Raw genomic sequence first — 568,951 nt, 5'->3', positions numbered from 1 at the left:
AGAAGGAAGTAAAACTGATATTGTACGTAGGAAACCCTAAAGACTCCACCAAAAAAAAAAAAAAAAAAACCAAAAAAACAACAACCCTACTAGATCTAATAATTGAATTTGACAAAGTAGCAGGATACATAATTAATATTCAGAAATAGGTTATTTTTATACACCAATAACTCTCAGAAATAGAAACTAAAAACAAAACAAACCCCACTTACCATTGCAACAACAACAAAAAGATACCTAGAAATAAACTTAGCCACGTAGATAAAAGACCTGTACTTGGAAAAATATAGGAAATTGAAAAAATAAATAAAGGAAGATATAAACAAATGGAAGCATATACCGTGTTCATGGATTGGAAAAATTAATACATTAAAATGTCCATACTACCCAAAGCAACCTATAGATTGAATGCAATCTATAATCTAAAATATCATCAGCATACTTCACAGATCTAGACAAATACTCCAAAAATTTATATGATACCAAAAAAGACCCCAAATAGCAACAGCAGCCTTGATAATGAAGAATAAGGTTGGAGGGATCACAATACAGATCTCAAACTCTACTGCAAAGACATTCTAATGAAAACAGCCTGCTACTAGCACAGAACAAAGACCCCAGAAATTGACCCCTGCCACTACGGTCAATATTTGACAAAGGAGGCAAGAGCAAACAATGGAATAAAGATAGTTTCTTCAATATATGGTGTTGGAAAAGTTGGACAGGTGCATGCAAAAAAAAAAATGAAATTAGGCCACCAACTTACACCATACACAAGAATAAATGCAAAATGTATTAAAGACAAATGTAAGTTGCAAAACTATAAAAAAACTAGAAGAAAAAATAGGCAATAAAATCTCAGACATCTCATGTAGCAGAATTTTCACCGATATATCTCCTAAAGCAAGAGAAACAAAGGAAAAAATAAACAAATGGGAATATATCAAAATAAAAAGCCTCTGCACAGCAAAATAAACCATCCTCAAAATGAAAAGGGAACGCACTGTATGGGGGAACATATTTGCCAATGATACATCTAATAAGGGGTTAATTCCCAAAGTAAACAGAACTCATACAACTCAACACCAGGGAGACAATTTAAAAAATGGGTAAAGGGCTTGAATAGATGCTTCTCCGAAGACGACATAGAGATGGCCAATAGACATGAAACAACGCTCAACATCACTAATCATCAGAAAGATACAAATCAAAACCACAATAAGATATCACCTCACACCTGCCAGAATGGCTACAATCAATAAATCAACAACAACAACAAAATGCTGATGAGGATATGGGGAAAAGGGAACCCTAGTACACTGCTGGTAGGAACACAGACTGGTGCAGCCACTATGGAAACAGTATGGAGATTCCTCAAAAAATTAAATATAGAACTGCTGTTTGATCTAGTGATCCCACATCTGGGAATATATCCTAAAAATCCCAAAACACCAATTAGAAAGAATATATGTACCCCTATGTTCCTAGCAGCGTTATTTACAATAGCTAAGATCTGGAAACAGCCCTAGTGCCCATCAGTAGATGAGTGGATAAAAAAACTTGTGTTACATTTACACAATGGAATACTATGTAGCTGTAAAAAGATGGATCTCATCCTTTGAGACAGCATGGAGGGACCTGGAGAGTATTATGCTAAGTGAAATAAGCCAGTCAGAGAAAGGTAAGTGTCATATAATTTCACTCATATGTGGAATATAATAAACAAAATAAAATAGATCCAGAGATATAGAAACATGGACCAGACTGATGAATTTCAGAGGGCAGGTGGATGTGGATGGGTGGATGGGGAGAGATTAACCAAAGAATTTATATGCATAGCCCATGGACACAGACAATAGTGTTATGAAGGCTTGGGGTGGGACAGGAACCAGGTGGAGGAGGGCAAAGGGGAGAAAATAGGGGACATTTGTAATACTCTCTGTTAGGGTCACTGAAGGAGGAACGCATGAGGCCAAAAGGGACAAAGAATTATGAATTTATTAGGTCCTCTGGAAAGCCTGATGGGCTGAGCCCCAAAATGGCCCCAGCACCCAAGGATGGGGACTCAGATTTTAAAGGACTCTAGGCAGGCTTTTTCTGGGTGGAGAATTCTCTGGGCGGGTCCTGAGGGGAAAGATAATGGTCTTAGCAAGTGGAATGTGGTCTTAGCAAGTGCTAAGCAAAAGGGAATGTCAGTTGTGAAGTGATATAAAGGTCAGTTCCCAGGGGAGGGTGTGTCCCTTCAATTATTCGATCAGACCTAACACACTCAACAATAAAAATAAATAAAATATGCTAGAAAAAAACTATAGAGAAATATTTGTGTGTGTGTCTGTGTTCCCATTTATCTACGAGAGGTCCTGGTGTTACTGGAAAGGGAATCTGCTCCTGAATGGGTCTACCTAGGGCCAGCCTGTAGTGTGTGGGTTCTTGACTTGGTGCAGGAAAAATTTCATGAGTCCAGGTGAATTTTAGAGGGCGTTTATTAAAGCTGGTGACAGTGAAACAAGAAAGGGCTGGGGAAATGAGGCTAGACTGATCTGCTTGGCTCTCTGGGAAGTCAGAGAAAAGGGGCCTTGGGGACAGGTTCAGGGGGTTTATCTGGGATGAACTGCTGTTTCCCATTGCTGCCCAGGTTACAAACCTCGTGGGGTCCCTTAGAGTTTAGGAGATGCATACCTGTGGGGGAAGATGGGGTGGGAGGAGGTGTGGGCGTGCTCCTGGAAGGAGAGCACAACTGGGTCCTTTGTCTTGAGGTTTTTATGTCTCTTGCAGGTAGGAATCTTAGGGGAGGCCTTAGGTGAGGGTTTCAGCAGAACATTCATCAGTTTTCTAGGTGTGCTCCTTCAGGGTTGTGGTCTCCACTGATTGGTGGGGTCGTTAGTCATTGCAGCTGGTCTTGGTGTCACCCACCTGGTTTTGCTGCTTTTCTAGGCCTAGCCTGGTTGGTGTTTTTTTTTTAAAACAAATCCAAGCATACTGGAAATTTTATTTCGTGCAGACTTGACACAGCAGATCATTGTGGAGCAGTTAAACAATTCAGTAAATGTTGCTGGGACAGTGTTAGATCTATATGGAAAAAATGAATTAAATCACGATCACACCACATACCCTGGTTGGTTTTAAGTATAGTATGGAATTCAGAAACCAAGACCTGGATGTTCAGTGTGTTTATTATTATTTAGGTATCACTGGTCCCAGCAAGACAGATCGGTTCAGGGCCTGATATCCCTCCATGTTCTAGTTTTGCTTTCTTCTTCTTTGATGATGATGATGTTGATGACTCAGAAGATACTGAACATACTACAAAAGTGGAAAGTGCTTGTTTTTTTGAACAGCTCCTGTTCTCTCAAAAGGCTTGGCTCCATAATGCTGAGCAAGGAGGGCCACCCCCACGCGCCCTCTGCCTCTGCCAGCCACTCACACCGGCGTGGCTGCTGCTCTCAGCTCCTGGTCAGTGCGCCCGCAGGCCCTAACGCTCACCCAGCATTGCCCCGCCAGGCCAGGCCAGGGTCTGTGGACTGGGAGCAAAGGGGGAGGGAACTCAGCCCTGATCCCTCATTCTTTTCCCACTCTCACTATTCTGGTAATTCTGCTTGTAATTGCGTGGAGGACCCCTGCAACATGGACAGCATCTATAATGGTTACAGTCTGCTGCATATTTATTGCCTTGCACTGGAACTCCACCAGGGCTTGTAACATTTGCTGCCTCCATAACCTTTTCTCCCTTCAACAAATCCTCTACATCTTCTACACTGCAATGGTAATTCCTGGGGTCATTCTTCTTTATGGCAGTCTGGTACACAAATACATCTTCCTTGGTGTCATTCCTGTTGATGAAACCACATCTGTTTCTTACATTAAACCATTTTACTGTTCCTCAAAACTTCTTTGTGATGACCCTTTTGTCCCTGTCAACAGGTGTGCTGATGTGAGGTCTCCCAGGCCACCGCTCTCTGTGCTGGTGCCTGTGGTGCTGGGCTGGTGTTGGCAGCACTGAGGGTCGGGGTGGTAAGCAGCTGTTGGATATTGGTCTTGCTGCTCATGGTTGTGGTGATGGTGACTGGGGCCAGCTGCAACAGCTGTGGCTTCTCCAAGGGTGTGATGGTTACTAGGTCAGCAGTGGTGGTGGGGCTGCTCAGGGCCTTAAAGGAAATCTTTTCTAAAGAATTAAAGAAAAGTCTGAGAACAGTGTCACCAAATAGAGAATATCAATAAAGAGAGAAATTATAAAAATAAACCATATAGAAATTCTGGAGTTGTAAAGTACAATAACTGAAATAAAAATTTTACTAGAGTCCAATAGATTTGTTCAGGCGGAAGAAAGAACCAGTAAAATATTTTAATTAATTTATTTTTTTAATCTTTAATTTCTTTATTGGTTAAGGTATTACAAGTGTGTCCTCATCCCCCCCATTAACTCCCAATCTCCCCTCTCCACCCCCCACACTCAATGCTCTCATCCCCCTGTTGTTCATGTCCATTGGTTTGGCTTATATGCACGCATACAAGTCTTTTGGTTGATCTCTTCCCATTACCCCCACCCTCCCCTACTTTCTCTCTGAGGATTGATAGTCTGATCGATGTTTCTCTGTCTTTGGATCTGTCCCTATTCATCAGTCTATGTTGTTCTCTATATTCCACAAATGAGTGAGATCATGTGGTATTTATCTTTCTCTGACTGGCTTATTTCACTTAGCATAATGCTCTCCAGTTCCATCCATGCTGTTGCAAATGGCAAGAGTTCCTTCTTTTTTACTGCAGCATAGTATTCAATTGTGTAGATGTACCATGGTTTTTTAATTCACTCATCTGCTGATGGGCACTTAGGCTGTTTCCAAATCTTAGCTATGGTGAATTGTGCTGCTATGAACATAGGGGTGCATATATCCTTTATGATTGGTGTTTATGGTTTCTTGGGATATATTCCTAGAAGTGGGATCATTGGGTCAAATGGGAGTTCCATTTTTAGTTTTTTGAGGATACTCCATACTGTTCTCCACAGTGGCTGCACCAATCTGCATTCCCACCAGCAGTGTAGAAGGGTTCCTTTTTCTCCACATCCTCTCCAACACTTTTTGTTTGTTGATTTGTTGATGATAGCCATTCTGACAGGTGTGAGATGATACCACATTGTCGTTTTGATTTGCATCTCTCGTATAATTAATGAGTTTGAGCATGTTTTCATATGTCTTTCCACCTTCTGTATGTTCCCTTTTGAAAAGTGTCTATCTAGGTCCGTTGTCCATCTTTTGATTGGATTGTTTATCTTCCTATTGTTAAGTTTGCATAAGTTCCCTGTAAATGTTGGAGATTAAACCCTTATTGGTGATATCATTGGCAAATATGTTCTCCCATGCAGTGGGCCTTCTTGTTGTTTTGTTGATGGTTTCCTTTGCTGTGCAAAAGCTTTTTATTTTGATGTAGTCCCATTTATTTATTTTCTCTTTAGTTTCCATTGCCCTATGTGCAGTATCAGAGAAGAAATTCCTTCAGCATATGTTTGCTATTTCACTGCCTGTGGATTCCTCTAGTATTTTTATGGTTTTCCGTCTTACATTTAAGTCTTTTATCCATTTTGAGTTTATTTTTGTGTATGGTGTGAGTTGGTGGTCTAGTTTCATCTTTTTGCATGTATCTGTCCAATTTTCCCAACACCATTTATTGAAGAGACTGTCTTGTCTCCATTGTATGCTCTTGCCTCCTAGTCGAATATTAATTGGGCAGAGTGGTTTGGATCGATTTCTGGGCTCTCTATTCTGTTCCATTGATCTATATGTCTGTTCTTGTGCCAGTACCAAGCTGTTTTAAGAACAGTGGCTTTGTAATACAACTTGATATCTGGTATTGATCCCACCTACTTTGTTCTTCTTTCTCAGTATGAGGTGTTTGTTTTTTATTCCAGATGAATTTTTGGAACATTCGTTCTAGATCTGTGAAATATGCCATTGGTAATTTGATGGGGGATTGCATTGAATCTATAGATTGCTTTGGATAGTATGGACATTTTGATGATGTTGATTCTACCAATCCATGAGCACGGTATGTTCTTCCATCTGTTTATATCTTCCTCTATCTCTTTTTTCAGTGTCCTGTAGTTTTTCTCATATAAGTCTTTTACCTCCTTAGTTAAGTTTATTCCTAGGTATCTTAATTTTTTTGATGCGATGGTATATGGGATTGCTTTCTTAGTCTCACTTTCTGTAAGTTCACTATTGGTGTAAAGAAATGCCATAGATTTCTTGGTATTAATTTTGTATCCTGCTACACTGCCAAATTCACTTATTAAGTCTAATAATTTTTTTATGGAGTCTTTAGGGTTCTCTATGTACAGTATCATGTCATCTGCAAATAATGACAGTTTTACTTCTTCTTTTCCAGTTTGGATGCCTTTTATTTCTTCTTCTTGTCTGATCGCAATGGCTAGCACTTCCAGTACTATGTTGAACAGGAGTGGTGAGAGGGGGCATCCCTGTCTTGTTCCTGTTCTTAGGGGGAATGGTTTTAGTTTTTGCTCATTGATTATGATGTTGGCTGTGGGTTTGTCATATATGGCTTTTATTATGTTGAGGTATGATCCTTCTATTCCTACCTTGCTGAGAGTTTTTATCAAGAAAGGGTGTTGGGAATAGGGAAACCAAGATGGCGGCATAGTTAACACTGGAGATTGCTGCCTTGCACAACCACTTCAAAAATACAACTAAAAGATGGAACGGACACCACCCAGAACCACAGGAAAGCTGGCTGAGGGGAAATTCTACAACTAGAAGGAAAGATAAAAGCATACTAAGACTCAGAGGAGGCGCGGTGCGGAAGTAAAATACTAAGGTGCGGAGGTGTGTGTGGAGCGGGCTGGCGGCTGAGGGCGCGGTTGTTTGTTTCAATTGGGAGGGAGTCTCAGGCTCTGGGCTCCAGTTCCAGGCGAGTCTCTGGGGACCCAGACTCAAATGGGAGAAGCGGGACTGTCTGGCATCGGTCAGAACTCGAGGGCAGCTTTCTCTCCGAGGTACTTGCAATGGTTGCTGGGACACTGAGAGGCAGAGCCTCTGGGGACGGGACTGAGAGCAGCCATAACTGCTCACTCAGCCTGCTCTGGTGATGCCCTGGGACCCGCCCTGCCCAAGCCCTGCACAGAGGCATTTGCTGGTTAGCCTCAGGCAAAGGCTAGATTAGCACCTCCCTAGAGGACAGAAGTTCTCCCACTGCAGACACAGCTGATTCTCACAGCCAGTTGGCCTGGAGGTCAAATCCCCCCCAGTGTTACTTACAACAATCAAGGCTTAACTACAACAAGACTGCGCACAAAGACCACTAGGGGGTGCACCAAGAAAGCATAAGAAATGCGGAGACAAAGAAACAGGACACAAATGACAGAAATGGAGGAAAGCAAAATGCTGGATATAGAGTTCAAAATCACACTTTTAACGTCTCTCAAGAACTGTCTAGAAGCCACCGATAAATTTAGTAAGGCCCTCGAAAAGACTGGTGAGACCGCCGATAAATATAGTGAGATCCTCAAGAAATCTAATGAGACCCTCAACCAAAATGGCAGCTGTCTAAACTTCTTTGACAGAAAAGATCACTTGTTTATTCTCACACAAGGAGCCAGGTCGCTCTGATGAGGCTGAGCCCTCATTCTGGGGTAATGGGGATGGCAGGGCTCCAGAGTCCTGGGGGAGTCCAGGTCTGGCCTCCAGCCTGCAAGGTGGGAAGAGGGTCTGGTCTCCAGTAGGGCTCAGAGGCCAGAAGGCAGCGGGAAGACATATGTGAAATGCTGAAAGAAAAAAACTGTCAACCAATAATTCCATATCCAGAAAAATGTCATTATTCAGCCATAGAAAGGAATACAGTACTGTGACAACATTGATGAACCTTGAAGACACTATGCTAAATGAAAGAAGCCAGACACAAAGGGTATTGTATGATTCCATTTGTATGAAATATACAAAATAAGTCAATTGATAGAGACAAAACACAGATTAGGTTTTTAGACTCTGGAGGAAGGTGGGAATGTGGAGCAACTGCTTAAATGATATTTGGTTTCCTTTTGGGGTGATGAAAATGTTCTGGAAAGGGCAACAAGAGAAAACCAAGATGGGGGCATAGGTAAACAGCGGAATTTGCTGCCTCGAACAACCATTTCAAAAATACAACTAAAAGACGGAACGGACATCATCCAGAACCACAGGAAGGCTGGCTGAGTGGAAATTTTACTCAGGAAAGAGAAAAGCATACCAAGACTCAGAGGAGGCTCAGTGTGGAAGTAAAATACTAAGGTGCGGAGGTGTGTGCGGAGTGGGCTGGCGGCTGAGGGCGTGGTTGTCGTTTTCAGGCTCTGAACTCCAGTTCTGGGTGAGTCTCTAGGGACCCAGACTCATATGAGAGAAGCGGGACTGTCTGGCATCGGTTGGAACTCAAGAGCAGCTTTCTCTCGGAGGGGCTGGCAGGGATTTCCACCATAACTGCTAGCCCCGCCCTGTTGATCCCATGGGACCGACCCGCCCAAGCCCTGCAGGGAGGCTTTTTCTGGATAGCCTCAGGCAAAGGCTAGATTAGCACCTCCCTAGAGATCCAGGAGCCAGGAAGCCCAGAGGTCAGAGTGGAACCATCCAGTTTGCAGCTCTGTGGAACCATAAAAGACACACTCAGGGGGCAGACTCAGTGAGCACCAAAGCCCCACTGAAGCAAGTCTTGCCCCAGAGGGGTGTCTCCAGGACAGAAGTTCTCCCACTGCAGACACAGCTGATTCTCACAGCCAATTGGCCTGGAGGTCAATTCCTCTCAGTGATCCCTACAACAATCAAGGCTTAACTACAACAAGACTGTGCACAAAGACCAACAAAGGGGTGCACCAAGAGTGTCCGCCTCAGGTAATTGGGGAGGCTGAACCTCTGGGCCCTAGAGGACACTTAGCACAGAAAACCACTTTATCAAAACAGGGAAGCATAAAAAATGCAGAGACAAAGAAAAAGGACACAAATGACAGAAATGGAGGAAAGCAAACTACTGGATATAGAGTTCAAAACCACACTTTTAAGGTTTTTCAAGAACTTTCTAGAAGCTGCCGATAAACTTAATGAGATCTACAAGAAATCTAATGAGACCCTTGAGGTTGTGATAAAGGACCAACTAGAAATTAAGCATACACTGACTGAAATAAAGAATATTATACAGACTCCCAACAGCAGACCAGAGGAGCGCAAGAATCAAGTCAAAGATTCGAAATTCGAAGAAGCAAAAAACACCCAACCAGAAAAGCAAAATGAAAAAAGAATCCGAAAATACGAAGATAGTGTAAGGAGCCTCTGGGACAGCTTCAAGCGTACCAACATCAGAATTATAGGGGTGCCAGAAGATGAGAGAGAGCAAGATACTGAAAACCTATTTGAAGAAATAATGACAGAAAACTTCCCCTACCTGGTGAAAGAAATAGACTTACAGGTCCAGGAAGCGCAGAGAACCCCAAACAAAAGGAATCCAAAGAGGACCACACCAAGACACATCATAATTAAAATGCCAAGAGCAAAAGACAAAGAGAGAATCTTAAAAGCAGCAAGAGAAAGAAAATCAGTTACCTACAAGGGAGTACCCATACGACTGTCAGCTGATTTCTCAACAGAAACTTGGCAGGCCAGAAGGGAGTGGCAAGAAATATTCAAAGTGATGAATGCCAAGAACCTACAACCAAGATTACTTTATCCAGCAAAGCTGTCATTCAGAACTGAAGGTCAGATAAAGAGCTTCACAGATAAGAAAAAGCTAAAGGAGTTCATCACCAGCAAACCAGTCTTATATGAAATGCTGAAAGGTATCCTTTAAGAAGAGGAAGAAGAAGAAGAAGGTAAAGATACAAATTATGAACAACAAATACACATCTATCAACAAGTGAACCTGAAAATCAAGTGAATAATCTGAAGAACAGAATGAACTGGTGATTATAATAGAATCAGGGGCATAGAAAGAGAGTGGACTGGCTATTCTTGGGGGGGAAAAGGGGTGAGGGGGATGCGGGAAGAGACTGGACAAAAATTGTGCACCTATGGATGAGGACAGTGGGTGGGGAGTGAGGGAGGAGGGTGGGGTGGGAACTGGGTGGAGAGAAGTTATGGGGGGGGAAAAGAGGAACAAATGTAATAATCTGAACAATAAAGCTTTAATTAATAATAAAAATAAATAAATAAATAAATAAATAAATAGAAAGAAAGAAAATGTTCTGGAACTAGCTCGAGATGGCTGCACAGCATTTACAACCGTATGAATGTACTAAATGCTATTGAAGTGTATAGTTTAAATGGTAAGTTTTATGTTATGTGTATTTTACCAATAAAAGAAATGAATGGAGTCTTTCAGGATGAAATATGAATCTAGACAATAATGTGAATCTACATGAAGAAATATAAAGTACCAATAAAGGTAACTACACAGGTAAATATAAAACATTTTTGTTTGTTATTCCTTCCTCCCCCATATGATTTAAAAGACAACTGTATAATGCAATAATTAGAAACCAAAGTTGATGAGCACACATGTATAAGGATGTAATTTGTGATAAAAGCAGCATAAAGGGTGGGAGAAATGAAACTATATAGGAGCAAAGTTTTGCATACTATTAAAAGTAAGTTGTTATTAATATTAATATTTAATATTAATATTAAAAGTAATCCCAGGACAAACACTAAGGAAATAATTAAAAATATATAGTAAAACAAATGAGAATTTAAATGACACACTAGAAAATATCTATTTAATACAAAAGAAAATAGTAATGGAGGAACTGAAGAAGAAAAAGATATCTATATACATAAAAGCCTAATATGCAAATTGTCCCCTTGGGAATTTGACCGGGAGACTAGGAGTTCGATCACTCACTATGACTTGCACTGACCACTAGGGAATGGCATAGAAGAAAGGAAGGCCCGGGCCAGCAGCTGGCAGCCAGAAGACCTCAATTGCCTCTGATCGCCGGCCAGGCCTAGGACCCTACCCATGCACGAATTTCATGCACTGGGCCTCTAGTAGGGGATATAAAAGCCAAATAGCAAAATGGCAGATATAAACCTTTCCTTGTCAGTAATTACATTAAATATAAATGGATTAAATTCTCCAACTCAAAGGCAGAGATTGACAGAATGGATAAAAATGACCTAATTATATGCTGTCTATAGAGTACATAGATTTAGATGTGAGCAAAACCAACTCCATCTCTGCATCCAGATTTCATTTCATTTTTAAGTTTTATGCTGTGATCAACTTCACTATCCTTAACAAGCACATCAAAGCCTTCTAGTTGATGATTATATGTGTTCTTTATTTTTTATTTTTAAATATATTTTATTGATTTTTTACAGAGAGGAAGGGAGAGAGATAGAGAGTCAGAAACATCAATGAGAGAGAAACATCGATCAGCCGCCTCCTGCACATCCCCCACTGGGGATGTGCCCGCAACCCAGGTATATGTCCTTGACCGGAATCAAACCTGGGACCTTTCAGTCTGCAGGTTGATGCTCTATCCACTGAGCCAAACTGCTTTCGGCTATATGTGTTCTTTAAAATGTAGCCATAAAATTTTGTTAGTAGTGGCCACAATGTCATGACAACAGATAAATATCAAACTGGTGATAGTACTGATTTAAGAAATCACCTGTCACAAGACCATCAGGAGGTATGGCAATACTGCATTCTTTGTCTCTTTGTCTTGTCAATCATCAGTATCTGAGTTATACTATAAAAAAGTACTGTGACAGGGGTCTGGTAGTAGAGATTAATTTTTTTTAATTAAATCTTTATTGTTCAGATTATTACATTTGTTCCTCTTTTTTCCCCTCATAACTCCCCTCCTCCCAGTTCCCGCCCCACCCTCCACCCTCACTCCCCACCCACTGTCCTTGTCCATAGATGCACGATTTTTGTCCAGTCTCTTCCCGCATCTCCCACACCCCCTTCACCCCCAAGAATAGTCAGTCCAATCCCTTTCTATGTCCCTGATTCTATTATGATCACCAGATTATTTATTCACTTGATTCTTAGATTCACTTGTTGATAGATGCATATTTGTTGTTCATAATTTGTATCTTTACCTTTTTCTTCTTCTTCCTCTTCTTTTTTTTATTTATTTTTTTTAAATTAAATCTTTATTGTTTAGATTATTACATTTGTTCCTCTTTCCCCCCCCCCATAACTCCCCTCCTCCCAGTTCCTGCCCCACCCTCCGCCCTCACTCCCCACCCACTGTCCTCATCCATAAGTGCACGATTTTTGTCCAGTCTCTTCCCGCATCTCCCACACCCCTTCCCCGCCAAGAATAGTCAGTCCATTCCCTTTCTATGTCCCTGATTCTATTATAATCACCAGTTCATTCTGTTCATCAGATTATTTATTCACTTGATTCTTAGATTCACTTGTTGATAGATGCATATTTGTTGTTCATAATTTGTATCTTTACCTTTTTCTTCCTCTTTCTCTTCTTAAAGGATACCTTTCAGCATTTCATATAATCCTGGTTTGGTGGTGATGAACTCCTTTAGCTTTTCCTTATCTGTGAAGCTCTTTATCTGACCTTCAGTTCTGAATGACAGCTTTGCTGGATAAAGTAATCTTGGTTGTAGGTTCTTGGTATTCATCACTTTGAATATTTCTTGCCACTCCCTTCTGGCCTGCAAAGTTTCTGTTGAGAAATCAGCTGACAGTCGTATGGGTATTCCCTTGTAGGTAACTGAGTTTCTTTCTCTTGCTGTTTTTAAGATTCTCTCTTTGTCTTTTGCTCTTGGCATTTTAATTATGATGTGTCTTGGTGTGGTCCTCTTTGGATTCCTTTTGTTTGGGGTTCTCCGCACTTCTTGGACCTGTAAGTCCATTTCTTTCACCAGGTAGGGGAAGTTTTCTGTCATTATTTCTTCAAATAGGTTTTCAATATCTTGCTCTCTCTCATCTTCTGGCACCCCTATAATTCTGATGTTGGTACGCTTGAAGCTGTCCCTGAGGCTCCTTACACTATCCTCGCATTTTTGGATTCTTTTTTCATTTTGCTTTTCCGGTTGGGTGTTTTTTGCTTCCTCGCATTTCAAATCATTGACTTGATTCTTGCGCTCCTCTGGTCTGTTGTTGGGAGTCTGTATAATATTCGTTATTTCAGTCCGTGTATGCTTAATTTCTAGTTGGTTCCCCAATATAACATCGAGGGTCTCATTAGTTTTCTTGTAGATCTCATTAAGTTTATCGGTGGCTTCTAAACAGTTCTTAAGAGACCTTAAAAGTGTGGTTCTGAACTCTATATCTTCCATTGACAATTTTGTCCTGTTTCTTTGTCTCCGCATTTTGTTATGCTTCCTTGGTGCACCTCCTAGTGGTCTTTGTTCGCAGTCTTATAGTTAAACCTTGATTGTTGTAGCTAATACCAGGGAGGGTTTGACCTCCAGGCCAAGTGGCTATGAGAATCAGCTGTGTCAGCAGTGAGAGAACTTCTGTCCTCTAGGGAGGTGCTAATCTAGCCTTTGCCTGAGGCTATCCGGCAAATCCCTGTGTGCAGGGCTTGGGCAGGGCGGGTCACACAGGATCAACAGGGTGGGCCAGAGAGAGCAGTTATGGCGGCTCTCAGTCCTGTCCCCAGGGGCTCTGCCTCTCTGAGTCCCAGCACCTGCTGCAAAGCTGGGAGAGAAAGCTGCACTCGCTCTGACCGAAGCCAGACAGTCCCACTTCTCCCGTTTGAGTCTGGGTCCCTAAAGACTTGCCTGTATCTGGAGCTCAGAGTCTGTGACTCCCTCCCGACTGAAAACGCCAACTGCGCCCTCCGCCACCAGCCGGCTCTGCCCACTCCGCACCTCAGAATTTGACTTCAGCACTGCGCCTCCTCTGAGTGTCCGTATGCGTTTCTCTTTCCTCCTAGTTGTAGGACTTCCACTCAGCCAGCGTTCCTGTGGTTCTGGGTGATGTCCGTTCCGTCTTTTAGTTTCACTTTTGAAGTAGTTGTTCAAAGCAGCAAACTCCGGCGTTAACCTATGCCGCCATCTTGGTTCTTCTCTCCTTCTTCCTCTTCTTAAAGGATACCTTTCAGCATTTCATATAATACTGGTTTGTTGGTGATGAACTCCTTTAGCTTTTCCTTATCTGTGAAGCTCTTTATCTGACCTTCAGTTCTGAATGATAGCTTTGCTGGATAAAGTAATCTTGGTTGTAGGTTCTTGGTATTCATCACTTTGAATATTTCTTTCCATTCCCTTCTGGCCTGCAAAGTTTCTGTTGAGAAATCAGCTGACAGTAGTATGGGTACTCCCTTGAAGGTAACTGAGTTTCTTTCTCTTGCTGTTTTTAAGATTCTCTTTGTCTTTTGCTCTTGGCATTTTAATTATGATGTGTCTTGGTGTGGTCCTCTTTGGATTCCTTTTGTTTGGGGTTCTCTGCGCTTCCTGGACCCGTAAGTCTACTTCTTTCACCAGGTAGGGGAAGTTTTCTGTCATTATTTCTTCAAATAGGTTTTCAATATCTTGCTCTCTCTCATCTTCTGGCACCCCTATAATTCTGATGTTGGTACGCTTGAAGCTGTCCCAGAGGCTCCTTACACTATCTTCGTATTTTCGGATTCTTTTTTCATTTTGCTTTTCTAGTTGGGTGTTTTTTGCTTCTTCGCATTTCGAATCTTTGACTTGATTCTTGCGCTCCTCTGGTCTGCTGTTGGGTGGTTGTATAATATTCTTTATTTCAGTCAGTGTATGCTTAATATCTAGTTGGTTCTTTATCACAACATCGAGGGTCTCATTAGATTTCTTGAGGATCTCATTAAGTTTATCGGCAGTTTCTAGAAACTTATTGAAAGACCTTAAAAGTGTGGTTTTGAGCTCTGCACCCTCCATTTCTGTCATGTTTCTTTTTCTCCGCATTTTTTATGCTTTCTTGGTGCACCCCCTTGTGGTCTTTGTGCGCAGTCTTGGTGTAGTTAAGCCTTGGTTGTTGTAGGTAATACTGGCGGGGATTTGACCTCCAGGCCAACTGGCTATGAGAATCAGCTGTGTCTGCAGTGGGAGAACTTCTGTGCTGGATCTCTAGGGCGGTGCTAATCTAGCCTTTGCCTGAGGCTATCTGGCAATGCCTCTGTGCAGGGCTTGGGCAGGGCGGGTCGCACAGGATCAACAGGGTGGGCGGAGGGAGCCGTTATGGCTGCTCTCAGTTCCGTCCCTAGGTGCTCTGCCTCCCCGAGTCCCAGCAACCGCTGCAAACCTCGGAGAGAAAGCTGCCTTTGAGTTCCGACCGAAGCCAGACAGTCCCGCTTCTCCCATTTGAGTCTGGGTCCCTAGAGACTCACCCGGCTCTGGAGTTCAGAGTCTGAAGCTCCCTCCCGATTGAAAACAACAACCGCACCCTCTGCCGCCAGCCCGCTCCATGCGCACTCCGCACCTGAGTATTTCACTTCAGCACTGTGCCTCCTCTGAGTCTGGGTATGATATTCTCTTTCCTCCTAGTTGTAGAACTTCCACTCAGCCAGCCTTCCTGTGGTTCTGGATGATGTCCGTTCCGTCTTTTAGGTGTAATTTGAATTGGTTGTTCGAGGCAGCAATCTCTGGCATTAACCTATGCCGCCATCTTCGTTTCTCTCCAAGATTAATTTTTTTTTAAAAAAAATATTTTATTGATTTTTTACAGAGAGGACGGGAGAGGGATAGAGAGTTAGAAACATCGATGAGAGAGAAACACCAATCAGCTGCCTCCTGCACACCTCCTACTGGGGATGTGCTCGCAACTAAGGTACATGCCCTTGACCGGAATTGAACCTGGGACCTTTCAGTCCACAGGCCGACGCTCTATCCACTGAGCCAAACCAGTTAGGACGTAAAGAATAATTTGCACAGACTGCTGGGTTGTCTGCTCTGCTCCAGCCTAATCTTCCTGTAAGTAAATAATCCTATAATAAATTGTTATTTCTATGTAGTTGCCTGCTTTGTTCTTTGGTCTGAAGAGAACTTCTCCTTATAGTAGCCATTATACCTTTGCCCCACTATTGGACAAAGAAATTCACTTTAGATTAAAATTAAAGATAGTGCCCAGCTGATGTGACTCAATGGTTGAGCATCAACCTATGAACCTGGAGGTCATGATTTGATTCCTTGTCAAGGCACATGCCCGGATTGTAGGCTCGATCCCCAGTGTGGGGCATGCAGGAGGTAGCCTATCAATGATACTCTCTCATCCTTGATGTTTCTATCTCCCTCTCCGTTCCTCTCTGAAATCAATAATAAAAGTATATTTAAAAAATTAAAGATAGTAACATAAAACTGACTGAATCAGATAGGAAATCAGGAGTTAATACATAAATAAATTCAAAACTTGATACACATAGTTTCAAAGAAACTCTCTACAAGATAGTAATTACAAAATGGAAAGGGTACCTGCTTCATGCAGTGGTTAAGCAGGGACTCAGAGGTCCACCTGCCTGGTTCTAACTCCCAGCCCATCACTTACAGGCTGTGCGACCTCAGGCAGTTTCTGCCCTCTCTATTTCTGTCCTCATCTCTAAAGCAGGACAATAACGACCTTTTTCTGTCAGTGCTCCTCAGCCAAAGACCACCAGGAGCACACCTGTGGTTTCTTATTTGTTGCAGCAAGGTAGAATGCACAGCACAGGGTTCTGGGGTGTGTATGTGCCAAGTGCCATTACTACTGAGTATTTATCATTGAGATAGGAAATTTATAACCATTACTAGTGCACTGTATTAGACTTCACATTAACAGTATGAAGCAGAGTAATTGTCCCATTTTACAGATGAGGAAACTGAGGCTTTGATAAGGTGGGGCCGAAGTTCCCAGGATTAGGTGGGGGTTGGAGCAGTGCCTTTTGACACTAGCATTGACCTCAAGCTTCTGCCCCACCCTAAATGACTTCTCTCATAGCTGTGTCAGGCATTTCATCTCTACCCCCAACTTTTCCAAGAGGAAGTGGTGTCCCCACATAGTTCCTCATTCTTCTTCCTAACTTTGGGAGGAATAGCCCCTGGAGGGGCTGCTGAGGAAATTCATGAGGTTATAAAAACCATAGTCCAGGGAGGAGCTGGACAGAAGAACAGAGGGGAGAAGACGATGGCAGAGATGTGTGTCCCCAAGGAACCAGGTGGCCCTGATGAGGCTGAGCCCCCATTATGGGGTAATGGTGGGGAGGCCAGGGCTCCAGGGTCCTGGGGGAGTCCAGGGCTGGCCTCCAGCCTGCAAGGAGGGAAGAGGGTATGGTCTCCATTAGGGCTTTGAAGCTCAGATGAATACATTCTGTCCTGTTCAGAGGAGAGGGAGATATTTCAAGGCCAGAGATCACCTGAGAAAGACCTTGGGCTGTCGAGGATCTCAAGAAGTTTGCCAGGTACTGGGATGGGTGGTTCAGGAGCAAGCACTTGGGGAAGGGGGCAGCTGGGAGGCCACCTCCAGCATGGGTGGGTTGAGGCAGGTTCTGTCCCTAGCTCCCAGCTCTGCCCATTCTGTCACAGAGTGTCTAACCCGGGCCCCTCTGCTTCTGATACTGCTCCTCATCTCTTTGGGTCTCTTCATGCTCATGCTGATCACCCTGATTCAAGGTGAGTTTGGGGCTAGGGGCTGGGAGTCCTGAGCCTCTTGGGGTTTTCCCTCTGGGTTGGTCTTTTCCCTTTTCCACAGTCCTCAAAACCACCAGGGCTGGGATATTTGGACTCTTTGTCCTCTCCTGTGTGACTGTGGGCTGGTTACTACCTCTCTCTGAGCCCTTTTCCTTATCTGTGAAATGCAGCTCATTTTCCTCCAGGTGGGTTTGTGGGGCGAGGTTTAGGTTCTCAGATCTTGAAACCAAAGGTGTCACAGGATCAGACATACTGTAGGCACTCCATTAAGGGGAATTCTCTGCTCTTTTGTAGTCTCCAGGATCCAACAATCCCTGCCAAGAGAGGTGGATGATCAGGAGAGCCACAGCCCGGGTGAGGGGTTGGAGGCTGGGTTCTGGAATGGGAAGGGCTCTGAGCTGTGTGACCTTGGACGAGCCACCGCTATGAGGTAGAGGGCAGGCAGGAGTGGGGGAGAGATTGGATCCCTGTGTGCGGTCGTGGGGGCCAGGATGTTGGGCAAGTCACTGCCTAAGGCTCACTTTTCTTGTTTGTATAATGGGCTGTTGCGGTTACCATGAGATGCAGAAATCATGGGGCCCTCTCTGCACCAAGCACACAGTAGGTGCTTAATAACTGAAGTCTTCTTCTTTCAGTGGTTGCTTTGCAATCAGACCTGGAGGAGATCCTCCATCAGCTGAGCAAGATGAATGCCACCCTGAGTAAGGTTCAGACATCAAGGTCAGGAGGGAGTTGGGGGGTTATAGGTGGGGCTGAGGCTCACCTCCCGTGGCTGCCATTCCGAAAATGGCAGGGCAGAATGGGATCTTTCTCATGGGTTTCTTGGAGACTGAGCTGATAGCTGGACAAAGGGGCCTGGCCCTGGATTTCCCATATCTGATGCCCGTGTTGGGGGCCTGGGAGCCTAGCAACCTGTCTCCCCAACTGTCCCAACCTCGTCCCTGCTCCCCAGCTGGCCTGTGTCGTCGCTGCCCCTGGAATTGGGACTTCTTCCAGGGAAGCTGTTATATCTTCTCCAAGATTCAGAGCACCTGGGATGCTTCTGTCTCTGCCTGTGAGGACATGAGGGCCCAGCTAGTGGTCATTAACAATGCTGAGGAGCAGGTATGCCAGCAAGGGTCCTGTCTGGGGCTGGGCCAGGTCAACACAAAGCCTTCTGCCACTCTCTTCTGCCCTTTGAGAGATGGAGGTTTGGGGGTGATGCAGTCAGGGAAGGCTTCCTGGAGGAGAAACCATGATGGACTTGGGAAGGTCATGTAAAAGTGCTGTCTATGTATGTAAAGAAAGGAAACTCAGAGTAATTTCTCCCTTGACACATAAGTGAATTGAGACATAAATTAATACATTTCCACACATCCACAGCATTAATGCACATGTGAATGCATACAACTTAAGTAGGGGATAAAGTCTAGGACATAGAAAGACTTCTGTGGGAGGCAGGGGACCATGAGAATGTGGGCAGACATGGGATGGGTGGCCTTCACTAATCTTCCTCCTGATACCCCATCCCTCCCTCACCCCCAGAAATTCCTGAAATCTTGGGATATCAGAAATGATAAAAGCACCTGGATCGGCCTCAGTGACAAACACAGTGAAGGGTCCTGGCAATGGGTGGACAACACCCACTTGCATCTCAGGTGACTTGCCAGCGACAATGGCCTTGGAGTGGGAGGGTAGGGAAGAGACCTGCACCTAAAGCCAGGGTTGCTCAGACTCTGGGGTTGGAAAGTATCACCCAAAAAAGTGGGTTGAGATGCAGAGTCCTGAGTCCACCATGGTGGGGTGGGGGATTTGATTCTCTAAGTCTATGTATGGACCCAGGAATCTGTGTTTTTATTTTGCTAGCACTGATTGAGGGAGGTGGTATTTGAACCCACATTTTGAAAACCCTGTCTCTGAATTCACCATCCTCTCTAGCTGATCCTTAGAAATTTGTTACCAAAGGCCATGGACCAGCTGGTCCAAGGGTGGGTTGGGGAGTTGGCTTTGGGTTGGGGAGGGAACTCATAGCTTTGATGGTGTTTACAGCTTCTGGAAAAAAGGGGAACCTAACAATCAAGGAGAGGAGGACTGTGCGGAACTGTCCGGTGATGGCTGGAATGATAACAAATGTAGTGAAGAACACTTCTGGATCTGCGAGAAGCCCTCAGCTCTGTGCCCAGGCCTCTGAGGGCCATGTCCCCCACTCTCACCCCTGCCCCCTGTTCAATCTCCAGGATCAGGCAATTTGGCCATACCCTTTGCTAGGTCCTCTCTGGTCCCACCCACTTTTGTTTTTATTCCTCCTGAACTGAAATCTTTGAGATCTTGAGATTCTGAGAACCCTTTCTCCCTCCAAAGGCTGTAGACCATCTCTCGTCTATTGATAGTCTTAGTGCCCCCAGTCAGCCCGCACGACATCCTCTTAATAAAGTCACACACTGCATTATGCCTGCATTGAACTTACTTGCCAATGTTTTAGTTACTACAGTTCTATAATATAGTTGATTTACACCACGACATTGTCTTCTCTCAATGTTTCTTCCTACTACTGTGCATTTTATTTCCTAGATACAATTCTGAATCAGTTTGTAATTTTGGTTGGGAATATACATGTGTGTGTATATGTCTGTCTGTCTATTTACTCATTCATTCATGAACCAGTTATTTATTCAGGTACCTTTAAAATATTCTTGAGCAAAATTTTATGATTTTCTTTGTATGCATTTTGAAAAAACATTATTTCAGGTATGTGCATTCGTTTTCAATTGATACTGTACCAAATTGATACTGTACCACAAACTTACTGACATAAGATAATTCAAATTCATTATCTTATAGTTCTGGAAGTCAGACCCAAACGAGTCTCATAATGTTGAAATCAAGGTGTTGACAGGGCTGTGTTTCTTTCTGGAGGTTCTGGGGGACAATGTGTTTTCTTGCTTTTCCCAGCTGCTTGAGGCGGCCTGCACTACTTGGCTGGTGGCCCCTTCCAACACCTTCAAAGTCAACAATGACATGGGTCTTTCTTACTTTGCACTGCTCAAACACTGACCCTTTGCCTCCTCGTCCACATTTAAGGGACCTTTGCTATTACATTGGGGCCACTGGATAATTTCATATGACCTTACTATTTTAAGGTCAGTGGATTAGGAACCCTAATTCTATTGAAGTATAGCCACCTCCACCTTGGGTAAAAATTGCTGTTTAAAATTTTAACCCTGCTACTCTGTAAACATTTGCTTACTTAAATAATAGGTAAAATAAGACTTCTCCCCACTCCAGAGAGGGCATAAAATATGCCCCAGACAGAGTTGTCAGTGCTGGCGCCAGGCCAGGCCCTGAGATATGGTCTCACAGCTCTGTCCCAGCAAACAGGACTTTTTCTCAGAAGGTCCAGAAGTCTCATTCCAAATTTGGAAAACAAAGAGCTGAAAAACATATAAATGGAAAAGACTTCCACTATATTGGGCCCCAGAATTTAGAAGCAAGAGTTCCTCTGGGCCTGCTAAGGCTAGCAAAAATGAATAGGACTCCAAATAAATTTGGCTTATTGATTAAGGCATCTTCTGATTTATAGTATAACACTATCTGCAACCTTCACTCTCATTTCTCCATGTAGCGAACACATCCACAGGTTCTGGGGATTAGGACATGGGCATTTTTAGGGGAACATTATTCTGCTCACCATATTGTGTTATTATTGTTGTGCTGAATGGGATACATCTCAATGACAGATGTGAATTAGGGGACAAGAACCCAACACTCTCTGCACTTGACCTAGAAAACTCCGAGGCATGTTCCACATGATTGCCCCAGATGCCTTTAGCAGTCACCTGCTCAATAATGCCAATTCTTTCTTATGGTGTCCTTCTCTTCCCTGTGTCACTTTCCTACTTCCCTCCTGGTGTTGTCTGAGGATGATACTGCTTGCATTGAAATCCTTGTCTTCAGTATCCAGGGGAACTGAAGTAAATTCAGGTTGTGTTTATGAGTTTATTCTGAATGGTGGGTTAGAACCATGCCTGATGAATGGATGGGCAGAGACTGGATGAACCATGTCATTTCCAGACTGGGATATCTATCTATCTATCTATCTATCTATCTATCTATCTATCTATCTATCTATCATCTATTATCTATCATCTATCACAGTGATGGTGAACCTATGACAAGCGTGTCAGAGGTGACACACGAACTCATTTTTTTGGTTGATTTTTCTTTGTTAAATGGCATTTAAATATATAAAATAAATATCAAAAATATAAATCTTTGTTTTACTATGGTTGAAAATATCAAAAAATTTCTATATGTGACATGGCACCAGAGTTAAGTTAAGGTTTTTCAAAATGCTGACACGACGAGCTCAAAAGGTTCGCCATCACTGATTTATCATCTATCTATTTTTATGGCTCTTTTTAGCTTATTGCATGAAGGAGTTACACTAGTCCAAGTTAAAAGCAGACCCAAAATGGTTACATTATACAAACTGTGAGTTTTTAAACTTCTGACAAGGGACAGAAGGGAAATGCTACTCATTGCAAGGAAACCTTCACTTAAGCTTCAGTGAACCAAAAGCACTTAAAACCCAGGAACCTTCAGCTGGTGTCCTTAGCCAGTCCAATCTCCATGAGGAACTGGCATATGTTCTTACACTGGTCACCCTGTAGCTGAATTACTTCTCCGTATTCTATATGCTCAATTACAGTACCATTGAAGGCAGTTTTCTTCTTAAATGTCTCAACTAGTTTCTTTTGATTGTAATCATCAGTGAGCCCTTGGACAATAGTAAGGGTCTTCTGCGATTTCTCTGTTGAATTCTTGAATGAGTATAATCCTCAGGGCTAGCTGGAAGTTCTGGAACAAAAGCAGTAACTTGGGTGTATCGCCCTACTTGCATCAGCAAAGGGGTTGAAAGAATGGAGGTTCTGGATAGCGGACATATGACATGATTCCTTTTCCTTGGTAGAAACAGCTGGTGGAAGGCTGCAGCAGAGGGTGTGTGTGTGTGTGTGTGTGTGTGTGTGTGTGTGTGTGTGTGTGTGTGTGAAGGAGCAGGCAGAACACAAGGGGGGCGCAGGGGAAGGTTGCGGAGTTCTCAGCAGTGGCTCAGTGACTGGGGCCCAGATTGGGACATTTAAGAGTGACTTATCATTTTCTTGTACTCTCTTCTCCATGACCTCCTCCTGACGTTCTGGAACAACAGCAGTTACTTGGGTGCAAAATAGTGTGGCCACATACTAAACTTGACAAGCTCAAGGGAGGCCTGCATGGCGGCCTTACAAACTCAATGACCTAAAGTAACCAATAGGATGGCTTTGTTACAGGCAGCTCAGAGATCCTAGAAAAGTTGTCACTGGACAGCCGCATGAGTCAGAGAGAGAGGGCTATCCCCTTCCTGTTGTTGTCTTCTTGAATAAATGAATTTAAGTAATAGACTCTGATTGCGCTGTGATAATGCCAACTTATTAAAGCAAGCAATTTACTAAAGAGGGAAGGCAAGTGAATCTATTTCATTTCATCTGGCTTGGAGTGTAGATAGGTATCATTCAGCTAATTTGAGGAGCGAGTTGGGTGGGGGTTCAAGGCGTTATATACCCTCCTGTCTATAGGTATCAAAATTCCCCTGTTGAATATCTTGGTATAGATTAATTCTCAAGTTCCCTTTTTACTTTGTTTTGGCCTTCCCAGAATTAATGAGAAGCACTTTGAGATGGCTGGCTTATTTGTTAAGGGAGTAAAAAATATATCTACACTAATAAAAGAGAAAAATGGTAATTGGCGGACGACGATACCCTTTTCATTGGCTAATCAGGGCTATATGCAAATTAACTGCCAACTATGATTGGCAGTTAACTGCCAACTAAGATTGGCAGTTAACTGCCAAAAAGATGGCGGCTAATTTGCATATGTAGGCACAATGCAGGGAGGTAAAAGGGAAAGCAGGAAGAAGCCCCCTGCCACTGACAGTGATCGGAAACCCAGGGGGGAGCTAAGAGCTGGGGGGCAGGGCAAAGGCGGCCCTGGGGCCGCCTTTGCCCTGCCCCCCAGCCATGATCGGAGAATCAGGCACCTTTTCCGCCCTGGCCAGTGATAGCAGGAAGTAGGGGTGGAGCCAGCGATGGGAGCTGGACACAGTCGAAGCTGGCAGTCCCGGGAGCTAGGGGTCCCTTGCCTGGGCCTAAAGCAGAGCCCACGATCGCGGGGCCGCTGCAGCTGTGGGTCCCCGCTGCCCGGGCCAGACGCCTGCAACCGCGGGGAGCTGGGGGTCCCCTGTCCAGGCCTGACACCTCTGCCGGAGGCCTCAGGCCTGGTCAAGGGGCCAATCCGGTGATTGGTGATCGGAGGGTGATGAGGGTCAACTCCTTTGGCCGAGGCATCAGGCCTGGGCGGGGGGTTGAGCTGGGGATTGGGAGGATATGATGGTCCCCTTGCCCAGGCCTGAAGCCTGGGTCAGAGGCGTCAGGCTTGGGCGGGGGGTGGAGCAAGCGATCAGAGGGAGATGGGGGTCCCCTGCCCAGGCATGATTCCTGGGCCAGAGGCCTCAGGCCTGGGCGGGGGCCAGAGCCAGTGATCGGGGGGAGATGGGGGTCCCCTGTCCAAGCCTGACACCTCTGGCGGAGGTGTCAGGCCTGGGCAAGGGGCCGATCAGGTGATCAGAGGGTGATGGGGGTCTACGCCTCTGGCTGAGGCATCAGGCCTGTGCAAGGGGCAGAGCCAGCAATCGGAGGGGTCTGGGGGTCCCCTGCCCAGGCCTGATGCCTGGGTCAGAGGCATCAGGCCTGGGCTGGGGGCAGAACCAGTGATGCGGGGAAATGAGGGTCCCCTGCCCAGGCCTGACACCTCTGTCAGAGGCGTCAGGCCTGGGCAAGGGGCCGATCCTGCGATTGGAGGGTGATGGGGGTCAACGCCTGAGGGCTCCCAGTACGTGAGAGGGGGCAGGCTGGGCTGAGGGACACTCCCCCCCCCCCCACCCAGTGCACGAATTTCATGCACCGGGCTCCTAGTATATATATAACTGCCTTGCCCCCTTCCCCCCCTTCACCTTCTCCAAAAAATCCAAGAGGAAGGAACACTTCCAAGTTCTTTTAATGAGGCCAGCATGACCCCAATTCCAAAACTAGATAAAGACACTACAAAGAAAGAGAATTACAGGCCAATATCCTGATGAACATAAATGCTAAAATCCTCAACAAAATACTAGCAAATTGAATCCAGAAATATATTAAAAAGATCATACATCATGACCAAGTGGGCTTTATTCTGGGGATGCAAGGCTGGTGCAATATTCATAAACCAAAAAATGTGATACATCACATAAATAAATTGAAAGACAAAAATCACATGATCATATCAATAAACATAGAAAAAGCATTAGACAAAATCCAACACACATTTTTAAAATTTTTGTTTTGTATTTTTCTTTACACATGTCCCCTCCCCCAACCATTGATCCTCTCCATCCTGCCCCACATCCTCCTTCCAAGATTCTGCACTCTGTTTTCATGCTTCCATGTCTCTGGACCCACTCCATTCATCAGTTTATTTTGTTACTTAGATTTCACATATGAGTGTGATCATGTGATACTTGTCTTTCTTCGACTGACCTATTTCACTTATCATGATACTTTCCAGGTCCCTCTATGCTGTCTCAAAGGGCAAGAAAGTCTTCTTTTTTATTGCTGCAAAGTATTCCATGGTATAAATGTACCACAACTTTTTTATCCACTCATCTACTGATGGGCACGTGGGCTGTTTCCAGATCTTAGCCATTGTAAACTGTGCTGCTATGAACATAGGGGTGCACACATTCTTTCTGATTGGTGTTTTGGGTTTCTTATGATGTATTCCTAGAAGTGAGATCACTGTGTCAAATGGCAGTTCCATATTTAATTTTTTGAGGAAACTCCAAAAATTATTTCAACAGTGGCTGCACCAGTCTGCATCCCCACCAGCAGTGTACTAGGGTTCCCTTTTCTCAACATCCTCACCAGCACTTGTCATTTGTTGGTTTGTTGACGGTAGCCATTCTGACTGGTGTGAAGTGATATCTCATTGTAGTTTTAATTTGTGTCTCTCTGATGATCAATGACTTTGAGCATTTTTTCATACATCTCTTGGCCATCTGTATGTCCTCTTTGGAGAAGTGTCTATTTAGGTCCTTTACCCATTTTTTAAATTGGATTGTTCTTCCTTTTGTTAAGTTGTATGAGTTTCTTATATATTTTGGATATTAACCCTTTATCAAATGTATCATTGCCAAATATGTTCTCCCATATAATGGGCTCCCTTTTCTTTTTGTTGATGGCTTTTTTTTTTCTATGCCGAAGCATTTTATTTTGATGTAGTCCATTTGTTTGTTTTCTCCTTAGTTTCCTTTGCCCTAGGACAGTGGTCGGCAAACTGCGGCCCCTTGAGTGTGGCTCTTCCACAAAATACCACGTGCGGGCAAGCACGGACAGTGAGATTGAAACTTTGTGGCCACACTCAAAGGGCCAAAGAGCCGCATGTGGCTCCATATTGGCTTGGGTTGATTTCTGGGGTCTGTTCTGTTCCATTGATCTATATGCCTGTTCTTGTGCCAGTATCAGGCTGTTTTGATTATGGTGGCTTTGTAGTATAACTTGATATCTGGTATTTTGATTTCTCCAACTTTGTTCTTCTTTTTCAAGATTGCTTCAGCTATTCCGGGTCTTTTTTGATTCCATACAGATTTTTGGAGTATTTGTTCTAGCTCTGTGAAATATGCCATTGGTATTTTAATATGGATTGTGTTGGATCTGTAGATTGCCTCGGTAGTATGGACATTTTAATGATGTTAATCCTACCAATCCATTACACTTGGTATATTTTTTTTACCTGTTTATCTCTTCCTCTATTTTTTTAACCTTAAAATTTTTTTTATTGATTTCAGAGAGGAAGGGAGAGGGAGAGAGAGAAACATCAATGATGAGAGATGCCTCCTGCATTCTCCACACTAGAGATTGAGCCCACAACTCGGGCATGTGCCCTGGCTGGGAATTGAATTGTGATCTCCAGGTTCATAGTTTGATGCTCAACCACTGAACCATGCCAGCCTGGCTTAATCACTTTTTTCACTGTCCTGTAGTTTTCTGCGTACAAGTCTTTTACTTCCTTTGTTAAATTTATTCCTAAGTATCTTAATTTTTTGTTGTAATGGTAAATGGGATTGTTTGTTTAGTTTCTCACTGAAAATTTATTATTGGTGTATAAAAAAGTCATAGATTTTGGGTGCTGATTTTGTATCCTGCTACATTGCCAAATTCATTTATTAAATCTAGTAGTTTTTGGTGGAGTCTTTAGGGTTTTCTATGTACAATATCATGACATCTGTGAATAATGAAAGTTTTACTTCCTCCTTTCCAATTTGGATGCCTTTAATTTCTTCTTCTTGTCTGATTGCTGTGGCTAGGACTTTCAGTGCTTTGTTGAATAAGAGTAGTGAAAGCAGACATCTCTGTCTTGTTCCTGTTCTTAGGGGAAATGCTTTTAGATTTTTGTATATTGAGTATGATGTTTGCTGTAGGTGTGTCATATATGGCCTTTATCATGTTAAGATATGCTCCCTCTATTCCCGTTTTGCTGAGAGTTTTTATCAAAAATGAGTATTGGATTTTGTCGAATGCTTTCTCTGCATCTATTGATATGATCATGTGATTTTTGTCTTTCAATTTATTTATGTGATGTATCACGTTTATTGATTTGCAAATATTGTACCAGCCTTGCATTCTGGGAATAAATCCCACTTGATCATGGTGTATGATCTTTTAAATATATTGCTGGATGTGATTTGCTAATATTTTGTTGAGGATTTTTGCATCTATGTTCATCAGGGATATTGGCCTGTAATTCTCTTTCTTTGTAGTGTCTTTATCTGGTTTTGGAATTAGGATCATGCTGGCCTCATAAAAAGAACTTGGAAGTGTTCCTTTTTCTTGGATTTTCTGTAATAGTTTGAGGAGTATAGGTGTTAGTTCTTGTTTGATAAAATTCCCCTGTGAAGCCTTCTGGACCTGGGCTTTTGTTTGGTGGGAGTTTTTTTGCTCACTGCTTCTATTTCATCAGTTGTTATTGGCTTATTCAGGTTTTCTGATTCCTCCTGATACAGTTTTGGGAGATTATATTTTTCTAGGAATTTGTCTATTTCATCCACATTGTCCAGCTTGTTGGCATATAGTTGTTCATAGTATTTTCTTACAATCATTTGTATTTCTGTGGTGTCAGTGGTTACTTCTCCACTTTGTTTCTGATTTTATTTATTTGGGTCCTCTTGAGAAGGCTAACCCCTATTTTGTAAAACTACTGTTTGGAATTCTCTGCTATTCTTTAGATGGCCTCTTATTCTAAAAAATAACTTTGCTTTCTAGCCTGTTATTTAGTCTGCTTGAATGCCGGGAGCCAGTCCATCCTTGCTGCTTGACACAGTCGCTGCAGGGAAGAAACATCTGCACAGCATATGTTTCAAGGGACCTGGCGTATATGGCATACTGTTCTTAATATGTTTGCTCACCTTCTTGGCGCTATGTATTTTAACCAAGGTCACCTCTCCGAGAAAGGTTGTTTCCCCAGGTAGGGATTTTCCCCTGAAGTTAGGGAGGGAATAAAACCCTTTAACTAAGTGCCAGGCGGGTAGTTAATCACTTTAGCTACGAGCAATCACGCTTAAGCTACATAATCTTTACTCCCTGGAATGGAGATAAGAAACGCCCTAACCTTTGGAATAGAGATTGATAGGATTGGAATCAACTGGTATAAATACAGATGTAACAAGACAACAGGACACAGAACGTAGAGACAGAACCTAGCAAGAGAACATGGCAAAAGATCCTGGACAGAACCTGGCTACAGAACTTGGCTGGAGAACCTAGACAGAACCTGGCTACAGAATCTGGCGACCGAACCTGGCTGGAGAAGCTGGAGAGCCTGGCTGGAGAACCTGACTAGAGAACCTGGCGAGGCTGCTGATCAACTGAACGCTGTCTCCGTGTCATTCCTTCTTCGCCGACTCCGTCCACAGCTTTGGGGGTCCCCTGGACCTGCTGGGGTTGGACCCCAGCACTTGAATAATGAAGAAGATAAACTTAGCTGTCTGACCTTGTAGGCCAGAGACTAGATACGCCCAATGCCATGCAAGGTGCATTTTTTAATTGGATAGAACTGTGTAGTTTTCAAGGCCACCAGCGAGATAACCACTAAGTGCACACAGGGCTGGCTCTTTCATAAAAAGGGAAGTTCTGCTTGTAGCTCTGCTTAGAATTTGAATTCATTTTCTCTAAGCCCATCGCGGTGAATAAAGTATAACTCCAAACTCTCTGAGCGTTGCTTGGTTCTTCTCTGGTTTTTCTGTAACACTCTCTCTTTGTTTCTTTAAAAAAAATTATATATATATATATATATATATATATATATATATATATATATATATATATGTTGATTTCAGAGGGGAAGGGAGAGGGAGAGAGATAGAAACATCAATGAAAGAGAATCATTGATTGGCTGTCTCCTGCATGTCCCCTAATGGGGATTGAGCCTACAACCCGGGCATGTGCCTTTGACGAAAATTGAACCTGGGACCCTTCAGTCCACAGGCCAACACTCTATCCACTGAACAAAACCAGCTAGGGCTCTCTTTGTTTCTTGATGAGTCTGGCTGATGGTTTATCGATTTTATTTATACTTTCAAAGAACCAGCTCTTGGTTTCTTTGATTTTTTTGTATACTTTTTAGTCTCTATGTTATTTATTTCTGCTCTAATTTTTATTATTTCCTTCCCTCTACTTATTCTGGGATTTTCTTGTTGTTCTTTTTCTATTTCTTTAAGTTGTAGGGTTAAATAGTATATTGCTGATTGAGGTATTCCTGTAGTGCTATGAACTTTCTTCTCAGGATTGCTTTTGTTGTGTCCCAGGGATTTTTCGTTGTTGTGTGTTCATTTTTGTTTGTTTCTAAGGAAGTTTTTGATTTCTTTCTTGATCTCCTTGGTAACCCATTCAATCCTATTTAATAAAAGCCTAATATGCAAATTGTCCCCTCAGGTGGTCGTTTGATCACTCGCTATGACATGCACTGACCAACAGGGGGTGACGCGGAACATGGTGGGCGTCGGTGATGTGGCACTGGCAGTGGGCAGCAGTGAAAGTGCTGCTGGCTCTGATGGGCCCCAATGACAGTGGGACCACAGAGGATTGGTGGAGCAGGTGAGCGGGCGGCAACAGGCTAAGTTGGATGCAAGCAGGGGCCTGATCACCCCACAGATGGCGACCAGTGGCAGGGGGTGGGGCTGCCTCCGGCTCCCAGGTGCTGAGGGAGCCAGGCAAGGAGCCCGGCCCCGCTTGATTGCCCTACAGACGGGATGGTGGAGCAGGTGAGGGGGTAGCGCCAGGCCATGGTGGGGTGCCAAGCAGGGGTGTGGGGCTGCAAGGCAGGAGGCGCAAGGAGGGGCTGCAAGCCTGGGGTGCACACTGGGGCCCAATCCCTGCAGGTCACCCCAAGGGACTCCACCCATGCATGAATTTGTGCACTGAGCTTCTAGTGTTTAATAGCATGCTATTTATTCTCCATGTGTTTGAATGTTTTGGGTGTTTTTTAAAGTAGTTGATTTCTAATTCACTCCACTGTGATCTGAGAAGATGCTTGATATGATTTCAATCTTCTTGAACTTGTAGAGACTTGTTTTGTGTCCTAACATGTGGTCTATCTTTGTGAATTATCCATGTGCACTTGGGAAGAATATATATTCTGCTGCTTTGGGGTGAAATGGTCTATAAATGTCAATTAAATCCAGCTGATTCAGTGTATCATTTAGAATCTCTGTTTCCTTGTTAAGTTTTTGTCTGGAAGATCTATCCAGTGAAGTCAGAGGAGTGTTCAAGTACCCTACTATGACCGTATTGTTGTCAATCACTTTGTTAAAATCTTCTAGAAGTTTTTTTTTTATATATTTAGGTGCTCCTTTGTTGGAAGCATATATGTTTACCAGGGTTATATCCTCTTGTTGGATCAATCCCTTTAGTATTATGTAGTGATCTTTGTGATGGCCTTTTAAAGTCTATTTTTTTTGGATATGAGTATTGCTACTCCAGCTTTTTTTTCTTTTTCATTTGCATGGGAAATTTTTTTCCATCCCTCCACTCTCATCCACTGTGTGTCTTTTGTTTTGAGGTGGGTCTCTTGTAGACAGAATATAGCTGGGTCATGTTTTTGTATCCATTCAGCTACCCTATGCGTTTTGATTGGAGGATTTAGTAATCAATTTACATTTAGGGTTATTATTGATAGGTACTTACTTATTGCCATTTTAATTCTGTATGCCTAGGTTTCTCTCTCTGTTTCTTCTTCTCACTACAGCAGTCCCTTTAGTATTTCTTGTAATGCTGGCTTAGTGGTGATGAACTCCTTTAGTCTTTTTTTTTTTTTTAACTGGGAAACTCTTTATTTGACAGTCTATTTTGAATGAGAGCCTTGCTGGATATAGTAATCTTGGTGTCAGATCCTTGCTTTCCATTACCTTGAGTACTTCATGCCATTCTCTTCTGGCCCGTAGAAATCAGGTGTCAGCCTTATGGGAGTTCCTTTGTAGGTAACAGTTTTCTTTTCTCTTGCAGCCTTTAAGATTCTCTCTTTGTCTTTAACTTTTGGCATTTTAATTATGATGTGTCTGGGTGTGGGTCTGTTTGGGTTCTTCTTGCTTGGGGTTCTCTGTGCCTCTTGAACTTGTGGGACTATTTCCTTTACCAGATTAAGGAAGTTTTCTGTCACTATTTCTTCAAACACTTTCACTATTCCTTTCTCCCTTTCTGCCTCTTCTGGAACACCTGCTATTCTAATATTGTTATGTTTCACACTGTCCCACAGCTCCCTTAAGCTGTCCTCATGTTTTTTAATTGTTTTTTCTTTTTGGTTTTTGATTGAGTGATATTTTCAACTCTGTCTTCTAATTAATTGATTTGATCCTCAGCTTCCCCTAATCCGCTGTGTATTCCTTTCAATGTGTTCTTTATTAGTGTTATGTCATTCTTTATCTCAGATTATGATTTTTTCATAGTTACTATTATCTTTTTTTTCATGCTGTTGAGCATCTTTACCATCATTACTCTGAACTCTGTTTCAGATAAATTTTTGATCTCTGCTTCATTTATCTCTTCATCAGGATAATTCTAGTTATTGCATTTGGGGGTTATTTGTCTCCTTATTTGGCTGTCTTTTTGAGTTTGTGACTATGTATTAGGTAGATCTGCTATGCCTCTCAATCTCTAGTGCAGGACTGTGTTAAAGGCGGTTTCTGACTATTTAGATCAGGCAAAGACTCAAAGCCTGTAGAGACTGCCTCTGCCTACAGACTGATAGGATTCTGACTTGAATTCCCCCAGGCAGTCATCCTCAGGTGTGGTGAGAGTTTTTTTCAACAGGGTGGGACAGTTGCTTCTGCCTGGAGGCTAATTGTTATTTTTAATTGCTTAAGTGGCCTCAGGGCAAGGCAACATTTGACAAAAACTCTTAGTAAAGTGGGAATAGTGGGATCATAACTCAACATAATAAAAGCTATATATGACAAACCTACAGTTAACATTATACTCAAGGGCAGAAACTAAAGCCATTTCCCTTAGGGACAGGCACAAGACAAGGATGTCTACTTTCAGCATTCTTATTCAAATTGTACTGGAAATCCTAGCCACAGCAAATAATACATGAAGAAAACACAAAATGCATCCAAATTGGCAAGGAGGAGATAAAACTGTCATTATATGCAGATGACATGATATTGTACATAGGAAATCCTAAATATTTTACCAAAAAACTACTATATCTAATAATTGAATTTGGCAAAGTAGTAGGATACAAAATTAATATTCAGAAATAGGTTGTATTTTTATACCTCAATAATGAATTCTCAGAAAGAGAAACTATAAAAAAATTCCACTTACCACTGCAACAAAAAATTTAGATACCTAAGAGACTTTACTAAGGAGGAAAAAATACCTGTACTCAGAAAACTAGAGGACATTGAAAAAAGAGATAAAGGAAGCTAAAAAAAGTTGAAGAATATACCATGTTCATGGATTACTAAAATTAGGATAATTAAAATGTCCATACTACCCAAAGCAATCTATAGATTTGATGCAATCCCTATTAAAATACCAATGGAATATTTCACAGATCTAGAACAAATACTCCAAAAATTTGTATGGAACCAAAAAAGATCCCAAATAGCCACAGCAGTCCTGAGAAAGAAGAACAAAGTTGGAGGGATATCAAGTTATACTGCAAAGCCACTATAACCCAAACAGCCTCATACTAGCATAAGGAAAGGCCTAAATATCAATGGAACAGAACAGAGAACTGAGAAATAGACCCAAGCCATTATGCTCAATTAATATTTTATGAAGGAGGCAAGGGCATTCAATGGAAGAAAGACAGTTTCTTTTTTTTAAATATATTTTATTGATTTTTTTTACAGAGAAGAAGGGAGAGGGATAGAGAGTTAGAAACATCGATGAGAGAGATCGATCAGCTGCCTCCTGCACGCCCCCCACTGGGGATGTGCCCGCAACCAAGGTACATGCCCTTGACCGGAATCGAACCTGGGACCCTTGAGTCTGCAGGCCAACGCTCTATCCACTGAGCCAAACCGGTTCAGTGAAGGACAGTTTCTTTAATAAATGGTATTGGGAGAGAAACCAAGATGGCGGCATAGGTAAACACCGGAGAATGCTGCCTAGCACCACCACTTCAAAAATACAACTAAAAGACGGAACAGACATCACCCAGAACCACAGGAAAGCTGGCTGAGGGGAAATTCTACAACTAGAAGGAAAGAGAAAAGCATACCGAGACTCAGAGGAGGTGCAGTGCAGAAGTAAAATACTAAGGTGTGGAGGTGTGTGCAGAGCGGGCTGGCGGCTGAGGTCGTGGTTGTCGTTTTCAATCGGGAGGGAGTCTCGGGCTCTGGCGAGTCTCTGGAGACCGAGACTCAAACGGGAGAAGCGGGATTGTCTGGCATCTGGGACACTGAGAGGCAGAGCCTCTGGGGACAGGACTGAGAGCAGCCATAACTGCTCGCTTGGCCCGCCCTGTTGATCACCTGGGACCCGCCCTTCCCAAGCCCTACACAGAGGCATTTGCTGGTTAGCCTCAGGTAAAGGCTAGATTAGCACCTCCCTAGAGGACAGAAGTTCTCCCACTGCAGACACAGCTGATTCTCACAGCCAGTTGGCCTGGAGGTCAAATCCCCCCCAGTGTTACCTACAACAATCAAGGCTTAACTACAACAAGACGGCACACAAAGACCACTAGGGGGTGCACCAAGAAAGCATAAGAAATGCAGAGACAAAGAAACAGGACAGAAATGGAGGAAGGCAAAATGCTGGATATAGAGCTCAAAACCACACTTTTAAGGTCTCTCAAGAACTATCTAGAAGCCGCCAATAAATTTAGTAAGGCCCTCAAAAAGATGGTGAGACTGCCGATAAATATAGTGAGATCCTCAAGAAATCTGATGAGACCCTTAATGTGATAAAGGACCAACTAGAAATTAAGCATACACTGACTGAAATAAAGAATATTATACAGACTCCCAACAGCAGACCAGAGGAATGCAAGAATCAAGTCAAAGATTTGAAATGCAAAGAAGCAAAAAACACCCAACCAGAAAAGCAAAATGAAAAAAGAATCCGAAAATACAAAGATAGTGTAAGGAGCCTCTGGGACAGCTTCAAGCGTACCAACATCAGAATTATAGGGGTGCCAGAAGAAGAGAGAGAGCAAGACATTGAAAACCTATTTGAAGAAATAATGACAGAAAACTTTCCATACCTGGTCAAAGAAATAGACTTACAGGTCCAGGAAGCGCAGAGAACCCCAAACAAAAGGAATCCAAAGAGGACCACACCAAGACACATCATAATTAAAATGCCAAGAGCAAAAGACAAAGAGAGAATCTTAAAAGCAGCAAGAGAAAGAAACTCAGTTACCTACAAGGCAATACCCATACGACTGTCAGCTGATTTCTCAACAGAAACTTTGCAGGCCATAAGGGAGTGGCAAGAAATATTCAAAGTGATGAAGACCAAGAACTACAACCAAGATTACTTTATCCAGCAAAGTTATCATTCAGAATTGAAGGTCAGATAAAGAGCTTCACAGATAAGAAAAAGCTAAAGGAGTTCATCACCACCAAACCAGTATTATATGAAATGCTGAAAGGTATCCTTTAAGAAGAGGAAGAAGAAAAAAAGGTAAAGATACAAATTATGAACAACAAATATGCATCTATCAACAAGTGAATCTAAGAATCAAGTGAATAAATAATCTAATGAACAGAATGAACTGGTGATTATAATAGAATCAGGGACATAGAAAGGGATTGGACTGACTATTCTTCGGGGGGGGGGGAAGGGGTGTGGGGGATGCGGGAATAGACTGGACAAAAATCGTGCACCTATGGATGAGGACAGTGGGTGGGGAGTGAGGGCGGAGGGTGGGGTGGGAACTGGGAGGAGGGGAGTTATGGGGGGAAAAAAGAGGAACAAATGTAATAATCTGAACAATATAGATTTAATTAAAAAAAATAAATGGCGTTGGGAAAATTGGACAGGTACATGAAAAAAGAAAAGAAAAAGAAACTAGACCACCAACTTACACTATACAAAAGAATAAACTCAAAATGTATGAAAGACTTAAGTGTAAATCATGAAACCATAAAAATACTAGAAGAAACCATAGGCAGAAAAATATCAGACATTTCAGGTAGCAATATGTTTGCTAATACATCTCCTAGGGCCGCTGTGGTTGGCAAACCACGGCTCGCAAGCCACAGGGGGCCCTTTGGCCTCTTGAGTGTGGCTCTTCCACAAAATACCACGTGAGGGTGCGCACGTACAGTGCAATAGAAACTTCGTGGCCCATTCGCAGAAGTTGGTATTTTGTGGAAAAGCCGGTATTTTGTGGAAGAGCCACACTCAAGAGGCCAAAGAGCCACATGTGGCTCGCAAGCCACGGTTTGCCAAGCCGCAGTTTGCTGACCACTGTTCTAGGGCAAAGGAAACTAAGAAATAAACAAATGGACTACAACAAAATAAAAAACTTTTGCACAGCAAACAAAAACATCTACACTAATAAAAGAGAAACATGTAAATTAACCATCACTCTGCCACTCCTCTACACCCACAAACCATGCCCACCAGCCAATCAGGAGCGAGCATGCAAGTTAACCCAACCAAGATGGTGGTGGCCATGGAGCTGGAGCGAGCAGGAGGCTTAGGTTGCCCCCGGTGATGGAGGAAGCCAAACATCCCGCCTGCCCTGGCTGGCCCTGGGCTCCACTCAAGGCTACAAAGTTTCAATTATAGAAGATAAATAAATCCCAGATACCTGCTTCCCTCCACTCAAGGAGGTGCTGAAAAAAAAAAGAAAAAAAGGAGGGCCTGGAGCTTGGGTCGCCGGGGGCCGTGGCCAGCCTGCAAACAGCCATATGCCCCTCACCCAGGGTGGCCAGGCACCCCAGCGGGGACCCCCACCCTGAAGGGGGTGTGGCCAGCTTGAAAATAGCCCTCAGCCACTCACCCAGGCTGGTCACACCCCCCCCGAGTGGGAACCCTCACACCATGGGGGCATAGCTGGCCTGAAAACCACCATAGGCCTCTTGCCCAGGCTGCCCCATGCCCCAAGAGAATCCCCACCCAGATCCGGGACACCCTTCAGGGCAAACCAGCCGGCCTCTACCCATGCACCAAGCCTCTATCTATACTAATAAAAGGGTAATATGCTAATTAGACTGGGAAACCTTCCAGGAGACCTTCCAGATGTTCTTCTGGACAAAGCCATGCTGGCTGGGCTGAGGTAGAGGCCAAAAGGGGAGGGAAGTTGTGGGTGATTAGGCTGGTGGGGGGCGGGGCCGTTGGGGGTAAGCAAACCAGCAGGTTGGCCAGTTGGGGGCAAGCAGGCTGTCAGTAGGGGTCAGTTGGAGGTGATCAGGACAGTGGGGGGCGGCAGTTTGGAGTGAGCAGGCCAGCAGGGGGTCAGTTGGGGGAGAGCAGAGTAGTGGGGAGGGATGGTGGGGGTGAGCTGACCAACAGGGGAGGCAGTTGGGGTGAGCAGGCTTGCAGGGGAGGCAGTTGGGGGCAAGCACAATGGCACAGGGGCAGTTGGGGGTGATCAGGCTGGTGGGGGCGGGCATTTGGGGCAAGCAGGCCAGTGGTGGGGGGCAGTTGGGGGTGAGCAGGCTGGCAGCAGAGTGGTTAGGGGCAATCAGGCAGGCAGGCAGGCAGGCAGATGAGCAGTTAGGAGCCAGCAGTCCCGGATTGAGAGAGGGATGTCCAACTGCCGGTTTAGGTCCGATCCCTGTAAACTGGCAGTAGGACATCCTTTGAGGGGTCCCAGATTGGAGAGGGTGCAGGCCGGGCTGAGGAACACCCCCTCCCCCATGCATGAATTTCATGCACCGGACCACTAGTTCTATATAATAAAAGCCTAATATGCAAATTGTTTGACAGGGAGTTTGATAGCTTGCTATGATGTGTGCTGACCACCAGGGGGCGGTGCGGAACATGGCGGGCGTTAGAGATGCAGCACTGGCAGTGGGTGGCAGTGGAGGCGCTGCGAGCCCTGATGGGCCTCGAGGAGAGCAGGACCATGGCAGGATGGTGAGCGGGTAGTGCCAGGCCAAGGCAGGTGCGAGTGGGGGGCCGATCGTCCTGCAGACGATGACCAGTAGGGGGCAAGGCCACCACCCAGCTCCCAGGCACTGAGGGAGCTGGGTGGTGGTTGGGGGGTTCTGGCTCCGATCAATTGTCCCACAGGCAGGATGGTGAGGGGGCCACACCAGGCCACAGCGGGGTGCCAGGCAGGGCTGTGGGGCTGCAGGGATGGGGGCGCAAGCTAGGGCCCAATCCCTGCTGGCCACCCCGAGGGACTCTACCTGTGCACGAATTCGTACACCTGGCCTCTAGTCAATAAAATAAAAAGGGAACCCATTGTATGGGAGAACATATCATATTTGCCAGTGATATCTGATAAGGTGTTAATATCCAAAATATATAAGGAACTCATACAACTTAATGAAAGGAAGACAAACAATCCAATTAAAAAGTGGGCAAAGGAACTAAATAGATCTCCAAAGTGGACATACAGATGGCCAAGAGACATATGAAAAAATGCTCAAAGTCACTAATCATCAGAAAGATGCTAATTAAAATGACAATGAGACCTCACACCCACCAGAATAGTTACCATTAACAAATCGACAAATGACAAGTGATGGTGAGGATGTAGACAAAAGGGATCCCAAGTACACTACTGGTAGAACGCAGAATGGTGCAGCCATGGTGGAAAACAGTATGAAGTTTCCTCAAAAAATTAAAAATGGAACTCCCATTTGACCCAGTAATCCCACTTCTAGGAATATATTCCAAGAAATCAGAAACACCAATCAGAAAGGATATATGCACCCCTATGTTCATAGCAGCACAATTTACAATAGCTAAGATTTGGAAACAGCCTATATACCCATCAGCAGGTGAGTGGATTAAAAAACTGTGGTATGCCCTCACCGGTTTGGCTCAGTGGATAGAGCATCAGCCTGCGGACTGAAGGGTCCTAGGTTCGATTCTGGTCAAGGGCATGTACCTTGGTTGTGGGCACATCCCCAGTAGGGGTGTGCAGGAGACAGCTGATAGATTTTTCTCTCTCATCGATGTTTCTAACTCTCTATCCCTCTCCCTTCTTCTCTGTAAAAAGTCAATAAAATATATTTAAAAAATAAAAGATTGCATACCAACTGTACTTAAATAAAAATAAATTTTAAAAAAAGTGGTACATCTACACAATGGAATACTACACTGCTATGAAAAAGCATGGATGGATCTGGAGAGCATTATGCTAAGCGAAATAAGCCAGTTGGAGAAAGATAAATATCACATGATCTCACTCATTTGTGGAATTGTCAGGGCCAGCCTGACAGGTTGAGCCAGGCTGAGGTCAGGAGGTGGGAATTGAGAAAAGAAAGAAAGACAGGAAAGCGGGCTCGGGAGGACTCCAGCTCTCTCGATGAACTGAAGTAACTTTATTAGCCACACAATCCTATTTATACATAACACACTGAATAAGGAGGTCTGTCAAGAGGACTGTATTCTTTGTTCCTCTTAATCTCTAAGGGAGAAACACAGCAGAAGGACAAGTTCTCAGTACAGCAAATCTCAGTAAATAGTTACAGACTTTTTGGTAAGCTATGAAAGGCTGTTCTCATTCTACAAATGTTGCTCTCATTCTACTGATAATCACCATCCAAACAAGTCTGGGAAAACTGTGTGGGTAAGGGTTCCAGCCTTGCTAGCCCCTTCAGGTGCAAGGACCTTGCCAGCTTACATCTGGCCCCCAACATGGAATATAATGAACAACATAAACTGATGAACAAAAATAGATCCAGAGACATAGAAGAATTGAACAGACCATCCAACCTCAGAGGGAAGGCAGGGAAGGGGGTGGGGTGGGTAAGAGATCAACCAAAGGACTTGTATGCATGCATATAGACATAACCCATGGACACAGACAGTAGAGGGTTGAGAGCATGTGCTGGGGCGTGGGAACATCTGGGGAGAGGTTCATGGGGGAAAAAGAAGACATATGTAATACTTTAAACAATAAAGAATTAAAAAAAAACCCTGAGGTACATATACACAATGGAATACTATGCAGCAATAAAAAAAGAATCTCTTAACCCCAAACAAAAGGAATCCAAAGAGGACCACACCAAGACACATCATAATTAAAATGCCAAGAGCAAAAGACAAAGAGAGAATCTTAAGAGCAGCAAGAGAAAGAAACTCAGTTACCTTCAAGGGAGTACCCATACGACTGTCAGCTGATTTCTCAACAGAAACTTTGTAGGCCAGAAGGGAGTGGCAAGAAATATTCAAAGTGATGAATACCAAGAACCTACAACCAAGATTACTTTATCCAGCAAAGTTATCATTCAGAATTGAGGGTCAGATAAAGAGCTTCACAGATAAGGAAAAGCTAAAGGAGTTCATCACCACCAAACCAGTATTATATGAAATGCTGAAAGGTATCCTTTAAGAAGAGGAAGAAGAAAAAGGTAAAGATACAAATTATGAACAATAAATATGCATCTATCAACAAGTGAATCTAAGAATCAAGTGAATAAATAATCTGATGAACAGAATGAACTGTTGATTATAATAGAATCAGGGACATAGAAAGGGAATGGACTGACTATTCTCGGGGGGGAAAGGGGTGAGGGGGACGCAGGAAGAGACTGGACGAAAATGGTGCACCTATGGATGAGGACAGTGGGTGGGGAGTGAGGGCGGAGGGTGGGGTGGGAACTGGAAGGAGGGTAGTTATGGGGGGGGGAAAAAAAGGAACAAATGTAATAATCTGAACAATAAAGATTTAATTAAAAAAAAAAGAATCTCTTGCCTTTGAGACAGCATGGAGGGACCTGGAGGGTATTATGCTAAGTGACATAAGCCAGTCAGAGAAAGATAAGTGTCACATGATCTCACTCGTATGTGGAATTTAATTAACAAAATAAACTGATGAACAAAATAGATCCAAAGACATGGAAGCATGGAACAGACTGATGAATCTCAGAGGGAAGGAGGGGATGAGTGGGTGGGTAGAGATTAACCAAAGACCTTATATGCATAACCCATGGACACAGATAAAAGTCTTGTGAAGGCCTGGTGGGGGGACAGGTGTGGGGTGGGGGATCAATGTGGGGATAAAGGGAACATTTGCAATACTCTCAACAATAAAGGTAAATTTAAAAAAATTTTTATTGTTGGTACTGTTACATGCACATCCCTTTTTTCACCTGACCATAAAATTTGGAAATTATTCCAAATGAATATTTATAGATCTGCCTCATTCTACTCTAGCACATGGTTATTACACAGTCTAATTCACTGCTATTCCCTTAATGGACACCTGAGTTATCTTGGATCCTTTGTTATCATTGGTGATGGTAAAATATATTCTAGATAATGTACTGTACATACCCTGTATACAGATATAAAAGTGTTTGTAGGAGAAATTCCTAGATATGGGCATTAATAGATTAACTGAAATATGCATTTTCAATCTTGACACATATTTTGCCTAAAAGTCCCTAAAGACAATGTATGTGAATGGTCATTTCTCTATACCATCACAGAAAGGAAATCACCAAACTCTGATATTTGCTAGTCTGACAGGTGTTTTGTTATTTTATTATTATTACTGGGGCCCAGTGCATGAATTCATGCACCTTGAAGGGACCTGTGGGCCGTGAGGCTGCAGTGGGCACAGGGCAGGTCTCAGCCCATCCTCTGCGCCCCTGCCTGGCCCCTCCCACTGCAGCTCCCAGTACTGTCTGCTGCTGCCCTCCCACATGCTGATGGCACAGGCCCCTGCTCGCACTGCTGACAGTGTGGAGAGACTGGGGTTGGCGCTAGCAGCAGGTGTGAACGGGCCGGTGCCATCAGGGGGTGTGAGCAGCAGCTGCTGTCGCGATCACCTCTCAGGAGCAGGGGGAGGTGGAGAAGCCCTCAGGGGCGATTGGGGCCAGCAGCCGCTGCTCACATCCACTGATGGCGCCTGTGATTGGAGCCAGTGCCAGGCGCTGGCAGTGGGTACAAGCAGTGGCTCTGGCGCTGGCTGTGGGTGTGAGTGGGGCTGGCACCAGCAGTGGGTAAGATGGTGGCTCTGGTGCCAGCAATGGGTGCGAGTGGAGCCGTCGAGGGCAGGGGGTGCAAGAGGCGGCTGCCACCCCGATCACCCCTCAGGAGCAGGGGAAGGTGGAGAAGCCCTGAGGAGCGATCGGGGCTGGCAGCCACTGCTCACACCCACTGACAGCGCCAAAAGATTGGGCCTGGCACTGGGCACCAACAGCGGGTGCGAGCAGTGGCTCCAGTGCTGGCAGTAGGTGTGAGGCCTGGCGGGACCTCAGTATGCGGGAGCAAAGAATTTTCAGTAACCACCAGAGGCTCGCCCTGATGACAGCAACCGGTGCCCCGCCTTGGTCTGGCATCCCTGCTCACCTGCTCCCCTATCCTGCTGTGGCCAACGCCCGCCATGTTCTGCACACGCCCCCTGGCGGTCAGCATATGTCATAGCGACCAGTTGTTTGGCTGTTCTGCTGTTTGGTCTATTTGCATATTAGGGTTTTATATATATAGATTTTCATTGTTTAATCAAATAATTTTAAGTTAACAGTAAGCAGTAAAAGTACAATTACATGAAAAGCCTCATATTTTACATGTTTAAATTGTTTATTGTCTTTACTTGTAAGGTGTTGAAGGTGGAACCCACTACTGAATCTCCTTTCTAGTGGTAGAATAAGGTACATATTGCTTTGGAGTGTTGAATTTATGGTTGGTCCAAATCAATTTACAAGCAGTAGGTGGTTTTGTTGTTGGAGGATCGTCAGTCATATAGTGAAGTCAACGGTGCTTTAAATTTTTTGCAAAATTTTCTAAACTAGAAAGGATCTCCCCAATTTATTGTATACCAAACAAATGGTATTATTTCAGCAACCATTCATGCTTCCATCCACATCCCAGTATGTCTTTTTGTCATTCATTTCAGTAGTATATATAACCCATCGGTGACGGCCAAAAACCTGCTGTTGTCTTCATAGCATTTGTTCCCATATTTGTCTTCCCCCACTAATGTACCAACCCTCATGTCATTTGCCCTGAAGAGCATTCATAGACAGATAGCCTCAGAGGCCGTGGTGGCCGCTGACCTGCTGCAGTCCTTGCCTCAAGACCTGCAGCAACTCCATCTTGCCCCACAGGCCCCTGTTATTTTATTATTTTGTAACTTTATTTTTATTGTTGACACTATGACAGATGTCCCCATACCCCCCTTTGACCACCTCATCCAGTCCCCACTCCCCTCCTCTCTGACAGCTGTCAGTCTGTTCCATGCATGCATGCTTCTGTGATCTGTGTCTATGGCTTATGCATATACATGTTCTTTGGCTAATTCCTTCCCTCCTTTCATCCAGCCCCTCCTCCCCTCTCCCCTCTATCAGCTGTGAGTCTGTTCCATGTATCCATGTTTCTGGTTCTATTTTTGTTCTTTGGTTTATTTTGTTCATTAGATTCCATATATAAGTGAAATCATATGGTATTTGTGTTTCTCCAACTGGCATATTTTACTTAGCGTAATAATCTCCAGGTTCATCCATGCTGTGGCACAAGGTAAGAGTTCCTTCTTTTTTATGGCAGGGTAGTATTTCATTTTGTAAAAGTAACACAGCTTTTTTATCCACTCATTTACTGATGGGCATTTGGGCTGTTTCCAGATTTGGATATTGTAAATAACATAGGGGTACATATGGATACATATATGCTTTCTGATTAGTGTTTTGGGATTCTTAGGATATATTCCCAGAAGTGCGATTGCTGGGTCAAAAGGCAGTTCCATTTTTAATTTTTTTGTGGAAACTCCATACTGCTTTCCACAGGCTGCACCAGTCTTCATTCCTATCAACACTGCACTAGGGTTCTCTTTTCTCCATATCCTTGCTAGCACTTGTTGTTTCTTGATTTATTGATGGTAGCCATTCTGGAAAGTGTGAGGTGCTATCTCATTGTGGTTTTGATTTGCATCTCTCTGATGATTAGTGATGTTGAACATTTTTTCATAGGTCCTATTGTCCATCTGTATGTCCTCTTTGGAGAAGTTTCTGTTGAGGTCTTTTGCCCATTTAAAAAAAACAAATTTTTATTGATTTCAGAGAGGAAGGGAGAGGGAGAGATAGAAACATCAATGATGAGAGAGAATCACTGATCGGCTGCCTCCTGCACACCCCACACTGGGGATCGAGCCCACAACCCAGGCATGTGCCCTGACCAGGAACTGAACCATGAACTCCTGGTTCATAGGTTGATGCTTAACCACTGAGCCACACTGGCCAGGTCCTTTGCCATTTTTTAAATTGGGTTGTTTGTCTTCCTGGAGAGTTGTATAAGTTTATATGTTTGGGAAATTAACCCCTTATCAGATGTATCATTGGCAAATATTTTCTCCCACATATTTTCATTTTGAGGATGGTTTCTTTTGCTCTGCAGAAGCTTTTTATTTTGTTGTGGTCCCACTTGTTTATTTTTTCCTTTTTTCTCTTGCCCTAGGAGATATGTCAGCAAGACTATTGATACATGAGAGGTCAGAGATTTTGCTGCCTATGGTTTCTTCTAGGATTTTTATGGTTTGGGGACTTACATTTAAGTCTTTTTTTTCATTTTGAGTTTATTACAAATTAATAATGTAAATATTTACTGAAAAGGAGAGAACAGCATGACAGGGAAAGAGGTTCTTTTTTCCTCACCTGAAACCCAACCTCTGTTGATATTTTCTCTGTCACACTCAGGAATTCAATAAAAGAAAAGTGTTGGTATATTTTAGTTTTAAGAGCTCAAAGAAAGACAACATTAAGGACACTTCGAAGACATTAATAAAGTGTCAAACTCCATTTCATCTGAACTATCTTCTCTTCGTTTTCACAGTATGTTTTAGGATGTCTTTTCTGATCCCTCACTTTCTCTTCTTCACCACAAGTCTTAGATCAATGCTATCACCAATCTCTCTCTTGCCATTTTCCTTTCCTTTCTTGATTCCTGATATCGTTCTCAGTCACCAGCAATTGCAGATGAGTTGTGGGATACCCAGATCATCTTCTGGAATCATCTCTGCCCATTCTAAAGACTGGGCAAGAGTGGGGATGGGGCTTCAGTGAGGACCATCAACCTAAATGGTCATTCATATGCAAAGATTAATTCAGAAAACATTTACTCACCACAAATTCCTGATTTCCAGTTCTCACTCAAACACTCATAAAATAGATACTGGCTCTTCAGTATCAGAAGTGATGCCAGATCACCCTACCCTTGAAAGGACAGGGCAGGACTGATAGCTGTGTCCTTAACCCCTCTTCCAAGAAAAAGCCGCAGAATGTATCAGTTACTCAGCCTGCCCTTATCTCGGCCAATGGGAAAGTGGGGGAAACTAGCCCAAGGCCAAGAGTATGCTAGCCACCCCCCTGTCTTTGTGTAACAAGACCCTCAGCCTGCCCTTGCGTCACTAGCCCCCCCAGCCCTCACTCAACCAACCGGAATCGGCCAAATCAGTGGTCAGAGTGTGCCCCTACCCACCCCCCCCCAAGCCCTATAAATTCTTTGTTCTCTTGGGACTCGGGGCTCTCTCTTGCATCCAGTAATGGAGGCGGGGGGCAGGGAGTGGGGGGGGAACACCAAGTCCCGGGCTTGAATAAAAGACTCTACCCTTTTGCATAGGACTCAGCTCCCTAGTGGTCTGTCTTGGGGGATTTCGAAATCTGGGCATAGCACCCTAACCTTAATCCTCTCCTCTATTCCTATTAATCCAGGAGTTACATCTAATTACAAAAAGGATGGGAGGGTCTCAGCTGCAAGTGAATTCAGGATATCATGGTGTTTCAACTTGGGTGCTAATTTTCTGGCTGTGGGTCTGGGGCTGGCACTGCAGTACAGGGAGAGAGAAAAAACAGACCCAGGAAAGAGAAGGAATAGGGAATCCCTTCACAGTGGACTTGTGGTGAGAAAAATTCAGCCTGGAAGACTGCACCAGACCAAGTAGACAGCCCATTCTCATGGACTCACTTTGTCTAAATAGGACCCCAAGAAGCAGGAAATAATTTCATGCTCGTCCACAGCTGAGATCCTTGAGGGTAGAGACTCTGAAAGGCCACACTGAGGTGACATTTACTGTCACCAGAATGGCAAGTGTAAGTCACTGTGCCTGTGTCCAGAACAGTGTCAGAAAGAAGGTGCCACTGGTGCAGACTCACGAGGAAATGCGATTAGAAAGGCTTTCAGTGTGGCTGGGAGGAGCCTGGGAAGGGAGGGCAGGGTAGAGGGGAGGCTGGGAGGGCCAGATCCTGGGGTCTGGTAACTGTGATACTTTGTTTCTTTCTGGCAACATTGCTCTAAACCAGCCGTGGGCAAACTATGGCCCGCGGGCCAGATCCGGCCCGTTTGAAATGAATAAAACTAAAAAAAAAAAAAAAGACGGTACCCTTTTATGTAATGATGTTTACTTTGAATTTATATTAGTTCACACAAACACTCCATCCATGCTTTTGTTCCGGCCCTCCGGTCCAGTTTAAGAACCCATGTGGCCCTCGAGTCAAAAAGTTTGCCCACCCCTGCTCTAAACTCTTGCACCTAGAGAGTAAAAATATTTAACGTCTCTCAGTTTCATTGAGCCAGGAATCCAGGCAGATTTAGTTGAGTACTTCTGTCTCAACATCGTGTCTCACAGGCTGGGGCTGAGGTCTCAACTGAGGCTTGATTGGAGGCAGGCTCACTCCCACTCACTCACATGGGTATTGTCAGGACTCAGGTGAGACTGAGAGACAGAGTTTCATTCTGTCTTTTAGACTGGGCACTCCCTGGGTTCTCTCCTGTGGGGCCTCTACATGGAGCTCAAAACAATGGTGCTTATTCTCTCACTAGAGGCCCAGTGCATGAAATTCGTGCACTGGGGGTGGGGGTGGGGGTCCCTCAGGCTGGCTTGTGTCCTCTTACAGTCTGGGACCCCTCGCTCCTTACTGCCCGCCTGCTTGCTGCTCCCTACCTCTCAGCTTGCTGCTCCTTAGTGCTGCCGCAGAGGCTCCTGCCACCACCGCTGCACTTGCCAGCTGTGAGCCCAACTCCTGGCTGAGCAGCGCTCCCCCTGTATTTTTTTTTTTTTTGTAAAATATATTTTACTGAGTTTTTACAGAGAGGAAGGGAGAGGGATAGAGAGTTAGAAACATTGATGAGGGAGAAATATCGATCAGCTGCCTCCTACACACCTTCTACTGGGGATGTGCCCACAACCAAGGTACATGCCCTTGACCGGAATCGAACCTGGGACCTTTCAGTCCGCAGGCGGATGCTCCATCCACTGAGCCAAACCAGTTAGGGCAGCACTCCCCCTGTTGGAGCACATGAACCACCAGGGGGCAGCTCCTACGTTGAGCATCTGCCCCCTGGTGGTCAGTTCATAGCGACCAGTCATTCCACCGTTTGGTCAATTTGCATATTAGGGTTTTATTATATAGGATTTCCAGATAAATAAGAGGAGCGAGATGGAGAGATAGAGATAGATGAGAGTAAGGGAGAGAGAGAGAGAGAGAGAGAGAGAGAGAGAGAGAGAGATTAGAACACAGAGACAGAGAAAGAGAGGACTCAAGAAAGTAGGAGGAAAGTGACAGACTTTTTGTAAATAAAACTTGAACATGACATCCCATCACTTTGACTTTATTGTGTGGTCAGACATGAGTTACTAACCACTTAGTGGTGACATTAGGGTGTGCATAGCAGGAGGCAGGGCCCTGGAAGTCACTGTGGAGGCTGCACACCAGGGAGGCAACAGGAGGCACAGGGTCTGATTCCAAGTCTAATGGGAGACCATGGAAGGTTTTATGGCAGTAAACTAGTGGCCCATTGCAATAGGCCTAGATTCGCGCAATAGGCCTTTCTTCCCCTGGCCACCGGCACCGGTTTTCCTCCGGGACCCAGGAGCCAGGCCTTTGGTCTGGCCACAGCAGCGAGGCTTGGCTTTTCTGCTCCAGCTTCTCCCAGCCCCTCCTTTTTTTTTTTCAGCTCCTCGAGTGGAGCCCAGGCCCCCAGCCACTCCTTGAGTGGAGTACAGGGGCCGGCAGGAAGCTTGGCTTCCTCTGTCACCAGGAGCAACCCAAGCCTCCTGCTCGCTCCAGCTCCGTGGCTGCCACCATCTTCAGTCGTCTTCAGTCTTCGCTCTGTGCTTGCATATGCAAATTAACCGCCATCTTTGTTGGGTTAATTTGCATAGTCACTCTGATTGGCTAGTGGCTGTAGAGGAGTGGCAGAATGACAGAGTGATGGTTAATTTGCATGTTTCTCTTTTATTAGTGTAGATGACAACATCTAAACTTCCTTCATTTCAACCTCTTACCAAATGTGCAGACATTAAAACGTGTCTCAGAGAGGTCTGACATTCCCAAGCTCACATGGTGAAACCCAGGCCTGTTTTAAGTAGTGTCCCATGCTCCATCCCACCCTGTCTTGAAATTCTTCCATCTTTGAGCTTTTGCATCAGACACATGTGACACCATCCCACAGGTGTAGGTTTTATGTCATATGCACCTGATAATGTCACTATGAAGTAGTTTCTAGCATGATCCCCATTGCATCTTGGGAGACTGAAAAGGCCCACAGAGACACGATGGCTTTTCCAGGACACAAAACTGGTCAGAAGAAAGCAGGTCTGAATTCAGCTCTGTCTCTGCCAAGTTGGGCCCCTGGTTCCATTCCCAGGGAGCTGTGGGGAGGGCTGTGTTTGACATCTGTGTACAGTTATGGAGGTGACATGGGTGAGGAGGTGAGCAGTGACCTGCTCAGGGGGGCTTTGGGGTGGGTGATTAAGGAAGGGGCCGAGGTCATGGGACCCTGATGAAGTGACCTCACTTCCTCTGTGACAACACAACAGAAGTTGCTCTGGTCACCAGGTCCCTTGACAGCTCACACGACTTGAGACAGCTGTGAGAGGAGGATGTTTTCTAGTTGTCTTGCGAGTCTGAGAGTGCTGCTGCTGGAAAGCCAACAATGAAAGCATTTTCACATGCTGGAGACAGTGACTCCAGCTTCACCTTCCATACTGCAGGCCATTCAGCAAGGTGTTCCCTCAGATAACTCAGGACAGATCAGGGCAGGCTAGTCCAGGTCAGGCCACAACTGGGATCCAATGGGGGCAGTCCCCCTGCCCCTTCTCATGCGTGTGGTGAGGTGGGAGAAAGGTAGGGAGTGGGGGGCCTTCCTGGGTGGAGCAGGTTGTTAGGTGTTGGAAGCCTGGGGAGTCTGTGAAGTGTACACCCCAGGTCATGGCTAGCAGGATAAGGTGAGTGCTGGGGACCAAGCTCATTGACCCATTTGTTTATCCTAGGCCTTCCAGGTGTCATTTTGTTCCCTCTCTGTCTGGATCAGATGCCCCTCTGTTTCTGATCAGGGGAGCAGAATTTATGGTGGGTTCCCCCGTGGTGGTGCCCAGGCAGGTCCCTGATGTTTTCTAGCCTGGAGACCAGACACTCTCTTTGCAGAGCTCTACCCAGGAGACCAGAGAGGAGCTGGTGGATGGGGTCAACTTCTCTGTCTCCCTGAACAGGGGCAGGTGCACCAGGCCAGCAACAGCCAGAGGCAGTATGAGGCAAGAGTGGGTGCCGACCCTGAGATGACCTGGGCAGCCCAGAACCCAGTTGCAAATCTGGGGGCTCCTCCAGGCCTTCCCAGGGCTTTCCCACTAGAGTGTAACCTTGTCCCAGTTTAAAGGAATCTGGACCTCCCCTCCCACCAACACTAGCTTCATGGGAGGGGAGAAAGTAAGTCCTCACATATTTGTAGGAATATTAGAGAAAACTGTATGTTGTTTTACTTTACACTGGGCCATAGCATCTTTTCATTTTGCTATTTTTTTTAAATTCATATTTTATTTAGGTTGATATAAACTATACAAAATTGATTTTCGTCACCAAAAATAACAGCAATATTTTCTGTATTATTCCTGGGTAAACCACAAAACACACTTTTGTAGGTTTTCCAGGTTTTGCTTATAAATCAAGATGAGGTAGTAGGTATAGTCATGGACAAAGACAGACAGACTAGAACAGATAAATCAATTGTTAGTATTCATGGCCTCTGATCCATGACACTTAAAAGTGTTCAACACATACCTGCTAAGAAGCATATGAAGATAGAGGCTCAATAAAGGAATGTGAACAGCAACAACCAGATGTGGAAAAATGGCAGGCTCTTCTACTCAAGTTGTAACTTGTTTCTTTAAGATCGTTGAATACAGACAAAATTTACACTGACATTCTTGTTTGGCAAGCTCACATGTTTATTTCACTATCTGGTAATTCCTTGAACTGTCCATTACAGATATTTAACAACATACTTAAAACTCCTGCTACATTGTAATATTTTATAAAATGTATTCCTTCCTCCCAAACCTTCTCAAAATTTATTTCTTCCAAGAACTAACTTAATACTAGATCCACAGTGATAATAGGTGTCATGTAAAAAAATGACTTAACTAGCCTGGCTGGTGTGGCTCAGTGGATTGAGCGTTGACCCATGCACCAAGAGGCTACCTGCTGATTCCCGGTCAGGGCACATGCCCTGGCTGCAGACTTGATCCCCAGTAGGGGACTTGCAGGAAGCAGCCGATGGGTGTTCCTCTCACATTGATGTTTCTCTCTCTCTTTCGCTCCCCCTTTATGTCTCTCTAAAGTCAATAAAAACATATTAAAAAATGACTTAACTAAAACAATTACAAAGCGCCATCATCAGAGACCATGCAGAAGGGTAACAGCACTTTCAGTGCTATCTTCTGAAAGAACAGTCAGGTCTCCCAAGCATGCGAGTCAGACAAGGGCCAATTAAACAGATTATCAGTGGCTAATGTACTCAAAGGGAGGCCTATAGGTCAGTGATAACATGGCCTGTATACATCTTACAGCTTTTCTAGATGTTTTCAAATTTCTTAGATAATTTTCAAATATCTATCCTATCTAATAAAAGACAAAAGGGTAATTAACCGTACCTCTGCTACACTTCCCATTGGCTAATCAGTGAGATATGCAAATTAACTGCCAACAAAGATGGCGGCCAGCAGCCTCGCTGCTGAAGCGAGCAGGAGGCTTGCTTGCTCTCTCCAGTGATGGAGGCAAGGTTCCCCTCCTGCTGTGACCTGCTCTAAGCTCTGAAAGCAACAGCTCCAAAAGCAACAAAGTTTCAATTATAGAAGCCAAACAAACCCCAATTACCTGCTTTCAGCCAGCTGCAGCCTCAGAGCTGGGAGCGCCAGTGACGGCAACAAAGTTTCAATTATAGAAGGTAAATAAATCCCAGAATAAAAAAAAAGAAAAAAAGGAGAGGCTGGGAGCTTCCGTTGCCGGCCAGCCTGAAAACAGCCCTCAGCCCCTCACCCAGACTGGCCAGGCACCCCAGTGGGGACCCTCACCCTGAGGGGGTGTGACCAGCTGCAAATGGCCATCAGCCCCTCACCCAGGCTGGCCAGGCACCCAAGCGGGACCCACACCCTAATCTGGGACACCCTTCAGGGCAAACCACCTGGCCCCCACCCATGCACCATGCCTCTATCCTATATAGTAAAAGGGTAATATGCAAACTGACCCTAAAAGCAGAAAGACTGGGAATGACTGGTCACTATGACACACACTGACCACCAGGGGGCAGACGCTCAATGCAGGAGCTGCCCTCTGGTGGTCAGTGCGCGCCCACATGGGGGAGCTCTGCTCAGCCACAAGCCAGGCTGATGGCTGCCAGTACAGCGGTGGTGGTGGGAGCCTCTCCTGCCTCCTCAGCAGCGCTAATGATGTCCGACTGCAGCTTAGGTCTGCTCCCCGCTGGCAAGTGCACATCCCCAAGGGCTGCCAGGCTGCCAGAGGGATGTCTGATTGCCAGCTTAGGCCCAATCCCCCGGGGAGCAGGCCTAAGCCAGCAGATGGTCATCCCCCGAGGGGTCCCAGACTGTGAGAGGGCACAGGCCGGGCTGAGGGACACCCCCCCCCCACCCGAGTGCACAAATTTTTGTGCACCGGGCCTCTAGTATATATATAAAGTGTCCCTCCAACTGACCAGTCGCTATGACATGCACTGACCACCAGGGGGCAGACATTCAACACAGGAGCAGCCGTGACATGCACTGGCCATTTACAAAGAAACGGCACCATGGACCTGGTGCTGACAAAGCAACACTTGGTTTCCCCCAAGTGGGACACAAGCCCCCACCACTGTCCTGGAGCAACACCTCACCAAATCGCAGCAAATGCTGCCAAGACCCCATGGCACAAAATGCAGCCCACAGTCCAGCCCAGCCCAGCCTGGAAACGGTCACTGTGTGTGCCGGGTAATGATGTCACATAGCAATGCCCGGCTTCCACTCCTTAGCGACTAGCCTCCTTGAAGTTTCTTCAGCCCAGGAACACCACTTGCTTTATAGCCAGGTGCAAACATTTTACAATTTAACCAAATGTTTTTGAAGTGTTTTCACGTGCCTTACCTCATTTGATCCTTACAGAAATCCTGGAGTAGGTAGATAGGAGACTCAGTGGAATCCTATTTTCTTTTCATTAGCAAGATGCAAATAGTGATATTAAAATATTTCTTCTAATTAATTTCCTTTCAATGTGCATGAATCCGTGCACCGCGACACTAGTCAAATATAAAAGGAAGCCCATTTTAAAAGTCTCTTAGGTATTTTTCATGGTTTTTTAATTATTTGTAGGAAGCTCTGACTTAATTGTATAGAGTTAGATATATGTGTCTACCATTAAATCAAAATCATGTTGTTAGATAAGACATTTGAACAATGTTTTACTATTTTCATACTTTCAAAATCATGTTTTTAATCAAAATTTATGTTAAACAAAGCTAAGCTACTTGACCTTGACCTTTGGTGTTCCATTCCTCAGGTGTGCTTTGAGATACTTTCACTATTTTCATAGAGCTTATTCCTACCTTCATCACAGGAGGAACACATAGGACCTTCATCAATGCATCAACATTAGGACAAAACTTGATGTCTGGCAGGTGGAGTGCTTCATAAATGTTGGGTGGAAGCTCTGTATCTTCCCCTCTGTGTTTCCACTTGATTCTCCAACAATGCAGCTGAGCTGAGAGTGTGTCAGGACTGGGTATGTCGCCTCTGTGCACATCAGCATGGTGATCATCCAGTGTACTGAATTTGAGCTGTCCCATGACAGAGGGTACCAGAGATCAGCATTGAAGAGCTCTGAGGTGCTGTTCTGGGAATATATTTTTCAGTTCCTGAATAATGTGTTCCGCTGTTGGAACACTTAGAGCTTCTTAGCAGGAACTCTCAGAGGTTAGCTGAGATCCCAGGTTACCTTGCTGTGCTCTGCGAAATTTCCCAGGGAGCTCCATCTGAATATCAAGTTTGGTTGCCAAATTGGTGGTTTCTTGAAATCAAAATTCATGACAAACTTCAATATTTTCCATCATTTTCACTCAGCGAATGCAGCACTGCAATCAAGCTACTGGCTGCAAAGAAGACATAAGAGGTTTGCCACTGGAGATTTTCCCAAAAGCTCTTGTAAAAGGTAGAGCATATTTAAGAACAATAGCAACAGTGAAATCAAACTCGGTTACTGCACTACAGAGTACAAATGGTCCTCCTGCTATACAGTTATTCCATCCCATAGTTGTGTCACTATTTATACCATCAAAACATAAGACCAATGCTTGTAGGTTACTAAAATTTTAGAAAACATCATGCCTGCCTGTCCACCGAGAATAGCAATTTTCCATTCCCTCCCTCCCTCCCTCCCTAGGAAGGGAGAGGGAGAGACAGATGGAAACATCAATGATGAGAATCATCAATTGGCTGCCTCCTGCACGCCCCCTACTGGGGATCCAGCCTGAAACATGAAACCTGGGCATGTGCCCTGACCAGGAATCAAACTGTGATCTCCCAGTTCATAGATTGACGCTCAACCACTGTGCCACACTGGCCGGGCTCCTTTAGTTCTTTAACCCTTGTTTATTGTTCTGAAAAAGGACAGAGGTTACTCTGTCAAACTCTAAAGGCTGTTGTGGTGATCGATGGACAAAAGAACCAACTTCCTCAATTGTTCCTAATGCAACAGATACTCCCATACAGGCACGGATTTTGCCAACCATGTGTTTAAGGCACGTGTGCAGATAGCTTGGGGATATTTCTCTAAAAGTCTAAATTACCAACCTGTATTTTGGAAGAAAATCCACGGGACACAGTGTGAGCCTGGCCATGACAGTACTCCGTGTTTAATCCACACTTCTCACTTGTCATAGTGTGAAATTCTGTATCAGCATCAGCCCCGAAGGCAGGAAGCCTACAAATTCCTCTCCCAGGTGGTGAGCTTCACCAACAACCCTCACCAACAAAGCAGGAGCCCTTCCTCTGCTCTGTCCACTGTCTCCTCAGTGATAATGAAAAATAACTGAGAGTCTCACTTCCCTGAGGGTTTCTTCCCCGGTGCAGCTCCCCGTCGGTTTCTGCTGTTTTCTGAAGGCAACAATGCTGTTTCCAATTGCTTTCGCAAAACTTCTTCAGCAGAACTTAAAGGGCACTCAAGCAATGCTTGACAGTTATCAGGAGTAAAGAGACCTCTGGCATTTGATCAGCTTCCTGTCCATCCACTTACACGCTGGAGTCCAACGGTTTGTTTTCCTATAATAATCAAAATTTCAAATGAAGATTTAAATATTCTTTGCTTTCTTTCCTGTCAAAGGTTAAAGGTAAAATGTCTCCATTCTATCCTCCAACCCAGCGGTTCTCAACCTGTGGGTCGCGCCCCCTTTGGCAGGGGTCGCCTAAGACCATCCTGCATATCAGATATTTACATTACAATTCATAACAGTAGCAACATTACAGTTATGAAGTAGCAACGAAAATAATTTTATGGTTGGGTCACATCATGAGGAACTGTATTTAAAGGGCCAGAAGGTTGAGAACCACTGCTCCAACCCCTCCTTCTGCATTGCAATGGGTTCTGAGCATTGCTGTTGTTGATTTTTTTTATGTTATTATTCCTTTTCAGAAATTTTTTTCTGTTTAGTGTCCTGATTTCATCTTCACTCAGTTCTTTTATTTTCTGTGTCACTATGTGGATTGTTCAAATGACTGGTAAGACCAAGTATTGTTGGTATTGTCTTATGTGGACTCTCCTTATGAAGTCACAAGTATCTGCTTCAATTAATTTTGAGAAATAAAGTAATTCAATTATTCTTTAGTTTTCTTTCTTTCTTTTGTTTTTGTTAACCCTCACCTGAGGATATTTTTCCCCATTGATTTTAGAGAGAGTGGAAGGGAAGGAGAAGGGGGGGGGGAGAGAGAGAAACATTGATGTGAGAGAGAAACATTGGTTGTCTCCCACAAGTGCCCCACCTGGTGGGGCCCAGGATTGAACCTGCAACTCAGATACATGCCCTTGACTGGTAATTGAACCTGAGACCCTTAGGCCCACAGGCAGACGCTCTAAACACTGAGCAAACGTCCAGGACTATTTAATTTTCTGATGCCTCTGCAAAATGTATAGTTCTACAGATCATAGAGGTCTCAAAGTGTTTGGCACACGATCAATAATGTTTAGTTAATCAGGTGTTTTATCTTCTAGGTCTGCTCTCCTACAATGCCCCCTGCCCATTCCCCCTTTCTGGCAGATGGCCAGATCCCACGGGACTCTGAAAAAGGCTAAATGCAATAGTGTGGGGATGGGGACTAGTGATGGGCCAAGGGAGCTGGTTTTTTAAAAAATATTTTTCTTTTATTGATTTCAGAGAGGAAGAGAGAGGGAGAGAAAGAAAGAAACATCAAGGATGAGGGAGAATCATTGATTGGTTTCCTTCTGCATGCCCCACACTGGGGACTGAGCCCGCAACCCAGGCATGTGCCCTGACCCGGAATCAAACAGTGACCTCCTGGTTTCTAGGGCAAGGGAGCTGTTTTGTTTTGTTTTTTTCTTCCTTCCTTCCTTCCTTCCTTCCTTCCTTCCTTCCTTCCTTCCTTCCTTCCTTCTTTCTTTCATTCATAATTCTTTATTATTGAAAGTAATAGAGGCCTGGTGCATGAAATTTGTGCATGGAGGTGGGGGGCTGGGGGCATTTCCTCAGCCCGGCTTGTGTCCTCACACAGTCCGGGACCCCTCGCTCCTTACCACCTGCCTGCTCGCTGCTCCTTACCGCTCGGCTCGCTGCTCCTTAGCACTGCTGCAGAGGCAGGAGAGGCTTCCACCACCACTGCTGCACTCACCAGCCATGAGCCCGGCTCCTGGCTGAGCGGCACTCCCCCAGTGGGAGCGCACTGACCACCAGGAGGCAGCACCAGCTTTGATTGTCTGCCCCCAGTGGTCAGTGCGCATCATAGGGACAGGTTGTTCTGGTAGTTCTGCCATAATGGTCGCTTAGGCTTTTATTATATAGCCTAGAGGCCCAGTGCACAAAAATTTGTGCACTGGCGGGGGGGGGGGGAGGGTGTCCCTCAGCCCCACTTGTGCCCTCTCACAGTGTCCCTCAGCCCCACTTGTGCCCTCTCACAGTCTGGGACCCCTCGGGAGATAATGACCTGCTGGCTTAGGCCCACTCCTGTGTGGCAGAGGGCAGGCCCAATCCCTAGGTGCCTGCCCTGCAGCTCCTGGTTGGGCTCAGAGCAGGGCCGATTGGGGAGTTGGGGCGCCGCCCCCTGTCATGCACAGAGCAGGGCGGATCAAGAGGTTGCGATGCCACCCTCAGTCATGCTCAGGGTAGGGCTGATTGGGGGGTTGGGGCGCCGCCCCCTGTCACACTCAAGGCAGGGTCGATGGGGAGGTTGTGGTGCCACCCCTGTCACATACAGAGCCGGCCGATCAGAGGGTTGGGGCGCTGCCCCCTGTCACGCACAGAGCAGGGCCCATCAGGCGGGTTGGGGCTCCTTACCCTGTCACACACAGAGCAGGGCCAATCAGGGGGTTGGGGAGCTCCCCCTGTCACGCACAGAGCAGAGATGATCAGGGGGTTGCTGATTTTTCTTTTTTTTTTTAAAATATTGATTTTTTACAGAGGAGAAGGGAGAGGGATAGAGAGTTAGAAACATCGATGAGAAAGAAACATCGATCAGCTGCTTCCTGCACACCCCACACTGGGAATGTGCCCGCAACCAAAGTACATGCCCTTGACCGGAATCGAACCTGAGACCCTTCAGTTCGAAGGCCGACGCTCTATCCACTGATTCAAACCAGTCAGGGCTTTTTCTTGTTTGTGTTTTTTTTTTAATTTTTTTTATTAAATCTTTATTGTTCAGATTATTACATTTGTTCCTCTACCCCCCGCCCCAATAACTCCCCTCCTCCCAGTTCCCACCCCACCCTCCTCCCTCACTCCCCCCCGACTATCCTCATCCATAGGTGCACGATTTTTGTTCAGTCTCTTCCCACATCTCCCACACCCCTTTCCCCCCCAAGAATAGTCAGTCCATTCCCTTCCTATGTCCCTGATTCTATTATAATCACCAGTTCATTCTGTTCATCAGATTATTTATTCACTTGATTCTTAGATTCACTTGTTGATAGATACATATTTGTTGTTCATAATTTGTATCTTTACCTTTTTCTTCTTCTTCCTCTTCTTAAAGGATACCTTTCAGCATTTCATATAATATTGGTTTGGTGGTGATGAACTCCTTTAGCTTTTCCTTATCTGTGAAGCTCTTTATCTGACCTTCAATTCTGAATGATAGCTTTGCTGGATAAAGTAATCTTGGTTGTAGGTTCTTGGTATTCATCACTTTGAATATTTCTTGCCACTCCCTTCTGGCCTGCAAAGTTTCTGTTGAGAAATCAGCTGACAGTCGTATGGGTATTCCCTTGTAGGTAACTGAGTTTCTTTCTCTTGCTGCTTTTAAGATTCTCTCTTTGTCTTTTGCTCTTGGCATTTTAATTATGATGTGTCTTGGTGTGGTCCTCTTTGGATTCCTTTTGTTTGGGGTTCTCTGCGCTTCCTGGAGTTGTAAGTCTATTTCTTTCACCAGATAGGGGAAGTTTTCTGTCATTATTTCTTCAAATAGGTTTTCAATGTCTTGCTCTCTCTCATCTTCTGGCTGCCCTATAATTCTGATGTTGGTACGCTTGAAGCTGTCCCAGAGGCTCCTTACACTATCTTCGTATTTTCGGATTCTTTTTTCATTTTGCTTTTCTGGTTGGGTGTTTTTTGCTTCTTTGCATTTCAAATCTTTGACTTGATTCTTGCACTCCTCTGGTCTGCTGTTGGGAGTCTGTATAATATTCTTTATTTCAGTCAGTGTATGCTTAATTTCTTTATCACAACATCGAGGGTCTCATTAGATTTCTTGTAGATCTCATTAAGTTTATCGGCGGCTTCTAGACACTTCTTGAGAGACCTTAAAAGTGTGGTTCTGAACTCTATATCTTCCATTGACAATTTTGTCCTGTTTCTTTGTCTCTGCATTTTTTATGCTTTCTTGGTGCACCCCCTAGTGGTCTTTGTGCGCAGTCTTGTTGTAGTTAAGCCTTGATTGTTGTAGTTAATACTGGGGGGATTTGACCTCCAGGCCAACTGGCTGTGAAAGTCAGTTGTGTCTGCAGTGGGAAAACTTCTGTCCTCTGGGGAGGTGCTAATCTAGCCTTTGCCTGAGGCTATCCAGTAAATGGCTCTGTGCAGGGTTTGGGTGGGGCGGGTCGCACAGGATCAACAGGGCGGGCAGAGGGAGCAGTTATGGCTGCTCTCACTCCCGTCCCCAGAGGCTCTGCCTCTCAGAGTCCCAGCAACCGCTGCAAACCTCGGAGAGAAAGCTGCCCTCACGTTCTGACCGATGCCAGACAGTCCCGCTTCTCCCGTTTGAGTCTGGGTCCCTAGAGACTCACCCAGAACTGGAGATCAGGGCCTAAGCCTCCCTCCCGATTGAAACCGACAACCGCGCCCTCAGCCACCAGCCCGCTCCGCGAGCACCTCCGCACCTTTGTATTTTCCGCACTGTGCCTCCTCTGAGTTGTGGTATGCTGTTCTCTTTCCTTCTAGTTGAAGAATTTCCCCTCAGCCAGCTTTCCTGTGGTTCTGGGTGATGTCCGTCTTTTAGTTGTATTTTTGAAGTGGTTGTGCGAGGCAGCATTCTCCGGTGTTTACCTATGCCGCCACCTTGGTTCTCCTCTTTTCTTGTTTTTTGAGGTATGCCTGTAGTGCTATGAACTTTCTTCTCAGGATTGCTTTTGTTGTGTCCCAGAGATTTTAGGTTGCTGTGTGTTCATTTTCATTTGTTTTCAGGAAGTTTTTGATTTCTTTCTTGATCTCCTTGGTAACCCATTCAATGTTCAATAACATGCTATTTATTCTTTATGTTTAAATGTTTTGGGGTGAGTTTTTTTTTTTTACTGTAGTTGATTTCTAATTTCACTCCACTGTGATCTGAGAAGATGCTTGATATGATTTCAATCTTCTTGAGCTGGTAGAGACTTGTTTTGTGTCCTAACATGTGGTCTATCTTTGTGAATGATCCATGTGCACTTGGAAAGAATATATATTTTGCTGCTTTGGGGTGAAATGATCTATAAATGTCAATTAAATCCAGCTGATCCAGTGTATCATTTAGAATCTCTGTTTCCTTGTTAAGTTTTTGTCTGGAAGATCTATCCAGTGAAGTCAGAGGAATGTTCAAGTCCCCTACTATGACTGTATTGTTGTCGATCTCTCTGTTAAAATCTTCTAGAAGTTTTTTAAAAAATATATATTTAGGTGTTCTTATGTTGCATGTATATATGTTTACCATGGTTATATTCTCTTGTTGGATTGATCCCTTTAGTATTATGTAGTGATCTTTGTGATGGCCTTCATTTTAAAGTCTATTTTGTTGGATATGAGTATTGCTTCTCCAGTTTTGTTTTTCTTTTTCTTTTCCATTTGCATGTTTTCCATTTGCAAATTTTTTTTCCATCCCTTTACTCTCATTCTGTGCAAGTCTTTTGTTTTGAGGTGGGTCTCTTATAGACAGAATATAGCTGGGTCATGTTTTTGTACACATTCAGCTACCCTATACCTTTTGATTGGAGCATTTAATCCATTTACATTTAGGGTTATTATTGATAGGTACATATTTATTGCCATTTTAATTCTGTATGCCTAGGTTTCTCTCTATGTTTCTTCTTTTCATTACAGCAGTCCTTTTAGCATTTCTTGTAATGCTGGCTTAGTGGTGATGTACTCCTTTAGCCTTTTTTATTTTTTTGTGTGGAAAGCTCTTTATTTGACAGTCTATTTTGAATGAGAGCCTTGCTGGATATAGTAATCTTGGTGTCATATCCTTGCTTTCCATTACCTTAAGTACTTCATGCCATTCCCTTCTGGCCTGTAGAGTTTCTGATGAGAAATCAGGTGTCAGCCTTATGGCAGTTTTTTTGTAGGAACAATTTGCTTTTCTCTTGCTTTCTTTAAGATTCTCTCTTTGTCTTTAATTTTTGGCATTTTAATTATGATGTGTCTAGGCATGGGCCTTTTTAGGTTCTTCTTGCTTAGTGTCCTTGTACCTCCTGAACTTGTATGACTTTTTCCTTTACCAGATTAGAGAAATTTTCTTCCGTTATTTCTTTAAACATATTCTTTATCCCTGTCTCCCTTTCTGCCTCTTCTGGCACACCAGATATTCACATGTTGTTATGTTTCACAGCTCCCTTAAGCTGTCTTCTTGTTTTTTAATTGTTTTTCTTTTGGGTTTTCTAATTGAGTGAGTTTTTTCAACCCACTCTTCCAATTCACTGATTCGATCCTCTGCTTCCCCTTACCTGCTGTGTATTCCTTCCAATGTTTTCTTTATTTGTGCTATGTCATTCTTTATTTCTGTTTTTATAGTTTCTATATCTTTTCTCATGCTGTTGAACATCTTTACCTTTATTACTCTGAGCTCTGTTTCAGATATATTTCTTATGTTTACTTCATTTATCTCTCCTTATGGAGAATTCTCTTGTACTTTCATTTGGGCGTTGTTTCTTTGTCTTCTCATTTTGGGTGCCTATTTGGGTTTGTGTCTCTGTATTAGGTTGATCTTCTATAGAGTAGGTCCTCAGGTTATGTTGGAGGTCTGTTCCTATGGCGTGATGTAACGCCATTTTTGCTGTAAGTCAGAACCCACCTACGTCACTCATGTGGAGCACATACACAGCAGTAATGAAACAGTAAAAACAATTTTTTTTTAAAGAAAGATAACAATTCCTGACCTTTACTTGTGGTAAATAGATAATAAAAAAATAAAGCACATATGTACATACGTTGAAATGACGAACTTTTTTTTTTAAATAAATAAATTGGAGATGGTGGCGTAACTATGAAACAACATACGTCCAATCCGACGTAACCCGAGGACTGTCTGTACCTCTCAATGTCTAGTGGAGGACAGTGTCAAATGCTGTTTTTGACTACTTAGATTAGGCAAAGACTCAAAGCCTCTGTAGACCACCTCTGCTTACAGACTGATAAGATTCCAACTTGAATTGCCCTCAGGCAATCATCCTCAGGTGTACTGAGAGTGTTTTTCAACAGGGTGGGACAGTTGCTTCTGCCTGGAAGCTAATTGTTATTTTTAGTCTTTTAAGTGGCCTCAGGGCAAGGTGTTTTCCAATAGGTTGGGTCTACTCTCCTTCCACAGGCAAGATCGCCTGTAGAGCAAATGACTGTGTGGGAAAGAGGTCCTCTGCTGCATGAGGGAATGACTCAGCACAGGAAACCAGGGGTGTCTGCCTTCTGAGCTCTAACCCCTGAGTCCCTGGTCCTGGCTTCTGCTTGCACAGCTCCAGTTCAGGTGGCTCCACAGGGAATTTTGTGTGTTAGCCCTTTAAGAGGGTGCCTGAATGTCTAGCCATGTCTCCCTGACAGATAGCAACTCTGCTGCTTTTCACAGCCAGATGTTATGTGGGCACCCTTCTCAGTTCTGGTGCTCTCTGCTGGGAGACCCAGCTGAGGATTATATCCCAAGGTTCTCATTGGCAACCCCACAGCTGAGATATCTCTCCAGAACTTCAGTTGCTGTTTGTGGGTTCCCGGCCAGCCCTTTCCCACCTCTGTTTGTCCTACCAGTTTATGAGGTCTCCACCTTCAGTCCTTGGTTATCAGGGTTCTCTCCAGTGAGTCTTCTGCTGATTATTCAGGAAGCTTTTCTGTATTTTAATTGTAATTCCAGTTTGTTCCTGGGAGCATGTCCGTGCAGCATCCACTTACTCTACTGCCATTTTAAATCTGCAGTTGTATAATTTTTAATTGCATCAGTAGAAAACATGCCAAGCATATGAGACTATTAGTTGTAGTCCTGATTTCCTTCAGTCTCATTCATCTTACCCTTTCTTAGAGTAGCCAAATCTTGATAGAATTTCGAGAATGGATAGAATTTCGAGATTAATATAAAAACAACTGCTTTATTGGGGCTGTGGCACAGTTCAGTTAAATATAATGATGGATAATATAGCCAGAACAGATAACAGAATTGCAATTTCAGCTGCTAGAGTTATTTGAGCTCAACAAATGTGTTTAGATTCTCTAGCTTGAGTAGTCCTCAGCAAGAGGATTGCTTGATTATTTGCTTGCAGCTGAGAATTCTTGCTGAAGTAAAGCCAGGGTGATCACCTGGGGAATGGAGGATATGTGATTCTGGCTAAAATGACTTAGCAGGATTCTTGTTAAAATTGGATAATGTCGTAATGAATCCAGGAATCCAAAAGTCAAGGCCTAGTTGAAAAATGGTTCAGAGGCTTCCACAGTATGACCAGTCTCTATTTCCAACAGACTCATGTTCAATTTTCACTTACACACACACACACACACACACACACACACAAGCCAGGAAAATTTTATTAATTTTTTATTAAAAAAAGTGAATGTAAAATAATACTAACCCCTCCCCAACCTCCCCCAAAAGGAGGGAACCTGAAACAGCTGGAAAAATCTGCAACAGTGTCAGGAAAAGAGATTTAATTTAGTTGACTTTCTGTGATTATTGGCTGTTTGCTAGTCTCACAGTGATGGAGGTTGTACATTTTTTTGAAGGGACCGAAAAGTTACTAGAGGTTTGGTTCTACAAGCAGCAACCCAGTGCAAATCTCACCATCTCAAGATCCAATTGGGACATACTTTTGAAGGATGTGCAATGTTCAACCATAAGTATAATAAAAATTACAAGCAGGAAGCTTATGTACTCAGTGAGACTAGCAAGTTTGTCTCTAGGAGAGGTTTCATGTGGCACCACCCTCTTGGTGAAAGCACTGGTTCCCCTGCTGAAACTTGCTGGGGTTACAGTGGGTTTGACTGAATTCAAAGCTTCTTTTATTCTTGTAAGAATGTCATAAAGCCTTCTCACCAAGGGTACCCACATCGAAATTTCCAGGAAGAAATAGAGTTTCTTAATGCAGTTGCAGCATGTTGTATGAAATGTATGAATTCTGACTGTTGGTACTTGTATACGTTGGATTTCCCAGAGAGTAATCAGTCAGCCAGATCAAACCCTGGAAATTCTGATGAGTGAGTTTGACTCAGCAGTTATGGACCAGTTCTACATGAAAGATGGTGTTACTGCAAAGAATGTCACTCGTGAGAGTGGAATTCATGACCTGATACCAGGTCCTGTCATTGGCGCCACAGTGTTCAATCCTTACGGGTATTCAACGAATGGCATGGAACCAGATGGAACTTATTGGACCATCACATCACTGCAGAACCAGAATTTTCTTACGTTATTTGTAACAAACTTAAATCAGACCTCCTACGATGATGATCAGGAAAGTTGTGGAAGTTTTCCAGCCAGGAAAATGTGTGACCACCTTGTTTGTAAACCAGGGTTCTAAATGTCATACAGTGCTTTCTTTGCTCCAGAAGATTGAAGGTTTTAAACTCTTTTAAAAATATATATATTTTATTGATTTTTTTACAGAGAGGAAGGGAGAGGGATAGAGAGAGTCAGAAACATTGATGAGAGAGAAACATCGATCAGCTGCCTTCTACATACTCCCCACTGGGTATGTGCCCACAACCGAGGTACATGCCCTTGACTGGAATCAAACCTGGGACCCTTGAGTCCGCAGGCCGACACTCTATCTACTGAGCCAAACTGATTAGGGCAGGTTTAAACTCTTGATAGCCAGACTGTGTCAATGTTCAATGATTACAACTTTGTTTTTACCAGTTTTCCCAAGAAGCAGCAACTACAGCAGAATTAAGAAAAAATGCAAAAAGGAAACACGTAAAAGAAGGTGGTGGCTCCTTTTTAGATATCGATACCAGGGGCCATGCTTACCATAACCACCACCTTGTAGCTGCAGAAAGCCCCAGGTGTAATGATAGTGTAATCATTTTGAATTGCATGCATTATTATATGAAGGAGTTAGATATCTTGCTCTCTTCTGTGTTTAGGTGTCCTGTGCCACTCTTGCTGTGAAATTGAAGTGGATATAGAAAAAAAAACAACATTTACTATATGAAACTTTACACTAGTGACAACAATTCAATTTGGTTATGCACAGTGTAGTATTTCTCCAAAGTTCCTCACAGAAAAAGCTTTCGTTCTCATTAGGAGTTGGCTTTAGCCTAACCACCTGGGACTGTTCTATTAAATTGCTGCCAGGATGTTACAATTTCTAGAATGTATTCTCTACTAATGTTACTGAAACCAATTTCTACTTCCTACAGGTGTATTTTGCAATGACAATTAAAATTTTTCTTCCATGAGTTGAGTCCTCTTAAGAAAGTGATTGCAATTAACCATTTTGTGTACAACTATTTTAACATTATTACTTCCTGAGTGTGTATTCCTTTCATTGATTTTGCTCCTCACCATTGTGTCTCCCCTCCCAACCTCACCCCAGTAAAGCAGCACTGTTACACTGTGGGTTTATGCCAATCCTGTCAGGGCAAATGCCTGGGTTGGGTTGTGGGCTGGACCCCCAGTAGGGGGTGTGCAGGAGGCAACTGAACAATGATTCTCATCGTTGATGTTTCTATTCTCCCTCCCTCTCCCTTCCTCTCTGAAATCAATTATATATATAATTGGAACTGGAGAGCATTATGCTAAGTGAAATAAGCCAGTCAATGAAGGAAAAATACCATATATATATATATATATATATATATATATATATATATATATATTTATTTATTTAAAAGTTACAGAGGTAGAAGTGAGCCAGCTGGGTTGCATGGGCTTAGGAAACAAGTTACAGAGGCCAAAGAAAAAGAAAAAGTTTAGGAGAAAGAAAGCTTTTAGGGAAGAAAGGGGGAGGAAAGGCACAAACATGCTGGAGAGAGAGTGCCCCATGAGGTCATTTTTAAATTACCTTCTCTACATCGAACAATATTTTTTGTCTTAACTTTTTAAAATCTAAATATCACTATAATAAATTTTCTGTGGTTAATATCAGAAATATATCCAACTTTCTAATTTCAAGATTTGTATATCCTTATGTTTTAGCATATAGCCAGATTTTTAAGAAATCTAGTTGGGCAGTATTTTTCTTTTATTTGGAAAGTTCAGTCCATGTGTATATGTAGTGATTACTGATAGACTTTGATTTATTTTTTTTATTTTTATTTTTATTTATTTATTTTATTTTATTTTTTTTATTGCTTAAAGTATTACAAAGGGTATTACATATGTATCCATTTTATCCCCCCGCCCTAGACAGTCCCCTAGCCTCCCCTATCCCCCGGTGTCTTATGTCCATTGGTTATGCTTATATGCATGCATACAAGTCCTTTAGTTGATCTCTTACCCCCCTACCTCCTGCCCCCCAACCCTCCCCGGCCTTCCCGCTGCAGTTTGACAATCTGTTTGAGGCAGCTCTGCCTCTGTATCTATTATTGTTCAAAAGTTTATAATGGTCTCTATTGTCCATGAATGAGTGAGATCATGTGGTATTTTTCCTTCATTGACTGGCTTATTTCACTTAGCATAATGCTCTCCAGTTCCATCCATGCCGTTGCAAATGGTAAGAGTTCCTTCCTTTTTAGAGCAGCATAGTATTCCATCGTGTAGATGTACCACAGTTTTCTAATCCATTCATCTACTGATGGGCACTTAGGCTGTTTCCAGATCTTAGCTATGGTGAATTGTGCTGCTATGAACATAGGGGTGCATATATCCTTTCTGATTGGTGTTTCTGGTTTCTTGGGATATATTCCTAGAAGTGGCATCACAGGGTCAAATGGGAGTTCCATTTTCAGTTTTTTAAGGAAACTCCATACTGTCTTCCATAGTGGCTGCACCAGTCTGCATTCCCACCAGCAGTGCACAAGTGTTCCTTTTTCTCCACATCCTCTCCAGCACTTGTCGTTTGTTGATTTGTTGATGATAGCCAGTCTGACAGGTGTGAGATGGTACCTCATTGCTGTTTTGATTTGCATCTCTCGGATGATTAGTGACTTTGAGCATGTTTTCATATGTCTCTTGGCTTTCTGGATGTCCTCTTTTGAAAGGTGTCTATTTAGGTCCTTTGCCCATTTTTTGATTGGATTGTTTATCTTTCTTTTGTTAAGTTGTATGAGTTCCCTATAAATTTTGGAGATTAGGCCCTTATCAGATATGTCATTGGCAAATATGTTTTCCCACACAGTGGGTTTTCTCGTTGTTTTGTTGATGGTTTCTTTTGCTGTGCAGAAGCTTTTTATTTTGATGTAGTCCCATTTGTTCATTTTTTCTTTAGTTTCAAGTGCCCTAGGAGCTGTATCAGTGAAGAAATTGCTTCGGCATATGTCTGAGATTTTCTTGCCTTTGGATTCTTCTAGAATTTTTATGGTTTCCTGTCGTACATTTAAGTCCTTTATCCATTTTGAGTTTATTTTTGTGTATGGTGTAAGTTGGTGGTCTAGTTTCATTTTCTTGCATATATCTGTCCAATTTTCCCAGCACCATTTATTGAAGAGACTATCTTGGCTCCATTGTATGTTCTTGCCTCCTTTGTCAAATATTAATTGAGCATATTGGTTCGGGCCGATTTCTGGGCTCTCTATTCTATTCCATTGATCTATATGCCTATTCTTGTGCCAGTACCAGGCAGTTTTGAGAACAGTGGCTTTGTAATACAACTTGATATCTGGAGACTTTGATTTATTGCTAACATTTTATTATGTACTTTTTATTTGTCTGAATTGTTGTTTCTGGGTTGTTGGGTTTTTTATTTGTTTGTTAATTTGTTTCCTTCTTCCCTTTCCCTACTTTCTGCCTACTTGTTGTGAGTGTTATCAAGGACCATTTCTTTACCAAACAACTCATTATAGTTATTATATAACTAGAGGCCCGGTGCACAAAAATTTGTGCACTCGGGGGGGAGGGGGGTCCCTCAGCCCGGCCTGTGCCCTCTCGCAGTCTGGGACCCCTCGGGAGATAACGACCTGCTGGCTTAGGCCTGCTCCCGGGTGGCAGAGGGCAGGCCCAATCCCTAGGTGCAGCCCCTGGTCAGGCTCAGAGCAGGGCTGATTGGGGAGTTGGGACGCCGCCCCGTCATGCACAGAGCAGGGCAGATTGGGAGGTTGTGATGCCACCCTCAGTCACGCTCAGGGTAGGGCCAATTGGGGGATTGGGGCACCGTCCCCTGTCACACTCAAGGCAGGGTCGATGGGGAGGTTGCGGCGCCACCCCCTGTCACGCACAGAGCAGGGCCCATCAGGGGGTTGGGGCACCGCCATCTATCACCCACAGAGCAGGGCCGATCAGGGGGTTGGGGCGCCGCCACTCTCACACTCAGGGCAGGGCTGATGGGGAGGTTATGGCTCTACCCCATCACACACAGAGCAAGGCCCGTGGGGGGGGGAGGCGGGGTTGGGGAGCTCCCCCCTATCAGGCACAGAGCAGGGCTGCTCTGGGGGTTGGGGCCCCGCCCCCTGTCACACACAGAGCCGCAGGGCGATCAGGGGGTTTGGGCGCTGCCCCCTGTCACACTGATCCCGGTGCCGGGAGGCATATTACCCTTTTACTATATAGGGTAGAGGCCTGGTGCATGGGTGGGGCCGGCTGGTTTGCCCTGAAGGGTGTCCTGGATCAGGGTGGGGGTCCCCACTGGGATGCCTGGCCATCCTGGGTGAGGCGCTGAGGGCTGTTTTCAGGCTGGGAGTGACTGAAGTTCCCAACCGCTCCTTTTTTTCTTTCTTTTTTTTTTTAATTCTGGGCCAGCTTTACCTTGAAGCTTGGCTCCAGCTCTTAGGTGTCCGCTCGGCTGAAAGTAGGTTTCTGGCCTTTGCTTACAATGTTGCAAATCTGCTGGCTGACATCCTACGGTATTTGTTACAATGTTTCTTAAACTGCCTGCTCAGAGGCCTGCAGCCCCAGGCGGGGAACTTGGTTTCCTCCGTCACTGAGGCAACCAAGCCTCATGTTAGTTTCAAGCTGCCTGGCTGCCGGAGGCCATCTTGGCTGACAGTTAATTTGCATATATCACTGATTAGCCAATGAAAAGGGTAGCGGTCGTACGCCAATTACCATGTTTCTCTTTTATTAGTGTAGATTATATAGATACTAGTGGCCCAGTGCATGAAATTCGTGCATGGGGGAGGGTGTGTTCCTTAGCCTGGCCTGCACCCTCTCCAATTTGGGACCCCTCGAAAAATGTCCTGCCAGTTTACAGGGATCGGGCCTAAACCAGCAGTCAGACATCCCTCTTGTAATTTGGGACTGCTGGCTCCTAACCACTCACCTGCCTGCCTGCCTGCCTGATTGCCTCTAACCACTCTGCCTGCCGGCCTGCTAGCCCCCAACTGCCCCCCACCCCCGCTGCTGGCTTGCTTGCCCCCAAACTGTCCCCCTGCTGGCCTGCTCACTCCAAACTCCCCCCCCCCACTGTCCTGATCACCTCCAACTGACCCCCACTGATGGCCTGCTTGCCCCCAACTGGCCCCCCTGCTGGTCTTCTTACCCCCAACAGCCCCATCCCCCACCAGCCTGATCACCCACAACTGCCCTCCCCTCTTGGCCTCTAACCATCTCTACCTTGGCCCCGCCACCATGGCTTTGTCCAGAAGAACATCTGGAATGTCTCCCAGTCTAATTAGCATATTACTCTTTTATTAGTATAGATATATTTGTCTGTAAATATGATTATGATTGCAGATATGAGTAGGACCAGGTAAAATGTTATAGAATGGGCCTTTTATTACAGATGGTTTGCCATGTATGCATTTTTTCTAAAGAAGTAAAAATTACTTTAAAAAATGTTTCAGGAAGACTTTGAGAAATTTATAGTATCTGCTTTTTCCAAGAAAGTTGTCACTTTTATGCCAGAGTGAGAATTATTTGTATGCTTTGTATGTCAGCACTGGGCCACTGTGACTGGGGGGCACTTAGCTTGACTTGAGGGTAATTATCTTGCTCACTGGCTGGGAGGGAGGGTGTGTGGCAGAGGAGATAAATACTCAGTTCTGGATTATTCATAGATTGCTGACTTTCTGGATTGATTGTGCAAGCCCCTCCTTTTATTGATGCCCACCTTCTGTTGACAGACATCTACCCTGAGAGAGAAATGAGATGAAACTCTCTTTCTTTTCATTGTAAAAAGCATTTGAATTCCTAAGGTGTGATAAGGCCACCCAGCCATCCACAGTCAAGGTACACATTTTCATGGAGGATGTTCCCACTTTTGAATAAATTAAAACAATTTTTTTCTTTTAATTTAAACTTTCTTCTATAACTGTTTTCTTATTACTTAAAAGCTAGTTTTTTTTTTTTTTGAAACTGCTTCCAAAGCTTTTCAAGCTGTATATGTCCTTGGAATGAATTTATAAATAAGAATTGAGCCTGGTGGGTGTGACTCAGTGGTTTAACATTGACCTATGAACCAGGAAGTCACAGTTTGATTCCAGGTCAGGCCACATGCCCAGGTTGTGGGCTTTATCCCCAGTACGGGGCGTGTAGGAGGCAGCCGATCAATGATTCTCTCTCATCATTGATGTTTCTATCTCTCTCCCTCTCCCTTCCTCTCTGAATCAGTAAGAATATATTTTAAAGGGGGAGAGAGAGAGAGGAGTATATATGTTTGTAAATAAGAAAACATGTATTTGATGCTCTTAGAAAGTCTTGTTTTCTTTCATTAAAACTTGTGCAGTATAGGGAACTCCATAGATTCTCTTAATTTGAAGAAAGTTAGAGGGAAAGGTACTAATTCAGAATTCCTTGGGAAAATGTGTCACTTATATATTTTTTTATGTTTATTTATTTTTTAAATCAAAAACTGAAATATTTTCTATCCAGAAAATATATTTGGCTCTAAATATCTTCTATAATTTTAACCCTAAAATATCAATTTAAATATTTTAAAAATGGTTTGGATGTTTGTTTTTAAATAAGTTAGGTTACTGGAGTTCTACATGTTACTGGATCACCTGGGTAATTTTCTGATTGGAAAATTAAGAATTATAGTCAGAGGGGAGGACATGAGAATTTTTAAAGAACATATTCAATTTACTTTAGAAGCCGAACCTCTCTTATCATGTGACTTGTTTTGTATGTTTGTTGAACTATATTATCACATAAGCATTGCTGCTATTGGGACAAACAGTGACAGTTGATTCGGGTCATTTGAATGTCCACTGTCTGTTTTAATTTGTATGTTCGTTTTGACTCTGTCATATGCTCAATCTTCAGTGGAAGTCATGAGAACCTATTATTTTTGCCTGCTCCCTCCTTTACATTGGAAATATTCTTTTTTACCCAGAGGGACCTTAACTTTGATGTAAGGGATTGTTTCCGTTGCCAACTTTTTTCTTCCTTGCCAAATAAGAGAGTTGTGAACTCTTCAGTGATGCCTTTCCCAAGATATTTGCAGATGTGGTTGGGAAAAGTCATTTCATCCCTGACCTTTGCATGTCAGCAGGCCGGCAGGCAGAGTGGTTAGAGGCAATCAGGCAGGCAGGCAGGCAGGTGAGCGGTTGGGAGCCAGCAGTCCCAAATTACAAGAGGGATGTCTGACTGCTGGTTTAGGCCCGATTCCTGTAAACTGGCAGGACATTTTTCGAGGGGTCCCAAATTGGAGAGGGTGCAGGCCAGGCTGAGGAACACACCCTCCCCCATGCACGAATTTCATGCACCAGGCCACTAGTATCTATATAATTATATAATAACTATAATGAGTTGTTTTGGTAGAGAAATGGTCCTCGAGCTCTTGCCTGCTGCCTGGGTTTCTGATCACCGTTCTTCCGTCCTTCCCCTTTCGCCTCCCATCATTGCACATATGCAAATTAACCACCATCTTTGTTGGCAGTTAATTTGCATATCACCCTGATTAGCCAATGGGAAGCGTAGCGGAGGTAAGGTTAATCACCGTTTTTGTCTTTTATTAGATAGGATATAACTTCTATTGTAAGAATGCCCTTGTAATTCTGGAAAAATTGTTTGGTTCAAGGTATTTGCTGTAGTGCAGTGATATATATTTTTTTATATAGTTTATTTGGTATCTGGGTTACCTAAACTTTTAAATGAATTGTGAAGAGTTTCATATTTTTCAATATTTTTAAATAGTTCAGACAGTTTTCAAAGAGAAATAGAGATGAGAAAGCATATTTTATTCAGTACTATTGCCAACAGAGGAGAGAAGCTTCAGTAAAATCAAACTCAACTCCCAAAACAACAAAGATAGATGGGGATTTATTGCAAACGAACAAATTAAGAGGGTCAGTGGATGGAAACTACCAAAAGTATCAAGTTTGGGGGGATTTTTGCTAAATAAAGGGAGGCTAAGGACTTAGACATCAAGAGTAGGGGAATGGGAATTGGATTAGATATTAAGAATGGGGATTCTACCGAGGCTCATTTAGCAGGATTCTTGCTAAAACTGAGCTCCACAGGCCAAGGACAGGGCCCAAGAGCCAGGGCCAGTAGAAAGGAGGGCTCAGAGGAACCTGCCTAAAGTTTGGTCAAGGGCAGCGTCTTCGTCACAGCAACAGAAACAGGCAGAGGTTATTTTTAGAAAACCACGTATTACACTCTATCATACCGATCTGCCCCCAAAGTCATGTACTTCTCCAAGTTCCAGCAGCAGAATGAGCTGAAACGAACTCTGGCCACATATTTAATGGAAGATTTTGTCTGCATTGTGCACAGTGACAATTTTGAAGCCCTTAGAGCAGGCTGGGGCAGGGGGCACAGTAACCACCATTCATGGAGTGCCCACTGTTACTCCAGACGTTACTACCTCTTCTCATTCTTCTGACAACTGCAAGAGACCCTTCTGGGCTCCCCTTACTGCAGAGGACGAAAGCGAGGCTTAGCCCACGGGCCTCCGTGCCTCCATCGGCTGGAGCCGCCCCTTCCCTTCCGCCCCACCCTCGGCCTGCGCTTGGCGCACTCCGATGCCGTCCACGGCCCAGCTGCCTTGTGGGAAATGTAGTTCGGCGTCCCGGGGAGGCGGCGGGCGGGACGGCGTTCGGCAGAGGCAGCTCCCGCTCAAGCTGGGTGAGGGTGAGGGTGAGTGCGGGGCAGCGGCTGCACGCGCCGAGTCTGGCCGGGTGGCGGGCGCTGGGCGGAGGCCCGGATAGGACGAGCCCTGGACGTCGCGCCAAGTGAGGTCGGGGCGGATGGGCTGGGGCCGCTTCTTGCGGGTCTTTGCGCAGCGCCGGGCCGCTGGTTCCAGGTGCGCCCCATCTCGCCCCGGGAGCCGAGCCGGGCTGGGAGTGGGGGGCACCCAGCCGAGGGTCACCGGACGCGGCCCTTCCCCACCTGTCTCAGGAGCGGCGAGTGCGGGCGTGGCGCGGCGGCCACGGTCCGAGGGCCAGTCCGGGTCCCTGCCTGCGTTCCTCCCGCCTCGGCTCTCCCCGGGACCCGCTCGGCAGTTGGGGGGATGCTGCCCTCTTGCGGGGGCTCCAGGCTCCAGCATCGGCCCTTTGTGTAAACCGCACCTCAGTGCGCGCCCACTGATTTCCGATCGAGGAGCGCGGCGGGGTCTCTCTTGGACCCGTTTCTTCTAAGAACCGGCGGCCAACCCTGTGCAGGTTCTTTACCTCAGAGAATCCTTTTCTCTTTCATTTTTATTTAAGCATTTTTTTAAAAAAAAAATCTTACAAAGAAAAACAAATATTCACAACCAGAAAACTCAGAGGAGCAAAAGGGAAACATTATTTGCAAACTGTCATAATTTGCATGTCGACGTATATATGTGTTTGAACATAGAAACTCTGTTCTTAAAGCTATGGCTATTAATATCCTTTTCTCCATGAGTCGTGAAATACATTTGGTGTGGGATTTAAAATGTACAAATCTTAAGCTCCATGGCTTTTATATTTTGTTCATGTAAGTGCCACTCAGTCAACATGGAGAATAGATTTTAAAAGAAGTGAATACTGAAAACATTACTTACACCAATTTTTAAAAACAGCTAAGCTGTCATTTTAATGAGTGTGAGGAAAAGTATGTCTGTGCCATACTTAATCCTTCCTTTAGGCCTTTCTGTTATTAGGTTTTGTTTTGTTTCAGTATTATAAACAACACGGGCCACCTGGCTACATATTTGCATTCTTGTCTCATTCTATAAATCGCTTAAAGTGAAGTTTCTGGGCCTTTATAATATATATGTATTTATATATATTTTAATTGATTTTAGAGAGGAAGGGAGAAGAGAGAGAGATGGAAACATCAGTGATGAGAGAGAATCATTGATCAGCTGCCTCCTGCATGCCCCCTACTGGGGATGGAGCCCGCAGTCCAGTCATGTGCCCTGACTGGGAATTGAACTGTGACCCCTCCTGGTTCATGGGTCTACGTTCCACCACTGAGGCATGCTGCCTAGCGTTTTTGTTACCTCCTGTCTTATTTTCTCCAGAAAAGTAGCAGTTTAAAAAATTTGCAATGTAATTGAGCCAGAATGATCCACCCCAAACCTGGGTATTACTTAACTATTCTCTAACTTTTGGAGAGGTGCAAATGATAGGGTTGTTTAAATTTGCATTTTGAATATTAATGATTATTTTATGCAATTTGCTTTTTGTCTTAAAATTTTCTATCTGATGCACAAGTGTTTCCTTACTATGCACAAATGTCATATTTTCATATGGTCAGACAAGAAGACCTTTCCTTCATATTTGGGCCTTTGGCATCCTTAGGCCTCCTAGTCCTTTATCATCACAAAAATGCTCACCTGCATTGTCTTCTAGTTCTTTAGTTGCATTTTATGTGCACATTTTTATTCTTTTCCAAATGTTAAGCCCTTATTCCAAGTTATTGAATAATCCATCCTTTCTTCACTGACCTGAATTTCACTTTTTTCTTATCCTGAATTCTTATATGTAATTTTTTTTCTGAATTATTTATGTTGGCAGGATTTCTATTTGTTCCATTTACTCTTTTCCTCTATCTACACTAATAAAAGAGAAAGATGCAAATTGACCATACCTTCACAATGCCCAACAGCCCATCAGGAGTGAGTATGCAAATTAACCCAACAAAGATGGCGGGTTAATTTGCATAGCAGGCCCTGAGCAGCTGGGGGCAGGGCAGGATGCCAGCATTCTGCACTGCCCCAGCCGCTCCGGGCCTCTGGGCAACGTGGGAAGGCAGAAAGGTGGCTCCGGCTCCGGGCAAAGGTGGAAAGGCAGCTCTGGCCGGAGCGAAGGCGGTGCTGGCAGCCAGGGGAAGGAAGAACCATTGTTGCATGAATCTTCGTGCATCAGGCTACTAGTTAAATTATAACATCCAGGAGAGCAGAGAGATTTCTATTTTGTTTGCAACTGTATTCTCCTCTCTCCCCCTCCACACATATATACATAGACAGAGGAATGGTGCCTGGTCAACAATATATTTAGTGAATGAGTAATTCTGACATTCAGTAACATATTCTACTAGGGGCCCAGTGCACGAATTTGTGGACCTTGAAAGGAACTGTGGGCAGTGAGGCTGTGGTGGGCACAGAGGCAGGTCTCGGCCCATCCTCTGCGCTCCCACCTGGCCCACGCTGTGCCCCTAGTCCCCTGTCTGCTGGGAGCCCTGCCCCTGCCCCTGCTGCTCCCATGTGCTGATGGCGCCAGCCCTGCTCGCACCTGCTGATGGCACGGAGCGATTGGGGCCAGCGCCTGCAGTGGGTGCAAGCGGTGGCTACTGGCCCAATCGCCCCTCAGATGCAGGGGAAGATGGAGAAGCCCTCACGGGCGATCGGGGCTGGCAGCCCCCACTTGCACCCACTGACAGTACTGAGTGATCGGGGCTGGCACTGGACTCCGGCTGTGGCACCGACAGCGGTGCAAGCGGGGCCAGCGCCGGCAGCAGGTGCGAGTGCCCAGTGGGATCGTGGCATGTGGGAGCAAAGAATTTTTGGTAACCACCAGAGGCTCGCCTCGATGACAGCGACCGGTGCCCTGCCTTGGTCTGGTGCCCCCGCTCACCTGCTCCACCATACTGCCGCGACCCATGCCCGCCATGTTCCATGCACTGCTTCCTGCTGCCAATACCTGCCATGTTCCGTGTGTGCCCCCCGGTGGTTAGTGCACGTCATAGCAACTGGTTGTTCGGTTGTTCCGCTGTTCGGTCTATTTGCATATTAGGGTTTTATATATATAGATTATCATAGCTTCATAGTATCTGGTGGGCAAGTTTTTGCTCATTACCATTCTCTTTCAGAAATTTCCTGGCTGTTGCTATACCAGTACAACATAGTTAACTTTTGAAAAAATAATCTTTTTCATAATTAACTTTAAAATATTATTAATTTGGTATAATTTGATTTGGAATGTGTTAACTTTATAAATTAACTTAAAAGAAGTGACAAATTATTGTGACATCCTATCCAGGAATACGGTATACGGTATGTCTCTCACTGTTCATCTTTCTTCATATATAAGTCAAATAAGCTTAGTAAAATAAACAATAAAAATCATAGTTTTATGTAAATTGTGCGAACACGTTGTATTTGCTTTATTTATAGGTATTTTATTTTTTGTTGTTGTGGAAGTCTCCTTTCTCATGGCTTCTTTTCCTCCTATCAGCTCTGCCTCCTCTCCCCACCCATCTCCTAGGAAGGACCCCACAGGAAGGAAGGAGAAGGCAGTGGATGCTGGGCCTCTACCATTGGGAACTCAGGTGAGGTTTTTCAATTTCAAACCTCTCCTTTACCCCTTATTCCTATACTGTATATGGGTTTCACTGCAGAGGACAAGGCTATTGAGATCTCTGAATGTTGGATATTTTTCACAAAGCTACCTTCAGTTTCCCTCAGCTCTGTTCTCAGCTGTCACTTCCTCATTCAGCTGGCCTATTGAGCTCTTGGTGCTGTTCAAGGGTCAGAAAAGGAACAAACATTATATGAGAGAAGGTCCTGGTGCTTACAGGGCTATGGACTCTCAGGGCACATAAAAAGTTACATCTCTACAAGATACAGTCACGATGATTGTACATGAATCTGATAATAAGAATGAGTATGGTTAGGTACCCAGATTGTCGGTGTTCTAAGACCTGGAGAAGGAGAAGATCAGTGTGGCAGCCAGGAGAAGTAGGGTTTGATAGGGATAATGGGAGAGGATTTGCTGTAATGGAGTCAGAATGTCCCAAGTTTACCACTAAATCCTAACTTGACCATTTAATATCTGTGTTGTCTTGGGTAGGTGACTTGAGTTCCCTGAAGCATTAGTTCCTCATGGTCATGATAGAAGTAACAGCATTAACCAAGTGTTTGCCACATACTCGACTTTGGTAACAATTTCACATGGCTTATTCCATTTAATAATACCTATTTCATAGGTTTGTTGAAAGTTCAAATGAAGTAATGTAAAAAAAAAAGTGCCCAACATTGTTCCTGAGATGTTAAAGGCACTAGGTAAGTGTAGGCACCCTCTGCACCATTCCGGCCAAGCGCTTGGTATTTTCTAGTAGAGTTTAGAGGTAGAGCAGAATGTAGCATTGACTGGTCGTGAGGAGTTAGTTACAAAGTTTGGGGTCAAGTGCCAGGAACAAGGAGTTTGTGTGTTGGTGAGGTGGTAGGCATGGGGGTGGAGGAGGAGTCACAGAAGTTTTGATAAAGGAGTTGGCATAAGAATTTTTCTAGAAAGAAGCAGTGTCTGTCAGCTAGAGGAAATCATGGGACAAAAACAGTGAATGAGGAGCCTTGGTTTTTTTTGCACTGATTACTTTAAAATGGAAGCTGCGCCCTGGCCAGCATGCTCAGTGGTTACAGCATTGGCCTGCTCACTGGGAGGTCATGGGTTCAATTCCCAGTCAAGAGCATGTACCCGGGTTGTTGTTTTGATCCCTGTCCCTAGTTGGAGAGCATGTGGAAGGCAACCAATCAATGTGTCTCTCGCACATCAGTGTTTCTCTCTCCCTTCTCCCCCCTGCCTTCTACTCTCTGAAAAAAATCAATGGAAAAAATATCCTCACTTCTCTAGTGAGGCTTAAAAATAAAATAAAATAAAATGGAAGCTGCTAGTTTTTACTAGAACCTGGAGTTATTGCTTCTCTGGAAAAGGATATAAGACATCAGGCAGACTTGGCTCAGGAAGCACTAAGTTTTGTTTTATATTTTTCTTTTTTAAGGTTAGGCTTACGTAACTTTATAGTCCTGAAGGACTTGTGGTGTTTTCCTCATTCATTAGATCATGCGTTAGGCTTCTCTTAAATGTGTCACTTGTTTATTTAGCAAAGGCGCTAGTTTTTTTAAAATTGATTTTCGAGAGAGGTAGGGAAGGAGAAACATCCATTGGTTGCCTGGAGCCCACCACCTTCTGGTGTACGGGATGATGCTCCAATCAACTGAGCCACACCCGCCAGCACCCAAAGGAACCAGTTTTAAGAAGACTTCATGAAGACAAGTATAACTGTTATGATTTCTGTTTGTACTACTTCCTCACCTTGATATTATCAAGCTTAGTTCTGAAAGTCAGCATAACTCATAGTTATTATAGAAAGGGAGTTTCTAGAAGAGGGGAAGGTTTGAAGAGGGAGCATTCAGAAGATTTTGGTTGATGTAGGTTGTGGTTTGGTTGTCACTAGCCTTGATTGGTTTTATTTAAAATAGTGTTAATTAAGTTTTTAAGTCAGCATTCTTTTCAGGTATAATTTACAAAAAAAACCTATTTTGAGCTTATAATTAATTGAGTTTTGCCAAATATATGCACCACTTCAGTGAAGTTGTAGAACATTTTCATCACTCCAGGTGTTCTTACCTCCTTCTAGTCCACATTCCCCATTGCAGGCATCCACTGGTTTTACATACCAAAATACAAAGATCAGAAGGATGAAACTTACAATGATATAGTACTGTTACCTGATCTACAAATCTTACTCATATTTTGCACAGGTGTCCTTTATCTGGTCAGATCTAATCCAGATCACAACTGAAACTTAGCTGTCCTATCTCCTTAGTCTCCCTTGATCTAGAACAGTTCCTCAAGTCTTTGTTTTTGGTGACTTTGATACTTTTGAAGAATACAGTGACTGATTTGGGATGCATTGGTGCAGCATTAGAGCTATTTTCCTTTCTTCATCTTTCCTCCTATTTATCAGCCAGTGACGTGACTCTGAGTTGCCAAGTATGACTTACATTTGCCTATAAATTATATCTTTTTTTTCTGAATATAAATATTGGGCATATAACTGTAAAAAAATCTCTGAAGAAAAAAAAATTCTGAAGCTATAATGTACACTCCCAAGTTTCAAACCCTCAAAAATAACTATGGATATAAATTTTTTAAATATCTCTCACATCTTTTTCCAATTTTAATATTGGGTTGTTTATATGTAAAAAAAGCCTTTCCTGTAATGTGAATATTTAATGTGAAATTTAAAAGAATATTCTTTTAAATTTGTTTATAACATCTTTTGTTACAAATAAGTTTTGAAGTTTTATTCAGTTAACTTTCCTTTTTCTTTGTTTGGCTTTGGAATCATGCTGTGAAAAACTTTCTGTACCCTAAGATTACATATAAATATATTTCTATGTTTTCTATTTGTTTTATCATTTTAATTTTAAATCCTAGCTATCTGGAATTTACTTACTGTACATTATATGAGTTTGCAAGCTAACTTCATTTAACATGGTGAGGTGAGGCAGGTATAATTTATATAAAACTAGAGGCCCGGTGCATGAGTTTGTGCACGGGTGGGGTCCCTTGGCCTGGTTGGCGATTGGGGCCATCGGGGTCATCAGGGCCCTCTCATTCAGTCCAGGGGTAGGGACTGCGGGAGGTTGGCTGGCTGGGGGTAGGGACTGCAGGAGGTTAGCTGTGGGAGTGCACTGACAACCAGGGGGCAGCTCCTGTGTTGAGTGTCTGCCCCCTGGTGGTCAGTGCATGTCATAGTGATGGGTCAACTGGTTGGTTGGTTGACCGGTTGTAACAGTCACTTACGCATATATATATATATATATATATATATATATATATATATATATATAGATGGATAGATAGATAACTTATTCAGGTATAATTTCATTATCATCCATCCATTCATTAAACAGATAGTTAGCACCTGCCTATCATATGCTAAGCTGTGTTTCGAATGCTGGGAAGATAACAGTGAATGAGCCAGGCAAAGTCCTTCTCTTCTAGATCTTATCTTCTGAAAAGGGGAGGCAGCAATGGATAAGAGACATTACTGAAGACATTGCTAAGGTGTGCTGGCCACACAGCAGGTTGGTATGGTCAACTTTGACGTGGGAAGGATGGAGACTGGTTAGACAGCCGGAGCGGCGCCACAGTTTCTGCTGTAGTACCACAGACATTCTATTTATTTAGAATTTATTATTTCACAAAGCAAATCCCCCTAATTTTTCTTTTCAAAGTTTTGATTACTGTATTGTTCTTATACATTTATCCTTATAATTGAATTTTAATAACTATCCAGTTTTATTAACTTTATCAAGTTCTAAAGGTAATAGTTAAAAAGAAAAATATGCAATTTTGATTTGCATTTCATTAAATCTATATTAATTTGAGGAAGACTACCATATTTACAATGTTTATTTTTCCTATTGAGTAAAAAAATTACCCTTCATGTTATTCAGATCTTTCATTATGGCTTCTGTTAACTTTGATCATGAGGATCTTGCATATTTCTATTAAGTGTATTTTGCCATGTTTCATTTTTTTGTTGCTATTGTGATTGTGATTTAACCATGATTGGGATTTTGTAGAAAGAAAAAAGATTGCTAAGAATTCTATCTGAAGACATTTTGCTGTTGTGGTGCCTCAACTTCATCATGATCGTATCTTCTCTATAAATCACACTTCCATCATTTAATGTATCCCTATTTATTTCACTTGCACTCCACCTTTTCAAAGAATAACAATATCAAAAGGCCAGTGTTTTTAGGTTACATGAATGACGTAAGTCTATGAAGCTACTTTTTTCCAACACTGTGAGTCATCCGGTGCTTCATGTAGTGCTGAGAGAAAAGGACCCAGACTAAGTGGAAAAGGAGAGAAAGGAAACAAAAACACGTCTTCATGGGTTAACAAGGAATACATTTTATGAACAATAAAGGATTAACAATATATATGTTTTGTGAATGATACTGTTGTACTTTAACCTTTTAAAATGCCTTTCTGTGCTTAACTAAATCAGTGTTTCCTGAGCCCATGGTCAGCACAGGAATCCACACAACATTTCATGATGAAGATAAGCTTTGGGGCACGCTGAGGTCTATGCAATAAGGGGATGAGAGACTAGGGAAGTGGGGAAGACCATATAGTTCATTTGAGTCTGAATTTGGGTTTTTCAGCTAACAAGTCAATTTATTGAAAAAAGTGGATTAATTTTTGGAAAGAGAATGCCACATCTTTTCTCACAAACTAGGAGTTTCTATTTTGTTTCCACATATATTCTACCTTAGATGATATTTCTGTGTTCCCCCTGCTTACTTTTTATTTGCAATTGCCTGCTAGCTCTTGTCTCCCTGCCTCCATGTCCTTTTATTTTAACGTTTTGTTTGTGTTTTAGATCTCTCTCTTATATGTGCCATATAATTGGATTTTCAACCAATTTTAGAGTTTTTGACTTTTAATAGAGAAAGTCAACCCATTTATGTATCAGGTTTTTTTCTGGTTATTTAATGTTTATGGTTATTATGCTTTCTTGTTTCCTTTTGTTAACGATAGGTTTAGGCTATAATAAAGAATACAGTGTTTATGGGAGCAAAGGAGGGATTGCAATCCATGGCACTGATTCAGGTACCAACATAAACTGTGCTTCAAAGGGAACAAGGGAAGGCAGGGTTTGTAAAGGGCAGAACCAGCAGAGTTGCTCTCATTAAAGCCTTTGAGTAGATGAAGAGTGTTGGCGAGGTCAGTGGCATTGTCAGGCCGATCATATCAATGGCTGGGTTCCTTTCAAGGTGAAGCATGCATCCAGGATGTTTGTTGTTCGCCCTTCATCTGAGTGCAGCAACAGGTCAGCAATTTAACAGTAGTTCCAAGATTTATCCATGAGCTGTGTATAGGCCTCCAAAACCGTTTTAAGTGACAATCTTAGCAATGCTAATTTCATTTTATTTTCTTTACATCACCTTCTCCTTTCTTTACATTTGTTGAACTGATGACTTTTCTTGGCTCCTTCTTACCTTCCATAAAGTGGAAATATAATCCTATACTAATAAAAGACAAACAAACTGACTGTACTTTTGCTACACCTTAAGCCATGCCCACCAGCCAGTCAGAGCGACTATATGCAAATTAACCCAACCAAGATGGTGGCTGGCAGCCATGGAGCTAGAGCGAGCAGGAGGCTTGCTTGCTCCAGTGATGGAGGAAGCCAAGGTTCCCCGCCTGCCGTGGCCCGGCTCTGAGCTCCACTGAAAGCAACAAAGTTTCAATATAGAAGGTAAATAAACCCCAGATACCTGCTTTCAGCCAGCTGTCGCCACGGATCTGGAGCGAGCAGGAGTGGGTTGCCCCTGGCGATGGAGGAAGCCAAGCTTTCCGCAGGCCTCTGCTAAAGGCAACAAAGTTTCAATTATAGAAGGTAAATAAATCCCAGAATAAAAAAGAAAAAAAAGGAGAGGCTGGGAGCTTACGTCACCAGGGTGCTTGGCCAGCCTGAAAAGGGCCCTCAGCCCCGCACCCAGACTGGCCAGGCACCCCAGTGGGGACCCCCCCACCCTAAAGGGGGTGTGGCCAGCCTGAAAACAGCCATCAGCCCCTCACGCAGGCTGGCCAAACATCCATGGGGTTAGGGTTCCCACTGGGGTGGACATCCTCCGAGGGGTCCCACACTGCAAGAGGGCATAGGCTGGGCTGAGGGACCCCCCGAGTACACAAATTTTTGTGCACCGGGCCTCTAGTGTATTTATATCCTAGTAGCTACCTTTGCCTGATAATATTTGTGAGTGATTTTTAACAATTTTTTTGTTATTTTGATATATTGTTTAAATAAATATTAGGAGAAAATAATGAGATAGGAAGAAAGATAATGAACTTTGTGCCTCAGTGCTGACACTTTTTCTGGATGAATTTTTGGAGAGTTCGTTCTAGATCTGTGAAGTATGCCGTTGGTATTTTAATGGGAAGTGCGTTGAATTTATAGATTGCTTTGGGTAGTATGGACATTTTAATGATGTTGATTCTACCAATCCATGAACACGGTATGTTCTTCCATCTGTTTATGTCTTCCTCTATCTCTTTTTTCAAAGTCCTGTAGTTTTCTGAGTAGAGGTCTTTTACCTCTTTAGTCAAGTTTGTGACACTTTTTCTGGAGTTCATAGCAAGTAGAATGGCAAATACAGAAATTTCTTGGAATTGGTTTCATCCTATCTCTGGTCTCTTTAGTCTTTTCTCCTCTCTAAATTTATCCCTTTTGTCTATTTACATAGTACATTCTCTGTCCTTAAATGAAAACCTTTTCTATTTCTTTATTTACATTACCTATTCCTTACTTTCTATATAGTCCTATTACTCTTCTTTTCCACAAAAAGTTTAAAGTAACTTCACCTGGTTGCTTCTGATTTCTTATCTTCCATTTATTCTTTTGTCTACTGCAAGGTGACTCCTGCCTTCACCATTCTGCTGGAATTACCTAATTTTCAAATCAGCAGCTCCCCTTTCAATCATCATTCTGTTTACCCACTCCAGCTTCTGAGAGTGTTGACTACTCCCTTCTTCTTAAAACTCTCTTTCCCCAACTGTCAATCCTGAATCTCCATCCATCTTCCTTTCTGTCTTGCTCTCTCTTGTCTCCTAGAGTTGCTAGTGTTCTTTTCTTGGCTTTCTTCTCATCTCACAACACTGGGAGTTGGGTAGCCTTGGTTTTAAGTCCCAGCTATGTGATCTTGGAGAGGTTATTTAACCTTTTGATCAGATTGCTCATCTATAAAATGATGATTCAGTTAGTGTTTCCTCCTTGTATTAGTCAAGATTCTCCAGAGAAACAGAACCAAAAAGATATATGTGAATATGTAGAAAGAGATATGGGGAGTTGGCTCATGCAGTGGTGGTAGCTGAGCTGTCATCTTCAGGTTCAGGAAAGCCAGTACTATAGTTCCACTCCAAACCTGGAGGCCGGAGGCCTGGGGACCAATGGTAAGTCCTGGTCCGAGCCTGAAGTTTCACAAATTAGGAACACTGATGTCTGAGGCAGGAGAAGATAGCTCTCTCCACTCAAGCAAAGAGCACATTCACCCTTCCCTGCCTTTTTGTTCTATTCCAGCTCTCGGCAGACTGGATGATGCCCACCCTCATTGTGAGGGCTGATCTTTACTCAGTCTACCCTTCAAATTCGAGCTCCCTCATAGAAACACTACAGATACTACTTTACCAGCTATCTGGGCGTGCCTTAGCCTCATCAAGTTGACATAAAATTAACCACCACACTTAGTAAACAGATACTGAATGCTTACAGTACTTTATTTCCTAGTCTTAAGGGCTACAGAAAAGGCAGAAATAGACTTTCACATCTGAAATGCCAATCAGGTCAAGCTGGATGTTTTATTGGTTCTCACTCACAGTTTAGATTTGTCCCGTTTATACTTGCTTTTCTCCCAGTAATGGATTTCCATCTGTATTGTAAGGCCTGTAATTCCATGTGCTGCCTTAGCAACTTTGAGCCTCACAGAGCTGCACAGACCTACCATGAGTTCTCCTTGCCCAATATGCCCCATCCAGCTGGAAAGACTCCCTACTCAGCTAATTCCCTTGTTAGCCCCATCAGTTACACCCTTCCCAGGTCTCAATCTAATGGGTTTCACCTCCTTACCAATCCACGGAATTGTTCAAATAAACAAAAGATCACCTCACCAGCTTGTCATTGCACAGTCTGCCTCCCACAGCTCCTGTTGGTTCGCAGTTCCTGAGAGCAACTGCATGGCTTGTGTGTCCTCCTCCCCCAGGTCGTGAGGAGTCTCCTCTGCCCAGAGCCAGGTATGGTGTGTTGGGTCATCTTGTGCTATTTGAGGTGGGAATCCCTCCTTCACCAGTGGTGTGGATAGGAGGTGATCAGAACAGTGATAATCCAGAGTAGACTTCATTACTGTCCCCATTGCTCCCTTGTGCCTCTGCTCCTTGTCCTTATATGCCAGAGCACTTTGTTTTATGTTTATTTCTGATTATCTATATACTAGAGGCCACTCGGGGGGGAAGGGGGGGTCCCTCAACCTGGCCTGTGCCCTCTCGCAGTCTGGGACCCCTCGGGAGATAACGACCTGCTGGCTTAGGCCTGCTCTCGGGTGGCAGAGGGCAGGCCCAATCCCTGGGTGCAGCCCCTGGTCGGGCTCAGAGCAGGGCCGATTGGGGAGTTGGGGCGCTGTCCCCTGTCATGCACAGAGCAGGACGGATTGGGAGGTTGCGATGCCACCCTCAGTCATGCTCAGGGTAGGGCCGATTGGGGGGTTGGGGCACCGCCCCCTGTCACACTCAAGGCAGGGTTGATGGGGAGGTTGTGGCGCCACCCCCTGTCACACACAGAGCAGGGCCGATCAGGGGGTTGGGGCGCTGCCCCCTGTCACGCACAGAGCAGGGCCCATCAGGGGGGTTGGGGCTCCTTACCCTGTCACGCACAGAGCAGGGTTGATCAGGGGGTTGGGGAGCTCCCCCCTGTCACGCACAGAGCAGGATTGATCAGGGGGTTGGGGAGCTCCCCCCGTCATGCACAGAGCAGGGCCCATCAGGGGGTTGAGGAGCTCCCCCCTGTCACTCACAGAGTAGGGCCGATAGGGTAGTTGGGGCACCGCCCCCTGTCACACACACAGCAGGGCGGATCAGGGGGTTGGGGCACCGCCCTTTATCACCCACAGAGCAGGGCCAATCAGGGGGTTGGGGCGCTGCCACTGTCACACTCAGGGCAGGGCCGATGGGGAGGTTATGGCTCTACCCCATCACACACAGAGCAGGGCCCGTGGGGGGTGGGGGGGGTTGGGGCGCCCTCTATCACCCACAGAGCAGGGCCGATCAGGGGGTTGGGGGCGCCGCCACTCTCACACTCAGGGCAGGGCTGATGGGGAGGTTATGGCTCTACCCCATCACACACAGAGCAGGGCCCGTGCCGGGGGGGGGGGGGGGGAAGGTTGAGGCGCAGCACCCTGTCACACACACAGCCGCAGGGCGATCAGGGGGTTCGGGAGCTCCCCCCGTCACGCACAGAGCAGGGCTGATCAGAAGGTTGGGGCGCCTTCCCCTGTCATGAACAGAGCAGGGCGGATAGGGAGGTTGTGGCCCCGCCCCCTGTCACACACAGAGCCGCAGAGCAATCAGGGGGTTTGGGCGCTGCCCCCTGTCACGCTGATCCCAGTGCTGGGAGGCCTCGCGGCTCCGCTGATCCCGGTTCTGGGAGGCATATTACCCTTTTACTATATAGGATAGAGGCCTGGTGCATGGGTGGGGCTGGCTGGTTTGCCCTGAAGGGTGTCCTGGACCAGGGTGGGGGTCCCCACTGGGGTGCCTGGCCAGCCTGGATGAGGGGATGATGGCTGTTTGCAGCTGGTCACACATCCTTCAGGGTGGGGGTCCCCACTGGGGTGCCTGACCAGTCTGGGTGAGGGGCTGAGGGCTGTTTTCAGGCTCGAGGGTGACTGAAGCTCCCAACTGCTCCTTTTTTTTTTATTCTGGGCCAGCTTTAGCTCTGGCTCCAGCTCAGAGGCCTCTGCTGGGTTCCATAATCGAGACACTGTATCAACTCCAGCTCTGAGATCTGGGCTCACTGAAAGCTGGTTTCTGGGGTTTTGTTTATCTTCTATATTTGTTACAATGTTTCAGACTGCAGGCTCAGAGGCCGGCAAGGCAGGCGGGGAACGTTGGAGTCCTCTGTCACTGAAGCAAGCAAGCCTCATGTTAGTTTCAAGCTGCCTGGCTGCCGGCCACCATCTTGGCTGGCAGTTAATTTGCATATCTCGCTGATTAGCCAATGGGAAGGGTAGCGGTCGTACACCAATTACCATGTTTCTCTTTTATTAGATAGGATATAAAAGCCAAGCAACCAGAACTCCTGAACGATCGGAATGACCAGAACAACTGGTCGCTATGATGTGCACTGTGGCCGGCTAACCAGCCCAATTGGGGGGGAGGGGGGCAGCCCCTCCCTCCAGCTGCCCCCCGGCCGGATCAGGGGCGGGGCTGGCCAGCCAACCTCCTGTGTCCCCTCACCCCCGCCGGCCTGGCCCGATTGGCCCCCATTGGGGTGGGCTGTCCGGACCCCACTTGTGCATGATTTCGTACACCGGGCCTCTAGTGTCATAATAATGTTGTAGATGCTTACTTTCTTTTGGGAATGACACATTTTTTCTCACAGAGGTCTCTTTATCCTGTCCCTTCTAAGGCTCCTTGTTTTACCACTTCTCTCAGAGGGTTTTATTGGCGTAATCTTTGTTGAGCAGGAATTTATAGTTTCAGGAATCAGTGACACTCTAGGATGTGTCTGGATTTCATGTGGGAAGAATGGATTCATCTAGATTCTACTCCAAGGAAGTTGTGTGGGAACATGATGCTAGAGAACTACAGGAACTTGGTCTCACTGGGTAAGGACTTCCCCTTGTAACTCACCTTTCCTCACATCTTGTACAACCTCTGGAATTCATGAATTTGGACATGAAATCCTGGATATTTTATGGCATTGTTTTAGGGTAATTGCTTGGTGTCCTTTCTTTCCACGTGAAAGGTCTCTTCTGTAGAGAATTGGAAAATGGGAAACTAAAGAAGCCCTGTGTCCCTTTAAGAAGCCCTGAAGGGGAAGGGAAAAGACTTGTGCTGGAAGTAGCTTTTATACTGAGTATAGCACACAAGTTTAATGTCTTTCCTCTGAGCAGGGAATCAGCTTTCCGAACCAAATGTGACTTCTTAGCTGAAACGAGAAGGACTGAGCTTGATGCCAAAAGAACTTCCAGGGTATATCTCTGCAGGTAAAGTGTCAGGACTTATTAAATGAGTGTGCCACCTGGGCAAGAAGTCACTTCAGAAATCGCTGGGTCTCTTGGGTACATCTGCACATTTGATACATGTCCTCTCAGATGTCTCCTGTGATCAATGCCTCTCCTTCTCTCCAGTGTCACATGTCCTCGCCTTGGTGACACACTGTGTAAACGGGTTACTGGGTTGTCTGGGATGCACAGAAAATGCAGTAAAGTTAGTGATTGTTTCCTCTTTGTCTATACTTTGAACCCATGCTTTTCTCTCTCCTTATTCTCTTTATTCCCTGTCATTGGCCTTTCTTTTTAGCCATAACCTATATCTACAGTTTCCTTTCCTTTATTCCCTTAAACATTTGTCAGCTTTTAAAAAGGTAACCTTTCTCTTCGCTGCGTCGTTTTATAGTCTTCATTTAAAAATAAATGGAAATGATTTCAGCTGTGTTACTAGTAACCTTACATTTTCTATAGTTCCTTTCTCATTTCTAAGTTTGTAATTTGCATTGACTGCCTATTCAGTCCCATTCTCCTGTGAAAACAATGCTTTTTAATCTTTATTACTTGGTTTCTAATCCACATCACAATTGAAATTTCTTTTTTAGACATTATTAGCAACTTTTCTCCGAAAAAATGTGTTTTATACCTTTACTAGAGGCCCGGTGCACGAAATTCGTGCATGGGTGCAGTCCCTAGGCCTGACCGGCGATGGAAGCGCGAGTGTCTGGCATGGAAGGGCAGGTCCTAGCTTACCAGTGGGCCCTGGGAAACACCTGGGCCCCCACTCGCACCCTCCTTGGCCTGGCACCTCCCACTCACCTGCTCCACCATCCCACTGCGGTCCCGCTCTCGTCGGGGCCTATTGGGGCCAGCAGCATTCCACAATGCCTGCCATGTTCCACGCCGCCCCCTGGTGGTCAGCTCATGTCAGAACGAGCGGTTGAACTCCCGGTCTCCTGGTTGAACAACTGCCCGAGGGGACAATTTTCATATTAGGCTTTTATTATATAGGCTATTTCTCTGCTCAGTGTGAAAGTGTTGTTCATACACTTCTTTTCATACTTTTTAACACTAGAAAGACTGAAATTTAGTATATACCTACCTATATTGCCCAAAAGCAGTCAAAATGACTGCATTGTGAAAGAATAACTAATGTGTAAAGAAATTTGTTTAAAATTAATTTTTAATATTTTGTATAGTATTTACAGTTATATAACAAGGTATTAGTAAATATTAACAAAAAAAATGTACCTCACTTGGAAAAAAAATAATTTATGCATTATTATTTGTACATTTCATGCAAATGAAAGTGGAAATCTTTTTATGTGTACATCTTCCACAAACATACTTTTGACATTTTTCACATATATTATTTGTTTTGTTGTTGTGGCAAAGTCGTACTTGACAAATTTTGTGTTTCTTAGAATGGGTTGCATTTGATGATGTTGCAGTTGATCTTTGTGGGTCTTCATGTTCTGATGAATTTTTCTGTCTTGCAGCTCTGTATTCGGTGGAACGCTGTTCTGCTAATTGAAACAAGAACTCTTTTCATTGTATTTGTATTCCTGTCGTTTCTTTGTAAAGGATCCAAGCATTTATAGCAGCCAAATCTAAAATATTGAAAAATATTTGGAGGGGCCACCTACGAGAACTAGCTTTTACTGTGTATTTTCTGGCCATTTGATCCGCCATATCAACTCCAAATTTTGTGCTGTTATAAAATTGAATAGATTCCGGTAACATTTTTTTATTACTCTTATCAATTTTCACAAATTTATGCCTAGAACCTAGAACAGCTACTCTTTTATTTGGTTTGCTTTTATATATTGTAAGAACACAATTCTCTGATTTATATAGCAGAGTGGAAAAACGAGGCATGTTATCCTTCGTTTGTTTGGCTGCTTTGGGTAGTTCTCTTTTGTTTCCTCTAATAATTCCAACTAGAGTTGTTTGTTTGGCCAATAATTTTGTTGCGAGTGACATGCTAGTGAAAAAGTTATCGGTCGTGACATTTCTTCCACAGCCTGTATATGGCTCGACAAGTTTCAGAACAACGTGTTCATTGAGAAGCATTGATGATGGTTGGGCGATGGTTGCTGTTCATCTTTCCTCAAATAAAGAAAACCATTCAAAACATATTTGCTACTAACATCTGATGCAAGCCAGAATTTGATGCCAAATTTGTTGGGTTTATTAGGCATATACTGTGTAAACCTGCACCTGGCTTTTGATGGAAATAATTGCTCATCAACTGTTATATTTTGCCCTGGTTGATAGCAAGCTTGACTCTTTTCAATGAACTTGTCCCATATTTCCGAAACCAAGGCAAACTTATTTGTTTGTAGGTGCCTACTTCTTTCGGTTCTTCTGTCAAAAGGAATAAATCGTAGGATTTGCTTGAACTTTTCTCTGGCCATAGTTTTCCTGAAGAATTCGGGACCCCACTTTGCTGACCATAAATAACTGTGTTTTAAATTTTTTGCCTCGTAGGCTCCACGAGCATATGAAATCCCAGTACATGCACGTATTCCCGGTAATGTTGTTGTCCAAGCGTTCCTCAGAATTCGGCGGCCTTCTTCTTCTGTGCACTTCTTTATGTTTGATAATATAGTTATCTATTATCAGCAAGAACGCACTGATAAGATTGTCTGCCATAATGTTCCTTTTTGCGTAGCCTGTTGGCCTTTTCACACCCTTGAAAATACAAGTACATGGTAACCTTCCAGGAATACCACCTTTGTCAAATTTTGACCACACAGTACCATCGGCAGCTGTTTCGGTCCCCTGAACGGTGTGTTCAGTTTCTTCATCAGAGTCTGAACTACTTAGCACCCTACACCTCTTCCTGGGCATATTGATGGCACTTTCCTTTTCATCATTGGTGATCCACTCTTTTTTTTTTTTTTAATATATTTTATTGATTTTTTACAGAGAGAAAGGGAGAGGGATAGAGAGTTAGAAACATCAATGAGAGAGAAACATCGATCAGCTGCCTCCTGCACACTCCCCACTGGGTATGTGCCGGCAACGAAGGCACACTCCCCTGGCCAGAATCGAACCCAGGACCCTTGAGTCCACAGGCCGACGCTCTATCCACTGAGCCAAACTGGTTAGGGCGGTGATCGACTCTTCATCGCTATCTTCAGTGTCAGATGTTTCACTTTGAATATAATCTGCTTCATTTTCAGATGATACTTCAGAATTTGCTGCATCTGATTCTATATCGGAGCACTCTTCACTTATGTTCGTTAGCTTTTCCAGTAACTCCCTTCTCTTCGACATTTCTTTCATGAATTTTGGGAGCAAAAGAAATACAATAAACAACCTATTAGAACAAGTATCACTGCATAAAGATTCGAATACCAAGTACTAGTTTACCTTATTGAGCAACTGCAACTTATCAAGTATCGACAATTTATCATGTACTTGTATGTTATCATGTGATGGTAATCGAAAAAAAATGAAAACTGTTATTTCAATACAGAGCCGAACTGTTATTACTCAATTCAATAATAAGAGTCATTTGATTATTTAAAATTTCCCAAGCAGTCAAAATGACTGCTTTTGGGCAATATAGGTATAACACACACATATATATATACCGGAAATGAAGGAGGGGGAGGTAACTACAATTATTAATAAACGCATATATGTTGTACAAAAAGTCACAAAATTCTAAGACATTGTGTCCTTATATACATAATTGTTTTTCTAATTGAAATTAAAAAGCAGTCAAAATGACTTCCTTGGGCAATCTAGTGTTAAAAATTGTGTGAAATAGGCAAGTAATTTTTGATCTCTAGTTTAAACCTATTTATATATATAATATCCTAAGTGACCATTACAGCTATGAGGCGCACTGACCACCAGGGGGCAGACGCTCAATGCAGGAGCTGCCCCCTGGTGGTCAGTGCGCTCTGACAGCGGGAGCACTGCTCAGCCAGAAGCTGGGCTCACGGCTGGTGAGCACAGCGGTGGTGGCAGGAGCCTCTCCCACCTCCAAGGCAGCTCTAAGGAGCAGCAAGCTGAGCAGTAAGGAGCCTGCCGCTAAGGAGCAGTGAGCTGAGCAGTAAGGAGCAAGCAGGAGGGTGGTAAGGAGCGAGGGGTCCCGGACTGCGAGGACTGCAAGGAGAAAAAAAATTAATACCTGGGTGCATTAGAGGGAAACTACAAAAAAACCCCAAAACAAAGAAAGGCAGAGAACATCTTTTTTTTTTTTTTTTGCAAAAGCAAAGAGTCCTTTTAATGCAAGCTGGTTTGCGCTCCCCGTTCACCAGATCCACCGACACAACAGAAAGTCCAGTGGCCGAGAGGGCAGAGAACATCTTAAAAGTAGTCAGAAGAAAACCAGCAGGCAACATCCCCCGAGGAGTCCCGGACTGAGAGAGGGATGTCCGACTGACGGCTTAGGTGGACATCCCCTGAGGGGTCCTGGACTGCAAGAGGGCACAGGTTGGGCTGAGGGATCCCCTCCCCCCTAGTGCACGATTTTCGTGTACCAGGCCTGTAGTGGATATATAACGCAATAAAATAAATGAGGGAAAGAACATTTTGATATGAAAGAATGATTTGATGAACATCGTTGCTGATTTTCATAAGCTTTTTAAAGTATGGGATTCTAGAAGAATCACTGGGTCAAAGGATACAAACATTTTTATGGCTCTTGATACATACTGCACAAACTTGGATATTATTTTATGTTTTTAATACTAACTTATTAGGTATAAAATGATCCCTTAATGGCTTTAATTGCAAATTTGTGTGGATTTGATCACGCTTGCTATTTGTATTAGTATTTATTTTTACGTAAATAACCTCTCTGTTCAACAGATGGTTTGGAAGCACTAGGCTCTGTTCCTAGCACTGCAGATACAGCAATAACCTAAATAAGCCGTTTCCCCATGGAGCTTATAGTCTAGTGAAAGGGACAATAAATTACTAAAGAAAGGAGACAGGGAGGGAGAAGGGACAGAAGAGGAAGGAAGGAGGGAGGGAATGAGTATCACAATGTCGTAGTGCTGTGTGGAGAAATAGTGGCATCGGGAACTAGAAGAGTTAACCGCGGACTTTTACAGGGGCAGTCAGGGAGGGCCTTTCCTCTGAGGTGACTGTTGAGTAGCTACTAACCGTGATGGGCTGCACGGGGGACACTCTGGGCACAGGGGACAGGAGGTGCTGGCATGTTTGAAGGGAAGATTGCAAGGAGATGTGAAGATTTTCTTAAACTTTATCCTTAGTTCTTTGAAAAAATTTGTTTCTACTATCATTTTTGTTTTTAAAATTTCTGTGAGCCTTCTCATTCTCTGCATGTTCCTTCCTTTTTAATTGCTATTTTAATGCATGCCTTAACTTCTCTTGTCTGTATGAGGATATTTAAATTATTATTATTATTTTTTTGTATGCATGTGTAGCATTCCCCCCCTGTTCCCTAGATTATTCCAATGGGTTTATATAGGTCTTTGTCATTACCCCACTGTCATTCTGGTGGGCTTTCTGGAGGCAGCAGAAGCAAACACATGTATTCTTGATACTTTGTTGTCTTCTCTAATTTCTTTATCTATCTTCAGACTTCTCCACCGGACTGGATCCTAAAAATTCCTCACTTGTTACCGGGTGTTGTAGGTTTGAAAAAAAAAGATTCTTCACTTGTTTATGACTGCATTTCACACTGTTTTCGTCTCTTTGAACGTCTGTCTAGCCACTAGTATGTAGGTTCACTGAATTGTCATGATTGAGCTTAGTTTTCTTTATATTCTTTGCCTAGCACAATGCCTGCCAGAGAGGTATTTAATATATGTTTGTTGAGTTGAATATTGAATGACATCAAGTAGAATTTTTAGAAATCAGACTAAAGACAGATTTGGAGAGTTATATGTGTGACATTCATATCAATTTGTCTTATTAGGAAGAATGAACGATAAAGGTAAAGCAGCAAGGATGAAACCCTAAAGCAGCAGTTCTCAATCTGTGGGTCGCGACCCCTTCGGGGGTCGAACGACCCTTTCACAGGGGTTGCCTAACACCATCGGAAAACACATATATAATTACATATTGTTTTTGTGATTAATCACTATGCTTTAATTATGTTCAATTTGTAACAATCAAAATACATCCTGCATACCAGATATTTACATTACGATTCATAACAGTAGCAAAATTACAGTTATGAATTAGCAACAAAAATAATTTTATGGTTGGGGGTCACCACAACATGAGGAACTGTATTAAAGGGTCGCAGCATTAGGAAGGTTGAGAACCACTACCCTAAAGAACAATAATATTTGCTGAACCGGTTTGGCTCAGTGGATAGAGCGTCGGCCTGCAGACTGAAGGGTTCCTCCAGGTTCTATTCCGGTCAAGGGCATGTACCTTGGTTGTGAGCACATCCCCAGTGGGGGGCGTGCAGGAGGCAGCTGACGGATCTCTCTCATCAATGTTTCTGGTTCTCTGTCCCTCTCCCTTCTTCTCTGTAAAAATCAATAAAATATTTAAAAAAACAAAACAAAAAACAATAATGTTTGACTGGGAGCCAAAGATACTCTAGCAAAGGGGACAAAGAGTGGTCAAAGGAGGAGGAGAGAATTTAGGGAGAGCTAAAGGAAGAGAGAAAAGTAGAGGGTGAGTGCAATAGTGCCAAGAAGGTAAAAGTGGTCTGTGATCCAGCGGAGAGTGTTTCTGGTGTGAGGGAAACGCATTGTGGTTTGGAATGTAAACAATTAAAGACTTAAGTATAGACTGTCATTTCAATAAGGTTAACTTTGAGGAAAAAGAAGAAAGGGCAAGAACTGAAAGAATTCAGAGGTAAAGTGCCTCCGATTTGGTTTTTACCAAGGAAGAGACTTGAATGAATTTACAAGAGCAGAGATATCTGTTAGAAAGGAGAAATTAAAAGTGGAGGGAGAGCATGGAGCCTAGGAAACATGATGATGTGAAAACTCCAGGTCTTTGCAGGTTTTCTTCAGTGTTGATGCCAAATTAAACTACCATTTAGTCTTATTGTCCTGACCAAAATCAAGACAAGAAAGCATTGCTTGAGTGCTGTGCTTGGCTCTTCCCTGGCTATCATCTGATGTGCTCATCATAACAATCCCATGGGGTAGATATCATTAGCCCCTTTCATAGTGGAAGAATAAACTCAGAGAGGTGAAATGACATGCCAGAATTTAAACACAGGTTTTTTGTTTTGTTTGTTTTTGTCTTAGAGTTTAATGCTAATTCTAAAAAAAAAAAAAAAAAAAAAAAAAAAGAAAAAATCATTATTTTCTTGCCTTGCCTTGCTGTGACTTTTTGTTTCCTAGTATATTTAGTGAAAATAGAACTTCTATATCCTGGCCTAATATTCTTTTTAAAAATATATATTTTTATTTATTTTAGAGAAAGGAAGGGTAAGGGAGAGAGAGTAGGAACATCAATGATGAGAGTTAATAATTGATTGGCTGCCTTCTGCATGACCCCACTGGTGCATTATCAGGGCTGGGGAGGGACCCTGGGAAGGCTTCAGGGCGTGTCTGGCCCATCTTTCCCAGTCCCTTTTGGCCGGACCCCAGCAGCAAGCTAACCTACCAGTCAGAGTGTCTGTTCCCTGGTGGTCAGTGTGCGTCATAGCGACTGGTCAACCAACAAATGGTTGAACCAATTGTTGGACACTTAGCATATTAGGCTTTTATTATATAGGACTAGAAGCTCAGTGTACGAAATTTGTGCACTGGTAGGGTCCCTGGTGGCTGCTGGCTGCCAACTGGGTACTCCCTCACTTCCCCTGGCAGCTTGCTGCCGCTGGCTGGGGCCTCCCTCCCTTCCCCCAGCTGGCTCTGCCCCTGCCCCCTGGTCAAACTTCCGGAAGAACTCTGATTGAGGGGACAATTTGCATACTATGCTTTTATTATATAGCATTTCCATTTTATGGCTTTTATTTTATCCATAAGGCATACCACTTAAATACTAAGTATTATACTTGTTTATTATGTTGACTGCCCTTCCTCTCACTAAAATATAAGTTCCCTAAGGGCAGAAATGTATTTTATTCATTGCTATAGCCTTAGCACTTGGAACAGTGCCTGGCTCAATGTACATTTATTGAATGAATGATTGGTCATATTCAGAAGAGCAGTTTGGTTGCTGCATGGAGACTGCATTATAGGGTAGCAAGAGTATAAGCCAGAAGTTCAGTCATGTGAGTATTGAAATTGTCTGGTTGTGTGGAAGGAGTAGCTGAAATATTACACAGGGGATGGAAAAAATATAAAAAGGGGAAATAAACTTGTCCTAGGAAGAGTGGGCAATACTGCCCAAGCCCCATACCCACTCCACTACTTTGCAGGCTCTCAGCCTCTACTATGGCCGTCCCAGCCATAAATACGGAAAGACCTATGCTTTCCCAGACCCCAACAGTCCTGAGGACTCCTGTTCATGACCTGACGAGTACCAAAAGAATATAAAAATCCTATTCTTTAACTAGGCATTTTTAATACAAGAAGGGAGTATGGGCCACTTGAAAGTCCTGTTTAGGAAAAAGGAAAGGAAGAAAGGTATCTATTGTGTAACATAAAATAATGGTAATATTAATTGTTAACAATCATTAAACCTTATCATGGCCAAGCATAGTGCTATGTGCAAAACAGAGTTTTTATTTAATAAAATAGCAAAATAGCAAGAAATGCTTCCCAGTCTTGGAAGAGTTAGTTTTTTTACCCTTAGTACTCAAGTTTCAAGCCCACAATATTTCACTGATTCTTTGTAAAGCCACCCTAACAGTTTTGTTTTCCAGATAGTCATGTAATCAGAAAAATAAAGTTTCCTCCCTTCTCAGTTGTCTAATTTTATTGGTCATACTTTTGCAACAATATTAAATAGCAGTAATAATAAACACCCTTTTCTTGATTCTGTTATTAATGTGAATTTTTACAGTGTTTTATTTTTATGCTTGACAGTGCTAAGATTTTTGGTGTTGAATCAGGATTGGATGTTGGATATTATCAAATACTTTTTTGAAGCATCTATCTGTTGATCATGTGTCCTTTTTCTATGACCTAGTATGATATTAATAGATTCCTAGGAGTGAACCTTCTGGAATTCCTTGATAAATCCTTTGTGTAAATTGCATATTTCATGTAATATTTCAGGAATGCTTTAGAAGTGCTGTAATTACTGAGCCTGTCATATTTAAGAATGTGTTTTTTCTTTTTTTTAAAATATATTTTATTGATATTTTACAGAGAGGAAGGGAGAGAGATAGAGAGTTAGAAACATCGATGAGAGAGAAACATCGACCAGCTGCCTCCTGCACACTCCCCACTGGGGATGTGCCCGCAACCCAGGTACATGCCCTTGACCGGAATCGAACCTGGGACCTTTCAGTCCGCAGGCCGACGCTCTATCCACTGAGCCAAACCGGTTTCAGCCGTGTTTTGTTTTTCTTTAATAGAGTACTGGCCAAGTTGAATTCTTGAGTCACATCAGCCAGTATTTTAAAAATTTGTAGGTAATCAATTTTTTTTTTAGGGAGCAAGTGTTCAGAATAAATAAATAAATAAATAATAAATAAATAAATATAAGTACTTATTTATTTAATTGGTTTTTAGAGAGAGAAACATTGATGGGAGAGAGACTGCTTCCCGCAACCTGGGCATGTACCCTGACCAGGAATCGAACTGGCAACTCTTTGGTCAAGGGACAACGCCCAACCAACTGAGCTCCAATGGCCAGGGCCAGGAAAACTTTTAAATGAAGTATCTAAATTCCATAGAGATAAAATGAATCTTACTGTTAAGTTTTCTGCGATACATAATGATTTTTAAACTTTCATTAGTATTTTCTAAAATAGTATTTTGTTCTGATTTTTTGAAATTTATATATACAGAAGAATGTGTAAAATATATACTATTTAACAAAACTGACATACTCATCTAATATAAATACTATAACTATTAACTAACGTTCTTACACCAACACTGTGAGATAGGGACCATTTAACAGGTGAGAAAAAGAATATAGACATGTTAAGTAACCTGCTCAAGGTCACACAGCTAACTGTAGTGGAACTCAAATTTGATCCAGGTAGTATGGCTCCAGAGTTGTTGTCTTAGCCATTATGCCATGCTGCATCTTTTTATAGTTAATAATGGTAAAGATTAATGAATAATAAAGCAAACACCTAGGCGCCAGAACCTAGAGTAAGAAACAGAAAATTACTGGTATCCTTGCCATGATTTGTGTGCTCCTCATTCACACACTCTTAACCTCTCTCTGGGACATAATGACTATTCTCACTTTTGTGATAATTCTCTTCCCTTTTCTTTAAGTATTGCCATCCATAAATGAACCTATAAACAGCATATTTAGTTTTAATCTGTTTTTAAACTTTAAGTGGACTCTTGCTATATATATTTTTCTGTGACTTTAAATCATTCATCCATATTGATATGTATAGCTATAGTTTATTAATTTTAACTAGTCTTAATTCAGGCTGCTATAACAGGGTACAGTATACAGGTAGCTTAAAAGTCAAATAACTATTTCTCACTGTTCCAGAGGCTGTAAGTCTGAGATTAGAATGCCAGTGTGGTTGGGTTGTTGGTAAGGGCCCTCATCCTGGTTTAGAGACAACTCCTTCCTGCTAGAGAGTGGAGAGACAGGAAACAAGCTCTTTCATCTCTCCTTATAAGGGCACTACTCCAATCACCCCTCTGCCCTCATGACCTTTGACCTCCCCCAAATCCCACCTAATATAATACCATTGGGAATTTAGCTTCAACATAGGAATTTTGGGGAGACACAAACATTCACTGTTGTCAATTATTCCATTGTATATATATTTGATAATTTAGTTATTTTTCCTATTATTGATACTTGTGTTGCTTCCATTTTGTTTTTTGCTGTTGTGCACTGCTACTTTTAAAATTATGAATGGTATACCTTTGTAAATTAGATTTACCTAGGTGTGTGTGCCTGATAGTAGACTTGCTAAACCATTCATTCAGATTTCCACTTATGTGCCTGTTCAAGTCTTGCTGGTTTTTCTAGTGGGTTTAGTGTTCCATAGGTATTGTTTTCCAAGTCTAGGTTCTAGTTCTTTGTGGGTTATTGTTATAGATATCTTTCCCCAGTATGCAACTTTAAAAAAAAACTTTATGATGTCTTTGGATGGCTGGAAGCATGTAATTATTCTTCCAATATTTGTTTTCCCTTTTGATTTTTATGCTTTTATCTTCTCATTGTTTACATTATTTTAAAACTTTATTTCTTAATGCTCTATGTAGTTTCCAAACTTGGTATTTTCTGTGTATCATTTATCTTTGAATGGAGGTAGTTCTATCTGGACTTTGTCTAACAGGATGAAACCCCCTTTTTCTCTTTATGTTTGCCTGGGTGGCACTTTAAATGTTCTCAAAGAATTTTAGTTGGATAGCTGGATATGATAGTGAGGTGGGACAAGTGGCCATCTCTAATTCATGTGTTGCCTGTTATTTTCACACTTGATTGGATAGGTCCTTTCTGTGGTTACTTGGTGGTGTGTTTTGGAGGTGGATTCCACTAGGATGTCCACTTTTTATCTTTTATGTAAGCAGGTCAGGTTGTAAGGAGGAGGTCCAGTTAATGCATAACCTGCCGGGGTCCAACCCCAGCGGGTCCAGGGGTCCCCAAAGGTGTGGACGGAGTCCGCGAAGAAGGAATGTCACAGAGGCAGCGTTCAGTTGATCATCATAGCCGGGTTCGCTTGTCAGGGTCTCCAGCCAGGTTCTGTAGCCAGGATCTCCAGCCAAGTTCTGTTCAGGATCTCCAGAGAGGTTCTGCCTAGGATCTCCAGTCTTGTATAAAACGTTCTGTGTAGGTTCTGTGCCTAGGCTCTGTCTCTCTTGGTCCTGTCTTCCAAGCCCTGTGTTCTCAGTTCTGTGTTCTGAGTTCTGTCTCATGAGTTCTGTGTTCTGAGTTCTGAGTCTTTCTGTCTTGTTACAACTGTATTTATACCAGTTGATTTAATCCTATCAATCTCTATTACAAAGGTTAGGGCGTTTCTTATCTCCATTCCAGGGAGAAAAGATTATGTAGTTTAAGCATGATTGTTCATAGTTAAAGGGATTAATTACCCGCCTGGCACTTAGTTGAGGGGTTTTATTCCCTCCCTAACTTCAGGGGAAAATCCCTACCTGGGGATTCAACCTTTCTCGGAGAGGTGACCTTGGTTAAAACACAGCGCCAAGAAGGTGAGCAAACATATTAAGAACAGTATGCCATATATGCCAGGTCCCTTGAAACAGCAAGGATGGACCGGCTCCCGGCAATAACCCTTGCTTCACAGTAAAGCCTCCTGCTCACATGCCAAACTTTGTTGCTTCAGTGTTTAGCTCTGCTCTGTTGACTCTGATCAAGCTAACAGATTCGCAGATTATAGTTTCCTGTCCTCTGCCTCTCATTGCCACTAGGCCATTTTGTCTGGAATAAGAAATGGGATCAGAAAATAGAGCCTGAGTGGTCCTTCTTTCAGCTCCTTCTGAAGCAGTTCAACAGATTCTTCCTTGTCTTCCCCCACCACTAGTTCTCATCTTTAAGGAATGGGTATTTAGGAAAGTGTAGGGCCCTTTAGGACTCTCTTAACCTTTGTGAGAAAACTACAGCCTGCTTGAAATTTGTGTGTGGGGAGGGGAAGCTTTTAGATTGTGTTATCCTCCCTTAAGAGTTTGAATTTCAAATATGTTCCAGACAAATATGTTCCCAAAGCGTAGGTTATATACATTATCCTTATCAGATTATTTTTTCCTCATTTTATAACTGTGAAAACTTAGACCTAGAGAAACAAGTAGCTAGTTAAGATGGTAAGTGTTGAACCAGTTGTCTGATTCAGGGTTGACAGTCTTCATTGTGTCACTCTGTGATCTTTTTGAAGATTTAGTATTAGAAGTATAGGTAGGAAGAAATGGCTGGTAAGAACAGTTGGTACAACATGGCAGGGCTTTCTGATCTTCCTCTTGCAGTCCCCGGTCTTCTGTATATTTTTCTTTAGTTCCATCTTCATTATTTAGCCTTGTCTAGTGGTCAGTGACTTCAATGTCTATTCCTTCTGCATAGGCTCACTCTTTTCTCTGCTTACCCTGTTTCTAGTTCTCTTATTTGTGGACTAGTTCTCTGTTTTTTTCTTTCTTTTCAATTCTCTTCCTAATTGTAGGGACATCTTTAAAAGCTCTCCAAATGTGCCATGTATTCTCAATTTTATTCTCATTCCCACTTTATACAGTTTTCAGTCTCCCAACATAGAAACCAATGTGCATTTGAATTTTTTATTTTTTACAGACTGGGAGGCAAGACTTGAATCCAAAGAGTCAACTCCAGAGTCCATCATTACTGAAGATTTATCCTATTGGGTAATAATGGAAAAGGAAGGTCTCTGGCATTCTTCTTTAAGGGAAACCTGGGAACCTGATAATTGATTAGAGGGCCAACAGAAAAACCAGGATAGACATCTGGGTCAAGTGGCAGTTACCCATAAGGGAAATCTCACGGAGAGGAGGGTATGTAGAGGTAATGAATTTGAAAGATGTTCCAATCAGGGTTCAATCATTGATATACAACAAAGTACTCCTATGGGGAAAAGGCCCTGTTATCAGAATTCACATGGAAAAGATAAACAAAATTCTGAATTAATTAAGATTCAAAGAATGTTTGTAGGGAAGAAAATGTATGAATGTAATGAATGCAGGAAAGCCTTCAGCCAGAGCTCATCCCTTCTTAAGCACCAGAGGATTCATACTGGGGAGAAGCCCTATAAGTGCAATGTATGTGGGAAGCACTTCACTGAACGTTCCTCTCTTACTGTACATCAAAGAATTCATACTGGAGAGAAACCCTACAAATGTAATGAATGTGGCAAAACCTTCAGTCAAAGCATGAACCTTACTGTTCATCAAAGAACTCATACTGGAGAAAAACCCTATCAGTGTAAAGAGTGTGGAAAAGCTTTCCGAAAGAATTCATCCCTTATTCAACATGAAAGGATTCATACTGGTGAGAAACCCTACAAATGTAATGAATGTGGGAAAGCTTTTACCCAAAGTATGAATCTCACAGTGCATCAAAGAACTCATACAGGAGAAAAACCCTATGAATGTAATGAATGTGGGAAGTCTTTCAGTCAAAGTATGCACCTTATTGTACATCAGAGAAGTCATACAGGAGAGAAACCCTATGAGTGTAGTGAATGTGGAAAAGCCTTCAGTAAGAGCTCAACTCTTACACTGCATCAACGAAATCACACTGGAGAAAAACCCTACAAATGTAACAAATGTGGGAAATCCTTTAGCCAAAGTACATACCTTATAGAACATCAGAGACTTCATTCTGGAGTAAAACCGTTTGAATGTAATCAGTGTGGAAAAGCTTTCAGTAAGAATTCATCTCTTACTCAGCATCGGAGGATTCATACTGGGGAGAAGCCTTATGAGTGTATCATTTGTGGAAAGCATTTTACTGGACGATCATCGCTTACTGTACATCGGGTTATTCACACTGGAGAGAAACCTTATGAATGCAATGAATGTGGAAAGGCCTTCAGCCAGAGTGCATACCTTATTGAGCATCAAAGAATTCATACTGGTGAGAAACCCTATGAATGTGATCAGTGTGGTAAAGCCTTCATTAAGAATTCATCCCTTGTAGTGCATCAGAGAACTCATACAGGAGAGAAACCCTATCGGTGTAGTGAATGTGGGAAAGCCTTTAGTCGGAGTACAAACCTTACACGACATCAGAGAACTCATACATGAGGAAAGTTTTCACTGGGCTCGTTATGATGAACTCTTCAGTGATAATTAGATATATCATGTCATGTAGAAACCAATAAATGTAATGATTTTAGGAATCTTTTAGTTGAAGTATATTATACCATATCCGATGATACAGACCACTGGAGAGGAACCATATAAAAGTGGAAAATCTTGATTGAATTAGAAAGTAAAACTTTGCATCTGAAGGCTTAAGTAGCTATTTTAAACAATGAGGATTCATGCTGAAGATAAGTTCTGTCATGTCATACTGCAGATTCTCCTTTGGATGTCAGAGATTTCACATCGGAGAGAATATGTGAGAGTGCTTAACTGGACAGCCCAAAGACCTGGTATGTACTCTGATCTGTCACTAACTTGGACAAGTCACCAACTTTCACCAGGTCACAGTACCCTTATTTAATAAATGAGGGATTTTGGATTTAGAAGATCTCCAGGATCCCTTTTAGCTCTATAAAGCAACAAACCTGTAAACATAATGAATGTTGGGGCATCCTTAATCTTTTACCACGTTATATATGTTATTATATGCTACTATTTTGCAGTCTGGTTTCCCTGGATGTTGTGAGTTAAAATTCTCTATCTCTACCAAATCCTATTATTCTCCCATGCCTATCCCCTTCTCCTTGCATTATTTTCTCCTCTAAACATAGGCTGGTTGCAAACAGGTGATGGAATAATTGTACAAATCTTAATGCAATGGTATGCTGTTTTGAGTCCTCAATTAACAGTCATTAAATTGTTGTTAAATAAGCTAATTACTTAGAAAATAATATAACTTACAGTCTTTTCCTAGGACTCAAATACATATCTTTGTATCATACTGACAATCGAGTGAAAAGGAAGCTAGGCTGAACACTAATAGAAATAAAAATCTCACATTAACAAAATCTTTGTAATTAAACATATGCAAAACAATCATGGAGATTTTATAGACCTATAGTAAAGAATTTTATTTCACACACATTTAATACGTGCTATAAACATGTGTTAGGCATGATTAGAAAATCAAAATAAATATGATACATTCTTGTTTTCCAAGGTTTAAACTGAGAAAGTGACAGTGAGATGGGAGAGGAAGAATTCAGGCAAAAATGAGACAATCTAGATCAGTGGTTCTCAATCTTGGCTGCACATTAGAATCACCTGGGAATCTTTTTAAAATCTTGATTTCTGGGCCTCATCCTCCAGAAATTCTGTTTCTTTGTTATGGGGTGGGGCCACAACATTAGCAACAAAGAAACAGAATTTCCGAGGGTGAGGCCCAGAAATCAGGGTTTTAAAAAGATTCCCAGGTGATTCTAATGTGCAGCCAAGGTTGAGAACCACTGATCTAGATACTGTGGTAACTGATTCAATGTGAGTGCTTGAATTTATTTGGATGTATAGGGATGCCATAACTAAAAATAGAAAGTTGACCAATTTGTGGGGCAGTGATGAGTTCAGTCTGGGGCATTTTGATGAGTATGTGGATATCCAAGTGAAGATTCATAATAGACTATACACTAAGTAGTAGGGCATTGATTAGAGGGTTCTCTGGGAATATAATAGTTCCCCAAGCCCCAATTCATGGTTTTGCTTTTCACAGTTTGTTACCCACAGTCAACCTTGGATCCAAAAATATTAAATGGAAAATTCCAAAAGAACCCCCACAATTCATGTTTTAAATTGCGCACCATTCTGAGTAGCATGCTGAATTCCCATGCTACCTCACTTCTTTGTGATCTCATCACATAGCCACTGTATCATGTCATGTCATCACAAGAAGGGTGAGTACAGTACAATGAGATATTTTGAGAGACCACGTTCATGTAACTTATTACAGTATCTTGTTAAAATTGTTCTCAATAGTTACTGTTAATCTTTTACTGTACCTAATTCGTAAATTAAACTTTATCTTAAGTATGTATTTATGGGAAAAAACATAGCGTGTGTGTGTGTGTGTATCCACTGGAGGTCTTGGAACATACCTTGGAAACAACAGTTAAGAGAAACACAAAAAACAGAAAAATCAGGAGAACATTTTAGAACAGAAGTAAAAGGAGAACTTTAAGGGATAGAAATCCTATCTAATAAAGAGGGAATATGCTAATTTACCCTCATGCCATTGCAAAGATGGTGGCGCCCACAGCGAATAAGAAGGGAATATGCTAATTGACTGCCTTGCCCTCAAAGATGACATTGCTCACAGCCAATAAGGAGGGAATATGCTAATTGACTGCTCTGCCCTCAAAGATGGTGGCACCCACAGCCAATAAGGAGGGCATATGCTAATTGCCACACCCTCAAAGATGGCGATATCCACAGCCAATAATGAGAGAATATGCTAATTGAATGTCACACCCTCAAAGATGGTGGCACTCACAGCCACAAAATGGAGGCACCCAGTCCCCATAGCCCCACTGGGGTGCCTGCCTCCAGAGTCCCCCAGTCCCCTCAGTCCCCAAGGGCAGCCTGAGGTGCAGGCAAGCCTCGGATGGCGACTGCCCAGCCACCCAGGACTGGCCTGAGGCACAGGCAAGCCTTGGATGGTGGCTGCCCAGCCGCCCAGGGCCACCCGAGGCTCAGGTAACCAGGGCCAGCTGAGGCTTGTGCTGCTGGCAGTGGCAGCAGCAGAGGTGTGATGGGGGTGTCGCCTTCCCCTGATCTCCGGGTCACCTCCCACCCCTGAGGGCTCCTGGACTGTGAGAAGGAGCAGGCCAGGCTGAGGGACTCCCCCTCCAGTGCATGAGTTTTCATGCACTGGGCCTCTAGTAGTTAATATTTTCAAATGCTACAGAGGGTTAAAGTAAGATAAAAATATAAATATTGCCCTTAGTTTGGTTGATAATCTATGTAAATTTTAGTAGGTTAAAGAGTGAGTCAAAGGTTGAAAAGGACTTAGTAGCTTGACTAGAAAAGGAGTTTAGAAAGATAACTAGAGGGAGATTGGGGTTGAAAGAACCTCTATCAGAAGAGCTTTTGGCTACATCAATAGAAAGCCCAGTTAACAATGGCTTACGAGCAAGTAAGGATTTATTTTCTCATATAATAAATCTGGAGGTGGGTGGGATTGTTCAGAGAAAAAATAATTCAATGCCTTGAGTTTCATGGCTTTTCCATCATGGGCACATGGCTGCCACAGCTTCAGGTAAAATATCTGCATTCAATGCAAGAAGAAATGGAGTGTGTAGCACTAGCAACGTCATTACCTTTTATCAGAAAAGGTTTTCCCAGACATCCTTCAGCAGACTACTGCTTACATCTCCTTGAGCGCAGCTGTGTTACATGGAGACTAGTAGCAAAGGAGACTGAGAAAATAATCATTTGCTCTTGGAGCCTCTATAGTAGGTAGACAAAGAAAAGGTGGTTTGATAAAGGTGTTGACTTAGCCCACAATCTGCTGAAAATGTGTTTGCATGACTTAAGGTAGAAGAATTGAGCATGTTTATCTCCTAAAAGAGGTGTGGAGTCCAGCCGGTGTGGCTCAGTGGTTGAGCATCGACCTATGAACTAGAAGGTCAGGGTTTAATTCCCAATCATGGCACATGCCTGAGTTGCAGGCTCAATCCCCAGTAGGGGGTGTGCAGGAGGCAGCTGATCAATGATTCTCTGTCATCATTGATGTCTTTATCTTTCTCTTCCTCTCCCTTCTCTGAAATCAATTTCATATTTTTTTTATTGCTTAAAGTATTACAAAGGGTATTACATATGTGTCCTTTTTTTAATTTCATATTTTTAAAAATAATAAAAGAGGTGTGGAGACTGTAAAGGTGCATAAAGGAGGGGGTGTGCATCTCAAAGTGGGAAAATAAGATTTGGAGCACAGGTAAAGGATGCAGGAATCTTTTTCACTGGGAAGAAGGACACTTTCCACTGGAAGAGGTAATCAGTGATGGGTGCAGATGTTTGTGGGTGACAATGGAAGAGGTTCCCTGTGGATTCTCAGTGTTTGGACTTTGGGCAGTTTTAATTCATGGAGTTAGAACATCAAAGACAAAGGAGGAATGGAACACTAAACTGTATCTTCAGAAACAGATTTTAAATTTTTCTCCATTTCACCCAGTTTCCTCCTTTCCCTTCACCTATTTTTCTTATACCTCATTCCATCTCAAGAATACAAGTAGATGGGAGGAAAGGCAGTGAAGAAATGGGTAGAAAATAGAAGAAAGTGATTAAGACAGCAGCACATTAAAGGCTCAAAAGGAAGGCACAGGATAAGGGGAAGAAGAAGAATGAAGTTATTGAAGCCTAAGATGGATGCAGTAACTCAAAATCAATAAAATATTAACCCATGGATGGAGCACCAGGATACATGACCCAAATAAATGGAGGTTTCACTACTTTTTCAGGAGTTTTGGAAGTCTAAGACCCTGTATGTCAGTTCTCAGCCATCTTGGGCAACAAGTAATGAGGACTTTGTACCTTTCCTCTATCAACAGGTGCAGGACTCCTGGTTCCATGCATTAGACATGACACCTTGGGCAAGGCACTTAACCTTGGTGCCTCCCTTTTCTCATTTGTTAATAGTGCAAACCTCACAGCTTTACTAGTAGGTTGCATTAGGTAACTAACGTAAAGTGCTTGTAAAAATGTCCAGCGTGTAGTTAGTACCCAACAAATGTTATCACCCTCATGTACCTGAAAACAATATCCAAACTCCATAGCATGGCGTCCAGAAACCTTAATTATCTTAGAATGACTATGCTCTCAAAACATACCTTGTAAAAGGTTTATAAAACTGGGAGTCAGTTCCGCCTCAGCGGGCTGTAATAGCTTACTAACTGGTTTCCCTGTATTCCTTCTAGCCCCACCATAGCGTGTTCTCCACACAACTGACCAGTGATTCTGTCCAAGTATGCTCAGCCATGTCACTATTTTGCTCAAACACCTGTAATGGTTTCCCATCACAAACAGATTAAGTCCTGCAATGGTCTTCAAGGGTTCTAGTTACCCTTTGAACTCATCTCCCCCTCTCCCTTGTTCACCAGGCTCTCTCCAGTCATACTGGACTTGTAAGCCTCAAACTCACCAGATACTCTTCTGTGGACAGCATGCCAGTTCCCTCCGACATAGAAGGTTTCCCCCCAGAGAGTCACATGATTTCCTCCCCCACTGTATTCCAGTGTCTGCTCAATATTTTCTGAGAACTTCCTAAAACGCTACTTAAAATAATCCCGAACCTCTGTCACACTCTGAAATTTAACCCAGCTTTACTGTCATCAGTATCTGATATTTTGTTTATTGACTTCCTCCCCGAATAGAATTACAACTGAATAAGTGCAGGGTTTTCAGCCCCTAGAACAGCCGTGGGCAAACTACGGCCCGTTTGAAATGAATAAAACTAAAACTAAAACTAAAAAAAAAAAAAAAAAAAAGACCGTACCCTTTTATGTAATGATGTTTACTTTGAATTTATATTAGTTCACACAAACACTCCATCCATGCTTTTGTTCCGGCCCTCCGGTCCAGTTTAAGAACCCATTGTGGCCCTTGAGTCAAAAAGTTTGCCCACCCCTGGTCTAGAACAACGCCTCACACATAAGTGCTCCAAGTAGGTATCAATAGAAACCTTCAATAAAACCCCAAACAATGCTGTAGTGTCACATGAAAGTAACTGATACTGCTCCCTAAGAGGTAGCCAACGGGTTAGTTCCCTGACAAACCTCAGGTCACATACTTGAATTTTTCACCACCTACAAAATTGAAACCAACCCTCTCATCTTCCTGAAATTCCTGATAAATGGCCAAGAGCCAACTCTTCCACCTGCTCTATGCTTCCCAGGCACCATGCCCGCCGCCCCCGCCCAGGTCCCGAGCCTCCGCGGCCGCCTCCTCACTCATCTGCCTCCTTCCGCCCTCGTCCTCCTGCCTCCGCATCCCATTTCTCGCTTAACCACTCCAGGCCCGACAGCCGGCCACACTGTCAGTGTCGGTTGCGTCCCGGCCGCTGCACAGTCTCGGTCTTTGGTCTGGCGCGCGCCTTTCGGCTACTCCGTCCTCCGGGCCGCTCCTGAGCCGCACTCCTCAGCGGACCTGGCGCCGCTCCACCGGACTGACCTGCCTTATCCCCACTTCTCGCTGGTCTCTAGCTTGGGCGTGTTTCAAGGCAGAGACCGAGTCCCAATCTGATCAGAGCGGAATCAAAGCCGCAACTCCCAGTGAGCACGCCGGGAGTTATCTGCAAGCTGGACCGCGACGCCCCGCCGAAGCCTCTGGGAAATGTAGTTTCAGTGTAGAAAGCCTCGGGACCTGGCACAGGGGAGACGCGGAGCGGGCGGAGGGGAGGTAGGAAGTAGGGGGCTGTCTGCTTGGGAACGCAATATTTTCTTCCGCGCGCCGCGGTGGATTTGCCAGATGGGAAGTGGCCTGGGGAGCAGAACGGCTCAGCCTTCGAATTTGGGGAGATTCGTCCTTGCGGTTCCCAGGGCAATGCGCAAGCGCAGTTCAGACCCAGGCTGCAGACTCCAACTCTTTGTTCTGCGGCGAAGTGTCGATGGAGATCTCTCACTGCTGGCAGAGTCTCCTCGGCAACCCAGGGTAACCTGCCTCCTCGGGCGAGCTGGAGTGGCCGGGCGTGGTTGCGCCCGGGGAGAAGAACGGAGATGAAAGCCCAGTAGGTCTGGGTCATGCTCCGTTCTGGAGGACGCCGATGTGATGCCGCAAACTTCCCGGGATGTATGGCTAAGGTTTGATTCCAAAGAGAAAAGGGACGACCAGGTATGGGTTCTTGGATTTCGGGCTCGAATCTGCGAGTGCCCTCAGGAGGACGCGGGCAGGGCTTCTGGCGTGCATCTTAGAGCCGACCCCGGGAAGCCCGATTACGCCCAGCGGGGTAGATGGTGCTCCCGATGGGGTTGTGACACTCTATGTGGAGCCCTCCGAGACGGCAGCAGAGCAGAGGGCGAAGGGTTGTGTGAAGATTCCTAACCCTCTCCCACTTGCTGCCTCCCCCATTTTACCCAAATACCTGCTTATCTACCTTTCACGCCAGGTGACCCAAACTGGGCCCCGGAAGAGGACAGGCCTGAGGTCAGGGAAGTGCTTGGCTTGAGAGCCTCGACAATGAAGGGGGTGGGGGGGGGGGAGGAGATCTACCCTTCTTTGCTTCCTTTTGAAGGAGAAAGAAGTCGACTCTCCTGCACTTCCTCACTCCACTCCCAGAAGTAGGCAGCGTTCCAGCGAGGAAAGGCTTCTTTAGAGAGACCTCTCGGAGTGACTTAAGGGCAAAGGCCTGGGAGCGGGTAGAAAGCGTGAGCGCTGGGGCTGGAGAGTGCTTTCTGCAAAGAGAAGTCAATGCATTTATGATATGGAAGGGGGATGCTAGGGGAAATGTGTGTGCGGGGGTAGCAGAATGGTGAGTGATTCCTTTTACTGTGGGGACCAGCAGAAATGCCCTCAGGGAGGGAGAATTGGGAGCAAATAGGGACTAAGAATTGGAGGGCTCCCAGGATGTAAACGTTCACAGCCTCACCTGGACCGCTGTGTGCTTGCTTCTGATGCAATCCTCTCCTCATAACAGGTGTGCAGAAGTTTCTGCCTGAGGAGTCCTACTCTGCTTGCTCCTAAACAGCTCATTAGAGAAGAAATGTCTTTCAGGCACCTGCCAAACATGGTCCAGGTGAGTGGGGGTTGTTGTGGAGCACTCTTCCACACACTGAATTGCCTTAGATTTGAATATAGAGGTTTGGAGAGTGTGGGCATGTTTCTTTTCCCTGACCAGAGGTTTTTCTCCCAGTCCAGTCTCTATTCAGAGGACTGATGCAGTCACTACATTCTCCCTCCCCCACCATGTCAGGCTCATCCTAGTGGGTGTCATCCAAGCTAAAGGACTTGTTAAAGGTCACAAAAGTGACAACTGGAACTGGAATCCAGGTTGGTCCAAAATAGAAACCTGCACTCTTTCTACGAGCAAGTAAGATAAGGGATCTAAAGTGATAAAAGCAGTGCCTAAGGCAGGAGTTGAGAGGAGAGATGGGAACACTTTCTTGAGGAGGCGGGGGTGATCGGGTCGTCAGGGGAGGGCAGTTGGGGGCGATCGGGATGGCAGGGGAGCAGTTAGGCATAGATCAGGCTGGCAGGTGAGTGGTTAGGAGGTGATCAGGCTGGCAGGGGAGTGGTTAAGGGGTGATCAGGCAGGCAGGCAGAGTGGTTAAGGGCAATCAGGCTGGCAGGCAGGCGAGCGGTTGGGAGCCAGCAGTCCCAGATGGTGAGAGGGATGTCCGACTGCCGGGATCCCAGAAGGGTCCCAGATTGGAGAGCGTGCAGGCTGGGCTGAGGCCCCCCCCCCCCCCCCCGCCCCCCCCCTCGTGTACAAATTTCATCAGGCCTCTAGGATTGTGATAACTATGTATGGTGCCAGGTAAGTACTAAATTTACGGGGGAATCACTTCATAAGTTACATAAATATCTAATTATTATGTAATATTGTATGGCAACTATAATCATAAAAATTTTAAAAAAGATTATGCTTTCAATTTTAATAATTTACTAAAAGGCTTTGAGCAAAGCCAACCTCTAGAGAATACGGATATGGACTACACTATGAAGGAGATAGCATTCATTTGAGTGTATAAATTCCAATGAGTTTGGTAAAATTGTTCTAACTCCTTCACATTTAAGCCTGTCTAGGGTAGGAATCTGTGGTAGAAATCATTGAAAGGGATGAGCAGCTCCTAGTTTCTGAGTTGTCCTTTAGGACCCATCTGATGCACCACTTTTTCTGTGCAACTGGTCTCCATGGTGCCAGTGCACTGTGGTCCTTCTCTTCCATGACCATTTTCTCAAATTCATTGTTGGTGTTATGCAATTATCTTGTGTTTACACCCTGCCTTAATTGGTTTGCCATGTGAAGGGGTAGCTGCCAGTCAACAGGGATGGGCTTGCTGTTACAGGAATCAGTGACCTTCAAGGATGTGGCCGTGCTCTTCACCCAGGATGAGTGGGCACAGCTGAGTCCTCCTCAGAGGGCCTTGTACAGGGATGTGATGCTGGAGAACTACAGCCACCTGGTCTCACTGGGTAAGTGGGGAGCCTCTCAAGACTTACCTTAACACGTGGACATCTCTTGGGTTCTTAAACCGGTAGCAGAGAGCTGGCATGGGCTGATTAAAGATGTTATTTTTAAGTCTATGACATGCCTACCTTGGTGTTCCAGACACAGGACTCTTTTGGAGCATAGAGTGAGTGGGGGTTGAATCCTCCCTCCCTTTGGCAGAGAGAAGGGCATGGGCATGGGCAAAAAGACCTGAGCCATCTTTTTGTTCTCTGGGAACTCATCTCTATCTTGGACCTTCCCATCAATCGCCTTTTCCAGGAAGTTCTGAGGACCAGATCTCTTCCTTGCAATGATTTTTTCTATAGCATGAACAGATGTGGTCCATTTTTTCCCCCTTAAAAACAGGGCTCTTAGGACCCAAACCAGATCTGTTTGCCCAGCTTGGAAAAGGGGAAGAATGGACACCAGAAGACGCCTCCCAAGGCTTCTGTCTGGGTAAGACCCTGTGTGTGGGAGGCATGGAGAGAAACTCAGCAAATGCGACAGGCTTGTGGACCTAGAAATGAGCATCTTCTCCCTTTTGTTCACCTCAATACTTCATTGTCACCTTTGCCCCTGCATGCATATGTCACTCCTTTCTTTTGGCCATTTGTGCTTCCCTAAATCCTCCTCTCTGGGATTTTTCTTCTCTCCCTATCTGGTATAGATTAATCATCTCTGGTTTGGAAAACACCTCACATGTAATCTGGGCAGCTCCCCCACCAGGTTCCATCGTCCCATTCAACACTTGACTGTTCCTACTTCTCCAGTGAGGAGGAGCCACGCTGGGTCACACACAGTAGGGTGGCTTCTTCATAGTTATGGGCCAGTAACCATGCTCATCCTGAGGCTACTCTTCTAACTAAACATTGCACATTTCTTCAACTGCTTTCCTGTTTGTCCAGATACATGTACATGTATTCAGCCAGCATTCAGTTACTTTCCACCTTCTGCAGTAGCGCACTTATTAAATTACACTTTGCTGTATCACTCACATCCAGCATCCAAATGCGTGGCATCTGGGTGGGTGGCATAGACTTGTTGCTTAGGGATACAGAGAACATGATAGTTTAGTGGTTGTTACTTGTCTTGAGGAGCCCATTGGATCTGGTAGCTTAAGAGCAGGAACAGGGGTGCCTCTCCTACCCCTGAATGTGCTAAAGCAGTGGGACACCTTTGGAGCAGCAGTCGCCAACCAGTGGTCCATGGACTACTAGTGGTCTGTGAGGTCTGAAGGTTGGTGAATGCTGTTCTAGAGAGCTTATTGCCTTATCCAGTACTACATTACAACATTTCACTTTTACTATCACACTTGCAGGCTATAAAATACACATACACACACACACTAGTGGCCCGGTGCATGAAAATTCGTGTACTGGGGGGGTGTTCCCTCAGCCCACCCTGCCCCCTCTTACAGTCCGGGAGCCCTTTCCTCTTTTGGCCTGGGATCGGCCTGGGAGGCTGCGGGCGGGCCGCCCTGTCCTCCCTTGGCCTGCATTGGCAGCGAGGCTGTGGGCTGGCCGCCCTTTCCTCTCAGTGCCTGCAATGAGCCAGGGAGGCTGCGGGCGGCCCACCCTTTCCTCTCTGGGCCTGCGATTGGCCAAGGAAGCTGCGGGCAGGCTCGCCCTCTCCTCTCCCAGCCTGCGCTCGGCCGCAGCGGCTCAGGCTGGCCCCCATGTCCCTGTCCGTGTCTGCTTCGACCCCCCTATCTCTGTCTCCGCTCAGGGCCTCACCTGGGCACGCAACCTCCTCCTGTCTGGTTGTGACCCATTAGGGCGGGTGTCCCAGCCTAATTTGCATATTGCAAAGTTCAACTTCTGGTCATGGTGGATGACTGGTCACACAAAATGCAAAGGGCAGGCATTTTAGATGGAAAGGCCTCACCAAACACTCAACCAAAGGCTCATGGATGCCCAGAGGATAAAAACAGAACCACACCAGGGTATATCACTTGGAAACGTCAGAACACTGGTGTAAAGCAGGAACACACACAGACACACACACACACACACACACACACACACACACACACACACACATATATATATTTGAAAACCTTACTGATGTTTCACAGTAGTCCAGTGAAGTAGGCAGGAATTTATATCTTACGTTAAAAAACTATATACCTGTGATGTCTAGGACACAATCTGTTATGGAATTTAAATGTATGAACTCCAAAACAGTTATCAAAAACATTTTTTACCTCAATACCATTCTGAATTTGTATGTTTTATTACAAACAAACTAAGGCATCTTAATATTTCATTCTGTATTAAACAAGCAGTGTTATTACAGACAAGGGGGGGATTATACAAATTCATTCACTGTCCTTCCACTCCAGTATCATGAATGCATTCTTCCATTTACTCGTCACTAACACTAGCTCTTTATTGCACTGGTGTGCGGGGAACATGAACATGAAGAAGGACTTTGATGCCGATAAGGGACTCATAGCAGGGGTCCTCAAACTGCGGCCCGCGGGCCACATGCAAATACAAATGTTGTATTTGTTCCCGTTTTGTTTTTTTACTTCAAAATAAGATATGTGCAGTGTGCATAGGAATTTATTCATAGTTATTTTTTAAACTATAGTCCGGCCCTCCAACGGTCTGAGGGACAGTGAACTGACCCCCTGTTTAAAAAGTTTGAGGACCCCTGCTCTATAGTCAGGTGTGGGAATGACTTGAAAAACCTGGTGGTTGTGATTCATTTCTTCCCAGATGCCTTTCACAGCCCTCAGATCCAGCACTTCTTATTTGTGCATTGCCTGGACACCCTAAACTTTGAGCCTACTCATGTTTATGTTGTTCATTATATTCCACAAATGAGTGCGATCATGTGATATTTATCTTTCTCTGACTGGCTTATTTCGCTTAGCATGATGCTCTCCGGAACTTTCAGACTTTTAAAAAATTCTCCAAGTTCCATTCTTGAGAAATGGTATTTCATTGTGGTAATAAATTACATTTCCTTGTTTGTTGGTGAAGTTGAATATCTTTTTATATGTTGATTATTTGTTTCCTATAACTTACATATTTATGTTCTTTGCCCAATTTTCTATTATTTTTTCTTACTAATTTCTGGGAGTTTGTTTATATTCAGGAATCTAATACTTTATTAGTTAATATGTATTTCAGTCTATAACTTATCTTTTCTCTTTATTAACAGAAATTCTTAATTAATGAACTAGAATAGATCAGTCTTTATCTTTATGATCTATTTCTTTTTGTGTGTCCTGTTTAAATAATCCTTTCTGCACCCGGATCCATGAGGGAAGGATTTGGTCTTGTTTGATCTTGTGTTCCCAGGACACCAGGTCCCAGTATGTAGTTGTTGAGTGAAAGCATAAATTTCTAATATTTACTTTGTCTTTTTTCTGTATAAGTCTTATCTGAGGTTTGTTTTTACAGTAGACTTTTTAATGAATAAATGTTTGACTTAGCTAATCCTTTCCATTTTATATTGATCTAGTTCATTAATATTTGTTTTTTTAATTTAAATCTTTATTGTAGAAAGCATTACAGATGTCCCCTTCCTCCCCCTCCAATACCCCCTTCACTTGGTTCCAGCACCGCCCCAGGCCTTCACCACCCTATTGTCTGTGTCCATAGGTAATACATATATGCATATGAGATCTTTGGTTAATCTCTTCCTGCTCCTTCCAGCCACCTTTCCTCTGAGATTCATCAGTCTGTTCCATGTTTCTATGCCTCTGATTCTATTTTTTAGATCAGCCCTTCTCCAGTTGTCTGAATCTTGTCTCAAGACTTTCAGATTCATCAGACAATGTGACAGCTTCATTTTCCTGGAAAAGCCTTTTCTGGAACGTGTGACCTGCTGCATTCTAGAGTGGCTGGTGCCTAGCTCTTGTCTTCCTGTGCAGCCCCTCCTGGCTGCATGTCTCCTGCCATCTTCCTGCTTAGTTTGCTCCCTTCTTTGGTGGCATACATCTTTCAATAGCTTCCTAAGAAAGAGTTTATTTTTTTTATAGCCTATCATGTCTGTAAATGTCTATTTTCTGCCCTGACACTTTCTGGGTAGTTTGACTACATAGAATTCAGCACTGGAAATCTTTTCCTTCAGAATTTTGAAGACATTGCTCCATTGTTTCCGGATTACAGTCTGCTCTTGTGAAATACAAAATCATTCTAAATCTTCATCAGTTGTGACTTTTCTTCTTCTTCAAAGCCTTGCAGGAGTTCCTGCTTTACACCAGTGTTCTGACGTTTCCAAGTGATATACCCTGGTGTGGTTCTGTTCTTATCCTCTGGGCATCCATGAGCCTTTGGTTGAGTGTTTGGTGAGGCCTTTCCATCTAAAATGCCTGCCCTTTGCATTTTGTGTGACCAGTCATCCACCATGACCAGAAGTTGAACTTACTTACCCCTACTGGTTTTAACAGTACATTTTTAAAAATGCCTCTAAACATTCAATAAAATTTAAGTGAACTTTTTCGATATTATCTTATACCTTAATTCTTCCAGATTCATGTTGACAGTTTATACTTTTTAAAAAAAGAACAGCACATTTATATTTTAGCTGATGGGTTTTTCTGTAGTGTGTGTGTGTGTGTGTGTGTGTGTGTGTGTGTGTGTGTGTGTGTGTAATGGTATGGGTAAAGTCTCTATTCATTCTTTACCACTGTCAGATTTCTAGGTATTTGGTTAGAAATAGTTTGGCATTAGATTTGATGTTATTGGAGAACTTAGAATTCAAAGACAGTGCAAATATTTTTATTCTCAAAGGAATGTTTTAATTCACACTCTGTTGTTGGACACTATTCTTTTGTTGAGCTAATCCATTTTTATGGACTTTTATTAGCATTGTACCTAATATGCACTCAGAATTTATTGAATTGTTCTCAGTTTAAATCAATAAACAATATGTTACTGTCCCTTGAAAAAACAAAATGCCTACCTTTTGGTTCTTTAATTATAGTAGGAGACATTTTCTTCTATTATTGTTTTTTCTTATCTTCATGGAATGCCCAATACCTCCTGGACTGGTCTTCTAATTTTATTTTTATTAAAATTTTCATCTTTATGCTTTTTTGTTCTACTTTTTGACAGAATTTTTAATTTTATCCTCCAGTTCTTCTATTGAAGTTTTAAAAATATTTGTAATCAGCTTCATTAAAGTATAATACACATGCAATAAAATTAACCAGTTTAAAGTGTAGTATTTGATCAGACAATCATACAGTTGTGTAACCATCACAAATCAAAAAAAATAACATTCCAGTCACCCCTAAAAATTCCTTTACCTCTTTGCAGTTACTCTCCTGGCTGCCACTGATCTGTTTCCATGACAAATTTATGTTTCCAGGATCTCCTGCAAATCGAATTACATGGCATGTGCTCTTTTGCGTCTGACTTCTTTTACTTAATATAATATCTTTGAGACTTATCCTTACGGTTTTACATGTCATAGTCCAGGGGTGGGCAAACTTTTTGACTCGAGGGCCACAATGGGTTCTTAAACTGGACCAGAGGGCCGGAACAAAAGCATGGATGGAGTGTTTGTTTGAACTAATATAAATTCAAAGTAAACATCATTCATTACATAAAAGGGTACGGTCTTTTTCTTTTTTATTTCAATAGTTTTATTCATTTCAAACATTTTAACAAGAAGAATGTAAACACTAATTATTATAATTTGAAACTTCAAAAAATGGAGGAATCATAGCACAATAACATACCTTATATTGAAGATGGCAAAGCGATTTTGTAATAAAATCTTTAGTTCATCACATTTCTATACAATATTTTTGTTCAACCCACTGAATTAGGGTTCGTTCACACTAGCCGTGCTGCCGTTGCAGTGTGGTGCAGTACTGCAATGCAGCACAGCTAGGGTTAATGCAGGGTACACAGGTTTCCATCATGTTTGCGTTGATGCTAATGTGCAGTGGTGCATGTTAACACAAATGCCCTGTAGCATGCATTTTTACAACTGAAAGTCTTTGTTGTTTTTTTTTTTTTAAACTATTTTTTTTTTATTGCTTACAGTATCACAAAGGGTATTACATATGTGTCCCTTTTTTCCCCCCGCCCTTGACAATCCCCTGGCCTCCCCTACCCCCCAGTGTCTTATGTCCATTGGTTGTGCTTATATGCATGCATACAAGTCCTTTGGTGGACCTCCTACCCCCCTCCCTCCTGCCCCCCAACCCTCCCCGGCCTTCCCGCTGCAGTTTGACAATCTCTTTGAGGCTGCTCTGCCTCTGTATCTATTATTGTTCAAAAGTTTATAATGGTCTCTATTATCCATGAATGAGTGAGATCATGTGGTATTTTTCCTTCATTGACTGGCTTATTTCACTTAGCATAATGCTCTCCAGTTCCATCCATGCCGTTGCAAATGGTAAGAGTTCCTTCTTTTTTTACAGCAGCATAGTATTCCATCGTGTAGATGTACCACAGTTTTCTAATCCATTCATCTACTGATGGGCACTTAGGCTGTTTCCAGATCCTAGCTATGGTGAATTGTGCTGCTATGAACATATGGGTGCATATATCCTTTCTGATTGGTGTTTCTGGTTTCTTGGGATATATTCCTAGAAGTGGGATCATGGGGTCAAATGGGAGTTCCATTTTCAGTTTTTTGAGGAAACTCCATACTGTCTTCCATAGTGGCTGCACCAGTCTGCATTCCCACCAGTAGTGCACGAGTGTTCCTTTTTCTCCACATCCTCTCCAGCACTTGTCGTTTGTTGATTTGTTGATGATAGCCAGTCTGACAGGTGTGAGATGGTACCTCATTGTTGTTTTAATTTGCATCTCTCGGATGATTAGTGACTTTGAGCATGTTTTCATATGTCTCTTGGCTTTCTGAATGTCCTCTTTTGAAAGGTGTCTATTTAGATCCTTTGCCCATTTTTTGATTGGATTGTATGAGTTCCCTATAAATTTTGGAGATTAGGCCCTTATCAGATATGACATTGGCAAATATGTTTTCCCACACAGTGGGTTTTCTCGTTGTTTTGTTGATGGTTTCTTTTGCTGTGCAGAAGCTTTTTATTTTGATGTAGTCCCATTTGTTCATTTTCTCTTTAGTTTCAAGTGCCCTAGGAGCTGTATCAGTGAAGAAATTGCTTCGGCATATGTCTGAGATTTTGTGGCCTTTGGATTCTTCTAGAATTTTTATGGTTTCCTGTCGTACATTTAAGTCCTTTATCCATTTTGAGTTTATTTTTGTGTATGGTGTAAGTTGGTGGTCTAGTTTCATTTTCTTGCATATATCTGTCCAATTTTCCCAACACCATTTATTGAAGAGACTATCTTGGTTCCATTGTATGTTCTTGCCTCCTTTGTCAAATATTAATTGAGCATATTGGTTCGGGCCGATTTCTGGGCTCTCTATTCTATTCCATTGATCTATATGCCTGTTCTTGTGCCAGTACCAGGCAGTTTTGAGAACAGTGGCTTTGTAATACATCTTGATATCTGGTATTGAGATCCCACCTACTTTGTTCTTTCTCAGGATCGCTGCAGCTATTTGGAGTCTTTTTTTATTCCAGATGAATTTTTGGAGAGTTCGTTCTAGATCTGTGAAGTATGCCGTTGGTATTTTAATGGGAAGTGCGTTGAATTTATAGATTGCTTTGGGTAGTATGGACATTTTAATGATATTGATTCTACCAATCCATGAACACGGTATGTTCTTTCTTCTGTTTAGGTCTTCCTCTATCTCTTTTTTCAACGTCCTGTAGTTTTCTGAGTAGAGGTCTTTTACCTCTTTAGTTAAATTTATTCCTAGGTAGCTTAATTTTTTTGGTGCGAAGGTGAATGGGATTGTTTTTATAATCTCTCTTTCTGAAAGTTCACTATTGGTATATAGAAGTGCCTCAGATTTCTTGGGGTTAATTTTGTATCCTGCTACATTGCCAAATTCATGTATTAAGTCTAGTAGCTTTTGGATGGAGTCTCTAGGGTTTTGTATGTATAATATCATGTCGTCTGCAAATAAGGACAGTTTTACTTCCTCTTTTTCAATTTGGATGCTTTTTATTTCTTCTTCTTGCCTAATTGTGATGGCTAATATTGCCAGTACTATGTTGAACAGGAGTGGTGAGAGTGGGCATCCCTGTCTTGTTCCTGTTCTTAGGGGAAATGGTGTTAATTTTTGTCCATTGAGTATGATGTTGGCTGTGGGCCTGTCATATATGGCTTTTATTATGTTGAGGTATGATCCTTCTACTCCTGCCTTGCTGAGAGTTTTTATCAAAAATGGGTGTTGGGCCGAAACCGGTTTGGCTCAGTGGATAGAGCGTCGGCCTGCGGACTGAAAGGTCCCAGGTTCGATTCCGGTCAAGGGCATGTACCTGGGTTGTGGGCATATCCCCAGTAGGAGATGTGCAGGAGGCAGCTGACGGATGTTTCTCTCTCATCGATGTTTCTAACTCTCTATCTCTCTCCCTTCCTCTCTGTAAAAAATCAATAAAATATATTTAAAAAAAATGGGTGTTGGATTTTGTCAAATGCTTTTTCTGCAACAACTGATATGACCATGTGGTTTTTTTCTTTCAATTTGTTTATGTGATGTATCACGTTTATTGATTTGCGGATATTGTACCATCCTTGCATCCCTGGGATAAATCCAACTTGGTCATGGTGTATGATCTTTCTGATGTACTGCTGGATCCGATTTGCTAAGATTTTGTTGAGGATTTTGGCATCTATGTTCATGAGGGATATTGGCCTGTAATTCTCTTTCATTGTGTTGTCTTTACCTGGTTTTGGTATTAGGGTGATGCTGGCTTCATAGAATGAGCTTGGAAGTGTTCCTTCCTCTTGAATTTTTTGTAGTAGTCTGAGGACGATAGGTTTTAGTTCTTCCTTGAATGTTTGGTAAAACTCCCCTGTGAAGCCGTCTGGTCCTGGACTTTCGTTTGATGGAAGCTTTTTGATGACTGCTTCAATTTCTTCCATAGTTATTGGCCTATTGAGATTTTTAGATTCTTCCTGATTGAGTTTTGGAATGTTGTATTTTTCTAGGAATTTGTCCATTTCCTCCAGGTTGTCTAGTTTGTTGGAGTAGAGCTGTCCATAGTATTTTTTAACAATCATTTTCTTTTCTGTGGGGTCTGTTGTTATTTCGCCTCTATCGTTTCTTATTTTGTTTATTTGGGTCCTCTCTCTTTGCTTCTTGGTGAGTCTGGCTAGAGGTTTGTCAATTTTGTTTATCCTTTCAAAGAACCAGCTCTTGGTTTCATTGATTTTCTGTATTGTTTTTTTGGTCTCTATGTCATTTATTTCTGCTCTAATCTTTATTATCTCCTTCCTTCTGCTCACTCTGGGGTTTTCTTGTTGCTGTCTTTCTAATTCTTTGAGTTGTAGAGTTAGATGATATACTACCATTTTTTCTTGTTTTTTGAGATAGGCTTGTAGAGCTATAAACTTCCCTCTCAGGACTGCTTCCATTGTGTCCCATAGGTTTTGGATTGTTGTGTTTTCATTGTCATTAGTTTCCAGGATATTTTTGATTTCTTCTTGGATCTCATTGTTAACCCAATCAATATTTAATGACATGCTATTCACCTTCCAAGTGTTTGAGTATTTTGGGTTGTTTTTATTGTAGTTTATTTCTAATATTATGCCATCGTGGTCTGAGAAGATGCTTTTTATGATTTCAATCTTCTTGAATTTGGGGAGACTTTGCTTGTGACCCAATATGTGGTCTATTTTTGAATATGTCCCATGAGCATCAGAGTGGAATGTATATTCCGTGGCATTGGGGTGAAGTGTTCTGAACATGTCTATTAAGTCCATCTGATCTAGTGAGTCATTTAGGATTGCTGTTTCTTTGCTGATTGTTTGTCTAGAGGACTTATCCAGTGATGTCAGTGATGTATTAAAGTCCCCTATTATGATTGTATTGTTGTCGATCTCTCCTTTGATATCTTCCAGGAGTTTTTTTATGAATTTGGGTGCTCCTGCATTGGGTGCATATATGTTTACCAGAGTTATATCATCTTGTTGTATTGATCCCTTTAGTATTATGAAGTGGCCTTCCTTATCTCTTGTTATGGCCTTCACTTTGAGGTCTATTTTGTCTGATATAAGTATTGCTACCCCAGCTTTCTTTTCCTTTCCATTTGCCTGAAAGATATTTTTCCATCCCTTCACTTTCAGTCTGTGTGAGTCCCTTCTAATGAGGTGGGTCTCTTGTAGACAGCAGATGTATGGGTCATGTTTTTTTATCCATTCAGCCACTCGATGTCTTTTGGTTGGAGCATTTAGTCCGTTTACATTTAAAGTTATTATTGAAAGGTACTTGTTTGTAGCCATTTCTTTTTTTTGTGTGGCTTTTTTCTTTCTGAGCTTTTTATTTGTTATTTTTACACCAGTCCCTTTAGCATTTCTTGCATTGCTGGCTTGGTGGTGATAAACTCCGTTAGCCTTTTTTTGTCTGTGAAGCTTCTTATTTCCCCTTGCTGTATAGAGTATTCTTGGATTCAGTCCTTTGCTTTGCATCACTTTGTAAATTTCCGTCCATTCTTTTCTGGCCTGATGTGTTTCTGTTGAGAAATCATTTGATAATCTAATGGGAGATCCCTTGTATGTAACTTTCCATCTCTCTCTTGCAGCCTGTAAGATTCTCTCTTGGTCCTGAACATTTGCCATGGTAATTATGATGTGTCTTGGTGTGGGTCTTTTCGGGTTCATCTTGTTTGGGACTCTCTGGGCTTGTGTGACTTTTTTCTTCCCCACCTCAGGGAAGTTTTCTGATATTATTTCTTCGAGTAGGCTTTCTAATCCTTGTTCATCCTTCTGTTGTTCTGGCACCCCTATTATTCATATGTTGTTTCATTTCATGTTGTCCCAAAGCTCCCTTAGGCTCTCCTCCTGTCTTTTAATTTTTTTCTCCAATTGCAGTACAGTTTGGGTGTGTTTTGCTTCCTTGTCTTCTAATTCACTAATTCGGTCCTCCGCTTCTCCTAGTCTACTGTTGATACTTTCAATGGTGTTTTTTACTGCAGCTATATCACTCTTCATTTCTTCTTGGGTCTTACTTAAGTTGTTGATTTTTTCATCTGTTTCTTCTAGCTTCTTGCATATGTTATTGATTTTTTCCTCCGTCTGGTTTATGCACTCTAGGACCCTTATTCTGAATTCTTTTTCTGTCATGTTGCATGCCTCTGTATTACTTAGCTGCTTTTCTGGCGAGTCCTCTTTTTCTTTCCTTTGGTGGTTTCTTTGTCTACCCATGTTTGATCTCACTGATATATCTAGACGTTGAGTCGTTCAGTGGCTGCTCCCTGGGTGGCAGTGACTCCTTGGGCTGTGGTTACTCTTCGGGCAGTTGTGGTAGCAGCTGCTCCTCTGTTGGCAGCAGCTCTTCTGGTGGGTGCTGTTCACAGCTGTGGTGGCTCTTCTGGCTGGTGGGGGGAGGTTTCACGTACAGCTGCTGTTCCTCAGACAGAGGGTGTGGTGCTCAGGAGGCTGCTGTTGCTTGGATCTGCTGCGTTGATTTAAAGGCACAAAATACAACACAACAAGGCACCACGTACCAGGCACTAAACACAAATATATTCACAATATTAATAACCCCAAATAAAGGTGACCACCCGAATTAAGAGAATTAGGGGATAAGGAAGAAAAAGGAGAAAAAGATAAAAGAGAAAAAAGAAAAGAAAAGTAGGGACCAAAAAAAGGATTGCAAAAATGAAATTGGGAAAAAGGAGGGGGGAAAATAAAAGAGAGAATAGAGAGAATGAAATGGAAGATGGGAAGAGACTATTTATATGAGAAGAAAACTCCTATAGAACCGCCACTAATCCCAACAAATTCCAGCAACAGCTCCCTGGAGATGAATGCAAACTAGAAACAACCAATAATATCCAGAGAGCCAAGGGAAAACAGAAGCAGAAAAATAACCGGGGGGCGGGGGGGGCGTGAGGATGGGTGTAGGGAGGGGAAAAAGTAGCAGAAAAAAATAAAAATAAAAAGCAAAACAGCCTCACAACCAGTCCTAAAACACACACACACACACACACACACACACACACACACACACACACAAAACAAGCAAGAACAACAAAAAAACAATATACTCAACAATCAAGCAAACAGCAACAAAACAATAGAAAGATAAAAGAAGAAAAACAAAATTTGGATAGTGAAGAAAGATAAGGGGTATGTGTATAAAGATTTAGAGCAGTGGATTGGAAATAGGATAGATAAGTAGTTTGAAATTTTGACAGGAGGTAAACAGAAGGAATAGGGAGAATCTAAAGCAGGAATAGGGTAAGAGAAACAGGACAACAAAAGGGGAAAAGTGAGGGAGAGGGTTTTAGCATAGAGGTAAAATTGAGGTAGGGAAAATTGATGCTAAAGGAACGAAAATAGAATGGAGAACACTAATCCCAAAATAAAATAAAGAGAAAATAAAATGGCACTTTAAAAAAATGGTAAAATGGTAGCTGTAATAATACTGGTTAAAAATAAAAATGTAGTAATTTAAAGGGTAAAATCAGGTGATGGAAAAAGAAGAAAAAAAATGGTTTCTTAGTTAAAAGGTGAAAAAAGAAAAAAGAAAAAAGAAGAAAAAAAAATTGCAGTAGTGAAGGTCCTTCGGTTCTTCTACTCGTCAGTCTGGCTCGCCTTAGTCCTGTCAGGTATTCAGGAGAGTGTTGAATTTCCCTGCGATACACTGTTCCTCCGTGTTGTAAACTGTAGTCCTGATTTTAAAGCAGGCCGTATTTGTTTCCCAGACTGCCTTAATTTGTATTTAGCTAAGAGTCAGTTGGTGGCTCAGCCTCTGGGTGGCAGTGTTCTGGGGTTGGCCTCTGAGGCTATACGGCTTCTCTATCGCCGTATAAAACTGGTTTGGGGCAAGTCTTTGTTGTTTTATTAACAAGTCATTGTGATGTACAGAATGTGGGAACAGGAAAAAATTGTGTTTGAGTAGAGCTCTTAATCTTACCTCAGAAAGGCTCTGATACTGTGCTCTCCAGGGGCGTGTCTCCCTACATCACCACGATAACGTGTCTACACATTCCCAGGGTGATGTCGGGAGACGCGTCCGCGGGTATTACAAGGATCCTCTGGAAGATTGAGAGGTTGTTCCTTCTACTGAATGGGCGGATATAAATCCGCCCACTCAGAAGATGGAGCTGCGGCCGTGTTTCCCGATGTTGCCATGTTAACACTGCTGCTGGTGAAGGAGTGGAGGGGAGAGCAAGGGAACCCTCCGCTCTTTCAGCTCCGCCGGCCGGATAGAACAGCCGAATGGGCCGGATCTGGCCCGTGGGCCGTAGTTTGCCCACGGCTGTCATAGTCCCTTGCTTTGCTGAGTAGCATCCTGTGGTGTGTGGCTGGACAACTAATTTTTCTGTCGTCCATTCATTAACGAACATTTGGGTTGTTTTCAGTATTTGCCTAAAGTTTCTCTGAACATTCTGATACGAGTTTTTGGGTGGGCATATTTTTAGTTCCTATGCTTTTTCTTGCCATATGTTGTAATTGAGATAAATGTCTAGAAGTAGGGTTGCTGGGTTTTATACTAAATGTGTATGTAGCTTTATAATAAACTAGAGGCCCGGTGCACAAAAATTTGTGCACTAGGGGGAGGGGGAGGGGGGGGTCCCTCAGCCCGGCCTGTGCCCTCTCCCAGTCTGGGACCCCTCGGGAGATAACAACCTGCTGGCTTAGGCCTGCTCCAGGGTGGCAGAGGGCAGGCCCAATCCCTAGGTGCAGCCCCTGGTCGGGCTCAGAGCAGGGCGGATTGGGAGGTTGCGATGCCACCCTGTCACACTCAAGGCAGGATCGATGGGGAGGTTGCGGCACCACCCCCTGTCATGCACAGAACAGGGCCAATTAGGGGGTTGGGGCGCTGCCCCCTGTCACTCACAGAGCAGGGCCCATCAGGGGGGTTGGGGCTCCGTACCCTGTAACGCACAGAGCAGGGTCGATCAGGGGGTTGGGGAGCTCCCCCCTGTCATGCACAGAGTAGGGCCCATCAGGGGGTTGGGGTGCCTTCCCCTGTCATGAACAGAGCAGGACAGATAGGGAGGTTGTGGCCCCGCCCCCTGCCACACACAGAGCCGCAGAGCGATCAGAGGGTTTGGGCGCTGCCCCCTGTCACACTGATGCCAGTGCCGGGAGGCCTCGTGGCTCTGCTGATCCTGGTGCTGGGAGGCATATTACCCTTTTACTATATAGGATAGAGGCCTGGTGCATGGGTGGGGGCCAGCTGGTTTGCCCTGAAGGGTGTCCTGTATCAGGGTGGGGATCCCCACTGGGGTGCCTGGCCAGCCTGGATGAGGGGATGATGGCTGTTTGCAGCTGGTCACATACCCTTCAGGGTGGGGGACCCCACTGGGTTGCCTGGCCAGTCTGGGTGAGGGGCTGAGGGCTGTTTTCAGACTGGCGGGTGACTGAAGCTCCCAATCGCTCCTTTTTTCCTTTTTTTAAATTTTTATTCTGGGCCAGCTTTAGCTTTGAGGCTTGGCCCCAGCTCTTAGGCCTCTGCTGCTGAAAGCAGGTATCTTGTTTGTTTGGGTTCTATAATCGAAACACTGTTTCAACTCCAGCTCTGAGATCCCGGCTGACTGAAAGCAGGTTTCTGGGGTTTTGTTTAGCTTCTATATTTGTTACAATGTTTCAGACTGCAAGCTCAGAGGCCAGCAGCAGCAGGCGGGGAACGTTGGAGTCCTCCGTCACTGAAGCAAGCAAGCCTCATGTTCGCTTCAAGCTGCCTGGCTGCCGGCCGCCATCTTGGCTGGCAGTTAATTTGCATATTGCCCTGATTAGCCAATGGGAAGGGTAGCAGAGGTATGGCTAATTACCATGTTTCTCTTTTATTAGATAGGATTGTGGAACTGTTATCAAAGTGACAGGTCCATTTTGCATTCCCATAGCAATGTATGCAAGGTCCTGGAGTTTCTGGACCTGCTACTCCAGTGCAGTGCCAAGCAGCAGCTATGAGAGCAGCTTGTTCCCTGTTTCAGGTGGAAAATTTCAGTCTTTCACTCCTGAGGTTTCAATAGGTGCTCTTTATCAGGTTAAGGGAGTTTATAACTATTTCTGGTTTAATGGGAGTTTTACTATAAACAGATACTGAATTTTTAAAAGTCCAATCCTTTTCTGAATCCTTAAGATGATGTTGTGATTGATATAGTGAATTACATTGATTGGTTTTAAAATGTCAAATCAAATTTGGCATTCCTGGAATAAATCCAAGTTAGTCTTGATATATTATCCTTTTTAGATAGTGCTAGATTTAATGTGCTAACATTTTAAGAATTTTTGCATCAAGATTCATGAGTAATATTAGTTTGTAATTTTCTTTCCTCTGCTATCAGAGTAATGTTAGCATTATAAAATGAATTTTGAATTTTCCCCATTTCTTCTATTTTCTGTGAAAATGTGTCATTTCTTTATTAAATGTTTGGTAGAACTAGCAAAGTCTTCTGGTCATGTTTTCTTATCCATTCAGCTACCCTGTGTCTTTTGATTGGAGCATTTAATCCATTTACATTTAATATTATTATTGAAAAGTACTTGTTTGTGGTCATTTATATTCTTCATGTTTGTGTTTCTCCTTGTCTTTCTGTTTCTTCTTTTTACAGCAGTCCCTTTAGCATTTCTTGCATTGCTGGTTTGGTGGTAATAAACTCTCTTAGCCCTTTTTTATCTGTGAAGCTCCTGATTCCACCTTCAATTTTGAATGATAGCCTTGCTGGCTATAGTATTCTTGGGCTCATTCCCTTGCTTTGCATCACTTTGTATATTTCATTCCATTCCCTTCTTGCCTGGTGTGTTTCTGTTGAGAAGTCAGCTGATATTCTAATAGGAGATCCCTTGTATGTAACTTTCTGTCTCTCTCTGGCAGCCTTTAAGATTCTTACTTTGTCGTTGGTGTTTGCCAATTTAATTATGATGTGTCTTGGTGTTGGTCTTTTGGGGTTCATCTTGTTTGGCACTCTATGTGCTTCTTGGACTTGTGTAGTTTTTTTCTTGCCAGTATCAGGGAAGTTTTCTGTCATTAATTTCTTCAAACCGGTTTTCTATGCCTTGCTTCTCCTTCTCTCCTTCTGGTACCCCTATTAAGCGAATGTTGTTTCGTTTTGCATTGTCCCAAAGATCTCTTAGGCTCTCCTCTTGCTTTTTAAGTTTTTTTTTGTTTTTTTTTTCCAGTTTGCTCCTGTGTTTGTGTGTTTTTTCCTACCTTGTCTTCTAATTCGCTCATGCAGTCCTCAGCCTCTTCTAGTCTGCTGTTTAAGCCTTCCATTGTGTTCTTTATTGCAGCTATGTCGTTCTTCATTTCCTCTTGGTTCCTTTTCATGTTGGTGACATTCTCATTCAGCTCTTTATAATTTTCATCGAGTTGTGTGTATTGGTCATCCAGCCGTTTGAGCATCCTTATAACCATTACTCTGAATTCTTTCTCTGATAAGTTAGTAGCCTCAATTTCATTTAACTCCCTTTCTGGTGATTCCTCTTTTTCTTTCCTTTGTGGGTTGCTTTTTTGTCTTCCCATGTTTTGCTGTAATGTTTTAATTGTAGCTCCAAGTGCTTTGCTACCCAGTTTCTTTAGGGTATGGTGCTACTGGTGTGACCTCTCAGGTCTCCTGGGTTTGGTAGTCTAGTGTAGCTCCCTACTTGGGCTATTTGGGTTCTCTTGATGTAGGCCTGTGAGCTGGAAAGGTGCAACTGAGGTGTCTAGAAGTCAGCAGCTGTGGAGGGGGTGTTCCAGTTTTTGCTGTCTTATGCCCTTGGTTGAAATCACGTGTTCCCTGCAGGGACTCACAGTGGCACCCAGGAACCGTCTATTGGGGTGGTGGGGCTCAGGAAGCCTGCATTCTGGCAAAGCATGACTGTGGTGTGCAGAGTTCTGTAGTTGTGGGGTGGGTAGACTCAGCTTTTGTTGCCTCCATGGTTGGATACACGCGATTCCAGCAGCAGTTCACAGAGGCACCTGTGGTGTGTTTGCCAGCAGGGTGTACTGACACACTCTGAAGGGCCCTGGCACTGTAGTCACTGGATTGCAGTGTCTGTGGGCAGGTATCCCAGAAGAGGGAATTCAGCGTTTCTACAGCCCAGCAGTGCACCCTTGTTTGTTTAAGTGCACGACCAGCAGGGCTTGCAGCGGGGCCCCGGGGCTGCCTGTGGAGCGGTGGTCTTGGGAGACCTGTACGCTGGAAAAGCATGCAACTGTAGTGTCCAGAGTTCTGCAACTGTGGGGTGGGGAAACTCAGATTTTGCTGATACACCTATGGTGGATAGGCTTGTGTTCCCTGTGGCGGCACACAGGAGCACCCGCAGTGAATTTGCTAGCGCAGGTGCACTGAAGCACTCTGAAGGGCCCTGGCACACTTTGGGCAGGTATCCAGGGTGGGTGAATTGAGAATTTCTACTGCCCAGGGGAGTGCGTCCCTATTAGTCCAAGATTGGACCCAGCAGAGGCTCACCTCGGCTTCCCCAAAGTGCCCTGTGGATAGATGGGCTCAGGGGGAGTGAGCAACTGTGGCAGGGCAGCTCACCAGCGCTGAGCTCTGATGCACTCTGAGCGGCCCTGGCACTGAGGGGCCCTGGCGCTTAAGTTGCGCAGCTGGGTGTGTGGGGGCAGTTATTCAGGCAGAGAGAATTCAGAATTTCTACTGGATGGCAGTGCGCCTGTGTCTGTATAAAATCACACCCAGCTGAGGCTCCCAGTGACTCTTAAGAGAAGTCTATGGAGTGGTGTGCCTCAGAGGTCTGCCGCTGGGGACGGGGAGGCTGCACTTACTGCTGCGGCAGTGCTGTGCTCCTTTGGCGGTGGAAGTCCCAGGGTCCACGAGTCTGCCGGTGTGGCTGCAGGATTTTGGCTGGAGTGGCTGCCGGGTCTCGGGCAGTGTCCAAGGCCTGTCTGGGTGGTGGTGCTGCTGAGTTCCTGGAAGAGGCCGCTTTCCCCTTTAAGATGGTGTGGGTTCTGTGCCCGAGTCCCGCAGTCTGGGGAGTGCTGCAGCGGTGGTTGTCTTTTTGTTTTGTTGATGGTTTCTTTTGCTGTGCAAAACCTTTTCAGTTTGATGTAGTCCCATTTATTTATTTTTCCTTTTGTTGCCCTTGCCCAAGGAAGCATAGTAAAAAAGACATTGCTAAGATATGTCAAAGAGTTTACTGCTGTGTTTTCTTCAAGGATTTTTATGGTTTCAGGTTTTACATGTAAGTCTTTAATCTATTTTGAGTTTATTTTTTTGTATATGGTATAAGAAAATTATCCAATTTTTTTCTATATCTGTTCAGTTTTCCCAATGCCACTTATTGAAGAGACTGTCTTTAGCCCACTGTATATTCTTGACTCCTTTGTTATAGATTTAGACCATACAAGAGAGGATCTATTTCTGGGCTTTCTATTCCATTGAACTATGTACTATTTGTTTTTATGCCAATATTATACTGTTTTGATTATTGTAGCCTTGTAATGTAGTTTGATATCAGGTAGTGTGATACCTCCCACTTTGTTCTTCTTCAGGATTTCTTGCACTAGTCAGTGTTTATTGTGGTTCCATATAGGTTTTAGAATTAGTTGTACTAATTGCAAGAATGCCATTGGTATTTTAACAGAGATTGCATTGAATCTATATGTTGCTTTAGGTAATAAGGATATTTTAACAATATTAATCTTTCCAATTTATGAGCAAGGTATATCCTTCCATTTATTTGTAACCTCTTCAATTTCTTATTGTTTTCAGAGTATAGGTCTTTTAAAGGGTGTCCCAAAATTCACGCAAGAAGTAATTTTGATAGAAAACACAGGTTTATAATTGTAAATTCTTTATTGATTCTTAAAGTATACAGTATAGGGTTATGTAAGGAATAGCATATCAGGTAAATGGCCTCCACGGCTTTGCTGGCACAGACGCACTCTTTTGTTATTGCCTGAGCAGCCGCATTTTCGAAGAAGAATGGTCCAATGATGCCTCCAGCCCCAAATCCGCACCAAACAGTGACACGTTGTGGACGCATTTGTTTCTCAACAATCACTCGTGGATTTTCTGAACCCCAAATGTGACAATTCTGTCAATTAACCAAGCCATCAAGATGAAAATGAGCCTTATCGAAATTCAGCCACATTTATGCAAAACGGTCATGGAAAATGTCAACAAAAGAGTGCGTATGTGCCAGCAAAGCTGTGGAGGCCATTTACCCGATATGCTATTCCATACATAACCCTATACTGTATACTTTATGAATCAATAAAAAATTTACAATTTTTAATTATAAACCTGTGTTTTCTATCAAAATTACTTCGTGCGTGAATTTTGGGACACTCTTTACTTTCTTGGTTAAATTTATTCCTAGGTATTTTATACATTTTGATGCAATTATAAATGGGATTGTTTTCTTAAGTTCCCCTTCTGATAATTTGTTGTTGATATATAGAAATGCAAAAACCCCTGCAACTTTACTGAATTCATTTATTAGTTCTAATAGTCTTTTTTAAAAAAATATATCTTATTGATTTTTTTTACAGAGAGGAAGGGAGAGAGATAGAGAGTTAGAAACATCGATGGGAGAGAAACACTGATGGGAGAGAAACATCGATCAGCCGCCTCCTGCACATCTCCTAGTGGGGATGTGCCCGCAACCAAGGTACATGCCCTTGACCGGAATCGAACCTGGGACCCTTCAGTCTGCAGGCTGACGCTCTATCCACTGAGCCAAACCGGTTTCGGCGGTTCTAATAGTCTTTTGACAGATTCATTAGGGTTTTCATGTATCATGTCATCTGCAAATAAATGACAGTTTTACTTCTTGTTTTCCAATTTGGATGCTTTTATTTCTTTTTCTCATCTTATTGCTGTGGGTAGGAGTTCCATTACTATCTAATCTAATAAAAGAGAAACATGCAAATTGACTGTACCTTCACTATGCCCCAAGCCACGCCCACCAGCCAGTCAGAGCGACTATATGCAAATTAACCCAACCAAGATGGCTGCTGGCAGCCATGGTGCTGGAGCAAGCAGGAGGCTTGGTTGCCCCAGCAATGGAGGAAGCCAAGCTCCCTGCCTGCCCTGGCCGGCTGTGGCCTTCGCTAAAGGCAACAAAGTTTCAATTATAGAAGATAAATGAATCCCAGATACCTGCTTCGAGCCAGCCTCCACTGGGAGCTTGGGTGGCTGGGGGCTGTGGCCAGCCTGCAAACAGCCATCAGCCCCTCACCCAGGCTGGCCAGGCACCCCAGCAGGAAGCCCCCCACCCTGAAGGTGGTGTGGCCAGCCTGAAGACAACCATCAGTGCCTCACCCAGGCTGGCCAGGCACCCCAGGGGAACCCCATCCTGAAGCGGTTGTGGCCAGCCTGCAAACAGACATCAGCCCCTCACCCAGGCTGGCCAGGCACCCCAGCGGGGACCCCCACCCTGAAGGGGCTGTGGCCAGCCTGAAGACAGCCATCAGTGCCTCACCCAGGCTGGCCAGGCACCCCAGGGGAACCCCATCCTGAAGGGGCTGTGGCCAGCCTGCAAACAGACATCAGCCCCTCACCCAGGCTGGCCACGCCCTCATGGGGTGAGGGACCCCGCTGGGGGGCTTGGCAGCATGCAAACAGCCATCAGCCCCTCACCCAGACTGGCCAGGTGCCCCAGCAGGACACGCCCACCCTGAAAGGGGTGTGGCCAGCCTGAAAACCTCCCTCAGCCTCTCACCCAGGCTGGCCAGGCACCCCAGTGGAGACCCCCACCCTGAAGAGGTTGTGGCCAGCCTGCAAACAGCCATCAGCCCCTCCCCCAGGATGGCCACACCCTCGTGGGGTGAGGGTCCTCACTGGGGGATTTGGCAGCTTGCAAACAGCCATCAGCCCCTCACCCAGACTGGCCAGGCGCCCCAGCAGGACATGCCCACCCTGAAAGGGGTGTGGCCAGTCTGAAAACGGCCCTCAGCCTCTCACGCAGGCTGGCCAGGCACCCCAGCGGACCCCCACCCTGATCTGGGACACCCTTCAGGGCACACCAGCCAGCCCCCACCCTTGCACCAGGCATATAATAAATGGGTAATATGCAAATTGACCCTAACAGCAGAATGACTGGGAATGACTGGTCACTATGACACACACTGACCACCAGGGGCAGATGCTCAATGCAGGAGCTGCCCCCTGGTGGTTAGTGCACTCCCACAGGGGGAGCTCTGCTCAGCCACAAGCCAGGCTGCCAGTTGCCAGCACAGCGGTGGTGGTTGGAGTCTCTCCTGCCTCCTCAGTAATGCTAAGGATGTCCGACTGCAGCTTAGGCCTGCTCCCCGCTGGCAAGTGGACATCCCCCCAGGGCTACTGGGCTGCCAGAGGGATGTCTGACTGCCAGCTTAGGCCCGTTCTCCCAGGGAGCGGGCCTAAGCCAGCAGGTGGACATCCCCCAAGGGGTCCCAGACTGCGAGAGGGCACAGGCTGTGCTGAGGGACCCCCTTGAGTGCACAAATTTTTGTGCACCGGGCCTCTAGTACTGAATAATAATGGTGAAAGTGGGGATCCTTGTCTTGTTCCTCATCTTAGAGGAAAAAGTTTTGGCTTTTCACAGTTGAATGTGATGTTAACTTTGCGTTTGTCATATGTAGCCTTTATCATTTTGGTTTAAGTTCCTTTTATATCCACTTTTTAAAGCGTTTTTAATCATAAATGGATGTTGAATTTTGTTAAATGCTTTTCTTCATCTAGTCAGATGTTCATATGGTTTTTATCCTTTATTTTGTTAATGTGATGTATCACATTGATTGATTTATGGATGTTGAACCATTCTTGAATCTCTGGGATGAAACCCATTTGGTTATGGTACATAATCCTTTTAATATATTGTTGAATCCAGTTTGCTAATATTCTGTTGAGAATTTTTGCATCTATGTTCCTTAAGAATATTGGCTTTTAATTTCCTATTTTTTGTAATGTCATTGTTTGATTTTGGTATCTTAGAAATGCTGAATTCAGAGAATGAGCTTAGAAGCATTTCTTCCTATTTAATTTTTTGAAATAATTTAAGAAGAGTAGGTATTATTTCTTCTTTGAATGTTGCATAGAATTCACCTGTGAAGCTGACTGGCTCTGGATTTTTATTTGTTGGGAACTTTTTGATTACCACTTCAGTTGCATTGCTAGTAATAAGTCTGTTTAGATATGTATTTCTGTCTGGCTCAGTCTTGGAAGGTTAGATACTTATAGAAATTTACCATAACATTTCTTCTAGGTTGCTGAATTTATTGACATGTAATTGCTTTGAATATTTCAGTACTCCTATGTTGGGTGCATAGATACTTACGATTGTTATATCCTCTTCTTAGGTTGATCCCTTCATAATATTCTTTAATAATTCCTTATATTTCTGTGCTGTCAGTTGTAACTTCTTTTTCATTTATGATTTACTTATTTGGGATCTTTTTTGGTCCATGATGAGTTTGGCTAAAGATTTTTCTAATTTATCTTTTTAAAGAACCAGTTCTTAGTTTTATTGACCTTTTCTATTCTTTTATTTCTATTTTTATTTCCATTCTGATATTAACTACTTCCTTCCTTTTGTTTTCTTTGGGTTTTGTTTGTTCTTTCTTTTGTCCCTTTAGGTCAGCGGTTCTCAACCTGTGGGTCGCGACCCCTTTGGCGGTTGAACGACCCTTTCACAGGGGTCGCCTAAGACCATCCTGCAGATCAGATATTTACATTACGATTCATAACAGTAGAAACATTACAGTTATGAAGTAGCAACGAAAATAATTCTATGGTTGGGTCACAACATGAGGAACTGTATTTAAAGGGCCAGAAGGTTGAGAACCACTGCTTTAGGTGTACAGGTAGATTGTTTACTTGGGATTTTTCCTGTTTCTTAAGGTAGGCCTGTATAGCTATGAACTTCCCTCTTTAAAGTGCTTTTGCTGCCTCCCATATACTTCAAATAGTCGTATTTTCATTTGTTTCAAGATAGGTTTTGATTTACTGTTTGATTTCTTTTTTGATCCATTGGTTGTTGAGTGGCATATTGTTTAATCTCCACATACTTGTATTTTTTTCCTGTTTTTTTTTCTTTTTTTTTTTCCCCTCCCTGTAGTTGATTTCTAGTTTTCATGCTACTGTGGTCAGAAAAGATGCTTGATATGATTTCAATCTTCTTGAATTTATTGAAGCTTGTTTTGTGATACGTGATCTGTTCTGGAGAATGTTATATGTGTACTTAAAAACAATATGTATTTTGTAGTTTTTGGATGAAATACTCTGGAATATACTATGTCAGGTGAATCTGATCTAACATGTCATTTAAGACTATTATTTCCTTATTAATTTTCTGTCTAGATAATTGATCTATCCATTGATGTGAGTAGCATGTTAAAATCCCCTACTTTTGCCCTAGTCAATTTGACTCAGTAGATAGAGCGTCTGTGGACTGAGGGTCCTGGGTTCGATTCCAGTCAAGGGCATGTACCTCGGTTGCAGGCTCGATCCCTGACCCTGCTTGGGGTGTGGGCGGGAGGCAACCAACTGATGTGTCTCTCACATCGATGTTTCTCTCTCTCTGTCTATCCCTCTCTCTTCCACTCTCTCTAAAAAATGAATGGAAAAATATCCTTGGGTGAGGATTAACCAAAATAAATAAATAAATAAAAAATAAGTAGTGCTGGAGAGGATGGGGAGAAAAAGGAACTCTCGTGCACTGCTGGTGGGAATGCAGACTAGTGCAGCCATTTTGGAAAACAGTATGGCGTTTTCTCAAAAAATTAAAAATGGAACTCTCATTTGACCAAGTAATCCCACTTCTAGGACTATATCCCAAGAAAACAGAAACACCAATCAGAAAGGATATATGCACCGCTAGGTTCATAGCAGCACAATTTACCATAGCTAAGATTTGGAAATAGCCTAAATGCCCATCAACAGATGAGTGGATTAAAAAACTGTGGTACATCTACACAATGGAATACTACGCTGCTGTAAAAAAGAAGGAATTCTTACCATTTGCAACAGCATGGATGGAACTGGAGAGCATTATGCTAAGCAAAATAAGCCAGTCAGAGAAAGATAAATATCACATGATCTCACTCATTTGTGGAATATAATGAACAATATAAACTGATGAACAAAAACAGAACCAGAGTCATAGAAAGATCGAACAGACTGTCCAACCTGTGAGGGAAGGCAGGGGTCAGTGAGGGGGTAAGAGATCAACCAAAGGACTTGTATGCATGCATATGAGCCCCTAACCAATGGCCACAGACTGGGGGAGGGGTGGGTGAGGGCATGTGTTGGGGGTTGGGGGTTGCTGGGAAGCTGGGAAGAGGTTAATAGGGGGGAAAAGGAGATTTATGTAATACTTAAAACAATTTAAATTTTTTAAAAAATATTACTTGTTAAATATTTTTTAAAAAGAAAATAAATCTCCTATTTTTATTATATTACTGTGGTTTTCTCCTTTTATATTAATTAATAATTGCTTTTTATACTTCAGTGCTCCTATGTTAGGTACATAGGTACTTATGATTGTTATAGCCTCTTCTTGGACTTACCCCTTTATAATTATCTCATATCCTTCTTTGTCTGTTTTAAAAATTTGTGTTTTAAAGTCTATTTTGTTTGATATGAGTCTTGCTGAACCAGCTTTTATTTTATTTCTATTTTCATGGAATGTCTTTTTCCATCCTTTCACTTTCATTCTGTGTGTGTCTTTTGATTTTTTAAAAAAATATTTTTATTGATTTCAGAGAGGAAGGGAGAGGGGAAGAGAGATGAGATATCAATGATGAGAGAGAATCATCGATTGGCTGCTTCCTGCATGTCCTCCACTGGGGATTGAGCCCACAACCTGGGCATGTGCCCTGAATAGGAAGCAAATGGTGACTTCCTGGTTCACAAGTCGATGCCCAACCACTGAGCAATATTGGCTGGGTGTCTTTCGATCTTAAGTGAATATCTTGTATACAACATATAGATGAGTTTGTTGTGTTTTTTTTTTTTTTAATTTTTTTTATTTTTTTATTTTTTTTTATTGCTTAAAGTATTACAAAGGGTATTACATATGTATCCATTTTATCCCCCCGCCCTAGACAGTCCCCTAGCCTCCCCTATCACCCAGTGTCTTATGTCCATTGGTTATGCTTATATGCATGCATACAAGTCCTTTAGTTGATCTCTTACCCCACTACCTCCTGCCCCCCAACCCTCCCCGGCCTTCCCGCTGCAGTTTGACAATCTGTTTGAGGCAGCTCTGCCTCTGTATCTATTATTGTTCAAAAGTTTATAATGGTCTCTATTGTCCATGAATGAGTGAGATCATGTGGTATTTTTCCTTTATTGACTGGCTTATTTCACTTAGCATAGTGCTCTCCAGTTCCATCCATGACGTTGCAAATGGTAAGAGTTCCTTCCTTTTTACAGCAGCATAGTATTCCATCGTGTAGATGTACCACAGTTTTCTAATCCATTCATCTACTGATGGGCACTTAGGCTGTTTCCAGATCTTAGCTATGGTGAATTATGCTGCTATGAACATAGGGGTGCATATATCCTTTCTGATTGGTGTTTCTGGTTTCTTGGGATATATTCCTAGAAGTGGGATCACAGGGTCAAATGGGAGTTCCATTTTCAGTTTTTTAAGGAAACTCCATACTGTCTTCCATAGTGGCTGCACCAGTCTGCATTCCCACCAGCAGTGCACAAGTGTTCCTTTTTCTCCACAACCTCTCCAGCACTTGTCGTTTGTTGATTTGTTGATGATAGCCAGTCTGACAGGTGTGAGATGGTACCTCATTGCTGTTTTGATTTGCATCTCTCGGATGATTAGTGACTTTGAGCATGTTTTCATATGTCTCTTGGCTTTCTGAATGTCCTCTTTTGAAAGGTGTCTATTTAGGTCCTTTGCCCATTTTTTGATTGGATTGTTTATCTTCCTTTTGTTAAGTTGTATGAGTTCCCTATAAATTTTGGAGATTAGGCCCTTATCAGATATGTCATTGGCAAATATGTTTTCCCACACAGTGGGTTTTCTCGTTGTTTTGTTGATGGTTTCTTTTGCTGTGCAGAAGCTTTTTATTTTGATGTAGTCCCATTTGTTCATTTTTTCTTTAGTTTCAAGTGCCCTAGGAGCTGTATCAGTGAAGAAATTGCTTCGGCATATGTCTGAAATTTTCTTGCCTTTGGATTCTTCTAGAATTTTTATGGTATCCTGTCGTACATTTAAGTCCTTTATCCATTTTGAGTTTATTTTTGTATATGGTGTAAGTTGGTGGTCTAGTTTCATTTTCTTGCATATATCTGTCCAATTTTCCCAACACCATTTATTGAAGAGACTATCTTGGCTCCATTGTATGTTCTTGCCTCCTTTGTCAAATATTAATTGAGCATATTGGTTCGGGCCGATTTCTGGGCTCTCTATTCTATTCCATTGATCTATATGCCTATTCTTGTGCCAGTACCAGGCAGTTTTGAGAACAGTGGCTTTGTAATACAACTTGATATCTGGTATTGAGATCCCACCTACTTTGTTCTTTTTCAGTATTGCTGCAGCTATTCGGGGTCTTCTTTTATTCCAGATGAATTTTTGGAAAGTTCGTTCTAGATCTCTGAAGTATGCTGTTGGTATTTTAATGGGAAGTGCGTTGAATTTATAGATTGCTTTGGGTAGTATGGACATTTTAATGATGTTGATTCTACCAATCCATGAACACGGTATGTTCTTCCATCTGTTTATGTCTTCCTCTATGTCTTTTTTCAACGTCCTGTAGTTTTCTGAGTAGAGGTCTTTTACCTCTTTAGTTAAGTTTATTCCTAGGTAGCTTAATTTTTTTGGTGCAATGGTAAACGGGATTGTTTTTATAATCTCTCTTTCTGAAAGTTCACTATTGGTGTATAGAAATGCCTCAGATTTCTTGGGGTTAATTTTGTATCCTGCTACATTGCCAAATTCATGTATTAAGTCTAGTAGCTTTTTGATGGAATCTCTAGGGTTTTGTATGTATAATATCATGTCGTCTGCAAATAAGGACAGTTTTACTTCCTCTTTTCCAATTTGGATGCCTTTTATTTCTTCTTCTTGCCGAATTGCAATGGCTAACACTTCCAGTACTATGTTGAACAGGAGTGGTGAGAGGGGGCATCCCTCTCTTGTTCCTGTTCTTAGGGGAAATGGTGTTAGTTTTTGTCCGTTGAGTATGATGTTGGCTGTGGGCCTGTCATATATGGCTTTTATTATGTTGAGGTATGATCCTTCTACTCCCACCTTGCTGAGAGTTTTTATCAAAAATGGGTGTTGAATTTTGTCAAATGCTTTTTCTGCATCAATTGATATGACCATGTGGTTTTTTTCTTTCAATTTGTTTATGTGATGTATCACGTTTATTGATTTGCGGATATTGTACCATCCTTGCATCCCTGGGATAAATCCTACTTGGTCATGGTGTATGATCTTTCTGATGTACTGCTGGATCCGATTTGCTAAGATTTTGTTGAGGATTTTGGCATCTATGTTCATGAGGGATATTGGCCTGTAATTCTCTTTCATTGTGTTGTCTTTACCTGGTTTTGGTATTAGGGTGATGCTGGCTTCATAGAATGAGCTTGGAAGTGTTCCTTCCTCTTGAATTTTTTGTAGTAGTCTGAGGACGATAGGTTTTAGTTCTTCCTTGAATGTTTGGTAAAACTCCCCTGTGAAGCCGTCTGGTCCTGGGCTTTTGTTTGATGGAAGCTTTTTGATGACTGCTTCAATTTCTTCCATAGTTATTGGCCTGTTGAGGTTTTTAGATTCTTCCTGATTGAGTTTTGGAATGCTGTATTTTTCTAGGAATTTGTCCATTTCCTCCAGGTTGTCTAGTTTGTTGGAGTAGAGCTGTCCATAGTATTTTTTAACAATCATTTGTATTTCTGTGGGGTCTGTTGTTATTTCGCCTCTATCGTTTCTTATTTTATTTATTTGGGTCCTCTCTCTCTGCTTCTTGGTGAGTCTGGCTAGAGGTTTATCAATCTTGTTTATCCTTTCAAAGAACCAGCTCTTGGTTTCATTGATTTTCTGTATTGTTTTTTTGAGTTGTGTTTTTTTTTTTTTTTTTTAAATGCCTCTCTTTGTCTTTTTAAAAAATCCTTACCCAAGGATATTTTTTCCATTGGTATTTTTACTTTTATTTTTTTTAAATTTAATTTTATTGTTTAAAGTATTACAAATAATAGTACATATGTCTCCTTTTTTCCCCATTGACCTTCCCCTGGCCTCCCCTACCCCCCGGCACATGCCCTCAACCCGTCTCCCCCCCCTGACCCCGCCCCCCCAGTGTCTTGCGTCCCTTGGTTATGCTTATATGCATGCATACAAGTCCTTCGGTTGATCTCTTACCTCCCTGCCCAACCCTCCCCAGCCTTCCCACTGTAATTTGACAGTCTGTTCAATGCTTTACTGCCTCTGTATCTATCTTTTTGTTCAACAGGTTATAATGTTCTTTATTATCCATAAATGAGTGAGATCATATGGTATTTTTCTTTACCTGACTGGCTTATTTCACTTAGCATAATGCTCTCCAGTTCCATCCATGCTGCTGCAAATGGTAAGAATTCCTTCTTTTTTATATCAGTGTAGTATTCCATTGTGTAGATATCCCATAGTTTTCTATTCCACTCATCTGCTGATGGGCATTTAGGCTGTTTCCAAATCTTAGCTATTGTAAATTGTGCTGCTATGAACATAGGGGTGCATATATCCTTTCTGATTGGTGTTTGTTTTCTTGGGATATATTCCTAGAAGTGGGATTACTAGGTCAAATGGGAGTTCCATTTTTAGTTTTTTTGAGGAAACTCCATACTGTTTTCCACAATGGCTGCACCAGTCTGCATTCCCATCAGCAGTGCACGAGAGTTCCTTTTTCTCCGCATCCTCTCCAGCACTTGTCATTTGTTGATTTGTTGATGATAGCCATTCTGACAGGTGTGAGGTGGTACCTCATTGTTGTTTTGATTTGCATCTCTCGGATGATTAGTGACTTTGAGCATGTTTTCATATGTCTCTTGGCTTTCTGAATGTCCTCTTTCGAAAAGTGTCTATTTAGGTCCTTTGCCCATGTTTTGATTGGATTATCTTCCTTTTGTTAAGTTGTATGAGTTCCCTGTAAATGTTGGAGAATAAACCCTTATCAGAGATATCATTGGCAAATATGTTCTCCCATGCAGTGGGATTCCTTGTTCTTTTGTTGGTTTCTTTTGCTGTGCATAAGCTTTTTATTTTGATACTAGAGGCCCGGTGCACAAAAATTTGTGCACTCAGGGGCATCCCTCAGCCAGGCCCGTGCCCTCTCGCAGTCTGGGACCCCTCGGGGGATGCCCACCTGCTGGCTTAGGCCTGCTCCCTGGGGGATTGGGCCTAAGCTGGCAGTCAGACATCCCTCTGGCAGACCGGCAGCCCTCGGGGGATGTCCACTTGCCAGCGGGGAGCAGGCCTAAGCTGCAGTCGGACATCCTTAGCACTGCTGAGGAGGTGGGAGGGGCTCCCGCCACCACCGCTGTGCTGGCAGCCATCAGCCTGGCTTGTGGCTGAGCAGAGCTCCCCCCGTGGGAGCGCACTGACCACCAGAGGGCAGCTCCTGCATTGAGCATCGGCCCCCTGGTGTTCAGTGTGTGTCATAGTGACCAGTCATTCCCAGTCATTCTGCTGTTAGGGTCAATTTTCATATTACCATTTTATTATATAGGATAGTCCCATTTATGTATTTTCTTCTTAGTCTCTCTTGCCCTAGGATCTGTGTCTATAAAGATATTGCTATGACATATGTCTGCAATTTTGCTGCCTTGGAGTCTTCTAGGATTTTTATGGTTTCCCATCTTACATTCAAGTCCTTAAGCAATTTTGAGTTTGTTTTTGTGTATGGTGTAAGATGGTGATCTAGTTTCATTTTTTTTGCATGTATCTGACCAAAGTTCCCAGCACCATTTATTAAAGAGACTGTTTTGACTCCATTGTATGTTCTTGCCTCCTTTGTCAAATATTAATTGAGTATAATAGCTTGGGTCAATTTCTGCGTTGTCTATTCTGTTCCATTGGTTTATATGTCTGTTCTTGTGCCAGTACCAGGCAGTTTTGAGAACCATGGCTTGGTAATATAGCTTGATATCTGGTATTGTGATCCCTCCAACTTTGGTCTTCTTTCACAGGACAGCTGTGGCTCTTCAGGGTCTTTTTTTATTCCAGATGAAATTTTGGAGAGTTTGTGCTAGATCTTTGAAATGTGCCATTGGCATTTTAATAGGTATTGCATTGAATCTATAGATTGCTTTAAGTAGAATGGACATTTTAATGATGTTGATTCTACAAATCCACGAACATGATATGTTCTCCCATTTGTTTATGTCTTTCTATATCTCTTTTTTCAATATCCTGTATTTTTCCGAGTACAGATCTTTTACGTCCTTAGTTAACTTTATTCCTAGGTATCTTAATTTTTTTTGGTGCTATGGTAAATGGGATTGTTTTTTTTTCATTTCTCTTTCTGTGAGTTAATTAATGGTGTACAAAAAGGCCATTGATTTCTGGGTGTTAATTTTGTATCCTGCTACATTGCCAAATTCATTTATTATGTCTAATAGTTTTTTGATGGATTCTTTGGGGTTTTCTATGTATAGTATCATGTCATCTATGAATAAGGACAGTTTTACTTCGTCTTTTCCAATTTGGATGCCTTTTATTTCTTCTTGTCTGGTCACTATGGCTAGTACTTCTAGAACTATGTCGAACAGTAGTGGTGAAAATTGGCATCCTTGTCTTGTTCCTGTTCTTAGGGGAAATGAGTTTAGTTTTGCCCATTGAGTATGATGTTGGCTGTAGATTTGTCATACAGGGCTTTTATTATGTTGAGGTATGGTCCCTCTATTCCCACTTTGTTGAGAGTTTTTATCAAGAAAGGGTGTTGGATTTTGTCAAATACTTTTTCTGCATCAATTGATATGATGTGGTTATGTGATTTTTGTTTATGTGATGTATCACATTTATTGAATTGAGGAAATTGTACCATCCTTGTATCCCCGGAATAAATCCCACTTGGTCATGGTTTATGATCTTTCTAATGTATTGCTGAATCCGATTTGCTAGAATTTAGTTGAATATTTTAGCAACTATGTTCATCAAGGACATTGGCCTGTAGTTCTCTTTTTTTGTGGTGTCTTTATCTGGTTTTGGGATTAAGGTAATGGTGGCTTCATAGAAAGAGGCGGAAGTGTGCCTTTCTCTTGAATTTTTTGGAAAAGTCTGAGGAGGATAGGTTTTCGTTTTTCTTTGAATGCTTGGTAGAATTCCCCTGTAAAACTGTCTGGACCAAGGCTTTTGTTTGCTGGAAAATTTTTGATCGCTGTTTCAATTTCTTCAGTAGTTATTGGCCTATTCAGGTTTTTTGATTCTTCTTGGTTGAGTTTTTGGAGCTTGTATTTTCTAAGAATATGTTCATTTCATCTACGTTGTCCATTTTGTTGGAATAGAGTTGTTCATAGTATTTTTTCATAATCGTATTTCTGTGGGATTGGTTGTTACTTCACCTCTTTCATTTCTGATTTTGTTTATTTGGGTCCTCTCTCTTTCCTTCTTGGTGAGCCTGGCTAGAGGTTCATCAATCTTATTTATCCTTTCAAAGAACCAGCTCTTGGTTTTGTTGATCTTTTGTAGTGTTTTGTTTTGTTTTTTGGCTCTAGGTTTTTTATCTCCTCTCTGATCTTTATTATTTCATTCCTTCTGCTTAGGCTGTACTTTTCTTGTTGCTCTCTTTCTAACTCTTTGAGCTGTAGGTTTAGATAATTCATTACCATTGTTTCTTGTTTTTTTTTTTTAAAAAATAAATCTTTAGTATTCATATTATTACAGTTGTTCCTCTTTTTCCCCCCACACCGTTCCCACCCCACCCCATGCTCTTATGCCCCCTCACCGTCCTCATCCATAGGTGTACGATTTTTGTCCAATCTCTTCCCTCACTCCCCACACCCCATTACCCCGAGAATTGTCATTCCACTCCCTTTCTATGCCCCTTATTCTATTATATTCACCAGTTTATTCTGTTCATCAGATTTTTTTATTCACTTGATTTTTAGATTCACTTGTTTGATAGGTATGTATTTGTTGTCTTTGTTCATAATTTTTATCTTTACCTTTCTCTTCTTCCTCTTCTCAAAGAATACTGTTCAGCATCTTATCTAATAAAAGAGAAACATGGAAATTGACCATACTTCCACTACACCCACAAGCCACGCCCACAAGCCAATCAGGAGCATGTATGCAAATAAACCCAACCAAGATGGTGGCGGCCATGAAGCTGGAGCAAACAGGAGGCGATGGAGGAAGCCAAGCTTCCCGCCTGCCCTGGCCGGCAGTTGGCTCCATTCAAGGCTACAAAGTTTCAATAATAGAAGATAAATAAATCCCAGTTTCAGCTTCTAGCCTCTGTGGTCTCCGCTCAAGGAGGGACTGGGAGCCTGGGTTGCCCGGGGCTGTGGCCAGCCTGCAAACAACCATCAGCCCCTCACCCAGACTGGCCAGGCACCCCAGCAGGACCCCTCCACCATGAAGGGGATGTCGCCAGCCTGAAAACAGCCCTCAGCCCCTCACCCAGGCTGGCCACACCCCCATGGGGTGAGGGTCCCACTGGGGAGTTTGGCCAGCTTGCAAGCAGCCACCAACCCATCGCCTAGGCTGGCCAGTCACCCCAGTGGGTACTCCCACCCTGAAAAAGATATGGCCAGCATGCAAACAGCCATCAGCCCCTCACCCAGGTTGGCCAGGCACCCCAGTGGGGACCCCCACCCTGAAGGGGGTGTGGCCAGCCTGCAAATAGCCATCAGCCACTCACCCAGGCTGGGCAGGCACCCCAGTCAGGACCCTCTCCTGAAGGGGGTGTGGCCAGCCTGAAAACAGCCCTCAGCCCCTCACCCAGGGTGGCCACATCCTCATGGGGTGAGGGTCCCCGCTTGGGGGCCTCGCCAGCCTGCAAACAGCCATCAGCCCCTCACCAAGCCTGGCCAGCCACCCCAGCAGGACCCCCCCATCCTGAAGCGGGTGTGGCCAGCATGTAAACAGCCATCAGCCCCTCACCCAGCCTGGTCAGGCACCCCAGTGAGGACCCCCACCCTGAAGGGGGTGTGGCCATCTTGAAAACAGCCCTGAGCCCCTCATCCAGGCTGGCCTGGCATGCCAGCGGGGACCCTCACCCCATGAGGGCGTGGCCGGCCTGAAAACCACCACAGGTCCCTCACCTCAGTTGCCCCACACCACAAGGGAACCCCCACCCTGATCCTGGACACCCTTCAGGGCAAACCATCTGGCCTCCACCCGTGCACCATGCCTCTATCTATACTAATAAAAGGGTAATATGCTAATTATACTGGGATACCTTCCAGGAGACCTTCCAGACATTCTTCTGGACAAAGCCATGGTGGCAGGGCCAAAGTAGAGGTGGTTAGAGGCCAAGAGGGGAGGGCAATTGTGGGTGATCAGGCTGGTAGGGCTGAGGCCGTAGGGGGTAAAAAGAACAGGGGGCCCAGTTGGGGGCAAGCAGGCCATCAATGGGGGTCAGTTGGAGGTGATCAGGACAGCGGGGTGCAGCCGTTTGGAGTGAGCAGGCCAGCAGGGGGCAGTTGGGGGTGAGCAGAGTAGTGGGGAGGGAAGGTGGGGGCGAGCAGGCCAACAAGGGGGCAGTTGGAGGTGATCAGGCTGGTGAAAGAGGTATTTGGTGGCAAGCAGGCCAGTGGTGGGGGGCAGTTAGAGGTGAGCTGGCCGGCAGGCAGAGTGGTTAGGAGCAATCAGGCAGGCAGGCAGGCAGGTGAGTGGTTAGGAGCCAGTAGTCCCGGATTGTGAGAGGGATGTCTGACTGCCGGTTTAGGCCCAATCCCTGTAAACTGGCAGTAGGACATCCTTCGAGGGGTCCCAGATTGGAGCAGGTGCAGGCCGGGCTGAGGAACATCCCCTCCCCTGTGCACGAATTTCATGCACTGGGCCACTAGTTTCATATAATACTGGTTTGGTGGTGATGAACTCCTTTAGCTTTTTCTTATCTGTGAAGCTCTTTATCTTACCTTCAATTCTAAATGAAAACTTTGCTGGGTAGAGTAATCTTGGTTGTAAGTTTTTGCTATTCATCACTTTGAATATCTCTTGCCACTGCCTTCTGGCCTGCAAAGTTTCTGTTGAGAAATCAGCTGACAGTCGTATGGGTACTCCCTTGTAGGTAACTAACTGTTTTTCTCTTGCTGCTTTTAAGATTCTCTCTTTGTATTTTGCCCTTGGCATTTTAATTATGATGTGTCTTGGTGTGGTCCTCTTTGGCTTCCTCTTGTTTGGGGTTCTCTGTGCTTCCTGGACTTGTAAGTCTATATCTTTCATTAGGTAGGGGAAGTTTTCTGTCATTATTTCTTCAAATAGGTTTTCAATGTCTTGCTTTCTCTCTTCTTCTGGCACCTCCATAATTCGGATGTTGGTATGGTTGAAGTTGTCCCAGAGGCTCCTTACTCTATCTTCATATTTTTGGATTCTTTTTAATTTTTGCTTTTCGGGTTGGGTGTTTTTTTGCTTCTTCGTATTTCAAATCTTTGACTTGATTCTTGGGATCCTCTCATCTGCTGTTGGATCTCTGTACATTATTCTTTATTTCAGTCAGTGTATGCTTAATTTCTAATTGGTCCTTTTTCATATCCTGGAGGGTCTCTGTCGAGTAAGACTCCCTCCACGTTCTGCGGAGTAGGGTTTGGTATCTGAAAGAGGAGCCGCACAACAAATGAGAGAAAAAGACACGAGATAATTTTGCAATATTGGGGGACCAGGCGGGCAAGTCCCGAAGGACTTCCACCGATGCTCAGGCTGCTCCAATCTTTTATTGATCTGGAGTAGCCCCTAGGGTAAGGAAGTTTCAATGACACACAGATCAGCAGACAATTTCCAGGAATAGACTAAGTATCTGATTAGCTCATCAATAGATTTCCAGGAATAGGCAGAGTATCTGATTAACAATAATCCACAAGGATCTACATAAGTATCTAAGGAATTAAGTGAACTAAGGTGGGGATGCTTCAACTATTATTACCTAAATTAACTGGGTGTTTCCTGGATTAACTGGGTGGTGCACAGTTCTGACCTTTGCTAGGACTTCAAAGATTACTGGCTTTTGGGGGTCTCTGTCTAAACTCAGCTAGTGAAGACAATGAATGGACTCCGGAAGGTCTCACTAAATTTCTTGGAGTTTTCTAGAAAATTCTTGAGTAACTTTATAACCATGGTTTTGAACTCTATATCCAGTAGTTTACTTTCCTCCATTTCTTTCATTTGTGACCTGTTTCTTTGTCTCTGCATTTTCGCTGCTTTCCTGTGTTAATAGAGTGGCCATTTGTGCTATATGGACCAGTGGCTCAGCCTCCCCAATTACCTGAGGTGGATAGTCTTGGTGCACCCTTTTGTGGGCTGTGTGCACAGTCTTGTTATAGTTAAGCCTTGATTGCAGTTGGTATCACTGGGAGGAATTGGCCTTCAGGCCAATTGGCTGTGAAGACCAGCTGTGTTTACAATGGAAGAACTGCTGTGCTAGAGACACCCTTATGTGGCAGGACTTGCTTCAGTGGGGCTTTGGTGCTCATTGAGTGTCGCTTATGGATGTGAAGAGTTGTAATCTGGTGTGGTCTCACACTGATCACTGGGTACACTGGCTCTTGGATCTCCAAGGAGGTACAAAGTCAGCCACTGCCTGAGGCCACCCAGCAGGAGCTACAGCAAGATCTGCAGATTCCTCGTCTTTGTGTGGGGTTTGGAAGTGCCCAGATGAGGCCCAGCTGTGAAGCAAGGCAGGCTGCTACTGCCGAACCTTGGGCCTTCTTTTGGAAGCTTTAGAGCTCTCTGACCTAGCTGCAGTTTGTTAGGTTAGGCTGCAAAAGGACAGACCATTTATAAGCAAAAGCTGCTGCGCACAGCTTGGGTGGGGTTGTAAATTGGGTGGGGCAGGGAGCTCAGGGAATCACCAGGGCGGAGCAAACAGCAATGGCTGCCAGTCAGCCCTGCACTGGGGAGGTTCCTGTGTCTCCATGTCTCCATGTCCCACGCCCCCATGCAGGAACAATGATCGCTGTGAGCACCTCTGAGAGAAAGCTGCCCTCGTGTTCCTGTCCTGATGCCAGACAATCCAGTTTCTCCCTGTATGAGTCTGGTTCCCCAGAGTCTCATCCGGAACTGGAGTTCAGAGCAATCTGGAGCTTGTATCTCCCTCCCGATTCAAATAAAAACAATAGCGCACCGACTTGTAAGCCTGTTTCATGCACACCTCTGTACCTCTGCACTTCTGCACCTCCCACCAGTCTCAATGCGCTTTTTTCTTTCCTTCTAGTTGCAGAACGTCCACTTAGCCAGCCCTCTCGTGGTTCTGGATGATATGTGTTCTGTCTTTTTGTTGCAGTTTTGATGTGGTTGTGAGAGGCAGCAAGTACTGGTGTTCACCTATGCCACCATCTTGGTTCTTCTGTTTCTTGTTTTTTGAGGTAGGCCTGTAGAGCTATGAACTTCCCTCTCAAGACTGCTTTCACTGTGTCCCATAGATTTTGTATTATTGTGTTTTCATTGTCGTTTGTTGCCATGATGCTTTTTAGTTCTACTTTGATTTCTTTGGTAACCCAGTCATTGTTTAATAGCATGCTTTTAGGCTATAGGTGTTTGATTTTTTAAAATTGTTTTTATTATAGTTGATTTCTAGTTTTATGCCATTGTGATCTGAGATGATGCTTGATATGATTTCTATCTTCTTGAATTTGAATAGACTTTGCCTGTGTCCTAATATATGGTCTATCTTTGAAAATGTCCCTTGTGCACTTGAGAAGAATGTATATTCTGTGGCTTTGGGGTGAAATGTTCTGAAGATGTCAATTACATCTGATCTAGTAAGTCATTTAGGATTGATGTTTCTTTGCTGATTTCTTGTTTAGAGGATTTGTCCAATGGTATTAGTGGGGTATTAAAGCCCCCTACTATGATTGTATTGCTGTCAATCTCTCATTTGATATCCTCCAGAAGTTTTTTATGTATTTGGGTGCTCCTGTATTGGGTGCATATATGTTTACCAGAGTTATATCTTCTTGTTGAATTGCTCCGTTTAGTATTAGGAAGTGGCCTTTCTTATCTCTTGTTATGGCCTTCACTTTGAGGTCTAATTTGTCAGATATGAGTATTGCTACCCCAGCCATTTTTTTCATTTCCATTTGCCTGAAAAACCTTTTCCATCCCTTCACCATCAGTCTGTGTGAGTCCTTTGCTCTGAGGTGGGTTTCCTGTAGACAGCAGATATATGGGTCGTATTTTCTTATCCACTCAGCTCAGTCTTTTGATTGGGGAATTTAATCCACCTACATTTAAAGTTATTGATAGGTACTTGCTTGACACCATTTTTATTCTTTACCCCTGTGTTTCTTCTTCACTTCCTATTTCTTCTTTTTACAGCTGACCTTTAGCATTTCTTGCGTTGTTGATTTGGTGGTAATAAACTACCTTAGTCCTTTTTTGTTTGTCTGTGAAGCTCCTGATTTCACCCTCAATTTTGATTGATAGCCTTGCTGGGTACAGTATTCTTGGACTCAGACCCTTGCTTTGCATGACTTTGTACATTTCATTCCATTCCCTTCTGGCCTGATGTGTTTCTGTTGAGAAATCAGTCACTAGTCTGATGGGGAATACTTTGTAGGTAACTTTCTGTCTCTCTTTGGCCGCTTTTAAGATTCTTACTTTGTCGTTGGTGTTTACCAATTTAATTATAATGTACCTTGGCATCTGTCTTTTTGGGTTCATTTTGTTTGGGACTCCTTGAGTTTCTTGGAGTTGTGTGAGTTTTTACTTACCTATATCAGGGAAGTTTTCTGTCATTAGTTCTTCAAACAGGCTTTCTACTCCTTGCTCAGTTTCCTCTCCTTCTTTCACCCCTACTATGCGGATGTTGTTTTGTTTTGTGTTGTCCCAAAGTTCCCTTAGACTCTCCTCCTGTTTTTTAAGTTTTTTTTCTAGATGCTGCTCTGCTTGTGTATTTTTTCCTACCTTGTCTTCTAGCTTACTGATATGATCCTCTGCTTCTTCTGGTCTACTGTTGATGCTTTCTATTGAATTCTTTATTGCAGCAATGTCATTTTTCATTTCTTTTTGGTTCTTCTTCATTTCCTCTTCTTTCTTACACATATTGTTTGAATTTGTCTTCCAACCTTTTCAGCGACCTTATGACCATTTTTCTGAATTATTTCTCTAACCTATTGCTTGCCTCCATTTCATTTACTTCCTTTTCTGGTGATGCCTCCTTTTCCTTCACATGTGGGCTGTTTCTTTGTCTCCCCATGATCTCTTCTCTGGGTGTCTGGTTACGTAGCTCTCTCTCTCTCCTGTGTTGACTTTCTCTAGGCAATATTTGACCTTCTGTGAGAAGGTGCAGGGCTCGCCTGCATCCATGTATTCACACTGCTTGAGACCTGGTGTTTGTGGGCTCGCAGCTGGTCCCTGGGTGTTGTGGTTGTAGGGTTGTGGGAGGTATCCTAGTTCTTCAGAAGGTAAGGCTAGGCTTCTGATCCTCCATTGGTATTTTTAGAGAGAGTGGAGGGGAGTTTGGAGGGAGAACGATAAAGAGAGAAACATTGACATGAGAGAGACACATCAATTGGTTGCCTCCCACAGGTGCCCCACCAGGACTGGGGATCAAGCCTGAAACTGAGATATGCACCCGTGACTGGGAATTGAACATGTGACCCTTCAGTTCATAGGCTGAAGCTCTACCCACTGAGCCAGACAGACCAGGGCTCACCCTATGTCTTTTTATTGGAGCAGTTAATTCACTTACATTTAAAGAAATTATTGATAAGTATATACTTCCTGTCATTTTGTTAATTGTTTTTATTATTTTCTTTTTCCTTTCCTTTCCTCTTGATCTCTTCCTTTGTGGTTTGCTGGTTTTGTTTAGTGGGGTTTTTCCTCCTTATTCTTTGTATATCTTCTGTAGTTTTTTGGTTTGTGGCTACCATGAGGTTTATGTATATCATTGTATATCTATAGCAGTCTGTTCTAAACTGATAGGCATTTAAGTTCAAATATATTCTATGAGAATTATAGTTTAACTGCCTTCTCCTTTATGTTATTGATGCCATGTATTAATTTTTTTTGGTATGGTATATCTCCTAACTACTTATTGTCATTTCAGTTGAGTTTGATACTTTTATCTTTTGACCATCATAGTAGCTTTTGAAATATCTGACTCACAGCTAAGGCTCTGTAGGTCAGGAGTTAGAACAGTGGTCTCATAAATACCTGATTCACTGTATTTATTAAATACTAGAGGCCTGGTGCACAAAATTCATGCCAGGGGGGGTCCCCTCAGCCCAACCTGCACCCTCTTCAATCCGGGACCCCTCAGGGGATGTCGGGGTTTGGGCCTAAACCAGCAATCGGACATCCCTCTCACAATCCGGGACTGCTGGCACCTAACTGCTCACCTGCCTGCCTGCCTGATCATCATCCCTAACTGTCCCCCGCCCCCCCCCCCCCCCCCGCCAGCCTGATCACCTTTAATCACCTCTGCCTGCCGGCTTGATCGCCCCTAACTATGCCCCTGCCAGCCTGGTCACCCCTAACTGCTCCCCTGATGGCCTGGTCGCCCCCAGCTGCCCCCCTCTTCCAGCCTAGTCGCCTCTAACTGCCCCCCCTGCCGACTTTGTTGTCCCATGCAGCCTGCTGTTCAGTCATTTTGTCTTCCCTCACTAACCCCCCCCTGCTGGCCTGGTTACCCCATGCAGCCTGCTGTTCGGTCATTACTGTTATTCTTACAGTATCCTAGACAATTTGCATATTCCTCTATTATTAGTATAGATTTGGTTTTACTGTGAGATTTTTCCCCTTTCTCTTGTTTTCTTATTTCTGGTTATGGCCTTTCCTTTTCTGCTTAAAGAAATGCCTTTAACATTTCCTGTAAAGCTAGTTTTATGGTGATGAACTTCTTTAGTTTTTGCTTGTCTGGGAAACTCTTTAACTGTTCATCAATTCTGAATGATAAGCTTGCCAGATATAGTATTCTAGGTTGTAGGTCCCTTTCTTTCAGCACTTTAAAGATGGCCTGCCACTTCTTCTGGCCTGTAAAGTTGCTGCTGATAAATCAGCTGGCAGCCTTATGATATGTCCTTTGTGTGTAACTTGATGCTTTCCTTTTGCTTCCTTTAAGATTGTCTCTTTATTTTTAACTTTTGCAGTTGTAATTATAGTATGCCTTGGTGTGGATCATTTTGGGTTCATCTTGTTTGGAACTTTGTGCTTCCTGGATATACGTTTCCTTTCCCAGTTTGGGAAAGTCTTCAACTATTGTTTTTTTAAATAAATTTTCAATTCCTTTTTTTCTCCTTCTGGTATCCCTATAATGCAAATGTTTGAGTCCCAAATGAGAGCCTCACATGTTAACTATGCCTTTCCTCCCTTCCTTTAAAGTTCCTGAACTCCAATTTTTGGCTTCACAGTACTATAATACTATAGGAAATTCTTTTTTTTTAAAAAAATTAAATCTTTATTGTTCAGATTATTACAGTTGTTCCTCTTTTTTCCCCCCATAGCTCCCCGTTACCCGGTTCCCCTCCCACCCTCACCCCCCCCCCACTGTCCTCATTCATAGGTGCACGATTTTTGTCCAGTCTCTTCCCACATCCCCCACACCGCTCCCCCTCCCCCCCCAGAAATAGTCAGTCCACTCCATTTTCAACGGGAGGGAGTCTCAAGCTCTGAGCTCCAGTTCCGGGCGAGTCTCCGGACTCATACGGGAGTAACAGGACTGTCTGGCATCAGTTGGAGCTCGAGGACAGCTTTCTCTCAGAGGTGCTCGCAGCATTGCCTGGACACTGAAAAGCGGGGCCTCTGAGGGCAGGACTGAGAGCAGCCATAACTGCTCGCTCCGCCCTGTTGATCCCCTGGGACCCCGCTCCGCCCAAGCCGTGCAGAGAGACTTTTGCATGTGAAAGGCCCAGCCCTTTGCAATCTGAAAGTTACTTAACAAACTGCAGCTGGCCCAAGGCCCCAAGGCAACTTGCATTCCTTCACAGCTGGCTTCTGCTGGGTAGCCTCAGGCAGAGGCTAGATTAGCACCTCCTGAGAGATCCATTCTCCTACTGCAGAAACAGCTGATTCTCAGAGCCAATTGGCCTGGAGGTCAATCGTAATGTAAATATCTGATATGCAGGATGGCCTTAGGCCACCTCTGTGAAAGGTCGTTTGACCACCAAAGGGGTCATGACCCACAGGTTGAGAACCACTGCACTAAGTTTTGGGATCACATCTCTGTATTTCCCTTCTCTCCACAAAATTAGACTATCAAGTTGGCCTCAAGTGACATATTATGCCTTTAGACATAAGTTTTTATTTTCATTTCAGATTTTCCAGTAGTTTTCTAAGGAATATTGGTCTGCCCCAGGTTACTCTATCAGATCCTGAGGTGCAAGTCAGTCCTTAAGATTTTGAAATTTGGCAATGTTGGTGTTTAACTTTGACCATTCTTTGTTTTGAACAAGGATACATTATTCTGAGCTCACCCGGATATTTAGTCGTAAAGTGCATCTATTTAACTTTCTTTTTCAGATAAGTTTCAAAGAATTTTATTTATTTATTTATTTATTTATTTATTTATTTATTTATTTATATTATAGCTCTTTGTAGATTTTCTGGATTAAGTAGGGGGAAAAAAGTAATGAGGGAGGCTTGTTCTTAATAGTACTTCCCAATAATCTGCATCATGTGTGTTTAGTAGCTAGTCCTTATTATTGCATATCTTAGCACAGAGTTTTAAATAAACTTAACATGAAAGACAGATATTCACCAAAACATATGCAAAACTAATATTCCATTCAGAACTCTATAAATACCAAGGAACCCATGAATGAAAGCAAGTGAGACAGTATAATTAGGAAGTTTGTATTTGGAGAGAGGAATTACTTTGTCAGATAATTATTCATGGGACCATGGCTCCTATCCCAGTAGCAGATTTTCATTCTAGTGACTAGTATTCCCCCTTCCCTGGATTCAGGGCCTTGCCGTTAGAGATTTAGTGGGTATATTCTGGAAGATTTGCAGGTTTGTTCCTGGTTTTCATATAGATGTTACATTGTTCGTATAAGTTTGAAGACATTGCTTCCTCACCAGAAGTAGGAGGTCCTTCACACAGCCTTAATCATAGCCTTTTTATTTTCCATCTGAATGCTAAAATGAGTGTATAAAACAGTAAAATATTGATTTTAGTAGTTACTCTGGAGTTGAATTTTTTCTGTTTAGTTTCAATGGTTTCTTAAGTTTACATCTGTATTAATTAAAGACCATATCACTAAAATAAACAAGGTACATTTATTCTTTTCTGTTGGCATAGTTTGGTCTGTACAGGTTTTTCTGTGGCTCAGAAAGTCTGGTAAATTCTCTGTAATCACAAATAAAATAACTTATACTCAAGGTCCCCACCCAGGCCTGTGACTTCTGAAGTCTAGCTCCCAAGGTCTCCTGCTCAATGCATTATACATTAGATCAACCCCTTTCTGCTTTGTCCTCTGTTCACCTCTCCTCCTCTTTCCTTTCTTCTGGAAATCTTCAAAACTGAAACCTTTTTATTAGCATTATAAACAGGCTCATCATCTTATCCCAACTAGATGTTTCACTAGGATAAAACAGACATTTTTATTTTTGATGTCTTTCAGACTGGATGACTCTCCCTGTGAATAAGAAATCTACTCTCAAGGCAGATATTCCTGAAGAAGAATTGGATCAGTGGATGATAAAGGAAAGATTCACTAGCAATATTCACTGGAAATATGATAGCCTATTGGAATGGCAGCATGGAGCCCAGGAGATAAAGTTGCAGAAAATGGTACTCACTCACCAGAAAATCTCATCTGTGGGTAGTGACCAGGAATGTGAGAGATCTGGGAATCGCTGCATCATGAGCTCATCTTTTGTTCAAAGTCAGGTATTTCAATCTAGCAAAAAAGCCTTTGAATGTAGTGAGTGTGGAAAAGTTTTCACTAAGAGTTCAACTCTTAATAAACATCAAAAAATTCATACTGAAAAACTTAATTCAAATCCAAAAACTCTTATTAAAGAGAAACGGTACAAATGTAGAGAATGTGGGAAAGCCTTTCACCAGAGTACACACCTTATCCATCACCAAAGAATTCACACTGGTGAGAAACCATATGAATGTAAGGAATGTGGCAAGGCCTTCTCAGTGAGCTCCTCACTTACTTATCATCAGAAAATTCACACTGGAGAGAAACCTTTTGAATGCAACTTATGTGGAAAAGCTTTTATCCGAAATATACACCTAGCCCACCATCATAGAATACATACAGGAGAGAAACCTTTTAAATGTAATATATGTGACAAAGCCTTTGTGTGCAGGGCACATCTTACCAAACATCAGAATATTCATAGTGGAGAGAAACCCTATAAATGTAATGAATGTGGGAAAGCCTTCAACCAGAGTACAAGTTTTCTTCAGCATCAGAGAATTCACACTGGAGAGAAGCCCTTTGAATGTAATGAATGTGGAAAGGCCTTCAGGGTGAACTCTTCCCTTACTGAACATCAGAGAATTCATACTGGAGAGAAACCTTATAAGTGTAATGAATGTGGGAAAGCTTTCAGAGATAATTCATCCTTTGCTCGACATCGGAAAATTCATACTGGAGAAAAACCTTACAGATGTGGATTGTGTGAGAAAGCCTTTAGGGACCAATCAGCCCTAGCTCAACATCAGAGAATTCATACTGGGGAAAAACCATATACATGTAATATATGTGAGAAAGCCTTCAGTGACCATTCAGCCCTTACTCAACATAAGAGAATTCATACTAGGGAAAAACCTTACAAATGTAAAATCTGTGGGAAAGCCTTTATCCGAAGCACACACCTTACTCAACATCAGAGGATTCACACAGGAGAGAAACCCTACAAATGTAATAAATGTGGGAAAGCCTTCAACCAGACTGCAAATCTCATTCAGCATCAGAAACATCATTTTGGAGAAAAGTGATATGATTGCAGTTTATGAGGAAGGGCTTTGAGACTGAGTATATGAATAATTGAATTTAAGAGAATCCATTCTAGAAAATAATCATTAAAGCTTATATTAAGATAGTCATTTTATTTACTGAGAGTCAAGCTTTACAGCAGCAGTTCTCAACCTGTGGGCCACGACCCCTTTGGCCATCGAACGACCCTTTCACAGGGGTCGTCTAAGACCATCCTGCATATCAGATATTTACATTACAATTCATAACAGTAGCAACACTACAGTTATGAAGTAGCAACAAAAATAATTTTATAGTTGGGTCACAACACGAAGAACTGTATTTAAAGGGCCAGAAGGTTGAGAACCACTGCTTTACGGTATTGTGGGTTTTGATAGTTTTAGGATGTCAAATACTCCTCATGGTTCAAGAACTGCCTCAGCGGAATAGCAGTACTGTGTAATTAGTCTGAATTACCAAGTATCAGAAGCAAAATGGAGCTTCATTAACAACAGAAATTTGTTAATCAAATTTACATTTTCATTATTAAAAGAAATTATAAAATTGTAAAAGTTAAGTTTAAAAAGCAAAGGAACAAAAAGGTAAGAAAATGGTCTGCTAGCATTTCCCTCTATTTGATTCTCTTATATAAGAGACACCTAGAGTAAAGAAAGTGTATTTACTACTACTCATGCATCAGCCCAGGACTTACTTAAACTGTGCTCCCCACCTCTTGCTTCAAACCATCTTTTGTCTGATCTCCCTGGTCTGTGTGTCCACTAACTGTCTATCTGTCTTTTCTTTGCTGGACAGTTCATTTGAAGGGTGTGTCCCTCTTTTGATTTAGCAACCCCTAACTGGTAACATCATGCCACTTATTACCAGCCCCATTTGTTCTTGGGGTGTATAGTGATCTAACCTCACACACAGTCCATGATTCTGGATATTGCACCCAAATTCAGCTTTCAGAACTTAGAACTTAGAAGTTATGCCTGGGGTTTCAGAGATTAATAAAGATTCTTGTGTTACCCAGTTCCTCTGGGCCTCAGTTTGACTCTGACCCTGGGGTGATACCTAAAGTATGGGCTTAGTCTTTGTAAACATTCTCCAATTGTTTGTACTGCAGTTACTCTACACACAGCAGGCAGGGCATGCTTAACCTCAGGTGTGACAAATACCAACCACCTGGTGGTATTTTAGTTTACCTCCACTTCTGTGACTTGTCATTTCCTGATGTGCAACCTACATGAGAAGTTGGAGCCCCACAGCCAATTCTCAAAATGCTCTGACCCACTCTCTTTCCTTCAGCTGAACAGTGCTCAGTGGCCCTTGCATTAGAGTTTGTTACAACTAGAATATTGAACTGCTCTTCTGTACTTTTTGAATCCTAAAGTAGTATGGCTCTGCCTGGGCAGTCAGACCTACCCAAGCATCACTTTTTGGCTCATCCCTAGAAATGCATTTTCAAGAACTTTGAGGTAGAGTTACTCAGTTTCCTTCTCTACCAACTGATTTGCAAAGTGTTAGACAAGATTTCAGCAATTATTGAGAGGGACTTTACCCTACCCCCAGCCAGGTTACTCCCTACACATTAGAGATTCCTAAGGACAGTTCATTCTGTACCTCCCTTTTCTAGCCTTGCTGACTGGCCACATAGACTCTGATGGACAAAGGTGGGGACCACTGGGACCCACCCTTCAGGGTTACTGAGTCTGGGCTGGTGGTGTGCAGTTCTCAGTACATCCAGCCTATCCCCCACTACTCCCGGCCCCACATAGTTCAGAAGACTTCCCAGCACACCTGCGACTATGCCATTTCCAGATGATGAATATGTGCATGTGGCAGAAGAAGTGCTGGACTTATATGTGAGCCAATCTCCACACCCCATCACATAGACTGTAGCTAAGCTATGAGCCAGAGAAATGGACCTTGGTCCACCTTTTACAGTACTCTCCTCATGTACTTTGGAGTTGCCAAGTGGGCAAACCCATTGGAAGTGCAAATTGCATTCGGCCTAGGGAACCATTTGAGTAGAGAAATAGCATCTAGACTTTATTACATTCTTCAGTGACTATGGACTCCCATGAACAGTCACTGAAATTGCCTGCTCTCAAGGAGAAAAAAAAATTACTCCAAGTTTCCCCTTTTAAATTCCTTTAATCCTTCTCTCTTGTTAGGTCTTAACTCATCTCCAGCTGACTGATTTGGCACCTAGGTTCTCCCTGTCCACTTGAGTTTGCCTAAATTTGACAGTGGGATCTCTCTAAGATGTTACCTTCCTTCATATTCAGCAACTGCTTTTAAAATAGCACCCTGACCTTGCATCAGGCTTGGTTTCACAGGTTACTGTGCTTGAGCCCCAGAGTCTTGAAATAAAATAGCCCCAAACTGCATGCATGCCTTAAGTTAAGAAGACAATTTCCTTAAACATGAATTTAAGAATAGGTAGCCTCTAGCTGCCTAATTCTCCTTTCCTCTTTTCCTTTGCACTTGGTGCTTCCCTCCCTTAAAGCACTGGATTAGCCAGCAGGACAGTATGGAAACAAAATTCTCTCACCTGCAGTGGGAGGGTTCCCAGTTTCTTGGCTGATCTCAACTCCTGCTAAATATATTTGCAGTAATATTTTTACTTTTAATATTTTTATACCAGTTTGTGAAGGGAAAAGAAATATAAAGCTTGATTTTCCCCATCACTCAATAACTTCTCAGTTGTGCAAATGGCCATTCTCTGCAAGTTCCAGGATTTGGTCATGCACACATATCCTCCCTGTTTTATGTGTTACCCTGTACACCACATATCACTATTCTTAAAAATTGTTGCCATAAAAAGTATTTTTCAGTGTGTCTTTCTGAAAATAATGAGAAAAGTACACAGTGTTCTAAGATGTACAAGTTGCATTTGTGCTGCCTGCTTACCTAATCAGATCTAACTAAAACATGCCAGATTTGTGCTTCCAAGTGTTTTTATATTGTTATGACCAATCTGTACCTAGGTCCACACATGGCCATCCAAACCTACCTGACCCCAGAAAGCATAGTGTTCCAGCTACATTGCTGGGGAGAACAGTTAACATTTAAGGGCATACCTTGTGCCAGGTACTGTTGTAAGCACCCTGTGTATGAGGAGGAAACTGGTCTTGCAAGGCGTGTCAGGCCATAAAAACTGTGAACAATGCATTGCCCAGCGGCAGGCTGGGGGGTGTGTGTCATTATCACTGGCTTCAGGACAGATCATCGACACCTGGGGGCCTTCCTGTAAGCCACGAAAGGGGGCAGAACCACATCTGCAAGACAATGACCCCAGAAGGTTATAAAAAGCGAAGCCTCTGCGTGTTACTTCACTCTAATTTGGAAATTATTCCCGGAGTCCACTAGTGTTAATAAATGGGTTCCTCCCTTTCTCCAGGAAGTGTGCTTGGTATTTCTTAGCTCTTCTGTAACATGTATAGTGAGTCACTTAATCCTCACAATTTATATGAGGCTGTTTCTACCATCCCCTCTTGAAGGCTTAAGGAAGGTTTTGTTGACCTGGAAAAGAAATGTACCTGTTGAAAAGGGCTCCTAATGGCTAACTGGGCTCAAATTTATAAACAGACTGGCAGCTGTTGCTAAAAGGGGCCTTTCATGCAAGCCACACTTAAGGGAGAAGCCTGCACTACACTACTTGCCTCTGGCACTAAGCTAATGATCTGCATTGTGTTCCTGTGAGGTGAGCCAACTCTTATAAAGGAGTTACTGGAACCCTATTTCAACCAATAGGATTGAGACTTTACCTATCCAGTTGGAGCTGTGCAGCTATATCCTCATTAGCATCTTCACCAACCAATTAGAGCAACTCTGTGTATGTTCCCCCACATCCTGCGTGGTTCAGGGTTCAGGATCTGGAAGAGGGGCTGCACACAAATGAAAGAGACGAGATAATTTGGAAATTGGGGGGCCAGGCAAGAGCCCATCCCAAGAGGATGGACTCTGCTTGTGCTCAGGCTTTGCCATCATTTTATTGAGTTTGGGATACACCCAAAGCCCTTAGGCAGGCAAGTTCCAGTAACAGACAGACTATCTTATCAATAAGGATTTACATGACTATCTGGCGGGGAAGTTGCTTCAGCTATCATTGTCTAGACTAAACAGTGGGTGCATAGCCCTGACCTTTGCCAGGGCTTCAAGGGTCACCAGCATTCCAGGCTCCTTTGTCCACCCTTTCTGCTAGAGAAGACAATAGGCAGCTTCCCATATAATGGACTAGGGGAGGGGACTTCTCCCTATATGTCAGCTCCCCTTTGGTTTGTGTATGCACTTTCCCTTTTCACAGAAAATGAAGACTGCATTTCCCTTTGCTGAAGACTAACCAGACTGGAGCAGAAGTGACAATAAGAATAGTAATTGATCAAATCAATCACACGTGCTCTTTCAAGTCTGCTTTGCTGGGATTTTTCACAAGGAATCTTTAGATTGACCTTTAATCAGTTCCTCAGGACAAAGAAGCCATGCTACAGTTACCATCAGGTTTTGTCTGTGATACCTGTAGGTCTGTGTAAATTCCTCAAGTCCTTGAGGTTCCAAAAATGTCTTGAGGTTCCTTTCTTGCCATCTTTCAGGGAAGCAACCTTTGTTTCTTACCTGGAAATCACGTGACCAAGGAAGGTAATGGACCATTTCTGCTGTGGGGGCTTTGGAAGTCAATCTCAAGCCCTTAAACTTTCTGCTGACATCCAGAGTCCATGCATGTCTATCTCAGACATAGCATTTTAGTTAAAGTCTTAATTAATATACCACAAGTGAAGACTGTTCTTATTGAATTTATGCAAAGAAACATATTGCCAGGATTTACTCATTAAGAACTGCCAAATTCTGGAGTGATAAGGTAGGGAGAAAAACTAAAAGTAAGCAATTAGCATTTCCTAGATTGGCAAACACATTCCTTAACTTCTAGAAACATATCATGTAACAAAACTCACTGGTGTAGCAAGTCACAGGTGAACTAAGTTAAATTGATTGGCTTAGATAGCTCCTTCCAGAAATCTGCATTCCAAGAGATGGCTCAGATGAGGGTTCTTGGGGAGCAGGTATTAGCACTTTAAAGGCAGACAGCCCTTTTATTGAAAAAAAAAAAAAATCTAGAGTAAGCTTTTTGCCAGTTGAGTATTCACCCAAAGGAGTTTCTTTTGAGGTGCAGTGAATGAGGATTGTATTACCTATTATCTTCAGGGAGAAAAACCTAAAGACCTTTTATCCTTTTAATCAGAGGGAGATGAGGGAGAATGAGCATCCCTAATGTTCCCTAGCTCTATCACAGAGTATAATTTGGGATTGCCTATGACCCCTTAGCCCCCGAGACATCCTATGGCAATCTTGCCTAAGCTGGCTGTGGAATTTGTCCACAGCTCAAAGTCTCTTCCCACGACGGGTCTTCCCTAACTGGAAGTGGTGACACAATTAATTATCCAGGTAGTGTTATTGACCCTGCTAGTTGGGTTCACAAAACTTTATGTGAGAGATTTTGATGGCCTCTGACCTTACTGGAGGTTCCCACCCTCCACTGTCAGGTAGAAGAACTCTGGCCTCCAGTAGCTGGGCTAGTAACCTGTTTCTTTCCTCTTGTATTTCATGCAGGCTCAGACTCTCAAGGGGCCTAACAAAGTGAGAAGAAGAGAGAGCATTTCCTGTTAACTTGGCAAAACAGATTTAACACCTGGGCCCTGTGGTTAAATTGTTAGTCTTTTTGTAGGGATAGTAATAAATATTTAGTCAGTCTCCAAGATTAGTCACCAAAAACTTTTCATTTTTCTGAGCACCTGTACATTTGAAGCTTTTCTGTATTACTTATACCTGTGGAAGCATTAACAGGCCGTGGCCGAGTCTGCATGAGTCAAAATCACAGCAGCAGCTGTGAGCATCAGATGGGGCTTTGGCTGTGGTTTCTGTGGCTCCGCCCTCTAGCAATGAGGTTACGGGGAGTGGCAGTTGTGGTTCCCACCCCTTAGCAACATGAGTGGTTGCCAAGAGAATTATCACTGGGAGCTGGCAGCTAACTGGTGCCCGTCCCCCTCCCCAGCACACAACCAGAAGGTCCCAGCCTCATGCCCTAAACCCACAGGGCTGGGGCGCCCCACGCAGGAATGCCCGAAGGGGGCAAATTTCCAAGCCTTCTGAGTGAAGTCTTAGTCACAGGAAGGTGAAGAGCAGGGACAGGCACTGCAGTAAAATCCAAGCAGCACTGAGGGTGCGCCTGCTCTCCGCTGGTGCTCTGCCGGTCTCAGGCTGCAGAGGCAGGAGTACCGCCAGGGTAGAGGCAGAGGGAAGTGAGAGTCTGGGGACCCTTGGTGCTGGGCTCGAACCATGCCCTAAGTAGTCCCCCACCCCTCTCCCCGCTGGGCTTTAGCAGTGTGTGTCTGTGGCCCGCTGCACCCGGGAAGCTGTGAAAAAGCTGGCAGGATGGAGGTGAGGAGTTGCAGAAGGGAAGCGGCTGGGCTCCGCAGCTGAAATAGGTTTCTGCTTCTGAGTGCAGTCGCTGTGAAGAGAGAAAGGAGTCCGAGGAGCGCCCCCCCCCCCCCCCCCCAGCCAATGTCTTTCGCACCAGATAAAGGACCCACGAAATGAGTACGGGGAGCACGTACACTTCCCTCCCGCCCAGCGGGAAACCACAGCCTCCTCTGCCCAGGCAGTGGCACCGAGGGAGCACCGGCTCTGACTCCACGGCTTGCCAGGCCGCAGGCATTTGCAGCCGCAGCCCTGGCCTGGGGCACAGCTGGACACCGTACACCCACGACGTTAGTCCTGGGCCCGAGTCTGAAGGGGCAGTGATTGAGGTGACGGAGGGCAGAAAAAAGGAAGTGAAAAGCCCACACAGGAACCAGGAATGGAGAGAGAGACAGAAACGAATTATAAAACTCCCAGCATAGGACGGTAAGGTTCCATTTCTCACCATAATCCAGGCCAGGATTTCCTTCTGCTGTTTCTCCGGCTGAGTGCTGCAGCTTCAGAGATTATGAGAAGGGATGCTTTCCAGCTTTCTAGAGCCATTTCTTCTATTGAATTCCCAGCTGAGTTGCAATCCGTTATTGGTGCGGTGTCCTCTATGTCCCCCACTGTTACTGGTGGAAGTGGGCTTCTTGGGGTGCCGCTGGAACAATAATTTCCTGAGGCCCACATCAGAGATCAGTTATCATTGAAAGCTTTATGGATGAGGTAACATTAAGAGACTTCCCTTCCAAAATACCATCTCCCTCCATCCCGCCATGAAAAAATCCAATGTTTTCTTCAGCAGAGGTAGGATTAAAGCTACTGCCAGAGTTGCCACTCCTCACAAAAGCACAGTCTGAGAGACCAGTCGGGAGCTGAAAACCAGGATTACAGGCTTTATTAGGGGAAAGAGACCTGCCAGGCTGTGGGAGAACAGCAACCGGTGCAGAGGTGAGCACGTCTTTTGAGGGGAAGAATGGGAAGGTATGGGGGCTTAGTGTACTCCGCTCCCGCTGATTGCTGGCTTAATGTGTGGTCCCTATGGGAACAAGGGCTTAGGGTATTTGGCAGGTGTTGATTGGTGGCTCAGTGTATAGTCCATAGAAGGTACATGGTTAGTCACTCAGGTATTTCCGGGCTGCAGGTTATGTCACACTTGGCCCACCAGTTGGGGGAAGGGAGGATCTATCACAGTCCAGTCCAGCTAGCTTAGCATGTGTTCCCAGCTGGAGTCCATTGTGTGTGGGGTCTGCACGACCATGGGCCATGCGGCTCTTTAAAATCATATGGCAGGCTAGCACAGGGGTCACAGAGCAAGCGAGAAACAGGAGCAAAAGAGCCAAGAGGAACCAGAGAGAGAGAATTTAATGGGGATTTTAATTAGGAGCTTATCCAATGAATCCTTCAGCGTTTTGAGAACTTGCAATAGCACCCCCCCCCCTCTAGCCAATTATCTTTTTCCCAGGTTCAACTGACCAGCAAGCACCTTCCTTCCATCATCCCAACTTCCTGGCATGGGCATCCATCTCCCTCTTCGTTGGACCCCTTACCCCAGAGATTTGCAGGGACTGGACCAGTGGTCCCCTGGGGAGTGTAAAGTTGCAGCTTCCTGGTGAAGCTGCCTAGATGAACATGCTTATAATGTCTGGCCTTCCCTTTGCTTCCTACCTGTTAATTAACCGTAATAACTAGCTAGTTTTGATGGTAACAATTATTCCTTGGGAAGTCATGGTAATCATCAACTTTTCTTACTCTTTTTAGTGGTTTTTATTCCAATCATCATAGCATACTAGATATGTTCACATCATAGGTAATATCATGAGCACTCACTATCAGCCAGGCACTGTGCACTTTACCTATTTTATGCCTTGAAATTTAGACAAAAACCCCAGGTTTGTAGGGGTGGATGATTACCTAACAGCTAGATGTACTCACTTTATAGATGATGTATCTGTGACTTGGAGTAAAAAAAGGAATTTCTGTTTCTAGAAACCAAGTCCTTAAGTACTGAGCCATCTGCCTTGGGTCTTAGAGAACTGGTCACCCTGGATGCCAGAGTTTTCACTCGCCTCTTCTCTCTCTCTTTTTTCTCTTCCCAAAACATGAGGCAGCATCAAAAGGTGTTTCTGAGAATGCTGGCACACCTATGATTAAGAGCAATATTATTTCAATGAATGAATGTGTTCATCACACTATCCTGCATGTAAAACACTGAAAACAAACACACGCACAAAAGATATTTCTAAGATATTGTTGACTGTAATAAATAAAAGAACTATTTATTTTACCCACAATATGCATTTATTCAGGAAAAGCAGAGGAATTGCAATTTGGAACAAGCAAATTATGATGGGCCATAGGCAAGTCTGAAGAACAGAAGAGAGGCAAGGAGGAACCTGGGAAGGATCATTTTGAAGAGTTCAGTGTGGTAATGGCCTCTTATTGGCTGGGCTGTTGCTGGGCAAAGGGAAGTTCTTTCTTCTTCTTGAGTATGTAAAGTCAACATCCTCCTGTTTGGTGTCTGAGTGATAGTGTGTGCGTTCCCTCCTTCATTTTCTTTTTTTAAAAAAATAAATTTTTATTGATTTCAGAGAGGAAGGGAGAGGGAGAGATATAAACATCAATGGTGAGAAAGAATCATTGATTGGCTGCCTCCTGCACAACCCTCCACTCTCCCACTGGAGATCAAGCCCACAACCTGGGCATGTGTCCTGACTGGGAATTGAACCATGACCTCCTGGTTCATAGGTTGCACTCAACCACTGAATAATACCAGCCAGCCCCCTTCTTCATTTTAAATGAGGTTTCCTTTATTTATTTTCACAATATTCTCAATACAGTTACCAGAGTGGTCTTTTTAAACTTGTCAGACTATCTCACTGTTCTCTTAAAATCCTCCAGTGTAACCCTCCAATGTCTCCTTATCTCACCTAGAATAATGGTCTGTGGGGCTCCATATGATATACCCCTGTTATTTCATGTCATAGTTTCTTGTATTTTCTTAGCCAAACCGTAGTCCCTAGTGATTCAATCAACCACTAACCAATGTGTTGCTGTAAAGGTATTTTTTAGATATGGTTAGCAGTACAATCCGTTGACTTCAAGTAAAGAGAAGTAATTATCCTCAATAATGTGGGTGGGCCTCATCCAAGACCTCAGGAGCAAAAATCCAGGTGTCCCAAAAGAGAAGTAATTCTGCCTCTGACTATAGCATCAACTCTTACCTGAGCTTCCAGACTGCCACCTGACTTACAGATTCTAGACTTGCTGGCTCACACTATCATGGGAGCCAATTTCTTAAAATATATCCCTTAAATATATCTATATCTTTATCATATCTACATATATCTCTATCTCTATCTCTATCTATCTATATCTATATCTATATCTATATCTATATCTATATCTATCTATATCTATATCATCTATCTATCATCTTTCCTGTTGGGTATAGGACAGGTGGATATTATATAGATTATCTATCATTTTCTGTCTGCCTTTGTTTAATATATTATATACAAGACATCCCAAAAATGTATCATAGTTTGAATAATTATTAATTCCAATGGGTTAAATCAGAAAAGAAAGAAACATTAGTTGAGCTATCAGCTGTAAAGTGTGTATACATTTTTTTGGGACACCCTGTATATATAGTATATATGTACTAGAGGCCCGGCGCATGAATTCATGCATGGGTACAGTCTCCAGGCCTGGCCTGTGATCAGGGCCATCTTCCCCAGCTGCCGGCAGCTGCCCCCCCCCCCCCCCCGCCACCCACCCCCGTTCTTCATTCACCATCGGGCAATTGGAGCCTGCCGGCCGGCCGGGGGGAGGGACTGAGAGGTTGGCCATTCCTGCCCGCTTGGTGGCCCCACCCCCACCATGGGTTGCTCTCAGTGTGTGGGGTGACCGGCAGGGTGGGGGCCTTAGCCTAGTGCCGTCCACGTTCCCCACCATCCACCCCTGGTTCCTCATTCTTCACTGGGCGATGGGAGCCTGCCAGCTGGGGGAAGAGACTGAGAGGTGGTCAGTGCGCCTCATAGTGACTGGTCCAGTGGTCATTCTGGTTGTTCCACCATTAGGGTCAATTTTCATATTACCCTTTTATTATATAGGACTAGAGGCCTGGTGCACGACATTTGTGCAGGGGGGAAGGTTCCCTCAGCCCAGCCTATACTCTCTTCAACTGGGGACCCCTTGGGGGATGTCCGACTGCCAGGCCTAAACCGGCAGTAGGACATCCCTCTTGCAATCTGGGACCACTGGCTCCTAACCGCTCACCTGCCTGCCTGCCTGATTGCCCCTAACCTCTCTTCCTATCTGCTGGATCGCCCTTAACTGCCTCTGCCTGCCTGCCTGATTGCCCCTAACCACCTCTGCCTGCCAGCCTGATCACTCCTAACTGCTCCCCTGCCAGCCATATTGCTCCCAACTGCTTTCCCCTGCTGAACTGATTGCCCCTAACTGCTCTCCCCTGCCAACATGATCACCCCTAACTGCCCCCCACCCCCGCTGGCCTGGTCGCCCCCAACTCCTCCCACCCCCCACCAGCCTGGTCTCCCCTAACTGCTCTCCCCTGCCAGCCTGGTCACCCCCAACTGCCTTCCCCTGCTGATCTGGTTGCCCCCAGTGGCGCTCCCTTGCCTGCCTGGTTGCTCCCAAAGGCCCTCCCTTGTCTGCCTGATCTTGCCCCCAACTCCCCTCCCCTGCTGGCCTGGTTGCCCCCAACTGCCCTCCCTTGCTGGCCTAGTCACCCCCAACTTCCCTCCCCTGCTGGCCTGATTGCCCTTAATCCCCTGCTGGCCTGATCTCGCCCCCAACTGCCCTCCCCCGCCAGACTGATCACCCCTGACTGCCTCTGCCTCAGCTCCCACCACCATGGCTTTGTTTGGAAGGAAGTCGGACATCCGGAAGATGGCTGGTTCCCCTTTTATTAGTATAGATAGATTGTATGGAATAGGATTGCTTAAATTGGGGTGCGGGGGGCCTTTTTCAGCAGGAGGAGATGCTCTTTGCAGACAAAAATACATAATCTCTATATCTGGACTGATAGCCAGCTACATGCCCTATACTGCCAAACCAGTTATTAAAAAATTGAACCGCTTTCTTACACCTTACACCAAATAGCTGTTGCCCTTAAAACCCCTCCTCAGCCCCCACCTTAGGTTCTGCCTTTGCAGTTCACCAGATTTGGTTCTGATTGGTCGGTTTCTATGCCTGTCAGCCTCAAAAGCTCTGCCTCCTAGGCAACCATTGGCTTTTCTGGGAAATCCAGAATGGCCCCACTGACAGCTGTCTCTCTCTCTCTGGGCCTATCTCCAGGCCTTATCTGCAGCTTCCACGGCAGCTGGTGATCAGGACCTGCCTCTCTCTCTGGGCCTCTCTCTGGGTCTGATCCGCAGCAGCCACGGCAATAGCAAGGTCGTTAGGCCTCCGGCCAGGCCCCAGGCCGGAGGTTAATGACCTCACTGTGCCCATCTCACCCCCTGCACCTGCTGCCCTGCCCACCCACCTGCCACCAGCCTTGCTGTGATAGGAACCTGTGGGCCGCGGGGGAGGGACCGAGAGGTGCTCCATGCAGTTCCTGGTGACCGGTCGTCCATCTAGTCATTTAGGTCGTGACGGCCCTAGGCTATTATTAGTATAGATAATATCTGATAGAATATCTATCTATCTATCTATCTATCTATCTATCTATCTATCTATCTATCATCTATCTATCTATCATCTATCTATGATTGGGAGTTTCCAGAGAAACCAATATGTCCTGTTGATGCTGTTTCTGCAGAGAACCTTGACTGATACACCTTGTCTCCCTTTCTCATGTGGTTTCTTTCCCTCACCCTGCTCCAACCACACAAACCTCATTAGTGGGTCTTCAAATATACCAGGAATGCCCCTGTTCTAGGGCCTCTGCACTGGCTGCTCTATCTGCTGGGCCCTCTATCCTCAGAGAACCCCATGGCTCACTCCCAATCTCCTTCAAATGCCACCTTGTCAGTCATACACCTACACTGAACCCCTCTATTTAAAATTGCAGCCCATATCCTCTGACCTTCCCCTTTTTTCTTTATTCAACTCTAATATTTTCTTTTTCCACAGTACTTGTCCTCTTCTAACATACTAAGTAATGTATTTTTGTGTTATATATTATTTCTTGCTTGTATCCACCACTAGAATGTAAGTCCCGTGAAGGAAACAATTCTTGTCTGTTGTGTAGACTGATGTATCCCAGGTACTCAGCACAGAGAAAACTTCCAATGATACTTGTTGGATCAAGAGTGAATGAGGAGTCCATGGGGGAGGAGAGTCAGTAAATAGGGAGCCCATGGGTCTGAGATGGTGTCTTGGGATTGATCAGCTGAGAGTTTAGCTGAATGAATGGGGTCTGCGTGGCAGTGATTGGTAGGACTGGGAGGATCAGTTGTAGGTAAATGGCATCAACGCTTTAGGCATCTCTGTGGGGATCATTAAGGAGACTCTGGCTGTCATTAACTGTAAGAGAGGCTAATTATCTTGCCCAAGGTCACCCATATAGCAAGTGGCAGAGCTGGAATTGATCTTAAGAAGTCTTAATTTCAACATTGTACAATTTCATAATGTGAAAACTGAATGACAAAAGTATACAGTGTCAGGGGCAAGACAAAGTCTCTGGATCCTGGAAAATTTCCCTGTCTGCAAATCAGAATGGGAAAAAGAATTCAGAAGTTGATACTGTGAGTCAGTTCAATATTCAATAGCTCTGGTAAAATAACCTAATGATACTTAATTTGCCAGATTATACCAGGGAACAGCATGTGGGGCCATAATACTCTAGACTGATGTACCCTTCCTGCTATTTGTTTCTGAGTTTGCAGGTAAATCTGAGAGTAAATCACAGCCAGATGCAGGTGCTGGGACAGGGCATGGCCCATAGCAATGTTCCTTTAAATGTGGGGAACTGGTGCCCTGCAATGATGATTTTGATATTGGTGTGTAGGATGAAAGGGGAAATATATAGGAAACAGTATAACCAGTTAGTATTCTGCCATGGTGATCCATAAATGAAGCAATGAAGCTTAAAATGTCCAAATCCAGTCTCTTGACAAATCTCTCTACACCCGTGTCTTCCTTTTGCATCCAGTCATCCCACTCACTCACTTCCCTTTCAGAGCTTCATCCCATTTTGGTTCCTTCCCTTTATGCCACAGGTTGAAAGATCATCTCTGAAACACCCAATCTATTTGTCATCGCGGTCAGTACTCTGCTCTGTCTGTTTATACTGAAGCAGAGTTTCCCTCTCAAAGCCCAAGAGATGGGAAATATTTACACTTGGAAAATTTTCATATTTGGAAACAAAGGTGTCACTATAACAGAATATTCCTGATGAGGTTTCATTCTATAAAATGATGGTGGAAAGATTTGCTTAGAATTGTGCATTTATTCCATTTTCGGAGTCTTGCAAATTGAAAACTATATTTTGAAAAACAACAGAAATCCCAAGTCTAACTTTTGGGGAAATTTACAGCTTATTTAATAAAAGAGAAACATGCAAATCAACTGTACCTCCATGACACCCACAAACCATGCCCACAAGCCAATCAGGAGCAAGTATGCAAATAAACCCAACCAAGATGGTGGTGGCCACAGAGCTGGAGTGAACAGAAGGCTTGGGTTGCCCCTGATGATGGAGGAAGCCAAGCTTCCCACCTGCCCTGGCTGGCCATGGGCTCTGCTCAAGGTTACAAAGTTTCAATTATAGAAGATAAATAAATCCCAAATACTTGCTTCCAGCTGCCATGGCCTCTGCTCAAAAAGGGGTTGGGGAGCCTGAGTTGCCTGGGGCCGTGGCCAGCCTGCAAACAGCCATCAGCCCCTCACCCAGGCTGGCCACACCCTCATGGGGTGAGGGTCCCCATTGGGGGGCTTGGCCAGCCTACAAACAGCCCGCAGCCCCTCACCAAGCCTGGCCAGGCACCCTAGTGGGGACCCCCACCCTGAAAGGGGTGAGGCCAGCATGCAAACAGCCATCAGCCCCTCACCCAGGCTGGCCATGCCCCCCCCCCCAGTGGGGACCCTCACCCCATGGGGGCGTGGCTGGTCTGCAAACTACCACAGGCCCCTCGCCCAAGCTACCCCATGCCCCAAGGGAACCCCTACCCTGATCTGGGATACCCTTCAGGGAAAAACCAGGCAGCCCCCACCCACGCACCAGGCCTCTATCTATATTAATAAAAGGGTAATATGCTAATTAGACTGGGAGACCTTCTAGGAGACCTTCTGGACATTCTTCTGGACAAAGTCATGGTGGTGGGGCCAAGATAGAGGCGGTTAGAGGCCAAGAGGGGAGGGCAGTTGTGGGTGATCAGGTTGTTGCAGGGCAGGGCTGTTGTGGGTAAGCAGACCAGCAGGGGGGGCAGTTGGGGGCAAGCAGGCCATTAATGGGGGTCAGTTGAAGGTTATCAGGACAGTGGGGGGGGCAGTTTCGAGTGAGCAGGCCAGCAGGGGGGCAGTTGGGGGCGAGCAGAGTAGTGGGGATGGAAGGTGGGGGCAAGGAGGCTGGCAACGGGAGGCAGTTGGGGGAGAGCAGGCCAGCAGGCAGAGTGGTTAGGGGCAATCAGGCAGGCAGGCAGGCAGGTGAGCAGTTAGGAGCCAGCAGTCCCAGATTGCGAGAGGGATGTCTGACTGCCGGTTTAGGCCCGATCCCTGTAAACTGGCAGTAGGACATCCTTCGAGGGGTCTCAGATTGGAGAGGGTGCAGGCCGGGCTGAGGATCACCCCCCCTCCCCTGTGCATGAATTTTGTGCACTGGGCCATTAGTTTATTTAATAAGAATCATTGAATAAAGTGAGAGGCAACGAGTGTAACAAATTTGGGGGAAATTTCTAAAGAACACAGAATGTAATAAATCTGATAAATGTGTCAAAGATTCACACTAATGAAAAGGCATAAGAATATAATTAGTATTAAAATGTGCCCCCTATAGAAGTCACAAAAACATTGCCTTACAAATGGGTGAGTAAAAGCTGATGTCAAAATGGAATCTTATCCTCAAAGAACTCATATTGGAGAGAAATACTGTGATTATAGTGTAGAAAAGTCTTCAATCCAGAACCTATTTCCACTGGAACATATAATTCATACTGGGGAGAAATCATTAGAAGCCAATGAATGTGAGAGGGCCTACAAGTATAGCTTAGCTTTTATTCAACATAAAAGAAACTATGCAGGTAGAATACTTATAAATTCTAAAAATTTGAAAAATCTTTATTTAGGAGTTCAAATTGATAGATGGACACCATACACTGTACATAGGGGAAAACCTTCAGGGAATTGTGAATTCCACTGAGCATCAAAGAAATGATCAAAGGGAGAGAACTTATGTAGACATGGAATGTGGGAAAGCCCTCTTCCAGAAGTCAAACCTTTGAATACATTGGAGAATTCAGAAAGGGACCACATAAGTGTACTAAATATGATAATGCCTTTAGGAATAGAGGATGTCCACTGCACACAGAATGGCTCATGCTGTTGAATCATGGACAGTGGATTAATGTGAGAAGGTTGCATAGAAGAAGACAGAACTCACTGTGCATCAGGGAATTTATGTCAGAGACAGGTAGTAATGAATGTGGGGAGTGTGGAAGTTTTTAGCAGGAAGCCAGGACTCTACTTCACATCATAGATTATATAGGGAGAATTCCTTCAAATGTGGTAAAGCTTTTACTAAGAAATCATCTGAACTCTTGAGTCATAGAGTTCAGAATGGGGAAAACCATTCTCTGATACAAAAAATGTAACGAATGTGGAAAAATTTTCAACTAGAAATCAAGATTTATAGCACACTAGAGAATTCAGATTGGGAGAAACACCAAGAAAATAGTACATTGCAGGAAGACCTTCATTTGGAGATCAGAACTCATTGACTCTCTACAAGGTCATATAGGAGAAAAAAAAAACTATAAAAGCACTACTATGGAAAAACCTTCAGCAAGAAAACACAATTCATTATACAAAAGAAAACCCACACAGGGAAGTAGCCCTATGAAATAATAAATTTGGGAAATCATTCAGTAATATATAAAACTTCATAATTAACAATGCAGAGAAACAAACCCTGGGAATGCAACATGTGTGAGAAAGGAGAATCTGTATGCTTTGTATGTTACTCTGAGGCGACACCCTATTAATTTAAAGAATGCAGAAACACCTAGTCAAAACTTATATGCACCAGAGAGTATGTATAGGAAATAGTCTCTGTGTCATATGAAGTGTGGTTGATCTTCAAATCATTTCCAGACATTAGATACTAGAGAATTCACACTAACAAAAAGAGTCAATTTTAAATTTAAATTCTACCCCAAGGAAATAAAATTAAATCACTTAAACCACCCTTTTCCTAAGAAAAAATTACTGAGAAATAAACACCCATGCATCTGTAGTGCAAGCATCTTCCTCCCCATGCCTATGCTTGCCTTTCAAAGGGGACTTCCCAGTGAGTGTTGGAAAAGAAGCATTTTATATTCATTCTACATTATCCACTTGGAATTAATCTTCACTATGTACACAACTCTTTTTGTCACTAGTCCCACCCTGGAACTCCTGAAAACAATCCCTCAGGCATCAGAGGAGGGCAAATGCCATTCTTGTTAGTTTATTCTCACACCACTCACACCACATAAGTGCATCTATTAGAGGTCATTTAAGGGAGTACAGATGGGAAAGGAAAAAAACTGTACTCTGAGTGTGACACCCCTCAGATCGCAGGGGACAAGATTCCAAGGAAAATGCCCTCACACAAGTAACTTCATGGGGGGCACCTGGTACCTCTGCTCACCTCCCTGTCTCTGCAGGCCCATCCTCTCTCACAGGGATCTCACCCAAGGCTCCATCTGCCTGTGCCAAGCCCAGGTTGCTCAGTCTAGTGTACAGATCCACAGATCTGGTTTTGTGGAAACTGTTCCTCCCCAACTCCAGCCCAGTATTTCACTCTGGGGCCTGCACATTCTCACACAGGGCCCAGTCCCTATGTTCTAGTGGTTGAAGAAGGAGTGGAAATATCACTCACACTGGCCAAGCCCAGGAAGTCATTGTGATCTCTCAACTTCAAACCAGAGAGTGTAAGTTGAGTCTCTCTCTAGAAATAGAAGCCTTGCCATGGCTATTTCCCACCATGGGTAGAAAGTCTAGTCTGCAGTGAGGAAATATGCCAACATGCACAGAAAAAAAGGGATAACATTGGAATGTGGGCAGGTCTTTCTGGAGGCCAGCCTCAAGATAGGTCCTGCTGGGCATAGCCTCCGTGGACCCCTTCTCTGATTCACTGCATGCCTGGACTCCTCACAGTTCCCACTGGGAAGGAAGGGAAAGAAAAGAAGGCTTCTCACTACTTGGGGGCCTCTGTGTCCTCACCCTTGGGTGGGGATGCTACTGTGGAGGTTGCTTTGAGACTCCGCTTCCGCTTCTGTACGTTCTGCTCCGGGTGGAACAAGATGACATAGGTTTTGGGTGCATAGAGCATGCCGAGGGACACCGATGCGCTCAGGCTCAGGGACACAGTCAGTGTGGTGGTTTGAATGTATATCTGAGACATGGAAAAAGGGACCAGGTGGGACTCAGCCCTGTTTTCTCTTACCCCCACCTCCACATAGCCGTGGAATGAGCACTTAGAAAAGGACAACTGCATAAGAAAAGGCCCTGTGGCATGAAGAAGGGATAGTCACAGTGTGGCTCCAGTGTAGGCAGGATGGAGGGTGAGTGACATGGCACTGAGTGGACCAGCGTCTGAGGGAAGACAGTTTTATTCACAGAAAGTGACACCTGGGGAAATGGTCCATATGGCTAAAAAAGTCTAGAAGATATTAATGAATGAATGGACATGGTTTCAAATGTACAACTGAATGAACAAACTGAGATTGAATAAAGGTAAAAGTGAGCAAACATATAGATGGATAAACAAATGTTCTATACAAATGAATAGATGAGTGAATAATGATCAAACAAATAGATCAATGGATCAGTAGATAGAAAGTATATGAAGTAATAATTAAATGAAAGATTAATCAATGGTTAGAAGTATGGATGAATGAATGGCTGAATGAACAAGCAGAGGGCAACTGAACATGTATTTAAGTACAGGAATAAATCAACCAATGAAGCTGGGTTCATATGTGTAACCCAGCTCTTGGGACAATTGAGCCCTTCCTTCTGTGGCAGAAGGTAGGAAACAAATGAGGTAGTGAAACCAAGAAAAGACCCCAAATTACCTTTTCAGCTGACTGCGCAGTGCCAAAGAAGATAGGCACAAAAGCCAGCCAGATGATGCAGGTGGTGTACATGGTGAAGCCAATGGGCTTGGCCTCATTGAAGGTCTCAGGCACACCACGGGCCTTGATGGCATACACTGTGCATGTGACCATGAGTAGGAGGCTGTAACCCAGGCAGCCGATGAGAGATAGATCTGACATGTCGCACTTGAGCACCCCTCTGGCTTGCTCTGGGTCCACCGTCCGCTGCTCCTCATAGTCGATCACGCTGTGTGGGGGCTGGGCCCCTAGCCATGCCATCACTCCCACCACCTACAGGAGACAACATCATATCAGGGACACACTAAGACTGGCCACCTACTGAGGACTCTGGCAGGTTAGGGTCCCCTGGAGGCTCCTGACCTACTGGGAGGGGATGCTTGGGTCTGAGAGAACCACTATGGAGAGAAGAGGGCCTTCCAGGAGGGGAATACTCAGGCCTGTGACATGGTCCAGCAGAGAGAAGGGGCTGCAGTGGAGGTATGTGCTAACAATGTCAGGGCTGGTTGGGTAAGGGGCCCCTGGACATCCTCTTCCTATATTCCAGCCATTACCAATGTCATTTACTGATCCCTGAAAGATGCAGTAACTGCAGACAAAATGTGTGGAATTTTGATCCTGAATGTCTTCTCTATCTATAGAATGGGAATCATCATAATCTGTTTTAAGAAAACGATGCCAGCTTGGAGGGGGAATGGTGTATGTACCACTGGTTAAGGGCTAGGCCCAAGAGAGATGTTCTCTCCTCACAACCATCCAGTAGGCAGTATCACCTTCAGTCTGTAAATGTGAAACACTAGCTTGTTTCTATATAGCAGCATGGCAAACCTATTTCCTGAGGACCCCCTTTCTTCTCCAGATCCAGAGAACTGTTGAACAGGATGTAATGAAATAATGTGTGAATGCACAATGCAGCCTAAATTGAAGAGGCCCTTAATGGAGAATTGTAAGGATGTTAGGAGTTGATGCTGGGCAGCTGGGAGGTTATCAGAGTAAGACATTGGTCCTAACAATGAGGAAATGGAGCTTCAATTTCCTCAATGACAGGAGATATAACTTTGAGCTAAGGGCAGCTGGGGAGCAGGAAATAAAACACCTGCATAAAGTCAGGACCCTGAAAGAGCTGCCCATACGTTCATTCCCTGCACAAGTGTGTCTGATTCAGGGGGAGGGTATAGGGAGGTGAGGTAGGTCTGTGCACCTGGAGCAGGTCTGTGTGATCCTGGAGGAGGGGATGCTTTATAATAATTTGTACAACCAGAAGGAACATCTTTTTTGTGATTCTCCCAAAGGCGGCAGCTTCATGAACAAGAGACTAATAAAATGCCATCCACTGTTCAAAAGGCAGCATGGAGACTTTTCTTAGAGCAAGACTCCAGGTGGGGGACAAATGTTTCCCATGAGTAACTGACACTCAAGGCCTGTGATACGCAGGAGTAGCAAGCAAAATGTAGCTCACTGATTTTGCATCCCCGTAATTGATAAAGAATTAGGATCCAACACATGTAACTAACTCCTACAAAATTACAGAAAATGATCAAAGCATCGGACTAGGCATGCCACAGAAGAGAACACTGCAAAGGCCATTGTACTAGCAACGAAGTGAGGCAAATTGAAACAACAGTGAGATACCATTGGACATCCATCATTTTGGTATATAACCTAGTAAAACTGAAAGTATGCCTCTTTGAAAGGGTCCAGGGTTTCTGGAAATGATGGCATAATGTGGGGAGCCCCTGGGTGAGCTGGAGGCACTGATGTATTCTAAGCATCTTTGTCTTGTGTCATGGGGTTTTCAGGCAGAGAGGCAGTGAGATGCCTTTTCAGGATGAGCTGGGCACTGAGATTTTGGCCCTCCCTGGTAGAGGAGGCTCAAGCCCTGCACGTGCGGGAAGTGTCTTCCAGCTGTGAACTGCATGGACCGAGGCCTGTGGGTAGGAATGAACATGATACATGCATGGCTGGGTAGGGAGAAGGGCTCACTTGGGATGGAGAGCATGCTGTCCACCTGGCCCTGAGAACTGGGTTAGCTCTACAGTGTCACACAATGTCATACACACCTTTCTCTTAGTACCTTTTCTCTTAGTACCCTTTGCACAGAAAACATCCAGGGCTTTCCCAGCCACAGAATCATTTTCAAAGCTGTGGAAAGACCCAAAGGAACTCTGCTTTTGCTGCCCATACATCATGAAATTTGGCCATTTATGGAACAAGACGCTCCACTCCACAGTTAGGTACATTACTGGGGCCCTGAGCCTGTCACCAGGGACTGGGCAGCAGTAACTCCCTTTATGGAAACAGATTCTTTGCTTGTGGAAAATGTATCAGATATTTCTTTGCTTTATTTTTTATACGGGATCCCATTTTCCTTCCAGGATGAAGTGGAGGAATGGCTGCTCTTCACTGAGTTCTCCTCATAGGAGAAGGGCAGGGCCCTCTCTCCCAAGGCTGTATGTTTTTCCAAAACAGAAGAGTGACTCTCTGAGTAGAGGTCAGCGCCTCCCCATCTGGAGTCTGGGGACCAACCTGCACGGAGGTGAGGCCGAAGGTGATGACCAGCTGCGAGGTGGGGCTGATGAAGGGCGGGGGCGTGACAGAGCGCTTCCCCTGTTCGAAGATACGGTAGATGCGGTTGGTCTTGGTGAACAGGGCAGAGTAGCTGAGGGTGGTGCCCAGGCCGAGGAAGAGCCTCCGAGCAGCGCAGACGGCCGCCCCAGGCTCGGCCACCATGAGGAAGGTGATGGCATAGATGAGGAAGATGCCGGTGAGCAGCACGTAGCTGAGCTCGCGGCCTGAGGCGCGGACGATGGGTGTGTTGTTGTGCCTTAAGAAGGTGGCCACCACTGTGGTGGTGGCCGTGATGCCCAGCACCGCCAGGAGGAGCGGCGGGGCGGCCCAGGGAGAGGCCCAGGTGAGGCGCACCACCGGTGTGGGGCGGCAGCCGGTGTGGTTGCGCAGGGGCCGCATGTCCCCTGGGCAGACCTCGCAGGTGAACTCATCCACCTGGAAATGGTACCCGTCGCAGGCCTCGCAGTGCCAACAGCAGGGCACGCCCTTCACCATCTTCTTCCGCTCCCCAGGCCTACAGGGGAGGCTGCACTGAGATGCCGGCACTTCCCATGGGTCTCCTGACCACTGCAGGGCGTCCATCTGCAACATGGGACACAGGGCCTTTGCCCTCCGCTGCCAGGACTGGCGGGCCCGCCTCCCACACCCCGAGGTCGCATGTCACTCACGTCCAGCCTGAGCGTCTCCGCCCACTGGCCCACGCTCTGGTATCCGCCACTGCCCGCACTGCCGTTGGACGCCTGGTACTGGAAGATGTCATATCTCCCGGGTGCATCTCCGTTCTCATTGAACATCACTGGGGTTCCTGCACTGCCTGGAGGGAGAGCCTGGCATCCTCAGTGGTTCTCCAGACCATCCCAGCCAGCCTCCTGGAGAGGCCAAAGGCCCCGCCAGGATAAAGGAAGAGCTCAACACGCACACGCAAAGATGCTCAACATCAGGGAAATGCCAAGCAAAACTACAGTGAGATACCACCTCCTGCCCAAACATTAGAAAATACCAAGGATCAGCCAGGACACAGAGAAACTGGAACCTTATGCGTTGCTGGTAGGAACCTTGTGCATTCAGGTGGAAAACAGTTTGGTGGATCTCAAACAGTATGGTGGAATTACCACATGACCCGGCAATTCCACTTCTAGGTATAAACACAAAGGAGCTAAACACAGGAACTCAAAGAGATACTTGAACACTCATGTTCATAGCAGCATTATTCACAACAGCCCAAAGGTGGAAGCGACCATGTGTCACTGGGGGTTGAATGGATAAACAAAAAGTGTTTATCCATACAATGGAATATTAGTCAGCCTTAAAAAAGGAAATTCAGACACACGTACAACATGAATGAACCTTGAGGACATTGTGCTAAGTGAAATAAGCCAGTCACAAAAAGACAAATCCTATGATTCCACCCATATGAGGTATCCAAAACAGTCAAATTAATAGAGACAGAAAGTAGAATGGTGGTTGCCATGGAAGGGGGGACTGGAACGTTGTTTAACAGGATAACAGTTTCAGTTTTGCAAAATGAAAAGAGTTTTGGAGATTGGTTGCATAACAATGTACATGACTACACTGTACACTTAAAAGTAGTTAAGATGGTAAATATACTATATTAAGCTATAGTAATGTTACCACAATTATAAAAGAAAATAGAAATCTTAACTGTTCAGGTGAAAGGATGAGTTCAGACTTGAATAAAGGTCTGAGTGTTGACATAAAATTTGTACTAATTTGGTCAGCTTTAATTCTTTTAGAGGCTTGTTCTGTTAGCTTGTAAAGTTGGCCTGGAGTGAAATTCAGCTGTGCTGTTTAGCAGAGAGCTTGGCAAAGAGAAGGTGCTCAATATTTGGTGGACGAATAGTTTTAATTTTCTAAAGGACAGTTATTGTACAAGAATTGTATCTCTCCCCACAAACCACAAGCACAGCCATGTCCATTGCGCCTTTTCAGAGCCTTGACCATGTGCCAGGCCCTCTGCTGGTACAAGGGGAAACATCAGACTGGTGCCCAGTGCTCAGGCAGTGCAGGAGCTAATTGGGGCAGCATTTGGAAGCTCGAGACTCACAGTGAGCAGCATGTCCGTGTCATAGGCAGTGCCTCTTCACTGTATGCACTGTGCCCTGAGAGACCAGATGCCTTCAAGCTCTGTGCAGTGAAGGGGACAGTTGTGTGTGACCTGCTGAGGGTTTCAGGCAGAAGGAGTCACAGAGAAATTCACCAACACCAACATTTTTCAAGTTGGGAAAGAGGGTGCTGAAGCCTGAGAAAGGAGGAGTGTTAAAAAGTGGTCCTCATAACTTGGCTCAAGTCCCCAGCTCAAAGGTGCAGGTGCTCCCTATACCATGCTGCCTCTCCCATCCCTTTGCTCCCCACTCATCCAGGTCCCACAGAGAAATCCATCTTAGGGGACTTCCCCTCTCTCACATAGGAGTTCTGGCATCCACTCACCATTGAAGCGGACTGCCCGAATATACTGCAACAGTGTCCGCCCATCGGTGGGCTCCATTGCTGGGCACAGGCCTGTATGCCCAGGACAGAGCGCCTGGTGCATGCTGTGTAGGGCATGGGCAATGGCGTACACTGCGTCGATCACAAACTGCACCTTCCCCTCCTGTTCGTAGGTAGAGTCCCGGCCGATGCGTTCCTCACCTGTCCTAGGGATGCCCAGAGGAAATGCGCCTGGCCCCCAGATACCGAAACTGGCCTCCCACCTTTTCCATCACCTTCCTTGCCACACTCTCACCTGTGCATTTGCGGGTGGATTTGTCTGACTGGGTACCTGAGCTGGTCAGTTTGCAGTTAAAATTCTCTTCCCAGAACTCTGCAAACCAGATGTTCCGGCGGTTGTTCTCCAGGGAGCGTGTCATGAAGTACTGGTCAAATCCTGAGAAGGAGGGGGAGAAGGGTGGTAACCATAGCCAGCACAGTCACCCTGTGTCCCTTCACCAATTGCTCATTTTGCAGCTAGGAATCGCCATTGAACCAACTTCTGGCCTGTGAGTTCAAAGACATCTGGGGACTCCAGGATAAAATTTGCATCCTGATGTAAACCTGAGCCTCACTACATGAAATACTTTTATGCTGCACATTCTTTCCTGGTTAGGATGCTGCTGTGAACATGTAGTGGGTGGAGCTTCAGCAGCCACTTTGTAAATATGATGCCACAAGCGTGAAGACTCAGCAGCCACAGAGGGTGGTGAAACAGAAGGGAGGACAGAGCTTAGGGCTTTGAGAACATCATTGACTCACTGCCCCAAACCTGAAGTCTTGTGATGAAATGCTTTCATTGCTGAGACTCTTCTCAGTCTAGTTTGCCACTTGTAACTGAATGCATTCTAAAAAAAAGCCTGCGGAAAGGATGTGAGGGTGGATGTATACCCCAAGAGGTATTAGTGTGGGAGGCAGGGCTCAGTGTTATGAGGGTCCACACTTTACATATAGCCCTGAAGTCTCTCATCAAGTTATCTGCAGTTCATTCAGCCTTTGGGAAAATGAGCAATGCTGTTGTAAAGTGGACATCCCTGCTAGATTCTTCCAGATATTCACAGATGGGATAGTGGGAAGGAAAAAGGGAGCGGCGGCCTCATTACTTTGAGCAACAGGACAGTAAGTCCCATCTCCTTGGTTTCTCTCCCACCCTCACCCTAAAATCATAATGCCTTCGACAGAATGAGGAATACAGGTGTTGAATTAAAAAATAAAACAAAACAAAAAACACAAACTAAAAAACAATTTTTTTACCCTGTATGGTGGCTGTGCTTTTCCTTATTTGCCAACTCATTCAAACACTACTTGGAGGGATGTATTCACAGAATCTCAGAATCATAGGACTTGGGAATCTTAGAAGGGACCTGGATCACAGTGTAATTTTACCAATGGGGTAAATGAGTGCCTCAAGAGGGATGGTGGAAAAGGGTGGGGTGGGGGTAGGGGACAAAGTGGAGGAGGTCATCCCTACACTCACCATCAATGGAAGCTCTTTTGGGCAGGATAGTGATAGCCCCCACTGCCACGTCCTCCAGGTTCAGGATGGGTGAGATCTTGGCTCCCCAGCTGTCTGAGCCAACCCACAGGAAATGGCCAGTCAGGTTGGCCTGGCGTGCAGCCTCGAGGACCCTCCTGGTATAAACACGGCTGAGGGTGAATCAAGTCCTGAGATCTTCCTTCAACTTACCTCTAGTCAGTTCTCATTCTTCTCTCTCCATCTGTCTCATTCCACATCACTCATCAGATCCTCAATGATCAGGAAAATGGAGTACAGAGTGTTTAGAACACTTGCCCTGGGCTTCTGAGGTGGTCAGGGGTCCAACCAGGCCCTGGTCTGGGCTTGCCCTCTTGCTCCATGCACTATGATGCACTTCACACTGCCTGGAAGTAGGGCCACCTTTCTCTTACAGAGCCTCCTGCTGGCCCTACCCCAGGGCTCCTTCCCTTTTGCTCATTTTCTGCACTTCTGCCCACAGGTTTCCCCACTATGAATTATAAAAACAGGCATGTATTCTTGTGTGTTTTCCTGGCTAGACTTAGAGCATCTCCACTTAGAGCAGACCAGGCAGAGATTGCAGCAGGAAAAGTGTGTGTGTGTGTGTGTGGGGGGGGGGGGGCGGTGGGAGGTGGGAAGAGGGGCACAAGAAAGAAGGAAAGGGAGGAAGAGAGGATGTGCATGTGGGGATGAGTGAGAAGACGAGGCAGGGCCTTCAAGGAGAGTATCCAAAGAATAGTGACTGAGGTTGCATCCATCCCACCTGATGTCGTCCTCGTTGGCAAAGATGATGATGCCCCGAGCGTTGGGAGTCTCCATGAGTCGTCTGATAACCTTGTTGAATTCTCCTGGCTTTGGTTCTCTAGGAATCTTGATGGACTGGGCAATACAGACTCCCCCTGAGTGTCCAGGATGTCAAAGTCAGCTTTCATCCATCCCACCACTCACTGGGGCTGCCAGAGTACATGACTCTGTAGTGTGATCACTCAGGAGTCTGGGCCAGGGTTCTTCAGGGGTAAAGCCTAGCCTGTGCCCCACCTACCAGGCCATGAGGCAGGACTGAGTCTTCCAAAGGAAAGGGGCGCTGATAGAAGACACATCCAGGCTCCCCACCATGGCCCCAGTGCCCCTATTTCACAGCCCCTGGTTCTCCCCTCTGTAGGTTCCTTGGTGCCTCTGACTCTCCTGTCCCAACTCACCTGCCTCTCGGGAGATCTGCACAAAAGCCTCAACCCCGCTCTCTCCATAGTTGCCCTCAGAGGCCAGTGTGGATACATAGTTCCATCCCAATGCCCGCACGATGTCCACCATGGCCTGGGCCTGGTAGGAATCAGGAGGCACCACACGGGAGAAGAAGTCGTAGCGTGTGGAGTCGCTGAGCTCAGGGGCTGTGGAGGCATAGCTGATCTGGGGAATCTGGAGGGGGAAAGAACACCTAGGCTGTGGAGAGAGGTTCAGTGACCGCAGGAAGGGAGGGCAATGGGGACTCAGGATGCAGGTGGGGGCACAGAAGGTTTGGGGTAGGGAGCTGAGAACCACTGGGAGCGGCAGAAGGTGTGGGGAAAGACCTGCATCTTGTGAATAGGTCAGATGAAATAGGGGAGGTATGAGGGTCTAGGGGAGTGGGCAGGGCCACCACATCCAGTTGTGCAGGGTGTGTCTGGGCAAAGGAGTGGTGGGTGCTCAAGCCCAGCCTGCAGCCAATCTTGCCTCTAGGCACAGGCTGTGTCTGCCCTGGAGAAGGACATCCTTATCAGTCCCAGAGGAGACAAGTTTTCCTACTTCACACTAAGGGGTGGTCTGTGTGGGTGGGGGCAGCCCCAGGAGGGGTCAGAACAGACAAGAGAGCTGGTGAGGGACACTTGATTCAGGGCTAGTGTCTAAAATCTGTGGTTTCAGCACCACCTCAGTTCTGGGCTGAGCTGGCAGCATTGGGCACTGGGCTCACAGGGTCCTGCTCATTCAGCTACAGTTCTCACTCGGACCCTGAAGGCCCTTGAGTTTGAGATGCTGCACCCGACCTAGAAGGAGAGACAGAAACCAGAGCTGCAGGCAGGGAAGGAGACAGAGCTTGCCCACAAATGTGAACATACATGAACTGGTGAGACAAAGACACCCCCCCCACACATACACAACTCTCTCTCTCTCTCTCTCTCTCTCTCTCTCGGCAGCCACACAACCTCTCTTGGTGCCATGTAGAAGGTGCATCTGTATGCTCTGCACCAACATTGCCATCCAGCAGAAACTGAGGTATGAGGGATTAAGTGGGTGCAGACCATGGAAGGGTCCCTGAGAAAACCACCTAGTGCCATGGAGACTCAGAGAAACTCAAGAAACAGAGGGCCCCTGCCTAGCCAGATGGAAGCAAAGCCTTCCTCTTCTCAGAAAGATAAAAGGTCAGAGATAACTCCCCTCATGGAACCCCAGTAAAACTGTCCCAGAAGCCCTACCCCCAAGTGAATGTACAGAAAAGCACCAACTCTACTGTAAAGGCCCCCTAATCCCTGATTCCTATGGCTCCCCAAGCCACTGACCCTCAGATTGCAAGGAAGGTGCTGCCTCCCACAGAAGACGGTTAGCAAGAGATGAGGGCAGGGCAGGGCCTGCCCAAGCTTCTCCTACAGGACAGGGCACTGCAGGCGAAAGGAGAGTCCTCTGTGGCCTCTTTCAGAGGCCCCTTAAGAGACCTTTAGAGACAGCCATTTTGAAATTGAATTTAAATGATGATCAGAGTAGAGGATCCAAGTACAGGTCCTTACAGACCTACCCACCCCCAGAGCAGCCAGGAACTTGTGCGGCTTGCCCCACTGTTAGGAGGGCCCTAATTCCGGGAAAAACTTGCTCCTTGTCACCCAGAGCTCTCCACCAGGGTCCAGGGTCAGGACCTCCATGTACGGTTGTGCAGCGTATGCCCCAAACTAGGACACCAGCGGTGAAGTGGGGTCTAAAGTCCAGGGCGCCCTGCTGCCAGCTAGGGGGGTTGGTTTCCTTATTCACACAGCGGCAGCCGCTGGAGGGCGCCAGAGCAGACAAGGGAGGTTGAAGTGGTGGGGACCTGGCTCAGGCTGTGTCTGGCTGGACCCATAGGCTTCTTTTGAAGCAGTTGTTTGTCTTTGTGAATTGGAGTGACTTCTGCAACGAGACTACACCTCCGCCACCCCAAGGGAAAGGATTGGACGGAGGGGCTGGATACCGAACGCGGCCAGCGGCCCTCACCGCAAACAGACGCAGCACGTTGGCGACCATGATGGAGACTGAGCTGGCCGAAGCTCCCACAACAGCCACCACGCGCTCGGGGGGCGCGGCGCGCAGCGGGGGGACGCCGCCAGGGCAGCGCACGGCTGCCTCCCCGCCGTCGCTGCGGCCACGGATCAGCGCCTGCAGGAAGCTCAGTGCCTGCTCCAGCGCGTACGTGTCCCGGGAGCAAGTGTCGAGCAGCCGCGCCCCCAGACGCACGCCTGGCAGCAGCTCCGGGTCTGCGTTGATGCGGTCCAGCGCGTACAGCATGGCCTCCAGCCGATGAACGCCCTGCTCCTTCTTGAGCGGCCCACACGCCCTGCCCGCCGCACCCCGCGCGTGCACCGGGAACAGGCCGCCCAGCGTGAGGCCGCCCGCCAGGCGCACCGAGCCCGCCGCCGCAGCCGAGCCCGCCTGCGCCAGCATCAGCACCAGGATCGGTGGCAGCAGCGCCTGCAGCGGCGGTTCCAGGATGCTCCGGGGCCCGGCCATTGGCTCCCCGGCTGCGGGAGGAGACCGGATGGACGGGGAGAACACGGAATCGAAGAATGCTCCGAGTGCCTGCCTGGCCGGGGAGAACTGGGGAGCCCCGGGAGCTAGGGAGAGGGAGGCGGCAATAAATCTTGGCCGAGCCTATCAGAGAAGAGGTGGGATATCAATTCGGCACTGTCCCAGCCCCGCCCCCGCTGCTCTCAACACCAGTGAGTCTGAACCTTATCACAGGGGCCCCTGCCCGACCATTATCTCCAGCGCGCAAACCCTTCCCCTTCCCGATAGTCCTGGGCCACTCTTCCTGGGGCCCATCCCCAGCGCACCCCCAGGCCCGCCTCTGTAGCCACACTCACCTGTGCCAGCCTCTGCCGGGTCAGAACGCAGCTGTGACAGATGTGGGGGGGGGGGGGGGGAGAGAGAGAGAGAGAGAGAGAGAGAGAGAGAGAGAGAGAGAGAGAGAGAGAGAGAATTTAAGGATTGTGGGGAAGGGATGAGAGGCTGTTCTGAGGGCAGAGACCCGTCCTGAGCAGGGATGTGTGAAGACCTGGATCTCTCCACATCTTTCCCTCCCTCTCCTATTCCCTGGGTCTGTTTCTTTCCTGTCTTTGGATGTGTGTTGTCTACCTGACTCTCGGACTGTCTTTCTCTCCGGCTGTCTCTGACACACACACACTCTGTCCTCTGTCTCTGGTCTCCTTGCTTCTCTATTTCGGTCTCTACTTTTCTGTCTCTCCCATTCTCTTTTCCCTTTCCTTCTCTCTGCCAATTTTTCTGTATCTTTCTTTGTCTCTCTCTGTCTCTTATCCTTTTTCTATCTCTTTCTCCCTTTCTTTCCTGACCACCAGTCTTTTGACTCCAGCTGCCTAAGGTACTCCCCAACTTTCTCCTTGCAAAACCCTGCAGTAAACCCAGGAGTAGAAGAAAGGAGCACAGTGAGCTGAGTGGACCTGCACAGAAAGAGGGACAATAGAGCTGGGCAGGAAGAAGCCATGAGCAAGCCAACCTTTAATATTTTTAAATTATGTTTTTATTGATTTCACAGAGAGGAAGGGAGAGGGAGAGAGAGATATGGAAACATCAGTGATGAGAAAGAATCATTGAGTGGCTGCTACCTGCACACCCCCTACCAGGGATGGAGCCCACAACCCAGACATGTGCCCTGACCTGGAATCTGGTTCATGGGTTGACACTCAACCACTGAGCCACACCAGCTGGGTACATGCCAATCTTTAATATTAGCAGGGACTCTGCTTAACATACCCTCAACAACCTTGCAAAGAAGAGACTTTTACCATCAGCCCCATTTTGCAGATGAGAAAATAGAGACCTGAAAAAATTAAGTGACCTGCGCAAGGTCACACGGTTGGGGTGTGTCAGCAGCAGGATTTGCACCCAGCTTAGTGTGAAACCACCAGCCTGCAAGCCTCTGATGGAAGAAGGGGACAGGCCAGCTTGTCCTGCAGCTCACACTCCACCTTTTGCAGCTGATAAGGGAGCCCTAAGGAGTTGTTCTGTCATTTATAAAGCCTTCCTGTCTCTGGGAGCAGTGACTCACACCATGTGAACTTGAGTTTCCCCATCTCATCTTTGAGGGCCAAAGGTGAGACGGCTTGGCCAAAAGATACTTGTACCATCATCCCTGTCTGAGGTCCCATATTTGGCTCTCTGAGGCCAAGAGGGCAAAGCATCCTGGAGACAGGTGGTGAGCTCTCAGCCCCAGAGATTAGCGGGCTCATCCTGCAGGGCCTGAGCTGGCTCGGGTTCCATTAGACAGTGTGGATTAGGGCGGCCACAGGGATTTGGTCAAAGCTGGCAGTGGGAGCAAGCAAAAGCCATGTCACCCTTCTCTCTTCCCCCAACACATATAGTATCTGTTTCCAGAGCTGTCCTGGCACCTCTCCCTGGAGGCCCAGATCAAGTGTGGCTTTACATATTTTAAAAGTTGGGAAGGATGGGGCATTTACTGTACAAATCTGGTGTTTGAGGTGTATGGGTTGGCAGCTGGGCTCGCACAGTCCTTTATAGCTTTCCCGGCTCAGGACTTTTCAGACAGGGCCACAGCTGACATCACAGAGCACGTTCCCAACTCACAGGGTCAGAACATCCCTGTGGCTCCTGAGTGAAGATGGGGCAAGCAGGGGCAGAATCCTTCACATGAGCAAGCAGGGGCAGAATCCTTCACAACAGTGCAAGAAGAGGTTGAGAGGATCTGACCAGTATGCTGGAGGTAAAAGAAAGAGAAGTAAGTGGGTTCCTGGCATGGAAGAACTAGCTATGAGGCGAGGGAGAAGAAGGCACCATAGTTCAGCACCTGGGAGAAGGGGCAGCATCTCTGAGAATGTGGGGACCAGGACCTGGACAGGGCAGAACCATGAAGAGCAGAAACCAAGAGTTTTATTTTGGACACAGGAAAGCCTAGAATCTTATTTGAGATTTGAAGGGATATGTTAAGCCTATGGTTGGAGTTATGAGTCTGGAACCGAAGGAAGAGGCCAGGGTGGGAGATAAAGCTGAAGTAGCAACAGTGAGTGTGTGGGATTTAAAGTGTTGGGATGAATAAGCTCACCTGTACAGAGGGTGTGGACAGAGGGTGAGGATGGAGCTCCAGGCATCCCAAAGTCTCAACCAGGAGTTTGAACAAAGAGTGGCTACTGGAAGGGGTGGCCAAGGAGGTAGAGGGAGGATGGAGAGTGAGCGGCACAGTGGCCAAAAAACAGGATTGAGGAAGGGAGGAAATTTATCACAACTAATTCAGCCCCATGCAGTACCAAATGATCATTGTTCACCTCACACAGATGAGACAATTCAGGCAAAGAGGTGTGGCCACTCCCCCAAGGCCACACAGCACAAGGGGCATGGGACTGCTCAGACAACCTGAGGTTAAAAAAAACCAAAACCCTCAATAACCTTCACTGCTGAGTCTATGATTTCGGCTCTAGCTATTTCAATGGCCAAGATTCAATTAAATTAAAAGCCCAGGGCTGCTGCCTGCTGTATGCTTTCCACATTTCTAATCCCAGAGCTGGATGTTAAATATATATTTTTAGACTAGCGTCCAATTTAACAGCCACATGATTTTTATTACACAATTTGTTGGGGAGCACAAAAGACTTGGTTGGAAAGTTGTAAGGAGGACATTCTGAGAAAAGGGAAGTGTGTGGAAGGCCGCCTGCCCTGTTTATCAGAATTCTGACTTAGGGGAGATTTAGGGGAGTGTTGAAAGCGGCGCCCCTAATTATTCCTTGACCTTTCCAAACAAGCCTGTGCATAGGCAGACCCCGGGTGTTACTGGAATCCTTATGCTTAACCCCTGGATGCCCTTGCCTAGAGGACAATGTAAACACATGTGTCCTCCCAAGATTACTCACCTACTGATTGTATCTAAAGATAAAAATTCCAATAAAAGGCTAAGGAGGCAGGCAATCAGGCCATCCCTAAGCCTTCTCTTTCACAGTGAAACTATGTCCGAGTAATCTGTTCATCCATTATCCAGGGGCTGCTGGTCTGCCCCCGCAACAATTAACTGAAAACCACATCTTCTTGCGTTTATTTAATGCTGAGTTTCCAAACTCCTGGGCCCTGGGTTGGATTGTTATATACATTCCACCTACTCTTGTTTAGAGTCTGGGACAGTTTTGTGAGAGAAATGGTGCACGTGGCATGGTTTCTGGCACAATGATGTTCAAAAGCATGGTATCAGTACCTGAGAATGTCTCTCTCACCCCTCCCTGAATGTCCTGCCTATTGGACAAACGCAAGGCATGTGTGACTTAAGAAGCCTGCCACCCTCTTGCTGCCCTGCCACACCTGGTTCTCACTGGCGCCTTCACCTAACCACCCCCTACACCAGCCGTGGGCAAACTACGGCCCGCGGGCCGGATCCGGCCCTTTTGAAATGAATAAAACTAAAAAAAAAAAAAAGACCGTACCATTTTATGTAATGATGTTTACTTTGAATTTATATTAGTTCACACAAACACTCCATCCATACTTTTGTTCCGACCCTCCGGTCCAGTTTAAGAACCCATTGTGGCCCTCGAGTCAAAAAGTTTGCCCACCCCTGCACACACACACACACACACACACACACACACATACACACACACACACACTCCAGGAACACACCAACACACCCTCTGCTGATCCCGAGGTCTCCACAGCAACAGGATGCACCAGAGGGTGCAGACTGTCCCCAAGCCCCAACATCACCTCCCTCCATGCTTCCTGTTTGTCTCTGACCCCAAGGGATAGCTTCTCTCCTCCATGGGCCAGTGTGTCTCACCAAGCAGTCACTAGAAACCTGCAACTTGCTTATTTTGAACTTGTAGTTTTTTGAGCTCCTAAGGATACCAACTCTGAATTCCTTTGGAAGCAAGTGTCTTTCAGCACGTATATGAGTCAGCTCCACTGCCATAATCAAGTGCCATAGACTGGGAAGCTTAAACACAGACATTTATTGTTTCACAGTTCTGGAGCCTAGAAGATGGGAATCAGCATGCTGGCAGAGTTAGAGCTCCTGTGAAAAAAGAATTTAGTCCGATACAGAAGTCCCAGAGACATATGAAAACATACTCAAAGTCACAAATCATCCGAAAGATGCAAATGAAAACAACAATGAGATACCATCTCACACCTGTCAGAATGGCTACTATCAATAAATCAACAAACAAATGCTGGTGAGGATGTGGAGAAAAAGGAACCCTCCTGCACTGCTGGTGGGAATGCAGACTGGTGCAGCCACTATGGAAAAACAGTATGGAGTTTCCTCAAAAACTAAAAATGGAACTCCCATTTGACCCAGTAATCCCACTTCTAGGACTATATCCCAAGAAACCAGAATACCGCTATGTTGATAGCAGCACAATTTACAATAGCTAAGATTTGGAAACAGCCTAAGTGCCCATCAGCAGAAGAGTGGATTAGAAAACTGTGGTACATCTACTCAATGGAATACTATGCCACTATAAAAAAGAAGGAACTTTTACCATTTGTGACATCATGGAGAGCATTATGCTAAGTGAAATAAGCTGGAGAAAGATAAAAATCACATGATCTCACTCATATGTGGGATACAATGATCAACATAATTTGATGAACAAGAATAGACACAGAGACAAATGGTAGGAGGGGGGGGGTTAGAGAGCAACCAAAGGACTTGTATGCATGCATATTAGCATATCCAGTGGACACAGGCACTGGGGCAGTGGGGGCTTGCCTGGGGTGGGAATGGCTGGTGGGGATGGCAGTCAATTGGGGAAAAAGAAGACATATGTAAAACTTTAGACAATAATAATAAAAAAAGAATTTAGTCCAGGTCTCTCTCCTTAACTTGTAGATGACTGTTTCTCCCTGTGTCTCCATATGGTTTCCCTCTCTGTACATGTCTGTGTCCAAGTCTCCTTATATGGACACTAGTCATATTGGATTCAGGTCCACCCTAATGATGTAATCTTACCCTGATTATCATGGTACAGTTTTGCCTATTTGTGACATTATGTAAGTGGAGAGGGAGTATTTTCAAAAGGAAAAACTTAAATTTGATTACATCTCCAATCTGGTGAGGATTTTTAAAAAAAGGCTTTTGGGATCGATAAATGACCCTGAGTGTCTTGGTGGGCCCATGGAATCATAGGGTCCTTATAAGAGAGAAGGTGATGTGAATATGCTAAATTCTGGTTTTGAAGATGCAGAAAGGAGCCACAAGTCAAGGAATACCACTCTAAAACTGGAAGAGACAGGGAAATGGCTTCTAGAGTCTTCTAGAGTCTCCTAAGGGGGCACTGTCCCCAGTGAAACTGATTTCAGAACTTTGTAAGAGAATAAATGTGTGTTGTTCTAAACTAAGTTGGTGGCAATTTGCTATACCAGTAGTAAAAAACGAATACAGGCCAGGCAGTAATATATTAGGCTTTGCAGACCTTATAGTGTCAGTTGTAACTGTTTAACACAGCTGCTGCTGTGATATGAAAACGTTCACAGACAACCTCCAGAGCCAGACTCAGGGTCGTAGAGGAATTGAAACAAGCCACAGGTGGGTTGTGTGAGTGGGATTTCCATTCTTAGTATTAACTTAGGTCAGGAACCCCAACTACTACACCTAAATTGGGGTCTGGAGGGCATGCTGAAACCTCTGCAAAACTGAGGGGGTAGGGCAGAGAAAACTGGCATGGCAGGGCTGTGGGTAAAAGACAATTTTTTCAATAAATGATGTGGGAAAATTAGTTGTCCATACAAAAATGAATGGAACCTGAACTCTACTGAATCCATATGCCAAAACCAATTCTAGATGCATTATTGGCCTAAATGGGAAATTCAGACCAATAAAACGGGTAAAAGATTATAAATGAGAATATTTCATCACCTTGGGGAAAGATGTGTTAAGATGATGCCCAGCCAGCAGGGCTCAGTGGTTGGGCATCCACCTATGAACCAGGAGGTCACAGTTCATTCTGGTTGGGGCACATGCCCGGGGAGGGAGAGGTTTGCGAGGTCAATCCTTAGTAGGGGACATGCAGAAGGCAGTTTTATCTTTCTCTCCCTTCCTCTCTGAAATCAATAAAAAATTTGAAAAGATGGCCCTAATCGGTTTTGCTCAGTGGATAGAGCATCAGCCTGTGGATTCAAGGTTCGATTCCAGTCAAGGGCATGTACCTTGGTTGCGGGCACATACCCAGTAGGAGATGTGCAGGAGGCAGCTGATCGATGTTTCTCTCTCATTAATGTTTCTAACTCTCTACCCCTCTCCCTTCCTCTCTGTAAAAAAACCAATAAAATATATTTTAAAAAATTTGAAAAGATGAACACAAAAACACTAACAATAAAAGAAAGAACTATAATTTGACAACTTTAAAATTAAGAGCTTTATCACAAGATAAGAGGGTGGGAGAAGCAGGTCAGGCAGCCCAGGTTCACGAAGGCTGTTGGTGCCCCATGGCCTGCAGGCACTGGATGCCCAAGGAGGTCAGCTTGTGCAAGGGGGTCGTAAAAGAGGAGCCCAAGAGGAGACTGTCAGCTAAACCTGTTCCTGCAAAAGTGGGAATGAAGACAAAAGAAGGTGCAAGAAAAGGATAAATCTGCAGACAAAGAGGTGCAAACAGAAGGGAAAAGGGGAACAAAGGACGAACAGGCCAAAGTGGCCAACCAGGAACCTAAAGAAGATCTACCTGCGGAAAATGGAGAAATTAAAAATGAGGAGAGTCCAGCTTCAGATGAAGCAGGAGAAAGAGAATCCAAGTCTGATTAATGTCATATGCCATGTCTTATCAGTGGTCCTTGTCTCCCTTTTTGTACAAGCCAGAGGAATATTTTTATCAACTATTTTGTACATGCTAAAATTTTAGTAGCTCTAGAAACATTTTTAAGAATTAGGAAATTCCACCTCATCCCATTTTTTTTTTTAAAGGGTAAATTCTTTTTCTAAAGAGCTGAAATCATTTGCTGGTTGTTTATTTTTTGGTACAACCAGAAAATAGTGGGATATTGAATATGGGAAGTGTTGATTGTCCTGGGTATCAGCTTGATATTCATTCCACAGATGTGGGTAGTTTTTATATCCTATAATACAAAGCATACTAAATGGCAATTTGGAGTCAGTCATGTATTTAACATGTCTTAAACATTTTAAATTACTTCTATTCCCATGTTATTGGTAGAAGTGTTTCCTAAAGAAAACCACTCCTTGACCTTGGCTTTCCCTGTCAGAATTTTTTGCATCTGTGACATCTTTGGTGTGGTAGACCAGTTTTTCTAGTAACTTTACGTGCAGGGAAAGACTGAAAATTTGATTATGTAGCATATATGACATTAAATTGTGAATTAGTGGGACTGATATAACAGCATATCAACATTTGAAGTACTTACTACTCTATGAAGGAAAATTAGTCTCCAAATTTTAAGCTGGAGAGTCACTGGAATAACGGTTTAGAAAAGAATCACAACTACATGACTATATTTTTGATATGTATGTTAGGAATTGAAATCTCTGTGTACTTATCCTCAAAACAAACAATAAATCTCAATTATGAAAGGAAAAAAGATAATGGAATAAAGTATTGATGATTATTGAAGCAAGATGATAGTTTTTACATTATTTTCTCCAGAAAATAAAACAAGAGGAGATAATAACAAAAAGAGAGTGAAAAGGCAAGCCACAGAGTGGGAGAAGATATGTATAACTCATATAAACAACAAAGAACTAGTTCCTAGAAGGTAGACAGTACCTCTATGAATCAATAATAAAAAGACAAATTACACATTAGAGAAATGGGCAAAAATATTTGATAATCATTTCATAAAACAAGATATCAAAATATTAATTATCATATGAAAATATAGTCAATCTCATTAAAAATTAAGGAAATTTAAATTAAAATCATAATGAGCAGTGAAGTTTCACTGGTATCCAAAGATTCCATATGTTAAAGCAGTTGGGGAATAATAGGAATTCCACATGACTAGTAGAAGGGATAAATTGGTATAATCCTCACAGTGGTTCTCAACCTTCCTAATGCCGCAACCCTTTAATACAGTTCCTCATGTTGTGGTGACCCCCAACCATAAAATTATTTTTGTTGCTACTTCATACTGTAATTTTGCTACTGTTATGACTTGTAATGTAAATATCTGATATGCAGGATGTATTTTCATTGTTCGTGACCCACAGGTTGAGAACCGCTGCTCAAGAACATAGTTTTGCATTAGAACTGAAACTTGCATTATATATAATATTGAAGATATACACACAGTATTTCTCAATAAATATATTCCATGGAGAAGTAAATGCATAGATGTATGCACAAGAATATTTAAAGTTCCATTATTCATTAGAGAGAGAAAATTAAAACAAATCAAAAGTGCATTAACAGTAGAATGAGTAAATAACTTTTGGTATACTTGTATATTTATGCATTGGAATGGAATATTATACGAAAAAGTGAGTGAACCAAAAACATACATAATGACACAGAGTAATCGTACATATTGTTGACACTGTGATTTCATTTTATACAGTACCCATAAACAGGCAAAGTAAATCTTAGTGTGTATACATACATACTTCAGTGGTAAAACAACAAAGAAATGCAAGAAAAAATTGTCTTAGGGAAGTGGTTTGTTAGGATGCTTATATACCAGTGTTTGATTTATACTAATGCATTAAACTTCATATTTATGATCTTGCATTTAAAAAATGTATGTGTTATGCCCTAACTTGTGTTGCTTAATGGTTGGAGCTTTGGCTCATGCACCGAAGGGTCTCAAGTTCAATTCCTAGTCAAGGGTACACACCTGGGTTGCAGGTTCAGTCCCTGGCCCTGGTTGGGGTATGTGTGAGAGGCAACCAATTAATGTGTCTCTCTCACATCAATGTTTCTCTCTTACTCCCTCCCACCCTTCCACTCTCTCTGGAAATCAAGGGAAAAAATATCCTTAGGTGAGGATTAACAACTACAAAAATGTATGTGCTATTTTTCACAATTAAAATATTTTAAAACATGAAAAAGGTAGAACAATTAGCAAAAGTAAGACATGAAATCTAAATTGGAATATGTTAGTAATTAAAATAAATGTAATTGGACTAAATGCTTCAGTTAAAAGACAAATTTTTCAGTTTGGGTAAAACAAAGTCCAGTTTTAAGTTGCTTATAAGAGACACATAAATATAAGGGTATAAAGCTGTCATTATTTGACCTATCTTGTGGTTTCTTGGAAGACCCCACTTGAAAGAATTTCCTTTATTTTACCTGATTTAGTGCTTAACTAGTGCTAAAAGTCCCTCCCCGGAGGGCATTTGTAAAAAAATCTGTAAGCTCACTAAGGGGATGGATAACAGTTGGGAGAAAAAAATAGACAACTGCAAAAACTTGAAAGAAAAAGCTGACAAATGAGATAGCCACTGAAGTTTTGAAAGGCTTTGACAAACTCCGTGGACTCTAGAAGGCTACACACATGCATAGCTTGTACTTATACTCAGAAAAGATACAAGAAAGCCCTCTCTTACTCTGGCTGACCTTTAGGCTCTATAGAAGTAGGAAGTAAAGGGTAAGGCACAGTTGTCAACTGCCTAACTGAGTGTTGAAGTCATGCCCCTTGGCAAGGACTGGAAGATTTATCAGTTCAAAGCCTCTAAATATCCAATCATTATCAGCTGACCACTATGCTGGCCAACACACAACAAAGAATAAAGACTGCATAGAATTAGTAAAAAATAGTTACTAAATAAACAAACACAAACAAAAAACATTTAGGAAGGAGAAAAATCTAATTCCAAATTATAATATGTTAAATATCAAATTTTTAACAAAAAATCATGAGGCATGCAAAGAAAAAAGAAATGGCCCAGTTACAAGAGAAAAATAAAAGCAATTTACTGAATCTGTTTCTGAGAAGCACAGATACTGAAATTTCTAGACAAAAACTTTGTCAGTTATTTCAAATATGTTAAAAGAACTAAAATAAACCATATATAAAAACTAAAGGCAAACATGACAATGACTGTCTCATTAAACAAAGAATGCCAATAGAGAGATCAAAATTATAAAAAAGGAAATAAATACAAAATCTGGAGCTGGAATGTACAATAATGAAAAGAAAAAATTCACTAGAGGGACTCAAGAGCAGATTTAAAGAAGTAGAAAAAAGAATCAATAAACTTTCAGATAGGACCATTGAGATTACCCAATATGAAGAAAAAGAGAAAAATGAATAGAGCTCCAGAGATTTGTGTATCATGAAGTAGACCAACATGTAAGATAAATGAAAATACCACATACCAAACTTATGAGATGCAGAAAAAGTAGTGCTTAGGGTAAAACTTATTGTTATAAATAACAATTTAAAAAGAAGACAAGACTTCTGATCAAAATGGCAAAGTAGGTATATTCTGTGCTTGGTTCCTCCCATGATCATGTCAAAATAACAACTAAATTATAGAACAACCACCCTTGAAGACTAGGTGATCAGAATTCCTATAACTAATATATGAAGAAGAAGCCATGTTGAGACTGGTAAGAGGATGGAGACACAAAACAAACTGGTCCTATATCCACACATATAGCTCAGTTGGTTAGAGCATCATCTCAATATGCTAAGGTTGTAGTTCGATCCTCAAACTGGCACATACAAGAATCAACCAATGAATGCACGAATAAGTGGAACAACAGATCTCTCTCTCTCTCTCTCTTTCTCTCTCTCTCTCTCTCTCTCTCTCTCTCTCTCTCTCTCTCTCTCACCAATAAAAAATTTGGGAGGAATATCTCAGTTGCAGAGATCTTTTTTTGAGGAGTCCCAGCCCCACATGAGGCTCCCCAACCTGGACCACCAGTGCTGAGAAGAGCAGTCCCCCAAACATCTGGCTGTAAAAATCAGTGAAGTTTCCATCCGGTGAGACAAAAGACTACTGGAGTCTCGGGAATTCTTTTTAAAGGGCCTGTGCATGGACTTACTTACTGATGAACTTACTGACTCTGAGCTCCAGCACTAGGGTGGCAGCTTGAAAAGAGGAGAACATAAGGGGAGGAAATAAATTGTCTGGCTTTAGGGGAAGGGCTGGAGGGGCCACTCTGGCCAAGACAGAAGTGCTGCCTGGCACTATTGTTCCTTTGTTGACCTCCTCCCCCATCCAGCCTGCAGGCACAGGCAGGAGCCAAATTAGTGTCTCCATCAAACCTGCCCTACCCTGATGATTCCCTAAGAACCCACTTCACCAAACTTCTGCACAGGCTCTTTCAGCAGCTATTACACATAAGCAACCAGCCTCAGCTCACACTGTGGACCTCCCTAAAATGTCTAAAAGAAAATTACAAACCCCAGGGAGGCAGTGGATGGCTTCAACATGCCCTGTACTCTTGCTAGTGGCCCCAGCCTGGCACTAATGGCAACTAGGCTCATTTCATAGTATGGCCTCTCCCAGGTACCTCCACGATCAGCACAGGCAGCTACCAAGTACAGATCACTTTGTGACTTCTACCAGATATCCCAGGGCTGAGCACAGGCAGCAGCTAACCTGGGCCTGCACTAGAGCCCCTAGCAAGAGACCCAATACCAACCACATAAGGGTAGACTCAGCAAGCACTAGAGCTCCACTAAGGTGAATCCCATTTTGTGGGGTCAGTTCCCAAACAGCAGCTAGTCTGCTATAGTCATGGCCAGTCTTCACAGCCAGTCAGCTTGAGGATCAATCTCAGCCACTGTTGTGCCAATGGCAATTCAGTAGTGCTTACATGAGGGATACCCCTGGAGTATGCATCTCAGGGAGACTAAGCCACTGGGCCCCACAGAAAATCTACTATATAAGGCCACCCTGCCAAGACTGGGAGACATAGGAGATCTACCTAAAATGTAGAAGCAAACACAGGGAGGCAGCTAAAAAGAAGGGATAAAGACACATGTCCCAAATGAAAGAACAGGATAAAGCTCCAAAAAAGGAGAACTAAAAAAAGAAAAAGAAAAAGGATGCAATAAATCTATCAAATGCAGAGTTAAAAACACTGGTCATAAGGGTGCTCAATGAACTTAAAGGAAGAATAGATGAACTTAGTGAGAACTTACACAAAGAAATAAAAACCATAAAAAAGAACCAGTGAGAAATTAAGAATACAATATTGCAATGATCGATAACTATGGAAGAAATTGAAGCAGTCATCAAAAAGCTTCCAGCAAATAAAAGCCCGGGCCATATGGCTTCACAGGGGAGTTTTACCAAACATTCAAGGAAGAACTAAAACCTATCCTCCTCAGACTATTCCAACAAATTCAAGAGGAAGGAACACTTCCAAGCACATTCTATGAAGCCAGCATCACCCTAATACCAAAACCAGGTAAAGACAACACAATGAAAGAGATTTATAGGCCAATATCCCTCATGAACATAGATGCCAAAATCCTCAACAAAATCTTAGCAAATCGGATCCAGCAGTACATCAGAAAGATCATACACCATGACCAAGTAGGATATCCCAGGGATGCAAGGATGGTACAATATCTGCAAATCAATAAACGTGATACATCACATAAACAAATTGAAAGAAAAAAAACCACATGGTCATATCAATTGATGCAGAAAAAGCATTTGACAAAATCCAACACCCATTTTTGATAAAAACTCTCAGCAAGGTGGGAATAGAAGGATCATACCTCAACATAATAAAAGCCATATATGACAGGCCCACAGCCAACATCATACTCAATGGACAAAAACTAACACCATTTCCCCTAAGAACAGGAACAAGACAGGGATGCCCACTCTCATCACTCCTGTTCAACATAGTCCTGGAAGCATTAGCCATTGCAATTAGACAAGAAGAAGAAATAAAAGGCATCCAAATTGGAAAAGAGGAAGTAAAACTGTCCTTATTTGCAGACGGCATGATATTATACATACAAAACCCTAGAGACTCCATCAAAAAACTACTAGACTTAATACATGAATTTGGCAATGTAGCAGGATATAAAATTAACCCCAAGAAATCTGAGGCATTTCTATACACCAATAGTGAATTTTCAGAAAGAGAGATTATAAAAACAATCCCATTTACCATCGCACCAAAAAAATTAAGCTACCTAGGAATAAACTTAACTAAAGAGGTAAAAGACCTCTATTCAGAAAACTACAGAACGTTGAAAAAAGAGATAGAGGAAGACATAAACAGATGGAAGAACATACCGTGTTCATGGATTGGTAGAATCAACATCATTAAAATGTCCATACTACCCAAAGCAATCTATAAATTCAACACACTTCCCATTAAAATACCGATGGCATACTTCACAGGTCTAGAACGAACTCTCCAAAAATTCATCTGGAATAAAAAAAGACCCCGAATAGCTGCAGCAATCCTGAGAAAGAACAAAGTAGGTGGGATCTCAATACCAGATATCAAGCTGTATTACAAAGGCACTGTTGTCAAAACGGCCTGGTACTGGCACAAGAACAGACATATAGATGAATGGAATAGAATAGAGAGCCCAAAAATCGGCCCGAACCAATATGCTCAATTAATATTTGACAAAGGAGTCAAGAACATACAATGGAGCCAAGACAGTCTCTTCAATAAATGGTGCTGGGAAAATTGGACTTTGAATATTTCTTGCCACTACCTTCTGTCTTGCATAGTTTCTATTGAAAAATCTGCTGAAAATCTTATGGGTACTCCCTTGTAGGTAACTAACTGTTTTTCTCTTGCTGCTTTTAAGATTCTCTCTTTGTCTTTTGCTCTTGGCATTTTAATTATGATGTGGTTTGGTGTGGTCTTCTTTGGATTCCTTTTGTTTGGGGTTCTCTGGACTTGTAAGTCTATTTTTTTCACCAGGTAGGGGAAGTTTTCTGTCATTATTTCTTCAAATAGGTTTTCAATATCTTGCTCTCTCTCTTCTTCTGGCACCCCCATAATTCAGATGTTGGTGCGCTTGAAGTTGTCCCAGAGGCTCCTTACCCTATCCTCATATTTTTGGATTCTTTTTTCTTTTTGCTTTTCCGGTTGGGTGTTTTTTTGCTTCTTCGTATTTCAAATCTTTGACTTGATTCTTGGGATCCTCTAGTCTGCTGTTGGATCTCTGTATAATATTCTTTATTTCAGTCAGTGTATTCTTAATTTCTAGTTGGTCCTTTTTCATATCCTCGAGGGTCTCACTAAATTTATCGGCGGTTTCTAGAAAATTCTTGAAAAACCTTATAACCATGGTTTTGAACTCCATATCCAGTAGTTTGCTTTCCTCCATTTCTGTAATTTGTGACCTGTTTCTTTGTCTCTGCATTTTGATTTCCCTGTGTTGATAGAGTGGCTTTCTGTGCTAGGTGTCCTATAGGGCCCAGTGGCTCAGCCTCTCCAATTACCTGAGGTAGACACTCTTGGTGAATCCCTGTGGGCTTTATACACAGTCTTGTTGTAGTTAAAGATTGATTGTTGTAGGTATCACTGGGAGGAATTGACCTCCAGGCCAATTGGCTGTGAGAATCAGCTGTGTCTACGGTGAGAGAACCTCTGTGCTGGAAGCACCTTTATGGGGCAAGACTTGCTTCAGTGGGGCTTTGGTGCTCACTGAGTCTGCCCCCTGAGTGTGTCCCTTATGGATCTGAGGAGTTGTAATCTGGATGGTCCCACTCTGACCACTGGGTACACTGGCACTTGGATCTCTAAGGAGGTGCTAATTTAGCCTCTGCCTTAGGCTACCCAGCAGGAGCTACAGAGAGATCTGCAGATTCCTCTTCTTTGTTTGGGGTTTGGAGGTGCCCAGATGAGGCCCAGCTGTGAAGCAATGCAAGCTGCTGTGGGGCCTTGGGCCTTCCTTTGGATGTTCTGTGTCTCTCTGAGCCAGCTGCAGTTTGTTAGGTAATTTTAGATTGCAAAGAGCCAGGTCATTCATATGCAAAAGCCTCTGTGCACAGCTTGGGTGGGGCGGGTTCTCAGGGAATCAACAGGGTGGAGCAAACAGCTATGGCTGATCCTCAGTCCTGCCCTAAGAGGCCCCGGGTGTCAGTGTCCTGCGGTAATCGCTGCCAGCACCTTGAGAGAAAGCCACCCTTGAGTTCCGCCAGATGCCAGACAGTCCAGTTTCTCCCCGTATTAGTCTGGGTCCCCAGAGACTCACCTGGAACTGGAGTTTAGAGCAGGAGCTTGTGTCTCCCTCCCGATTGAAAAAGATAACTGAGTCCTCAGTTGCCAGCCCTTTCCGCATGCGCCTGTGTACCTCTGCACTTTACTTCCATACATCCTCTGGTCTCAGTGTGCTTTTCTCTTTCCTTCTAGTTGTAGAATTTCCACTCAGCCAGCCTTCCTGTGGTTGTGGATGGTGTTCGTTTTGTCTTTTAGTTGTATTTTTGAAGTGGTTGTGCAAGGCAGCAATGTCATGTGTTTACCTATGCTGCCATCTTGGTTTCTCCTAGACTATTTTCTTACACTGTACACATGAATAAACACAAAATGGATTAAATTTGTACATTCTTTAAGATTTATTATAAAGGATCATGTCTTCTATGAATAGAGATAGTTTTACTTTTTTCTTTCCAATTTGCATGTCTAGTTCAATATCTGCAAATCAATTAATGTGATACATTATGTTTTACAATCCAGCTTTATATAAAACCTGAAACCATAAAGCTCTGGGGAAAAACATAGATAGTAAACAAAAAATAAACAAATGGGACTACATCAAACTAACAAGGTTTTGTATAGTAAAGAAAACTATCGCCAAAACCGGTTTGGCTCAGTGGATAGAGCGTCAGCCTGTGGACTGAAAGGTCCCAGGTTCGATTCCGGTCAAGGGCATGTACCTGGGTTGCGGGCACATCCCCAGTAGGAGATGTGCAGGAGGCAGCTGATCGATGTTTCTCTCTCATCGATGTTTCTAACTCTCTATCTCTCTCCCTTCCTCTCTGTAAAAAATCAATAAAATGTATTAAAAAAAACATTAAAAAAAAAAGAAAACTATCAACAAAATGAAAAGACAACCTATTCAATGGGAGAAGATATTCATCAATGATACATCAGATAAGGGATCAGTATTCAAAATATATAAGAAAATCTTACAACTTCACACCAAAAAATAAACAATCTAATTAAAATGGGCAGAGGACTTGACTAGATGTTTCTCTAAAGAGGACATGCAAGTGGCCAATCCTATATAATAAAGAGGTAATATGCAAATTAACCCTCATGCCCTCACAAGATGGCTGCCTACAACCAGGCCGACAGCCGGGGTTAGTGAGGGATGACCAAACGACCGAACAGCAGGCTGTGTGGGGTAACAGTCCAGCGGGGGTGGGGGTGGGGGGAAATTTGGGGGCGACCAGGATAGCAGGGGGCAGTTGGGGGTGACCAGGCTGGTGGGGGGGCAGTTAGGGTAACCAAGCTGGTGGCAGGGGGTGCAGTTGGGGGTGATTGGGCTGGCAGGGGGGGCAGTGAGGGGCAACTAGGCTAGCGGGGGGGGGCAGTTGGGGATGACCAGACCAGCAGTTAGGGGTGACCAGGCCAGCAGGAGGGGCAGTTGGGGGCAACCAGGCTGGCAGGGGGACAGTTGGGGGCAATTAGGCTGGCAGGGGGGGCAGTGAGGGGTGACTAGGCTGGTGGGGGAAGTTGGGGGTGACCAGGCCGGTGAGGGGGGGCAGTTAGGAATGACCAGGCTGGCAGGGAGGGGACAGTTGGGGGAGACCTGGCTGGCAGTGGGGGGCAGTTAGGGGTGATCAGGCCAGCGGGGGGGAGGGGAAGTTAGGGGTGACCAGACAGGCAGGCAGGTGAGCGATTAGGAGCGAGTGGTCTAAGATTGTGAGAGGGATGTCTGACTGCTGGTTTAGGCCTGATCCCTGGGATTGGACCTAAACCAGCAGTTGGACATCCCCCAAGGTGTCCCAGATTGGAGAGGGTGCAGGCTGGGCTGAGGGGACCCCTCCTTCCCCCACCCCCGTGCACAAATTTCATGCACTGGGCCTCTAGTAGATATATGAAAAGATGCTCAATATTACTAATCATCAGAAAAATGCAAATTAAAACCACCATGAAATATCACCTCACACCTGTCAGAACGGCTATCAATAAATCAACAAACAATGCTGATGAGGATGTGGAGAAAGGGAAAGCCTTGTGTACCGTTGGTGGGACTGCAGACTGGTGCAGCCACTATGGAAAACAGTATGGAGGTTCTTCAAAAAATTATAAATAGAACTACTTTATGACCCAGCAATCCCACTTCTGGGTATTTACTCAAAGAAACTAAAATATTCACCTGACATTATACTCAATAGTGAAAAATGAAATTTTTTCCAATAAAATCAAAAGTAATATATGTATGCCTGCTTTAACCACTGCTATTGGAAATTGTACTGGAAGTTCTAGCCAGAGCAATTAGGTAACAAAAAGAACTAGACTTGCAAATTGGTAAGAGAAAAGTAAAATCATCTCTATTCACAGAAGACATGACCCAATCTAATAAATCTTAAAGAATGTACAAAAAAACATAGTAGAGCTAACAGGTGAATTTATCAAATATTCAAGATAAAAATCAATACACACAAAAAACCAGTTGTGTTTCTATACATTAACAATGAATAATCTAACAAAAAGAATTAAAAAATAATTCTGAGTAGACCTGGCCAGGTAGCTCAATTGGTAGAGCATTATCTAGATATGCCAAGGCTGTGGGTTCAATCCCTGGCCAGGGCACATACAAGAATCAACCAATGAATGCATAAATAAGTGGAACAACAACTCTCTTTCTTCCTCTCTCTTCCTCTCTCTCTAAAAATCAATCAATAATTAGAAAAACAACCTTTTAAATGGTATCCAAAAGAATAAAATACCCAGAAATAAATTTAGCCAAGGAGGTTAGAGTCTTGTACACTGAAAACTATAATAAATATAGAATTATCATATGATCCAACACTTCCACTTGCAGATATATACCCAAGAATATAGAAAACAGGCACTCAAACAAAATACTTATACACAAATGTTCACAGCAGCACTATTCACAATAGACAAAAGTTAGAAAAAACATATGTCCATTAATGAATAACTGAATTAAAAATTTTGGTATATACATGCAGTGGAATATTATTTAGTTGTAAAAAGGATGAAATACTAACACATGTCACAATGTGGATAAACTTCAAAAACATTCTGAATAAAAAACTAGACATAAAAATTGACATATGTATAATTCTATTTATATGAAATTTCTAAAACAGGTAAAACCATTGAGACAGACAACAGATTTGTAGTTACTGAGGGCTGGGAAGAAATGGAATGGGAAATAACTGCTTAATGGGTAAAGTGTTTCCTTTTGGGATGAATAAAATATTTTGGAACTATACAGACGTGGTGGTTCCCAACACTATGAATGCCTTATCACTAAGTTCAAAGAAAAACTGCATCAACATAACCCAGAAAGAACTACTCATAACCCAGACCCTTTAAGAATGAAGGTTTGGGTCCCACCACCAGGTTAAGAACCATGATCAGGTGAGGTGCTTGCTGAAGACAGAGGGAATACAGAATGGGTGGTGGGAGGAGGTGTTGATACTAAAACTAGAGGCCCGATGCATGAAATTCGTGCACTGGGGGGGTGGGGTTCCCTCAGCCCAGCCTGCCCCTCTCACAGTCCGGGAGCCCTCAGTGGATGTCCTACTGATGGCCACAGTCTGGCAGCAGAGGCTCAGAGCAGGCATCCCGTGTGTGTGTGTGTGTGTGTGTGTGTGTGTGTCCCCACTGGGGGTCTGCCCCCAGCCACATTGGAGGCTCAGAGCAGGCACTGTGTGTGTGTGTGTGTGTGTGTGTGTGTCCCCACTGGGGGTCTGCCCCCAGCCACATTGGAGGCTCAGAGCAGGCACTGTGTGTGTGTGTGTGTGTGTGTGTGTCCCCACTGGGGGTCTGCCCCCAGCCACATTGGAGGCTCAGAGCAGGCACTGTGTGTGTGTGTGTGTGTGTGTGTGTGTGTGTATGTCTGCTGGGGGCCTGCCTCCAGCCACACCATGGAGGCTTGGAGCAGGAGCCCCTCTGTGTTGATCTCTCAGGCTCCTGGCCTCCACTGCATGTTGTACTCTCCCTTGAGCTATGGCCAGGATGGGGGTGCTGCTTGCAAGCCGGGCTTTCCTGCTCCCGGATCTCCGTGGCGACTGGGGAGCAGGCTCAGCTTGGAGCTGCCCGCAGGCTGGGCTTGCTCTCCTGCTCCCGGATCCCCATGGCAACCGGGGAGCAGGCTCAGCTGGGGACTGCCCGCAGGCCAGGCTTTCCTGCTCCCGTTTCAGGCCCAGCTTGGGGCTGCCCACAGTCCAGGCTTGCTTTCCTGCTCCCGGATCAGGCCCAGCTGGTGGCTGCCCTCAGGCTGCACTTTTCTACTTACCGATGGCCGGATCACCACAGCGACCCAGGGCCCAGCGGCACTTTCCTGCCCTCCAACAGTCATAGGGTCCCGGCTGGGGGCGGGGCTTAGCAGTGCCAGGCTTAGGCGGCATGGGTGTCCTGGCTGGGGGCTCAGATGGCACACAGGGGTCCCGACTGGGGGTGGGCCTTATGCCCCGCTGCCCAGGGCTGCACATGGGGCCTGGATGGCAGCTCGTGCTGTCCTGCCCTTCCTGTAGTATAGGATAGAGGCCTGATGCACGGGTGGGGACTGGCTGGTTTTCCCTGAAGGGTGTCCTGGATCAGGGTGGGGGTCCCGCTTGGGTGCCTGGCCAGCCTGGATGACGGGATGATGGCTGTTTGCAGCTGGTCACACCCCCTTCAGGGTGGGGGTCCCCACTGGGGTGCCTGGCCAGCCTGGGTGAGGGCCTGAGAGCTGTTTTCAGTCTGGAGGGCAACTTAAGCTCCCAGCATCTCCTTTTTTTCTTTTTTTTAATTCTGGGATTTATTTACCTTCTATGGCTGTCACTGGAGCTGAGAACTGGCTCCAGCTCTGAGGGCTGAAAGCAGGTTCTGGGTCTGTTTGGCTTCTATAATGAAACTCTGTTGCCATCACAGCAGCTCTAAGCTCTGAGGCCGAAGCTGGCTGAAAGCAGGTTTCTAGGTTTGTTTGGCTTCTGTAATTGAAACTCTGTTGCCATCACTGCAGCTCTAAGCTCTGAGGCCCAGCTGGCTGAAAGCAGGTCTCTGGAGCTTGTTTAGGTTCTATAATTGCAACATAGTTGCTTAGAGTGCAGCTCAGAGCCCAGGCCGGGAATGTTGGCTTCCTCCGTCACTGGAGCAAGCAAGCCTCCTGTTCGCTTCAGCTGCGTGGCTGCCAGCCGCCATCTTGGTTGGCAGTTAATTTGCATATCCTGCTGATTAGCCAATGGGAAGGGTGTCGGGGTTATGGTCAATTTGCATGTTTCTCTTTTATTAGATAGGATATCAGCTATGCTATGCCCATGTGATCAGTTACAGCAATGAGGACTGAAATGATCATGATTTTATTTCTTTGTTATGAACATGTTTGTTTATATTGTTATTTTCTTTTATCTTTTATACCCTTATCATGCAATATAAGATGTACTGACTTTAGAGTACTTAAGTTTTTTTTACTTTACATCATTGTATTTAAATTGAAATCAAAGAGAAGGGTAAACATCACATAAGGACTTTACCTCTTCTGGCGAAGAGATTAACACATTTTAAATTGTATGCAGGATAGTTGTATCATGTTAGGTGAAGTATGACCTTGTTATTGTCTTTACTTGGAGATTAAATATGATTTAAGAAGATACATATGGATAAGGTCAACTTGTCTATACCATGATGCCAGATATTTGTTCAACATTATTCTGGATGTTACTGTGAAGATGTTTTTGAATAAGATTAATATTCAAATTGAATGAAACAAATTGTCCTCCATAATGTGGGTGAGCTTTATTCACTCAACTGAATAGAACAAAAGACTGACCTTATCTGAGAAAGAGAGAATTCTGCCAGCAAACCACCTTCACACTTAAACTGCAACATTTACTCTCCCTGGATATCCAGCCTGCTGGCCCACCTTGCAGATTTTGGACTTGCCAGTCTCCATAATTGTATGAGCAAATTCATTAAAATCTCTCTCTGTTTCTTCTCTCTCTCTCTCTCTCTCTCTCTCTCTCTCTCTCTCTCTCTCTTCTGTTTCTCGGAGAACCCTGACTAATACAATATGTTTTCCATTTTCTTGGGTATATACCTAGGAGTAGATTTGTTAGAGCACATGATAATTCTATACTTAACTTTTTAAGGAACTGTAAAACTTTTCTACAGTGTTTGAATCATTTCACACTCCAGCAGTGCACAAGGGTTCCAATTTCTCCACATCCTCACCAACACTTATTTCCCATTTTTAAAAATTATCTCCTTCCTATTGTGTGTATATTAGTGTGGTTTTCATTTGAATTTTCCTAATAACTAGTGATGTGTTGAGCATTTTTTTTCATGTGCTTTTTCCCATTTGCATATCTTCTTTAAAGAAATGACTATTCAAGTACTTTGAAACTTTGTAAATTGGGCTTTTGCCTATGGTTGAATTGTAAGAGCTCTTTACATCTTCTGGATACTATGTTCTCATCTATACTAATAAAAGGGTAGTATACTAATTAGATTGGGAGACCTTCTGGGACACCTTCTGGACATCCTTCCAGACAAAGGCATGGTAGCAGGGCTGAGGCAAAGGCAGTTAGGAGCGATCAGGCCAGGAAGGGAGGGCAGTTGGGAGTGATCAGGCTGGTGTGTGTGTGTGTGTGTGGGGGCAATTGGGGTTGAGCATGTCGACAGGGGGGCCAGTTGAGGGCAAGCAGGCTGTCGGGGGGGGCAGTTGGGAGTGAGAAGGCAGGTGGCGGGGGGAAGTTGGGGGCAAGCAGGCTGGCATGCAGAGTGGTGAGGGATGATCAGGCTGCAGGCAGGTGAGCAGTTAGGAGCCAGTGGTCCCAGATTGTGAGGGGGTTTAGGCCCGATTCCTGTGGCCTAAAGCAGCAGTCAGACATCCCCCGAGGGGTCCCAGATTGGAGAGGGTGCAGGCTGGGCTGAGGGACACCCCCTCCCCAGTGCATGAATTTCATGCACTGGGCCACTAGTCTATATTATAAAAGGCCTGTGGCCCTAACGTCGTAACAACCAAAGACCGGTGCAGGTGGGCGGTGCTGTGCTATTTCACGTGCTGGGCTTTTAGTTATATATATAAAATTTGCAAATATTTTGTCCCATTTAGTAAGTTTTCTTTCACTCTTTTGAAAATGTCCTTTGGTGCACAAAGGTTTTTCAATTTTGATAAAATCAAAATTATATATTTCCTGATATTTCTTGTGTTTTTGGTATCATTTCTAAGAATCTATTGCCAAATCTGAGATCATGAACCTTTATATCTAGGTTTTATTGTCAAATTCTAATAGTTTTAGATTTCACATTTAGGCTTTTGATACGTGTTGTTAATTTTTGTATAAATGTGTGGTGGGGGTCCATATTCATACCTTTGCACATGGATACCACTTGGATATATAGAAAACCTATATGGTAGGTAATATTTGGACAGAGACCTGACCAAAAAGTGTGATAAAGTAATGTTGATATTTACCAGGCAGAGGGGTCAGCAATTGAAGACTTTATGTACAGAGAAGTGGCACAAATTAATCAATGAATGAATACAAGTGTTTCTGCTGGACTACTGTATATTTATCCCTGAAAATTTTTGTGTTGAGTAAAAACACCAACAAAAATTACCAGATGTAGCCCTAGTTGGTTTTTCTCAGTGGCTAGAGCATCACTGGAAGATTGGAAGGATCCCAGGTTCAATTCCGGTCAAGGACACAAACCTTGGTTGCATGCTTGATCCCCAGCCCTGGTCGGGGCATGTGCAGGAAGCAACCAATTGATGTGTCTCTCTAACATTAATGTTTCTCTCTCTGTGTCTCTCCCCCTCCTTTTACTCTTTCTAATAATCAATGGAAACTATCCTTGGGTGAGGATTAACAATAACAACAAAATAACTGGTATTATGGGAAGAATAGTATTTGAATAGACCACTTAAATCATAGCATGTTTGGTACCAGAAAACTAATAAAAACCACTTTCTATTAAAAATAATGGCATAATTAAAAAGATGTGGCAAATCATTAGACACATAAATACAAACCCAAGAGAAAGAAAGAGATAGAGATAACATCACCTATTAATAAAGGTGAAAGTACCTTGGAAAAAGAGACAGTGATGAAGGATTGATGCCACTGAGTTATGAAGACCACACAGAAGTGTCCTGTACAAAGCAGGTGGCCACGCTAAGTTAAGAGAGAGATTGTGAGAGTTGAAGGGGTGCCAGCAACAGTCCTATTTTCGCCAGTTGTACTGCTCTCAGCTGTGTGGGTTCATCTGCTTTAAGACCCTTTTATTTGGAATGTAAAATTTAAGGTGGTGGGGAAAATCTTATAAAAACCATGAAATCTCCCACATAAGATGGAATTAATCCACAATACAGAAGTATGTGTTGTAGCAGAACATATTTTTTCACAAAAAACTTCAGAATAGAAAAAAGAATACTTTTAGCAATGCATTTTATGAGGCTAAATACATACCTAGAACAAGAAACAAAATTTTAGCCAAACTAAGAAGCATAGATCCAAAAAGTATAGTAAAACATTTGCAAAATGAATTACATAAAAACATTATGATCAAGCCTGGTTTGTCCCAGAAATGCACTTTAGCAGATGAATGACATAGAAGATTTATGAATGTAATTTAATTCACCGCATTAACAGATTAAAGGAAGACATGATTATCTAAATGGATGCAGAAAAACATTTGATGACATTGAATGTCCATTCAACCTAGGGATCTTCTTTAATCTGATAAAGTCATCTACTAAAGCCTACAAAAATATTATATTCACTGATGACTCATTTCAAGTATTTATTTCCTTTAAAATCAGCATCTCTATCTGCAACTGGCACTTCAAGCACTCTTGGATCTACTCTACTGGCCCAGGCAGTGGAACAGCCTTCTCTTGTTCTGGGCTTCACTCAAAGCCAGCAACTTTTCTGGTCACTTGGTAAATGGTCACTATACATTGTACATCTTTTTTTTTTGGTTGAAGGAAAGGCCAGATGCAACAAGTTATTCTCAACATAGAAGGGATATATACAGGGTGTCCCCCCCCAAAATGTATACATACTTTAACAGCTGATAGCTCAATTTTGAAAAGGAAATGTAGTTTAACAAACACTGCCTTTATAACTATTCAAAGTGGGTGTATATATTTTTTAGGAATATATATTTATATCTCCCATATCACTGAACTTCTAGAAAGTAGAAGGTCCTTGAACTTTTGTCAGATTTATTTGCCATTCATGACACACAAATATCTCACCAATACTCCTTGCTCCCTAATAGCATAATGTCATCAATTTAAAGGAGCAGTGTGATATCTTGTGGAAGGAAAAAGTAATCAAGGTCCTTTCAAAGTAAATGATGATATAGGGCTTTAAGCCAGAGCTACAACAGTGAAGGTGTACTCTGGGCTTGCCAGCTGAAAGCAAACTGCTTCTGGTGGGTCTTATTGACAGGGATGGAGTAAATGGCATTTGCCATATCAGTAGCTGCATATGAGGTACCAGGGGATGGGTTAGTTTGCTCAGGCAATGAAACCAAACCTGGTATAGAGGCTGCAGTTAGAGCCACCACCTGAATAAGCCCACAATAATCCACTGTTATTCTTCAAGGCCCAACTGACTTCTTCACAGGCCACATAGGGGTTAAATAGGGATGTGGTGGGAATCATCACCCCTCCAACTCTTCATGTTCCATTTTTCTTTTTTATTAGATTTATTGGGGTGACATTGGTTAATAAGATTATATAGATTTCAATGTACATTTCTGTGATATATGATCTTCATATTGTATTGTGTGCCCACCAACAAAGTCAAATCATTTTATGTCACCATATATTTGACCCCCTTTAGTCTTGAGCTTTCATATTCTTGATGTTGGCACTTACCTCTGCAATGCCTTCAGGAATGTGGTATATCTTTTCCTCCAAAATAATTACAATAACTTTAATCAACATTAGTTATTGGTACAAGTTCTTCTAAAGCAGCGGTTCTCAACCTGTGGGTCACGAACAATGAAAATACATCCTGCATATCAGATATTTACATTACGATTCATAACAGTAGCAAAATTACAGTTATGAAGTAGCAACGAAAATAATTTTATGGTTGGGGGTCACCACAACATGAGGAACTGTATTAAAGGGTCATGGCATTAGGAAGGTTGAGAACCACTGTAGGGGAGATCTTACTGACTTTAGCTTTGACAATTCCCATTACTCTTTGCAAAAGAATACTTTCCTCCAAAATAAAACATATGGAAGCTATTAAAAACACTCAAAAACACTCTGAGACAATACTCAATAATTAATTTCAAATACTAAAAACAGATATCACACATTTTAAAACAATTATGCTAATAAGAAAACATAATGTGTCTTAACAGCTCCATTTTGGTTTTGAGATTAAGATTCAATTCAGTCATATTTATTTACTTGAAAATAACTGTATTATTTGAAAATAACATTTTAGTAATTATTCAGTTACTACAATCATCCAGACTCACTACTTAGTATAGAATAATAAATTAAACAGATGCTATCTTTATGTAACTTCCAGTCCAATGATGGGACAGAAGTGAAAAACAAATTAAATTACAATTTGTGATATGAGCTAGGTGAAGAGAATACAATTAATACATTAAATAATAGAAAGTATGTAGGGGAGTTCCTGGCCTTTAGAAAATGTTCAGTAAAAGTTATCTATATCCTCAAGTGCACATGGAATAGTCTCAAAGATAGACCACATGTTAGGGCACAAAACAAGTTTATACAAAATCAAGAAGATTGATATAAAAACAAGCATCTTCTCAGATTACAATGGCATGAAGTTAGAATTCAAGTACAATAAAAAAACTCAAAAACACTCAAATACATGGAGGCTAGATGGCATGTTATTAAACAATGAATGGGTTACCAATGGATCAAGGAAGAAATAAAAAAACTTCCTAGAAATAAATGAAAATGAACACACAACCACCCAAAACCTATAGGACACAGTGAAAGCAGTCCTGAGAGGGAAGTTCATAGTGCTACAGGCCTAAATCAAGAAACAAGAAAAAGGACTACTAAACTATCTAACCCTATAACTAAATGAATTAAAGAGAAAGCAGTAAGAAAAGCCCAGAGAAAGTAGAAGGAAGGAAATAATAAAGATCAAAGTGGAAATAAATGACATAGAGACTAAAAAAACCCCACACAGTACAAAAGATCAATAATTCCAAGAGCTGTTCTTTGAAAAGATAAACAAGACTGGTGAACCCCTAGCCAAATTCATCAAGAAACAAAGAGAAAGGAACAAAGTAAATAAAATTAGAAATGAAAGAAGTGATATAATAATGGACACCACAAAAATACAAAGGAAATGCCATAGATTTTAAGCAAATACTATGAACAAACTGGACAACCTGGGTGAAATAGACAAATTCCTAGAAATATACAATCTTCCAGAACTCAATCAGGAAGAATCAGAAAACCTGAGTAGGCCAATAACAACGCATAATGTTGAAGCATAATTTAAAAACTTCCAGCAAACAACAGGTGTATTTTTTTATTATTGTTTAAAGTATTACAAATAGTAGTACATATATCTCCCTTTTTTTCCCATTGACCTTCACCCAAACTCCCCTACCCCCTGTCGCATGCCCTCATCCCACCCCTGCAGTGTCCTGTGTCCATTGGTTGTGCTTATATGCATGCTGACAAATCCTTCGGTTGATCTCTTTCCCCCCCTCCCCAACACTTCACAGCCTTTCCGCTGTAATTTGACAGTCTGTTCAATGCTTTACTGCCTCTGTATCTATCTTTATTTTCATCAAGTTATAATGTTCTTTATTTTCCAAAAATGAGTGAGATCATGTGGTATTTTTCTTTCATTGCCTGGCTTATTTCACTTAGCATAATGCTCTCTAGTTCCATTCATGCTGTTGCAAATGGCAAGAATTCCTTCTTTTTTACCTCAGCGTAGTATTCCATTGTGTAGATGTACCACAGTTTTTCAATCCACTCATCTGCTGATGGGCACTTAGGCTGTTTTCAAATCTTAGCTATGGTGAATTGTGCTGCTATGAACATAGGGGTGCATATATCTTTTCTGATTGGTGTTTCTAGCTTCTTGGGATATATTCCTAGAAGTGAGATCACTTGGGTCAAATGGGAGTTCCATTTTTAGTTTTTTGAGGAAACTCCAAACTGTTCTCCACAGTGCCTGCACCATTTTGGATTCCCACCAGCAGTGCACGAGGGTTCCTTTTACTCTGCATCCTCACCAGCACTTGTCATTTGTTGATTTGTTGATGATAGCCATTCTGGCAGGTGTGAGATGATACCGCATTGTCATTTTGATTTGCATCTCTCATATAATTAGTGACTTTGAGCATATTTTCATGTCTTTTGGCCTTCTGTATGTCCTCTTTTGAAAAGTGTCTATTTAGGTCCTTTGCCCATTTTTTGATTGGATTGTTTATCTTCCTTTTGTTAAGTTGTATGAGTTCCCTGTAAATGTTGGAGATTAAACCCTTATTGGTGATAACATTGGCAAATATGTTCTCCCATGCAGTGGGCTTTCTTGTTGTTTTGTTGATGGTTTCTTTTGCTATGCAAAAGCTTTTTATTTTGATGTAGTCCCATTTGTTTATTTTCTCTTTAGTTTCCATTGCCCTAGGAGCAGTATCAGTGAAGAAATTTCTTCTGCATATGTTTGCTATTTTGCTGCCTGTGGATTCCTCTAGTATTTTTATGGTTTCCCATCTTATGTTTAAGTCCTTTATCCATTTTGAGTTTATTTTTGTGTATGGTGTGAATTGGTGTCTAGTTTCATCTTTTTGCATGTATCTGTCCAATTTTCCCAACACCATTTATTGAGGAGACTGTCTTGACTCCATTGTGTGCTCTTGCATCCTTTGTTGAATATTAATTGGGCATAGTGGTTTGGGTCAATTTCTGGGGTCTCTATTCTATTCCATTGATCTATATGTCTGTTCTTATGCCAGTACCAGGCAGTTTTGAGAACAGTGGCTTTGTAATACAGCTTGATATCTACTATTGAGATCTCTTCTACTTTATTCTTCTTTCTCAGGATTGCTGCAGCTATTCGAGGTCTTTTTTATTCCAGATGAATTTTTGGAATGTTCATTCTAGATCTGTGAAATATGCCGTTAGTATTTTAATGGGGATTGCATTGAATCGATAGATTGCTTTGGGTAGTATGGATGTTTTGATGATGTTGATTCTACCACTCCATGAACACGGTATGTTCTTCCATCTGTTTATGACTTCTTCTATCTCCTTTTTCAGTTTCCTATAGTTTTCCGCATATAGGTCTTTTACCTCCTTAGTTAAGTTTATTCCTAGGTATCTTAATTTTTTTGGTGTGATGGTAGATGGGATTGCTTTTTTAGTTTCTCTTTCTGTAAGTTCACTGTTGGTGTAAAGAAATGCCATAGATTTTTTGGTATTAATTTTGTATCCTGCTACATTGCCAAATTCATTTATTATGTCTAATAATTTTTTGATGGAGTCTTTAGGGTTTTCTATGTACAGTATCATGTCATCTGCAAATAAGGACAGTTTTACTTCTCCTTTTCCAATTTGGATGCCTTTTATTTCTTCTTCTTGTCTTATTGCAATGGCTAGTACTTCCAGTACTATGTCGAACAGGAGTGGTGAGAGTGGGTAACCCTGTCTTGTTTCTGTTCTTAGGGGAAATGGTTTTAGTTTTTGACTGTTGAGTATGATGTTGGCTGTGGGTTTCTCATATATGGCCTTTATTATGTTGAGGTATGATCCTTCTATTCCTTCTTGCTGAGAGTTTTTTTTTTTTATTTTATCAAGAAAGGGTGTTGAATTTTGTCAAATGTTTTTTTCTGCATCAATTGATATGACTATGTGATTTTTTATCTCCCAATTTGTTTATGTGATGTATCACGTTTATTGATTTGCGGATATTGTACCATCCTTGCATCCCTGGGATAATGGTGTATGATCTTTCTGATGTATTGCTGGATCCAATTTGCTAGAATTTGGTTGAGTATTTTGGCATCTATGTTCATGAGGGATATTGGCCTGTAACTCTCTTTCATTGTGTTGTCTTTACCTGGTTTTGGTATTAGGGTGATGCTGGCTTCATAGAATGTGCTTGGAAGTGTTCCTTCCTCTTGAATTTGTTGGAATAGTCTGAGGAGGATAGGTTTTAGTTCTTCCTTGAATGTTTGGTAAAACTCCCCTGTGAAGCCGTCTGGTCCTGGGCTTTTGTTTGCTGGAAGCTTTTTGATGACTGCTTCAATTTCTTCCATAGTTATTGGCCTATTGAGATTTTTAGATTCTTCCTGATTGAGTTTTGGAATGTTGTATTTTTCTAGGAATATGTCCATTTCCTCCATGTTGTCTAGTTTGTTGGAATAGAGCTGTCCATAGTATTTTTTAACAATCCTTTGTATTTCTGTGGGGTCTGTTGTTATTTCGCCTCTATCGTTTCTGATTTTGTTCATTTGGGTCCTCTCTCTTTGCTTCTTGGTGAGCCTGGCTAGAGGTTTGTCAATCTTGTTTTTTTTTTTTTTTTTTAATTAAATCTTTATTGTTCAGATTATTACATTTGTTCCTCTTTTTTTTCCCCCCATAAGTCCCCTCCTCCCAGTTCCCGCCCCACCCTCCGCCCTCACTCCCCACCCACTGTCCTCATCCATAGGTGCACGATTTTTGTCCAGTCTCTTCCCACATCTCCCACACCCCTTTCCCCCCCAAGAATAGTCAGTCCATTCCCTTTCTATGTCCCTGATTCTATTATAATCAACAGTTCATTCTGTTCATCAGATTATTAATTCACTTGATTCTTAGATTCACTTGTTGATAGATGCATATTTGTTGTTCATAATGTGTATCTTTACCTTTTTCTTCCTCTTCCTCTTCTTAAAGGATACCTTTCAGCATTTCATATAATCCTGGTTTGGTGGTGATGAACTCCTTTAGCTTTTCCTTATCTGTGAAGCTCTTTATCTGACCTTCAATTCTGAATGATAGCTTTGCTGGATAAAGTAATCTTGGTTGTAGGTTCTTGGTATTCATCACTTTGAATATTTCTTGCCACTCCCTTCTGGCCTGCAAAGTTTCTGTTGAGAAATCAGCTGACAGTCGTATGGGTATTCCCTTGTAGGTAACTGAGTTTCTTTCTCTTGCTGTTTTTAAGATTCTCTCTTTATCTTTTGCTCTTGGCATTTTAATTATGATGTGTCTTGGTGTGGTCCTCTTTGGATTCCTTTTGTTTGGGGTTCTCCGCGCTTCTTGGACCTGTAAGTCCATTTCTTTCACCAGGTGGGGGAAGTTTTCTGTCATTATTTCTTCAAATAGGTTTTCAATATCTTGCTCTCTCTCAACTTCTGGCACCCCTATAATTCTGATGTTGGTACGCTTGAAGCTGTCCCAGAGGCTCCTTACACTATCCTCGCATTTTTGGATTCTTTTTTCATTTTGCTTTTCCGGTTGGATGTTTTTTGCTTCCTCGCATTTCAAATCATTGACTTGATTCTTGCGCTCCTCTGGTCTGCTGTCGGGCGTCTGTATAATATTCGTTATTTCAGTCCGTGTATGCTTAATTTCTCGTTGGTTCCCCAATATAAGATCGAGGGTCTTATTAGTTTTCGTGTAGATCTCATTAAGTTTATCGACAGCTTCTAAACAGTTCTTGAGAGACCTTAAAAGTGTGGTTCTGAACTCTATATCTTCCATTGACAATTTTGTCCTGTTTCTTTGTCTCCGCATTTTGTTATGCTTCCTTGGTGTACCCCCTAGTGGTCTTTGTTCGAAGTCTTATAGTTAAATCTTGATTGTTGTAGCTAATTCCAGGGAGGGTTTGACCTCCAGGCCAAGTGGCTATGAGAATCAGCTGTGTCAGCAGTGAGAGAACTTCTGTCCTCTAGGGAGGTGCTAATCTAGCCTTTGCCTGAGGCTATCCTGCAAATGCCTCTGTGCAGGGCTTGGGCGGGGCGGGTCGCACAGGATCAACAGGGTGGGCCGGAGAGAACAGTTATGGCGGCTCTCAGTCCTGTCCCAAGGGGCTCTGCCTCTCTGAGTCCCAGCACCCGCTGCAAAGCTCGGAGAGAAAGCTGCACTCGCTCTGACCGAAGCCAGACAGTCCCGCTTCTCCAGTTTGAGTCTGGGTCCCTAAAGACTCGCCTGTATCTGGAGCTCAGAGTCTGCGACTCCCTCCCGATTGAAAACAACAACCGCGCCCTCCGCCGCCAGCCCGCTCCGCGCACTCCGCACCTCAGAATTTGACTTCACCACTGCGCCTCCTCTGAGTGTCCGTGTGCGTTTCTCTTTCCTCTTAGTTGTAGGACTTCCACTCAGCCAGCGTTCCTGTGGTTCTGGGTGATGTCCGTTCCGTGTTTTAGTTTCACTTTTGAAGTAGTTGTTCAAAGCAGCAAACTCCGGCGTTAACCTATGCCACCATCTTGGTTCTCTCTCTGTCAATCTTGTTTATCCTTTCAAAGAACCAGCTCTTGGTTTCATTGATCTTTTGTATTGTTTTTTGGTCTCTATGTCATTTATTTCTGCTCTGATCTTTATTATCTCCTTCCTTCTGCTCACTCTGGGGTTTTCTTGTTGCTCTCTTCCTAATTCTTTGAGTTGTAAAGTTAGATGATTTACTACCATTTTTTCTTGTTTTTTGAGATAGGCCTATAGCGCTATAAACTTCCCTCTCAGGACTGCTTTCATTGCGTCCCAAAGGTTTTGGATTGTTTTGTTTTCATTGTCATTAGTATTTATTTATTAAATATTTTTATTGATTTCAGAGAGGAAGGGAGAGGGAGAGAGAGAGAGAAACATCAATGATGAGAGAGAATCACTGATTGGCTGCCTCCTGCATGCCCCCTACTGGGGATTGAGCCCGTAACCCATGCATATGCCCTTGACCGGAATCAAACCAGAATCTGCAGTTCAAAGGCTGATGCTCTATCCACTGAGCCAAGCCGGCTAGGGCTAACAATACCATTTATAATAAATACAAAAATATATAGAATAACTAGAAATTATCTAACCAAAGCCAAACAAAACCTTTAGTGAGACTATTATGACACTTCATTTATAAAACAACAATCATAAAGAACTAAATAAATTGGGTGATAGAAAATGTTTATGGATAGGAAGACTCAATAATGTAAAGATCCCAGTATTCCTCAAATCGATGTAGAGATTCAATGTAATCTCAAACAATATCACAAAAGGATTTATATTGACTTCAACAAATGGATTCTAAAATTTATGTAGTAAGTCAAAGGGCTAAGAATAATCAAGTGCCTTTTTGGGGGATAAAACAAGGTGACCTATCAAAATATCACAAAGCTATAATAATTAAGGAACGATAATGGTACAACTATAGATTAATAGGTGAGCTACATGGAATAAAGAGTCCTTAAAATGTTATATATATGTGGAAAATTCACATAAGGAAATCCACATATATTTCCATACTCGAGGTGCGGGTGGATGATGATTTGACTCTGGGTCCTGTGGCGCGCCACAGACTCTGACAGGAGAGAGATTTTCATATACATTTTACTAATTTTCTTTCATCTCTGACACTTCTATTATAGAGAAAGGGCAAATAGCAATATTAAAATATTTCCTCTAATTAATTCCCTTTTAAATTGCACAAATTTCATTCACTGGGCCACTAGTATTAAAATAAAACTTTAAAAATGTTTGAATGTAATCTATGAAAACAGGTTCTTGCTCTAAGTATAGTGAAGGATTTGTTAAATATGATTAAAACCCTAATGATTCTTATTCCATTTCCAGTATGTGAGTTCTTTCCCCACACCTAGTAATTCTCTGACACCAGCTGGATGTCCTACAATTCAAGTCAATTCTGATGCTACCTACCTGGAGATAGGATCAGACCCCATAGTTAGTTAAGCACTCACTCTTACAAGACTCCTCCACCTTCACTCAAATACCAATTATAAGTACAGGTTGTTACCTGTGCTTTTGACCAACTACAGATTTCAATTGTTAGTATAGGTAGCTAGATATTTTTTAAAAAATATATTTTATTGATTTTTTTACAGAGAGGAAGGGAGAGGGATAGAGAGTTAGAAACATCAATGAGAGAGAAACATCGATCAGCTGCCTCCTGCATGCCCCGTACCAAGGTACATGCCCTTGACTAGAATCGAACCTGGGACCCTTGAGTCCACAGGCTGACGCTCTATCCACTGAGCCAAACCAGTCAGGGCAAGGTAGGTAGCTAGATATTAACAAAGAACGAGAGCAAAGGGAATCACACATTATTAAGCATAATAAACTAAGAATCATAAGCCTGCTTGCTTTGCTAGGAAGTCACAACTTACTCAGTCCCTAGGGAACCACTGGCCCCTTTCCCACAAATCACTGGGAGAAGGGATATTTTTTTTTTGTAGAGCTTTCCCACCCCCAGTTATTATGCTCAACACTTTGTATTCTATTTAATCTGAAGACCCAGATATTCTTCAGCTTGAATATGTTTTCTGCTGTATCTCTATCCAGATCTCAATATAATCCATTTGTAATTCTTTTCTCCTCTTCATCTTCTCTTTTCTTCTTCAGAATCTTTATATTAGATGGATTTGGATATTAGGGCACAATGCTGCATGCCTTCCGGTATTTTTTCTCAATTTCTGGTGTTTTGATTATTTTTTTATAGGCATTTTCAATTTACTTCTTAGAAAACTATATATGTATTTGTTATTGTTATTTTAAGGAATATTAAGAGAAAAAGGGAGGTGATCATGTATTTAGTCTGCTACCTCATTTTTACTTCCTAAATCTCAACGCTATGTTTTTTTGTCAATAATGGTTTGTAATTTTTTATATCTTTATTTTGTTTTGTTATTTTATTGTGATAAAATGCATGTGACATAGAATTTACCATTTTAACCATTTTAAGTGTACAGTTCAGTTGCATTAAGTACATGCACATTGTGCAACCACCATCCATCTCCAGAACTTTTTCATTATTTCTTTTTTTAAAAAAAATATATTTTTATTTATTTTAGAGAGGAAGGGAGAGGGAGAGAGAGAGAAACATCAATGGTGAGAGAGAATCATTGATTAGCTGCCTCCTGCATGCCCCCCACTGGGGATGCAGCCCACAACTTGGGCATGTGCCCTTGACTGGAATCAAACCCAGGACCCTTCAGTTTGTAGGTTGATGCTCTATCCACTGGGCCAAACCGGTTTGGGCCTTTTTCATTATTTCAAACTGCAACTTTGTACCCATTAAACAAAAAATCATCACTTCCCTCTTCCTTGAGTTCCTGGTAACCATTAATCTATTTTTTGTCTATAAATCTGACTATTTTAGATACCTCAAATAAGTGGAATTATATAATATTTGTCTTTTTTGAGTCTGCTTTTTTTACTTACCATGTCTTCAAGATTCATCCATATTTGTAGCATGTTTCAAAACTTCCTTCTTTATATGGCTAAATAATAGTACAGACCATATTTTGTTTATCCATTCATCTCTTCATTGACACTTGGGTTATTTCCACCTTTGGGCTATTGTGAATAATGCCACTATGTTTAAGTACCTGCATTCAATTCTTCTGGGAATATACCCATAAGTGGAATTGCTGAGTCACATAGTAATTCTATTTTTAATTTTTTGAGAAGCCACCATACTATTTTCCACAGTGGCTGCATCATTTTACACTAGATTTTAGCCAAAAGGCCGAGAAGTGATTGGTTGCATCATTTTATATTCCCACCAGCAAGGCCCAAGGATTTCAATTTCTTCAGGTCTTCACCAACACTTGTTTTCTGTATTGCATTGATTTGTTTTCACAGCAACCACACTAATAGGTGTGAACTGATATCCCATTGTGATTTTGATTTGCATTTCTCTAATGGTTAGTAATGTGTAGCTTTTATCAATACAAAACACCTCGTGTCCAATTTAATTATTTTTACTCTGAAATGATGTCTTACTGCAACACTGTGATCCCAGATTTCTTTTTCATATTATTTTTCTGACCTATTTAGTTAATCTCTTTATTTTCTACCTTCAAGTGCCCTTTATTCAACAGTATTGAGGACATATTATTCAGTACGTACGGTGCCAGTCACAGCAGATATAGTTTGAAGAAGGGAACTATAATTAATGATGGAAGACAAGGTTTATGATTACAATGAACCATTTTAAAAGAATGAGTGTCATGAAAAGCAATTACTGGGTTTTTGTTTTTACCTAAACATGTGAATGTCAGATATAATATATCTTTAATAGGTTACAAAACTTGGACATAATTTAGACAAAAATTTGTAACAGATTGTAACACTTCACTTACCAACCAAGAATAAGCCATCAGGGAGCACCTAATTTTCCACACTTTAAAATACATTATCGCTTTTCCCTCTTATTATCATTGCCATTATAATTACGAATAAAAAGGGTGCACGAGAGGAGGATAAGTGATTAGAGCTGATGCTGAAAGGAGGTTCACCCTTCTTTGGCTCCTAGCAAGGAGCGTTCTCAGCCTCTCGCTACTGGCCCTTCTCGGCCACTGGAGCGGTACCTGCCCCGACGTCTGGGAGGCAGAGTTCCCGAGGAAAAGCACTGCGCGCGGGGGAGAGGAGAGGAGAGGAGAGGAGAGGAGAGGAGAGGGCGGCCCGCGGCTCTCCAGCCCGGGGCGCAGGCACGATTACGCCCGGCGGCCTGGCGGCTGTTGATGTTGCTACACTGGGTGTTCCGCTTGCCTGCGGTGAGGTCCGCTGCTTCGCGGGTCCTTCGCGGTGGGCCGGGTACGGACTGCCCGTGAGACAGGCCCCGGGTGCGCCTCCTGCGGCGGCCGGACCGCGAGTGCCCGCTGCCCGGAGCGGTCCCCCGCGGAGGCCGGAAGTCGGAGCTGCAGCCGCGGGACGCGGGCCCTCGGCCTGAGCCGGGCTCTGGGAGAAATGGCCTCAGTGGAGGGATTGCAGAAAGCTGTCTTGTTTCAGGGTTCGTGAACCCTGTGGTGGTTTTCCGCTTGGAGCCTTTGTTGGTTCTGCCACTCCCCCAGAGTTATCAACCTTGGCATCGTTTTTTTTCTAGACTAGAGTGATTTAACTACATTATTATTTTTTTTGTTTAAAGTAATTTTGTCCCCTTGTTAAATTACTTCCTTTGTTTCTATTTTTAGACGTTTATTCATAGGCAGTGACGCTATTCCTTCTGTCTTGTATTTTTCGGGGTGGGGAAGGGACGGTGGATAAGCAGTGGTTCCTTTTACATTTAAGGAGCTATGATAACCCTTCTTCATAAAGGAAGCACAGCTTCCCAAAGGGAGTGGAAAGAGGAATTTGTGCTTAGCTAGCTCTTCAATTGACATTTGAAGAGTTAATCGAAAGAAACTTCAAAGCCTTAAGAATTTATTTGAGCCAAGATTTTGAGCACAAGCCTGGAAGCAAGATCTCAGTGGATTGGGGAAAATGCCTTGGAGAATGGCAGTCTTAGGGCTCTTTTTATATATTTAGAATCAAAGGAGAACATGTAAGGAAGGTACTAGATTAAGGAGGTGGGAGAAAGCAAAGTGGGGAAATCTCGAGGAAGGATTGGGTAAAAAGTGAAATGGAGAGATGCATCCTGCTAGTGTGCTCAGTGGTTGAGCATTGATTGACCCATGCACCAAGAGGTCACTGGTTCTATTCCCCATCCCGGCACATGCCCGGGTTTCCTGCTGGATCCCCAGGAGGAGGCATGCAGGAGGCAGCCTAAGGACGTTTCTCTCTGATCCATATTTCTCTCTATCCCTCTCCTCTCTCAAATCAATAAAAACATTTAAAAAAACAATAAAAGGAAATGGAGTGATACATACTGCTTTTACTATAGTGGGTACAAGATAGTTAACATTTAACAGTTACAGGGAAGAGAGATGTTATGTGGGCAACAGGGAGTTTCAGTGTTGTACTCTGCTGCTAGTGGGTCCTTTTGAAGAGTCTGGAAGCAAAAATCACTGACATGCCAAACACAGGTTCTGCTAGATATGCAAGAACAATAGACAGGGCTCCCTTAATATGAGATTAACCTTTTATGAAGGAAGCCATAGTTCTGGGACATGACTACTCACCATGATCTGCCCAGTTAGGAGTTAATATTCAGACTATCCTCTTTGGTTACTTTTGGTCACTGGACTTGTCAGGCCTATGTAGCCCTCTTTTTATTTTCATAATTATTATAGATCAAAATATCAAAGTGCAGATATGTGGAATATTTATCATTTTTCATTAATTGTGAGCTCAGTGTGACTGCCCTTTACTCTGTTAATGCACTTCAGATGGTTCTAATCCCTTAATTTGAGTCATCTTTATTCATAAAGCACTGGCTGAACAGTAGCAGGCCCAGTGACTGGAAGTATGCTTGCTGCCCACTCCTGGTTTGGTGACCAAGCTGAGGGGCCTTCTAATTTGAGTTTGCCTGGGCTATGCCAGGTTCCCTCTGCAGGGTGCTCAGTGTGGAGTTTGTAACCTGGTCTGGCCTAATGAGGGTGGGAGTGCTGACAGGATGGAGAGATGTCACAGCTTTTATTTTATTTTATTTCAGGTGCCTTCTCCAAGAGGGGCAGCAGGTAAGGAGAAATGGCCACGGTGTTGTTATCAGCTCAGGATCAGGTAAGGAAGGTTCTTGAACACTTTTTGGGTTCAGAGGTTCAAGAACCTGCTTCATTCATTGTTGAGCTTACCTAGGTAGTAAGCCCACAGAGGGATCAGAGGGCCTGGCAGGTGAGGAATTCTGGAAGGCAGGTGTTTTCCTTGTCGCAGGGCCAGTCGCATTGTGAATTCTGCACTTAACAGTTACTTGTTGACTAGGAATTGAATGGGCCCTCAGTCCCATGCCACTGTCACACCCAGAGTTTTGTGAGGGACCCAGGGTGTTTTGCTCTATGAAGGGAGAAGACATGGAAGAGTCAAATAATTCCTTCACAACACCAGGGATTCACAGAGAAAAGGCATGGCATTTGCCTTTCCAGTCAACTCTAGCAGTATATAGTAAGGGTCCAGGTGATTTTCTAGGAAGATCTGGGAAAGAAGACCTCTGAGTCAGCAGATATGGTCAGGGATATTCCTTAGTATTGGGCGATTTTGGACTGACAAGCATACTGGGCTCATTTAGATGGTGAAAGGAAAAGAGGTCATAACTGTTAACGTAAAAACATTTAAACCTGTAAAGAATTTTTGTGAGTTTATTTGAACCAAACCTGTAAAGAATTTTTGTGAGTTTGAGTAGACAATTGCTGGGAAGCAGTATCTCAACAGGTTGGGATAATGCTCCAGAGAATGGCGGTTTCTTCATTTGTTTTTATACATTGCAATCAATGTATAAAGGAGGGGACCTAGGTGGGTTACGTGAAATCCATTGCTGATAGATTAGAGAAGTGGGAGAAAGCAAAGTGGGGAAACCTCTGATTGGATAAAAAGTAAAATGATAGATACATACTTAGGTGGGTGCAGGATAGCCAACAGTCAACAATTAACATGCTAACAGTGAAGGAATTTGTGGTATCTGTCCTGGTGCCCAGGCACATTAGGTTGTGCCCGAAGGGGTCTGGAAAAAGGAAAGTTACAAGTTACCCAGACATTTCAAGGATATATTATCATAGATGCAAAAAAACAATAGGCTCAGTCAAGGTAAAAATTGACCTCGTCAGGGAAAATATCGGCCTAGGACAGTGGTCGGCAAACCGCGGCTCGCGAGCCACATGCGGCTCTTTGGCCCCTTGAGTGTGGCTCTTCCACAAAATACCACGTGTGGGCGCGCACATACAGTGCAAAGTTGACTTAAAACTTTAAGTTTATTAAGTTAATTTTAGGGAACGTTGTGGAGTGAAAGAAGATGTAGTGTCGAGGATTGAGAAAGGTATGTTGAGATGGTGTGGACATATAGAGATGAACAAAGGAGATAGATGAAACAAGTATACAAGATGAGTGTGGATGGGAGAGTTGGAAGGGGTCGACCTCAGCGAACGTACCTCAATCAGATTGAGGACGTTTTTAGCAAAGGCCACCGTAGGAGTACCCTAATTAAGTTAATAACAACATACCTACCTATATAGTTTAAGTTTAAAAAATTTGGCTCTCAAAAGAAATTTCAATCGTTGTACTGTTAATATTTGGCTTTGTTGACTAAAGAGTTTGCCAACCACTGGCCTAGGACATGACTACCCACCATAACTGCTTTTAGTTAAAGTTTTAATTTCAGACCATCCTTTGTGGTTACTTTAGGTCTTCAAGTTTGCAAGACTGCCATGCAGGCCTTCCCTGAGCTTGTCAGGTTAGCTTGTGGCTTTTTTTTTTTCTCATCCACACTTGTCCCTTCTGGTCATAAATTAACTTAAATGATGCATTGATGACCAACCTTTTGGTTTATAATGGAGTCCGGAGTCCCACGGTGCTAGGAAGGCTTATTCCTAGGATGACTCAATGTCAGCATTTGTTTTGCTGAATAGAGTGGACCACTGGGAATGGGGTAAGACCATAACCTTAGATGGCATTCAAAGTCAAATTGTTATTCAAATAAGAGGCAGGTAAATGGGAGGCAGTCAGGTCTACATGGTCCTTGTTAAAAAGTATTCTGGATCATTTCTAATTTTTGAGCCACCAAAAGATCCGAGTCTTTTTTTTTTCTTTTCTCTCTCTTTGAAATTTCTCTTTATTTTTATTTATTTATTTATTTTAAATTTTTTTTTTTATTGCTTAAAGTATTACAAAGAGTATTACATATGTCTCCCTTTTTTTTCCCCCCTTGACCTTCCCCCGGCCTCCACTACCCCCCAGTGTCTTGTGTCCATTGGTTATATTTATATGAATGCATACAAGTCCTTCGGTTGATCTCTTTTTTTTTTTTCCCTTTCTTATATTTATTTTCTTCAAAATAACTTTGTAGTAAATTCTTTTTTTTTCATTTTTTTATTGCTTAAAATATTACTGTTATGCCCAGATTTCAAGATCCCCAATAGACCAACAGGGAGCCAGCTGAGTCCAATGCAAAAGCAGAGAGTCTTTATTATTTTAAACCCGGGTCTGGCTCCCCTACCCTCCTTACTGACACAGCAGCAAGTGGCAGAGAGAGAGCTAGCCTGGTGGGAAGAGGAGTTTTATAGGGGGGTGGAGTAAGGGGAGAAGAGGTGACTGTGGGCCCTGCCGATTGGCCAGGTGCAAGTCCAGATGCAAGTCGGGTCTTGTTACACAGGATGTGGTCATATCTATGGTGCGTACCTCTCTTGATTGTCATTGGTTAGTTTAAAGAAGTCCTGGGTGTGGCTAGCAGAGGCTTGGGCTTCTGGGAAGAAGCCTTGCCAAGCACATGGCCAAGGTAAGATGGAGGGCGTAGCCCTTACCCTGGGGCGAGATGGAGGGCGTAGCCCTCGCCCTTTCAATTACAAAGAGTAGTACATTTGTCTCCTTTTTTTTTCCCCCTTGACCTTCCCCCAGCCTCCCCTACCCCCCAGTGTGCATACATGCATACAAGTCCTTTGGTTGATCTCTTATCCCCTCCTTCCCCAACCCTCCTCAACCTTCCTGCTATAGTTTGACAGTCTGGTTAATGCTGCTCTGCCTCTGTATCTATTTTTGTTCATCAGTTTATAATGGTCTCTATTATCCATGAATGAGTGAGATCATGTGGTATTTTTCTTTCACTGATTGGCTTATTTCACTTAGCATAATGCTCTCTAGTTCCATGCATGCTGTTGCAAATGGTAAAAATTCCTTCTTTTTACAGCAGCATAGTATTCCATTGTGTATATGTACCACAGTTTTCTAATCCATTCATCTGTTGATGGACTGGATGTTTCCAAATCTTAGAATCTTAGGTTGTTTCCAAATCTTAGCTATGGTAAATTGTGCTGCTATGAACATAGGGATGCATATATCCTTTCTGATTGGTGTTTTCTGGTTTCTTGGGATATGTTCCTAGAAGTGGCATCACTGGGTCAAATGGGAGTTCCATTTTTAACTTTTTGAGGAAACTCCATACTGTCTTTCATAGTGGCTGCACCAGTCTGCATTCCCACCAGCAGTGCACGAGTGTTCCTTTTTCTCCGCATCCTCTCCAGCACTTGTTGTTTGTTGATTTGTTGATGATAGCTATTCTGACAGGTGTGAGATGGTACCTCATTGTTGTTTTGATTTGCATCTCTCGGATGATTAGTGACTTTGAGCATGTTTTCATATGTCTCTTGGCTTTCTGAATGTCCTCTTTTGAAAGGTGTCTATTTAGGTCCTTTGCCCATTTTTTGATTGGATTGTTTATCTTCCTTTTGTTAAGTTGTATGAGTTCCCTATAAATGTTGGAGATTAAACCTTTATCGGTGATAACATTGGCAAATCTGTTCTCCCATGCAGTGGGCTTTCTTGTTGTTTTGTTGATGATTTCTTTTGCTGTGCAGAAGCTTTTTATTTTGATGTAGTCCCATTTGTTCATTTTCTCTTTAGTTTCCAATGCCCTAGGAGATGTATCAGTGAAGAAATTGCTTCGGCATATGAATGAGATTTTGTTGCCTTTGGATTCCCCTAGTATTTTTATGGTTTCCTGTCTTACCTTTAAGTCCTTTATCCATTCTGAGTTTATTTTTGTATATGGTGTAAGTGGGTGGTCTAGTTTCATTTTTTTGCATGTATCTGTCCAATTTTCCCAGCACCATTTATTGAAGAGACTGTCTTGACTCCATTGTATGTTCTTGCCTCCTTTGTCAAATATTAATTGAGCATATTGGTTTGGGCCGATTTCTGGGCTCTCTATTCTATTCCATTGATCTATATGTCTGTTCTTGTGCCAGTACCAGGCCGTTTTGACAACAGTGCCTTTGTAATACAGCTTGATATCTGGTATTGAGATCCCACCTACTTTGTTCCTCTTTCTCAGGATTGCTGCAGCTATTTGGGGTCTTTTTTTTATTCCAGGTGAATTTTTGGAGAGTTCGTTCTAGGTCTGTGAAATATATCGTTGGTATTTTAATGGGGAGTGTGTTGAATTTATAGATTTCTTTGGGTAGTATGGACATTTTAATGATGTTGATTCTACCAATCCATGAACATAGTATGTTCTTCCATCTGTTTATGTGTTCCTCTGTCTCTTTTTTCAACATCCTGTAGTTTTCTGAGTAGAGGTCTTTTACCTCTTTAGTTAAGTTTATTCCTAGGTATCTTACTTTTTTTGGTGTGATGGTAAATGGGATTGCTTTTTTAGTCTCTCTTTATGTAAGCACATTATTGGTGTATAGAAATGCCATAGATTCCTTGGCATTAATTTTGTATCCTGCTCCATTGCAAATTCATTTATTAAGTATAATAGTTTTTTGATGGAGTCTTTAGAGTTTTTTATGTACAATATCATGCCATCTGTGAATAAGGACAGTTTTACTTCTTCATTTCCAATTTGGATGCCTTTTATTTCTTCTTCTTGTCTAATCACAATGGCTAATACTTCCAGTACTATGTCGAACAGAAGTGGTGAGAATGGGCATCCTTGTCTTGTTCCTGTTTTTAGGGGAAATGGTTTTAGATTTTGCCCATTGAGTATGATGTTGGCTGTGGGGTTGTCATATGTGGCTTTTATTATGTTGAGCTATGATCCTTCTATTCCCACTTTGCTTAGAGTTTTTATGAAACATGGGTGTTGGATTTTGTCAAATGTTTTTTCTGCATCAATTGATATGACTATGTGGTTTTTATCTCTCAATTTGTTTATGTGATGTATTACATTTATTGATTTGCGGATATTGTACCATCCTTGCATCCCTGGGATAAATCCTACTTGGTCATGGTGTGCAATCTTTCTGATGTACTGCTGGCTCCGATTTGCTAGGATTTTGTTGAGGATTTTGGCATCTGTGTTCATGAGGGATATTGGCCTATAATTCTCTTTCATTGTGTTGTCTTTACCTGGTTTTGGTATTAGGGTGGTGCTGGCTTCATAGAATGAGCTGGGAAGTGTTCTTCCTCTTGAATTTTTTGGAATAGTCTGAGGAAGATAGGTTTTAGTTCTTCCTTGAATGTTTGGTAAAACTCCCCTGTGAAGCCGTTTTGCCCCGGGCTTTTGTTTGCTGGGAGCTTTTGGATGACTGCTTCAATTTCTTCCATAGTTATTGGCCTATTGAGATTTTTAGAATCTTCGGGATTGAGTTTTGGAAGGTTGTATTTTTCTAGGAATATGTCCATTTCCTCCAGGTTGTCTAGTTTGTTAGAGTAGAGTTGTTCATAGTATTTTTTTAACAATTCTTTGAATTTTTGTGGAGTCTGTTGTTATTTCGCACCTTTCATTTCTGATTTTGTTTATTTGAGTCCTCTCTCTTTGCTTCTTGGTGAGCCTGGCTAGAGGTTCATCAATCTTGTTTATCCTTTCAAAGAACCAGCTCTTGGTTTCATTGATCTTTTGTATTGTTTTTTTGGTCTCTATGTCATTTATTTCTGCTCTAATCTTTATTATCCCCTCCCTTCTGCTCACTCTGGGCTTTTTTTGTTGCTCTCTTTCTAATTCTTTGAGTTGTAGAGTTAGATGATTTACTATCATTTTTTCTTGTTTTTTGAGGTAGGCCTGTAGTGCTATAAACTTCCCTCTCAGGACTGCTTTCATTGTGTCCCATAGATTTTGGATTATTGTGTTTCCATTGTCATTAGTTTCCAGGGTGTTTTTTTTTTTTAAATATATTTCATTGGTTTTCCACAGAGGGGAAGGGAGAGAGACAGAGAGTTAGAAACATCGATGAGAGAGAAGCATCGATCAGCCGCCTCCAGCACATCTCCCACTGGGGATATGCCCGCAACCCAGGTACATGCCCTTGACCGGAATCGAACCTGGGACCCTTCAGTCCGCAGGCCGACGCTCTATCCACTGAGCCAAACCGCTTTTGGCTCCAGGGTGTTTTTAATTTTCTTCTTTTATCTCATTGGTAACCCAATCATTATTTAGTAGCATGCTATTCAGCTTCCAAGCATTTGAGTTTTTTGGATTGTTTTTATCGTAGTTTATTTCTAATATTATGCCATGTGGTCTGAGAAGATGCTTGATATGATTTCAATATTCTTGAATTTGGGGATACTTTGCTTGTGACCCAATATGTGGTCTATTTTTGAAAATGTCCCATGTGCACTTGAGAAGAACGTATATTCCATGGCTTTGGGGTGAAATGTTCTGAGGATGTCAATTAAGTCCATCTTATCTAGTGAGTCATTTAGGCTTGCTGTTTCTTTGCTGATTTTTTTTTTTTCTAGAGAATTTATCCAGTGTTGTCAGTGGTGTGTTTAAGTCCCCTACTATGATTTTGTTGTTGTTGATCTTTCCCTTGTTATTTTCCAGGATGTTTTTTTATATATTTGAGTGCTCCTGCATTGGGTGCATACATGTTTATCAGGGTTATATCCTCTTGTTGTATCGATCCCTTTAGTATTATGAAGTGGCCTTCCTTATCTCTTGTCACGCCTTCACTTTGAGGTCTATCTTGTTGGATATAAGTATTGCTACCCCAGCTTTTTTTCATTTCCATTTGCCTGAAAGAGATTTTTCCATCCCATCACTTTCAGTCTGTGTGAGTCCCTTGTTCTGAAGTGGGTCTCTTGTAGACAGAATATATATGGGTCATGTCTATTTATCCACTCAGCCACTCGATGTCTTTTGATTGGAGCATTTAGTCTGTTTACATTTGAAGTTATTATTGAAAGGTACTTATCTGTATTCATTTCTATTTTTTGTGCCTGTGTTCTTTCTTACCTTTTTATTTCTTCTTTTTACAGCATTCCCTTTAGCATTTCTTGCATTTCCCGCTTGGTAGTGATAAACTCCCTTAGCCTTTTTTTGTCTACAAAGCTCCTGATTTCCCCTTCAATTTTGATTGATTGTCTTGCTGGATAGAGTATTCTTGGATTCAGTCCTTTGCTTTGCCACACTTTGTATATCTCCTTCCATTCCCTTCTAGCTTGATGTGTTTCTGTTGAGAAATCATTTGATAATCTGATGGGGGATCCTTTGTAGGTAACTCTCTGTCTCTCTCTTGCAGCCTTTAAGATTTGTTATGTACTCTCTTTGTCATGTACATTTGCCATAGTTATTATGACGTGTCTTGGTGTGGGTCTTTTGGGGTTCATCTTGCTTGGGACTCTCTGTACTTGTGTAACTTTTTTCTTCCCCATATTTGGGAAGTTTTCTGTCATTATTTCTTCAAATAGATTTTCTAATCTTTGCTGCTCTTCTTGTCCTTTTGGCAGTCCTATTATGCGTATGTTACTTTGTTTCATGTTGTCCCAACGCTCCTTAGGCTCTCCTCCTGCTTTTTAATTTTTTTCTCCAGTTGTTGTTCAGATTGAGCTTGTTTCTCTACCTTATTTTCTAACTCACTAATCCAGTCCTCTGCTTCTTCTAGTCTACTGTTGAAACCTTCCATGGTGGTTTTGATTGTAGCTGTATCACTTTTCAGTTCTTCCTGATTCTTGCATAGGTTGTTGATTTTCTCATCCATCCGGTGAATGAATTGTACAACCATTTCTCTGAATTTTTTTTCTGTCATGTTGCATGCTTCAATTTCATTAATTTCCTTTCTTGGCGACTCCTTATTTTCTTTCCTCTGGGGGTTGTGTTGTCTCCCCATTCTGTCTACCTCCAGATGGTTCAAACGTCGAGATGCATGGGCCTGGACTGTGTGCAGTGGGAGCCTCGCACCACCCTAGTGTCACTGGAGAGTTCTGACCCTAAGATGTGTGGTTGTCGTGGGTTGGTGGGAACCAGGCTCGCTCAGAGTCAGAGTTACCAGCGCTCAATGTGGCCTCATGTGTGCACTTAGAATCAGGGACCCTGCCTACACTGTGCTGGAACAGAGACCCCCCTGGAGTGTGTTGAATATCAGAGCACCCTAGCGTGCACCAGGAGTCAGAGTTCCCCAAAAATCCAGTATAAGAGTCTCTGTTGCTTCGTGTGGCCTCGCATTGAGAAGTAGAGTCCCTGTGTGCACATGCACCAAGAATTGGAGTCACTGGCTCTTAGTGTGAATGCACAGGGAATCAGGGATCCCAGGCGCAGGTGATAAGAAACACAGTCAAGTCACTGGTGCTTGGTGCTGCCTCCTGCCCTCATAATCAGGGTCCCGGGGTCTGTGCTGCGCGGGACAAGTTCCCGGTGTTCATGCGTTAGCTCCCAGGCCAAGGCTCCTGCAGCCCCTGCTGTGCAGGACAAGTTCCCTGTGTTCACGCGCGCGTAAGCTCCCAGGCCAAGGCTCCTGTAGCAGCACTGAGGCCCAGGCAAGGGGTGGGTCTATCAGTTACTATAGAGCTGCCCCCCCCCCCCAGCCTGCGGGGAGGGGGATGGGCTCTGTTACTCACAGAGATCTGCCGCGGGTATGTCTGGATTCTTGGTGTCCCTAGGTCTGTAGCTATGGTTGCAGGTCTCTGTCCCCAGTGGCTGCAGGGTCCTGGTTTGCGTCTGAGACCAGACTGGGTGGTGCTGAGGCCAGGATCCTAGTCTCAAGCAGCCCTGTTTCTCAAGAAGGCGTGGTTTCTGTGCCCGCGCTGGTCCCCCAGGATTGTCCATGTTAGAAGCGGGGTTCTGCTGTCTAAGACTGCCCGGTTTAGCAGCCCCTTAGAAGACCTGCAGAATCTAGCTGTCCCTAGCTCATACACACACACACCACACACATCCACACACTCCTCTATCACTCCCTCGTGCTCTTACACTCTCTCCCTCCCTACCTTCCTGCTGGTCACCATCTTCCTCTCTCCAACTACTGCTTTTGCAAGTTAATTTACAACTCTTGCCTCCCCCCACCTCCCCCAGGCTGTGCCTGTTTCCTGAACTCTCTGATCACCAGCCACTGGGACTAGACTTATCCCCCCTGAAGTTAAAGTGAACAAAGTTACTGTTACCCCATCACATGGTACTCACTCCGTATGCTCTGCAGGCCACTTGAAAAAATCAGGCTCTAAGGTCAGATGCTTCTTTCTACAAAAATGGACTATTATATCCTTCAATGAGTTAGTATACTTAAGCATTTCTGAAATGTAAGTAATTTGAGCAGTTATGTCCCAACAGACTAGAATTATTGAACTTGACGGAGGCCAACATTATCTAGTTTTTTCCAGTTTATCAGTAATAGGAAGCACTCAAGGACTGAAATGTCCATTTGTTTAAAAAACACACACAGGAAAGCTATTGGGGGTAGAGTCTAAGCAAAGCAAAAATCATTGAATTCACTCTTTGCCTCCTGGGAAAATTGAATATCATTGTTTTAGACTTGTGAGGAACAAACTTTTCTGAGTCATTTAATACCTTTTCCCACAACCATTCATTTAAATTCTCTAATTCTTGAGAAAATTTCTAGGAAAATATAACTTCCCTGTCTTAGTCTGTTTGAATTTCTGTAATGAAATATCACAGACTGGGTGGCTTATAAACAAATTTATTCTCACTGTTGAAGGCTGCCAAGTCCAAGATCAAGGCAGTAGCATGGTTGTGTTCTGATGGAGACCCTCTACCAGCTTTAAAGCTAGTGCCTTGTGTTAACACATGATGGAAGGGATAATGGGGGACCTCTTAAAGGGACACTAATCACATTCATGAGGCTCCACCCTCATGATAATCACCTCCCAAAGGTTCCATTTTCTAATGCCATTGCCTGGATTGCCCCTAATTGCTTCTGCCTGCCAGCCTGATCATCCCTAACTGATCCCCTGCTGGCTTGATTGCCCCTAACCATCTCTGCCTCAGCCCAGCACCCGGGACCCAGGATTCCCTCCTCCAGCTGACTATAGGCACCTGGAATCTGGGCTTCCCTCCCTCTGGTCAGCCATAGGCACACGGGACCCTGGCCGGCTTTGCCCAGGCTGGTTGCAGGCGCAGGGGATGGTGGGCTGGTGGCTTCGCCCGGGCTGCAGCTGCAGGTGCTGGCACCTGGGACCACAGGGTGGGCGGCTTCTCTGTCTCCCAGGCCGCAGCCATCCACAGGCACTGGTGCCCGGGACTGCTGGCAGGCAGCTTCGCCTGGGCCCGGCTTTGTCAGGAAGGATGTGTGGATGGTCGTCCAGAAGACGTGCGGTCTAATTAGCATATTACCCTTTTATTAGAATAGATTATGATGTGTTTTTTCTTGCCATCATTAACCATAGTAACTGTTGCTTATGTATTAAAGTTCTATTCCTGCTAAGTCTAGAATCAGCCTCAGAATCCTTCTCACCATTCATCTTATGTCTGATGCTTAGTTGATCAGAATTAATACCTGAGGTGAAGCCTCTTACTGCAAATGTATCCCAGAATATATGGCATCCTCTCTGCTTTATGATCCAGCTAAGAATACATTGCCTCAATCATGTTGATTGAGGTCATTTTTCCCCTTGCAGTTTCTAGTAGTAGATTACCATCTACTGCCTAGGAAGTAAAATTGACTGTATCCATGTAGATCACATAATAAGGCATTTTTCCCATCAATAAAATTTCATTCTTTCAGCATGAGTAATTTTGTCAACAACGTTTTGAGGCAGTAACAGTTTATAACAAATTGAGTGAATTATTGTTTCAGGTACTGTGCTGTGTCATACACAGATTTCATTTTATCTTTGCAACAACTCCATACAGAAGTTTCTATAATGACACAGATGAGAACACTGAGGTATAGAGAGATCAGGTAACTTGACCAGTAAAACCTGAAAGTGGCTGAGTCTCATTTCAAATCCATGAGCCATGCCATTTGACCATTACACTCCACTCAGTATTGTGCTAGAGAGCCTGCTCTTACTGGCTCACAAATTTTCAGGAATGTTGCAAACTGGTTGTTAAACATGGTCATTATTAAAAATTAAATTATGTAATCTTAAAAGTGAATAAATTACATTAAAACCAAAGGTAATACATACTCTAAATTCATCACGCCTTAATTATTTACTATACTTTACTGTTCTGACTCTTGACATTATTTATATATTTTGGGTCTTTCTGGTGGAATATAATAATGTATTACTGCATGTTTCTCCTCAGCTCTGCATTTAGTGGCATCATATTTGCAGCTGAAATCAGCCATGGAAGGAGAATTTATGCCACAGAAATTGGCCGATACTATAAATCAGGCTTTTGTTTTCTTTGATTGAGAGCCAGTTGTTAAACATTTATCGGCACAACACTGACCACATTGGGGGCAGTGGTCTTGTCAGAATGTGTAATATTATGCAGATGAAAATCTATTTAAACAGACTTGATGTAGATATTTTCAAAGATGGAAGAATTGTCAACTATTTTAGTTGATTCATATCTTCACTAATTGTCATCATTGCAAAGTTTTCAGTCCCCATATGGATTGCTGGCTATAATATGTCATGCCCTGTCCCTGTCCCCTCCCTTTGTAGCCCTTGTTACCTTAAGGACTGTAGTTTTCTATTTATATGTTTAAGTACCAACCTTACTGGCATAAAAATGTAAGCTTTTAAGACTGCTCTCTCTGTTCTGTATCCTTCTCTGTTCTGTGGAGTTGGGTTGTGGCACAGGAGAGAAAATCAGAAGGGGAGTATTGAAGTAATGACTGCAGTAGGAGAAGAGGGAACCTATTTCTTGGGCCACAGGCGCTGGCGCCCAGGACCACAGGGCTGGCAGCTCCTCCAGGTGGCTGCAGCCTGGGACCTGGGGGGCAGGTGGCTTGTCTGTCTCCTGGGCCGCAGCCAACCACAGGCGCTGGCACCTGGACCCCAAGTGGGCGGCTTCTCTGTGTCCCCTGTGATGCAGTGTGGGCAGCTTCTCCAGCTGGCTGGGGCCTGAGATCACGGGCAGCTTCTCCGGCTGGCTGCAGCCTGGGCTTACGGGGCAGGCAGCTTCTTTGTCTCCTAGGCTGCAGTCAGCCTCAGATGCTGGGGCCCAGTTTCTCAGTCTTCCAGAGGACATGGGGTGGGCGGATGTGGGGCAGGCAGCTTCTCCAGCTTGCTGTGGTCTGAGATCCTGGGGCAGGCGGCTTCTTCGTCTCCCAGGCCACAGCCAGTCTCAGGCACTGGGCCCAGGTTCTCTGTCTCCCCTGGGATGCAGTGTGGATGGCTTTGGCTGGCCGCGGCCTGGGATCATGGGGTAGGCAGCTTCTTCATCTCCCAGGCCAAAGCTAGCCTCAGGCGCTAGAGCCGGACTTCTCTGTCTCCCCTGACTTTTGTGTCTCCAACAGGCCTGGAGGGGCCAGAGCCAGGATGTTTGCATGGTAGTTGTGGCTGCAAGCAAGTATCCCGGCTCTGCCCTTTGCCATCTTTGTTGGGTTAATGTGCATATCACTCTGGATTGGCTGGTGGGTGTGGCTGGTGGGCATGGCTTAGCATAGCAGAGGGATGGCTAATTTGCATGTTTATTATTATATAGGATATCCTTAAAAATGTGAAGGTATTACTGATCTAAGAAATGTTAAGTATTTAACTTGCCACCTAAAATCTAAGGCTTCTAAAAGTTAAAACTTCAATTTAAATTGGGAAAGATTATATAGTTACAATAATAAAATGCATAAAGTTTAGAAATTCATTTTCAAGAAAAACAATTCTTGTGTTTTCTCTGGAGAAATTAATAGTTCAAAATATATTGTAGTACTTATGTGTACTATGTGTGGTAAAATTTCAACCTAGAATATAATATTTTATATGGCCTGATTAAAAAAGAGGATTAATTCTATAGTCTAAACCAAATTTTTAATATAAAAAGCAGTTTAAATTTAATATCTTTTAGAATAATTATAAAAAGTGTATAATATAATTTTTGGGTTATATATGTTTGATAGTCTTTCCAAGTTAAATTTCAAGACTTTAACCAAAAAATAGCTTTGGGACTTTTCAAGGGCCCTGAAATGATTCAAGGATTTACTCTCTTCTTAAAAGAAATATCTTTGAACTAAATTAGGCCAATCTAATATACTTGAAATCACGTGGGAAGCTTTATCAAATAAAAATTAATAACTGTGTTCTGTTTATATACATACTAGAGGCCCGGGGCATGAAATTCCCTCAGCCCAGCCTGCACCCTCTCCAATCTGGGACCCCTCAGGGGATCGGGCCTAAACCCGCAGTCAGACATCCCTCTCACAATCTGGGACCGCTGGCTCCTAACCACTCACCTGCGGGCCTGCCTGATTGCCCTTAACCGCTTCTGCCACTCACCTGCCTGCCAGCCTGATCGCCCCCGAACCACTCCCCTGCCAGCCTGATTGATGCCTAACTGCTCCCCTGCTGGCCTGATCACCCACAACTGCCCTCCCCTGCCGGCCTGATCACCCACAACTGCTCTCCCCTGCTAGCCTGATCACCCACAACTGCCCTCCCCTGCCGGCCTGATCGCCCACAACTGCCCTCCCCTGCCGGCCTGATCACCCACAACTGCTCTCCCCTGCTGGCCTGATCGCACACAACTGCCCTCCCTTGCCGGCCTGATCACCCACAACTGCCCTCCCTTGCCGGCCTGATTGCATACAACTGCCCTCCCTTGCCTGCCTGATCACCCACAACTGCCCTCCCTTGCCGGCCTGATCACCCACAACTGCCCTCCCCTGCTGGCCTGAACACCCACAACTTCCCTCCCCTGCCGGCCTGATCACCCACAACTGCTCTCCCCTGCCGGCCTGATCACCCACAACTGCCCTCCCCTGCCGGCCTGATCACCCACAACTGCCCTCCCCTGCTGGCCTGTTCACCCACAACTGCCCTCCCCTGCTGGCCTGAACACCCACAACTTCCCTCCCCTGCCGGCCTGATCACCCACAACTGCTCTCCCCTGCCGGCCTGATCACCCACAACTGCCCTCCCCTGCCGGCCTGATCACCCACAACTGCCCTCCCCTGCTGGCCTGATCACCCACAACTACCCTCCCCTGCTGGCCTGATTGCACACAATTGCCCTCCCCTGCTGTGACCCACCGCCTACGCTGGAACGTGCCTCCTCTGCTCAAGGTGGCGGAGACGCCAGGACTGGCCTTCTCCGCGCAGTAAGGAGCCATGGGACCCCCAGGCCTCACTGCGTGGAGCGGCTGTTGGGCCCCGCCTCGGCTGTGCGCGTGGCCTTCTTGTGGTGGCCATCTTATGATGATGTTGCGCATGAGGGCCACCTAGGCTTTTATTAGTGTAGATATTTAAAATGTTATAAAAGTCTCAACCTCTAAGGGGAGGCAGGACAAAGTTGCTGAATACCTCTTAACCCAAACCAGATTATTTGGCAACAGAATTTTAAAATAAGAAGCCTCAGACAGCCTGCTCTTCAAATAGGCTAGGGCAGCTGTGGGCAAACTACGGCCCGTGGGCCGGATTTAGCCCGTTTGAAATGAATAAAACTAAAAGAAAAAAAGACCGTACCCTTTTATGTAATGATGTTTACTTTGAATTTATATTAGTTCACACAAACACTCCATCCATGCTTTTGTTCTGGCCCTCCAGTCCAGTTTAAGAGCCCATTGTGGCCCTCGAGTCAAAAAGTTTGCCCACCCCTGGGCTAGGGGGATGGGGCAGCATCTGTACTTCATAGGTCAAATGTATAAGTTTGCTTACTTTGCTTTTTCAATAAAGATGCCTACTTTAGTTACTTAAATTAGCTTTTTACAATATAATCAATGTCTCATATAAACTCAGTTATATGAGAAGCCAATATTTTATAAGCATTTGATTCTACCAAAGTCCAAAGTAAAAATTTGCATACATATGCAAATGAGCACTAGCCAAAAATAATGCTGTTTAAAAGTAAATTTTAAGCTTAATGAAAAGGAGAAATTTTAAAATCTTTTCCACTAATGTTTACAAAGCAAACTAAAAGTTATTATTCAAGCATTAAATCTCACCAAAATAAGACACCATAAGTAAAAGAGAGTTACTTTCACTTGATATGTATGCATACCTCTCTCCTATTGGTATTTCTGAAAAGCAACCAAGTTTATTGGTCTGTATAAAAGAAAGAAAAGGTTTTTAAAAGAAACTCCCTAAGTGTGGCCTAGAAGTTACTCTGGGAGAAAAAACAGGAGATTCCCTTTAAATATCTAGAAAACTGTAATTAAAAATCAATGTATTAGGCCTCAAAGAAAAATAAATAATTTACATTTTGCTTCTTTAAACAAAGCTTATGTCAATATACTCAAGGACTGATAGCAGGAATCCAATTTGTGTCATTAACTGTCCACACCCAAGGACAAATGAAGTTAGAAAATAAGCCTTATTTTAGACTGATTTAAATTGGCCAATTGAAATAAGTGAATATTCAGGGGAACATAGTTGTACTAGGCAGGAACCTATTCCTGGAGCATTAGCTATTTTTTACTGATGGCTTCTCTAATGGCAAAGCTGCTTATCATATAATGGATTCACACCAAGTCATCCATACTAGTCACACTTTTATTCAAAAAATTGAATTAGAAGCTATCAGGCTGCGCTGCACGATTTATGCTGCTGGCCTGGTAAACAGAATTACAATTACTCAATTAAAATGGCTCAGTGAACAAAGTCTATTTATACTATTTAAACAAGTCCTGGTCCTTTAACAAAAGGAAATGACTTTATTAAAACAGGCCACAGAATCGCATCAGCTTTTACATCAGCCTACCAAAATATTGTACAGCAGGCAAAACAAATTATCAAAAAAAAAAAAATGTCCCCCTTGCATGTTACATCTGCCTCAAGGGCCTGTAAAATCCCAACTTGAAAAACAAAAAAGGGGGAATAGTGGAGAAATCTCCTGTAAGTAAACTACATCAAGCTTTAATTACTTTAAAATTTGTCATTTGTAATGCTGATGGCAAGACACCAATGGAATCACACTGGTGTCAGAATAAGCCAAAGGAAAATGGTCTGGTTAAATGGAAAGATCCTGAGTCTGGGTTATGGAAGGGACCCTTTATTAAGCTTTGATTGAGGATATGCTTGTGTATTTCCAGAAAACTCCAAGCCCATGTGAAAACTTCAACAATGGATCCGAGAGAGGAACTGACCAGACTACTCCAACCACAGAGAGCAGTAGCCCCAAGCAACACACTGATGAGACAGAGGAGAAACAGTCCAGAGATGGGGGATGGTAAAGACTCCTTGCCATGTTAGCAGTCATCAGCTGTGCGTTGATGCAGGTTGCCCTGGACAAAGCCAAAGAAAGTCAGACCTGCATGCTATTGCCCACCGTTTGTCCATCATCCAGAACTCAAATATCATTGCTGTCATGTCACAGGGGACAGTGATTGGGAAGGGGACTCAAAGAACTGATGGCCCAGAAAGGAGCCTACTACAGACTAATTCCCTAAATGCCTGGCAGCAATTTAAAAGGACATGAGAGAACTCAATCCTTTTCATTGAATATTTCTAGTCCGCAGATATGGAATGAAAAGTCTTAAAAGGACTCAAGCCCTGTAAATGGCATACACCTTTCTAAATTTATTAAGAAAACAAAAAGGGGGAAATGCCGGAGGCAAAGAAGAACAGTAGTTAACATATAAATGGAGAAGTCCCCTGGAAGGCTAATGGACTTTGATATTCAACTGAAAAATCAGCATTATATTACCCTGTTGGCTGAATGGCTGAAGGCAATCCCCTAACCCAGTGCTTGGCGAACTGTGGCTCAGCAAACCGCAGCTCTCGAGCCAAATGCAGTTCTTTGGCCCCTTGAGTGTGGCTCTTCCACAAAATACCGACTTCTGTGCATGGGTCATGAAGTTTTAATTGCACTGTATGTGCGCACCCCCATGTGGTATTTTGTGGAAGAGCCACACTTAACGGGCCAAGAGCCGTATGTGGCTTGTGAGCCGTGGTTTGCCGACCATGGCCCTAATCTGATAATCCTTTTACTGTTTACCAAACTTTACCTTTGATATGCCTTTTTGCATTCCTAAAGGGCAAATGTGTATTCAAGTAAATGAAAGATGATGGGTCTGGGGTTTCAGCAAGCTTCTCTGCTAGAGGGAAGTTATCTGCCTGGCTCCCCATGCCTTCTAAATTTATATTTCTTGTCTAGTGTATCCATTTGTGCATCAGCCCTTTCTCCAGACCTTGAACCTTAGCCATGCTGGTTGCAGCTTTAAGCACTTCTCTCTTCTGTCTACACTTGCTCTTCCCATTCATCTCTCTAGATCACCAGAGGAAGAGGCTTTTGGCTCCCATCACAAGTAAGGAAACAGGAAACCAAAATATGTGTATCATAAGAGAAAGTAGACAAAGTAGACAAAGATGTAACAATCATTAAGTTGTTAACAGATTTTCTTTGTCTAATTTCTCTTTTTTTCAAAGAGACTTGTTCAGAATCTAGGCAAAAGAGAAGATGTACATTTTCATAGTTTCTTAATAGTCCATTTTCAAAGCAACATGAAAAAAAATATAATTTAACTTATAATACTAGTGGCCCGGTGCACGAAATTTGTGCGGGGGGGGGGGGGGTCCCCTCAGTCCAGCCTGCACCCTCTCCAGTTGGGGACATCCCTCTCGCAATCTGGGACCATTGGCTCCTAACTGCTCACCTGCCTGCCTGCCTGATCACCCCTAACTGCCTCTGCCTGATTGCCCCAACCCCTCTGCCTTCCTGCCTAATTGCCCCTAACTGCCGGGGTCCAACCCCAGCAGGTCCAGGGGTTCCCAAAGGTGTAGACGGAGTCAGCGAAGAAGGAAGGACACGGAGACAGCATTCAGTTGATCAGCAGCCTAGCCAGGATCTCTAGCCAGGATCTCCAGCCAAGTTCTGGTTAGGATCTCCAGCCAGGTTCTGCAGGTTCTCCAGCCAGGTCCAGTCACCAGGTTCTAGTCAGGTTCTCTTGCCATGTTCTATAGTCAGGTTCAGTCCAGGATCTTTTGCCATGTTCTCTCCAGTGAAGTTCTTCTGTCTCCAGCCTCCGTGTAGGTTCTGTCTTCTGAATTCTCTTCTAAGCTCTGTCTCTTTCTGTCTTGTTACATCTGTATTTATACCAGTTGATTCAATCCCATCAATCTCTATTCCAAAGGTTAGGGCGTTTCTTATCTCCATTCCAGGGAGTAAAGATTATGTAGCTTAAGCATGATTGTTCGTAGTTAAAGTGATTAATTACCCGCCTGGCACTTAGTTAAGGGGTTTTATTCCCTCCCTAACTTCAGGGGAAAATCCTTACCTGGGGAAGCAACCTTTCTCGGAGAGGTGACCTTGGTTAAAACACAGCGCCAAGAAGGTGAGCAAACATATTAAGAACCGTATGCTATATATGCCAGGTCCCTTGAAACAGCAAGGATGGACCGGCTCCCGGCACCTAACCTCTCTGCCTGCCTGCCTGATCTCCTCTAACTGCCTCTGCCTGATTGCCCCTAACCTCTCTGCCTGCCTCCCTGATCTCCCCTAACTGCCTCTGCCTGCCTGCCTGCCTGATGGCCCCCAAGTGCTCTCCCCTGCTAGCCTGATCTCGCTCCCAACTGCCTCTGCCTGTCTGATCACCCTTAACTGCCCTCCCCTGCCAGCCTGATCTCACCCCCAACTGCCTCTGCCTGTCTGATCACCCTTAACTGCCCTCCCCTGCCAGCCTGATCTCACCCCCAACTGCCTCTGCCTGTCTGATCACCCTTAACTGCCCTCCCCTGCCGGCCTGATCTCACCCAGTCTCTGTCTCTCTTTGTTTTTCTCAGCAGTCCTCCAGGCCTCCTTGCCTCCCTGTCTCCCTCTTCCTCTTTCCTGGCTGGGAGGGGGTGGGGCCAGTGGGGGCCACTCCACCCTCTGCTTGCCCTCCCTTCCATCCAGGCCTCTTCAGGCCCAGTCTGTTTTGTTTTCATCTCTCCATCCCAGTCTCTGTCTCTCTTTGTTTTTCTCAGCAGTCCTCCAGGCCTCCCTTCCTCCCTGCCTCCCTTTTCCTCTTTCCCGGCTGGGATGGGGCAGGGCCAGTGGTCGCTAGGCAGGTGCTAAGTCTGTTGGTGGGGTCTTCCCAGGCCCTCAGCACACAGGGAGCTGGTCTGCCTGCCTTGAAGCCCGTGGTGCCGCCTGCTTCCTCCAGAGCCAGGCGCGCTCGGAGGGTGGGATCTTCACAGAGGCCTCGCCAGAAACAGGTCAGGGAGGGTGCCTCAGGGCCGGTGGGACTGAGGGAAGTGTGGCGAGCTGGCAAGCAAGCCCCACAGAGAGCAAACAGCAGGGCCTGCTTGCAGGTCGCTGCGGTAACCAGGCGAGCAGGCAAATGGGCCCTACTGTCTGGCCGCTGACAGGACCGCTGACAGGCGGGGTTGACAGGACCAGGGACTCCAGCGGGGCTGAGGGGACTGGGTGCCGCCATCTTGTGGCTTTGGGGGCTACCATAGCCCCTCCTTTTTCCCCCCCAGCTCCTGGAGCGGAGACCAGGGCAGGCTTCCAGTCACTCCTTGAACAGAGTCCAGGGCCGGTGGGAAGCTTGGCTTCCTCTGTGGCAGGGAGCAACCCAAGCCTCCTGCTCACTCCAGTTCCATGGCCACCACCATCTTCAGTCATCTTCAGTCTTCGCTCGGTGCCTGTGTATGCAAATTAACCGTCATCTTTGTTGGGTTAATTTGTATAGTCGCTTTGATTGGCTGGTGTGTGTAATGGAGTGGCGGAGTGACAGAGTGACGGAGTGATGGTTAATTTGCAGATTTCTCTTTTATTAGTGTAGACTAGAGGCTCGATTCAGGAATTCGTGCATGGATGGAGTCCCTTGGCCTACCTGGCAATCAGGGCCTATTGGGGCCAATCAGGCCTGCTGGCCAGGGAGAGGAACCATGAGAGGTTGGCTAGCCATGGGAGGTTGGCTGTGGGAATGCACTGACCACCAGGGGGCAGCTCCTGCATTGACTGTCTGCCCCGTGGTGGTCAGTGTGTCATAGCTACCGGCAAGTTGTCCAGTCATAAAGGTCATTTAGGCTTTTATGTGTATAGAAGGCTTTTATCTATAAAGATATAGATGGGCTATGTGTCTGATATATTTACAGTATTTCAAAGTCATTAAGTTATTTGAAATGTATATTTATCTCTTCAGGTGATTTGGGCTGTTATCTCATTGGTTATCCTATATAATAAAGAGGGAATATGCAAATTGCCCATCACTCCGCCACAAAGATGGTGGCGCATACAACGGAGGCAGGGGGTTTACATAACACAAGATGGCTGCACCCATAGTAGAGGCCGAGTTCCTGTAACGGGCCTTAACAAGCAATCAGCAGGGACCTGAGGCTGCGCCCCCCCCCCCCCCATGGGGCTTGACAGGGGACCTCAGGCCGCACCACCTGCATTGGCACCAGGCTAGGGGACCTCAGGCTGTGCCTCCCACCCGGTGGGGCTTGACGGGGGACCTCAGGCCGTGCCCCCTGCCCCAGCACCCGGCCAGGGAACCTGAGGCCGGACCCCCTGCCCTGGCGCTGGGCCGGGGGACCTAAGGCCGTGCTCCCCACCTGGTGGGGTTTGACAGGGGACCTCAGGCCACACCCCCCACCCAGTGGGGCTTGACAGGGGACCTGAGGCTGTGCTCCCCACCCAGCAGGGCTTGACAGGGCATCTCAGGCTGCGTCCCCCACCCGGTAGGGCTTGATGGGGGACCTCAAGTTGTGCCATCCGCCCCCGCCTGAGAAAATCAAATTAAATTTCATGTGCATGGAAATCCACATACATGAGAAAGTCAGAGGCGCTGCAAACATGAGAGATTCAGAGACAGACAGGGAAAATGAGGTACATATGGCATTCTGAGCTAAGGATGAGGCTTGAGGGCTTTAGAGGGAGAAAGGTTATTTCAGGACAATAAGAAGAGCAGATGTTCAGTAATTAGTAATTTGCCTGCCATATAGATAGGTAAGAAAAGGTTAGATCTGATTTCTTTTTATTATGGGCAAAAACCCTAATTTAAATTTTTCTACATAGTTAAAGGGGAGGAGGCAAATGTTTCTCTTGAGCCCACAGGGTCTCTATTGTTTTTAGCCTCAAAATAACCCACATATGGCAGAGACACTTTTATTTATTTATTTATTTATTTATTTATTTATTTATTTATTTATACTTTATTGTTAAAAGTATGACATATGTTCCCCTTTATTCCCCATTGACCTCTTGTAGCCTGCCCACTACTCCAGGCTTTCACCACCCTATTCTCTTTGTACATGAGTTATGCACATATGCATACAAGTTCTTTGATTGATTGTTTCTCACCCACCCACCCTCCCCGCCTTCCCTCTGAAATTCGATAGTCTGTTCCATGCTTTTATGCCTTTGTATCTATTTTGTTCATCAGTTTATTTTGTTCATTAGATTCCACTTATGAGTGAGATCATGTGATACTTACCTGTCTCTGACTGACTTATTTTGCTTAGCATAATATTCTCCAGGCCCATTAATGCTGTTGCAGATAGTAAGAATTTTTTTTTTTCACAGCACATAGTATTCCATTATGTAAATATAACACAGCTTTTTAATCTGTTCATCTGCTGATGGACATTTGGTCTGTTTCCAAATCTTAGCTATTACAAATTGTGCTACTGTGAACATAGGGGTGCATGTATTCTTTCGGATTGGTGTTTCAGGATTCTTAGGATATATTCCCAGGAATAGGATTACTGGGTCAAATAGGAATTCCATTTTTAATTTTTTGAGAAAACTCCATACTGTTTTCCACAGGCTGCACCAGTCTGCATTCCCACAAGCAGTGTACTAGGATTCCCTTTTCTCTTCATCTTCACCAACACTTGTCATTTGTTGATGATAGCCATTCCAACAAGTTTAGGATGATACCTCATTGTAGTTTTAATTTGCATGTCTCAGACATGACTGAACACTTTTTTATATGTCTCTCTTTAGCATGTCCACTTTGGAGAGTGTCTATTTAGGTCCTTTGCCCATATTTTAATTGGATTTTTTCTCTCCCTTTTGTTAAGTTGCATGAGTTCCCTATATACTAGTATTTAGGAAATTAACCCCTTATCGGATGAGTAATTGGCAAATATGTTCTCCCATGCTGCCTTTTCATTTTGTTGATGGTTTCTTTTGCTATGCAGATGCTTTTGATTTTTGTGTAGTCTCATTTGTTTACTTTTCTCCATAGTTTCCTTTGCTCTAGGAGATGTATTGGTAAACATATTGCTATGAGAGATGTGTGAGATTTTGCTGCCTATAGTTTCTTCTAAGATTTTTATGGTTTCTCGGCTTACATTTAAGTCTTTTATCCACTTTGAGTTTATTTTGTGTATGGTGTAAGTTGGTGATCTAGGTTCATTTTTTTGCATGTTCCTGCCCAATTTTCCTAACACCATTTATTGAAGAGATTGTCTTTACTCCATTGTATGCTCTTGCCTCCTTTGTCAGATACTAATTGAGCATAATGGCTCCTTGTCTATTTCTGGGGTTTCTCTTCTGTCCCATGATATATATGCCTGTTCTTGTGCCAGTACCAGGTTGTTCTGAATACGGTGGCTTTGTAGTATAACTTGATAGATTGTAATCTGATTCCTCCAACTTTGTTCTTCTCTCTCAAGATTGCTGCAACTATTCATTTTGTTGTTGTTGTTTGTTTGTTTTTGGTTCCCTAGAAATTTTTGAGTGTTTGTTTTAGATCTGTGGAATATGCCATTCGTATTTTAATAGGGATTGCGTTGAATCTATAGATTGCTTTGGGTAGTATGGACATTTTAATGATGTTAAATCTACTAATCCATGAACATGGTATATTCTTCCAATTGTTTATATCTTCCTCTATCTCTTTTTTCAAAGTCCTGTAGTTTTCGGAATGTGGGTCTTTTACCTCCTTGGATAAGTTTATTTCTAAGTATGTTAATTTTTTTGTTGGAATGGTAAATAGAATTTTTAAAGAAAATTTCTCTTTCTGAGAGTTCATTATTGGTATATAAAAATGCCATAGATTTCTGGGTGTTAATTGTGTATCCTGCTACGTTTCCAAATTCATTTATTAAATCTAGTGGTTTTTTGATGGAGTCTTATGGGTTTCAATGTACAATATCATGTCATCTGCAAATAATGACAATTTTACTTCCTTATTTCCAATTTGTATGTCTTTTATTTTTTTTTCTTATCTGATTACTATGGCTAGAAATTTCAATACTATGTTGAACAAGAGTGGTGCAAGTGGTGTCTGTCTTGTTGCTGGTCTTAGGGGAAATGGTTTTAGTACACTCCCATTGAGTATGATGTTGGCTGTAGGTTTGTCATATAAGGCTATTATTATGTTGAGGTATAATCCCTCTATTCCCACTTTGCTGAGAGTTTTTATAAAAAAAATGGGTGTTGGATTTTTGTCAAATTATTTTTCTGCGTCTATTGATATGATCATGTGATTTTTGTCTTGCAATCTACTTATATAATGTATCACATTTATTGATTTGAAAATATTGTACCAGCCTTGCATCCCTGGAATGAATCCTACTTGGTCATAGTGTATGATCTTTTTAATATATTGCTGGATCTGAGTTGCTAATATTTTGTTGAGGATTTTAGCATCTTTGTTCATCAGGGATATTGGCCTTTAATTCTCTCTTTTTTTTGTAGCATCTTTATCTGGTTTTGGAATTAGGGTAATCCTAAGAATGAGCTTGGAAGGGTCCCTTCCTCTTGGATTTTTTGGAATAGTTTGAGGAGGATAGTTGTTAGTTCTTCTTTGAATCTTTCATAAAACTCCCCTGTCAAGTTGTCCAAACCAAGGCTTTTGTTTACTGGAAGTTTTATTATTATTATTATTATTACTGGTTCAATTTCTTCAGTAGTTATCTGCCTATTCAGGTTTTCTGATTCTTCCTAATTGGTTTGCAAGATTGTATTTTTCTAGGAACATGTCCATTTCATCCAGGTTGTCCAGTTTGTTGGAATATAGTTGTTCAGAGTACTTTTTAATGATACTTCATATTTCTGTGGGGTCATTTATTCACCTCTTTTGTTTCTGATTTTGTTTATTTGGGTCCTCTCTTCTTTGTTTCTTGATGAGTCTGGCTAGATGTTCATCAATCTTGTTTATCCTTTCAAAGAACTAGCTCTTGGTTTTATTGATTTATTTTGTCTCTATGTCATTTATTTCCACTCTGATCTTTATTATTTCCTTCATTCTCCTTGCTCTGGATTTTTCTTCTTCTCTTTCTAATTCGTTAAATTGTAGGGTAAGACAACTTATGAAAAGTTTTTCTTGGTTTTTGAGGTAGGCCTATAGTGCTATGAACTTCCTTCTTAGGACTGCTTTCACTGAGCAGTGTCCCATAATTTTGGGTTGTTGCATGTTCATTTTCACCTGTTTTCAGGATGATTTTTTAATTTCTTCTTTTATCTCTTTGGTAACCCATTCATTGTTTAATAGCATGCTATTTAGCCTCCATGTGTTTGAATATTTTTGAGTGTTTTTATTGTAATTGTTTTCTAATTTCATTTAATTGTGATCTGAGAAGATGCTTGGTATGATTTCAATCTTCTTGAACTTTTAGAATTTGTTTTGTGTCCTAACATGTAATCTACCTTTGAAAATGTTTCTTGTGCACTTGAGAAGAATATATAATCTGTAGCTTTGGGGTGAAATATTCTGAAAATGTCAATTCCATCTGATCTAGGTGTTGTTTAGGATTTCTGTTTCTTTGGTGATTTTTTTTTTGTCTAGATGGTTTATCCAGTGATGTCAGTAGGGTGTTAAAATTCCCTACTATGATTGTATTGCTGTTGATCTTTCCCTTAAAATCCTCTAGAAGTTTTTTTTTACATATACTTAGATGCTCCTGTATTGAGTACATATAGGTTTACCAGAGTTATATCCTCTTGTATCCATCCCTATAGTATTGAGAAGTGGCCCTCCTTATTCTTGTTATGACCTTCACTTTGAGTACTATTTTGTTAGATATAAGTATTGCTACCCAAGCTTTTTTTTTCATTCCCATTTTCCTGGAAATTTTTTTCTATCCCTTTACTTTCATTCTGTGTGAATCCTTTTTTCTGAGGTGGGTCTGTAGACAGCATATATGTGGGTCATGTTTTCTTATCCATTCAGCTACCCTATGTCTTTTGATTGGTGCATTTAATCTGTTTATGTTTAGGGTTATTATTAATAGGTGCTTATTTATTGCCATTCTTATTCTTTATGCCTGTGTTCTTCTCTTTCTATTTATTCTTCTTACATCAGTCCCTTTAGCATTTCTTGCAGCGCTAGTTTTGTGGTAATAAACTCTTTTAGACTTTTTTTTTTGTCTGCAAAGCTCTTTATTTCACCTTTAATTTTGAATGATAGCCTTACTGGATAGAGTAGTCTGGGTTCAGTCCCTTGGTTTTCATTTCCTTGCATACTTCATACCATTCCCTTCTGGCCTGAAGTGTTTTTATTGTGAAGTCAGCTGACAGGCTAATGGAAGCTCCCTTGTATGTAACTTCTATCTCTGTCTTGCAGCCTTTAAGATTCTTTCTTTGTCTTTAATGTTTGCCATTTAATTAATATGTGCCTAGGTGTGGGTCTTTTGGGGTTCATTTTAATTGGGACTTTCTGTATTTCCTGAATTTGAGTGACTTTTCCTTCATCAGGTTTGGAAAATTTTCTGCTATTATTTCTTTAAACTGGTTTTCTATTTCTTTCTCAGATTCTGCTCCTTCTGGTACACCTATAATGTGAATGTTGTTATGTTTCATGTTGTCTGAAAGCTCCCTTAAACTCACCCCCTGGTTTAAAATTTTTTTCCATATGTTGCTCTGATTGGGTGTTTTTTCTACCTTGTCTTCAAATTCACTGATTTTTTCCTCAGCTTCTTCTAGTCTACTGTTGAATCCTTCCAGGGTGTTCTTTACTTCAGCTATGCCATTCCTCATTTCCAATTGATTCTTGTTTTTTGTTTCAAGATCTCTTTTCATGTTGGTGTAGCTCTCATTGAGACTCTTATAATTCTCATTAGGTTGCTTGTAGTTCTCAATGAATTTTTTGAGCACCCTTATTACCATTGCTCTGTATTCTTTATCTGACAAATTGTTTACCTCCATTTCATTTGGTTCATTTTCTGGTGGTTCCTTCTTTTCTTTCATTTGGGGGTTGTTTCTTTGTCTCCCCCTTTTTGCTGTCCCTTTGTTTTTTTGTCTCTCTGTATTAGATCAAACTGCCATGCCTCCCAGATTTTTTGGGGGGTGGTATTATATAGTAGGTGTTTTGTGGGACCCAGTGGTGCAGTCTCATAGATCTCCTGAGCTGGGTGCTCTAGCAGAGTCCCTTACTTGAGTTATTTGTGTTCTATTGCTATAGTTCGGTCTTGAATGTTATTGTTCTATTTTGGGTGGAATCTCCTCTCAGGACGACTATATGGCTCACCTCTGACTACGTCATGTGAGCTGTTGTGGAGAGCTGACCGAATAGAACAAAATATAACAAAACAAAACACTAAACAGAAGAAACAAAACCAAAATGTACACAAGATCATACAGCACCAACAAAAAGGAACCACAAGAGGAGAAAGAATAAGGAAAGAAAAAAGAGAGCAAGAATGATAGAAAAAAAAGAAAGAAAAAATATGAGGAGAAAACAAAAAAAACAAACAAAAAAACACAAAAGACAACAAGAAAGGGAGGGAAGCATATGTAGATACAGAGCTGAATTAAAGAAAATAAGAATAAAGAATTAGAAGAATATGGGAAGGAAAATGGTTTAAAATAAAGGAGGGAGAAAATAATTGAAAAGATAAGAAACAAATTGAAAAGGAAAATAGAGGAGAAAGCAGATAGACTTAAAATAAGGAAAATAAAAAATATGAGAAATCAGGATTAAAAGAAAAGAGAAAAAACTGGGTAGTGTAAAAAAGAAAAAAAATGAGTAGGAAAATGAAAGAGGAAAATTAGTTATATAAATGAAACAACAGAGATCATAATAATAATCTATACTAATAAAAGAGAAACATGGTAATTGGCATATGACTGCTACCCTTTTCATTGGCTAATCAGCGAGATATGCAAATTAACTGTCAGCCAAGATGGCGGCCAGCAGCCAGGCAGCTTGAAACTAACATGAGGCTTGCTTGCCTCAGTGACGGAGGAAACCAACGTTCCTTGTTTGCGGCTGCAGGCCTCTGAGCCTGCAGTTTAAGAAACATTGTAACGAATACCACCGGACTTCAACCAGCAGATTTGCAACATTGTAAGCAAACGCCAGAAACCTACTTTCAGCAGTGGAGGCCTAAGAGCTGGAGCCAAGCCTCAAGCTAAAGCTGGCCCAGAATATAAAAAAAAAAAAAAAAAAAAAAAAAAGGAAAAAAGGAGCAGTTGGGAGCTTCAGTCACCCCCAACCTGAAAACAGCCCTCAGCCCCTCACCCAGACTGGCCAGGCACCCCAGTGGGGGCCCCCACCCTGATCCGGGACACCCTTCAGGGCAAACCAGCCGGCCCCCACCCGTGCACTAGGCCTCTATGCTATATAGTAAAAGGGTAATATGCCTCCCAGCACTGGGGTCAGCGGAGCCGCGAGGCCTCCCGGCAATGGGATCAGCCTGACAGGGGGCAACACCCAAACCCCCTGATCGGCCCTACTCTGTGTGACAGGATGCGGTACCCCAATCCCCCCCCCCACCACCCCGCCACGGGCCCTGCTCTGTGTGTGACAGGGTAGAGCCATAACCTCCCCATCGGCCCTGCCCTGAGTGTGAGAGTGGTGGCGCCCCAACCCCCTGATCAGCCCTGCTCTGTGGGTGATAGAGGGCGGTGCCCCAACACCCCCCCCGCCCCCCACGGGCCCTGCTCTCTGTGTGACGGGGTAGAGCCATAACATCCCCATTGGCCCTGCCCTCAGTGTGACAGTGGTGGCGCCCAAACCCCCTGATTGGCCCTGCTCTGTGGGTGATAGAGGGTGGCGCCCCAACCCGCTGATCTGCCCTGCTCTGTGTGTGACAGGGGGGAGCTCCTCAACCCCCTGATGGGCCCTGCTCTGTGCATGACAGCGGGGAGCTCCCTAACCCTCTGATGGGCCCTGCTCTGTGCATGACAGGGGGTGGTGCCGCATCCTCCCCTTCGACCCTGCCTTGAGTGTGACAGGGGGCGGTGCCCCAACCCCCCAATCAGCCCTACCCTGAGCGTGAATGAGGGTGGCATCGCAACCTCCTGATCTGCCCTGCTCTGTGCATTACAGGCGGCGGCGCCCCAACTCCCCAATCGACCCTGCTCTGAGCCGGACCAGGGGCTGCACCTAGGGATTGGGCCTGCCCTCTTCCACCTGGGATCAGGCCTAAGCCAGCAGGGCGTTATCTCCCGAGAGGTCCCAGACTGCGAGAGGGCACAGGCCGGGCTGAGGGACCCCCCCCCCCCCGAGTGCACAAATTTTTGTGCACCGGGCCTCTAGTAATTTAATAAAGCAGATGAAGATAAATTTAAAAAGGTAAGAAAAAGAAAAGAGAAAAAAGAGAAGAAAAATGGAGAAAAGGGAGAAACCAAGATGGCAGCATAGGTAAACACCTGAAATTGCTGCCTCGCACAACCACTTAAAAAATACAACTAAAAGACAAAATGGACATCATCCAGAACTACAGGAAGGCTAGCTGAGTAGAAATTCTACAACTAGAAGAAAAGAGAAAAGCACACTGAGACTCAGAGGAGGTGCAGAAGTAAAGTACAGAGGTACGAAGGCACTCGCGAAAAGGGCTGACAACTGAGGACTTGCTTGTCTTTCTCAATTGGGAGGGAGACACAAGTTCCCGACGCCCTGTCTCCAGTTCCGGGCAAGTCTCTGGGGACCCAGACTCATACGGGGAGAAACTGGACTGTCTGGCAGTGGGTGGAACTCGAGGGTGGCTTTCTCTCAGAGGTGCTGGCAGCGATTACCGTGGGAAACTGAGACACAGGACCTCTTAGGGCAGGACTGAGGATCAGCCATAGCTGTTTGCTCCACCCTGTTGATTCCCTTAGAACCTGCCCCACCCAAGCTGTGCACAGAGGCTTTTGCATATGAATGACCTGGCCCTTGGCAATCTGAAATTACATAACAAACTGCAGCTGGGACAGAGAGACCCAGAACATCCAAAAGAAAGCCCAAGGCCCCACAGCAGCTTGCAGTGCTTCACAGCTGGGCCTCATCTGGGCACCTCCAAACCCCAAACAAAGAAGAGGAATCTTCAGATCTCTCCATAGCTCCTGCTGGGTAGCCTCAGGAAGAGGCTAAATTAGCACCTCCTTAGAGATCCAAGTGCCAGTGTACCCAGTGGTCAGAGTGGAACCATCCAGATTACCACTCCTCAGACCCATAAGGGACACACTCAGGGGGCAGACTCAGTGAGCACCAAAGCCCCACTGAAGCAAGTCTTGCCCCATAAGGGTGTCTCCAGCACAGAAGTTCTCCCACTGTAGACACAGCTGATTCACACAGCCAATTGTCCTGGAGGTCAATTCCTCTCAGTGACACCAACAACAATCAAGGCTTAACTATAACAACACTGTGAACACAATCCACAAAGGGGTGCACCAAGAGTGTCCACCTCAGCCAAACCAGTTTGGCTCAGTGGATAGAGCGTCGGCCTGCGGACTGAAGGGTCCCGGGTTCGATTCCAGTCAAGGACATGTACCTTGGTTGCTGGCACATCCCCAGTAGGAGGTGTGCAGGAGGCAGCTGGTCAGTGTTTCTCTCTCATCGATGTTTCTGACTCTCTATCCCTCTCCATTCCTCTCTGTAAAAAATCAATAAAATATATTTAAAAAAAATTAAAAAAGAGTGTCAACCTCAGGTAATTGGGGAGGCTGAGCCACTGTGCCCTTTAGGACACCTAGCATAGAAAGCCACTCTATCAACACAGGGAAGCATAAAAAAATGTGGAGACAAAGAAACAGGTCACAAATGACAGAAATAGAGGAAAGCAAACTACTGGATATAGAGTTCAAAACCACGGTTATAAGGTTTTTCAAGAATTTTCTAGAAACCGCCGATAAATTTAGTAAGACCCTCAATAAGTCTAGTGAGACCCTCAAGGATATGAAAAAGGACAAACTAGAAATTAAGCATACACTGACTGAAATAAAGAATATTATACAGAGATCCAACATCAGACTAGAGGATCGAAGAATCAAGTCAAAGATTTGAAGTACAAAGAAGGAAAAAACACCCAACCGGAAAAGCAAAAAGAAAAAAGCATCCAAAAATATGAGGATAGTGTAAGGAGCCTCTGGGACAACTTCAAGCGTACCAACATCTGAATTATGGGGGTGCCAGAAGAAGAGAGAGAGCAAGATACTGAAAACCTAGTTGAAGAAATAATGACAGAAAACTTCCCCTACCCGGTGAAAGGAAAAACTTAACAAGTCCTGGAAGCGCAGAGAACCCCAAACAAAAGGAATCCAAAGAGGACCACACCAAGACACATCATAATTAAAATGCCAAGAGCAAAAGACAAAGAGAGAATTTTAAAAGCAGCAAGAGAAAAACAGTTACCTACAAGGGAGTACCCATATGATTGTCAGCTGATTTCTCAACAGAAACTATGCAAGCCAGTAGGGAGTGGCAAGAAATATTCAAAGTGATGAATAGCAAGAACCTACAACCAAGATTACTTTACCCAGCAAAGCTATCATTCAGAATTGAAGGTCAGATAAAGAGCTTCACAGATAAGAAAAAGCTAAAGGAGTTCATCACCACCAAACCAGTATTATATGAAATGCTGAAAGGTATCCTTTAAGAAGAGGAAGAGGAAGAAAAAGGTAAAGATAAAAATTATGAGCAACAAATACATATCTATGAACAAGTGAATCTAAAAATCAAGTGAATAAAAAATCTGATGAACAGAATAAACTGGTGAATATAATAGAATCAGGGGTATAGAAAGGGAGTGGACTGACAATTCTCGGGGGGAAAGGGGTGTGGGGGTGCGGGAAGATACTTGACAAAAATGGTACACCTATGGATGAAGACAGTGAAGGGGGGGGGGTAAGGGCAGAAGGTGGAGTTGGAACTGGGTTGAGGGGAGCTATGGGGGATAAAAGAGGAACAACTGTAATAATCTGAACAATAAAGATTAAAAAAATAAGAAATAAAAAAATGGAGAAAAAGAAAAGAAAAGAAAAGAAAAGTAAAAACAAAAGTGAAGTGGTGTTTGTTTCAGCTGAGTTTAGTATCCCAGGGGAGCTTGCTTTGGCTCCCACTCTTCTGTCTGTCAATTCTGGGCTCCCTATTAAGTATTTAGATGCTAACCACTGTTAGGCACTATCTTTTGGCTTTCAGCAACCTGCTTGAAGCTCCAAGCAATGCACCAACTCCACCATATATGTTTTTCTCTATAGTCCTTGGTTGAAAGCAGGAAGGGCAAATCTGCCCTTAGAGTAGGTTTGTTAGCAGCAAGGAGCCCAGGGCTGTGTCAGCACACTTCCCTTGGTTCTCCAGGCTCTGCCTCTTTCCACCTTTGCCTGCTAGCCAGCTATCAATCGTACTCAATAGTCTGTTTCTGAAAGTGCTTTAGAGGGGGAGGTGTTTTTTAGCTTTCAGGAAATATGGTGGGTGTGTTTCCATGTCCCAGAGCTATTCCTCTGCAAGTGGCCCAAAATGTTACTCTGCCTTTGGCTGGACAGAGACCAAGCAGATCGGCTGGAAACCTGAAGTTTTTCAGTACTCCTGAGTGGAAAACATCAGTCTGGTTCCCAGGATATTGGGACAGTTGGCCCCTCCCCCAATCCAGTCACTGAGGGCTCCTTGAGACTGTTCAAACCCATAAGCTTGGCCTCTGCTTTCGTTTCTTCAGAAAAGCTCAAAATGCAGGGTGTGGCATTCAGGGCACCTGTGGGTAGGGTAGGCTGTATCACCTATGGCAGTTTTTTTTTCTTTTACCTGCCCTCTGGCTGCTGGGAGAGGCTAGTTCCTCTCAAGAAAAATGGCTATTTTGGTTTGGGGCCTATGACCTAACTTGAGGCCTGATGCATGAAATCATGCACAGGTGGGGTCCCTCAGCCTGGCTGGCAGTTGGGACTGATCGGGAGGGCTGGCTGGCCAGGTGGAGGGACTGCTGGAGGTTGGCTGGCCATGGGCGGTTGGCTGTTGGAGCATACTGACCACCAGGGAGTAGCTCCTGCATTGAACGTCTGCCCTCTGGTGGTCAGTGCACGTCATAGCAACTGATCAACTGGTCATTCGGTCGCTTAGGCTTTTATATACATAGATGTTCCTGGCTGATGTTCCACTGAGTCTCCCATGATGCTTCCCAGGCCTTTTGAGTCCACTTCTTCCTCCCTGCATCATAGCTTCAGGTGAGTAGTTGCAAATGAAAGCTCCTGGTCTCTGGGTTTAGACGTGGAAAAAAGAAAAAGAAAAAACACACACATAAAAACCCAAAACTGCCACTTTCTCTCCAACTGGCTCCAGTCTGTAGGCTCCAGGCTCTGCTGCAGCCAGCAGCCCTGCTGCCTTTCATGGCTAGATGATATGGGTGCTGCGAGTCTTGGCTTTGGTGCTTTGGGCTGTGGAGCCCAGCCTGGGTTCCTGGCCTCTATCTTCTGAGGAAACAGACTCTCCTGTAGTGAGGAGCTCCCTCCTCCCTCTCATCTCACTGGCCTGCCGCCCCTGGTTGCTGGGTCAGCTCCTCTCATGACCTCACCCTTCTTTGTGGTCTCCAAGTGTTTTCTGTCCTTCCTTGATATAATTCTCCCCCTCAGCTTGACCTCAGTTGGTAATTCCAGGTGAATGTTTTCCAATTTAGTTGTATTTCCAGTGTGGCTCCGGGACAAGGTGAACGACAGGTCTGCCTATTCCGCCGCCATGTTTTGGTCTCTATAGTATTTTCTTAGAATCTTTTGCAAATATATGGTGTCAGTTGTCACTTTTCCACTTTCATTTCTGATTTTATTTACTTGGGTCTTCTCTATTTTTTTCTTGATAAATCTGGTTAAAATTTTATCAATTTTGTTTATCTTTCCAAAGTCCCAGGTCTTGCTTTCATTGATCTTTGGTAATTTTTTTTAATTAATTAATTTATTTTTTTAATTTTAATTTCCAAGGTACTTTATTGTTAAAACAGGTCACAACACTAAGCCTCGGGCTGGTTCTGCCAACACACAAGCTACAAATGCTTGCTTGGCAGCTGAGGGGCGCTCTGCGGTAGCATGTTTGAGAATTGAATAAAAATCCATATAAAATAAATATTCAAATAGTTTCCATAGGAACACGTAAGTGTAACCCCATCGCCTAGGCCTTCCACCTTGTTCCATCTGTGCCACCCCCACTTACAAAGACATTCCAAACTAGCAATCATTAAGTTAAGTGGTCCCCCCAAATCCCTTAAGTCAAGCTACACTCCCGTAACAGCTTCAGGAATGGCATCTTTCACGCGGGCTGACGCGCAGGCTGCTGGGAGGAGCTCCATCCTGCTCTCCCAGGTACAGGACACAGGCAGGGCGCCAGCGTCCGCCTCCACCTGGGGTGGGAAGTTGCGGTTCTGGATTTGCTGCATCAGTTGCCATGTCGGCCCTGACATCACATAGTAGATCGTTGGCCTCTGGAACCCACTGAAAGTTGAAGCAGCAGCCACGGTGTAAGCACCCATGTTTTCAAAGAGCATCCAATCCCCCACGTGCATCTCGGGCAAGCCGCAGCGCTCCACGATGCGATCGAGGCCGTCACAGGTCGGTCCCAGATGCTGGATGAGTAGTACTTCTCATCGGGTTTGGGCCTCTTCTGCAGCAGGGGCTTCACGTGCGCATGATCGTAGAGGATGCAGTTAAATGACCCGCACACTCCGTCGTTCAGAGCCCGTTTGTCCCTTCAAGACCAGCTTTTTGGCAATGATATTAACCGCAAGCGTGAAAGCTGATGCAACATAGTATCTGCCCGGCTCAGCTATGACTGTCACTCCCGAGTCTGATAGAAAATACTTGTTCAGGGCCGGGTTGATTACACTGGTGATCTCCTCAAATTTAAGCTTTGCATCCTCAGATCCAGGAAAGCCACCACCAATGTCCAGCAGGTACATGTTGAAACCAGCCTCAGCCCCCATGTCTAAGACACAGCGGGCATCAGAGATGGCCTGCACAAAGGTCTCAGGGTCAGTACAGCCACGGCCCACGTGAAAGCTGACACCGATGACATCGATGTGGAGCTCCCTGGCCCGCTCCAAAAGCAGCCTGCTGGTCTTGAGTGTGGCACCAAATTTAACACTGAGACGACAGGCTGCTTTGGAGTCATCGGTGGCCATGCGCAACACCAGCTTTGCCTTTGGATGTGCCCTGGCAACTTTCATCAGCTCGACTTCGCTATCGAAAGTCATCATCTGGACCCCGTTATTGGCAGCGTATTTAATCTGAGACACTTGTTTACAAGGGTTTGCATAGATGATCCTCTCTGGAGGCACCCCAAGACTGCACCAACTGTATTTCAGTCCTGCTGGCGCAGTCAAACCCCGTCCCGATGGCAGCCAGGGTCCTCACTATGGTCCTGCTGTCGTTGCATTTGACTGCATAAAAGGGGGTGACCCGAGGAAGAGCTTTTAGCCACTGCAGATGTTTCTTTAGAATGTCTCCCAGGTCCGCAACATAGAGGCATCCTTGTCGTCTGAAGAAGAGACTTCATTAATTTTCTGGTCCAGGATGTCCTTGGCAGTAAAGCCCTCATCGAGGAAATGGCAGTCAAACGCTTCATCACTAACGTTGTTCAAGTTCATGGTTTCTGGATGTTCCGAAACGCAACACAAAGGAAAATGAGGAGACGGGACTTAGGAAGTTATCGCCAGCTGTTCAGAGGCGGCTCTCCAGGAACTCCCAGTCCACGGGACACGGGTCCTCTCTGCGCAGCAGCGGGAATGCCTCGGAGCGCCGGACGCCTCACGCCCACCCCATGGAGACGCCACCGCCGAGCGCACAGGACCGCCGGCCGCCCCCGTCAGCCGCCCGGCCGCCCGCCCGGCCGCCCGCCGCCTCGCTCCCTCCCGCGGAGACCGCCCGCTCGAGTGGCGCTGGAGCACTGGCAGAGGGGCGGCGGCGGAGGCTGAGGGGACTGACCGGTATTTTTTTTTTAAAGACTATTTTATTTCTTCTCTGATCTTTATCATTACCTTCTTTCTACTCACTTTGGACTTTGTTTGTGCTTCTTTTTCTACTTCAGATGTAAAGGTAGATTGAGAATTTTCTTATTTCTTGAGGTACGCCTTATGTTGCTATGAATTTCCCTCTTAGACCTATCTTTGCTGCATCCTATAAATTTGGAGTCATTGTGTTTTCATTATCATTTGTCTCAAGGTATTGTTTGATTTTTTCCCCCTTGATCTCATTGTTAACCCATTAAGGGTTTAGTAGCCTCTGTGGTTATTTAGCCTCCAGGTTTTGTGTGTTTCAGTTTTATTCCTGCAGTTGATTTCTAGTTTTTACCATTGGGATCAGAGAAGATGCTTGATGTGATTTCAGTCTTCTTAAACTGATTGAGACTTGTTTTGTGGCCTAACATGTGATCTATCCTGGCAAATGATCCATGTGCACTTGAAAAGAATGTATATTCTGCTACCTTGGATGAAAGATTCTAAAAATATCAATTAAATCCATTTGATCTAATGTATCATTTAAGGCCACTGTTTCCTTGTTGAATTTATGTCTGGGTATGCTGTCTTTTGTGGTCAATGGGTTGTTAAAATCCCCTACTATGATGGTATTATTGTCAATCACTCCCTTAATGTTCATCAGTATTTGCTTTATATATTTAGGTGCTCCTACGTTGGGTGTGTAAATGTTTACAAGGGTTACATACCCTGTTGAGTTGATCATTATAACATGTACGGTGTATATACATATACAATCAACACTAATAAAAGAGAAAAATGGTAATTGGCATACGAGCTACCCTTTTCATTGGCTAATCAGGGCTATATGCAAATTAACTGCCAACTAAGATTGGCAGTTAACTGCCAACAAGATGGCGGTTAATTTGCATATGTAGGCACAATGCAGGGAGGTGAAAGGGAAAGCAGGAAGAAGCCCCCTGCCACTGACAGTGATCAGAAACCCAGGGGGGAGCTGCTAAGCCATGATCGGAGAATCAGGCGCCTTTGACGCCCTGGCCAGTGATAGCAGGAAGTAGGGGTGGAGCCAGCGATGGGAGCTGGGCACGGTCGAAGCTGGCAGTCCCAGGAGCTAGGGGTCCCTTGCCTGGGCCTAAAGCGAAGCCCACGATCGCGGGGCCGCTGCAGCTGCGGGTCCCCGCTGCCCGGGCCGGACATCTAGGTCAGAGGCTTCCTGCAGGGGCAGGGGTGGAGCCCACCGATCGCGGCACCCCCCGCTGCCACTGCAGGTCCCCGCTGCCCGGGCCGGACGCCTAGGCCAGAGGCGTCAGGCCTGGGCAAGGGGATGATCCTGCGATTGGAGGGTGATGGGGGTCAACGCCTGAGGGCTCCCAGTATGTGAGAGGGGGCAGGCTGGGCTGAGGGACACTCCCCCCTGCCACCCAGTGCACGAATTTCGTGCACCGGGCCCCTAGTCTATATATAAAAGCCTAAGCAACCAGCTGACTGGTGGACTGGCCAGTAGCTATGACATGCACTGACCACCAGGGGGCAGACGCTCAACGTAGGAGCTGCTGAGCTGTGGTCACTTGGCATCGGCAGTTCTCGGGTGACACTCTCAGAACCAGAGAGAAGGGAGCCTGATTCCAGGGTTCATCACCCGAGAACTGCCCTCTCGCAACCCGGGACCCCTCAGGGGATATTGGAGAGCTGGTTTCAGCCCGATCCCCACAGGCCAGGCCGAGGGAGCACACGGATTCGTGCATGGGGCCTCTAGTGTGTATATAAATATATACATATTTCAAACATGCCAAATTTTACACTTACATATGTGCAGTTTATTGTATGTCAGTTAGTTATACCTTAAAACTATTTTTAAAATTGAGTGTGTATTTTGTATCTTTGCTTTTTGATTTAATTTTCTATTAATTCCTTTATATTTTATTAGTCCACAGTGAAATAAAAACATTAAAATTTTATCTTGTTATCTTGTGTGAGCACTGTTCTAAGGATTTGCATTGGTGAAAAGATGGAGTCATAATATAGGGTGTCCCCCCAAAATATATACATACTTAACAGCTGATATCTCACTTAATTTTGAAAATGAACTATATGTTAATAAATACTGACTTTATAATCATTTAAAGTATATATACATTTTTTGGGGGGACGCCCTGTAGATTTGATAAGTTAAAAATGCATGTAGTGAAAAAATAATAATAAATGCATGTTGCCCAGCTGGAGTGGCTCAATTGGTTGAGCATTGTCCTGTACACTAAAGGGTGGCTGATTTGATTCCTGGTCAGGGCACATGCCTGGGTTGTGGGTTTGATCCCCTGTTGGGGCACATAGGGAAGGCAACTGATCAGTGTTTCTCTTTCACATGGATGACTCTCTCTCTCTCTCTCTCTCTCTCTCTCTCTCTCTCTCTTAGCATGTCCTCAGGTGAGAATTAAAAAAAAAAAAAGCATGTTGAAATTTCTTGAATAATCATTAAAAAAAGAAAAAGCAGTATATATCTTGAAAACTAACTAAGGGCTAAAATGGAACAGTGAAAAAACACTCAATCCAAAAAAAGGCAAGGAAAAAACACACAAACTAGTCAAGACAAATAGCACACAAGAACACTGGTGTCAGTGATGGCAGTAAATGTAAAGGACTAAATAGTCTAATCAAAATTTTATACATGTTAGGCCATATTAAAATATGTTTACAAAGTAAAAATAGAGCACATAGGATATAGAAAATTTTGAAAGTAAAAGAATAGAATTATATTATGCAGCTACTAAACAAAAGGAAGCTGATATAGCTATATTAATGGGGGAGATGTTTCAAGACTGACATTATTTATGGAAATAACATTGATCAATTAATTTAGATAAAGAGATAATGTTACCAAGAACGAAATAATTAGAAATTTGTGTATTCCCATTAATGTGGCCTCAAAATAGTAAAACGATAGGCAAAATATGATAAAACTGCAAGGAGAAATAGAAACATATACAATCGGTGCGAGGTATTAAAACTACTTTCTACCATCCTGGTTGATTTGGCTCAGTGGTTATAGTGTCAGCCCATGGACTGAAGGGTTGTGTGTTTGATTTCTGGTCAAGGGCACATTCCTTGGTTGCAGGTTCCCAGTCCCGGTAGGGGTGTGTGTGGGAGGCAACTAATTGATGTGTTTCTCTCACGATGATGTTTCTCTCTCTTTCTCTCTCTTTCTCCTCCTCTTCCCTCCCTTCTACTCTCTCTAGAAATCAATGGGAAAAAATATCCTTAGGTGAGGATTTAAAAAAACACAAAACTACTTTCTATCAAATTCGTAGACCAAGAAGACAACAAAATCAAGATATAAAAGATATGAATAAAAATATAACAAATTTGACATAATGGACATATGTAAGATACTATATACAACAATTGTCAATTACATATTCTTTTTGAACAAAGTACAATAGTTACAACAATTGACCATATCCTGGGACATAAAGCCAGCTTCAACAAATTTCAAAGGGTAGAAACCTTTCAGAAAATGTTTTCTGACCACAAGAAAATAAGCTAGAAATTTGTAATATTCCATAACTAGACAATTTCCCAATGTTTGGAAAGTAAGCAACATGCTTTAAAATAACACTAGGCCTAAAAGGAAGTCACAACAAAAGCAATAAAATATTTGGAATGGAATGGTAATAAATGTATGAAATATAAAAATTTTAGGGGTACAGCTTAAGCAGTGCTTACAGGGAAATTTATAGCTATAAATGCATAGAATTAAAAAGAAAGGTTGAAAATCAGTGATCTAAGTGTTCATTTAGAGATACTAGAAGAATGTTAGTTGAACTAAAGCATTGGTAACTTTCATGCACTGTGGGGCAGTCACACCCTGTCTTGGTATATTTTTATGTGTACTTGAGGTTGGACTGTCTTGGGGCAGCCTCCACATGGCACAGTGTGGAAGTCTCACTCTGACAGGCCCTGGACCCTGCCTGTATAGTCTCCACTTGGTCATGAATGGATGTGAAAGCTTATACATAGGAGAGCTGAGGAGGTAAGCAAAGACCTCCTAGGACAGTGGTTCTCAACCTTCCTAATGCCGCGACCCTTTAATACAATTCCTCATGTTGTGGTGACCCCCAATTTCATTGTTACAAATTGAACATAATTAAAGCATAGTGATTAATCACAAAAACAATATGTAATTATATATATGTGTGTTTTCCTATGGTCTTAGGCGACCCCTGTGAAAGGGTTGTTTGACCCCCAGAGGGGTCGCGACCCACAGGTTGAGAACCGCTGGTCTAGGACATGTATAATTTGGGGTGTGCATACAAATATTTGGATATAAAATCATGGGAGTATGGATTATGAGTAATATCACAAGACTGAAGAAACAGCTCTGTGGAACCATGAGGTATAGAGGGTAAGTTACTGGCCACGTGGCCTCTAAGGCAGGGTATCACCATGGCTTAGCTGCTCTGTGCCTGTGAGTCAGGGACTTACACAGTGCACAGAGGAAGGGGTGGTGGCCAGAACCTCTGCAATCAAATAATTTAGCTCCTCTTAACCATCTGTCCACATCTTCAGAAAGCACAGATTGGGTTTTCCTTACCACTTCCTATGTAACCCAGACCTGTTTTCTTAAAGAACTTCTCTGAGCTATCTGGTTATGAATAACCTTTGTAAACATTTCATCTCAGTCACTTCTGCTTACTCAACTGACCTTCCTCCCCTACTCCGAATACACACACACACACACACACACACACACACACACACACACACTTCCTGTTCCCTGGTGTAAAGGACAACTGTACTATGAAAACAGAGTCCAAACAAATTACAATGAACAAGATGAGAAATCTTGTGCATCCCAAAGCCACCTGCAGCCCCTGACCAAACTAGTATGATTTCTTGGTACATGTCGTTGGCCTCCTCCTTGGCTGGGGAATTTGGCACCCTTCAGTCTTCCTTCTCCCCAGCACCTGTATCAAAGAGGGCCAGAGCGAATGGACTTGTCTTTTATAGGTAGGGTTACCAAATTACAATACAGGATTCTCAGTTAAATTTGAATTTCAGAGAAACAACAAAAAATTTCTAGTATAAAAATGGAACATATACTAAACATTATTTGTTATTCTCTGAAATTCAAGTTTAACACCACATCTAGTATTTTTCCAGGAAGCCCTAACTATAGCAGAGAAGGCGATATAATTGGGGAGGAGGAAGTGTCTGGAGAGTCTTCATCTCCTCTCTGAACTAAAGGATTCCTTGGGAGCTGTGGGCTTACTCAAGTCACCTGGAGAGCTGACTCCATGCACAGCTGGGAGAGGGATGGGTCCCTCTGGCTGCCTCTCACCCTTCACTGGTCCCCTCCTCACCTCTTGGCTTTTTGAGGGCAGCACATCCTTCCATCTGCTCAAGTCCAAGCTGGGAATGGGGACTGGTGTCATCGAGGTAAGAAACAACACAAGCACGATGTGCAAAAACACAGACGTTTTGACTTTAATAAGTTATAAAATCAAAGAACCAAATTTTACTATACAGAAAACAGATGTATTGTTTGCTGTGATCAGTAAGATAAAATGTGATTGGAGTTCAGCACCGTGATGGTTTTTTTGTGCTGGCTGCCTGTCACACAGGAGTACACAGTCACCTGATAGACTTTACTATTGAGCACCATTTATACACTCCAAACAAAGAAACAAGCAAAAAAACAAAAACAAAAAACAAAACTTAAAATACAAATGAAATGCTTATATGTGAAATTCCATGGGTTTTCCAAAAGCAATATATCAGAGAGCCAGGTACCAAAATGCTAGCACAAGTCTCCCTGTGAACATAAAGTGATCCTTGAGTCCCTCAGCTGGTTTTTTAGAATTGTGGACAGAGAATATCTGAATCACACATGGTGTTATGAAACTCAGCTAGAATAGCTGTGTGGCCTTCCCCATGAGGCAGGAGCTTTGAACACAGGGCTGGCCGGCCGGCCGGCCGGACACTGGCTCTGGAAGCTCAGCACTGTTGCTAAGCCTGCTCTCCAACTGTCCCAAGCTCAGTGATTTTCAGTTTTTCAGAGCTGCATGGACTGCATTCCTTGGGGAGAGACCTCTGAGGACTGCTTACTTCTGGAGAACTCTGGATATATGGTCCAAGGCACTGAGTATGGCATGTTAGGACATGGCCTTGCTGGCATACAGCTTCCAGAGCACATCTCTCTCCCGCTAGCCAAAGATAGGTACCCATGGCAATGTCCCAGCTAGGGGCTCTCCAAAGACTTCCAGCCCCAAGATATGTAGTCCCACTTTGCCAGGATCTGGGAGTAGACCGTTCTGATTCTGAGGCCCCAGGCTGGGTAAACTGAGTAATACTCTCTGGACAGGGTTAATCACCCCAAACTTTCTTTACATCATTCCAAGACAGACCCAAGCAAAAACTGCCCAGTCTTTCAGGCCGTGACTAATACCAGCTGCCATGAGAGAAAGCAGAGGGACCCATTTCCTAATTATAATGACAGGATTGTGAAAGTACTGTATACCACACCTTACTAAAGAAGAAGTGATACTATGAGAGATGTTCAAAACGTTTTCTCCAGTTTAGTTCTTAGGAGTCAGCAAACTCCTTTAGACATTGCACAGTGTCTGAGCATGTGTGGGGCATGGTGGCAGAAAGAGAGGGCAGCTATGCCAGGGGACGAAAAGGCTGGTCATCACTCAGTTGGACAATTAAGTATCATCCCAGATACGGTTCTCACCATGTCCTACACCCTTTCTTTGTCCTTTAGGCTACCCACACAGACACACTCACACACATGCACAGATTCACACACACAGACTGAGCACCTCAAAACTCAATATAAAGTTGCTGTCATGGTGCTTTCTTGAGCCTCAGTATTTTTGTCCATATAATGGGGACTTAAACAAAAAAGAGTTCTCTAAGATCTGACTGGCAGGAATAAAAAGGCTCTAGAACTCTTGTGGGTATGAAAAGCCTAAGAATTATGTGTTAAGGGAGGCTCAGCTAAGGAGCTAATGTGCCCCCAGGTCTTATAATTTTGGGAAATTTAAGCTGCATGTTAATATCTATGCAGGGAGAGGTAAAAATTAGCCATTGTTGTCCCACCCATCCCCACCCACTCCCTTCTTATTTCTCACTCATTCACATCTTGCTCACAAAGCACCATTCTGCCGAAATAGAAACTTACTGTTTGGAAAGAGCAAAAGATACATTGGGCTCTCCCCACCTCCCACCCAATGCCTCCCATCAGAGGACAGATCTGGCAGTTCCTTATTGAAACTTCTAAGGGATGAAAGTGGGGGCAGGGCTGGGGGGCTGGAAGGCTCCAATAGGGCAGGCTTATCCCCCACAAACAAGACTGGTGTTCAGAAGCATACCCAAGACTAAAAAGTCCATCGTAGGTCCCTCAGGCACTCCCACCCCTTTGGGAGAGAGACAGCCTTGACCACTCACTGGACTTCCCAGCACAGTGCATGCCTATCAGCCTTCCCAACTCTCGTGGAAGGGGAGAGCCCCTCTGGGGAGCTGCAGGGCCGAGGCCAGGATGGCCAGATGGGATAAGCAAGGCCAGGGTTCATGGAGAGGAGAGAGACCTGGGAGTGCACCTCACTGGCTTATCTCGCAGAAAACGTGACCCCCTTTTTAGATCAATCCTCAAGCCAGAGTTAAAGGATTCCTGGGACTTTCCCAGGAAGAAATGGGCAGTGTCACAGCTCAGACATAGCTGAGATAGCACAGCTGGTGAGCACCAAGTGGGTCAGATGGCTTCCCCTAAGTCCTTAATTGGCCAGGCTATGTCAGGCCATGCCTGAGACCAGAGGCTGCAGCCTGGCGGCCCTACACCCTGACAGACTCCTAGCCTCCTCAGAGTATTTTGAGCTGATCTTTAAAGACAGAATTTTCACATGAAATCTAGACTTCTAGTGAAAAAGCATGCTATCTGGCAGCAGCCTAGTTCTCACAGAAGCAGTAATGCTAGACACTCAGCAGCTCTCAGGTTGGTCCTGGTCCCCAGCTGCCACCACACTCATCCTTACCACCTGCCTGGCATTGAAGGCACTGGAGTCCACAGCCTCAACCTCAATGTGCTCATCTTAGTAACTGGGAAGTTAGTGAATAAATCATTGTTTCCTAAGAGTCCCCATGGGGCTCGTGTCTAGGCCTGGGGATTAGAAGGACATGTCCTGTGTTTCTAGAAGGGTTGTCACTACTGATTACTGCTCAGAAACTTGAGGCAAATGTCTTCTTTCTCCAAGTTATCCTCCCTCACTGACAAAGGCTGTAGGCTCCACATTCCTCTCTACCCCAGTCCCACAGTTCAGGATTTGGAACATTCTGGGGCTGGGAAACCCATGTGCTCTCCTTGTTGCCACATGTTCACAACCATATATATAATACACACATATCTATTTTTATGTGATTCTCCCTCTGTTACCTCAAAACTTTTAGGACTCAGGAATTGTGACTTAATCACCATGACACAGGATTTGCCATCCCATGGAATATCTCTATAAGCAAGAAAAAAATGCTATTGATGCTACCTTTCCATTTTATTAGAACTATCCGAGGATCTCTTTCTTCCTCATCTCATCAATGAGCTCTTGGATCCTTTGGTTTCTGGTCTTCTCATATGGGCTTGGCCGTCGAGGGATTAGATTGGGTGGCTGGACTTCATTGTTCAGACCATTGATTTTGTAGGGCACGTCAACAGCATTGGTTTCTGGGTGATCCTTAGTGGCATTGGTGCTGGAGGCATTGAGAGGCACCTCCAAGGGCGTGCCTGGCGCAGGCTGCACCTCCATGACTAGAGTGGGGACTGGGAGGGTGGGCATGAGCTCCTCAATGTCATTATGCTTCCCAGGCGGTGGCCTTGCCCTGTCATCCACATCAGTGAGGTTGTCATGCAGGTTACAGGACTTGCAGCACAGCTTGTTGTAGCCTGGGATGGAGCAATAACGAGACAGAACTTCCATCCTACAGAACATTGACTTGTCGCCTTGGCAGCGGCCCTCTGAAAGAGAAAAGTGGGACAAATAACCGAAGGACAAGATAAGGGAAATGTGTTCCTATAGGGAGCAGCTTGCTGCAGGAGACATTTGAAAGAGCCCAGAGACAGTGCACAGGCAAGAGAGCTCACAAGGAAGGTCTATGTGGTTTCCATGTCAGAGGAGTGCCTGCCCTGCCGTGGAGTGCAGCCACACATGCTGTGAGCAATGGTCCCCTCCTCCAAGCAGGCCCCAGCTGAGTCTAGATTTTTCACTATCCCTTAGAGTTTGAGACAAAAATGAGACCTGTCTGTTCTTGCGGGGGGGCGGGTGGAGTGATTCCAACTCATTTTAAAGAGTGGGACTTCACCAGATCTTGGAAGGCAGCTATGTTAACCACTATACCACCAATGCCCCTACACCAGATCTTTACATGTGACATCCCTGTGGTAATGGTTGACTCTACAATAATCTATATTCAGTAACTATAACAAAATTAAACCCAAAAGAACCAACTCCTAAAACCTGATAGAGCAAACCCAGAGCCTTGGCTGTGGCCTCACCACACTCCTCACATTTGTTCCAATCCTCACCAAACTCCCCAGATGATCATTGTTTCTGGAAAGTGCCTAAAGGGAAATTTAAAATGTGGGTTTTCTTCCATTTGCTTTAACTTACCTGAGAGCTTCGTGTCCTGCTCCATCCACCCCATTGCCCTGCTGCACTGCATTTCTAGCCATTTCTTAAGCAAACGGCTCCATAACTTGATGCCTCCACATATGCAAATCCTTCTGCCCAGTACATCCTTCCCTGTCCTTCCTGCCAGGACACTGGTCATCCATAGTCCAGCTTGCATGGGGAGCCTGACTCTTTCCTTGGAGGCCACATTGTCTCTCTTTCCCCATGTGGCTGCCTTTTCCCTAGCCTAGCTCCAACTCTGTCTGCACCTAGATTGAGTCAACCCATCTAACTCCTCTTGTTTTCATGCCCCCCTCACTCTCTGTGTTCTTTCTAAATTCCCATTTCTCTTCCTTTCCCCCTACCACTGCATTTCACATACAACACAAATATTGAGATGATTTACAAAAATTCATTCAATATGAAGGAATGAGTAATATCACAGGGGACATTTGATCTTATAAATTCTTGATTACTAACTTCAATGGGCCCCACTCTGCCTACTTGTTTCTCTGCTCAGACACTCTATTTTCCACAGTGAGGCCCCCAACCTTTCCCATACAAACCTCTGCTGTGACCTCTCTTCCCTCACTCTCCTTAGTTGACCTCATCTCCTACTGAGAGGGAGGAAGGAGGCCAGGAAGGGCAGCCATGGGATGGGAACCACATCTACAGATTCACTCTGTGCACCAATATACAGATTATCTACACCTATATCTGCAGCTATGCCAGCCCATCCAAACTTTCTGCCATAGCAGACAGGCAGGCCCCTCCATTCAGGACTCCTGGTTCTGACATTCACCTGCTGTGTGGCCACTGCTCAAGCCTGTAATTTTCCCTATAGGTGGTGACCACTTAGTTGGACACTAACCCCAAACTCCCCAAGGTTTAGATTCATGGATACAACTTCCTACTAGACATCCCCTAACCCCAACAGTCCCTAAGCTGCCTGAGAATTCACACATGCAGCCCAAACCCACAGCCTTTGCTGGTGCCATCTGTCTCAGAGAATGTCTTTCAGGCACACACCCCATCCAGCCATTTCCAAGTCCATCAGCATTTCCTCCTACACCCTCTCGGATATGTGCATGCTCTCTCCCCTCTCACCTCCACACACTGTGGCCACACTGTGGTTAGAGCCACCTTTCTGCCTGCTTATCTACAATCAGAATGTTTTTCAACTGCAAATGTGACAATGCCATTGTTCTGAGTGAAGCCCCTGCTTTGCCCCTTGTTTTCTGAGTGAAGAGCTGTCCCCATCACCTCTCTGGTTTCCCTCAGGCCTTGGACCTCCGTCTCTGTTTGGGGCTCCTTCTGGCCACAAAGCCTTTGCACATACTGAGCCTCTCGCCTCCAGCTGCCCTCTTCTCTTCTAGTCTCGGATGAAACACATCTTCCTCAGACAAGTATCGCCTACCTCCCTTAGGAGGTTAAATCCCACTTGTGTGTGGTCTCCTGGTGCCACAAGTCTCCCCTTCCCAGCACTTCATCCCAGTTGGTAAGCTCACATTTAATTGTCAGGTAAAGTGACTAATATGTGACTTGTTCATTATCCTGTAAGCACCAAATGGCAGAGGCCCAAGCTATAGTTGAATGCCCCCTTTATCCCAGAGCCTAGAAGAGTGAATGAAAGAAGGAGTAAAGGTACAAATGTAAGCAATACAAATGTGAATAACGGAGGAAGTCCAGAACAGGAAATTTATGCATTTTATAATAGCAACTTTACAGGCAAGAACACATAGAGGCACCTACTAACCAGAGGTGGAACCAGTTTGGGTCCTGAGCATCTAAGTGGCCAAACTAGGGAGGAAGCATGACTGGCTTCAGGACCCACAGTGTGAAGAGATAAACACAGATCGGCTGGTCAAGAACAGCCCTGGTCTTCCTAACCTTGAGATTGAGCAACAGGCTCACAACGTGGAGGGAGAAAGACGGACAGGTGGTTGAGGGCTGAGGATTGATTCCAGAAATCAAGTTAGAAGATCCAGAGATGTTGCTTTCAGGTTTTAAAATTGATAGATGAAATCGTACACAGATGTCCAAAATATGAGACAGATGACATCAGAATAGTCTTGTTTGAAACCCACTGGATGGGAGGGGCTCAGAGTCCCTCTCCCTTCCTTCCCCCTCCCTGGCCACTGCCCCTTTTTGGCAGGTGAACTGTGTGAAAAACACTGGTCACAGGCCTCAGGGAGACCCAGTGATCAGCTGGGGACTGGGGAGGGGCAGAGGCACTGATGAGGAGGGAGCCTGGCCTGGCAGCACTGCTGGGAGTGGGGCCACTCCTGCCACACAGCATGCCCTCTCCTGTCACTAGAGCCTTTTTTTTCACTCCTAGCAAGGTTGGTATTAAGCATCTTCCCTCACTTGTCTCCCACTAGGCTGGAATCCTAAGAAGCAGACATCACATCAGTCTAAGCCAGGGGTTGGCTAACTACATCCTTGGGCCAAGTCGGTCCCTCCAATTGGTTTGGTAAATAAGGTTTTACTGGAATAGGCATGCCATTCACTTATTATCTACAGCTGCTTTCTCACTTCAAAGGCAGAGTTGAGTAGTTGTGGGGGATACCACATGTCCCCCAATGTTATCTGGCCATTTGGAGTAAAAGTTTGCTGACTTCTGGTCAAGTGCTTGGCAGTGTCCTTAGTGCCTGGGTCAGAGCTTGACACAGAAAGCACTTGGCAACTGTTGCTGAGTGAATGGACACATTGGGATGAGCCGTCCATTTCCCTGACATAAATAGGCTGATGATAGCAGGGGCCAGGCTCCCCCCAGGGTGCCTCCCTTCTATCGGCTTACATATTGGACTTCTGGGTCTGATTTCCTTTGAATACTTGGCTGCATTGCTTTAAGTTTTTAAAAATTAAAATAAGTCAATGAATGTATAAATAATTGAGAAAGCTACTGGCCAAGAGCTTGGCTATGCTAATATCAGCCTAGATTATTTTCAAAAGAATCATTACCCATCACCCTTAAAAGGATATGAATGGTTGTGGATTTTTAAGTAGCATCTCTGAGCACTGAGACGAAGAAGAGGAAATTATACCACCGAAGGCTGAGCGACATGTACTGAGGCACTGACTGGCCCAGGATTATAACTTCAGTTTCCCAACACTCCATCCTCAGCCATTTCCAGCAGCAGCAATGCACGGCAAGACCTACTGCCTTCCAATGAACAAACTGGTGAGAATAAACCCATTGTCACAAGTTGAAGTCTGTGTGCCATTCCCACAGTCTTGGCTGTATCTGAATTAATAACCTGTGTGATTATTTGCTTAGTAGTTTTCTCCTTTAAATTACCTCATTTTTCAACTTAAATTTTATTTTAGAAGAAAATTTTACACTACTATTCATGTCAAACTATTGTGGTAAATAAGGTACAAAGAGAAGTTTTAGGTCTTCTTAAGTCAATTTATAAGTCTAATTTTTAATTCTTCAAATTCCAGGGAGAGACTGACCAACCCTGTTATAAGTGAAGGCAAAGGCTCAGGTGACAGGAGAGGGCATTGCTGTGTGGCCTGAGTTGGAAAGAAATGAGCAAGCGTGAGAGATGTCTCCGAGGTGGTCATGGAGGACAATGAGGATGAGGATCCGCTGCTGCGTGTACTCAGGCCACATTTACAGGCAACCCGAATCACCTTTGTCCCCCACACTTGGGAAAAGCCTGGGGTGGAGAAAGCTTTGTTTTCTTTTCTCTGCACCATTTCACCTTTCAAAAGATTGTGTGACAAATTAAAGAAGTGGCAGGCATCCCTCGTCTGCCCACACCTCCATCACCTTGGCTGTCCCCAAGCATACAGCACTCTGGGGGTTTCTCCCGATTTGTCCGGAAAGCAGACCGAGTGAACGCAGTTCTGTTAGACAGAGTTGCCTTGATCTCCTTGTCTCTCTTGAGCTGGAATTCCTTTCCATGGCCAGAGTACTGGGCAGGCAGGACTCAAGCCACAACTACCATGACCCCCACCCTGCAAATTGACACCTGGGGCTTGGCACTGTGCCCTGAAAGCCCATATCCATGACTTACGGTAACCCCACGTCAAACTTTCTCATTGTTTTCCTCCTCCCTGCCTGGGACCCTTCATAGGAAAGGGAGAAGAGAGATACCTACCCACAGGCAGGGCACCACTCAGGCCCCAGATGCGAGGTCCCTGTGAGACCCTACCCTTCTGTCTGGTCCTTGTTAGCAAGCTGAATAAATGCACAGGCCCTGTGGCTTCTAAGGGCAGGCGTGGCTGAGCACACACAATCATGACTATTATAGGCCAGATGTCCAGAGCCACCACTGCCTTGCCCTTCTCCTCACTCAGACTCTCCTGGGCCCGATGGGCACCTCTCCTTTCCTGAACAGAGAGCTGAGAGATGAAAGCTGCCCCGGGGGCCAGAGTGGTGGCCTGATGGTGGACCAGCACTGTCTTGTATCCTGACCTCACATTTTCACTGCATGGCTCAGATCCCCTCCAAGTGAGGACTGTAAGAGTGCCAACCAGGAGGAGAACACAGGTGTTACTGGAGGTGCTTGTTTAGCACGAATGACTCAGAACTCAGTCACAGTGGTGTATCTTCACAGGGGAGGGGCGTGTCTCCACAGTAGAGGAACCTGAAACACCTCATTTGGCAAAGGAAAGGTCAGTAAAGTCCATTGAATCAGAAACCAAGGAACTAATGGGACAGAAGGGCACTCACAGCTCGATGTGCCGTCAGCCATGGAGAGGACGAGAAGGAGCCAGCCAGCAGTGTGCCGAACCCAAGCACCCAGTTTCACTGAAATTTTTATTGAGTTTATTTGTGGGCTGCATGACAGGAAGTCCTTCCAGCGTTAGTAAGAATAAAAGGTCATTTTCACAGTCACTTTGGCACACACTCACATGGTCTCATTAAAGAAAAAAAAACACTGGAAAGCAACGACAATGGAACCTATATAATATGCCATAAATACATACAAAACACTAGTAAAATATCCCTGATAAACCAAAGTGCATGTAGACAGAGAGAACAATGCCCAGGAGTGTACGGCACCTTCCCAGAGTCACTCGTGTCACTCGCATGGCCTAGTCAAAGTTGGAAGTTAACAGTCGTGAGAATTAGTACACACCGAGTATTTACATAACAGTAATCAGTGCCAGGAGGCTGGTGTTGGTGGGGATGCTATTATATTCACAGGTGGACAGCGCTGGGTGTGCAGTGGGCGTGATGGCGGGAATGCTACACGGGTGACTTGAAGGGCCAAGAATGTTGCCCTCTGGAGTAAGGCAGAGCTGTGGGAGTGCCCACAAGGGCTCCAGCAACAGTCGGCGCCACTGGCCAGTGGGTGTCCTTCCTATACAGGTGGCCTGAGAGTGCGTGGGTCCCTGCACAGGCCAAGGGGCACAGAGAGCCAGGCCACCTGATTAAGAAACCTTATTCTTGGCCAAAGATGGATAACTTAGACCACCTCCCGCTGGACCTGCCTCCTACCTGGATCATGTCCCCCTCTGAAGCTGGAGTTAGCAGCCAATTCTGTTACCTTTCAACTTTAAGGCATTTTCTACATAGTTTGTCTAAGCAAAAAAGCAATAAAAATTGAGGTAATTCTGTAGTTGTTCACACTGGCAGGTGGCCGCATCCGCATCAGTCTCTCACTCTCTCATGCTCTCACCCCTGATGGGGCCATGTGCGCATGATAAGGAAAGGCCATTGGAGCTAATGGACCAAGAATGGGAGTGGCAGTGTGTCCCTATGTCCCACTGGAGGGACACATACCAGGCCTCCTCCGTTTGACCTGAACCTGCCTGAGGAGACGGCATGGGGGCAAGGGCTGTGTGAGTTGGACACAAAGGCCACAGGAAACAGGCCACAGTCACATGAGTCAGGAGGACACACTCAGCACAGGGTCAGCAGCAGCAGCAGCAGCAGCAACAGCAGCAGCAGAAGAGGCAGCCGGGAAGCCCCCAATATAACGCTGGACCCTTAGGGCCGGGCTACCCAGCATGGCAGCACAAACTGCAGACCTCGAGAGCCCCAGGCTCTGGGTGGTGGGTGCATTTGAAAGGGGATGGGCAGGCTTCCCCTTGACTTCCCACCTACAGCTCCAGCTTGGAGGGATGTGGCCCCACGACGTGGTCACTTAGTGGTCACATTCTCACTTTGGCTGCTGGCCCCACCAGCACCACGACAGATCTTTGACCCTTTACAAGCCATCACCAACCAGGTCCCGGACTCCCCCACAAGAGGCCAGTGCCAGGGCCTTGCCTCTGTAAGGCTGGCCCTCCCGGCCAGGTGGCCAGCAGCTCTGAAGGAGATGGTCGAGCACAGAGGCCCAGGAGAAAACAGAGTCAACCGAGCGCACTCAGCAAGAGTCAGGGGAGTTTTCCATAGAAAGAGAGGAGGGGAGCCCACGGCAAGCTCCACAAGGCGCAGGGCATGCACTGGAGGGCAGAGGCAGAGTTATAAACGGGCCGGTTACTTGACGAAGACTTCTGGACCTGCGAGTCGGGGTCCGGTCGGGACAGCCACTGAACCACATAGCTCTTCTTAGAAGGGTCAGAGATGTTTCCTAGAGGGAAGAGAAAGGGACTGCGGCTGCTGGGGCACCAGCCAGGGCTTCCCAGCCCCCTGCTCCATAGACCCTGGCATCCTTGGGAAGGGCAATGAGGGCATTCAAGGCATCCCCTTATAACAGATGGGACCGTGTCTCTCTCCCCAACGCCCTTGCATCCTGGTCTCAGCTATGGAGTAGCTATAGCACACAGGCGCTGCTGGCCTCCTGACCTGTGTACTGCTCCTCCACACCCAGTCCTGCTCCCCAGCTGAGCACAAATTGCCTGCTCCAGGAATGCAGGGACCCAGTGAATCGGGATCTACCACCTCTGCCCCCAGCTAGGGTGGGCACACCTGACCCCCCTGAGCTCCCTTCTCTGTAGACAGAACTTGTATGAGGTCTACATCTTGAGCTGTTTCAGGGACCAAAAGAGGTCACATGTCGAGCATTTGCCAATGTGTCTGTAAGTAGCCGATATTCTGGTTGTTGTCTGTGCAAGGTACAGGGCATTTGTCTTGTTGAGCCCTGCTGTGTAGTCACTGTGAGTCTGGTTCTATTTCCCAGACCAACAGGGAGTGTCAGGAAGGCAGGGATGGGCTGAGTCTGTTCCATCCTTCATCAGGGCCTGGCCTGGCCTGAAGATGAGCTGTTCCTTATATAGCCCACTATGGAAAGGGCCCAGCCCTAGCCTGGGAGGCCTCAACTTCTATTTTAAGGTCAGGGACGCTGAGTACAGGCCACTTGTGGGAAGAGCATTTGCCTGAACCAACCCCCTGGCCTTGGGGCTTGCACACTGGGGCCCAGGGAACAGAGCAACAGAGGGCTTACTTGGGCAGGGACCCAGCCTGCAGGTCCTTGCTGTCTCAGGTCGCTCCTCCCGGCAGATCCCAAAGCTGTCATCCGCTGTCCGGCAGAGTACCGGCCGCTCCTGGGTGCCATTGCCACAGGTCACAGAGCACTGTAGGTGGAGAGTCACCAGTCAAGGGCCACCTCCCATGCTGCGGTCTGGAAGAGCCCCTCACGCATGTGACCCCATAACTCGTTTGAGGTGGTGAGGGGCAGCGGGAGAGTGTGGACTAGAGACTGGCCCGGTCTCACCCCAGCCTCGGGTGGCTGCCTCAGTCTTATGTCTCAAGTTATTATGAGTTAAAGAGAGCGACTATGCAGGGCCTGGCATTTCTGAAGGCTCTGGCTATGGGATACCCAAGACCCAGAAAAACCTGCTATGCACTGGGGACCACTGGGAAAGCTCTGAGTCCCGGAGGTTTTGGCAGAGGACCATCCCCCTGACCTTTCTCCCCCCAGGCTCCCCCAGGCTCTATACTACCAGCACTCTCAATGGCCCCTCCAGCCCCTGTCCCCTTCTGCCTTTTCCATGGGAGGGGCTAGCAGGAGCAGGCACATCCAGCCTCCTGGCTCGGCTCACAGCTGGCCCAGCCGTGAGCAAGGATAATTCTCAAGTCCTTGCCCTGTGTGTGAGAAAGGGTTGACTCAGCAGACATGGTGGCTTAAACCCTACACAGTCCTAAGAAAGGCCATTTGCAGGACTGGCCCAGGGGCAGCTCCAGGGAACCAAGTCCATGGAATGCTCTGTCTGATGAGTGTTTTTCATGCCTGAGGCCTTGAGTTGCACTGCACCAACAATGTGATTTCTGCTGAGCACCCACTTTCCTGCTGGGGTCTAGAGCTTCGGTAACTGATATCATCACACACACAGGCACCGTTTGCCTATGTGACTACTCCCTAGTGAAAACCCTGGGCACCCAGGCTTGGGTGGGTTGCCTGATTGGCAGTACTTTGTGTGTGTTGCTGCATGTCACTGCTAGGAGAATTAGGTGCATCCGTGGTGAATCCACTGGAAGGAACACCTAGAGTCATGTGCTGGTTGCCTCTGGCTTTGGCCATCCCTTCTTCCCTTCCCGAATTGTGCTCTGAGCATTCCTTGTAATAACCCATAACCATGAGTGCACCAACCTCTGAGTCCTGTGATCCTCCTTGTGAATTATGGACCTTGAGGCTGATCTTGGCTGAGAGCTGGAGGTCAGTGCTTACATCAGCTCTGCCCTCAGAACTGCTCCTCAGTCCCCAAGACCATCCGTATTACTCTTTGCAGCCCAAGTCTAAGCCCTCCTTGGTTTGTGTGCCCTCCTGCCAGCTTAGCTGACCTTCTAGACCACACATCCACCTTCAGAGATAAGAACCTGGAGCCCAGGCTGCCCTAAGCCTCCTGGGAGCCCAGGCTGCCCTGAAGACACACATTCCACTGGGTTTCTGAACGGAGCACTGATTACATGGCACCACTGGTATCCTGAGACCTATGAGATGTGGCCCAGGGCATGAACTGAGTCCAGACAGAGGTGGGATGCCCCAGCCACCTCAGTCCTGCCCAAGCTTGGTTTGGGAATTGAGAACCCAGGACAGGGCCAGGAGACCTACTTACCTGGGACCAGGGTCCGGCCCGCCACTGTCCAGGACAGAGCTCACGATTGCAGGCCCGGCGGCCCTCGGGCCGTGCATCATTGCAGTGCTTGGTGTGCACGGTGCGAGTGGTGTTGTTGTGCAGTGGCTGAATGCAGCGCACGGAGCGGACCTGCATGCCTGTCCGCCCACAGCTCTGACTGCACGGCTCCCATTCGCCCATGACCCATCTGCGAGGGCAGAGTGGCACATGGTCAGTCCCCTGTGGCCATGGTGGATAGAGGGAAGGCCTCCTGCTCTCTGAGACATGGCCTTCCTTAGTCCCACAAAGGTGCCCCATAAGTTTGCTGCACCCTTGCCCGAGTTCTCGCAAATAATGAGCCCTACACATGTCCGGTGATGGGAGCCCTGGTGTGGGTGGCCATGGACAGCCCAGGCCTGAAGGGCCCTGTCAGTCTTTGTCCCTTCTGTGGCTCTGGCTCTGCCCTTTGACTTCAGCTTCTGCTGACATCATTGACCCTTCTGGAAGCAGCATCAAGGCCCTTAGCACCCAACCCCACATGCCCTCACCTAGTACCAATGTCTTCCCTGCTCAGGACCCAGATATGAAGCCCTGCCAGACCCTGGGCCTGGAGGTCAAGGTTGCAACCACTGCTATGGGCTGTCTTGGAAACATCTCCCTGAGCCTGTTTCCCCCACCTGAGCATTACCACTTGCCATCTCTAAGACGCACAGTCGTGTTTTAGCTTTGCAAGTCTGAAGCAGGTGCAGCCTCTTAGACTCCACAAAACATGGTGAGTGACAATGAACCCATACACACCTCAGGAAATATGAAGTCCAGACCACCCCCCATTCCCCCCTGCATCCCCTCCCGTGGACACAGATCCCATACCTCCCTCCACTGCAGCCCCGGGGCCGGGGGTGGGGGAGGGAGTTGGGGGGGATCTGTCCTCTACTCCCTCTAGTGGGACCCAGAGACTGCAGCCAGGGAGTTGGGCAACCCCAGGCACTCACACGGGCTGGGAGCACTCCTGTGGGTTGCAAGCCCGGCGGATGGCTTTGGGCTTCGGGAGGGCGTCACAGAAACTGCGGTGCACCATCTTGAGGTCCAGCCTCCGGCGGCAGCCATACTTGGTGAACTGGGACCCTGAAGATGAGAGCTCGAGGAGGCTCAATGGGGCAGTGTGGCCCCTCTATGGGGTGCAAAGGGGCAGATTCACCTGCAGCTTCAGCTGTTCTTCCCAACTTTCTGACGGGGTGGGGTAGTGTGCCTGAGCCAGGCCTTGGAGATGTCTAGCCTGGTGTCCTCCCAGCACCCTAGCCGTGGTCGGCAAATGGAGGCTCGCGAGCCACATGCGGCTTTTTGGCCCCTTGAGTGTGGCTCTTCCTAAGCCTTAGGAGGACTCTAATTAAGTTAATAACAATGTACCTACCTATATAGTTTAAGTTTAAAAATTTGGCTCTCAAAAGAAATGTCAATCGTTGTACTGTTGATATTTGGCTCTGTTGACTAATGAGCTTGCCGACCACTGCCCTTGGGCAAGTGAGGGTGAGAGGCCTGGGAGAGCGACCACCTTCTCCCTGGCCCCTTGATAGCCAAGACAAGGGGGAAGGATTCATTTCCTCTCCCGTTGCTTAGCCATTTGCTCCACGTTAAGTTCATATGCACCGAGGACCTGGCATGACCCAGGAGTTGGCTAAACATGGGAACATGTCCTACGAGTCTCCTCCCACCACAGTCTAGTGCAGCAGTTCTCAAATGGGGCTGATTTTGCACATGAGAACATCTGGAAATGTCTGGAATACTTAGTTGTTACAACTGGGCGAGTGTTGCTCAACATCCTACAATAAAGAATTATAGAGACAGGTATCAGCAGTGCCACGGTCACAGAACTCCAGCTTAGTGGGCAAGACATGAGGGAATATGGTGGGGAAGCCTGATCCAGTCTGGGCATCTGAATATATCACAGGAAGTAGAGGAGGAAGGAAGGGGAGGGGCTCCCAGGGGAGGAGACAGCCTGTGCAAAGGGCCTGAGGCAGGAGTATGACATGTCCAGGAGAAGCATCTAAAGCCAGGGTGAGCAGTGGAGAGGTTTGCCTGGACCTCAGGAGCCATGAGGAGAATTGTTTTTTATCCTCAGAGCAGAGGGAGCTGCTGAAGGCTATGACACCAGGAGGGACATGGTCTGATCTACCTCTTTAATAGGTTACTCTGGGGGCAAGTGAACACACAGGGCAGGGAGGGAGCGAGGGGGTGCCAGGGCTTGGAAGATGGGAATAGCAGATGGGTCTGAGAGATATGTAGAAGCAAGAATCAACAGGACACGCAGAGGAAATCCACAGGGGTTGGGGAGGCTGGGGACACCATTACCCAGGTGGAAGCACTGGGAAGAGAAACCTCTTATCTGTCAGTGACAGGGAGTGGGTGACGAGCCCCTCAGCAAACACCCTTTTGGCATCTGAGGGCAATCTGTCCTGGCCCTGCTTCTGCAGGCTGAGCTGTCATCTCCTGCTTCTGATCTTGTTCACCCCCCAGAAACATTGACCACTCTGGGCAAATCAGAACTTCCTGTATGCTTGCATGTCCTACCCAACTGTGGGCTCCTTGAGGTATGGGGCAGGAGGGACCCCTCTGTACCCAGCACTGCTGGGGAAGGTCTGGGAGGCTTTTCTGAATGAACACAGGGAGAGACCCCTGCAGAGGGGCCTTCCTACCTATCTCCAGCACAGCCTACATCTTCCCTGTGCCCTGCCTCGTGATGCCATAATAGCCCATCCAACCCACTCTCACAACAACTTCCGCCAGGCCAGCTTCTGCCTCCCGCACTGATTTAGGTTCATGTTGGCATCGACCAGACCCCACACATGCCCTCTGGCTGCTTTAGGCCTGCTGCCCTGAACACCTCCCTCCTGCTCACCCTCTGCTCCCTCCCAGGCAGGGCTAGGCCCTTGTCACCCAGACACAGATCACTGCCTCAACCTCGTTGGGACCCGTCTTCTCATGCCTGGCACATGCCTCTGGCCAGGCAGTCAGCAGGGCACTGGGGGATCCAGAAGCCCCTCCCCTAGAAGACCCTTCTTATTCAGGCCCCGGCTTTCTCGGGGCCCCACCCTGAGAAGCCTCTCACCTCCACCGCAGGGCTTGGAGCATAGGGACCACTTCTTCAAGGCCCACTCGTAGCCCACCGAGTCCTCTTCCAGGACCTGGTTGTCATCCACATTGAGCGAGTCCTCATGGATCATGTACTTGTACGTCAGCGAGATCCGGGTGTCTCCCTGCGGGATGACCTGTGCCCCCACACGGCCATGAATGTGTCTGCCCAGCTCTCCACCTCCTCGAAACCAGTTTAGAAATGTCAGTCGAGGTAACTTATAGCCCAGTCTTGGTATTCGCTGTAGGTCATTATAGTCTATAAAGTCCCCAACACTGAACCACTGCTCGCAGGGAGTTAGGGTCCTGTGAGATTCTGGCCATGGCATTCTCATCTACTGTCAACATGTAACCTTATATTTTACGCGTTTTCTATTTAAGGACCCATACTTAATATATGTTGCTAATTCCCTGCTGTCTGACTCCGGGCCAGCGCCCTGTAATGCAGGCCTGCAAGAAGCTCCCCGATGCTGCATGGGCTCCATGGGGCACGCCACAGCTGCTCATCTTGGGGAACTGCACAGAGCCCTTCAGCACTATGCCTGGGGGCCATTTTAAACAGTGAAATCATCCCATTAAAGCACAAAAATGTGAAAAATGTGGCACTAAATACACTGTGATAAGGACACTGGTTTATAGTAGGAGCTAAAACAAGAAGCAGGGGGTCACCTGGCTCCCCCTCAGCTGGAACATGCATGTCATTGCTCTGCATTTGTCTGTAAATGTCTGTGGAAATCACGCTGAGTTTTTATTTGGGGATTACAGATACATTTTAGCAAGTAGATGAATTTATCAACGCAGAAACTGCAGGTCCCGAGGCCTGCCTGCACCTGCACTGGCAGGCGGGTCCCCAACAGCATCTGGGGGTGAAAGTCCCTGTAGGGGAAGCAATCAGAGGGCATGCCCAGGGATGAGGTGCTGGGGTCTGGGTACCTACCCCCCACCACAGTGAACTCACCTTAGCTTTATCTGTAGTGGTTTGATTGTTTTTACAGATAAAATATAATACATAATTAAAATTGATTTTAAAAAAGTGATTAGAAAATCAAGCCCCTCCTCTGTACTCCCATAACCAGGAGCAGTCCACGCTCATGAACTCAGGAGACCTGGGGTCCAGTAATGCTCAGGGACAAAGGCCAGTGGTCTGGTGGTGTAACATCCTGAGCCCTGTCCGGTACTCCCAGGTGTGGTACAACTGGGATTCGATGGCAGGCATGAAGGAGCATGACTGAAGGTGGCTATAGATGTCATTCAGCAGGGAAACCAAAACCCTTATAAGGGAGAGTGCCTGAGGTCACTGGGTGCGATGTAGGGCCCAGAGCCCCACCTGGCAGCTCCATGCTTGTCCCCCACTCTGACACAAGGATGGACTGGCCAGAGAGGCCATTCCAAGCATGGCCTGAAGGATGCAGGAGGCTCCATCCCTTACCCAGTGGCCACTTGCCCCCTTGGCCTGGCGACTTACCAGCACAGCGATGGCACCATGAAGGGGGCCCATGGTCTGCAGCGTCTCACGGCCATCTTCATCCCGGTACTCCCACTCCACACCCATGGCGATGAACGATTTGGAATTGGGATCTATGTCGTTCTCTTCATTTAAAATGAACTTGCCTGTCTCTAAGTTCTTGACGGCTGAAAACAGCAAAAGGGAGCCCCCACCAAGATTACCAGGGGCAAGATCCAGGCACGCTGAAGGGAGGCCGAGGTGGGGGTGGGGTGGTGTGGGGCACATAGTTTGGGCAGGTGCAGGGAGTGTCCTTGCCAGACAGCTCAATCACCTGAGAGCCTGGCTCCTCCTTTGCCTCTTGGCCAGAACTGATGCCTTTCTGCCAGGCCCAGGGTCTTTTCTCGGACCTGCCCCCACAGACCCTGGGTGAGCAGGGGCTCTGCCCAGAAGTGGAAAGGCTCCCTCCCTACAGTCAGCAGGCACTCAGAGCCCCCGCCTGCCGCCTCAACCCCCAGGGTGCAGGGTATCTGCTGGACACTAGGGCACAATGGTGGGGCTTCCTGCCATGGGGTGAGCATATGTCCAGCTGAAAATCAGGGTCTCCCCACCCCATTTGTAATAGTGGCCCTGCCTGGGGTCCCACCAGTTCCCCATACCTCCTGAAGAGGCTTGCCCTGACTAGGGGACCACTCAAGCCATTGCAAAAATGTCTAGCAGCTGAGGACTCAGCTGGCCAGGAAGCCTCACTTCCCATAGTGTGGAAGGAGCACTGGGGAGCTGCTGGGTAACTTTAGGGAGCCCAGACAGAGCACAGAGTGAGGAAATAACTCTGTACACAAGTCTCTTATAACTCTCTGTCTACATCACAAAGTGAACCTCAGTAGTTGTTATGGGTCCTCAACTTGTCACTAACTCTCTCTTCTCTCCTGCAGAGACAGAGGACCTGGGACCTGGAGTCTTTAGCAGTCTCTTTTGGGGGGGGGGGGCACTGACTTTTATATCTGCCTTCTGTTTCAGGCAAGTGGTACTAGTTTTGCATTTTGGGTAACAATATAAATTTTCTTCTTAAAGTAACAACAGAAAAAAAAATGACTATTAAAAGAAAATGGACTCTGTCATGTCTTAGCAGGGATGCTGGATGGTGAGGTCCTGAACCAATCTGATCCCTGCGGGACACGGAAGAAGGTGGGCCCCAAATTGGGGGAACTTGTCCAGGATCTCCCAGCGGCCCCCTGCATCACTTTTGGGCCTCATGACTACCCAGGAGGTTGGGCACAGATGCCTTTTTGGGGAGTGGGTGAGGATGGGTGGAGCCCCAGCAAAGAGTCCCAGGAAGCTTCAGTGAGCAGAGTCCCTCCCGCAAGGGTTGCCACGTGGGAAGGGGCATCCAGAGTTGTTGGAACATCTGACATTTCAAGAGTGGCCAGAGATCTCTACTCTAGATAGAATCTCAGGAATTTAAAAGTACACTAATGGAAAAATATGCAAATACACTGTGGGAGGCCATCCTCCAGCTCAGGCGCTCTGGGTAGTGTGTGTGGGGAGGCTACTCAGGACTCTCCTGCTTGGAGACCTGCCTGCCTTCCAGTGGGTGGGGGGAAGCTCCCGTTAGCCTTGAGATGGGGAGTCATTATTGTGGGCTGGGGGTGTGTGACACATATCCCTCCACAGCTGCCAGGAGCCCTCTGATCCAAACACACGGTTTCTCTACCAAAAGGTGAATCCAGAAAAGGTCCACGACATGGCTGAGCCAGGGACAGGGAGTCTCTCCAATCGAGCTTCCCACCCCCGGGGCTCTGCCCATACCCGGTAAAGCCAGCTGTAGATCTGCTGCCTTCCTGGGCTGTGGGACTCACCCAGGTGATGGCTGGTAATGTATGCCTCCTGGATGAGCAGGTGCCTGGCTCCTGTGGGGATCTCAAACATCTTAATGTAACCTTTGTTGGGATGTGGGGAGACAAAGACAAATGAAAGGAGAGGAATCACTGGGGTGCAGACAAGGCACGGAGGGCCTTGCCCTCAAAGATAGCTGCAGAGGCCCCAGTGTTTTGACTGTCCACCCAGAAAGGCAGCTAAGGGACAGGGAGCAAGGGACCCACAGCTGCCTCACAGCCCTAAAAGGCAGGAGAAGGGTGGCCTCAACAAGCCCCTGCCCTCAAATAGACATCTGAGACCCACCGTATGTACCTATACTTTGGCATCTTCTTCCCTGAACCCTCACCTGGGCCCCCACCCACCCTGGAACTTGGCTCAAGCTGTCCTGATTTAGGTTCTCCCACCACCTCACCCTTCCAGAAGAGTCATGAACCCAGACAGAGCCCCAAGGACAAGCATCCCATGTCCACTGAGCAGGTGCTGTAGACATTCAGGCCCCAGGGCCAGAGGGAGGGGCTCACTCACCCAGCTTCTTAGGTGAGCGTGTGAACATGCCTTTGACCACTTTGCAATGGCTGTTGTCCCCTCCACACACACCGCACTTGTCTTCTTGCTTGTTGGAGCCGATCACTCCATCACAACCCACCTTCTGTGAGGGGGAAGGGGAGTTGCAGTGTACACCAAGGCCCTCCCCACTTGGGCTCTGGCTTGACTGTGCCCCCTGGGCATTAACACCTGTTCCCTGGGTATCCTCTTTTTAGCAGTTCCCAATGCAGAGGAAGGAGACAGGGCTTTGCAGAAAGACAGACCCCATATGCCCACATGAGGAACAGTCCCTTCCTCTCACTCATTCACTCATCTAGACAGTATGACTTCAGAGGGCTTGGCACAGCCTAAACAAGGCCACATCCTGAGACTGTCCTGATTGGCAAGCTGGCCTCAAAATAAACATTCCTGCCCTGAGGGCTGTAACTCAGACCTGGTCTCTGTCCCTTGCCCAGGGCCACACAGCAAGGCCCTCCAGCAGCCACTCCAGGGCACCCAACCACAGCTTAGGCCTGGATGCCCCAGCCTTCACATTGCCCACAGGAACACAATGCACTCTTTAGTCTATCTTCAGGTGTCTACACAGGAGGTGACAAAAGTTGGTAAGAAAACTTTTGCCTTCATTCTCTTGTGGCAGGAGAGTAAGAAGCTAGGGAAATTCCTTGGCAAGTGGAATAAGGGAAATTGAGACAAAATAATTAAATAAGGCCAAATGATTTGAGCAATTTATAGCCAGCTAATGAATCACATGTTTTATCTTCCCTAATCAAAGACACTTAAGAACAATGGTTTACACATTCTAGACTATCCTGGGACAGAACAGCCTTAGTCCTGGTTCCTCTTCAATGATGTTCTTTAAAACTAACTAGATAACCCTGACCCCTCTATACACACACATTGTGATGAATCAACACATTGAAGGACACATCTGAAAAGCTAATGAATATTCTGTTAAGACCCTCCCCTAGGGTTACAGCCAACTAAAGGAAGATAAGACGTTTCAAGACAAAGGAATCAGAGTCACCCACACCTTGTACCTCTGTTCCTTTTCTCCTAAACTCTAAGGCAGTGGTTCTCAACCTTCTTAATGCTGCGACCCTTTAATATAGTTCCTCATGTTGTGGTGACGCCCAATTTCATTGTTAAAAATTGTACATAATTAAAGCATAGTGATTAATCACAAAAACAATATGTAATTACATATGTGTTTTCGGATGGTCTTAGGTGACCCCTGTGAAAGGGTCGTTTGACCCCAAAGGGGTCGCGACCCACAGGTTGAGAACCACTGCTCTAAGGGACCTCGTGAAACTTGCAACCAGGGTAGTTGTGGGCAGCAGCAGCTCATCCCAGACTTACTCCCTGAATCTGTCTCCAAGGCCCCCTTTTTCTCTGACTTTCTCCTGTTGCTTCTCCGACCTTAAGCCTTTGTTTCATTGTCCCCAGTTTTAATAAACATACTTTTGAAAACACCTGGACTCATGTTCTGAAATCTTTCCCATAGAAGGTCAAGAACCCATACACTACCAGCAGGCCTGAGGCAGACCTGCTCCAGGTCCAGACCTCATGTGGTAACTCAACAAATACTCTCAACACTGCTCACTCCAGTGGCAAAAATTATTTCACACTGAGTGGGGACCTTCCTTTTCTCAGGGTCACCTGGTAGAAGCAGTAATAAATTCAGGTTCTTTTACTCTCTAAAGCCCTGGCAGCACACCATTCTACAGAAGCTAGAAAAGGAGCAGCCCTTGCATGTTCATGGCTTGACACCATTTTTATACCAATATCCACATCCACAGCTTTTCTAGCTTAGCAGGGACAATGACCTAGAGTGTGCCATAGCATTGCATGTTTTCCCTGGTTGCCAGGAAGCTCGGAGCCAATTCTCCTCTACCACCACCTCTGAAGAGACCCTCTTCCTCCAGCTTTGGTCTTCCATTTCTGACTTTTATCTCACAAGGACCTTTGAGGACAGGGACCCTAACCCATAAAGGGGCTACAGAGCAGCGGTTCATGCATCTGAATAGAATTTAACAAGTTTTGGTTTTATTGATTTGTATGATCATAAGCCTTTTGAATTAATTTTGGAAGTGAGCAAGGTGAAAACAAATAAATAAAATGAACATGCTTATTTTTATTTTAATGATTTATGAGGGGAAAAAATTAACAAAGGAAGGGAACAGGATAAATTGGGGGGGGGGAAATTGATCTTTTAAGGCAGGGGTTCTCAACCTGTGGGTCGCGACCCCTTTGAGGGTCGAACGACCCTTTCACAGGGGTCACCTAAGACCATTGGAAAACACATATGTAATTAAATATTGTTTTTGTGATTAATCACTATGCTTTAATTATGTACAATTTGTAACAATGAAATTGGGGGTCACCACAATATGAGGAACTGTATTAAAGTGTTGCGGCATTAGGAAGGTTGAGAACCACTGTTTTAAGGCATAGAAGTCTGAGCTGAAACCATTAGATCTGTCACTTCCTGGCCATGCAGTCTTAGAGGAACTCTGAGTTGGTTTTCACATCTGTAGCATGGAGTCAGAGCAGCCCACCCTGTCAGGGATATTGTCAGGGTGAGAGGAGATAATCCTTGTAAACAGTCATGTGCTGCCTGGCTCAGAGTATGACCTCAGTAAGGGATGGAGGTGATGCTGAGGGGGACAATGGAGAGGAAGAGGATGGGAGAAAACCCCTGTTCAGGCTAGGGCTGTTGTGACATTCTGATCTATACTAATAAAAGAGTAGTATGCTAATTAGACCGGACGTCTTCTGGACGACCATCCAGATGTCCTTCCTGACAAAGCCGGCCAGGCGAAGCCGCCCTCCAGCGGTCCTGGGTGCCAGCGCCTGCGGCTGGCTGTGGCCAGGGAGATGGAGAAGCCACCTGCCCCGAGGTCCCAGGCCGCAGCCAGCTGGAGAAGCCACCAGCCCTGTGGTCTAGGGCGCCAGCGCCTGCGGCTGGCTGTGGCCAGGGAGATGGAGAAGCCGCCTGCCCCAAGGGCCCAGGCCGCAGCCAGCTGGAGAAGCCACCAGCCCTGTGGTCCTGGGCGCCAGCACCTGCGCCCAGGAGATAGGTTCCCTCTTCTCCCACTGCAGTCATTACTCCAATATTCCCCTTTGAATTTCTCTCTGCTGCCCCGACCCAACTCCACTTTTCATCTGAAGGATAAGGAACAGAGAGAGCAGTGTTAAAAGCTTACATTTTTAAGCAGGTAAGGTTGGTACTTAAACATATAAATGGAAAACCAGAGTCCTTAAGGTAACAAAGGCTAGAAAGGGAGGGGACAGGGACAGGGCATGACATATTATATCCAGCAATCCATGTGGGGACTGAAAACTTTGCAATGATGACAATCAGTGAAGATATGAATCAACTAAAATAGTTGACAGGGACAATTCTTCCATCTTTGAAAATATCTACATCAAGTCTGTTTAAATAGAATTTCATCTGCATCATATAACACATTCTGACAAGACCACTGCCACCAATGTGGTCAGTGTTGTGCTGGTAAATGTTTAACAACTGGCTCTCAATCAAAGAAAACAAAAGCCTGATTTATAGTATCTGCCAATTTCTGTGGCATAAATTCTCTATCCATGGCTGATTTTGGCTGCTAATGTGATGCCACTAAATGCAGAGCTGAGGAGAAACATGCAGTAATACATTATTATATTCCACCAGAAAGACCCAAAATATATAAATAATGTCAAGAGTCAGAACAGTAAAGTATAGTAAATAATTAAGGCGTGATGAATTTAGAGTATGTATTACCTTTGGTTTTAATGTAATTTATTCATTTTTAAGATTATATAATTTATTTTTTAATAATGACCATGTTTAACAACCAGCTTGCAACATTTCTGAAAATTTGTGAGCCAGTAAGAGCAGGCTCTCTAGCACAATACTGAGTGGAGTGTAATAGTTAAAGAGCATGGCTCATGGATTTGAAATGAGACTCAGCCACTTTCAGGTTTTACTGGTCAAGTTACCTGATCTCTCTATACCTCAGTGTTCTCATCTGTGTCATTATAGTACCTACTGTACGGAGTTGTTGCAAAGATAAAATGAAATCTGTGTATGACACAGCACAGTACCTGAAATAATAATTCACTCAATTTGTTATAAACTTACTACCTCAATACATTGACAAAATTACTCTACTCATGCTGAAAGAATGAAATTTTATTGATGAGAAAAATATATTATTTTGTGATCTACATGGAGACAGTCAATTTTGCTTCCTAGACAATAGATGGTAATCTACTACTAGAAACTGCAAGGGGAAAAATGACCTCAATCAACATGATTGAGGCAATGTATTATTAGCTGGATCATAGAGCAGAGAGGATGCCATACATTCTGGGATACATTTGCAGTAAGAGGCTTCACCTCAGGTATTAATTCCTTTTTTTTTTTTTTTTTTTTTTTTTAAGAGACCGGGTCTCGCATTGTTGTCCAGGCTGGAGTGCAGTGGCTATTCACAGGCGCGATCACACTACTGATCAGCACGGGGGCTTTGACCTGCTCCTTCTCCGACCTGGGCCGGTTCACCCCTCCTTAGGCAACCTGGTGGCCCCCCCCCCCCCCCCCCCCCCCCGCTCCCGGGAGGTCACCATATTGATGCCGAACTTAGTGCGGACACCCGATCGGCATAGTGCACTACAGCCCAGAACTCCTGGGCTCAAGCGATCCTCCAGCCTCAGCCTCCCGAGGAGTAGCTGGGACTACAGGCGCGCGCAACCGCGCCCGGCTCAGGTATTAATTCTGATCAACTAAGCATCAGACTTAAGATGAATGGTGAGAAGGATTCTGAGACTGCTTCTAGACTTAGCAGGAATAGAACTTTAATACATAAGCAACAGTTACTATGGTTAATGATGGCAAGAAAAAACACACCATGATACTAATAAAAGGGTAATATGCTAATTAGACCTGCCATCTTCCGGAGAACACCTGCACATCCTTCCTGACAAAGCCAGGCCCAGGCGAAGCCGCCTGCCGGTGGTCCCGGGCACCAGTGCCTGCTCTGGCTGTGGCCTGGGAGATGGAGAAGCTGCTCACCCCACAGTCTCAGGTGCCAGCACCTGCAGCTGGTTGCGCCTGAGAGACAGAGAAGCTGTCTGCCCCACGGTCCTAGGCCACAGCCAGCCGGAGAAGCTGCCCGCCCCATGGTCCCAGCACCAGCACCTGCAGCCTGAGCAAAACCACCGGCCCACCATCCCCTTGGCTGCAGCCAGCCCGGGAGAAGCCGGCCTGGGTCCCAGTGCCTATGGCTGGCCAGAGGGAGGGAAGCCCAGGTCCCAGGTGACTGCGGCCGGCTGGAGGAGAAAATCCTGGGTCCTGGGTTTGAGGCCAAGGCAGAGGTAGTTAGGGGCAGACAAGCCAGCAGGGGAGCGGTTAGGGGCGATCAGGCTGGTAGGCAGAAGTGGTTAGGGGCAATCAGGCAGGCAGGCAGGCAAGCAGTTAGGAGCCAGCAGTCCCGGATTGTGAGAGAGATTGGGCTTAAACCAGCAGTTGGACATCCCCAGAGGGGTCCCAGATTGGAGAGGTTGCAGGCCAGGCTGAGGGACACCCGCCCCCCCCCCCCCAAATTTTGTGCACCAGGCCACTAGTTTATAATAAATACATATTTGATCTTTAGCCATTTCTGGCACAGAGCTAAACTGCTAGGAATTCCCTGTGCTGAGATCTCCAAAGGTGCAGTTTGTTATGTTAATGAGGTGGCTTTTGGCCCATTAGAGGATGGGGAGCCAGCTACTCAGAGAACCAATCATGTGATGGGGGATGTAAGTTTCATTCCCACTCCTGACCTGCAGGGAGGAGCTGGAGATTGAACCAATCACCAATGGCCAATGATATAATCAACCATATTTTAAAAATATAATAAATGGAGCTATTTTAAAATGGAGCTACAGCTGCCACTCCATGGATACTGTCTTGTAGGTCTTCTTCCTCAAATTTCTGGAATGTTAACATAGGGCAGAATAACTGTGTCCCAGAGAACTGCTCACAAAGCTAACAAGAAAGCAGTTATTATGACTACCAGACTGATGACTATTAGACTGAAAATTAAAAGCACTGTTTAGAATTAACATCACTATTATGTTATCTGTATTAATATAAATGTCTTCCTTCTATTGGTGCAATTGTTCCCCCTCCTTATCTCATAAATACCCTTTGCCTTTGTCTTCTAATTGAAACACTATTGGGTTTCTGCTTGAATCAGTGATTCCAGAATAGCTATTTCTTGATGCTTATTGCCTCTTACATTGAAAGACTTTTTATTTTCAGGTTAGCATATCTGGAATCACAAACAGGATTAAAATAGGTCTCACCTGCGTGATCCAGCATCCCTAGAACCAAGTACGATACCAACAAAGTCTCTTTTGGGCTCACTGCTTCCTTGGACTGTGAAGCCTTCTTAGGTTCAGACCGCCCTTGTTTTTTGGTTGAGGTCAAATGTCTTTCTCTGAGACAAGGTTTTTCCTTCAAGGGTGGAGGTGATAGCCCCAGGTACTGGCATGTGGTGTGATACCTCAGGAGTAAAGGGATGCTGTTTCCCTCAATACATTGGCATCATTTAATTGTGCTCCCCTGTTTCCTTTTCTTGTCTCTGTTTGTTATGTTGTTTGTCATAAGAACAATCCTATATAATAAAAGGCTAATATGCAAATTGCCCCCTTGACCGGGAGTTTGACTAGGAGTTCAACCAGGAGTTTGACCAGGGGCCAGGGCCAGCTGGCCAACTGCCTGTGGCGCCTCCCCCCGGCCAGCCTAGCCAGATCAGCCCAGATTGTGGTGGGCAGGCTGGACCTAACCTGTGCACAAATTCGTGCACTGGGCCTCTAGTCTATATAATAAAAGCCTAAGTAACCATTAGGGCAGAATGACCAGTATGACCGGTCATTATGATGCACACTGACCACCAGGGGGCAGATGCTCAATGCAGGAGCTGCCCCTTGGTGGTCAGTGCGCTCCCACAGGGGAAGCACCACTCAGTCAGAAGACGGTTCATGGCTGGTGAGCACAGCGGCGTGGCGGGAGCCTCTCCCACCTCCATGGCAGCACTAAGCAGCAGCGAGCCGAGTGGTAAGGAGCAGTGAGCAGGCAGGTGGTAAGGAGCGAGTGGTCCTGGACATCCCTTGAGGGGTCCTGGATTTCGAGAATGTGCAGGTCAGGCTGAGGGATCCCTCCCCTCCAGTGCACGAATTTCATGCACCGGGCCTCCAGAATTTCCTAAAAGAAGAGGAATACTAACCACTCTGGGACAGTGAAATACATTTAGTTAATTAATAAGTGAAATACATTTAGTTAATTAATAAGTAAAACTGTCTAAATAACTTCTAAGTGAATCATAAAAGAAACTTTCGCCATCTGAGCAGATACTATAAATTTTCTTATTGTTTGTCTTGCCTAAAACCTGAAAAGATAGTTCAAAGAATCTAATAACTTTATGATCAGAAATTTGGCAAAATTAGAGCCTAATAGAATTTTTTTGAAGTCTTCTCAGTAACTTCCAAAGTCTTCCTGCAGATATCAGAAACGTAAACATAGCCTATAACTGCCTGAAACTAAACAAACCAAAGGGGGGAAAATGGGAAAGAGAGCTTTTAAAAACACAAGAAGCTAGGTTTTCAAGATGGTGGTGTAGTAGGTGAATCTTTCTTAAAATTCCTCCGAGGGCCAAACTGGAAATAAAACTAAATTGGGGAACATTCACCTGGAATTACCAACTATGGACTAGCTGAAGAGGAGACTTTAATAAGGAAGGGCAAAAACCACCTGGACTAGCAGGAAGGGGAGGGTTGCGAGAAGGGCTGGCCCAGCTTCCATGGCAATGGATCAAGGGTGAGGAGGGATCTCTCGGCTGCGGAGATATCCCTGGGGTCCAGGCCCAGATCCCAGGCAGGCTTGCCAGTCCAGAACACCAGAGCCGAGAACAGCAGCCCACGTAACATCCAGCCGTAAAAGGCAGCAGGGCTTCTGGTCACCAGGGAGACCAGAGCAGGTGGGAGATAAAGCCTCATTTTTTTTTTCTTCCTTAAAAAAATTAAATAAAAATCCCAGAACACGGGATTTTCATTTAAGGCTTTGCTGGAGGGAGGGCAGTGAGGGTTAGAGTTGCGTGAGGAGAGGCTGGGATGGGAAGCATTGTGGGGAGATGTGAAAAAGCAGCAGCCCGGAGACCTGCAATTGGTTGTCCCCCACCCTATACCACAGCAGCCATTTTTCTGAGAGGAGCAGGCTCCTCCCAGCCAGCAACATCTTGGGAAAAGGCAGATACCCTACCCTTGGGATGCCGCTCACCCCACCCTCAGGACTCCCACTTGCCCCACCTTGCATCTTGACCCTGTGGAGGAGACAGCAGCAACAGCCAAGCCTATGGGTTTGAAAAGACGCAGGGGGCATCAGTGACTGGTTTTGGGGTGGGGCCATTTCCCCCACTATCACTGGAGAGCTAATAGAAATTCCTGGCTTCCAGCAGGCCCACTGGACTGCATATGAGGGGCTCCACCCTGCCAAGGTCAGAGAACTATTCTGGAACAGTCTCAGATGAGTGACTATGAGAAATGTGAATGGCACCTCCCCCTCATGAGAGAACCAGAGGTCTCATACTCTAGATTCCACCAAAAGCCTTTCAGAAACAGCCTTTACAGTGACTGGAAGCAGAGGTGGGTGGAGGCAGAGCCTAAGGAGCCTTGGGATGTTTGCTGACCCATCCCTGGACCCCATACTGCTAATCCAGCCCTAGAATGCAGCTTGGCCCCATGTTCAGCTAAGCCCTGTGGGGACTTCCATGAACTGTGGATCACTTGAAGCTTTGAACAGGTTGCTGAGAGCCTGGGCAGCTTCTGATAGTGGCTAGCACCAAAGTACCACCTGGGAGGCACAGAAACATCAGACAAAAACAGCCTCAGTCAGCATAAGAGCAGGCTCCAAAGGGAGCTACCAGGAGGCACTAAACTCTTCTGAGACAAACTCCACTTTCTCTTTTTTTGCATTTATTTTTTTATTGCTTTGTTATTATTTTTATTTCTCCCTTTTCTTTCATATCTCTTATTTTTCTCTTTCTCTTTCTTACTCTTTTTTCTTCTTTCTCCTTTTTGCTCTTTATTCCTTTCATTATTTTTGTCTTTCTTCTTTCTCTTCTTTTTTCCTTTTCATTCACAATTTTTCCATCCTCTTTCCTTTCATACTATTTTCCTATTCTTCATTCTTATTTTTTCTCTCCATTCTTTCCTTTCATATTTCTTTTTCTTCTACTCTTTTTTCTTCTCATATTTTAAATTTTCTTTTCTTTATTATTCTTGTTCTCTTTTCTTTTGTGGTTGTTTTATTTGTTGTAGGGGTCTTTTTGTATGTTTCTGTTTTGTTGTGTTTTATTTTGTTTTGTTCTGTCAGCACTTGTATAACAGGTCACACAATGTGGTTAGGGTTGAGCCTTACAGTCAGCCAGCCTGAGGGGAGATCCCACTCATGAATGGGACAACAGCAATCAAGACCCAGTTACAGCCGAAACCGGTTTGGCTCAGTGGATAGAGCGTCGGCTTGCGGACTGAAAGGTCCCAGGTTCGATTCCGGTTAAGGGCATGTACCTGGGTTGCCGGCACATCCCCAGTGGGGGATGTGCAGGAGGCAGCTGATCGATGTCTCTCTCATCGATGTTTCTAGCTCTCTATCTCTCTCCCTTCCTCTCTGTAAAAAATCAATAAAATATATTTAAAAAAAAAAAAAAAAGAAAAAGACCCAGTTACAACAGGAAAGCCCAAATAACCCACACAAGGGACATTCCTAGAGCATCCAGTTCAAGAGATCAAAGAGACTTCACCACTGGGTCCCACAGGACACTTACTGCATAAGGCCACCCATGAAGGCTGGGAGGCATAGCAGATCTAGCTAATACATAGAAACAAATACAAAAGGGTAGCAAAAATATTGAGACAAAGAAACATACCCCAAATGAAAGAAAAGGAAAAAACTCCAGAAAAAGAGCTAACTGAAATGGAGGCAAGCAATTGACCAGATATAGAGTTCAAAATAATGGTTATAAGGATGCTCAAAGAACTTAGTGAGAATTATAGGGAACAAAGTAGGAACCACAACAGCATAAAAAATAGAAACCATAAATAAGAACCAGTCAGAAATGAAGACTATCATACCTGAAATTAAGTATACACTGGAAGAAGCTTTGGCTGGTGTTGATCAGTGGTTAGAACATCAGCACAAACACCAAAAGATTGCAGGTTCAATTCCTAAACAAGGGCACATACCTGGGTTGCAGGTTCAACTCCCTGCCCTAGGTGAGGTGAGTTCAGGAAGCAACCGGTTGCTGTGTCTCTCTCACAACTCCTCCCTCCCTCCCTCCCTCCCTCCCTCCCTCCATCCCACCCTCCATCTCTTTCTCTATCTCCTTCCCTCCCTCCCTCCATCCCACCCTCACTCCCTTTCTCTCTCTCCTTCCCTCTATTCCACTCTTTCTCAAAATCAATGGAAAAAATATCCTCTGGTGAAGATGAACAACAACAAAAAAGAATACATTGGAAGGAATTAAAAGTAGATTCACTGAAGCACAGGATCATATCAGTGAGTTGGAAGACAAGGAAGAACCCTCCCCTCCCCCCCAATTAGAGAAGCAAAAAGAAAATTAAAAAGCAGAAGGATAGTTTAAGGGAACTTTGGGATGACATCTGCATCATAGGGGTGCCAGAAGGAGAAGAAAATAGTCACACACACGTTCAGGAAGCACAGAAGAGTCCCAATAAAGATGAACTGAAAGAGAACCACTCTAAGACATCATAATTATACTGGCAAAGGTTAAGGACAAGAAAGGATCTTAAAGGTAGCAAGAGAGAGACATAAAGTTACCTACAAGGGAGATCCCATTAATCTGTCAGCTAGTTTCTCAACAGAAACACTTAAGGCCAGAGAGACTGGCATAAAGTACTCAAAAGCAAGGACCTGAATAAAAGACTACTCATTTATAATTGAAGGTGAAATAAAGAGCTCCCCAGACAAAAAAGGCTAAAAGACTACATTACCACCAAACAAACATTGCAAGAAATGTTAAAGGGACTGCTTTAAGAAGAAAGAGAATTAGAGAGAGGAACATAGGTATAAAGAAAAATATGGCAATAAATAAACACCTATCAATAACAACATTAAATGTAAATGGACTAAGTGCTCCATCCTAAAGACATAGAGTAGCTGAATGGATAAGAAAACATGACACATATATATAGTGTTTGCAAGGGACCTACCTCAGAACAAAAGACTCACACAGACTGAAAGTGAAGGGATGGAAAAAATATTACATGCAAATGGAAATTTTAAAAAAGCTGGGGTAGCTCTAACCAGTTTGGCTCAGTGGATAGAGCGTCGTCCTGCGGACTGAAGGGTCCCAGGTTTGATTCCAGTCAAGGGCATGTACCTTGGTTGTGGGCACATCTCCAGTAGGGAGTGTGCAGGAGGCAGCTGATAGATATTTCTCACTCATTGATGTTTCTAACTCTCTATTCCTCTCCCTTCCTCTCTGTAAAAAAAAAATCAATAAAATATATATTTAAAAAAAAGCTGGGGTAGTAATAGTCATATCTGACAAAATAGACTTCAAACCAATTGCCAAAACAAGAGACAAAGAAGGTCACTATATAATACTAAAGGGATCCATACAACAAGAAATGTAACCTTTGTAAACATATATGCACCAACATTGAAATACCAAAATATATAAAAAAACTCAAGCAAGACTTTAAGGGAGAGATCAATAGCAATGCAGTCATAGTAGGGGAGTTCAAAACCCCACTCATAGCCCTAACCGGTTTGGTTCAGTGGATAGAGCATTGGCCTGCGGACTGAAAGGTTCCAGGTTCGATTCTGGTCAGGGGCGTGTACCTTGGTTGTGGGCACATCCCCAGTGGGAGGTGTGCAGGAGGCAGCTGATCAATGCCTCTCTCCCTCTCATCGATGTTTCTAACTCTCTGCCCCTCTCCCTTCCTCTCTGTAAAAAATCAATAAAATATATATTTAGAAAAGAAAGAAACAAACAAAAAACCCCACTCATAGCACTGGAAAGAGCCTCCTGACAAAAAATCAACAAGGAAACAGTGATCTTAAATGACACACTAGGATCAGATTATTTTAATTGATATTAATGAACATTTTATTCCAAAGCGGCAGAATGTACATTCTTCTCAAGTGCACATGGAGCATTCTCAAAGACAGACTACATGTTAGGACACAAGTAAGTCTTAAAAAATTCAAGAAGATTGAAATCATATCAAGCATCTTCTCAAATCACAATTGCTTGACACTAGAAATCAAATATATTAAAAAATACAAAAATATTCAAACACATGGAATACAACTAGCATGTTATTAAATAAGCAATGAATGGGTTACCAATGAGATCAAGGAAGCAATCAAACACTATCTGGAAATAAATGAAAATGAACACACAACAACTCCAAATCTATGGGATACAGCAAAAGCAGTCTTGAGAGGGAAGTTCATAGCATTACAGGCCTACATCAAGAAATAAAAAAAAAATCTCAAATAAACAATCTAACCCTACAACTAAAAGAATTAGCAATAGAGGAGCAAGAAGATCCCAGAGTAAATAGAAGGAAATAAATAATAAAGATCAGAGAAAAAAAATAAATGAAATAGCGACAAAAAACAAAAGAAAACACCAAAACCACAAAAAAATACAAAAGATCAAAGAAACCAAGATCTGTCCTTTGAGAAGCTAAACAAGATTAATGAGCCTTTTCCCAGATTTATCAAGAAACAAAGATAAAAAAAATAAATAAAATCTGAAATGAAAGAGGCAAAGTAACAACTGAATTACAGAAATACAAAGGATTGTAAGCAAATACTATGAACAACGATATGCTAACAAACTGGACAATCTGGGTGAAATGGAAAAATTCCTGGAAACATACAATTTTCCAAAAGTCAATCAGGAAGAATCAGAAAACCTGAAAAGACTGATAAAAGCTAATGAAATAGAAGCAGTAAAAAAAACAAACCTACCAACAAATAAAAGACCTGGACCAATTGACTTCACGGATGAGTTTTACCAAACATTCAAAGAATAACTAACCTAACCTCCTCAAACTATTAGAAAAAATTCAAGTGGAAGGAAGTCTTTCAAGCTCTTTTTACAAAGCTAGCATTATCCTCATTCCAAAACCAGATAAAGACACTACAAAGAAAGAAAATTACAGGCAAATATCCCTGATGAATATAGATGCTAAAATCCTCAACAAAATATTGCAAATTGGATCCAACAATACATTAAAAAGATCATACATCATGACCAAGCCAGATTTATACCAGGGATCAAAGGTTGGTTCAATATGCACAAATCAATAAATGTGATACTTCACATAAACAAAATAAAGGATAAAATTACATGATCATTAACAATAGATGCAAAAAAAGCATTTGACAAAATCCAGTACCCTTTTATGATAAAAACTTTCAGCAAGGTGGGAATAGAGGGATCATAATTCAACATAATAAAGGCCATATATGAAAAAACCTATAGCCACATCATACTAAATGGGCAAAAACTAAAAGTGTTTCCTTTAAGACATGTATGTCTGCTTTCACCACTCTTACTCAACATAGTACTGGAAGTCCTAGCCACAGTGATCAGAAAAGAAAAAAAAAAGGCATCCAAATTAAGAAGGAGGAAGTAAAACTGTCGTAGATCACATGATACTGTACACAGATAATCCTAAAGACTTTACCAAAAACTGCTATGTTTAATAAGTTAATTTGCCTAAGTAGCAGAAGACAAAATCAACATCTAAAAATTAATGGCATTTTTATATACCAATAATGAACTCTCAGAAAGAAAAACTAAAAAACCCCACACAATCCATTTACCATTGCAACAAAAAGTAATTAGATAGCCGAGAATAAACTTAACCAAGGAGGAAAAAGACCTGTACTGGAAAACTGTAGGACATTGAAAAAGGAAATAGAGGAAGATACCAACAAGTGAAGCATATACTGTGTTCATGGACTGGAAGAATTAACATCCTTAAACTGTCCTCACTACCCAAAGCAATCTATAGATTCAATGCAATTCCTATCAACCAAAGGACTTGTATGCATGCATATGAGCATAACCAATAGACACAAGACACTGAGGGGTAGGGAAGGCTGGGGGAAGGAGACAAATGTACTACTCTTTGTAATATTTTAAGCAATAAAATAAATAAATAAATATCAACAGCATATTTCACAGATCTAGAACAAATATTCCAAAAATTTATATGGAACCAAAAAGACCCCAAATAGCTTCAGCAATCTTAAGAAAGAAGAACAAGTTTGGAAGGATCACAATACCAGATATCAAAATATATTATAAAGCCATTATAATCAAAACAGCCTGGTACTGGCACCAGAACAGTCATATAGATTAATAGGATAGAACAGAGAGCCCAGGAATGAACACACACCCTTATGGCCAATTAATATTTGATAAAGGAGGCAAGAATATACAATGGAGTAAAGACAGTCTCTTCAATAGATTGTGTTGGGATAATTGGGAAGGTACATGCAAAAAAAAATGAAACTAGACAACCAACTTACAACATACACAAGAATAAACTTAAAATAGATAAAAGACTTAAATGTAAATCACAAAACAATAAAAATCACCGAAGAAAATAGGCAGTAAAATCTTAGACATCTCACAGCAGTATTTTCGCAGATACACCTCCTAAGGCAAGGGAAGCAAAGGAAAAATTAAACAAATGGGACTACATCAAACTAAAAAGTTTCTGCACAGCAAAATAAACCATCAACAAAATAAAAGGGGTTCCACTGAATGGGAGAACATATTTGCCAATGCTACATGTGATAATTGGTTAATTTTCAAAATATATGAAGCACTCATACAATTCAACAGCAGGAAGACAAACAATCCAATTAAAAAATGGGCAAAGGACCTGAACAGATATTTCTACAAAGAGGACATACAGATGGCCAATAGACATATGAAAAAAATGCTCACTATCACTAGAGATACAAATTAAAACTACAATGAAGTATCACCTAACAGGTGCCAGAATGGCTACCTTCAATAAATTAATAAATAGCAAGTGCTGGTGAGGTTAATGGAGAAAAGGGAACTCTAGTGCAATGCTGGTGGGAATGTAGACTGGTACAGCCACTGTGGAAAACAGAATAGATTTTCCTCAAAAAATGAAAAATGAAACTGGCATTTGACCCAGCAATCCCACTTCTTGGAATACATCCTAAGGGTCCTTAAACACCAATCAGAAAGAATATATGCAGCCCTATGTTTGTTGCAGCATTATCTACATACTAGCGGCCAGGTGCACAAAATTCATGCATGGGTAGGGTCCCTAGGCCTGGCTGGCAATCAGGACCAATCTGTGGGATCACTGGTGGGGTGATCAGGGCCCGTGAGAGGCGGGGGTTGGGGCGCCGCACCCTGTCACACAGAGCAAGGCCGATCAGGGGGTTGGGGCGCTGCACCCTGTCACATACAGAGCCGCAGGGCGATCAGGGGGTTGGGGAGCTCCCCCCTATCAGGCACAGAGCAGGGCTGATCAGGGGGTTGGGGCGCCTTCCCCTGTCAGGAACAGAGCAGGGCCGATAGGGGGGTTGTGGCCCCGCCCCGTGTCACACACAGGGCCGGAGGGCGATCAGAGGGTTTGGACGCTGGCCCCTGTCACACTGATCCCGGTGCCGGGAGGCCTCGCGGCTTTGCTGATCCCGTTGCTGGGAGGCATATTACCCTTTTACTATATAGGATAGAGGCCTGGTGCATGGGTGGGGCTGGCTGGTTTGCCCTGAAGGGTGTCCTGGATCTGGGTAGGGGTCCCCACTGGGGTGCCAGGCCAGCGTGGGTGAGGGGATGAGGGCTGTTTTCAGGCCGACTGAAGCTCCCAACTGCTCCTTTTTTTCTTTTTTTTTTTTATTCTGGGCCAGCTGTAGCTCTGGCTCCAGCTCTGAGGCCTCTGGTTTGTTTCGGTCCTATAATCGAAACAATGTATAACTCCAGCTCTGAGATCCCAGGCTCGCTGAAAACAGGTTTCTGAGGTTTTGTTTAGCTTCTATATTTGTCACAATGTTTCTTAAACTGCAAGCTCAGAGGCCGGCAAGGCAGGCAGGGAACGTTGGAGTCCTCCATCACTGAAGCAAGCAATCCTCATGTTAGTTTCAAGCTGCCTGCTGCCGGCCGCCATCTTGGCTGGCAGTTAATTTGCATATCTTGCTGATTAGCCAATGGGAAGGGTAGCGGTTGTACGCCAATTACCATGTTTCTCTTTTATTAGATAGGATATATATATATATATATATATATATATATATATATATATATATATATATATATATATATTAACCCTTTGTGTCCAATTTTATTTTTGGAATTCAAACAGTCTGGTCCAAATTAATTGACGGGATTGAATGTTGAACCTGTTTGCGGTGTCGACCTCAGCCTCGACATTGGACCTGCTCCTAGCACCTGGTCTGCTGAGTCAGCCTCAACGTTGGACCTGCTCCTAGCACCTGGTCTGTTGAGTCAGCCTTGATGTTGGATCTTCTACTAGTGCCTGGTCTGTTGATTCAGCCTCGACATTGGACCGAAAAGGGTTAATACATAATCCATGGACACAGACAATAGTATGGGGAAGGCCTGGGTTGGGGCAGGGGCTGGGTGGAGGGTGGTAAAAGGTAGGAAAATGGTGACATCTGTAATACAAGAAAATCTGTCAACAATAAAAACCCCCCACAAGTAGCTATATGGTCTCCTTTGCTAAGCAGCCCCATTCTTTAAAAACTGTTAATCAAATCTTAAAGCTTTAGCCATTTGAATGAACAAACAACTTATTACAACTATCATAAATTAACTAGAGGCCCAGTGCATGAATTCTAGGTCTGGCCAGCAATCAGGGCCAATTGGGGCCAGGCCAATCAGGGCCAGACTGATTGGGGCCTGCCGGCCTGGGGGAGAGCAGTAGGGAGGGACTGCAGGAGGTTGGCTGTCAGCCCCGAGGAGGGAGCTGGCCCCCTGGCCCCCCTGGGAAAGGGGCTGCATCCACTGCCACTCACCCTTGGGGCCCGAAGGCCCCAGTGGGGTTGGGAGAGGAGGTGACAGTTGCTGGGGTTGGCACGGAAGGGACAGATGCTGGATGCTGATCCGCTGTTGTTGTCCTGCCACCACATGGTTCCCTGCCTCCCCCCTCCTCCTTCCCTCACCACAGCACCATCACGTCAGCGGGTGGGCAGCCCCTGGGGAAGGGAGAGGATGGGAGTGAGACAAACCCTTGTGTCAAGGGCTGACTTTCAATAGATTGCAGCGAGGGAGCTGCTCTGCTATGTACAAAACTCTGACCCAGAAGCAGGTCATCTATGAATGGTTTAGCACCAGGGGCCAATGGGGGCTGGCTGGCCAGGGGGAGGGACTGTGGGCGGTTGGCTGGCCGCAGGAAGTTGGCTGCGGGAGTGCACTGACCACCAGGGGGCAGCTCCGGCGTTAAGCATCTTCCCCCTGGTGGTCAGTGCACGTCATATCGACTGGTTGACTGGTTGACCTGTTGTTCCAGTCATTTGGGTCATTTGTCATAATGGTCGCTTAGGTTTTTATATATGTAGATGGTATTTACTATACGTGTCTCATGGTTAAAAACTTTTTTTAAATGAAGTGATCAGATCTCTGATTATTGCCGGGAGCCGGTCCATCCTTGCTGTTTCAAGGGACCTGGCATATATGGCATACTGTTCTTAAAATGTTTGCTCACCTTCTTGGCACTATGTGTTTTAACCAAGGTCTCCTCTCTGAGAAAGGTTGTTTCCCCAGGTAGGGATTTTCCCCTGAAGTTAGGGAGGGAATAAAACCCCTCAACTAAGTGCCAGGCGGGTAATTAATCACTTTAACTACGAACAATCATGCTTAAGCTACATAATCTTTACTCCCTGGAATGGAGATAAGAAATGCCCTAACCTTTGTAATAGAGATTGATAGGATTGAATGAACTGGTATAAATACAGATGTAACAAGACAGCAAGTCACAGGGCTTGGAAGACAGGACCAAGAGAGACAGAGCCTAGGCACAGAACCTACACAGAACGTTCCCTAGATACAGAAGAACTTCGCTGGAGAGAGCATGCCAGAGGATCCTGGACAGGGACTGGCCTCGGAGCCTGGAGGCGGAGCCTGGAGGCGGAGCCTGGCGAGAGAGCATGGCAGGGGATCTTGGACTGAACCTGACTGCGGAGATTGGCAGGAGAGCCTGACTAGAACCTGGTGACTGAACCTGACTGGAGAACCTGGACAGAACCTCTCTGGAGATCCTAAGCAGAACCTCTCTGGAGATCCAGACCAGAACTTGGCTGGAGATCCTGGCTGGAGATCCTGGCTAGGTTGCTGATCAACTGAACGCTGTCTCCGTGTCATTCCTTCTTTGCCGACTCCGTCCACACCTTTGGGGACCCCTGGACCTGCTGGGGTTGGACCCCGGCAGATTATGTCTATGTATATATGTGTATGTAGAGGAAATTAATAAAAATTGGTTTATATAAAAAGCTTTGTTTAATTGGCTTAAAGAGCTTAACCACTTATATAAATTAAATATAACAGAAACTAACACAAAGCTTTTCAGGATCACATGATTTGGGAAAAGATTTAATATCAAAATAGATTTAAGTTTGTTGGTTTAATTAAAACAGCAATGTTATTAAAGTTAGCAATGTTTAATATTAAATTATATTTTATCTGGGTTTACTAAAAAATAAGTTCACGCTATCTGTTATAGGGTTAGTCAACAGGAAAATAGTTTGGGATAATAATTAAGTGTATCTAATGTCTCATAAAATGTTTGACTAATCTAAATATAATTATTTAAACTTAGTAAATTAAATAGATGTAAATAAAAGTTTTTTTGGTGAAACTTTTCAATAATTGCTTTATGGTATATGTACTTAAAAATTGTTACCCAAAATCTTTTGGTAACTTGAAACTTTACATTTCTATTAAGTTAAATTAAAAGATACAAATAATTGGCCCTGGCCAGTATCATTCAGTGGTTAGAGCATCCTCCCATGCACTGAAGAATTTCAGATTTTATTCTGAGTCAGAGCACATACCTGGGTTGTGGGTTTGATCCCTGGTCAGAGTGTGTGCATAAGGCAACCGATCAATGTTTCTCTCTCACATCAATGTTTCTCTCTCTCCATCTCCTCTCCTCTATTCCTCTCTAAAATCAATGAAAAACATTTCCTCGAATAAGGATTAAAAAAAAGAAAAAAGGCGAAATTGAGACAGAATGTGAGAAGTTAGGAAAATCCCTGGGCAAGTAGAATGGGGAAACTGAGACAAGGAAATTAAACAAGGCCAAACAATTTGAACTGTTTTACAGCCAGCTGGTGAATCCCAAGACTTTATCGCCCATAAACCAAGGACACTCAAGAGAGAGTGTTTTATACTTCTCCTCCCTAACCAGAGAATGCATAGCTTGAATCACCTTGGCCTGGGAAAATAGAGAACAAAGACCCAACTAATGTCATTTGTGCCTGCTAAACCCAAGGACAGATGAAGTCAGGAAACAATAGCAAAACCTCATTAAAAGCTAGACAGACCTTAGATAAAAGTAAAACAGTAAAGCAGATCAAATATTAAAGCACATCAGCATATTAAAAATTGCATCTGGAAAGCTGATGAATATTTTGCTGAAACTCTCCCCTAAGATTTTCACCTGCAGAAGAGAGATAACCCCCCCAAACTAAGGATATTAGCGTGGGTTCACTCTAGAGTACACCCATGCTCCTTCCCAAACATGATTTTTTCTTCTTCTTTCTAAACTCTAAGGGTCCCCACGAGACTTGCAGCTGGGGGAGCGGTGGGCAGGGCAGCTTGACCTGGGCTCACCCCCTGATCCTGTCTCCAAGGTCCCCTTTTTCTCTGACCTCCCAGTGAGCTAACAGCAGCCCCGCCTTGGCTGCCTGCTTTCCTATAACGTTCCTACGGAGCCAAAGCAGAGCCCCGCCTAGGCTCCCCCTGCTGCTGCTCCCACCCTAAGTGCTTCCTTTGTTTCCCTTCCCCAGCTTCGCTAAACACACTCTCAAACCTTCTGGACCCCTCTTGTGAAATCCTTCCAACACGAAGTCAAGGCGCCACACACTACAGGCCGGCCCAAGGCAGACCCGCTCTGGGCCTGTCCCTGTCTGATAACAAAGTGATTGAATATCTAGATCATTTCCAAATTAAGTAAAACACTGAAACATTAATTGCTAAATGAATTTAAATTTATGTACTTTTGTCTTCCTAATACAGAAAAACTAAAGATATTTGGGTCATTTAATAAAATTATTTTTGCTAGGTTAAGGAAACATGTTTCTAAAAATTATAAAATATATTTACTAGTGAAAGAATCTGTATTTCTAGAGATTTAAAAAGTATTCATAAATTTGCTAATCTAATGAATAATAATTGCTTATTAGTTGTCACTAAAATTAAGATTTCTAAGGGGTAAAGATTCTAAATAATGTGGAAGAAATTAATGTGTTTTCAATAAAAGGTGGTATAAGGTATGGTGATATGTTTTCATTAAGGAAAAGGAAAGTAATTTTGTCCTGTTTATTTCAGAATGGAAAAAGAAAGATTTTTAACTCTTATAATTAAACTGGCTAATGTTAAGTTGTTATTATAAAGGTTTTTAAAAGATTAACTAAGCTTTAATATCATTGGTATGCTTATGTAAAGCTAAAATTTAATGTTATTTCTCTACTAAAAGAACAAAATTTTCCTATATTATTGGTATGCTGTTAGTAAGAAATTATAAAGGAAAACAAAGATTTTCTATTTTATTTAGATGGTTTCCTGGACTCTGTATCATCAGGTCTTTAATTGCTTAAGTAAATTGCGACTTCTTAATATTAAAAGAGCTAAATTTGCTTATAACTATTTAACCTTCTGTATTTGCCTGCAAAGCTTTTGTTGCCATGATTAGATTAGTAACTTAAGTATTGTTCTACAATAGCCTATGATCCTATTTCACCAAATGTTTTTAAATTGTTGATATGTTTGACAAACTTTCCAAGATCAGATTCTAAATTAAATCTTATTGACCTGGGAATACTATTCCAGAGGGCCCCTGAGCACCTCAGGGATTTGTTCTCTCTCTTTATAAAAGAAAATGTTAAATTAATTAGGCTTATTTGATATGTCAAATTATATGGGAAGCATTGTGAAATAGATAATGCTAAACATTTCATTATATTTACTTAGATATATTAGTAATAAGTTATAAAAATTATGTAAAATTCTTAAAATGCTAACATATCCTGGTAAAGTTATGTCTCTTATCATGTCTTTAAAATGTAAACATTCATGCCTGGCCAGTGTGGCTTAGTGGTTGAGCATTGACCTATGAACCAGGAGGTCATGGCTCGATTCCTGGTGAGGGCACATGCCTGGGTTTCAGGCTCAATCCCCAATAGGGGGTGTGCAGGAAGCAGTCAATCAATGATTCTCTCTCATCATTGATGTTTCTATCTCTCCCTCTCCTTTCCTTTCTGAAATCAACAAAAAAAATATATTTAAAATGTAAACATTCAGGAGCTAACCCAGAAATTGCCTATAGACACTGAAGAGAAAAGAAATGGCCCTTTAAAAGCACAAACCACTGTGTAAATTACCATGCCAAAATTAATTTATAAAAGAGCTGTGGCTATTTATTTTACAAAACTACTAAAAAAGAATAAGGATGAAACAAAATGACTGTATATAGTAAACAAGACATGTTTTCAGTAGAAGGTATAAAGCATGCAGATGCACTTTTGTTGATGAAAAGGAGAATAAAATGTGTTTTTTGGATAAGGAAGAATATAAAGAACATGGGTTGTTTTTTTTTTATGGCAAAGAAAGAAAAAGAAAAGAGAAACTTTGTCCTAAAATAAAATGACTGTCTAAAGAAAAGGGTGGAATGTAAACTGGGATGTTGCAGAAGGTGTGGAAGAGGGATCTTGAGAGAAGTTTATATATAGTCAATCTAACTAAGATTAGAATATATAACTAGTCAATTACATTCTTTACATGTATGTATGTGAACTAACCAGATCTTTAACCCAGACCCTTTTTAAGCCTTTTGCCATTTGCATACAATTACTGTTTTACTCTGATGTTTTGGCAAAAAAATATTCCTACCAATGTGTTTCATCTTCAAAGAGATTATAACTGAAAATGTAACACTGAACTGGAAGGAGATTTACAGAACTCTAAGGAAAAACTGGATTCCTAAAACTGCTCACAGGAGGATCAAGATCAGTAAGGGTTGATTAATAACATGGGAATGAGTGAATTGGTAAGGATGATTATAATTTTTATGACTTTTGATATGAGATACTCATTTTTTTATCCTTATTCTTCAGATATAAGAATTTTCTCCCCTGCCACACATGACCTATAGCAATTTGGTAAGTTTTACCTTTATAAGAAAAATTAAAACATCATTTATCTTTTCCTTCCCACAAATCCCTTCAAAATTTCAAGGCTTCTTTTTTTGGTGTTGTTCCACTTGTTTTTTAGTTCCTTCAAATCTCACAAATAATATGCAAGACCAAACACTCACTATAATAATTTTTGTTTTCTTTTCCCCCCTTAATATCTATCTGGGAAGATAACTCAACATTGGACATCATCACCCTCCCCACCCCCCCCGCCCCACAGTCTGTGCAACTTTTATTTCAATCAGAAGTAATCAAATCTATGTCCAGTCTAAAAATAGTAAAAAGATGAGTAAAAAGGCCCTGTAGTCCTTCAGGAAGGGGGATGGAAGATGGGCTGGGCAAGCATTATACCTGGAGTGTAGAGAGAGGGTCTGGGCACAATCCTGGCAGCAATGATGACAGAACCAGACAGAGAGAGACCTGTTGGGTGCAGGATCAGGAGGGCATGCCTGGCCTGGTGAGCCTGCCCACCTATCCCCAAAAGGGCAGGCAAAGACCCTGAGACCAACCTGGCTTGGATAGGCCTAGGGTGGGCCCAGAAGAAGCCAAGACCTGGCCTGGATTCTGTCAACAAGTCCAAACCTTCACAGTGCTGTCCACAGGCCCTGAGAAGAGCCGGCCCCGGGGCACAGCCAATGCAGTTATACCGCTCTGGTGACACACCAGGATCTGTGTGCAGATCATGTTGTCCATACTCCAGACCTTGGGAGACTGATCATAGGACACGCTGAAGACTGGTCTGGTCTGGTGTTGTGATGACCGCTAGGGCATACTCAGTGCCAACATGGCCTGTCAGGGTCTGTACCTGCTCCTTGGACTCGATGTCTCACACATGTATGAGGTTCTCATAGGTGCCACAGACAATGTGGTGATTTGTCATGGCAATAGAGTATGCACTGCCACCAGATGTCTATAGGACATGGATGCAGTCGAGGGTCTGGATATCCTAGATCTTGATTATTTGGTAGGAACCACTGTACAAGTAGCTCTGGGCAGCCACCAAGGCCTGCACCCAGTGGTTTAGGCCTGTTAGCTTCTTCTTCAGCTTCAGCTCAGTGCCCAAGGTCCCAGACCTTGATGGCTTTCAGGGAGCCACTGAAGAGCATGTTGTGCAAGGAGACCAGTGTGCACATGGTTGTCATGGGCCCGGATTGTGTTGACCTTATGCAGGTACTGGATATCTCACACAATGATGGTGCAGTCGCTGAGCTGCTGTAGAGCTTGCACCCCTGGATGCAGACTGCCAGCACAATGCCATCATGGCCCTCCAGTGTCTTCTGGCACTTGTATGTAGTACATGTGTCCCATACCTTGATGTTCTTGTCAGAGGAGCCACTGGAGTAGACACAGAGACATCAGATGGGGCCCTGGTGGCCCCAAAGTTTCCTTTGTACTTGAAGATCTGCTGTGGGTCATAGGATCCTAGGATGCCCATGTTCAGCCATGCATTGATGTGGGATAAATCATTGTTCAACATGGATGTGTCCCTCTGGAACTCCATGAGGTCCTTGCTCAATTTGCTCTGGTTTTCATCCAGGACATTGAACTTGAACTCTAGGCTCTTCTCCAGCTGGTCAATCTTCTCTGAGAGCTTGCCCAGCATGGAGCACAGGAAGGTGATCTCCTGGTCCTTCTGGGCCCACACCACGTGCATCTCATGGAAGCAGTCATCCATCTCCTGGAGGAACTCCTTCAGGCCCTCACAGTGGCAGGTCTCAAGATGGGTCTCATACATGTTGTGGTTCCCAATGAACGTGCATGTGTACTTGGAGTGGGGACACTTGATGTGCTCACACTCCTTGAGGTGGCTCTCCAGATTCATCTTGAGAAGGAGCGGGCAGTTGGGGTTGTTGGGACACCGCACAGGCCTGTAGTCACAGCTGTTCTCATGGTCCTTCCAGGCACTGAGCTTAATAATGAAGGGGCACCCTTGGGGGTCCACCTCAAAGATGATGGGCTTCCCGATCCCTGCTGCCTGACAGCATGCTTGCAGTGGATGGAGAGCTCCCCAGGGTTGCTTGGCCATGGCAATGTTGTTCACCACCACTGCAGCTTGGCATTGTTCACAGGACACTTCTCTGACTTCAAGGCACATCTTCGACAGAATGTATGCCCACACATGGTGATCACAGAGTCCTTAAACACACTGTAGCAGAGCTGGCAGCACAGCTTCACTGAGAGCTGCTCGGCAAAGACCAGTGGCTCCAGCTCCTCATTACCCTCAGGCAGCGAGAACATGGAGCATAGTAGTGAATGGAGTGCAGGGAGCGAATGGATATGGCCAAGCCAGAGTGGTGTGGGGTGCTCATGGGGGGCATGCTGTCCTCCTCATCCTGAGGGGAGTAGGCAAGGGTGCTGGAGGAGGAGGTGTCCTGCGGTGCTGTTTGTATGTGCTGGTCCCATCCGCTTTGGTGATAGTGGTGACAGCTGAAAAGGCAGGCCCAAAGGTCGTTTCCATTCTGGTCCTGGTGATGATGTCTGGGGTGGGAAGATTGGTAGGTCTCCCAGAGAAGTGGTTTTACCAGGCGCTTTTGCCCAAGCTCATGATCTAGAGAAGCATCTAGGGTCCTCCGGTAGCATTCCCCCACCCGCCGCCACCCAGGAGTGGCAACACCCTCCCCCTTCATTGTGCCCCCATGGCTGCCAGCCTGAAAAAAGATGGGCATCATCTTTAAACCTATTTTTCAGGTCAAAACATGCAACTAGTCACACACATAGTCAAGGATATTCATACCTGTGATGTCAACCTTAGGGAAGTTACCAGATTTGGAAAACCCCTTTTTCCTTGGGCAACTATTGCAATAACCACCATGGCAATAGCCAATCAGACAAATCTTTAAATTCCTTTGCATGAGTTATATTAGAAAATAAAATTCCCTTTGATCATATCCTAGTTAAGCAAGGTGGTTTGCTCTGTTGTAATACCTCTTATACTTTGATAAGACACCTGAGGTAAAATAGAGACAAAACTAGATAGAATCAGGGCATAAACCAAATGATTCAATATAGTGTCCACTGACAGCTCATGGTTCTTGAATATCTTGGTTCTTTAATACCTGACTACTCACAGCTTTATTGAGGGTATAAATCCTGGTTCAGATTTATTCTTCAAATTGGACTTGGCATTTTGTTTGTTATTATAGGAAATTTTGCTGTTATAAAACTTTGTTTTGCATAGCTCAGTGTTAAAATGATACCACCCCAACAATGGTTGCTCAACATTTTTGAGATGAAGTCTTAGATGAGAAACCTCCAGATGTTGCCTTTAGAGAAACATCATGGTACAGCCTTCCCCTGTTCCAGTGCTCTTGCTGCTCAAATGTGGCCCAGTGTTCCTTTAGGAAAAAGAAACCACTTTCCCTTCTACGCAGGACATGACATACTGGGAATGAGCTTTCCTGGTGACAAGGGACTGGCAATGGCATGATATACTGATAATGAACCTTCCTGACAATGGAGGACCATTGCTTTTAATAACTTATCAGTGCTGCTTTCTGGTAATTGATCAGTGATGTTCTCAAGGAATAATATTCATCAAAATGGGAAAAATGTAACAAAAATAAGGAGCCACTTTAAAATGCAGCTGGAGCTGCTACCCCACAGGAACTGCCTTGCACATCTTATGCCTCAAATCTTGGAATGCTAGAACAGGGCAGAATCACCTTGGGACCGGGCCTAAAGCAACACTGTGCCCCGAGAACTGTTTGCAAAGATAATAAGAAAGCGGTTATTATGACCACTGGACTGAAAATTAAAAAGTTGTTTAGAATTAACATCATTATGTTATGTTACTGGCATCAAAGAAATGCCTTCCGTATATGGATGTAATTTTTCCCTTTCCCCTTCTCATAAATACCCGTTGCCTTTGTCAGAACACTATTTGGGTTTCTGTCTGAATCAGTTATTCCCGAATAGTTATGCTTTGATCTCAAATAAATGCTTGTTGCCTCTCACTTTGGAAGGTATTTTATCTTTAGGTTAACAATACCTATGTAAATGCAACCTCTACAACAACCCCAAAGGGTGAGGCTTGGAGAGTTTCTGGGTTAGTGAACAGGTGAAGTTTTGGAGAGTGGTGCACCTGGAGAGGGCATGGAAGCTCCTTGCCTCTTCCCCATTCCTGGTCCTATGTTTCTCTTCCATTTGGCTGTTCCTGAGTTATATCCTTTTATCATAAACTAGTGATCAAGTAAGTGAAATAATTCTATGAGTTCTGTGAGGCACTTTACCAAATTAATCAAACCCAAAGAAGGGGTTGTGGGAATCTCCAATCTATAGCCAGTTGGTCAGAAGCACAGGTGACAACTGAACTTTTGATGGCAGTCTGAAGGGGTGGGGGTGGTATTGTAAGACTGAGCCCTTAACCTGTGGGATCTGACATTATCTTCAGGTAGATAGTGTCAGAACTAAGTTGAATTGTAGGACACCCAGCTGTTGTCAGAGAATTGCTTGCTGGTATAGGGAAAAGCCCCCACACTGGAATTGGGTGCAGAAAGTTAGCAGTGTATTCCCTGGAAGGGTTGGTCCAGTCTCTCATTTGAGGGGGATCAATGCTTAGGTTTCCTACAGAATAACTAGAAGTGAAAAGACTCAGAGCTGTAGAGGCAGGTGGATGCCAACGCAGATGTGCACAGAGACCAGTGAAGGACATGGCATCAGGAGGGCACCGTCTCAGACTCTGAAGCCTGACTGACAGGAGCCACCAACAGAGGTTGCATGCTTTCGGTGAGAGCAGCTCTTAGGAGTTCTCCATGGACTCCTGTGTTCCCTCTAAAAAGGCTTGCAGCCCATGTACAAAGACCGTATGTGGAAGTCCCACCTGGTTGGATGGAAGAAGGGTATCTGGACAAGAGAAAATAAGCAGCATGATGTTTGAGAACAGTTGCTCTGAGCTTTTGTTCTGTGACTCACAGATGATTAACAAAAAAACCCCCAGAGTGAATGAAGGACTTGATCTGTCAAACTTTGAGAGATATTAAAATATCCTGTCATAATTTCTCCTCCGTTCTAAGACACATTTCATTTCACCTTTTATTGTTTCTGAAATCAGGATGTCTAATAATCACAATCAAAAGGACCCTCCCTGCTACCTAGAAGAGTGACTCAGCAGATTCTTGCCTGGGCAGCTGCTGGCCAGCTCATCTCAGGTGGTGTGACCATCCAGGTGCAGGCAAGCACCTGGCTCAGGGAACACCTATTTGTCTTTGGTAAGTGTCTACAGACCTTCAGGAGACATAGTGGTCTGAACTGAACTAGGTGGAAATGACTTTAACCAAGTACAAGAGGCCAGTGAAGCACCGGGTCCTTCTACTGGCCTGAAATCTCACTTTAGATTCTAAAGGGTTAATGGGGCCAATGATAGCTCAGGTTGGGGATGGCCATGTGTCCCTGATTTGCTCTGCATGGCTGCTGTGACCAGGGGAGGCTCACAGCTTGATTCCATTTCAGTTCCAGTCAAGGGGGGAGTGGCTGGTAGTGATAGTGGGTGTCTGTCACATGGCAAGGGGCACAGAGCTAAAAGGAGCTGCTTTCCTCCCTTCCCATCTGTTAGGAAATCCTATCAGTGAGCTATCATATCAGATATATGCAAGCTTATTTCAGTTTCTCCTTTTTCATAGCAGTTTTTAAGTGATATATTTGATAGCATGTTATTACTTTATCAAGGTAGTGGATGGTGCCCTTTATCAAAACAAAATGCCCCTATGAGATTCATTTTATTCATTCTCTTTTGATTCCTTGCAGTGTATGTATGCTACAGGTGCACATATCTTTCATTCTCTGGAACCCTCTTTTAATGTCATTTCACTTTTAACCTTCCCAAGTCATTGTGTTTGATATTCTCTAATTGACAACATCCATTGGATAATATTTTTTGACCTAGAATTAGATTCTTTTAAAATAAGAATCTCACATTCACCTGTAGTGTTAGGAGTTATATAGTTCATCATACTACTACCCCATGTCTTTTGTGTTTTCAATCTTTCCTTTTTACCTCCTCTGTTTTCTAAATTTTGCAATATGAGCTTATATAAATGTAAGTATATGCTTGTTCTAATTATGTAAAAATTATCAGCTTGCTGTTACCATTTAAAACCACCATTAATTAATGAAATACTTAACCTCTTCTTAAATTGTCAATGTCAGGAGTGAAGCTGGCTACTCCCACTAAGATGGTAAGTTAATGCTCTGACTTCTCTGTTATTTTTGCAAGCATTAAGAAGCTGCCATTCACAGCTTCTTCTACTAAATCTTTCCCATGCTTATTGCCTGTATCAGTCACGTATATGTATTTTTAATTTTATGTGTCTTATGATGTCCTAGGACTAGCCATTCTTAGAGATGGTAAGGGCTGGGGAGCACACCTTTAAGATGCAAATCTGCCTTATCTGTCACAAATCAGAACAATATTTTCCCTACCCCAAATTGTCCCAGGGCTAGGCAGCAGGCAAATAGAGACCAGCCCTAGAGCTGAAGCCTGCTAGAGTTCCTCAGACTGGCCAGTTCTAACCTGCTTCCCCTGTCCTGCTCCCCTTTCTACCAGGAACCCCAATGAAAGCTCTGGCCTAGTCTTCTGTCCCTTTCTGCCCCCCCCAAACACCTGGTGCTTCCCCATGTGGCCCTGCAAAGCATGGCACGCCCTTCTCTTGGAAAATGTAAGTAATAAATTCTTCTTTCAATGGCATTGGCCTCTCTGTGTCCTCACTGTCACCTCCGTAAATCAAAGCCCTGTGGGTACAGAGGAGACACTGCTGCCTTCATCGCTGAGGATTTGGTTCCACTGTCTGAGCAGACCGTGTGGCCTGGCCTCCCTGCAAGGTTCACTCAGCCAGCCTCCTCCTATCCTAGAGGACGCAGCTCCCCTGTGTCCTAGAGGAGCCTCCTTCACCTCAGGCCATGGTCCTACCTGAGTGGAGGGGCTGACCAACATCCCCACCTTGTGCTTCCAGCCTCATCCCCTCCGCTAGGGGTGACAGCATTCTGGCAGTTTTTTGAGAGACTCCTTAGGAGAGTCAGTCTGCATGGCACATACACTCAGTCCTGTCTACACAAACTACAGAGTCTTCCAGTTGTTTCAGGGAGTCTGGCAGGAGGCAAGTCTGAGTTCAGTTATTACGGTATGCTGAGGTTACCCCGCAGTGGTTTCCGGTGTCAGCCCATGATTGAAGCCAAAGACATAATAATGACAACAGAAAACACAGCAGCATTTCCACAAAGAACCAAACAATGAGAACCCTGGTGGGCCACCCTGGTCAAGAGAAAGCTGTCCAGTGCCCATCAGAGTGCCAGGATGTGGCAGGGTCACTAAGGACTGTGTGTGTTGAAATCACTTGGAGGCTCATAAAAATGGTGCTTTTGGGTCCCAGCCTCAACCTAGGAATGAGAATCTCTCAGGAGGAGCCTCAAGTTCCCCATGTTGCTCTGAGGCATACTAAACGCTGAGAGCCTCCAGCACAGAGGAGGGGCAGGCCAACACTTGCTGGGGGTCTGCCCTGCTCCAAGTGCTGTGTCTAACACTCTGCACGAGTCCTCTCAAAACTCCCTGAAGCAGAGATCCTGAGCTCCACGCGGGCACCGGGCACTCACCCTGCAGTCCCCTCGCACGCAGAGGCTGAAGGCATCCTTGTAGGAGCATCGCGTCCCATCATGCACCATGCGCTTCATGGACACTACCTCCCCGGTTTCCTTGGACTCACAGTAGAGGTGGCACCTCTCTTTGGCTGAAAGGGAAGAGGGGTGTTAGGGAAAAGTGTGGGCTGCTCTGTTCACCTTCTTTCCCAAGTCCACTCATGAGAAATTCCCATGAGGGTCTTCTTAAGACTTACTCCCCTCCCGCTCCCTCCTCCTTCCCTCCTCCCCCTGCCCCCCCCCCCCCCCCATGCACCTGCCCTGGGGCAGGAAAAGGAAAGGGGCCAGGAGACTGCAACCCCCTTTGAGTTTCTGTCTCAGCGACTTGGGAAGAGCTTTTCCCAGATGAACCAGGATGTTGTTGGAGCAGCCCAGGCCTCAGGCCCCTAAGGCCCTGACACCCAGGGGAAGGCAAATGGCTATTTGCCAGCTTTTCAACTGAAGACCCTCTTCAATGAACCTTCTCTAAAACCCCAAATAAGGCTAGACACCACTTGATTCAGTCTTGGGTCCCTGGCATCTTCCCTTCTCAGTATTTCTCTCAGAAGTCACTAAAAAGCTGGGTCGTTATTTGATGGCTATCCACCCTGCCTGCCAGGCTGCAGCCCGCCTCCAGGGGGCCTGTGTCTGTGCTGGCTCCCCTGCCTCCAGGGCACTCTGCTGGTATATCACAGGCAGGATGATGGAGATGGGCCCATGCTGGGAGCCTGCCCCTGCCCAATGCCTGGAAGGAACAAAAACTGCATGTTTAAAATTCCACCATGAGGGAGGGGAACCAAACAGAATACAAACAGGATCATGCCTGAAGCTGGCAGGCATTTTAGTTCCTAGGAGCCAATAAATACCTTTGAGCACATAAAGTAGTTCATGTTACCTTTTCTGACACTTGACTGAGTTCTGAATGTCATCTGAAATATGAGAAGGCTAGAGGTAGCCTGGCTCCTTGGCAAGGTCCACTCAGCTCCTTCTCCACCTCCATCCCTGGGTGGGTTTAATAGCACACCTACAGCCTCCTCCAACGGATGGAGGCAGCAGAGCCTGGCACTTGCTGAGCCTCCTGGTCTCTCCCGTGCATCCTGGGCCAGGCCCAGTGTTCTGGCTCCTCTGGGACTGTAGTCCTGCCTCCAGCCCAGCCTCAGTTGTGGAATGGGCCCCAGTAGCCCCTGGCTGACGGCCTAGCTCACACAGACTCACAGGAAGTGCGATCCCCAGTCTACCCACCCTGACCTGTCCTGAGCCTCACTCTGCCCTCCACTCAGAGCCTCACCATCCCGGTGCTCATGGGGTAGCCAGTGGTGCTGGGCATCACCATGCTCGAAGTACAGGTCCCACTGCCGGCACTGTTCCTCACGGAAGTCGGCCAGCGTGTCAGGACAATCCTGGGAGTTGCAGAGCTGAAAGTCGTAGCCAAGACCTGAACAGGTGCGGCCCCCGTTGGCTGGGCTGGAAGAGAAAGCAAAGGACTTGCAGCTCGGTGCCACCAGGAAGATGCCAGCACTCAGCGCTCCACTTGTAGAATTTGGGGGATCCTTGAGTCTCAGGTGTAGGGTTAGCTCTGCTGACTGACGGGACCCAGGCCTGCCCTGTCCTGTCCTGGATACAACACCCAGGCAGAACCGCAGCCTCCCAGGCCCCAGAGCATCAGGTATAGAGGGCTGGTAATCCTCCCTTGGGGCCCTGTGGTGTCTCCTCTACATTGAGGCCTGTGCCTGTGCCTGACCCAGGGTGGGCACCCAAAGAGCGGTTCTGAAATAGCAGAATCCCACTGCACAGGTTCTTCCCAAGTGTGGGGCACACAGTGGACCCCCACCCACCTCCCTCCACCTCAGCGAATTTGGGCTGTTTCTGTAATTCCCTCACTTCACTGAGAACAATTCACAGCAAACTAGCCCCACAGAAAAGGCACTGGCTCTGGTTGGCAGGTGCATCTGTAAGGTGAAGCATGGACTGTGGCAGGCCAGAAACTGGGAGGAACTGGGGGGCAATAGTGCTGCCATATGCCAATTATGGTAGAGCCAGACAGAACCCAAGGCCTCACCTGAGACTTGAGCAAGTCATGCTCTGCGTGCAACAAGAAGGGTGAATGCCATGCAGCACAGTAAACTGGACAAGAAAGAGCTGCCTCTGTGAGGCCCCTCCCATGGCACTGTGTTCTCCAGGGGGTCAGTGGGAATAAGATCAGAAAAACTTGTGGACGAACCAAGAGGCCTCAGTGTTCGATAGGAGATTGAAAGAAAGGATAACTCTGAGATTGATGCCAGAGTCACTGATAACATCATAGACCAATGACAATACCAACAAGGTTGTCACCAGGAGAAGGGGGTACAGGCCTGGTTGCAGGCGTGGGAAGCCAGGGCAGCAGCAGCAACCGTGGAGGAAGCAGGAAGGGTCTGCTGTTGCTGGAGTCCCCGGCCAGCCCAGGCAGGAGGCATAGTGATTGGAACTGAAATCCATATTGACTCTAAAACAGAGTGAGCTAGAGAATTTGGGGAGGGGAAAAGCAAGTGAAATACTAGAGACTGGATTGTTTGCAGTTTTATAATCACAAGGGTATGAGCAGCGAAAACAGTGGGAACTCAATCCTGCAAGCAGGGTCTAGCAGAGCTGCATGGGAGTCTTCACACTAGTCCCAGTGTCACAGGAAGAACTGGGGACTAGCACAGGGAGTATAATAACTAAACTGGGCAGCATGAAGTCCAGCAGTTGTCCCTTGGACAATGAATGAAAGGGTGGCACGTTTTACATTTGTGACAAAGAGGCTGTGTGGAGCCCTTGAGCTCAGAAATGCTCTGGGCTGCAGCTGTGCGTGTCTCCCACAGATGTGCGTGAGGCCCGCGTAAATAAACAGTCGCCATAGCTGCATGCTGTCTGACAGGGAATGCAGGCATTGGGCAGGGCTTGGCTATTCTCTGGGACTGATGGCTTTCAGGAACAGATGGGCTCACAGGCTGTCCTGACAGCTTTGCTCCCATCACTTGCCCTTGTCCCCTGCTGCCATCAAGGAGTCTGGGCAAGCCCGAGGGGTAAATTCCTAGAGTGTGCGAGTGAAAAAGGTCAGAATGTGTACCTCTTCTCCACTGAACCAGGCCAGAGGGTGAGTCTGCTGGAGCCCGAGAACCCAGCATCAGGCAGGAGGAATCAGGGCCTGGATGCCCATGGACAGTGGGGAAGTCAGGCCGAACCTGCTCTCTCAACTGCACCCTGGGCCCAAGTTACTCCATCAGCATGTGAAGGGGGCAGCTGAGACATTTATTGAGTGCTTGCTGCATGCCAGGCATGCACCACAAGCCGGGAACCCCACAGCCCTTACCCAGAATCCCATGGCCTCTGCAGTTCTAACTTCCTGTCTGGTCAATCTCATCCTGAGGCAAGCATCCCAGGGCTGCATGAGGGGAGTCAGGGGCAGGGCACTTTGGGCCCCTTCCTGCCTCTGCTCCTAGTCAGGATGGAAGCCTAGAGCCCCGGGCAGGAGGTACTCAGAAATTGGAGGCGAAGGCCCCAGCAGGAGCTGGGGTGGCCAGCCCGAGGCACAAGTAACCTTGAGGGACAGGCTCTCCCACTGCTGCAGCCCAGGACACCAGTCCCTTCTTGGCCAACATGGACTTGATCCCTCTACCCAGAGCTATTACTGCTGAGCCCCTTTGGTTCCCTGGTGGCTAATTCAGGGCATGGCCAGAGAAAATGCAGCAGCCTGGCCGAGCAGAACAGGGAAGCTGCTGCAAAGGCAGAGCCTAGCAGTCTAGATGGGCACCAGAGACCTGGGTGGGCTTAAATTTTGGGGCACAGATTCCTCTGAGAAGTTGATGTGAAGCTAGAGACCTGCTCCCCCAGAAAAATGTTCATGCACAGAAAGTCATAATACAATCTTGGATGAGGCCATAGCAGGGTCCAAAGAAGGGTGATGAGGCTTAGGCACCCCAACTCAAATATCTAGGGGTTCAGGTGGGCAGAGGAGGTGAGTGAAGATGGCTGTGGGGAGGCGGGGGGCAGCCTGAGTTGCCCATTAACCTGTATTGCTATGGTGCCCAATTTGGAAGCTAGAAATCTGTTTTCTTTATGTGAAATTCCAGATTTTTAACATTTTCATGTAAATTAAAATCTTTAAAACTCTGGCCAAAGAGAGAAAGACAAAAGCCACATGTCTCCCAGGAGCTGAGGGCTGCTAATGGGCAGGTGGAAGACCAGTGAGTTGACATCTGTGGGGAGTTTTCTTGCACCCAGGTCCTGTTCACATTACTGTATGTGCACTCACAATCACTCCATGAGCAGGCTGCCTGAGGCCCAGGGGGCGGGGCCTAAGTGACCCACCCTGACTTACATGGGGCTGCAGGGGCCCGGGACCCAGGCATTCTGGCTCCACATGGCTCTCTCCATGGGCACTGCCCTGGTGGAGGCCCAGGCTAAGGGTTCAGACAGGAAGAGTGGCCTGGGCATGAATAAGTAAGTAGCTATGGGCCAAGGAGGGGGCATGCACCAGAAAGCCTTTTATAAGGTGGAGTGGGGGGGGGGATGAGAGGGACGGGAGGGGCTAGGGAGGACAGCACAGCACGCCCCAAACCTGGGAAGCAGGAAGGGGAGCATGGTTGGCAATAGGAGTCCAGTGGGCATGGGGGCAGCCTCTCCAGGTTATCTCTTTCCTGGGTAGCTGGGTTCAGGCAGCATGTTGCTGGCCCTGCCCCTTGCCTGACTACAAACAGTTGCTCCCCCTGCTCAGGTTCCTAGCATCCTGGGGACCAAGAGAGCCCTCCTCCTTCTTATTCTTAATTCCTGTTCTCTGCCCCACCTTATGTCCTTGATACACTTGACCAAGAAGGACAGAGCAAGCCAGTGTCTGGAGGAGGGTCAAAGCCTGTGGGGGGATGGATAGCAGGCCAGGAGACCAGGTTTTCAGGGCTCCAGGGCTGGCTCTGCTCCCAGCAGGCTGCGCAACCAGGGCCATGAGGCTTCCCTCTCTGAGTCTCACCTTCCTCCCAGCGAACAGGATGCCAGCCCTTGCACCCTCTCCAGAACTGGCATGCAGCAATAGGGACCGTGCAGGATAGGAAGGGGCCTCAGGAACCACAGCTGCCACCCAGGAGAGCTGGGAAACATCAGGGTCAACTTACTGTGGGTTGTCGCACTGGCGGGTCCTGAACTTAACACCTGTACCACAGGTCCGCGAGCAGGAGCCAAATGGACTCCAGGTGCCCCAGTTGCCATCTCGCTTGAGGATGTCAGGCGTCAGCCAGATGCAGTGTCCTTTAAAGCAGTGCTGAAAGACAGGTCATTCCCTTGACCCAGGGCCTCCTGCCCTCCCTTCAACTTGCTGTGTCCGTGAGGACTGCCTCGCCCTGGAGGCAAATGGGGAGGCAGACCTACTCACTCATAGAAGGTCGAAGCCCCTCAGGAGACCTAGCGAGATGCTGGCCCACCCAGCTTCCCCCACTATTGCCCTGCCCGCCTACCATCCTCAGCACCTTGTCTAGTCAGAGCCTGCCCTACACCATGTCCCTAGGGTGAAGCCACTGGCATGCCCACACAGGGAACACTAAAAAAATGCAAGTAGCTCATCAAGCCTGGGACTCCAGAGACATATAAGATCTACTGTTTAAATTTTTAAAAAGCCAATTTAAAGAAAATATGGAAGCAGGTCAGGTGGTATGCTGATGTGATAAAAATTTATGAATATAGTCAGGATACACTGGCAAGCAGGGAACACAGTTCCATAACTTGAATCTGATCACACTATCCCACCTCCTCCCATGGGAGGAAGCTTACACAATCTAGGGGCCCATTTTAAGGAGAAAATTTTAAAGTTAAAAATACTAAATTAGGTATAAAATGAAATATTAAATTAGAATAAGAAAATACATCACAAAAAATTAAAAATTGAAAAACTGACTAATATCACAACCAAAAGTAAGTAGAAAGAAGGAAATAATAAAGATCAGAGCAGAAGTAAATGAGATACAATCTAAGAACAATACAAAAGATCAAAGAAACCAAGCACTCTTTGAAAAGACTAACAAGATTGACAAACTGTTAACCAGACTCATCAAGAAAAAAACAGAGAGGACCCAAATAAAGAAAATCAGAAACGAAAGAGGAGAAGTGATAACTGACACCACAGAAATACAAAGGATTATAAGAAAACATATAAACAATTATACTCCAGCAAATTGGACAAGCTGGAAGAAATGGATAAATTCCTAGAAACAATCTTTTAAGACCAAATCAAGAAGAAACAGAAAATTGGTTCAGACCAATTACTGCCAATGAAATCGAATCAGTAAGTGGCCTGGACCGGATAGCTTCACAGGTAAATTTAAGTATTATAAAAAGAAATAATACCTCTCCTCAAATTATTCCAAAAAATTCAAGAGGAGAGAAGACTCGCAAGTTCATTTTATGAGACCAGCATAATGCTGATTCCAAAACCAGACAAATATATTATGAAAAAGAAAATTATAGGCGAATATCCATGATTACATAGATGCAACTATCCTCAACAAAATATTAGCAAACCAAATTCAGCCATACATGAAAAAGGTCACACACCATGATCAAGTGGGGTTTATTCCTGGGATGCAAGGTTAGCTCAATATCTGCAAATCAATTGACGTGTCACACCACATAAACAAAATGAAGGATAAAACACATGTGGTAATATTAATAGATACAGAAGAAGCATGTGACAAAATCCAGCATAATGATTACAACTCTCAACAAAGTGAGAATAGAGGGTATATACCTCAACATAATAAAAAGACATATATATATATGACAAACCCATAGCAATGTCATAATCAATGGAAAACAGCTAAAAGCATTTTCTTAAAATCAGGAATAAGAGAAGGTTGTTTACTTTCACTGAAGTCCTACTCACAACAATCAGACAGGAAAAGGAAATTAAAGTCATCCTGATTAGAAAGGAAGAAATAAAACTGTCATTACTTGCAGATGATGTAATTTTATATAGAGAGAACCCTAAAGAATTCACCAAACAACTATTAGAAATGATAAATGAGTTCAGTAAACTAGCAGGATACAAAATTAATATTCAGAAATCGATTGCAGCCCTGGCCGGTGTGGCTCAGTTGGTTGGATGTTGACCCATGCACCAAAAGATTGCCAGTTTGATTCCAGGTCAGAGCACATGCCCAGGTTGTGGGCTTGATCCCTGGTAGGGGGCTTGCAGGGGGAAGCCGGTCAATGTTTGACTCTTACATTGATGTTTTTCTTTTCTTTCTTTCTTTCTTTTTTTTGAACTACTGTGCTCTTTTATTCCAACTTCCTTTCCCAATCATATGCATTAATACTATATTTCTTAAGAGTATCTGAGAAAATTGGCAATCTAGAAAGAAACTCTTCATATATAATTCTTGGTGTATTTAAATACAAAACAGGAAGCTTATGTAAATTTTCTAAGTAGATTCCTTTTTCCTTTCTCATAACCTCAGTAATTTCTGGCTTCTTTTTGAAATCTAGACAAGCTCCTATAATATATATATAGAGAGAGAACCAGTAGGTCATTGTTATCTTATTGCCATTGAATTATTATTATTATTATTGTTATTTTGGCTGGCTGTGTCACAGGTTGCATAATGTAATTTCCAAATAATCTTTTATTTCTCTGAATAAACAAGAGTCTCTATAGTGCTGGTATCTGTGGATGGGTGGTAAGACTTTTTACACAACTTCTCAAGCCAAACTACTGGAAATCTTAGTTCCTTCCTTGCATTTTTTTCTCAGTTTTTTAAAAATTAAATCTTTGTTGTTCAGATTATTACAGTTGTTCCTCTTTTTCCCCCCTAGCTCCCCTCCACCCGGTTCCCACCCCACCCTCTGCCCTTACTGCCCCCCGCCACTGTCCTCACCCATAGGTGTATGATTTTTTTCCAGTCTCTTCCCACACCCCCACACCGCTTCCCCCCGAGAACTGTCAGTCCACTCCCTTTCTATGTCCCTGATTCTATTATATTCACCAGTTTATTCTGTTCATCAGATTTTTTATTCACTTGATTTTTAGATTCACTTGTTGATGGATGTGTATGTGTTGTTCATAATTTGTATCTTTACCCTTTTCTTCTTCTTCCTCTTCTTAAAGAACACCTTTCAGCCTTTCATATAATACTGGTTTGGTGGTGATGAACTCCTTAAGCTTTTTCTTATCTGTGAAGCTCTTTATCTGATCTTCAATTCTGAATGATAGCTTTGCTGGGTAAAGTAATTTTGGTTGTAGGTTCTTGGTATTCATCACTTGGAATATTTCTGGCCACTCCCTTCTGGCCTGCATAGCTTCTGTCGAGAAATCAGATGACAACCTTATGGGTACTCCCTTGTAGGTAACTGACTGTTTTTCTCTTGCTGCCTTTAAGATTCTCTCTTTGCCTTCTGCTCTTGGAATTTTAATTATGATGTGTCTTGGTGTGGTCCTCTTTGGATTCCTCTTGTTTGGGATTCTCTGTGCTTCTTGGACTTGTAAGTCTATTTCTTTCACCAGGTAGGGGAAGTTTTCTGTCATTATTTCTTCAAATAGGTTTTCAATATCTTGCTCTCTCTCTCTTCTTCTGGCACCCCTATAATTTGGATGTTGGTACGCTTGAAGTTGTCCCAGAGGCTCCTTATACTATCTTCATATTTTTAGATTCTTTTTTTTTTTTTTTTTGCTTTTCTGGTTGGGTGTTTTTTACTTCTTCATATTTCAAATCTTTGACTTGATTCTTGCAATCCTCTAGTCTGCTGTTGGATCTCTGTATAATATTCTTTATTTCAGTCAGTGTATGCTTAATTTCGAGTTGGTCCTTTTTCATAACCTCGAGGGTCTCACTAGATTTATTGGGGGTCTCACTAAATTTATTGATGGTTACTAGAAAATTCTTGAAAAACCTTATAACCACGGTTTTGAACTCTATATCCAGTAGTTTGCTTTCCTCCATTTCTGTCATTTGTGACCTGTTTCGTTGTCTCCGCATTTTGGCTGCTTCCCTGTATTGATAGAGTGGCTTTCTGTGCTAGGTGTCCTAAAGGGCCCAGTGGCTCAGCTTCCCCAATTACCTGAGGTGGACACTCTTGGCGCACTCCTTTGTGGGATGTGTGCACAGTCTTGTTGTAGTTAAGCCTTGATTGTAGTTGGTATCACTGAGAGGAATTGACCTCCACGCCAATTGGCTGTGTGAATCAGCTGTGTCTATGGTAGAAGAACTTCTGTGCTGGAGACACCTTTATGGGGCAAGACTTGCTTCAGTGGGGCTTTGGTGCTCACTGAGTCTGCCCCCTGAGTGTGTCCCTTATGGGTCTGAGGAGTGGTAATCTGGATGGTCCCACTCTGACCACTGGGTACACTGGCACTTGGATCTCTAAGGAGGTGCTAATTTAGCCTCTGCGGAGGCTACCCAGCGGGAGCTATGGAGAGATCTTCAGATCCCTCTTCTTTGTTTGGGGTTTGGAGGTGCCCAGATGAGGCCCAGCTGTGAAGCACTGCAAGCTGCTGTGGGGCCTTGGGCTTTGTTTTGGATGTTCCGGGTCTCTCTGACCCAGCTGCAGTTTGTTAGGTAATTTTAGATTGCAAAGGGCCAGGCCATTCATATGCAAAAGCCTCTGCGCACAGCTTGGGTGGGGCATGGTCTCAGGGAATCAACACGGTGAGCAAACAACTATGGCTGATCCTTAGTCCTGCCCTAAGAGTCCCCAGGTGTCAGTGTCCTGTGGTAATCGCTGCAAGCACCTCTGAGAGAAAGCTGCCCTCGAGTTCTGCCCGCTGCCAGACAGTCCAGTTTCTCCCCGTATGAGTCTGGGTCCCCAGAGACTTGCCCAGAGTTGGAGTTCAGAGTGGGAGCTTGTGTCTCCCTCCCGATTGAAAAAGATAACCACGCCCTCTGTTGCCAGCCCTTTCTGCGTGCGCCTCCATACCTCTGCACTTTACTTCTGCACCTCTTCTGAGTCTCAGTGTGCTTTTTCTTTTCTTCTAGTTGTAGAATTTCCACTCAGCCAGCCTTCCTGTGGTTGTGGATGATGTCCGTTTTGTCTTTTAGTTGTATTTTTGAAGTGGTTGTGCAAAGCAGCAATTTCAGGTTTCTCCTTTTCTCTGTTTTCTAAATTTTATTTCAAGAGAAACGATTTTAAATATGATAATGTTACATGCAATAAACAGCAATTATTCAAGAAAAATGACCTTACATATAATAATATTACATGCAATAAAAATTAATATTTCAAGAATAAAAGGATTTTAAGTATAATAATATTACCAAAACTGTACTAACATAGTTGTAGGAAATATTAAAAATCTGCAAATAACAGGATTACTTCTATTATATTCTAGAATATTTATTTTCCTCTGGCTTATTTTTGTTCATCAGTTTATGTTGTTCATTATATTCCACAAAAGAGTGAGATCATATGATATTTATCTTTCTCTGACTTGCTTATTTCACTTAGCACGATACTTTTAAAGTCTATTTTGTTGGATATGCATATTGCCACTTCAGTTTTTTTTTCTTTTCCATTTGTATGGAAATTTTTTTTCCATCCCTTCACTTTCATCCTGTGTGTGTCTTTTGTTTTGAGGTGGGTCTCTTGTAGACAACATATAGTTGGGTTGTGTTTTTGTATCCATTCAGCTACTGTACACCCTTTGATTGAAGCATTTAATCCATTACCTTTAGGGTTATTATTGAGAGGTACTAATTTATAGCCATTTTAATTCTGTATGGCTAGGTTTCTCTCTCTGTTTCTTCTTCTCAGCAATCCCTTTAGCATTTCTTGTAATGCTGGTATGGTGGTGATAAACTCCTTTTTTTGGTCTGGGAAGTTCTTTATTTGACCATCTATTTTGAATGATAGCCTTGCTGGATATAGTAATCTTGATCTCAGATCCTTGCTTTCAATGACCTTGAGTACTTCATGCCATTCCCTTCTGGCCTGTAGAGTTTCTGATGAGAAATCAGGTGTCAGCCTTATGGAAACTCCTTTGTAGGTAACAGTTTTCTTTTCTCTTGCTGCCTTTAAGATTCTCTCTTTATCTTCAATTTTTTCGCATTTTAATTATGATGTATCTGGGCAAGGGTCTGTTTGGGTTCTTCTTGTTTGGGGTTCTCTGTGCCTCCTAAACTTGTGTGACTTTTTCATTTACCAGGTTAAGGAAGTTTTCTACCATTATTTCTTCAAACACCTTCCCTATTCCTTTCTCCCTTTCTGCCTCTTCTGGCACACCTACTATTCTAATACTAGAGGCTCGGTGCATGAAATTCTGTGTGGGTATGGTCCCTAGGTGTGGCCTGTGATCAGGACCATCTTCCCCGGCTGCCCGCAGCTGGCCCTGTATCCCGCCACCATGCACCCCTGGTTTCTTGTTCACCATCTGTGGGTGCCTGGCCAGCCCTTTCATGCCTCTGCTCCTCCTACCAGTCTCTATGCAGTCTCCACCTTCGGTCCTCCTTGGGTATCAGGATTCTCTCCTGTGAGGTTTCCATTGATTATTCAGGAAGCTTTTCCATATTTCAGTTGTAATTCCAGCTTGTTCCTGGGAGCATGCCCATGCAGTATCCTCCTACTCTCACATTGATGTTTTTCTCTCTCTCCCTCTCCCTTCCTTTCTCTCTAAGTAAAATCAATAAAAAGATTTTAAAAAAGAAATAAATAGCATTTTTATACACCAATAGGAAACTATCCGAAAGAAAAATTTTAAAAAATCCCAATTACAATTGCATAAAGAATATCTAGGAATAAATTTAACAAAGGAGGTGGAAGACCCATACTAGAAAAATTAAGACACTGAAGAAATTGAAGATATAAAAAATGGAAGCACATTCCATGCTCATGTATAGGAAGAATGAACATGATTAAAATGTCTATATTACCCAAAGCAATCTATAGATTCAATGCAACCCCTCTCAAAACTGGAGTGACAAAAATGTTCTAAAATTTGATGGCTGTGATGGTAATACAATATCAGATGTATCATTAGCTAATATGTTCTCCCATACAGTGGATTTCCTTTTCATTATAATGGTAGTTTCTTTTGCTGGGCAGAAGTTTTTTATATTGATGTAGTCCCATTTGTTTATTTTCTTCTTAGTTTCCTTTGTCCAAGGAGATGTATCCATACACATATTGCTACGTGAGATGCCTGAGATTTTACTACCTATGTTTTCCTCTAAGATTTTTATAGTTTTATGACTTTCATTTAAGTCTTTTATCCACCTTGAGTTTATTCTTGTGTAAGGTATAAGTTGGTAGTCTAGTTTCATCTTTTTGCTTGTGTCTGTCCAGTTTTCCCAGCATCTTTTGTTGAAGAGATTGTCTTTACTCCATTGTATGTTCTTGCCTCCTTTGTCAGATATTAATTGACTATAATGGTGTGGTTCAATTTCTGGGATCTCTGTTCTGATTCACTGGTCTATATGCTTGTTTTTGTGCCAGTACCAGGCTGTTTTGGTTATAATGGGTTTGTAGTATAGTTTGATATCCAGTATTGTGATTCCCTCCTACTTTGTTCTCTCTCAAGATTGCTGCAGCTATTCAGGGTCTTTTATGGTTCTATATACAGTTTTGGAGTATTTGTTCTAGCTCTGTGAAGTATGCTATTGGTATTTTAATAGGGATTGCCTTGGATCTGTAGATTGCTTTGGGTAGTATAGACATTTTAATGATGTTCCTTCTTCCAATCCATGTACATGATATACACTTCCATTTGTTTGTATCTTTCTCTATTTCTTTTTTCAATGTCCTATAGTTTTCCAAGTACAGGTCTTTTACCTCCTTGGTTAAATTTATTCCTAGTTATCCTATTTTTGTTGTTGTTGTAACAACAAAACAAATGCTAAATGAGATTTTTTTTTAGTTTCTGTTTCTGAAAGTTCATTATTGGTGTATAAAAATGCCATTGATTTTGGATGTGGATACTGCTACCTTGCTGAATTCACTTAAGTCTAGTAGTTTCCTGGTGGTTTTTATGTACAAAATCATGTCATCTGTGATTGACAGTTTTACTTCCTCCTTTCCTATTTAGATGCCTTTTTTTTTTTAGGGCATTACCTGTAAAAAAAAATTATGTTTATTTTGGCAAATAGTACAGAAAGACATCCCAAGAAGATATATTCTTAGTGTGAGGTTTAAAAACTGAGGTTGGATAAAGAAGAGAGAGTAACATTGTTAGGAAGTCTTTAATCAGTAAAATATCCTTTAAGTAGATGAAAAAACATCTATATTGTACATTGGCCAAAAAGTTTCCACTGATTACAAACATATTCCCATTAATAAAAGTGTATGTGTGTGTACATTTTTCTATTTTTATTGTTTAAAGTATTACAAATAGTAGTACATATGTCTCCTTTTTTCCCCAATTAACCTTCCCCCAGCCTCCCCTACCCCCTGGAACATGCCTTCACCCCCCTCCCAGTGTCTTGTGTCCATTGGTTATGCTTATATACATGCATATAAGTCCTTTGGTTGATCTCTTACCTCTCCCTGCCCCCCAACCCTCCCCCGCCTTCCTGCTGTCGTTTGTCAGTCTGTTCGATGCTTCTCTGCCTCTGTATCTATTTTTGTTCATCCGTTTATAATGTTCTTTATTATCCATAAATAAGTGAGATCATGTGGTGTTTTTCTTTCTTGACTGGCTTAGTACACTTAGCATAATGCTCTCCACTCTTCTTGTCTGATTGCTGTGCCCATTGCTTTTGCCCATTTAGTATTATGTTGACTGTAGGTTTGTCATATGTGGCCTTTATTGTGTTGAAGTATGATCCCTCTTTTCTGCTTTATTGAGAGGTTTTTATCAAAAAAGGGTTATGGATTTTGTCAAATACTTTTTCTGCATCAATTGATATGATCATGTGGTTTTTATCTTTCAATTTGTTTATGTGATGCATCACATTTATTGATTTGCAAATATTGTACCAGCCTTGCATCTCTGGTTTTTAAAGCCTGTAGTTATGGGGATTTCTTTTCCCAGCTCTGGAACCCTGGGCTGGGTGTCTGATGTGGGGGTGGGACCCCTTTTTTCAAATGGGCAGCCTCTGCAGGGACGATCTCCCTCCTGATTAAAAAGGCAGTACATGTGGGTGCTAGCCCAGCCCATTCTGCACCTCTGCCCCTTCTACCAGTCTCAATGTGCTTTCTTCTTTACTTCTATAATTTTGAACTTCCATTAAGTCAGCTTTAAGGTGGTTCTGAATGATGGTTTTTCTGTATTTTAGCTGTAATTTTGATATGGTTATGAGAGACAGTGAGTACAGGTGTTTACCTACACCACCATCTTGGTTCCTCCTCTCCTTTTCTTCTTCTTAAAGTAGTCTCTTTAACATTTCTTGCATTTCTGGTTTGGTGGTAATGAACTCCTTTAACCTTATTTTTTTTAATTTTTTTTTTTGGTTTGGAAAGCTTTTTATTTCACCTTCAATTTTAAATGATAGCCTTGCTGGATATGGTAGTCTTGGATTTAGGCCCTAGCTTTTCACTACTTCGAGTACTTCATGCCACACCCTTCTGGCCTGAAGTATTTTTATTGAAAAGTCAACTGACATTCTAATGGGAATTCCTTTGTAGGTAATTTTCTATTTCTCTCTTGCTGCCTTTAAGATTCTTTCTTAGTCTTTAGTATTTGCCATTTTAATTATGATGTATCTAGGTGTGGGTCTCTTTGTGGTCCTCTTGATTGAGACCTTCTGTGCCTCCTGAACTTGTGTGACATTTTCCTTAACCAGGATGGGGGAGTTTTCTGTCACTATTTCTTTAAACAGGTTCTCTGTTCCTTGCTCACCCTCTTCTCCTTCTCGTATTCCCGTAATGCAGATGTTGTTATGTTTCATGTTGTTCCAGAGTTCCTTTAAGCTATCTTTCTGATTTTTATTGGCTGCTTTAATTGGTTATTTATTTTTACCTTGTCTTACAAATCACTGATTCGATCCTCTGTTGCATTCAATCTATTTTTAATATCTTCCAATGTGTTCTTGAGACCCAAACTGCTGTTTCTGACTAATTAGAGCAGGCAAATACTCAAAGCCTCCAGAGACCCACTTCTGCCTGAAGACTGATTGGATTCAGTCTGGAATAGCCTCAAGCAATCATCCAGAGGTGGAGTGAGAGGTTTTCTAACAGGGTGGGGCAATTGCTTCTGCCTGGAGGCTGTTATTCTCAATCTCTTAATGGGCCTTAGAAACTCCACAGGGTGGGTTAAGGGCTTTTCCAATATGGTGGGTCAACTATCTTCCCTCCAGGCAAAAACTGCCTGGATAGCAAAGATTTGCCTGAGTAAGACGACCTCTGCAATTCGAGGGAATGACTCAGCACAGGAAACAGGGGTGTCTTCCTTCTGAGCTCTAACCCCAGATCCCCCCAACCCTTGCTTATGCTTCTACAGCTCCAGTCAACTCTGCCATCCCTTTGCCAGAGCCCAAGGTGAGTGGCTGCACTTGAAATTTTATGTATTGGCCCTTGAGGAGGGTGCCTGCATTTCCAGCCATCTCTCCCTGGCAGACAGCAAACCTGTTACTTTTCACAGCCAAATGTTATGTGGGCACCTTTCTCAGTTGTCATACTCTTTGCTGGGGCCCAGCTTGGAGACTAGATACCAGAGTTCTCAATGGCCCTCCATACCCCCTGAAGAGCTGAGATATCCCTCTAGAACTTAAGCTGCTATATGTGGGAACCTAGCCAGCCCTTTTGTGCCTCCGCCCTTCCTACCAGTCTCTATGCAGTCTCCACTTTCTGTCACTGGTTATCAGGGTTCTCTCTAGCTAGTCTGTACTTGATTATTCAGGGTGGTTGTTTTGTACCTTAGTTGTAATTCCAGTTTGGTCCTGGGAGCACATCTGTGAGCCTCCACTTATTCTGCTGCTTTTTTAAATCTTCCGATGTCAACATTTCAGTTAAAATGTTTAAATGCTTTTCCAGAATCCCAGCAACAACACAGAGTGGTGCCTGGTACGCGGTGCCTTGTTGTGTTGTATTTTGTGCCTTTAAATCAATGCAGCAGATCCAAACAACAGTAGCCTTCTGAGCACCACACCCTCTGTCTGAGGAACAGCAGCTGTACGTGAAACCTCCCCCTACCAGCCAGAAGAGCTACCACAGCTGTGGACAGCACTCACCAGAGGAGCTGCTGCCAACTGAGAAGCAGCTGCTACCGCAACCGCCTGAAGAGCAACCACAGCCCAAGGAGTCACTGCCACCAAGGGAGCAGCCACTGAACGACTAGATATGTCAGTGAGATCAAACATGGTTAGACAAAGAAACACCCAAAGGAAAGAAAAAGAGGACTCGCCAGAAAAGCAGCTAAGTGATACAGAGGCATGCAACATGACAGAAAAAGAATTCAGAATAAGGGTCCTAGAGTTCATAAACTGGACGGAGGAAAAAATCAATAACATATGCAAGAAGCTAGAAGAAACAGATGAAAAAATCAACAACTTAAGTAAGACCCAAGAAGAAATGAAGAGTGATATAGCTGCAGTAAAAAACACCATTGAAAGTATCAACAGTAGACTAGGAGAAGCGGAGGACCGAATTAGTGAATTAGAAGACAAGGAAGCAAAACACACCCAAACTGTACTGCAATTGGAGAAAAAAATTAAAAGACAGGAGGAGAGCCTAAGGGAGCTTTGGGACAACATGAAATGAAACAACATATGAATAATAGGGGTGCCAGAACAACAGAAAGATAAACAAGGATTAGAAAACCTACTCGAAGAAATAATATCAGAAAACTTCCCTGAGGTGGGGAAGAAAAAAGTCACACAAGCCCAGAGAGTCCCAAACAAGGTGAACCCGAAAAGACCCACACCAAGACACATCATAATTACCATGGCAAATGTTCAGGACAAAGAGAGAATCTTACAGGCTGCAAGAGAGAGATGGAAAGTTACATACAAGGGATCTCCCATTAGATTATCAAATGATTTCTCAACAGAAACACATCAGGCCAGAAAAGAATGGACGGAAATTTACAAAGTGATGCAAAGCAAAGGACTGAATCCAAGAATACTCTATCCAGCAAGGCTATCATTCAAACTTGAAGGGGAAATAAGAAGCTTCACAGACAAAAAAAGACTAAGGGAGTTTATCACCACCAAGCCAGCAATGTAAGAAATTCTAAAGGAACTGGTGTAAAAAGAAGAAACAAAAAGCTCAGAAAGAAAACAGCCACACAAAAAAAGAAATGGCTACAAACAAGTACCTTTCAATAATAACTTTAAACGTAAACAGACTAAATGCTCCAACCAAAAGACATCAAGTGGCTGAATGGATAAAAAAACATGACCCATACATCTGCTGTCTACAAGAGACCCACCTCATTAGAAGGGACTCACACAGACTGAAAGTGAAGGGATGGAAAAATATTTTTCAGGCAAATGGAAAGGAAAAGAAAGCTGGGGTAGCAATACTTATATTGGACAAAATAGACCTCAAAGTGAAGGCCATAACAAGAGATAAGGAAGGCCACTTCATAATACTAAATGGATCAATACAACAAGAAGATATAACTCTGGTAAACATATATGCACCCAATGTAGGAGCACCCAAATTCATAAAAAAACTCCTGGAAGGTATCAAAGGAGAGATCGACAACAATACAATCATAGTAGGGGACTTAAATACACCACTGACATCACTGGATAAGTCCGCTAGACAAACAATCAGCAAAGATACAGCAATCCTAAATGACTCACTAGATCAGATGGACTTAATAGACATCTTCAGAACACTTCACCCCAAAGCCAGGGAATATACATTCTACTCAAATGCTCATAAGACATATTCAAAAATAGACCATATATTGGTACACAAGCAAAGTATCCCCAAATTCAAAAAGATTGAAATCATAAAAAGCATCTTCGCAGACCACGATGGCATTATATTAGAAATAAACTACAATAAAAACAACCCAAAATACTCAAACACCTGGAAGCTGAATAGCATGCTATTAAATATTGATTGGGTTACCAATGAGATCAAAGAAGAAATTAAAAACATCCTGGAAATTAATGACAATGAAAACACAACAATCCAAAACCTATGGGACACAATGAAAGCAGTCCTGAGAGGGAAGTTTATAGCTCTATAGGCTTATATCAAAAAACAATGGTAGTAAATCATCTAACTCTACAACTCAAAGAATTAGAAAGAGAGCAACAAGAAAACCCCAGAGTGAGCAGAAGGAAGGAGATAATAAAGATTAGAGCAGAAATAAATGACATAGAGACCAAAAAACCAATACAGAAAATCAATGAAACCAAGAGCTGGTTCTTTGAAAGGATAAACAAGATTGACAAACCTCTAGCCAGACTCACCAAGAAGCAAAGAGAGAGGACACAAATAAACAAAATCTGAAACGATAGAGGCAAAATAACAACAGACCCCACAGAAATACAAAGGATTGTTAAAAAATACTATGGACAGCTCTACTCCAACAAACTAGACAACCTGGAGGAAATGGACAAATTCCTAGAAAAATACAACATTCCAAAACTCAATCAGGAAGAATCTAAAAATCTCAACAGGCCAATAACTATGGAAGAAATTGAAGCAGTCATCAAAAAGCTTCCATCAAACAAAAGCCCAGGACCAGACGGCTTCACAGGGGAGTTTTACCAAACATTCAAGGAAGAACTAAAACCTATCCTCCTCAGACTACTACAAAAAATTCAAGAGGAAGGAACACTTCCAAGATCATTCTATGAAGCCAGCATCACCCTAATACCAAAACCAGGTAAAGACAACACAATGAAAGAGATTTACAGGCCAATATTCCTCATGAACATAGATGCCAAAATCCTCAACAAAATCTTAGCAAATCGGATCCAGCAGTACATCAGAAAGATCATACACCATGACCAAGTAGGATTTATCCCAGGGATGCAAGGATGGTACAATATCCGCAAATCAATAAACGTGATACATCACATAAACAAATTGAAAGAAAAAAACCACATGGTCATATCAATTGATGCAGAAAAAGCATTTGACAAAATTCAACACCCATTTTTGATAAAAACTCTCAGTAAGGTGGGAGTTGAAGGATCATACCTCAACATAATAAAAGCCATATATGACAGGCCCACAGCCAGCATCATACTCAATGGACAAAAACTAACACCATTTCCCCTAAGAACAGGAACAAGACAGGGATGCCCCCTCTCACCACTCCTGTTCAACATAGTACTGGAAGTGTTAGCCATTGCAATTAGGCAAGAAGAAGAAATAAAAGGCATCCAAATTGGAAAAGAGGAAGTAAAACTGTCCTTATTTGCAGACGACATGATTTTATACATACAAAACCCTAGAGATTCCATCAAAATCTACTAGACTTAATACATGAATTTGGCAATGTAGCAGGATACAAAATTAACCCCAAGAAATCTGAGGCATTTCTATACACCAATAGTGAACTTTCAGAAAGAGAGATTATAAAAACAACCCCGTTTACCATCGCACCAAAAAAATTAAGCTACCTAGGAATAAACTTAACTAAAGAGGTAAAAGACCTCTACTCAGAAAACTACAGGACGTTGAAAAAAGAGATAGAGGAAGACATAAACAGATGGAAGAACATACCGTGTTCATGGATTGGTAGAATCAACATCCTCAAAATGTCCATACTACCCAAAGCAATCTATAAATTCAATGCACTTCCCATTAAAATACCAACGGCATACTTCAGAGATCTAGAACGAACTCTCCAAAAATTCATCTGGAATAAAAAAAGACCCCGAATAGCTGCAGCAATCCTGAAAAAGAACAAAGTAGGTGGGATCTCAATACCAGATATCAAGTTGTATTACAAAGCCACTGTTCTCAAAACTGCCTGGTACTGGCACAAGAATAGGCATATAGATCAATGGAATAGAATAGAGAGCCCAGAAATCGGCCCGAACCAATATGCTCAATTAATATTTGACAAAGGAGGCAAGAACATACAATGGAGCCAAGATAGTCTCTTCAATAAATGGTGTTGGGAAAATTGGACGGATATATGCAAGAAAATGAAACTAGACCACCAACTTACACCATACACAAAAATAAACTCAAAATGGATAAAGGACTTAAATGTACGACAGGAAACCATAAAAATTCTAGAAGAATCCAAAGGCCACAAAATCTCAGACATATTCCGAAGCAATTTCTTCACTGATACAGCTCCTAGGGCACTTGAAACTAAAGAGAAAATGAACAAATGGGACTACATCAAAATAAAAAGCTTCTGCACAGCAAAAGAAACCATCAACAAAACAACGAGAAAACCCACTGTGTGGGAAAACATATTTGCCAATGTCATATCTGTTAAGGGCCTAATCTCCAAAATTTATAGGGAACTCATATAACTTAACAAAAGGAAGATAAACAATCCAATCAAAAAATGGGCAAAGGACCAAAATAGACACCTTTCAAAAGAGGACATTCAGAAAGCCAAGAGACATATGAAAACATGCTCAAAGTCACTAATCATCCGAGAGATGCAAATCAAAACAACAATGAGGTACCATCTTACACCTGTCAGACTGGCTATCATCAACAAATCAACAAACGACAAGTGCTGGAGAGGATGTGGAGAAAAAGGAACACTTGTGCACTGCTGGTGGGAATGCAGACTGGTGCAGCCACTATGGAAGACATTCTGCAGCAGGGGATCCCACAGAAGGGTTGAGGAGAACAGAGCTGGATTTATGGTGAATCTTGTGATAAGCTTTGCGGCACCTCAGTTGCCTGGGCCCCTTTCAAGGTCCTGGGAGGAGCCTCACAATATGTTCACATGGTTGTATATTTTCATAAATTCGAAGGTAAGATATTTTAAAGATAATCAATTTAGATCACTTCTATTTTCACTTTACCTTCCCCTCTGAAACACTTCTATGCGGCCTGGCATAACAGTAGCTATGGGTGCCTTGTGGGTTTGGCTCAGGATAAATTAGATTGGGATGTATTTATTGGTTTATTTACATGGTCCTCAGTATCTCTCAAGTGTCATTAAATTACTGTATTAGTCCAGATGTAAGAATAACTTCCAGAAAAACTATGGCCACTATGCCAACTCATCCATGGCTATTGCAGGATACATGCTGTGTGCAGCCCATTCTCCTGAACTCAATGGAGAAAAGCTGCCTCAACTGTACCTGAGGTCGTGACTGCTTCTATATTTGCAACAGTTTTTGTTTACTTTGGGCGTTTGTCTTGTAGATGGGACATTTTAAACACAGACCCAACTTGGATATTTCTTTAGAAAGGTGTAACAAGATGCTGCACCTGTCTCAAAGCTGTCAAGCATTCATACCTGTTACAAAAAAATAAGGGAAACCTGAATGCATGTGAACTGCCATTTCTTTTCTCCCTCCCTCTGAGGGCCTTTCCTCAGGAGACATCCTGAGCTCCACTTCCTTCCCCCACCCAGTCCCATAGTTCAATGGACCAGCTCCCTGTAGACCTGGGTCCAAATGACCAGAGGCAATGCAGGTGCATCAAGCAGAAAATGACAACTCAGCAAAAGTTGAGAAAGAAAGGAAAACACCATGACTACACCACACAGAACCTGCTCCTCTACACTTTTGGTTTATTTCCTTCTGGACGACTATGAGTACTAAACAGAGGGAAGTTACCCTGAATGAACATGCTTCTACTTTGATACCTCAGTGCTATTATGGGAGAAACAGTTTAATGTTATTAAAAGGCTATATAACATGTTTAAATGCTTACAAATATTTCATCCAGTAGAGATAGTTAAATATTTAAAAGCACAATTTCACATGTCCTGAGTGAATTTGGAGCTTATCACAGAACCCCGGGACAACCTGACTGGGCTGTGTCATGGGCTAGGTCAGTGGTCAGCAAACTGTGGCTCGGCAAACTGCGGCTCGCGAGCCACAGGCAGCTCTTTGACCCCTTCAGTACAGCTCTTCCACAAAATACCGACTTCTGTGCATGGGTCATGAAGTTTCAATCGCACTGTACGTGCGCGCCCGCACGTGGTATTTTGTGGAAGAGCCACACTGAAGGGGCCAAAGAGCCGCATGTGGCTCGTGAGCTGTGGTTTGCCGACCACGGTTCTAGGTACTCCGGACAGCGCTGACATACCTAGCAGGCCAGGAACACTGCCTGGTGGGTCTGGAAGCCTGAATGGCAGGCTTTCTGTTTCAGGAAGGGAATATTTAGTTAGCATTTCTGAACTGTTGAGGCCCTGGGTCTCCATTCTCCATCCATCAGCATGTCCCCAGTGGATACCATGTGCCAGGAGCTTGGGATGTGAGGATAAGCAAGTTGGGCACTTAGCTGACTCGCCCTAGGAAAGAATGGCACCAGGTCACACGGCGAGGAAGGAGGGACCCAGGGCTTGAACTCTGGGTATCCCTGTCACTATGCCTGTCTGCCCATTCTCAGCTATACAGGAAACATAAGCACAACACAGGAGCATCATGAGGCCTTTGCATCCGGCATGTATCTCTGAAACAGTCCTCAGAAGTTCGTGAAAATTAGGGTGGCTGATGCTTCCCCAGGGTGCTTCATGTGGACACAAGAGCACATGGAGGAAGGACCCTTTCCTGCCGAGACACACTGAGGCAGAAGCACCTGGCTGGGCCTGTCTTCCTCCTGTTGCCTTGACCCTGGCTCTGGCAGGGAGGGCAAGGTGAAGCCACCAGCCTGGCCTGCGGGGCATATCCACCTGGGAGGACCCTTTGTTCTTTGGCCTGGCCTTGCCTCCCCAGTACATGCATATAGGCTTCATGGCTGAAAGCCAAGCCCATCAGAGAGCAGATCTGAGCCAGGTCTCCAGTACACTGGACAGGGCAGCACACCAAGCAGGCACAGGAAACACTTAGGTCAGTTAGTCTTTCCCTCTCTCCCACAATCACCCAACCTTCCTGGGAGCCACATGTGTTAACCATGCCTTTTATTTTCTGGACTAGAAGCCCATTGCAGGAGGATTCCTACAATAATAGGGCTTCCGCGGGCCGATCGCACCGCCAAGCCCCGCTGCCCAGGGCTGCTCACGGGGGTCCCACAAACTTAGGCGGCTCGCTGCACACGGGGGTCCCAGCTGGCGGTGGGGCTTAGGTGGCACACAGGGGCCCGGATGGCAGCTCGCACTGGCCCACCCTGCCTGCAGTATGCAAATTAGCTGCCATCTTTATTGGCAGTTAATTTGCATATTGTGCAAAGGTACGGTCAATTACCATGTTTGTCTATTATTAGATAGGATTCTGATACTGTGACATCTGGGGCCTTGCTGATTCTGGAGCGGCTGCCCCTCCTGGGGTTGGCTAGTTCCTAGAGATAGTGAACTACTAACCTGAGAACATGCCTTCATATGCAAACCACCTAATCCAGAGCTCCCACCCCAACCACCTCCTCTGCAGGCTCTCACACTCTGGACCACTTGTCCTTATCACCCAGAGACAAGTGCCAGAGGGCTACGGGCAGCTACTATGCCCCAGTGCCCATTGACATGTTCACACTAGCCAATCCTAAGCCTGCTTACCCGGCTTCAGTGTCCACTGTTTCTTCCTGTGGAAACCACAGTTCCCACGTCCCTCTGCTTCCTGACCCACCCTGCTGCTTTCTGGTGTCTTCCCCCTCTTCCCTGTGTGGCACGCTAGGGGATGGGGGTTGGACACTCCTTTTGAGATCTGTGAGGAAAAACTCCCTTTTCAATAACAATCATCTCCTGCTGGCTTTCCTCTACCTGAGTTTTCAATTAATATACTAACTTTCAAATACCATGCTCCTCTTATCTGCCATGCTCTCCTCAGCACAGTCCACTAAACACACGCTCTCTGCCTGGAGTGCTGCTCCCACTTCTCTACACCCTTGGGCTTCAGCGGGGGTCACTGACTGAGTGTCTCTCTGAGCTCCCTGACAGGCCACTCCTCATCCCTGTCTTCACTATCATGTCACCACTGCTTCTTCACATTCATGGCCGATGCCCACAGACAACAGGTACCATGGAGGTGGAGCAGGCCTGATACATGGAATGAATGAGCGAATGAATTAATAAATGGATGGGTGTATATGGAGTTGAGGAACGTTTGGATTCTTCAGCCTAATCCTCAGGTGCATTGTCCACTTCCTTGTCTAAGGGCAACATGTTCATATCTCCCTTCTATCCACACCTGCCCACCCATGAGAAAGCTGCACACCCACTGGCCCTGGTTCCTAAGCACCTGACCCTTTCAGCCTTACCCTGCCTAAGCACATGGTCCTGAACCACCACAGTGTGCAACCCAGGGCAAACAATGAGTGGACCATGAAACTAAAGGCTTATCTGCTGCTTCTCTACAGATCAAATCTATGTAGAGAACAGAGAGTGTTCTGTTTCTTAGTAATGGTGAACACACAGAACTGTGTGAGCAGGGGTATAATGTGACAGTGAAGGTTGAGAGGGGAGAATGTGCTTGGGATGGTCCACTGGGGAATGTGGACAATGAGGATCCCATCCCAGGCAGTGACCAGAGCCTGAATGCTGGGTGACCCTTGCTGAGGAGCTTGAGGGAAGGGTGGAACAAAGAGGGACAGGATGGACAGCCCATAATGATCTGCTATTTCTCCATCCTGGCCAGACTTCACCCCTGCTTCCTCCCCACTCCCTTTCTTCTTGCCCTGGTGGCTTTTCTTGAAGGTAAGAAGTGACTAACTTCTAAATATAAAATTACATTGCAATAACAATTAAAGTATTGAACTTATAAATGCACACAGGTGGAAGTTTCTGATAGGCCCCAGGAGGTGCCCACCCCCCTCCTCTCTCCCTTTGCCCCTCCAGCCTCACCCCACACAACAAGAATCCCTGGTTTAGGTCAGATTTCAAACTGTGCTCTTGTGAACCATGCAGGCTGAGTTGAGCCCCAACTCTGGCCCTTCAATCAGCATAGCTCTGTTTTTGTTTTTTTTCCTAATACAAAATGACAATTTTATTTACTGGGCTGAATTAACAAAGGGTCCTACCACCAAAATGAGTGAAGGGCCATGGCTGGATCAGTCGTTTCTGTGAGGATGGGGCTTTTTGGCTACATCTGCCCATCTTCCTCACCATACTCCACCATCCCACAGGAGAAGGGAGCCAATCAGTTGGGGGTGTAAGCATCCTTTGACCCACATTCTCCCAGTGGCCAGGTGACTGTGGGTGAAGACCAGCCACACACTCCAGGTGAGCACACCTGGGCAGGGCTTGCCTCCTGCTCTATCCACCGTCTCTCTGCCCACTGTGGATTGGGAAGGGTGGCTGGGGGAGGAAGCCATGCTGAGGTAGTCTCATCCTCCAGCTCAGAGTGTACTGAGGCCCTCACTGGGGTAATGGCAAATGCTTCAGGGCCCTGTTCCCTTTGTCAAGCTCCTGTGGGGTTAGAGGGCTATGTGGTTAGTACTGATATCATTAGGTTTCTGGCATTTATTACCAACTAGAGGCCCAGTGCATGAATTCGTGCACCAGTGGGGTCCCTTGGCCTGGCCTTTGGGATTGGGCTGAAACCAGCTCTTCGGCATCCCCTGAGGGGTCCCAGACTTTGAGAGGGTGCAGGCCAGGCCGAGGGACCCCACTGGTGCATGATCGGGTCCGGAGAGGGACACGGGAAGTTGGCCAGCCAGGGAGGGGACCATAGGAGGGCTCCAGGGCATGTCCAGCCTGTATTGCTCAGTGTCAATTGGCTGGATCCCAGCAGCAAGGTAATCTACCGTTCAGAGTGTCTGCCCCCTGGTGGTCAGTACACATCATAGCGAGCGGTTGAGCGGCCTTAGAATATCATTAGCATATTATGCTTTGATTGGTTGAACGGCCAACTGGCCTACTGGACACTTAGCATATTAGGCTTTTATTATATAGGATATCCCACCTCCAACTTCTAAGAATTCATTAAGTCTGGAGGCACAGCCAAATCACCTGGGCATCTCTTAAAAATACCAAGTCCTATGTCAGTGATGGCGAACCTTTTGAGCTCGGCGTGTCAGCATTTTGAAAAACCCTAACTTAACTCTGGTGCTGTGTCACATATGGAAATTTTTTGATATTTGCAACCATAGTAAAACAAAGATTTATATTTTTGATATTTATTTTATATATTTAAATGCCATTTAACAAAGAAAAATCAACCAAAAAAATGAGTTCGCGTGTCACCTCTGACACACGTGTCACAGGTTCGCCCTCACTGTCCTAGGTCTTCAAACAAAATATGCTCGTGAATGTCCACAGCAGCACAGTCACAGATGCCAGAAGATGGAGTCAACTCAAATGCTCACTGATGGACAAACATCCACATAATGTGGTCCATTTAGACAGTGGGACATTACACAGCCACAACAAGTTATGAAGCACTGACACAGGCCACAACATGGAACCTTGGAGACATTATGCTGAGTGAGAGACGATGGATATACGAGTAAAAGGCCACATAATATATGATTCCAGTTATAGGAAATTCCAGAATAGGCAAATACACAGAGACTGAGAGTGTATCAGTGGTTGCCAGGGGCTGGAGAGAGGAAGGAAATGGAGACTCAATGCTTAATGGGGTCTTCTTTTGGGGTGGTGAAAAAGTTCTGGAACTATAAAGTAGTGATGTAACTAAACATCTCTGAATTGAATACTTTAAAGTGGTTAAAATAGCACGTTTTATGTTACTTAAATTTCACCATAATTTAAAAAATAGCAAAAACAATTCCCGATCCTTATTGCAAACCAAAACCTGCAGAGGGGTGCGCCTGAGAATCTGTAGATTTAAGAAGCTCCACCACAAACAAAATAAAATTAATCAGAATTTAAGACCCACCTGGAAGAACCTCAGGCCCAGCCTATCTGGGGACTTTTCAGGCCTGGGTTGGGGGAACCTGCATTGGCGTCCACGACCTTCCCCCACAGAGTAGGTATACACAGCTTCAGTGGGTTGAGCCCTGGGGGGCTGTGACCCAGCTTTAGGCACATCTGCAAAAGCCAGCCCCGTTGCAAGTGACTGGCTGAGAGGTAGGTATGAGACTTCATCGGAGCCGATGAGAATTAGGCTGTGAGTTAGGAGAAAAGTACTGGGAGAGAAAAGCTTGTTTTTCTGGCAATTTGCTGGAGGTGAGAAGTGGGCCTGGGACAGCCGTGGGCAAACTACGGCCCACGGGCTGGTTGAAATGAATAAAACTAAAAAAAAAAAAAAAAAAAGACGGTACCCTTTTATGTAATGATGTTTACTTTGAATTTATATTAGTTCACACAAACACTCCATCCATGCTTTTGTTCCGGCCCTCCGGTCCAGTTTAAGAACCCATTGTGGCCCTGGAGTCAAAAAGTTTGCCCAACCCTGGCCTGGGAGGATGGCAGGTGATGGTGGGTGACTACTGAGCAACCTCAAGGGACAAGTTGGCCCTCTAAGGGGCAAACACCAAATTCTAGAGTCTAAGCCTGAAGCTAGGCTTGGGGACCCAGCAGCCACTTGACTCCAATGTTGGCCTCAAGGTGAAGTGACCCAGTCACGCACAGTGTGCAGGGGGGACTGAGTCTGCTGGAATCCCCCAGCTGCTCCTCAGAGGAGGGAGTTCTCTAGGCAGAGGGTTGAAGCACAGACAGGTGCTCTGAGACATCAGGTTTGCTCTGAAAATAAAAAACAGTGTGTGGGAAGCACAAGGGCAGAAGCTTGGAGAGTGGGGATTATTAGAAAGGAGGCAGGGAAAGCCCCCAGATCCACCCCAAGGGCTCTGAAGGGACTGTCCCTGGATATCTGAGAGTGTCATGGGGCCTGCCGTCTGCCCTGACTCACCTTGCCAGGCGCACACATGGTCCCATCCAGTGGGGGGCCCTTCTTGGTCTTGCAAAAGTAGGGATTGTCAGGGTGGCTGCACCACAGCTGCTTGCAGGGATCGAAGGTCCGGAACTGGAAGAGAACACCAGCCACTGGTCAGGGTGCTTCCCACTGTGGGGACCCTATTGCCCAGAGACCTCTTGGACAGCTGTGCAACTGGCACAGCTTGACTGCCTGTGATAGGCTTGTGTGGCCAGCGGGTGCCCTGAATTCCATGTGATTCTGAGGCCATGATAATCTCAAGAGTACAGCCGCCAATTCAAGTCTCTGTGGGATACTGTCCTCCCCGGCCTTCAACCCTTGTTGGCTGCAGCCCCCATGGGGCCTGGACAGACTGTGGAGCCAGTGAGCCTGGCATGAGGGCTGGGTGGGCATCTCTCTGGCCCAGGAGCTATCACTACAGGGCCCTAAGGGCACCCCCTGTTCCCCTGCTACGAACACTCCACCTCTTGAATTTCTCCTGAAGCCCTCTCCTCTGTTCCTGTCTTTGCTCCAGCCTTGTCCTCTGGATCTCTTTCCTGACCTTCCTGCTTCCTATCCTGAGAGCCCTTCCTCCAGGACATCCCTGAGGGATACAGCTGACACTCAGACCTAGGCATGCTCTCCCTCTTCAAGCTTTTACAGAGCTCCCCACTGCCCACCACCTTCCTTAGGCCAACATGCAAAGGTTAGACAGCCTCATCAGTACCCAGATCCACCAGCTGCTCACTGTGTGGCCTTAGGCGGTTTACCTGACCCCTCCGGGCCTCAATGTCCTCATCTGTAAAGTGGAATACTTTGCTTACTTCCTACGTGGAGGTGGGATGAGCATTGAGTCAGACACTAATTCTCAGTTGTGTATAATGAGAATATACACCACTGCTCTTGCCATACTGTCTCAAACCTGGTGGGCCTCAATCAGCAGATACACTCAATTTTGATGACTTGTGTTGATGCTAATGGCTTTGTCTTGGCATTCAACCCTGGGGAACAATTGGTTGCCCCTCAGCATGCTATGTTCCTGCACCTTTAGGCCTTTGCACATGTGATTTCTGCCTTCTGGAATGCCCTGTCCTCCCATTCAACCTTTACATCTTGCTTCTTCCTAGGGAAGCCCTCTTGAATTCTGCAGACCACTCAGGGGCCACACCATGCCCTCACCATCCCTTGATGCTCCCCAGGTTACAGCCCTTGTCAGCTGTGTGCTCCCTGCCCAGGACCAAGTCTAGGTGGGCAGGGTGGGCACTGTGTGACTGGGTGCAGAGGGGGATGCTGCCCCAGGTGCCGGCTCCGACACTCACCGCGGTGCACATCATGTAGCCCAGGCCGAAGTCGAAGCGGCACTGCTCGTTCATGGAGTAGTGCAGCCCAGGAAGCTGGGGCAGCGCCGGCCAGTCGTGGGCGAAGGGGTCATCCCGCAGGCAGTCATAGGAGCTGTGAGGGGACACGTGGGCACTGCAAGCTGCCTTCAGCCGGACTGGCCATCCAGTCTGTGGGGCTGCTGAGGCCCCTTCTGGAGCTGTGATGATGGGCCTGTCTGCACACCCCAGCTCTCAGCTGGGCTGCCTCAGTTTCCCTGCTGCATCTCTGTTTCTTTGTGTGAACTACCCAGGACCTGATTTGCCCAGATCCCAAGTGTCCTTTAAAAGTGCTCCCCAACAGTGGGATCCCCCACACTGACCTGCACTGCTCTTTCCCTCTCACCTCCCCTGTACCTCAAATTGGAGGACCCAAGGTCTAGGGATTTGCATTGGGCCCAGGAACACTGGGACACGCACCCCAGGGTTTCAGGTTGTCCTTGGGGGACATGGGTGGTACTCACTGCAGGTAGCGGCTCAGCTCTTGCTGGCTGCAGCGGGACCAGTGGAAGCGGTGGAAGGCTGCCTGCACCAGGGGTGCCATGATGCTGCCCAGCCGTACCTCGTCGCCACAGCGGTTGCCCTGCCCATCGTGTTCCATGCCTAGCCTGTTCAAGGAGCCAAGGCAGCCTCACTGGACCCTCACCTGGCTGCACTAACCGGTCAGCTCTACCCCACCCAAATGCTGGGAGGGCCCCCCAACCTCCCTCCACTGGGCCCTCCTGGACCTTTGCTGTTTTGGTCTGCCTTAAGCCAGGTGATACCAAGTTTCCATTGGTAGAATCTGAAAGGCAGGGGCACACTGGGGAGCTGGCATCCAGCAGCATGCCTCTCAGTGTCCTGTCCCCAAGGCAGGGGCTGTGACATGAGATTGCAGTGGAGCCCAGCTCTCCGGGTATCTTCTTGGCACACTCCCCACACAGGCCCAGTGGCCCTGTGGTGCTTCCCATCAGTATCTGTCCAGCCTGGAGATTTAGGTGGTACCTGGGGCATGTTCCAGGGCCAGCGTCCCTCAAAGCCTCAGTTATTCATCTGTAAAGTGGGGTAATCCAGGGAAGATCCCCAGCATCCACTCAGCTCTTTCTTTGTTATGTTTCCTCAATAGAAAGTGAACCTTGGGTCTGCCCTATGCAGTGCTGGGAGGACAGGCCATCATATCTTTTTCATATGGGTCTGTGCCTCTCAGGGTTCAGAGAAGTGGGGTCCCTCAAACCCCAACCTTCAGGCCACTTACACGTGGCCGGTCTCGTGGGCTACCACAAACGCCGAGGAGAAGCCGTCCTCATGGTTCAGGGTGCAACTGCGAACGGGGTGGCACATCCCGGTGACAGGAGCATAGCCTGGGAGGAGACAAAGGGTGGCTCCAGCTCCCAGTGATCTCACCATCCCCAAATGTGCAGAGGTGACTGCTCCAGGCTAGCACAGCTCAGAAGACGCTCACCCCAGGCAGCAGGCCTCAGTTCTGCCCCTGTTTCCCAAGCCCAGATCTCACCTGGGAGAACTATCTGCCACCTGGGCACCCTCCCACTTGCCATTCTCTTGCACACACCCTCCCACCTTCCAACTTTGCTGGGTGACCTGTAAGACCCCAGCTAGACCTACTTTCATAAGACCCAGAGGGCTGCGGCGAGGGTGGTCCTCAAAGCTGCTCAGAGGCAGAGCCAGGCAATGAATACTAATGTGCCACCCTGCCCTGCTGGCCACAGAGGGATGAGCCAAGTAGTCTGAGGGCACACAGCTATACCTCAGCTAACTCTGAGCTTTGGCTGAGAAGATTCTGAGCCACATTCCTACCAAAGGGTCCCCTCCATCAGGAGTTTAAGGGAAAGGTGCACCCAGAGATGGAAGGCAGAGAGTAGGAGGGTGGTGGTAGCAGGGCACATCCCCCCTGACATTGATGCACAGTGACCCTCCAGCCACCCCACCCAGTCAAACGGCTTTGAAAGACACTGAATTCACAGAAAACAGGGAGGAGATGCAGTGCATTTTGCCAGTCCATTGACACTGTGTGGCCCTGTGGAGACCCACAGAAAGCAAGGCAGGGCTGAGGAACAAGGAGGGTGGGAAAGCCTGCGGAGGAGGACTGAGCCCTGCTGGGCTGAGCCTAGTCACTGGGTTTCTTCAGAAGTCCCAGGGAAGCCTCCAGAACCAACTGCACAACCACTGACAGGAAGGGAGTGGGTGGGACGCCCTACCCCATCTAAAACAGCAAAACCAGAAAATGGGACCTGCCATTTGGCCCTGGGCAAGACAAAGAAGTGCATGCAGAGCTGCCTGTGCCAAGTGGGGCCTCTGCTATGATACCTGGGTGGCGGGGGGGTTTGAGAGGCCCACAAAGCCAGGGGCCCCAGCTCTAGGAGCCCTGATCTAGTCTCACTCCCCTAAACTCCCATGGGGAGATATCAGGACAATTTGTCCAAAGAGAAAAGTTGAGAAGAAGGGAAAAACCTGTGATTTTAAACTTGTCTGTACAAGCACAGAAATCTTTTTCACTTGGAATAAACAAGAAAATCTGTATCTTCAAGTATTTTTTGCTCTGTGGATTTTGAGATGACTGTTCTTGAATCAGGGTGCCAGAGCAAAACTTGGGAGATCCTCCCTCTGTCCTTTGTATACAAACCTTGCCTATGAATGTGCCTTGTGCAAGTATTTCTCACTCACCCTGCTTAGCATTATGTGAGCCTTTATGATCTGGAGATTTGAAAAAGTATCTTTATCTTTATATTCTTCCCTTTTATTTTATTTAGCTGCTGTTCTCTCTTTCTGGAAACCTTAGATACATATTGGACGTCCTGAATTGTCTACATCTCCTAACTTTTCTCTCATATTTTAATATTTTTGGATGCTCTTGACTTTTTACTTCAGCTTTTGAATTTTCTATTTTACCCATCACATCTTTAATTTCATAAAAACTCTTCTTCATTTTCGAATTCTTCTTAGCAACCTGTTCTGGGTTTATGGGCATATTTTTCTAAACATTCTTGGAATATTACTTTTTAAAAAGTTCTTTTTCATTTTCTAAATTGTCTGTTTCCTCTGGAGTCAGTTTTCTGATTTTGTTTTTCAATGTGGTCCATTTTTTTTAATGTCTAATAATCCTTAGCTGTCCTTTCACATTATTTATTTATTTATTTATTTATTTATGTATGTATGTATGTATGTATGTATGTATGTATGTATTTATTTGGGGGACTAATTTTATTGTATGATAATTATTAAAACAAATGAAAATAAAAACACATACAGGGTTCTGGCTACAGATGTTTATGGCTTCCCATAGAGGGTGAAGGGAAGAGAAGGAAAAGGTTTGCTTTGTAAAGACCAGCCTGCTTATAAGTCCTTCATGTGCTTCTCAGATGTCATTCAGACAAACTGACCCTTCACTTCCTTTAGTCACTCCAAACTGTTGATCCTTTCACATATTTATTTTATTTTTAAAATATATTTTTATTGATTTCAGAAAGAAAGGGAGAAGGAGATCAAGCCCTCAGGAATCTAACTGTGACCTCCTGGTTCATAGGTTGATGCTCAACCACTGAGCAACACCAGCTGGGCTCCTTTCACTTTTTTTTAATCCTCATCCATTCTATTGATTTTTAGAAAGAGTGGAAGAGAAAGGGAGAGACAGAGAGAAACATTGATGTGAGAGAGAGACACCAATTGGTTGCCTCCTGCCTGCCCCCTACCAGGGCCAGGATACTGCAACTGAGGTATGTGCCCTTGACTGGAATCGAACCGAGGACCCTTCAGTCCGCAGGCCAACACTCTATCCACTGAACCAAACCAGCTAGGGCTTCTTTCATATTTTTAAATGAAGGATGAGGTCACTTAATATAAAAGCTTCCTCTCCTATGGGACAGTTTCCTCCCCTGTGGAACAGCTCTGCTTCCCATTAGCGCTCTTGCCTGGACAACAAGACTGACAGAGTGCTCTATTAGTCAGCTGTAGACCTTGAAGGGGTGACAGCAACCCCTTGATCTGTGCTGAATGGGCTGGAGTCACATTCCCTGTTCCCACCTGCGTCCCATTGTGGTGCTGAAAGGGAGCCACTCTAGTGTCAGAGATAGTTTATTAACAGAAATGAATCTTAGCTTGACCAGCATCACTGGAGAAGTCTCCCTAGTAATGCAAATATGGGCAAGTGGTCAGCACAGAGAGTGGAATGAGAAGCAGAGAAGTGCATGTAATAATTCAGGGAAGAAAGTGGTGAGAGGAATAAGTATAAATATGCTTGTGTTTATAAGAAGGATTACTGGAATGATCAACCAGAAACTAATAAAAATGACTATCCATAGAGGATGAGGTGGGTGAAATGAGTCCACTCCTCTGAATAATTATCCTATATAATAAAAGCCTAATATGCTAAGTGTCTGGTCGACTGGTCGGTCATTCAACCAATCAAAGCATAATATGCTAGCGATATGCTAAGGCCGCTCAACCACTTGCTATGATGTGCACTGACCACCAGGGAGCAAACTCTCTGACCGGTAGGTTAGGTTGCTGGTGGGGCCTGGACACGCCCTGGAGGCCTCCTGCAGTCCCTCGCTGGATGGCTAACCTCCTGCTTCCCTCCCTGGCCCCAACCATGCTCCAGTGAGGTCCCTTGACCTGGCCTGTGCCCTCTTGTAATCCGGGACCCCTTGGGGATGTTGGAGAGCCAGTTTTGGCCTGATCCTGCAGGCCAGCACAAGGGACCCCACTGGTGCACAAATTTATGCACTGGGCCTCTAGTTTCTATATAGATTGCTCAAGTTCTTTCTTTTGAAGTGCAACAAATGTCCATAAAAATGCACAAGTAATAAGGATACAACTAGAGAATTAACACAAAGTGATCACACCCACATGGGCACCTACCTGGTCATGAAATAAAACTGTACTCACACTGCAGAAGCCCCTTCTTGGGACTCCCCTCCTTCCCTAACTTTTAACAACATAGATCAGTTTTGCCCACTTACAAAGCCGAAGTAAATGGAGTCCTAAGTATATATTCTTCTCTGTCAAGCTTTTCACTCAGCATTCCATGTGTGAGATTCATCTCCAGTGTGGTGTGTACCTGTAGTTCTGATTACTGTGTTAATATATCTTCATCTGCTCCCTGTTGATGGATTTAAGTAACTCTGTGTTTAAGAGTTATTGTAAGTAATGCTGCCCTAAATGTTCCTGCATCATCTTTCGGTGCACATGTGTGTGCACTTCTGGTGGGAGCATATCTGGGAGTGTCACTGCAGGGTGGGTTTTTGTTCAGCTTTAAATAATACTGCTGAACAGTTTTCCAAAGTAGCTGTACCAATTTATATTCCTACCAGAGGAGTATGAAAATGCATATCCCCATCCTCAGCAAGATGAGGGGTTTTCAGTCTTTTTTATTTTAGCCATTCTATTAGGCGTGTTCTGGATTTTGATTGTGGTTTTGATTGAATTTCCCTAATGTCAACTGAGGCTGAGCATCTTTTCATATATTTATGAATCATTCATGTTCTGTTAAGAGCCTGAGAAAGTCTCTTGCCAATGTTCCACTAGGTTGTTTGATTATTATTATCATTGACATTATCTTATTGATTTGTCAGAGTTCATATATTTCAGATATAAGTTCTTTATTAGATACAGGATATGTATTATGAATATTTTCCCTCAATAGATTAATGATGTCATTTTTTTAGTGTAGAGATTCATTTGTATTTTATTTATTTATTTATTACTTTTATTTATATATTTAATTTTTATTCTTGAGCGCACACATGGACTGGAATTCGTACATTCCATTCATAACTTTCTTGCCAGCAGGAGAAGAGAGGACAAAGCCAGAGAGTTAGTGACTAAACGCGAAGAAGAAAGAGAGTCTGCTTGTAGCTGTGACTTCCAATGGCCAGATGCATGAGCACATGAGCAATTCACCCAGCAGCCTGGTGGCTGTCTGCATAGGACTGGGGTGATGCCAGAGCCTTGAGGTTGCTCCCTCTCACAGGAGACCTTTATGGTTGTGTGTGGCTGGAAAAGGTGCCATGGAGCAGTGAGAGTCAGAGACAGCCAGGGTATCTTTGGGCAACAGAAGCACCCCATAGGTTGCTTGTGTAGTAGGTTTTTAATTTTTTTAAAAATTTTATTTATTATTATTTTTTTATTGTTTAAAGTATTACATATAGTATTACATATGTCTCTTTTTCCCCCCATTGACTTCCCCCCGGTCACCTCCACCCCCCAGCACATGCCCTCACCCCCTTAGTGTCTGTGTCCATTGGTTATGCTTATGTGCATGCATACAAGTCCTTTGGTTGATCTCTAAATCCCCGCCCCCACCTTCCCACTGAAGTTTGAAAGTCTGTTCAATGCTTCTCTGTCTCTGTATCTATTTTTGTTCATCAGTTTATGATGTTCATTATATTCTGCAAGTGAATGAGATCATGTGATATTTATCTTTCTCTGACTGGCTTATTTTGCTTAGCATAATGCTCTCCAGGTCCATCCATGCTGTTGGGAATGGTAAAAGTTCTTTCTTTTTGACAGCAGCATAGTATTCCATTGTGTAGATGTACCACAGTTTTTTTTTTAATACAAAGGTGCAATTTTATTTTGCCAAACTAACACATATCAATAAATACTTGGTTTTTTATTTCATTATATATTTATTTTTATGTTTTTATTTTTTTAATTAAATCTTTATTGTTCAGATTATTACAGTTGTCCCTCTTCCCCCCCCACCATAGCTCCCCTCCACCTGGTTCCCACCCCACCCTCTGCCCTTACCCCCTCTCCACTGTCCTCATCCATAGGTGTACGATTTTTGTCAAGTCTCTTCCCGCACCCCCACACCCCTTTCCCCCTGAGAATTGTCAGTCCACTCCCTTCTATACCCTTGATTCTATTATATTCACCAGTTTATTCTGTTCATCAGATTTTTTATTCACTTGATTTTTAGATTCACTGGTTCATAGATATGTATTTGTTGTTCATAGTTTTTATCTTTACCGTTTTCTTCTTCCTCTTCTTAAAGAACACCTTTCAGCATTTCATATAATACTGGTTTGGTGGTGATGAACTCCTTTAGCTTTTTCTTATCTGTGAAGCTCTTTATCTGACCTTCAATTCTGAATGATAGCTTTGCTGGGTAAAGTAATCTTGGTTGTAGGTCCTTGGTATTCATCACTTGGAATATTTCTGGCCACTCCCTTCTGGCCTGCATAGTTTCTGTCGAGAAATCAGCTGACAATCTTATGGGTACTCCCTTATAGGTAACTGACTGTTTTTCTCTTGCTGCTTTTAAGATTCTCTTTGTCTTTTGCTCTTGGCATTTTAATTATGATGTGTCTTGGTGTGGTCCTCTTTGGATTCCTTTTGTTTGAGGCTCTCTGCACTTCCTGGACTTGTAAGTCTATTTCTTTCACCAGGTAGGGGAAGTTTTCTGTCATTATTTCTTAGCCCCATAATTCAGATGTTGATACGCTTGAAGTTGTTCCAGAGGATCCTTACACTATCTTCATATTCTTGGATTTTTTTTTCTTTTTGCTTTTCTAGTTGGGTGTTTTTTGCTTCTTCGTATTTCAAATCTTTGACTTGATTCTTGCGATCCTCTAGTCTGCTGTTGGATCTCTGTATAATATTCTTTATTTCAGTCAGTGTATGCCTAATTTCTAGTTGGTCCTTGTTCATATCCTCGAGGGTCTCACTAGATTTATCGAGGGTCTCACTAGATTTATCGGCGGTTTCTAGAAAATTCTTGAAAAACCTTATAACCGTGGTTTTGAACTCTATATCCAGTAGTTTGCTTTCCTCCATTTCTGTCATTTGTGACCTGTTTCTTTGTCTCTGCATTTTGGCTGCTTCTCTGTGTTGATAGAGTGGCTTTCTGTGCTAGGTGTCCTATAGGGCCCAGTGGCTCAGCCTCTCCAATTACCTGAGGTGGACACTCTTGGTGCACCCCTTTGTGGGCTTTGTGCACAGTCTTGTTGTAATTAAGCCTTGATTGTTGTAGGTATCACCAGGCCAATTGGCTGTGTGAATCAGCTGTGTCTATGGTAGAAGAACTTCTGTGCTGGAGACACCCTTATGGGGCAAGACTTGCTTCAGTGGGGCTTTGGTGCTCACTGAGTCTGCCCCCTGAGTGTGTCCCTTATGAGTCTCAGGAACTGTAATCTGGATGGTCCCACTCTGACCATTGGGTACACTGGCACTTGGATCTCTAAGGAGGTGCTAATTTAGCCTCTGCCTGAGGCTACCCAGCAAGAGTTATGGAGAGATCTGCAGATTCCTCTTCTTTGTTTGGGTTTGGAGGTGCCCAGATGAGGCTCAACTGTGAAGCAATACAAGCCGCTGTGGGGCCCTGAGCCTTCTTTTGGATGTTCTGGGTGTCTCTGACCCAGCTGCAGTTTGTTAGGTAATTTTAGATTGCAAAGGGCCAGGCCATTCATATGCAAAAGACTCTGCACACAGGTTGGGTGGGGTGTGGTCTCAGGGAATCAATAGGGCAGAGCAAACAGCTATGGTTGATCTTCAGTCCTGCCCTAAGAGGTCCTGGGTCTCAGTGTCCTGTGGTAATCGCTGCAAGCACCTCTGAGAGAAAGCCGCCGTCGAGTTCCCCTGGATGCCAGACAGTCCAGTTTCTCCCCGTATGAGTCTGTGTCCCCAGAGACGCACCCAGAACTGGAGTTCAGAAAAAGACAACCACGTCCCCAGTTGACAGCCCTTTCTGCATGCACCTCCGTACCTCTGCACTTTACTTCTGCACCTCCTCTGAGTCTCAGTGTGCTTTTTTCTTTCCTTCTAGTTGTAGAATTTCCACTCAGCCAGCCTTCCTGTGGTTGTGGATGATGTCCATTTTGTCTTTTAGTTGTATTTTTGAAGTGGTTGTGCGAGGCAGCAATTTCAGGTGTTTACCTATGCCGCCATCTTGGTTTCTCTCGTACCACAGTTTTTTAATCCACTCATCTACTGATGGGCACTTAGGTTGTTTCCAAATCTTAGCTATTGTAAATTGTGCTGCTATGAACATAGGGGTGCATATGTCCTTTCTGATTGGTGTTTCTGATCTCTTGGGATATATTCCTAGAAGTAGGATTACTGGGTCAAGTGGAAGTTCCATTTTTAGTTTTTTTTTGAGGAACCTCCATACTGTTTTCCACCATGGCTGCACCATTCTGAATTCCCACCAGCAGTGCAAGAGGGTTCCTTTTTCTCTGCATCCTCACCAGCACTTGCCATTTATTGATTTGTTGCTGACAGCCATTCTGACAGGTGTGAGATGGTATCTCATTGTTGTTTTGATTTGCATCTCTTGGATGATTAGTGACTTAGAGCATGTTTTCATATGTCTCTTGCCCTTCTGTATGTAAACTTTTGCAAGGTGTCTATTTACATCCTTTGCCCATTTTTTGATTGGATTTTTTATCTTCGTTTCGGTAAGATGTATGAGTTACCTATGAATTTTGGAGATTATAACATTGGCAAATGTGTTTTTCCATGCAGTGGGCTTTCTTGTTCTTTTGTTGGTTGTTTCTTTTGCTGTGCAGAAGCTTTCTATTTTGATGTAGTCCCATTTGTTTATTTTCTCCTTAGTTTCCATTATCATAGGAGCTGTATCGGTAAACTATCGCTGTGACATATGTCTGATATTTTGCTGCCTATGGATGCTCCTAAGATTTTATGGTTTCCCATCTTACATTTAAGTCCTTTATCCATTTTGAATTTATTTTTGTGTATGGTGTAAGTTGGTGGTCTAGTTTCATTTTTTTTTGCATGTATGTGTCCAATTTTCCCAACACCATTTATTGAAGAGTCTGTCTTGACTGCATTGTATGCTCTTGCCTCCTTTGTCAAATATTAATTGAGCATAATGGCTTGGATCAATTTCTGGGATCTCTGTTCTGTTCTATTGGTCTATATGCCTGTTCTTATGCCAGTACAAGGCAGTTTTGAGAACAGTGGTTTTGTAATATAGCTTAATATCTGGTATTGTGATCCCTCCAACTTTGTTCTTCTTTCTCAAGATTGCTGTGACTATTTGGGGTCTTCTTAAAAAAAATTCCATGTGAATTTTTGGAGAGTTCATTCTAGGTCTGTGAAATATTCCATTGGCATCTTAATGGGTATTGCACTGAATCTATAGATTGCTTTGGGTAGTATGGACATTTTAATGATGTTGATTCTATCAATCCATGAACACGGTATATTCTTCCATTTGTCTATATCTTCCTCTATCTCTTTTTTCAATGTCCTGTAGTTTTCTGAGTACAGGTCTTTTACTTCCTTAGTTAAGTTTATTCCTAGGTATCTTTAATGATATCTTTAATGAACTAAAGTTTTTAATGTTAATGTGGTACTATTTATATATTCCATTGTGTTTAGTGCTTTTTATCTCTTTTTAAAGAAATCTGCTCTTACTCCAAAAATATGGAAATATTCTATATTATTTTCTATAAGTATTATTATTTCACCTTTCATATGTAGATCTAAAATCCACTAAGATCTAGAATATCCACAAATATGATGTTTGTATACAAAGAAGGTGTGTAAGCTTAATCTTTCCTCCAATTTGGATACTCAATTGACCTAATACCATTTGTTAAAAGACCATCATTCTCATCTACCTTGCAGTGCCACCTTTGCAATAAAGCAAGTGTTTGTGCTTAAGTTCAACTCTCCACTCTGTTCTGTTCTAATGACATATTTGTCAATCCTTGCATCAAACTTACAGTCTTTAACTAATTTATTCTTATAAGTATTGAGTACTTTGATCATCTTCTTCAATTGTTCTTGACCCACTGCATTTCTGTATGAACACAAGTATCAACTTTTCAATACCCTCAAAATATCCTGCTGGAACTGAGCACAGCAGCATCAACCTATAGAGCAATTTGGAGAAATTCATATCTGTACAATAGTGAGTCTCCCCATCCATAAGCACGGTATACCCCTTTATTGATTTAATCTTTTATAATATCTGTCAACATGTCTTTCAGTTTTCTGGTCGAGGTCTTGGACATATTTTCTTAAGACATAATCCTAGGTATTTGCTGCTTTTTATTCTATTGTAAGTGGTACTAACTTTTAATTTGTTGTTAGAATACAGACATTCAATTGATTTTTATATAGTGACACTAGAGGCCCGGTGCACAAAATTTGTGCACGGGTGTGTGTCACTCAGCCCAGCCTGCACCCTCTCCAATCTGGGACCCCTCTGGGATCGGGCCTAAATGGGCAGTCGGACATCCCTCTCACAATCCAGGACTGCTGGCTCCCAACTGCTCACCTGCCTGCCTGATTGCCCCTAACTGCTTCTGCCTGCCAGCCTGATCACCCCCTAACCACTCCCCTGCCGGCCTGATAGATGCCTACCTGCTCCCCTTCCAGCCCAATTGCCGCTAACTGCCCTCCCCTGCTGGACTGGTCGCCCCCAACTGTCCTCCCTTGCCAGCCTGGTCAGCCTTAACTTCCCTCCCTTGCTGGCCCAATTGCCCCTAACTGGCCTCCCCTGCAGGCCTGATTGCCTCTAACTGGCCTCCTCTGCTGGCCTGGTCACCCCCAACTGCTTTCACCTGCTGGCCATCTTGTGATGACCATCTTGTGTCCATATGGGGGCAGCCATCTTTGACCACATGGGGCGGCCATCTTGTGTGTTGGAGTGGTGGTCAATTTGCATATTACTCTTTTATTAGATAGGATGTTATAAAAATTAGTTAATAATTTTAATAATTTATTTGTATATTCTTTTGGAATTTCTATGCACACAAGTATATCATTTTCAAATAAGAGTCTGTGATTTTTTTCCTTTCTGACACTGATATTTTTATTTTTTTCATTGTCTTATTTCAGTGCTTTGGACCTCCACTACAACATTGAAGAAAAGTGATAGCAGGCATTCTTAACCTTTCTCAATCTAGGAAAAATGTTTTCAACATGTCACCATTATATATGATGCTTATTATAATTTTTTTTTGAGGGGGGAATATCCATTTCCACATTAAGAAAGTTCTTCTAGTCCTAATTCAACAGGACATTTGATCATAAATGGATCTTTATTTTTGTCAAATACTTTTTCTGGATCAATTGAGATTATCCTATAAATTTTTCTCCTTTATTCTGTTAATGTGATAAATTACAATGATTGATTTTCAAATGTTAAACCAACATTACATTTCTAGAATACATTGAAATTTGTGACATACAACTTTCTTAAAATATAGCACCAAATTTGTTTTGCTAATATTTTGTTTGAGATTTTGTATCTATATTCATGAGAGAGACTGACCTATACTTTTGTTCTTATAATGTCCTTAGATTTTGGTTTCAATGTTAGCAGGCCTCCTAGAAGTTGGAACAATGTACCTTCTTTTTTCATTGTGTGGGAGTTTGTATATGATTGGTATGATTCTTCATTAGAACTTATAAAGAATTCTTGGGTCAAGCTATCAAATCCAGGAGTTAACATCTTTAATTGACACGAATATTCATATTTTCTATTTTTTTCTCAGATTTTGTTTTGTCAAGTAATTTGTACCATTTATCTAAATTGACAAATTTATTGGTACAAAGCTGTTCAAAATACCTTCTCATTATCTTTTTAAAGTAAAATTTATAATGCTGTCCTTTTACATTTGTGATTTTAGTAAATTTTAATTTTGTTCTTTTTAAAAATTAGTATTGATAAAGGCTCTTCTGTTTTTTTTTAAATAAAATTTTTTTCCCTTTATTGAATAAGATATTACAAATGTGTCCTTATCCCCCCAATGTCCCCTCATCCCCCCAATCCTGCCCTCACCCTCACCCCCTGTTGTCCACATCCATCACTTATGCTTATATGCATGCATACAAGTCCTTTGGTTGATCTCTCCCCCTCACCCCCACCCTCCCCTGCTTTCCCTCCAAGTTTTGAGCATCTGATCAATGCTTCTCTTTCTCTACATCTGTTTTGGTTCATTGGTTTACGTTGTTCATTATAATCCACAAATGAGTGAGAGCATGTGATATTTATCTTTCTCTGACTGACTTATTTCACTTAGCATAATGCTCTCCAGCTCCATCCATGCTGTTGCAAATGGTAGGAGTTCCTTCCTTTTTACAGCAGCATAGTAATTCCATTGTGTAGATGTGCCAAAGTTTTTTAATCCATTCATCTGCTGATGGGCACGTAGGCTGATTCCAAATCTTAGCTATTGTAAATTGTGCTGCTATGAACATAGGGGTGCATATATCCTTTCTGATTGGTGTTTCTGGTTTCTTGGGATGTATTCCTAGAAGTGGGATCACTGGGTCAAATGGAAGTCCCATTTTTAGTTTTTTGAGGATACTCCATACTGTTCTCCACAGTGGCTGCAAGGGCTCATCTGTTTTAATCCATGTTTTTCAAAGAAGAAAATTTTGGTTTTATTTATTCTCTCTACTGCACTATTGTTTTTAATTTTAACTCTTTATAATTTGTGGAGTTTAGCTTGATGTTCTTTTTCAAATTTCTTGATATAAATATTTCTATGATTAATTTTTCAGCCTTTTTCTTCTAATAAACTCCTTAAGGCTACAAACATCAATCTAATAATTGTGTTAGTTACATCCACAAGTTTTCATGTCAGATTGTAATTACCATTCAGTTTAAAAATATATTCTAATTTCTACCATTACTTCTTTGAACTATGAATTATTTATGAGTATGTTATTTAATTTCCAGGCATGCATAAGTTTTCAAGTTATCTTTCTTTTCCAGTCTCATCAGGGAACATATTCTGTGTGATTTTGATCTTTTGCATTTTGTTGAGACTGTCCTATGACCCAGCATAGCCTGTTTGGATCTGTTATCATGTGTGTTCATACAGATTGGGTATTCTCAAGTAGTTTGGTGCAGTTTTCTATATATATCAACTAGGTCCACTTTTTTTTTTAATTCAAATTTCTGTATCCTTAGTAATTTTCTTATCTGTTGTTTTTTCTATTACTAAGTAAAATACATTAAAATCTTTGACTATGATGGTAGACTTGTCAATTTCTTCTTTTAGATTTGTCAGTTTTACATAGTTTGAATTTTAAAGTAAAATCTGTAAAATTGCAATGGTTGAAATCTTATTCAAAAAAATTTTTTTTAAATGGGGGCAACCAACAACTCTGAAACTCAGTCTCAGATCCTATCTGATGTCTCAGGTGCCAGCCCTAGACTCTGCCCACTTCACCACCTCTGATCTCCAATGTTTCCCCTGGGCATGAGGTTTCCTGGGGGAAATGGCAGAGGCCCTGGTGGTTTTGAGAGCCAGGGCTCATCAGCCCTGACATGCTCTTCCAGGGAAGCAGTGGCCACAGCCCCCGCCCTGACACCCTTTCCTGGCCTGGGCCAAGGCTTCCAGGACCCCTTAGGGCCAGTGGCTCACACTCAGCTCCTTCCTTTCTGAACCATTGTACGAGAAACCTCACCTTGCATGCCTGAAGGCCCAAAGTCTTGCCGTGTGAGGAAGATGGCGTGATCATGGTATTCATCGTGGTCTGTGTCCGGCTTCTGCTGGAGGTAAGCCCACCGGCAGACATTCTCCAGGCTTTGAGAAGGGTTTCCAATCTCAATAAGGCTCATGGACTGTAGGGAAGAAGAGATGGAAGAGGGGTTAGTGTTTTGTGGACTAACTGGGGGGCTGGGCAGGCCATAGTGTTGACAGACCCCTTCCATTGGGGGCCTGGTCCAGGTGGCACAGTGGCCCCTGCCCAGTCCTCTCAGGACTTGCTTTCCACTTGATTCCATTCTTGGCTTCCCAGTGAGTTTCCACACAAAGTCACTGTGCAGTTTTCAGGTGAGATGTGTTTTCAGGGCCTCAAATAGGTCCATTCAGCCCACCCCATTTACAGAGCTCCCTGCATACTATCAGGCACGAACTGTGTGCAGGCCTTGGACAGGAGGTAAATGCCATGTGGACTGCACCCTGAAGAACTCACAACTTGGGAAGGGTTCAGGGTAGGGGGGAAAGGAATTCCAATGTGGTGTGCCAGCCCATAGAAGGGGAGAGAACCCTATGTTTGAAGACATTTACAGAAAATGACACAATAGAGGGAGAAAGCTACAGCAGATTACAGCAAAGGAGCCCCATAAAGAACAGGGACACAGAGCCGATTCCCTTAGGAGCCACAGAGAAGAGCAGTCACATGCCGTTTATGTGGTGCCCATGGCTAGCCACACTCTGCACGGTGGCATTGCCATTCAGGCTTCACAGTCAGCCTGAGAAGAGGAAACTGCGGCTGGGAGAAGTCAAGTAACTTCCTCAGGTCACACAGCTAGAAAGCAGAGTTGAGATCCCAACCCAGGAAGCCTAAAACCAAAGTCTGTGTTCAATCCCCTGGCCTAGACTGCTTCCCTAAGAAAAATGCACAGCCTCTCAGAAGGGAGGCTACTACAGGCAGCATGCTGCCCTTGCTCTCTCAGTCCTCACGGCATTTCCGTTTCTGCTTTCACCACACACTCCCATCACCACAGTGCTTTCCGCCAAGATAAGAGTCCTGGGCATGTTCTTTTCCTCTTCTTTTTAAAAAAGATTTGTTTCATCAACTAATAGAATTCACCACATTAACAGAAAAACATCATACACAGTTTGTATTACTAGATAAACTAGTGACTGATCTATATTAATGTTCATTGGTGATAACAACTTAACCCACCAGAACTAGAAGGGAACACGTTTTACTGGGGGGAAAAATCCACAAATACCTCCAGTAAACACCCCACTTAAGGGCAGAATAATGCCCTCTGGGGTCAGAAACAACGAAAGGCTACAAATTCCATGCTCTTTTACATTGAACCGGAGGGAGGTCTGGCACCACAATAAAGTAAAGAAATACAAGGTGCACGGGTTGCGGGGGGGAGGCTGAAACTGACAGCTGATCACACTGTGTGTGAAATTCAAAAAATCTACAGATGATTGGGATGTGTAGCGGCATTCGGCGCGGAGGTTCTGGGTATTTAACCCTCAGTTCTCCGCGATGCGCCTGAACCGCTGCGCTGGCTCTGGGGCACCTGGGTCACGTGTGACGGCGCCCGCGGGCGGGTCAGGTTAAGGGCAGCTGATTGATGTTTCTCTCACCAATGTGTCTAGCTCTCTATCCCTCTCCCTTCCTCTCTGTAAAAAAATCAATAAAATATATCTTCTAAAAAATAAAAATAAAAAATAAAAAAGATTTGTTGATTGATTTTAGAGAGGGGGGGGGAAGAGGGAGAGAGAAATGTTGGTTTGTTGTTCCACTTATTTATGCATTCATTGGTTGCTTCTTATATGTGCGCTGGCCATGTATCAAACCCACAACCTTGGCGTCCTGGGACAAAGCTCTAACCAAGTGAGCTATTTGGCCCGGGCTGCTTCATCTCTCTTTAAATACATCTGTCTCTAAAGTAGAGTGAAATGCACTCCTTGGTGGACATGTGCTGGCATTCTGTTTCTTTTCTCCCATAAATATGTCCATCAAGCATAGCCACACATCTCTCCTTGTGTGGATGAGGTCTAGGGTATTGCTGATAAGTCAGGATGTTTCACAGAAGAGAGAACAATCCAGGGCCAGGGAGGGGCTGGTCATTGCCAGGAGTCTCATGTGTCATCTAAGTCAGTGACTTACAAGATGGCAGAACAGTTCCCAGGTCCCATGCACAGAGCCAAATGTGCCTGGGAGATGAAACTGTTATAAAAAGCTATATTGGATCCTAGTGAAGTAAGTCACCGACCGGAGTAGTGCAAGAACAAGAAGGAAGTTTTCTGGCAATGGGGCCTTTGCGGGAGGCATGGGGGGAGGACCGAAAACTAGCAGGGTAGGTATGGGGTCTGCAGTGCCGAGGGACACAGTAATGGGATGGTCTTTTTGGGCCCAGCTTGCTCGCTCAGGAGGAGCTTTATTTTGTGGAGCTCTCCCACTTCTCGGGAGGCAGCTTATGGGTGATCAGTCCAGGTGCTCTTCCACTCCTTCTCCGAGCTGGCCTGAGACTCAAGTTAGGTCAGTGGAGCAGAGGTTCAAAAGGCTCAAGTAGCTTTGCCTAGCCTGGTGGCAGTCCCCGAACAAAAACCCATGAGATCCTGCCTCCTGTAGCCCAGGCCCTACTTTTCTTTGACCTACATGTCCCACTTCCTGAACACCACTCCCTGATCTTCTCACATGCTTCAAAGGCTCCTCACAGAGGTGTCCAGAGACAGGGGGCAGCCGGGCAGGCCTGGGGCCCAGGAGGGAGGTCTAAACTACGTGGGTCACTTGGGCTATAGTGCCCCGACCCAACCTTCTTCTATTCTTTTGCGACCTGCTTGCGCCCACACAGCCCTCAGATGGGCCACCCTCTCTGGGGTACCTCAGGTCCTGCCATTCCGTGCCCTTGCCAGGTATCACAGCATATGAGCAGTGGCTCTCCTCTGAGCCAGGATAGGAGACTCATCTATTTCTCCTTCAGAAATGACAGAGAGGCTGAGGGATCTGCTTGTGGCAGCTGCATTTATCCCTGCCCAATGGCCTCTGTCTTCTGGCTGCTTGCTCCTCTTTACTCTACATGGGCTCTAAGAAAGCTTCTCTGAGAGACTGAGCCTATTCCCACTTGTGCTGGGCTGGGGACCATGTGTGAGCTCAGCAAGGGGATGGCCACGGAATCATCATGGAACTCATAGACCACCAGCCCTCCCCAGAGGGAGCCAAGGCACAGCTGTCCAGTGGATGGGATATGTCTGCATCCTGGGCTGGGGGCGGCTGTGGGGTCCTGTACCAGGGTCACTATGAGCTGATTACAGGGTTCCAAGTTTACATGCATCCTCTAATTTCAACCATAAAACTGTCCTAATATATAGGTGCTGTCATTTTCCTGTTTTCAGGATGAGGAGCCATGTCTCAGACAATTGAACTAACTGCCCAGCCCAACCACTAGAAAGGGGTAGATAGTGGGTCACAGGAGAGGCAGGGCAGCCCTGAGGCAGTCACAAGGTGGCGCTGCTGCCTAAGTCTGCAAGGCCAGGCTGGGCTGGCAGTGGAGTCCCAGGCTGGGCTGCAGCTCTGAGCCTAGTTGGCACCCAGCAGCGGGAACTTCAGAAGCTGGAGACAGCCTCTGGGGTCCCACACTGGAAAAGCCAATGAAAACCTGCCCTAAATGCCCTGTTGCAATCACTGCACTCTGACATTTCCATTGTTTGCTCCAGACTGAGCTGAGTTATTTAAGCTCTTCCCTCCTTCAGTCCAGGAGATGGAGACAAACCTGCAGTCTCCGCCCCCACCTGCTCCGGGCCAGGGACAGCTCTGCCTGAGTCCCTAAGCCCTTTCAGCAGTTCACCAGGGCACCCGCAGGTGACAGGTGGGGGCTCATCTGGGTAGCATGAGAGCACTGGGATGTGAGACTTGCTCATCCTTTATCTGCTTCATGTTCTTAGACAAGTTACCTCACTGTCCCGAGCTTACCATCTGAAAAATGGGTACAACCCAGTGCAGAGGCAGGAGTATAGTGGCTTCTGACCATAACCATCAATGCCTACAAATATTCCTTGTCCTGTCACTGTCATGACAAAATGATGATAAAGATGGAGGTAGGATTCCAGTCCCTGGAGGAGCCAGTGTACCCAAAGGGGCCGCCTGAAGCTCTGGAGGCTCATGCCCTAGGCCGTGGTTCTCACCCTTCTGGCCCTTTAAACACAGCTCCTCATGTTGTGACCCAGCCATAACATTATTGTCGTTGCTACTTCATATCTGTAATGTTATTACTGTTATGAATTGTAATGTAAATATCTGATCTGCAGGATGGTCTTAGGAGACCCCTGTGAAAGGGTCGTTCGACTGCCAAAGAGGTCGTGACCCACAGGTTGAGAACCGCTGCCCTAGAGGGTTGGCTTCAGTCTGCCAAAGCCTTTCAACTGCCCTGACCCTACCCCCTAAAACACACAGGAAATGAGACAGCTTGCACAGAGCCCAGGCCTGGTAAGAGGTAGGGCTCACTGAGTTCAGGAAAGCAGAGGCTACCCCACCTCTGCTCTGCTGACAGCTGGGCCAGGACTTCTCTGTTGGGGGGATGATCCTGTGCACTCTAGGGTGTCTCTACCTATCAGATGCCATTAGCATCCCCTTTGGGGGATAGCAAAACTGCCCTCCGTGGGGACCACCAGCATGCAGGAACTCTTAAGGGGAACAAGGCACAAGCAGCCTGGAGCTCACTCTCCCCAGCCTTTGGAGTAACCGTGTCTGGCCCCTCCTTCCCAGAGCAAAGTGGCTTGCTAATGGTGACTCTGGCAGGTCACTCTGCCTCTTGGTGCCAGAGTCCTCACTGTCAGGTGGGCCTGACGGTGTGACTATCCCATAGAGCTGATCTTTTGGGAAATGAAGTCACCTAAGGGGTGACAGACAGGGCCTTCCCCCAAGGGGACACTGCAGACAGCAACTCACATGAACCTCCTCCTTGCTGCTATAGTTGCTAGTATGTGCTCATCTTACTGGGGACACTAACGCTCAGTGGTGGTACATAACTTGCTGAAGGATCAACATGAGCAGAATTCATACTGCAACCCTGCCGGGGCAGCGTGGGCTCCCCTGAGGCTGGGGATCTTCTCCCTGCAGCTCCAGCTTCTGGGAGCTCAGATATCAAGTGACACCAGAAGGTGAGCTCCTCATTTCTCTGCTGGGACTCCATGTCATTAGGGCATGTTTTAGAAATCCTTCTTCCCCAAGGCTGGGAGCCTACTGCCAGAGACAGCCAAGCACAGGGGTCTCAGCAAGACCCTTCCCAGGCTTAGCCACAGCTGGCCTCCCAGAGTAGGGTCCAATGCAATATGCCCTCATCCCTCTCTGAACCCTGGCAGGTCCAGCTCACCAGGGAGCTGGCATGACTAGGGGCTGGCCACCAGCAGGTTGGGGGTTGGGCCCAGACTCTGGGGAGAGCAGGGGGCTACCCCGGGGTTGCTCTGAAATCCTACACTGCCCCTTGCACAGGTAAAGAAGTGGAGGTCCAGAGCAGGCGGGGGGTGGTCAGCACACACAGTACGAGGACAGTGGCACTGAGCCCTTGGACACTGTGGCTCTGGGCATGCCGAGTCCTCACCCCCAAACTCTGTTCTCTTGCCTTCCACCAAGAGACTCAGAAAGAATTTATTCGACCTTTCCTCTCCAATGCTGAACATTTCCTACGAGTGTTCGTCTTGACCTGGTGTTTCTTGGCAGGAAACCTGTTGTTCTCTGATTGTCCCCAAGTCTCTAGTTCCCATTTGCTTTGATTTTCATCATCCTAGGAAATATTTAAAGTGAGAACAGTTCAGTACTTTGGTGACTTCTCAAAAAATCAATCTAAAAGCAGTTGCTATGCAACCCTCAAGTGTGGATGTTCTGCTCCCTGGCTGCTGGCATATTGTATAAAATAAGCTTATGTTTTTCTTCTGCTTTTTTTTTTTTTTTTTTTAAGAAATGAAGAAAAACGTTGTTTTAGGAAAAACTTGAGATAACTCACGAGCTTCTCATAAGCTGGAAGACAAACATGTCTTAGACAAAAGTGCTACCAATTTTATCTCCACTGGAACCGGTGGGTGGGGTGAGTGGGGACTGGCCTGGGGATAGGCATGGGGGAGATGGTCTGTTTCTGTTACGAATTGGAATGAATAATGGGATGGTCTGAACACCTGGGTCACTTTCTGCTCCAAGTCTGGGTCTCAGCCTCACAGCAACCCATAGTCCCCATGGACCTTGGGAGGATGCAGTGCAGGCACCTCTCCTCATCGGGGGCCTGGCTGCAGTCTCCTTGGCTTTCCCAAGTTTAAACCCTTCCAGGATGGAGGCATCTGCTCTGAACAGAAAACATTTTCACAGACCTCCATTGTTGTGCCTCTAGCCCAGGGGTCCTCAAACTTTTTAAACAGGGGGCCAGTTCACTGTCCCTCAGACCACTGGAGGGCCAGACTATAGTTTTAAAAAAAAACTATGAACAAATTCCTATGCACACTGCACATATCTTATTTTGAGTTCGCAGGCTGACGCTCTATCCACTGAGCCAAACTGGTTAGGGCCATATCTTATTTTGAAGTAAAAAAACAAAACGGGAACAAATACAATATTTGTATTTGCATGTGGCCCACGGGCCGTAGTTTGAGGACCCCTGCCTAGCCCCTCAGAGCCCGGCTGGGCTGCACCTGCCTGGGTGACCCACTCCATCCAGGTCACCCTCACCAGCTCTGTTTCCTTCCTGGTGCCTACTCTGAAATGTTGTTTACTCGTGACTTCACAGGGCCTTGTGCTCCACTCCTGGGGAGCAGGTAGGTCCCAGGATCAGTCTGGATGGGCCTGGAGCAGGTGCTTGGGACACATCTCCTGCTTCCCAGGACATAGGTCCCTCAGAGACCTGCACACAGGGCCTTGCCTGGGTGCTGTGCAAAGTGGAGTCTGTGGCCGGTGGACAAAAACTGTTACAGCCCACAACAATACAAACAGACAATAAGAAACGTTTCTAGCAATTTGATGGAGAGGCTTTATGGAATTTAATAATAAAAAGTCAAGGCTGGGTTTTTTGCAGACCTCCTAACTCTAATATCCTCTGTTCACACTTCTGCAGCCTGTCTTACTTAAGGAAACTGACTCACACCCAGGATTTCACCTCTCCTTCACAATTCAGTGACTCTGCAAAGGAGAACAGAGCATCAGTCTGGCCCTGTAACATTCTAGAATCTCCTGGGACAAAGAGGCCTGATGGGTGTCAGACTTCCCCAGGGACCTACCACGGCCTCATGCCATGGGGTTCCAGGAGAAGGTGGGCAGAGCAGGGAATGAACTTTGCTACAAGAGATCAGTCAGCCGGCTGTATCCCCAGGGCTGGCAGAGGGGCCAGCAGCATGATGTCCCTTCTGGCCAGGTTGAGGAGACCAGGGATGACATGGGGCCGGCATACCCACAGTCTGGTACATCTTCTATTCTGATTCCTCCGAGGCCATCAGCAGAGGTCTGCCTGGGGTGCAGTGGGCACTGTCTGGATTTAGCTCTGGAAGCATTCATCTAGCCCGTTTTCCCTTTCAGTCTCCTCGCCATCATAGATTTCCAAATCTCTCCCAGTGGGAAGACAGAGAGGTGAGGAGGATGTTGGTCCCTTTCTGCCCACTCATTTCTCACTGTACGGGTCCTGCTCTCACTGAAGCTATACCACAGCCCAATTGCCCTTGGCCACCTCCTTGCTGGCTATGGGCTCCACGCAGCCCCATGGTCATGCAGGTCCCCATACTGTCTCCAACTCCAGGGGAGTAGGCTGTACCCTGACAAAATGGTCCATGCTCACTCCCCTCTTCCCCACTCTCTATAGGTAACTTGGGGTAGGGTACAAATGTGGCCCATAGAAAGCACAACCCTTCCCCAAGAAGAGCACATAGGGACAGTACCATGGCCATGGCTGTGAGGGATGTACCTGCACACCTGGATGATGCGGCCTCACTTTGATCAAATGTTCCCCATGCATGCAGGTGCCAGAGTCTCCAGGCTGGGACACAGGAAAGGTAAGACGGTGCCTGCAGGGCAGAAGAACCCCTCCCTATCCATTCCCAAACTTCCACAGAGATGAGGTGCCAGGAGAAAGCATGAAGTCCCTTCTGTGTCCTCCTTCAAGTGAGAAATAAGATGTTGGTCATGACAGAGCCGGGTGGCCTGCCACTGGAGACCCCCTTTAGGTGCTGTCATTCAGTTAAACAGCATTACTTGAACTCCACCACTTTTAAAAGTTTTTTTTAAAATTTAAACTATTCTTCATAATTAAAAATACACTGTTTCGTTATAAAGAAACATGCTTATCATGATAAATTAAGGAAAGTCAATAAAGAATAAATAAATTAAAAATCAATGACCTACTTCCTACTGTTTTATTTTATCCCAGTCCCTCAATAAATATATTTGTATGTAAAATTAAGATCACACTGTAATTTGTATCCTTTTTAAAAAAACAACAATAACCATGAACAAACTCACTTGCCATATGTTTAATCCTTTCCCAGTGCCCTTCAACATACTTTGAAATGGGTCCTGCTGGTCACCTAGTCTCCCACAGATGCACTGTACTGACCTAACTAGACTCCACCATGGGCCAATCTGGATCATTTCCAATTGCTTATACTTTATTTTTATTTTTTAAAAACATATATTTATTAATTTCAGAGAGTTAGGGAGAGGGTGAGAGATAGAAACATCAATGATGAGAGAGAATCATTGATCGGCTGCCTCCTGCACGCCCCCCACTGGGGGATCAAGCCCGTCACCTGAGCATGTTCCCTTGACTGGAATGGAACCTGGGACCCTTCAGTCCGCAGGCCGATGCTCTCTATCTACTGAACCAAACCAGCTAGGGCCCAGTTGTTTATACTTTAGCATCAATCAATGTGACCACTGATTTGATGCTAAAACTTCATCCACAGCTCTGATAACTGCTTTGGGATAGAGGCGGAGAAATGAATGAAATCATGAAGGACCTTGGAGGACAGTGACAAATACTGTCACAGTTCCTTCTAGAAATGTGTCCACATTTATCCTCAGGCCAAAGAGCATACTGTCTTATTCACCCAAACAGCAGTAAATCCCGCTTCTTAATCTTAATACAGTTAACACTTTTCAATGGTCAATTGTCTTATTTCCTTGATTAATAGTGAAGTTAAGTATTTTTCCCTTTTTAGGCCACTTGTATTTTTTCTTCTGCTACCTGTTTATTTCCATTGCCAATTATGTTTTCCTATAATTTAGAAGAGCTCTTCATATATTAAGATATTTTCACCATATTGCAAATATTTTTCCTGCTTAGGTTTGTCTTTCCATTGTGTTTTTTGACAGAAGTTGTATATTTTAAGTACTTAAATATAGCTATTTCCTCTTTAAAATTCCCTTCTACTGTATTTATGCTTAAGAAGCCCTTGATAACCAATACTTCTTTCTTGGTTTGTATGGTTTAAATAGTTGTTGTTTTTTTCTTAGTCTATATTTATATGACATATTTAATTCACTATATGTGAAATTTATATTGATGATATATTTATTTATAAGCCTTAACTATACTATTTATATTTATCACATGTTAAGTTATTTATATGAAGGGTGTTTTGAGAGCTATATATTTTATTCAATTGATCTGTTAATACTTATCCAAATACAGTATGCTTTAATTTTATTTATTTATTTATTTATTTATTTATTTATTTATTTTTATTGTCTAAAGTTTTACATATGTTTCCTTTTTCCCCAATTGACCCCCCTCTCCCCCCAGCCATTCCCACCCCGGGCAAGCCCTCACAGTATGCTTTTAAATATTTTCACTTTACAAAGCTTTTGAAGCAAATCCCTTTTTATTTGATTGGCTTTCAAGGCTTTCTCAGCCATTCTTGACTGTTTCTAGGTGAACCTTAGAGTTATTTCATCAAATTTCCAATTATTAATCTGGAAAAAATCCACATCTCTACTATGTTGCCAGTCTTCCTGGAAGGAACAGCAGATGTCTCTTCCTTTTACTTTTATTTTTTCCCTATCAACAATGTGAAATTTTCATCCCATGGGCCCTGTGTCTATCTTATTAGGTCAATTCTAGGTATTTTATATTTTGGTTACTATGGTAAAGGGAACTTTACTTTCCCTATTACCCCTACTACCAGGGCATTGTGGGCTTAGACAGAAATTACTAATTTTTGTATAACTGTCTTATATTTGGCCATGCCACAAAAATCCTTTATTAACTCTAAAAACTTTACAATGGATTCCTTTGGGTTTTCCAGGCACATAATTATCAGCAAATAATTGTAATTTTATCTGCTCTTTTCCAACATTGGTTTCATGTCATTTGACATTGTCTAGAATTTCCAGAACATCAGTAACAAAGTTATGTGTCTCTTTATTGCTGCCAATTTTACTGTGACTGCCTCAAGGGCAGCATTTCCCAAAGCAAGTTATGTAGAAAGCTGATTATATGAGAAAAAGGGTTCTGTTGAGAAATAGGTTTGAGAAACTGTGTGCTGATCCAGTTCTTGGAGCTTCACCTTGCACATTTCCACAGTGAAGTCTCTGAGAAATTTTGCTGACAGGAATACCTGTTTTACTTTGTTTTGCAAACATTTTTCAGACGTGAGCAATTGATCATGGAACCCCCTCTATTTCCTGTGTTAATATCTATGAACATCTAAGAATGAGCTATGCAGAAAATTTTTAGAGACATTTGATTCTTTGTCTACCTTTAAACATCTTGGTTGTCATGTTACCATCTGTGCACAAAGTCCCCAACTAGTCCCTAATGGGCCTCATAGCGACTAGTTTTCAGATTTTTAAAAAATCAAGAGATACCTTCTTAGCTCCTATTGAGCATTCAGGCCCCTTGCTCTGCCTGTGCCTTCTGTGCCCAGGGCTATCTCAGACTCCCCCAACTTGGCATGCCTCCCTTACAGTACTCCAATGTCTTCGAAAACAGCGCTCACCTCTGACACAGGGCTGCAGACCCCTATGTCAGCCTCTCCTAGCCATCCCCCCTGGGATGGACCCAACTATTTCCAGCTGAACTCGCCTTCTTCCCCACACCCTGTTTCTCATGGTCTGCATCACCATCTACTTGGTGGCCTAAGGCAGAGACTCAGTGCCTCTCCACTTTCATCCACTTACCACCCACACTTTTCTGATTTTGCCCCCGAAGTTCTCTTTTGTCTGCCCTCCTTTCTCCATCCCTGTGGCCATGGTCCCAGCACAGGCCACCATAGTCCTCCTTTCAATGGTGCCCATACTCTCCTAAGCCACAGCCCCCCACCTACCAGTTCTGAACACAGGAGAAATGCAAATCAGGGTGCATATGTTTTTACAAATTAGTGGTTTTTGTCTTCCCCGCTCCCAGATAAATACGCAGAAGTGGGATTGCTGGGTCATATGGTAATTTTATTTTTAGTTTTTTGAGGAATTTCCCTTCTGTTTTCCACAGTGGCTGCACCAGTCTGCAGTCCCACAACAGTGCACAGGGACTCCCTTTTCTCCACATCCTCTCCATATTATACTGAGATAAGTCAGACAGAGAAAGACACTGTATGGTTTCATTTATATGGAATATAAAAAACAACAAAAAACCAAACCAAACAAAAAGAGACTCATACAGAGACCAAAGGGATGGCTACCAGAAGGGAGATGTTAAAATAGCGAGGCTTTGTTCAGCTGAGTGACCAATACTGTGAAGGACTCAGACACTTTCAAGCCGAGTAAGAGCCAACACAATGCCAGTACGGTAAGCAAGGAGCCTGTGCAATTCCCAGGTTCTCTCTGACATCAATATGGGAGCAACCTGGGAAACATCATCTGTCACCAATGCCCACACCAATGAATGCTTCTTCTCCCCTTTCTACTCCCAGGACCCCAAGTTTCCCATTTTTTGTCTCCAGCGGTAGAAAGAGATAGGGAGGGGATAGAACTATGCCGATCCCTCATTCTAAAAGCCTGAGAATTCCTCAGACACAGGAGGGTTGTGGGGAGGGGCCCCAGGCTGGAAGGGATGGAAGGACCAGACCTGGGGAGAGGAAGGAATCAGGGGAAGAGGGAACATGTTGATGGCTACTCCACAAGGGATAAGGGAAAGTCCAGGAGGACATTCCAAAGACCCCTGCCTGTGAATAGAGGCTGGACTGGATTGCCAGGCATGGGCCTCCCCAGGCTTCCCTTCCTTGAATCTGTGTGTCTAGAGTACACAGCCACCGGCCTTAATACCAGGCTGAGTACCTGTAGCAGCTCTCCTGGCCAGTCAACTGGTGAAGGAAGGTGTGCACAACATCCCCAACTAGTCCCTAATGGGCTTCATAGTGACCAGGTGGGAGAAGAGCCAGGTGGAGCTCTCTCAGAGCTGCCCGTGCCCATAGCTCCTGTGCTTCCTCTTCTGCCCACAAAAGCACCCAGGTGCAGGTTACATGATAACACACCCACTTAGCTTGGCTTCCTCTCTTTTGTTTCTAGATTAAATATGCTAGAGGTTTGTTTTTCACAAGGCTCTCTATTTTTTTTTTCAGTAACATACAAACCTCACAGCCTACTAACTGGGTATTATTATTATTATTGCATTTTCTTTTATTTTTTTTTAAATTTCTTTATTGATTAAGGTATTCCAAATGTGTCCTTATCCTCCCATTGCCCCTCCCCCCCCCCATCCCACACTCATGCCCTCACTCCCCTGTTGTCTCTGCCCATTGGTTAGGCTTATATGCATGCATATAAGTCCTTTGGTTGATCTCTCCCCTATACCCCCACCCTTTCATACCTTCCCTCTGAGGTTTGATGGTGTGATCATTGCTTCTCTGACTCTGGATCTGTTTATGTTCATCAGTTTATGTTGTTCATTATATTCTATAAATGAGATCATGTGATATTTATCTTTCTCTGACTGGCTTATTTCACTTAGTATAATGCTCTCCAGTTCCATCCAGGCTGTTGCAAATGGTAAGAATTCCTCCTTTTTTATCGCAGTGTAGTATTTCATTGTGTAGATGTACCACAGTTTTTTAATCCATTCATCTGCTGATGGGCACTTAGGCTATTTCCAAATCTTAGCTATGGTGAATTGTGCTACTATGAACATAGGGGTGCATATATCCTTTCTGATTGGTGTTTCTGATTTCTTGGGATATATTCCTAGAAGTGGGATCACTGGGTCAAATGGGAGTTCCATTTTTAGTTTTTTGAGGAAACTCCATACTGTTCTCCACAGTGCCATTCTGGATGTCCACCAGCAGTGCATGAGAGGGTTCACTTTTCTCTGCATCCTCACCAGCACTTGTCGTTTGTTGATTTGTTGATGATAGCTATTCTGACAGGTGTGAGATGGTACCACATTGTCGTTTTGATTTGCATCTCTCAGATAGTGACTTTCAGCATGTTTTCATATGTCTCTTGGCCTTCCTTCTGTCTTCTTTTGAAAAGTATCTATTTAGGTCTGTTGCCCATTTTTTTATTGGGTTGTTTATGTTCCTTTTGTTAAGTTGTATGAGTTCCCTGTAAATGTTGGAGAGTAAACCCTTATTGGTGATAACATTGGCAAATATGTTCTCCCTTGCAGTGGGCTTTCTTGTTGTTTTGTTGATAGTTTCCTTTGTTGTGCAAAAGCTTTTTGTTTTGATCTAGTCCCATTTGTTTATTTTCTCTTTAGTTTCCATTGCCCTAGGAGCAGTATAGGTGAAGAAATTGCTTTGGCATATGTCTGAGATTTTGCTGCGTGTGGATTCCTCTAGTATTTTTATGATTTCCTGTCTTATGTTTAAATCTTTTATCCATTTTGAGTTTATTTTTGTGTATGGTGTAAGTGGGTGGTCTAGTTTCATTTTTTTTTGCATGTATCTGTCCAGTTTTTCCAATACTATTTATTGAAGAGACTGTCTTGACTCCATTGTATGCTCTTGCCTCCTTTGTCAAATATTAATTGAGCATAGTGGTTTGGGTCGATTTCTGGATTCTCTATTCTATTCCATTGATTGATATGTCTCTTCTTGTGCCAGTACCAGGCTGTTTTTAGAACAGTGGCTTTGTAATACAGCTTGATATCTGGTATTGAGATCCCACCTACTTTGTTCTTCTTTCTCAGGATTGCTGCAGCTATTTGGGGTCTTTTTTTTTTTATTCCAGATGAATTTTTGGAAAGTTCATTCTAGGTCTGTGTAATATGCCATTGTATTTTAATGGGGAGTGCATTGAATCTGTAGATTGCTTTGGGTAGTATGTACATTTTATTTATTTATTTATTTATTTTACTTTTTAAAAATATCTTGTATTGATTTTTTTTTACAGAGAAGAAGGGAGAGTAATAGAGAGAAATATCGATGAGAGAGAAATATTGATCAGCTGCCTCCTGCACACCCCTCATTGGGAACGTGCCCGCAACCAAAGTACCTTCCCCTGGCCGGAATCTGAGCCAAACCGGTTAGGGCTAGTATGGACATTTTAATGATGTTGATTCTACCAATCCATGAACACGGTATGTTCTTCCATCTGTTTATGTCTTCCTCTATCTCTTTTTTCAGTGTCCTGTAGTTTTCGTGTATAGGTCTTTTATCTCCTTAGTTAAGTTTATTCCTAGGTATCTTAATATTTTTTGGTGCAATGGTAAATGGGATTGCTTTTTAGTCTCTCTTTCTGTAAGTTTACTATTGGTGTATAGAAACGACATAGATTTCTTGGTGTTAATTTTGGTTCCTGCTACATTGCCGAATTCATTTATTAGTCTAATAGTTTTTTGGTGGAGTCTTTAGGGTTTTCTATGTACAGTATCATGTCATCTATGAATAAGGACAGTTTTTTATATTTTATTGATTTTTTTACAGAGAGGACGGGACAGGGATTGTTAGAAACATCGATGAGAGAGAAACATCGATCAGCTGCCTCCTGCACACACCCTACTGGGGATGTGCCTGCAACCAAGGTACATGCCCTTGACTGGAATCGAACCCGGGACCTTTCAGTCTGTAGGCCGACGCTCTATCCACTGAGCCAAATCGGTTAGGGTGAATAAGGACAGTTTTACTTCTTTTCCAATTTCGATGCCTTTTATTTCGTCTTCTTGTCTAATCGCAATGGCTAGTATTTCCAGGACTATATCGAACAGGAGAGGTGAGAGTGGGCATCCTTGTCTTGTTCCCGTTCTTAGGGGAAATGGTTTTAGTTTTTTCCCATTGAGTATGATGTTGGCTGTGGGTTTGTTATATTTGGCTTTCATTCCCACTTTGCTGAGAGTTTTTATCAAGAAAGGGTGTTGGATTTTGTCAAATGTTTTTTATGCATCAGTTGATATGACACTAATTTTTATCTCTCAATTTGTTTATGTGATGTGGATATTGTACCATCCTTGCATCTCCGGGATAAATCCTACTTGGTCATGGTGTATGATCTTTCTGATGTACTGCTGGATCCAATTTGCTAAGATTTTGTTGAGGATTTTGGCATCTGTGTTCATGAGGGATATTGGCCTGTAATTCTCTTTCTTTGTGTTGTCTTTATCTGGTTTTGGTATTAGGGTGATGCTGGCTTTATAGAATGAGCTTGGGAGTGTTCCTTCCTCTTGAATTTTTTGGAATAGTCTGAGGAGGATAGGTTTTAGTTCTTCCTTGAATGTTTGGTAAAACTCCCCCATGAAGCCATCTGGCCCCGGGCTTTTGTTTGCTGGAAGCTTTTTGATGACTGATTCAATTTCTTCTATAGTTATTGGCCTATTGAGATTTTTAGATTCTTCCTGATTGAGATTTGGAAAGTTGTATTTTTCTAGGAATATGTCCATTTCCTCCAGATTGTCTAGTTTGTTGGAATAGAGTTGTTCACAGTATTTTTTAACAATCCTTTGTATTTCTGTGGGGGTCTGATGTTATTTCACCTCTATAATTTCTGATTTTGTTTATTTGAGTCCTCTCTCTTTGCTTCTTGGTGAGCCTGGCTAGAGGTTCATCAATCTTGTTTATCCTTTCAAAGAACCAGCTCTTGGTTTCATTGATCTTTTGTGTTATTTCATTTTTGTCTCTATGTCATTCATTTCTGTTCTGATCTTTATCATCTCTTTCCTTCTGCTCACTCTGGGATTTTCTTGTTGCTCTCTTTCTAATTCTTTAAGTTGTAGAGTTAGATGATTTACTACCATTTTTTCTTGTTTTTTTGAGGTAGGCCTGTAGAGCTATAAACTTCCCTCTCAGGACTGCTTTCATTGTGTCCCATAGATTTTGGATTGTTGTGTTTTTATTGTAATTATTTTTCAGGATGTTTTTAATTTCTTCTTTGATCTCTTTGGTAACCCAATCATTGTTTAATAGCATGCTATTCTGCTTCCAAGTGTTTGAATTTTTTGGATTGTTTTTATTATAGTTTATTTCTAATATTATGCCATTGTGGTCTGAGAAGATGCTTGATATGATTTCAATCTTCTTGGATTTGGGGAGACTTTGCTTGTGACCCAATATGTGGTCTATTTTTGAAAATGTCCCATGTGCGCTTGAGAAGAACGTATATTCCATGGCTTTGGGGTGAAATGTTCTGAAGATGTCAATTAAGTCCATCTGATCTAGTGAGACATTTAGGATTGTTGTTTCTTTCCTGATTTTTTTTTTTTTGTCTATAGGATTTATCCAGTGATGCCAGTGGTGTATTAAAGTCCCCATACTATGATTGTATTGTTGTCAATCTCTCCCTTGATATCTTCCAGGAGTGTTTTTTTTTTTTTTATGTGTTTGGGTGCTCCAGCATTGGGTGCATATATGTTTATCAGTGTTATATCCTCTTGTTGTATCGATCCCTTTAGTATTATGAAGTGGCTTTCTTTATCTCTTGCTATGGCCTTCACTTTGAGGTCTATTTTGTCAGGTTTAAGTATTGCTACTCCAGCCTTTTTTCATTTCCATTTGTCTGAAAGATATTTTTCCATCCCTTCACTTTCAGTCTGTGTGAATCCCTTGTTCTGAGGTGGGTCTCTTATAGACAGCATATATATGGGTCATGTTTTTTCATCCATTCAGCCACTTGATATCTTTTGATTGGAGCATTTAGTCTGTTTATGTTTAAAGTTATTTACTAGAGTCCCGGTTCACAAAATTTGTGCACGGGGGTGGGGCGGTACCCTTAGCTCATCCTGCATCCTATTCAATCTGGGACCCCTTGGGGGATGTCTGACTACTGTTTTAGGCCCCATCTCCAGGACCACTCACAATTCTGGACTGCTGCCTCCTAATCGCTTACCTGCCTGCCTGCCTGGTTGTCTCTCACTGTCTCTGCATGCCTGCCTGAATGCCCCTAACTGCCACCCTGCTGCCAGCCAATTTGCCCCCAACTGCCCCATCCCTGCCAGCCTGGTCGCCTCCAACTCCCTGCCCCCCGCCACTGGCCTGGTCACTCCCAACTGCCTCCCCGCCTGGCCTAGTCTCCCCTCATGCTCCCCCCACCGGCCTGGTTGCCCCATGCAGCCTGCTTGTTCAGTCATTTGGTTGTCTCTCACTAATCACCCTGTTGGTCTGGTCATAGGCACCCATCTTGTGAGGGTGTGAGGGTTAATTTGCATATCACCTCTTTATTATATAGGATAGGTACTTGTTTGTAGCCATTTTCATTTTTTGTGCCTTTGTTCCTTCTTACCTTTTCATTTCTTCTTTTTACACCAGTCTCTTAGCATTTCTTGCATTGCTGGCTTGGTAGTGATAAACTCCCTTAGCCTTTTTTTTTTTTGTCTGTGAAGCTCCTTATTTCCTCTTTAATTTTGAATGATAGCCTTGCTAGACAGAGTATTATTGGATGCAGTTCCTTGCTTTGCATCACTTTGTAAATTTCCTCCCATTCTTTTCTGGCCTGATGTGTTTCTGTTGAGAAATCACTTGCTAATCTAATGGAAGATCCCTTGTACATAACTTTCTGTCTCTCTCTTGTAGACTTTAAGATTCTCTTTTTGTCCTGAATATTTGCCAATGTAATTATGATGTGTCTTGGTGTGGGTCTTTTCGGGTTCATCTTATTTGGGACTCTCTGTACTTGTGTGACTTTTTTCTTCCCCACATCAGGAAAGTTTTCTGACATTATTTTTTCAAATAGGTTTTCTAACCCTTGCTCCTCTTCCTGTTGTTCTGGCACCCCTATTATTTGTATGTTCCTTTGTTTCATGTTGTCCCATAGCTCCCTTAAGCTCTCCTGTCTTTTAATTTTTTCTCCAATTGCAGCTCAGTTTGGGTGTGTTTTGCTTCCCTGTCTTCTAATTCGCTAATTCAGTCCTCCACTTCTTCTAGTATACTGTTGAAACTTTCCATGGTGTTTTTTTTTTATTGCAGCTATATCATTCTTTATTTTCTTCTTGATTCTTACATAAGTTGTTGATTTTTTCATCCATCTGGTTTATGAACTGTATGACCCTTATCTGAATTGTTTTTCTGACATATTGCATGCCCCTGTTTCACTTAGCTGCTTTTCTGGCAATTCCTCCTTTTATTTTCTTTGGGGGTTTTGTTGTCTACCCATTTTTTATCTCACTGAGGAATCTAGATGTTGAGTCATGCAGGGGATGCTCCTTGGGTGGCAGTGGCTCCTCGGGTGCGGTTGCTACTCGGGAGGTCACGGCAGCAGCTGCTCCTCATTTGGCAGTGGATCCTCTGTTGGGTGCTGTTCGCAGCAGTGGTGGCTCCTCTGGCTGTGGGGGGAGGCTGCTAGCACAGCTGCTGCTCCTCGGATTGAGGTGCACTGATCACGAGGCTTCTGCTCCTCGGATGGGATTGGGCTGTGTGCAGGTGCTGCTTCTTGGACAGGGGTGGGCTGCTCACGTGGCTGCTGCTCCTCAGATGGGGTTGGACTGCTCACGTGGCTGCTGCTCCTTGGATGGGGGCTGCCTGCATGTGGCTGCTGCTCCTCAGACGGGGCGGGCTGCTCGCGGGGCTGCTGCTCCTTGGACAGGAGTGGGCTGTTCACGTGGTCACAGTGCCCTGGGCTTTCTCCAGGGGTCCTCTGCCCTTCCTGGTTGCAAATTGTCTCACCAGCTGAGTCTCCTTCACCAATTCAGGGTGGATGTTACTCGTTTCAGCTGCTCATTCTATCTGTTCTGGGATAAGGCTCGGGAGACATCTGTCTATTCCGCCGCCATTTTCTCCATAGTTTCGTTGGGTCAGGAGTTCAGGAGAAGCTCAACTGATTCTTGTTCAATTTCATGAGATTGCAGTCCAGATATCAGCTCAGGCTTTAGTCATCTGAAGGCCTGATTGGGGCTAGAATATCCACCTCCAAGATTGCTTCCTTACCTAGCTACTGGAAGGAGGCTGTGGTTCCTTGATTATGGACCTCCCCATAGAGCTGCTTAATGGTCCTCACAGCATGGCAGCTGGCTTCTCCCAGATCGAGTGATCCACAAGGCTCTCTTCTTGATTGATTCTATAATTTCTTTCTATTTTCTAATTTATTGATACCTGCTTTTTCTGAATGATGTCTTTGGTTTTGCTTTCTTTAGGTTGTGGTTTGGGTTGTTCACATGTGTTCAAACTTACCTTACATTCCTTCTCTCCTGTTCATCTTGGAAAGCACCTATGCAGGTGCCTGTGATCTGTAGTGCATGGTTCTTCTTTCTCCAAAATCTCTCATTCTTCTTCCTAAGAGCTGTTTTGATTTTCAAAGGAGTTGAATCTTCCATTTATGCACCATTCTTCTTCCTCATTTTGGGGCATTGAGTCAGATTCTAGAGGCAGGCAGTTTTTTGCTATATAAAAGTTGCCAAAATTTTCTTTATGACCTAAAGTACTTTTGTAATTTTAAAGTGTCCTATGATCCCTCAAAAAAACAGCACAGCTTCTTTCTGTAGGGCAAAGGAAAATTATATAACTACTAATTTAACTTTATTCATTCTGTCACTTGAAACTTTTATGCTTATTAAAATGTAACGTGTTAAAGGTCTTGATAAGGCATGAAAGAAGACTGCAGGTAGGTTTTCACCAATCTCCTTGTTTTGATGGATGCTCTGGCAGAGTCTATGCTCTCTGTGGGTCTGTGGCTGGTGTCCTTACAGTGTCTACTTCCCTCACTTTAGAGAAACATGCTTCCCAGGGTAAGGAGGGTGGGTTCAAGTGCCCTATTTCTGGAATTCACTGCACCAAATGAGCCCTTCATTGTCATTTTGATACTGATCACCTTGTAAGTTGTGTGCAGTGGAATTTTATTTTTTGAGGCAGAGACTTTCTGTCTTCAAGTGGAGGAGTTAACAACCCTTCACCTAATGACTACACCTGAGGAGCTTGATCTTATTACAATTTTATTTTCAACACACTGAGTAAGGTTGACCAGGGACTCCAGAATTCAGTTGCCAGAATCGGAAGTCCAACTTCCCAGGAGTCAAATGCCTTTGGCCACTCACCTGGCACGTCACTGTACTGCATTAAGCCTCAGTGTGCTTCTCTGTGAAATGGGGATCATCATAGCTCCCGCTCCCATCTGTCTTGGTGTTGAGTTAACGTGTATAAAGTGCTTCTGAGATGCCTGGTGTAGGCTCATGCTCAGTCCCAGCTGGCAGGCACTACAGGCACTTTCTTTCCTCACATCTCTCCTTATCTTCCATCTCAGCTATCTGCAGTGGGGCTTTCTCTTCCAATGCACAACACATGCATAGACCCATGCACATTGCTGGGAAAAGTAGATCCAAGTTTTACAGTGAGAGGAGGTAGAGAGGGCAGGACAGCCCAATTTGGGCATAGGGTGTGCAGTATGAGAAGAGGAGGGCACATGTTGAAGATATGGATAGGCATCAAAATGAGTTATGTGTTAACTGTGTTTCTGATGCTCTGATATCAGGGCCTTGCTGACCCTGGTGGAACTGCCCTCCTAGGGTGAGCCATGTCCTAGAGATAATCAAGGACTCACTATGGAGTGTGCTTCTCAAATGCAAACCAAGCAAGCAATCCAGGGTCCAGCCCAAGCACCTCCTCCTCAGGGTTTCACATTCTGGGCCACTATCCCCGGCCCTGATCAACCCAGGGTGAGGAACCACACAACTAGAAACAGCCCTATACTGCACAGCTTGATGAAATTATTCAAACCAGTCAATCCTGTACCTGACTCGCCCATTCCTTCCTACAGAAACCAGTGAAGGCTCTCATCCATGTTTTTCCCTCCCTCCATCTACCTCCTGACTGACCCAGGTGCTTCCCTGTGTGACCCTGCATGGCGGGGTCTGTGGGTAATAAACCATCTTTTCCATGGCAGTCACCACACTAGAATAATAACAAAACCTACATTTGAAAATGAGGGGTGAGGGTGAAAGGGGAGCAGGACAATGGGATGGCTCACAAGCTCCTTGTTTCGTACAGAAAGTACAGGGCAGCCAAGAGAGGCAGACTTGTTGGGCAGACATATACACTTTTAAAGAAGCCCGTGTCTCACTGGGGAGCCCACCATCCCCCAGCACATGGGGCTCTGGCCTAGGTGCTCACTTACCTTCCCATAGCTGAGCAGGATTATCCGCACCAGAACCACATTGATGTGGGCCCCCAAGGACTCGTCATGGTAGATTTCATTGACCTGAAAGACAACCAGGGAGATGTCATCAGCAGGAATCTCAGGCCCAAGGACAAGCCCTGGCTTTGCAAATGACAACACCAGCCCCTAGGCCAGAACATGTGTAACCCCCCCACTCCTTTCTCTTTCCCACAGTTTATACCCCAGCATTACCTCAACTCTGAATCCAGCCCTTCCTTCTGTGCCACCTGCCTTGCAGCCACTGTCCCTACCTGGATTGTGGCCACCCTTTCCTCAGTGCTTCCTCCTGCCAGCACGGGCATTCTCCTCCTGGAGCCTGAACTTGGGCACTGACCCCTCAATTCGCACTAGCCTCTAACTGCATGTGGCCTTTCCTTCAAGGGTGACCATAGGCTACAAACTCCAGAGGCATGGACAGTGCCAGGGCTGTCACCAGTAGAAATCACTCTACAGTTGCTGCTGCTGGTTATGAAGAGTCCTCTGTGTTCATCACTATTTGGAAGGGGGTCAGTGTAGACCCACCACCTGGTCTTATTTAATGTGTTGATAAAGAACAGATACTACTCTGTTACAAAGGTGCTTTATTGCCATAATTAGCTAAATAGTAATAAGAAGGAAGAGAGCAAGGGAAGTCAGACATTGTTAAGAACAGTCAGCAGGGGACACTGAGCCTGTCTGCTTCACCAGGAAGCTACAGCCTCACACACACTGCAGGGGATCCTAGCATTGCTCCCCAAGGATTAACACCCCCCTTTCCCTCTTCTGGTATTAGTGCTGGATTGTCTGGGAAGCAAAAGGAGATAAGGATATTCACAATAGAAGTCAAAAGGTGCGGGGGGAGGAACTTGACCAAGAGGACTGTCAGTCTAATCTCGGAAAGGGGTAGACCCATCAGATGTCTGTGAAAGCTTGGGAAGTTGATTGGTTATTTTGACAAAGCTCCTGGTTCTGTGAATACATAATCTCAGGTGAAGAATCTCCTTCCCTCCCTCCCTTTCTCTCACTCTTTACAACTCACACTCCCCCCTTTCATTCATTCTCTCCCTCCAGAAACATGCAACCATGCAGATCTAGTGGTCACTTGGGACCCATAGAAGACTGCACAGACTCCAGAGGAATATGAAGCAGAAACTCTGGACACTGGCCTTTGTCTTGCTGAAGACAAAATTGGACTTTTCCATGGCGGAGTGGAGGAGAATGGGATATTGAATATCCAGTGGATGGGGCCACATGCTAACTTGATTAGCTCAGGGAAGGCCTGCATGGCAGCCTTGCAAACTCAGACCACAAAGGATGGTCTGAAATTAAAACTTTAACTAAAAACAGTTTATGGTGAGTAGTCATGTATTAGGCTGGTATCTTCCCTGACAAAGGTCAATCTTTACCTTAACCGAGCTTGCCTATTGACTTTTGCATCTATGATAACATATCCTTGGAATATCAAAGTAATTTTCCTTTTGCCAGACCCTTTCACAGGTACCACGCTGCAAAGATCACAAATTCCCTCATTGTCACGGAGTTAACTGTTGACTGTTAACTACCCTGCACCCACCTAAGTGAAAAAGTATGTGTCTATAATTTTACTTTTTATCCAATTCCAGAGGTTTTCCCACTTTGTTTTCTCCCACCTCCCTAATCTATCACCAATGAATTTCATTTAACCCACTTATGTCTCCTCTTTTGATTGTACCGTATAAACCAAGGTGCAAAACTGCCATTCTCCGGAGCATTATCTCAATCCATCAAGATTCTGTTTCCCAGCTATTGTCAACAGTATGGCTCAAATAAACTCACAAAAATTCTTCACAGGTTTGAATGTTTCTTACATTAACACCTGGAGGGGCACTCCTTTGATTTGCATCACGAATAAACCCAGCCACACCGCAATCACCTGTGCATGGATCCTTGCAATGCTTTTCTTGTGATCTGGGGAAGAGCCTGATTCCCACCACTACCACCACTTTTTGTGCTCTGTTTTGATACCAGTGGCTCATATCATTGGCTTCCTTTCTATTTTATCACTGGTTTACTCACATTTTGTTTTTTTGCATTTAAAAACATTATTCCAAACAGGTGCCCATGGGCTTCACCAGATGGCACAAGAAGGTGAGGGGATCCCACTCCCCACAGCACAGCGAGTATGACCTTCTAGAAATGCTAGTCAGGTTATCCCAGGTTCAGAGCTGACAGAGCCTTCCTTCCCCACACACTCTCAATATTATGCCTGAAATGGCTCCTCACTGCCACCTCTTTTGCTAGCTGAGCAAACCCTCTCCTCCTGGCAGCCCAACCCCTGGTCACTTTCTCTCAGAAGGGCCTCCCCGGGTCTGATCTGCTTCTCAGCAAGTACCCATGTGTGGCAAGCCAGCACAGCCATGGCATACTCAGCCCCAGGGCACCTTATGTGCCATGCCAGCTCAGCCTCATTTAGTGACCCTGAGAGGGGGCGGTGAAGGACTTAGAAATGACAGACAAGAGAATGAAAGCTGGGTCTCGATAGGACACTGCTCCTGGATGGAGAGACAGCGCCAACACCCACAAGTCGTGTCTTTTTTTTTTTTTTTTTTTACAGCAGATGCCATGAAGCAACATAAGGGTGTGATCAAGATGTTTACAACATTCTCATGGGTTTCAATCCTACTCAACTACATGCACCTGAACTGTATCACTCAGGCACGTGGGGCCATGTGTTCAGTTCAGACCATAGGTTCAAGCTTACAACTATAGCTGTTGGCTATAATTGTGCTGTGAGGGAGGGCTCTGCCCTCCAAGCTGGGACTTGCACGTGGCCACGAGAGGACTGTGCCTTCTCATCAGTCCAAGGCCTGAACCTGTCCAAAACACTGTGGCCACGCCCCACACCCATGTCCATTACTTCTTGAGCTCTGTGTCCCCCACAGCTGTGAGCTGCACAGGAACCTTTATTTTCCCTGCATGTCCCCAGCAGCACACAGCAGGTGCTCAGAACTGTGAAGGAGTCAATCCATTCAGGCCGTCACTCAGTGGAAGGGCATGACCTGGCGGTATACCCCTCTCTGGGTGCACTACAAGCCCAGGGGCTGCTGATGGCCCTCTGTGAGGGCAGATCTACTCCACCGTCTCAGGCCAGCACTATACTGGCTCTGAACCCCAACTTTTACAGTCTCTATCTGAGCAATGATAATTGCTACCTATGAGTAGAAAAAGCCTTTGAGAAATCTGAGAGTTAACAAGGAAAATCAAATACTAATGGATCAAATACTTTCCTTCAGGGAAAGGGCAACTGATAGACCTGCAGGAGAATATATGTCACCAGAACACGAGTCTGGAGAGGGTGGCTTGGTAGGTGGAGCCCTGTAGGCTCTGCCAACTCATCCACACTTTGCCATCACCTCTGTAAAACAAGGGTAAGAGTCCCTACCTCACAGAGCTTCTGAGGGCTGCATTTCCACACATGAGAGAAGAAATGATTGTGAAAATGGAAAACTGCTGTTTTGTCACTGCCGGTAGCTCATATTGCCCTGCAGGATCCCCGAGGTTCAGGGGCAGTGTACACAGCCCTAAAATACAGATATCCTTGCCCAGCATAGAGGGTCAAACTAGATATTTCAGTCCATAGAAAGACAATAGCCCTAAAAGCCAAGTTTTTCTTAAGAGAGAAAATGTTTTTTGTGTTTTTTTTTCAAAGCAGTTGCTTTATCCATTACCAGCAAAACTGGCCAATTTGGCTCCTAGAGTTAGACTGAGAGGCGTGGTGTAAAAATATAGAAGGCCGTGATACAGGGAGGTCCCTCTGCAGCTGGAGGGACAGAAAGAGTGGGGGGTAGGGAGAGGTCAGGATGGTATAAAAACAGCCTTGATAGTTGAGGAAATGATAGGAGGAAGAGCTTGAACCTCCGTCCCTGCCTGCTGGCTGGAATCTGGAGGACAGGTTCAAATTTTGGGGTGGCTTCAGAGAGCAGAAATGGAGTCATGAGCAACTTCAGCAGCAAGAAGCCTGCAAGGGCAGCCAAGCTCCCAGATATGTGCAGGGGATCCAGGGACAGTGAGCAGAATACCTGGGGGACACAGCTAGGCCTCAAAGAGAGCCCAGGGTGCTGGATTGTAGGAGGGGAGGATAGACCTCCTTGCAGAGAGAGAATAAACTCTGAGGTGTGAAGCCTGGAGGGCCACTGCCCAGAGCAGAGCATGCTGGGACAGATGTGTGCAGATGCAGGGCAGCCGTGCCATGTACACACACCTTCCCAGAGGGAGGAGAGACAAGTGATGAACTCATAGTTGAAACCCAACCCCAATGTAATGGTGTGAGGAAATGGGGCCTTTCGGAGGTGATTAGGATTAAATGAGGTCATGAGGGGGAGGACTCCTATGATGGGACTTTGGCAGTGAAAATGGGGCTCTTTCAAGGGTTTGCAAGGAAAGCACTCCGGGAAACCCACATCTAGGAGGTTGAGGCTTCATGGTGAGACTTATTGTAGAAGCAAAATCAAAGGACTGCCCCTGAGTTCCCTGTCTGCCCCACCAGGGAAAAAGTCCAATCTTGTCTTCGTCAGCCCCAGAAATAGGGCCAATGCCCAGAGATTTTTGTGCCATTTGTTCAGTCCATGTCTGTCCCCATTTGGCTAGCATAGTCTGCTTTCAGTTGTGAGCCACCTGATGGGGCCACAGGCCTCAGGTGGCTGCTAGGGCCACATGGCTGCTTTGCAGAAAGAACATGCTAATGAATGGGGCACACATGTAGTAGAGAGAGAGAGAGAGAGAGAGAGAGAGAGAGAGAGAGAGAGAGAGAGAATATTCGTTAGGCTGATTATCTCAGACCTGGGAAGGACCACTTTTTAAAAATAACCAATCAACTTTCCAAGCTTTTGCAGGCTTGCACTGGGCCTTCCCTCTAACAAATCCATTTCCTAGCTCTTCCAAGGTTTCGTGTCCCTTATCCAATTTGATCCCTTTCCCAGGCTAGACTAATAGGCCTTTATGGTCAACATCTTGGGTTCTACCACACATGCCTCGTAGTAGAAACATCTCCCCCTGCGCCATTTTGACTTCTCCTGCTGTTTTTCATTCCTCCCTGGGTAATCTGGGACGTAGAGGTCCCCTGAGAAGTCTGTGAAGCTGTAGCTTCCTGGTGGAGCAAGCAGGCTCCATGTCCCATTTAGCTCCCCAGTTTATTAGGCTTAACAATGTTGGATTCCCTTTGCTTCCTTCCTTTATTAATATTTAATTACCTCCACTAACAGGATTAGTGTCATTATAAGAAGAGATGCTAGAAAGCTGTCTCTCTTCCTTTTTCTCTCTCTTTCTGCAATGTCTGCAAGCCAGGATGAGCGCTCTCACCAGGAACTGAATTAGTTGGCTTTCAGACTCCAAACTGTATGATGTAATTGGGTGTTGGTTAAGCCACTCAGTCTATGGTATTTTGTTACAGTGGTCAGAGCTGACTATGACAAGCACAGAGTCGAAGCTTAATTTCTGATCTGAGTCATACCCCTAACAGCTTTTAAATAGGAAAAGCCTAAGCCATCTCTCACGGGCTAGGTTACACTTTTCTTTCTATCCTATGATGAGGGCAGCATCAGTCATAAGAACTAAAGAAAGTTGCATTTTTCCACATGTTTGAGCTTTGGTGTGTAAATGTCCATCCCACCATACACATAACCCCTCAGCCCAATGACAGGCCTGTCATAGGTTCTTAGTGGAAGTCTCAAACTTAAGTACACGTGGCGTCTCTCTCAGAGCTCATCCACCGGGGTCCAGAATTGCATGGCCTGGCCTCCCCTTCTCCACAGTCCTTGGCAAGCAGAGAGCTGTTGGCCCTGCTGCAGGCCTGGCACAGTGTTACCACTGAGGATTCAGCAGTGAATCAGCACGGCCCTCTGTCAGTAGGTGGAAAGGAAAACTTGAAAGTAACAAAAACAGCTCCATGAGCATGATGACATTGAGGGCTACAAGGAAAAGGTGGAGAACTAGAAGGCATATTAATGGGGACTCTGCCCTGTGGGTGAGATTTTTGGGCCTCCTAGGGACATGGCATTTCATTTCAGAGCTGAGAAATAAAAACGAGTAAGCTCAGCAAAGCAGGGATGGTGCTCCTGACAGAGGGAACAGTATGTGCAAATGTCCTGGGTCAGAAGCAGTGAAGGTGTTGCTAGCAGAGGGGACTAGTAGGGGAAGAGACCCAGGAGAGAAGGTGGGAGAAGGCTCCTAGGCCATTCAGGAGGTTTCCAACTCTACTCAAGGAGCAATGGACAATACCGGGGCCGACACTGCATTTTACAAAGGTTACTCTGGCTCCTTTATGGAAAGTAGATTGAAGTGTCCAGTGCCACAGTTGAGATGTAGGAGTGTAGGGTTGGATTTGGGATTAGTGGAGAGAAGGGACAGGCATGAGGAGTAACTTGGATTGGAATGGGGGAGGCACCTCCCCCACAGCCCTGTGATACTCAGGGTGCACTCAGCCCTGTCACCTCACTGAAAAAGCGAGGCAGTTCACCTTTGTTTTGCATGGAGCGGGGGAGGGAGAAAGGTCCTGGTGTTATCGCTCAGAGCCTCCCCAGAAAATGAGGGGCTTGGGGCTCCCTCAACACCCTGACAGCACTCTGAAGCCCATGGTCTGACTATACGTATCAGAGCTAGTCTGGGGTGAACCTTGAGGGCTCCTGCGCCTGGTATGCACGATGAGGCTCTGAGCCCATGTTCACAATCCCTCTGGAAGACAGAAAGCCCGCTTTGTTATCTGGAAGGAATCCAGGGTTGAGTGTCTGGAATTATCTCATTTTATGCTCTCAACAGCCCTTCGAGGCCAGGAGTAGAGGTGGTCAGCCCACCTGAGTGATGGAGAAGCTGAGGCTGGTCCCCACAGGGAGGGAGGAGATGTAGGGCTGGCCCTTCTAGTTCTTGGTCCAGACAGACCCTGCCCATCAGGGCCTAGGATCCTCCTATTCTCCTGGCCCTGCCACTGAGCCTTAGGGTGGCCACTCTCATCTCACGTCCTTCTTGGACACTGGGCAGGTCTGACCCTGATTCCTGACTCAGAGCAGGAGGTAACCAGAACCCTAGGAACCCCCTGTTCAGTTTAAAGCTCCTGAGGGCAGAGACCCACCTCCAGCTGGAGGTGGGGCAAGGTCACCAGAGCCCAAGGAGTCAGGCTGCTGAGTGAGGGTCCAGCCTGGGAGGCTCTGTCTTTAGGGCTGCCCATCAGTTGCCAGTTCCCATCAGCTGAGCTGGGTGCCCTGACTCTGACCTTGGAGATGAACTGGGCCTCCCTGGGCTGCCGAGGAGCTAGATAGGGCACATTCAGAGTGTCCAGCAGAAAACCAGGGAGGCCAGGCCTAGGTCAGGTTGGCAGCCAAGCCTGCTCTCAAGACCCCCTCAGCCCTGCCCATCCAGGGAGGACTGCATTGTGGGGCTCCTTTCATTGATTTCTGCCATAGGAAGCCTCTGTCTCTTCCACATGGGGACACAGCCAGCTATGCCTTGGCCTCACTCTGTGACATTCCCAGTGGCTGCTGGGCCTTTGGGGTGGCCCCCAACCTGATATCCATGTGGCCCCTGAGGTCAGGCCCCAGCAGCCCCCTCCCAGAGGGTGGGACCCCCATAGTGACCACTGGCCTGGGCAGAGTTCTTGCTCATTGGTGTGGTGTGACAGAGGCCCCAAACTGGCAAAGAGGTTCCCTTTTGGTGCTGACTCCCGGTCCCCACACTGTGCTAAGTAGAGGGCCCACCACCCTTGTCCTCCACTGGCCTGAGGCATGGCTCTGCCCTGACCACCAGAGCCATGCCAACTTTCTAGGGGGCTGTGAAATTGCCAGCCAACTCCCTCCCAACACAGGATGCTGCTGAGATGCTGTTGTGAAGCAGGAAGTCTGTGGTGTACCACTGGGAATAATGTGTAAAATCCTCAGTAAAACACTCACATCCTTAATAGGGACACAGCTACAACATTTCTGCTGAGCAAAGAGCTGATAGATATGGCAAAAGGAGAAACCGAAGACAGGGGTTGGTCTCCAAACAGCTCTTTCACATCTTTCCTCCTCCCTGTACCTCCACCTAATCTCCAAGATAGGCATGCAGGTGGCAGGGCTCCGGAGTGCCTTCCAACCTCCTGTCTTGCTCACATCGCCCACACACCATTCTTCACCACTCAGTCACCACTTAGAGCAGATTTGACCTCCTTCCTCTGCCTGAAACCCTCAAGGGCTCCCCAGTGCCTCCCGGAACAGGCTCTTGAGGGCCCCTGCTAGGCTGGCCTGGCTGGCTTCTCTGTGATCCACTTCAGCTACATTATTCCATCAACTCTCAGTCCCAATAGCTCTGCCTTCTTGAAGCCTGGCTGCTTCTCCTGCTGCTTGTGCAAAGGCTCAGGCCTGGAATTCCTTCCCCTCTCCTCCAGCCCCTGAATTCTTGAAATATTTGAAGAGCATTTAAAGAAACAAAGTCAAAGTAATAAATGCATTTCAAAGGAGCGGGGCAGTTACTCCCCTGTTTAACCTCATACCCCAACCCCAAGGCCCTCCCATTGCAACTGGAATGAAGTCAAACCCTGATGCCTCTTCTCAGATTGGCCCGGTCTGGCCTAGGTTTCTTGCACAGGAAGCTCAACCCCACCTCAGAGCTGTGGCACTTGCTGTGCCCTCTGGCTTTTCATGTTCTTTCCCCAGCACTAACTGTCTCCTGCTCAAAGCAAGCCCCTAAAACACCCGCTAAAGTAGTTGCTCTCCTGTATTATTTGATACAGGAGACACCTTTCTTCCTTGTTCACTGCTCTGTCCCCAGTAGTATCAAGCACATAGTGAGTGGGCAGTAAAGAGTGTTAAATAAATGAATGAGCAGATAACTTTAGAGAATGCAGACTAATAGGAGATGGGTAAAATGTGTGACAGCAATGAGCCCATGATGCCCTGTAGTGACAGGCCTCAAGTAAGTGCCCAAATGCCAACCCCCACCCTGCCTTCCTTGAGGCCCCTGTGCTAGGTTCTCCTCAGCCCAGAGCGCAGGGGGCAGGGAGGCTGGAACATGTCCTTGAGTCCTGTCTGAGAAATTGATCCAGGAATCTTTAAACATTGGGGGAAAATGTTCAAAGCGGCAGCCTTTCTCTGCATGGAGAGAGGCCAAAGACTCTCTTGTTGGGGAAAATACATTGTAATGCACCTTTTGCTTATTGAAAGACACAGCCCAGTTTCTGTTCTGGAATAAGCAATAAGGCAGGACTGGCTCTGCATGACAATGTGAAAGTTTGCCTTCTTTGTGGAAGAGTTCTACCCTGGGCAGCTGCCAGCCCTGGCTCCCTGACCAGAGCTCCGGACCCAGCGTGGAGGGAGGCCCCTCCCAGGGAGACCACAGGCATTCTCCTCTCCCCCACTAGTCTCAGAGCCTGTGGGCACGATCTCCACCCCTGAGAGATGATCTGTCACCTGTGTCCAACAGGACACAACGATGTCATTGAAAACAGTGATTTTTCATTCCTCTTGTAATTCTTATTTTTCTTCTGTCCTACTACCATTTCCACCCAAGGAAAGAGACACAGGCAATGACATCATGATGGCGGGAACCATGGCTCATGAGAAGTCCCCAGGGACAGGAGTAGGGTAGAGAAAACATCCTGGTTGACCAAGGAGGTCTGAGGAGGTGGCAGAGCAGAGGCAGGAAGTTAGACCCAGAGTTATGGCCCCCACCCCTGCTGTTGCTCCCCACACACCTTTAAGGTCAAACAGACCCCGAGGGCTATGGGCCCTGCTTCCCACTTGGACCCTAAGATGAGACTACACATCAAGAGCAGAGTCCACTCCCTATGTAGCACTATGTGGAGGTGAGAAAGGGATGGGCTCCTGTCAGTGAACAGACCCAGTAGCAGCCTGGCTCCCAGGCCCAGAGGGGTTGGGTGGGGTGGGGTCCAGAAGCTACCAGCTGTGCTGGTTGGGGGTGGAGGTAACTGGCCTGGGACAGGGTGAGGCTGTGGACAGATAGCCATGGCACTAGACCTGAACTTGGACCAGCCAGCGCACCTGAGCAGCCCAGGTAAAGAGCTGAAGCTAGACCTGCTTACCTCCACCCCTTGCAAAAATGGTGAGGATTCAGGCCAGCCATCCCACTTGCCACCAGGGCCCCAGGGGTCCCCAAATGATGAGGATACCCTGCCCAGAAGGTGTATGCCCTGAAAAGAATGAGGAAACCATGACAGATTGTTACCTGTGACCTCGCACAGGCAGGAGGCTCAATTCGGGGCTCCCAGCAAAATTCAGAAGCCTCTGTGCAGCCCTACTTGCAGCTCACTACCCGGACTCTGCTGTGAGCATATCCCTTCCGGAGTGAAAGCATGTAGTGGACACAGTAGAAAATGGGTTAGTCCTTCCATACCAGCCATGTGACCAGCTCAGAACAGGCATCTGAAGTGTGGAGCAAGGGGACAAATGCAGAGGAGAAGATGGGCGAGTGTACTGCTGCAAAGGGAGCCCAGACCAAAGGGAGAGGGGCTGAGCTCATGGAGGCACAAGACTCCTGCAGATCATTTCTGGGTATGAAAGTCCACAGGGAGCCCATAGGCTCTCGTCAGAACCAGGCTGCTGTGTTCTGAGTATGGGGACATTCTCGGGGACTCACTATGCTAACACAGATGCTGCTCCCTCCAGGCCATCCCTCTGCCATGCCAGCCAGTCTCAAGTCTTTTCATTTGTTAGACTGTTACCTGCCCCTCCTTCCACCACACCTGTGCTCCTGTGAACTGGGGCCTTTCTGCATCCTCAGTGCCGAGACTCTGGCTGGCCCCCAAAGCACCCCACCCACTCACCCCGTCTGGTCAGCCTGGTCCCTCAGAGGTCTCCCTGTCCCAAATCCCTGAGCCTGCCACACTCCAGGCCTCCCACTCCAGGGACCCGCTGAGGGTGTGACAGCTCTGCATGGAATGGCACCAAGTCTGCTGTCAAAACCAGCTTGGGCCAAAACCGGTTTGGCTCAGTGGACAGAGCGTCGGCCTGCGGACTGAAGGGTCCCAGGTTCGATTCTGGTCAAGGGCATGTACCTTGTTTGCTGGCACATCCCCAGTAGTGGGTGTGCAGGAAGCAGCTGATTGATGTTTCTCTCTCATCGATGTTTCTAACTCTCTGTCCCTCTCCCTTCCTCTCTGTAAAAAAATCAATAAAATATATTAAAAAAAAAAAAAACAGCTTGGGCTCGCCTCTGCTGTCACCTGCTCCCCGCCCAGGATAGGCACTGGCCACGGGGCTACTACAGCTCTTATCCTTGCTGCCCTAAGGCAGGCAAATGTGTCCTCATGAGAGCCATGCTTCTCGGTCCAAGAGCTGGCTGACTGGGCAAATGTCACAGACACAAGGAATGACTGTAGCACATCACTAGTCAATCCGACCTTGCCAGACCTGTGCCAGGCATCTCCCCATGTCTTTAACTGTCACCTCCTACATCCTGCCAGGGAGCATTATGACACCTGTTTCACCAGTGAGGAAATCTGACTCAGTAGAATTGAGAAGCTTGCTCATATGAGCATGAGTGGAAATCGGGACAAAGGCTTTGGAAGGCAATTTGGGAAACCAGCTGAGATTACAGTCATTTGCCCTGTGACTCAGCTTTTCAAACGTCTAGCATCTGTGATGCAGAAAAGCCTTGGATATAAGAAAGAAAGGAAAAGGACACTCAGTCTTCTGGGACTTCTTTTCCATGGGCAGGTGGAGTCTATTTTTTTCATGGCAGTCTCTGGGGCCATAATCACTTTATGGGAATTAATTTACTCACTTATTCATTCAAAAGATGTTTAATCAACACCTACTATGTGCTGGGCCTTTGGCCAGGTAGTAAACATGCATATCAGCTAAGTGGACTCCTAGAACCTCACATTGAACTTGGGGTTCCTTGTGTGAATCCCTAACCCTTCCAAGACACACTGGCAAGCCCCTCCAGCAGGGGAGCAGGACCCCAGGTTGCTGGATTGCACCTGAGCACTGGGTGCAGGAGGAGTGACAGCCCACACCAGCCCAGACTACAGCCCCGGGCTGTGACACACTCTCTGCTTTCTGGATCAGCTGTCACTGCCTTGCTGGAGTCTGCATGAGACAAGCTCTGCAGCTGCCTCAAGCTGTCACTGAGGAGTGTGGACACCTCGCCCTCCTGGTCCAAATACTTTGTAACAAATACTTTGACAGCCAACAGATCCCCCAGGGAAGCCAAGGACAGGCTGCTCTGAGGCTTCCTTATCAGGAGGCCTCCCCCAGGGGGCAGGGAGGTGGGGGGAATGGAGGGAGGTAGAGGCAGAGACAAGCACAGCCCTGGTACCCACCTCAGGACCTTCTCCATCTTCGTTGTCATCAGTGGTGGGTTATGGTTGACGCTATCATTATTGGAATGGGCTCAATGCAGGCACGACCCTAGGCTCGCTCACCACCACATTTCTAGCACCTATATACTGTCTAGCACGTAGTAAGTGCTCTATAGACATATGCTGAATGAACAAGGGACAGAGTGGGTGAGTAAACCTTAGAGTGGGAAGACAGCATGGGTGGATAAGCCAAGGAGAAAACCAGAAGAGTCACAGAACCAGGTAGAAAGGAAACTGGGATGTGGGCCAGTGTCATCAAATGCTGTTGGGAAGGTCAGAGAGGTTAAGGTGAGAACACACTTTCGAGCAGGCTTCCGCAGGGATTCAGGGGTGCTTGTTCTTCAGGCTGGACCAGTGGGGAGAGGATGTCACCTGGGCCAGGTCCCTGAGGAGGATCTGCCTTTCCACCGGGACAGAAATTCCAACTACCATGCCCGAGTCATGCCATCACCCTCTCTGAGCCTCGATGATCTTGTGCAGGAAAGGGACTCTCGTGGGGCTACTGGGACAACATAGATACATCACACAAATGCCTCCTTGCACAGAGCCAGCATGTGTGAACTCAGGCCCCTCAGGCCCTGGGCAGAGGCATTTCTGATAATAGAAGGCATAAACCCCAAACTCCTAAAGACAGATGTTTCTCTTCTGAGATGCAAAACCAACCTTATCACTCCCTTGTAATATTGCAGTGGATCCTAGGCCCCTTAGTCTGGCACAGAAGGCTTTGTCAATCTCATGTCCTGCCTTTCCTCTAGCACCCTACACTCCAGCGGGGGTCAAGCATGCCCAGTGATGTAGTGATGCCACTGGGCCTTTGCACGTGCCGTTCTTCCACCTGCAGCAGCACCAACACACTCCAAGCTCTTCCCCAGGCTAGCCCCTGCCTCTATGTTAGGGGCACTCTTCCCTGTCACCCCGTAGTGCCCTATATTTATTGTGATTAGTATGATTAGTATGCGTGTTAACCAGGGTGTAATTACTCATTCCTTGCCCTGCTCCCCAATCCTCCCATGCTCCAAGCTCTCTGAGCACAGAGACACGACTGTTCAGTTCTATACCCAGAGTCCCGAATGGGGCCAATTTAGACCAGGTATTCAGAGTGCGCTCATGAACTGATATGTGAGCAGGGATGGCCCACATTTGTGGGACACTCCACATGTGCCCAGGATTCTGGTTAGCATTTTTTCTGGTGTTTAACTTGAGTCATGCTCACAACAGCCCTGGGGGGTACATAATTGCCCCATCACAGGACACAGCTAGGCATGCAATTGCCTCCTTTCTTCCAAGCCACTCACTGACTGGCCAGACTTGCCTACAGTTATGTTCTGATTCACTTGTATAGTGTGAGGTCTTAATTTCAATTACCTGACATTAACAAATAATTAGATTTCCTATAAAAGTTGGATTTCCAGCCTCCCATGGGAAAAAGAGCTGACAACATGGGGCCTGCTTATCCTATATAATAAAAGCCTAATATGCTAAGTGTCTGGTCATCCAGTCATCCATTCAACCAATCAAATCGTAATATGCTAATGATATGCTAAGGCCACTCAACCACTCGCTATGACGTGTACTCAGCACCAAGGGGCAGACACTCAATGCAGGAGCTGCCCCCTGGTGGTCAGTGTGCTCCCACAGGGGGAGCACCACTCAGCCAGAAGCCGGGCTCATGGCTGGTGAGCACAGCAGTGGTGGCGTGAGCCTGTCCTACCTCTGCAGCAGCGCTAAGGATGTCCGACTGATGGCTTAGGCCTGCTCCCGGCTATCAGTTGGACATCCTGCGAGGGCTCCCAGACTGCGAGAGGGCATAGGCAGGGTTGAGGGACCCCTTCAAGTGCACAAATTTTGTGCACTGGGGCTCTAGTTCCTACGTAAGTGAGTGGGACACAGGAAGGGATCTCCAGACATAGTGTCTCCAGTCACCCCAATCCCCATCACTCTGTATTGCCCACAGCCACCCTGGCCCCTGACTGTGCCTCCTGCCTGATTCCCACCAAGATCTGAGAGTGCTCCCCTTTTATAAGCAGTGTAGCAATCTCACACTCTGGCCCTGCCAGCCCTATCTCCTGGTGGCACACAGGGACAGGCACAAGGAGCAGGGACAGTGCTGGCACACCTTGTTGGGGACCATGGTACCAGCAGACCCTGGGACCTGGGGCACTGTGTGTGGCAATGGAAGTTCTGCTCCCTGTCCTCTCCTCCTGTGCCATGGCCAGGCCCAAACTCAAGTATGTCCCCTTGTCCAGGAGCTTTGTCTGATTCCCTTCAACTTAAGGGAACCAAGGGTTAGTGTCCAGATTCAGAGATGTTTTCTCTTTACCAAGATCCAGAGACAGAGACACGTGAATAGGACTTGGGATTGTGCCTCCCTCTGGCTTGTTTGGAGCTCTGTGGCCATTTCCGAGATATGCCCCTCCCCAGGACCAGCAGAAAACATTCCTGCTCCCCACCCCCACCCTGGCTGCTCTCCACCATCACCACATGGCCCCACCATTCCTGGAAGCTGGCGAGAAATGGAGCCCATATGCCTCTGATTGTTTGCAAACTCTGGCAAAGCTTTGGTAAACCCAGGCCAACTGCTGGATTAAATTGGAAAAGAAAAGAGGAAAAAAATCTGAATACTGGCACAGAGAAAAGCCATTCATTCAACAAACACTGTTTAAGAACATACTGTACAGAGGACTGTTTCCATGCTCAGAGGAGTCTGAGGGTATAGCCTCGGTTCCGAAAACTCAGGCTCTTGGGATCCCATGTTTTTCATGGGCCTAAGGAGCATCTACCCTCAGCAGGAGAAATGTCTTGGGGGCTTGGGGGTTAACACAGCTGGGAGAGAGCTCTCCTACCCAGAAATCTGCTTCTCCTGTTCCATTGTTTAAAAATGGATATTAAGATCAGTTCATTCAATTGCTTTGAAAAGAATCCTCAAAGTGACCTCACATGTGCACTAAGTTGGTAAGGCTGAGGTGGAGGTGGGTTGGGCTGGGATCTGAGCAGGGAGAGGGTGAAGCTTGGCTCAAGTGCAAGGTCCCTGAAATGGCCTGAGGAAGGGCTGCTCCAGCTGCAGGGGCTGGGAATAGCTGAAGAGGGCAAAAGGAAGCTTGTTTCCTGGGACCACTTCTTGTCAGGGACTATGCCAGCCTTTATGGACCCTCAGAATGTTTGGGAGGTTTAAAATTGAGGAAGCCAAGTTCAGAGCAAGGCAGGAACTTTGCCAGGTGGATAAAAGCCAAGATTAGCTGCTTCTGACTTTAAAGCTGGTCCTCAAGCTATGCCCAGTGCTCTCTTAACATGGATACCCAAGGGCACTGATGAAATGGGATGAAATGCAATTCAAGGAGGACACTAAGCAAGTAGATATCTTCAGAGCCTGATAGCAAATATTTCTTTAACATCAGGTAGTGACTACTTTTAGCTTTATTTGCCACATTGTTCCTGTCCCAGCCATTCCATTCCACCCCACATGAATGAGCTAAGACATGAATGAGTGGGCGTGGCTGCATGCCAATAAAAGTTTATTTATGCAAACGGGTGGTGGGCCAGATTTGGCCCTTGGGGTGTAGTTTTGGCAACCCTGTTTTCGAATATCCAGTGTATCTGGAAAAATACATGTGGATAGTGACATGTCCAAGTTTACTTTAATATAACATTGATGTTTTAAAATGCTTGCTGTCTAAAAGGAGTGGCACTTTGAGGAAGACACCTCATCTCTGTTCTTTGACCTCAGTGGCCTCTAGCACGCCTCCTGAGAGTATGAGATCCAAGGAGCAAAGGACAATCACAGGCCACCTTCAAGGGTGGGCTTCCGTCTACAAGCACCAACATATATAAGAAGCAAGAGGAAATTAAGAATGATATAGCTACAATAAAAAACACAATGGAATGTTTCAACAGTAGACTAGAAGAAGCAAAGGACCGAATCAGCGAGTTAGAAGACAGGGTAGAAAAACACACCTAATCTGAACAGCAATTGAGAAAAAAAATGAGAAAGCAGGAAGAGAGCTCAAGGGAGCTTTGGGACAACATGAAACGAAGCAATATCTGTATAATAGGGGTTCCAGAAGGACAAGAAGAGGAGCAAGGATTAGAAAACCTATATAAGGAATAATGACAGAAAATTTCCCTGCCTTGGGGAAGAAAAAAGTCACACAAGCAGGGAGTCCCAAACAAGATGAACCAAAAGATGCACAACAAGACATGTCATAATAACAATGGCAAACGTTAACGACAAAGAGAGAATCTTAAAGGCTGCAAGAGAGAGACAGAGAGTTACTTACAAAGGCTCTACCATTAGATTATCAAATGATTTCTCAACAGAAACAAATCAGGCCAGAAGAGAATGGAATGAAATATACAAAGTGATGCAAAGCAAGGGACTGAATCCAAGAATACTCTGTCTAGAAGGCTATTATTCAAAATTGAAGGGGAAATAAGGAGCTTCACAGACAAAAAGAGGCTAAGGGGGTTTATTGCTACCAAGCCAGTAATACAAGAAATGCTAAAGCAGTGGCTCTTAATCTTCTGGCCCTTTAAATACAGTTCCTCATGTTGTGATTCAACCATAAAATTATTTTCGTTGCTACTTCATAACTGTAATGTTGCTACTGTTATGAATCGTAATGTACATATCTGATATGCAGGATGGTCTTAGGCGACCCCTGTGAAAGGGTTGTTTGACCACCAAAGGGGTCGTGACCTACAGGTTGAGAACCACTGTGCTAAAGGGACTGTAATAAAAAGAAGAAATAGAAAGGGAAGAAGGAATACAGGCATAAAGAGTAAAAATGGCTACAAATGGGTACTTATCAATAATAACCTTAATCATAAATGGACTAAATGCTCCAATCAAAAGACATCAGGTGGCTGAATAGATAAGAAAACATGACCCATATATATGCTGTCTACAAGAGACCCACCTCAGAACAAGGGACTCACACAGATGAAAGTGAAGGGATTAAAAAAAATGTTTTTTCAGGCAAAAGGAAATGAAAAAAAAGCTGGGGTGGCAATATTTATATCTGACAAAATAGACCTCAAAGTGAAGGCCATAACAAGAGATAATGAAGGCCACTTCATAATACTAAAGTGATCAATACAACAAGAGGATATAACTCTGGTAAACGTATATGCACCAAATGTAGGAGCACCCAAATACATAAAAAACTGCTGGAAGATATCAAGGGAGAGATTAACAGCAATAAAATCATAGTAGGAGACTTTATTACCCCATTGATATCACTGGATAAATCCTCTACACAAAAAATCAAAGAAACAGCAATCTTAAATGACTCACTAGATCAGATGGAATTAATTGACATCTTCAGAACATTTCACCCCAAAGCTACAGAATGTACATTCTTCTGAGGTGCACAGGGGACATTTTCAAAGTTAGACCACATATTAGGACACAGGCTAAGTCAATAAATTCAAGATTAAAAGACTACCAAGCATCTTCTCAGATCACAATGGCATAGAATTAGAAATCAACTGCAATAAAAACAATAAAAAAATCAAACACTTGGAGGCTAAATAGCATGCTATTAAACAATGACTGGGTTACCAAAGAGATCAAAGAAGAAATAAAAAACATCCTGGAAACGAATGACAATAAAAACACAACAATCCCAGATCAATGGGACACAGTGAAAGCAGTCCTAGAGGGAAGTTTACAGGCCTACTTAGAAAAACACCAAGAAAAATTGGTAATAAATTATTTAACCCTGCAACTTAAAAATTAGAAAGAGAGCAACAAAAAAAGCCCAGAGAGAGCAGAAGGAAGGAAAAATAAAGATCCGAGCAGAAAATAAAATGACATAGAAACCAAAAAAAGAAAACAGTAAAAAAGATAAAAAAATCAAGAGCTGGTACTTTGAAAAGTTAAACAAGATTGATGAACCTCTAGCCAGGCTCACCAAGAATCAGAGAGGACCCAAATAAACAAAATCAGAAATGAAAAAGGTGAAGTAACAACCACTATAAGCTTATTTGTAAAAAAATACTATGAACAATCCTATTCCAACAAACTGAACAACCTAGATGAAATGGACATATTCCTAGAAAAATACAATCTTCCAAAACTCAAACAGGAAGAATAAAAAAATCTGAATAGGTCGATAATTATAGAGGAAATTGATGCAGTAATAAAAAATACTTCTACTCAACAAAAGTCCTGCACTGGATGGCTTCACAGGGGAGTTTTACCAAACATTCAAAGAAGAATTAAAACCTATCCTCCTCAGAATATTCCAAAAAATTCAAGAGGAAGGAACACTTCAAAGCTCTTTCTATGAAGCCAGCATTACCCTAATCTCCAAACCAGATAAAGGCACTACAAAGAAAGAGAATTACAGACAAATATCCCTGATGAACATAGACGCTAAAATCTTCAACAAAATATTAGCAAATAGGATCCAGCATTACATTAGAAAGATCATACATCATGACCAAGTGGAATTTATTCTGGGGATGCAAGGCTGATATGATATCTGCAAATTAATAAACGTGATACATCACATAAACAAATTGAGACAAAAATCACATAATCATATCAATTGAAAAAGCATTTGACAAAATCCAACACCCTTTCCTGATAAAAACTCTCATCAAAGTGGGAACAGAGGGTTTATACCTCAACACGATAAAGGCCATATATGACATGCCTACAGCCAACATCATACTCAATGGGCAAAAACTAAAACAATTTCCCCTAAGAACAGGAACAAGATAAGAATGCCCACTTTCACCACTCCTGTTTGACATAGTACTGGAAGAGCTAGCCATAGTTATCAGTCAAGAAAAAGAAGTAAAAGGCATCCAAATTGGAAAAGAAGAAGTAAAACCATTGTTATTTGCAGATGACATGATATTGCACATAGAAAACCCTAAAGACTCCATCAAAAAACTACTAACCTTAATAAATGAATTTGGCAATGTAGCAGGATAGAAAATTAACACTCAGAAATCTATGGCTTTTTTCCTACATCAATAATAAACTCACAGAAAAAGAAACTAAAATAACAATCCCATTTATCATTGCAACAAAAATTAAGATACCTAGGAATAAACTTAACTGAGGAGGCAAACAACCTGTACTTGGAAAACTACAGGACGTTGGAAAAAAGAGATAGAGGAAGACATAAACAAATGGAAGAATATACTGTGCTCATGGATTGATAGAATCAACATCATTAAAATGTCTATACTCCCCAAAGCAATCTATAGATTCAATGCAAGCCCTTTTAAAATACCAATGGCATATTTCATAGACCTAGAACAAACTCTCTAAAAATTCATCCTATATAATAAAAGGCTAATATGCAAATAGAACAAATGGCGGAACAACCGAACAACCGAACAACTGGCCACTATGATGTGTGCTAAAAACCAGGGGACGTGCACGGAACATGGTGGCATCGGCAGCAGGCGGCAGAGGGCAAAACATGGCAGGTATCAGCTGCAGCAGAATGGTGGAGCAGGTGAGCCGGGACGCCAGATGAAGGCAGGGAGCCAGTCGCTGTCATTGGGGCAAGCTTCTTGTGGTTACTGAAAATTCTTTGCTCCCGCGCACTGCAGTCCTGCCCGGCGCTTGCATCTGCTGCTGGCACCAGAGCTGTAGCTCACACCTGCAGCCACCACTGAGCGCCAGCAGCCCTGCTCCCACCCACTGCTGGCACCAGGCCCAATTGCTCCGTGCCATCAGTGGATGCGAGCGGGGCCAGCACTGTCAGTGCATGGGAGCAGCAGTGGTGGGAGCGGGGCTACTAGCAGACAGGGGTCCAGGGGCGGTGGTGGGAGTGGCCAGGCAAGGGTGCGGAGGATGGACCGAGACCCGTCTATGTGCTCATTGCAGCCTTGTGGCCCAGAGTTCCTTTCAAGGTGCATGAATTCGTACACTGGGCCCCTAGTAAGGAATAAAAAAAGACCCTGAATAGCTGCAGCAATCCTGAGAAAGAAGAACAAAATTGCAGGGAACCACAATACCTGATATCAAGCTATATTACAAAGCCACTTTTCTCAAAACTGCCTGGTACTGGCACAAGGACAGACATATAGATCAATGGAACAGAACAGAGATCCCAGAAATCGACCCAAGCCATTATGCTCAATTAATATTTGACAACAGAGGCAAGAGCATACAATGCAGTCAAGACAGTCTCTTCAATAAATGGTGTTGGGAAAATTGGAGAGATAAATGCAAAAAAGAAAAAAAGAAAAGAAACTAGACCACCCACTTACACCATATACAAAAATAAACTCAAAATGGATAAAGGACTTAAATGTAAGACGGAAAACATAAAAATCTTAAAAGAATTCATAGGCAGCAAAATATCAGACATATGTCATATCAATATCTTTACCAATACAGCTCCTAGGACAATGGAAACTAAGGAGAAAATAAACAAATGGGACTACATCAAAATAAAAAGCTTCTGCACAGCAAAAGAAACCATCAACAGAACAACAAGAAAGCCCACTGCATGGGAGAACATATTTGCCAATGTTATCACCGATAAGGCTTTAATCTCCAACGTTTAAAAGGAACTCATACAACTTAACAAAAGGAAGATAAACAATCCAATCAAAAAATGGGCAAAGGACCTAAATAGACACCTTTCAAAACAGGACATTCAGAAAGCCAAGAGAAATGAAAACATGCTCAAAGTCACTAATCATCCGAGAGATGCAAATCAAAACAACAATGAGGTACCATCTCACACCTGTCAGAATGGCTATCATCAACAAATCAACAAATGACAAGTGCTGGAGAGGATGTGGAGAAAAAGGAACACTCGTGCACTGCTGGTGGGAATGCAGAATGGTGCAGCCACTATGGAAGACAGTATGGAGTTTCCTCAAAAAACTAAAAATGGAACTCCCATTTGACCCCATGATCCCACTTCTAGGAATATATCCCAAGAAACCAGAAACACCAATCAGAAAGGATATATGCACCCCTATGTTCATGGCAGCACAATTCACCATAGCTAAGATCTGGAAACAGCCTCAGTGCCCATCAGTAGATGAATGAATTAGAAAACTGGTACATCTACACGATGGAATACTATGCTGCTGTAAAAAAGAAGGAATTCTTACCATTTGCAACAGCATGGATGGAGCTGGAGAGCATTATGCTAAGTGAAATGAGCCAGTCAGTGAAGGAAAAATACCATATGATCTCACTCATTTATGGATAATAAAGACCATTATCCTATCTAATAAAAGAGAAACATGGTAATTGGCGTACGACCACTACCTTTCCCATTGGCTAATCAGCGAGATATGCAAATTAACTGCCAGCCAAGATGGCGGTGGGCAGCCAGGCAGCTTGAAACTAACATGAGGCTTGCTTGCTTCAGTGACAGAGGACTCCAACGTTCCCCGCCTGCCTTGCTGGCCTCTGAGCCTGCAGTTTAAGAAACATTGTAACAAATATAGAAGCTAAACAAAACCCCAGAAACCAGCTTTCAGCGAGCTGGGATCTCAAAGCTGGAGTTATACATTGTTTCGATTATAGAACCTAAACAAACCAGATACCTTCTTTCAGCAGCAGAGGCCTCAGAGCTGGAGCCAGAGCTAAAGCTGGCCCAGAATAAAAAAGAAAAAAGAAAAAAAGGAGCAGTTGGGAGCTTCAGTCCCAGCCTGAAAACAGCCCTCAGCCCCTCACCCAGACTGGCCAGGCACCCCAGTGGGGACCCCCACCCTGAAGGGTGTGTGACCAGCTGCAAACAGCCATCATCCCCTCATCCAGGCTGGCCAGGCACCCCAGTGTGGACCCCCACCCTGATCCAGGACACCCTTTAGGGCAAACCAGCCAGCCCCACCCATGCACCAGGCCTCTATTCTATATAGTAAAAGGTAATATGCCTCCCAGCACCGGGATCAGCAGAGCCGCGAGGCCTCCAGGCACCGGGATCAGCATGACAGGGGGCAGTGCCCAAACCCCCTGATCGCTCTGCGGCTCTGTGTGTGGCAGGGGGCAGGGCCACAACCTCCCTATCCGCCCTGCTCTGTTCGTGACAGGGGAAGGCACCCCAACCCCCTGATTGGCCCTGCTCTGTACCTGATAGAGGGGAGCTCCCCAACCCCCTGATTGCCCTGCGGCTCTGTGTGTGACAGGGTGTGGCGCCCCAACACCCCCCGCCCCCACGGGCCCTGCTCTGTGTGTGACAGGGTAGAGCCATAACCTCCCCATCGGCCCTGCCCTGAGTGTGAGAGTGGCGGCACCCCAACCCCCTGATTGACCCTGCTCTGTGGGTGATAGAGGGCAGTGCCTCAACCCCCCCCTCCCCCACCATGGGCCCTGCTCTGTGTGTGATGGGGTAGAGCCATAACCTCCCCATCGGCCCTGCCCTGAGTGTGACAGTGGCGGCGCCCCAAACCCCTGATCGGCCCTGCTCTGTGTGTGATGGGGGCGGTGCCCCAACTCCCCTATCGGCCCTACTCTGTGAGTGACAGGGTGGAGCTCCTCAACCCCCTGATGGGCCCTGCGCTGTGAGTGATGGGGGAAGCTCCCCAACCCCCTGATGGGCCCTTCTCTGTGCGTGACAGGGGGGAGCTCCCCAACCCCCTGATGGGCCCTGCTCTCTGCGTGATATGGGGGAGTTCCCCAACCCCCTGATCGACCCTGCTCTGTGCGTGACAGGGGGGAGCTCCCCAACCCTTTGATTGGCCCTGCTCTGTGTGTGACAGGGGGTGGCGCCGCAACCTCAACATCAACCCTGCCTTGAGTGTGACAGGGGGCGGTGCCCCAACCCCCCAATCGGCCCTACCCTGAGCATGACTGAGGGTGGCATCGCAACCTCCCAATCCGCCCTGCTCTGTGCATGACAGGGGGCGGCGCCCCAACTCCCCAATCGGCCCTGCTCTGAGCCCGACCAGGGGCTGCCCCTAGGGATTAGGCCTGCCCTCTGCCACCCGGGAGCAAACCTAAGCCAGCAGGTCGTTATCTCCCGAGGGGTCCCAGACTTCCAGAGGGCACAGGCCGGGCTGAGGGACCACCCCCGTACCCCCCGAGTGCACAAATTTTTGTGCACCGGGCCTCTAGTAAACTTATAAACAAAAATAGATACAGAGGCAGAGAAGCCTCGAACGGACTGTCAAACTACAGCGGGAAGGCTGGGGAGGGTTGGGGGGCAGGAGGGGAGGGTAAGAGATCAATCGAAGGACTTGTATGCATGCATATAAGCATAACCAATGGACATAGACACGGGGGTTTGGGGAGGCCAGGGGATTGTCAAGGGTGGGAAAAAAAGGAGACATATGAAATACTCTTTGTAATACTTTAAGCAATAAAACAATTAAAAAAAATAAAGTCACTAATCATCTGAGAGATGCAAATCAAAACGACAATTGGTACCATCTCACACATGTCCGAATGGCTATCATCAACAAATCAACAATCGACAAGTGCTGGCGAGGATGTGGAGAAAAAGGAACCCTTGTGCATTGCTGGTGGGAATGCAGACTGGTGCATGGAACTCCCAAGTGACCCAGTAATCCCACTTCTAGGTATATATCCCAAGAAATCAGAAACGCCAATCAGAAAGGATATATGCACCCCTATGGTCATAGCTACACAATTTACAATAGCTAAGATTTGGAAACAGCCTAAGTATCCATCAGCAGATGAATGAATTAAAAACCTGTGGTTCATCTACACAATGGAATACTACGCTGCTGTAAAAAAGAAGGAACTCTTAACAGCATAGATGGATCTGGAGAGTATTATGCTAAGCGAAATAAGCCAGTTGAAGAAAGATAAATATCACATGACCTCACTTATTTGTGCAATATAATGAACAAGATAAACTTCTGAATAAAAATAGATCCAGAGACAGAGAAGCATCAAAAAGACCATCCAACCTCAGAGGGAAGGCATGAGAGGGTAGGAGGGGTGGTAAGAGATCAACCAAAGGACTTGTATGCATGCACATAAGCATAACCAATGGACACAGTCAGTAGGGGTGGGTAAGGGCATGTAGTGAAGGGTTGGAGTCTGGGTAGAGGTCAATGGGGGAAACAGGAGGCATACGTAATACTTTTAAGAATAAAGAATTTAAAAATAATTGCTCCGGTTTCCCCTAGAACAGCGGTTCTCAACCTGTGGGTCGTGACCCCTTTGGGAGTCGAACAACTTTCACAGGGGTCGCCTAAGACCATCAGAAAACACATATATAATTACATATTGTTTTTGTGATTAATCACTATGCTTTAATTATGTTCAATTTGTAACAATGAAATTGGGGGTCACCACAACATGAGGAACTGTATTAAGGGGTCGCGGCCTTAGGAAGGTTGAGAACCACTGTCCTAGAGCATTTATCCATACCTGGCTTCACAGGCACCTGAGCTGGGGGAGCAGAGCCACCATCCATGCCTGATCCTCCAAGGTAACCAGAGATGCCACGAGCACAGGGGCTGCATCTCAGCCAACCTTCTTGGGAGCTGCCACAGCAGAGAGCTCGTGAGCAGACGGCAGCTCAGGTGCTGGCACAGAAAGTCTGAAAAATGGTAATTCCCTAAGCATAGGTCAGCAGCAGGTGTGTTCAGGAGTGTTGGCTGCATCCCATCCTAGGAAGACCATACACAGCGGTGAGCATTTTTCCAGGGAGGAACAGTGAAACAGGACAGTGGCTCCCAGCACACAGAGGAGCCAGGCAGAGGTGAGCTCCTGGTCCTTAGGGCTAGGCCTGATGGAGGCCGGAAGAGACTGTGGAAGGTTGGGAGGAGCAGGCGCAGGGTGACAGCAGAAGGAAGCCAGCTATGCAGAGCCATGTGGGAGCAGGGAGTCCAAGAGAAGCCCAGCACAAGTGTGGGGGCCAGGCCTGGAGATCCAGCAGGGCTGGATGGATTACACATCAAACAGGTGGCTGAGGCTATCTGGCAGCCTTTCCCTGGAGTCCTAGCCTCTTTGAGCAGGTTAAGGGCCCCTGGGCCAAGGGGACCAAGCTCAGAGTGGGGGCAGCTTTGAGAGGAGTCTCTGGATGGGCAAGGATGGGAAAGAGCCCTGGAGAATGGGCCTTAGGCAGGTAGTGCAGGGAATGTGGTGCTGGAGTTGATGGCAGGGTCCAGTGCAGGACTGATGGTCCTGGGTTTATGGGAAATCAGCCAGCCTGTGCTCAGAAGGACCCTACTTTTAGGACTTAATACTGGGCACTTGCCAGTCTTGAAATTCTTCATTTTACACTTTGAAGTAAGTCAAGTTGGATGGGACAGGAAAGCCTTGGCTCATATGCCTAGGACAGGTTCTTGGCTACCTGCTCTCTACCCTGTAACCACTGCTGACCTCTGCCCCTGGCAGGGGCCTGGATGCAGTTGCCCAAAGGGTCAAGGTGGGTGCATGTGCCACATAGCATTTCAATCGGGGGCATGGCTGTGGCCATCTCACCCTAGGCAGCAACCCCACACAAGTCTCAGAGGAAGTGAGATCCAGGTGCTGAGGTGTGAAGAGCCTTGGCCATCTGCCCTGGATTGAAGCACTGGGCCCATGGGAAGAGGAGCTGGCAGGCTCACTGTCCCCAGACCCTCTGGGAAGGGCCCAGAGCCATGGGTTCCTCCAGTGGTGCCTGTCAACCCAGACAGGGCAGCTGTCAGGTCCCAGGAGTCCCGAAACTGCCCAAGGCCCATGTGGAAATCTGTGCCCAGGGGAGCACTCCCTCTGTGGGCTCTGTCCCTGGGGCTCCCATCTTCTTCCTTCCACTTCCTGAGTCTGGCTTGTGCTTTGCCTGAAGTTCTGGCCACCTTGAGGCACCCTCTGCCATTAACCACAAAATACTTTGATGATTCTCCATACAAGTTAAATACTCTAATATGTGCATTTAAAACAGACTTTGTATAAAGATAAATGGTAAAATTCATGCTAATAATTTAACATTCTAATTGTTCTTTACTTACAGTCAATAAAGAGAAAACTTTAAAATCTTGACAAGTTGAGAGAGAGACTACAGGAGAAAGAAAAAGGATTTAATATGTACATTTTATGGTACTCTTTCCTGCTTTTTGAATAAGAGAGTCACATTTTCATTTTGGCCCTGAAGTTTTGTGCCAGGAGACCTTCTGTGTGTGGGTCTGCTGGGGCTGGCCAGTGTGACAAGAATGGCCAGGTAGTCTGTGAGGGCTGAGGTTTGTTTGGGGAATGATGCTGCTGACAATAGGCCGGGGGGGGGGGGGGGAGGGGAGGAGGGAGGTGAAGGGAGGTCACTGCTGGGGCGACCAGAGTAAAATCCCAGAAGACTGAGTTCCAGGGAGGCATGGAGTGCCGAACATAGCACCCAAAGTAAAACTGGGGAGCCCAAGGCCTCAGAACATGAATACACACAAATATGCGAGCCATCAAAAAACAATCCCACACAAAACAAAACAATGGCAAACCACAAAACTGGGAAGACTATTTCCCACCCAGGCAACAGCCAAAAAGTTAAGCTATCTATACTAATAAAAGGGTAATATGCTAATTAGACCAGATTGACTGGATGTCTTCTGGACGTCCGACTTCCTCCCTCACAAAGCCACAGTGGTAGGGGGTGAGGCAGAGGCAGTTAGGCATGGTGGCAGGGGCCAAGGCAGAGGCGGTTAGGAGCAATCAGGCCAGCAGGGGAGCAAGCAGTTAGGGGCGTGATTAGGCCGGCACAGGGAAGCAAGCAGTTAGGGTTGAGATCAGGAGAGACCAGGCTGGAAGGGGACCAGTTAGGGTGCAATCAGGCAGGCAGGTAGAGTGGTTAGGGGTGATCAGGCAGGCAGGCAGGTGAGTGGTTAGGAGCCAGCGGTCCTGGATTGTGAGAGGGATGTCCGACTGCGGGTTTAGACCCGACCCCTGTGGGATCAGGCCTAAACTGGCAGTCGGACATCCCCTGAGGGGTCCCAAATTGGAGAGGGTGCAGGCCAGGCTGAGGGACCACCCCCCCATGGACGAATTTTGTGCACTGGGCCTCTAGTCCAATATAATAAAAGCCTAACATGATACGTGTCTGACTGTTCGACCATTCGACCAGTCGCTATGATGTGCACTGACCACCAGGGGGTAGTGTAGCTTGCTTCTGGGGTCCAGCCGATTGGGACTGGGTGAGATGTGCCGGATACGCCCTGGAGCCCTCCTGCAGTCCCTTTCTGGCCCTGATTATGCACCGGTGGGGTCCCTTAGCCTGCCTGCGCCCTCTTGCAATCCGGGAAACCTCGGGGCATGTTGGAGAGCCGGTTTTGGCCCAGTCCCCGCAGGCCAGGCCCCGGGACCCCACTGGTGCACGAATCCATGCACTGGGCCTCTAGTTTAAATATAAAACTTCTTCAAAGTAACAAGAAAGAAATTCAAATCCCAGTAAAATAGAGGACATAAGTTAGCCAATCATAAAACTATAAGATAATCACTGTTTTGAAATATACATATTTTTTAAGTGCAACCTCATTACTATCAAATAAATATAACTTACAACAAAAAGCCTATCCTGGTTGTGGCTCTAAATGTACCACAGCTACGAAGGACTTGGTGCTATGAGCCGGTAGGAGTTAGGCAATGGATCCAAGGAGCATGAATAGGCAAAATAACAGAGAACATTCTAGCATTGAGAGCTTTAAAATGCACATATTGTTAACCAGGGATTGAACTTTTGAAATTCAACTTAAGGAAAAAGTAAAGGAAGAGGAGGAGAGGATATGCCGGTTCTTAACTGCCTCGGCCAGAAGGTGACACATGTCAATTCCTGGCACACAGCCCCAAATTAAGTGCACAGGAGGCTGGGAAACAGAAGGGAAAAGGGGAGCACATGGATATTTGATGAACCTAAAATGTCTATGTCACACGAAGACACACATTGCAGCCTGGGCTCTGCCACAGAGAGATTCCAATGGGAGCCTTATAGGAAGGAGCATCTTGAGCGACAGAAGAAACCAAAGGAACTGAGAGCTGCCAAGGTCCAGCCACACCTGTGTCCAGCTCACCTGGGCCTTTCCTCCTCTTTGCACCATCCATTCCTAGAGCCCTTACCCTAGGGGCCCCTACCATAGGGATCCATACTACGGCATCCTACTCCCAAGGTGGGCCTCCATGGCCTTTCTCAGGGGACAAACTGGGTCCACCCAGGCCTGGTCCCACAGTCTTGACGCTGGGAGCACTTTGCCCTGGCCTTGGCTGTCCTCACAGCTGACCAAATGCCTCACTTGGAATGCAGTATGGGCTGGCTGCTACCACATCTGCCCCCCATGTCATTGACTTTGGATCCAACACAGCCCAATAACCAGCTCACTTATAAGAAGAGGGAGATGTGCCCTGGCCAGGCCTCCTCAAGTTACTCAGGACTCTGGTTGCAGCCTCAGGTGAGCCAGCACCTTCATGGGTCCAGGCCCCACACTGAGGCTTCCCACACTGCTGTTTAGCACCATAGGCCTGGTCAAGTTCAGAGGAAGGGGACAGCAGGCAGTCCCCTTGTGCACAACTCTTTTGGGATTGCATTAAATCACCAGTCTGCATATGGAAGCCTCTAGCCACATGGGTGATTTAAATGCTAATTCAAATTAATTACAAATATTAACTTACCCATTAGGATGGCTGTTATCACAGATAACAAGTGTTGGTGGGAATGTGGAGACGTGGGAACACTTGGGCCCTATTGGTAGGAATGTAAAATGATGCAGGTACTGTGGAAAAAAGTATAGAGGGTCCTCAAAAAATTAAAAACAGAATTGCTTTATGTTCCAGCAATTCCACTTTTGGATATAGACACAAAAGAACTAAAAGCAGGAACAAGAACAGACAGACACTGTATACCCAGGTGCACAGCAGCATATTCACAACAGCCAGAAGGTGGAAGCAATCCAAGTGTCCATCAATAGATAAATGGGTACACAGAATGTGGTCTGTCTAAACAATGGAATCTTATTCAGCCTTTAAGAAAACAGAAATCCTGACACCTACTACAATACGCATGAACCTCGAAGACACGTGCTAAGTGAAAGAAGCCAGTCACAAAAGGACATATACTGTATGATATGTTCCACTTATATGGGGTCCCTAGAGCAGTAAAATTCATGGAGACAGGCAGCAGCGTGGTGTTTCCTAGGGACTTGGGGAAGAAGAGAATGGGGACAGAATTTCAGTTTTGCAAGATGAAAAGAGTCCTGGGGATGGATGGTGGTGATGGTTGCATAACAATATAAATGTACTAAACACCACTAAACTGTGTATACTTAAAAATGGTGAAGATAGTAAGTTTTATGTTACATGTATTTTACCAGAATTTTAAAAAACTTTAAATTAAAAAAAATTCTATTGAAAAAAATTTAATATTTCAGTTCTGCCATCACACCAACCACATTTCAAGTGCTCAAGGGTGGGGGTTGCTGGTGGCTGTTGAATGGATGGCAGAATTAGAGCATCTCCTGGACTGCAGAAAGCTCTATTAGACAGTCTTGCTCTGGAAGGTCCTTTCGTACATATTCACTTTTCCTCTATCCCCTCCTCCCCAAGAGGACTCTGTGTCTTAGATCAACCCACAGGACTCTCTCCTGGGTGTGCAGCCCTAAATGAGGATACAGAGCCCAGAGGGTATTAATTGTCAGGGTAACACATGCCTCAAGAACCCATCTCATCTCCTTCCACCATACTACACTCAAGGTGGGAGGCGGAGCTCAGATCCCTCCATTGCCCTGTGCCTTGGACAAGCATGTGTCCAATGAACACTTGAAACAGGGAAAAAGACACAGCCCAACTACTCTTTCTTATAGCTCCTTGAATTATCTCCTAAAATCCTTTTTTGTTATGATAAAATTTGTTTCAATTTAAGAATTTTTACATTTCTTATGCTTTTCAAGAAATGAACCCAACCATCCCATTATTTAAAATTGAGGTACAGTTGGATCATGAGGTACAGTTGGATCAGTAAATAAATAAACTGAAGTTAACTGGCAAAACCAAGAGAAAGTTCTAGACTTCCTCCTACAGGCTTATGCCGCAGCAGGTGTATGTGACAGAGGGACCCACCACACCAAGGCGAATTCGTTCCACCAGCCTCAGGAAGATTTCATCTGGGATACTCCCAACTTCCAAGTCCTTGGCATACTTCTCAAGGATAATTCCAGATGTGCTGCTGATGAATTAAGTACTATTACCATCATGATAGCAAAACCACATTTTATTTAGTAGCTGAACTGTTCACCTCCCATTTAATCTTCACTCTGAAATGGAAATTATCAATCCATTTTTTAAAATATATATTTTATTGATTTTTTACAGAGAGGAAGAGAGAGGGGTAGAGAGTTAGAAACATCGATGAGAGAGAAACATTGATCAGCTGCCTCTTGCACACCTCCTACTGGGGATGTGCCCGCAACCAAGGTACATGCCTTTGGCCGGAATTGAACCTGGGAACCTTCAGTCCACAGGCCGATGCCTATCCACTGAGCCAAACCAGCTAGGGCTATCAATCCATTTTAAAGATGAGAAAACCAAGGCTCATAAGACTGGGGTACACAGCCCCACTGCTTTCCAATTCCCCAGCTTTGGGCTTCCCTGCCCACCTCCCCCCTGCAAAGGCCTACTCCTTTCACAAATCTGTAATTCCCACCAAGGTCCTACACACAGGATGAACCCTGCTCCTCCCTCCCACCCTAACTCTCAGGGCTGGGCTCAGCTGAGCTTAACGCTGCCCCTAGTGCTTGCACTTTGGATACTGGTAGCCTCACATCCTCAAGGTGACCCTGACCAAGCATCAAGCAATGAGGGGGAAGGCTCTCCATACCAGACAGGGAAGAGGTAGGACTGCGCCCTCTGCTGGCCAATTAGGCAGCATCCCCATGCCTCCTGGGGTGGGGTGTGGGGACTGTAATGTGGGGACAACTCCTTAATCTCTCCTGTTGGGTAAACAAGGGGGTGACACCTTAATCTCTCCGCATTGGGTAGACAAGGGGCAAGTGCCTCATCATGCCCCAGAAGGCACGTGTGGCACACAAATACCCCATTACATAGCACAGCTTCGCAGGGAGAAATGGATCCCCTCTTCAAGCTTCCATTCCTCTGCCTACTCCAGGAGAAGCCTGGATGGGTGTTAGTCTGTCTGTCCCCTTGGGGGACACACACCAATATCTCTTTTTTATTGCGTTACGTTTTACTTTTAGGTTACCTTTATGTAAAGTGAGGTTTCCTTTGTAAATACTTTTAAGTTTTAAAAAGTCAGTTCATTTATAGGAAAATACACAGTCCAGGCACAGTACAGTATGGCAAAAACTGAGACAAATGACTGGAGTTTGGGGAAATGGCCTCAGTGTGCAAACAACCTTGCCAAGTCAGAATATGCCCCATTTACAGATGAGAAAACTCAGGTTCAGTTTGGCTGATGGGAAGTTTACATTTTCTCACCTGTGGACCCAGAGAGCTTCCCTGTAGCCACATAACCCATCCCTAGATCCACTAGGAAACCACAGCAAGCACAGGTGCCCACCTGCACGTCCTTCACCCCGCCCCACTTACAATGTTCATGAGTGTGAGCAGGTACTTCTGCACGTGTTCCTTCCCGTGGAACTGGACCACAGAATCATCCACACCCAGCAGGACCTCAATGTTGTAGTCGTCATCGGCAGCATGTCTGCGTGCCCTGCGCCTTGAACTGTTGATCCGTTCCTCCAGGATGCCCAGGGTATGGCTGAGGCTGTCCAGGCTGCCAAGGGAGGCCCCTGAAAAACAGAGGGCATAGTGTGCAGCTGCAGCCGGGCTCACCAGGGACACAGCAGCAGCAGGACAAACTCGGCACCGGCCCGGCACCAGCTTGGCCATCACCTTGTTGCAAACTTACATTCTTGTCCCATTTTACAAAATCACAAACTGTATTTCAGAGATAGCAGTATGTGTGCCAAGTCAGCTCAAACCCAGCAGTGTACAAATCTACTCCTTGGCCATTGCATAGCCCTGGTCTGGCACCCAGTGACAAACAGAGGCCAGGAAGCTGGGCTGTCCAGCCAGGAGTAGGTTCAGGGTGGCAGAGCCAGATTCTTTTACCCATTCACACACTCAAAACTTAAGAAGGGTTGCCCAGGTGCCAAAGGACTGGTCTCCCAAGTGAGGAGAGAGCTAGAAACATCAATGATGAGAGAGAGTCATTGGTGAGCTGTCTCCTGCACACCCCCTACTAGGGATTAAGCCCTAACCCGGGCATGTGCCCAACCTAGAATCGAACTAGTGACCTCTTGGTTCATGGGCTAACCCTCAACCATTGAGCCACACTGGCTGGGCAAGGCCCCCCTGGAGAAACTGAGGCCCAGTCCAGGTGGTGTATGCTCACAGTATCTTCTCAGGAAGCTCCCTTTCAGAACTGCCTGCTCAGTCCTCCACTGAAGCAAGGCCCCTCACTCTGGGCCAGGTCTAGCCATCCCACTCCATGGTCAAGACCTCCCAAAAGCACCCTTCCCCAGGTGAACAGTCTATGGCTGGTCCCAAGCCAAGTAGAGGGGTGGTTGCCTAAATGAACTGTGCAGGGACCAGGACAAGACCTCATGACAGCTCCCTCAAGTCTTCTGGGCCAAGGTCTCGCCTCCAGCCCCCACAGGTTTGACACCTGGCCTGGGTTGGGGGAGTAGGGCCTAAGGGGCCTCAGCTGAGAGGTCCAGGGCCCCAGGATGTTATTTCAGCATCTGAACAGCTGTAGCTGCCACCTCAGTTCCTATGTTGGTGCTCTTGTCCCATCATCAAGAAGGGTTCAGGAATCTGGAGAAGGCTGTGCGTAGATGTTAAGTAAGAGTCCGGAGACGAGATATAATTTTGAAAGGCATTTGGGGGTCAGAAGAGCTTAGCTAAAGGAGCTAAGTTCTAAGGTCTTATGTCTAAGGTCTTAGGTTCTCAGGTCTTAGGTTCTCCTTTGCCCCAGGACCTCATGCTTTTTATTAACACAACTTGTCCTGAGGCGAGGCAGAGATATACACTTCAAAGGGTATACAGAAACATTGTTAGAATGGGGGAATTAGCCTCTGGCTGTTCAAGTGTTTGGACAGTAGGAGGCAATAACATGTAGATTAAGATGCCTTTCAGCTGTCTGGCAGCCAAGAAATCAATTTAATGTATCCTATTCAGCTTTGGGGAAATGCCTTTAGCCATTTCCAGATGCAGTCCTGCTGTCATGCTGGAATTGGTCTCCGGCAAGTTCCCTTCGCCTTTCCAACTGGGCTCGGATCCGCCCTGGACTGTTCCCTGACCCCAGGGTCCTGCTTCTTGGCATTCCCTGAGTGTGAGGGAAGGGTTTTCAGAGACTCCTGCCTTTGGGAGGACCTTGGACCTCAGGTCATCGTGACGTCAACAACCAAGGGGGTGGTGTCCAGGCCCTGTGGCCCATGAAGGTAAAGGTGGTGCTGAGAACCCAGATCAGCTTTCAGTGCCCCTGAATAGCACCCCTCTTAAGAGTCTTCCAGCTGAATGGGCGAGGACTACGCCCTCCACCTTGCCCCAGGGTAAGGGCTATGCCCTCCATCTTACCTTGGCCATGTGCTCAGCAAGGCTTCTTCCCCAAAGCCAAGCCACTGCTGGCCACACCCAGGATTTCTCTGGACTGGCCAATGATAGTTAAGGGAAGTGCACGCCATCACTATGACCACATCCTGTGTAATGAGACACCGACTTGCTGGAAACCATTCATTGTCTTCACTAGCTGAGTTTAGACAGAGACCCTCCAAAAGCTAGTAACCTTTGAAGTTCTAGCAAAGGTCAGAACTGTGCACCACCCAGTTAATCTAGATAATGATAGCTGAAGCAACCTCCCTACCTTTAATCACGTAAATTGCCTAAGGGTGATGTTATGACCTAATCTGTGTGTCATTGAAACCTCCTTAACCTAGGGCTACCCCAAACAAACCACCTTACCTTCGGGCTACCCCAGACAGACCTCCTTACCCTAAGGCTACCCCGACCTCAATAAAAGATCGGAGCGGCCTGAGCTTAGGTGGAAGTCCTTCCGGACTTGCCCGTCTGGTCCCCCAATATTGCAAAATTATCTCGTGTCTCTTTCATTTGTTGTGCGGCTCCTCTTTCAGATACCGAACCCTACTCCACGCAGAACGTGGAGGGAGTCATACTCGACACCGACTGGCGCCTGGCCAATCGGCAGGGCCCACAGTCCTTTCTCCTCCCCTTGCCCCAGCCCCCTATAAAGCCTCTCTCCACACAGAGTTCTCTCTCTCGGCCACTGGAGCTTACCGTTGCTTCAGTGAGTGTGGCAGGGGAGCCAAACCTAGGTTTGAAATGAATGACTCTTTGCTTTTGCATCGGACTCGCTGGCTCCCTGTGGGTTCTTGGGAATCATGAAATCTGGACACAACACCAGCAAAGTCTTCTCACTTCGTCACAAAGCCTTTTGTCTGCTGCCTCCTCCATGCGGGGACAGGACTCCCCGCATGTCACAGTGCTGCATGACAGGGCTTCTGAAAGCAGTATGGCCACTCATGGACAGGTTGGGCAGCCTGCCACTGGGTGGGTCCTGCTCCACCACTCAGCCCTGCACAGATGTCACTCACACAGTACAGGCAACAGGCATTTTTGGTGTGCATAACTGTCCCCATTTTATAGACAGGAGGACTGCTGGAACCCCCAGCATGGCTGACTCGTAGCCAGGAGCTTTCTCCTTTACACCTGCTGTCTGTTGGCTTTGAGGTGCAAATCTGCAACTAGGTCACAGCACAGAGACCAAGCAGAGAAAGTAGACTCCATGGTGCTCTAAGAAAAAGTGGGATGTGGGAGTTACAGGAGAAGCAGAGTGTGGAGAAACAGAGAAGAGGAGTCAGTTGGGTCAGGACTGAGTAGCATCTTGCATTCCTGTATGTCCTGGGGTTCTTGTGTTCCCCCTCCCCGCCCTGCAGTCCCCTGCGCACTGAGTATGTGTGCACACCGTGCATGCAGCCAGGGCAGCTCTGGGAGGCAGGTGTGCAGCATCCCCTGAAGAGCCAGTGCCCTGCTGGGCTTTCTTGGAGATTCAGGGACATCCTTGTTGCTCCCAGAGGACAGATCGGTGACTTAAATCTGATGGGGGTTTGAGGAATTGCTATTCTATTTTTACACATTTATTTCTTTGCATTTCTAACAAGCAGGGACAGCTCACCTTCAGAACCACCTTGGTAAGCACAAAAATAGTAATAATCCATGAAACTCTTCCCTGGGGAAGAGGCTAGATGTCTTCTGCCCCTGAGGAGCCAGGGGTCACTGATGGGTGGTCCTTGGGCAAAACCAGGCCAGAAAGGCACTTGTTAGGGCCACGCAGTATTTTAAAAATACCTTACTTTGTTGACAGTATTTAAAAATTGGGAAATATATTGTTAAACAAAATATAGCCAGTTTCTCTGGGGAATTAGAAGATGGGATCATGGGATATGTGGGTGGTTATCATGTCAACACTAGGCTGTGGAGTGATGATCACACCTGGAGACAGGACACACAGGACCATGTCTCCAGGCCACCTGGCTTGATGCCCTCCTGGTCCCCTAACCCAAAGAGTCACATACAGGTCAGTGACCGCTGGGGGTGGGGGGCAAGGGGGTGGGCAATGGGGCTGCCATTGGGGCAGAGCTGTCTGGGCCAGACCTTATAGCTGCTTTTGCCAAGCAAGTATGGTTTTTAATTATGTTACAGTTCAATAAAAAACAATGCTTTCTAAATATTCATTAGATGTTAAATTATTATTTTAGTAATGATTATTTTGGGGGTAAATTGAACCTAATGTTCTAGAACACTCCAATCCCCAAAGGCCCAGCCCCTGTAGAGATGCCCCAAAGTGGAGGTCAAGGTACAGACCAGGAAAGGAAGACAGGGTCCCTCAGGCCTCCTGACAAGTGATAACCCCGTCCTGCCACCCAGCCCCTGGAAGCCACAGTGGTATGCAGACCTGGAAGGGTATAGGGAGTAGTCCCAATGTGATTAATGTCTGCCAAGCGAACAGCCACGTGAGCACTGATGGAACCCATCAGCTGTCAATCTTGGATGCCTCTTTAGTTTCCCTATCATGGGATTGATCCTGAAGCCTAAGCCATGCAGAGATCCCAACCACACCCTGATCCTAGGAGGCCTGTCCCTCAAGCTGAGTCCTACTGCAAGGAACTTAAACCAGGGGCAGGCTCCTGCCCAGCCCTGGGTGGGAGACCATGGGATTCCCTGACACCAACTCCGTCCTTTGAGGCCACCTACCTGTACTGATAGCCTACCTGGTCTAAAGGCCTCTGCTCCTCCTGGTCCCTGGGGGCCCGGGGAGGGCTCTCATCCACTCTTCCCTCCTCCCTGGAGCTCCTGTAGCTCATAGGCAGCCTGCTAAGCAGGTGGCATGCGCTCACCCAGCCCTTTGACTCCAGTCCTCATTACTGGCCCAGGCTCAGATAATGAGCTGTCAGTATTGCCCATCTCTTGTTGTCCCTGTGCATAGCCTCCCCCTGCCATGAGGAGAAGTCACTAGTCCTTCCAGCCGTTCGAGGCAGATGGAGAAGACTTGGCCCCTGAGCAGAGGCTCCCCTACCTTTCCAGTGGGTAACCATGGGATTTAATTTCCTGGCATTCCCTGTTTTGAGTGACCCTCCTGATAGGCAGCTGAAACTATTTTTCCTCATGTCTCAGGAGGCAGTCCCTGTTTTTTTTTTTTTTTTTTTTTTTAATATATATTTTTAAAAATTGATTTCAGAGAGGAAGGGAGAGGGAGAGAGATATAGAAACATCAATGATGAGAGATTATCATTAATTGTCTGCTTCCTGCACGCCCCCCACACTGGGGATTGAGCCTGAAACTCAGGCATGAGCCCTTGACCGGAATTGAACCCGAGACCCTTCAGTCCCAGGCCGATGCTCTATCCACTGAGCCAAACCCCACTGAGCCAAACTGGCTAGGGCTGTCCCCGGTTGTACTCTCTAGAAATCGAACAGCGTCCTCAAAGAGTCGATTGACATGGGAGAGAGAATGGGATGAGGGAGTAGAACTGTGTTAAGGGAAGCTACAGCGGGTCCGCAGTGGTCGGCAAACTGCGGCTTGGCAAACTGCGGCTTGGCAAACTGCGGCTCGTGAGCCACATGCGGCTCTTTGGCCCCTTGAGTGTGGCTCTTCCACAAAATACTGGCTCTTCCACAAAATACCGACTTCTGCACATGGGCCACAAAGTTTCAATTGCAGTTTATGTGCGCGCCTGCACGTGGTATTTTGTGGAAGAGCCACACTGAAGGGGCCAAAGAGCCGCATGTGGCTCGAGAGCCACGGTTTGCCTACCACGGCTCTAGGGGAATGAGCAGGTCACAGTGGACAAGTTCATCCACAGCCCCTGGAGCAGAGCGCTCTGCTTGCCCTGTTCCCCTGCATCTGGGGTTGGTAGGGCATGTGCATAGCCCTTCACAATAACAAAGCTCTGTCACCCCCAGTAGCCATCTGACCCCATTTTAGCATCAGGGAACCCCAGCAGCAGGAAGGTTAAGTGACTGGGACAAGTCACATGGCAGAGGAGAAGCAGGGACCCAGGCTGGGTCCTGAGATCCAAAAGTGTTAACATGGCCAAGCGGGTCCTGTACACCAGCACCGAGATAGAGTTTGAAAAACCTAAACTGGTAGAAACAGCATGTTTAGCCTGAAGAAGAGAAACCCTGGTGTTCTGAGTCTGCAGGGTTCAGGCCACCAGGTGTTTGCTAACCCCATGCAAACTGTATGCCCAGGCCTTTACTGGGCTGGCCTCTTCACCTACGGTGCCCTTTCTGCTGCTGTTCCTGCCCAGATTTAACACCCCTACCAGGCCCGGCAGGAGCCTCCCAAAAGGCCCAGAAGGAAGGGGCCCCACAATCCTTGGTGTGCCCCTGCCTCCTGCACTGAATTTAGAGGCAACTCTGGTCCTTGTTTGTCTCCCCCATAGAGTCAGCTGCACACCTGGGGGAAAGGGTACATATAGCCTTGAGAAGCCACTGTGCAGTCACAGGGGGAGACTGCTGTCCCTGGTCCAAGGAACTACTTCCCTCTCATCCTTCAGGTGTCAGCTGAAAAGTCATCTCCTCAGGAAACTTGCCTATTTCACCCTAAATTAAAACAGGCTCTCCCTCTCCCAGTGTCTCCCTGACAGCACCCCATTTTCTTCCTTCATGGAATATACCACCATCTTAAGTTCTAGACTCACCTCTGAAAGTGTTTCAGTATTAACTATCTTTCCCTCTTTGTTTTTTTAAAATATATTTTTAAAATATATTTTTATTGATTTTAGAGAGGAAGAGGGAGAGAGAGATAGAAACATCAATGATGAGAGAGAATCATTGATCGACTGCCTCCTGCACACACCCCACAACAAGAGATGGGCAACACTGACAGCTCATTATCTGGTTGCATATGCAACCCAGGCCCTGACCGGGGATCGAACCATGACCTCCTGGTTCATAGGTTGATGCTCAACCAGTGAGCCACACCAGCCGGGCTGTCTTTCCCACTTTGGATAGGGTCTTGCATACCTCAGTTTCCTCAGTGCCTCACAGATAATTAACTGCAGGGCTATGAGGAGCCAGGTAAAGAGGCAATAAGAGAAAACACAGGACCCAGCAAGGAGAGTCAGGTTGTCCCCTTGGGAGCTGAGAGCTGGGCTGGAAGGAGAGGTAGGTGAGCAGGGCCACTGGGTGGGAGAGCAGAAGCTAACCTGAGGTAACTGGAAGAAGAGCAGAAGCCAGCGCCAAAGCCAGCTGTAAGTCACTCACAGACATAACTAAAGCCCTGTCTGGTTTGGCTCAGAGGATAGAGCATTGGCCTGTGGACTGAAGAGTCTTGGGTTCGATTCCAGTCAGGGGCATATTTCTGTGTTGTGGGCTCGATCCCCAGTGGGGAGTGTGTAGGAGGCAGCCGATCCATGATGTTCTCTCATCATTGATGTTTCTATCTCTCTCTCCCTCTCCCTTCCTCTCTGAAATCAATAAATATATATATTTAAAAAAGGTCACTCACAGACATAACTAAAAGAAAATGATGCAGGAGGAGTTAACACAAATGGTGTGATGAGAGGTACCATTAACTGCCAATAAAAAGAAAACCAGGTGTAACAACATTTATAAGATAAAATATAATCCAAGGTATTAAAGGGACCAACTGATAAATAATTCATTGAGAAGATGTAAAAATTAAAAAACAATGCACCTGGTGGAGCGTCAATCTGATACAAGGAGAAATAGACATGCCAGAGTTCTATGTGCATTTTAATACATCTATTCCAGAAAACAACAGATCAATTAGATGAAAGATGAGGTGGGGCTGGAGAGGATATGAATTACTAAAATGAATTAATGTTTAAGCCCAACAATCAGAAAACATGCCCTTTTCAAGTACACACAGAAAAAAGCCCCAAGTTCTTCTACACATTAGGACAAAAAGAAAACTTAAGAATTGTGTCTTCAGTCACTACCAGGACAAAATCAGAGAAAAGAAGGAAAGCCCTCAAACCCTAAACAACATAAATTAAAAACAGACTTCTAACAAGCCTAGACCAAGTAAATAGAAAATATAAATTCTAATCATTGGCTCAAGTACAAAACCTGAATAAACCTCAGAAGAAATTCCAAAAGTAGTAAAAAAAAAAAAAAAAGCCCAGGTTTTATGGGAGAGTTTTTCTAAAGCCACAAGGAATCGACATTTCTCATCATACACACATTTCCTTGTATATATTTTCATGTATATAGCAATAACCATCTAGGAAACAAAATGGAAAAAAGGGCTTATCAATTATAGCAACAAAGCCCACAAAATATCTAGAAGAAACAAAATGAATGAAAGTACAAAGACCACACAAAGAGTAACATAGCACAGGCTAAAACTCTCCAAAAAACACACATGGAGACACACACACTCTGCTGGATCACAAGCTGATTCTCCTCCAAATTAATCTATACATTTAACACAATCTTCATCAAAGAACTGTTGAAACCTAAAAAAGTAATTCCAAAATTCAACAGGAGGACGACATATAATACAATAGCCAGAGATATACTGAAAAAGGACAGAGATGAGGGGGTACTTACCTTGCAAACACAACATATTACAAAATAACATTAATTAGAAACTAGTGGCACTGTGCCATGGAAGACAGGGCAATGGAACTGAATGCAAAGTCCAAAAACAAAGTTTAAGTATAAGAGAAGCTTCTGAGTACAAATGATTAGATTGAACACAGACATCCAATTCCGCTCCCTCTTGGCACCCTATGACACCTTTAGTAAAGGGATTTAAAAAAAAAATCACAAGCCTACAAGGACATAGAAATCAAGAGAAGAAAATGACAGTTAGAGGTTGGACAGCACATGACCATGTGGTCATAGACTTCATATATCTGAGAAAGTTGGACCCCAACCTGGCCATGAACAGAGCCAGGACTTTACACAGTAGAATCCTCAAGAAAGCACCAAATTCTGCCAAACTGGTTTGGCTCAGTGGATAGAGCATAGGCCTGCGGACTCAGGGGTCCCAGGTTCGATTCCGGTCAGGGGCATGTTCCTTGGTTGCGGGCACATCCCCACTGGAGGGTGTGCAGGAGGCAGCTGATCGATCTCTCTCATCGATGTTTCTGGCTCTCTATCCCTCTCCCTTCTTCTCTGTAAAAAATCAATAAAATATATATATTTTTAAAAAAAGCACCAAGTTCTGCAAGTGGGAGTGAAGGGCAGATTGGCATAAGTAAGACTAGTTGATAGCTATCCCCCCACCACACATATCCTGTGCCCCAGTGACAGCCGCAATAATAACACTGCATTGTTCTGGAAGCTCATTCTCTCTTGAAAATGTGGGAGAGGGGAGTCTCTGGGCTGCTTAGAGACCTGTACGAGCATGCCCGTACAGGGGAGTCTCTCAGGCACCAGTTGTAGTTGAGAGCATAGGTACAATGCTACAAACAGGAGGACTGAAAGAAGGCTGAGACACTAGTCTGCTTCCACCATTCAACCCCCACAATGCTGGTCCTCAGGCCTTTACCCCTCAGACAGGAGGTTGGGAAGGGTCTTGTCTAGTGAATCTGACTAACCAAAGACCAAAAGGCAGAATCAGCGTCCATGGTTCCCCAGCCTACAAGAGGCACCTTTTCTGCTGCCCAACATTACGCATGAGCAGCCCATCAAGCATCACCAACTTTCAGGGGGAGCCCCAGGCTTGGCATATGGAGAACAAGTTAAAGCAAAATAGCTAAAAAGAGGAAAATGGAAGAAATCAAGTGCACAGGAAGGTGGCAGAAACCTGTCATTAGTAAGCTCTGAAAGTATTACATCCATTAAACAAGAGCAGAATGAGGACAACGAAAAGGCTGCTTGGAAACTAGAAGAGCTTCAGTAGAAATGGTAAACTCAGTGGAAGGACTGGGATGATAAAGCTGAAAAAAAAACCCAGAAAGTAAAAAGTAAGACAAAGACCTGAACAATCAGGAAAGAAGATAAGAAAATTAAACAGCAAGAGAAAGAAACTCAGTTACCTACAAGGGAATACCCATACGACTGTCAGCTGATTTCTCAACAGAAACTTTGCAGGCCAGAAGGGAGTGGCAAGAAATATTCAAAGTGATGAATACCAAGAACCTACAACCAAGATTACTTTATCCAGCAAAGCTATCATTCAGAATTGAAGGTCAGATAAAGAGCTTCACAGATAAGGAAAAGCTAAAGGAGTTCATCACCACCAAACCAGGATTATATGAAATACTGAAAGGTATCCTTTAAGAAGAGGAAGAGGAAGAAAAAGGTAAAGATACAAATTATGAACAACAAATATGCATCTATCAACAAGTGAATCTAAGAATCAAGTGAATAAATAATCTGATGAACAGAATGAACTGGTGATTATAATAGAATCAGGGACATAGAAAGGGAATGGACTGACTATTCTTGGGGGGGAAAGGGGTGTGGGAGATGTGGGAAGAGACTGGACAAAAATCGTGCACCTATGGATGAGGACAGTGGGTGGGGAGTGAGGGCGGAGGGTGGGGCGGGAACTGGAAGGAGGGGAGTTATGGGGGGGAAAAAAGAGGAACAAATGTAATAATCTGAACAATAAAGATTTAATTAAAAAAAAAAGAAAATTAGAAGATCAGATCCGAGGTGTATCATTCATTTAATAGAAGCTCCATAAAGACAGGAAGAAAAAAACAGAAAGGAATTAATAAAATAATTCCGAAAAGTTTCACACAACTGGAAAGTGTTCCTAGACTAAAGGGCCCAGCTAGTACCCTATATAGTAGATAAAAACAGACCCACACCATGGCACATCATCATGAAATTTCAAAACACAGAGAAGATTCTATAGACTTTCACAGAGAATAAGATGGGGCTGAGGGAGGCAGTTACTGAAAAGGTCACAAAGGATTAGCAGTGAATCTCTACCTTCTGGCCCTTTAAATACAGTTCCTCATGTTGTGACCCAACCATAAAATTATTTTCGTTGCTACTTCATAACTGTAATGTTGCTACTGTTATGAATCGTAATGTAAATATCTGATATGCAGGATGGTCTTAGGCGACCACTGTTAAAGGGTTGTTTGACTGCCAAAGGGGTCGCGACCCACAGGTTGAGAACCGCTGGATTAGAGTCAGCATGCTTCAGACTTCCCCAAAAAAGACCTCAAAATTCTAAAGGAAAACTTTCTCAATTGGAAAGCTATATCCCAACAAAGTCTCAGTCAAGTATGAAAGTGGAATAAAGACATTGCCAGACATATAAGTTCTCAAAAGTTTTACCTGTCTAGCACTGTTTCTGAAGAAGCTACTGAAGGATGTACACCTCCAAAACAAAAGAGGCAACCAAGAAAGTAGAAGAACAGAGAGACAGGAAGCAGGAGACCAACATGAGTGGAGGAGGACCCCTTGGTGGAGGGTGAAAGGTGAACCCAGGATTTCAGCCCTGCACCAGATTGGAGGGCAACTGACCACACTGCAGCAGTGTTGCCTCAGAGATAGACCATCACCACCACAACCCCCACTTCCATTGGGTCAGCTTCTCAACCTGAGGACAGATGCCCAGGAGAACCTGGCCCTGATTCTCAGCAATACTTGGTTTGTGATCACGTGCTGACAAGAGTCTCTCACCTTGTGCTGTGCTGAGGACACACGTCACTCACAGAAGTTCTCAATTCTCCCTGGGAGCTGGGCCAGTGTAGGTGCAGGAGCAGGGAGTACAGAGAAGCCCACTCCCTCTGACCACCCTCCTGCTGCATGTCAAGTGCCTGGTCCACATGGCTATGTGCCCGATGATGGAGAAACGTGTTCCCCAAGACTCACTCATGACCTTGCTCACGACTTCCCCAGATGTGGCTTGTCACTTCCCAGAGAAGTGGAAGCGGACTACAACTCCGCTCACCTCCTCCTGTAGCTTCTGTCCAGTGGGGACAGTGCTGCCCTCTCCTTGCACTGCTGGTGTGTGCCTGCCCTCTGTTTTAATATTAATGTCCTTTGATATTAATTTATATGTAAACTAGAGGGTCGGTGCACTAAAATTTGTGCACTGGGGGGGGGGGTCCCTGAGCCGGGCCTGTGCCCTCTCGCAGTCTGGGACCCCTCAGGGGATGACCACCTGCTGGCTTAGGCCCGCTTCCCAGGGGATTGGGCCTAAGCTGGCAATCAGACATCCCTCTGGCAGCCCTTGGGGGATGTCCACTTGCCAGCGGGGAGCAGACCTAAGTTGCAGTCGGACATCCTTAGCGCTGCTGAGGAGGCGGGAGAGGCTCCCACCACCACCACCGCTGTACTGGCAGCTGTCAGCCTGGCTTATGGCTGAGCAGAGCTCCCCCTGTGGGAGCGCACTGACCACCAGGGGGCAGCTCCTGCATTGAGCGTCTGGCCCCTGGTGGTCAGTGTGTGTCATAGTGACCAGTCATTCCCAGTCTTTGCATATTAACCTTTTATTATATAGGATTTTAAATAGCTGATCAAATAATAAAAATAGTAAATACAGTTGGTAAATGATAAGGTAGCAATTCAAAATCGGGCGATTTGGCAAATAGTAGAAGTGGAGCAGGTATGGACATTGGGGTGAACTGACAGTACTTAATTATGTGCAAGAGCACATGATAGCCCAGCATTTCCACTTTTGGATCTAGGTCCTAAAGACATAGGATGCTTATAAGCTCTCCTAGTCTCCTCCTCAAACCGACCTTGCTTTGTGAGCCATTTCTGCTCCTCTGGATGCGGTGTGCAGATGGGTATGCACACCCCATACCAGGTCTCAAAGCAGCTGCTGCTTATGGCAGCATGGCTTGGATAGGTTGAGGGAGCTGGAGGTAACCTGGGTGTCATTAGTAGGGGAGCGGAGAGGCTAAATTCGGTGGGTGCATGCCACACAATGTTAGGAAGAGGTTAAAAGGGTGACACGCACATAGATGAGTGGATCTTAAAAACAGAGTGCTGAGTACAAAAAGTAAGAAACATCATGAGATATAAAATGCAGCACAGGTTATGTCAATTAAAAACACACACTCAAGAAGCAATGCTGGTTTTGCAAAAATATACACTGATAAAAGGATACACCTCAAAATGGTTATTCACTGCAGGAGAAAGGGGAGGAGAGAAAGTGGGTGGTAGAGATTAAGTGGTTTCTTCTTCTTTTTGGTAATACTCACCCAAGGATATGTTTTAATTGATTTTAGAGAGAGGAAGGGAGAGGGAGAGAGAAAAAAACATCTATGTTAGAGAGAAACATCAATCAGTTTCCTTCCATAGATGCCCCGACTGGGGATCTCCCGGGGATGGAACCCCCAACCTGGGTATGTGCCCTGACTGGGAATCGAACTCATGACTCTTTGATGTACAGGATGATGATCCAACCAACCGAGCCACCCTGGCCATGGCAAGTGGTTTCTTCTTTTAATGGTGTTGGTCAACTGCTTAGATGAAGAAGGCAATGATCAAATCCTGTCTCACATCTTAAGCAAAAAGAAATTCTAGGTACATTGGGGGCCTGGGATGATGAAAATGAAATCATATAAGTGCTTTTTTATGATTGTAGTGTTGGGCAGGCTTTGGACTTCAAGGCCAGTGTACCTTCTGCTCTCCCTCGCCCCCACAAGCCCCCATAACTACTCCCTGCCAGTGTTTCATTCTGCAAGAGCTATGATCTGCTGCCCCCCTGCCATCAAGCATGTGGATGACCACACATCGTCCCCTCTCTCCCCCATGCTCAGACCCAAAAGCTTAAATCCCTATAACCACTCTGTGCAGAAGGGAGCGTGAGGCTTAGGGAACTAGACTGAGGCCATGAGGAAAGAGCACCAGTCAAGCTCTCCTACAACCTCTGCAGGCCCTTGCAAAGTAGCAGGCCAGACCTCAGGTGTATTATCCATTCAACAGAAGCTCCAGGGAGACCTATGTCCTAGGCGCCAGAAGCCTTGAGGAGCATGCTGCACCCCCAGCCTGGGGAGGTAATCTGGAGGAAAGCCATCCCTCCATTTGTTAACGACCAGGAGACAATCCCTCTGTGACTGCAAATTCCCCTAAAGATGATCATTAAGATAAAATACGTTTATGTAAAAGCATAATCAGGACATGGCAGAAGCCCTTTTTGGAGGCAGGCAGGCTCTTAGGCTCTGGGAAACAGAAAGCAGACTCAGCCCCGTGGGGGCCATCACCACAGGCCCCTTTGGTGAGCTTTATTAAAAGAAGCTCATTAGGTTTATTTCATTTAGCCCTTTATAACTTTATTATAGAATTGGAATTACTTTTTGCAGTGCAGACAGACATAGCTCATCCAGTGTGGGAGTGGAGTGAGGGAACTGGGAGAGGGCTCTTTGGGCCACATATGTAACAGTTGTACTGAATCTCAGACAAGAGCTAGGGCGGCCATATTACCTTGATTCCCAAGCCTGCTTATTATTCCAGCACTTCAGGCTCTGATGTTCTCACAACCCAGACACATCCCTGGGAAGTACGGGGAGCTATGTGATGCCACTGTGGCCCAGCGGGTGCTGAGGCCACTGACATTGGGCCCGAGGCAGCTGGGCCGTGCTGAATAGCCAGGGTTCTCATGGTCCCTCCTGGGCTCCATGCCTCAGGGTTTGGAACCGGTAGTCCGCAGCCCTTACACAGCATCCCAACACCCTACCCTGCTGCCCTGCCCTCCGACAGCAGCCAAATGGCCTAGAATCCTCCCCACCTTTCCACTCTCCCCAACTCCTTATACCCCCCTCTGCTGGCTTCTGAAGACCACCTTCCCCCCAGGAAGAGCTCTTTCAGCAACCAGGTCTCTTGGGGTTTGGACAGGGATAGACACAAAGAATAGTAGGCAATGGGGCATCTGTCCTGTCAGAGCTCTCTTCCCCTCAGAACTTTGGGATCTTCCTATCCTCCTGCAAGGTCCACAGCACAGTTTGAGGTGGAAGGGCCCATGCATGTGTACCCCCAGAGCATGCATGTACTTGCAGAGACCATGTGAAGGTCACCCCATCCCTGGAGCTATGCAGGGCACCATAGTGCAGAGTGCCTCTCGGGTGGGCGGGAGATATCTGGAGGGGCAGGCACCATAGATGAGCCCAGAGAACAGCTCCACATGCTTGTCCCTTCTCAGGTCCTCTTACCTGAGTCCTGCTGGCCCAGGAACCTACCCCAAGAGGTGAGTCTGGCCCAGGCAAACTCCTAGTCAATGCAGGGCAGGTGACTGAGGCCAGGCAGCCTGCAAGGCACCTCTGTGGCCATCAGCAGGAAAGATGTGCTGGTCCCCAGTTACCTCCTCACTGCTGCTCCCCAGCACGCAGCAGCCAGATGGCTGGATACAATGTGAGACTGGCAGATTGTTTAATGCAAATATTTACTGTGAACTTCAGAACAAAACATAGACACCTAATGGTCCCAACAGAAGGTAGGATTCCCTAGGATTTCATTTTGGAGGTGGGAGAAGTGGGAAGCTGCCACTGGGTAATGACAGCTAACGTCCATGCACAGGTGGTACCTGCATGCCAGGCCAGGATTCCCATCACCAACCCTGAACACACACTGGAGCCCTAGATTTGGACATCCAGCAGCCTCCTTAGCATTGATACCCACTGAGTTGATGTGGAAAGCCCTCAGGCACCCCACAGTCAGAATTAAGGACTGAATGTCTCCTCTGCCCAAGCCTAAACCTACAACTATACCATCCATCTTGGGGCCTGGCATCTGTGTCCACCCCAGGAGCAGGGCCTGCTTCTCCCCCAACCACAATGTCGGCATGCCCCTCACCATTAGGGTCTCTGAACCTGTCCCCCATCCTCTCTGCCTTTGCCCTAGATCAGTGATGGCGAACCTATGACACGTGTGTCAGAGGTGACACGCGAACTCATATTTTTGGTTGATTTTTCTTTGTTAAATGGCATTTAAATATATAAAATAAATATCAAAAATATAATAAATATAAGTCTTTGTTTTACTATGGTTGCAAATATCAAAAAATTTCTGTATGTGACATGGCACCAAAGTTAAGTTAGGGTTTTTCAAAATGCTGACACGCCGAGCTCAAAAGGTTCACCATCACTGCCCTAGATCAAGCTCCACCAGACACCAGATCCTATGAATCCACATTCCAAGGTATTTCTCTCCAGTTTCCAGCCTCAGTTTCACCTATTGGCCCTTCATGTTCTCAGATGGTGAGCAGTGCAGCATACCAGGTGGGCAAGAGCACTGCAGGGTATGGGTCCTGTGCTTTGGGCTAATGCTAATAAATGCAGGAGGTAGGGGATGCTTCTCAGCCCTGCACGAGGCCTTCCCTTGCCAGGCCATAACGAGACGTACAGATGCTCAGCAGCCTGCCTGCGCTCCCAACCCTAGCCTAGAGCTGGACTGTACCCAGTTTCCCCCAAACTTCCTGCATCCTTTCCGACGCCACCCAGAGCCTGGACACACAGAGGTGCTGGAGCCAGGACACATGTCTCCTCTGGGCTGATGCTGGGACTCAGAGTGGCACTGTAGCATAGGCAACACTGTCCCACCAAGCCGCTTTCCCTGAAGGGAGAATTCTAGACCTCCTCATTACCAGCAAGACAGGAAAAAGCACCCTCTGTTGACAATAAAGATGACCTTGGCAACATGGGGTGTGGGGCTTTACAGATTTCCCAGGGAACAGGAATGGACTTCCCCTTATGCAGATGGAGAGATGAGCCCCAGAAGGTCCCTCTCTGCCCAGGTCTTTCCAGCAGCCAGGCAGTAAGGTGTCTGCCTCTGGAACCCAGCTGTGCCTAATGCACCTGAGCCCCTGAGTCTCCAACAAGCTAGGGCCGTGGTTGGCAAACTGTGGCTCTTTGGCCCCTTGAGTGTGGCTCTTCCTAAGCCTTAGGAGTACCCTAATTAAGTTAATAATAATGCACCTGCCTAAATAGTTTAATTTTAAAAAATTTGGCTCTCAAAATAAATTTCAATCATACTATTGATATTTGGCTCTGTTGACTAATGAGTTTGCCGACCACTGAGCTAGGGCAAGGACAGAGAGGAGAAGCAGGAAGAGTTTGTGGCAGCATTAAGAAGCCTGAGCTTCTTGGCACCCTGAAGGGCCTCTTGACTTGTATTGTTGGTGGTTTGCTATGAACTGGACTTTTCAGATGCTCTAAATGGCATGTGTGCTGCACTATAGGAGGGGGACTCCAGGGGTCCATTTTCAGGGCCACTGTGCACCACGTTGCCCTGCATAGCTCCAGGGATGGGGTGACCTTCACATGGCCTCTGCAAGTACATGCATGCACTGGGGGTACACATGCATGGGCCCTTCCACCTCAAACCGTGCTGTGGACCTTGCAGGGGATAGGAATATCCCAAAGTTCTGAGGGGAAGAGAGCTCTGTCAGGACAGATGGCCCATTGCCTACTGTTCTTTGTGTCTATCCCTGTCCAAAGCCAGACCAAGGAGAAGAAGGGACCAGGACTGCCCCTATCCCCCATGCCTGGGATCAGAAGGGCAGAGGGGTGACCCTGGGGCACTGTAGTCTTTTGACTGACAGTTGGGGACACCCATGGGACTCTCCTATGCCCCACTGCCTCTGGGGTGGGTGGGAGACATCTGGAGGGGAAGGCACCTTAGATGAGCCCAGAGAACAGCTCCACATGCTTGTCTCTTCCCCGGTCCTCTTACCTGAGTCCTGCCGGCCCAGGAACCTGACAAGTGTCAGAAATACGCTGACCCTCCCAGGTCCTTCCTGTTGGGCACAGGAGTGTGTGCTGAGCTTCTCCTCTCAGACCCACCTCTCCTAGGGTTAAAGCCCACAGTGCAGATGGGGCAGTGCTGGGAGGCCATGGCCATAGCATCCAGTCCTGAAGGCATGGCTTATCTTCTGGTGTGAGCTCAGTGGCTTCAGAAGCTGGGGGGAAAGGGAGGAGGGAGGGTGGGGAGCACTGATTAGCCCTGATGGACCTCACAATCCCTCTCCATGATGTTTCCTGCCTTAGAAAGACCACACCTGCAGTCACTGAAGAGGAAGTGAGGGGACCTCCTGCTCTCGAGAGACTGGAGCAGCCAGGCTTCCACAGCGGTCACCGAGGCAGACATGCTGTGCTCCCCACACAGCATCCAGCCTCCTGTCAGACCACGGTGCTGATGGGGTTTAATTGGGTCAGCTCCATTTTGAGAAGGGAGGAAATGAAAAATCAGAGCAAATGCTGAATTCTTATAAATTTAATCCAAGAGGCCACATCACACGGGCTTTTCCTATCAGGATGGGGTGGTTGTGGGGAGAGAAATGCACTCCACACTTGGATCTCTTGGCCACCAAGGGCAGTCCTTGCAGAAAGGATGGTGCAGGGCCAGGTCCCCAGGCCCCTGGCTGCCCTGGACACTGCAAGGGCTCCAGGGGACAGGACGGGTAGCTGATTGGGCAGATACTATAAGCTTCATATCATACTCTCCTTTAAAGGCCTGGGTTTCATTCCTGGTTAGAAGTAGATGCACCCTAGTCAGGTAGGTCTCTGCTCATCAGCTCCTGGACTACAGTGCTCCTGCCTTGGCCCTGCAAGGGTGCCAGGCCACCAGCACAATGAGTGTTGTGGATCATACAGCAGGACTCACTCAGAGGCACCTCAAGGACTTTGGGGACTGCTGCGCCCAGCTCCCGCAGTGCCAAATGGGGTGGGAAGGCCCTGCATGCCCCAGCCTTGCTCACTGCCCACCTTGCCTGCTGACTTGTCCCACCCCTGAAGCTCACACAGGCAGCTCCTCGAGGTAGGAACACACTACTCAGGGTGCCCGACCTGGCTACTGCTGTCTGCCTGGCCACCTGCCTCCCCAAGACCTTCACCAGGCCAAGTTTGTGACTCCTTCCTGGGCTCCCAAAACCTTCACTTCATTTGTTCTTCCATTAGTCAAGTTTTCCAGTACATACTCTCTTCCAAACCCCATACAACACAATCTCCATTATAGCACCGTCACACATTTGCTGATTTTCTCTAATTTGTACCCCCCACCACACACACTCCCACGTGCATGCACAAAAACACTCACACACATACATGTACAAGCACATACATGCTTACACACTCACATATACACAAGTTCCCCCACTCACACATATGCTCATATACATGCACACATGCTTATTCACACACACACTCAGCAGTGAATTCATGAAAGATGGAGGTCCCTTTTAAGCCTCTCCAGGTGTCCAAGACACCTGTGAGGGCCTTGGCAAAAATAAATCAGTAAACTGGGGCCAAAACTGCCTCCGGGATGTATGGACACCACTGTTACCCTCATGGTACTGATGAGCAAACCGAGGTTGGGAGGGCAGGGAGCGGCTGCCGGTGTGGAAGCAGCCACAGTGAACACTTGCTGGGCATAAACAGTCCTGAGCAGCATGTGAAGGTGCATGTGCTTCTTTCTAGGCTGTTGTCTAGAGGGTGGAGGATGGGGCAGCCAAGCCCAGGTGGCTGTGAGGGTGGGGCAGGTGGGTATTGCACATTCGTGCCAGCCTGGCGTGTGGTGGGTGCTTCTTTCTGCTACTGACCTTCTCCCTCCTCCTGGAAGAGCCGTTGCCATGGCTCCCAGCACATCCTGGCAATCTGCAGATACCGCCTGACAACATGCTGCTGGCCCAAGCCACAGGCTATATACATCATCATGCTAAAGTGACCCTCATGAGGGTATCCCTGATCCTTGGGTTCCCTGCTATGCCAGCCACAGGATTCAGTGCCTGCAGGGCTGGTGTGTGGTTGACAGGATATGTTTCACCATGACCCCTTTTCTTTCTTTGACCCAAACACACCTTGTTTACTATCGAACACAGAAAAATGGTATTTTCAAAAAGAAATATGCTCTCTCATTTTTCCTTGAAACATGGGCTACTCTTGTCTTATCTTTTATTTTTTACTCTTAACTGAGAAATAGTTTTCTCCCATAAGAAAAGTCACATGGAAGTGGGTTGGGGGGCCAGGGGTCACCAGGGAGAGCTGGAGCCTAAGGTGGGCAGCAGTGACGTGGAGGGTGGACAGGCCCATGTGGCGGGGCCTTGTCTTTGTAAAGAAGTCTGAAATCTGGATTGCATGTGAGGTCTCTGATCTTTAGATATCAGAAAGCAATTTTTAAATAATGTAAACACAGTGCTTCCTGAGGGAACGAGCCAAAGGTGAGCTCCTGGGTCAGTCTGCCTCAGTGCCATACCGCTCTGCTCATTGTCCTGACGCCCTCTTCCGACCCGTGGGGGGGGGCCTGTGGAATGGCAGGTTCTCAGGAACAAGGGAGAGCTGCCTCATAGCCTGCAGCCCCACAATGGCTGAACCTTTCCTGACTGAAGCTCATGCCCACTGTTTACTGACTCCCTTTCTTCTGAAGCTAGCATACATGAGACCCCAGTGAATGCCTGCTGGTTATCCACACCACCACACTCAGTGTGCTCCAGGCTTCTTCTCTCTTAGGAGTCTCTACTTAGCCACACATGCTGCCAAGGGGCTCACCCAACATCTGTGCAGTTATACACAGATGGTTGTTCTGTCAATATGCAAAGCCTCCTTCAAATCAATAAGATACAACCCAGCAATCAGAAAAAAAAGTAGGGCAACTGGTATAATGGACAGTTTTCAGAAAAGAAAAATCAAACAACTAATATATGAAAAGATGCTCGATTTCCCCCTTAATAAAAGAAATACCTGTATTAGATTATAAACATGAAAATGTACTGGTCAGGGCACGTGTGGGTAGAAGTCTATCAGGGTGTGGTGAGTAATGTAAGCAGGGTGTGATGCAGAGTGCTGAGGAGGGCAGAGGGGAAGAGCTGTTAGACACCTGACTGTGTGAAGGGGCCAGGTCTCAGCCTGAGGACATGGCAACAGCCTGGCCAAGTATGTTCTCAAGCAGCCCCAGTTTCTTTGAGGAGGTGGGATGGGGTGGCAGGTGGGCCCAATGCAGCAAGTGACAATCACACAGAGGGCTGAAGAGCAGCATCATAGTTGTGATGTGATGCAGGGAGTGGAAGCTGAGCTGGGCCACCCTCTACCCAGGAAGCCCCTTGCTATAGGGGGACCTTGGTTGTGATCCCCTGGAGGAGGGGAGCCCAGTGGCGCATGTTGAGGCAAGTTGGCCCTAAGCCTCCTGTAGGGACTCCAAAGATAGATGTCCACTACCCTCTCTCCTCTAGCCAATCAGCCCCTCCCTCACCAAACACAAGTCTTGAGCCAGGCAGTCAGGAGAGGGAAAGGCTGTGGGTCATCAATACATTCACAGTTGTCTAGCCCTTCCTGCTGCCAGAACCCCTAGAGACCTGGCTTCCAGGTCCTTCCCCAGACCGGCCTCTGCCTTCCCTGAAGCTCTGTGGATGTCTACTCTTCTCCCAGTGACTTTGCCCTGGTTTAGGGCAGCCAGACTCCACTCATGCTATCTACTAGCAGAGGCCCTCTCTGACACAGGGCAACCCCCACAGGCACCCAGGGACATCACCATCCCAGGCCCAGGCACTACAGGGCTTGATCCTTATTCTGCAGAAATTCTGGCTGCCCTGAGTCACATCGTTAGGTGTGACTTTCATAGCACCCTGCACCTTCTTCTGTTAAAATACATTTTATAGAATTGTAAATACACAAGTTTCCAAAGGATGTTTTGGATTCATCTCTAAGCCAACAGTCCTGGCAGAGAGGAGGATCTCAGTGAAGGCTTATGATGATGGGATCCAGGGATACCACAAAATGCTCAGATAACATCTTTTGCATCTATGGAACCAAGTGCACAATTATCTATGTAAGTCTGAGTTCTGCCAACTTCAACTGGCCAGATGAAGCAGAAGTCAGGTGGACCCCAAAGAGAGTAAGCTGGGGAGGCTTAAAGACACACACTTGCCTGGCCGGTATGGCTCAGTTGGTTGAAGCATCATTCTATGCATGGATAGGTTACTGGTTCCATTCCGTCAGGGCACATACCTAGGTTGTGGGTTCTATCCCCAGTGGGGGCATGTAAGGGAGGCAACCGATCAATTTTTCTCATACATCGCTGTTTCTCTCTCCTTCTCCCTCCCTCTTTCTCTAAAACCAGTAATATTTTAGGCACAGATAAAAAAACAACAACACTCACATGACCCCTTTGTCTCAGGTTTTAGGAGTCGGTGCTACAGAAAAGTTCTAGATAATGGGGAGAGGGCCTTGTTCCCATTCTGGCCCCAGGCATCGGACGGGGCCAGAGAAAAGGTTCATGGGAGAGGAAAGGGAGAGAGGTGGCAGGTGGGAAGGAGAAAGCCTCTTCCCAGACCAAAGATAGTATCCTATACAGACACCCACCAATTTGGTCCTCTCTGCTGGGAGGCCTCCACATGAGCCCAACACATAACTCTTAGTGGGTCTCGGGGGCAACCTTTGACTAGGGTTGCTCCAACAGCCCTCCCCTAACTCCAGGGCATAGGTTGCCCCCTTATCTGGCTTAGACATCTTTTAGTTCCACCCTGCCTTCTGTCACCCCTGTGTTCACTGGGCTTAGTCTTGGTCCCAGATGCCCTCCTGTTTCAGCTGTCCTGGCCCTGAAACAGGGCTCAGCTGCACAGTCCCCTGCCACATCCCTGCTTGCTGAAAGATGTTGACCTGTCAGGTGACTGTATCCTGCCCAGCCCTCTGCCCACTGTTGTGGAGCCCCTAGTAGGGTAGGGGCTGCCCCAGGGTAGAAGACAGGAATCTACTCTCTGCGTGGGTTTGGAGCCTCTGACACTCATCAGTCATCACACCCAAGAACCACAAACGCTGCCCCTCTTTGAGCACAGGAAGAGAAAACATTATCTCATTGGACTCAGGGAAGAGGGACATCATGCCTGATGGATCCAGCTGGCCCCCAGGGACAAAAACAGGGTCTAACCAAAACCAACCTCTAGGCCCTGTGACCCCAACAAGAAATACAGAGACAAAGTGTGAGGTGTCAGTGGAAACAATAGAAGGGCCTTCAAAGACCTCTGACATAAGGCTTTGCAAAAAAGGCTTTCCCTTTTTGAGATCCGTCAGTTACCTTGAAGAAAGTCTTCCTACATCGGTACCCAGTTATGTCAGTGAAGTGTTGCCTCACAAGAGTAGGGCAATGTGGGTGCTGCTGGTGATGCCCAGCGCTGGGCGATCATAAGCCACCCCATTAGAACATCTGAGTTGCATGCATATCCTGCTAATGGACTTGAAGAAGATGGAACGTGATAAGGGGCTTCTGGGCCCCTCCCTCTATCCTGTGGGTCTGATTTGATTTGCAAAATGTTAAGGAAAGGAGGCATCTCAGAGCAGGGGTGTCCCCTGGTTTTGCCTCATACCTGAATGCACCAGGACACAAGAGCCCAGTGCATCTCATCCTGCAAGGTGTTGACAAAGGTGGCTGCTGTCATGAGAGTGTCGATGATAAAAGATGGTTACCTAATCAAAACTTGGAGCTGCTTCCCAATGAAAGCCTTGAACATCCTACAACAGACAGTCCTTGGTGAAGCTGTCGGTTCTGGAAACAACCAAGCTGCTCATTGGCTCGGAAGACACAAGAAGTTTCATCATCTCTGGGGCAGGGCGGCGCCTCCTGAAGCAGAGGGGGAGCTGCGGCTGTTCTCTAAACAGCAGGTGAACAGCTGGCACTTCTTTCTGGAGCCGAGTCCTGGCTTTTACCTGCTACTGTGCACCCCCAGCTACTGAAGATCTTGCTGAAAGGAAACATATGAGCAAAGACTTGAATGAGATGGTGGAGGGGGGTCCTGGAGAGATCAGGTGAGGAGAGAGCATCAGGCAGCAGAAAGGGCCCATGCAGAACCAGGAGGTCAGAGTGATTAGGCAGAAACAACAAGCAGCAGGTAAAGGGCCAGGGAGGGTCTCTAGACTGTAGGGATGCTGCCTCTTAGGCTGAGTGCAGTGGTGTCCACTGTGGAGTTCTGAGCAGAGGATAGACATGATTTCACTGAAGACATTAAAGAATCATGAATGAGGACCACACAGTGTCAGATTCCATTTACACAAAATGCTCAGAATGGGCAAACACACAGACAGATGGGAGAAGGAGAAATGAGGTTGACACTTAAGGAGTGTGGGGTCTTCTGGATATGATGGAGTATTCTAAATTGATGGTGCTCATAGTTGCAACTCTCTGGATATTTCAAAGCCACTTGAATATTCCAAAAGCCACTGAATCATACACTTAAAGGGTGAATTGTATGATGTGTGAATTCAATCTCAATTAAGCTGTCCCTGCTGCTGCACTGAGGCTAGATTGGTATGCAGGGAGATCCTGAAGAGGCTACTGCAGCCATCCAAGCAGAGGAGGGGTCTTGGCCCAAGTTAGGGCCATTGGAAGTAGTGAAAGTTAGTCAGGTTCTGGTGAATTTTGAAAGTGAAACCTGCAGATATTCTGACAGTCTGCATGCAGTCTGAGAGAAAGAGAGGAGACAGTGGTAACTCAAGCCCTTGGCTATGCACATGGAGGAACCTGAGCCACTGCCACCTGGCTAAACCACTACAGTGAGGCTTATTTCCCCAGCAGTATGAAGCCTCTGATACTCATCTTCAGAGGGCACAGCCTTGGGCATATGCACAGACACTCTGATCTTTAAGCTATCTGCTTCTTTGGTATCACACCCAGCTGTTAAGCTCTATTAATTCATGGCTGATTGATCTTTAATTTTAACAATGCCATGGAGCACAAATTGCTACATAGTCTGATCCAACTGAATTTCTGCAAAGATAATTTTTGAGGCCAGCCTGAGATTTGTTCTACCCAGAGGAGGAGACTTCATAACTGTCTATTTTCCTGGCTCTGACTAGTAAATTAGCTGGCCTAGCTCTAGCTTGTTGCTCTCAGAGAGCCACCAGCCTCTTGGTAAATGCTTACCATCGAAACCTTTATTGGTTTTGAGAGCATGCTCAGGCTTGAACTTGTCCACATCCTGACTCAAAAAAATCAATCTTTTGGGAAGTGTTTCATCATTCTCTGTTCTTAGGGATTGCTTCTCTCCATAGGAAAAATCTCTGAGCCACTGCTGTAAGTCCTGGGCAGGGAAGGGACCCTCTGATCTTTTTGGCTTGCCTTTCCTAGCCTGGAACCCTTTTTCTGTAAATAGGCTGGAGTGAGTGTGATTGTCTCACCCCAGTAGTCTCACCTTGCTGCACCTGGGGTAGAGCCTCTGCCCTATGCATGGGGGCTGGGTGGAGGAAGGGGCCACTGACTTGTCAGCCATCAGGAGTTTCCCTTCTGCAACTTGGAGTTGGAGAGGATAAGTGCTGACAGTAAGCCTATCCCAGAGAGATCCTGTGTCCCTTGATTGGAGAGGGAGCCCTCATTTTCTTGGCCACACCCACCCCTCTTTGAACTGGTAGGAATGGGGTGGGGACGGGGAAGCAAGTTATGGTTTAAGTGCCTCAGACTCTCGTTGATCTTACTTTTTTTTAAATCAAGATTTAGTAGATTTGCCAAAACCGGTTTAGCTCGGTGGATAGAGCGTCGGCCTGCGGACTGAGGGGTCCCAGGTTCGATTCCGGTCAAGGGCATATACCTTGGTTGCGGGCACATCCCCAGTGGGAGGTGTGCAGGAGGCAGCTGGTCGATGTTTCTCTCTCATCGATGTTTCTAACTCTCTATCTCTCTCCCTTCCTCTCTGTAAAAAAATCAATAAAAATATATTTAAAAAAAAAAGATTTAGTAGATTTTATTTTTGAATAAATTATGCTTCTTCATTTGCTGTATGCCCTTAGGACAATTTCCACAGACTGAATTATTGTTGTTGGTTTTCTCTTAATTACTTTCACTAGTTATGGTTGTTTTGCTGGAGAATGGGCCCATGGGGTTCCTCATGCCACCATTCCAGAAGTGAATCTCTTGGGACAGGTCATTTTATTTATTTTTTATTTTTTAATCCTCACCTGAGGACATGCTGAGAGAGAGAGAGAGAGAGAGAGAGAGAGAGAGAGAGAGAGAGATATGAAAGAAACAGCAATCAGTTGTCTTATATATGCTTCCTGACTGGGGATGGAACCCACAACCCATGCCATGTGCCCTTGATCCAGAATCAAACTGGCAACCTTTCAGTACATTAAGATGACGCTTAAATAACCGAGCCACTCTGGCCAGGCAGGGGCAGGCCATTTTAAAACTTACTGTAGGGCCATAGCAGTGACAAAGGTAGAGGACCCTGTATCTGTCAGGGTACTTCAAATTATAAGAGATGGAGACACAAACCTAATTAAGCCCCCCAAAAAATGTTTTGGTACAGATGTAGCTGCCCAGGCTCTATCTCTCCATCCCTATCCAACTTGGCTGCACCTGGGCTAGAGCCTCTGCCCTATGCATAGGGGCTGCACAGACATCCCTGTCTACCCCGGATCAGGGTCACATAGAAAGGCTGCCTGAGTCAGGGGAGTGTCCACCTGTCCTGCGGGGTTTCAAGGTGTTTGCACACTGTCTTGGCTGACATAGAGACGTGACTTCATTGCTCAGCCCCGCCTACAGGGGCCTGGCCCCGGCTCTGGAAAGTTCACCCCTCTCTTCTCACACTGCAGTTTTTTCTCAGCCAAAGGACACCACTGTTCTCCACCAGCTTCCACAAGGGGCCTGGGTTTACCTCATCCATGAGGCTAAACCCATCAGTGAAATCAAAACTCAAGCTAAAGCCTTCCATCAAATTTTCCCGAGAGTTGGGTTCCCTCCTCTCTTACCAACCCCAAGATCCTCTCCTGACCGGCTGAGCTCATCAAGGTTGTCCTCCGGGAGGTTCATTCAGCTCTGCCAGGAGAGTCCAACTCCTAGTTCTATGCCCCTTTCTTGACAAGACCACCAGAAGAGGTAAGACTTAAGGACTTAAAATATACAGATAAAGAGATAAGAAAATAATCAAAACAATACATTAGAAAAAAAACCCAAACACAAAAGAAGGCAGTATTGGAGGAATTGAGTAAAAAATATATGACATAGAAAATAAATAGCAAGTGGCAGAAGTAAGTTCTTTCTTATCAATAATTACTTTAAGTGTAAATGGATTAAATTGAAAAGCAGAGATTGGCAGGATGGATTTTTCAAAAACACATGATCCAACTCTATACTGTCTATAAGAGACCCAATTAGATCCCCAAACACAACTGGGTTGAAAGTAAAAGGATGTAAAAAGAAATTCTGTGCAAAGAGTAAGCAAAAGAGATCTCTAATAGTCATACTAATATCAGACAAAAGAGTTTAACTAAAAAAATTATAACAGAGAAACATTATACATTGAAGAGTCATTAAGAAGATATAACAATTATAAACATATATATGGACCTATTAGAGAGTCCCAAAATAAATAAAGCAAAAACACAATTGAAGGGAGAAATAGAGTTCTAAAATAATAGTGGGAAACTTCAATACTCCACTTCAATAATAGATAGACCAACCAGCCAAGAAATCAATAAGGAAGCAGAGAACTTGAATACCATCTAAAGTAACTAGATTTAACAGACATATATAGGACACCCCACCCCAAAACAACAGAATGTACATTTTTCTCATGTACAATGAAACATTCTCTAAGGTAGACCATATATTAGGCTAGAAACGAGTCTCAATAAAGTCTGAAAGACTGAAATTAAAAGAAATTTCTTCTCTAATCACAATAGACTAAAACTAGAATCAATATCAGAAAAAAACTGGAATATTTACAAATATGTGGAAACTAAATGACCGTCTTAAAAATTTTTTTCAATTACAGTTTACATTCAATATTATTTTTTTTTATCAGTTTCAGGTGTACAGCATAGTGGTTAGACAATCACATGCTTTACAAAGTGCTCAACACTCCCCCCCCAATATTTCCTATACCCACCTGGAACCATACATAGTTATTACAATATTTATTGACTACATTTCCAGTGCTGTACTTTTACATCACCATGGCAATTTTGTAACTACCAGTCTGTACTTCTTAATACCTTTTTCACTCCATCCACCAACCCCCCTCTCCTATGGCAACCACCAGTCTGCTGTCTATGAATTTGTTTCTGTTTCCTTTGTTCATTTATATTGTTCTTTAGATTCGACAAGTAAGTGAAATCATATGGTAGTTGTCTTTTTCTGATGGACTTCTTTCACTTAGCATAATACCCTCTAGGTCAGTGATGGCGAACCTTTGACACGCATGTCAGAGGTGACACGCGAACTCATTTTTTTGGTTGATTTTTCTTTGTTAAATGGCATTTAAATATATAAAATAAATATCAAAAAAATTTATATATATATATATATATTTTTTTTTAAAATATATTTTATTGATTTTTTACAGAGAGGAAGGGAGAGAGATAGAGAGCCAGAAACATCAATGAGAGAGACATCGATCAGCTGCCTCCTGCACATCTCCTACTTGGGATGTGCCCGAAACCCAGGTACATGCCCTTGACCGGAATCGAACCTGGGACCTTTCAGTCTGCAAGCGGACGCTCTATCCACTGAGCCAAACCGGTTTCGGCAAATATAAAATTTAAGTCTTTGTTTTACTATGGTTGCAAATATCAAAAAATTTCTATATGTGACACGGCACCAGAGTTAAATTAGGGTTTTTCAAAATGCTGACACGCCGAGCTCAAAAGGTTTGCCATCACTGCTCTAGGTCCATCAACCCTGTCACAAATGGTAAGATTACATTCGTCTTTATGACCAAGTAATATTCCATTGTATATGTGTATCACAGCTTTACCCATTCTCCTGTTTATGGGTACTTGTATTGCTTCCATATCTTGGCTATTGTAAATAATGCTGTGATGAATATATTCTTTTGAATTAGTGTTCTGAGTTCCTTCAGATATATATTCTGAAGTGAAATCACTGGGTCATAAGGCAGTTACATTTTTAGCTTGTTTTGTTTGTTAATCCTCACTGAAGGATTTTTTTTTCATTAAATATTTTTTTTAGAGGGAGTGGAGGGAGAGAGGAGGGGAAGAGAAAGAGAGAAACATTGATGTGAGACAGACACATCAATTGGTTGCCTCCTGCATGAACCCCATCTGGGGCCTGGGATTGAACCTGCAACCTAGGTACGTGCCCTTGACCAGGAATTGAACCTGAGACCCTTCAGTTTGCTGGATGATGCACTTAGCAACTCCAACCAAGGCCATTTTTTAATTTTTTGAGGTAACTCATACTGTTTTCCACAGTGGCTGCACCAATATGCATTCATACCAAGAGTACATGATGGTTCCCTTTTCTCTACATCCTCACCAACACTGGTGGTTTGTTGATTTATTGATGATAGCCATTCTGATGGGTATGAGTTGATATCTCACTGTGGTTTACTTTGCATTTCTCTGGTATTCAGTGATGTTGAGCAACTTCTCACATATCTATTGGCCATCTGTATGTCTTCTTTGAAGAAGTGTCTATTCAGGTCCTTTGACCATTTTAAAATTGGACTGTTGTGTTTTTTGGTGTTGAGTTTTATGAGTTCTTTATAAATTTTGGATATTAACCCCTTATCAGATACATCATTAGTGAATATGTTCTCCCATTTAGTAGATTATCTTCTCATTTTGTTGATGATTTCCTTTGCTGTGCAAAAACTCTTTTAGTTTGATGTGGTCTCATTTGTTTATTTTTCCTTTGTTTCCCTTGCCCAAGAAGATAAACCAGAAAAATATATTACTAAGATAAATGTCTGAGATTTTCTTGCCTATTATTTCTTCTATAATTTTTATGGTTTCGAGTCTTACATTTAAGTTTTTAAACCATTTTGAGTTTATTCTTGTATATGGTGTAAAAACGTGGTCTAGCTTTATTTTATTGCAGGTATCTGTCCAATTATCCCAACACCATTTATAGACTGTCTTTACCCCATCATATATTTTTGCTTCCTTTGTCAAATATTAATGACTATCCTGTGGATTTATTCTGGGCGTTCTATTCTGTTCCACTGACCTATATGTCCACTTTCATGCCAGTACTATGCATTTTTTTTTATTGCTATAGCCTTGTAGTATAGTTTGATATTAGGTGGTGTGATATTTCCAACTTTGTTATTCTTTCTCAAGATTGCTGTGGCTATTTGGGGTCTTTTGCGGTTCCATATAAATTTTTGGATTATTTGTTCTAGTTCTGTGAAGTATGCCATTGCTATTTTGATAAAAATTGCATTGAATAGCTATAGATTGCTTTGGGTAGTATGGACATTTTAGCAATGTTAATTCTTCGTATCCATGAGCACGGTATATAATTTCATTTATTGTATCTTCTTTCATTTCTTTCTTCAATATCCTATCATTTTCTAAGTACAGGTTGTTTATCCCCTTGGTTAAATTTATTCCTAGGTATATACATACATAAATAAATAAATAAATAATTTTTTTTTGTTGTTAATCTTGACCTGAGAATATTTTTTCCCAATGATTTTTAGAGGTAGTGGGAGACAGGGCAGGGGATTGGGGGTGGGGGGAGAAAAAGAGAGAGAGAGAGAGAAAGAAAGAGAGAGAGAGGAGAGAGAGAGAGAGAGAGAGAGAGAGAGAGAGAGAGAGAGAGAGAGACATTGATGTGAGAGAGACACATCAACTGGTTGACTTCAGCTTGCACTCTGACTGAGGCCTGGGATCAAACCTGCAACCCAGGTAGGTGCCCTTGACCAGGAATTGAACCTGTGATCTTTTGGTGCATTGGCCAACACTCTAGCCACTGAGCAACACCAGCTGGATTAGTATTTTATTTTTGATGCAATTGTAAATTAGATTATTGTCTTATACTTTCTGGTGGTTCATTATTGGTGTATATAAATGCAACTGATTTCTTGACATTTATTTGGTATCCTGCTACTTTTATCAGTTCTAGTAGTTTTTAGGAAATTCATAAATATGTGAATACTAAACAACATAGCCTTAAATAATCAACAGGTCAAAGAAGAAATTAAAAGAAAAATTAGAAAATTTCTTGAAAGAAATGAAAGCTAAAACACAGCATACCCAAAGCTATGGGATGTAGCAAAAGCAGGGCTCAAAGAAAAATTTATAGCTGTTAACCCCTACATTAAAAAAGAAGAAAGCTCTCAAATCAATAATCCAACTTACATCTTTGGAATCTAGAAGAAGAGAAACAATACCCAAAGCTAGCAGAAGAAAGGATATAATAGAGATTAGCGCAGATAAACAAAACAGAGAAAAGAAAATAGGGAAAGTCAACAAAACCAAAAGTTGGTTCTTTATAAGATCAAGAAAATGGACAAACACTTAGCTAGACTGACCAAGATAAAAAGAAAGAAGGTTCAAATTACTAAAATCAGAAACAAAAGTGGGAAATTAGGATTGAGTTTACAGAAATAAAAAAGACGATAATACTATGAACAATTATATGCTAACAAATTAGATCATCTAGATGAAAAGAAAAAAAAAATCCCGGAAACAGACAAAATCTTGGAAACAGACAAACTTCCAAAATTTAGTCAAGGATTAATAGAACATTTGAACAGACCTATAATAAGTAAAGAGATTAAATCAGTAATCAAAATCTCCAAGTAAAGAAAAACCAAGGACCAGATGCCTTTACTAGTAAATTCTACCAAACATCTATTCTCAAACTCTTCCAAAAATGTAAAGAGGAGAGGACACTTCTTAGCTCATTCTATGAGGCTCACATTACCCTGATACCAAAGCTAGACAAAGGCACATTAAGAAAACTATAGATCAATACTGCTTATAAATGTAGACACAAAAATTCTCAACAATATACTAGCAAACCAAACTCAGCAGCAGATTAAGAGCCTGTACACAATGACCAAGGAAGATGTATTCCAGATGGTCCAACCTTTGAAAATCAATCAATATAATACAACACATTAACAGAATGAAGGAAAATAAACCACATGATCATCTCAACTGATACAGAAAAAGCATTTGGCAAAATCCAACACCCTTCTTGATAAAAGCACTCAATAGACTAGGAATAGAAGGGAACTTCCTCAACATGATAAAAGGTTTTTCTGAAAAACCCACCGTAATGTCATACTCCATGTGAATGACAGAAATCTTTTCCTCCAAGATCATGAACAAGACAAGGAAGCCTGCTTTTGCCAGTGCTGTTCAACATGATACTGGAATTTCTAGCCAGAGCAATTAGGCAAGAAAAGGAAATAAAAGGCAGCAAACTGGAAGGGAAACAGTAAATCTCTTTAGGGGAATGAGGAATGAGCGCTCATGAGCATGAGGTTTCTCTTTGGGCTGATGAAAATGTTCAGAGTTGATTATGATGATGGTTGCCCAACTCTGTGACTGTATTATAAAACTAGAACTGTATACTTAGAATGGGTAAGTTGGAGCATATGAATGATATCTCAATCAATCTATTATAAAGAAAAAAAAAAGAATGATCTGACCTTGACTTCAAACTTCTCAGAGCCATTCCCAGTCAGGCCAGTTCCCAGGTGACACTTGGTGGTAACCCACATGAATGTCACACTTTAAGCACCAGTTAACAGGGCCTCTTGGTCCTGCTTTGTGGCTGCCAGTGTTGCAGAGTGCAAGGCCCTGCGAGGCCACTGGGTTAGTGGTGTTCTCATAAAGAAGGGGAGTGAGTCCCCTGGTGAGAGACAAGTACACTCATCCTTGCCCCACTAACTCTATTGTGGCCAATAGCCACAAAAATCAGCCCCGGAGTGCCTTCCACTCTGCCCTCTGAGGTAGCCTCTGCCAGCCGGGTCCTGGCTGACTGTTCCGCCAGGGGCAGGAGCAAAGGCTTCCATCAGCTTGTCCTCTTGTTCATTCCATGGGGGCTTAGGAAGCACCTGAAGCTCAAGTAGCAGGAAGAGCCCACATCCTGCATCAGACAGGCCAGAGTTTGAGTCTCAGCTCCTTCACTTTCTAATTTTGCCATCTTTGGGCTTTCCACTTTTGATCCGTCAATGGGGCTCTTTCCACCCCTCTAGGCCCTTGTGAGAATATCTGTATGTGAGAATGACATCCACATGACACTGAACGTAAGTAAATCTGTGAAAAGGCTCAGTGGCCAGAGGGGGTTTGAGCTTGCTACCCCAGAAAAGCCACAGGGATTGTATTTCTGTCAAGGAGGGATGCACTCCAGCAAAGACCTAATGTGGAGATCATTCTCTAGTCAAAAGAAGCAGAGCTCAACTCCCCTTCCACTACCTCTTCACTTTCTGGATAAAACCAAAAGCAGGGGCCTAAGAACATGGAGTCCTCAGTTGAGAGACAGAAACCAGCAGGACTCTCCCCCACCCCGCTACACACACAGCAAGAGGCCAGTTCTTGCTCATGACGACAAGCAGCAGGCCTTCTTCGGTGTTGCACTGGAGCCTGAGGATGGAGTGTGAGAACTCACAGAGAGCTGCACACAAGACGTTCACAGAGCTGGGACTGTTCTGTGATGGTAACCATCCAGGGGTAGTGGACACCATGCTCAGGACAGTGTGGTATTTCTTCAAAAGGTTAAACATAGAGTTACCATGTGACCCAGCAATTCTTCTAGTTGCATACTTAATGAAACCACATGTCCATACAAAAACACATATGCGGATGCTCATGGAGAAGTCACATCCCAGAAGCAGCATTGGGAGCAAAGCAGCCATTCTCCTCCTGTCACCCCAGCTACATTGGGAGGTGAGCACTGTGTCAGCTGTTAAGAGAAGGCATACCTCCATAAAGACAAGCACAGGCCAAATTCAGCCAACACACATTTTGTTTCCCACATCGCATTTTTTTCATGCAAAAATTCTTTGTGGAATTACAAATTTCTGACTTCGCTTGAAAATCTTAAGAGCAACAGTGATCAGAACTGAGAGGTTTGCAGTTTCATTGATTTCAGATCTTATTTTTATTATCTTTTTCTTTTCTTTTACATCCTTAGGGGAATTTTGCTTTTTCTGACCTCTAGAAATTTATTTACTACACAGTCTTTTTCTTTTCTAATGTAAATTTCCACCCAAGTTTTGGTATTTAGTGATTTTATTATCATTCACTTTTAAGTATTTTTAAAGTTTCATTTTATAAATTACTTAAAAGTTTTTTTTAAATTTTCAAATAATGGGGATATTTATTTTGGGTATTATTAATTTCTAACTTAAAGGCATGATGGTGCAGGAATAGGATCTGCATCATAACTATTCTTTTAATTTTTGTGAAACTTGCACTAAATTGATACATTTTTTCCATGAGCATCACATACATGCTTGAGAAGAATGAGGGACCTCTAACTGTCAAAACAAAATTTATCTACATCTATTACATGAAGCCCATTATTTATGTTATTCTGAACTTCCCTTTCTTGCTGATTTCTTCATCTACTTAATCCAACACTAACTGAAAAAGAATAGCTGAAATCTTCCCAAAATGATGATAGATTTGTCAGTTTCTCTATTTCTAACAAAGTTTACGTCAAATACATTGCGGCTGCTTTATTGAGTAAATGGAACTTTTTGGAACTGCTCTGTCATCTGGGAAAATGACGTGCTCTCATTAGATGGTGATCCATCTTTCCCTGGCAAGACCTGGAGTCTATTGGATTTGAGATTGATACAAACAGCAGCTGCCTTTGGCTGCCTGGTATTTCTGTTTCCATACTTTTCCTTTCAACCTTCTCTTATCTTTACACTTTGGTTGTATATCTGGAAATAGCACATAGCTGGATTTTGGATTTGGGTTTGATTTGGTTAATCGACTATGACAACAACTGTCTACTGGTGAGTTTTTCCTCTCCCATCTTACTCTATTATTTCAATTTTGGTTTCACTGTTCTCTTTCTAACTTTTCTTATAACACATCTTCTCATGGCTCTGCTGGCCAACCTGGCCCCAGCTGCTGCCCATGGACATGTGCACACATGTGTTCACACAGACACGCACAGTCACACCAGTTCCAGATCTGCACATAAGCACTCGGTCAGTTTCTGCAGGTGGTTCTCATGGTTTTGCTTTTTCCTTTTGGAGTGGCGGTAAGGTGGAGGTATGTGTTACTTCTCATATTCCACATTTTAATTTTAGAGCTCCTCCAGAGTTGGTCAACACCCAGGATAGCATGCCACCTTGGGGAAACTTGAAGTGCCATCTCAGTCAACACTGAGCTCATTTCAGGAGTGAAGAGTACCCCTTTGGTGGGAGAATGTGCTAGATGTTTTGTACCACAGTCCCCACTGCTCCCTATTGTATTATGCCCCCGGGCTTCACAAAAGCAAGTTGCTGCCTATTTTAAGCATGTAAAATGAAAAGATGAATAAAAGCTTCTTCATCCCTGTTTCTGGAGGGGACCTAAAGCTAGTAGAGAAGTGGCCATGGTCACAGACAAGTCAGAAGAGGAGGCCAGGAGGCCAGGAGACCAGGCCATGGCCCCTGCCAGGAGTCTGAAGAATGGTCAGTGGCACAGGCATGCACAACAAGGCCAGAGCTCCACAGAGTGAGAGCACAGGAGAGAGTCTCAGAGGACAAGATGGGGCTGGCATGGGCATGGGGGAACTGTATGAGGAACCATGAGCCTGCACACCAGCAAGAAAGATTACCTTAAAAGATCAGGGGTAAAGCCAGATCCAGAAGACCACATAGTGTAAGATCCCATTTCTAATAAATATCCAGAACAGGCAGAACCATGGAGATAGGAAGTAGATTACTAGCTGCCAGGGGCTGGGGAGGGAGAATGGGAGTGACTGCTAAAGCTACAGTTTCTGTTTGAGAGGATTAAGTGTTCCAGGACAAAACTGTACTGATGGTTGCAACAGCATTGTGAATACTATTCTAGAACCACTGGATTATACATTTTTAAATGGTTAAAATGGCAAATCTTATGTTAAATGAACTATATGTAAAAAAAAAAAAATGGGCCAAGGGTAGCACCTCAAATGCTTATAGGAGCCATGGGGAGACAAATGAGTGATGCCAGTGAGGGGTTTCAAATTAAATGCTAAGAATACTCTATGCCACCAGGTCACACATATTCTCCCTCTCAAAGGCCCTCTTGCCTGGCTGTCCTGTATCAGCTGGTGATAGTGTCAAGAACACAGAGAAATATATTTTGGCTAAAAGAAAGACAACAGAGCACAACAATGAAGGATCTCAGGCTGGGGGGGTCAGTGGAGATGGTGGGACTGGGAAGGAATGCATGTACCCTACTCAGGGCCCCTTGGAATCCACCCAAGGAGGCCCTACAGGTCTCAGAGCTACCAGAGGTTCTGATTTCTCACAGAGCTATAAATCCTCTTAAGTATTAGCTCAATTTGTTCTGCAATAGTGTGTGGAAAAGCAACATATCACAGTGTCTGACAAAGCCTCTGTCTGGTAGTTCTGATCTTCCACTTAGCTTATGCAAGTCCCAGATACACGGTAGCCTCTGTGAGGTGGCTCTGTACCCCTGTCTCTCAGGACCACCCAGTACCACTCTTTCCAGGATGCCTGTCTTGGTTCACCAGGCTGAGTTGATGACCCCCAGGGTTCCTGCAGGTCCTTATGGCCCCGCTACCTCAGGCCCTATCACCCATGCTGTACTCGCTTCCCATGCTGGACCTGGCAAGGCAGGAGGGCACACTGGTCTGGTCCACAACGGCCCCATCCTGAGACCATCTGAGATGAGCACCAACAGTAGCCCAACAAACATCTGCTGAAGAAGAGTGATGTGGGCAGCAACCTGTGGGAAGGAGCCTGACTAGTAGCGGTAGCTGAAGGTGGGCTTTCCACACTTGTGCTCAGGACACCACTGTGTTACTTAGCACACACCAGGCCCACAGTGGGCTCTTCATAAGTCTGATGAGGCCCAATCCTCCCCACAACCCTACCAGGTGGAAATTCCTTATCTCCATTTTTCTGATGAGGAAACAGAGGCACAAAGAGTGAGGGAGAAGCCAAGACCTCAGAATGTGTGCTTGGAGCCAGTACACTCTGGCCTTGTCCCTGGAGTTCCCCCACAGCCACTCAGCCTTGGGACCTGGCAGTGCCATTGTGATGAGCCTCCTGGAGTTCATCTTGACCAGGGCAATGTCAGCTGCCTCAGTCCTTTCTAGGGTGTTAGCAGCATGTGTTACTGTCCGTCCCCTTATCTGTATCTCCCCCCAACCAGGATTCCTCAGTGGCAGAGACCACAATGTGCATGCTCAACACCCAGAACAAGTCTTGCAAACACTTGTTGGATGGATGGATGCATGAATGAATGAATGAAATAATGAATGAGTTAATGAATGGACCCTGACACTGGACAGTGAATCCATCATGTACATGGCAACTGAGCCAGGCAAAAAAGTTAGGGACAAGAATGGTGGCAATGACTTCTCTAGTTAATTTAGGGGTAGAATTGGTCAGACTTGTCCACAGATGAGCTTGAGAGAGTGAAGGAGAGCTGAACGTAACAGCCCAGATTTCTGTGCCATACACTTCAAGGATTTTAAAACTAAGGCCAGTCACTAAAGCAGGACATAAGCTCACCTATAAGGGAGGGGATTAAAATTTGAATTAAGCTGGCTGGTATCCACTCTATACCAGCCCTGAAGACCCCTATCTCCCTGAATTTGAATCCACAGCAACTCAGAGCAGCAAGGCAGGCCACCACCACAGCCTGAGGAGGGAGCAGGGGACTACTCAATGGCTCAGAATCAGGGTTTGGATTGAGATGGGATGTCTGACCCAAGGTTAGAGTACTCCTGACACCTGTGAAATCCTCCAGGAGGGTGTCAGGGAGTGGGACTGAAGCTGAGGGGAGGGGACAGGGCAGGACAATGGACTGGATTTACAGCCCCCATCTTCCCTCTGTCCCTTCACCAGTGAGTTCAGACACTTCCCACCATTCAGCCTCTGGGTCTGTTTCATCTCCTGAGAGCCAGTTAGTGCCTGGCTTAAAGATGCATCAGCAAGGCTGGAGGAAAGGCCAACTCCCAAGACTTTGGCACTGGAGTTTACCCCACCTCCTTTTGAGGGGCAGCAGGTAGGAAAACCACCATGTTCCCCCAGGATTGGTCCTCAGCCACTGTTGGAGACACACTTGATACAAACGCTCCATCGGTCCTGTTATCAGCATCTGTAGGGTTCTATAGGAGTGGATGTGGGGACAGGCTGCCAGGGCCTGGGTGCAGAATGCAGCCGTGGAATGAATGAGCACACTCATTTTCGACCTGCCAGGTAACTGCCCCACTGAGCCCCTTTGCACAGATGAGGCAGGTCTGGGAACTGGCTCCTATTCCATCAGTCAATCTGGGTTCTGGGTGCTGCCTCTACCCTGCACCTGGGCTTTGGCAAGTTGTCCACCAGCTTTTTATCCACTGTCCCCCAGTCTCCCCCACAACTTGGCCTGTACCCATCATGGTGAGTGCTCTCTGAAGCTGTCTTCTTCCCCAGAGCACTGTGGCCCTGAGACCCCTGCAGGTGGGAGAACAAGTGCCTCTCGCCCAGGTCCCAGGTGTCTGGTCTTGTGACTCCTCACTTGGACAACAGGTTCCCAAAGGGGAAGGGTCCTGGGACCTACTGATAAAGACCACAGTGTCAGAGGGTCTATGAACCAAGGCCCAGAGGCAGGACTATCAAAAGCCTGTTCAGAGCTTTGCTCAGCTAGGGGAAATGCCTCAGGATCCCACAGCTCATTCCAAGAAGGTGTAAATATGCCTGCTCTGTAACACATATGCATGTGTACACGTGTGTGCACGTGTGAGAGAGACAGAAACAGAGGCAGAGAACATTAGTAACTATCTCCGGAGGTAATCTTTGGCCCAGAGACTCCCTCCATGGCCAAGCGGGGCCAGCAGGAACAGAGTGAGTGGGTGACCAGATGAGAAACAGTGAGGACAGGGCCTGTGGATGCCCATCTAGAAGAGGCGTGGTACCTCCCACTAAATTTTGCTTGCAGGAACAGGCCCTTCTGATATTTCTGAGAAACTGAAAATTGAAATTTTAATGTGAAACCTTGTGATTCTTAATTGTAAATTCACAGTTTTGGAAGACATGGTGCAAGTCAAATAAAACATGTGTGGGGTGGTTGTGGGGACACAGCCTGGGAATCACTGGGTAAGGCCTGGCTTTAGTCCAACACCCTCACTTTTACAAATGGGGAAACTGAGGCCAGAGCAGGGGCCAGCAAGCCAGGGTCATGCAAAGACCCCAGCTCCCTTGCCCTTTCCTGGGCCACCTAGTCCTTAGGGAGCACCCACACTTTCCAGGCACCAAGGACACCAAGAGAGAGAGATGTGAGCCCTGGAGTCTCCATCACTAAGTGCCCAAACTGAGTTTTCAGAAGTGGCCCAAGATGGTCCTGCAGGGCTGGCCTCTTCTCGGCATGTGAAGACCCTGTGCCCCTCCCAACCCATGTCTCAGAACAATACGTGCCCCATTTTGTCCTACTGATGATGAAGGCCAAGAATGTAAGTAGCTCCTGAGGCATCACTTAGATAAAGGAGCTCAGCTATCTGACCAGTTCCTCTTGTACCTACATTTGATCATTTGCTCCCTAAGCTGCAGGGACTCTGAAAATGGCAGAGTATGCCAGGGAAGCAGAGCCTCAAGGCCCTGGCACCTGGTGCCAGACACAACAGCTACAGGTTCTGCACAACTCAGCCTGTCTGGCCTGGACAATGAAGTGGGACCATCCCAGTGGTTTGTGGGAAGGGGGCCATTTCCAGGGGTCTGGGGGCTAATCCCACCCAAACAGCCACCCCACCCAGGTTATGTCTGGAGGCCTGGGAAGAGCCTCCCCCCACCCTGTCCTGCTAATGCTCTACAGATGCGCTTCCCCACTGGCTTCCAAGAAAAACATGATGACCACAGATCTCTCCTCACACAAACGAAGCTGCTGGGAAGCTCTCTGCGATATTCCCGAAATGAAAATAAAAGTTCCTCTGAAGTACATTTCCACTCCAGGCAGTGCTGGCCACATCCAGAGGCCTGTCTGGCCATTGTGTTCTCCTGGGCAGTGGAGCCACCTATGACCCTCTCACTCTCACTGCCACCCAGGGTCTGCTTGGCCCATATGTGGTTTTTGAAAAAATTGAATTAGCTACCAACATTTGAAAATGAAGAGGTTTTACTTAAAATAACAATTTCCAGCTTCTCTTGAAAAATCAGAAGTCTTCCTGTCACTGACCCCACGTTGGCCTGCATCCCACAGATGTTGGCATCAGACACCTTGCAGAGATGTGCCCCTCACTGCCCTCCATGGACACCTGACCATCAGGCTCTAGGCAAGGTTACACAGATACAAGCTCCCATCCTTTGGGGCTCTAACCCATCAGGGGTCTCTCCTGAGCCTGGGCACTGGGCACAGGCCTGCTTATGCACACCCTCCAGCCTGTGGCCACCGACAACTGTGGATCTGGGTTGGGTGGGCAAGGTCAATCAGGCCATCATTGCCTTTGTCCTCAGTCTGAGACCCCTGGAACCCTCAAATCAAACTACCTGTACTGAACTTTGGTCACTCAGCCCCCTGAGTCCCACTCCCTACAGCCCACTGTGTGCTCGAGCCTGTGGTCTTGGGATCTTGGGTGGCTAAGGTAACTCAATCACCTGCTTAGCTTACTTGTCCCCACAAGTTTGGCCATCCCAGCCCAACCCTGGCTCATTAACTGTCAAAGCACTGAGAATAAAGAGGATGATACCAGCCCCTGTGACACACCCCAGAGTCCCTGAAGTTGTTCAAAGAAAGGCTCCAAGCCCCAGGCAGCATTTTTCTCTACTAAGAATCTGCAGATGGCCACCTGATCTTGGACATGCCAGCGCCCTCATCCTGTATCCCTGCCTCTGACCCTCTTTACCCCCTCCACGAAAACCAGGCCACATTGCTGCTTCTCCACTTACAGCAGGGTGCTGGCCCAGTCCTAAGACTGAGCCCACCGTACCCACTTTGATCTGCCCCTTGGGCCCCTCTTGCTGGACCCCCAAACAGACCAAGTCTATTCCCCTCAGGATTCTCCTTCCTGTTGCTCCCAGCTCGTCCTCTCTCCAAATGAACTGCAATCCATAGTTCAGATCTCCACTTCGACCTCCAGTTACTGTGCTTACTTAGTAGCATTTTCCACAATTCTAACTGCAGGTACTTGTGGGCCTACAGTTACCATGAGCTATACAAGGTTGGGGTGTTGTCTGTCTTGTTTCCGGCGTTGCAAAGCTTGGCCCCATGCAGGGACCTCTGTAGGCAATAGGTGAACATCTGGTGAAGGATTTGATAAAACAAGAACTGAGTGAACAAAGGGTATGGTTTTCAAGGGCACTTTATATTCAAAGATAATGCTCAGTGACCAGCAGTGAGAGGGCATTGGGAGCAGTTAGGCTGGTCTTCCTAGTTTCCGGTGACTGCTGCCTAGACTGTCCCCCCACTTCAGCTATAAAGGCCCCAGGGGGCCATGGACCCAGCAACGTCCCATGTCCCATTTGCATGAAACCCAAGAATTGCAGCCAGCAGTATAGGAGCTATTGCAACAGTAAAAGTGGGCTTCGGTGGTAAGCCCTCCAACACCTACCAAAAACAACTGCTTCTCCAGGAAGGAGGTCCATCTGGCTAGGCTTCCTGGGTAAGCAGCATTCATTCTTTATTTTCATGGATATTTACTAGTAAGTACCAACTGTGGCCAGGCACTGTACCCAATGCTGGCAATTCCATAGCAAAAGATTTTCTCTACAGCTGGTGTGCTGAGTGACTTGAGACTCTTCCTCACACCCTTGCTGGGCCTCAGTTTCTGAATCTAGTAAGCAGAACCTCGATGCTTAGGAGGTCCCCTTTGCTCTAGGGACCGGCAGCCTATAGGAGGGTCCACGACTGCTAGCCTCATCAGCCCAGGCTGTGGGCATGGAAAGTCGGCTCTGCACAGGAGGCTGTTCACCCTGTGTTCTAGCTTGCTCCTTCCTGCCTCAATAGGGGTTGATGGCTTCAGTTGTGGCTCTACAACTTACAGGCTGTGCGCCCATCTGCACCTCAGTTTCCTCATCTATAAAGTGGGCACAATGGTAGCACCAACCATGTCCATGGGGTTCCTACAAGAACTCAAGGGTGGTGTGCCTGCCATGCTCTGGGGAGTGCCTGTGGGGTGAGCTCTCCTCCAGTGCTGCTCTCTCTTCCATGCACTCTCAGGACTGCCTGGGCAGCAGTGCTCTGAGACCAAGATTTTCTGCAGGCTGATTAAAGGACACACGGAGGCAGATAGCGTCCTTGTGTAGACCCTCACTAAACGTGCTGTCCCTGAGCAGCTCCAGGGGCAGGAGAAGAATCATCCACAGACTGGGCTACAGAAAGGCTGGCTTTTATGAAACAAAAATGAACAAAACTGAAAAGGAAAGGGGAACTATAGCCCGGGGAAAGGTTGGTATGAAACGTGACAGAAAGTCAATATCTAAAACAGATAAAGGGCTTATCTCAATATATGAGACACCAGGAGATGAATGGGCAAAGGACTTAAATGGGGAGAGGAGATATACAAAGTAATCAAATGCTGGCAGATCATTTATTCTCTTCAGCAATCAAAGAAGCACAAATTAAAGCAAAAAGTAGCAATGCTCCACTGCAGGAACAGCTAAATATCAGCTGGCAAACCCCCTTGCTGGTGAGGATTTGAAGACTCTGGGAGCTCCAGTGCAAGCTGGTCTGGCTCTGGCCCAGAGATGTTTGTCCTGCACTGGGATCCCACCATTCTCCTATTCTCTCAGGAAGTGCTCCCTTGCAGCTGCTCAGACATGAGGCTCCAGGGCTGGCTCAGGCCAAGGCCTGCAAGGTCAACACCAGAAGAAGAACCCAAGGTCTCCTGCCAGGAGATCCCCAAGCCCAAATTCCAAGAGAGGCTGCACTAGAGGTGGACAGCCCACACCCTGCATGCTATCACAAGTTTCCATCCACTCTACCAGGTTTGGGCCCCTCCCCAAAGTGACTGGGGAAGGAGGACCTGGCCTGTCAGAGAGGCATGGACATATCCATGTCTGCAGGAACCCTGGATGTCACACTGCATGTCATACTGTCCCCGGAAACTCTGACTCACAGAGCAGGGCCTCTGTCTCTCAGGGCGAGAGGAACTGCAGTGCACCCCAGAGCCTGTTCACCTGGGAGGCCATATCTGAAGTCTGTGCCCTCCATCCCAAGAGTCTGGAAGCCAATGGGCTTGCTGTGGCCAACACAATCTCTCCTGGGAAATCCTGTCCTCTGAGCCAGGGCAGCAAGGAACAGGGGAAGGGCTGAGCTCTGAAGCCAGAAGAAAGACCCCAATTCTGGCTTTGGTACTTGGTCAGGCTACCTGGCCTCCACCAGCATCCTTCCCTCAGTCTTCGTCGCAGCCATCCACCATCTTCCCAGGTGCTCAGGCCTTTCAAAAGCCAGGAGCCATCCTTGATTCCTTTCCTCACACCCATGTCCTGGGAGCTCCACCTCCAAATACATATGAACTCATCTACTAAGACCACTAGGGTCCTTCATGGCCTCCCTGCTTCTACTCCTTCCACTGAGAGTCCTCCCACTGCTGGAAGAACAACAGCCTGCCTCACACAAGAACTCCATGTGAACTAGGTTTTCCCACCTCTCTGGCCCAGCGGCCGTCCCCTCGATCTGGAGCACATTTCCCAGGTCTGGGCCTTCCCACAAGCTAGATTCATATCATTTCCAACCTGAAGCAGCTCCTCCTTTACTTGATTTCTCATTCCACTCTTTTCCCAGACTTTGCTTTGTTCATGTATTTACCCCTCTCTGCAGCATCTGTTCATGTGTCTCCCCCAGTTGCCAGTGAGCTCTGAAAGATTCCATCTGGCTCATTCCCTGTTGTATCCCCAACCCAATCCAGCCCAAGGCAAAGGTGGACACATAGCAAGAATGTGTTGAATAAATGAATGACGGAACGAATGAATGAGAGAAGAAAGGTGCTCACTCTGAGCCTGTGTCCCATCTCAGCATACAATGGTTATTTGTATTACTCCCCCATTATTGGGGAGCATCACCAGGCACCTGGTCCCTTCCAGCCCAGATCAGCACCATCCCCCACCCTACACAGGACAGCTCCCAGGCCACCTCCTCTGCCAGGTCCCAACTCCAGACTCCTCAGATCCCTGCTGTCCTGCAAGTTCTCCCCTGAGCCCTGATCTGGTCTCAAGTGCACCATCTCCCTGCCTGGACATCTCTTGAGAGGCACTCCAGCTGGACCCCAATGCCAGGTTCTCTCATCAAATGCAGACATATTCCCTGAGGCTTTGCCTAGGGCCAACCCACAGCCCAGGCCAATGTGGACACGTCCAGAGCTCTGAGAGAGACACACCAACTCAGAATGTGCACATGCTCGTGTGTGTGTGTGTGTGTGTGTGTGTGTGTGTGTGTGTGTGTGTGTGAAAGAGAGAGAGAGAGAGAGAGAGAGAGAGAGAGAGAGAGAGAGAGAGAGAGAGAAATGGAGGGAGATAAAAAGCCTGAGAGCCAGAGAAAGAGTGAGCAGACACTAACATTTCCACTTAATGTGGCACCTTTACCCAGCTGAGCATTCCTGTAGGGCCAAGTGCACAGCGCTGCTTGGTATTAATTTCAAAGAAAAATGGGTCAAGGAAAATTGGAAATTTTCATAGAAAACGCTCCAGGCTTGGATCTAGCTGAAGTGTTTGCTGACCTGCAGAACATTCTGAGAGGAGATGGGGCCTCTACCTAGTACAAATTGGCAGAGTCTGAACCTCAGGCCTAAATCCAGTTTCTGCTTCTGAAGAAGAGCCTTTTGTCTCCTTCAGACGTCCTTGGAGCTTTCTCTGCAGCTCCATTCCTCTGAGGCTGGGACCCTGCACTTCTCACCTGCCATCAGGACCCTCTGCATCCTCAGGAGGCCTCTGTGTGGGGACCGGCTGTGGGACATCTGTCCTTCTGATCCATCATGTAGACACAGCATTCAGAGGATGCCTGGGTTGTGGAGGCAGGGTTCATGGAGTCCCCATGGATATGCAGGCCAGCTGCTCCTGCCCTGACAGGCCAGCTGACACATGTGAAGCACAAATGCCACAAATGTGTTAAGCAGCCCCTGTTTGCTGCATATCTCTCCCAGAAACATCCCAGTCTGTTGTGCTGGGGACCCCCAAAGAGCAGTACTTGGAGCCCATGGCCAACAAGGCAACCAGGCACACTGCTCTTGCTAATTAAACACCAGAAGCACCAAAGTACCACATGTTACCTGAAGACATGTGTGGGTACTGCATGCCAACAGAAAGCTCTTTGGGGTACATTCACAGCACAAGTCCAAGGGAAGGAAAGACAGAGCATTAGGTTAACTGTCTGTAGAAGAGAGAGCCACGCCAAGTCTGACCTGATAACTCTGGGACTCAGAGAATGGGCAGGGGACCCTCCCAAATGAGCCCACGTCACCACACTGGCATCTCCAACCACTGTCTAGGTGGCCAGCCAAAGAGTGGTGGAGCACTGAGGCCCCTGCCAAGGGTGCACACAGTTTGAAACAGGCCTCCAGAGCCAGCCAGCAGCCTCAGGTTTCACAAATGCTTCTCCATGGGATTCCTCTGGTCCCAAGCTGCAGGCACCAGGCAAAATGAGGAGGAGGAGCTGAGAGCGCCCAGGGAATCAAACTCTGAGGCACCCAGGCCTTTAGCTGAAACTCAGTGAGGTGGCAGCTGCCAGCTGTGCTGGGCTGGGCAGGACACTGGCCAAATCTGGTGCAAGAGCCCCAGTCACCACCCGGGTGGGCCAGGCCAGGCCCCAGAGGCTCAGAAATGCCTGGACTAAGGACACAGAGAGAGGTCCCTGCTCTGAGACACTGGCCAGGCCTGGGGCTCTGTGTGCAAAGGCAGCCAAGCGCTTCTCTCTCCCCGACTCCAGGTCCTCAGGCTTCAACCATTAGATAACGGGCAGGCTGAATCATGGCCCCGGAACGTCCATGGCCTCATCCCCAGGACCTGTGTTATCTTACAAGGCAAAAGCAACTTTGCAGCTGTAAGTTAAGAATGCTGAGATGGAAAATTATGCTGATTATTCCAGAAAGGAAAATGTAATCATAAGGATCCTTGTAAGAAGGGGCCAGAAGGAGACTTGACTGGGGAGGAAAGTGAGTCATGTGAACACAAAGCAGAGGTCAGAGTGACATGGCCATGAGCCAAGGGACTCCGGTAGCCACCAGAAGCTGAGAGAGGTGAGGAAGGGATTCTTCCCTTGAGCCTCCAGGGGAAACCAGCTCTACTGATACCTTAAATTTAGCCTCTTAAGATCCATTTTGGATTTCCAACCTCCAGAACTCTAAAAGAACAAACCTGAGTTATTTAAAGCCACTAAGTTTGTGGCAACTTGTTACAGGGGCCAACAAACTGACATCAACTGCTTCAGGGCCAAGAGCTTCCCTGACCTGGCCTACTCCCCACCTACTCCATGATTGCCCCCTCACCCCTACCAGGCCTTGGCAGGGCCCCTCTGTCACCCATTACATCACTGCATCTCTGAAGCCTGATGATCTGTCTGTCCTTACAGGGCTCCATTTTCTCCCACCCACTGCTCTGGCCTCCCTGCCTCCAGCCCGGACCAGAGCAGTTGGCTATAATGCAGCCCTAGCTGCCAGGCCCCTTTCTCTTGGAGGCTGCTCACTGCCTGCAGGAAGCCATCCTGTCTCGGCTCTAACATTCCAGGAGGTAGCCCCTGGGAGCCACCAGCATTATTAGCTCCAGTCATCTGGTTCCTGGCCTTGCTCACCTACCACAAGCTTCACTCCCAAGGCAGCACCTCAGAAACCTGGAAAACCTGCAGCAGGTGAGCAGGGGAGGAAGAACTGGGGGCTGCTGGGTGAAGACTCCAGTGCTAACGCTGTTCTCTCTCTCTCTCTCTCTCTCTCTCAGGCTTTCCTTGGCAGTGGCAGGGAAAGCACTCCTCAGGGCAGGTGACATTCCAACTCTGCCCACCAGGGAGGACGCCACAGCCCGATGGCAGTGGGCAGAGGCTTGGCACTGGATGCTTCCAGGAGGAGTCAGCCAAGGTCAAGGGCACTGAGCTGTCTGACTGCTCTTCCTTCAGCCAGAGCTCAGGGTAAGGTGGAGTGGGAGGGTACAGTGGCCCAGAGTCAGTTCTAGGGACCCATAGTCACCTGCCTAGAAGGAGCTGACAGCCCCTCCTCTGTTCCAAGGCTCAGAAGAGCAACCCCAGAGGGTTCAGAGGACACTTTGCTGCAGTATCTCACAAGCACAGGTGTCCAATGGGGGGGCTGTGTTTTATTGGGCCCATATGATGCTTTTCATAAATTTGAAGCAACATTTGAAAATCTGGAGAGTTCACATAAAATTTTAATGTCTAGATTCTCTTGGCAGTAAGAGGATCACTGCCCCAAGCCCACACTCCCACCAGGTCACCATCAGAAGCCAAGTAAGGGTCTCTGCTCTGCCCTGCACCCTCAGTGAGGCCGGGCAGAGGCCATGTGCTGCTGCATTCCCATTTCTGTTCCTCTTTTAGCAGAGACATATTCTGTGTCCACATCTATGTCAAAAGCAGGGAAACAAAATCCAGGCCAAGGGTGGTGTAATTATTTTTTTGGCCCCTGGGGCCATCCTCATTGGCACTGCCTGCTGGGCCCTGCAGGCTTCTGAACTTGCAGCCCTTGTCTTGGGATGGCAAGACTTTCCGGCAAGTCACTGTGTGCCTGACAGAGAGACCACGTGCCCAGCACAGAACCCAGGGATCTTTCCCTCCCCGAGTTCAAAACCCCTCCCACTTAACAGCCAGGCATTTGGAGGAACAGTCTACTCTGTGCACATGGCCTTGAGATCGGCCTAACCACAGCACAACCCAGTCACAGCACAGCCCAGCCTCTCAGGGCCCCACAGCCTGGATGAGGGTCCAGCAGAGTCAGAAGGTTAAGGGGCTTGCCTGGGCTATGCCTGAACATTATCCTGAGAAGTGAGCGAGGCCTCAAGCATCACTCCTGACAGATGTGCACCCCTTCACTGCATAGCCACCCTAGGGGAGTACTGATTCACTCCCTGTATAAGCTGAATGGTGGCCCTCCAAGATACAAGGTCCTAAGTCTTGGGACCTATGAATGTTACCATATATGACAAAAAGGACTTTGAAGATATAATTAGAGTATGGATCTTGTGATGGGGGATATCGCCATGTATGATCTGGGTGGATGCAATCACATGCATTCTGACAGCAGGGAGACTCACACACACAGAAAAGAGGAGGAGGCAATGTGGCCACAGAGACAGAGATCAGAGTGATGTGGCCACAAGCCAAGGGATGCCAGCAGCCACCAGGAGCTGGGAATGGTGAGGAATGGATTCCTCCACAGGGCCTCTGGAAGGAGCGTGGCCCTGCCAACACCTTGATTTCAGCCCAGTAATATTCATTTCAAACTTCTGCCCTTCAGAACTGTAAGAGAATAAACTGATGTTGTTTGGAACCACCCGGTTGGTGGTGGTATGTTGAAGTAGCCTGAGACTAGGAGGGGAGTGATATGCCAGGATCAATAGTCTAGGGTTTCTCTTCCCACCTACCAGCCCATGGCTTCCCTTCAAAAACCTCAGACAATGGGTTGACAGATGGCAACTGGGGCAGGGCTCAGGCAGGAGCGCAGAACATGGAGTGGGGCCCTGTGCAAGTATGTGGGCAGGTGCAAACACATACACACACACACACACACACACACACACACACACACACACACACACACCAGAGATGCCAATATTACGCAGTACCCGTATCCCCAACATACTGCCCTGGGGGCACAGGGCTGGTTCTAGGGGAGACAGAGAATGGGACTTTCGGTGCCTGAGAGAGGCCTCTCCCCTAAAGGCCACCCTAGCTCCCTAGCCTCCGAGTTCTGCCCTCCTACCCTGGCTAGGCTCCTGGACTCAGCAGAGTATAGCAGAGCAGCTTTTGCCACACCTGCAAGGCCAGTGAGGAGGGAGGAGTCCTTTCCCTTTCCCTGTTCACCCTATACCCTCCCTTTCAGGCCCCCAAAATGACACTGGTGGCACTAGCTGCTAAGTGCACACTCGGTGTTGCCCGAGTCCTTGAAGACATGTTAAAACCTTCATTTTCCACCTGTTTCTGTGGGCAATCCGAAACCCTGCAACTAACCTCAGGTGATGGAGACTATTAGTAAGGCCTTGAGACACTCCAGGAAGCCTGCTGGCTGCTCAGGGCAAACAGGGCAATGTATCTCAGCATGCTGGAGTAGCCATGGGAAACATACCCACCCCACCCCACCTCCAGCCAGACCAGCAGGGCAAGGGACCCATCACACTCACTGCCCATAAATAAATGGCTGAGGGCAGCGTTCAAATGTGCTTCCAGGAGTAGGTAAGGGGAATGGGGACGGGGGCGGTTGGAAGCTTCCTGCCTGCTTTAGCCAGAGCTACATTGATGTCAGGGTCCCCATCAGAATTCACCAGGAAAAAGGATCCCCTACCGTGCACGTACACAGAGGTCCTGGGCTCCATATTCTCTTGCAGGAAAGGGCAAGGAGCAAATGTACCCAGCCAAAGACACTACTTTCCCATTTGTCCCAGCTGTACTGTGGGCCCTAACTGGGCCCAGGCTGATGGTGAGTGGGTCCAAACCATCTGATGTCACCTTGGGCCCTTAGCCTAGCCCAATATAAAGTGCATCTGAACTCCTCCAGCCAGTGAATAGGCCTCAGCTCTAGGCCAAGTGTGAACAATTAAGCACATTCAGGGAGAAATATGCTTTCTGTGAGTGAAGTCACCCACACAGGGTCATGCTGACACTGGGCAGGCACATAAAGGAAAGGGGACTTGGCCCTAGACCTGTGGCCTAGAACCTACACACTCACAGCCCAGGGCTGAGGCCCAGAGCTCAGCCTGGGACAGGCTCCCCTTCCCCTCTTCCAGCATAGCCTCAGCCCCCAAATGGTGTAATTGGCCTTTCCCAGGATCTTCGAAGCCAATGGTTTCTGGGTTTAGTCTGAGTTTGAAATTTCTTAAGTTCTGAATTCCAAGCTCTCACCAAAGTAGGTGGATAAGGGAGAGGGAAAGGGGAAGATTTAACAGAAGATGCCCAAAGAACAACAGAAGCACAGCTAATAATGCAAGGCCAGCCAGGCCATGGTGGAGGGCTGTCATGTTTAGGACAAGCACCACATGGAATGTGGGATTGGAAACTCACCTAAGGTACCTGGCAGCCCCTCACCCAGCATAAGCCAGACTCCAGGCACCACCAGTAGAGGCTAGCCCAGAAGCCCCAGGTCCAAAGCACAAAGTTCCAGGCCCTCAGTTCTTTGAGATACAGGCTTTTCTAGCCCCACTGCACAGATGAGAGGACAGAGGCCCAAACTTGCCCCAGAGCAACAGGCCATCAAGGAACAAGGCCAGGGTCTTGGTGGTCCCTGGTCTGAGGTACTTCCCCTGCCCCATTATCACTCACAGCCACACCCTATGGAGTTACTCTTCATTCCCCCCCCCTCCCCCGCAGAGAAGCTCAAGGGTGGGAAAGAGGCAGGAGGGGCTGAGGCTGGGGGAAGTGGGGCAGCGAGGCACTGCTGTTCACAGCCCAGGCAGACAGCAATTTATCACCTGGACCAAGGGACCACCAGAGTATTGATCAGCTCCAGACATGCTAGGCTTCCAGAGGGAGCAATTTCTTTGTAAAGATATGTGACACCGCTGCTTGAAATTAGAATGGTGCCCTGCCAGGCTGCACCCAATTTATCTGTCAAGCTGGGATGTCACAGATCTAAGATAAATGAGCCAGGACTGCTCAGGGTGAGGAGAGAGTCTCTGCAAATCACAGCCCAGGTGGGCTACCCAGTGGGGCCTCTGGGGCTCACTTAAACATGCAGATGTGCCCGACCCAAGGCCCAGGCCTCTGTGCCTGCTGCCACCTGCCACTAGCCAGGGATCTAGGACCTCAGGCTGAGGCCTGGCCTCACTGTAATCCACGACCTGAGATCATGAAAATGCTGGAGAGGTTTGGGATGGTCAGTGAGTCTGGCCTCCTGGAAGGCTCTGAGGGGCTGTCATCAAGCCGCCTCACAGTTCCTTCCACGCTCCTGGGCCCAGAAGGCACTTTGGTTCTAAGTTGAAAAGGACAAAACGATGTAAATCTGCACAGGCTGCTGAGGCCGCTGGGGGAAGCCCCGGGCCTTCGAGGTGTACTTCCTTCTCTCAGAGCACTCAGGGGCTTTCTCTGAAACCAGCCAAGAGGAGCAGCCCCCCTGGCAGGGAACGTGGGCAGCAAACAGCTGGGGGACAGGCTGTTTGGGGGCAGCAGGCATCTTCAGAGGCACAGGGTCACAGACAGGGGTTCAGGGCTTGGGCCTCCCTTGCTTCCCGACACATGCAGCCCTTGGGCAGAGAAAGGAGGCCTCTGAGGCAGCGTTCACTGTCCTCTATGGAGGCCCCAGACTTGCAGGTTGTGGCCCACATACACCCAGAGCAGCGGCCCCTTCCCCTGTACCGACACTGTGCTATGTCGTCCACAAGGGCAGGGCTCAGCCTCAGCCTAGGACCAGGCCTGCAGAAGGGGTGCCTTGGGTCCCACAGAGTGGACATCCAGGGCTTACCACACAGCCTGCCCACCTGCAGCAGCCTTACCTGTGTCCAGGGCCTGTGGCACCCTGAGAGAAGGGAGCCTGGAGTTAGATGGCCGGCGATACACCACATGCACACGACCCTGCTCAGCTTCCTTCGCTGCCAGCCCCTTCTCCAGGGGCTCGATAAAGAACTCCTCCTCCTCCATACGAATCAGGCCAGCCTGCAGGGCAAAGATGAGATGGTTCAGATTCCCAGAGCACAACAGACAAGGTGAGGGAGCAGCGAGGAGGGTCCCAGAGGGCAGAATCTCCCACTTGGCAGAGCGAGGTGCTGGGCTGAAAGGTCATGGACGGGCCTTCGGGGCACCATCTGCCCAGAGTCTTCAATTCTAGTCACTAAGGCCAGAGCTGCTAGACTATGCTGAGGCCTGGCTGGGGAAGGGACTCTGCCTATGTCATTCCCACCCCCATCTTCCAACCCGGGCTTGTGAGGCCAAACTGTCGAAAATGGCCTGAAGGAACTGAAGTATTCAGGAACTGAAGTACACTGAGGGTCGGTGTGGCCCCCAGGGGGACACCAAGATACACCAAATATGGACCAAGGCCACCCCACCCTCAGGAGCCCTAAGTCCAAGGCGAAGATAAAAACTGTCATCCAGGGCTGAATCTGCCCACAGAAATGCTCAGTTTACCCCAAACAGTGTTTTCAAGTTGTGAACCCAATACTCAAAATGATCAGATTTCATGTTTCAAAATTGGAATTTCAGCTTTCCTTGGAAAATGCATGCTCAAACCACAGTGGGCTTCACATTGCCTGGCAGGGGGTACCATAGATGGAACCTGTTCCCCTGCATCCTTTATCCACATTGGTCACCAGCCCAGACTTTACAGCAACTGAACTGCTGCCTCTTTATAGGATCACCCCGGTGCTTCTTTCTGGACCCGTCTCCATCAGAATTCAAGCTGCACTGCACTCCGACATCCAAGGCTCTCTGCCTGCCTTCCCTGGCCCCAGCTCACACATGTTACACCAGACTCTGGGACAGCCTGGCCTTCCTACATGGGGTGCACAGCCAGGCCTCCCTGCCCCTGAATTGACCTAACCCTCAGCTTGGCTATCAGGTAAACTCTGATTCTCCCCTCAATAACTGGCTCAGGACCCCCCAACTACCACCTCAATATGGCCCTTCCCTTCCCTTGACCATGCGTGGTCACAGCCCCATCGTCCAGCTCCCACAATTTGGTTTTTTGCTCCAGTATCTATAAACCAGTGGTTTCACACTGGGGACCCCACAGTGTCAACCTGCAGCTATATTTCCTTTAGATCACATACTTAAGACTCATTCAGGGATGTATTTCGCTGTTTAAAAACTACTTTATTGAGGTATTATCAACATGTGAAAAGCTGCACATGTTTAATGTATGTAATTCCATGAATCTGGGAATCAGTATACACTTGTGAAACCATCACCACAATCAAAAGCATGTCTATTACATCTCAAAGTTTCCTCCCATCCCCTTTATTATTACCATTAAAAAAAATCTTCACCCAGGGATATTTTTTCCATTGCTTTTTAGAGAGTGGAAGGAAGGCAGGGAGGGAGGCAGAGAGAGAGAGATTGGTTGCCTCCTGCACACACCCCAACCAGGATTGGGGGGGAGGGCAGTTGGGGGTGACCAGGCCTACAGGGGAGGGCAGTTAGGGGCGACCAGGCCGGCAGGGGAGGGTAATTAGGGGTAACCAGGCCAGCAGGAGACGACAGTTGGGGGGGACCCAGCCTGAAGGGGAGGGCAGTTAGGGGCAACCAGGCTGGCAGGGGAGTGAAGTTGGGGTGATTGGGCTGACAGGAGAGGGCAATTGGGGTGATCGGGCCGGCAGGGGAGCAGTTAGGCATCAATCAGGCTGGCAGGAGAGTGGTTTGGGGGTGATCAGGCTGGCAGGCAGAAGCGGTTAGGGGCAATCAGGCAGGCAGGCAGGCGAGTGGTTGGGAGCCAGCAGTCCCAGATTGTGAGAGGGATGTCTGACTGCCAATTTAGGCCTGATCCCACAGGGATCCTAAACCGGCAGTCAGACATCCCCTGAGGGGTTCCAGATTGGAGAGGGTGCAGGCTGGGCTGAGGGACACCCTCCCCCCATCCCAGTGCACGAATTTTGTGCACTCTAGTATCCTATCTAATAAAAGAGAAACATGATAATTAGCCATACCTCCACTACCCTTCCCATTGGCTAATCAGGGCGATGTGCAAATTAACTGCCAGCCAAGATGGTGGCCGGCAGCCAGGCAGCTTGAAGCGTACATGAGGCTTGCTTGCTTCAGTGATAGAGGACTCCAACGTTCCCGCCTACTGCTGCCGGCCTCTGAGCTTGCAGTTTGAAACATTGTTACAAATATAGAAGCTAAACAAACCCCCAGAAACCTGCTTTCAGCCAGCCCAGGATCTCAGAGCTGGAGTTGAAACAGTGTTTCGATTATAGAACCGAAACAAACCAGATACCTGCTTTCAGCAGCGGAAGCCTCAGAGCTGGAGCCAGATCAGAGGGGAGGCTGTGGCCAGAACTGAGGGACCATAGACAGGGTTGTCTCTGAGCACCATAGAGCCCCCATGAGTTCACCTCGCAGGCCCTGCCCCTACTTGGGCCTGGTTTCAGGCCCTCCAGGTCCTTTGCTTCAAAAAATCCCCTTTTTGCCCTAAGCTGTCCAGAGTCAATTTCTGAGGCTTGAGACCATGATGCCCCAATGGACATGTGCCCCCAGTGCTGAGCCCCATGCCCAGCCATGTGCTAAAGAAAGCTGGACCCCACTTTGATGAGCAGGTGGATAAAGAGACCTCAGAGGGAACAAGCTTGGATGCAGAGCCAAAAGGCCTGGTTTCAAGTTCTGGTCTTGGGCCAGTCCTGTTCCCTTTACAGCCCCGTTCCCTCACCTGAGAAGTGAGGAGTTAGGCAGGTAACCTATGAATTAGGTACCAGTTATCCTTCTGTAATTCCAATAGGATCAATCCTGGAAGTTTTACAGGGAGGGGCCTGAGAGCAAACTACAAGCAAGAAATCTGCTCCTCTCCTAGACCATCGTCTCTGCCTGCAAATTAAAGGCCAAGGTCTCCTTGGGGCCACAGCATCCCACTGTCTGCATCCAGCTCCCTTTGCACATCATCCCATAGCATCTGGACTTCATTCCTAAGAGACCTGTGGCACCTGAAGAAGCCCCAGGTTTGAGTCCCCATTTTTAGCTAGGTGTGATGTATGGGTCTTCAAATTCAAATTCCCTCAAAATTCTACATGGCAGAATTCTCCATCTCCAGACTTTAAGGCACAAAGAAGTTAAGCTAATAGCTCAAATTTTTCAGCAGACAGTAGAAGGCTTAGGAATATAGCCCTTCCCAACCCCTATAACCCTGACACCGGCCCCCAGGAGATCCAGCATGGGGTAACCAACTCCAGCACTTCTTCACCACCATCACAATTTTGCCTTATGTAGTTTTGGTAAATTCTAGTTGGATACTCCTGTCTGCTAAGTGCTGCACCTGATTCCTAACCTCTCTGTTATAAAAAATTATACAGGTATTAAAGATCTATTAGCATCAAATTGAGACTCCTTGACTCAGTCAGAAAGTTTAAAATAGGATCAAAAGGAAAATAGTTTTCTCACTATGAGATTCATGTTTTTTTTTTTTAATGGCTAATAGCTTATCTGAGCTATAATTCACATATCATACAATTCACCCACTCACAGTGTCACAGTGTACAGTTCACTCATTACCAAAATCAACCTTAAAACATCATCACCCCAAAATGAAACCCATAGATATTAGCAGTCCTCCCCATTTCCTCCCAACAGCCTACATACATACCAGCCCTTGGAAACCACCAATCATCTTTCTGTTTCCATGGATTTGCTTATTCTGGACATTTCATAGATAGAATCATACAGTATGTAATCTTTTATGAATGATTTCATTAACCTAGTAAAGTGTTTTCAAGATGCTTATGTTGTAGAATATGTCAGTACCCAAATTCCTTTTTTGTTGTCAAATAATATTTCATTGAACAGATATACCACTTTTTATTTATCCATTCACTGCTTAATAGACATTTATGAATAATATCTTATGAATAATGCTGCTTTGAAGATTCATGCACAATTATTTTTGTGTGAACATATATGTCTTCATTTCTATTGGTTACCTCCCTAGGAGTAAAATTGCTGGTTCCTAAGTTAACTCAATGCCAGACTTTCCCAGAGCAGCTGCATCATTTTATGTTCCCGCCAATATTGTGTGTGAGAGTTGCAATTTCTGTGTGGAAAGTTTCTCTACATCCTCACCAATGCTTATCTTTTTTCTTCTAGCCATCTTCATGTATGTTGAGTGGTATTGCATTGTGGTTTTGTTTTAATTTCTCTGATGACTAAGGATGTTGAGCATCTTTTCACATGCTCATTTATCATTTCTCTTCTTTGGAAAATGACTATTCAAACTCGTTGCTCACTTTTAATTACATTATTTTCATTTTTACTGAGTTGTAAGAGTTCTTTATGTATTCTAGATATAAGTCATATTAGATATTTGAATTGCAAACAATTTCTCTCATTCTGTAGGCTGCCTTTTCATTTTCTTGATGGTGTTCTTTGATGTTATAAAAAACTTCCTATTTTTGTTTTTGCCATTTGTACTTTTGGTGTCATATCTAAGGCTTTGCCTAACCCAAAGTAACCCCTATATTTTTAAATAGTGTTACAGTTTTAGTACTTATATTCAGATATATTATCCACATTGAGTTAATATTTTATCTGGTGTGAGGAAAGGGTCCAACATCATTATTTTACATGTGGATATCCAGTTGTCCAGCACCATTTGTTGAAAAGACTGTTCTTTCCTCTATTGAATTGTCTTAGCATTCTTGTAAAAAATCAGTGTAAGGACTTATTTCTTGATCCTGAGTTCTGTTTCGTTGATCTATCTGTCTGTCCTTCTGTCAGTACACACAATACGATTTCTGTACCTTTGGATTAAGCCTTGAAATCAGAAGGTGTGAGTTCTCTAATTTGGTTCTTCTTTTTTCAATATTGCTTTGTCTATTATGGGTCTCTTGTATTTCCATATAAATTTTAAAATCAGCTTGTCGGTTTTTGCCAATAAGCCAGCTGGGATTTTTTTAGGATCCAATGTTTTTAATGCAATGTTTGGTGCCATACTAAGTTACCTTTTATGCCAACCCTCAGGGAACAAGAGATTATTAGAATGAGAGCCCAGACTGCATAACCAGGTGTGTGACCTTGAGCAAGTCAGAGCCTTGAAGAGTGGAGAAGCAGAGAGGCACGGTATCCAGCTCTGCTGCTAAAGGGAATCCTTTCAACAGCACCTGCCTCAGTTCTGCTTCATGTCTCTCTCCATCATTCCTCACCTGCCATTTATGTAGCCCAGATCTGATTTCAAAACCAAATCCCCACAAGTGGGGAAATCAAAAATTGAAAGTACCAGAATTGACCTCTGTATCCATTCCATTGTGATCATTATAATTACTTACAAAGCCATTTGCTATATATTCTAGAAAGGAAAGCTATGCAATGTAAAAATAATTCATAACTCAATTCTAATAAATTGGGGCAAAATTGTTAATAAAAATTAAAGAGAGGATAAAGGAAGAACAAAATAAGTAGTTTAATTGTATTCATTTCTTAATCTTCCATAGAAGGACAGCAGTTTTTGATAAGCTGCTAAAGTTGATAGATATAAGTTTAAGAATACTATTTGAATTTATAAAAGCCAGAACTAATAAAAGTAATATATACTTTCCAAATAACTGAAGGTGGATAGACCATATAGTAAATATGGAAGACTAGAAAAACAGCAAAAAAGGATAAAAACAAACATAAATAAGATGACAGAAGTAACAACAAATAAATATAACAAAAACAAATGGTTGGATTGTTTTCAAATATTTCTATGACTTGGAAACAAATGTTGAAATTTTTGCAAGGCCAGAAGAATTTTATAGACAAGACTTTCCATTATTTAAGGAAAAAACATGTCCACAACATTACTGACTAAGGAAGGTAGGCCCAGCCCCAGTATGATGCCCTGATGTAAAGTGATGTATGTCTCTGTGCCAAAAGTCAACAGAGCCTAGCCATTAATGGCATGGCCCCCAGGTTACTCTGCTTCTGTTGTCACCCTGAGCACCGGCTGTGTGGACTCTCTGTTCCTGTGTTAAATGAGGATGAGAACAGCATGTGCATAGTTATTGTGAGGTTTAAACATTTTTAAGCACCTGGAATCATGTCTAATAAACTAGGTCGTTATTATCAGTATCATTATTAGTAACATGAAATGCGGCTTATCTAGAAACATCTGTAATAAACAGTTAACAGAAGGTTTCAAGATGGAGGCAGAGTAGGAGAAAGCTACCCTCACTTGGAATTACAACGAAATTAAAGAATAATCATCCTGAATAAACAACTGAAGACTAGTTGAAGAGGAGTCTTATAACCAAGGATTTACAGAAGAAGCCACATCAAGATTGAAAAAAGAGAGGGGATGCAAAGGGCTGGCTCTGCTCCCACAAGTGGCGGCTGAGGTTCTGGACAGATATCTCAGCTGTGGGAGTTTCCCCTGAGAAGTGTGGTGCCCAAACCCCAAGCCAGGCTCCCCAGCCCAGAGCACCAGAGCCAGGAAGGGGTGCCCATACAAAATCCGGTTGTGAAAAGCAGTAGGATTTGTGTCCACCATGGAGAGATGGAGTCCACTGGGGACAAAGGCACCCTCTTAAAGGGCCAACACACAAAATTTCATTCACAATCACTCATCCTGGACTCTGGTGAAAGGAAGATGGAGTGAACTAGGATTGCGTGAGAAGGGACAGGGGTTTGTGGATCTGGGGAGGAAGATAGTGGGACAGCCACCAGGATGCCTGTGCTGAGTCATTCTCTGATATTGCAGTTACCATCTTTATCGGGTGGAACACTCCCCTCCTTTTGGCATCTGTATGAGGGAAAGCAATTGCCCCACATTCTTGCATCACCTTGGGGAGCTTATGCCATGCTGAGGAGTCAGCTGCCTTGGCCAGGGCATAGTTATAGGAAAACTCAGGAGGTGTCAGTGACTAAGATTTTTGGCTTTGGGGCAGGGACCATTTACCCCATTTTCTAGTGAATCTGACTGGCACTTCCCCCTCTCAGAAGATCTGATAGGACAATTGCCCCGAGCTGCCAAACAGGGGCAAAACCATGACAGTCTGAGTTGTGTGGCTCTGTGGCAGGGACACACCCAGCCTAAACATCACCTCTCCCTCACAGAAGATCCACTAGCCCCATCATCCCAATTTTTTTAGAGGCTCTTTCAGTGACTGAGCCTCACAGGGAGCTTGCAGGCAAAGGCAGATTTCAAGGTGCCTTGGACTTTTGCTGACCTGTACCCAGCCCCAGGGCTAATTAAAGCTGGCCTTTGTGTGTAGCTTGGTTCTGCCCAGGTGCACCCAAGCACAGCAGAGGCAGCCACAGATTGTTGATTCCTTGTAGCTCCAAACAGGTTGCCGAGGGCCAGGCACAGAGAGTATCTGACATTGCGCTGCACTAGAGTCCCTCCCAAGAGACTGAGAACCAATGCACCCAGTGGCCAGGTTCAGACAACATCAGAGCAGGATCCAATAAGTTTCACAAACAGCATACACAAAGGGAACTCTCAGCAGGCACTAAAGCCTGCTGAAGGGAATTCTGCTTCGTGTGTCAGCATCTGCATAGTAGCTAGCACTCCGTGGTCAGAGTTGAGCCTCACAGTCAGCCTGAAGGTTGATCCCATGCATGAATAGGCCAATAGTAATCAAGACTCACAACAGGAGGGCCCACATAACCCACACAAAGGACATTCCCAGAGCACTCAGCTCAGGGGATCAAGGAGACTGTGCCACTGGGTACCACAGGACGCCTACTGCATAAGGCCACCTCACAAAGACTGGGAGTCAGAGCCAATCTATTTAATACATAGAAACAAAAACAAAGAAGCAGCCAATATGAGGAGACAAAGAAACAGGCCTCAAATGAAAGACAGGAGAAATTTCCAGAAAATAGCTAAAGAAAATGAAGATAATCAATTTATCAGATATAGAATTAAAAGTAATGGTTATAATGATGCTCAAGGAACTTAGTGAAACAAAATGAAAAAGGAGATTAAAAAACACATAAAAAAGAACCAGACATAAATAAAGAATACCATATTAGACATCAAGAATACACTGGAAGGGAGAACATATTCGCCAATGATACATCTAATATCTAAAATGTATAAGTAACTTATAAAACTCAATATCAAAAGACAAACAATCCAATTAAGGAATGGATAAAGGACCTGAATTGACACTTCTCCAAAGAGGACATACAGATGGCCAATAGACATATGAAGAGATACTCATCATCACTAATTATCAGAGCAATGCAAGTTAAAATCACAATGAGATACTACCTCACACCTGTCAGAGTGGCTACCACCAATAAATCAACAAACAATAAGTGCTGACAAGGATGTGGAAAAAAGGGAACCCTAGTACACTGCTGGTGGGAATGCAGACTGGTGCAGCCACTGTGGAAAGCAGTATGGAGTTACCTCAAAAAATTACAAATGGAACTGCCATTTGACCCAGAAAACCCACTTTTGGGAATATATCCAAAGAAACCCGAAACACTAATTCTAAAGAATATATGCACCCCTATGTTCATTGCAGTGTTATTTATAATAGGCAAGATCTGGAAGCAACCCAAGTGCCCATCAGTAGATGAGTAGATAAAAAAGTGGTGGTACATTTACACGATGGAATACTATATGGTTTTAAAAAAGAAGGAAATCTTACCTTTTGTGACAGCATGGCTATCCACCTGGAGAGTATTATGTTAAATGAACCAGTCAGAGAAAGACAAAGACCATATGATTTCACTCATATGTAGAATGTAATGAACAAAATAAACTAATAAACAAAGTGGAGCCAGACTCATAAATATAGAGAATAGACTGATAGCTGTCGGGGGTGGGGGTTGGGAGCTGGGTGAGAAGGGTGTAGGGATTAAGCAAATAAAAAAAAAGAAAGACTCATGGACACAGACAACAGTATGGTGATTGCCAGAGGAAGGGTGCATGGAAGGAGGTAGAAGATGGTAAAGGGGGGATACATAGTGATGGGAGGAGACTTGACTTGGGGTGGTAAACACATAATACAACATACAGATAATGTATTGTAGAATTGTATACCTGAAACCTGTATAATTTTATTAAACTATGCCACCACAATAAATTCAATAGAAAGAGTTAATAGAGGTAAAGTTTGGGTGAGTTGCTTTATTAGTGTTTTCAGTATTTTTGAGATTTTTGCAAAGGGCAATATATCAAAACAGACAATTTGGAAAAAAGACTAGTAGACCAGGGAAGGGGTTAGGGGAAGAAAGAGAAGAATAAAGAGAGGAAAATGAAATAAACCAGGTTCCCACAAGAGTGCCTTGGGGGTTATGTAGGGGCTGGGCTGACAGTCCTCCCACTAAGTCCGGCAGCACCAGGGTGGCCCTTGCAGGAGTTAGCCTCTTCAGCCTGTCCTATGCTCAGCCCCTGAGCACCCCAGCACTGGGAAGTCCTCCAGGAAATACAGCTAGCCTCTCAGCCAGGACAGAGGGGTCAGCAGGTCAGGCCCAGACCCTGAGGCCATGATGAGCCTGCTCATCTGTCACAAAAACTGACACTCACTCCTATCACATGTGCCTGCTGACATTTTCCAGGGCTTGCTCCGCACAAAGACTGCGTTGGTGAATGTCCCCAGTCACAAATTAACATTCACATAAATAACAGGGCGCTCTCCACTAAAGAAGAAAAATGGCTCTTATTGCAGGAACACTTGCCAAAATAGCAAAAAATGGAATTTTTGTTTCTGAGCTCCTAAATCTCACTAGCTGGGTGCCAGCACACTGTGGCCTTGAGATGTGAGGTAGAGGAGAAATCAGAGAATAAAGTCCAAGTTCCTCATTCAAGGTCCTACTGACAGCCCCTTCCCTGGGCTGGCACTCAGCCCTGGGGCAGCCCAGCCTGCAGAGCACACACGCCAGCTGGAACCCAAAACCTTTGTGCTCTATTCCCAGCAGGCCACCCTGCCTGCCAGAGGCCATGCACACCCCGCCCTTCCTCCCATCGTCTGATGTGGCTAGGCCAGCGTGCCTGAGCTACACCACATTAGCCTGTCCAGACAGAACATGTATAATTTGGTCAGGGGGCTGGTGTGGCAGGGGCACTAATCTAGGAGTGCCGTGTATGCTTTTCCCCTTGATGTGTGTTATTTGAGTTGCTGAGGACAATTATGAAGGGGATAATACCCCCATAACCAATGTAATTTGTATCAGGGTCCTTGGGTCAAGGTGTCACCAGTCACCTGCACCCGCAAAGCCCCAGGTCTCATAGACATTGCCACTTAGCCACCCCAGAGCCCCAGGAGACTCACACTAGTGACAAAGTCCCCAGTGTCCTGCTGCGAGGCCCACAGGCCTGGAGACTCCATGCCTTCCCTCAGCATTCACACAGCTTTACCCCACTTCTGCTGGCTTTGATGCTTCGAGAGGAAGCTGCCAAAACATCTACCCACACGAGGCTGGGCCAGTGCCTTCTCCAGGCCTGTCCTAGTCCACTGAGTCATCACAACAAAGTTCCACAGACTGGGGGCTTCACCAATACACAATTATTTCCTTGCAGTCCTGGAGACCGGAAGTTCTAGATCAAGGCATCAACAAAGTTGGTTCCTTCTGAGGCCTCTCTTCTCAGCTTGGGGAGGCCACATTCTGTGTCCTCACATGGTCCACCCCTCTTACATGTCTAAGTTTTAATCTCTTATAAGGGCATCAGTCACAGTGGATTAGTGTCTTACTCTTATGACCTCATTTTAAGCTAACCTCTGGAAAGACCCACCTCCAAATACAGTCTCATTTGGAGGTACTAAGAGACAGGATTTGGACATATACATGGAGAAGGCATAATTTAGGCCAGAACAGCCACTGTGCTTCTACATCACCTGGATTTGGAGCTGCCTACAGCAGAGTGCCAGATGGTCCTTGGGCCCAGAATGATAGAACTGGGTGAGGCTGCTGTGGAGAGAGCATCTCTGGACTATAGGAAGGAGGGGAACTTAGCAGGCTAGAATTAGGCAGGAGAAAGGTTGGGACTCCAATAATGGAGCAAACCCAGGCTGGCATGTGGGACTCTCCATGCTCCCTGATTCTACAGTGGGCATTCCCACTCTTAGGACAGCAATGAGTGCAGGAGATAAAAATGCTGCACAGCAGCCAATGAGGAGCAGGCATGAGGACCTGCCTTCCAACTGAAACCCCTGTCTGGGGACCAATGGGAGCCCCGCTCCAGAGCCTCACCGGTGGCTGCTCCAGGCTTATGTCATTCCTCCACTCCCCAGACTGGATATACAATTGAGATCAGCTAGGGCTCCTGCCAAGGGCTCCCCACATGCCCACAACATCTTAGAATTTTCTGGGGATCCTAAGGCTGAGCCTCTATTGCTGCTGGAAAACAGGAGTTGCAATTCTACAACCGCCCTATCCAGAAACAAAGCCTGGTCTGGATGCCCAGGACGCCATGTCCTGCTCCCCACACGGGATGTTCCTCCAGGACAGCACAGAAGGCCAGAGGGGAGACACCAGCTCAACCAGGGCAGGTGGGCAGGATTGCTATCCAGAGAGCTGAGGAGCAACTTGACCTGGAACACCCTTAACCAAGGCCTGTTCAATATAGGGACAGGGCAAGGACAATCAAAGGCCACAGCAGAAAGTGACATTGGAACCCTGGTGAGAAACGTGACATCAGAGCCCTGGCCGGTTTGGCTCAGTAGATAGAGCATTGGTCTGTGAACTGAAGGGTCCCCGATTTGATTTCAGTCAAGAGCACATGCCTGGGTTGCAGGCCTGATCCCCAGTAGTGGGCGTGCAGGAGGCAGTCAATGGATGTTCTCTCTCATCATTGATGTTTCTATCCCTTTCTTCCTCTCCCTTCTTCTCTGAAATCAATAAAAATATATTTTTAAAAAATGGGGATGCCAGGCCATGCTGACAGCTGTGAAGGGAAGGTGTGCTGCCCAAGTGGATGTGTCCTTCAGAGGCATGGCAGAAACAAAGATCCTGATGGGGTAAGTGCAGGACACCACGCAGACCATGCCAGTGCAAGTTCTGTGATTCCCTGTGCAACACTGGCTCAGCCTTCCTCTCCCTAAGCCTTAGTTTCACCAAAGGCAGAATGATGTATTAGGAGGTTAAGACTTGGGGGAGTATGGGTGGGCGTGGGGGAAGGGGAGGGTGTTCCATGTCTGCATGTGCTGGGCTCAGGTCTGGAAATTTCAAGGCAAATGAGCCTGGCTTTCACCTCTAACCATGGGCCTCACTGCCCTGGGTCCCTGGGCCACCACCCCACTCTCAGCAGCTCAGGCTAAGCTGCCCTGCCTTACTTGGTTTTCTTTCAAATCTGGCTTCTTTTTCTGCTCCTATCTCTGGGGCCCTCTGTAGTATCCGGGGCAGGCTGTCCGCCGATTGTCCTCTGCCCAGCAGGCAGCCATGCCAGGGCCCAAGGCCCTCTGCTGCCCCTTCTTATCCAGATTTCCTAAACAAAAATCAGGCCACACCATCTGACAAAGAATCTCGTCTAGTTTATTTTTGGGAAGAGAGAGCATTAAGGGCCAGGTTCTCTGGGCCTTGGCCAGGCTGCTCCACAGGCCTTCAGACACTGTCCCTGCTGTGTCCTCACTTGTCGAGCATTGATCCAGGGTGAGGGGCTGGGCCCCAGTGCCAATGACCTTGGAATGGTTATTAATTCCAGAAATGGGATGGCAGTCCACATAGCCCTGGGCCCTTGTATGAGCCATCAGAGCCCAGACAGGGAGCCCGAGAAGCAAGGCCAGCAATAACTAAAAGCACAGAATAAATGTAGGCTCAGTGGGTCCATAGTCACCAGACACTGCAGGGAATTCTGGTGCTCCCCTCCCCCTCGGGATCCTTCAAACCTGGCTTCCTACAAGAGACTGGGTCACCAGGCATCACACTGGGAGACAGTGCCAGAGTCTCAGGGTGAGGAAAGTGACATCAGGCAGATGTCCAGCATGCTTCCATACTCCAAATGCCCCCACAGACATCCAAGGCACAGCATGGCATCCATGCATGGCAACACAGTGCACTCACTAACAGTGCCGAGACTGGAAGCCAGGCAACTACCAACCCCATGCACGTAGGCTATCCCTGAGAGAGGCTACTTCTATGTTGGCTCTCACCACCATGGACTGCCTCTCTCCTTTAGAACTCCCTTGCAAGCAATGCACCCTCCTCCGAGGCAGCTTACCTTACCACACCATGTGAAATGGAGCTGCCATTCTGGAAAACAGTGTGGAGGTTTCTCAAAAATTAAAACCAGAATTCCCATATGACCCAGCAATTCCATTTTTGGGTATATACCCCAAAGAACTGAAAGCAGGGTCTCAAAGAGATATTTATACACTCATGTTCACAGTAGAATTATTCACAATAGCATGGAAGTAACCCAAGTGTCTATCAGCGAATAAATGGATGAGCAAAATGTGGTATCTACACTAATAAAAGAGAAAAATGGTAATTGGCGTACGACGATACCCTTTTCATTGGCTAACCAACAAGATGGCGGTTAATTTGCATATGTAGGCACAATGCAGGGAGGCGAAAGGGAAAGCAGGAAGAAGCCCCCTGCCACTGACAGTGATCGGAAACCCGGGGGGAGCTAAGAGCTGGGGGGCAGGGCAAAGGCGGCCCTGGGGCCGCCTTTGCCCTGCCCCCCAGCCATGATCAGAGAATCAGGCGCCTTTGCCGCCCTGGCCAGTGATAGCAGGAAGTAGGGGTGGAGCCAGCGATGGGAACTGGGCACAGTCGAAGCTGGCAGTCCCGGGAGCTAGGGGTCCCTTGCCTGGGCCTAAAGTGGAGCCCACAATCACGGGGCCACTGCAGCTGCAGGTCCCCGCTGCCCGAGCCGGACGCCTCAGCCAGAGGCCTTAGGCCTGGGCAGGGGCAGAGTCTGCAACCGTGGGGAGCTGGGGGTCCCCTGCCCAGGCCTGACACCTCTGCCAGAGGCCTCAGGCCTGGTCAAGGGGCCGATCCGGTGATTGGTGATCGGAGGGTGATGAGGGTCAACTCCTCTGGCCGAGGCATCAGGCCTGGGCAGGGGTGGAGCCTGCAACCGCGGGGAGCTGGGGGTCCCCTGCCCAGGCCTGACACCTCTGCCGGAGCCTCAGGCCTGGTCAAGGGGCTGATCCGGTGATTGGTGATCGGAGGGTGATGAAGGTCAACTCCTCTGGCTGAGGCATCAGGCCTGGGCGGGGGCCAGAGCCAGTGATCGGGGGGAGATGGGGGTCCCCTGTCCAAGCCTGATACCTCTGGCGGAGGTGTCAGGCCTGGGCAAGGGGCCGATCAGGTCATCAGAGGGTGATGGGGGTCTACGCCTCTGGCTGAGGCATCAGGCCTGGGCAAGGGCAGAGCCAGCAATCGGAGGTGTCTGGGGGTCCCCTGCCCAGGCCTGATGCCTGGGCCAGAGGCCTCAGGCCTGGGCCGGGGGCAGAACCAGTGATGGGGGGAAATGAGGGTCCCCTGCCCAGGCCTGACGCCTCTGTCAGAGGCGTCAGGCCTGGGCAAGGGGCCGATCCTGCAATTGGAGGGTGATAGGGGTCAACGCCTGAGGGCTCCCAGTATGTGAGAGGGGACAGGTTGGGCTGAGGGACACTCCCCCCCCCCACACACACACCCAGTGCACGAATTTCGTACACCGGGCTCCTAGTATCATATAATGGAATATCATTCAGCCTTAAAAAGAAAGAAAATTCTGCAGGTGTCATAAGTCAGTCACAAAAGGAGAAATACTGCATAATTCCACTTATATGAGGTAACTAGAGTAGTCAAATTCATAAAGACAGAAAGTATAATGAAGGTTCCCAGGGACTGGTGGAGTAAGAGGGGGAGTTGGTGTTTAATGGGTAAAGAGTGTCAGTTTTATAAGATGAAAAGAGTTTTCAGGATGGATGCTGGTGATGGTTGAACAATGATGTGAATGTATTCAATACCACTGAACTGTTCACTCAGAAATGGGTAAGATGGTAAATTTTATGTAAAATATATTTAGCACAATAAAAGATAAATTTTTAATAAACATTCAAGCAAAGCATTTAACTTGAATGTGTCCTTGTTGGCCAAATCTGGGATAATTTGAACAAAATAATAAATAATGATAATAAGGGATTATAACCCATAGATTAAGTAAATATACAGAATGTGCACTGGTATAAATACATAAACTATAATAATAAAAGCATAATATGTTAATTGGACCAGACGTTGTTCCGGACGCCCTTCCAGACGACCTTCTGGACAAAGCCAGGGTTGTGAGGGAAGCCCGAGAAGCCCAGTCCTGGGTGCCTGCTGGCAGCCGGAAGGAAGCCCAGGTCCTGGGTGCCTACCAGCAGCCAGAGGGAAGCCCGGATTCCAGGTGCCAGAGGGAAGCCGGTGCCAGCAGCCAGGGGAAGGAAGGCCTACTCTTGCATGAATTTCGTGCATTGGGCCTCCAGTAGAATAATAAATGGGGCAGTAGGAACAGCTCTTCCTCACAGTGGGTTTCAGTTGATATGTGTAGAAGAAATGATGGAAAGTGAAAACTGCCAAGATAAATATCACAGTAAGGATTGTAGCAGATAAGGCTCATCTATGGAATGTAAAACCAGTGGGCAAAAGTATGACAAGAAACAGAATGCTTGCATAATCTGAAAGTGTCTCCCAAGACATATTTATGAATTAGAATACATTCATATATATAAATGTGCCTGGAAAGACAGACTGAGGAGCTTCTCTCTGACTGGAGGACACTGAATAGACACAACAATTAAATGCCATGTTGGAGCCTGCATGGGATCCTGAATCAGAAAAAATGACAGGAGTTGGAAAATGGGCAAAATTTAGATGCAGTTTGGAGTCTAAGGTGACTCTCCTAACGTCAATCACTGCTCCAAGTTACACAGGATGTTAACACCATCAGAAGCTGAGTGAGGGGTGTACAGGAAATCTCTATGTTGTTCTTACAACTTTACGCTAGGTCTAAAGTTATTTTAAGATAAAAAGTTTAAACATACAAGATTAAAACTTCACCCCAGGCTGCTCTTGGCACCCTCTGGCCAGTTTATTCTTCACCGTGCACTGGTTCCCTACTGGGCATGGGTTGGCTGCCTCCTCCTGGAACAAACACAATGAACAGGATTTCTTGGGGGCATCCCCATGTCTAGGGTCAGCCCTGAATGAACAAGCGTTCTAGGGGATATAGCAGCAAGTACGAAGGCCAGGGGAGGAAGTGAGTCCAGGAAATTCCAGAAACACTAAGGGAAGTAGTGTGGCCAAGGCAGCACTCTTAGGCAGAGGCCAGGCCTGACCAGGCCATGTGAGCCCTGTTGCTCCCTTCTGGACATTCTCCAACCCTCCACACTGCACTACAGACCAACAGGTGCCCGAGGGCTCCAGGACTCATGCTATGAGGTTGTTCCAGGGTCCTGGGCAAGCAAGCCGCTCCTGCTGGCCGAAGGGATGTTTTCTTTTGTGGACATGCATGGAATTAAGCCACCAAAGCTATGGTGACACCTTGGTTTTTGGGGACTCTCACTCACATCTGACACAGAATGAGTTCAAGCCCTGGGCTCTGATGCCCACAGCTGGGTCTTGAGCTTGACGGGCATGTGTATGCCTATGAGTTGGCTCGTGTTCTCCCATGCTCCAAGTGCAGTGCCACCCTGACTACAACACTCAGTGCTGAGCGGATGAGAGCAGGACTGTTTTGTCCTTTGCACCCAGGGCAGTGGCCCCACCCATACGCTCAAGGCTCCAGGCCACCAAAGGGTACCCCTTAGCTCTGAGGGTTTTCTCAGAAATGTTGCTCTGTTCTCTTTTGCCTCCAAGGAATGCTAAATGTCATGTTTCTCCAGGCTGGTCTACTGAGAGATGGCACAAATGGAGCCACTCCTTTCACCAGCCTGCAGGTGGTAGTGTGAAGGCAGGAGGAGATCATGTTCTAGGACAGGGGTGGGCAAACTATTTGACTCGAGGGCCACAATGGGTTCTTAAACTGGACGGGAGGGCCGGAACAAAAGCATGGATGGAGTGTTTGTGTGAACTAATATAAATTCAAAGTAAACATCATTACATAAAAGGGTACGGTCTTTTTTTTTTTTTTAGTTTTATTCATTTCAAACGGGCTGGATCCGGCCCACGGGCCGTAGTTTGCCCACGGCTGTTCTAGGAGTACAGTCTAAGGACTGCAAAAAGATATAGCTGGAAGGTGTGTTATTCTTCACTAACACCAAAAAGTTCTAAACAGTCAACTTAACATGACTAGAGATGAACTGTGGCTCACAGTTTTCTGCATACAGATCTGCATGATCTCGTGGTCATCATCAACAAAGCGCTCGTAACCTGATAGGATCCAGGCCAGGACATGCTCTGGAATTGGCCTTCTATGGTGGTCTTTATTTTGTTATTTTTGGTGCATCCTGATCTCTCAGGTTAATGCCTGGGACCTGGTGGCCTACAGCCAGAGCTAACAGTCAATTAATTTAAACTGATGCCCTTTCCTTAGCAATTTGATCCCACGAACAGGGATGACATGAGCCTGTGGCTAGATGCTCCATCTGGATACTGAGTGCTGTCTCAGCAGGCCCATGCCTGGTGCTGAGCCCAGCCTGACCTAGGGGCTGCCAAGCAGTCCCAGATAGTTTAATCTATCAGGCACGGCCTCAGCATGGTCTTGGGTATACAGCTGTGGAGTCAGGAGCGGTGACCTTGAGATCCCCACCTTCAGTACCACATGCTCTGGGAAGTGGCAGGCTTCCTCAGACCCTGGCCCTGTCCACACCCAAAGCATTGCTGCAGGGCTCCATCAAACGCACAGCATGGCCTCTGCATAACATTCCAGCTCCAGGGCCAAGTGGGAAAGGGCCAGCAAGAGTCTGCAGGAAATGTCAAGATTATGCCTGAAAATCCCTCATTTCTCTATCAAGTCGAGTAGCTATGGGTTTTGTGGACATCTAATACCATAACTCTTCCACACCAAATGTGGAGGCCCAGCAAGGTGGTCTAAAGAAGGAAGAACAAAATGCCCACATGCAAACATCAGTGCTGAGAAACTTTCTGTCTTCCTATCACTGTTGCCTCCTGTGCAAGTGGGGCAGGAGTGGGCAGCCTGGAAGACTCCCGCTGCACAGCCCATTGGTTTCTGCTCCTAACCAGGCCCCTCTTGGAGGCTGCTGGTTGAGTCACCCTCATGATTTGACAAGACCCAGCACAAGGCCCAGCATGTACAAGAGTGGAATAAATAGACTCAGGATTGGGAAGGAACACTGGCTTTGAAAAGACACAGAAAATTGCAGCCTCTGCTCTCTCCCTTCCGGATGACACTCAGTGCTGGTTGCTTTCCAGTCCCCTTCACTTCTGTTCTGCCTTGCACCAGAGGCTGGCTGGACTGGCAGCCCCTCCCTGGCTCTCAGCAAAGGGAGGCACCAACAGGAAGTCAGAGGCTGCAGAGAGAGAGAGGCTTTTCCAGGGGTTGTCCCCAAGTCCCACCCACCCCGGGGGTTCCCTTATCCTGCATGCATCTTAATAAGACATGCCTTCGCCCTGACCGGTTTGGCTCAGTGGATACAGCGTTGGCCTGCAGACTGGGGGGTCCCGGGTTCAATTCCAGTCAAGGGCATGTGCCTTGGTTGCGGGCACATCCCTATTGGGGTTGGGGGGCAGGGTGCAGGAGGCAGCTGGTCGATGTTTCTCTCTCATCAATGTTTCTAATTCTCTATCCCTCTCCCTTCCTCTCTGTAAAAAATCAATAAAATATATATTTTTTAAAAAATAAGACATGTCTTCATTCCACTCCCTTCCAATGGAATATCCAAATGGACCCTGGGTCCTCCAGGTCTCTGATTGATGGGGGTTGTCCACTGAGCAGTGCCCAGTTTCATGGTCCCAGGTGATGATCCCATCTGTTGGGTCTTGGATGAGACCTCCACACTCCAGTCTAATTCTCACTCTGTAGCCCACAGGGTTAGCTTGCTCTAACCACCACTCAGGCAGACAAAATCCAAGACCTGCCTAGAACATTCTGAGCCAGGTACACAAGCTCCTCTTACTGCAGTTGGCCATCCTGAACAGGAGTAAAGAGTCAATGTAGACAGTAGGCAGGATGTTCTGGAAGGAATTTAGGAACAGTTCACTGAGATACACCCTAACTTCCCTTCCAACTGAAACAAGTCTATCGGTCTATGTTGTGAATGAGGGGATATATAGACCACAGACCTTGGAAACAGGCTGCCATGTAGGGGGTAAGACCCTCCAACCCAGGAAACCCCATCTGGGAGGGAATACCCTCTGGGCCAGTCTAGGGACTACCATATGCATGTATACCACAGGCCTACTGAGGCCCCCTCTGCTAAGGGTATCATACCAGGCAGAGAAGGTTGCTGGCCTTACTATGCAAGCTGGTATCTCACCACTGGGAAGGCCCCTACCAGCTGGGGGAGGAAAGAGAATGAGGAGAATATAGACAAGGAAGGCTCAGGCCAGAGCAATGACAGCAAACAGTTGCCCTGGACCAGTTAGGTCTAAGTCATCCTGAACATGGTTATGAAACTTAATAGAAAAATCAAAGCCAGCTCTTGAAAAAGACGACATTTTTAAAAATATAGTAGTGATAACAAGTGATAAGAAGCCTGAATTCTATCACAATAAAATCTGTTCGGTATAGCCCTGGCCTATGTGGCTCAGTGGTTAGAGTATCAGCCCACACACCAGGGGTTCCAGGTTCTCCCAGTCAAAGGCTCGTACTTGGGTTACAGGTTCGATCCCCAGCCATAGTTGGGACACATGCGGCAGTCAAGCAATTAATGTGCCTCTCTCACTTTCTCCCTCCTCCCTCTCTCTTTTTCCACTCTCTCTAAAAGTCAATGGAAAAAAATATCCTCAGATGAGTATTAACAAAAAAAAATTCTGTTTGGTGTATATATGATTGGGTGTAAGATGCTCCAATCCTCTTGAATCGACATGGTCCATGGATATTGGTTGTTTTCTAGCTGATTCTTAAAGAAACAAGTTTTAAAACTGAAAGGTAATAGCTAACAAGATAAAAATAGAGTGCATCTTCTAAATTACTGCAGGAAAAAACACACACGTAGAAAACAGTCTAGGTAGCAAAATACAAGAAAATTTCTTTAAATTATTAATTAAGCAGGTTTTTGTTGAGATGGAAGGAAGAAGTCAGAGGTGTAAAGTCTTCAGGAAGTGGGGAGTGGTGGGAGGGCTGATGGGTGGTCCTCTGAGTGATGGCAGCCACCAGAGTGCTTTGAGGAGAGGAGGGAGTGGTCTGACCCTGCTTCAAGGAACCCTTCTGAGGCAGCATGAGGCGACTTGCAAAGGACCAGGAGGGGCAAGGAGGGTGGAGATCAAGACCAGGGCCAAGCTCCCTAGAGCACTGTCCTGCATGAGGCATACCCTTTATCAAGATGATGATAGCTCCAAGCTTGGAGGCAGAACCGAGGTCCTGTTTGGTTTTGATTTGGGGGCTGGGTGGGAGTCAAGAGCTGGATGGAGTTGTTGGCTTTGAGACAGTCAGGAGTGCGCTGAAAGACAAGTCCAGATCACAGGGAAAGGCTGCCAAGCCATCAAGAGCTGGATGGTCATCAAGGTTCCTGGACTTCCATCATGTCCAGGTGGGTAGAAAAAGACACAGTGGAGGGAGACAAAAACCAGGAAAATAGAGGGGAAGCATGTGAGGTCAATGAATGATGACACCCCAATGTCAGAGGGACCTTGCCAGGACACTTTCAATGACAACAGGGGGCAGTGAAGGAAATAGAGGACAGAAGCAACACTTCTGAGAAATGTGGGAGTGTGCTGTAGCTTCAGGGACATGCAGGGCCATGGTTCAGGGACAGCACCAGGGTCTGGCATGCAGTGAGGAGGGCCATGGTCTTCGCAGAGAGCTATGGAGCAGTATTTGGGCAGGTAGGCCTGGAGCAGGGAGAGGGGACGTGAACAAGCTGGAGCCCGCATTTAGGAATTTAAAGGTAGATCCTTCAGCTAGGTTGGGACTTTCTCCTGCTTGGAAGCAGGAAAGTAAGAGGACGACTGGGTGGGGTTTGGCAAAGGATTCAGTAATGAAGATAGGAACTGGGAAGCTGAAATATGAAGATGGTCTGTGGTGTCCTAATTGGATGAGGAAGGCCTAGAAGGCAGGGTGGGTGGAGATGGGGTTGGGCAGGCTGAGTCTACAGGGGGCAGCCTGAGCAAGGGGGCAGGATGGAGAGCAGGAGGGCTGGCTTCAGAGTGATGGTCAGGGTGCAGTGCTTCATAGGACCAGCTCCCCTGTGTGTCCCTGAGGGAGGGCAGCTGGACATGGGGGTTTGGGTGGGGGGTGACAAGTCACACAGAGAGGCAGACCAAGAAATAATAACATCAGGACCATGTGCATCATTGATAATTAGCAATGAGGTTAAGTGTGCGGTTAAAGATCAATCAGTTCATGGTTGTTGTTTTTACTTGGTTTTATTAAGATATAATTGAAGTGCAGCACTAAGTAAGTTTAAGGTGTGCAGTATCATGATTTGACTGACATATTCCAAAACTATTCCCACAATAACTTAACACCCATCACCTCATATAGATACAAAAACAGTTTTTTTCTTGTAACGAAATAGTTTGAGTTTAAAAGAATAAATGCCATGCTGTTTTAAAGATAAGTTAAAGTGCCCCCAACAATGCACTTGCAAAAAACAGGTCTTTAATATCATAAGAAGGAAATTCAGATCAAGAAGTATGAAAGGACTGTAAGAAACCCTGTTTATTGACAATTCATGGTGAAAATACACAGTCACACAGTTTGCAAACCAAGTAACACAGCATCTGCCACTGTTACAGAAATAAGGGGAGAGAGTGACAAAAAGGCGGCGTTGGAGGGAGACTTTCCAGGCCTCTTGCAGCTGACTACAGGTCTCCTGATTGAAGCACTAGGGCATAAGTTGTTTTCATAATGAAACAAGCAGGGCTGATTTATGGGTGGACGTGACAGCTGATAACTGAAAGTACAATGGAACATTTATCTTGGCCTCTCCTGCTAGTCCAGCCTGAATGCCCTGATCTGTCTCCCTGGTCCCTTAAGCCCCCCACTCTCAGCCTCCTGCCCCCTACCAGCAAAACCACACTCCAGAACCCTGCCAGATGCTGCTTCTTAAGAGGTATGTGTGTGTGTGTGTGTGGGGGTCCTCACTAGTCCCCTGCCCTGCCCACATTCTCTGGCCAGAATATCCCAGCAAAGCCTACCATGTCTGTCTCTTGACTATGCTCTCCTCACACCCAGGCCCCAACATTTAGAGCTGGATGGTCTGCTAGCCACCGCCCCCCTACCCCCCCCCCCCCGCCCCAAGAGCCCTGGCTTCACTTAGGCTCCAGCATCAAGGGGACATCATGCCCAACTCTCCACCTCCTAACTGATACTGCTGGTGATTTGACCCCTCTTTCCTGCAATCTCAGATGAGGAAAAGCTCCAATCCACATTTCTTCCCCCTGCACCCCACTTGCTCAAGAATCTCATTGTGTCCCTTGTCCTTTCCCCCACCTACATCTTCAGCTACTTCCTCTCCAGGACTTCTTTTTCTCTGCCTAGCATCTCACCTGGGTCTCTTTCCAATTCTAAGCAAGAAGACCCTCCACTTACCACCAAAACCTCTGTTACCCTTCACACCTACCTCTCCCATCAGGTTGGCTTGCACTGGCCCTCTACCTATGTTTCCTGTCCCTGGGACCCAGCACCCTGGCCCCAACCCCACTTCCCCTGAGCCACCAGGGACCTTCACACCATCCTCTTTCAGCTTCTCTCTGGTCGACTCTGGTTTCCATGGCATCAGAGGCTCATACTTCATTGGCCTTATTGACACAGAACACTCATTCCCTTCAAAATTCCCCTCTCCCCCTAACAATTACAAAGCTGAGCAAACACCTGAAGACAAAAACAATTCCAAAAATTCCCCAAGGCTCAGAGCATCCAGGTCGTCTGTCATCTCGCAACTCAATGTCTAGCCTGGACCTGACATCTGTACCAAATCTCCATGGAGACTGCTCTTCTCCTTCCTCCTGGCAACTGTGGAAAGTGCCTGAAGTTCCGCAGAGCCCTGGGGGACTGGACAGGAGTTGATGGATGCCCAGAAGACATACCTGACAAGAGGATACAGATGGACTCTCTGTAACTGAGATAGAACTAGAGATGCCAAGAAATGTTTGAGGGGGTGAGAGTGAAGGAAGGCAAAGCAGGCCTTGCAGAAAACCAAGTCTGGGGTGATTAGAGGTGTGGGTGATTTAACCCTGCTGAAAACATTTGGGTTGTACTAGGAATTAACACCAAAGGAACAACCTAACACCCAACCACTCTAAAACATTTTAAACTTTCCTCTAAATAAGTTAGGTTATTGGAATAAAAAGCACAAATACTTTTTAAAATGACAATGAGAATTCAATGCATTAAGACTTTTGGATGTTGAGACCAAAGCTGGCACCAGAAGCAAATTCACAGCCTTATATGCTCCATAATTACACAACAGAATGAAAATAAAGTGAGCACTGAAGAAGGCAGAAGAGAGCCCCCCCAACCAAAAAAAGTGAACCTAAATTAAATAATAAAAATAGTGTGTACAGTATGATCCCATTTATAAAATAATACATGTAGTTAAAAAGATGAAAAATGGTCCCCAAAATATCAGGGGTGGCTGCTTTGTTTTTATGACCAGTGTAACCAGTTACTGCAGGCACAGTGTTTTACTGCTCTAGAGGTCCAATATGGGTCTCACTGGGCTAAAATGTGAGTGTTAGCAGGGCTAAGTTCCTTCCAGAAGCTTTAGGAGAGCATGTGTTTCCTTGTCTCTTCCAGCTTCTAGAGGCACTGCATTCCTTGACTTGTGACCCCTTCCTCCATCTTTTTTCTTTTTTAATCCTCACCCAAGGACTGAGGATATTTTTTCTATTGATTTTTTAGATAAAGTGGAAGAGAGGGGGGAGGAGAAGAGAGAGAGGAACATCAATGTAACAGAGACACATCAACTGGTTGCCCCCCACACATGCCCCGACTGGACACAGGGATCAGACATGCAACCCAGGTACATGTTCTGGACCAGGAATCAAACCACAACTCTGGTGCACAGGCCAAGGCTCTAACTACTGAGCCATGCTGGCCAGGGCCCCTTCCTCCATCTCTAAAGCCTGCAGTGTAACATCTTCAAACCTCTCTCTGATCTCCTCTTCTACCTGGGTCACTGGATAATCCGGGGTAGTCTCTGTGTGGTAAACTCAGCTGACTAGAACCTTAGTTCTACCTGCAACTTTAATTCTCCTTTGCCAAGTAACAGAATGTGTCCACAGACCCTGGGAATTTGGACAAGGACTCTTTGGAGGCCAGGTTTTTGTCTCTTGCAGTGGCTGGGTGAGAGTGGTAGATTTTCACGGTTTTCATTTTCTTCCTTATACTTTTCGGCACCATTGGATGTTGTGGTTTACAAAGAACATATATTTTATATGCTAAAAAAATAAACGTTAATTGTAAATGTAACAGAAAACCAAAAGAGAATAAAAAAGAACAGCATCCCTCTTGCAGGCCCCATTGATGTTGTAATGCCATTTTTAACCAGTCTTTTGTCTTTCTCCCCTGACTGTGCCCACAGGACAGGAGAGGACAGGACAGGACCCTTTCCCTTCTGTGTCCCTAGCATTGAGCACATGCCTTTCAGCACAGCAGGCTGAAACTAATGTTTCTTGAACTTCCTTGGTCTGGGGGAATGATGTGAACATTCAAAAATGTACTTTCAAGCCAAAGTCCAAATAAACACAAGATATGACTGAAAAGTCCTCATACATAAAACTTAACTCAGGAATGATCTGGGTAAGGCCAGCCAGCAGAAAGATACAGCATTAATGCTCCAACCTTAGAAAAAAAGCCTTTCTCTGTGCAAAGCCAGAGAGAGATGCTAAAAGCCTGGGAGGCCCCACAAAGCACAAGCCCCGAACACTGGCTGAGACCTGCATTGGCGAACACCCAGCTGCTCACCCTGGCCAAAAAGCACAAGCTGGTCCCATTGCAAGAATGCCCCACTGTGACCTGGACTGGGGCTCTGAGGGGCCTCACATGCACCTGCCCCTGCATCCTAGGAAGAAACCTCAGAAAGAACAGGGACACAACCTAGCTACACCATACCTGAATACCCTCTGAGGGAAGAAGACCAGAATTTGAAGTACCACCAAACCAGCGCTAATAAGTTTACTAATTTTTATCTTCCAGTATCCCTCAGCCTGGATACCAGGCAGTTCAAACCCCAGAAGGAGGCACTAGATTGCAGACAAAGAAAGAATGTTCTAATACACAGAGAATAGACGGAAAGCCCATTTCTATTTATTTCCTTTTTCTTTTCTCCATCCTCTCACACTCCAGTCTATGGCAGCTCACAGGCACCTCAAACTCTGAAGGAAAGGAGCCTTACTCTCCGATTGGAACAGCTGTGATCCCGGGAAGCTGGAGCAAACCCCTGTTGCTTTTTTCTCTGTGCCCTTTCATGCAGTTGCACGAAGTATGCAACAGAGCATGATAAACAGAGCTGCAACTTTCTGGCCAGAGAGTATTATGGAGACTCAGAACTGGAAAATACTTGAGAGATAATGGGCACAGTGAGGCTTGGGGAACTGATGTCATACAGTTGTTTATAATCTCCTGGGCTCACCCCCAAGCTGTGCATGTATAAACTGTGGGAATGGAGTGATGAGATAGACTAATGCCCTGGTCCCACAGGGGGTGCATAAAAAGCACTGAACTGTAAAGTAATGCAAAGGCTTTGAAAGTGAACTTGACATTGAAACCCGAACTCAACTAGGGAAATTATCTGAAAAAATAAAAGTATCAATCTCGTCCATAGGGTTTAAATAAGCATTTAAAGAAGACCCAAAGTCTCATAGCATAGTATCAAAATGTCCAGGATACAATTCAAAATTACTTGGCATATGGGGGGAAAAACAGAAAAATCTCATCTCCCATGGGAAAATACAATCAACAAATATAAAGACTAAGATGAAACATATGTTGGAATTATTTGACAGGATTTTAAAGCAACTATTATAAAAATGCTCCACAAAGGGCAAAAACTTTTTCAACTAGTGGAAAGATAGTGGTAGCAATAAATAGAAAATATTTAAAAAGAACCAAACCAAAACTTTAGAACTGAAAAATAAAATAACAACTAAAAAAACAAACAAATACAACCACTGAATATGCTCAATGGCAGAATGAAGATAACAGAGGAGTGAGTCAGTGAATGTGAAGATAGATCCATAAAAATTATCCAATTTGAAAAGCAGAGAGAAAAATTATTTTAATAATACGAAGAGCCTTAGAGACCAATGGGAAAATACCAAAAGATGTAACATTGATGTCATCACTGTTCCAGAAGGAGAGGAAAAAGAGTGCAGTAATGAAAAAATAACGAAGAAATAATGGCTGAAAATTTGCCAAATTTGGTGAAAGATACAAACCTACAAATTAAAAGCATAGCAAATCTCAAACAGATTAAATCCAAAGAAATCTATTCCCACACATGTTATAATCACACTGCTGAAATCTTCACACAAAAGTAAAATAATTAAAGCAGCAAGAAAAGAATGGTGCATTACTTCTAAGGGGTAAAAATGAATCACATGACTACAGATTTATCATCAAAATCATGGCTTTCAAAAGAAGTGAGCATAATGTTAATATGCTCAAAGAAAAGAACTACCAACCCAGAATTTTTTTTAATGATTGACTTTTTTTAGAGAGCGAGAGGAAGGAAGAGAAAGAGAAACATCGATTTGCTGTTCCATTGTTGTTCCACTTATTTATGCATTCATTGGTTGCCTCTTGTATGTGACCTGACTGGGTCTTGAACCTGCAACCTTAGTGTATAAGGACAATGCTCCAATCAAATGAGCTACCCCAAAGGTGTGGACGGAGTCGGCAGACTCTCCACCCTCTTCCTACGGTGGAGTCCTATCCGTCCCGAGTGTGGGGCGCTTACCTGGGGGTCCCTGTTCGGGTGCCAGATGCTGGGGTCCAACCCCAGCAGGTCCAGGGGTCCCCAAAGGTGTGGATGGAGTCGGCGAAGAAGGAATGACACAGAGACAGCGTTCAGTTGATCAGCAGCCTAGCCAGGATCTCTAGCCAAGTTCTGGTCAGGATCTCCAGCGAAGCTCTGGTTCGGTTCTCTCACTAGGTTCTCCAGCCAGGTTCTCCAGGTTCTCCAGCCAGGTTTGGTCGCCAGATTCTGTCTAGGATCTTTTGCCATGTTCTCTTGCTAGGTTCTGTCTCTAGGTTCTGTGTGTTGTTGTCTTGTTACATCTGTATTTATACCAGTTGATTCCAATCCTATCAATCTCTATTCCAAAGGTTAGGGCATTTCTTATCTCCATTCCAGGGAGTAAAGATTATGCAGATTAAGCATGATTGTGCATAGTTAATGTGATTAACTACCCGCCTGGCACTTAGTTAAGGGGTTTTATTCCCTCCCTAACTTCAGGGGAAAATCCCTACCTGGGGAAACAAACTTTCTCGGAGAGGTGACCTTGGTTAAAACACATAGCACCAAGAAGGTTAGCAAACATATTAAGAACAGTATGCCATATACACCAGGTCCCTTGAAACATATGCTGTGCAGATGTTTCTTTCCTGCAGCGACTGTGTCAAGCAGCAAGGATGGACCGGCTTCCGGCACAGGGCCCAATCCAGAATTTTATTTTCAGCAAAAATATTCTTCAATAATGATGGAGAAAGATAAATGCTGTGCTTGCCTTCTCCCACGACCACATCAAAATTACAACTAAATTATAGAGCAACCATCCTTGAGAACCACTTGAGGTCTAGCTGAACATAAATCCTACAACGAAGAATATGAAGAAGAAGAAACATAAAGACTGATAGGAGGGGAGGAGATGGGAAATAAGGTGGTCCCACATCCACTATGGCAGTTGAGAATTGGGAGGAATACCTCAGCTTCAGAAGTCCCCCAGGAAGAGTGAGGAATCTCAGGTAGACATCAGGCTTCCCAGCCTGGAGTCCCAGTGCCAGAAAGAAAACTCCCCACAACATCTGGCTGTGAAAATCAACACAGATGTTGTCCAGATGAGACAGAGAGCTTCTTGAAACGCAGGCATCCTCTAAATTCAGTAGAGTAGCAGGATGCAAAATTAATATTCAGTACTATTTGCATTTTTGTACACCAATAACAAACTATCAGAAATAAGAAAACAATTCCATTTACAATTGCATCAAAAAATAAGATACCCAGGAATAAATTTAACCAGGAGGTAAAAGACCTGTACTTGGAATACTATAAGAAAGTGAAAAATAAACAAATTGAAGAAAATACAAATAAATGGAAGCATATACCATGCTCATAGATTGGAAGAATTAACATAGTTAAATGTCCATACTACCCAAAGTATATTCAATGCAAATCCTATAAAAAATATCAATGCTGAGGGGGAAGAAAATGGTGGCCAAATAGGCAGAAGTGCCATGCACCTCCTCCTGGGGCCAGGCCAGAAAAGCAACTAACTTGGAGAACATCCACCAGAATTAACAAATTAGACACAGCTGAGGAGACAATTTTCAATAAGTAAGGACAGAGTACACCTAGAGAACACCACCTTCCAGCAATAATCTGCATGGAACCACCAATGTACCCTGGCAGTGAATGGCACAGTACCTCCTGGAAGGCTCCCAGATGTCTGCAATGAGCGCTTGCCAGAGTGACGTCCCTGACCAGGCTTTTTCACCAGCCCATCAGGACCATGCATCACAGGATCCAGCTCCAGGATCCTGAAGTGAGTGCAAGCCAGGGGGGGGGGCCCTGTGCTCCACCCCTGCCCCAGGCCCTAGAACCATGCTACCAGCCTGACCCAGAGCCACTTGGTGCCTGCTCCACTCTGAGCTCTGGGACCTGCTGCCAGGGTGACCTGGAGCAACCCAGTGTGCACCCCGCCCTGGGCTACGGGAAATCAAGAACTATATAACCCAGAGCAACCCATGCCCACTCCACCTCAAGCCCAGAGACTTGTTGCCAAGGCAACCTGGAGCAACCCAGCGTGCTCCCCACTCTGAGCCACAGGAGAGCATTGCTGGGGCAAATCGGAGCAATCTGGTATGCCCAGCCAGGGGTCACAGGACCACCCTGCAAGTGCGCTGCCAGAGGGAACTAGGGAGCCACCTTGCCAAGGGTGCCAGGGCCACTCAGCAATTTGCATTCCAGAGGGCACTGGGTCCTCACAGGGAATTGCACACCAGAGGAGCTAAGCACATGCTCCCGCCACCCTGAGCATCTGAAGCAGACAACTGAGGGACCAGATCCTTGAAAGAAGAGGATATAACTCAGAGCAAAGACAGTAAAGGTGTGAGACTCAAGGCAGACACAGCCTCTGGGCTAACGATTTCCAGATCATTGGACTGATAGGGTCTTTAACCTCTCAAAACCCAAGCAGGGTGCCCAGAGCCAGAAAGAGAGAGCAAAAATGGGGAGACAAAGAACAAACCACCAAAAGAAAGAAAAGGAGGAATCGCCAGAAAAGGAATGAAATGAAATGGAGGCAAGCAATATGTCAGAGAAAGAAATCAGAGTAAGGGTCATAAAGTTCCTAAACCGGCTAGATGAGAAAATCAACAACACATGTGAGAATCAAGAGGAAATGAAGAATGATATAGCTGAAAACAAAGAAACAAACAAAAAACAACATCCCACAATGAAAGGTTTAAACAGTAGACTAGAAGAAGCAGAGGACCGAATCAACAAGTTAGAAGACAGGGTAGAAATAAACAACCAATCTAAACAGCAATTGAAAAATAAAAATTAAAAGCAGAAGAAGAGTTTAAAGGAGCTCTGGGACCACATGAAATGAAGCAACATCCACATAATAGGGGTACCAGAGGGTCAAGAAGAGGAGCAAGGAATAGAAAACCTATTTGAAGAAATAATTAAGAAAACTTCCCTGCCTTGGGGAAGAAAAAAGTCATACAAGCAGAGAGAGTCCAAGCGAGATGAACCCAAAAAGACCCACACCAAGACACGTCATAATTATAATGGCAAATGTTAATGACAAAAAGAGAATCTTAAGGGCTGCAAGAGGGAGACTGAGAGTTACCTACAAGGGATTTCCCATTACTATCAAATGATTTCTCAACAGAAACACATTAGGCCAGAAAGGAATGGAATGAAGTATACAAAGTGATGCAAAGCAAGGGACTGAATCCAAGAATACTCTGTCCAGCAAGGCTATCAATCAAATTTGAAGGTGAAATCAGCAGCTTCCAGGACAAAAAATTGCTAGGGGAGTTTATTTCCACCAAACCAGCAATGCAAGAAATGCTAAAGGGACTGTTGTAAAAAGACAAAATAGAAAGGGAAGAAGGAACACAGGCATAAAGAATAAAAATGGCAACAAACAAGTACCTATCAATAATAACCTTAAATGTAAATTGGATTAAATGCTCCAATCAAAAGACATAAGGTGACTGAATGGATAAGAAAACATGACCCATATATATGCTCTCTACAAGAGACATCCCTCAGAACAAAGGACTCACACAGACTGGAAGTGAAGGGATGACAAAAAATTTTTTTCAGGCAAACAGAAATGAAAAAATAAAAAAATGCTGGGGTGGCATTACTTTATCTGACAAAATAGACCTCAAAGTGAAGACCATAATAAGAGATAAGGAAGGCCACTTCATAATACTAAAGGGATCAATACAACAAGAGGATATAACTCTGGTAAATATTCATGCACCCAATACAGGAGCACCCAAATACATAGAAGAACTTTTGGAAGATATCAAGGGAGAGATCAACAGCAATACAATCATAGCAGGGGACTTTAATACCCTGTGACATCACTGGAAAAATCTTCTAGACAAAAAATCAAACAAAGAATCAGCAATCCTAAATGACTCACTAGATCAGATGGAACTAATTGACATCTTCAGAACATTTCACCCCAAAGCCATGGAATATACATTCTTCTAGAGTGCACATGGGACATTTTCAAAGACAGACCACATATTAGGACACAGGCTAAGTCTCTTCAAATTCAAGAAGATGGAAACAATATCAAGCATCTTTTCAGATCACAATAGTATAAAATTAGAAATCAACTACAAAAACAATTAAAAAAATCAAATACTTGGAGGTTAAATAGCACGCTATTAAACAATGATTGGGTAACCAAAGAGATCAAAGAAGAAATAAAAAGTATCTTGGAAACAAATGACAATGAAAACACAATAATCCAAAATCTATGGGACACAGTAAAAGCAGTCCTGAGAATTCATAGCATTACAGGCCTACCTCAAAACAAACAAACAAACATACAAACAAACAACAATAAAAAAAAAACACAAGGAAAACTGGTAATAAATTATCTAATGCTACAACTTAAATGACTAGAAAGAGATCAACAAGAAAAGCCCAGGGTAAGCAGAAGGAAAGAAATAATAAAGATCAGAGTGGAAATGAATGACACAGAGACCAAAAAAGAGAGAGAGAGAGAGAAACAATATAAAAGATTACTAAAACCAAGAGCTGGTTCTTTGAAAGGATAAACAAGATTGATGAACCTCTAGCCAGGCTCACCAAGAAACAAAGGGAGAGGACCCATATAAACAAAATCAGAAAAGAAAGAAGTGAAGTAACAACCAACTCCACAGACATACAAAGGATTGTAAAAAAAAAAAAAAAAAAAAAAAAAAATACCACAAACGACGCTACTCCAAAAAAACTGAACAATAAAGGTGAAATAGACATATTCCTAGAAAAATACAATCTTCCAAAATTCAATCAGGAATAATTAATAAACCTGTATAGGCTGATAACTACTGATGAAATAGAAGCAGTAATCAAAAAATTTCTAACAAACAAAAGTCCTGGTCTGGATGGCTTCCTGGGGAATTTTATCAAACATTCAAAGAAGAACTAACACTGATCCTCCTCAGAGTATTCCAAAAAATTCAAGAGGAAGGAACACTTCAAAGCTCTTTCTATGAAGCCAGCATCACCCTAATCCCAAAACCAGAGAAAGACACTACAAAGAAAGACAATTCCAGGCCAATATCATTGATGAACATAGATGCTAAAATCCTCAACAAAATATTAGCAAATAGGATCCAGCATTTGCTGGAAGATCATACACCATGACCAAGTGGGATTCATTCCAGGGATGCAAGGATGGTACAACATCTGCAAATCAATAAACGTGATGCATCACACAAACAAACTGAGAGACAAAAATCACATAATCATATAAATTGATGCAGAAAAAGCATTTGACAATATCCAATACCCTTTTTTTATTAAAACTCTCAGCAAAGTGGGAATAGAGGGATCATACCTCAACAAAATAAAAGCATTATATGACAAACTTATAGCAAACATCATATTCAATAGGAAAAAAACTAAAACCATTTCCCCTAAGAACAGGAAGAAGACAGGGATCCCACTTTCACCACTCCTGTTCCACATAGTACTGGAAGTGCTAGTCACAGCGCTCAGACAAGAAGAAGAAATAAAAGGCATCCAAATTAGAAAAGAAGAGGTAAAACTGTTGTTATTAGCAAATGACATGATATTATATGTAGAAAACCCTAAAGACTCCATCAAAAAACTGCTAGACTTAATAAATGAATTTCACAATGCAGCAGTATACAAAATTAACACCTAGAAACCTGCGACATTTTTATACACGAATAATGAACTCACAAAAAGAAAAACTAAAAACTAAAAACAATCCCATTTACCATTGCAACAAAAAAATTAAGATACCTAGAAATAAACTTAACTAAGGAGGTAAAAGACCTGCACTTTGAAAACTACAGGACATTGGTAAAAGAGGTAGAGGAAGACATAAACAAATGGAAAAACATACCATGTTCATGGATTGGTAGAATCAACATCATTAGAATGTCCATACTACCCAGAGCAATCTATAGATTCAATGCAATCCTCATTAAAATACCAACAACATATTTTACAGATCTAGAACAAACTCTTCAAAAATTCATCTGGAATAAAAAAAGACACTGAATAGCCACAGCAATCCTGAGAAAGAAGAACAAAGTTGGAGGGATCACAATACCAGATATCAAGCTATATTACAAAACCACTGTTCTCAGAACTGCCTGGTACTGGCAGAAGAACAGACATATAGACCAATGGAACAGAACGGAGAACCCAAAAAGTGACCTAAGCCTTTATGCTCAATTAATATTTGACAAAGGAGGCAAGAGCATACAAGAGAATCAAGATAGTCTCTTCAATAAATGGAGTTGGGAATACTGGACAGATACATACAAAAAAATGAAACTACATCACCATCTTAAACTATACACAAAAATAAACTCAAAATGGATAAAGGACTTAAATGTAAGCTGGGAAACCATAAAATTTTAGAAGAATCGATAGGCAGCAAAATATCAGACGTATGTCATAGCAATATCTTTACCGATACAGCTCCTAGGACAATGGAAACTAAGGATAAGATAAGCAAATAGAACTACATCAAGATAAAAAGCTTCTGCACAGCAAAAGAAATCATCAACAAAACAACAAGGAAGCCCACTGCATGGGAGAACATATTTGCCAATATTATATCCAATAAGGATATAATCTCCAAAATTTTAGGGAGCTCATACAACTTAACAAAAGGAAGATAAACAATTCAATAAAAAAAATGGGCAAAGGACTTAAATAAACACTTTTGGAAAGTGGACATACAGAAGGCCAAAAGACATATGAAAACATGCTCAAAGTCACTAATCATCCGAGAGAGGTACCATCTCACACCTGTCGGAATGGCTATCATCAACAAATCAATGAACGACAACTGCTGGCAAGCATTTGTGGAGAAAAAGAAACACTCATGCACTGCTGGTGGGAATGTAGACTGGTGAAGCCGCTCTTGAAAACAGTATGGAGTTTCCTCAAAAAATTAAAAATGGAGATTCCATTTGACTCAGTAATCCCACTTCTAGGAATATATCCCAAGAAATCAGAAACACGAGTCAGAAAGTATATATGTACCCCTATGTTCATAGCAGCCCTATTTACAATAACTAAGATTTGTAAACAGCCTAAATGTCCATCAGCAGATGAATGGATAAAAAAAACTATGGTACATCTACACAATGGAATACTATGCTGCTGTAAAAAGAAAGAACTCTTACCATTCGCAACAGCATGGATGGATCTGGAGAGTATTATGCTAAGTGAAATAAGCCAGTTGGAGAAAGATAAGTATCACATGATCTCACTCATTTGTGGAATATAATGAACAACATAAACTGATCAACAAAAATAGATCCAGAGACATAGAAGGTTGGACAGACTGTCCAACCTCAGAGGGAAGGCAGGGGAGGGGGGAAGAGATCAACCAAAGGACTTGTATGCATGCATATGAGCATAAGCAATGGGCACAGACAGTAGGAGGTGACGGCATGTGTTGGGGGGTGGGAGTGGCTGGGGAGAGGTCAATGGGGGAAAATGGAGACATATGTAATACTTTAAACAATAAGGAATTGAAATTAAAAATAATATCAATGCCAGTTTTCACAGAACTTGGAAAAATAATACTAAAATTTATATAAAACCACACCAACCCAAATAACTGCAACAATCTTGAGGAAGAAGAACAAAGTTCTGATATCAAACTACACTACAAGACTATAGCAATCAAAACAGCATGTTAGTAGCATAAAAAGACATATACACAGTCTCTTCAATAAATAGTGTTCAGAAAACTGGAAAGATACATGGGAAAAATTAAAATTAGATCATCTTCTCACACCATATACAAGAATAAATCCAAAATAGATTAAAGACTAAAATGTAAGACCTGGAACTATAAAACTCCTAGAAAAAAACATAGGCACTAACTCTCTGACATTGGTCTTGGTAATATTTCTTTTGGGATGTTTCCTTGGTCAAGGGAAATGAGAAAAAAATAAACAAATGGGACTACACCAAACTAAAAAGATTTTACATAACAAAGGACCATTAACAAAACAAAAAGACAACCTACTGAATGGGTGAAGATATTTGCTAATGATAACATCCATTGGGGGGTTAGTATATAAAATACATAAGGCACTCACAGAACTTCACACCAAAAAGACAAACAATCCAATTTAAAAACAGGCAGAGGACCTGAAGAGACATTTCTCCAAATAGGACATACAGATGGCCAATAGACATATGAGAAGATGCTCAAGTCACTAGTCATCAGAAAGAAACATATTAAAACCACAATGAGGTATCACCTCACACCTGCCAGAATGACTATCATCAATAAATCAACAAACAACAAATCTTGGCTAGGATGTAAAGAAAAGGGAACTCTTGTGCATTGTTGGTGGGATTGCAAATTGGTACAACCACTATGGAAAACAGTAGGGATGCTTCTCAAAAAAACTGTAAATAGAACTCCTATATGACCTAAGAATCTCACTTCTAGACATTTATCCAACGATATCCAAAACACTAATTAAAAAAATATATATGCATCCTTATGTTCATTGCAGCATTATTTACAATAGCCAAGACAACCTAAGTGTCCATTAACAGACAGCTGAATAAAGAATATATGGTCCATATATACAATGGAATATTACTTGGTCATAAAAAGAATAAAATCTTACCATTTGTGACAACTTGAATGAATCGAGAAGGTATTATGCTAAATGAAATAAGTCAGACAGAGAAACACAGATACAATATGATTTTACTTATATGAAAACAAAATAAAGAACAAACGAAACAGAAGCAAACTCATTGATACAGAGAACAAATTGATGGTTACCAGATGGGAAGGGAGTCGGGGGGCTGGGTAAAAAAACGGTGAAAGGATTAAGAAGTACAAATTGGCAGTTACAAAATAGTTAGGGGGATGTAAAGTAAAGCATAGGGAATATTGTCATTAGCACTGTAATAACTACTTATGGTACCAGGTGGGTACAGACTTATCAGGGATCATTTTGTTAATTATAAAGAAACTCATGTGATTCAAATTGAGTTGTAAAAATATTTATTCTAAGTATATAGTGAAAAGCTAGATATGATTATTGTAATTCCTGGAGGAACCACTCAGTCAAACACCCAGATAAATTAAAATGAGATACTAGCCCTGGACGGTTTGGCTCAGTAGTTAGAGTGTTGACCTAGACCAAAGGGTCACAGGTTCAATTCCCAGCCCCACCTCCCAGTCCCACCCCACAGGGCATGTGCAGGAGGCAACCAATCATGTGTGTCTCTCATATTGATGTTTCTCTTTCTCTCTCTCTCTCCCTCCCACTCTCTCTAAAAATCAATGAAAAAATATCCTTCAGTGAGGATTAACTAAAAAAGAAAATTAGATACTAAAAAATATTCAAAAGTTTGAAACACAAGAGCAAAATAAACCCAAAGGAAGCAGAAGGAAGGAAATTTAAAAATAGAAAGAAATAGAATAAAAACCAATGAACCTGAGTACAAAAACGTAATAGAGAAATCAATTAAACCAAATTCTGGCTCTTTACAAAGATCAATAAAATTCCTAAATTTCTATCAAGACTGACATTAAAAAAAGAAAATATTAATTAATAATATTAGAAATTTTTAAAAATATCACTAAAGAATTCACAAACAACTAAAGAATACTACAAACAACTCTATGAACATAAGTTCATCTTTGAAGAAATGCATGCTTTCCTCAAAAACCACAAACTACTGAAACTCACCCCAAGATGAAAGAGATAGCCCGAAAAGTCCTGTAACTATGAAAGACATTTAATTCATTGTTTAAAAAAGAAATTTCCAGACCCAGGTTGTTTTACTGGAAAATTCTACCAAATATTTATAGAAGAAATGATACCAATTCTACACAATCTCTTTTAGAAAATATAAGAGGGGGTAACACATTTCTAACTCATTTTACAAAAGCTGACATTACCCTGGTACTAAAACTAGACAAAGATATTTCAAGGGAAAAATATTATAGAATATAATAGAACACAGATACACAAATCCTCAACCAAATATTGACAAATGTAATCCAGCAATGCATAAAAAGTTTAATAGACTACAAACAAGTGGAACTTATTCTGGAATGAAGGCTGGCACAATATTTAAAAGACAATGTAACCTACCATATTAACAGACTAGATAAGAAAAAACACATGATCATATCAACTGATGCAGAAAAAGCATTCAATAAAATTCAACATATATTTATGAGTAAAAATAAAAACTCTAAGCTAACTAATATAGAAAGGAACTTTCTTAACTCTATAAAGATCATCTACAAGAAACCTAAAGCTAACGTGATAATCATGAAAGACCGAATGTTCCCCCCACCTAAGGGAACATTCTTACTACTCCTATTCAACATTATAGTGGATGTCCGAGACAGAGCAATAAGGCAAGAAATGTAAATGAAAGGCATACAGATTTGGAAGGAAGAAATACACTGTCCAGACAACATGATGGTCTATGTAAAAATTCCCCAGGAATCTATAAAAGAAACTTCCCAAAATAATGAATGAGTTTAATAAGGTCACAGAATACAAGTTCAAAACACAATAAGCCAATCATATTTCTATATTCTGGCAATAAACTCTTAGAAAGCAAAAAAATTTAGAAATAAGTCATTTACAACACTTAAACAAAAGCAAAATACTTAGATATACCTTTTAAATCTTAAAAACATATGCAGGATTTGTATCCTGAAAACTAAGAAATGCTGAGAAAAAGTAATTTTTAAAGGCCCAAATAAATGGAGAGATATATTATGTTCATGGATTGAAAAACTAAACATAGTAAAGATGTCAATTCTCCATCAATGGATCCATAGCTTTAAGGAAATCCCATTCAAATTTTGTGCAGGAATTTTTATAGATATAGACAAGGTTATTCTAACATTTATATGGAAAGGCAAAGAAATTAAAATTAGCTGTGAAAATTTTGAAAAAGAAGCATAAAGTGGAGACCATCATTCTGCCCAATATGGAAGCCCAATATAAGCTATAGCAATCAAGACAGTGAGGTGCTGGCTAAAGGATAAACACATAGAACAATGTAGCTAGGGTGACGAGGGCTCTGCAGACAGAAAATATGACCAGGGCTTATATTTGTATTCCCAGAAAACTCCAACCATGTACCTCAGCCCAAAGCACAACCCCCAAGGTAGTACAGCTGATAGTGAAAGGTGTGACACCAGGAGGATGGTGCTGACTGATTTGGAATAAGCCTGAGAAGTTGGAGATAACCCAAGTACCCAATCAAAGCAGCCATTAAATATTCTGTGAGATATTCATCCTATATAATAAAGAAGTAATATGAAAATTAACCCACACGCCCTCACAAGATGGCTGCCTAGGAGGCGGAGCTTTTGACACTGACTGGCATAGAAACTGACCAATCAGAACCAAATCTGAGTGAACTGCGAGGAGCCAATGACTGCCTAGGAGGCAGAGCTTTTGATGCTGACTGGCATAGAAACAGACCGACCAGAACCTAATCTGGGTGAACTGTGAAGGCAGAACCTAAGGTGGGGGCTGAGGAGGGGTTTTAAGAACAACAGCTGTTTGGTGTAAGGTGTAAGAAAGTGGGTCAATTTTTTAATAACCAGTTTGGCAGTATAATGCATATGGCTGGCTATCAGTCCAGATATAGAGATTATGTATTTTTGTCTGCAAAAAGCATCTCCTCCTGCTAAAAAAGGCTTTCTCCCCCTCCCCCAATTTAAGCAATCTTATCCTATATAATCTATCTATACTAATAATCTATACTAATAAAAGGGTAATATGCTAATTAGACTGGGTCAACCGGCTACCTTCTGGATGTCCGACTTCCTTCTGGATAAAGCCATGGTGGTGGGGGCCGAAGCAGAGGCAGTTAGGGGTGATCAGGCTGACAGGGGAGGGCAGTTGGGGGCAAGATCAGGCTGGCAGGGGGTTAGGGGCAATTAGGCCGATAGGGGAGGGCAGTTGGGGGTGAGATCAGGCCAGCAGAGGAGGGAAATTAGGGGAGATCAGGCAGGCAGAGGAAGTTAGGGGTGATCATGCCAGCAGAGCAGAGTAGTTAGGGGCAAGATCAGGCCTGCCGGGGAGGGCAGTTAGGGGTGATCAGGCAGGCAGGCAGGCAGGTGAGCCGTTAGGAGCCAGCAGTCCCAGATTGCGAGAGGGATGTCCAACTGCTAGTTTAGGCCCAATCCCAGGCAGTCGGGCATCCCCCAAGGGGACCCCGATTAGAGAGGGTGCAGGCTGGGCTGAGGGACTGCCCCCCACGCCCCCCCCCCCCCGCACAAATTTCGTGCACCGGGCCACTAGTGTGATAGAATGCTGGTCAAGGGGTTATAAAAAGGGCTCAATCTCAGCACATCAATATGGCTGGGTCCCCATTATGTATTTTTGAGTGAAAATGCTAATTATAGAATAGCAATTATATAATGTGTTTTAAATATATATGTGATATTTTTTAAAGGAAGAAGAGAAATACACAAACAATTCTATATATTTTCTTGTAATACATTTAGGTACCTGCAAACACACCGGAAAAGGTCTAGAAGAGTATTTTTCTGAAGAACCCATTACTTCAGAGGGTGGTGGCAAAGAGAGCCAGAGCAGGGCCAGCCAGGCCTTCTGTCGAATCCACAGGGCTGTAGGTTTTACAAGAACATATTCAACAAACTTAAATGGCTAAAATACAGTGAAAGCAGCCATAACCAGTTTGGCTCAGTAGATAGAGCTTCGGCCTGCTGACCAAAGGGTCCCAAGTTTGATTCCAGTCAAGGGCATGTACCTTGGTTGCAGGTTCCTCCCTGGCCCAGGCTCTGGTCAAGGCGTGTGCAGTGTGCAGGAGGCAACCAATCTATGTGTTTCTCTCACATCGATATTTCTCTGTGTCTTTCCCTCTCTCTAAAAATCAATGGAAAAATATCAAGTGAGGATGAAAATAATTATATATATACTAGGGGCCTGGTGCACGCAATTCGTGCACTGGGTGGGGGGGGGTGAGTGTCCCTCAGCCCAGCCTGCCCCCCTCTCACATACTGGGAGCCCTCAGGCGTTGACCCCCATCACCCTCCAATCGCAGGATTGGCCCCTTGCCCAGGCCTGATGCCTCGGCCAGAGGCGTAGACCCCCATCACCCTCCGATTGCCTGATCGGCCCCTTGCCCAGGCCTGACGCATCCACCAGAGGTGTCAGGCTTGGACAGGGGACTCCCATCTCCCCCCGATCACTGGCTCTGGCCCCCGCCCAGGCCTGAGGCCTCTGGCCCAGGAATCATGCCTGGGCAGGGGACCCCCATCTCCCTCTGATTGCTTGCTCCACCCCCCGCCCAAGCCTGACACCTCTGACCCAGGCTTCAGGCCTGGGAAAGTGGACCATCATATCCCCCCAATCCCCGGCTCCACCCCCAACCCAGGCCTGATGCCTCGGCCAGAGGAGTTGACCCTCATCACCCTCCGATCACCAATCACCGGATCAGCCCCTTGACCAGGCCTGAGGCCTCCGGCAGAGGTGTCAGGACTGGGCGGGGGACCCCCAGCTCCCCACGGTTGCAGGCTCCGCCCCTGCCCAGGCCTAACACCTCTGGCCGAGGCATTAGGCCTGGGCAGGGGACCCCCAGCTCCCCACGGTTGCAGTCTCCGTCCCTGCCCAGGCCTAGTGCCTCTGGCCTAGGTGTCCGGCCCGGGCAGCGGGGACCCGCAGCTGCAGCGGCCCCGCGATCGTGGGCTCCGCTTTAGGTCCAGGCAAGGGACCCCTAGCTCCCGGGACTGCCAGCTTCGACCTTGCCCAGCTCCCATCGCTGGCTCCACCCCTACTTCCTGCTATCACTGGCCAGGGCAGAAAAGGCACCTGATTCTCCGATCATGGCTGGGGGGCAGGGCAAAGGCACCCTGCCCCCAGCTCTTAGCTCCCCCCTGGGTTTCCGATCACTGTCAGTGGCAGGGGGCTTCTTCCTGCTTTCCCTTTCGCATCCCTGCATTGTGCCTACATATGCAAATTAACCGCCATCTTGTTGGCAGTTAACTGCCAATCTTAGTTGGCAGTTAACTGCCAAACTTAGTTGGAAGTTAATTTGCATATAGCCCTGATTAGTCAATGAAAAGGGTAGCGTCCTATGCCAATTACCATTTTTCTCTTTTATTAGTGTAGATATGTTATATATATAATTATATATATATATAAAATACACACACACACACACACACACACTAGAGGCCCGGCGCATGAAATTCGTGCACAGGTACAGTCCCTAGGCCTGGCCTGTGATCAGAGCCATCTTCCCCAACTGCCTGCAGCTGGCCTCACCTCCTGCCACCACCTATCCCTGGTTCCCCGTTCACCATTGTGTGATCAGTGCCTGGCAGCCGGGAGAAGGAACCAAGAGGTCGGCTGTTCCTGCCAGCTCGCTGGCCCTGCCTCCGCTGTGAGTGGCCATCAGGTGATTGGAGCCTGCTGGCCAGGGAAAGGGACCAAGAGGTGGTCAGTGTGCCTCATAGTGACTGGTCCAGCAGTCGTTCTGCCATTAGGGTCAATTTGCATATTACCTTTTTATTATATAGAATAGAGGCCTGGTGCATGGGTGGGGACCGGCTGACCTGCCCTGAAGAGGAATCTGGATCAGGTGGGGGGGCCCCTGCTGGGGGCGGGGCCGGCCTGGGCGAGGGGCTACGGGTGGTTTGCAGGCTAGTCATGCCCCCCGCTTTGTCAGAAGGACGTTCGGAATGATGTCTGGAAGATATCCAGTCTAATTAGCATATTACCCTTTTATTAGTATAGATAATGAAAGCAGATGAATTCACTGAAATTAGAATATTTTTCAAAAGAGAAGACCCTGCTGTGAAATTTCCAAGGCTGACCTTGGTGGCCAGGGGCCTAGGGTGAGGGCAGTGTGCACACTCAGGACTGCAGTCCTTGCCCTTATCTGCCATGGGACCATGCCAGCCCAGGAGAGAGGACGGCTCAGTGCTGGGCCCCACCCCAGTCCACTGGGCACAACTGGAGTTGTCTGGCAGTGAGCCGGCCTGGTGGCTTTGAACACACACATGCATACACATTCACAAGCACGTCTACATAATCCACACACATACTCACACATACACACAAACACACATACACAGACTCCACTCAAATACAAATACTCACATGGACACACACAAAATACACTGAGACTTCTCATACCTCATTCCTTCACAAGGTCGCTATCTCACACATGGGCCAAGTTCACTGCCTTCTGGTGTGAGCAGATATGTACAAAAGGAAGTGTAAAAGAAGTGTTTATATTGAGAATTCTGGTGCTCTGATTTCTATCTGGTTTATAAACCACTTGGGTTGCTAGTTTACAGATGGGAAGCTTTCTGACACGGACTGTCTTAGGAGTCGGAGACTCTCAAAAATCTCTGGAGGCTACGGGGTCGCCTGACAAATGACCACCTTGGGGATGCACAAAACTCAGCTGCCAAGGAGAGTGCTCTTGAAATGCCAGCTGAAAGAGGAGCTGCATAGCCCCATGGGCTGGCAGAAGGTAGGCATAGGGTGGCTGCCACTGCTCTCAGAACAAGGGTACAGGTGGGCAAGGGGCTGCAGGAACCCCCTTAAAGGTGATAATTAGCCCTGCAGGCCCCTTGCAATATTTCACCTCATTTTTTTTTCCTAGACAAATACTTTGGGAGAATTTCTTTTTTAACTGCACTCATAGAATAAATTCTTCCAAAATAACATCCATGTGCACAGGACAGATAGGGATTGGGGGTAATGCCCAAACCCTTCCAGAGAAGTGCCTCCTCCTGAGCAGTCCCAGACCACGTGCATCACTTGGGAGTTTGTGTGAAATGCAGAATCTAGTTCTATCCGGATCTGAGAAAGAAAACCTGCATTTTTGCAAGTTCCTAGGTGATCTGATGCTGGTTCAAGTCTGGGGTGTAGTTTCGTGTGTGTGTGTGTGTGTGTGTGTGTGTGTGTGTGTGTGTGTGAGAGAGAGAGAGAGAGAGAGTGAGAGAGAGAGAGAGAGAGAGAGAGAGAGAGAGAGAGAGAGGTGAGGATACTCGAAATCTATTCTTTTAGCCAATTTCCTGTACTCAATACAGCATGATTAACTACAATGTACACAGTGTACATAAGATCTCCAGTCACATTCATCCTATATAACTCTTAGTTTATACCTCTGCCCATCTTCCCAACCCCACCTCTATGCCCCTAGTCATCACTGTTCTTTCTATTCTTTGCTTCCATGATTTTGACTTTTTTAAGTTCCACATATCAGTGATATCATGCAGTATTTGTCTTTCTGTGTCTGGCTTATTCCACTGAGCACAATGTCCTCCAGGTTCATCTCTATTGTCACAAATGGCAGGATCTCTTCCATATTTTTAAATCAAATAATATTCCGCTGTATATATAGAGAGAGTCCCAAAAATGTATACACACAGTTTGAATAATTATAAAGGCAGTGTTTATTAAAATACACTTCATTTTCTAAATTGAGCTATCAACTGTTAAAGTGTGTATATAATTTGGGGGACACCCTGTACATACCACAAGTGTTTCTCCATCCATCCCTCCATGGACAATGTAAGAATCATTTAAATATCAAATCATCATGTTGTATACCTTAAATATATACAATTTTCATTTTTAAAAGTGGAAGTTAATTTAAAATAAGTCTGGGACCTCCTCTAAACCCTCCAGTGCCCTGCTACCCACACTGTATGGTTTGGGTAGTTAAACTCTTCCTGCTAGCCAAGCCTCCTCACTTTCCAGGCTATAAAATAGGAGAAATAGCTCAGTTTGGCAAAGGCATTGGGAGGACCAAGGCCAGGAGGCTGGGAAGCCCTTGGGGAATGGAGCCTCCAGGGCCTTGGTAGTCCCCCTGCTCCCGTGACAGTGAGAAGGTCATTACACAACACTGCAGCCACACTGTAAACTCAGGGAGACCTTGACCAGTCAGGCTGCCCACTCCACTGTACAGCACAGGATGGTGTGGCCTCCCACTTACAGGCTCATTTCTCTGAGTCCTCAGCCCTTCTCTGCCACCTCAGGATAGGCCAAGGACCCCTGAGGGAAGGACCAAGGCTTGCCATCACCAACATCTCAACAACAACATGAAATACTTTTTCTAAACCACTTTCCAAACTAGATTATAAGAGAGAAAGATGCACATGTTCAACAGATGTTTACTCAGATGCTGGTCCTTCCCAGCCGTCCGAGAGGAAAGCCTGGCTTTCCAAGCTGTCCAGAGCTGCCAGTACCTCCTGTGTGTTCTCTCATATCTTTGTGTAGGGCAATGAGGGTTAGAGACACAGGGATTGGCCATGGTCTGCTAGCTGTGAGCAGCACCCAAAGAACCAGAGTAAAGGAAATCTGATGGCACAGGTTAGCCACCACTAAGAATGTGAACAGCAGACACTTTGCCATGCAGAAGGGAGAGTAGAGGTGATGGAAGTGGGGAGGGTGGAGTAGCGATACTGGGACCTCACCACACAGAGGCAGGTCTACAGACACAATTCTCATGGCAGAAGCAGAAAATGTGAAAATATGATATTTAAAGGTCCATGGGGTGTAGTCAGCTAAAATGTGGCCTCCAGAGATATGTCCTGGTTCTAATTCCTGGAATCTGTAAATGTGGACTTCTGTTGTTAAAAAAAAAAAAAAAGGAGCTTGTAGAAGAGATTAAGGGTCCAGAGATGGCAGGTGATCCTGAATTATCAGAGTGGGCCTTAACACAATCACATGCCAATGTCCTTGTAAGAGAGAGGCAGAGAGATTAGACAGACAGAAAAAAGTCCACATGCAGACAAAGACGGCAGGCAGACTGAAGATGGCAACCTTAAAGACCAGAGTGATGCAGCCACAAGCCCAGGCAAACCAGGAGCAGCCAGAAGCTGGCAGAGGCAAGGACATTATTCTCCCCCTGGAACCTCTGGAAGGAGCCTGAGCCTATGACACCTTGACTTCTGCCTCCAGAACCAACCAGGAGCAAAATGTTTCTCTTATTTAAGCCAATAAATTTGTGGTAAGTTGTTATACCAGCCACAGGAGATTGATGACAGGAACCACAATATGGACTAGAACAGTGACAGAGCTATTCCAGAAGACTGGGACATGGAGGGAATCAGGGAGCTACTTCACATCCTCACCTTCCCTAACAGGAAGTCAAAAGATAATGGCAAAACCTGGCACATCAAGAAGTGGAGCTAGGACAGTATTTGAGGACAAAATGGAAGCTGCCAGAAACCAATGGCCTAAACCCTGCATAGGCTCCCTTCCTGGGAATAGCCTGTGAGAAAGATGCATGTATGTGCACACTCACACACAGACACACATTCATACACACACATGCTTTCACTCGCACAAGCACAAACATTCCCACACCCACACATGCACAGTCATGTGTGTGCATGCTCTTGCACACTCATGCACACATTCCTGTGCATCACCACATTCATACACTCATGCATGCACATCTCACACACAAATTCACATACATGCTCATGCTCACTCATATGCTTACACTGGTGTACAGCCTCATATTTACACACACTCACACCCACATTTGCACTCACAAACATGCACACACTCTCATACACCCTCACACACATGCACACATTCTCACATACACTCAGACATATACAAACACACTCTCAAGCACTCATATGAGTTTACTGTGCACTTTCAAATTCACATACATGCAAACTCTCATAGTCATACATCCAAAATGCATTCTCACACTTACATGTATCCTCACATCCATATTCACACACACACACACACTCATGCACATGTACACACTCACACGTAATCAGAGGGAGGGAGCAGGGAGGATCTGGCTAAATTCAGTGTCAGCTCTGGGACCAGGGATTCCCAGCCAGAACCTGATGGGGAATTCCCACACTCCACACATACACTGACCCCGTGACCCACAAGTCCAGCCTTATGTTCCTTTATCCACTCGGAGGCCTCTGATGAGATGAAGCCTTAAAGCAGAGGCAGGGCTGTGCCAGAGCCAGGGCCAGAGAGGGCACTCCCAGCCCCTTCCTGTACCCTCCCCACCAGGTTGGCCCCTGTCCTTGTCTTGCTCTCCTCCTCTGGGGAAGCACCTCCACCTCCACCAGCCATTTGGGGCTTGGCTGGGCCTCCACCTCCTGCTGCCACATCTCATTCAGAGTTGGGCAGATGCCAGCTCTGAGCTAAGTGAGTGCAAGGAGGGAGTGGAAGAGGGTACCGGGAGCTGAGTAGGGACAGAGCTCTTCCCCACCCACACCGTGGCCAGAACAGATGCTGTTTTCCCCTTTCCTTTCTTTTAAACATATATATTTTTCATTGTTGATAGTTTTACAGATGTCTCCTGTTTACCCCTCCTTGTCCCCCTCCTCCCAGCCTCTAGCTACCCTCCCACCCCCAGGTCTTCACCACCCTACTTGCCCATGTGCATGGAGTATGCATATAACTACATAAGTTCTCTTCTCGTCTCACCAACTCCACATCGAGGTGTGTCAGTCTGTTCCATGCCTCCCTGCTTTGGGTCTTATTTTGTTGGTCAATTCATTTTGTTTATTCGATTCCAGAAATAAGTGAGATCATTTGATATTTGTCTTTCTCAGATTGGCTTATTTCACTTAGCATAATATTCTCCAGGTTCATCCATGCTGTCCCAAAGGGTGAGAGCTCCCTCTTTTTTAGAGCTGCATGGGATTCCACTGTGTAAATGTCCCACAGCTTTTGAAACATGAATAATACATCCACGATGCTTTGCTCAGAGCCCACTGCCCGCCACTCCTGCCTGCTCACCCTCCTGCAGCCTTGGGGCCATGTTCTTCCTCTGCTGGGCATGTACACTGCTACATCCCCACTGGACTGTGCTCCTATCTCACATACGAGGGAAATGAGGCTAGCGGAGATGAATGCACCTGCCAGGTCGCAGAGCCCATTGGGGTGGTCCCAGCCAGAACACAAAACCCTTGGTTTGGGGGATAGCCCTTTTCCTCCCAGCCCTCATGGTCTCCATGCACCCAGATGTGTCCTGCCTCATTCTCAATGCCATGGGCAGGGGTCCCCACACCTCCCTACATCATGGTCAAGAGCTGCAGGGACACAGGAATGCCCCCTCAGCATGGCCCTGGGAACCTCGAGCCCAGCAGCTCCATGCAGGAACTCATTCTTCTCCTCCCTGCTCTTCTCTCTCCAAGAGCCTAATCACAGGCAGCCACACACCTCTTCCTGGTCATGCAGGCCAGAAGCCTGGAGGTCATCCTGACTTTCTCCTTCCTCCCACTAACCTCCCCAAGCCTCGGACTCCCACTTCCTAATTATACCTCACCGCCCTCTCGCCTCCCCACCACTCCTTCCCCTGTCCCTGACTTGGCACAGGCTTCACATCTCTCTCTTCTATTCTTCCCGGGGTTCCTGACGCAGGCCCTCCCCTCTAGCACAGCCTTTACCCTAACCCAGGGAGCTTTTCCTAAGATATGCATCCCAAGAAGACCAGGAACAAGACTAAATACCTGCCTTCTGGGATGCACTGAGAGAAGATCACTGTCTGAGGGTCATGTCAAAGTCCTGGGGCCAGTTACCTGCACCCCTGTTGGTGAAGTTGGGGTGTCTCCAATGCACATTTGTTCCCCACCATCATTAACTCAGGGAGGCAGAATCCTGGGTCAGGAAATGGGAGATGGGGTTGGTAGATGCACAAAGGGGTGAGAGAAAAGCCAGTTCCAAGACTTTCCTTCCCACTCCCTTTGTCCTGCTCACTAGGTGGGGCATGAGCCACCCACCCCACATAACTGGCCACAGCCACTTACACTCCCTGGGGAATAACAGTTCACATCTGGCTGAAACCAGTTTGGCTCAGTGGATAGAGCGTCGGCCTGCAGACTGAAAGGTCCCAGGTTCGATTCCAGTCAAGGGCATGTACCTGAGTTGCGGGCACACCCCTAGTAGGAGATGTGCAGGAGGCAGCTGATCGATGTTTCTCTCTCATCAATGTTTCTAACTCTCTATCTCTTTCCCTTCCTCTCTGTAAAAAATTAATAAAATATATTTAAACAAACAAATAAACAAACAAAAAACAGTTCACATCTGAGTGGCACTTGTGTTATAAAAGAAAGATCACACTCAGAATAGCCTATTGCAGAGGAGGGAAAACTGAAGTAACCATAATATGTATTCTCAAAGAGGTGAAGAAAACATTGGGATCGGGGAGCAGGAATGAACAGCTACAAAGCAGAACTGCTTAGGACAAGCACTTGTAACTGGGAAAAGGATGCAGCTACTGAACTGAAGAGCAGAACAGAAGAGCCAAACAACCAACACAGATGCTGAGAGATTTGGTTGGAGCTCTTACTCAGGATGCCCAGGGATGCAGAGAGAAGGCATGAGTGAAAAGTGAAGCCATGTAAATAAAGCCCAAAAATAGAAAAGAGGCGGGGGAGAAAAGAAATAATGGCCAAGAATTTCCCAAAATTAGATGGAAGATTTCAACTCAAATTGATTCATAGAACCCTCACCAGTGGCTCCATTGGTTGGAGTATCATTCCATACATTGAGAGGTGCTGGGTTCAATTCCCAGTCAGGGCACATACCCTCGTTGTAGGTTTAATCCCTGGTCAGGGTGCATAAGGGAGGCAACCCATTCATGTCTCTCTCTCTCTCTCTCCTCCTTTCTCTGAAATCAATTTAAAAATTGATTCATACAGCCCTGTGAATCAATTGGCTCAGTGGATACAGCCTTGGCCCTTGGACTGAGGGTTTGCAGGTTCGATTCCGGTCAAGGGCACATACCTCAGTTGCAGGCTCAATCGCCAGCCCCAGTTGGGGTGCATACCGAAGGCAACCAATCCATGTGTCTCTCTCGCAGCAATGTTTCTCTCTGTTTCTTCCCCTCCCTTTCACTCTCTCTAAAAATCAATGGAAAAATATCCTCAGGTGAGGACTAACAAAAAAATTGATCCATAGAGAGCTGATCAAAATATATTTAAGAAAAAAAACCCTCCCCTAGACACATATCATGAAACCCAAGAGCAATTAAAGATGAAGAGAAAGCTCTGATAGGTCCCAGACAGAGAGCGCGAACAGATCACTACAAAGAAAACTCAGATGGTCATCTAACTCCAGGGTCAGGAAACAGCACCAGAACAGCAGATAAGAGACAAGAGCATCAGGAAGTCATATTTGCAAAGAATTCTAGAAAAGGATCTAGCCTCGGGGGGAGAGACTGCCCTTTTCCTGAGGCCAGAGTGACAGCAGCTGACAGCAGAGGACATCTGAGTCCCCAACGAAGATGGTCAGCGGTGGGGGCCATACCAGAACAGAAGAAACCCAGCAACTCAGCTGGGCAGCACCTTGGGGGGCACTTATACAGCTGGGGTAGAGGGACTTGTGGGGTGCCCTAGCCAATGGTATCAGGGGCTCATACCATTGTGGGCATATCAGGCTCCAGCCTAAGTCCTTTAGAGGCTCCCCACCCCACAGAGTACCCCTTTCTCTCTGGATGGCATCTGAAATCCTCCTTGTGTATCTCTCTAGGAAGCCATGTGCTCCCAGAGAACAGGACTGGGCTCTGGCTTGTCTGTGTCTCCACACAGCCTGAGCAGAGGAAGGATAGAGAAATGTCATTGAATGAAGGAGTGAGGACAAAGGAAGAAAAGAGAAAGAAGGAAGAAAGAGGAAGGGAGGGAAGAAAGGCGAGAAGGAAAGATGGAAGGAAGAAACCAAGAAAGGAAGAAAAGAAAGACATTTCAGCTAATTCTAGGCACCACACAGCGTTGGAATTCTGGGACACAGCCCCAGCCCTGTGGCTGCTGTGACTCCATGGCCTCAGCCTTCCTGCCAGCTCTGCCCAGGCCACTTGTGAACCCTGGAGCCAGTCCAAAGCCCGCAGCAGGGCCAACTCCTCAGGGCATCCCTTTCTCCTAGCACTTTGGTATCTTTATCTTGATGGCTTCCTGGTAATGCCTCAGGAATCTGTGCTTGAACTCTGCCTAGAGTAGCCCTTGTCCCTGAAGACTGGCTCAGCTGACAGAGCAGCTGATATCACACTGGGAGGCCAGCCTGCTTGGCTGGAACACTTCAGACCCCAATTCTGTCACCAGCACAACAGGGAAGGAGCATGAAGAGCCCAGAAGCCTGCAGCACAGCTTCACATAGAGGTAGAGAGACACAAACATGTGGGGGTCCAGGGAAGTAGTGACTCTGGTCATCAAGAAACCTGTACACAGGGAGGAAAAACCCATTGTGTGGTTAGGACTTGTCAGAGTACCTGAGCAGGTAAGGAGAGTGGTGCAGGCATTAGGGTGGAGATGGGGCTGGGTACATGAGTCAGGGAGGTAGATGTGTGTGGTCTGGGCTGGGGGAAGATTCTAGGCTCCCTGGAGGCCCAACCCAGGACTGGCACAGAGCTGAGATTTGAGTAATGGGCAATGGTGAGTCCAAGGCCCTGCCCTCAGCAGGATTCTCACCTGCAAGCCCTCCCCAGGTCAGGGCAGATTGAGCCTGGGACAGACAGCTGCCCTGCTACCGGCAAATGGGCCCTCCCTGGTCGAGGTGAAGTCAGGCCGGCCCTTCTGCCCTTCCAGCCCAGCACCTGGCCCAACACAAAGATCCCAACTGAGACTCAGGACAAGACATTGCCAGCAGAAAGGGCCATTCATCTCAGAACTTAACTAGCCTCTTCCAATTAGTAAGGAATAAAATGGCAGCATCGACTCTGAAGAACCGCAGTGTGAGATTATTAATTAAATGCAGTGCTGCTGAGCAGTGCACACAGGAGGCCAGGCCCTCATTAAATCAGATGAGACTGAAGCAAGCAGGAGGAGAGGTAGAGTGGGAGCCAGACATGAGATGGGGAGAGAAGGGGATGAGCAGGTGGGTGAGACAAAGGAGGAGGAGAGAGGACCATGGTGGTCCTGTCAGGGTGACCAGCCTTACTGCAAATGGTGTTTGGAGATTGTGCATGCTCTAGCTCCGTGGTTGGCAAACCGTGGCTCTTGAGCCACATGCGGCTCTTTGGTCCCTTGAGTGTGGCCACGAAGTTTCAATCGCACTGTACATGCACGCCCGCACGTGGTATTTTGTGGACGAGGCACACTCAAGGGGCCGCAGTTTGCCGACCACTGCTCTAGCTGCTTCAAGCCCTTTGTCAACAAGGGTGGAAAGTGGGAATAGACCAAACCCCCACAGTGAGTGCTCTTGCTGATGCTGGGCCTCCTCTTTTTGAAATCTTGATGGTGAAAGACAAGGGCACAGGCTAGCAGCTGCTGTTAGTCCCTATGTGGCACAGGACAGCTCCAGCCCTGGACCCAGGTGGGACAGAACCAAAACCCACCTTGGCCCAAAGTGAGACTGCTGAGGTGACTCTCTTTGTCCCTGAGATGGGGAAGCCTGGCCTCTTAGGAGTAAGGCCTGAAGGGCCATCCAGGTCACAGACAGGGCCAGCTTCTGGGCAAAAAACCCTCTTCAACCAGGCATTTGAAGGACAGGGGCATCGCTTGCCATATTGACTTTGCTTTTCCCATGCATATTATTTCTCTCCTTTTTCCTCTAGATGTGAAAGCTTGTGAAAGACGACAAGTTGCTCCCAGCAGCTATGCCCTTGTTATACACATGTGCCATGTTCACCACATGCATGCACTCACACAAGCCCTTGCACACGCACACACTCATGTCTACTCCACATGCATCATATATACACCCATATGCACCAGGCATACACTTACACACATACATTGTATGCACATGCATCACTTGTGCAAATGCATCTTGTGCACCCACGTGCACATTATACACATGTGCACACACCATCATGTGCCAGTATACCCACACATGTGCATGCTGTTCATACATGTGTCACAAGTGCACCTCCTTGCATTTGCATGCATACTCACCTATGAACTGTTCTTGGCCTTGTTATCTGTTTACTTACTTTCACGGTTCTTACAACTATCGGAAATGTTTCTTTCCATCTCCACCATCCTACCCTACCCACCTTCATCCAATAGAACAGAACTCCCACTCTGTTAAGCAGGGCTGACCCTCTTTTCACCAGAGGCCACACATGTTTGCAGACTACACAAAGCATGTCCACAGGCTGGATTCAGTTACCATAAGCCTCTCCTGGGCAGAGTGGCTCCCTGGTGCTCTCACCTGGCTCTCTGCTGGCCAGCATGGTCCTGCCCAGTGTGCTGCACCTCTGGTTGGCTCTGGAGATAGGAGGACTGCCCTGCCTGGCCCACATTTGCTTGTCTGCTTTCAGGACACTCCTTCAGCCTGGCCTGAGAATTCCCAAGGCTGCCAGTGATCAGTCAACCTCCATCAGGCTGATGCTTTCCTTTTAGGGGCAGCCAACTCCCAGGAGAACTACAGAGCCTGCTCAGCAGCCTCAGGTTCTCTGCTGTACCCAGTGAGCTGGGGGACACCACAGAGGGAACTTTATCCTGCCCTGCCCCATATCTGCCTCTACATTTATCCCGATTCCTTTTGTCTTGCAGGACAGCATTGTCTCCTCCAGCCACCCAGAGCTCCTAATACTTGCCTGCCCTCTTCCCCAGGAACATGGGGCCTGCCTGGTCCAAGTTCAGGCCTTCTGTATAATACACCCCCTGTGTTCCTCAGTAGACACTCCACCTCCCTCGGGTCACATTGAGGGGAAAAGGGTACATGAACCAGACCAGACCAATTTTATCACAGTGAACACAATTCATGGACAAGGACTTCCTACAACTTAGTTCATCAGGTTAAATCCAGAAATTATTGCTAGAACCATTAGAAAAGAAATGTTGTTTCTCTTGTGGCTGCTAAACTGAGTATGTGAGGTGGCAGCTGTGGGCTGTCATTTTCCTTCTTGTGGGAAGAGCATGAGTAAAATTAACACATAGGAGTGTGGAGCCAAGAGATAGAGAAAGTAAAACAGAGACTGTAAATATACTTGCATCTACATCCAGTCATACCTGAAACTAGATAGCCTTGAATTTTTTTCAGGTTTATAAACCAACTAGAGGCCCGACGCACAAAATTCATGCACGGGGCTCGGCCCTCGCAGCCGCAGCGGCTTGCCTCAGCTCTCGTAGCTGTGTTGGCTTGCCTCGGCCCTCGCAGCCCCAGCTTCATCCAGAAGGTCATCCAGAAGGACATTTGGAAGGTTGTTCAGCTGTCTGGTCTAATAGGCATATTACACTTTTATTATAGATAATTTTTTTTTTTGGTTTAAACCAGTTTCATTTTGGTTTCTGATACTTGCAGAATAACTCCTGATTAATACACTGTCTCTTACATATCTTCAACTTTGCCTCTCCCCTAGATCCTCATCTTCAGTCTATGAACACACTTGAGTCGCCAAAAATACTCTGTGCAAAGAGGCAGAGCTCAAACACACATCTACATATGTGCACACATAAATACTACATGCATATGTGTTCACTCAAATCTCCCCAGGAGGAAAAGTCCTCTTTAACCAGGGATCTGCCCCTGCTACAGGGTCTGTCCCATATGCACCTTCTTTCTTCCATGTCCTTACTTCTCACTGGCCACTCACCTCATTAGTCCAGTGCACACCCACTCCCCAGAGCCCTGGGCCTGATGGTGGCAGAGCCCCCTCTCTGATATTGGCCCCCCACAAACTGTAACCCTCTCAGTCTCTTATCTATTAGCACAGGAGTAGCTCCAGGCAGATCTTCACTCGTCTTCTACGTGGTAGGGGACCAGTGAGCACTTTTCCTTCTGCCTATCTCTTCCCTTGGCCACTCACCTCATTAGTCCTCCTCTCCAGGAGATGGTACACACAATCCCCCCACTTAAGCTCCACTCAGACTCTGTTCCTGCACACAGAACTTGCCTTGGGACCCCTCCCAGAGACTGCCCAGTGACCCACCTATCTCCATGAGCCTTCAAGAGTGAGACCAAGGAGGAACACCCTAGGCCTCTCACTTGGGTAGATGGGAAGAGTAGGTGCTGGCACCCTTGTTCCCAGGCCCATGAACACCTAGTGTCCAGTGATCCTGGTCTCTTCACATTTCCTCAGTAGATCCTGCTGCCTCTGGTCAAAGACGTTAGGTAGAACATTAAATGATCTAGAAATATGTCTGTTATATACACAGCAAACAAAGGCAGGTCAAAGAGAAAGTATGGTATGGCTAGTCTTTTAAAGTGTGTTTATGCACACATGCACATATGTGAAAGACATGCACTCGAATGTTAGTGGGGCTACAGGGGATTGCAATCTCCTTCCTTTGGTTTATTTCTGCATTTGGTTAGATAGGCAGTCTTGGATTTAGAAAACCACAAAAAAACATTGTAAAGCATTGTAATCTATTCCAGGACTGCTGGTGCCGGGCATCCCAGGATCTGACAAGACCCAGAACTGGAAAGATGACCTGCAGCTGTGCCTCCACCCCACTCCTTCCTCAGATTGGTCCCTACTGGAAACCTCATGGTTGAGGCCCTAGGCCAGCCGTGGGCAAACTACGGACCGCAGGCTGGATCCGGCCCGTTTGAAATGAATAAAACAGGGGGAAAAAAGACCATACCCTTTTATGTAATGATGTTTACTTTGAATTTATATTAGTTCACACAAACACTCCATCCATGCTTTTGTTCCGGCCCTCCGGTCCAGTTTAAGAACCCATTGTGGCCCTCGAGTCAAAAAGTTTGCCCATCCCTGCCCTAGGCTCTGAGAAGTGAAGTAATTGCCCAAGGTCACAGAGGAGGAGCACAAAGTCCATGTCTCCCTCCATCACCAGGCCCCCACCACAGGCTGTGATCCACCCCTCGATTCAGGGCAACCCTGAGTGCTCCGGCAGGCCCTGAAATGAGCTGCACTGTCATATAAGACTCCCCAGAGACAGGAAGAAGCCAGTAGCCAATTATAGATGGCTTGGCAAAGCCACTGCCAGCCACAAAGTCAGGACAGCCTCTGGCTGCCTCTGAAATACAAGAAGCAAGACAAGAGGCCCCTCTGGGAGGGCACCCTACAAGGACTTTGGCAGCTTCACGGGCAGGTAGGGCCCAGGCCATACGACAATAACCCAAGTGCAGCAGGCAAGAGAGCTGGAAAGGCTGCGGCTACTCCCAGTGGGGGCCTCGGAGAGAGCTCCAGGGAGACTTGGTTTCTCACACACAGGTTGAAGCCCAGCCCTTAACTGCAGGTGTCCCCACAGAAGGGAACCTGTCAAGGGATCACTCGGCTATGGGTGCTCTCTCTCCCAAGTGCCCACCTGGGGCCAGGAGGATTGGATCCTGCCCCTAGACAGAGATGGACAGCAGGCAGGAGGACCCAAGCCTCCTCGGGCAAGACCGTAATGGAGACAGAAACCCAGCCTCTACACAACCAAGGAACCCAGCACGGACCCAGCTGGTGGCAGGGGGCCAGGTCTGCGTCTGAGGTAAAGTCCATGGTGGCCCCTGCTTACAGGCCTTTGGCTGTATTCCCTTTTAAGTACAGTGGGGCCTTGACTTACTCGAGTTTTTTGAGATACCAGCTGTCTCTTGGCTGGTTTTTTGCATTGAATTGATAGAGTAATTTGAGTTAACAAGCTCCTTAACGAGCTCAGTCTCGGAACGAATTAAACGTGTAAGTCAAGGCCCCACTGTAGCTGTGAAGGAAAATGGCCTGGCAAGAGGGAAACAATGTGGAGAGGGGGTCCTAGCAGTCCAGTAGGGGGCCCACACCCTCAAACTACAGGCCTCCCAAGCTAGGGACATAGATGGCTGGGAGAGAAAAAGGGAGAACACCACCTTCAAAATGGGCAGCACATTGTGACAGAACAGAGCAGGCCAGCCACCACTTTGCTCTAGACCCCTTGTTCCGCCACAGCACTCACCAGGGTCTCGAGCACCCATAGCAAGAGCCTGCCACTGCCCTCACGGCACTCCCTACCTGGAAGGCCCTTAACCTGGGGGCTCTATGACCTAGGAGAGAAATCATGTCACCCTCACTATCCGCTGAGAGCTGGCATTTTTTCCAAGCTAGATGGAAACAGCCAGCCCAGCAAATGATCAGCACCTGTGCCCATCGCCACAGACATGACAGGGACTTGCATCTCTCACTGCCTCTGGTACAGATGAGACCAAGTGGCATTTACACTCAGCATGACTCAAATGCCAGAGGTTGTGACATGTGCTGCTAGGTCCTGCTATTTCACACATTAATGGAAAAACACATGAAAAACTGGTACACAAATGTTCCTAGTGGCATTATTTATAAGAGCGAAAATGTGAAAACCACCCAAATACTCATTGACTGATAGATGGATTTTTAAAGTTGTGGTATATCCATGTAATGAAATATTATTTCTCCATAAAATGTAATGTTCTGACACATGCTGCAACCTAGAGGAAACTCAAAATCATTACATTAACTGAAAAAAGTCAGACACAAAAGGGAAAATATTGTGTGATTCCATTTACATAAAATGTCCAAAATAGGTCAATCTTTAGAGACAGAAAGTAGCAGATTAGTTGTTGCCAAAGGCTGAGCAGTGGGTATGGGGTATCTTTTGGGGGTAAACATATTCTAAAACTGACTGGGTTGTACAACTCTGTAAATATACTAAAGCCACTGAATTTTACATTTTAAATGGGTAAAATATATGGTACGTCAATTATATCTCAAGCTGTCACCAAACAAAAAGGCATAGATGACTATAAAAAATTGAAAACCACATGTATTGTTGTGTTGTAAATTTTCTCAGTGTTGATAGCTTCATATAAACAGAATTTGTGTCCTTTATATATTTTATATTATGCATCAGAAACATTATTGTGATAAGGGGCCCATGGGCCTTACCAGACTGCCAAGAGGGTTCATGCCGCAGGAGGGATGAGGGGAGGCAGACCAGCAAATGGGTGCTGCAGTGCAGCTATGTTATGTGCCTTGAGGAGGAGGACAAAAAGGGCTTCCTAAAAGAGGATGGTGACAGTAGGTAACCGGGCATATGGGGTTCCCAGCACTTCAGACAAAGACCCAGAGGCCTCCAGGAAGTCCCAATCTGTCTGTGCTGCTCCTGCAAGCTCCCTCATCACACCTTTGATATTTTAGGCCCTTGTGCACTCACATCCCCAGAGAGGTTTTAGGTTCAGTTGCAGCTAAGACAACCAGTCCCCTCCTAGTCCTGCGACAGGACTGTTCTCAGCGTAGGCAGAGCTGACACTGGACAGGAACTTATGTCTTTCAGAGCTCCTTCCCAGGGCCCACAGAATGAAGGGGCAGGGAGAATAAGGTCTGTAGAAGAAGCCGGAAATGCTGACTGGTCAGGAGGGGCCTTGAATGCTGGTCTCAAGGTCTGAGCTTACCCAGAGGTGGAAGCACTTGGAAAGGGGACAAGGCAGGCAGGCCAGGGGAAAGGCAGAAGGCAGCAGAGGTCTGGGAGGCAGAGAAGGCAGCAGTGCCCACTGCTCCCCTGACACAGCAGTCTGGCTTTCCACTGGGCCCCCATCCATTCTCCTCTGGGTCCCCCCCATTTCAGACCACAGACTCTTCCCCTGGAGCTAGTGGTCATGTGACCAGACCTGGCTCATAGAAGTCCTGCTTGCTGCCCTGGCCACAGTGATTCACTCAAAGATTGACATGTGACCCAGCCTGACCCAATGAGAACCAGCTCTGAGACTTGCTAAAACCCCAAGAGAAAAGGAAGGTCTTTCTGCCGGGCTGGTAGTTTGTGAGCCTGTGGCTTCTCACAGGGAAGAACCTTTTGAAGCCAGGCCAGGGGGAGGGAGGCAGAGATGGAACAGGGCAGGATGCCTGAGCATCCCCCTTTGACTCAAGCCAGTTTGCAATGGGTTTCCTGTCCTTCACAGTGGCGGAAGACTGGACATAGGGACAGAATCCCAGGAGGGACAGGGCAGCAGGCACCAATTACACAGGTGTTGACAGGAGCAAGTCCCCCACAGCCTCTTGGTTGTACCCTCCAGATTCACAGTCAAGGGAGAAATTAGGGGACAGGCTCCCTATCCACAGATGATAGAGGAAGGACCATGTGCTTCCCCCTTCCCTGGCCAGCAGCTCCAGGCAGTTCTCCATCAAAGCTGCTCTTCTGTCTTGCCGAGTCCACTTGCCATCCAGGTGTGCCTCTCTCTTCCCTGGCCTGCCTGCCAACAAGACTGTCTTCTCTCCTTCCAGGCTGTAAATCTTTTCTACATCCTGGCTAATTATGTTCAGGTGGGGAAATCTGGTGGAAGAAAAAGTGTGTGTGTGCATGTGTGCATGTGTGTGTACATGTGTGTGTGTGTGTGTACACCCCCAGCCCTTGAATCTGTCTCAGTAATGCTGCCTCAGAAAAAAGGACAGAGGACCCTCGGCCTCAGCACCCTGTGTCCTGACCGGCTCCCAGTGATGTCAGCAACTCTTGGCTTCATCTAGTCAACATCTGTTCTCCTTATTCTGACCCAGGCATTCCATTTCAGAACAGTCACAGCCTCATCTGGCAACGCATCCCAGGTCGGTTATAGGCTCCCCAGGGCCTGCCCTCCCTAGTCCTGCCTCCCTACTCCGGTACCCAACCATAGCCCCAGTGCAGCCTGGGGAGTAGTCCACAGTAATTCATATCTGCAAAGCACTTAATACGTCTCCAGTGACTCACACACTTCGTCTCCTCCTAGCAGGGATATGAGGGAAATATTACCTCTTAATAAGAAGGACTATTTGCTACCAAGTACCAGCCACAAGCCTTCATTTAATCCTCACCAAAACCCACCAACCCACCAGTGTAGTCACTGCCATCCACTTTCACCTTTCACAGATGAGATACAAGAGGCACCCACCTCAGCATAAGAGCAAGTCTCAGGTAAGGTCACAGGGACCACACAGGAAATGAGAGCTCATGAGGTGGGCCAGGGTGATAACAAGGAACAGTGAGAACCTTCTGGGGTCTTCTGTCCCTGCTGAGGAGACAGGCCTCACAGCTCTCCCAGGTTCTCAAGGGAAACCTCTAGACCTTCGTGAGAAATTGGTCAAACACTGGGATGGCCAAACAAAACTCATGTGTGGGTGGATATGGCACCCAGCCCACCAGTTTGCAGACTCCACCCTGCATGAGGAGGACACACATCCAGAAATGATTTCACTGGTGAGGGGCAAGGCTGAGACTCCAATGGTTCTCTCAAACCAACATTCATTCAGGGCTTCATGTTATACAAATGGACCCAGCCGACTGCCAGTCTCCTCCTGCAAGTGTCTCACTGAACCATGTTCCTGTTGAAACTCAGGGCGATCTCTGGAAGACCTGGTGGCCAGGTACACTGCTTTCCTGCGACAGGGAACACCTAGCAGTCCACAGGGATGAATGAGGCTCCCTGACCTAATGGATGCCTGCCAGTCACTGCTACCCACTCCCTATAAAACACCACAGCTGCCTTGTGTCAGCTGCACCTGATGCAACAGAGCAGGGAGAGAAAAGCTGCCCCACGTGGATGAGTGAAGTCCAGAGAGCCACCGTGGCCAAGACTTGTCTGCCAGCACCACTCACAGAGAGAGAAGCAGGACCTGGTTCTCGTTTCCCTTCCATGGCTGTGGTCCAGATGCTTGGAATACATGGTGTGGCTCCCACACAAAATCACTAAAATTCAATTTTACACTGTCACCAATGTAATGACACAAAATAAATAAATATCAAAAAAGAAGATACACAAATATTAGGAATTGCATTGCAGAAGATAATTGTATATTCCAAAAGTCCCCCCCAAAAAAATCCACAATAAAGGGAAAAATAATAAGGAAGTTCATGAAATGCCTAGATGCAAAATAAATATAGAAACTGGCATATCTGGGAATGCAAACATGGGAAACATCCAAGAGAGATTTATTTTAGAAGGATTTTTTGCAATCATCCATGGTTTGCATGCATGCCACTGTAATAACAGACTTTGCTAAAGCAAAAAGGAGGATGGGTATCACTGAGAGCAAAGAAAGAGAAATAAGTGGAGCCTGAGTGGGGCTCGGGTTTGCTGGGTCAATGATGGTTGTCAATGTTTACCTGGAGTGGTACAGGTGCATATATAAATTGTATTAACATGCTGTTCTTTGCCCTCTTGCTCTTTGGGAATGAAAGAACCTAATCTCTGAGTATATTGTTAATCTTGACTAAGTGGGTTGAAGGTATTCTGAGTAAATGGTCACCTGCTGTATCTAAATTAAGTATTGCCCGGCTGGTGTGGCTAAGTGGTTGAGCGTCCGCCTATGAACCAGGAGGTCGAGGTTCAATTCCCAGTCAAGGAACATGCCCAGGTAGGGGGCGAGCAGGAGGCAACTGATCAATGATTCTCTCTCATCGTTGATGTTTCTATCTCTAGCTCTCTTTTTTTCCTCTCTCTGAAATCAATTAAAAAAACTATTTAGATTAAGTGTTCCTACATATCTCTAATAACATAATGGAAAAGGTCCTATTTGTGATGGCAATAAAATTCTAAAGTTCTTACTAATAAGCCTACTGGAATATATTTTGAAAGATTTAAACCAATGTTCTTATTTCCCTGAGAAAATTGAACATCAGGAAGTTGTCATTCTCTTGTTCAGCAAAGGTTTGCTGAGGTCTGCTGTATCCTGGACACCACTGGGCCATTCATATCATCCAAAATAAGGGACCTCTTGTGGTTTTGTTTAAGATCATAAGAAAACAAACCCCAAATCCATTTGGAAAATGGGCAAAAATAGCCAAAACATTTAAGTCACAATGTGATATTTGCCATATCATTAAGCAACAAAGATTAAAAAGCTTATTGTTGGTATAAAAAAAACAAAATAAAACACAAAACATCAACAGAGAGGGTAAAAAGAAACCAGATCACCTTCATGAACTTCATAGATGAGGGAATACATGTCCCAAAGTCAAAGGAAAGGGTGAATTAGTAAAAGAATGGTGCTGACACAACAGAGTAGCAATTTAGAAAAAATTATATACGTAAAACCAACATCTTACACAGTACAGGACACACATTTCACTTGTATTAAAGGAGTTAAATATTTTAAAAAGTCAAATCTGAAAAAAAAGTTAAAACATATAACGAAGTACTTTGAAAGGCTCATTATTTTCTAGACCCTAAGTAAACAGAAGGAGCCAACATGAGAGGCCTGACAGCAAGGTAAACTGCAATGGGAACTCAGAATATAAATCCACCCAAGCTAACAAAGGGTTAAGGTCTAGGCCCATGGAGGGCCTGTCATCTGGGGTGAGAGTTGGAGAGAGCAACCATCAGTTATCACAGAAACTTGGTAGGATTGAGTTTCAGCAGCCATGGGATTGTACCCTCCCCGTATCATTAGCCCAAAGTGAATGCTCATGATGAGGGCTCCATGTCAGACCAGCCGAGGCAGCCTCCTGCACTCTTGGGACCCAGGTCCACAGGAACCAGGGGACCTTGCAGGCCCCTAGGAGAGGGCTACAAGGGCCCTGGGCCCCAGGGGCCAATTAGGACAGGCCAACACTAGGACAGAGCCAGACTACTGTCTGACCTCGCTGATCATGCCCAGTCCCAGTATAGTCACCCAGGCCACCAGAGCCACCCTCCACAACCAGCAGCTTCCCTGCAGCTGCCTTTGGCTTTTGTTCTTGTGCTGCAAGTCCTGAGTATCCAGGAGGTTTTTCAAAGAAATGAATGCAGCAACGTGATCTTGACGGTGGGGCAAATGCCTGGCACACCCTTCATGCCCTCCTGTATCCATCCACCCAGCTTTGGCCACTCTGCCCTCTACTCCATCAACTCCCAGACACTGAACAGAGGCTGGCCTCATTCACCCTCTGCCCAGGTGCCCTTGTGCAGGATACCACTTGTACAACCTCCATGGCACGGCCCAGCCTGGTCCTACCAGCCTTCCCAGTAAGGACAGCCAGAGTGGTTCTGGGCACCCCAACATCAAAAACGGCACCCAAAGGCCAGGCTACCCCATCTGAGGTGGAGACTACTCTGGTAGGACAGTGGTGCAAGCCTTGCCCTTGGTGGCTGGGAAGTGCACCAAGAACTCAGTCCCCAAGGAGAGGAGAAACTCCCCTTCCCCTATAGTAATTAACCCTGCTAATGTGAGTGGGGGCTGATGTGCACCACTGAGGACAGCAAAGGTTTTGTGCGGAGCTCAAGCTGCAGTGGAAGGAGTCCAGGATCTGAGCTCTGTGTGACCTGGGGTAGGTCACACCCTCTCTCCCAGCCCAGATTTCCTCCTATTCTGTGGGATGATGCTACTTATTCCCAGAGTGCAGTGAGTGCTTGTGAGTGTCAAAGGAGGTGATGTGTAAATAGGGACATGCAGGCACAGCTTGGGCAGAGTGTGTGGCCAGCAATGAAGAGCCAACTGCACAGGAAGGATCACTGAAGCGTCTTGGAGGACAAAGAGGTGGGGGTCCACTCATACTAGGAAAGAAGGGAGGACAGACAGGGGAGGGCAAGGGGGAAGGGAGGAGAAAAAGAGAACGGAGGAGGATGAAGAGAGAAAAGAAAAGCGGGAAGAGAAGGAGAGGGAGGGAAGGGAGAGGAGAGAGAAGAAGAGAGCAAGGGAGAGAGAGAGGGAATAGGGGAGGCAGGGAGAAGGGAAGAGAGAGGAAGAGAAGGAAGGCCATCAGAGGGAAGGAAAGGGAGGGCTCTAAGCCAGGATCCAGCACTACCCCAACAACCTCCCAGCCCTCCCTGTGACAGTTGTCCCTGGAGCTGCATTTGGGGGCTGCTCAGGAAACACAGGACTTCCCTGTCAGCTGAGCTGAGCTGAGCCCTAGCTGGGGACCTCTTCTCACTCTGAGTGTTCTGTGCTCACCAGGAGCACAGGCCTCTGCTCAGGGCTAGTAAGCCCAGAACAATGCCCGGAGTCTGGCTGGGGGTACCAAGGAGCACCCAGGAGGATGTGGCCCCTGCCCCTACCCTGCCAGGCAGGGTCTACAGAATCAATGCACAATGACCACTGAGTTCCAGGCACCTGCTTTGTGAATAGCCAGCCTCAGGGATGACGATGCAAGGAGGTTGCCCTCCCTCTGCCAGGTCTGAATTTGCAGGTGAGGAATTAGAGGGCAGAAAGGGTCAGTATTAGCTTCCCTGGTCCAGGCTGCCTGGAGGCCTGACCATTCCTCTGGGCCAGCATCTAATTCCACTCTCATCTTCCCATGATATTCTTTTGGGCTGAGGCCAGCCAGCTTTATTCTTCTCCATTTCCTCAAGGACACACCCTTTGAGGCAGGCAGTATTACAATTAGGGAAACTGAGGGTCACAGGCCAGCAAGAGGGGAGCCAGGCCCTGAACCTGGTTCTGTCTGACCTCATGCCTCATGATCTTTCTCTAGGTCGGTGGGTGTCCATCTGTCATGCATAAGACTCTCCCATGTGGCTCTTGAAAAATACAGACCACCCCCACGTCCCACCAGGTATGAAAAATCAGAATCTCATGAGGCAAGGCCTAGGCACAGGCATTATTCAAAGCTGTCCCAATCCCATGCCTGTCTACTGGCAGACAGATCTGCTGCAGGACGGGCCACAGATTTCCTTTAAGGCAGCAATGGTCTTTGTTTGGGAAAAGACCTTCTGGAAGTCTGTGGAAGTAAAGGTAACAGTGGAACACTGTGTGGACATGTCCTAGGCCTCAGTGAGGAGACACAGTCTTTGAATGATTCAGGAGGGGACTCAGGAGGCCTGCCCCTTGGGAGAATACCCACAGAGAGGAGAACCTGGCTCATCAAAGTGCCAGTGCCCTCCCAAGTCAGACCTCGTCCTATGGAAGCCACCTAAACAGCTGCCAGGGCAGCCTCCTCTACCTTCCTAAACAAAGCTCCCCCCCACAAATGTTTCCTGTATGTGGGGTTCAACACCTGTAAGTGGGGGGCTGGCTTGCATTTGGGGGCCAACAAGAAGACAAGTGGGTCAGCAGGAGACACAGCCCCTGGGAATTACAAGGTCTTTGGCTTTTGGGGGACAGTGATGTTGGTGTGGGGTATTAGACTTATCTAGATTTCACTTCCTTTGCTAATAAAAATGGGATCTTAGAAAACTAGAATTCAGAGGATCTTACAAACTCGAAATCCATTTTAGTCCATAAGCAAGCATTTTATTAAACAGAGAAACTCCAGGGTGTTCCTACCAGAATTGGGTGCAGATGCAGATATGCAAAGCCACTACTGTTACTTAACATTACCCTGCAGGTTCTAGCAGATTGGAAATGAACCTCCAAAATTATCGTTGTCTCAGACAGTACAACTGTATACCTAGAAACCCCAACGGAATCCACAAAGACATATTGGAATTACTGAGTTCAATCAAGCTGCTTGATAAAAGATAATTACATAAAAATCAATAGCCTTCCCGTATACCAGCAATAGCTGGAAACGATTCAATTCACAATGGCAAAAAGACAAAATATCCTTGGAATGACCCTGATTAAAAACAATGGGAAACCTGTATAAAAAGTGCATAATACTTCACTGAGCAGCATCAAAACAGAGTTGAAAAACACCATGTTCCTGTCAAATATTATAAATTATGTCAATACCTGCTTTAATTGGTTTCTAAGTTTAATTTAATGTCAATCAAATTCACTGGGGATCTTTTCAAGCTGACAGAACAATTCTAAAATTCAATTGGAGGAATAAACAGATGTGACCAGTCATCAAAATTTTGCAAAAGAATAACAGCAAAAGGGGCGTATTCAGCCAGATGTTCCAAAGCAGCTCTGCCCCACAGACATGGAATGTGAACTCCATATGCTGCCAGGTTAAAAAAAACAACAACAGGGGAAATTATTTCAGCAATATATCTTATTTAACCCAATGTATCCAAAGTATTATCATCTTAGCCTGTAATTAACACTGTAAAATGACCAATGGAATATTTTATATCCTTTTTTTTTTTGGTACTAACTCCTTGAAATCTGTTGTGTATTTTACTCTCAGAGCACCTCTCAGCTCAGACCAGCCACATTTCAGGTAGTCAGTAGCCTCACATAGTTCATAGCTACTACCACAGCACAGCTGTAAAGAAGCTGACACTTTAGATATTAGAGCTTTAAAGCTCTCATGATGAACACATGAGAGCTTTAAAGCAGGTACAAGAACAAGCAGACAGAAAAATAAAGTTTATATGTGATATCACTTAACCTGAGGTTGCCTTTGCAACTGACTAGAGATGGTATGTTGCATAACACATTTTATATATACAATTGATCCTTGAACAGCATGGATTTGAACTGTGTGGGTCCATGGAATTTTTTCAATTGACCTGCACAGTTCAGAACTGCACAGCTCAAGCCTGCATCATTCAAGGGTGAACTGGTAGTTGGAAATCTGTGTATGTGGAGAGCCAACTTAAGGCATACAAAGATTTTTCCACTGCATGGGCAGTGGGCACCCCAATCACCAGGTGTTCAAGAGTCAACTATAGGTCCTGGCTGGGTAACTCAATTGGTTAGAGCATTGTCCCAGTACACTCAGGTTGTGGTTCCATCCCCCGATCAGGGCCTATATAAGAATCAACCAATCAATACATAAATAAGTGGAACAACAAATGGATGTTTCTCTCTCTCTCTCTCTCTCTCTCTCTCTCTCTCCTCCTTCCTCTCTCTCTAAAATCAATAAATTTATTAAAAAAGAGTCAACTGTATATTCCTATTGTTCACAGCTTTGAACCACTTTTTCTTCTACTTTCAGAAGCTCTGTCCCAGTTGGACGGCCACTACTGAGCCTTAGACCAACCTTGCATGAAACAAAAATACATCTTATTTGCCATGTGGTCTCAATCCCTGCTATCAAAGGAGAAATGCCCTGGTTCAAAATGAATGCTTGAATGTTCTGCTCCCACAGTGGGCAAGGGCTTGCTCCTTTGGTGTGAATGGCTGGCTTCTGCCACTGCCCTGCTTCCCCAGCCTGGGAGTTTTATGTCAAATCTCAGTCCCAAAGTCATTTGTATCATCATCATCACCATCATAAAACTGAATGTTCAGGTTCTAAGACACACATATGCCACATTTATCATCTGAACTTGGAATAAAATTAGTGAGTCTTATCTCTGCTAGCAGCCACATATGCTGGCTGTCACTAGCTGGTAGGCAACTAATTTGGCCATGGCATTTTGTACTGCTATCCTGCACCTGAGTCATATGTGGGGTCAGCACTTCTTGTTTTGAGACCCTTACCAAAAAGTCACAGTGTGGATAGAAAAAGGCATGTATAGGAAGGCACAGAGATAGCAGTGTGTTTGGTTTTGGTGATGAATGTTTCTGGTGACCTCCTACTTTACTAGAGAGAGGAAGACACCCAGAAGTGGATGAAGCCAGTCATGCACTAAGCAAGCAAAGTGAATGAGGTGGGCGAAACAAGCCACAGCTTACAGCAACTAGGGGCAGGGTGGCTAGTGCCAACACCTGGTGGGACTGTGGCTAAGGCGCTAGGTGTATCTCCTCTTTCTTGGTATATCCAATCCCTGATGGCACCTTAGACCCGCAAAAATACAGAAACAGCCAACATTTCCCAAACCCTGGCCTGGGCTAAGGGCTTGTCATGCACTCATCCTTCCAAGCACCCCAAGAGGTGGGTGTGGATGGATACCTCTTTGCTTTTGGTTCAGTGGGAGATGCTGCCCTGGTCCAGGTCACCCAGCTGCATGGGGCAGAGCTGACGTGAGACATTCCAGTCTCCAGCCCACACTAAGTCCACTGCTCATCACTGAAGTGTGCAGAACCAGGTAGGCAGCACCAAGCCTTCCTGGTCTCTTGGCACTGCTTGGGCCTAGAGTCCTGGATGCCAGAGTTTCTTCTGCCTCCAAGCAAAAGTGCCTCAATCCACAGGCCCTGGAGTAGACGTGCAGTGTAATTAAAATTCATGGATGAGTCCAAGGAGCTGGCTCCAGGCTCAGTAATAACTTCTCCATATTAATGACAGCACCACAGACCCCATGGACAGCTGACATTTAATATGAAGCATATACAGCAAAGCCAGAGGCTCCTAACTGAGCCCTCTCATTCCAGAGTGCCTGCCATGAGTAGGTTAAGGTGGTACCAAAATTCAGAGGACTGAGGTCCTCTCCTCTCAGTACCTCCACTCCACCTCAGTTCCCTCCCCTGCAGGAAACCCCTGCCAAGAACACACACATGCACACTCACACAAGAATGTACAGACTCACTCAAATGCACACACATATACACCTACTCAAGACACACACACGCACAGGCTCACATGTCCCACATATAGATATGCAAGTACACACACATTTATGTGTACACATTCGCCTGCATGCACACATTTTCACATACACATATGCACTCCCATGTACAGATGCACAAACATGCACACATGTTCACATATGCCCTGCAGTCTTGTATGTTCTGACAGCAGCACAGAAACCTCCCCACCCTCAGCTGACTGAGCCGAGGAGGGCAGTGGAGACAATGACATGTCTGCCTGCCAGTACAGGCCCAGCATCCTAAGAGAGGCCCCACACACACAACTGACCCTGTAGATCTCAGAGACCAGAGCAGGAGACCCCAGCCACAGCTAAGACCATTATGCACAAAGCCAGCCTCCATGCTGAGCATCCCAGTTGCTCAGGTCAAATGAGCCCCTCAATGACTCCTTTGTTGTGGTGCTACCTGATGTGCTTCGGTCCTCACAGCAGGAATGGATGGGACCCAGCCTTCCCCACATCCCAGCTAATCCTGGGTGAGGGTCTTCACCTGCTAAGTGCCAGGGACACTGAGGAATGGGCAGCCAAGGCTGGCCATCGGGCAGGAGGAACCTGGAACCTGCCAACATCTGAATGAGCAGCTTCATTACACTCAGCAGTCAGTGCTAGAAACACAGGGCCCTGTAATGGAATCAGAGTAGAGGGCAACAGGTGACAGGGGATGGCCTCTGAAGAGGTGGCTGCCCTGGGCTCAGGCTTGGAAACCAGCAACCAACAAGGCTGGCCTTCCTGAGAGGCCAAGTCAGACTTCACTATGCTCAACCCTAAATGATTCCAACGGGAAGGTGACCCCCCACACTGTGAAAGCCTTGTAGATCTGAGTATCTGAGAGCCCTGGGTTTCCTCATCTGTTAAATGAGGAAAACAGGGGTTGGCTTCCAAGACAACTGCAGGGATAGGGCACATGTTGCGAGCAGAGGTAGAAAGTGTACACGATGACCCTTTTTTGGCCTCTTCTAGAGGAACAGCAGTGGCTTCCATGAGTCCCCAGACACCTCTTTGCAGGACCCTCACTGGCAAAGCAGCCTGGAGGTGAGGAGCCATAGCATCTCTTTCCTGGGTAGGGATGGAGCATGTGACGCAAGCCACAACCAACCAGGACATCACATCCCTGGGCACAGTGAGTGACTATGGAAAGGTTCCATGACTTATGCCTGTCCAATCAGAGTGAAGCTCAGAAATGTGGCAGGGACCTTCAAATAATAGACTGCTTCCAATGCCACCAGGCTGTCTCTGGGGGCAAGAATGGTATGGAGTCACCATAGGCACTGATCACCCAGAGAAAAAGGTTACACAAGGGAGGAGAAGCTGGGCCAACAAGGTTCAAGGGACACCACCCCATCCCTTAATTACCTACTCAATCCCAGGAATCCTCGGATGTCTTTTTAAATTGTGGTAAAATACATATAAAATTTACCATCTTTATCATTTTTAAATTGTACAGTTCAATGTTATTAAATACTAGAGGCCTGGTGCACAAAAATTTGTGCACTCGGGGGGGGAGGGGGGGTCCCTCAGCCCGGCCTGTGCCCTCTCGCAGTCTGGGACCCCTCGGGAGATAACGACCTGCTGGCTTAGGCCTGCTCCCGGGTGGCAGAGGGCAGGCCCAATCCCTAGGTGCAGCCCCTGGTCGGGCTCAGAGCAGGGCTGATTGGGGAGTTGTGGCGCCGCCCCCTGTCACACTCAAGGCAGGGTCGATGGGGAGGTTGTGGAGCAACCCCCTGTCACACACAGAGCAGGGCCCATCAGGGGGGTTGGGGCTCTGTACCCTGTCACGCACAGAGCAGGGCCCATCAGGGGGTTGGGGTGCTGCCCTCTATCACCCACAGAGCAGGGCGGATCAGGGGGTTGGGGCGCCGCCACTCTCACACTCAGGGCAGGGCCAAGGGGGAGGTTATGGCTCTACCCCGTCACACACAGAGCAGGGCCCGTGGGGGTGGGGAGCTCCCCCCTACCAGGCACAGAGCAGGGTGGATAGGGAGGTTGTGGCCCCGCCCCCTGTCACACACAGAGCCGCAGGGCGATCAGGGGGTTTGGGTGCTGCCCCCTGTCATGCTGATTCCAGTGCCGGGAGGCCTCACGGCTCCGCTGATCCCGGTGCTGGGAGGCATATTACCCTTTTACTATATAGGGTAGAGGCCTGGTGCACGGGTGGGGCCGGCTGGTTTGCCCTGAAGGGTGTTCTGGATCAGGGTGGGGGTCCCCACTGGGGTGCCTGGCCAGCCTGGGTGAGGGGATGAGGGCTGTTTTCAGGCTGGGGGTGACTGAACTCCCAAACGCTCCTTTTTTCCTTTTTCCTTTTTTTTTTTTTTTAATTCTGGGCCAGCTTTAGCTTTGAGGCTTGGCTCCAGCTCTTAGGCCTCCGGCTGAAAGTAGGTTTCTGGCCTTTGCTAACAATGTTGCGAATCTGCTGGCTGAAGTTGGGCGTATTTGTTACAGAGTTTCTTAAACTGCCAGCTCAGAGGCAGCGGCAGGCGGGGAACGTTGGTTTCCTCCGTCACTGAGGGAACCAAGCCTCGTGTTAGTTTCAAGCTGCCTGGCTGCCGGCCGCCATCTTGGCTGACAGTTAATTTGCATAACTCGCTGATTAGCCAATGAAAAGGGTATCGGTCGTACGCCAATTACCATGTTTCTCTTTTATTAGATAGGATATTCATAATATTGTGAAATCATCGCCACCATCCATCTCCAGAACTCTTTTCTCCTTGGAAACCTGAAACTCTATGCCTATTAAACACTAATTCCCCATTCCCAGGCCCCTGCACCCACCACTCTACTGCTTTTCTCTATGATTTTTGACTCCTCTAAGTGCCTTCATATGCCTTACTCACTGAAGAAATGAGTCTGGGTTTTAGACCACAAACACATTTACACCATTCTGAATGGCTGCCATGAGACAGGTAGGGGCTACGGGCTGCTGTTCTGCCACCTGGAGCACAAACCTCTGACAAGTCAACCTCCACTATGGCAACCACTGGCCAGTGCACATCCTTTCCCCGCCCCGCCAGGCAAGAGTGCCGGGAAAGCCCCTTCCCTTCCACCAAGTCAACCCCTAGAGCAGTGGTTCTCAACCTTCCTAATGCCATGACCCTTTAATACAGTTCCTCATGTTGTGGTGACCCCCAACCATAAAATAATTTTCATTGCTACTTCATAACTGTAATTTTGCTACTGTTATGAATTGTAATATAAATGTCTGATATGCAGGATGTATTTTCATTGTTACAAATTGAACATAATTAAAGCATAGTGATTAATCACAAAAACAATATATAATTATATGTGTTTTCCGATGGTCTTAGGCGACCCCTGTGAAAGGGTCATTCGACCCCCAAAGGGGTCGCGACCCACAGATTGAGAACCGCTGCCCTAGAAGAAGTGATGGTGAGGCCAGACAGAAGGATATGAATACCCTGGGGACAGGTGCATGGGGTGGCCATGATGAAGGCTGGATTCTCAGCAAGCTCCTGTCAATGCTGAGAATGAATGTGCCTGTTAAGGACTCCTGATGGTTAGTTGGGCTCAAATTTATAAACAGAGTCTAACAATCATTGCTCCCTGTGCTTCACTGAAAAGCTGCATCGAGCAGTCTGCCTCTTGCCCAGTGTTCCTACCATCTGAGCACACCCTTCATTACAAAGGAGCTCCTAGGGTCCTAAATCAACTAATGGGCTAAAGACCTACCCTGGCCAATCAGGGCTTCACAGCTATAGCCTCATTTGCATCTTTGTTGATCAATCAAAGCAGGTCCATTCTGGTCAATCAGGACAGTGCTATCTGAGCCAATCAAACTGTGCTGATTTGGAGTTCTTTATTTGCATAGAAATAGACCAATCTGGGACTAGAGGTGAGCATTCTTCTCTATAAGCCAGCTTCACCTCTGCCTCAACAGAGTACACTTTCAGTTGCCATTAAAGACTATGTTTACCTGTGATATGGAAACCACTTTTCCTGAGTTGCTTCACCTGGGTCGCTTTAACTGAGCTGTTCGACAGCTGAGCCATATCACAACTGATGTTTCACAACTGAGCTGTTTCACAACTGAGCTGATTTCACCAAATAGTTTCACAACTGAGCTGTTTTCACCAAATAGTCTCCCCCACCTCACTGCACCCCAAATCAGGGACCCCGTAGGCATTGAATTGGTAACCACAGCCTTCAGTTGACATTTCCCCAGTATAGTCCCTGCCTGCATGGCCCACCTAACCATCCTGCTATCAGCACAGCTCCCAATAATTCCACATTGACCTGCAAAGGCCTTCAGGGGACCTCAAAGCCCATTCAGGTTCTTCACATGCCAACAGACTCAGAAATGCAGCTTCTCTGAAGAAACATTGGAGGCAGCAAGGAGCCCGCACTCCCTAGGCACAGCAATCTATCAAGAAAGGCAGGACAGCCCTGACTGGGTGGCTAAGTCAGTTGGAGCATTGTCCCTTGTACCAAAAGCTTTCAGGTTCAATTTCTACTCAGGGCAATTAGGTCCCCATTTGGGATGTGTATGGGAGGCAACTGATCGATGTTTCTCTCTCTCTCTCTCTCTCTCTCTCTCTCTCTCTCTCTCTCTCTCTCTCCCTCTCTCTCCCCTTCCTTCCCTCCCTCCCTCCCACCCTTCTTCCTTCCTTCCTTCCCTCCCTCCCTCCTTCCCTTCCTTCCTTTCTCTCTCTAAAATCAATATAAACATGTCCTTGGGTGAGGGTTAAGAAAAGAAGAAGAGAAGAAACTCAGGACATGGACTCACCAGAGTTCCCGCTGCTAACTGTGTCCCCTCACTTGTGTCTGCTCCCCATATGGCCCCTAAGACACCTGGAATTGCCTGGATAGGTCCTAGAAATGGTTGGCTCCAGCCTCCACTTTCCACCTGGACAAACTGAGGCTGATGGTAGTATTTGCCCAGGGTTACATGGTAACTTACCAGAGCCGAGTCCAAGGTCTCCTCAACCCAACCCAACACTTCTCCATACAGGCACAGGGATGCTTTCCCTCCCTTATTTAGTTTGATTTAAAACAGGTGTTTTCAACTTGAGTTTCAGAGACCACAAAGGGATGAGGAAGACAAAAAACGTGTAAAACCACATGTGTACACAAGTGCTTTCCTATGGAAAAGGAGACAGAACTTTTGGCCATTCTCCAAGGGGGCCTGCCCCACTGAATATGGACATTCTGGGGTCTGCAGCAGAGCAGACAGGGATAGGTGGGCCAGCACTAGGCACTGGGGGTACAGAGTCTCCTGGTGATTCTCCTTCAAGTCCCTGCACTGGCCTCTGGCCCTGCCTCCCAGGCACTCACATTTCATGGCTCCCAGCTGAGCTTTGCCCCACTGGAGCTGGGTCTTTGGACATAGCCAGGTACAAGTTTCCCATGCACAAGTTACCAAGAACCACAGAGTGCAACATGGCATGTGAATGTCTGGAGGCTTCCTGGATGAAGTGCCATTTAGCTGAAACCTACGGAGTGAACCAGGCGAAGAGAGAAGGATGAGAGTGTTCCAGGTGAGGGCACAGCCTATGCACAGGTGCTGAGCTGGAGTGTATAGTGTGACTATAGCACAGGCATGAGGGGTACATAGTGACAAATAAGGCTGGAGACCACTGGGCTAGGTCATGGAGGACCTTGAATGCTTGGTCAGTGGTTTGGATTTTTTTGGGGGGTGGGGGGCGGTGCCAGGATTGTGCGTGCGTGTGTGTGTGTGTGTGTGTGTGTGTGTGTGTGTGTTTAAGGTTAATAAAATCCACTGAAAAGTCTTAAGCAAAGGAGTGACATGATTTAATGTGTGGTTTATAAAAACCTGGCTGCTGTGTAGCAAAAGAGTAGCTGGGGAAAGGGTAGTTCTGAAAAGCTGAGGAACACAGGAGCTAAAGACAGGGCTTGGGGTCTGGCATGGCGGAGAGTTGGGGACTGGGATAAAGTCCAGAGACATCTAGGATTCTAGGATTCCAGTCCAAGTAAAGGGTGATATCTGATGGAAAGGGGAGAGACCCACATTCCATTTCTGAAGCATAGGGTCACCAAGGGAAGAAGCCTTAGAGATAGCTGGGTAGACAAGTCTGGAGGAGATCTGGGCCAGACATGGGAGTCTAGAGCCCAGGTGGAGTATGGCAACAACCATTTTCATCTGCCTGGCATACTGTCCTTCTTGCTTTTATGATAAAACCCCAACCAATTCCAAAATTTGGGGATCTGTCCCTCACTCTCAACCCCAAAAGTGAGCAAGAGACTTGGACCAGGCCCACATCACAGTGATTGGTTTAAAGATGGGTCTGTACCCTAAACAAAATCCATCAGAGCAGTTCCCAGGACTGTAGCAGGAACCACCCATAAAGGAGAACTCTCCATTTCTGAGAGATTTCTACCATAGAAAACAAATTAAGCCAGAACTGCTGGTGCCCCTGCATAAAGAGGGCCATCCTGAAATAAACACAGAGAGTCATAGACCTGAAAGGCAGAGAGAGCATGCTCTGAAACCATCCCCAAGCCCCTGGATCCAACCATGCCTAAAGCTGGCCCTCCTAGGGATCCCAAGGATAGGATCCCTATAATGTCCCCTGCTTGTTTCATCCATTGTAAGCTGATTTTCTGTCACTTAAAATGAATGAGTTTTAAAAAAGGAATGTAATAAGCCATGGAGGAAACTGTGACTACCCTGGGCAACTGTGTGGATTGCTAAGAGCAGGGACTAAGCAGGTCCCTCTGCTCCTCTGACCTGAGGAACTAAAATACCCAGGGAACCAGGAAGTTCCCACAGCCCTTCTTTGGTGTGCCTTAGACCCTCTCACTGCCCTCCAGCTAGTGCCAAGGGAGGATGGGAGAAGGAAGACCCTGCAAGTCCCAGACACTTTGCATCCCCAGCCCCACAGCCTAAGCCTGCCACACCTGTCAACCCCACTCTAGCATCTGAGCCAGCTGGAGCCGAGTATGTGGTCACAAAGGCAGCAGCCTTGTTATGAAAAATAAAAGTCATCTTGGTCTCTTAGGCCAGCGAATGACTTCTCTCTGTAGCCTTAGTGACTCTTAATGTCCAGCAAGACTAAACAGAGAGGGTGCCTGGCAAAGATGGCAGCCCAGCAGGACAGTCCCAGCCCACAAGACAGCAGCCTCTCTGAATCTAAGCTATACAAGGGGACACTGCATCACAGAATCACAGGGGGGTGTACACTGCTCCTCAGGCTCCAAAATGGGAAAAGGTTTCAGAGGTTATATACTTCCCACTACTCAACCCTTGGAGGTTTCCATCACTGGCCCTGGCTGGTCAGAGATGCCAGGATGGAGTGGTCCTCAGAGCTGCACTGACAGGGGACAGAGGGAGGACAGGGTGCTTCTATTCTGCTGGTGTTCCCACTGCCATTACTGAGCCATGAAAACTCAGGCTGCCTGAAGGGAGTGCAGAGCAGGTCAGTAGCTTATCAGTTGGCCACTGGACCACTAGGCCTGCTCCCAGCTCCCACTCACTCACTGACAATGGTCAACACCCCTGACTCAGAAGACCTCCAGGAGTCAAAGAAGAAGGGTAGGAATGTTTCAAAGAAATGCATCTCTCATTTTTATCCTTTTTGTTGGTCTGCAAACAAAGGTAATAAAATGTGGTGAACATGATCTTGGAGTCAGACAGACAAGCATCCAAATAGTGGCTACAAAGCTTGAAGCAAGCTGTCTTGGCTTTGGAGCCTTAGCTTATTCATATGTAGAATGGAGATCATATCAGACACTAGCCATGGGTGCTGAGGATTAAACTGCATACGGTGCTCAGCTGGGAGCATGGTGCAGAGTTGGGGCTTGTGACCTGTGATATACTATTATTACTTTTCATGCCAACAGCCTTCTCATTGGGTGTTTAATGAGCATATTAGGATGATGTGAGATCAGCACACCTGTCCTGTGGCCCAAGAAGTGCAAGAAAAGTCTTCCATAGCAACATGATGTACAGGAACCCTGTGTTAAGCAGTATTTCCTCAGGCATCATGAAAAGGCAAACTTTAATCTTTTCCTGTAAATATTATGAACAACGTCTGTACAGTGGCTATGAAAGAACCTGGGCACTTTCCATTTCTCAGCCTCTCTGAAAATAAAGGGCTCAATGTCTTATGAAGCGAGTCTTCATCTGGCATTTCTCTTTAAAATAAATGTTTTTATTGATTTCAGAGAGATATAGAAACATCAATGATGAAAGTAAATTACTGATAGGCTGCCTCCTACTGGGAATCAAGCCTGCAACCGAGGCATGTGCCCTGACCAGGAACAAATCGTGACCTCCTGGTTCTGGGTCGACACACAACCACGGAGCCACACTGGCTGAGCCATCTGGCATTTCTTGAGTCTCCATCTCCACCTTACTACAATAGAATTTGCATATTGGCAGGCCCAGGGTTCCAACCTTATACCACTTGGGGGAGCAACACCTCTTACACTCTCCATCTATGGGGTTGTGCAGACCCCATGTCCTGATTCTCATTGGAGCATCTGATGCCAGGTTGGCCAGAGTGACATTTCAGGACTCAGCTGGAATAATCAGAAAATGATGTTAGTCTGGTACTGTTGAAGCCCCTTGACTTGCCACAGAGGATTCCATCTGAGAACAAAGCCAACAAATACAAAGGAATGTAGAGGCAAGAGACAGCAAGGGTCTTTAAAACCTGGTGGGAGCACCTGGATCCAGTCATGCCTGAAGGCTTACCATTATGTGAGCTAATAACTTCCCATTTCTGTTTAAACTAATCTGACTTGAGTTTTCTGTCACTTGTAACTAAGAGGAGCCTGACATATACAGTGACATAAGAATCCATTTGTACTAAATAAATTAGGAGACTGCTGTCTGTGGTAAACAAAGCTACTACTGCCTTCTTTTAAAGTAGAGAAACAAACTCAGGGGAACAGGCAAGTAGATGTGTGTCCAATCCAGGGGAAGGACAAAAGGCCTAAAAAGTTCTGTGGCTCCCCTAAGTATCTAAACTTAAACTGTGAGACCACAGCTGCTCACTGAGCCCTGCTCCATGGTTTTTCCATGTCTCCTACGAAAGCTAGTTCAACATGTTCTGCAGAGCAGGGTTCCCTGGTTCCATCTGTGTGAGAGTGCTGAATTCACAGAGTTCAAAATGTTTCTTTATTACAGAAATTCTCCAAGAGTCCCATGGGCCCCTTGAATCTCCCAGGTGAATGCAAGGCCCAGTATTTCCCACACTGGTGGTCCACTGAACCCTATTTGCTCAGAGCAACTTAAGGTGTAAACCCACAGAGCTCTCTTGCAGAATTTGGGCTGTAGAGCCTTGCTTCTGAAAGTGTAGTCTGAGGCCAAGGAGCATCAACCAGGGAGCTCATGAGAAGCTCAGAACCTGGGAGGTGGGGAAAAAGAAGGAAAGTAGGGAGGGTGCATGGGTGCTGAATCAGAATCTGTATTTTAACAAGTGTGATCTGCACCACACTTGCTTGGGCATGTTTCACTACCAATGAAGGAAGAGCAAGAGCTGCCCAGGAAGGGGCTACATGAGGCATGTTGGTTTAGAGCCAGGGCTGCTGGGAGGATGCTGTGCACTTAGCCGTAGAAGACCTACTGAGGAGCGTGCACAGGAAGTACACCTTGGATCATATATCAGTGTCTTTCACCCACCAGACTTGGGAGCACCATGGAAGAAGAGCTGGAGAGAACCAAGCCAGACTCCTGCCATCAAGGGCTGAGCCTCAGCTGCCCAGCTGTAAACCAGCCATGAAGACCTTTCTCCTGCAGGGTCACTGTTGAGGACCAGACACTTGATGCATGAAGCCCTTAGCATATGAGCCTATCATTGATGCACAGAGAGACTTTAAAGGTTAAGAAATTAATTGGTATAAAATCAGAACAGTTGCACACAGCAAAGAGAAAGAAAAAGAAAAGAAGTCATGATGCTGCCCCACTATCTCCAGGCCATTTCACTGACAGCATTCAAGGCCATTCTGGGAGACCCCAGCCCCTCTTCCAACTCCAGTCTTCGTTTCAGCCCTGCAAGCACGTCCAGGACATCTGCCTATCCTGATTGGGCCAAGGCACACCTGGTACCTCTTCTCTCTGCTAGGATTGCCAACCTGTGTGGCTGCCTACCGACAAAGCATTCTTCAGGTAGCCTCCAGAAGTATGTTTTCAGGCCCCAGCAAGAGTGCTCCTCAGCCTATCAACTGCCCTGAGTGTGTGAGACCCAGAGGGCCACCAGGACAGACCTATTTCTGACCAGCACAATGGAAAAACACACTAGAGTACTAGAGGTGCTGGTTGAAGAAATGAATCACTGACCAGATGAATGAATGATACAATGAAAAAGTATCCCTAAAATGCTTTCCATTGGGAATTAACCAGTACACAGAAGTTGGTCCACCAACAAATGCATCCATGTCACTCTTCCCAGCCCACCCACCCCATCCTGAAGTCCCCAGGACCTATTTCCTCTAATTTAGGTGATTCACCTCTAGAGTAAAATGAGGCATACCCGTGAGCCCAAGGACATCCTCAGAGACAACTGGACATAGAGGGCTGCACCATGTTAACCCAACTCCTCCAAGGACATTGACAGTTGTCTGCAATACGCCCAGGTTCTAACCAAAGGCAGTGATTTTCTGAAGCAACAAGTAACATTTCCTGTGTCTCCATAAAAAGAATACCAGCGGTTGTGGGGCTCTGGAGTAATTGCTGGCTCTGTAGCTAACAGGATGAACCTGAGGACAGGGGCTGCAGGGCTGGGAGAGCGGCCACTCCCTTGGAGCAGGAGTCTTCTGAGCTGCAATTAGAGCAGAACCCTTGGTGGGCGGTCTAGATGACTTGCTAGCACAGCCAGCCTGACCACCACACATCCTATCCAAAATAGAAAACTGCAGTGGCTTCTGCTGAGTGCCAGGTCCCTGGGTGGCGGGACAGAACACTGCCAATGTCAGCCTCCTCCCTGAGCATTGATCCAGGCTTCCTCCAAGGCTCTTATGTCAAGCCATGGTCCCTCTGGGCCCCCCAAAATAGGACAACTTTCCAGGGCTCCAGGAACCCCCAGGCAGCCTCAGGAGGGGACCTCCCCCAGCCTCTCTCCTGTCCTTCAGGGGCTGCCCATGGGTGCCAGAGCCTGCATTTCCCAATGTTCCCCTTGGTTCTAATAGAGAGAGAAAACATTTTTCAAATAGCCAGCTTAAGTTCACAGGAACCCACAGCATAAAAATCAGTGGGTGCCAGTCAGCCAGGGGGTAGAGGATAACTGGGCATTTCAGCATCACTGCCTGCCCCCTGGGCTGGGACCACCTGCATACACAGAGACAAGGAGACTGACTGCCAATACCTGTGCCCTCCACACATATGACACATACTAAAATGCACAGGGCACACACTCAACTGACACACAAATGAGCAGAAACCTACAGATACACATGTGCATAAGACACACAAGGGCACATTCATATGTTCACACAGGTGTCCAGACACGTGTACACATCAACATTCCAAACACATGTGCACACACTCACAGACATATACACACCTGTGCCTGCAGGCCTAAAGGAGACACATGGCTACTTGACCAGCCCTTTGGAGACCCTGGGCCTTCTCCTGCATAAATCACCCCTCAACCGTCAATCAAAATAACTGGCCTTCCAGCCAACCCCTTCAATCCAGCCACCCCCTCAGTGTATGCCCTGTGGTCCCCAAGCAGAGAAGGTCTCAATGCAGGCCCTGCCCTCCCAGGGGACACCCAGGTAACAGGCTTCTGAAGCTCAGGCAAGAAGAGCCATGGACAGAAAGGGGTGGAGCAGTGCCCACTCACCAGCCCATCGCAGGTGCTGAGCGCCACGGAGGAGGCTTCACTCACGCCGGCTACGTCTCCAACGTAGAGGCAGGTTCCAAGCAGGGGCTCCACGCGAGTGGTGCCCGACTCACCCTGCCACTCCACTGTGGCCCCGGGCGCCACAAGGCGAGAGTTGGGCTGCAGCCGCAGGTGCAGGTCTCGGCTGAAGACAGTGATGTTGTAGAATAGGCGGCGGTCAGGGTCCTCCTCACTGCCTCCAGGGAAGCCCAGGGTCTGGGCGGGGGCAGCCCTGCGGGCCCGAACCCCGGCCTGGGCGGTCGTCACCGACACCACGCGAGACACCAAGCGGCCCTGGGCGTCAGTGCGTACGGGCACCGCCAGGATGCGCTCGGCTCCGTGCCCCAGGGGTCCGCCTGCAATGGGAAGGAGCATTGGAACCGCCTGGACTTGGGAGCTCCCAAGAGCGGCAGAGCCCGCATCACCCCGAGGCCCGCCCCCAATGCGAAGGGAAGGACATTCCTCCAGGCAAGCCTCAGAAGCTAGCCTGCACCTCCCCTGCATCTGCCAACCAGGAAGGGTAGTTAATACCGCCGCCCCGGCGGTCCCGCTCTGGGACCCTGCAAGCCAAGATCATTCCCCTTGCCCATCTGGGTTGGGGCTCCGCGGGCTCCTCACAGTTCCCCAGGGGACAGCCACCTCAGAGCGTCCCCGCCACCGTGAACCTACCGTCCTTGGCAGGATGTGGGCCGCTCCGAAGCCATTCCCGGTTGTCGTCCACCCGCCCCCCCCCCCCCCCCGCGAGCCTCTATCCTTCAGTGGCCCCTGGGGCGGCGAGGACTCGGCTCCCCTCGCACAGGCGACCTCTGATGGCAGTATCCCGTCCCCGGAGGGGTGGAGCAGGGTCCCTCGGATCTTCGGGGATCCCCTTTGAGGCGCCCCAAACGATCCTCAGGGCCCCAGGCGCGGTCGGCATTCGGCTCCTCCGGAGCATCCCCGGACGCCAGCCCAGGAGCAGCCCGGCCCTGGCTCCCCAGGACCCGCTGGGGCAGGCTCTGGGAGATTTCGCCGCGGGGCATTTCTGGCCCTCCACCGCCACGCTTAACGTCCGGAGCGCCGCGAGGGCTCCAAGCTCCCCACCGCCCGAGGAGTCCGGGTGCGCCGCGAGGGGCGCCCCCTGCGCGACCAATCCGGCCCAAAGTTGGACAACTTGGCCCCTGACGGGGCGCTCGGAGTTTGCCCAAGTCCAGCAGGACGCTCCTGGTACAAGGGGGAGGGGGGAGGGGGAGGGGGAGGCGCGCGGGGCGGGGCGGGGCCGGCCAATGGGGGTCGTAGGGGTGGGGGCGGGCCGCCTCTACCTGGGGGGTCGGCAGCAGCAGCGAGCCAGGCGTCTGCGGGCGGCGGCGGCGGCGGCAGCAGCAGCAGCAGCAGCAGGAGCGGTGAAAGGCAGAGCAGGCAGCGGACGGCGCCAGCTGGCGAATCCATGGCAGCCGGACCGCAGCCGGGCCCCGCACTCGCAGCCGGCGCGAAAGTTCCCCGCGCTCTGCCCAGCCCACATCTGGGGCAGCTGGAGCCGCCGGCAGCTGCAGCACCGCAGGGCGCTGGGCGGAGGAGGCGAGGCGCGCAGGGGAGGGCGGGGAGCTCCGAGGAGAGGCGGGGAGAGGGAAGGAGCGTGCGAGGGAGGCGGGCAGGCGGGAGGGAGAAGGAGAACGCAGGGAGGGCGGGGACGGCGGGCGCCTCAGCCTGCGGTGACCCGGCGCTTCTTGGCGGGGCCGCCGCCGCCCTCTCGCAGCGAAGCAGAGACACCCGGCGGCGGCGGCAGAGTAGCACCTGGGATCCCAGCCGCTGGCCACACTGGGCTTGCCCCGCGCCCTTGTGGCACACTGCCTGGAAGGAGCGTGCCCCCCCCCCCCCGCCCCCAGCATCCCCATTCAGAGAATCCTTCTTGGGGCCCACCAGTGAGCCATGGGGCTCAAGAGACAGTCTAGCCCTATTTTTGCGCCCTGGGCAGGACAGGGTTCAGGATGGGGGTGGGGAAGGAGGGGAAGACCTGAGATGGAGACCTCAGAGGCCAGAAGATGCTTTTACCTAAGGGTGCACTCACTGCAGGGGCTATCCCAAAGATCAACTTTTACCCTTCCAGATAGAGGCAAGATACCCTCAATCCCCACCTTCTTTCTGCCTGAAGTCTCTGTCTCCCTCCATCTGCCTCCCAACCCCTCCTTTGGAACCTGAGAACACAGCCTCCTCCAGCCAGATCTGGCCCTCCTTCCTAGAGCACTGGCAGAGTTGCAGCCCTCACCTGTCCTGAATCCCAGCTGGGCATCTAGCCTCCTGGACTTTCCTCTCCTCCAGGCCCCGCTTAAAATAACCTTTCTACTCTCTACTCACCTTTTCCAATTCAGAATACCAGGCATACGTCTCCATCCTGGATCAAGTCTGCCGTCAAAGCCCATTGCCAGTTGCAATCTCTCCTCTCCAGCAAGGTTTTGAGCCTGGAGTCACTCTCCTACCAAGCCTGCTGCCCCAACACAGTGACCTTTCTTCCCAGGTCCTGCCTGAGAACCTCCTTCCAGGCATGTGTCTATTGGAACATCTCTGCTGTGCGAGCCCAGATTTCTGCCCCATTCCTGTCTCTTTGGATCTCATTCACAGTGCTCCGGGCCTGTGTAACCAGGACTTTGGATTTGGCTCTGGTCCCACAGGGCCCCCTTGCCAGCCAGGAGGGCCGGGTCTTATAGGGAAACACATGACTTTTACAACCTGTTTTAGCTATGGTTTCCTCTCCTCAGTTCCTTCATTTTCAGGACCTGGGCTTGAGGGCACTGCAACTTGATGGCCATCTTCACCTGCCCGCTTCCCTCTGTGTCATCTGATGGTGCTGAGGCAGGCATGGTGAACATTTATTGTTAACATTAAAAATAGTGAAATTTCACATAAGAACTTAGATATCTGACTTTTCTTGAGAAATTGGAACATGCGGTCACACTGGGCCCACATTTCTGCTATTAATCCTTAAATGTGACATATGCCTTGCAGCTTGCTGTAGGTCCCCTTCCCTTATCCCCAAGAAGCATCTACTATTGTGACCTCTGCAAACACAGCTGGTTCCAGAGAAAGGTGGATGGTGATCGGTGCATGGAAAAAGAGATCACTCCAGAGCCAGCCATCCTGGAGGACTTCCTGTAAGAAGCAGCATGGGTTGAATCCTGAAGGCTGAGGGAGTCCAGCAATGTTTTAGAATCTATGGCATTCTTCCACTCATTCCTCTTGGTGGTGGTTGTGCTTTTGTGCTCCTTGAAGGATGAATGACACCCAACTAGCGGCCTCACAGTCTTCAAGGGTCATGCCCTATAATCTCACACACTTCTCTGCCAGGCTGATGGCATTACCTCAATCCTCTTCTCACTACCATCATTATTTCTTTATTCAGTACTTCATCCTGAACTTAAATTTTTAAAGGATACTTTAAATCATTGAATGAAAAGCCAACATTTCTCCATAAATCAAAAGTATCTGTCAAAAATAAATAAAATGAAAAAAATATTTTATGTCAAATTCTAGATACTGCTCACTGCAAAAGGCACTGATGCTGAAACTGATTAGCAAGTGTTGGGAAAGTAATGAGACAGATGAGCAAGAGCAGGGTCCTTCCCTTTGATGCAATGAGAGGGGCAAAAGGAAAAGTGAGAAGGAGTGACACTCACTGGGTGATACATGAATTGTCCTAATAGGTCCATGTACCATATTATCTACACACTTGGGAATACCTGTTCTAGGATATTTTTTGTAAAGAGGCTTTGTCTCCCTGACACACATGCATCACCCCTGGCACCTGTTCCTGCCCACATCACCCCCAGGTTTCTGGGACTCCACCCAGATAGAGATTCCCCATGAGTGGGAAGCGGACCACCGCTCTTGACCAACCCATCTTTTAGTCCCCACAACGACACTCTGAATGGAGGAGTGGATGAATTGGGCAAACATCCATAAAAATGTATGATTGAATCCTCCATACAGGGAGTCCTTACGGGCTTCTCCCAGCTTGGTGATCACCTGACCTCAACTACAAACAACAACAACAAACAGACACCTACTTCTTCACATCTCCATGGCTCATATCTCTCCACTTCCTTTTCTAGAAAATGCTGCTCCAGCCACTGGTCTTTGCCTCTCCCTCAGGTCCACCTCTTCCTCATTTCTTGCTCATCTGTTTATTCATTCTAGACCCCAAAGACTACAGGCCAACTCAGCTCCAACACTTGCTTTGTGTGTGTTATGTGTGTTTGCTTTGAGTTGAACTTAAATGTCTTTAGGTCTGGCTTCTACTCTCTTGCTTGATAGAGTCCCCACCACTCCTTATTGTCCTCCATCTGCCTATTGCTCAGGTTTGTTACTAGCATGGTCCCTGAAGGCCTGGAGTTACAACCCGAATCTAGAACAGCTGCATGTTGAGGGCGAGAGATGAGGGCAATTCAGGATGAGCTTGGGCCCTCTTCCCCCTAAAAAGCTTCCCAAGGATGTGAGGTACAGAAAGAGATGGGGGTCGAACATGGTCATCTTGGGTGTCAAAAATTACCATGCATGCCTAAGAGCAGGGGCATTAAGAAAAAACAATGTTTTCCTCTATGCCCTCCCCAGCTCTCATTGGGAATGGAGCTCTGCCATAGTCTGAAGGGAGGGGAAGGGCTCTCTGCTCCACCCCTAGCTTCCAGGCCACATGTGCCAGCACAGGCTTCATCAGAGCCATCTGCCCCTGGTGGCCACACAGAAACCAGAAGTCCTTCTGCCCTTTGATGAGGTCACAATCTTTGGCAGGTCCTTCCCTCACTGCATGCTATAAGCAGACAGATGGAGGCAGTGAGGTTTCACTGTCCTCCCTCTAGACAAGCAAGCTGGGAGCAGTTGGAGGATGGACCTAGACCAGGGGTGGGCAAACTTTTTGACTTGAGGGCCACAATGGGCTCTTAAACTGGACTGGAGGGCCGGAACAAAAGCATGGATGGAGTGTTTGTGTGAACTAATATAAATTCAAAGTAAACATCATTACATAAAAGGGTACGGTCTTTTTTTTTTTAGTTTTATTCATTTCAAACGGGCCGGATCCGGCCTGCAGGCCGTAGTTTGCCCACGGCTGACCTAGACTCTTCCAGCCCCCTGGGGACCTGGATTCAGAGGATAAGAAACTGTAAGGTCTTAGTGACCTTGTCAAGGGACCTATAAAGACAGCAACTCTGTCTCCTCCACTGTTGGCAAACAGCAGTCACAGTGGCCTCCTCAGATGCACTGACAGAATCCTGGCCAGGACTGGCCTTGGTAAGCAATATATCAGGGGAATGCTGATTGAACAGAACATGGCAGCCAGATGGACTTCGGGGGGTCTTGCTGTTTTTTGAGCATCCCTCCACACACACACCCTGACAAGGAGCTGTGTCAGGCAAAACAGGAAAAACGTAGGTGTTTCTAGGCAGCAATTTTTTTCATTGCCATGTTTCACACAGAGTTGTCTTACCACCATTGGAATCAGTTCTGCCTGGAAATAAAAGACAAAGTACTTGCATTTTGGAGGCTAAGGGATCCAGGAGCAGTCAACACAAGCTATAATTAACTGTCCATTTGCACCTATGCTCAGCTTAGCAGAGAGGGAGAGGCCCTCAAATTTTCAAGGGATTGTCTGGGTGTAGCAGGGAGTACTGTCCTGGGCCCACTTGTATCTGGATCTAGGCCCCTGGGTCCACCTGTGCCTAACCTCTCACAGAAGTCAGTAGGGCCATCTGAGAAAGGCCTGTGGGTCTCTTAAGATAACCTTGGCTGCTAGTAACACAGCCACCTTAAACATAAGAAAATGCATGATGTCACATACCAGGTCTGCAAGTATGACAACTCCAGAGCTCAATCTGCCACCTAGGTCTGTGACCTGGACTAGACAAGCATGTCAAACTCATGGCCGGAGGGCCAAGTGCCTCATTTAAATAAATGAAGCATGAGGCCCGCAGTCAGCGAGTTTGATATGCTTGAAGTAGAAGAATAGCCAGACCACATACAGGTTTTCTGCCCTCTCCTAGAAGGGCTGAATGACTCCCTCTTGTCTATGGGCCAAAGGTGGGTCATATGATCATTGCTGAACCAGCTGCTAACTAGGGGCAGGAGCTATTACTGAGACAAACCTGGATTAACTCTCTGGGACACAATGAATGTTAGGGTTCAGCCCCATGGCCCCAGTCCCAGCACCTCATTTGCCTATATTTCCAAATGAAATCTCAGTGCCCATTTATAAGTGTATCACAGTCCCAGGTTACCCCTGCCCTGGTCCTCACATGATTTTATGTTTACCTCCCATTCCCAGACGACATCATCCGTAGAGCATGGAGAATTGATTTCTTTACATATAAATCCTGCACATAGCTTATGACGGGCACAATCCTGTTACATTGCGGGGTTTTGTGTTCAAATCCTTTGTAAGCCTGACTGGGTATTTCATCACTTATAATCCATTGCTGACCCTGGCCAAGGCCTTGCTAGATCCCAGGATCCCTGGCCTCTGGCACTTTATTCTTTTTAGATCACCCTCCCTTCCTGTCATGTTCCTTCCATCCAGTCCTGCTGTCAGCCAATGGTTTTCAGCACCAATTCAAGGCCAGCAGAAACCCCCAATTTGGGGTGCAGTGAAGAAGGAAACTTTAGTGCAAAACATCTCAATTGTCACACAGCACAGCTGTAAAACAGCATAGTTGTGAGGTGGCCCCGGGATCAGTCCTCTCTCCAGCTCTGTCCTGTGCCAGTCTGCTCTGGCCTTCTCAAGTGAGATAACTTTGGTGGAGAGGGAAAGTGCACTCTCAGAATCTGAGGGGATCTGGCTTATATGGACAGATATCCCTGCCTCTGGTCCCTGTTTAGTCTGTCCTCATGCAAATAAGGACTCCAAATCCTCACAGTTTGATTGGTCCAAAAGGCACTTGTCTTGATTAATCAGAATAGAGCCTCTCTGGTTGGTCAGAGCTGTGCAGTTTCAATTGGGTGGGGAAAGCCTCAGTCCTATAGGTTGATAAAGGATTCTAGGAAGTCCTTCATAAGGGCTGGCTCAGATGGCAGAAACACAGTGCAGGCAGGAAGTTCAGTGCAGGGTTCTCTCTGAAGTACAGTTTGCATGAGAGGCCCAACCTTGCCCAGTTTACAGTATCTAAGTGTGGGTCTTAAAATGGCCAAAGTTTCTGGCTGGGTCTGGCAATGGCACTAACCATGGGATTATGAAGGCTGAGACACAATGGGAAGAAACTCTGGATGCAGAGTTGAAGGCCTTTGGCCATCACTGCAGCCACTGGGGACGCCCTGGGGACCCCACTGCTCCTTCCTGGGGTGCCAGGAGGCCTTTCCTTCATTTGAGGCCTCATCACCAGTAGGATGATTCTTTTTGGCTGGCTCCCTTCCAGCAGCTCCAGATGGTCCCTCCTCCTGTGTAGTAACACTGAGATCTGATATGAAGTCCCCAGGACATGTAAAGTGGAGTTCATAGAGAAGCTGGTCACCTCTGCTCCTTGCAAAATAGTGTCCCCTTATCATCATTCCAGCAAAAAAAAAAGAAGAAGAAGAAGAAGAAGAAAGATATACGTGTACCTTTTTAAAATTTATATGAGAGAGAGAGAGAGAGGGAGGGAGGGAGAGAGAGAGAGAAGAAGGGAATGTGTGTGAGAGAGAAACATTGATTTGTTGTTTCACTTATTCATGCATTCATTGGTTGAATCCTGTACTTGCCCTGACTGGGGATCAAACCTGAAACTTTGGCATATTGGGACAATGCTCTAACCATCTGAGCTACCCAGTCAGAGCACACCTCCTGCACACCTTCTACTGGGGATGTGCTCGCAACCAAAGTACATGCCCTTGACCGGAATCGAACCTGGGACCCTTCAGTCCCCAGGCCGACGCTCTATCCAATGAGCCAAACCAGCCAGGGCTTCAATGACATTCTTTAAACATGAAACTAACCGGAAAATAACGCTAATACCTCTACACATACATTTTGGTAAACCAACATATTGAAGAACGCATCTGAAATGCTAATGAATATTCTGTTGAGACCCTCCCCTGAAACCTCTCCTGGGATTCCCTCAGGCTAAAGAAAGATAAAAAGCCTCAAGACAGGGGACTCTTCTCTTGCTAGAGCACGCCCAAGTCTTGTAACTCTTAGGGCTGTATCTCTGCTCTCTTGCTCCTAAACTCTACGCCTCCTCACAAGATTTGAAACCAGGGGAACAGTGGGCAGCCGCAGCTCATCCTGAGTTTATTCCATGAACCGACTTCCTTTTTCTCTGACTTTCCAGTGAGCCAACAGCAGCCCCACCTCGGCTCACTTCTGTTAGGGTTTGACTGGTGGTGTGGACTGTGAAAGAATTCACAACTAAAAGAAGAGATGAAGAGAGGAAGTTTATTCTACTTTCCATGAAGGGAAACGACCAATTACTGCCAATCAATACACGGCAGGGGACAAAAAATGGCTTCCCCCTTTCAAGAGTAATGGCTGGTGTTGCTAGGTGACGAGGAAGGGAAGGGTTTGTGTTGTGTTGAAGTTGAGCAGATACCAGGGGGAGCTATCTTGAAAAGTTACAGTTTCCTTGCTTTCTAGGAGACAGTTTGGCAGATGTCCTAGCAGAGCAAAACTTATGAACAGTTCAAAGAGGCTTGTTTGAGGGTGAGAAAGGAAGGATTTTCTACTAACTAGAGACTCCTTGGTGAGTATTATCCCTGAATTCTGAAAACAGCAGGAAGGAGGGGGAATGTAAGAATGTAGCCTTGAGAGTAGCTTTTCTTATCTGCAGTTTGAACAGAGGGATTGTTTGAATCAGAGGAGCTAACAATCTTAGGGGTTAATTACCAGGTGCTTCTCATAAATTGTGCAAGGCCACAGCAAAGAAAAAGGAAAACCTTTTTCCTGTCTTTACATCTTCTTTTACTGTGACTTTCATTTATCAGTGAGCCCAAACAGCCCTGCCTAGGCTCTCTCCTGTTGCTTCTTCCATCCTAAGTCCTTTCTTGTTTCACTGTATGTTTCAATAATAAACACTCTTAAAATCATCTGGACTTGTGTTGTGAAATCTTTCCTGCATGAAGTCAAGAACCCACACACTACTGGTTGGCCCAAGGCAGACCTGCTCTGGGCCCAGTCCCTATTCAGTAACACTTGTGCCTCAGTTTCTTAAACTGTATAATGGGCATAACAACATCACCTACTTCATAGGGTGGTTTTGAGAATTAAATGATGTAACAAATATGAAAGCTCAAAACTGGACATCTTAGCTAGTACAGTTCTCCATCACTGCCTTTACCCAGCTACACATTGTACAGTATTGGGCTGTAGACACAAAACTGTGTTCACTGGAAAATTTCTAGAGTATTCTGACTACATGCTTTTTTCATTTCATCACTGACTTTAGAACCAAACCCAGTTGTATTGCAGGACCTGGGTGGTACCCATACCAAGGTGGATTTTGGCCTGATAAACAAACTTGCTGAAATATTGCAAAAAAATATTGTGGTTAACAAAGCATAGCGTAGCACATAGTAGGTGCTCAAAAAAATTTGTGCCCTAGCTGGTTTTGCTCAGTGAATAGAGCATTGGCGTGTGGACTAAAAGGTTCTGAGTTCAATTCCAGTCAAGGGCACATGCCTGGGTTGTGGGCTCGATCCCCAACAGGGGGAGTGCAGGAGGCAGCCAATCAATAATTCTCTCTCATCATTGATGTTTCTCTCTCTCTCTCCCCTCCTCTCTGAAATCAATATATATATATATATATTTACCAAATGAATCAGCAATGTAACTACCAAAAATAAATTCTATAAAAAAAATAAAAAGAGCCCTGGCCAGGTCGCACATTTGGTTGGAGCATTGTCTTGTACACCAAAAGGTTGCAGGTTCAAGTTCTTGTCAGGGCACATACCTAGGTTGAGGGTTTGATCCCTGGTCAGAGCACTTTCAGAGGCAATGGATTGATGTTTCTCTCTCACATTGATATTTCTCTCTCTTTCTCTTTCTCTCCCACTTCCTCTCTCTCTAAAATCAATAAACATATCCTCAGATGAGGATTTAAAAAAAGAAAAGAAAAAGAAATAAGTGATTCACAATGCATGGGTCAAGGAGGGGAGATGAGTGAGGGTTTAGGCTAAAAGTTGATGGGAAAGAAGTTACCAGGAGTGGGCAGTCACAGCTTAAGATAAGCATCTCAAACACAAAGACCAACATGTGCAGAGGCCTCTGGTTAGGAGAGCTTTTTCTCTGCTCCAGGGAAAGAAGAGCAGCAAAGCCATAGGGTGGTAAAGAAGGAAGAGAAGGAAGAGTGCAGTGAGAGAGGCAACCAGGGCTTTGTTGATTTTGGCCAGTGCTTGCATTTTGTTCTAAATGGAGAATTTAAACAAGAGAATGAAGAAAGATTGTGTTCAGCTCTGGAAACTGAGAGCCCCCACTGGGACACTAATCAGGAATTTCCAGGCTCCCTTCTCAGGAGAAAGATCACACACATCTATGTCTGATGACCAGTCCCATATGCCCTGGTGACTGGCCTGGCTGAGGCCCTGGAGTGGAAAGATATGGTAAAACCCTGGGCTCAGTGTGACAAAGGGGCAGCTCTGCTCATGAATTAGCAAAGATCTTAGTTAAATCATCTCCCTTGTGTTACCAAACTCAAGGTGTTTACCTCTTGGAGTGCTGTATTCAAGAATGAGACACAGTTGTCCAGTTGGCACAAAGTAGGTTTATTTATTTGAAGCAAGTAAAGGAGACAGGATTCACATTCAAAGCTCTGTTTCCCCAAAGAGAGGCTTAGACATTGCTTGTCAACACTATTTGGACAATTACACTTTTACAAAATCTTTATTGTTGCGATTATTACAGATGTCCCTCTTATTCTCCTCCATTGCCCCCCTCCACCCAGTTCCCAAACTGCCCCAGGTCTTCACCACCCTATTGTCTGTGTCCATAGGTAATGCATATATGCATATAAGATCTTTGTTTAATCTCTTCCTGCCCCCTGCCTTCCCTCTGAGAATCATCAGTCTGTTCCATTTCCATGCCTCTGCTTCTATTTTATTCATCAGTTTATTCTGTTTATTAGATTTCTTATTCGTTTATTTTGATTTTTAGATTCAATTGTTGATAGGAATGTATTTGTTGCCATTTGTTGTTCATATTTTTGATCTTTTTCTTCTTCTTCCTCTTCTTAAAGAATATCCTTCAACATTTCCTATAATATTGGTTTGGTGGTGATGAACTCCTTTAGCTTTTTCTTGTCTGTGAAGCTCTTTATATGACTTTCAAGTCTAAATGATAGCTTTGCTGGATAGAGTAATCTTGGTTGTAGGTCTTTGCTATTCATAACTTTGAATATTTCTTGCCACTCCCTTCTGGCCTATGTAATTTCTGTTGAGAAATCAGCTGACAGTCATATGGGCATTCCCTTGTAGATAATTAACTGCTTTTCTCTTGCTGTTTTTAAGATTCTTTCTTTGTCTTTAGGCCTTGGCATTTTAATTATGATGTGTCTTGGTATGGTCCTCCTTGGGTTCCTCTTTTTTGGGGACTCTCTGTGCTTCCTGGACTTGTAAGTCTATTTCTTTCACCAGGTAGGGAAAATTTTCTGTCATTATTTCTTCAAATAAGTTTTTAATATCTTGCTCTCTCTCTTCTTCTGGAACCCCCAAAATGTGAACGTTGGTACACTTGAAGTTGTCCCAGAGGCTCCTAACACTATCTTCATATTTTTTGGATTCTTTTTGCTCTTCTGGTTGGATGTTTTTTGCTTCCTCATATTTCAAATCATTGATATGATTCTCAGAATCCTGTACTCTACTGTTGAATCCCTGTATATTATTCTTTATTTCAGTCAGTGTATGCTTAATTTCTGACTGGTCCTTTTCCATTTTTTTTGGAGGCATCTAGAAGATTCTTGAGTAACCTTATAACCGTGGTTTTGAACTCTATATCCAGTAGTTTGCTTTCTTCCATTTCTTTCATTTGTGACATGTTTCTTTGTCTCCACATTTTGGCTGCTTTCCCATGTTTGTTTTTATGTATTGGGTAGAGCTTCTATGTCTTCTTGAGTTAGTAGAGTGGCCTTGTGTAGTAGGTGTCCTGTAGGGCCCAGTGGCTCAGCCTCCCCAGTCACCCAAGCTGGGCACTTTAGGTGCACCCCTTTGTGGGCTGTGTGCACAGACTTGTTGTAGTTGAGACTCAATTGCTGTTGGTGTCACTGGGAGGAATTGACCTCTAGGCCAATTGACTGTGAGAACCAGGTGCAACTACAGTGGGAGAGCTGCTGTCCAGGAGACACCCTTATGAAGCAGGACTTGCTTCAGTGGGGCTTTGGTGCTCACTGAGTCTGCCCCTTGAGTGTGTCTCTTATGACTGTGTCTAGTTGTAATCTGGTATGGCCTGACACTGACCACTGGGTACACTGGCTCTTGGGTCTCCAGGGAGGTGCAAAGTCTGCCACTGCCTGGGGCCACGCAGCAGGAGTTATAAAGAGATCTGCAGATTCCTCCTCTTTGTATCAGGTTTGGAAGTGCCCAGATGATGCCCAGCTATGAAGCAAGGAAGGCTGGTGCCAGATCTTGGGCCTTTTGCCTTTTACTGATAGATTGGGGGCTCCTTGACCCAGCTGCAGCTTGTTTGAGAGATTTTAACCTGAGCAAGGGCAGGCCATTCATATGCAAAAACCACTGCACACAGCTTGAGTGGGGTTGTAAATTTGATGAGGCAGGGCAGAGCAAACAGAAATGCTGCCAGTTAGCCATGCAACTGGAGAGCTCCCAGCATAGGAACAATGATCCCTGTGAGCACCTCTGTCTGGGAGAAAGCCACCCCAGGGTTCCTGCCCCGATGCTAGACAATCCAGTTCCTCCTCATATGTGTCTGTGTTCCTCAGAGCCTTGCCCTGGTGCTGGAGCTCAGAGAAAGTGGGACCTTCCCGGTGCAGGCCTTTTAAGAGCAGCCTCTGTGTCACTCAGCCCCAATCTGCACTGGTTTTTACAGCCCATAGTTCTTACTGCCTATAGGGACTTCTTTTCCCAGCTCTGAGACCCTGGGCTGGGCGTCTGGTGTGGGGCTGGGACCCCTTGCTCCTCTGGGTGGCCTCTGCAGAGGCGATCTGCCTCCCGATTAAAAAGGTGGCACAGGTGGGTGCTGGACTAGCCCATTCCACACCTCCATACCTCCTACCAGTCTCAGTGTGCTTTCTTCTTTATTTCTCTAGTTGTAGGACTTCCATTCAGCCAGCTTTCCAGGGGTTCTGGATGATGGTTGTTCTGTATTTTAGTTGCAATTTTGATGTGGTTGTGGGAGGCGGTGAGTTCAGGCATTTACCTATGCCACCATCTTCAAATCTCCTGGTCAATTATACTTTGATTTCGTCTTTGCAATTGCCTACATTTATCCTTTGAATTTGTCAAGCTCATCCTGTTTACAGCTGGTCTACAAAATACATTTTAACATTTAGCAAGGATAACATTGAGTAATAACATTTAGAATTGCTCAGACCTTGAGAGCCTTATGCTATCTAACACTTGGTCCTCATGACATCAGAGGAAGAAGCTGAAGCTTGTGCATTGGGATGGTGGTCACCAGAGGGCTGGGGCCAGGTGAGTCCCCACCAGCTGCCTCTAGAGCATAAGCACTCACTGTCCACAAGTATTCCTCTAGACCAGCCGTGGGCAAACTATGGCCCGCGGGCCGGATCCGGCCCATTTGAAATGAATAAAACTAAAAAAAAAAAAAAAAGACCGTACCCTTTTATGTAATGATGTTTACTTTGAATTTATATTAGTTCACACAAACACTCCATCCACGTTTTTGTTCCGGCCCTCCGGTCCAGTTTAAGAACCCATTGTGGCCCTCGAGTCAAAAAGTTTGCCCACCCCTGCTCTAGACCCTGGCTTTCTGGGATTCAGTTATAGAAGAATCCCTACTCTGTGCCTAAAGTCACAGAGTCATTGCTTATAAACTCAAGTATTATAACTGACAGACGAAGGCTGCCAATTGATAGTCCACAGGGTTTTATATTTGAACTCAAATTACTTGCTAAGATTTTTAAAAATAAAAAAGATTTCCCATGAAAATATGCATGTCTTGGGGGAATAGGCTTATCTTGGCCAGGGGGAGGACGGATGGAAGAGCACATCATCTGACCACACTGGGCCTGACACAAACTGCAGCAGAGGAGCAACCTGGCCTGCAGATGCTGCCCCAACCCTCACTGTCCTCTACCAGATGCCTTCTTCATGTGGGGAGGCTGGGACTCAGGCCTCTGCCCTCAGGTGGCCCCTGCATAGCCTGTGAGGCACCCCCAGCCCGTAGAGGGGGCAACTCTCCAGCGTAGCCCGCCTTTGCATCTCATCCCCAACCCCAGGCTTCTCTGCTCTCTCACACAAGACCTCTATTATGGTCTCAGATTGTTGGAACTTTCCAAATGCTCCTTTTCATGGTCTCCACATAGCTCCAGGGCCCTCCAAACATGAGTCTGAAAGCACAGGCAACTGGGAGTGCCTGTGGAGGGGATGTAGGGTGTGGGAGAGGGGGATGCCACAGGAGAACTACTATGTCAAGGTTGGGGGACTTGACATGTGGATGGAAAGCAGGAAGCAATTCAGGGCACTTGACAGAAAGCTGTGCTGGGAGGTGGAAGGCAAGGGCACTCATCTGCACATTCATGCTCATACACATACCAGGTCCCACAGCTGACCCAGCCCACAAACACCCACAGACCCAGACACACCAAAACGCCCCAGTGCCCATGCAACGCCTCTCTAATTGCATTTCTGAAAATGAGAAAGAGGAACTCAAATGACACTTAGGCCACGGCTATTCCCCATGACCATTTCCCATCTCCCATCTGAGCAACCGAGGCAATGAGCAGCCTGAGTTCTTCGGCTGAGCCCCAGACTCCTTAGCAATCCTCAGCAAGGTCCAAGCTGAGCTTGGCCTGGTCTGGCTGACCTGTGGGCTCTGCCATGTCCTCATCTGCCCTGACCATGAAGGCTGTGGACAGGAGCAGCCGGCTCACGTGGGGGGTTACAGTCAAGGTAGAAGGGTCACAGTAAAGGTAGAAGCAGTGGAGACAATCCCCTTCCAACAAGTTTTCATGGAACACTCAGGGTCCCAGCTTTTCACCATCATTATTGAGCCCAGGGGTCCTTCCACATGCCTCCAAGCATCCTGGAATCCTATGCCAAAGGCTGGGCAGCAGCTTTCTAAAGGATCTCTCCCGCATGGGTCTGTGCTATGGTGTCCATCTTCCCCCTGACCCATTCTGAAGGCCCTCTGATGTGGATCCAGGCTCTCTATTCCACATGGCATCTTTGACAGAGCTCCGATGGAAGATCACTGTTTGCCATAATGTTGTTTTTAATTTTTTTGAGCAGGCAAATTGTATTATCAGCTACCCTGTTATACTGTTATACCTGAGGTCAACTGAGACCATCAGATTTTTTTTTTATAGCAGTATAGTAAAGCCTTCCCCCACCCCTGAAATTGAAAATGGAGATTTTGAATGTGATTACGGGTTTCACAGTTTTCTTTTATTGTTTCTAATCTATTAGACAATGAGATGAACAGCTGAGGGAGAGCAGGGTCAAGGGATGACCCAGCCCTGGTCTGGAGGTCCAGGTCCTACTCTCCTGAATCTTCCAAAAGCACAAGAAAGACATGAGAATTGCAGAGTTAGGGTAGTCCTGGACAGACACAAAAATCCTGAGCTCTGAGAGAAGCGGGGACAATGTGGCTCAAGGTCTATCAGAGGCTCTCTAGCTGCCAGGACATCCCAACACAGGGTAGCAGGGAAATGGATGCCTCCCAAAGGCTGATCTTCTCTCACTAGAAACTGGGCCTTGGCCTCACTAGACCCTGGCCTCCACTTTGTAGGCACTGGATTTCAGCCTCACTGGACCCCCCAGCCTTGGTCTCGCAGGACTGTGGGTGTGGCTCTCGTCCCTTCAGCAGAGTTCCCCCCTGGCTGTAGTCTCTGTGCCAGCTTGGCCCTCCCCATCTCAAGGAGGCTGAGGTTCCTGAGGGCATGCCTTCTGCAGGATGCCAGCTATACCCAGCAAGCTGTCATCCTTCAGGGCATGGGGGGTACCCTCCAGCCTCACTTATAACAAACTTGGTCTGTTGTGCAACCTCACAGTGCAGAATGTACATGTGCCCAACTTCTCCACTGTTGCACAATTTTCCAGCTGTTTTCAGGATTGTTTCATCCTTCATCTGGCATATTTAGGAGGCCATCTATAAATGTTAGACATATGTAAATACAAAGTTGAGCATATGTATGAAATGACAAATAGAAGTAAAGGAAAGGAGGTGGGGGACCAGGACTTAGCAAAAAAGCAGATGAAACAAGTGTAAACATACTGAATGTTTACACTTCTAGAACTCTGGGAGACGAAATGAATTTGGACTCAATTTAAATTTAAAGTGAGGTGTTTGTCCTGTAAAATCAATTTCAACTTGTGGTGTTTGGCCTTTTCTCCAATAGTTTTTTTTTTTTCTTAAAGAACAATTCCTAAAACCCCACCACTTAAAAAATAAAAAAGAAATTCTATAGGCATTTCCTTGCCAAATATATATATATATATATATATATATATATATATATATATATATATATATATTGATTTCAGAGGAAGGGAGAGGGAGAGAGAGATAGAAACATCAATGATGAGAGAGAATCATTGATTGGCTGCCTCTTGCATGCCCCCTCCTGGGATTGAGCCCGCAACCCTGGCATGTGCCCTTGACTGGAATCAAACTCAGAAATGTTTAGTCCGCATGCGGATGCTCTATCCTCTGAGTCAAACCAGCTAGGGCTTGCCAAGTGTTTTTAACAGCATAAACCAAGATGCCCTTGTAAGGGGCAGAAAGGCATGGAGATGACGAATCCCCCACATTGCTTCTTCCTCTGTGCGGACCATCGGCTGCACTTCCTTCCAATTGGAATCCTGGATGGCATGCCTGGGTTCTTTATTTCACGGGAGTGTTCTGGGTTTTGCCAGTGACAGGGCTGTGAAAGAACTCACAGCTGAGAGAAGAGATAGGTGCAAAGAGAGAGGGAGTTTATTTTACTTTCCATGGGAGGAAAAGGCCGGTATGTTGCTAATCAATACAGGCGCGAAAAATAAAAGGTGGCTTCCCCTTTTAAAGGGCAATGGATGCTGTTGCTAGGTGACATGGAAGGGAGGGAGATTTGAGGCTGAAGTAGTTTGTTTCTCAGAAGACAATCCAGGCAGATGTACTTAGAAAGGTGTCTTGTCGGTATTTTCCCCAAGCCTATAACACATGCTTAGCGCAAAAGTTCTGAAGAGTTCAAAAGAGGCCTGTTTTAAGGGGAATGGAAAAGGAAACTTTCTGTTAATAGAGACTTTTGGTGCTAATTATCCCTGAGTTGTAAAAATAGGAGGAGGGGGATGCAAGAATGTAACCTTGAGAGTAGCTTATCTTGTCTTGCAGTTTGAACAGGGGCACCAACAATTTGAATCAGAGGAGCCAACAATATTGGGGTTTAATTAGCAGGTACTTCTCATAAATTATGGAAAGCCACAGCAAAGAAAAAGAAAGGCTTTTTTCTTGTCCTCACAAGGGTGACCCTCTCTTCGTGGAACCAGGATCTTCCCCGGATGGCACCTGTGACTGGACAGCTGAGCAGAGGGACCTTCCAGAACCAGCTAGTCTTTACCCCAGGCCACAAGCTAGGGGCTTGCAAGCAGGATCCTGCCCATAAGCCTGTTTGGTTGGGACTACACAGTGACTTTATTTTAAAATTGTATAATATATATATATATACATATACAATTAGGAGATTTTGGATTATAAATCTAGATTTTGGGCCCCTTTTGGTAAAATAAAATACCCTGGCAACACTGGGTTCATATCCAGCATGGCAGCTGGAGCAGAGCTTACAAGAGGCTGTCCCCATGGTTTCTGTCCTTTCTTCACTCATAACAGCCAATTTTTGCTTCATGAACCGCCCTAAAACCTAGTAGAGTAAGATGAGAGTTATCTCCAGACACATAGCTCTGCAGATTGGCCTAGGCAGCTCTCCTGACAGGGCAGGTGTGGAGTGGCTGGAGCATTGCTGCCCCCCACCCCCCACCTCCCAGGTGCAGGGACACCAGCTCCCAGAAGAAGCTCACCTCATGGAGGAAGCCAGAAGCTTCTAGAAGGTGAGCATGAAAGCACAATGCCTCTGAGACCTGGGCTCCAAACTGGCACATTGTCTCTTCCAGCCACCTTCCCTTGATCAGAAGGGATATATGTCCCAGCCCACATGAAGGGGCAGAGAAACTGAAGACACACAAGGTGTGGATACAGGGACATGTACTGGATTGAATAGTGTTCTTACCCAAATGAAGGATGCCTAGAACCTCAGAAAGGGGTCTTATTTGAAAATGGGGCCTTTGCAGATGTAATTAGTTAAGTGAGGTGATGTGGAATTAGAGTGGGCCTCTAATCCAATGTGACTGGTGTCCTTACAGGAAGAGAAATGGAGACATGGAAACAGAGACGCACAGGGAAAGCAACACGTGACAATGGAAGCAGAGATTGGATGGATGTGTTTATAAGTCAAGAAGTGCCAAGGATTGCAGGCAACTACCAGAAGCCAGGAGAGAGGCAGAAAACAGATTCTATCTCAGAGAGAAAACTAATCTTGCCAACACCTTGATTTTGTATTTGTGGCCTCCAGATCCACACACAAGAAATTTCTGTTGTAAGTCATCCAAGTTTGTGATAATTTGCTACTGACAACCCTAGGAAACTATCATAGAATGGATGAGGAATTGGGCACAATGATACATATTGTGTCATTCTTGGACACAATTATGGAAGACTTTTCTACTTGCAAAATATACTCATCCATGCTCTAGACACCCAATTAGGGCATCAAGCGACATGTCCAGAATCTCGTATTCTATGGCAAATCTGGATGCAGCTCCTCTTGCTATCGAGACCTATGAACAAAGCAGAAACTGTCTGCACACCTCCCCCATCACACTCCTCCCCCACATGTAGAGCAGGAACAGGATCACTTAAGAAACATTGCCATTCTGGAGAACAGAAGGCCCAAATAGCCCCTGGTCCACAGCAATTCTTAAGTCCTGCTGGAGAAACATTGCCAGGAACTGCTACCCTGGGGTAGGAATGCTCTGTGATTAGGCTCTAGTCCACTGCTGAGGGCTGGGCCCTCAGTCCTTCATTGTCAGTGGCTTTTGGCTCTAATCTCTAGGAGACCCTTTCTGCTACACTATTCTCCTTGGTCACTTCAGAAAATGACACTGGAAATTATGCCCTTTCTAAGCAGCTGAAGATTTTCTCAGCCTGCATTTTGTCCATAAAAAATTAGTGGCCCAGAGACTTTTTTGAATAGTCTCAGTCTTTTTTTTTTTTTTTAATATATTTTATTGATTTTTTACAGAGAGGAAGGGAGAGAGATAGAGAGCTAGAAACATCGATGAGAGAGAAACATCGATCAGCTGCCTCCCGCACATCTCCCACTGGGGATATGCCCGCAACCCAGGTACACGCCCTTGACCGGAATCGAACCTGGGACCTCTCAGTCCGCAGGCCAACGCTCTATCCACTGAGCCAAACCGGTTTTGGCAGTCTCAGTCTTTTTTAGTCAATAGTGTGGGCTTTTCCAATACAGCTTTCTCAAAAATTGACCGTTTCTTATGTATTTGATTGCCTGGGCCAAAAGCTGTATTTACAATTCATTTTAAGACATGTCTCTCTCTGCGCTTAATTACAGGTACTGTGGGCAGCGCAGGCTATTGCAGGATCATTGATCTTTCTGGTAACTATTACACACCATTTAATTCTTCCAGAGATCTTCAGAGGGGTGTGAGAGCTATGTCTCTTATTTGCTCTATGCTCCCAAGCTATATCTTTATAGCCATGCCCATGATTTGACTTTTCTCTCAGGCTACATTTTAATTTGAGAATCTTTTATTGAATGGCAAGTCTGGAGATTAGAAATTGTTTTATTTTTCAACCCAGCAAGCTCCAGATTTTCTGTGCTTTCTCCCTTTCTTCTCAATTCTTTCTGATATCTGGCCATGTTGTCCCTGAGCTATCTCCTCTTTATAATTATTTCTTTAAAAAATATGTTTTTATTGATTTCAGAGAGGAAGGGAGAAGGAGAGAGAGATAGAAACATCAATTATGAGAGATCATCATTGATGGGCTGCCTCCTTCATACCCCACACTGGGGACCAAACCCACAACCGGGGCATGTTCCCTGACCAGGAATCAAACTGTGACCTCCTGGTTCATAGATTGATGCTCCACCACTGAGCCATGCTGGCTGGGCTCCTCTTTATAATTCTTTATGAAATGCAGGCATCAGGAACCCACTCAAGCCTGCAAATTCTACCTGGACACTCGAAGCCACGAAAAAGCAAGTATCTCTTCACTTAGAACCACCCATTTATCTTTCTGGAATGAGAGAATGGAGCAGAGAATGCCCAGGGAAGGGGGAGCTCCAGCTGTAGGAGCTGGCCCTGCTTTCCACCTGTAGGACACAGAATGTTCTTTCCACTCTTATAAACAAAATTCAGGTTTGGCTGCCTGCAACAACAAAAGCCAAACTCATGAGACAGGTGCCGATGAGAAGAAAAGTGTTTTATTCAAGTGCTGGCAACCTGAGAAGACGTGGGACTCTTATCCCAAAGCTCATCTCAGCATCTCAGTACAGGTAGAGGTTTTTATAAGAAGTTAGAGGGAAAGCCGAACAAAGAGATCAAGGGGAGGTTGTTGAAAAGTTCTCTCTGTGCAGACCAGCACAGTCTATTCCAATAAGGACCTCAAAACTGGTCAAGTGGTGGTCTAGTGGGCATCATCCTGGTTTTTGTCATCCTGGTTTTACATAATCCTGATTTTAGAGTTGGAAGTGAGCAAATCTCCCAGAGCTTGGATGACTGAAGGTCAGAGTTTGTATCTTTTGAAGTTAGTTCCTAGAAATCTTATACAAACATGCTGGCTATTGGTAGTCACACATCAGCCAGATTCATCATCCACAGAAACAATGGTGGGAGTGGGTTACAATTACCCATGGTTACATCCTCTCCCCACTTCTGGAGGCTGCCAGTGTCCCTTGGCTTGTGGTCACATTCCTCCAGTCTCTGCCTCCATGGTCTCATTGTCCCCTTTTCTTCTGTGTTTGTTTGTGTCAGATCTCCTTCTGTTTCCTTCTTATAAGGATCCTTGTGGTTGCATTTAAGGTCCACTCAGATAAACCAGGAAAATCTCATCTCAAAGGCTCCAATTTACTCAGACCTTTTGCCAAATCAGGTCAAATTTACATTTTTGCAACCAATCATTCCTGGCAAACACATGGGAGTTGGCCAAGACCACACCCAGAATAGGTTAGATGCAAGCCAGTAAGATTGGGGTCTTGCTTGCTAAAAGCAGAGGGAAGGCATCCAGGACAAGACAGCGGCATGGACACAGGTGAGAGGAATGAGCATGCATGGTATCTGTCTATATAATAGAAACCCAGTGGTCATAACGCTGTAACGACCAAAGACGGGTTGCCAGGAAATGTGCATTGATAGATCCTGTGGTGCCAGTGGGACTTGATGCTGGGTCCCACGGCACGCTGGGTCTGTGTCTTGTGTGATTTCACACACTGGGCCTCTAGTGTTCAATAAATTACTCCAGGTGTCAGCTCTATTGCCTCCTCAGGGACCAGGAGGGATCCCTCAAGAGCACAAGCATTTCCTTTCTGTTCTCTGAACCTAAGCACCACTTTTCCCTAATGTATATGTTTTTTATAGGTACAGCTGAACCTGTAAAAAAAAAGACCTACTTTGATGAAACCAGTCCTTTAAAATGAAACATTTTATCAAAAGCTATAACATGATCCCTGTGAAATTAAACTAAGAAGGCAGGCATTCTAAATGCCCCCTGACACTGGTTTTGATTTTTTAAATTGTCAGTTAAATTAACGTTGGGCCATGGAGACTCAATACTCGGGTTGCCTTTCTGGAGGGAAATGTTCTTACCCCCTACCCCACCCCCACTCCCAACCAGGTGTCTTGGAGATTGGATGCAATTGTTGCCTGTAGGCCTATTTCAGCTCTGGGGATGGAAGTCAGGAAGACACCTGGGGGACCAGAACTATTCTCTAGATAAGTGGCATGCCCACTCTGTATCAGACCCTGTCTCAGGACAGGGGAGAGGTCTTGCCCAGGCACATGAAGGCTCAAAGGTTGAAAAGAATGGGTGGACCAATCATGATTATATGGCAGGTGACAGAAACAGATTCGGGCTAAATTAGGCAAAAGGGGAATTTATTGTTTCTCAAAACTAAACATTGGCCTTGGACATCGGCAACAATGTTCCCAGAACTGTTTCTTTCCCTCCAACTTTCTTGCCTGCCTTCCTTTGGTTCACTCCCTTCTTAGACAATAAGTCTCTTCATGGTGCCAAAGGGGCTGCTGCAGCTCCAACCTCACATTCTCACAACTTTAAGCTTCTGGGGAAAATAGACTACTGTTCTCAAGAGCTCAGATTGAGTCCTAGGTATCTGATGGGTCCAAGCAAGGTTAAATGCCCACCCCTGAACCCAACCCATGATGAAATTTACTGAGGAGCCGTTTGATCCATCCTTAAATCCAGGCCTGGGTCAGCTTCACCCACAGCTATATGACCCACTGGGGAGAGGTATGAGTGGCCACAGACCAGTAAGTGTCCCATAGACCACCCTAACAATTCTGACTCAGAGTATACCTGTTAAGTCACAAAAGAAGTTAATTCTTATAACTTGGACTGCCCATTTTAATGGCTGTATTAATCAGCTGGGGCTTCCCTGTGAGGGATGCCAGTGGCAGAGCTATAAACCTGTGATGCCATTAACAGACAATAACAACAAAAGCACCCTCCTCTCCCTCCTCCTCCTTCTCTTCCTCTCCTCCCTCCTTCCCACCTCCACATCCCATACCTCCTGCTCCCCTTTGTCTTTTCTTTCTCCTCTTCCTCTACCTTCTGCTCCTTTTACGGCTCTGCCTCCTTTTTCTGCTCCTGATCCTGATCCTCCTCCTGCCCCTCCTTCTGCTCCTCCAACCTTTCCTGTTTTTCTTCTTCCTGTTCTTTCTCCTCTTCTAGTTTCTCCTCCTTCTCTGGTTTCTCCTCCTCCTCATGCTCCTCTTCCTTCTTCTGTTTCCCCACCTCCTCCTCCTCTTGCTCATTTTCCTCCTGCTTCTCCTGCTCCTCCTCCTCCATGGCCCAGCTCCATGGCCACACCCATTGGAACCCACCACTCTCTCAAAACAGAGGCCCTTGACTCACTGCCTGGGGTGCTGTTCACTCTTGCTACAAGCCTCACTTTATAGGGTTATCTACTTCTGAGGATTTCAACCACAAATCCCCTTGTGCCTGCTGTGTGCCCCTGGGCTGAATGTTGGGGCATGGAGATAACAACAATAGTTAACACTTGTATTATTTCACCTGTACTGCCATACAAAGTGCCAGACTAGGAGGCTGGCAAAAGGGGGCGGGGCAGTGTGCCTTGAACAACAGAACTCTCTTTCCTCAAGGTTCTAGAAGGTGTTGGCAGGGTTGGTTTCTTCTGAGGCCCCTCTCTGTGGCTTGTAGATAGCCATCTTCTCACTCTGTTTTCACATGGTCTTTATTCTGTGAGTGTCTGTGAATCTACTCTTTTTACAAGGACACCAGTCACACTAGTTTAGGGCCCACCCTACTGACATAATTTTAACTTCACCATTTCTTCAAATACTCTATTTAACATCACTATTTCTTCACCTGTCTCCAAATATTCTAAGGTACTATGTGGTTGGAACTTCAAATATGAATTGGGAGGGTGTGTGTGACACAATTCAGCCCATAACACTTGTCACACTTTTTACGAAGGAGGCAATTTATAAGTGCCTTATCTCTTAACTCATTTAATTATCTCAACAACCCTCTGAGATGCACACTGTTTTTATCATCTTCATGTTACAAATAAGAAAACAGAGGCTCATAGAGGTTAGGACAATTGTCCAAGATCACCCAGCATACCATGCTATCAGCCTCCCATCACTGCAGCTGCTCTCCTCTCAGCACCTGCACTGTGTGTGCCTGTCACCCCGCTAAAGAGGATTACTTCCTCCCCGATGCCTGGCACAGAGAAGGTGCTGGATGAGGAAGCGATGCCCAGAGAGGAGGGCATGTTCCGGTAATATGGTCCTGCCCTTGAAGAACTGCAGCCCCCCAAGGCGCTTATCTTTCAAAGCTTGGCTTGGAGCTGGCCCCCCTGGTATCCAGCCTCAGCTCCCTTGGCCCTCGGCCTGCCCAGACACACGAGCCTTCAGAGCCCTTTGGTAAAAATCAATGCTATGGCTGGCAAGCAGCTGGGCCTTGCTTCACAGGGCTCCACTGTATCCCAGCAACAACACGTGCATCCCCTCAACTGCAGGCTCCTGAGAAGATCCTACTCTCAGACCTCAGAGCCCAGCCGTCCCTTGCTCAAGCTACAGAGCTCACTGCCTCCACCGGGGGCTTCTGTGACCTCACCTCCTGAGCTGGAGACCTACCCCTCCTCACCCAGGGGAGGGACTGAGAAAGGTATTCAGGTCATGAACCCGGACCAGGTAGGGACCTATTTTTTGGCAGTGAATTCCTAAGATCAGGGCAAATGTCAGGGAGGCCTGTGTGAAATATGAGCTGCTAAGATTTGACAGGAGTCTGCAAATAGATGCATGAGCAGGATGCATTATGAATATGCAGCTACTTAAATCAGGAAGCTATTATCCTCCTGCCTAGAGATCAGCTACAGACCTGAGAAATCACCAAGACCCACTGGAGAGTCCGGACAGTCCCTGCCCTGTCTGATCATAGCTACTGTGAGGCATCAGCTTGTGTGGTCCCCAACCCAACTCCAAAACACAAGGAGCCTGGTCAGCAGTGAGGCCTTCTTTGGCACTCTGCCAGGTGGGGCTACCAGCCACCAGCCCCTGTGGGAGGAGGTGTGCAGCCAGAGATCCTTGTTCATCCTGAGTTCATCCAACACCTGCCATCCTGCCCATCCTGAGTCACATACTTTTAATTACCCTGTTATACAATTTCTTCTGTCTTGTTTGTTCCACTAGCTAATGCTGTTTACTTTTGTACTTTTAACTTTAAAAAATCTTAATTTTTCTTTTCCTGTTTTATCTCAGCCTTTTGGAAGCTGTTAACTCATTTCATCATGCTCATTTGTTTTCCTATTCTTTTATTATAATTTATTGTTTGAATTCTAAGAACCTTTTCAATGTGGCCTCTTCCACGGTCAGCAGTGTTTGTGAGGAAAGAGCCTGGTGGACCCTGGCTTAGCTATCACTCTGGTGAGGCTGCTTACCTGGCCTCTTAGGGTCACTTCAGGTCTCAGAGCCTCCGTTTTTTTCATATGAAAAAAGGCAACAGTCATACAAATGGGAAGATTCAAACCTGTATAGAGTTATCATGAGAATGACAACTATCTAATTTAAATCACCTGGCCCAGAGCCTGCCCACTGTGGTAACCAATCACTCTCAGTGGAGGTTAAACTGACATCAGGAGTCTGGGATTCTTTTGTGTCCTTCACAGTTATGGGATCTGCGAAGCTGCGAGGGCAGTCCCAGACACAAGCTGAGAAACTTGGACACAGGTGTTTGGGACAGCACAGCCCACTTTTTGCCTTCTGGGAAACTGCCCTGCTCTGGTTGGGAGAGGAGGTGCTAGTCAAACAAAGCACCACACCCCTTGCTGCAGGCGTGGACATGGCGCCCAAGATGGACCAATAAGCATCCTATCCCAGTGCTTTTTTTTTTTTTTTCTTGCTTTTTTTTTATTATTGCTTAAAGTATTACAAAGGGTATTACATATGTATCCATTTTATCCCCCCGCCCTAGACAGTCCCCTAGCCTCCCCTATCCCCCAGTGTCTTATGTCCATTGGTTATGCTTATATGCATGCATACAAGTCCTTTAGTTGATCTCTTACCCCGCTACCTCCTGTCCCCCAACCCTCCCCGGCCTTCCCGCTGCAGTAACAGGATGGAAGGCCAGAGGCTATTTCTCCCTAGTGGAGAGATGGTAAAACATAACTGCAGGTGTCAGGAGCTTAAAGGGGCAGAAGTTGAGCTGGGGGAGCCCCGAAAGGCAGAGAGGGAAGGGTACCTCATGCTGATCCTAGGACCAGAGTCCAGTTTGGTTCTAAAAGCCTTTGAACTGGTTTGATCTGCTTTCTGACACTTGCAACTAAGACTCTTAACTCAAAAACCTATAGCTCTTTTAGGTCCCCAAAGATGAATTCCCATAACCTAAGCCCCTTGCCCACTTCAGGCAGACTCTGGGGTCACCCCAGGGGCCACATTGGTGAACCCACCTTCCAGGTACACTGGCTTCTTTCTCCAGGAGAGCACCTTCTATGAACTGGCTCATGGGCTGAAGCCCTGGGTGGTTTCCACACCCCTCACCAGGCAGGCTCCTTTGGAGCACATGGGGGACACCTGGCAGGTGGTCCCCAGGAGGAGCGGCCACAGGCCTGAGTAGGGACAGCATCTGAGTCTCAGCCCCCAGAAGATGAGAGCCAGAAACATGGCAGGAGTGTGGTTGGGAGCTATGCCCAATCAGATCATCAGCCTCATGACCCAGGGGAGGGCCCTTCCTCACAGCAAGCCCTGACCAATCCCCAAGAGAGAGGACAGAGGCAGAGGTTGGGAAATAGAGGGAGAAGCCCAGTCAGGTATATGGCTGGTGGTCAGCATGAGGTAAGGAGGAAGGAGACAATGCATGCCCAGGACTGCAGCAAGTCCATCAGGCGATTCTTTGCCCAGTTCAGAAATGCCATCTTACCATTCAACTAACGAGTCACTGTCAAAGCAGGCAGCCTCATCAGCAAGGTGGAAGTCATAGAGGATGTTGGGGTCCTCTTCAAATCACCACAGAGGACAGTCATGGCAAGTTGAGCACACTACCAGGATAGTGGCATGGGGGCTTCTAAAGGGCAGAGAGAGTCATGTTCCTCTTTGACCTGAATCGGGGGTGATGGGCAGGGCTCTCAGCTGCAGGGAGAGGGAGGCATCCTGGGAAATGGAGTGTGGCAGGGCCAGGCAGCAGCTCCAGGACCCTTTCCTGGCTTAGGGTGCTAGAGCCTTGCCTTCCTCATGCCACTTAACAGCCCTCAGGAGAAGACCATGGCCAGTTGCCTGGAGGACAGATAAGAGTTACAGCGGCCCCTCCCTGTAAGTTCTGATCTCAGCCCAGGGCCTTATCACTGTTCTGTCCCCCTGTCCCACAGGCTGCCAGCTTGCCATCCCAGCTGGAATTAGTCAGGGAGTAAACCTATGTGCATTCTCCAGAAGGCAGCCACCTCTACACAGGGCTTTTCTTCTACACGATGTCCTCATGAGCCAGACCCTCAGCTGTGACACCACGTGGCAGTGAGTAGCCCTGAAGTCATCTCTCTCTCTCTCTCTCTCTCTCTCTCTCTCTCTCTCTCTCTCTCTTTCTCTCTCTCTCTCTCACCAACATCCATTCCACTAAGCAAAGTTTGTTAGCCCCACCTTGAAAATTGATCTAGACCCTAATCATATCTCCCATGTGCACTGCTCTACACTGGTGCAGGTCACCACTGCCACTTGCTGGATTGAAACAATACCTCCACTCCCACCCACATTGCCTCAGTTCAGCCCAGTAGCCAGAATAAAACTGCTAAGATGTAGGCCTGATATCCTTAGTCCTCTGCTCAAGACCCTCCATCTCACTCTGAGTAAAAGCCAAAGTTTTTCCAACAGTGTTCAACCCTACCTAAACAGCAGCTGCCTTTATGAGCCCTCTCTGCCTCTGCCATCCTCCTGGTCCACCCTGCTGTTCCTCTGGTTTTTCTGCTCTTTCTTGAGTAGGCCTTGCCCATCGCATCTTCTCTGCCTGAAACCTTCTCCCATTAGAAAACCAGATGACCACTTCTTCCTTTTTCCAATTATTAGTTCAATTGTGACCTTTCTAGTGAGTCCTTGCCTGGCCATCTCACACAAAAATCACCACTTTCTACCCCACTGTAAGTGCAGAACCAACTTCCCCTCTGCCTATGTTTTCTTAGCCCATGCACCACCTCACAGTCTACTTATTTGTGTCTTTGCTTGTTGTCCGTCTGCACCACCAGAATGTATCTTTTCTGCAGGCCAGACTTGCACTTTTCATTGCTGTATGCACAATATCTGGGACCTAGAGAAGACTCTTATTCGTTTGTTCAGTGAATGAGTGAAAGGTGTATTGAGGAGGGGGCCTCCTGACAAGGCTCTTTTGCATACAAGTGAGTGTAGGGAGTGAGTCAGAAGGTGAGGATGGAGCCATGGCTGGCATGGCTAAGTGGTTAGACTCTTAGTTGAACCCACAACCCTCGTTGAACCCACAACCCTTCAGTGCGTGGGCTGACACTCTAACGGTTAGTGTCAGCCCACGCACTGAAGAGTTGTGGGTTCAACTCCTGGTCAAGGACATTTACCTGGGTTGCAGGCTCATCCCTGATTCCAGTAAGGATGCTTCTCTCTCACATCAATGTTTCTCTCCCTCTCTTTATCTCTCTCTCCCCCACCTCCTCCATACTTTCTCCCTTTCTATTGTGAATTTCAATGGAAAAAAAATTCTCGGGTGAGGATTTTTCTTAAAAAGTGGTGAGGAGTCCTGACCGGTTTGGCTCAGTGGCTAGAGCGTTGGCCTGCAGACTGAAGGGTCCCAGGTTCGATTCCAGTCAAGGGCATGTACCTTAGTTGCGGGCACATCCCCAGTAGAAGGTGTGCAGGAGGCAGCTGATCAATGTTTCTCTCTCATCGATGTTTCTAACTCTCTATCTCTCTCCCTTCCTCTCTGTAAAAAATCAATAAAATATATCTTTAAAAAAATAAAAATAAATGGTGAGGATTTAGCTGCAGGAGAGGGCACTGTAGGACATGGTGAGGTGTTTGGGGTTTATTCTGGGAGGTGTTGCAAAACCTTTGGAGGGTCTTCAGCAGGACAGTGAGCTAATCTGATTCACATTTTTAAAATGTCATTTTGGCTCCTGTATGAATCGTGCAGTACACAGTGCCGAAGCTGAAGTGAGAAGTCAGTGGAGAGGCCACAGAGATGGGTCAGGTAAGCCAGGTAAGCCTAACCCAGCCCAGGATGGGAAAAGAGCAACTGGGTGGGCTGGAGAACCTGGGAATGGCAGGCACAGGCCCACAGCCACTAGGCATGCTCCCAGAGCAAGCACTGTCCCAGTTTGGTATTTTATCCCAGCACCTTTGGAATCTGAAAGAAGCTTCTGGCTGCTCTAAAGGATGGTTAGAGCTCTGGGAGGGCTTCATTGAGGAGTGAGCATCTGTAGCTATGAAAAGCCTATTCACACAGTGTCCATGGTGTTCCTCCACACCAAGGCCTATTACACTCAACATTCAGGTCAGGCCCAGGGGATAGCCAGTGAGTTCAGAAGTTCAGGCCCCAACTCTGAGACTCTAAGCCCCTCTTATTGTGCTGTGAGGTCCAGGGGAAGAATGAGAGGAGGAGCCCAGTTGGGCAGGGGAGGAAGGGGAGACTCTCAGCCCTGGAGACTGAGCTGGTGGCCAATCTGAGGAGAGGGTGAGGGTAGTCCTTGCAGAAAGACAACCCCCCTTCACCTTTGCTGCTTGAGGACCGCTACTAGCCAGAGTAGTCGTATCCACACTATCAGGTCCTACCCACAAGCTCACAGAGGTGTGGGTGGTGGAGCATCTGTGCCTCACTCTCCAGCAAGAGGATTGGAGTTCAGCACTCACCATCATGAGGGGGCAGCTGGCTGTCCTGTGGTTGCAGGGAAGGAGGGGCTGCTCACTCAGG

General features: G+C 45.4%; 6 protein-coding genes, 1 long non-coding RNA gene and 6 pseudogenes across 17 annotated transcripts; 7 read left to right on the top strand and 6 right to left on the bottom strand.

Annotated features, from left to right (window-relative positions):
* The first annotated feature begins 16,971 nt into the window (after nt 1-16,971).
* Nucleotides 16,972-19,997, top strand: LOC132234658 (CD209 antigen-like protein C). 7 transcript variants are annotated; one of them, XM_059695847.1, is made up of 8 exons: nt 16,972-17,095; nt 17,261-17,338; nt 17,463-17,549; nt 17,862-17,921; nt 18,203-18,268; nt 18,520-18,671; nt 19,092-19,204; nt 19,596-19,997. In XM_059695847.1, the coding sequence occupies exons 1-8, from the start codon at nt 17,065-17,067 to the stop codon at nt 19,735-19,737; spliced, it is 729 nt and encodes a 242-aa protein (XP_059551830.1). In that variant the 5' UTR covers nt 16,972-17,064; the 3' UTR covers nt 19,738-19,997. The 7 variants fall into 7 exon arrangements, with proteins under 7 accessions (XP_059551830.1, XP_059551829.1, XP_059551831.1 ...); XM_059695846.1 differs by having other exon boundaries at nt 17,436-17,549; XM_059695843.1 differs by having other exon boundaries at nt 16,981-17,128; nt 17,436-17,549.
* Nucleotides 19,998-22,144: 2,147 nt separating this feature from the next.
* Nucleotides 22,145-22,489, bottom strand: LOC132234467 (eukaryotic translation initiation factor 1-like; annotated as a pseudogene).
* A 19,266-nt stretch (nt 22,490-41,755) lies between these two features.
* LOC132234085 (NADH dehydrogenase [ubiquinone] 1 alpha subcomplex subunit 12-like) lies at nt 41,756-42,354 on the bottom strand (annotated as a pseudogene).
* A 19,788-nt stretch (nt 42,355-62,142) lies between these two features.
* LOC132234084 (S-adenosylmethionine decarboxylase proenzyme-like) lies at nt 62,143-63,333 on the top strand (annotated as a pseudogene).
* An 8,091-nt stretch (nt 63,334-71,424) lies between these two features.
* On the top strand, nt 71,425-103,072 carry ZFP2 (ZFP2 zinc finger protein). Its single transcript, XM_059695842.1, has 3 exons — nt 71,425-71,558; nt 75,065-75,158; nt 99,679-103,072. The coding sequence occupies exon 3, from the start codon at nt 99,969-99,971 to the stop codon at nt 101,145-101,147; it is 1,179 nt and encodes a 392-aa protein (XP_059551825.1). The 5' UTR covers nt 71,425-71,558; nt 75,065-75,158; nt 99,679-99,968; the 3' UTR covers nt 101,148-103,072.
* A 4,348-nt stretch (nt 103,073-107,420) lies between these two features.
* ZNF454 (zinc finger protein 454) lies at nt 107,421-154,371 on the top strand. 2 transcript variants are annotated; one of them, XM_059695840.1, is made up of 5 exons: nt 107,422-107,864; nt 108,667-108,765; nt 110,039-110,165; nt 110,548-110,637; nt 152,798-154,371. In XM_059695840.1, the coding sequence occupies exons 1-5, from the start codon at nt 107,802-107,804 to the stop codon at nt 154,129-154,131; spliced, it is 1,713 nt and encodes a 570-aa protein (XP_059551823.1). In that variant the 5' UTR covers nt 107,422-107,801; the 3' UTR covers nt 154,132-154,371. The 2 variants fall into 2 exon arrangements, with proteins under 2 accessions (XP_059551824.1, XP_059551823.1); XM_059695841.1 differs by lacking the exon at nt 110,548-110,637 and having other exon boundaries at nt 107,421-107,864.
* Nucleotides 154,372-169,739: 15,368 nt separating this feature from the next.
* Nucleotides 169,740-183,248, bottom strand: GRM6 (glutamate metabotropic receptor 6). Its single transcript, XM_059695839.1, has 10 exons — nt 182,621-183,248; nt 180,604-180,820; nt 180,168-180,303; nt 179,387-179,541; nt 178,166-178,306; nt 177,871-178,071; nt 176,091-176,236; nt 175,381-176,004; nt 172,816-173,127; nt 169,740-172,133 (listed from the first exon to the last, which is right to left on the bottom strand). The coding sequence occupies exons 1-10, from the start codon at nt 183,131-183,133 to the stop codon at nt 171,936-171,938; spliced, it is 2,643 nt and encodes an 880-aa protein (XP_059551822.1). The 5' UTR covers nt 183,134-183,248; the 3' UTR covers nt 169,740-171,935.
* A 6,833-nt stretch (nt 183,249-190,081) lies between these two features.
* LOC132234083 (non-histone chromosomal protein HMG-14-like) lies at nt 190,082-190,652 on the top strand (annotated as a pseudogene).
* A 28,623-nt stretch (nt 190,653-219,275) lies between these two features.
* On the top strand, nt 219,276-238,497 carry LOC132234082 (uncharacterized). Its single transcript, XR_009452870.1, has 3 exons — nt 219,276-219,384; nt 221,202-221,226; nt 237,495-238,497. It is a non-coding gene; the product is annotated as an uncharacterized LOC132234082 (long non-coding RNA).
* A 15,926-nt stretch (nt 238,498-254,423) lies between these two features.
* LOC132234654 (ornithine decarboxylase-like) lies at nt 254,424-256,430 on the bottom strand (annotated as a pseudogene).
* A 5,475-nt stretch (nt 256,431-261,905) lies between these two features.
* On the bottom strand, nt 261,906-540,742 carry ADAMTS2 (ADAM metallopeptidase with thrombospondin type 1 motif 2). 4 transcript variants are annotated; one of them, XM_059695833.1, is made up of 22 exons: nt 540,462-540,741; nt 539,125-539,519; nt 460,167-460,326; nt 408,890-409,092; nt 377,091-377,174; nt 355,650-355,806; nt 342,496-342,601; nt 341,726-341,869; nt 341,205-341,337; nt 339,883-339,996; nt 317,290-317,435; nt 313,452-313,627; nt 312,143-312,276; nt 282,043-282,166; nt 281,499-281,579; nt 279,661-279,827; nt 278,173-278,332; nt 276,059-276,191; nt 275,067-275,274; nt 273,455-273,584; nt 272,552-272,641; nt 261,906-265,456 (listed from the first exon to the last, which is right to left on the bottom strand). In XM_059695833.1, exons 1-22 carry the CDS (start codon nt 540,586-540,588, stop codon nt 265,005-265,007), a joined length of 3,624 nt encoding a protein of 1,207 aa, XP_059551816.1. In that variant the 5' UTR covers nt 540,589-540,741; the 3' UTR covers nt 261,906-265,004. The 4 variants fall into 4 exon arrangements, with proteins under 4 accessions (XP_059551816.1, XP_059551817.1, XP_059551818.1 ...); XM_059695835.1 differs by having other exon boundaries at nt 265,111-265,456; nt 272,571-272,641; XM_059695834.1 differs by lacking the exon at nt 281,499-281,579.
* On the bottom strand, nt 304,845-307,123 carry LOC132234650 (E3 ubiquitin-protein ligase TRAF7-like; annotated as a pseudogene).
* On the top strand, nt 539,911-541,979 carry LOC132234653 (uncharacterized). The gene is made up of 2 exons (XM_059695838.1): nt 539,911-540,366; nt 541,509-541,979. The coding sequence occupies exons 1-2, from the start codon at nt 539,973-539,975 to the stop codon at nt 541,937-541,939; spliced, it is 825 nt and encodes a 274-aa protein (XP_059551821.1). The 5' UTR covers nt 539,911-539,972; the 3' UTR covers nt 541,940-541,979.
* Nucleotides 541,980-568,951: the final 26,972 nt, after the last annotated feature.

The sequence above is a fragment of the Myotis daubentonii genome, chromosome 5 (assembly GCF_963259705.1).
Source record: "Myotis daubentonii chromosome 5, mMyoDau2.1, whole genome shotgun sequence".
NCBI lineage: Eukaryota > Metazoa > Chordata > Mammalia > Chiroptera > Vespertilionidae > Myotis > Myotis daubentonii.
Note: the sequence above shows the minus strand (reverse complement) of the source record. Positions and strands in the feature narration are given on the sequence as shown.

Bases quoted from the DNA above. Each gene is read 5' to 3' on its own strand.
- ZFP2 (XM_059695842.1), top strand. From the start codon at position 99,969: ATGGGGAAAAGGCCCTGTTATCAGAATTCACATGGAAAAGATAAACAA.
- LOC132234658 (XM_059695843.1), top strand. From the start codon at position 17,065: ATGGCAGAGATGTGTGTCCCCAAGGAACCAGGTGGCCCTGATGAGGCT. The intron at 17,922-18,202 runs GTGAGGGGTTGG...TTCTTCTTTCAG, and splicing joins TCAGGAGAGCCACAGCCCGG to TGGTTGCTTTGCAATCAGAC. The intron at 19,205-19,595 runs GTGACTTGCCAG...TGGTGTTTACAG, and splicing joins AACACCCACTTGCATCTCAG to CTTCTGGAAAAAAGGGGAAC.
- GRM6 (XM_059695839.1), bottom strand. From the start codon at position 183,133: ATGGCCGGGCCCCGGAGCATCCTGGAACCGCCGCTGCAGGCGCTGCTG. The intron at 180,304-180,603 runs GTGAGTTGGGAC...CTGGACACTCAG, and splicing joins GCAGATCTCCCGAGAGGCAG to GGGGAGTCTGTATTGCCCAG. The intron at 176,237-177,870 runs GTGAGTGGATGC...CTCTCCCTCCAG, and splicing joins TCGGGCAGTCCGCTTCAATG to GCAGTGCAGGAACCCCAGTG.
- ZNF454 (XM_059695840.1), top strand. From the start codon at position 107,802: ATGCCGCAAACTTCCCGGGATGTATGGCTAAGGTTTGATTCCAAAGAG. The intron at 107,865-108,666 runs GTATGGGTTCTT...TCCTCATAACAG, and splicing joins AAGAGAAAAGGGACGACCAG to GTGTGCAGAAGTTTCTGCCT. The intron at 110,166-110,547 runs GTAAGTGGGGAG...CCTTAAAAACAG, and splicing joins CAGCCACCTGGTCTCACTGG to GGCTCTTAGGACCCAAACCA.
- LOC132234653 (XM_059695838.1), top strand. From the start codon at position 539,973: ATGGCAGTATCCCGTCCCCGGAGGGGTGGAGCAGGGTCCCTCGGATCT. The intron at 540,367-541,508 runs GTACAAGGGGGA...TTTCCAATTCAG, and splicing joins AGTCCAGCAGGACGCTCCTG to AATACCAGGCATACGTCTCC.
- ADAMTS2 (XM_059695833.1), bottom strand. From the start codon at position 540,588: ATGGATTCGCCAGCTGGCGCCGTCCGCTGCCTGCTCTGCCTTTCACCG. The intron at 282,167-312,142 runs GTGAGTGCCCGG...TCCCCCTCACAG, and splicing joins GCGTGCGAGGGGACTGCAGG to AAGGTGGGTTGTGATGGAGT. The intron at 276,192-278,172 runs GTGAGAGGCTTC...TCTCATCTTCAG, and splicing joins CTCCAAGCCCTGCGGTGGAG to GGTCCCAGTTCACCAAGTAT.